At 40.5% G+C, this 406,673-nt stretch overlaps 17 protein-coding genes, 4 long non-coding RNA genes and 6 other non-coding genes across 46 annotated transcripts in view; 20 read left to right on the top strand and 7 right to left on the bottom strand.

Moving 5' to 3' along the window:
- The first annotated feature begins 8,630 nt into the window (after positions 1 to 8,630).
- slc25a25a (solute carrier family 25 member 25a) lies at positions 8,631 to 14,933 on the top strand. Its single transcript, XM_003444458.4, has 10 exons — positions 8,631 to 8,792; positions 10,354 to 10,480; positions 10,622 to 10,709; positions 10,826 to 10,937; positions 12,118 to 12,276; positions 12,883 to 13,035; positions 13,131 to 13,238; positions 13,342 to 13,509; positions 13,611 to 13,761; positions 13,899 to 14,933. The coding sequence occupies exons 1-10, from the start codon at positions 8,631 to 8,633 to the stop codon at positions 14,087 to 14,089; spliced, it is 1,419 nt and encodes a 472-aa protein (XP_003444506.1). The 3' UTR covers positions 14,090 to 14,933.
- Positions 14,934 to 18,141: 3,208 nt separating this feature from the next.
- Positions 18,142 to 25,537, top strand: zdhhc12a (zDHHC palmitoyltransferase 12a). 2 transcript variants are annotated; one of them, XM_005451496.4, is made up of 6 exons: positions 18,142 to 18,481; positions 18,638 to 18,779; positions 19,985 to 20,118; positions 20,649 to 20,738; positions 22,493 to 22,662; positions 24,465 to 25,537. In XM_005451496.4, exons 2-6 carry the CDS (start codon positions 18,683 to 18,685, stop codon positions 24,778 to 24,780), a joined length of 807 nt encoding a protein of 268 aa, XP_005451553.1. In that variant the 5' UTR covers positions 18,142 to 18,481; positions 18,638 to 18,682; the 3' UTR covers positions 24,781 to 25,537. The 2 variants fall into 2 exon arrangements, with proteins under 2 accessions (XP_005451553.1, XP_003444579.1); XM_003444531.5 differs by having other exon boundaries at positions 18,158 to 18,779; positions 22,496 to 22,662.
- A 141-nt stretch (positions 25,538 to 25,678) lies between these two features.
- LOC100694237 (serine/threonine-protein kinase N2) lies at positions 25,679 to 57,550 on the bottom strand. 5 transcript variants are annotated; one of them, XM_013270890.3, is made up of 21 exons: positions 56,765 to 57,550; positions 54,512 to 55,034; positions 54,083 to 54,254; positions 51,172 to 51,323; positions 50,453 to 50,651; positions 48,131 to 48,253; positions 46,624 to 46,730; positions 36,789 to 36,932; positions 35,020 to 35,095; positions 34,738 to 34,930; positions 34,379 to 34,514; positions 34,070 to 34,113; positions 33,873 to 33,930; positions 33,677 to 33,768; positions 33,119 to 33,295; positions 32,947 to 33,009; positions 32,787 to 32,863; positions 32,479 to 32,621; positions 32,222 to 32,329; positions 31,508 to 31,588; positions 25,679 to 30,933 (listed from the first exon to the last, which is right to left on the bottom strand). In XM_013270890.3, the coding sequence occupies exons 3-21, from the start codon at positions 54,246 to 54,248 to the stop codon at positions 30,730 to 30,732; spliced, it is 2,343 nt and encodes a 780-aa protein (XP_013126344.1). In that variant the 5' UTR covers positions 54,249 to 54,254; positions 54,512 to 55,034; positions 56,765 to 57,550; the 3' UTR covers positions 25,679 to 30,729. The 5 variants fall into 5 exon arrangements, with proteins under 5 accessions (XP_013126344.1, XP_005451556.1, XP_005451554.1 ...); XM_005451499.3 differs by having other exon boundaries at positions 54,512 to 55,010; XM_005451497.3 differs by having other exon boundaries at positions 54,512 to 55,010; positions 57,452 to 57,550.
- LOC102076012 (uncharacterized) lies at positions 38,415 to 50,023 on the top strand. 3 transcript variants are annotated; one of them, XR_003213277.1, is made up of 7 exons: positions 38,417 to 39,178; positions 43,920 to 44,777; positions 44,963 to 45,016; positions 45,581 to 45,643; positions 46,256 to 46,300; positions 46,616 to 46,735; positions 49,727 to 50,023. It is a non-coding gene; the product is annotated as an uncharacterized LOC102076012 (long non-coding RNA). The 3 variants fall into 3 exon arrangements; XR_003213278.1 differs by lacking the exon at positions 49,727 to 50,023 and adding an exon at positions 48,552 to 49,078; XR_003213279.1 differs by lacking the exon at positions 45,581 to 45,643 and having other exon boundaries at positions 38,415 to 39,178.
- On the bottom strand, positions 39,311 to 41,013 carry LOC112841863 (uncharacterized). The gene is made up of 2 exons (XR_003213280.1): positions 40,626 to 41,013; positions 39,311 to 40,352 (listed from the first exon to the last, which is right to left on the bottom strand). It is a non-coding gene; the product is annotated as an uncharacterized LOC112841863 (long non-coding RNA).
- A 207-nt stretch (positions 57,551 to 57,757) lies between the features above and the next one.
- Positions 57,758 to 62,463, top strand: seta (SET nuclear proto-oncogene a). Its single transcript, XM_003444457.5, has 8 exons — positions 57,758 to 58,002; positions 59,099 to 59,156; positions 59,913 to 60,055; positions 60,193 to 60,296; positions 60,410 to 60,523; positions 61,036 to 61,206; positions 61,333 to 61,464; positions 61,553 to 62,463. The coding sequence occupies exons 1-8, from the start codon at positions 57,930 to 57,932 to the stop codon at positions 61,574 to 61,576; spliced, it is 819 nt and encodes a 272-aa protein (XP_003444505.1). The 5' UTR covers positions 57,758 to 57,929; the 3' UTR covers positions 61,577 to 62,463.
- Positions 62,464 to 64,539: 2,076 nt separating this feature from the next.
- LOC100693693 (outer dense fiber protein 2) lies at positions 64,540 to 76,952 on the top strand. The gene is made up of 18 exons (XM_013270892.3): positions 64,540 to 64,653; positions 66,008 to 66,124; positions 67,014 to 67,153; positions 68,340 to 68,469; positions 68,580 to 68,711; positions 68,792 to 68,866; positions 68,943 to 69,014; positions 69,106 to 69,222; positions 69,701 to 69,760; positions 70,771 to 70,944; positions 71,488 to 71,597; positions 71,962 to 72,097; positions 72,252 to 72,362; positions 72,518 to 72,781; positions 72,924 to 73,024; positions 73,218 to 73,380; positions 74,600 to 74,725; positions 75,717 to 76,952. Exons 4-18 carry the CDS (start codon positions 68,452 to 68,454, stop codon positions 75,861 to 75,863), a joined length of 1,806 nt encoding a protein of 601 aa, XP_013126346.1. The 5' UTR covers positions 64,540 to 64,653; positions 66,008 to 66,124; positions 67,014 to 67,153; positions 68,340 to 68,451; the 3' UTR covers positions 75,864 to 76,952.
- Positions 76,953 to 77,303: 351 nt separating this feature from the next.
- Positions 77,304 to 87,733, top strand: gle1 (GLE1 RNA export mediator). Of its 2 annotated transcripts, XM_003444456.4 has the most exons (14): positions 77,304 to 77,489; positions 78,767 to 79,003; positions 79,109 to 79,267; positions 79,718 to 79,866; positions 79,973 to 80,033; positions 80,328 to 80,585; positions 80,672 to 80,894; positions 81,082 to 81,194; positions 82,570 to 82,782; positions 82,994 to 83,314; positions 83,665 to 83,769; positions 84,004 to 84,086; positions 84,167 to 84,230; positions 85,912 to 87,733. In XM_003444456.4, the coding sequence occupies exons 1-14, from the start codon at positions 77,391 to 77,393 to the stop codon at positions 85,978 to 85,980; spliced, it is 2,154 nt and encodes a 717-aa protein (XP_003444504.1). In that variant the 5' UTR covers positions 77,304 to 77,390; the 3' UTR covers positions 85,981 to 87,733. The 2 variants fall into 2 exon arrangements, with proteins under 2 accessions (XP_003444504.1, XP_019221142.1); XM_019365597.2 differs by lacking the exons at positions 84,167 to 84,230; positions 85,912 to 87,733 and having other exon boundaries at positions 84,004 to 84,090.
- Positions 87,734 to 89,141: 1,408 nt separating this feature from the next.
- On the bottom strand, positions 89,142 to 95,744 carry ptgesl (prostaglandin E synthase 2-like). 2 transcript variants are annotated; one of them, XM_005451494.4, is made up of 7 exons: positions 95,396 to 95,744; positions 94,140 to 94,328; positions 93,432 to 93,487; positions 92,317 to 92,469; positions 91,781 to 91,981; positions 91,576 to 91,693; positions 89,142 to 90,196 (listed from the first exon to the last, which is right to left on the bottom strand). In XM_005451494.4, exons 1-7 carry the CDS (start codon positions 95,684 to 95,686, stop codon positions 90,050 to 90,052), a joined length of 1,155 nt encoding a protein of 384 aa, XP_005451551.1. In that variant the 5' UTR covers positions 95,687 to 95,744; the 3' UTR covers positions 89,142 to 90,049. The 2 variants fall into 2 exon arrangements, with proteins under 2 accessions (XP_005451551.1, XP_005451550.1); XM_005451493.4 differs by having other exon boundaries at positions 95,387 to 95,739.
- A 1,472-nt stretch (positions 95,745 to 97,216) lies between these two features.
- Positions 97,217 to 157,412, top strand: LOC100693157 (ral guanine nucleotide dissociation stimulator). 6 transcript variants are annotated; one of them, XM_013270900.3, is made up of 18 exons: positions 97,217 to 97,778; positions 140,026 to 140,330; positions 141,565 to 141,639; positions 142,768 to 142,997; positions 143,239 to 143,363; positions 143,497 to 143,712; positions 143,800 to 143,903; positions 143,974 to 144,058; positions 147,054 to 147,131; positions 147,514 to 147,600; positions 147,716 to 147,748; positions 147,852 to 147,973; positions 148,663 to 148,758; positions 148,842 to 149,046; positions 149,946 to 150,020; positions 150,751 to 151,017; positions 152,509 to 152,623; positions 152,960 to 157,412. In XM_013270900.3, the coding sequence occupies exons 1-18, from the start codon at positions 97,758 to 97,760 to the stop codon at positions 153,133 to 153,135; spliced, it is 2,415 nt and encodes an 804-aa protein (XP_013126354.1). In that variant the 5' UTR covers positions 97,217 to 97,757; the 3' UTR covers positions 153,136 to 157,412. The 6 variants fall into 6 exon arrangements, with proteins under 6 accessions (XP_013126354.1, XP_013126353.1, XP_019221309.1 ...); XM_013270899.3 differs by lacking the exon at positions 97,217 to 97,778 and adding an exon at positions 109,584 to 109,810; XM_019365764.2 differs by lacking the exon at positions 97,217 to 97,778 and adding an exon at positions 118,842 to 119,268.
- A 2,277-nt stretch (positions 157,413 to 159,689) lies between these two features.
- On the top strand, positions 159,690 to 168,930 carry smarcb1a (SWI/SNF related BAF chromatin remodeling complex subunit B1a). Its single transcript, XM_003444454.4, has 9 exons — positions 159,690 to 159,845; positions 163,037 to 163,148; positions 163,631 to 163,760; positions 164,535 to 164,672; positions 165,328 to 165,455; positions 165,541 to 165,707; positions 165,791 to 165,981; positions 167,719 to 167,850; positions 168,466 to 168,930. Exons 1-9 carry the CDS (start codon positions 159,762 to 159,764, stop codon positions 168,503 to 168,505), a joined length of 1,122 nt encoding a protein of 373 aa, XP_003444502.1. The 5' UTR covers positions 159,690 to 159,761; the 3' UTR covers positions 168,506 to 168,930.
- Positions 168,931 to 170,411: 1,481 nt separating this feature from the next.
- Positions 170,412 to 177,215, bottom strand: LOC100692885 (derlin-3). 2 transcript variants are annotated; one of them, XM_005451491.3, is made up of 7 exons: positions 177,029 to 177,215; positions 174,840 to 174,902; positions 174,677 to 174,750; positions 174,481 to 174,574; positions 173,093 to 173,288; positions 172,833 to 172,923; positions 170,412 to 171,380 (listed from the first exon to the last, which is right to left on the bottom strand). In XM_005451491.3, the coding sequence occupies exons 1-7, from the start codon at positions 177,152 to 177,154 to the stop codon at positions 171,278 to 171,280; spliced, it is 747 nt and encodes a 248-aa protein (XP_005451548.1). In that variant the 5' UTR covers positions 177,155 to 177,215; the 3' UTR covers positions 170,412 to 171,277. The 2 variants fall into 2 exon arrangements, with proteins under 2 accessions (XP_005451548.1, XP_003444573.2); XM_003444525.4 differs by having other exon boundaries at positions 174,840 to 174,905; positions 177,029 to 177,214.
- A 1,067-nt stretch (positions 177,216 to 178,282) lies between these two features.
- mmp11a (matrix metallopeptidase 11a) lies at positions 178,283 to 215,670 on the bottom strand. 2 transcript variants are annotated; one of them, XR_002064143.2, is made up of 9 exons: positions 215,343 to 215,670; positions 199,446 to 199,666; positions 190,722 to 190,865; positions 187,548 to 187,681; positions 185,562 to 185,854; positions 182,960 to 183,164; positions 181,705 to 181,962; positions 180,898 to 181,103; positions 178,283 to 180,861 (listed from the first exon to the last, which is right to left on the bottom strand). XR_002064143.2 is itself a non-coding variant. In XM_005451490.3 (8 exons), exons 1-8 carry the CDS (start codon positions 215,457 to 215,459, stop codon positions 180,985 to 180,987), a joined length of 1,491 nt encoding a protein of 496 aa, XP_005451547.1. In that variant the 5' UTR covers positions 215,460 to 215,670; the 3' UTR covers positions 178,283 to 180,984. The 2 variants fall into 2 exon arrangements, 1 of the variants encoding a protein (XP_005451547.1); XM_005451490.3 differs by having other exon boundaries at positions 178,283 to 181,103.
- trnac-gca (transfer RNA cysteine (anticodon GCA)) lies at positions 190,177 to 190,248 on the top strand. The gene has a single exon. It is a non-coding gene; the product is annotated as a tRNA-Cys (tRNA).
- trnac-gca (transfer RNA cysteine (anticodon GCA)) lies at positions 196,095 to 196,166 on the top strand. Its single transcript has one exon. It is a non-coding gene; the product is annotated as a tRNA-Cys (tRNA).
- trnac-gca (transfer RNA cysteine (anticodon GCA)) lies at positions 197,063 to 197,134 on the top strand. The gene has a single exon. It is a non-coding gene; the product is annotated as a tRNA-Cys (tRNA).
- trnac-gca (transfer RNA cysteine (anticodon GCA)) lies at positions 198,108 to 198,179 on the top strand. The gene has a single exon. It is a non-coding gene; the product is annotated as a tRNA-Cys (tRNA).
- On the top strand, positions 205,552 to 208,481 carry LOC106098170 (uncharacterized). The gene is made up of 2 exons (XR_001224314.3): positions 205,552 to 206,829; positions 207,169 to 208,481. It is a non-coding gene; the product is annotated as an uncharacterized LOC106098170 (long non-coding RNA).
- Positions 215,671 to 225,292: 9,622 nt separating the features above from the next.
- Positions 225,293 to 225,364, top strand: trnac-gca (transfer RNA cysteine (anticodon GCA)). The gene has a single exon. It is a non-coding gene; the product is annotated as a tRNA-Cys (tRNA).
- A 2,131-nt stretch (positions 225,365 to 227,495) lies between these two features.
- Positions 227,496 to 227,567, top strand: trnac-gca (transfer RNA cysteine (anticodon GCA)). Its single transcript has one exon. It is a non-coding gene; the product is annotated as a tRNA-Cys (tRNA).
- A 5,538-nt stretch (positions 227,568 to 233,105) lies between these two features.
- Positions 233,106 to 240,159, top strand: cfap157 (cilia and flagella associated protein 157). 2 transcript variants are annotated; one of them, XM_019365996.2, is made up of 8 exons: positions 233,106 to 233,478; positions 234,042 to 234,313; positions 235,376 to 235,529; positions 235,612 to 235,858; positions 236,515 to 236,615; positions 237,008 to 237,158; positions 237,922 to 238,027; positions 240,024 to 240,159. In XM_019365996.2, exons 1-7 carry the CDS (start codon positions 233,411 to 233,413, stop codon positions 237,997 to 237,999), a joined length of 1,071 nt encoding a protein of 356 aa, XP_019221541.1. In that variant the 5' UTR covers positions 233,106 to 233,410; the 3' UTR covers positions 238,000 to 238,027; positions 240,024 to 240,159. The 2 variants fall into 2 exon arrangements, with proteins under 2 accessions (XP_019221541.1, XP_005451546.1); XM_005451489.1 differs by lacking the exon at positions 240,024 to 240,159 and adding an exon at positions 238,782 to 238,900.
- LOC100696000 (glutathione S-transferase theta-1) lies at positions 240,068 to 243,022 on the top strand. The gene is made up of 5 exons (XM_013270914.3): positions 240,068 to 240,268; positions 240,803 to 240,890; positions 241,215 to 241,371; positions 241,906 to 242,082; positions 242,774 to 243,022. Exons 1-5 carry the CDS (start codon positions 240,160 to 240,162, stop codon positions 242,972 to 242,974), a joined length of 732 nt encoding a protein of 243 aa, XP_013126368.1. The 5' UTR covers positions 240,068 to 240,159; the 3' UTR covers positions 242,975 to 243,022.
- Positions 243,023 to 245,621: 2,599 nt separating this feature from the next.
- On the top strand, positions 245,622 to 248,861 carry LOC100692070 (glutathione S-transferase theta-1). Its single transcript, XM_003444523.5, has 5 exons — positions 245,622 to 245,779; positions 246,376 to 246,463; positions 246,975 to 247,131; positions 247,956 to 248,132; positions 248,551 to 248,861. The coding sequence occupies exons 1-5, from the start codon at positions 245,671 to 245,673 to the stop codon at positions 248,749 to 248,751; spliced, it is 732 nt and encodes a 243-aa protein (XP_003444571.1). The 5' UTR covers positions 245,622 to 245,670; the 3' UTR covers positions 248,752 to 248,861.
- Positions 248,709 to 251,819, bottom strand: LOC102082588 (uncharacterized). Its single transcript, XR_002064113.2, has 2 exons — positions 251,723 to 251,819; positions 248,709 to 250,228 (listed from the first exon to the last, which is right to left on the bottom strand). It is a non-coding gene; the product is annotated as an uncharacterized LOC102082588 (long non-coding RNA).
- Positions 250,222 to 263,934, top strand: p2rx7 (purinergic receptor P2X, ligand-gated ion channel, 7). 2 transcript variants are annotated; one of them, XM_005451488.4, is made up of 13 exons: positions 250,222 to 250,868; positions 252,650 to 252,797; positions 252,894 to 252,965; positions 253,116 to 253,188; positions 254,211 to 254,307; positions 254,819 to 254,899; positions 255,469 to 255,604; positions 256,137 to 256,273; positions 256,457 to 256,547; positions 258,992 to 259,057; positions 262,007 to 262,111; positions 262,220 to 262,327; positions 263,222 to 263,934. In XM_005451488.4, the coding sequence occupies exons 1-13, from the start codon at positions 250,705 to 250,707 to the stop codon at positions 263,726 to 263,728; spliced, it is 1,785 nt and encodes a 594-aa protein (XP_005451545.1). In that variant the 5' UTR covers positions 250,222 to 250,704; the 3' UTR covers positions 263,729 to 263,934. The 2 variants fall into 2 exon arrangements, with proteins under 2 accessions (XP_005451545.1, XP_003444500.1); XM_003444452.5 differs by lacking the exon at positions 250,222 to 250,868 and adding an exon at positions 251,789 to 252,059.
- A 39,280-nt stretch (positions 263,935 to 303,214) lies between these two features.
- Positions 303,215 to 310,788, top strand: LOC100691800 (probable G-protein coupled receptor 21). Its single transcript, XM_005451487.4, has one exon. The coding sequence runs from the start codon at positions 304,219 to 304,221 to the stop codon at positions 305,287 to 305,289; it is 1,071 nt and encodes a 356-aa protein (XP_005451544.1). The 5' UTR covers positions 303,215 to 304,218; the 3' UTR covers positions 305,290 to 310,788.
- Positions 310,789 to 343,417: 32,629 nt separating this feature from the next.
- LOC100691531 (spermatid perinuclear RNA-binding protein) overlaps positions 343,418 to 406,673 on the bottom strand; it is a 101,839-nt gene continuing 38,583 nt past the window's right edge. The window contains exons 2-18 of one of the 2 annotated variants that reach the window (XM_025896991.1): positions 404,598 to 404,716; positions 391,424 to 391,653; positions 389,915 to 390,080; positions 385,717 to 385,861; positions 377,018 to 377,139; positions 371,928 to 372,023; positions 371,616 to 371,727; positions 367,579 to 367,676; positions 364,770 to 364,863; positions 364,505 to 364,573; positions 357,834 to 358,042; positions 356,496 to 356,645; positions 353,833 to 353,967; positions 352,513 to 352,653; positions 352,074 to 352,197; positions 350,928 to 350,978; positions 343,418 to 344,628 (exon numbers count right to left, since the gene is read on the bottom strand). In XM_025896991.1, coding sequence (XP_025752776.1) covers positions 344,540 to 344,628; positions 350,928 to 350,978; positions 352,074 to 352,197; positions 352,513 to 352,653; positions 353,833 to 353,967; positions 356,496 to 356,645; positions 357,834 to 358,042; positions 364,505 to 364,573; positions 364,770 to 364,863; positions 367,579 to 367,676; positions 371,616 to 371,727; positions 371,928 to 372,023; positions 377,018 to 377,139; positions 385,717 to 385,861; positions 389,915 to 390,080; positions 391,424 to 391,653; positions 404,598 to 404,600 — 2,034 coding nt within the window. In that variant the 5' untranslated portion in view covers positions 404,601 to 404,716 and the 3' untranslated portion in view covers positions 343,418 to 344,539. Of the gene's footprint in view, positions 344,629 to 348,705; positions 350,827 to 350,927; positions 350,979 to 352,073; positions 352,198 to 352,512; positions 352,654 to 353,832; positions 353,968 to 356,495; positions 356,646 to 357,833; positions 358,043 to 364,504; positions 364,574 to 364,769; positions 364,864 to 367,578; positions 367,677 to 371,615; positions 371,728 to 371,927; positions 372,024 to 377,017; positions 377,140 to 385,716; positions 385,862 to 389,914; positions 390,081 to 391,423; positions 391,654 to 404,597; positions 404,717 to 406,673 lie in introns of those variants that run through there. The other variant, XM_005451485.4, reaches the window with a different exon arrangement.

Below are 406,673 nucleotides of genomic sequence, written 5' to 3'. Positions count from 1 at the left end.
TGTGGAAGACTTTTTAAAGGGGAGTCATGGCACTTCCGGTGTTACACTGGTTCATGCTGATGAACTTGCCTGAAGTTTTTGGACCTTCATTCATGCCAGTCATGCTGTAGCGTTCAACGTGAAACAGCGCCACCGTGCGGTACAAATCTACTCAGTGATGCTACCTTCAGGGACTTGGAATCTAAAAACTCAAAAACTTACCAACTTTACGCGGAAGATTTTAATGAATTCAAATTGAATTTGCTAAATATAAGTTGCAATTTTTTTTTCCTTCTGTCTCTTTTTATTATTTATACACCAGTTAGCACCTGTTAATTTTACATGGATTGAAAGTACCTGATAATATTTCCCCAAAACCTCCAAATAGCACACATTAATAAAGAAATATATATATTTAAAAAATAAATAAATTTAAAAAAAGATTTGTGCACCTTAATTTTTTTGATTATTCTCAGTGATTTCAGAACCCTTCGATTTATAAATTCCTTTGGATGGATGGGTTCACAGCACCGCTCGATGAACATCCAGGGATCAAAACTTTTCTTTTTAGAATTACATTAATATTTTGGAAATAAAATTCACGCAGTCGTTCCCTTTTTTCACTTTAGTTTTGCATTTTTCCTTCAGACACTGTGACCAAAAGAAGAAAACTTGATGCCATCATGAATCATTTTTACAACTCACTGATAATTTCTTTTTTTAAATCCGTACTCTCTAAAATCTTTGGGAGGTTTAAATAAAGTTGACCAAGTTTAAATAAAGTTTGCACTAAGGTTTGCTGGTTTGTTGTTTTCGGTTTATTTGAAGATGTGTCATATCAAAGTCAGGACTTACTTGCCTGCTAATGTGTCTGCATGGGCACACTTCAGCCTGCATGCCACGAAGAAACGTGTGCATCTATGAGAAGAGTCAGTAAACAGTCAGCCAGCAGAGGGCAGCACGGATCTGAAAGACATTCAGCCTGTATGTAAAACTTCTCTATTATATCTGTATGTGTGTAGCTGATTTACCACGTGGTAGACTTTAGGGAGCTTATTGAAATATAGTAAAATACCTGGACCTCACAGTAACTGTTTGTCAGCAGTCAAAAATTTACATTTATGTTCCCAAGCAGTAAATGGTTCATGTTATCATGGCTACCTCCAGATTTTAAGATGAAACATGAGGAGACAGTCTTAGAAGATGGTGTCCTGAGGTCAGGCTGGGGTCACACTAACAAACCGTTGGTGTTGTTTGCAGGGTGACAGATACGACGGTGCATTATTGATAAGATAAGATAAGATAAGATAAGATGGCCTTTATTAGTCCCACAGGTGGGAAATTTGTTTTGTTACAGCAAAAGTGCAAAGTTATGTAGCAGAAATTAGAAAACACTGGAATGCAATAAAATAAAATAAAATAAAATAAAATACTATGTACAATAGAATAAAATAGTATAGAATAATATATACAATAGAATAAAATAGAAATACAAATGCTATATACAACTGAGTAGGAAAATACAAAAACACAACTTCGTCAGAAGAAGAATTGCACATATAGCAGTCTTATTGCACATGTGTGGGTTTGTGTGTTTGATCAGCTGCAAAAGTCTTTATTATGGAGTCTGACAGCAGTGGGGAGGAAAGACCTGCGAAATCTCTCCGTCCCACACCGTGGGTGCCGCAGTCTCCCACTGAAGGAGCTGCTCAGTGCCTTCACAGTCTCATGCATGGGGTGGGAGATGGGTTTAAGGTACTAGAGCTGATGTGATTTTAAGTCTTTCCTTGTCCTTTTTGTGTTTTTAATGTCCTGTCACTTCTGAGGTTTTATGTATCAGTAAATAGTAATTTAAAAATCATCTGGTCCTCAGCAAGTATTAAAATTGGATAAATACAACCTCAAATGAACACATGACATATCACACCAGGCCAAAGGCTGAAGCTCTGAAAACCTGTCCATACTGGCTGCTTCAACAGGAATTAAGAGGGTAAATAGAATTGAGGTGCTTATAATCCTCAATCTAAAGCATTTGATTAAATGCTTATCAGGAAGTGTGACCAACTCTATAAAAGCATAACAGGACAGGTTGCAGGTCTGGAGCATTCAGGTGTGTGTTAACTCAATGCTGAGGAGGATGTCCTAGAAAACTCCCTAAAGCCTTCAGCTGATCCAAAATGCTGCAGCAAGAGTACTGAGAGGAACTAGAGAGAGAGCACATCACACCAATAGAGAACTTCGCTGTCAGATTGTGGTTGCTTGGGTTTCTTCCTGTTAAAAGGGAGTTTTTCCTTCCCACTGTCACAAAAGTGCTTGCTCATATGGGATTTTCTCAGTCTTCTCTGTATTATTGCAGCGTCTTTGTTTTTCAATATAAAGTGAACTGAACTGAATTGAATGACATCAGCAGTGATCTGAAAGAAGGGTTTTGAGGCTAAGTTTATCTTTCTACAGTGGAAAACATTTAAGACAGCTGTTAATCTTCCCAGGAGTGGACATCCCAGCAAACTGACCCTGAAGTCAAATTGTGTAATACTCCGAAAATCTGAAAAAAAACCCCATAACATTATATCTCAGACTCTACAGGCCTCACTTAACATGTTAAGTGCTAAGGTTCCTGTCAGTACAGTTAAAGAAAAAAGACTGAAGATGATGGATTTTTTAAAATGTTTTCTAAGGTTTATTTCAAAGGGTTTCCAGGAAAAAGCTGGTAGGATTTGAATAAACTACAAGCCTTTTTTTCAGAACAATGTCCTTTGGAAAGGTAAAAACCAAAGTGAAGATGTGTGGCTATAATCCACAGCATAATGTTTATAAAAAATAAATAAATAAACAGCAAATCAGCACAAACACCTCATACTGACTGTCGGCACAGTGGTGAAGGGCTGATGCTTTGCAGCCACGGGACTTGGGCACCTTACGGTCATTAAGTCGACCATGAACTCCTCTGTATATCGCAGTGTTGCTGAGCCAAATGTGCAGCCATCTGTCTGCTCATGCAACAGGACAATGATCCCAAACACACCAGCACATCTACAACAGAATGACTGAAGTCCAGACCTGACTGAAATTCTATGGCAAGACTTTAGAAGAGTTGAATCAATGCTGAAAAGAAGGGTGGGTCAAAAATCTTCCAAATTGATACATAAAACTGATAATGTATTCAGAAAACAATTACTTCACATTTTTACTATGAACAGTGGTGCTGCAAGCTTTGAATCATGGGGTGTACTTTGTTTTTCACACACTGCTTCTGCATTTTGGCATGAGTCTTGTTAAATATATAATGATGTGGTGCAATATGTTGCGAGGTTTGTTCATCTGAGGTTGAATTTACACAATTTTAAGACCTGCTATGTACCAGATGATTTGTAAAGGACAAGATGTTTCCTCTGTGTTTGAAATGAGGTCGTAAATCTTGTGACTTAATGGGAATGTGAATCGCAGATGATAACGATCAGTAACAATGCAACATAAAAAGCCTTTTCCAAGGAAGGCAACAACAGATTATCATGTTGTCCCACTGTGACGTTTCCCAGTTACTGATGATCAAACGCCCCCTCACCTGTCACCTGTTGCTGTCAGATACAGACTGTTTGTGCAGCCGTGCGGGTTAAAGTGCTCCTGCTGAGTCCTGTTTGTCTTTACCTGCTGCTGTGTGACGCAGGGCATCCAACGACAGCAGCCACATTAACTTGTTTATGCTTCCAGTGAACTTTTACTGACGTGTTCATGAACCTCAGAGTTACATCCGTGCATTAAAGCCTCATATTGTTATTGTTGCTCATACCACCATTGCTGTTGTTACTGCTGTTTATTATTGTTTCATACAGACATAGCCATTATTGTTGATAGCCTCATAGTTACCCTGTGGGGTCTGACAAATAACTTCAACCCTATGGTATCAGAAAATTTGACTTCTGGCTTTCAAAAATTGTTCTTCCAAATCTTGGCAATGACAGGACAATATATATATATATTTAAACATCTGTTGTCCCCAAACATGGAGTTAAGGGTTGCTTCTTCTCATTCATTTTGCAATCAGGACTGTGGGTAATTGTCCCTACAACTTTTCCAGTTAATTTTTAAGCTTTTTTTTTTAACTTATAATTAAGGCTGTAGCCACATGAACAAAATGACTGCCATACAGCATCCTCTGTGTAGAGACATTTGCTTTCATTTTAAAACATATGTATATATGTTGTTGCTTCAACTTAAGTGAATTAAGCCAGATGAGTTTAATATCACATGTCAAAATAAAACTAACTTCTAATTCTAATTAAGTTAAAATTGGTTGATACACTCTCAGTTCAGCAAATTGTATAATGAATAAACTCCTTATATGTCACTAGGAAACTAAGAGTACTTATACACAATGTTTTTCATTGACTTCCTGTGTCCCGTGCAGCACACAGACACTGGTTTTATTAATATTTGATCAAAAACTGAACAAGAACATTGACTAATGGGAATCGTAATACCCTGTTTACACGGTTCACTGCCATACAAAGACTGGAGACCATGTCACACATCCAGAAGAATCAAAGTCTAAACACAGCTAATGTATCAGTGATCACGCCACCATTAAATTAAAGGTTCAAAGTTGAACATTAACAGTCCCACGAGTCTGTACTTTTGCTAGAGCACCATTGGAGTTTTCATGTCCCTGACTCTTGCCCTAAAAAAAAGACGTTGAACTGAAACAATATAATTCAAATAAATATAAACGATCTTTTTGTTGTCTTTATCAATCTGAAACAAGCATGTGGAGGTGCTGGAGCTTAGTGTTGTGTGAAAAGTCAGGAGTGTTCTTAAGCGATGTTGTGATACATGCACTGATACCTTTGGTGTATCACAGATTTAAACCAAAAAAAAGTGGAGAGAAAAAAAGCTTATTTACTTCTCTGCAAAGGTCTTCTGAGGTGGCCTGGACAAAATGTGTGATATCCCTTGGGAGGGAGTATCCCAGGCTTCTCTTATATCACACTGACACAGAGGAGAAAGTAAAGAAATGCCAAGCAGGGTAAAGTTAAAGGCTGCAGGAACATCTCTGGGCAGCTTGACGTTCCTGTGACCACCCGCTGCTAATATTAGATGTATAAGGCTCGTGCAGCTGCAGCCATCCTCTCTGGACGTGGCTGCAAGAGGGAAACTGATCTGGACAGATAGATTAATGGTGGGAACAGAACAGCGGAAAGCTTGAAACACACAAGATGACTGTACAATCAAATGTCAGCTTTGGCTCAAAGGGAAGACCCCAGCTTCAAAAAGCAATAATGAAAATACAAATATGTCCTTCTTACTGTAAATGGATGCATTTTATCTTCATCAGAATTAGAGCATTTAGTTCTGAAACACTTTTCTCAACATAAAAAAGAATAAAAATGGAAGTCCGACATCTTTAATTATATTTTTTTAATTATAAATGTGTATTTTACCTTGTATTTTGTCTGTGTAACTTTTCTTGGTCTTCTTGGTCTTGTCTTTCTCATTTTTTTTGTCCTGTTGTTGCAACACTGAAATTTCATAACCTAAACTGGTTGTGCATAATTGTTTCATTCGTTAATTTGTACGTCATTTTTCTGTGTAAGACAGACTTCTGGCAGAGTAGAAGCAAAGACTCATGGGACTGTTAATGTTTAACGTCTTATCCTTAATTTAGTCATGTTGCGATCAATACAAACTTTGATCTCTGTCTCATAATGTAAATACTGTGTAAGTACTTTAGCCTTCTAAATGAAAATCTAGGCCATTCGTGTCGTGATGTTTTTCTGAATTTAAGATAGAATTCACTGAACTAATGTTGTACAAAATCCTTTTTTTTGTAATTGAAGTTATTATTTGTTTTTAACATTTAACCAAACAAAAACAAAACAAAAACAAAAACAGCAAAAAACAAACAAACAAACAAAAAAGACAGCTTCCAATCCCATGGTTAAGTCACCTTTGCATTTTGGATCTATTTTCAATAGTTACTAACTATAAGTGCACAATAAAGGGACAATAAAATCAAATTCTTAAGTTATTCGGTTATTGAGTCCCTAAACAAACATACAACACAGCAAGCATAACATTTAACAAAAGATAATTGCCCTGCCAAAATAAAATCCTTCAATCTCAAAAACACGCCCCCATGATTTGTCGAAACCCTCCATATCATCATTAATCCTAGCCAAGAATTTTTCATACGACACCATTTTTAGCATATTTTCTTCCCACCTATTATATTCTGGAGGAGATGGTTCCTTCCACACACTGAGAATAATGCGAGCCGCTGCGATCACCCCCACCTTTATAACCACAAAATCATATTTTGAAACCCCAGGTAACACAGACCGATCCCCTAATAAGCACAGTCTTGCTGACAAGGGTATTATCAAACCAACCCGTACAAAATGCTTTTAACTTAAAATTAACCATTGCTTCTTTTCTTTGGTACACTCATTAGGTTAAGAGACTTAACCTCTTTGAGTACTGTGCACATTTAAAGTAAACAACTTTACATAACTTGGCAGTCTTTATATACTCTTTAAAATACACTGTCTCAGATAGGGTTGCTGATTTTTCAGCTATACAGTATCGTAGGAAAAGTCCCAATAATCAGACAGTGTGCTATTAGCAAGCACTTGGTGACAGTGGGAAGGAAGAACTCACACACACACACACACGCACACACACACACACACACACATATAGTGTGGACAAACAAATACAGCTGGCCAAAGACACAAGAAAATACTATGTACACATATTTATAGACACCTATTTGACTGCAGAGTCATTCCAAATCTCAGCCAGAAGAATTATAAGAGAAGGACTTTAGTAAACACTCACGTAGGCAGAGGTCAAACTTAACCCGGCTTAAAATACAGTGGAAAGCTGTCTCCATCAAAACTGAGACCTTTCCACTGCCTGACAGTTTAGACACATGCAGAGGAGTGTGTCAGTGTGTGTGTGTGTGTGTGTGTGTGTGTGTGTGTGTCAGTGTGTGTGTGTGTGTGTGTGTGTGTGTGTGTGTGTGTGTGTGTGTGTGTGTTGAAATTCAGGATCAGCTGACTGCCTCATCCTCAAGGGTTCAGCAGGTCACTCTTGGCTTTACTTCAGCTCCTTTTTTGGCTTTTGGCGCTTGTCCTTGTTGTGATTCATTTTGTCCAGCCTTCATTGGCCAGCAGCTTGTCAGCCTCAGAGGACAAGCTTTAAAAAAAATCTAACCATCCCCCCCAAACCAACCACAAGCCAAACAAAGTGATGCAATACTTTTTGCAGGGAACAAGGGAACATCATCTGGGGGGATAAGTTGCAGACACAGGCGGAGAGATACTCAGACTCTCCAGTAAAGTAAAAGTACCAATAAAATTTAGTCAATATGCAGCAATCTCTAAAAAGCTTTCTACCTTTGTAGTTGCTGAAGATACAGCCAATTTACTTTGTGTTTGGAGTTTAATCCAATCATTTGCAGCCTATAGAAGTCAGGCCTCCTGCAAAGGGTCATAAGATAAGTCTGAGGGATCATTGTTTGTGAAGAAAAGAAGAAAAACAAAGCTGTGGCCTCCTCAGTGGAGCTGTAAACAGGTAATCAGCATCTGTGATAAAGAGCAAAAACAAGTGTTTTGTCCTGTCATGGTTTTTTCATGGGGGCTGGAAACCCCTGACAAACATTTTAACTGAGCTACATAAAGTACCAATGCTAAAAACATAGCTAAAGCTGTAATATATAATCAAAGCAGTACAGTAAAAAAAAGTTTCCCCACTGTTGTAGTGATGTTTATGTATCGTAGCGGAAATACTCAGGTTACACAGTTAATTGACCACGTACACAAGAAATACAACAAATACAATAGAAGAAAATGTGGCAAAAACTACCCTACTGTGCATGAGGTTGAAACAAAATGTTGAATTTGAATACTCTTGACAATACATATCTAATCTATTCAGTGTATAATTAAATGCAATAAATATTCTCCTTAAAATTGTTAAACTACCTACCATGAATTATTCTTTATCATTCATTCTTTATATTTATTTCAAATAATTTTTAAAATATTCTGTACAAATAAAGAGATACTTTTCTTATTATTATCATAATTTAATATTCTATTTGTGGATTTTATGTTGTTATTAACATATTTTAAATCAATAACAGATTTATTTATGTTTTAGCTACTTATTATATTTAATTAAATTCTATTAAGTGGTCATATAATAATTAGTTGCTTCTAATTTTATTTTATTTTATGTCACGTTCAGCGGAGCTCCTTGCACGTAGTCCGTAATGTAAACCCTGTGGCTGCCAGTTTCAAATGAAAGGAAAAACAGGATTGGTTAATATTTCAAATTGCAGACTAAACCTACCACAGGATTGGTCAATTTCCTTCGCGCTCTCGCGCACAAAAAAAAGAAAGGAAAAGGCGGGGCCGAGTCGAGCCCATCAATGGGCGGCCTCAGTTATTCGTCCGTAGTGAAAATGACGTATTGTCCTCGTTGACGAGGGACGGACCAATTACGTAGCTAATCCTGGAAGAGGCGTGGTCTTCTGACATTCTTTAGTAGCCGGCGCTTCCTTACCGGCATTCAGTGTTGTCCCGGACAGGAAGACGCAACGTTGTGATATTTATTTATTTATTGAAGTTTTAATTTATCCGCAGCCAAACATGCTCGGCCTGTGCCTTTACGTCCCCGTGTCTAACTCGGACCCGATTGAAGTGGAATATTTCGAGTCTAACGGACTTCCATCTGAGTTGAAGTCTCTTTTTAACAAGCTCAGTGTGTTCCTGCCATCCCAAGAGTTTTCAGCCTACCAACGATGGCGAAAGGTAGGAAATAAATATCTCAAAGTTAACTAACACAGTCAGAATAACCTAGTTCCTAACATTGATTAGTCTGAGCGCCACAAATCCTTTCACTCCGGCGACCGGAAAGATTAGCGCGCAGTAGTAAAAGCCTTACGACTAGGCCGCAAAAAAGACCGGTTTCGAGAAAATTCACGAGGAGAAGATTCTGGGGATTTTGCTGTGACTTTTACGTAACATCTGAATTTAACCTAAATGGCATTGAAAAGTACTCAATATTTGTTGATTTAAGGACTGTACTGCAAACTTTAAAACTTAACCGAGCCGGTTCGGGCTGAAAAAGACTGCCATTCAGTTTACATTGGGAAAATCCACCCTAAAAAGGAATTCCGGCCATGCACTTACATTGAAAGAGGGCAGCTGGAAGCCGGTATCATTCGCTATATGTAACTGAGAAAAAGTAAATCGTGTGCATAAATACAAAAGTTATTTAATTAGCTGTTCCCGTTTCTAGGTCAGCTACAGCATGCGTTTCTCCCTGATGTCCTTGAGGTCTTTTATTACGTGCGCAATTCTGAAACTGAGGGTTTTTTGTGCAGGCAGATCCCACATAGCTATGATTCATGGTGCATCTGTAATCCTAGGAATGCTGACCCACCACTGACCATTCATGTTTTAATTTCACGAATTCATAACAATGTGATTGTTTTAAATACATCTGTCAACACAAATTAAATTATTGTGAAGAAAAAGTACAGAAACCACTGAAAAAAATTGTCATTATTTCAAGTTTTAAAAGGGGCTCACTGTCTTATCCAGTACATTACATTTGATCTATGGGCCTCTTTGGGGGGTTAAGAGGCTGGGGCTCATTGGGATTTGCTCATAATTGTGTTTTAAACGTTTTGCAGCAGTTTGTCTTTGGCATTTCAAGCAAATGGCCCTTTTAGCTGTGCTTTAAGTCACTCTGATGCACTCCTGCAGGGAGTAGGGTGCAAGCTGCAAATATCTGCAGATAGGGGTATCAGGTTCAGTCATATGCCTACAGGCAGCCTGGGCAGCAGGTCAGGCGGTATCAGTCAATGATAGCAGTATATCCCGGTCTTATTTTAGCCCTGCAGGTTTCAACCTAGACATGGATTAAAGCGGTTGGCTGGGTCAGCCTGCAGTTGAGGGTGAAGATGGACAAGGGTGTTACTACCTAATACCCTAATAGGTCCAGGAGAAATAGACGTCATTCAAGAAAGCCAAGAGGCTTGTGGCCTGGCAAATGGGTCATGATAGGTGCCCTTTGGGGTAATAAAAATCAAGCTGAGGGGACACCTTTAATGCGCCAGTGGGGCTCCGGGGCTGGTTTATGGTCACTTGGCTAATCATTTGGGAGACATCAGTTACAGGGTACATTTCAAACTTGCTGTACTTGTTTCATAAGCTATTGTTAAACTATCAGGGGTGATGACTACTGCATACCATTGCTAAATGTCACCTTCTGCTCTTCCATGAAGCTGACTCACTGGATTGGTATCAGTAAATCATTTCAGATTCTGCCGTCTCGTCTGACTCTGGTTTTATTTCTTCTTCACAGAAAACATTAAAAAGGGAAGAAGAAAACTCGGACGGACAGCTGGACTTTGAGGAGTTTGTTCACTATCTACAAGACTACGAGAAAGACCTGAAGCTTGTGGTGAAGAGTCTCGACAGGAAGAATGCAGGTATATGGCAGGAGTTGGGGTCATGCTTTTTGTTTCACATGAAACTCCTCGAGTGGTTTCGAATTTCACTTTGTGTCATTTCCGCAGCTTTAAGTGTGAAGGACGCATTTTCTCACAGCGTGTCTTTGCTTCCTTTTAAAGGCCGCGTTGACCCTAAAGAGTTCATGCAGTCTCTCCGTGACCTTGGTGTGCATATTTCTCTGCAGCATGCGGAGAAAGTCCTTAAGAGGTAAAAAATATGTATATATGTTTTTTAATCTTTGGGATTTTAAATTTTGATTTTAAATTTTTTTATTTATTTTTTTTAAGCGAACAATGTCTCATCATTTTATATTTATTTTAAAGCATGGATAAGAACGGCATGATAACAATCAGCAGTAAAGACTGGAGCAAGTTTGCCATGGTGGAGAAGACTGAGAACATTCCTGAGATCATCCTTTACTGGAAACACTCCACGGTTAGTACTTCACACTGAAACCAAAAGTTTTGCCCAAAAAAGGGAACAAATCTGCTGCTTTGACCTTCAGAGCCTAAAACTAGAGTAATTAATGTGCCAAAATTCTCTTTATGAAAGAGAAGTAGAAAATTCTGCTCTTGCATAACTTTTCACATGTCCTACTTTTAGCTATTCTTGGTTGATAACTTTTATCATCATATGCGATAACAATAACATAGCAAAGGCAAAAGTTCTTACACCTTCCTGTTGTGTGGGTCTATTGGAGAGCAAATTCCCAGAAAGGCCATGAGCACAAGCCATGCGTCAGCAATTAAGCTCTTAGGCCATGAAAGGAATTTGGCTCTTTCCTGCAGGATTATGTTGGAGGGATTTGTCTCGCTGCTGTTATGTAAAGGAGAGCAGCGGCAGCGGTCAGAGCAGGTGCAGACTGGAGATGTAATATAGCACAGCTCCCGGAGGAGGACATTCTGATCTCAGGGGCTGAACAAGTTATTTTAGAGCTAATGAGACCAGCAGACTCGCCTGGCGGCACAAGCCGGCCTCAAGCTGAGCAGAGATGTAAACTGCTGGATCATTTCAGACTGCAGAAAGTCAGGTCAGATGTCAACCTGCACAGTTACTTCTGTTGTGGATTTAAAATATAAAAGTCCCAGAGAGAGACTAAGAAGGGGAAAAAATGCTTGAGGTTTTTGGTTTTTCTTTTAAAGGGGATGAAGGTACAGGCTTTTAAATGATCCCTGACCTATAACCTCAACATGTCTTCCTTTGAAAACAATCCCTGTGCTCTGACCATTGTTGTGCTGGTGGGGGGATGCTTACACATGTGACCTGCTGTCACACATGAGCTCACCATCATGTGGCCCACATGAGAGAAATGTTCAGATGTTAACACCAAGGATTTTCACCACATGTTGGTTTAAGAATAGAAGCTCTAATGTACAGCTGAGCACAAATGAATGACACAAAATAGGTCCTGTTCCAAAATGTTTAAGAGTGGTCCATGTGAAACTAACCTCCACTCTGTCCTTTGTAATCTCTTCATGGATGTTTCCATAACAAGAAGGGCATAGGGAGTCATTTTTGTTAGTTGCCAAAACAAAATGACTAAAACCTCTACCAGGTTTTTTTTTTTTTTTTTTTTGCTCTCTATATCTGACCATTTCTGTCATCTTCTGATCAGATATTCGATGTTGGAGAGAATCTCATGGTCCCCGATGACTTCACCATTGAGGAGAAGCAGACTGGGATGTGGTGGAGACATCTGGTCGCAGGTGGAGGAGCAGGAGCTGTTTCGAGGACCTGCACTGCCCCCCTGGATCGACTCAAAGTCATGATGCAGGTAAGATGATCGACTTGGACCTCTTAAAACACTTTAAGCAGCTGTTGATCAATGCAGGCACATGATGGGCCTGTGAGGAGGAAGTTGTGGAAATTTCTCAGCTTGTGGGTCTTATGACTAAAGCTGTCAGGCATTTCAAGTGTCCACTGATGCATGAAATAATGTTAAACGTTTCTGAGATTTTAGCTCTGAGTATTTGATGCAATTATGTTTTGAAATTGCTCAAGCGCCCGTTACCTAACGCTCATAAGCAAGTTAACCTTTAACAGTGCGTAACGGCAAGGGGCCAGAGTCCAGGCAATGACCAATGGCGACTCTCAAACAGCTATCACACCCTTGGTTTCATAGTACTCTCTGTCATCCGAGCTCAAAGTGCCCATACTCGAAATATGTGTCATCATCCCCAGGGTGTGCGTCAGGAGACTTTGTCCTATTGATTAGATATTCTACGCTTATTTTCCCAACAGTTATTTAAACAACACTCACCCAGTTGGCTTAGATTTGGTTAAAAACATGATGACCCACATGGCACCATGCCCATGTCATCCCAAAATTAAAGAAGTTTATGTAGAGGTTTAATCAAATACAATATTCTTCCTCCCTCAGGTTTACGGATCCCGAACCAACAACATGTGCATCATGAGCGGACTCATGCAGATGATCAAAGAAGGTGGTACGAGGTCCTTGTGGCGAGGAAATGGTGTGAATATCCTCAAAATTGCCCCCGAGTCGGCCCTCAAGTTCATGGCTTACGAGCAGGTACGATGGGTTTATCAAGGGGCAGGTTTAATGAACGAGGCACAGTGTTCTTGATGTCATTTGCTAATCTGTTCTTTCTCAACTTGCTTCTCCAGATTAAGCGTTTAATCGGCAGTGATAAAGAAGCTCTGAGCATCCTGGAGCGCTTCGTTGCAGGATCTTTGGCAGGAGTGATTGCCCAGAGCACAATCTACCCCATGGAGGTGATTATCTCTTTAATTAGATCTATCCTGTAGCGTTGTGATGCCTCTGTCACGACTGTACAGTCAAACAAAGCTGACTTTATCTCTACTGAATCTGTTCCAGGTGCTTAAAACTCGTCTCGCTCTGAGGAAGACCAGCCAGTATGCTGGCATCACTGACTGCGCCAAGCAGATCTTCAGAAGAGAAGGCCTCGGCGCGTTTTACAAAGGATATGTCCCCAACATGCTGGGCATCGTGCCCTATGCAGGCATTGACCTCGCAGTGTATGAGGTGAGCAGTCACCAGCATACATTGTTCAGAAATCCCCAGAACTCCTTCAAAGTAAAATTCAAACTGAGACTGTAGATTGACCTTTTGTTTTCTCTCCATAGACGCTAAAAAACACCTACCTCCAGCAGTACGGCACCAACAGCACAGACCCCGGTGTGTTCGTCCTGCTGGCCTGCGGCACAGTGTCCAGTACCTGCGGTCAGCTCGCCAGTTACCCCCTGGCTCTGGTCCGAACCCGCATGCAAGCGCAAGGTGAGATCTCAGTACTAAACTGTTAGTCAGCCAGGAGCAGAATGTTTTATACACTTAGTAACTTTAAAAAAAAAAAAAAACGGGATAGAACTGTATTTGAACACAAGTCTAAACTTGTCTATTTTTAACCCTTTCAGCTGCGGTAGATGGCGGCCAACAGCATCAGGTGACCATGTCCGGCCTCTTCAGGCAGATCCTGCAGAACGAGGGACCCACTGGGCTTTACAGAGGCCTGGCCCCCAACTTCCTGAAAGTCATCCCCGCCGTCAGCATCAGCTACGTTGTGTACGAGCACCTGAAGACACAGCTGGGAGTGACCTCAAGATAAGGCTCCCTAGTCCCCCACCCCTCACCCTCCCAAGGCTCATGCTAGGAATCCCCCCGGGGGCTTTCAGGCCCCTCCAGAGGTTCGCAGAGCCATTTCATTCTGTGAATGTCAGTTGATGAAAGACTAGAAAGGACACGGCGAGGTGGAGGTTATGGACTCTGTGAGCTCAGGACGTCGTGACTGCTGCTATTACCTTTAAAGAGAAGCTGAACGGTGACTGTATGAGAAGCAAGGACCAAATATTTTTACTCTTCTCTTGAGTGAATCTTGGTGGATAAAGCATTAAAATGCACAATAGAGTGAAATGATTATGTCCCGGACGGGAAGATTTTTTTGCACACAGTTTTACTTTCTCTCCACCCCTGAATGAATGACTGAGTGACTGACTGACCGGAGTATTTATTACCACCTGTCCTGTATTTATTGTTTTATTTAGAAAGGGAACCGAGGAATAAATCTTGAGCCAAAATGTGCAACTACATAAATCAGCCTTAATGTTGAAAACTACGTGTAGTTGTCTGAAATGGTGAAAATGGGGTTTAGGGAAAAATAACTTTGCTGATGCAATCCGCTTCAGATCGTTGATGTGTTTAGTTGCCCTAATTCTTGTTTAATTGAATGTTATTTAATGTTCACCTCAGGTTAAAGGGCTTTTTTTTTTTTTTTTTCTTTTCTTTTTTTTTTTCTTCATTTTAAAGAAGACCATGTGTATTTTGAAAGTGAAAAGACAGAAGGCATAATGCACTTTAATTAATGCTAGTAAGCCTCTAAATGACGTTGTCAATGCCGGTTTAGTGTTTTAATGGACTATTTTTGATGCAAATAAATGGAAATTATAAATCTGTCTCATTTCTCTCCTTTTTTTGCACTGAAATTCACACACTGAAGCTCAAAAAGGCTGAGAGGTACACTTCAGCTCCAAACGGCAAACTGCTCCGGACTTAGAAGTTTGGTAATCTTACATATTTGTGGTGTTTGGAGGGTTTTCCCAATGCAGATTAAGTGATTGTGCATGTGATGAAAACAGAATTGGAACCTCAGCAGACGGGCTTCACCTATTTTTAAACTGCACATGGCCTGGTGGTGCATCTGTAATATCCAAAAGTCGGTCTTTTTATTGCTCCCAAAACAAGAATTGAGTAATTGCCTGCTTCATAAATGCATACAATGGCTATGATAAGTAGTAACATTTACAGAGTGAAGTAACCCTGAAGTGTCTCCATGGCAGATGTGATGCCTGCATGGCTCCAGACAACTAGTGAAAAAAAATTACCTCCTACCTCCCCCCCCCCCCAAAAAATCACATTTCCTTGAACTCACTGGTCAGTTTTTCTTGGGAAGGTTTGTGAAAGTGTCTGGAATCACAAGCTTTCCTTTCACAAACAGTTCAGTGTATCCTGTGATAAAGTAGGTCATATAGGAAACACTGAAGCTCTTCTTTTTTTTTTTCTTTTTTTTTTCTTTTTTTTTTTAGAGAGAGCGATTTTAACCAGCTCTGGTTGTGGCTCCAGATTCTTCAGTGTCACTTCACACCTGGGAACCTTCCTGGGGGATTTCATGTTATGAGATTATTTCAGAAAGAGTTTTTTTTTTTTTTCTTTTTTTAAAACTTCCTGTTTTGGAGAAGAGCTTTTTAATTCCTTTCTTTTATTCCTTTTATTTTCAAAAGGGCACAGGGAAAAAAAAAGACTCACAGAAACGATAGAACAGATCTTTGTCACTGTTACAAAAACAATGAAACACAGTTTGGTGTCTCTCCATTAGCAGCATTGTAGATTTTTACATTAAAATTCCAAAAAAAGGAACAGGTGCAATGTGATCGGTGGTAATGCACACTGAGTTAGAGGTAGGACTAGAGGCAGGAATGCTGGTTGCTATTACAATATATACAGTTTATAAATAGAGGTAGGAATGTTGGTTGCATTATACTATAATAAATATGGTTTATAAATACAGTGTAAATGTCCATAAATGTTAACAGCACAGTTAACCTTCAATCAGGGTGGAGGTGGGGCATGTTTGACAGCCTGTGAGTAGAAACTTTTATTGAGTCCGTTTGTCTTTGACCTAATCAACCTGTAGCATTTACCAGAGGGAAGTAGGGGGAAAATTGAGTGTCCAGGGTGCGAGGGGTCCTTGATGATGATACTAGCTTTCTGCTGAAGTCTGCCAGTATAAATGTCTCTGCGGGGGGTTAGTGAAGTGCCAATTGCCCACTCTGCTGCCCTCACCGCCCGCTGCAGTTTTCTCTTGTCCTCCACAGTACAGCAGTAGGTCAGAAGGCTCTTGATGGTGGAGCGGTATAAGTTAATTAGCAGACTCTGGGGTAGTTGGCCCTGACACAACTTCCTGAGAAAGCATAATGTAATTGTGTGCAGTGCTGTGCAAAAGTCTTGAGCCACTTCTCATTTCTTTACATTTTAAGTGGTGTGTTTCTGTCCAGTCATGCTTTTACTGCACTGGTAGTGTTTTGGGGATCATTGTCATGGTGAAAATCTGATGCTTTTCCCACCCAGTTTCACATCTCCAACTTCACAGTTTCAAATGAAGCTCAGAACCATGACAGGCTTTAGACACTTACATACTGATTTGGATTCATCGCTTCATAAAACCTGTTCCCAGTGATTTTCAGTCCACTTTTTCTCAGTCTTTCCTCCATGTTTCCCCTCATTAAGAGTGGCTTCTTGACAGCCACCCTTACTTGAGGCTGTTTTGGATGAGGCTTCAGTAAATGGATTAAATGAAGGACCAGATCCTGTGTCAGGTCTGTGCTGGATTGTTTTTAGATATTGTTCATCTGCTGTAGAGATATTTAGGCTGGTCACTTTTTCTTTTTCCTTCATTTGTTGAGTTTCCCCAGTTTTTTAAGGACATGCTGCACACCTTACTGAGAGGTATCAAATTTTGGTGCAAAATCATTATGTCATGTCTGTCACTGTATTAGGTTTGGTATTTTTAATAGAGTCAACTAAAGAAATGGGAACAAATTATGTATTTTTGTGTGAGGCTGCTAGTAACAAAGTGAATAAAGATTCTTTAGTTGTGTGTCATGTGTGGACACAAGACTGATTCAAGTTAGGTGCTTTTCTTGTGGACGAATGATTCATAGGTCAGTATTCATGATTTCCTTGAATATGGTCAGTTACGAGTACTGGACTGTAAATGAGAGAAAAAGCAGGACATTCAAAAAGCTTGGAAAACTATTGGTCAAGGGCACTTGAAAAAATAAAAGAAAGTCTGGCTCCTTGGAAGTAAAACATGAAGAAATGAAAAGACTTTCACACTGAACAGAGTAATACACACACCTGCATGGACACACTCATTTGAATGTTTATACCAGTATTTATGTTATCCGTTAAGTTTTCTGGTCTGTATCAGGTTTTGTCCTGTTCTCTGTCCTATGATATGTTTCAAAAATAAAAAAAAAATAAGAAAGATTGGCACCCTGTGCACACCGTCCCGAACAAAATTAAAAGTCTGTATTTTATTTTCTTATCTTGCATGTGACAAATTATTATTGTTTGTAAACAAAACACTTGGAAGCTGCAAATGTTAAGTTAAAATCTTGAAAAGAGACATTTTGTCATAGTGAATACTTTCAGTTTTGATTACTTAACATAGGACATTTTTCTTTAACCTTGTCGCATTTTTTTGCAACAAGGCAAAAACAATAATTATATTATTATTATTAATATATAAAATTGTTGACTTGATCATTTGTTGTTGCTCTCAGCAGGGTGATTTGTGGCTTACATAACATTTTGGTTATATCTCAGAATGTTTTACAACAACATCTTCAATAAGTGCTGTATAATTTAAATATAATTTAAAAAATAACTAAAACTTATAAAAAATGATGTTGAATTAACCTCCCACTAAGTCCTACTTATTTGTAAGTAAGTGAGTGGCACATTAACACATTAACCCTGTGACAGTAACGCTTCTTGACACTTCCTGTGCAGTTTCCGATAATCAGCTGCTTCCCAGAAGCTTCAGCAGTTTCTAGAAGCTTCTCAGTGGCAGCCAAAGATAAAGGGCAGGTTAAGCTCTCTGCGTTCACATAATTACAGAATTGGATTAGCCATTACCCGCTAAACTACCTGAAACAAATGCTCGTGTCAACCTTTTTCCACACACAAAAAAGATTTTTTTTAAAATGTGACGTCACTGTTTTCTAAATATTTTTATTGATGGAAAAAAACGATTTTTAAACTCGAAATTAATGTTGGGTTTTTTGTTTGTTTGTTTTTTAAAAACCGCTTTTATGTAACATTAGTCGACGTATTTTTACGAAAATCTTCTTTTGCGCATGGTCAGTTCGAACGGTTTGACCTATACAGGCTGCCGTAGGGAAACAAGGAAGTAGACAGAATGAACAACATAAAAACAGAAGTCAGTTGATTTCTTTTTGATTGAATGCGTATTTACGCCTGTAATCGACTCCAGATTATTTTCTACATTCCTACATTTGCTTTGTAGTATATTTCAAAGCTTCTCGGTCTTTATTTAATATAAGTGTGTTTATTTTCGTAATGCTAACCTTCTTAGCTGGCTCGTTAGCGGTGGTGACAGGTGACAGGTGCTGTTACTAATATGGTGCAGAACGTGTTTCGGAGCGGCTTTCTGGTCCGGGTCGCTCACACCCTGCTCACCTGGATCATAACCGTCATTCTGTTCCTGCACAACACTAGTAAGTCACTCAGACTGCGTCCAGCTAGCTGTTAGCCGTTAGCAACAGGATGGAGCTTAATGGTAGTTGGGCTCCAATTATAAGGAGTTTTATTTTACTTGAGTAATTTCGAGTATCTTTATTATTTATTTTACCTACATACCTACATACCTAGTTTTTTACCACCTGACATGTATCTGTCAGTTGCTGTTACAAGTTACTCCACAAATGAGAATGTTTTATTTAAAATGGTAAATGGCCTGTATTTATATAGCGCTTTACTAGTCCCTAAGGACCCCAAAGCGCTTTACATATCCAGTCATCCACCCATTCACACACACATTCACACACTGGAAATGGCAAGCTACATTGTAACCACAGCCACCCTGGGGCGCACTGACAGAGGCGAAAACACAAGAAATGAGTCTAAATAAAAATAGATACATAAACCTCCAATAAATATATATTTTAAAATAACAAAATACACTAGGACAAACATCTTCTGGGCTTAAAACGGTCATATCATAATTAAATATTTTTTAAATTAAATATTTGAATGCAACCCCTTTCCAGACTGAATAATTTGTCATATATATTTAAATAATAAAATTTGAAATAAAAAAAAATCCAACATCTGATGTACAGTGGCCTTAATGTACTCATATGAACCCATATAATAAGATGTTTTTTTTAAAGTTATATAGAAGTAGAGTTAAAATGAAGAAAAAAGTAATTTCCCATTTGTTTTGACAACTTGTGACTTTACAGTCTCAACAAATATGAAGATTTTTTTGTTTGTTTTGTTTTGTTTTGTCCCTTGTACATTTTCAATATCAAGATTAAAATAAAGTTTATTATCCCTGAGGGGTAGTGTGCTTTGTAGTCAGCAGCATAGATAACACATACACCCCGAAACCCCAACAAATCACATTATAGAATTTAAAAAATGAATAGTGGTAGGAACAAGTGAGAATTTAAATCAGTTTGTTCTGCAACAAGTCAAAGAATACCTCCCCTCTGAAGGCAACAGCTGATACTCTGAAAACAGTGGATGTGTGCTATGACCCCAAGTCCTTTCCGCTGTTAGGGTTGGCCTCCCTCTACACAGGAGGGCAAGATTATTTACCTGCCACATTTCTACATATTCTTGGAGAATATCTTACTTTTTGTTAGCTCTTACGTGTGTGTGTGTGTGTGTGTGTGTGTGTGTGTGTGTGTGTGTGTAGGTTTGCGGAGATGTGAGGAGCAGGGAGAGCTGCTGCTGCCGGCTCTCTTCTTCTTGCTGGTCGTTCTGTCAGTGCTGTTGTACTTTGCCGTTTCCCTGATGGACCCCGGCTTTGTGCTGACTGACACTGTCAAGGTGAGTTTAATTAAAAAGACTCAGATTACAAAGTCAAAGTAGATCCTAATTTGAGGGCTGGCTGCGGCTCAGCAGGCAGCTCAGAAGGTTCAATCCCTGGCTGCTCCAGTCTGCATGCCAAAGTACCCTTGGACAAGATACTGAACCCTGAGTTTCTCCTGATGCGTTTATCAGAGTGAGAACATTAGATTGAATGGATGAATGAGACATGTTGTATGAAGCTCTTTGAATGCTCAAATAGAGTCGAAAAGCACTATATATATATATATATATATATAGCAGTCCATTTACCATCGTTAAGGATTAAAACACTTTGTGAAAGGTTGGTTTCATAATGTGTTGTAATAGTGGTGACCACTGACTGCCTCCAGGTTACCTTTCATCAGCTGTGGAGATGTCAGCAGTGCTGTGATGTTTTCTTATCAGCAAATGGACTAAAACCTGGACTAACCTGTGTATAATGCTGAAAGGTCACAGTGTTTCTGTGTGCATGTGAACACTTGTGACTGACGTCTGTTTGTGTTACACAGGGCGCTCAGAGTCCAAATGAAGAAATGGAGGCGATGATCCCTCAGTCATCGACCGCTCGTGTGAGGCGCTGTGGATACTGCCTGCTGCAGGTAACCAACTGCTGCCAGCTGCCAAATTCCAGTGCTCACCAAGTTTGACATGACCGCATTTCCAACTCATCAAATTCTGTGTGTTGAGTTTAAATGGTCTCTTTCTGCATCATGTGTCAGGAGAAGCAGCTGATACTAAAACGGAGCCAAAGACACAAACATCCTCCTCCTGAAAGAAACTTTCAAAATAGTGTGAATTTGAGGCTACATCCACACGTACATAAGGATTTCTTAAAAACTGGAATTTTTCTCTTTTGTTTATAAGACCCCGTCAACAGCAACACTGTTTTGCATCACAAGTCACAAGAAAACCCTCAAAAACAAACCCGACGCCATGAACTGTCAAAAGTGCCACAGCAACAGGTGGTAACATATCTCTAACCATACAGGAATGTTGACCAATCAGAAGCCTAGGTGTATCACTAACAAACAATAAGACAACACACAGTCTAATCTCACAAAAAAGGTGACACTGCAAAACAAAGTCATAATTTTCCCTGAGACAAAAAGCTAATGAAAAGCTCAGTTTTCAGCAGCCTAAAACCACCACTTACATGACCTGTGTGTGTGGACAGGACCTCAGGCTGACTGTTGGTTGGACTGTGTGAAAGTATTTGATGGGACGATGGAAGCTACATGGTAGCTGAGCTTACTGGAAAGCGAAAACGAAATAAAAAGAAGTATCTGTTGGAGTAGAGGCCATTTTCTGTGGCTTTGGCTCTGCTTTTAACACGCCTTTGTGCACCAGAAATTTGCCCAAATATGGTCACTCCTGGCTTCAGATGGTGGCAGCCAAAACACACCGAGGGCTTAAAATGGGAAATCGAAAAGGGTAATGTCACTGCAGCTTTGTCAAGCTTTTATTTGTTGGCACACCTGTTAATCAAAGTGTCCACACCTCTGAGTTTAAGTTATATAAAAACAAAAAAAAAACATTATCTCAAAAGGTTAAAACAGTTTTTTCACCAGGCTGTAAACATGTTCTCCTTTGAAGTTGAGACTTTGTGCCTGCCAGTCAATATTCAGGCCAAGAAGAGCCACAAACTCATCTTTGTCATTGTTTTAAGATTTATGATGACCAGTTGTTTTCTTTGGTTAACAACCAAACTGTGTTTTTTAAATTCACTACAATAAGTCTTTATTTTTCTTCTATAATTAAATAAGCCCTGCAAACTGACTCACAGACACTGTCAGACTTTGCAAAGACTCGGTTGTAGGCCAGCATTAACCAAATTCACCCAGTGCATTGGTTCATTCAAGTATGGAAGCTTGTTTCCACCATGAAAGAGGAAAAAAAGTTTTGCCAGACAAAGCTCAGTCAAAACTTTGAGATAAAACATTTTTTGACTTATGGATGGCAAAAAATGTTTTAGTTTTTTCAGTGGCAGAAAAAATCTGAGTGGGACACCTGCATTCCTGTGTATGTCACCTTTACCTGCATTCTTTTCCTCTGTGTCGATCTCAGCCACGCCCATGTATTTTACCCCTATTCCCTTATCAGGGACTTTTACAGCTCATTAAATGTTTTTACGGCTCTGAGGCGTTGTCTGCGAGTCTGTTTGCACCACTGATTTAATTGCAGAAACAGCTGCAGATTGATTTTCTTTTAATCAACTAATCAGTGCAGCTGTAGAAGGATTTAACTTTCTCTTTTGGTCGAATCACACAAAAGAAACCATCTAAAAAATCTGGAGAACGATCAACTTTTCCCAGTAACAGCACCTTTATTTTATTTTCTCTCTGTGTGTGTCAAGCAGCAGCCAATGAGAGCGAAGCACTGCCACATGTGTAAACGCTGCGTCCATCGCTTCGACCACCACTGCCCGTGGATTGAGAACTGCGTGGGAGAGAGGAACCACCGCTGGTTCATCATCTACCTGCTGGTGCAGCTGCTCACCCTGCTGTGGGGCCTTCACGTCGCTCTGTACGTCTGCTAAATGCCTCCGCCTGTCTCCAGCCTCTAAGATAAATGTCCTTATCTGCTGGGAATATTTATGGCCTCAGTTTGCCTTCCAGCAGTGAGTCAGTGAAAACTTATCTTGTGCTGAGTGTACTCTGCTCTGCCGCTTTATCTTTAGACGGAATTGGGTAACTTATGACTTTTGGAGAACATCACTGAACTGAGTGGTTAAATTGTGTAAGGATGATCTGTGACAGGTTGCTTAAGCACACCTATAAAGTTCAAGTCGTCCTCATTTTAAGTTTCCAGTTAAAGGCACCGCTGTGGAGCAGAGGTTTATGTGCACACACAGAGGCAGAAGTAAGCTCTGTGGTAATTAAACTTCAATGAGTAATAATCAGAGATCATCAACTGAGTAAAATATAAAAGAAAACACTCGGGGTAATGTGTGAAAACTTTTCAGCAATATTTCATGACATTTATTGAAACCAGTGTTGCCCTGGACACAGAAGAATGAAAAAAAACCATGTCAGCTTACACTTTGCAAGCTTCTGAGTACAGGCAGACAAACAGCTGGCAGCGTGGCTGTTAAACAGCCAATTTTATACATCTAAATAAAATCTGAAATGTGCCTTTAGTCAGGAGAATTGGTGACAACAAAAATGATGTAGCATGTTCTGTTTCAGATTTTGTTAATTAATTCATTCTCCAAAATACATAACCGATATTTCGAGTTGCCCTGTGGAAAAATGTAATATTTTAAATGACTCTATCAAAGTAATGTAACCCACTACATCCCGCTTAGTTTTATAGCAGATGTTTAAACACTGAGACATGCATGTATTCCCTCTGGCCTACAGCGATGACTCCATCAACCAAAAAAGAAACCATTAGTGTTTTTGTCCTGTCAGGCAGCAGATAAATCATAGACTGTATACAAGCGCTGGACATGACCACTGTGACATCACCCACGCTGTCATTTTTAAAGAGTCAATGTTTTTTTTTGTTACCACTGTGTTGCTGTTTTTGGTGTGTCGGTCTCTGTGGCAACACTAAAAATTCAAGTTTGTCTAATATAATAATGAGTAAATGGGATTTTTATAAAACTCATCCTTATGGATACTGCAGTTAGTCCAGGTGTGCTGACACAGGCCGCTGTAGCAGCTAGTTCTCCATTGGGCCTCTGAACTGAACAGTTTGAGCGTTTTTATGCTTTTGATGCCTTTTTAGAGCATTTTTAATGGATTTGACTAAAAGTTTGGGCTTCAGTTTTGGTGGTTGCGCTTCTAGTGTTTTGTTATTAACAGATGCATATGTGGCTGTGCTTTGCAACAGTCAAGAAGCGGATAACTTCTTCGACCTTGATTTCAGTTTCAAAATATGGCGTCCAGAAGCAGTGGATGACCTCACTATGGTTGCAGACTATCCATAGAAGGCAAGCAGTTTGTTTAAACTGAAGCAAGCCTCAAGTGGACTTTAGAGGAACTGCAGTTTTTTGCATTTCATCATTGTCTTCTACATTGTTTGTATATAAGATTAAAAAAAGAAGCATGCACTTTATACCTACTAGTCGGTATTCAGGGTGAGGAAAGGCTTTCGATGTTCAGCTGTTTTCTTATCAGCAAATTCTGTTAACGAACTGATGATGATTTTAATTTTGCTAAATTATGTTTAGTTTCCTTATAAACAAAGCTTTTTATGGGACAAACCAGTGAATTAATCAAGCTGAATTAATCCAGATTTGTTTCTTATGATGAACTTCTGTTATAGGCCAAACAGATCTAAGTGGTGATTTATTCCTGTTGTGTGATTTCCTTGTGTTTCAGGTCGGGCATTTCTCCTGCTCTTACGTGGGAGCAGTGGTTCAGGGTGAATGGCTTTCTGCTGGCAGCGCTGTGCATAGTCGGGATTTTCTCCGTGGTTGTGGTGCTGCTGCTAGGCTCCCACTTATACCTGATCTCTATCAATTGCACCACCTGGGAGTTCATGTCCCGCCACAGGATCTCATACCTGAAGACCTGCAAGGACGAGGAGAACCCGTTCGACCGTGGCATCTTCTGCAACCTGTGGGATTTCTTCTGCATCTGCAGGACGGTGATGTGGGAGAAGGTTTACCACAGAAACACGCTGAATCCAGTCTGACCCCACAGAGGCTGGAGTCAACTAATCTCTGACTGGTTTTGTATTTTCACAAAGATGAAGACAGGAGAATGAGAAAGTGTTTTCTTTAATTGTTTTATCCAGGTACAGAAATTAAAAGGAAACTTTTTGGACTGAAACAGCGGACCGTCTCAGGAGGATTGTAATCACTCTGGTGCTCCCATCAGTTTCCTGTTCTTGGCTGGAAACTCTCTGACTTGTTTTCATGTAACAAATTAATCCAAACCTCAGAGGTATCTGTGTAATGTTGCCTTAACACAATCCCTTTACCCGTATTTACAGTTAACATTGAAACACGCGTTCAGTGTTGGTATCTTACCGTGTGATGCGCAACAGCTGACATCACGGGTTTGCGTGTGGGGGTGCGTGTGTGTCACTGGCACATTAAAGGGCTCATTTTTATTCTTGGATTCTAGACTAGCTTTCCATGATTCACAGCTCAAAATAATCCTTGGTATAGCCTCTCAGTTCATTCTCTGTCTGAAACAAGCTGCTTTAGCTCTTCCCTCTTTAAACCAGCTGTCTTCTGTTTGGCTGTTATCTGCAAACAGAAGGTTTGAACACCCAGTGGGCGGGGCTTCTAAGCTAAAAGACCATAGGGTGTGTATAGAAGTTGGATTTAGTTGATGTGATGTGACCACTGGTTTGCAAAGGCTCGTCTTAAACACTTTCCCCCATAAACAGGACATCTGAAAACTTAATTCCTGAACACTTAATGAAGAGTTATTCTTCGTCTATCGTCTTTGCTTGTTGAAACCAGACACCAGTTACAAAGCAAACCACGCTGCATCATCATCATCATATATGAGGGATATACAAACTCTGACATCACATGAATCCAAGAACAGAAGAAAAGCTTGAATCTGAGCATTAAGAGCAGTCTGAAATCTCAGCTTTTGGCTCTCAGTTATATTTGACTCTTCAGTCAGAAAAAGGAAAAGAGGGGAAAAGCAGATCCATGTTTAGTATTTCTGAATGTCAAACTGAGCTTTCTTGCCTTGAAGTTTGGTGGTGTTTAAAATGTCAAACAGTATACAAGTGGCACATAAGTTGTTGTTTTGTTTTGTTTTTTAAAGTTGATCAAAAGAAAAGATAAAAATAAGCACTACATGTGATTGAAACACTCAGGTTTGGTCACTGCTCTCTGTAAAGCAGGGTTGTCAAACATAAGGCCTGGGGGCCAGAATTGGCTCGGCAAAGACTCCAATCTGGTCCATGTGTGAAATTCGTAATGCTGACAGAAGGGAGCGTTTAAAGTTTAAATAAGTTTGACATCCCTGCTGTGAAGGTTTCTGTTGTTAAGTGATGAGAGTGGTGACCCCACATTATTTACACTAACTGCCTTTAAACCTGCTGATGTTTGGTAGCTGCCTGTAAACTGATGTGAGTAAGTTCATTTTTTACCAAGTTCTTACTGTAATGTTCTGTTTGTATTTATTGACAACAAAGAGTACATTAAAACACGGATGATATGCATATCGTTATAGAGTACATCTGTACACACTGACATTCCCTGTCAGGATTCACGTACATACATAGAGTACATAAATACATACAGTACTGACACAGAAGTAACATGTAATATTCAGCAGCATAAACTTAAAGTGCCACAACAGTTAAACCACCTGACTGCCCTGCTATGGTTTCTTAAATTAGCTGACAGCAAGTGCAGCGTTCAGTGTCCTGCTCAGAGGTGGCCTTTAGAGCTGTTAAAGAGCAACATAACACCCTGAATACATCCCTTTATATGATCAAAATGGTGTGTGCCATGGGTAGATAACTGCAAAAGAATATTTGAAAGAGGGAAAGCAGCCCCTCCAGTGCAAAGTTGATGCAGTGATACAGATTTATCTTTATTGTGGACTTTAACTCCAGTTGTGACCTATATGCCAAAGGCTACAACAGGGGCCTGGGTTTGAGTCCACACCCAACCTTTTTCCTTAATGTTATAAATAAATACGCCCTCTTGATTTATTCATTTCCTCTCTTGCTCGCATTTAGGTCCTGACTCAAGCCTTGAACATGACACAAAGCCCCTTCAGTGCGTCATAATAAGTATCTTTGTAATTATCTGGTGTTTTACAATAAAAATGTGATAAAGAAGCTCTGAAGGTTTGAAGTTGTAACTTTGACTTTCCTTATTGAAAAAAAAAAAAACAAATCAGGAGAAAATCCTCTGAAATTCATCATGTTGGTAAACTTCTAATTATGTCAGTGAATTGCTCAAATTAATGGCTTGTATCCAGTTTTGAGAGCTTGCTAGAGTAATCTGCTCCTCACTTCTGAATCTAATTCGACTGGATTTTAGCCTCAGTAACTGTGACTGTGAATTCAAGTCTTTGTAATAGCCTGAAAAGACAGCATTTCAACTTTCACTTTATTGGATGTCAGTCTTTTTAAGCCTGTAACACACTGACCAGATTTAGCCCAGAGAACAATATTCATGGATGTCTCATGCTTAGGCCGTCAATATGTTTCTGAAACCGAATCAATGAGCTGTACAGTAAACATGACTGAATATGAAATGCTGCTGATCGAACGATGGATTTAGTGTTAAGTTACTCTTTAAAGCCCCAGGCCTCATCTGAACCCCAGCTTGTCAACAGCTGCAGGCAAATTCCAGGATTTCTAGGAGCACGTGAACAAAATCAGGGCTTTTTCCTCCTCTTTTTATTTTTTATTGCCTTGATATCAGTAGAGCTCACTGAATATGAGTCACTAAATTCAAAATACAGATACTTTATCACTAGTATGGCTATAATAGGTTATCTATGGCTTCTTTTATACTGCTAGTGATTACAGGATTTTCTAGTGCACGAGTAACCACGGTGCCATGCGCTTCCTACTGCTGTAACAGAGACGAAGGAATGACTTCACACACGTTGGACTGAAATTAACACTTTTTTTTTTAAAGGTTTTGAAACCAGAAGTCAGAGTAGCTTGTTTCATCTGTTTGGTCAAGGCAGTGGGCAAAGCCTGTCACAGTGATGCATAGAGACGGCAGCACATACTGAACCTCTGCAGGAGAAGAAAATAATAAGCAAAGGCCACAAAGCGAGCTCCATCTGTCGCCAGCGCACAGGAGGCTTGAAGAGGCTATAAAGATGACTTTATGCTCCCAGGTTTATCCATGTTATCATCTGAGTGGACATAATCAAACTGAAAGCACATTTATGATAAATATGCATCAGGAAGAACCAGGAGGTAATCCCACCTGACCCCTTCAGAATCAGCTGATTGTTTAATAATGATGTCCACATTTACAGGCCCACTTCAAACTTTATAAGTACTAGAGATATCCATGGGACATTTTCAGAGATGAGAAATTGATGATTTTCCTATATATATATAATCTGGTGTTCCTTTTTACTAATTTTAATAAAGTTTAGATGGGATCTATCTGCTGCTCAAACACATTTTTTAAAACTTTGGTTAATTTTCAGGCTGTCGATTTGATTTGAGTCTTCTTCAGTGTTTTTGTGTAAGTTACTGCAAAGCGCTGCTGTCTTCCTCTTTGTAGCTTTCCTGTGTGATATCATCATGCTTGTGTGATATCATGTCATCATACATGAGACATTTCCTCTTTCATGCATGTGGTAATTGCTTGGCACTGATGCACGATCAAGTGAGAATGAACAGTTGAGGAAGTGTGTGACAGTTATTCACTTCATTCATTTATAAATAAACATGAAGGAACCCAAATTTACAAAAACCACTTAGTGTAAAAGAAAGCTACTTCACAAGGGATCGCCACAGCAGGCAGCTGCACATGCTTAGTTTTATGCACAACCCTCTGACGTACCCACTAAAGGAAAAACCGTGTAGTGTCGCAGAGGAAATAACAACGACATGAGGTGAAGTCGTAATAACAACATGTGAGGGCTTAGTTGATACAAGCCAGGATATTTGTAGTTCAGCATTTCTCTCAACAGTTTAAATGAAAATCTATTATCAGAGTTTAGCTACTGTAAATTCAGAACTATATTTTGAACCTCCTGTTTTTGATTTATTTAAAGGTGATAAAGGTATAGACTCTTCAAGCATCCCGTGTCTGACTCTATCAGATTTGTTTCAACCTTTCACCAGATCTCCAAAATAAACTAACAGGAGGAGGAGGTGTGAGCAGGCTGGCGGTCCGGGCAAACTTTGACTCTCTGCAGAGATTATAAAGGGTCATTATCACTTTGTTTGCTCAGTCAGAAACACAAAAAATGATGCTGCCTGGTTATTTATTTATCTTTGTTGTGCTGTCAGATCAATGACAGCGTGAACAGTCAGCGTTTTTAGCCATGGGATAGGTTTGAACATGATGGAGCTGCGGAAACATTTAGAGTCAGCATCAAGACAGGCTGGGAAACTTTCATTGAGCTGGAATCAAGCAAGATTTATGCTCACACTTTATTTTATGGCACACTAATAAGACGAGAAAATAAATACTCATAATATGAGTATGGACATTGGCAACCATGGACAACCATCCATGAGTTATGACCTGTATCTGATCAGATAATTATATCACATTTACAGACTTCACAACAACATCCAGGCTGGAAGGGATTTGACATCCATCCACCCACCCACCCACCCATCCATCCATCCATCCATCCATCCATCCATCCATCCATCCATCCAGCCAGCCAGCCAGCCAGCCAGCCAGCCAGCAGTCTAAACCTTTTCCTTTAGATCTTCTGGGGGGACACCAAGGCAAGTCCTAAGCCAGCCAAGCGATTTAATCCCTCCAGCCTGTCCTGGGTCTGCTCCAGGGTCTCCTCCTAGTTAGACATTCCTAAAATACCTCAACTAGGATGTGTTGAAGAAGCATCCTGGTCAGATTCCCAAACCACCTCACCTGGCTCCTTTCCATGTGGAGGAGTAATGGCTCTACTCTAAGCTGCTCCTGAATGACTAAACTCCTCACTGTATATCTAAGGCTGAGCCCAGACACCCTTTGAAAGTAGCTCATTTGAGCTGCTTGTATCTGTGATCTCATTCTTTCAGTCACTACACAGAGCTCGTGGCCATAGGTGAGCCGTAGCTCAACCACAACATACCGGTACAGTATCTGCATTGCTGCACACACTCCACTCGTGAATAATTCCCAGACAAACAAAAAAGTCCACTTGGGGCATTTCAACCCGCAAAACTAAGGTCTAATTTTCAGGTCTAGGAGCAAGCTGGAGATCATCACCTGATGAAGCCAGAGGGGCCATATCATGGACTAAAAGCAGAGACATGATCCTGAGACTGATATGCTTACACCCTCCTCCCTTTGTGCATGCCTTAAAATTCAATCCAAAGAAGATTTGAACAGAATGGATGACAAATGGAAGCCTTGGGACTCACAGGGAACGATTTGAACTTACTGCCATCTCGTTAAGTCTCATCAGTCCGGCGTAAAATAAAGTGCAAATCTGTAAAGTGCAGAGTCTCAAAATCGACTGATATCACTGTCTGAGCCTCTGCACTTATTTCTCAAAATATTGAACTATTCGTTTAACCTACTTATTCGTTTTTTTGTAGTTTTTATTTACAATCTCTAAGCTGTCAAAAGGTATCAATCACAGGCCACTGGCAATCACAAGTCTAAAGTCAGGCCTTAAAAAGGGATTGAAATTAAATGGTAAAAGGAATGTAATCCTCACAGCTGTAGTTATAATCTGCAAATGTTTCACTTCTGTACTCTTTAAAGGACTCAAAACTGATCAGTTTTAATGATTGGCTGATTAACCAATCAACTAACACAACAGCAGACCAAAATATAAAAATATAAAAGTCCTGTCATTGTTCTTGCTTTTCATCTAAAAATATATAAATAAAGTAGCTTGCCATAGGAGGGTTGTGGTTATGATAAATGTGGGTTACCTGCCAGTGCGGACACTAACTTGGACATTCTGGTTGTAATTTACCCCTGCGGTCGTGTCAGTTTAATTTTCACCCATGCAAGGCGCAAAAGTCAAAGTCCGCGAACGCTTCCTGCTGCTCGGCGGAGAGGCTGAAGGGCTTGGAGGGAGGCGACAGGGTTGGCTGGAGTCGAGTGAACTCGCTGTCGAAGTTGCTGACATCAGTGGGCTCCTTGATCGACGGCAGGAAGGGCGGCGTTACTTTCTTCGCTAGCAGGGCTTCCCAGTCGATGGTCTGCAAAAGAGCCACAAAGTTTAAAAAAACAAGTTATCCCTGTGAGACTGTGCTACCTCCTCAGTTTCAGGCAGTTTTTTCTAATCCTGGCAGTGTATGATGTCATCGAGAAGATAGTTCAAACTTTGTGTTGTCGAGGGTGAGGCAGTAAGAAAAAAATGCTAAAAACAGCTAAAACAACTACTTTGTGAATGGAGTGTTTGCAACAAGGCCCAGTTTGAGATAAATAAGGATTATTTTGAACTGTGAATCATGCAAAGCTACTGTAGCAGAGTCAGAGAATAAAAACATGGAGCAGAAAACAACAATAATAGGTTAGCTTTAGTACTTTGACTCATCAATCAATAATTTAGGAGACAGAGGTGCTTATAGAGCTTTGATGTGTCTGGACAGGTTAAGTCACTGTCTAATCAGTACTAATCAGTGCTTCATCACTCATCAGGCTGAATCAGGAGTGGTAGACGCTGATTATAACGACTACTCAGCTTGTTTACATGTTGTTTAGATGTTTACATGTCGGAGAGTAGTTCAGTGGAAAGACAGTGAAGACAAACAGTTGATATGGATCCGATACCTCAAAGAATTTCTCTCCTTTGACCTCGTTTGCGTCCCTCTCTCCAGCTCCGAGCCTTTTCAGTGGATTCTTCTTCAGCAGCTGTGAACAAACACACATGTTTTCAGGTTTCAGGTTGAAATACATTACTCGCCGTATTTTATACTCAAATTTAAAACAGTAATTACAGGTTCTAGATTAGGTTCTAAAAAGTGTGTGGTGCATTATGACTTCTACGTTTTCACCAGAATCTTTCTGAAATATTATTCAGAAGTAAATATGAGTTAAGCAAAAAAAGCCAAATTGTACTATCACCTCATTGCAAAAAGGATCTACATAGGAACCTCCTGGATGAAGTGGGTTTCCTCTGTGAACTCTAGCTGCCTTTTATAGTCATAAGAGATGTTTTTTAAGGTTTATGGGTGATTCTAAACATGCTGTAGGTGCCGATGTGATAATGTGTGTTTATTAGCCTAGATGGAAAAATGGCTATAAAAATAGATGCAGGGTTTTTCGTGGCTCATAGCGCCCTATTTGCACAGCTGGTTGGTTGACATTTAGATAAAGCAATGAGTCTGTATTACCTTACAGAAGAGTTATCTCTGTATATTGTACTTAACATTGGCCATTTCATAAATTGCCAAAATGAATCAAAATCCTGCAACAATTTGATGTGTGACTTGAAAAAAATAATCGAGAAATGCAGGACGCAAGAGGTCAAATGAAGGTGAATACCTTCTGGATGATGGAGACAGCATCAGGAGGAATGCAGGTTGGATACTGCACGTCATCATTAACGATGCTGTCAAACACCTCCTCCTCATCTTCACCAGGGAATGGAGACTAGCAGGAGGGCGGAAAGATGCTGAGTTAGGCTTTAACTGGGATGAACTGTGGAACTTTGCATTGATCACTATGACATTAAAAGCTTTCAGCATGGCCAGAAAATCTGAAATAAACAGAGCTGCAAAAGCTGAATATGTCTGAATAACCTCTCCAACAAGCATTTCGTAGATGAGGACGCCCATCCCCCACCAATCCACTGCTCGCGTATAGTTGTCGTCTGTCAGGACTTCAGGAGCAAGAAACTCAGGAGTCCCACAGAAAGTTGAGGTCCGATCGCCGTGTCCCATCCCTGCCGATACATCACACACTTCAGTCCTCTCAGATGGAAGTATCGAGAGTTTAAATTGTAAAACTGATTCTGTTTGGGTAGTAGTATAAAAGGTAAGAAAGTGGCTACTGCTACTTGTGCTGAGCCAGAAATTAGATTACAGACAGGTGTGCTGAATGGATTCACCTTCTTTACAAAGTCCAAAGTCTGTGATTTTCACAAATCCATCTGCATCCATTAACAGGTTGTCCAGCTTCAGATCTCTGTGTAAAACACAGAGTACACAAACTGAAGGGTGCCAAATGTTTTCCTGTAACATGAGATCACTTTGGCACTTATCACCTACCGATAGATGATTTTATTCAGATGCAGAAACTCTAAACCAAGCAGGACACATGCTGAGTAAAACCTGTACATGATAGCAACAACAGATCAGAGATTTTGGATAACAACACCTTAAAAAATACACAGAGGCTTTCTAAATTTGGAAATCTCTCAGGCACTCTTTTTATGCACACCTGGTCTGAGCCTCGGTAAACACATCATTGTGGATGTGGATCATGAGGTCACCACCGGGTAAATACTCCATGACGAAGCAGACATGGTCGCTGGTCTGGAAGCAGCCGTGGAGGTTGACGAGGAACGGGTGCCTGGACGCGTTGATCATCTCAAAGATCCTCTTCTCGCTCATAAGACTGCAGAAAAATACATCACATTAGCTCATGTTACACTCAGCTATTATCCTCATAGCTGCAAAGAGTGAGTTTTTCTTGTCAAGCTCAGTAATAACGTCCATGGCTGCAGTTCCACTAATGACCACTTGAGGCTGGCTCCAAAAGGAAGTCAATTCCCTTAGACTCCGGTGTTTAAATGTCCAAGTTTATAGCATTAAAAAGCATGATTAGAAACTAGATACAAAAACAGTTTGGGCCTTTATTTATAGGCCATAACAGACACTGAGTGAAGGCAAAAACAAACGCATCCCATTAATCTATAATCTGAACTTTCTTATTGATAATCACGTAACGTGCACCTGCATGCAGATTTAAAGCATTCTTGTCTTTCCTTCCACTCACCTGTCCACTTCATCACGAGTAACAATGTCTCTTTTCTTCAAAGCTTTGACGGCGTACAATTTTCCGGTCTTCTTAAACTCTGCCAGCAGGACCTGGAAGACATTCACAGCAAATCTAACCCTGATCAGCTGAGGACAAACAAGAGAAGACGTTTGGCTCAGTCACAGTGTTTCACAGAAAAGCTTCAAACTGTTACCTTCCCAAAGTGTCCTCTGCCAAGAACTGAGATATATTTAAAATCTTCCACCTGCATCCTTTTGGGGAAAAAAGATCAAAAATAGAAAATAAGGATCGTGCTTAATTCCTAATTTTTAGAAGAAGAGTGTGAGTAGAGAGTGAGAGTAGAGTGTGAAGTGTGTGAAGACGTGTATGTGTATGTGTGTGTGTGTGTACTTTAGAGCAGACACAGGCTGATCTTCGCTTTCTTCTATGGAGGACTGCAAATAAAAGTTCAATGACAAATTAGAGCTCAATAAGAACATGTTTAGATCGTCTAAAACCTGCTGTTTAAACCTGTAATATCAGCAGAAAAGTTAATGTTTTTAGCCATTATCACATCACAAAGCTGCCAGTGTGGCTTTAGATCCTTACTCTCAGTGCTTAGAATCTGTTACTGGATACAGTTTCACTCTTCTAAAGCTAATTTGTCTCTTGCTACATATATAAATGTGTAAATTCTGAATGCACTTGCTAATGACTTACCGGTTTTTCTTGCAGTGCGGGCACAGATGATGTTCGGTGCACTGCACTGATGATGCCAGCTGTGTTTTCTTCCTGGTCCAGGATGGTGGGAGAGGGCTGATCCTCAGTGATGCTCAGCCTGATTACTGGAGCTTCGCTGCAGGCCCACAGAGACAAGTGTTGAAAAATGTAGTGAGATAGTAGAGAGTCAAAAAATACTGAGAGAGGGCAGGACCTGGAGTCAAACTACTGACACTATCATTGGAAAAGTTTTATCTCCTCACGGTACTACATATATATAAAAATAAAAAAAATAAAGCTAAAATACACAATAAGAACTATCTATGACAATGTGAGATGAACTTGTGATTAGTTCCTACCTTGGCAGTGAAGTGGTAGTTTGAGGCTCCTTTTCAGTTGCATGGGGCGCGTTGTTGGCCACCAGGTCAGGGGTCGCAGAGAAAGATGAGCTGAATGTGGTGAAGGAGCTGTAGCGAGGGAGGATGCTCATCATCAGATGACCCCAGGTGGCAAAGTTCATGTTCATCTGGGCTGCTCTGAGAAAGTTCTTCCCTGACAAAGAAAACAAATCAAATCATCATTTCACTGCAGAAACACAAATTCAATCTGAATAAATCTGTTTGGGGCTTTTGTGTTTGTACCTCTCTCTTTAGTGAAGATGCACCGCTGACGTCTCAGCTTTGGCTGCCGTTCGAGCACAGTGTCAATAAACCGAAGCTGTAAAATACAGAACAAACAGATTTCTTTTAACTTTTGAGAAATTAATGGCATTTCTATCCAGCTGGGCTGTAAAAGCATGGCTTATATTGCACCTTACTGGCTGTGATAATTGGCACTAGCTGATTAATGTGTGGATTAATTTGAGACAGAAAAAAGGCATAGTGTCACAGTGAAATGCTCAAAGCTGTGAGTGTGGTGCCAAAGCTCACCCAATGTTAGATTTCTGTTCCTCAATAAGATTCTACTTTGTTGAAACAGAACATAATGTGGAGCATCTATAGCAGATGCCTCTTATCTTTAGTATTAGATTTCCTACAACCACACTGAAATCTGTCGACATGCAGCTCTTTATGGGACTCTGAAGTGTGTTGGATTAATGTGAGAATGTTAAAATGAAATAATATTGACTTTAAACAGCTCACTGAACACTTTTAAAGCACGTTTGCATCTGATTTTCCCTCCTCTCAGGGCTGCTGAGGGTTCAGGAACAGGATGACTAACAAAGACTGAGCAGATTAAGTTTGCCACTTACCACTTGAACATCTCAGTGTTGTCCAACTGATGTTGTAAAAAACAAACCTGGACCCATCACTTACCACGAGTTATAGGTCCATCTAAAAACCTCCTTTTATATCCCTTCCAGAATACGAGAAAAGGTTGCTGGGACACAATTAAGCAAAGTTTTGGAGATGCACAGTATCCTTTCAGTCTGGTTTCAGAGAGTTACACTCCACTAAAGAGCTCTCCTTAAAGTCTCCAATGACCTTTTGATGGCTGCAGATAAGACTGACTGTTCCACGTCTTTGCTTTGCTGGACCTCAGCTCAGCCTTTGATACCACTGATCATCAGCTTTTGATCCACAGGTCAAACAGCATGGCAGTGATTTTGGTTTACCTCACTGGTTTACTGATTTTTGGGTTCGGTGGGTGAGTTTTGGTCTGATTTTGCTGCTTTATCATTCAGTTTTCTTGGTTAAGTTCTCTTTTATATTCACAGTATATCCTCATTAGGTCATATTATCAGCAGTTTTAAAATAGTTTCTTATCATTTTTATGCCGAGATCATTTGACTGTACCTCCCTTTGAAACCTCATGAACTGGATATCCAGCTCAATCGACTGTCTTAATGCAATCAGGGTGCAAGACTGGGTGACAAATAATTGCTCCTGAGAACATCAGTGCTCAAGCAGCTAGCGGGGTCCCTGTCATTCACAGTAAACTCTAACATGTGGAACGGTGGGATCATTTTTGATCAGTCCTTGATGTTTGATGCTCACAAAAAGTCTCTGACCCACTCTTGTTTTTTCCATTTAGGAAATATTGCTAAACTTTTGTCTGAAAAAGTGATTTGGAGATGCTTGTTCATGCCTTCATCTTCTCTCACTTGGATTATTGTAATCCACTGTTTTTCCATCTGTTAATTACCTCCAGTCTTTTTGCATTGACTTCCTGTCAGGTTTAGCGTTTAGTTTAAAATCTTAAAATCTCCTGCCTTTCTGGATGTGACCTGTAGGAACTTGGTTTGATGCTGAGGCTAACTTGACATGAATGACTTACCAGGCTTAATGTCGGCATTTCCTACAACCTACAACTTTTTCTGGTGTATATCTAGCCTCTATGCTTATGCGTGTATCTATGTTTTGTTGTTCTTTGCCACTGCACCGTACACAAGGCAGGTGGTTGTATGTACCTTAGTGTAGAGGAGGCCCTGTGGCTCTAAAGTTATCCCCTGGTTGGTGATTGGGTTGTCCATCATCTCCTCCAGTCGCAGGAACTTGACTGCACACATCGCCCTCCGGTCCCGCCAGAAGACACTGACCTCCAGCTCCCGGGACTGCCAGCAGAGCGAGGACCAGCAGAGAAAACACAGACTGAAGGTTTGAGCGGGAAGTGAGCACCACCATGACTGAAATGGTAGTAATAGCATGTTGTGATTCATTTCTGTTGCAACTGAGAATCTTTAGAAGAGGTTCAATCATGTTTGTCATCACTGAGTCATTGTTATGAGGCTGTTTTTTATCAGATTAAAGTAAGCCTGTGAGTATTTGCTGGAGTCTTTAAAGTTTCACTGTGGATCGGTGAGAAGAGTAAAGTTACTTATTATATTTCAGTTTAACTGAGTGTTTCTCATTAATAGAGCCAAAGGTTGTTTGCAGCTGTTAGTGAATAAACTGGTGATGTTTTGCAACTTTTTCAAAACTCAAAATGTCAAACAATATCTTCAGCAAAGTTAATTGTTCTTTGCTAATTTCAGGATGTTTTTGTTTTTCTAACAGTACTGCAATTTGGAAACCAAGTTCTTGAAACAAACAAGCATCTACAGTACCGAGCATGTCGTTAGCTCAGTCTGTGATGAACTAATACCTGCAGGTAGAGGGCGACCCCTGCTGCTTTCAGACTGAACTGCAACAAAAATTTAGTCTATGGCGCAAGAATGTTCACTGAGGGATTAATGGGTAGGAGGGTTCGGCTCATCATGATACACAACAGCACCCACGAGACACTAGAATTTAATGGCTTCCTGCCAGTGAAACATGGAGTAGGGCTCAACAGATGAGGAAAAAACTCCTTTTACTAGTCACTTTACCTTCATGGAAAATGTGGCAAAAACAAGGAAAGATGTGAAGGAGAATTTATGAGATGAATTTAAACAAAGCTTCATAATATAGGACAACAGAACATATCGAACATCTCGAAGATGTCACTTCATTACAAAGGCTGTAATAAAAAAAGAAAGAAAGAAAGAATGAAATAGCTTATAGAGTGAAAAGACGAGCCGATAAGTCAAATTAATTCATTATAACCCTAAAGACTGCAATTATAGCTCTTAATCTTTATTTATATCACGGTTTTTAGACATTAAAAATTTTATCACAGTAAAGTAATGTTCAGAATTTATCTGTGGTTATTACCTGCAGTTGTAGGTTCAGATTATCATGTGAAATGGAAAACACATTAATGATGGCCCAGTGTATCCTCTGCTATAGGAGGTAATAAATGAAGCACTGAAGCACCTTTCCTACGTATTTAAGCAACTACAAGCAGCTTTTATTACGGATGCAAATACGTCAGGGTCTCTTTACTCACTGCCACACACTATCTAACCCACAAAACTGTATTCATCTACAAGATTTTATTACAAGACCTTCATCAATCAGCTACTTTATTTTAAAGGTCATATCTATACATGTGTATATAAATGTAGATTTTACCTGTAATTGTTGCTTTTTTTTGGCAAGGAAGCAGCTTAATCCTATGACTATTAAGCAATTATTGAATAACTATTATATTAGATATCATTTTCATGGTGCTGGATTTGTTGTGATGGGTTTTGGATTTTTATTAATTATTTTCAGACCCCTTTGTTCTCGTTCTTCATGGTTATTTGGTGATATTTTAATCTTTTAAGCTGGGATTCGTTGCTAATATGGTTGAGGCAAAATGAGGCGGTCCCTGAGAGTAATCTCAGAGCAGCACAGAAGTGTAAAGAAGCATCCAAGGGTGGAGTAAAACAATAATTCAATACGGTAACTCGACTCCATCACTGGCTCTGCGTTATTTAAGGCTCCAACCATATCAGATTTTCTCTTTCTTCCTCATGGCAAAAGATTACACTCAAAATAAGAGGATGTGTAGAGCATCTGTATCTGTAACTGCAGAAAAGATGGCACTGACTGAGTTGTCAATGTGTGCTAAGGCTGAAAGTGCACCATCAAAAGCTCACCAGGAATACATCAGTCCCACACTGACATGCAAAACCATCAGCCGACATCTTATAAGCATTCAGATGGTTATGTTTATAGTGAAGCATCCAGCAAAAGTATTGTAAGACTTCATACACGCTCACCGAATTTAAACTACAACAGTGCATAAAAGCTTAATCTATTTGTTTTAACTGGACTTTTTGACTGACCTGCTCTCTGAGATTTATTTTCACCATTTAGCTGCATCAGTTTTTTTTATTCCCCCTCTCTCATTTCCACTTTTCATTTGACCGTCCATTACGCTGGAAGTCGTCTAATGTGCTGTGCAGAGAAGCACTTACCTACTGCAGCCGTGCCGGGTGAAAAACAGAGAGGGGTGGTGTCACGGTTCTGGGTCCGTTGGACCCAGTATTTTGAGTTTATTATGTTTTGGTTTATATTTTGAATGATGGATTACTCTTTGTTTCTCTGGTACTTTGTGTTTCAGTTATCTTGGTGTTTTGGATTGTTTTTCTCATCTCTTGTTGTGATTATGATGATGATTGTTATTAGAGTTTCATGTTTTAGGAATTATGGTTTCATGAATTGTTTGAGTTTTATGTGTTATATTCTGCCTCTCAGTCTGCGTCCTTGTTTAGTGGTTTATGGTTTCCTGTTTTGTTTTGAAGGAGTGTGCCTCATGTTAGTGTGTGCAGCTTTGTTCCCCCTGTCTCGTCAGCCCTGATTTCTCCCAGCTGTGTCTCCCTTCTGTTGTCCATTCCCTGATTACTTCCCTGTGTATATTAGCCCTGTGTTTGCCCCCGCTCAGTGTCGCGTCGTACCATTCAGACTATGCCTGTGTGTTTCTGTGTCAGTGTTTCAGTATTCAGTGTTTCGGTATTCAGTATTTCAGTAATTCAGTACCTTTGCTCAGTTTATGTTTTGTTTTCGTGCCAGCAATAAAGCTGAGGTTTTAAGTTACAATTCCGTGTCAGAGTCCTGCGTTTGGATCCTCCTCTCCGCCTGCCCGCACACAGAGCCCTGACAGAACGACGCGACCAGTATGGATCCAGCGGACTCACATTTTGCCTCCAAGGGAGAGAATCTCGCGCACCTATGGGATTACTGTTGGAGGATAGCCCATGCAGCGAGCCCCGAGAAGAGGCTGTTGGAGGTAGTGTTTTTTGATAATTTTTTGTCGTCCACTGCCTCGACTATCAGTTTTCCGCACATAAATGGACTCAAACACATAATAACAGCTCTAAGAGCGAGGCTAAATTTCGAACTGTTTGGCATGGGCGGCCCAGGGAAAAAGGATTCAGTTGTTCTCCTGGAGGCCCTCGCCACTTGGTGCTCTCACCAACAGCAGCATTTTTTGCCAGGGTTTATCGCCAAATCGTTTGATCCGCCCTTAAAGAAGAAATGCAACCCTCACCATCATCACCCAACCACACTTACATTCTCTCCTGTAGTACGGACTGGTGTAGCTTTCATTTCCACACCTTCAGCTCAGCTAGCTGCTCAGCAGCCACCTGTAGCTCAGTGTCCAGTGTTCCCTGCTCAGCAGCCACCTGTAGCTCAGTGTCCAGTGTTCCCTGCTCAGCAGCCACCATTAGCTCAGTGTCCAGTGTTCCCTGCTCAGCAGCCACCTGTAGCTCAGTGTCCAGTGTTCCCTGCTCAGCAGCCACCTGTAGCTCAGTGTCCAGTGTTCCCTGCTCAGCAGCCACCTGTAGCTCAGTGTCCAGTGTTCCCTGCTCAGCAGCCACCTGTAGCTCAGTGTCCAGTGTTCCCTGCTCAGCAGCCACCTGTAGCTCAGTGTCCAGTGTTCCCTGCTCAGCAGCCACCTGTAGCTCGGTCTCCACCTCCGACACCGTTTTCATCTCAGATTCAGTCACCCGTAGCTCGGTCTCCACCTCCACCACATTCAGCTCCGCCACCCATAGCTCAGTCATTTCCAAAATCAGACTTACTACAAACTCTGTTACAGTCCATAACCCAGTCAGTAGCTCAGTTAGTGGAGGAATCATTAGCTTTGTCAACTGCTCGGTCAGCCACTCATCTACACCCTCAGCCAGGGGTCCCAATTGCCTCTGGCCCTGCATCTGCTCCTGCTGGAGGGCCCGAGGAGCCCGTCCAGCCCCAAGTGTCGTTAGCTGGAGGGCCCGAGGAGCCCGTCCAGCCTCAAGTGTCGTCAGCTGGAGGGCCCGAGGAGCCCGTCCAGCCTCAAGTGTTGTCAGCTGGGGGTTCGGGAGGGCCCGAGGAGCCCGTCCAGCCTCAAGTGTCGTCAGCTGGAGGGCCGGAGTCGCCCGTCCAGCTTCAAGTGTCGTCAGCTGGAGGGCCGGAGTCGCCCGTCCAGCTTCAAGTGTCGTCAGCTGGAGGGCCGGAGTCGCCCGTCCAGCTTCAAGTGTCGTCAGCTGGAGGGCCCGAGTCGCCCGTCCAGCCTCAAGTGTCGTCAGCTGGAGGGCCCGAGGAGCCCGTCCAGCCTCAAGTGTCGTCAGCTGGAGGGCCGGAGTCGCCCGTCCAGCTTCAAGTGTCGTCAGCTGGAGGGCCGGAGTCGCCCGTCCAGCTTCAAGTGTCGTCAGCTGGAGGGCCGGAGTCGCCCGTCCAGCTTCAAGTGTCGTCAGCTGGAGGGCCGGAGTCGCCCGTCCAGCTTCAAGTGTCGTCAGCTGGAGGGCCCGAGTCGCCCGTCCAGCCTTATGTCGCGTCTGCTGGTGGGTCCGAGGAGCCCACCCAGTACCACACCTCTTTAGCTGAGGGTCCTGGAGGACCCAGACAGCACATCCTCCCATCTGCTGGCAGTCCAGGGAGGGCTGTTCAGCCGCCACCCTCATCATCATCATCGCCGCCTGCAGCCGCATCATCATCATCGCCGCCTGCAGCCGCATCATCATCATCGCCGCCTGCAGCCGCATCATCATCATCGCCGCCGCCTGCAGCGTCATCATCATCATCATCGCCGCCGCCTGCAGCGTCATCATCATCATCATCGCCGCCGCCTGCAGCGTCATCATCATCATCATCGCCGCCGCCTGCAGCCGCATCATCATCGCCGCCGCCTGCAGCCGCATCATCATCGCCGCCGCCTGCAGCCGCATCATCATCGCCGCCTGCAGCCGCATCATCATCATCATCGCCGCCTGCAGCCGCATCATCATCATCATCGCCCTCAGGTTCCGCAGCCGTCCCGCTGCCCTCAGGTTCCGCAGCCGTCCCGCTGCCGTCAGGTTCCGCAGCCGTCCCGCTGCCGTCAGGTTCCGCAGCCGTCCCGCTGCCGTCAGGTTCCGCAGCCGTCCCGCTGCCCTCAGGTTCCGCAGCCGTCCCGCTGCCCTCAGGTTCCGCAGCCGTCTCGCTGCCCTCGTCTGGTCCAGCTTCAGCCTCTGCTTCTGCCACGCCCGGCCCGGCCTCTGCTCCGCCTTCGTCCACGCCCGGCCCGGCCTCTGCTCCGCCTTCGTCCACGCCCGGCCCGGCCTCTGCTCCGCCTTCGTCCACGCCCGGCCCGGCCTCTGCTCCGCCTTCGTCCACGCCCGGCCCGGCCTCTGCTCCGCCTTCGTCCACGCCCGGCCCGGCCTCTGCTCCGCCTTCGTCCACGCCCGGCCCGGCCTCTGCTCCGCCTTCGTCCACGCCCGGCCCGGCCTCTGCTCCGCCTTCGTCCACGCCCGGCCCGGCCTCTGCTCCGCCTTCGTCCACGCCCGCCCGGCCTCTGCTCCGCCTCGTCCACGCCCGGCCCGGCCTCTGTGTCTTCGTCCACGCCTGGCCCGGGTTCTGCTCCACCATCGTCTGGCCCTGCGGTTGCCACACCGCCATGGGACCCCGCTCGTCCTGTTCCGCCTCGCCTCTGCCGGCCGCTTTCCAGGCCTCTAAGGTTGCATCATGGCCGTCGAGGACGACCTCCGGACATGGTTCGTCGCCGCCGCTGGCATCGCGGCCGACCTCCGGACCTGCTCAGTGGCCGCCACTACCTTCCAAGTGGTCGGCCTCCTGATTCGTTTCATCGTCGCCGCTGCCGTGTGCACGGTCGGCCTCCAGAACTGTTTGCCCGTCGCCGCCGCTGCCGTGTGCACGGTCGGCCTCCAGAACTGTTTGCCCGTCGCCGCCGCTGCCGTGTGCACGGTCGGCCTCCAGAACTGTTTGCCCGTCGCCGCCGCTGCCGTGTGCACGGTCGGCCTCCAGAACTGTTTGCCCGTCGCCGCCGTTGCTGTGTGCATGGCCGGCCCCTGACCTGTTTTGGCTTCTGTATGGCCGACGTCCGGGTCGACCCCCTGAGCTTCTCATGGACTCTTATTGAGCTCTGGTTTGGTTTCGTTTTTTGATGTGTTTTCTGGTGTTCTTGAACTGTTTTCTTGTGTTGTTTGGACTCTTGTGCTCCTTGTTTTTTGTTTGGTTTCTGTCCCTCCATCCTGGACCCCCTCCGCCCGCCCTGGTTTGGTGCTCTTGTTTCGTTCTGTTCTTTTGTTTGTGGCTGTCGGGAGCCAGCCCTTGGAGGGGGGGTACTGTCACGGTTCTGGGTCCGTTGGACCCAGTATTTTGAGTTTATTATGTTTTGGTTTATATTTTGAATGATGGATTACTCTTTGTTTCTCTGGTACTTTGTGTTTCAGTTATCTTGGTGTTTTGGATTGTTTTTCTCATCTCTTGTTGTGATTATGATGATGATTGTTATTAGAGTTTCATGTTTTAGGAATTATGGTTTCATGAATTGTTTGAGTTTTATGTGTTATATTCTGCCTCTCAGTCTGCGTCCTTGTTTAGTGGTTTATGGTTTCCTGTTTTGTTTTGAAGGAGTGTGCCTCATGTTAGTGTGTGCAGCTTTGTTCCCCCTGTCTCGTCAGCCCTGATTTCTCCCAGCTGTGTCTCCCTTCTGTTGTCCATTCCCTGATTACTTCCCTGTGTATATTAGCCCTGTGTTTGCCCCCGCTCAGTGTCGCGTCGTACCATTCAGACTATGCCTGTGTGTTTCTGTGTCAGTGTTTCAGTATTCAGTGTTTCGGTATTCAGTATTTCAGTAATTCAGTACCTTTGCTCAGTTTATGTTTTGTTTTCGTGCCAGCAATAAAGCTGAGGTTTTAAGTTACAATTCCGTGTCAGAGTCCTGCGTTTGGATCCTCCTCTCCGCCTGCCCGCACACAGAGCCCTGACAGGTGGGCTGGGCGAGGGCACACAGTGTAAGGTGAATCTGATGAGATCCTTCTCGTTCCTGACTTTGTCTATTTTGTCCCAGTTCTTCTGAACTAAACTCAAAATAGTGCAGAAGAGTGCTTCAATTGATTGTGTTCTTTCCAAAGGAACTCGTTAAGACCTTCGGGCTGTGTTTTGGTTTTATGTTGTTTCTCCCAGTTCCTATGTCCCTGAGAGGACTCTCTTCATACTGTCATGGTCCTTGGCTTTGTGCTGTTTTGGGGTTTTGAATTCTTAATTAAGATATTTGGATTTCTGTTTTGGGTTTTATAGACTGGACTTTAGATTTCTGTGTTTGTTGTTTATTATCTTTATTCAGTCTTTGGTTCCAGTGTTATACTTTATGGTTTTCCTGGTAATGACTTTCTGTTTTGTGTGTTTTGGCTCCTCTTTAACTTTCATGTTCTTACAGTGACTTTGGGTATTTCTGGTTTCTTTGGTTTCTGTTATTAGTTTCTTCTTAGTCTTCTTGTTTCCACCCTCTTCTCTTTAGTCCAGCTTTCTTTATCATTGTCCTTCTTTTCCCCCCCGAATTAGCCCATTCATGTTTAGTCTTTCTTTGTTTCAGAAATGGTTGGTTGTTCATTTCCTGTTTTATTTTGATAGTTGTCTGTTGGTCTGATTGTCCTCACCTGTGTCTGATCCTAATCAGCACTCTGTGTATATGCAGTCTTATCTTCCCTCTATTAAGACATCTTTTGATGTGCCTGCCCTATGTTGACCTCTTTGTTTTTTGTGGATTTTGTTCTCATTTGGACTTCATTTCATTGGCCATCAAAGCCTGCTATTTGTTGGGGCTTTCTGACTTCTGCCTCCTACATGTGGGTCCTTATTCCTGCTCATTGCGATACATGTGTGTAGTCTGATTACTCTCTGACCTGCACAGCGCCCTTGTACAGTCTATATGGTTGGGTGCTTGCTATATTGTTCTTGTCAGCACATGAAGTGTTACTACAGCATGTACTAAGCTGCTGATGCTGTTTTTATCTGCATCAATGTCACACAGACAAAGGTCATAACAAGAAGAACAGATTGTAATGGATCTTGTTTCCTTGAACCGGTGAGTGTGCTGCACAGCAACTGAACAGTATTCAAACAGCGCCTCATTTCTGTAATTAGAAACAGGATGATTGGGAGGGAAGTAAATGGGCAGGAAGGCCAGTTTGAACGTGGGCGGTGTGGATTAGAGCGAACATGAAAAATGACTCACAAATGCTGAAAGCTGGCTCGCCGTCGCAGCGGTTTAAATCATGGGGAAAACGAGAGGAAAATATGTGCTACTCTGTTTTTCTGCAGTTTAACTTCCCACTATAACTGATATGATCAAAAAGTTTAGTAAAAGCTGCCAAACATGAGTGTACCCTGACATGATGTTCCAGAAACTCTGAGCTAATTAATGTTGCGACTGGTAGCCCTGAGGTTGTTGGTTGCAGAAAGGCTGATCAGAGTTAGTTCAATCAACTCTGAGTATCGTCACCCTGAGTTAAGGCCATGAGTAATGAAAGAGCCCTCATTAGTGGAGCTCGGATAACTTAATTCACCACGGCAACAAGTATTTAAAGGGTAGGGCCTTTTATTTTTTCAGCGTCATCCAGTAATTATTTACCCAAATTTTCATTAACAGATGAAGCCAAGGGGTGTACTACGAAGTGAGACTGGTGGGTTAGTGAGCAACGTTGAGTTTAAGGTCAGTTTTACAAGGGTGGCCGCGGTAACTTATGCTTCTTTCAGTTTAAAATTGGAAGTGTCTCCTCTTAACTCATTCTTGTATTTACAGCATATTTGAGCGATGATTGATCTCAGAGCGATCACTTTTTGCGGAAGACGAGTCATGTGACACATGAAATGCCCCCTTTTAGCCTGAAGCAGAATCCTGGTTTGACACAGACCGTTCATAACCCATGTTCAACTGGGGTTTTTCGTTTTGTCGAGCCAGCTAATACAAAGAAAGCCTGGTTTTGCAGACTTCTTAATATATACCACTGGAATTTGAGCAGATTTTACATTTCATTTGTAAATCAAATTATTCAACTGTAGCCTGACAGTAAAGACATGTAGATCACACAGATGACATGGTAACTGACTCAGAGTTTACGTTAACAGAAAACCTAGAGTTTCTCTGATCTCAGGATTAATAAACTCTTTTCACTAAACCTGCTTTCTGGATCAAGGCCCAGGTTTCTTACAGTCCTCTGGTGCTTCTTAAACTCCAGTTGCTTTAATTCATGCCAACCTGTTGTTTCAGTTTCCTCGGTTCCAAATTTGATTCTGATTTAATTTTTTTGTTTTAATGGTGCAGGCTTCTTTTAAAACATCCCCACTGCTTTCTCCTCTACAGCTTGAGGTAAATATGTTTCCTTGTGTGACGTGGCAGACTGCAGATGGTGAGAAACATGATTCTGATTCACTAACATGAGCTCTGCGGTCAGAACAAAAATTACTAGTGAACATGTTTCATGAATCTGATGGTAATTTTGAATGTGGATTTTGTGTTTAGTGTATTAACATTTCACTAAATGAGACCATTATGACAAAAGAGATGAGCAACAGTCTGATAAATTGACATAACTTATGCTAGGAAATAAAAACGGACTATTACTGTTTTGTTTTCCAACTCCTCAGTTAACTTGGTTAACTCTAAGTATCTGATGGTCCATAGGGACTCACCCGCTCCAGCTGGATGTAGAACGTCTGGTCCCAGCTCAGTCTGCTGATGGCTGCCCAGCACGTCTGGCCGACCACTCTGCCGTCCAGCCTGAGCACGCCACTGATCTCTGCGGTGAGACAAACGTTTACGTTTTACTGGCTGTGTCCTGAAAAGGCTTGATCTTTACAGCAGTGAAGATTTACATGAATGTTCATTTTTTAAAAATGAAACTTTAACTTTCAATAACTTACTAGTTGCTTATGATTTGTAAATCCAACATAATTCTAATAATTCTGACAACTTTGTCTAACTATTCAGGGGCTTTTATACTGAAAATATGACACTAAATCATCCTGATAAATTTTGTATTACTAACTGAAGTCTTAAATTTTGAAAATCCAACATTCAATGCTGGGAGCTTTCTATAAAAGGTTTTTATTTTCAGAAACTGGGGTTAGTCTGCTGGACCAACCAAAGCAGTAGAATATGGATGAATGAGTAATAAACAATAAATGAATGGGTACGCCTGCACACAACTTTTTCTAGATATTATTTTTGTACCTTTACATTGAAGGTTCAAGGCTGGTTTTAAGAAGGTGCAAGGCATAAAGGTGCTTTGTACCTTAATGAATAAGAAATGCCTGTCAATGGTCCAGGAGCAGTGCCTTAGAGGGTACCTCCCCAGTAATTATCCACCGTACTCTTAATGGTAAAAAAGTACTTTTCTGAGAGTATCATGTGAATCTGACTGGAGCCAGATGGTTCGCCTTCTAAAAGATCAAGCTTATGAAATCATGCTGGTTTATTTATCTTCTATTTTAGGAAAATAACAACTAAATGTCAGGGCATTTAACAAAGGACCTTTCAACATCCTTGACAGAGGATATGATGTAAAGTAATAAGCTCACTTATTGTAATAGATTACCTTTAAAAGCACTCCATACTTCCCAAAAAAGTAGGTTAACCCAATGAGCACAGCACCAAATTTCAGTGTTCGGCTGTGACACTGTGGCACTCTCATACTGATGTAAATGTCTGTTTAAAACAGAGACCAGGAGTCACACTTTTCATGCAGCTAAATGTAATCTCTTGTGAGCTGGAATTAATAAAGCTGTTTAATAATCTTTCTTTTATTGTGCAGAGTATGCTCTAAAGTGTTTGCATTTAATGAACGATCCATTTAGAAAACACTGTAAAAGTGACCAGATTGTCAAACCTTCTGGTTGCAAGAGACAGCCAATCAGAAGAAAGTTGGCTGGTTAGGATGTTGTTTGAGCTTGTTTGAGTCAGAAGATGACCTGAAGTGCTGCACAAAGGCTCAGTGTAAGTTAAATAAAGATTATTTTGAATTGTTATTGATGCAAAGATATTCTAGTAGAGTGCAAAAGCAAAAATGTGGCACTATAAATGAACATATAAAGGTCAATTTAATTATTTCCAAAATTGAAAAAAAAATTCCTTGTTCCAACTAAGATCAAATCACTCGTGTCCAAGGAAACATTTTAAAAATGCAAAATGTCTGCTTACCTGGAGGTCCGTCTGGTTTGTGAGCAGCTGGTGTCTCTGCGGGGTTTGGATGGTCTTCTCGCTCTGAATCTGCCAGAGGTTTCAGTAAATCCTCACATCCAAGAAGCCGGACTTCAAGTTTGCCTAAAGACATTTTTAAAAAACAAAACAAATTTTAAGATTCTAAAAACATCCTGAAATGATCACTAAATGATTATATTCTCACAAAATACTTAATCACTACATTATGTAACAATGCCTCCCCTTCCCAAGTCCTTAGTAATGAATTGCATTTAAGACCAAAATGAATGGAGCCTTTTAAAATAAAACCTTTTCTTTTTTCTGCATGAATAAATCTCTCATGCTTCTAATCAGCGCTGTCTGGAGCTGCTCGCTGAGCATTCACATCCTCATTTTCTCCCTTTCTTTGTACTGCTAACAGCTGTGAAGCACAAAATCACCCCGAGTGAGACCCGATCTGAATGCTCGCCGCATACAGAGCAACTCCAGGATTTGTCTCCTCGTTACATCATCATCATGAGGCTTTTTTTTTTTTTGCCATCTTTTTTTTTTTTTTGCCTTTTTAGCCTCCAGCAGGGAGAGATGGGCTTACAAGTGAACTGTCCAAAACCAGCAGATTACATGTCTGATTATCCACTGCCAGAGGTCAGCGTATGGTTAGCCATGTTCCAACACTGGGCAGGCATGGTGCCGCTAGAAAGAGCTATGTGTTAGAGAGAAAAAAACATAAAGCTTTCTTTGAGATGTAGGTGTTTGAGCAAATTAATGTTAGGAGAGATTTTTAAAGATCAGTAATAATTTCACACAGATTTCCTGGGAATAACTACTTAAAAATAGTGTTAATTAGTACACTTGCAATTAGTTAAATCCAGTTATTTTCCGGTCTTCTGAATGTACTAACACATGAAATGTGTCTATAATTAAACATATGATTCTGTAATAAGTGAATGATTTGTGTTTAAAGAGAGCAGTTCCTTCATGAAATTCACTTTTCTCTGTAAGCTTGTTTGTTAGTTTCTTCCAGAAGCAGGAGGTTATTATGGAAATAAAGAAAATAAAATAAGAAGCTACCCTGAATAATCCCTTAAAACGTGAAAATCAGGTCTGTCTCTTAATCTCCAAATGACTGAGTGGGTTCATTTATGCATGTATTTTGTTTTTAACATTATTTTATTGTCATTTTCCACTTCTGATCAACACATTATGTTTAGTAGTGAACCATGGCCAACAGACTATAATAAAGATTAAAAACAACCTGATTATGATAACTTTGGTAAGAACAGAATGACCAGACTGCACCGAGCTGGTGTGGAGGCAACAGTGACTCGTTACGCTGGTGAGCTAAGCACAGGAAACTGAGGCTACGGTTCACAGAGGCTCACCAAACTTGGACAACATAAGATTGGAACAACGTTTCCTGGTCTGCTGTATGAGTAGATGGTGGGATCAGAATCTGACATAAACAAGAATTGTATTGATGGTTTAGGCTGCTGGTGATGTGATATGTATGATAGTCAATGTTAAAGTTGTCATGGAGAGAGATTTTTTCAGGTATTTAAACCATCATTAATAATGACAGGCTCTTCCTACTTTCAGCTGCTCCTTTTAGGGGTCGCCACAGCAGATCATCTGTCTCCATCTCACTGGCATCCCCAAACCTCTACTTGTCTTCCTTCATTACATCAGGTGCCTGGCAGCTCCATATTCAACATCCTTTGTCCAGTTTATCCTCTGTCCTTCCTCTGCACATTTCCAAACAATCTCAGTCCTGCCTCTAACTTTGTCTCCAAACCGCTCATCCTCAGCAGTCTCTCTGATGTCATTATTTCTAATCCTGTCTATCCTGGTCATTCCCAATAAAAAACCTCGACATCTTCACCTCTGCCACCTCCAGCTCTGCTTTGTGTCTTTTTATCAGTGCCAACATCTCTAAACCATACATCAGAGCAGGTCTCACTACCATCTTATAAACCTTCCCTCTCAGGCTCGCTTCTATCCTGCCACAAATCACACCTGACACTCGTCTTCACTCACTCCACCCTGCCAACACACTGTCCTTCCCCCCTCTCATGCACTGTCCATTTTAGCTTTAGATAATGCAGACAGGGTAATTCATACTTAATGCACTGTGCAACCTTCACTAAAAACTGTGTTATGTATATTCTTACAGATTTTTTGGGTCAAATTATTGAAACATTTGACCCATGACTATAACTATATCTGAGGTATGATCTAGTAAATTAATTTGCACACAAAGCTGTCTCTAAAAGCACACTTTTAAATGTAAGTACTGCTCAGAAAAAGCATAGTTTGTGCTGGTACCGGTTAAGGAGGCAGGTCTGATGGAGAGGACGGATGGCGAGGTAGAAAGGGGACACCCAGTAGTGGGGTTTTGGGTAGAAAGAGGTCCCCCTCCTGCAGGCTGCTGTAGAGGCTCCTGGTTTTTTTCCTTCAGGCATTTCTCCAGGGAAAGCTGCAGAAGACCCAGTTTCTGGGAGGATTCCTGTACCCGGAACTGAGCCTGCAAAGAAGATAAAGACTATATTGTTGTTTGGGCCTTTTAAATATAGGTTGTTTAGTATTTTTGGATATCGTTTGTGCTGCTTTACTTCCAACATAAACATATTTTTCAGACTTTAGATGTTATATATATATATATATATATTTATTTTTTTTTTGCTTTATTTTGTGCTTTTCTTATATTAGCTAATCAGTGAAAGTGACGCTCAGAACACAACTAAACACAAACCAGAGCAAACATGAAAGTCAATATTTAACATTTCCAGCCCCATGTTTTTTCTTACCCTATACTATAATAGTCTTGCATGAATCCCACTTAAAATCATTTTTCTTTATCTGTTACTGGACCTTGGTCCCACCCCTCAGTTCATCCTCCATCTGAAAAAGCTGTTTTAGCTGAATAGTACAGCCAGTCTCCATTTTTTTTTTAAAGAAAATTCTTCTGATTTTTTAGACATGCCTTAAAACAAACTCCTTTCTCCTCTGAAATACTTTAAAATAAATGTGACTGAGAGTCCTACCTCAGCCAGGGCCTTCTGGTCCAACGATGAGATCCCTTCAAGCTCCTTCACCACATCTTTGGCCAGCACCAATGCATCTGACTCCCTCTGCACATAGTGCTGCAACTCTACCAAGCGAGCATCCACGAGACTCGCAGCAGGGGGAGATATCCCTGAGAGGGAAGAGAAAGAGAGAGTCTTGATACCTGCTATCAGTATTTCTAAATAAGAAGTAAACCCTTTTGTCTCAAATGTCACTGAGATAAAAACACTACATTTTCTATGTGTCTGGCATTCAGCTGACCCTTTTTTGAAATGTAGAAAAGCTGTAAAAGGAAGGATTAAAACATCACAGCTAGGGAAGACCCTTCAAATGTTGCTATGTTGATACAAGAAGAAAAACATTGCATACTAAATATATTACCCAGGAGTTAAAGAATCCTGTTTTCTCAAGCTGCTTGTTTTTTTTTTTGGTAAACGTAATTCTTAAAATTAATCAAAGCCAGTGACCGACAAGAGCTGCAGAGTAATTATACTTGTGTTCTATTCAATTGATTTTATTTTGTTTTGAATTTTCATTAGTCTGCTACTAAAAGTAGATGTTTGCAAACTGGATCTGGTGACCCTGAATCATCCATTAGTTATGCTGCTATAGGCTCAGGCAGTTGGAGAACTTCCCATGATGCACTTAGGTAGCATTTATTCTACCGTGCCCATGCATTTACACACCACTACTGCATTAACTCGAGTCTTCTCTCTCCTGTAATTGGTGTTGTGTCCTTGTCTCTCTATGGTCCTCGTTTTTCTCTTCTTTCTTTTGTTTCCCTGCACCCATCCCTACAAGTCTGGTTCTCTTCCTATTAAAATGAGTTCTTTCTTCCCACTGTCACCAAATGCTTGCTGACAGGGATCATCAGATCACTGGGGATCTCTCTCTTTTATTTATATACCCTGCATAGAGGTAAATGCAGTTCAGAGCACTTCACGGATGACTGACCTAATTACTGATAATAAGACATAACAAAATGTAACAAAAATGGGCAAATTAAAACTGAAAAAACAGTGGTTGAAACATCAAAGACATTTTTAAATAATCAAAGTGAATCAATTAAAACTGTAAACAATCAAAAAAAATACAATACTGAACAGAGAGAAGCATTGTGCAATAGAATAAACTGTACAAGACTCAAAAAGTGAAGCTGCCTGCTGTGGCGACACCCTGTGAATAAGGAGTACCTAACTATTAGTAGATTTATGCTGGACGACCAGAGGGGTTGTACTGGTTCATTTGCTGTCACCATGTCTGACATATACACTGGAGTGAGACTAGGACGTGCTTTAAAAAAAGAGTAAAAGGGTATTTTTAATTAATATGGATACATACGGAGGTCTACTTTACAATATAACTTGGTTCGGATGACTGTTGTTGTCACCTGAAACATGAAATATATTTAGGAATATTTTTGAGAATTAAAGGTATCAATAAATTTAACCAAAGCAACATCAATGGAAAGGTTGCTACCGCAACAATAATGGCAATGATGTTGTTATAAGTTATGGTCTCTACTCGACCAAAGGTCATTGAATTATAATTGTCATGGTCTCTGGGTTTGGCCTGTGACTTAGTGACTTTTCTGGCCCCTCTGAGTCTGAGGCAATGGTTTTCAGCCAGAAGGGAGGAGTGCTCACTTTGGGTTGGGAATGAGTTGCTGTCTTAAGTGAAGGAGTAGTTCAAGTATCTTGGGGCTCTTGTCGAGGGAAGGCAGGAATTAGAGGTTGAAAGAGGGATTTGTGCAGCTGCTGTATTGTTTCAGATGCTGTACTGGTCTGCTGTAGGGAATTGAATGTGAAAGCAAAGGTGTCGATCTACATTACTGCCCTCACCCACAAGCTGCTGGCAGTGACCAAAATAATGAGGTCACGGATACAAATGACGAACATGAGCTTTCTACAAAGGGTGTCTGGTGTTTGGTAGGGTCTCAGAGTAGAGCTGCTACTCCTCCACATCAAAAGGAGCTAATGTTTAGGGATACCTCCTGTACGTCTCCTATATGAGGTGTTTTAGGAATATCCAACTGGACTTGATTATGTCTCTTGACTGGCTTAGAAATCCATCAGTCTCCCATCAGAACAGCTGAAGGAGGGAATGGATGGATGGATGGATGGATGGATGGATGGATGGATGGATGGAGAAAACCATTTGCTAGAGTCAGCCTTTGCTTTTACACATTCTGCTGACACTTGGATACAGTGAATGAAACTTCCTGCTGTAGTAAAGAGGACCTTTATTGGCTGTAGATGATAACATTTTAAGAAATCAATGAGAGGAAAAGAAGTCAGATGTCCAAGAAAGGAAATAGGACCTGAGGAGCCATGGTATAGAGTTACTTGTCTCATATTCTGTCAGGCAGGAATCATTTTTTTAAACATTACTTTCAGAGTTTCACAAATGGCACATATCGCCAGTTTAGAATTAAATGTCACACTTACACTCTGTCTCTAATAATCCTGTCAGAGCAGTTTCACTACTGCAATATAGACTCATCATAACTGGCACAGGAGACTGTTGGCAGCAAACGTTAAAGTACTCACATCACAGTATCTCTGGATCAAAAACTCATACTTTTTCACTTACAAGAAAAGCTTTTGAATTGTGATCTGTTGTTGGAAAACCTTAGTCAAACAGATAATCCCCTTTCAAAAAATGGAAGCTCTGGCAAAACCTTCATTAAAGCGCTAAATTTTCAAACCACACATCTGCATGCACTGGAAACTCGGTTGCTCCTTCTGGGTTAACGAGACAAGTTATTTGAAAATCCGACAGAATTGTTGTGACTGGCCACAGGCAATATAATAGATGATTTCACGCCTCTTTCAAGGTAATTTGCACACTTAAATAAAGTAGAAGAACAGAGTATTATAGGGGACTCACTTGTCCCAGCACTCTGACCTCCATGAGTGGAGCTGTTAGGGTTTCCACCACCATCAACACCGCTGCTGCTGCTGCTGCCAGCCTGGGCGACTTTGATAATCTGCAGTCGGATCAGCTCAATCTTAGAGCGGCTATCCTGAAGCATCTGCTGAGCCGTGGACAACATCTGATCCTGGATAACAACATCACATCAAGAGACAACAAGCCTCACTTCATCACAGCCAGGTCAGCTGGGACTGGAGCAGCATGCTGATTAAACACAGACAGTTTAGCGTAACGTGCGGTGGAACGTGAGGAATTCACCAGAGAGGGTTGCACACATAACTCATTTACATATTGGACCAAAACAAGAGTGAAAGTAGACGTGGATTAAGTGAGAATAACCTGCTCAGATCAGATGGAAACACTATGACTTTGCACTTCACTCACCTCGGGGTGATTCTTCGCTCCTTGCTGAATAAGGATTAATCTGTCATCCTCTGTGAAAGTGGCGGGAGGGGACTTCTCAGGTTGCGCCTCTCCACCTTCACTATCCTTGAACCACAACAAGTCCCCTGATGTGATGGTGCGTTCACAGACACACTGACTGCCTGCTTCCTCGGATGCAGCTCCTACATCTTTAGACCTTGATCAAACAGCCTGTCCTCTTGTTTGTTTTCTTCTTTCTTCCTCTACAACATGCCATTTCCACTGCATCCTCATCCTCCAGTCTGTAATCAAATCCACCCCCCCTCCCTCTTTCCCTGTCTCTGTCTCTTTTAGATGGGTTTCTTTCTGCAGAGTTCCTTTCCAGTGCCAGCACTGCTGCTGCTGCTGCTGCTGCTCTGACAGCGCCGATTGCCTGCTCAGGCCTCGGCATTGGCCGTTGCATGACCACATGTTCCTGCTCTGCCACCAACCAAAAGGCAAGCAGAGCTGCTGGTGCTCTCTTTGGGACAAAGCAGAGAAGAGCCTGCGGTGCATATGGGGATATGTTTAACCTACTCTAACAAGAATGAGATGAGAGACTTAAATAACTACACTGATAGCAGGAGGTGGGAAATCAGTTCCTGGATATAATAATGTAGCCTGTCTGGCTGTTTTTTACTGACAGCGTGGATGTTAACAGTCACGCATGACAGCTCTGTGGTTGTGGTCTCCCACTTTACTACCTGTCAAATTGAAAACAATTAATGTAGCTACACAATGACACACTTGAACAGACAATCCATCACACTTGCCCTAATTAGGCTGTTACACATTCACCAGCTTGAAATTGTCTCATTAAAACGGTGACATGCCAAAAAGTGATTTCTAGTATTTAAAAAAAAAAAGATTGTGAGTATTTAAAGTGTTGTAAATGATTTGTTGGCCTATAATCTGTCCAACATATGTCTCATGAATTATATCAAGTCATTCTGAGCCAGAAATGACTATCAAAAGGTAGAAGCTGCAATAGGTTTTTTGGCAAAGTAACTATTTCATATGCCTTATTTATCCAAGTATAAAATGTCAATTACATTAAAAACGTATTTTCCAAAAGAGATCTGTCCAAGAGGGCACCACAAAGTTATAAAATAGGAGTTCTAAAAAGGTATGTAAAGTAGTCAAAAAGGACTGGATTGATTATAATGCAGAACAATAGAAGGTACAATAACTCTGTATTAAATATACTTGCAAAACAGGTAATTTCTTCATTTTATAAGTAAAGCCTTCATAAATCCTGTTGACTACAGTCTATTTAGCAATATCAGTAAAGGTATTAGGCATAAATAACAAACAGAAACATTGGCAATAACTTTCTGGCAGACAGCCACTTTTTGGCATGCATACCAAACATATTTGTAGTCTTAAACCCTGCTTATACAGTGAAGACTACATCAGCTACTCGACAAAACCTTTATTTATATGTAAATCACAAAATTACTTTGGGTATAACTAACAAGAATACAAGAATGAAGTTTCTACTTTCCACTTCCATTCAGATGTAATAAACCTAATTGATGACCACAATAAATTCTTTGGAGGTTTTTGTTCATTTGCGGTGTGATCTGTAGAGGAGATGGCAATAAATGAGCAATTTGGGACCATACACGTGTTGTAATCAGGCTGTTACACATGGTACATTGTTTATCAACTCATTAAACTTGCAAATGGAAACCTTATTTTTTAATAGCTTTGTCTATAGGTAAAGTGAATAACTAAAACAGCTACTGGACATAACCTTACCTAAAGTATCTTCTTTATTCTTATCAAATTAAAAATTTACAAAAAATAGCTCAGAAGAAGAGACGGCGGTAAACCAGCAAATAATAGATGTGGTACACCGCTACCAGCTTTAATGTTTCCTTATTACACAAGCAAATACATTTTAATCATAGCTTTGTTTATAAATGTGGTGGATAATTAAGCACGATACTGGACATAGCCTTAATAAAATATCATCTTTATTCCAAATTAAATTTTAAAAATTTTGCTAATTTTCTAATACTAATTAGCACGGACCAGCTCCTTCCAACACACAGTTAGCTTTATTTTAAGTTTGCTTAACCGTAGCCTGAGTAAATATAACAGATGATTATAGTTAATTTGATGATCAAATATGATATTATTAAGCTATCATTCGTTTTTGTTTTTTACAGTTTTATTTGGATGGGATTCAAAGCGAACAGATGGCAGTAGATCAGTAAATAGGGACCTTACTTAATTAGGCTCTTAGACATCCACTACCTTGATTTTATTTCCCCCCTTGCCAAAACTGCAAATACAAACATATTTTATCATAGCTTCATTTGTAAACACAGTGGGAAACTAATCAAGCTCCTGGGCATAATCTTAACTAAAATATATTCTCTATTCACATCCAAATTTAAAAAAATAAATGGCGACATTCCTAACAGTTAAATAACACAGATGACCAGTAATGGGTTCCTTTTTCCAACTTACAGTTAGCTTTAAGTTAGAAGCTTAGCACTAGCTGAAGTACACATAACAAATGACCGGTTAATTTGATAATCTGAAATTACACACACACACACACACACACACACACACACATATATAAATATATCTATCTATCTATCTATATATATACACACACACACACACACACATATATAATTTTGTCTGGTATTTGAAGCGAACAGATGGCAGTAGATGAGCAAATAGGGACCTAGGGCTTGTAATTAAGCAGTTACACTTCCACTAGCTCGTCTTTTTCCTTACTAAACCAGCAAATACAAATATATTATCATACATTCGTTTACAAACACAGTGGAGAACTAAGCAACCTTCTGGCCATAATCTCAACCAAAATATATTTTGTATTCATAACTAAATAAAACAACTGAGCTGAAGTCAAACCGTTCCTAACAGCTAATTAGCACTGACCACCAGAATGAGGCTCTTCCAACTGACATTCAGCTTTTTTTTTAAGTGCGCAAGTGTGAGTCGGCAGCTTCGGCCTGGCCTGAGTAAAATCTAACATATTACAGCAAGTTAATTTCTTAATCGAATATGACATTAATAAAAGTGATAATTGCAGGTTTTGCTCATTTCTGGTGTTATTTTAAGAGAAGAGACGGCGGTAAACCAGCAAATTGGGGCCAAGTAGTAAGACCTATTTTGAGAGGCGGAGCTGGTCTTCTCCATTCGGCGAGGCGCGTTCGTAATGAAAGGAGCGCGTGAGCGGCGCTTGCTCTGACTTCCTCGCTCATCGGCAGCTACATTGTGTGGAGAGCAGCACGTTGTTGGCTTCTGCACGCTGAACTTTACGCCGAATTAACGTTCTCCTGTTCAAGGAGAAACCGGATTCAAAGCTACCAGATATTCTCTCAGACGTCTGTAAGTTACCCCAGCTTGCGAAAACATGTCGGCCTCGGCGGCAAAAGTGAGTAAAAAGGAGCTGAACTCAAACCATGACGGAGCGGATGAGACCTCCGGTAAGGGGAATGGCGGCCTCCTGTTCACCGCCATTTTCACTTTCTTCTCTTAACATATTTTTGCATTGCCACTTGGTGCATTATTCTTGCTAATTATTTTGTGCACTGCTTTGATTTTTGCATCACGCCACGGGAGCTTCTTCACGGCTGGCCACGGCGGTTGCTGCGTGTATTCGCGCTGCGCTAACGGTGGCTAGCTCCGCAGCTAACATGCCGCTGCTCCTGCCTTCTGTTGTTCAATTCAGACCGGTGCTGAGAGGCCATGTTAGCTCCTTAATTTAGCATCATCAGCGTGGCCAGCGATGTCGAAGGCTCCTAACTGAGTGGCCGTGTGTGATCTTGGAAGAATATTTTTCTGTGTTTGGGAGTAAAATCACTTCACACTATCCGATAAAGGGTTGCAGCTAATTATTTTTTGTTTTAAAAGGGTTAAAGTTGACCGTTTCAATTAGCAGTTAGCCAGCTTGTGTGTTGTTGTTGTAACGTTACCTAATGCTAGCTGACGACGCTGTGTTTTGTTACCGCTAAAGATGCATTTAAATGAACTGGTCACGCAGTCAGGTGAACCGGATAATTATTTTATGTGGACAAAAACACACAGGATTTCCACTGTATGGGGGACGATTTCACAGTAATGGGGGGGTATTCTGGCATCTGTCCCCGGTTTTGGTCCCTCATGTTATCGCGGCTCTCTGTGTGTGTGTGTGCACTCAGATGTCCCACATTTAAACCACGCGGCCTTATAGGTAGCAGCCGGCAGGAAACGGTGAGTGTCTGAGCCGCTAGAGCTGCAGCTATTGGCCGCTTACCTTACCTTAACCTCCGGGGGATTTAATCAGCCATATACCTTTACTTACACTGTACTAACGCAGAATTAAGTTGGGTTTTATTTGTGCTCCGGTGGGTGTTGGTATATTGCATTTTGTGTAAAAAGGATTTTCAGATAATGGCAAACTTAGTTTCTCTGTAAAATTAGTTTGTATGAAGGACTAAAAGCAAAAAATTAAATAAATGAATAATCGAGGTCCTACTTGACTGTTGCTGTGTGTCATTTGCATATAATGTAATCTTTTAACAATTTTTTTGTTTCCCACAGAGAAAGAGCAGCAAGAAGCTATTGAACACATTGATGAAGTTCAAAATGAAATTGACAGGTAATAAAAATTTTAAACTAAACGTTTCCTTACAGTCGTAGATTTTCTGCCTTGTAGAAATCTCGGGGATGTTTGCTACATGTTTTGATGAAAAGAGGAACTATGTCGCTAAATTAACATGCTGCAATCTGGAAACCTGCATAATCACTGAACTGCATTAAGATGCACTTTTATTGGTCCAAAAGATGCAGTTATTATAGTGTTAAGACAGCCAGAATATTAAATATGACATAGTTTAAATAAAGTGGAAGGCTTGAATAAATTGAAATGCAAGGCAGCATTGTTCATTGTGGTGAAAATGATACTAGAGCATAAAGTAAAATATTAATTAAATATGATTAAACATCTAAATATAATTCAGTGAGGAATTTAATAGGCATAAGTCGAAATGTAAATTGGGTTGTTTTGGTGTTGTTTTAAGGCAGAGTTTGGGCTTTATAAAAGTTGCGAATCTGTTAAACTTAGAAGAAAAATGAAACCTTTCTTTTAAATTGAATGGTTTTCCTTCAATTTTAAGTACAACTCGAATCAATGTGAATTGAGCTAAATTGGATGATGTTCCAAAAGGTAAAGTGAAACCATGTGAGACAAACTCTTTGTAAATGATCAATAAATCCAAAATGAAAATAAAGTTTGGGCAAAGCACTGTCCATTGTTGGACATGCATATGTGAATAAATATAGCATTTATCTATGTGTTGACATTACACTTGGTTACCTGGTATGTTCACATTTTAAACTTCTTTTTCTTGTTCAGGTTGAATGAGCAAGCAAGTGAGGAGATCCTCAAAGTAGAACAGAAATACAACAAACTCCGTCAGCCATTCTTTCAAAAGAGGTCAGAACTGATCGCCAAAATCCCCAACTTCTGGGTCACCACATTTGTCAACCATCCACAGGGTAAGCAGATAATCTCAGAAATTTTATTACTCTAATTTGTCTATATTTAAAAAATGGCATCACAGTGCCAAGTGTGAGTGACGTGGACAGTGAATCGAGTTTTAAATCTGTATATCCATATTTTGTTTTTCCTACAGTATCAGCCCTACTGGGGGAGGAAGATGAGGAAGCGCTTCATTACCTGAGCCGAGTGGAGGTGACGGAGTTTGAAGACATCAAGTCAGGCTACAGAATAGATTTTGTAAGTGTTTAATGGTTTGACGTAACGCTGTGGTGACTTTTTTTTTTTTTCCCCTTTATTTGCAAGTTTTCTTACCTGGGTGCGTTTTTAATTTTTCTTTTTCCTTTTTTTAGTATTTCGATGAAAATCCGTACTTCGAAAACAAAGTTCTTTCCAAAGAGTTCCATCTGAATGAGAGCGGAGACCCATCTTCAAAGTCAACAGAAATCAAATGGAAATCAGGAAAGGTATGCACAGCTTTCAGTTTGTCAACCAAAGTAAATGGGTGGATCACCAGTTTGACCTATCATGTTTATCAGTGCCAAATTGGAGCAAGCTCATTGATTAAAGACTCATGATTGACAGTACTCGGGTTTGACATAATGAAGTTAGTTTTTTGTTTTGGATAAGACTTTAAACCTACAACTGGGACCATAGACTCATCAGTGAGTTGTTTACTGAGACCAGAGATAAGACAGAAATGTGATCATTTTCCCACAGATATCTATCTATACAACCAAAAGGAGTTGCCCTCTGCTGGCATTTAGAAGTAATGCAGGTTAAAGACTACTCTATTTTCATCACCCAGAGCTATTAAATCTACAGTTTATAGATTTTATTCAGAATTGTAGTGAGTTTATAACTTTTATATTTCATAGCGTTAGTTTTAAATGTAATGTGCTGATAATGGGTAGTGCTGAGAATTTTTTTTCCTGCAATAGTCACAAACTATTCAGTAACTCCTGATGCCTGTTTTTAGGACCTGACCAAGCGCTCCAGCCAGACACAGAACAAAGCAGGAAGGAAGAGGCAACACGAAGAACCAGAGAGCTTCTTCACTTGGTTCACTGATCATGCCGACGCGGGAGCTGATGAGCTCGGGGAGGTCATCAAGGATGACATCTGGCCAAACCCTCTGCAGTACTACCTGGTATGTTTATGATGTTTGGTCTGTATTACAATGTTCTTCCATGTTCTCACATCTTTCATCAGTCCATGAAATGATAAAAATGTAAGAACCAAAGCAAGAAAATGCTTAAGATTTACTCATCTCTAGGTTCCTGATATGGAGGATGAAGAGGGTGAAGGTGAGGAAGATGAAGAGGATGAGGAGGGTCTGGAGGACATTGATGAGGAAGGAGATGAAGATGGAGAGGAAGATGAAGAGGACGATGGAGAAGATGGAGAGGTAATCTACTAAAAGCTGAGAAAATTGATGTGAGTGGTGCCTACCCTCCCTCTTCACTTGCTAACTGCGTGATGTCTCGCTCTTTCAGGACGACGAGGGAGAAGATGACTAAGAAAACCACCATTTACCAAGACCCTCAACCTTCTATTCCCTGTTCAGTTTTTCCACTCATGTTCGGGAGCAAAGGTTTTATTTTTATTTTTTTTTGTTACTTTTTTTTTTTTTTTTTCTTAAATCATCCGTGTGTGCTTCATTTTCCATTCTGAAGCCTCTTTCACTTGTTGGTGCCATGTTTTGTTATCCCTCGACTCATCTAAGGCGAATGGCACTTTGCCCTGAATTTTGAGTACCATCCCCCTCAAGTCATCTAAAAATGATAATAAAAACGTCTAAAAAATAGAATCAGCACGGCATCCTAAGTAGATTTGAAGACTATTCACACAGAAGTTCTTCTGTTCAAGGTTGTGTGGTAAATTGATTAAAGCCATGGTGTAGTGACCTAGCGCTAGCAGACCTCGCAATATTTTCTTTCCCATTTTTTTAATTTTTTTTTTTTTTTATTATTATTATTATTTTTTCATTTGGGATGTTGAACCCTTAAAACTTATTTTCCCCTACGTGCTTAATGAGTACCAGCTCATTCCTTTGACTTGTAATGTTTAGAGGGAGGGCAGGGTGGGGCAGGAGTATGTTGGATATTGGGGAGAGTGGTTATTTTGACACCATTTCTATGGGACTTTTTTTTTTTCATTGTATTGTTTTACAGATATCCATGAGATTTGAAATGACATTTTTAATAAAGAACAAAATGGAAAAAAAAAAACAAGCTTGTAAATTTTGCCCCCCACTGCTTCATGGGTTTAAAAAATGGACCTGTTATCTCAGAATTTACATTTAATCACCCTTTTCCTTTTTTCGCTTGGGGTGGGGGGGAAGAAATTGTTTTAAATTTGAGGTGTACAACTTGCTTTGTTACAATAATAAAACTTACTGTGTATACATGTGTGGGTGCATTCAAATTTAAGAAAATATAATTCAGGTAGCGGCAAAGGCACCAGGGTTAACTACTTGTAAAGTCTGTCAGCTGGAGAAGGATTTTGGAGTCATAAGCAGGCTTGAAGCAAAGTCCTCTGTTAGTAGGCGATGGGTGATTAAAGCCAAGAAGGTGTGCTCCGATTCCTTGAAATTGGTTTTCGTTATCCTGTCAGGCCAGTCACTTGGCTGGAAGGCCCAACCTAGAGAGAAGTGACAAAAATCAGTTACCTGAAAGCAAGATGTAACTTGTTCAGGTGTTTGAGAGAAGTGGGATACATGTCAGAGCAGGTTAACCAAAAAAAGCCTGAATTCAGATGTACTAAATCCTGACTTAAAAATGAACTATTTTCCAGCTCTGTATTTAATAACTTTAAGTACTTTAGTTTGGATAAAAAACACACTTGAAAGAAATGTGCATGTTCCAGCATTCATTACACACAAATGCAGTCAGCCATACCTTTAAAAAGAAAGGGGTGCTTATTTAAGGAAACCTCTAACCTATATAAATTTTGTTTAAAACAAGCATCTGTATTTAAAAGAAGGCCTGATCAGATATCTCTAAAGTTGTGGCCAGGTAGGGCTCTATATGTGACTGAGTTGCAGTCATCTAAGGGATCAAGTTTTGTATTGTGGCACAGATGGTATAACACAAGGACGCAGGTGCCTTAAACCTGCATTCTTTTCAAAGGCCGCCATGGGGTAAATCTTGTGGCCGCAATGAGACTTCTGGTCCTTTACAAGTCTATGGGAAAACTACCCTCAGCTCTGCCCTTGGAAAACTTTTTTTGGTGCGTTAATGGCACAGTCGCTCATTTTGGGGCATAATAAAACATTTCATAAACGGGTTATTCAAAATGTCAAGAAGATTATCCAGGATACGCAGATAGGAAATAGTTTGGCAGATTGCAAACAACAATTTTTCATCTGTTTAGATAAGGTTTTACTATTAATATACAGTTTAAACATATTGGATTGACTTGTTTATATGACTTTATGTTAGAACTGTAAAGCACAGAAATGTGCAACCAAAATATAAAGACGTAAACCAGAGCTATTATAGTTGTTTATTTCTAATTTATTTTGAGTTTTTATTTTTACTTCAGTTTCTGTGCTGGTTTTCATTATTATTATAACAAAAAGCACTTTTGTCAGCATTGTAATTTTCAGAACATCAAAATCTCAATAAACACATTCACCAAACCTTAATGTATTTGTGTTAAAACATTTTAATATTAAACTAGTAGATTAATGTAAAAACAATATTTAATCTCAGCAAAAACTGCACCAAAGCGTCTTCAGGCGGATTATGATGACAGATTAAAACTATTTTCCCCGGTACATTTTTTTTGAAAGCTAACCAAACTAGTTTTAGTGAAATAAAACTAAACGAAACACTAAAACTAGCTATGAAAGAAGATTTGAGTTAATAAAAATAAAAAAAACAAGACTTTGCTAAATAATGATAATAAGGAGCTAAAAAAATAAATATTGTTTGATAAATACTTATCAAACATAAGTCAATTCAAAGTGTTTTAAAGACATATTGGTTGGTTATAAAAAATAACTAAAACATACGTCTTTCTTTTATGTTTTACATTGAACAAAATTATAAACGTTTTAAACATATTTTAACCAAATGGAAAGTTACCAAAATATTTTTTCGACTTAGGTTCAACGTTTCCGAGAAAGTTTTAGATGTGTGTTAGTTTTATTAACAGGAGATCGACATTTCGATTTAGCTTTCTCACACGAGTTTAGTTAACTGTAATAACCCTGATGTGAAGGTTTACCCACCTAGGTGAGTGTTACACCTGGGACAGGTGGCCACGGTCCAGGAGAACCCCGGGAACCAGGAGAAGCGCTTGTCTGCCGGCCAATGCTGAGTAACGTCGGCTTTTCTGAACGTGATCACCTCAAACCGGTGTCCGTGGGGGTTTTCAAACAGCTGAACGTTAACCCTTCGACCCCGAGCAGCGTGTCGTTGCGGCTGGAGAGCGCCAGCCGGCTAGGCACGGAGCGGATGTCCGTCCCGAGTGCTAACTCGTGTCCGCAAGCCCTGCACAGGATCAGGGTGTCCGTGCTGCTAGCTCCTCGGTCCTGTGCCTCCGCTGCAGCAGCCGCAACACACGCTTCACCGAGCTTGTGGGCACTGGGGTAAAACAGGAGCATAAAGGAAACGTACTGCACCGTTAATTGCCACAGCATGTTTGTTAGCAGCCACGCGCACATGGAAGGCTAACCACAAGCTAAGCTAACTGAAACTCTTAGCAGCTTTGTTTTTAGCCGACACAGCGCATGGAGCGAGAATCAATAACTGGCTGTCAGATATCAGCACAAATGATAAACCATATAAAACTCTGACCACTAAATTTTTGTGTACATTTATTATATCGTTTCGATTGGTGGACTTTGGAGCGGCTAGCTAGTATGAACGTGTTAGCTTAAGATTCGGAAGTGCCACAGAAATAAACAGGAAGTGAATTTATCTCTCGCTCATCTCAGACTTCGAACACTGCGGTGTTATTTAACTGGAAAACGGAAATCTACTTTAGCAGAAAAGCCATCAGTATACATGAACTGAATTTGAAAAGTAAAGCATTACGTTCATTCTTTTTTGTTTGTCTGGTTTTTTTTTTTTTTTTGTTATAACGGTTTTATGCTACGTTCACGTTACATGATTTAAAACGGAATTCCCGAAACCGTCACAACAAAGCTATCTGCTGCAGCTCCATTGTTGCTATAAATATGTAACAACTAATCTGATTTTATAAGGTTTAAGAGATAGATTATTCCTATTCGAATTGAAGTGTGAAACCATTTAAGAAGGGTATAAATTTATTTGGATTTTTTTCCGACACCACGTAAAGGCAGCGTGGACTTCACGATTACTTTTAATGGTTACCACGGACAACGCTTACACAAAACTTTCCTCTCAACCAATCACAAAGCGGAATCTTGCAAACGAGCCAATCATCAGGCCGGTCGTTTGTCAAGCCAAACAACCGTTTGCTCTACAGGGAGAAGCCGAGATTCATCTTGGAAGCAAACTGTGTATCATGATAAAAATCTGCTTTTTAATACTTGTTTTAACGGAACATTAATGAGCCCAAACGGGGTCTATGAGAATGAAAACCCGGGATTCACCTCCGTCGCCGCCACCGGTTCACCTCCACGTACTGGAGACTACACCTATACATGTTCACATGAGGAGGAGTCCCAGCAAAACCCCACAGGTTGCTGCACTTTATAGATTCAGGGGAATACTCCGAAGGGTTCGTAAATCACTTATGTAAGCTGATGTGAGGTGTAGTCACAGATTTAAATATCCACGATCTACAGGGACTGCTGATGTTAATCACATGTCGTATTTCTGCTGCACTGATTTGTTATTTTTCTTCTAGACAGCCCTCACCCCACCTTTTTACAAGCTTTCAAAGAGTTTCCAGAGGAACAGGACGCTAGTTAAGTCTTGAAGCGTTTCACCTGAATCTGTTTACCTTTTCTAAAGAGTCGGGAAAAAGGTGCCCAGGTGAAGGGCGATGGAGGCAGACCAAAGGTCCGGAAGCCGTGGATTCCTCCAGGAAGGCTGTCCTGCAGAAGAGATGTGGACTCCCACAAGTGCCAGGTCTCTTATTACTGTTCATCTCTGTTAAATGTAGTGGGAGCTGTGGAGAGGAAAGATTTTCTGGCAGCAGCTTGTTTTTTTAACAAGACAGATGTACTGAAAGTAGCAAAAAGACTACAACCAGAACCTATACTCTCATTTCAGGGCTGATTTACTAATTAACAAAGGTAACTGATATCCATTACCATGGACCACCCAAACTACCCACGCAAAGAGTATTCACATATCACTTTGAGCTTATATTCCTTATTTTGACATGTTAGATCGATGTTTTTCTGTTATGCTGTCTACCTGCCACTGATGGCACAATACGCACAACATAGGGCCATTTACAAGAAAAAGTAGAATTGAAGTAAAAGAAGTTGAATTTAAGCAAGACATAATAAAAACTTGAGGATCTTAAAAATGAACTCCAGGGCAAGAGAAAAATGTCATAAATATCCACAGACATAGAAAAAATAAAAATAGTGAGCTGAATAAAAGGAGTTGGATACATTTTAACCCACAAACACTTAATTACACGAAGAACGTCTGGCAGATGCCTGCTACATTGGCTAACGTAGCAGGCGTTAAAAGACTTCAACTCCAACAACACCCTGCACATCATAGAGAGCAAGTAGTTCCCCTCCTAAATAATATTTGTATATGACAGACGCGTCTGGTCAACCCATCACCGACTGGGATGTATTAATCATAGAGAGCCTAAGACAGGATCACCTTTTTGGCTTTAATTTGAGGATTAAACATAATTTTATCTTTTCTAAGACACAGTCGAGGATAGTTTGATGAACATGTACCTTGTTTCTTTTGGTAGGTGCAGCTGTTCTCAGTTTATTTCTGTCTTCTTTGAGGCTGATCCCTGAACCGTACTTCTGTTTGTTGTGATCAGACGAGCCGAGTGCGGCATCAGACAGAAAGTGGGATCAGGCATCAGAACGAAGCAGAGGAGCAGGAGGAAGAGCTGGATGCAGTGTCCAAGGACCTCAGCATCCTACTTAGAGAGCAAGAGACCTTTCGCCGTTTGAAGAAGTACGTACAGCTTCAGCAGTCTGACACACAAACATTTGTACTCGTGACCTCATATCCTGAGGACGTTTAACCAAAATGGTTTAGTAGCGTTTGAAGCCGATAAAGAATAAACATCACTTCTTGAGACATTTTGCTTTGTGGTGATGTTTTTAATTCCGGTGGATACTGGCTCTGGCACTGTCTCTGAATCTTCTCAACGGAGCACGAAACAAATGCTGAACGAATTCATGTTATAGCTATGATTAGGCAAAATGAATAATGAAATTAATGATGATGAGTGCCATTTCTGCTATTCCTATAATGTTAAAACTGCAATGGAACAATAAGCAAATAAATCTGATTGTTTTTTAATTTGGTAAATCTGCCAAAAAAGCTTTTTACTACAAAAGTCTTCTACTGTGATCTTTGCTGTTTCAGAAGTTAATGGGTGGCAACAAGTTTTTACACATTTCTTTGTAAAGCAGTAAAAGGAGGAGAACTAACAGTGATAGTGTGCTATTCAAAACAAACAAATAAAAATAACCAAAAGTACCTCCAAACTTGGGAGCTAATGTTCATAGATTAAGGTGTTTTAGTTAGTTAGTTATTTTACCATTTAATGGACTTAACCAGCGGTGTCAAACTCCAGTCCTCGAGGGCCAGCAGTCAAGTTCTATAGAGTCTTGCTAATGACCTACTAATTTTATTCAGGTGTGTTACAGCAGGGACACATGGAAAAGTTTCAGGAGACCGGCCCTTGAGGACTGGAGTTTGACATCTGTGGACTAAATGAACTAAATGCATCTCCAAGTAGCGCCTCTATTGGTAGAAATTAGTATGTCAAACACCTGATAAACTACCAGTGTGCATGGTTGCCAGCACAACACTGAGAAAAGTGGCGTAGCAGAAGGCTGCTCAGCCAGAATCAAGGTCGCCCTGAATAACTGCTGCAGCTTTAAACAGGTGGTGTGATTGATGCAGGTCAACTGGAACGCGGACTGGGTACCAGAGGAATCACACAGTGTTGACAGTCAGGGGAAGAGAAGGAGAACACGTGGATTTAGCACAAGGAAATACAAGTTTCAGCTTTCAGTGAATCCTGCAACGATACTCTAGTAGAGGAAATGAGAATAATAAGGCCAACTTTCACTCCAATATACTTTCTGCTGATGCACACAATGACATTTCAGGTCTGCTTTGTTTACAGGCCAGATTCTCGGGGTCAACACAGAGAGGCAGATGTGCTCCTGAGGGCACTCGTTGAAGCAGAAATTGACGGCGTAGCTGTAGCCAATCAGCTGACAGCTTTGAAGGAAACTATGGACAGCTTTGCCAAGGTAAAACCTGCACTGGAAGATATTTTACTGATAAATCAAGTGGATGAAGAGATGAGGCAGAAGGAATAGATTAGGACATGTTTGGATGCACATGTTTATTTATGTTTTAGGACAAGACGCCATCAAAACTGCACGCAGCTTCTCTGGAACGGCAGCAGAAGTTGTTGTTGGAGAAGATCGAGATGTTTGATAACACAAACCACGGCCTCCGAGAGCTCCTCAGAGAGTGGAGTGAACATGAGGTACAGGAAGAAGACACAAATTTAAGGAGTGGGACTGTCAGCGTGCCATTATTCACTCCTGACTTTTATTGTATCCGCAGCGGGAATCGCTGGTGAGGTCAGAACAGACAGACACCCTGAGAAAGAGACTGGCTGACAGCGAAGCAGAGAACATGGTGAGTGATTATCACCCGCTTATTACCTCATTTTACATCAGAGAAAATTTCTGAGAAGACGTTTCTTCTTTTGCAGCGCCTTCTGGCCAAACTCACCCACAAGGAGAAAGAGGCCTCTAAGCTTGCAGAGCATTTGGACTTTGAAAAGGTTTCCCACAACTAACTGATACCTCTCAGACAGACATGCACTTCCTTAACGATCTCTCCTGCTCATCCTCTGCTTCTCTCTCTCACTGCAGGACAACGTTAAGACGACCGAGGAGCTTTCAAGAATTCTGGAGTCAACTCGCAGCCACCTGGAGTCTCAGCTGAGCCGAGCAGAGGCAGAAAAGACCCGACTTGCCGCTCAGATTCAGGTCTGTTAACACAGAACACAATCATATGCATTAACACACTGGACCAGCAGACATAGACTACAACCAAAGACTTAAAAAACCCTTTTGATATTTCAGGCCACATTTACTAGTCAATGCAATTAATGCAATTGCAAAAAAATGCACAAGTGAAAGTGCAAAGTTTTGCAATTTAACTGCCAAAAATGCCACATGAAGGAGTCTAAAGACATATTTGGTGCAAAACCTGAGGTCTGCCATAGCAAATACTTTTAACACTTTATTTTCACCTACATCTACAATGCCTGAAAACAAGTTACACTGAATGAATACACGAAATATGATAAAATGGATCTTGTAAAGGATAAAAAAGTAAAAGTAAAAACACAACCAGACCATCAGCCACTGTTTGGCTTCCTCCAAACTCTAATTCATTCCACCTGTTTAGCTGTGAACTTCAGTAAACAGGATATATGACTAATCTTAACGCCTGTACCCTCAGGGTGAAGTTACTACATCCAGTGTTTACACTGTTCCAGACATCAACACCAACCCGATGTCGGTAATGACCATTGCAATTCCTGGAGGAATCTGCAGTCTGCTGAAAACAGCACAAAGTAGCAGGTCAAAAAAAGAGAAGACCCAATGAGGGAGCAAGTAATCTACTGAAATAATAATGCAGTGTAGGCACAGGCACAGGTTTCTCCCCAGAAACAGCAGTTAGGATCAGTGAGAGGCAGCTGAAGGAGAATCAGTATGTTCTAATATGAAGGCAAACTCCTCTGGGACTGTGTATGGATAAATGTGAGACATCTCTGGATCAATCTCACAGCTCAGAAAGAGGAGGGCTGATTTATTACAGCTGTATAACCTTGAAATCTGTGAGTAAGACCTAACTTATGTATGTGTAAGAACATGAAGCAATATTTCTTTGACTCTCATGTCTGTTATTGAAGTTATCGTGCCAAGTGTGTGCACTGCTCTTGTATTTCTTTTATGCATGGCATGCGAGGCTGCAGGTATTACATGTTGTACGATTGAGGTATCGTGACACGCTCTGTGAACGTTTGAGTCACACAGATCTGATACAGGAGGGAAACTTGTGAGGCTGCAGTTTTCATTATGGATGATCTCTGCGGAAATGTGACTAAAACCTGGAACAATGAAGCCTCCACCACGCTCATGTTCAGGCTTCATGAGTGTGGTTCAGTAATGGGTTTAGACTGGCCACAAATATACAAGTATTCACACCTTTCAGTTACAAAATAGACACTGAAACTCTTTCTTTAAGCCAAAAGAGGCTTTTTCCCAGGAAAAGTAAGTCTGCACAATGTTTTTGAAGTTTATGGCAGCACTTTAGCTGCTTTGTTTCCCTCGCCCTTGTTCTGAACGTATGTTTTCTTTCATGTCTCTGTTGTAAATCGTCCTTGGAACAGTGCATGTAGAATAAGTAACAACAAGAGTCTTTTGATGTGCACACTTTGCCAGTGAAGCAAATTCAGAATCCTAAACTCACCTTTTAGCATTCATTATTCTTTAAACCAGCTTTCCTGCTTCTCTCTCTCTCTGTAGAGGATGCAGCAGAGCCAGGAGCAGCAGCAGAAGGAGCTCCAGGTGCTTCAGGAGGAGCTGCAAACTCTGAGGGAGCAGAGGGAGGCCGAGGAGAGAAGTCTGGCCCTGCTCACCGAGCAGTCAGAGCAAGCCGAGGAGGCCGCCAGGCGGCTCGAGGACAAACTTCAGGAGAAGGTCAGTATGTGCAGCCCATGTGATTAAACCTGGTTAGTGGTTTCCTAAAGTCACACATTACCTACATTACATCCTGTGAAGAACTAAAAACTATTTTCCAATCCATATTTTTAAAAATCTCTTCACAGTATTCCGTCATTTTCTGGTATTGCGGTAGATGATAGATGGAGAAGGTTGTGGAGAAAACATGTTGGTTCCTTTGTGTGACTGTCACACCTCTGTGTGGTTTCTTCTGCATGCAAATGAGTTTTCTCAGCAGTGTCTTGTCCGATCACGTGGTTTATGCAAATCTGATTCAAAGGAGAGCCGCTTGGCCAAGTGGCAAGTTTCCAGTGAAACACACAAGCAACAGAGGTGAGGACTGCCTGCTGAAGGAGCAGCAGTCTGACTGAGCCTGTAACAGACATACAGGCATACTCTGTTCATTCTCTTTCACCTGTTCACCTTCTTGAAGGTGACTTGTTTATGAGGAGCACTTGAAATAATAAATAAGGTCAAAAAGAAAAGAAGAAAATGTGTGAGTGTTTTTGTTTTTTCTTAAAGGAGTCCCAGCTGGCTCAGGCTCTGTCCACATCCAGTGACTGGTGCCTCCGCCACTCCAAGGAGGCAGCAGCTAAAGGACAGCTAGAACAGGAAATCTCTGCTTTCAAACAGTGAGTGCATTCATGGAAACACTCATTTAGTTCTCCTTGTTTCTGTAAATAAATCGATAAATGTAGCCCAGCATCATCGGACAACATCTGAGTCACCCTGAAAATTAGAAGAAAAAAAAAAAATAGAAACCAAAACCTTCTTTGTATCTGGCGCTTTTTTATTTACTTTTTTTTTTTGGCACTTCTGTATTGGCTCCATTTTTCAGGCCCAGAGGGTGTCACTTGACACGAACTGGTACTGAAACTGAGGCTACTGACACTTTGGAGTTGCAGCATCTGTGTTATGGTCAGAAACTGAAACAATGTTACTTAGAAAATTGTGGTTGTTGAGTAAAGTAACCTTTTATACCTGTCTATGTCACAGTCAGGTGATCGAGCTGCACGCTCAGCTTCAGTCAGCGGAGGAGAAGAGTCGGGCGGAGAGGGAGGAGCTCCGGGATCAGCTGCATCATCTCAGTGCCGAAAACGCCTCCACCAAGCTGGACAATCAAAGTCTCAAGGTATGTTCAGGAGAGTTAGCAGCACGCTTTGAATTTGGTTGATATGAAATAAAAACTGTTAAAGAAAAACCAACATCTAATGTTGTTTCAATCTTCTGTGGTCTAAGGGAAATGTATTTGAGTGTAGTTTATGATAAACATGCATCATATTTAGAGTCAGCTGACGTCTTCTGAGGAGAAACAGCGAGGGCTTCAGTCTGAAGCTCGTCAGCTGAAAGCATCGATCAAGAAGTATGAAAACCTGGTGGAGAAATACAAGAAGAAGGTACAGACACACGCTCACTTTAAATACACATTTAACATGAAAGTCTGCAGGAAAGTCAGATGGTACTTTGATCTTACATGTTATAACTTTTAAAAATGACTTTCAGTCTCTGTGCTGAAATCGAACCCGTGTCGGGGTGATAAACCTCTCTGCAGGTCCAGCAGGCTCGCCTGGAGTCTGAGGAGTACTGCCTGAAGCTGGAGGCGGTGCAGAAGGAGGCGCTGGATGTACAGGTGGTTCTGGAGAGGGAGAAGGAGCAGGTGAGGCGGGAGCTGCTGGGGCGGCTCAGAGAGCTCGAGACTCTACCGGACAGATTGAGGAAGACCGAGCAGCAGCTCCGAGAAGCCCAGCAGGAGGCTGACGCACGTGAGAGGAGGAACATGGAGAATAACTCCGCCCTCTCTGAAGTCAGGCACAAGGTAGAGGTTTCATTCGAACCCAAAAGACCCAGCATACTTACAAATCCGGAAAGATTAATGAGTCTGATGAATATAATCCATGCACAGTGTGTCCAGGAACCCGTCATGGCTGACATGTTCCACTAAATGTTTTCCTTTGCAGGTGGAGCAGCAAGGCACTCAGCTGGAGACGCTTCAGCAGAGGAACCTGCTGCTGCAGGAGGAAAACAACGTCCTGAAGGAGAAAGTGTACAACTTCGAGAGGTAACAGTCACAGAGAAACTGCATTTAATGGACATTATTCTATTCAAGTTTATTTATATACCGCAGAGCCAAATCACAACAACAGGTGCCTCAAGGTGCTTTATATTGTAAAGATCCTACAGTAATACAGAAAAATCAGTATTATATCTGATCTTTTCCAAGCTGTGACACTAGATTTGTGTGTTGGTTGCAGGAGGCTGGAGGGCTTGAAGGCAGAAAACAGAGAGATGTCTCAATCTTTCGCTTCGAAGGAAGCCAGTATCCGCAGCATCCAGCAGCAGCTGGAGGAGAAGAGTCACGAGTGCAGCGTCCTGTCCAGACAACTGCAGCAAACTCTGGACGACGTACAGAAACAGGTACGGACACGTGGAGTCACAGAGGTCTCAGAGTTCTACAAAACATCACGCTCCAGAGGGGTGAATGGGTTAGTGGTCTGCAATGAGCTTAAAGCCAGAAGTGTCAGTATCAACACGGTGGCTCTCCTTCAACTTTTAAACAGCTACCAAGATGCTGCTGAACTGGTTGGTGGTGGGGTTTGGTTCACATCTACCTCACCCAACAAAAATCTTATAACAGAGTAACTGTTAAAGGAAATGCATGTAAGATAAATGATTTGACAAGTAGCATCACCCATTATCCTGGACTTCCCAAACTCTACAGTGTTCAGCAGTGACCTGGCGGATGTTAAGAGATTGCCATGGTTACTGGTGCTGAACACTTAAGCTTTTCTGAAGCAGGTCATGTTTGGAGTTTTGGTTTAAAATCAGCTGGAGGCTCCTCAGTGTCACTAACTCTTTTATTTTGATTTAATAGCTTTTATACCCGTCCCTGGATAGGGAGGGAGGGATGGATGTTTTATGCATGCACACTGTTGATCTGTATCTCACTAACGTCACTGAGTGAAGTCCTGCTGTGCAAACACTGACACACAGCTTGCACGCATTAACTTGGTGATGCAGAAGGTGTTTAAACTGCTGTTAAGTCTGCAATTAAAGATGTAAAAAATTTAGACTACAACTGAGATTAGAAAATCAGTCAGTCGACTTTGTTACTAGATACATTACTTATTGCAGGGAATATAAATCAGTAAATTTAATTTCACATTGATGTGGTCAAAAAATCGAATGATTTCCATCTCTCCTTCATTGGTCTGTGGGTCAGAGTCAGAGCTGAACACAGCAAGCAATCTTTAACTTGAGTGGTAAAACAAATGTATTAACTTATGATTGAGCAAAATTGTCCTCAAGTCAATTAAATCAGACTCTTTTTATATATTTGCTCGATTAATGCTGTTAGTAAGGTGTTAGTGCTGCTAATGTGGGTGAGGCTCAACACTTTGGTTGGTGTTTCTGTTCTGTGTTAAACTGATGATCCAGATTTTACACCTCCTCAATGTGAGCAGTGTCCACGTCCACACTGACTACTGATCATTGAGTTGAACTGGGGTAAAGACTAAAGCTTTGATTTACATGTTTGTACACACTCACTAAAGATAATGTCAAAGAAACTAAATCATCAGTTTTTCCCCGGAGGATTTTGGTGCTCATATGTTTATTTTTCATGTTCGGCCTTCAGGTAGACGATAGCATGCAGAGGGTTTTAGCCAAAGAGAGATCGTCTCAGTCTAAAGCCCTGGACCTTCAGAGCCAGCTGAGCCGAGCCAAAACGGAGCTGAGCCAACTGCAGCGAAACAAGGAGGAAGTAAGTCACCGATGAATACTCTGCACATGCAGGCAGGCTTAGATAAAACCAAGAGGCCAGCACAAACGTATGTCAGGAAAGCTCCTTCTGGCCCATTTGGGTCAGTGACAACAGTTCCACCAACCTTCTACAGCAGTCAGCAGAGGAGGTGTTTGAAACCTGTGGCAAACATGGAAAAAGGTGGAGCAGGAGTCACTTTTCACGTTTCGCTCATTTGCAAATAAAAACATAGTTAGGACCACGTGTTCACATAAAATATTTTAAGATTAAGGCCATCTAGCCTTTCAAAAAAAAGTTTAAAACACAGCAGCTCCTCCGTCACAGCTCACAGAGGAGCTCCAGCCTCGCGCAACAAGTGGCAACATGACGGAGACAGCGAGCTCAGGTGTTGTGAACGTAAATGTGTTTTCAAATTTCCAGCAGCAGCGCTCGTTACTATAATCACTATAAAAACCTTCACAGGTAAAAAGCCAATCAGGGTCCTTCGTTAAACCACCTGTTCAGCAATCATTAACATAAAGACAGTCATCCTTTCAGCTGCTCGCTGTTTCACACAGCAGAGTTTCAGGATGAAGAAAAAGCATGAAGAGAAACTCCCAACTCGGTTTCTCACTCTGGAAATCTGGAAGTCTTTGTAAACTTTGCTGCAGGCTGACAGCAGCTGTCCACTGTCTCTCTCTCTCTCTATTTCTCTTACTCTGGTTCATTGTTAATTATTTACCATCAGCTCCTGACCCATAAATGCTTTGAAGAACTTGCTGTTGCTGTGACATGTGTGTAAATTTGCGCATCACTCCTGTTTTTTTGTCCAAAGACACACAGAGACTCTTATTGCTTTCACTGGTTTTGTCCTTTTTGTAAATCTGGGTAGATTTAAGGCAGCTTTGGTACTGAAACTGAAACATCACATGATAATGATGCTCAAAGTTGTACAGGGGGGAAAAAAGGTGATGTTGTGATGTAGGAGTGTATCCCTGCTTTTGTTTCCCAGATGGAGCGACGCTTCCAGAGCCAGCTGCAGAACATGAAGGAGAGGCTGGAGCAGTCGGACTCGACAAACCGCAGCCTGCAGAACTACGTCCATTTTCTCAAAACCTCCTACGGAAATGTGTTCGGTGACTCTCTGCTTGGAAGCTGACAAGCAAAATTTATCCAGCCTGACCAGCAGTGATCCTCCTGAACTATCATACGGGCCATAAACCGCATTTATTAAAGGTCTGCTTTTGACTTTGTATGAAATTAATAAAATTGAATTTATGGATAAATTCTCAGTTATTAGTTGCCTAAACATTTTATTTATGTATAACTTACCAGTAACTTAGTCAGCAACTGCAGAGCCAAGATAAAAAGCTCCAATAAATGTTTTTATGATTTACAATATTCTTGCTGATTTACAAACATAAAAATGATGTGAGGTATATATTATAGCATTTTGTATTTTACACCAGAGTGTCATTAAAGTCAACGTAAAAAAAGAAAAGGAAAAAAAGACTTGTTTCATTTATGTTAGGAGGTACTTTTGGAACATTCTACCTGCATTGTAAGACTACAATGTAGAGAAATTGGACTACAAAACCAATGTTTTAGTTCACCACAGCATGTTTTTACCCTGTTGTTTTATGTGTGTCAGATAAACGAGAAAAGCCCGTGAAATATATCAATACAAAGACTGGATGTTTAAAAAAGAAGGAACATCCTGATGTTTGATGTTTGGTTCTATATGTTTTTTATTTTTATTTTCAGTTTCCAGTCCTATGATATCGGTGCGTAATTTGCACCCATGGATGGCTCAAACCTTCGAGTCTGTTCTGAAACGCTTACCTCATTCCTCATGCTGTTCAGAGCCAAACCCCACTTTTTTCTACTCCTCAGTACTACTTGGATTTTTATGAAGCAGCAGAAATGAACTCGTTTCTTGGTAGAATGCTGATTAAGTAAACTGGATAGTCGTATAGAAATTGGCCTATAGCGCAATATTACTAGAGAACCCTGCGATTGCACAATACGGTAATTTTTAATGAAACACATCTTATTTTCTTATGTTTTCCTGCTGAGTACTGAGCCAGTAAAACCCCTTTCTTCTTCCTTGTTTAGGATTTCTATGACTGCGAGTCAAACATCACAGTAAACATTAATTCATTATAATCCTACAGGCTCGAATGCAAGAATAGACCTTATCAATCCAAACGGAGTTATACTGAACCTTGAAAATACTTTGATCAGTTAATATAGCTCATAGTCTTGATTTAGAGAGTTTGTATAAATCTATGTTCTTCACGCGAAGCAACTGGAAAAGAAGCAGATTTTCTTACAGCAGTTCAACTGTGAATTATAGGAAGGCGTTTTCTAATTTCCTTTCTTAATAAAGGAAAGTGAACCTCGGGTTACGTCACTCAGGAATCTTTCTAACCAAAACGGACTGTGGGAACCTAATAAAGAAATTATCATAGTTAAATATTAAAATAGTCCATAATAGAGTTATCTCTATCATTTTGTAATGTGTGATTATACAGATGGCAAAGAAATAAATATATAAATGTCCCAGATGGGAACTTAATAAAGTCTGGTGGTTTCTCTTCGGATTGTATTTTATGTAACGCCGTATGTCGGATTCAAACTTGGCTAGCATTACTGCTAATCAGTTGTAGTTTTTTTGTGTTTCGCGATGCCTTCTGAAAGTCTACGATGGGAAACTTTGCAGGCCTTGAAAAATTCACCAAAGGGGAAAATCTCCTTCGACCCGTTCTGGTTGGAAAGGGGAGAGGTGAGTTGCCGCCAGGTAGCTAAAAAAACAACTAGAGCTAGCTAAACGGTAGCTAGTTAAAGTTAGCACGCTACGCTTGTTTAAAATAATCACTACAAGGGTGAGTTTTATTCAAAGTGACAATTTAATCATTTAGATCAGGCAGTAAGACTTCAGCTCAGAGGCTAATCAATAAACAGTGGTTGAAAACAAAAGGTTGAGAGGCATTTACGCAAATAACGTAGTATAGTTACGTACTTTTTATTTTTAATCTTCAGATATCCGTTTATGGATTTTCTTCAAATGACTACTTTTATTACTACTTTTATTTGACAGATAACTAATGTGACTTCCGTTTATAAACTGTGAAGCCTATATATACACCTATATAGGTTTTTATGTACATATATATATATATATATATATATATATATATATATATCTATCTATATCTCGCAAAGACCGCGATTAAAATTGGCTGCAACTCGAGGTGTGGACGTGCACAGCAGAGTTGATCATTGCTATTGAACCCTGCTGCAAACACTAACAGTATAACTGTATTTAATTATTACTTATTGCTAATTTTTCTAACCACTTCATCAGTAGGACTTTCTTTGAAAGGTTTTTATTCTATTATTTTTTAAAAGAGCAAAGTTTATTTTTATTGCGCTTTTCGAATTTGGGAGGCTGAATTCCATTTTAGTTTCCAGATTTTGACACAAGGGCAGTGGACAATAGTCAACTATAATTCCGCTCTTCTTGTTTGCGGTGGTGACATGCAGGCTGTCAGATGAGGTCAGGCAAGAGTCTCTGTACACTGTGAGGTTCACTGATGACATTGTGAGACTGTAGTGAGGAGGGAGTAGGTGGCGGTATAGGGAAAAGGAATGTGTGTGCTTGAGAAGGAGACGGGTGCAACAGTTTGGATGTAAGGAGCAGAGGTAGTGAAGGTAGAGGAGCTTAAACCATCCAAAGAAATGGACAGCACACAAGAAAGGGGAGGCAGGGGGACGAGTGTCAGGGGTGATTTGAGACAGATTTCTGTTGTTGAACTCCATGTTTATAAAAGCAGAGGTATGAACTCACTGATTCCTCATGAAGGTGTTTACATGTGTAAGGCTTTACCTGATGTTTTTACAGACAGGGAAAATCCAGTGTGTTTGATGTGTTTTTGTTTTGATTAAATCATTTCAGGCTTTAAGGAGTCCTACTTTCTGAAAGGATATGGCAACATGAGTGATGCATACAGTTTCTGTGCATAAACCATCTCTAAATGAAGCCCGGTTGTGTTCTTGTAGCCTCTTTTAGCAGGTTGTAAAGACTCCCCAAGCTTGTCCCCAATCGCTGGTGTCATATTGGAGCGTCTCAGCTCAGCGCCCCTGCAGAAGTCATTGTCCTTCCTGGGCTCCAGATCCGGAGACTCCAGCCCTGTTCTCTCAGAAGTCTCCATTTCTTCTTCCGGATCTGTCCCCGATGTCAGCGCCAGGACAGCTGCATTTTCTGCAGCAGCGTCTGTAAAGAATGAGCGAGAACAGGCAAGTCCTTAATGTCTCTTATGTGTCATTTTGTTAAATAGTTTTCCAATTTAACTGAATATCTGACCCTGATGGGTTTTTTTTCCTCATGTTGATGCTCTGTAGACTCTTAGTGATAAGGTGAAGGATGAAAGTCCAGAGGCAGATGTCAGTGGAGTTTCCAGTCCTACGTCATTACCTGCCATTTCCCTCCTGTCTCCCAAAGCAATGGAGATGGCTGGCTGTATCATCAAAGTTCAGGAGGAGCATCGAGAAAAGGCTAAGGTTCAAGATTGAGTGTGTTTTTTATTTTAATTTTTTTTAACTGAGAAACAGGTTAACAGTGATCATGTTTTTTTTTTTTAAATTTAATTTTATTTCCAAACCAAACTTCAAATGTTTTTTGTTGTTGTTGGGTTTTTGTTTTGTTTTTTTAACTCCTCTTATGATTTTTGTCAGTAGCAGCTTGTGTTATTGTATTTGTTTGCTTTCAGCTTTTGTTTTTAGAAACTAACATGTAATCTAAACATTATATGAATATGTTCAGGTTTTCTTGTTAAAGTTTATGGAAAAGCATGTAATGTTAGACACTTACACATTACTGGAAATGGGTCTAAACGTCTTCATACTAACCTCTGTTGGCTTACTGATCAGTTATATATTTTGCATGTTGACCCCTGCGTACTATATACTTGGTAAGGGTCTCACTGGACTGTCTTCTATCTGTCGACTCAGTTGGCCCTCAGGGTGCGGCAGGAGATGCAGGAGAACCAGGTAGTGGCGGTGGCGAGTGCCGAGTCAGAGCAGCTGAAACGCTTTGAGGAGCTCATGGAGCTGAAGCAGAGGCAGGAGTACCAGAGTATGAGGGACATGATGGAAAGAGAGTAAGGGGAATCATGAAGCATTTGAAATGGTTATAATGCTTAAAAATGTCTGAAATTTCACATGTGATTAAACACCTGGTCTGGTTTTCCACTTCCTGTACTGCAGAACAAAGGAGAGCATCGGGCGTCAAGAGAAGTTGAAGGAGGAGCAGCGGCGCAGAATAACGGTAAGTGGAAAGTTCAGGAAACGTGAAGCTTAAACCCATGTTTGTCAAGTTGTTTACGGAAGTCTTTAATTTTGCTTGTTGAACTTGCAAAAATTTTGCATGTTCTGTCTCAAAGTTTGAAACCGATTGTGAGGTGCTGGATGTGCAGAGCTCTGCAGCAGGAGAAGTAGATGCTGTTTATTTTTGGTAGTCTGCTGTAGTAATGATCTCCTGCACATACAGGGGAATTTCTTGGGCTTAGTGGGGTAGAAAAAGTTTTCTCGTTCCTGCTCATGCTTTTTGTTTGTCCGTCAGCTCGTCAACCTACGGCTGAGGGAGGCGGAGCAGCAGCGTCTTCGCGAGGCAGAACTCGAGAGGCAAAGGCAGGCGGAGGGCAGGGAGCGACTGCGTAGCCTCAACAGCATCCAGGAGGAGATCCTGCAGCTCAACCAGCTGCTCGAGCCCTCCACCCAGACCAAGACGGACCTCCCACCAGCCAGCCTCAGCTCCTACAGCACCCGAGGGAACCAGCTGTGCTCCCAGGTGTCGGAGGTGGTGCGAAAGACTGCAGAGGTCGGTTTACATCGAGATTTTTAAGGTTTATGCTCCTCCTAATTTCTGCTTGTACTCATGAAATACGTGTGTTCTGCCTATTTCAGGGCGACTTCCCCAGCTTGGAGGACATGACTGTGGCAGAGCGAGCCCTGCACGAGATGAGAGCGCTTATTCGGCTGATGCAGGAGGAAGCGGCCAAGGTTCGAGAGAAGAAGAAGAAGGAGCAAGAGCAGGAGGAGGAGCGCAGGAAGCAGGCGGAGTTGCTGGCGAAGCAGGAGGGGGAAAAGAAGGCGGCACAGCTGGCCAAAGAGAAGGCACAGAGGAAAGGTGATGAAGGAGAAGGCTTAGCTGCGTCATGCATCTGTACAGCTGGAGGAGTTGTCAGCAGCTTGTGCACAAAACAAAACATCCTGTTTGCATAAAATAATTTGGAGAATAATTATAGACCAAAGTATGGATTTTGACTAATTTATTTAATTTATTTCACCATTTCATACTGAACCTCTTCCTGCAGGGCTGCAGAACAGCGCTGAAGACGTCACGCTGAAGTGGTACAAGGATCTGCAGGAGGTGGCTACTCGGTGCGCTCAGTCCTTCGAACAGCTCAACTCTGCAAAAGATGGACAGGTGGGTTTGTTCACATCCAGATGAAAGACTTTGAGATAACGGAGGAAGGACTGTGACATTCTTAAAGGTTTTAACCTACAAAGGTCCCAACAAAGACCATTCCAGCAATATTTTAATTTAATAGATTAATGGATTCACTACTTAAAGAATTAATCCAATGGTCCAATGAAATGGACTTGGTTGGTGGTTTCTGTGTCTTAACCACAGAATGACTGTTTGTCTGTGCAGGCTTTTACTTTAGGATCTGGACTTTGAACTAGGAATTATTTAAGTGATGACCTTAAAGATCTCAGTCCTGGTTCTTGTATCATTACTGGTGCAAATGAGAAATATGTTTTAACACTGCAGGTCACTAAATTCTCAGGGACATCAAAAGGAAATTTAGTCCTCTTTTAATAACTCGGTGACTGGCCTCTTTCCATCATTCTACAAGCATGTTTCCTTGTTTGATATGAGGTGTTCCCACCTGACCCACTCAGCTGAAACGTATTAAAAACAGCATTTGGTCATTAAAAATCCCCATTTAGCTTTGACACTGAGTGTCTTCTGAGTTATAGGCTCACCAATTACGCAAGGACCAAAACTGCCAAAATGAATACAAAAGATAAAGTAAAAAAAATATACTATTGCAATTAAATTAGTTCACGCAAATATTTGTATAATGAATTCATGAAATTGATTTCTTTCTTTGTTATTTGCCTCCTGTTATGGCTCTCCTTGGACAGGGCACTCTATTGTTCAAAGTCTATACAGCTGTTTGTCCTTGAATAAACAAATAAAATACAATAAATAAAATAAAAATATTTATCAAATAATAAATAAAATAAAAATAAATGAAAGCACAGAGGAAAAATTAAAAGGGAAGGAAAAATAAATAAAATTAATTAATAAATAGCAAAATTTACATGGGAATAAAAAAAAAAAAAAAAAAAAAGATACTAAAACTGAAAAGTAAAAAATAGAACATGTAATAAAATTACTGAAAAAATATCAGTTTTCACATTTCATAAATTGATGCCCTTTTTGTATTGCATTCAGAGGATTTAATAGTATAGCTCTGTAATTTGTAGTTATTTTTTTAATATAAGTTGAGTCATTTTTTTAAATTTTTAAATATCATTATTATTATTATTATTATTATTATTATTATTATTATTATTATTATAATTTTTTTTATTTATTTTTTTGGCCTTCATTTTCGAGCCTTTATAACTTAATTATAGGAGCTGATGGTGTGAAATAATCTCTGTTTGAAAACTTTTACATTTAATTCTTTCATTAAAACATTTATGCAAAAGCCGCTCAGACACAAGCTATGGTCACACGAAACATCTTCACTGTCTGTTTATGACTCGAGTGGTTTAATTTCTCCCAGACAAAGAAACTGAAGCTGGAGCTCCAGAAAGCTGCCACCATCCCTGTCAGTCAGATCGCCAGCAACTCGGGATCGCAGCTCCGAGAAATCTTCGACAAGATCGACAAGCTTCTGTCGGGACGGCCGGTCGTGTCTGGGGGGAAATCGGTGTCCACCTCACAACATCCGCAGGGTCTCGAGTTCGCCAGCTACAAACTGGCTGAGAAGTTTGTGGTGAGTGTGCGCACAAAACGACTGATTCGACACAGAAGTCTGTTTTTTGGTTGTTGTTTTTTTCTGAAGTAATGCTTTGTTAATTTAATATATTTTGTATTTGTGTGTTTGTATAAGCAAGGAGAAGCTGTGATATATATATATTTTTTCCCCCCAATTATTATTGTTATTTTTTTAATATCTTTTATTTATTTATATTTTGGTTGTGTAGAAACAAGGAGAGGAGGAAGTGGCGTCTCACCATGAAGCAGCCTTCCCCATCGCCGTGGTGGCTTCTGGAGTCTGGGAGCTGCACCCTCAGGTGGGAGAGCTCATCCTCGCCCACCTGCACAAGAAATGCCCCTACGCAATCCCTCACTACCCTCCGATGAAGGAGGGCACGCCCGTGGATGAATACCAGAGGATTCTTGGTTACCGTGTAGATGACTCTGGGGTCGAAGGTCAGGACAGTTTCTTGAAGAGGATGTCCGGGATGATTCGCCTCTACGCTGCCATCATCCAGCTGAAGTGGCCCTACAGCTCCAAACAAGGGGTAAAAACTGTCCCACTTCCTGCTTTTTATAATGTCAAACAAGCAAAACTTCAGACCGAGGAGGCGGATATTTCTCCCTGATTCTTATTAGGAAACGAGAAAGACTGAAGACGCAGTTTTAAAAAAAACAAACAAACAAAAACTAACTGGGGCAAGAGAAGATATTGGCTTATTTCTGTGCATCAAGGAGGTTTTCTGGAGAATTGATTGGTCTCAATCATTGGGCGTAACTTACTCTGGAGCATCTTAGTTACCATGGCAATGAATTGTCCAAGGCTAAACCTAAAGTTGCCTATAATGTCTAAAAGTCCCTCACTTTTTCAAAAATGTATTTATTTTTTTTGTTTCAGCCCGTTCCTCATGGTCTGAACCACGGCTGGCGTTGGTTGGCTCAGATGCTCAACATGGAGCCTCTGGCAGACGTCACAGCGACTCTGCTGTTTGACTTTCTAGAGGTGAGTCTGGACACATCCTGCACATTATCAGGTGTGTTTGTTGCTTCAAACAATCAGTGGCTTGCATTACCAGCCCATGAATTTGAGGCAAAGTAGTCAGCTGACATGAACCATGAAAAAGTGTCAGGTGAAATGACCACAGTCCCTGAAACTCTTTAAGCCTAATTCTAAACTTCAGTTTGTTTGTCGCTGAAAGCAGCTGTGGATGTAACGCCTGAGCGTTGTTTCCTTCAGGTTTGTGGGAATGCTCTGATGAACCAGTATCGGAGCCAGTTCTGGAAGCTCATCCTGCTACTGAAAGAGGAATACTTCCCCAGGTAGAAAGCATGTTTTAACAGTAAACATTTTACCTGCAGCAGTCATGTGAGAGGTTTAACCTAGAAGTGTTTCTGTGCAGGATTGAAGCGGTGACCAGCAGTGGACAGATGGGCTCGGTCATCAGACTCAAACAGTTCCTGGAGGTATGTGACACCCCCCCCCCCCCCCCCCCCCCCCCCCCCCCCCGACATGCTGTGAAGTTTGGATGTTAGCTCAGTGCATCCTTAAAACAGACATGTGCAGACTGTAAAAGGAATTTATGAGTACGTGGGCAAATCCCAAGCAGTCTCTGCTCTTCCAAATAAAAAGATTGATAACACTGATGAAAAGTGACTCCTGCTAGTTCTATGGTACCACGATTGCATCTGAGAGGAGGGAAAGTGGACATACTTGACAAAGGAGGTTTAATATGGAGCTGCCAGGCATGAGAATGAGGGGAAGACTACAGCGGCGGTTCATGGGTGTATTGTGACATGCAGAGGGCTGGTGTGACAGCAGGATGGTGGGATACTGTGAGATGAAGGCAGATGATCCGAAAGAAGATGATGAGCAGGTGTCAGTTTGTAGTTATTTAAAGAGAGGGCTTTTCAGTGTACACAAACACGTTCCCGTGCAGTCCTCTGGGAAACGCAACAGGGAAGGGAGCGGCAGGAAAACATGGAAAAGCATCAAATAAACATCCAGCTTGAAAACTACAGACGGTATCTGCAGTGGAGACGACGTTTTTATGGTCTGCTTCACTTCAGCTCTAAATGTTTTTTTGCCGATATTAGATGGTGGAGAGTGAAGGGAAAAAGCTCAGTAAAGTTCCTCGGGTCAGATTCGCACCCTGGCCACTCTGGCATATGGTCGCCTGCTCACCCCGTGAGACCAGTTGTCTCATACTTTAGACACCGCCTCCATCAACAGACGCTCTCTGCAGGTAGACAGGCTGTCCGAGGCTCCCTGCGGTTTTCCAAGGCACTGCCAGCGAGAACCATGCTGAGCCCTTCGGTCATCACAGGTCTGCAGCCGTGAAGCTGCGACTGAGCGAACAAACCACACGATGGTTAGAAATTGCTTCAACAACAGCAGGGCTCATTACTGTAATCTATTAAAAAAAAAAAAGCCAGTAAGAGTTTAATAAGCTGTTTGGTAAATGTGGAAGGGAAGCGTCTGAAACTAAACCTGCAGATTAACGGCTTTAATATCGATCTGCTGTAAACTCAGAGAGAAATATTTCCTTCCCTGATAAAACTCTATAATTCCATGCTTGGTTTTTCTCCTTCTTGCACCTCCTATAATTCAAACTGCTGAATTATTCAGAAATAAAATTAAATAAAGGCCAAAAAGAAGTTGATTTACAATTCAAAGTGCTGCATGGCAAACAGTAAAACTGTTAGGGGGTAAATAATGATTGTAAAACAAAAGTGAACAATTAAAAATGGTGTAATATTTATAGAAACGGGTGTAAAGTAGATCTAGTCTGGATTATGAGGAGTGTTTACAGACTTGTGGCCTAATCTACTTGAGCACTTATAAGTGATGTGTTAGAAAAGGTTTGACTTCAGCTACAAGTCTCATTTTAGAGACTCTGACTTTGAAAACAGACGGAGCAAAAATGGCTCAAAGGTTTGAGAAATTCTGTAATATTTGAACTGAACTGCATGACGCTGAGCTGGATTAAAACTTTGGAATTAAGTTGTTTTCTCACTGAGCTGAGTTTAAACATCAGCTCAACATTTTAAGGGGCTTAGTGATGAGACGCTGTCTGTTATTACACATGGGTGTACCAGTGCAGCATTATACTTTTATTTAAATGATTGTTTTTGTGTTTTATCTCAGACATCGCTGCAGAGACGCCAGATCAGTCCGCCCAGAGGCCAGCTGGGCTCCGGATTCTGGAGGTCTTGACCGATGAGGAGCCGCGCTGGGTGACGACGCCATTGTAGGATTGAATTAGGCAGAAATGGATTGAGAGCATCTGTGAGTGGAAAGGGGGGAAAAAGTTGTCCTGTGGTTTTAGTTTTTATCTAAATGAGCACACTGACGACACACACTGGAAGCCTCACGAGTCCTCTGCGTTTGTGAGGTCACATTTTTGAGGTCACATCTGCTTCTGCTGACCTGAAGCAGATGTGATCCTGGTACTGACTGAGACCTGTGGGGTACTTTTAACCTTAACTTCATTGACTGCTTTTCTGCTGAAATTCTTGAGCTTAAGGTTTTTTTTAAATTCCCAGGTGTGTCGAGTCATTCCTCCTAAAGAGAGACATTTTCACAGCCTTTCACATTAAATTATTTTGCTGATTCAGATAATATTTTAATAGTTTACCTTCTTGTTTTTCTCCTTTTTGTGGCACAAAAACAACAAAATCTCTATTGCAAAAATAACTGACCAGTTTTAAAGTGTTTCAGCTGCACAGACACCGGCGAATGTCGTCTAATTTGTCGATACTTCGGTGCATTTCCACCATTGCTGCTCATGCATCTATCGCCTTACTCACGTATAGTCTGTTTAGGCAGCTGGCAACATTTGGTCATTCAGATCTCTGACATACTGGAACAAAATGTGGTGAGAGCAATTAATAAAAACTGGATTAAAAACTACTGAAATCAAAAAGTGAAACAAAATTATTTGTAGATGAAGTAAAAATCAAATGATTGATGCTTTTAAAGGTTCTTCTTGAAAATCCCTCTGTTTTTTAAAATGCTTTAAAACCTTCCAAAATTGAAGCTATCAGCAGAACTGCTTTGACTTTATCATACTTTATTTTAGAGATGAAGAGAGATCTGCTGAAGTTAAACTCAGGCTGGGCTCTAATTCTGTGCAATATCAATTTTATACCACCAGATGGTGCAGTGAGTAAGTTTAACCTTTATTTAACCAGGTAAAAACACAGCCTGACAAAAGGCAAAGCTTGTAGAGGAAATGATAAAAGAGAAGCAGCACACATCTGTTAACACTTCAGCAACGCTGCTGGTAAAATGCTGCCCCCTGGTGGTGAGGGGTTTAGATTCTGCAGAGGGCAAATTACAAAAATTACCTTTAAAGGCTGATCTATTAACATCTGACCTGAAGAAGCAGATTCAAGTTGATGTCAAAAGATTTTGAGTCGAAGCTCATGTCCACGTAAACACGGTCACCTGAACATCTGCTCAGGCGGGCAGATGTGCCTGCTTTGGTTTCTGAGTGGAGTGAAACATGGGGAAAATGAGGACGTGCAATGACGAATCAGTGACGTTTCCGGTGTCGTCGTTTTGTTTACAGCTCTCAACACTATTAGTTTGATCATCCTGAGGAGAGAGAAGCTGCTTACTCACAACGTTTTAGCAGAGCAGGTAGAAATCGGTTTATTCAGCCTTAATATTTTCTGTTCAAATCAAATTGTGTCAAACAATTTGGACTTTTTATTTATTTCCTCACTGTGTGGAGCAAAAATTCATGGTTTGAAGTGTTGTTTTAAATCATTGTCAATGACAGAAACCAAAGGTTCGATGCAGAAATGATCGCAGACTGTTTTGTAAAGTGAAACTCAAAGTGATTGTTTTCTGAATGTAATGAAGAATAAACAAATGTATGTGTACCAGAATTGGTGCAGTCTACAGGAGTTGTCGAAAATGTGTAAACAAATGAAATAAACTCAATCAACACTTCAGTGGAAAATTTCCCTTTTGGATTTCTTGCTTTTGCTCAAATTTTTTTTTTTTTTTTTTTTTTTTTTTTGCTTTAATCTTCTAAAATGAGATTATTTGGGGCTTGGTTTTGTGTATTTTAAACTGTCTGACATGACATTTTGAGCAAATTTGCAATGTACAGCTGTCAGAAGTTTATATGCACTGATGAATTAATGCAATTTGGGGCTTTTAATGATTTCTTTTCCCGGGGTGGAAGGAATGTGCAGCATACATCTTTCCACACAATATCAAAACTGGAGATGTTATTTTACTATTGATCTCTGAGAGCTCTGTTCTTTTTATCTTAGCTTCCATTTAACTGAACCTCTTCAAACATGGCAGCTGTGTTTCACAGGGTTCCGGTATGTTTACTGCCAAGTTTGAGGTCATTTGGATGAACTGTTCTTATCATATTTTGGCTAAAGGTTGTTCTGTTTGCAGTGTTTTATCTGCAGTGACTGCTCCCTGCCCCACTTTGCATGTGGGGGGCTCGACATGTTTGTCTTCACAAAGATCCAAGACCTGCTGTGATGTGTAGTTTGGAGATGGTGGCACGGCTCTTTTCCACAGTGAAAATCCTGAGATTTTCACTGGGAGTGACCAGGATCAGGAAATAAGTATTTCGGAGGCCGGGCAGTTTGGATGTGTGCAGAGGAACGATGGTAGATATACTGGACAGAGGAAGACACAGCAAGAAACATGTTGAGTCCTTCTAGAGAGATGATTCATAGATTTAGCGAAGGACATGCAGACGGTTGACGTGACAGAAGAGGATGCTAGGATGGGTTGAGATGGAAGCCAATATGGCGAGCCCTAAAGGAACGCCAGAAGACAGAAAGTGAAGGTGCTGACACAGAGGAATAGTTTAAGGTTTAGGGTTTCCAGGAAGGCCTTCATAGGGGGACATAGTCCTAAAAGGAACCTAATTCATTATGCTACAAATAAGGTGTTAATTTGTATTAAAATGTCCTAAAATAATTTTTCTTTAGATTTTAAATGCTTAAAGTAGATAAAGTGAGACTGAAGTGTAATTCAGTAAAAACTGGTATTCAAGCATGTGGCTTAACCCATTAAACCCTAACCTAATTTACCCTTTAAACCAGGGATGGGGAACTCCAGGCCTCAATGGCTGGTGTCCTGCAGGTTTTAGATGCGTCCTTGATCCAACACAGCTGGTTTAAATGGCTAAATTATCTCCTCAACATGTCTTGAAGTTCTCCAGAGGCCTGGTAATGAACTAATCATTTGATTCAGGTGTGTTGACCCAGAGCGAGATCTAAAACCTGCAGGACACCGGCCCTTGTCCTGCGGGTTTTTAGATCAGAAACACACATTGTTATAAAACTGTAACACATTAACTGCACCAACATGTGGTTTAAAAAGAAAAAGAGACAACCTTCATGTTTACCTTTTTTATTTGACCTTTTTTACATCTATGCACACTGAGTCATTTTTATTACAGTTCAGCTGCAGCTGAAATATTGCATATTAAACACATTCGGTGCCAGCTCGATGATTACATTTTTTTTTTACCCAAACAGTCGCAGAACATATCGATTCGTCATGGCTTGACTGACACTGCATCAGAGGAACAATCATCTGAAATAAATACAGAGAACATGAACTGTTTTTCCACACAAAGCTGCAGAGGGTCGAGAGAAACGAGCCTCAGACTCTGCAGTCCTGAGCACAGACGATTTGGATTTCCAAGATTTTCCCATGTGAGATAAGTAAGAGGAAAACTCTAGCACAGAAATAAACAGTGTTTCAAGAAATAATTTATACAAGTAGTTTCCAAATTCCTGTGTTCAAAAGGACAAACCAGCGTAAGGAACAATCATGTCTTCTTTCCTTCAGACACCAGTCTCGACCTGGAAATCAGTTTAATTTTGTGCATAGCCACTGTAGACTGCCTGATGAATGAGAACGGAGAAAACCTAAAGTAATTCAAACATATGTGGATGAAATTAGAAGACTAGCTGCATGTATATCTGCAGATTTCTCCTTTAACCGTACTCTACAGATGTGACTTTTCTGTTCCTTAAAGATTACAAAAAAAGATCAAGTGTTTCAATGATATTGTTGTTGCAGTTTGTCTATTTCACCACTAGAGGCCAGTAAAAATGACAGACCTTTAAGCAAGAGCAGATTTGATCCACAAAAGCAGCTCTGTTAATGATGGAGTTCATTAAAAACCCACTCACAAGAATTAACAGGTTTAGGTACAGGAAGTTGAGTGACCGCTACAACCTGGCGGTGGTCGTCTTCTCGTTTCTGGTCGCTGTACTTCAGGAGCTTTTACTGTTCAGTGTTTATAAGGCTCAGCGTTAAGACCCTCGTGGTTGAGTGTGGCTCTCTCCATGCGTCTGTACCAATATTTCACTTTGGTGTTCGCCATCATGTCATCAAACGCCTGCAGGCCCTCCATCACTCTCAGGACTCCAAACACTGACTGTAAGAGAAGAGCATAGGTGCAAAGCCTGAAGATTAAAAATAACTTCTTTCCTAAAGTTTACTCACTGTTAAAATTGTGGATGCTTGTATGAAACATGTCCAGAGTTTCAAATAATTAAGTAACCCCTGTGAGCCAAAAGCTCAGGGACTGGTCAGACTGGTTGAAACGCTGTATTTCAGGGGGGGTTTTCTGCTCTTGGATCTCTGTGATGTCATAAAGGAGTGGATATAATGCACTGTATACTAAGGATGGACATAGTGAAGCCATTTTGTCGTGTTTTTAAATTGGATGTTAGAATTGTGAGGTGGATCTACATGCTCGTTGGCTAATGGCTGTCAGTCACACAGTAAAGTGTTCTATCCAGTGCTATCTGCCTGGTTTTGTTGCATAAAGTAACTAAAATAAACATACTAAAATTGTGTAATTAAAAATGTAAAATTTTTATTACCTTAGTGTTACTTTTACAGTAACAGTAAACATTATGCTTTAAAATAAGCACAAATACAAAGAGTAACTTTCTTGATGGCACTCACATTGATGTGAACACCAGCAAGAAAATGATCCTTTTGAACTACAGATGTTTAAAGGAAAGCGTACACAGTTTTGTACATGTAGAACAAACTGGGCACCAATGCAGCGCCTCCATCTAGGGGAGTGTAAGCCAGTTATTTTTGGAGCTGTCCTTTACAGATGGTCTGCACACACATCACACACTGTGGCTAACTCTCGCTCCTGGTGGTTAAGACTTAGTTTTAAAGTTATGGTAAGGGTTAACTGAGTGGTCAGAGGCTTGAGAGGGCAATAATGGGATTGAATGTCCTCACAATGTCAATCAAACCAACATGTATCAGCATGTATGTAGGCCCCGCCCCCAACATGCAGTGTGGAGCAGACAGTAGTCACTGCAGGGGAAACGCTGATAACGGAAACCAACTTTTTCCCAAAATAAGATGAGAACAGCTCATCCACACAACATTAAACTTGTCACAGCACTTATTCAACTTGTCAGCATCACACCTGCCGAGTGTAAGTGAGGTGGAGCAAATCAACAGCTGGAGATACACAATGAACAGGCACATGGACAAAATATTATTAATCTAGACCTAAAATTTGTATTTGAGGCCATCAGTGCATGTTTTCTAAAACATCTACAGAACAAGATGAATTTATTCAAGCACCTGCTGACCATTACAACAAAACAGGTTTAAGGTGCTTCAACACTGGCTTCACTTTTCAGACCTGAAAACTACCTCTTTCTATCTCTATCAGTCTGTGGTGAAGCTTTAATCAGGCTAATTTATGTACATTAAATTAGTAACAAGCCTAAGCTGGACCCTGGACCAAGGCTAAGCTGGACCTCTCAAGAGTTTCCTCACCAGGTCTGCCAGGTTGGGCTGATCTCCACCCATGAACTTCCTATTCTTGCCGATAGCTGCCACCCAGTCGTTGACAGCCTTGTAGAGATCCTCCCTGACGTCGTCCTGCAGATTGTGTCTGTTGGGTCAAAGGAGTGAAAATTAATACCTCACGTCCCCAAAAAATTACCAGAAACACGATAGCCTGTTATCTAACACCACATACCGACTTTTCAGCCTTTTGGAGATGACAAACATGGCCGCAGCGCCAACATATTTGGCGAAGAAGCCTTCAAAAGTACCAAACTTGCCCTCGCGTACGATATAGTCGAAGGAGGCCAGGGCCTCGTTGGTGGTTCGGTACACGTTGGGAGATATGAGGTGTACGAGCCAGTCATCAGCCCACTGACGCCACTTCATCTCCTCTCTGAAATCAGAGCAAAAAACATTTACGATCCTCAGAAAAGATGGAGTCACGGTTTGATGCGGACCACATGACTTTAGTTTGCAGAAAACTCCACCACCACCACATTTTCATGCAGATTTAAGATTTTTCCTTCCAACAGATGCTCACCACACAGATCTTCATCAGAACGATGAAAACAGAAATCTCCCATTGCTAAAAGTAGAGGCTTCATATCAGCTGACCAATCACAAGCCTGAGAGCAGTAATGCTCCACAGCCACTGGGTTACACCCACATGCCACCTTTCAAAATAAGAGTCCACTAATAATTGTGTGTGAGAAACAGGGCTTGGCTTACTTCTGCATTTCCTTCTGTGGGTAAACTGCGACAGTCTCGCCCTGGCTCAGCATCAGCCAGTACTTGTTGTTGTACTCGATCACCTCCTTCCCCCTGTCATTCACCGACTTCATCTCTGGGTAGCAGCGAAGGATGTCAGACATGCTCTTCTTCCTGCAAAAAAACCCCAAGGTAAGGATTTTTATTTTTTTTTAAAAGAGGGCATAAATTTAGATATTTTATCTTTAAGAATGGAGTCCAAATAAGATCAGCTCATGCAACTTCTGTGAGAACGACTGTCAATCAACAAAGTGATGCCTCCAACTCAATTATCCAGGTGGATGAGCCCCACTAAGAACTGTTATGAAGAGCGAAACTATCCACTCAATTTTTTGACAGGCCGCAATATATTTCTAGTGTACTGCTTGAACATTTAACACGGGGCATCTACAGTGACGTGCTCACTTTTGGATCCAGCCTCATGTGGCCACAAGAGGAACTGCAGTTCCTCTTGTGGCCACACTGGCTTACTGATGCCATTTCAAGACAAAAACACTGAGCTGGTTATAAATCACATCCAAGTGTATTCCATACCAAAGGAAGTAAGGTTAAACCATTAAATGATGTTTTTACAACTAGTATTAAATAACAGCACACTTGCTGCGGTGGGTCACTTAACCCCCCCCCCCCAGAAATTTTACAAATGTCTTTCTTAAAATATTAACCCAGGCATCCAAACTGTGAGGCTTATTTAAATTTATTACATTGGTATTTCTTTGGAAACCAAAATAAGAAACCCTGCCCTCAGAACACGAGAACAAGGATTTAACCAGTCGAATAACAATCAGCATATTTTCTAAATTCTAATATTTTCTCAGTAAAATATAGAAATAAACTTTAATTTTGTCACATACATCAAGTACAACAGTAACATTATAATAACACTTTTTATTAACAAGATTTTTAAAATTGTTTTTTCTGCATTTCAGGATTAATGCTCTGATCAGGGTGGGAGTTTCACACCTGTGATTTTATAGATTATTTTACACTATCAAATTATTTTTATTTAAAGTGATTAACAGAAAATATAAACAAAATTCCTCATGAAATAACAAGTGAAGGAAGTCACAACTTACTTGTTGACTAAATAGGTCTTGAGCGAGCTGATGATGACAGACGAGTCATTCAGTTGCTGCAGATTTAAAAAAGGAAAGAGTGGGACATGATGGTTTGAAGGGTTTCACAGGAAAAACCGGCACATTTTTCAGGTACTTAATTAGAGACTGGACAAAGTTTTCTTTTTTTTTGTGGACATGCTTTTCTTTATTTTCTGTCATACAAATTCGGAGAATAAGTAACTCCTGTGAGCCAGAAGCTCAGTCCTCAGACTGCTCTTAGTGTTGGGATTTTAAGACAATATCCTTAAAATAATATAAAATATATAAATTGTGGTTAGTGAGCATTATGAAGGCATGCCAGAAATTAAAATCTGTCTGAACTTTTAGGCACAGATGTGAGATTAAAAAAATGATTAGATTAAACTGTCATTCATGCAAAGCTACTCCAAAGCAAATGAAAACACAAAAATGAGCACAAAAGATGTCTGTGAAGGTTCTCAGTCATCCAGGTCATCATGACGATCAGCTCCTTAGACAATCAGAAAAGATGCGCCTGAAACCCAAATCCTCCATGCTGATGGAGGTATAAAGGTGTAATACTCTGTGCAGAGCATTTCCTAATATTTTAGAGCTTTAAGTGACAAAAACATAACAAGTCTTATCTTTGTTCTCTCAACAGTTTTTGCCCCCAATCTCAAAGATTTAAGATGACATCAAATGTCTTACCACCTCCCCATCCACCATCAGGATGGGCACCTTTCTGTAGGTAGACCACTTAATCTCCTTCCTCATCACCGGGTTCACCTCCACGATCTCATACGGCAGCCCGTGGTAGTCCAGAAAGGCTCGCACCTTGCTGCAAAACGGGCAGGTCTTGTACTGGTACAGGGTCAGCTTCAGACCGCCTCCTGGAGCCTGGAAGGAGGCAGCAGAGGAAAGGAGCGCGCTATGAGGCTAAAGTATGTGGACACTTAAGAGCTACCACCCCCAGCTTGGCAAAGGGCTGCTAAAAAGAATGCAAGCTTATTTTTCTGTCCATCTTTCATACTGTCTATGAATCCGAAAGAACTAATACTGCTCCACAACAGGCTAACAGAAGCTGCCCAATCAGAAGAAAGTGGGCTTTTAATAAGGGGTGTGGGGCAGGAGGTGTTTAAAGAGGCAGTACCTGAAAATAGCTACTGAAGGGGAGCATGAGAGACCAGTATGAGATAAGGATTATTATGAACTATGAATTATGCAAAACTAGTGGTGCTTGATAATGAGATAATACTACTTATAAATGCTGAATTAAACCTGCAACACATTGCAGGTGGGTGAATAGAATAGAATGCCTTTATTGTCACTATGCACATGTACAATGAGATACAGAGCATCTCCTACTCAGTGCAGATGTGTGGGAAAAGAAAGGAGGGTGAGGTGCATAATTCTGCAGCACTATATACATATGAACAGTATTCCAAAATATAAAATGTACAGATATAGAAATTGGGGGGGGAAATAAATAAATGACAACAGTCAAACCATGTGCAAGAACACATCAAGGCTTCAAGAGCAAACGTTTGAGAAGCACAGTGACCGCAAAGGTTTATTGCTGATGGCTGTCACAGTTGTGCATGCACAGATAAGGGGGATCCAGGCCCAGAGTTTGGAAACGTTTGCAGACACACAGACAGCAGTGATGCACAGCATTTCCCCAGCCACTAACACACCGTAAAGCAGACCGCCTGTAGTTCATAAAGAGCAGATCCAGTAAAAGTAAAACGTCACAGACAAATCTGTAAACTTAATTCTAAAACTAAACAACAGCGCATTTTGAAAGCTTTTATTGCGTTTCTACTCCAGTAGAAACGCAATAAAAGGTGGTATTCAGAAGAAGTGGCCGGTGTCCGCAGCAGCTGGGCTCTGACAGGTGACCCGGGCTGCACACACCTCAGGCAGGTGAGTTTACTGCAGGCAGGACACCCGCTTACCTCACTGACCTTCCTCTCCTCCTCGGCCAGGTGCTGCTGGACGGACAGCTTCACAGTCTGATATAAACCCAAACCTCCACCCAGCAGGAAGGCGCAGCCCAGCACCCTGCCTCCCCCTTGGCGCACACCGGAGAGCAGTTTGGACCGGAACTCCGCTCCGCCGGTACCGTACGCCCTCCTGGATCCGTGCGCGCCCACATTCCGCAGCAGGTAGGAGAAGGCGCTGGACCGACGGACTGCTGGAGACTCCAGAAAAGACAAGCCGACCTTACCGAGGGTTCTGGCACAGGAGGCTGCCATGTTGGCTTTACATAAAGTCCCAGAATGCACCACGAGGGATAAAGGGTTTCGGCGCCCTGAGCTGAGCCTGTCAGGATGTGTGCCGCCCACAGTGGCGCGCAAAGGCAAAACCTGGGAAAAGGTTCAATAAAAAGGGAACCAAGGGGGTAAAAAGACATCAAATAGATGCAAAACCGCTAAATGATGAACAGAGAAAGGCAAAATCACCACAAAGAGATATAAAATAAATGTAAAGAGACAAAAAACAAACAAACAAGCAAAAATACTTAGAGAGGTCAGGTTGAGATGGTTTGGACATGTGCAGAGGAAAGATGGTAACTGTACTAGATAAATGATGTTGAATGTGGAGCTGTAATACAGGAGAAAAAGAGGAAGACCTCAGAGGAGGTTCATGGGTGTAATGAAGAGCGCATGCAGAAGAAGATGCTGGGAATTGGGATAGGGTGAGATGGAGACAGATGCAGAACCAAGAGATGCAAATATGACATCATCACAGACCTCAGAGGACCACAAAGACCTGCAAATTACAACTACATGGAAAACAACAGGACACGAAATGGCCATAAAGAGATGCTAAAAATAACCAAGTGGAGACTAAAAGTCACTGCAAAGATGGAAACAATAATTACATTGGAAAAGAACATAAAGAACATAAAACAGACACAAATAGATGCAAAATGATCAAAAACTAATACTGAATAACAATAGCAAAGAGATGCGAAAAATCCCCTCAAAAAACAAACATTAAGTGATGGTAAACAAACAGAGACACAAAATAACCACAAAGAAATGCAATATGTCAAACAAAATGGAAGACAACCATAAATAACACACAATGACCAGAAACAGATGTATCAAAGAAATGTTTTTTTTACAAAAGCAGTCTGACTGACATCTGGTTACAATGATGATACGTTTTTTGTCTTTTTTATTTTTTATTCACATTATCCTTATTCATCTTTGTTTTAGTGAGCTAGTCTACATTACTGAATGTTTTTGGTTTTTGTGTGTGTTTTGGCTGCTTTATGACAGGACTTTTCTCAACTTTTGGAATAAATGAAGTATATCTATTTCCAGACCTGTGGAATTATGTGGGATATCACATAAATTAAATTGAACTGAACAGTGAATAATATTGGACTTCTGACGACTTCTCTGCAGTTTTAACACAGACATCCACTGGCCAAGTTTGCCCCTTTAAAGGGCTATTTCCGGCCCTCGTGCCATAGGTTTTACACAGCTTTGTGTTTAGATCGTTGTTGTTAGTTTTGTTTTATTTTAAATAATTGATGAATGTGTTTTAAATGCAAAATATTTACATAATTGAACTGAATTGAATTGCATTGAATTGAATTGAGGTGTGTTCAGGAGCGCCTGTTTTGCCCTGGATGCGTCGGTCTACGTGTGGTGCATTCAAGAGCATCGTTTTTCCGACTTTCTCTGTGATCGCAGCAGCAGCAGCAGAGGAGCGTCCTGTTGCCCTGCTGAAAGCGGAGAATCCCCCTCAGCCAGCAGCGGCAGCAGTACCACCAGCATCATCCATTTACACTGGTCGAGCCACATCGCATCCTTCTCCGCTCGAACTCTCCGCTCCGCTGGGATGCCGTCGTCGAGTAACGGCGGCAGTGATTCGCTCGGGAGCGCCTGCGCTGGAGGACACCGTCCCCGTGCAGTTTTTGGAGCGTGACTGGGATGAAGGCACGAGGAGACAAATAAAAATCTGATCATAGCCGGCTAACGCTAGCACGCTAACGTTAGCTGCCCGTTTTCCCCTCCCTGCTCACTGACCGATGTGTTTTCCTCCATGAATAAACACCCCTTTAATGCCCCCCACCTCCTTTTTTTATTCTTACGAAGACATGCTGGAGTCACCGAGGACATTTATCTCAAGGATAAAACATCGCAGGGGTCTCCTAACCTCCAAAGGGTAACGCCAGTTAGCCATTAGTACCTTTTATTTTTTACATTTTTCTCGCTCGTCCGTGGAGATGCTGGCAGAGGAGGAGTGTGTCTAGCGCTGATCCAGAACTCGCATGGATACTCACTCCATGAAGGTCATGATACTGAGAGAATGATCATGCTGGAAAAACAGGTAAGAAATCAGCACAGAGCCATGAAGTCAGCGGGTTCGTATTTAAATACACACCTGAGCTCATTTGCATATCGTAATTAGGCCTACACGGGGCGCGTGCTGCACCCCTGCCACAGCTGGGATCTGATAGAAGTAACTGCTGTAAAGGTGAATTTATGCAGGTGATCAGCACATTTTTAATGATAATAATCCCCCACTCTCTCTCTTTCTTCCCGGCTTAAAGTCAGCCTCTCTCTGCCACTCTCTCTCCTGCTGCTCTTTAACCCATAGACTGTATATAAAGATGTAAGACATAGCATTTACAATAATTAAATGTGTTTTTAATTTTGGGGGGATTAAACTTACAAGACATTATCAATATTGTGAAGCTAGGGTTCAACGGATTGCGAAATTTTAGGTCAATACAGACATTTTGTAAAATAATTAGGCCAAAATCTGACACCCAAATCATTTATTTATTCATTTGTTTGTTTATTGTTATTAATTCCCTCTTGTGTGACTGGAAAAAATAGAGCTGTACTATATTATTTGTTCGAGTCACCAGTAATTATGGTATGAAAAATTTCCTGGCAAACACCTCACCTACCCAACTGAAATGGAATTTCTTCACAGATATAAAATTTTGTTATTGTTAAATTAGGTCCATGTTAAGTATGTTGAACATGACACTTGGAAAAAATAAATAAATACAAATAGTGTATGTAACGTTGCATTTGCAGGGGGATGATGAACATAATGTAGAAGACAAATCAAAATATAAAAATTTAAAAAAAAAAACCCAGATGTTAATATTTGATATATATGTGCCAAGTTTCGTTCAGATTGGCCCACCTGGTACATACAGACACATATATCACATTATGGTAGGATTAGGGATTCACCAACTGTGGAGTCATAGAGGGATACCAATGTTCTTTGACAGATATCGGGTTCTAATGCCGATATGTTTTTTCAGTCCCTTTTGGTTTTGTTGATTTTCAGGGTTAGCCTTGTTTCAGGGAGGCAAATTAATTATAAACTATTAGGGATGCACCAAATTGTGAAATTCTGGAAGATACCAACAGACAAAAATAATAATCCAAAATATATCTGGTTGTGATGCCAACATTTTTAAATTTTTTTATTTATATTTACATTCACCTCTGTTCTATGGAACAAATTTTAATGATAAAATTTTAGGAAGTCACTGCTTGTTGAACAGGTCAATTCTAATAAATAATTGATAAATATCTGATGTTTTTTCTTTGTTTTCTTGTTTTTTATTCCCTCTCATGTGCCTGGGAGAACAAATAAATCTTCATTATAAAATATTTGGGATGCACTGATTGTGAATTTCTGTGCAGATATTTTATTCAGCTCATGCCGATACCAATGTATTTTTTCTTTCTTTTTCGTGTTATTTATGTTCACTCTTGTTCCAGGTAAACAAACAAGCCCTCGTGCTTAAATGTGACATTTTTGTCCAACACCAACATTTAAAATAACAGTTTGTCAGGTATCCGCTTCTGATGCCGCCATTTTGTCTTTGTTTATATTTACATTAACTTTTGTTACATGGAAAAATAAATTGTTATTGTATAATGTTAAAAGGTATGAATTGAATGAAATCCTGGATGGATAAAGTTGTTATAAAATACCATATAAACCAATATTTTTTTACCACTATGTTTGTTTCCAGTAAAAAAATAAATAAAATAAAATAATAAACAACCAATAAATAAATAAATAACTGTCCTATTTTTAACTGTTTTTCAAACAAACTGACAAATAGATTAATTAAATACTGAAGGTTTAAAGTTGGAAAACTGATAAAAACCGAACATACCTCAGTAAATTCACTTAAAATGTAAGTGAGAAATATGAAATACTAATAAAGACATGTCTATGGTTACATTATTGGCCAAAAATTTCACGGAACAGTTTTTAAGCCTAATAGGCAGATGTTTGTTTGTCTCCTAGGCTTATAAACTGAAGTATGAGTTATTTTTAGGGATTAGTTTCTGCTTGTTGTTGCCTCTTGGTAGTCGCTTCAGGAAATGTCCTTCAACCAATAGAACTCATAACCTTATCTGTCCAAGAACGGAGGACAGGAGGTGGTGTTGACGGGATGTTGGTGGAGTTACTTCCTCTTGTTTGCTTCCATAAACAGAGCGTTAATGATACATCTTACCGTCAGAGATGTGAGGAGGTGTGTCTGATTTTAATTCTTTCAGCCACTCAGTAGGAACGTAATCAGTTTCCTTAAATTGTTCCTGTTGATTAATTTTGTCTTTGGAGTGTTTACTCTCCTGGTGTCTAAAGGCGTGAGCTGGAAAATCTGAATTGTATGCAGGTGTTTGTGTTACTTTTTGAGGACAAGAAATTCTGGTATCAGATCTCCTCCTTTTTCTTTTTAAACCTGCCTGTGTTGCTAGCTGTCTGCTTGGCCTCACCTCCACTAATTTAAGTCACTGAATTAGACCTCTAGATTTGAAGCATCCATCCATCCATTTGGACAATGTTTAATGTATCAGTTGCTGCCTTCCAAATTTAATTTGTTGGTGGCCTAAATGCCAACACTGAGGCTTTAAAATACACATAACCAATAGGTAATGCCACTCATTGGGATTGTAAAAATATTTTATGATTCTAATAATGGTATAATAATAATGGTCAGTCAGTTAAAACCAGTCAGCTCAGAGAGGCCCAGAGTTCGATATAAACTTTGGCCTAAAGTCTAGCTAAAAAGAGTATGTTGGGGAAGTTGATAGGACGCTTGCTGGCCTGTTTGGACTTGTGTCGGTGTTACCATTAATTACAGTTAGAAGCACTGATTTCACAATCCAGGAACCATATTAATTAGTCTCAATGAGCCGTGTCATGTTCATTATCAGGATTAAATATATTTTGCAACTTCCCGCTGATTTAACTAACAGAAAAAGCCTCTCTCTTGGTGGGAGAGGTTGCCGTGATTTGATGCTATCATGGTATTTTCTTGTCTTTTCTATTAAAAATCCCAGCTCATAACTGTAAAACAGGGTTACAGCCTCCCTGTGTTGTTTCTATAATTTTTTCAGTATGCTAGAAATCATCAAGTAAACCCGATGAATCTGTGTCAAAGGTCACTGCTGAGCTTTGTCTGCGAGGCGAGCAGGATGGATGTGAGGCTTCCCACCGCCTCCGTTCAAAGGCTGCGTTTAACCCTCAGCTCACAGTGCCTGGATTTTACTGTAAACACCCTTATTCTTCTTTGTCTCCTCCATGTAAATCCTGCTTCCTGCTGCTGGTGTTATTGATGTTTATCTGCTTTTGAAACATTTATTTGCACTCCCAGTTTTGTTTTTTTTGTACTATTGTAGGAATCGCAGATAAAGCTGTAAGCCTCTCTGTCGCTCCATTTTCTGCACAAACCACTCCGTTCTTGAAGCTTGACTTCACTCCAAGCATATCGGACTTCTTTGTCTGATGGAATGTGACAAGAATCAGACTTTTTTTCTCCAGTTTTTAGTCCTCGGGGTTTTTCTTTTCTTTTCCCCTTTTTTTTCATTTATGTAGAGGAAGGGCCTGTCCTTGAAATCACTTTTCTGAAGAAGCCTTTTTGCACTGATGGGCAAAGTGTATGAATAGTGTTGCAAAGTGCAGGAGCAGTGTAACATTTCCACTCGTTGATGACACTTGTTTTGCTCCACTCTGTTTTTGTTCGGTCAGCAAACAGCCCGAATTTGTGTGTCAGAGCTGCCAACATTTGTCCACGTTTGTGACAGGATTAGATTTGAGTGTGTAGACACTGTAATCATTTGCAGGCGTGTTCATGCTGAGTGAAGGCAAATTTTTCCATCCAGAGACTCTGCAGGCCAGAAACAAGATGATTTCAGGATACAGAACAGGCAGAAGAGTCCGGAAATTTCTTTGTATGCCTGTCTCTGCTCTTAGGAATCATATGTGATAGATAGATTATATTTTTAGTATTTTTTTCCTATCTGTATACAGTAAGAGCCATGAGTTTTTGGGTGGTTACACTTCTATTTTGTAGTTTTTGCTCCCTACACCTCCATGTTGGAATTATAAAGATGTAATGGAAGTGCTGACTTTCAGCTTTAATTCAGGGAGGGTAAAAAGGTATTGCATTAACTTTGCAGGAATTGCAGGCATTTTATACACCACCCCCCATTTTCAGAGGTTCAAAAGTAAGTGGACACCGTTGACTAATGAGCATTACTGTTGTTGCATGACAGCAATGATTAAATGGTGTCTTTTCACTGGAACTCTCAGTATGAGGTCAAAAGAGATGCTGATGAGGGTGAAGCAGGCTATCATTAGGCTGAAAGAAACAAAGTAAACCTAACAGAAAGATTGCAGAAACCGTCCTGCTCATGAAAACCAAAAAGGCCTGAAAAACAGCTGAAGACATTTAAAGTGCATGAGAATTATTACAGAATTATTTCCATGGTTTATCATCCAAGTATCATGTAGGCTGCTTGAACTTATTTTGTCAATTTGGCTTTAGGCTTCATTTTAAAAAGCCTGCTAAAAAAGCCAGTTCCAAAAAACTCTTTGGACAGAAGAAACTAATATGAACTTGGACCAGAATGATGGGAGGAGTAAAGCAGGGAGAAGGAGAGAAACAGCTCATGATATGAAGCATATCACATCATCTGTCAAACTCAGAGGAGGAATTGTTATGGCATGGGCATGTATATGTCAGAGGAACTGGGTCACTGGTGTTTGTTGATCATGTGACTGCCGAAAAAAGTAGCAGGATGAGCTCTGAAGTGTACAAGGCTACACTCTGAGAGAAAAACTCAACTTTCTATTCGTGCACATGGTCACACATACAGTTTACAGTTGGCACGGATCTACTTTAAGTCACAATTATGAGTGAAATCCTCGTTCTGTCCTGGACAACCAGCGTCGCCTTCCTGCTGTGTTTTCCAAAAGACTAAGAACAAACTGGGTATTTCAGTAACCTTAAACTCTTCTTTCAATGTGTAATCAGGCTGCTGACATTAAGAATAAGAATTATTTGTTACTTCAGCCTGATTGCTCCCAAAAAAGGAACTCATAACTGTGATTGGTTGGACTACCATTGCATTCGGTGCTTATCCTTATACTACTTTCTTCTTCTACCCCATCATAATTTGGATGCAGGTATTGTACTTTGCACTCCATGCCACTCTGCAGAAATAAACCTGCCAATATATGATGCTGTTATATTATAGATAAATCTGCACAGCACTATATGAGCAAGTTAAACTGTCTCCAGCAATAGGATTTAAGTTATATACCAAGGAGTGAATGAATTATTATGATCCAATAATATTATGGATATGATTCTACATTATGAGTATGTTTACTTCAAGTATTTTTAGTATATTTTAATGCCAAAATCTTTGCACGATTCCAACTTTTACATAAGTACCTAAATGTTTGTCTCACAACTGTACAAAATATTTTTTTAAACCTTTCATGTATTTCATATGTATCAGAGCACCGGTCTACACATGAGCCTGAAAACCTTCAGTTTATTCTGATCTAATATTCTGCTTTCCTTTTAGCACCTCTCTGTCTTCATCATAGGAAGACATCATTCAAATGACTCATATTTAATGCCTTTTCAAGTATAGTTTGATTTACATAAAGCTCTAAACCATTACCCCCTAAAAAGTTAAATTAACTTTTATAACATTTAGTTAACCAAAGAAATATATTTGATCACAGTTCTACCACGAAGCCAACTCACAACCACCTGTTTCACAAGTCTGAATGTGACAGTTAAGGGGTGGAATGGAACATTTTGTAAAAGCAAATAAATCCTGACATAAAAAAAAAAAGAATTTTAATTTTTGTCCTTGAAGATATGATTACAAGTTCTTTGCAGCCTAAATATGACATTGTCATATTTTCCACTTCCTGACATCCTTTTCTCATTACTGATTGGTTCTTGTGTTTTCTAAGTGAAATCACCTGGCACACATTCTTTTTGCCTTCCATAACTTCCACCCATCCTGTCCATCTGTCCATCAGTCCATTTTCTCACGCTTATCTGCTTATCTATCCAAGCATAGAAGCCCAGATCTCTCCTCTTTCTCTCTCCAGCGTAGCCTTCTCCTCGAGCTTTGCCGGGGAAACACCAAGGCATCCCAAGCCAGCTGAGAGATATAATCTCTCTAGCATGTCCTGGATCTGCCCCGGGCCTCCTCTTGGTAGAACGTGTCCAGAACACTTCACCCAGGATGTCAGATGCCCGAACCACCTTAACTGGCTCCTTTTGATGTGGAGGAGTAGCAGTTCTAGTCTGTACTCCTCTCAAATGACTGAACTCCTCACCCTGTCTCTAAAGGAGAGGCCAGCCACCCTTAGGAGAAAGCTCATATGCTCCGCTTGTATCCTTACTCTCATTCTATTGGTCAGTTCCCAAAGCTCGTGACTGTAGGTGAGGGTAGGTATGTAGATCGCTTTTTTTACATTCAGCTCTGTCTGACAGAGAAAGAGTGAGCGTAAAATAACCTAATCATTAAATTTCCAGTCTTGTTTTTTCTTTGCTCTACAGAGTAAAAAGTCCATGTTTGTCTTTTTCTTTTTTTTCTGAAGCATGTTATGATGGCTATATCCTTTATGTATTCTCATAGCATGAACACATGGCCCAAACCTCCTGATTAACTTAAAACAATGTTTATTTATCCCAGCAGCCAAAATATTGAATATAGCCTAAAACTAAATAGCTTAAATAAACTAGAATAGCTCTATAAAAATAAGTATAGCATGACAGAAAATATATGAAAGGGTTGGATTAAATAAAAAAAATGTAAAAAATGAATGTTTAGTGTGATTAAAATAATCTTAGCCAAACCTTCAGCTATAAAACTGCCTGCACATAAAAGTGAAACTTGTCTTTACAGCTCCATCATTTTGAAATTAGCTTCAAAGACACATGTTTTTCTGTAGTTCTCTTTTCAGTTCTTTGACCTTCTGAAGACTCTGTTTCTTGTCAGCAGCACAATAACCCTAACCCTCTGGATTGTGGATTCAAACATCAAAATGACAAATTTGATGTTTACAAAACAGAAGTGGTCTCATATCAAATAGATACGGGCTGTTTTTATGCTCAGAGAAAATCTAATAAGATTAAAAAAAATATTTATTAATTTGTAGATTATTACCATTAATGTTGTTGAAAGTTGTAAGGAGCATAAAACGATATTTGGATCAGTTTAAAAAGTGTGAAGGACCAGATTTAGCCTGTTGCTTGAAAAGGTCTTAAAGATCTTCTTTATTTAAAGTAGGTAACAGGCCAGTTTTCAATAGATAATTTCTGTTTGTTTCTATTCTTTGCTCAGCAGACTGAGCAAAATACAGAAACATAAAGGTTATATTTTGCTTGTTTACATGTTTATTTTGATCTTTCCTTGAAAGTCTCGTGTTAAGCAGTAAGTCAGGACAAGTACTGCTGTTGTTGTTGTTGTTCTGTAATCTGTAATCATTTGTCTAAAAGCAGCGTTTAGCTGTAATAACAGGTTTACACCCTGTAGTCGTGTGTCTCGGATGAACTGACTTCTCGTGTACCTGCACCGCCCGTCCTGTCTTTGTCCACAGGAAGCCGAGCTGCAGGTTACACTCTGGCTTCCTGTCCTGGCTGTGTATCTATAGACGAAGGAGGAGGAGGAGGGGGGGGTCTATCTTATATAGCCCTATGAAGAGCCAGCTTTGCCTCCCTGTTTCCATGACAACCGCTCTCCTACAGTATTCATCCGTGGGACGGTCTCTGCATCTGAAAGCAGTTCCCAGTGGTGTTTCAGGCCCTCTCGCTCTCTTTTCCTTCAGCTTCTTCGCTACTTCTTTTACTTCTTAATGATTCGTGTATTTAAAAAGCAGCGGCAGTTCCTCATCTTTACTGGCTGCTGTACTTTTAAATCTCCATGTTGAGCATCATTGAATTCAGCACTTTTTAAATCAATTAAAATTTTCTATTCAACTCAATTTTATTTTGTTTATACAGTACCAAATCACAACAGCAGTTGCCTCAAGGTACTTTATACTATAAGGTAGACCCTGCTATAATTCTTCAAGTTCCTCAAGACCAGAGATCTTTATTTCAAGAGTGACCTGTGCACAAAAGATGTGCAATAATATAGAGAGTCAGACAAATAATACAAAGACACATTATACATGTTCACAGTTTTAAATAAGCATGTGTAAGAATAACTGCAGATAGATAAAGCTAAACGTATACTTCAATGAAATAAATCCCCCACAACAAGAAAAGAATCAACTGAAATAAAACCAGTAGACTGTAACAGAAAGAATCAAGTGCTTTTTTCCATATAAACAACACCACCATGAGTATTTTTAACAGTCAACAGTTTCACATTGGTAACTATGAATATAACATACAATATAAACCATAGGCTGGATAATTTTAGCATGCACTCAGTCTTATCAGAGTTTAGAACAAGCTTATTTCTGATTAGAATTTTTCTGAAATCTATCAGATGTGATACATTCAGCAGATGTGGTGAAGTATTCTTTCCGCCTGCACTATACACAGTGCAGTGTAGTTTAGGTAGAGCACCACTTTTCCCTCCTGAGTTGCCTGATGGTTTGCCAGAATCTCTTCGAAGCAGTCTGAAATTCCTTTTCCGTGGCCTGTCCAAAATCATCCCATACCTGAATTTTTGCTTGAGCCACATTCCGCTTGGCCTATCAGGACCTACCGGCTGCCTCCGAAGTCCCACAGGCTAACCAAGCCCGATAGGACTCCTTCTTCCGCCTAATGGTTCCATTCACCTCCGGAGTCAACCGTTCAGTTTGGGCGTTACCACCGTGAAAGGCACCGACCACCTTGCGGCCACAGCTCAGTGCAGCAGCTTCAACAACGGAGGTGCTGAACATGGTTTATTTGGACTCAGTGTCCCTAGTCTCCCTCGGACTGCTGTTAAAGCTCTGCTGAAGGTGGGAGTTGAAGATCTCGGGGATGGGGGCCTCTGCCTGGCGTTCCCAGCGATTACAAAATCGATCAACGACCCGCGGTCTAGGGTTTCCTGGTGCCACGTGCACTTATACACCCCTGCGACCTAGAAGAAACCAAGAATAAGTGTAAGAAAATGGAGGGATGGAAGTTTTGTTGATATGAATAATATGTTATTTTACCTAAATTAAAAAAAACTTTGTGTATAAATGCTAAGAAATGGTTCAGTGTAGGCTCTTGGATATGACTGATAGGCAGCATGATTACATCATAATTTCTGATGTAAATAAGAACCTTCAGGGGCCTAACATGCACCTGTGCGCCAAGTTTGGTTGTTCATCTCCTGATTTCTTTTTCTAAAGTGTAGAAAAAGAGAACTGCCTGTAGCTCGATGGCTGCAGTTTGTAGGTGAATAAAAGTGGACCAGGAGAAGGTCCTTGTGGAACATCTGCAGGAATGGCAGGAGGTGTGAAACCTTTGGAGACTACTGTCTGAGTTGTACCAGAAATATAAGAATAAAACCATTTAATGTACTGTTGATCTAAGCCAGCTGAGCATATCTTTTCTACCAGAATACCATAATCTGCCGAATCACATGATAGGTTTACAAAAAATGCATGACAAAAAATGAAAGACTTTCAGAAACAAAACATGTCTTCACAACTCTAAGCCTGTTTTTTCAGGTCAAAGCAGACTTGCTTCCTTTCTATCAGCATTTCAGCCATTTAGGGTAACAGCCGTGTGACCTACATACAGCGACTTTCACAAGAAGTATTTTGAGTCTTTACAGAAGCACATTAAAGCCTTAAGGTTCAGGCTGCAAACATGACAAAGATATTATATCAGAATGTCAATACGGAGTCCAGCTGGAGGCGAGATGGTTCCCGGTGGGCTCTGAATCAATCCTGCTGCTGTGGGGAAACCTGCACCTACACACGGCATATAAAAACATGAAAGACACTCTGAGAATATGTCCTGAAAAGGTTTGTTTTATCTCAGCCGCTCTGGTCTAGTTTAAACTGAATACCTTACTTTTACTTCTTTTTGTTTATAACCCACAGCTTCAATAACAACCTTGTAATTACCTCATGGATCAATAAACGAGCAGGTAATCGGCCCATGTGTCTCTTCCACTGTCAGGTAGAGCTGATTCACAGACTGTCGTCTGACACCTCCTCGTTTAAAGTGATAATCGGTGACATTTTCATGGTGCTGCTCAGTAATTTAGCTTCAAAGCTTCAACATTTGCTGGTTTAATGAAGCCAGAAGTGAGCATGTTTGGAGAGAGTGGAGAGTTTAATTATCAGCTAATTCTAGCATACTCCATCCATACACTCTACAGGTATAAAAGTAGAATGACGCAAATACCTGCTAATTAGTGCTAAGTAAAAAACTACTCAAAGTCAATTTTTTGGATGGCTTATACCATCCAAGAAAGACATTAAAATGCTCCAAAAGGCACCAACAACACAAATGTAGTTGAGAGGTCAAGTTCAGTGACAATGAGGCCCAGTCAATAGTGTCCATGGCCCTGACTCCAGTACTCCCCTACAGTCATTAGAAAGGGGTAAACTCTGCATAGAGGCCAAAACCAATTTTTTCTACCAGGTAAACATATTTATTTAGATCGTGACATGGGGACAATTTTCTGGAGCCATCCTCATGTTTCCATTTTAAGAACTGCAGTTTATGGGCTTGGAGATTTTGATTAGTTAGTTTTGTTGTCCTTTTATTTGACATCCAGTTTGATAAATTTGTATATTTGACAACAATAATATTTTTTTAAGTACAAAGTGGCCACGCCCTAAAGCATATTCTGCAGTATCATTATCTTTGAGTCTAATAATAATTGTTGCATTCAGTAAGACTAGTGCCAAAGATCATAAACCCATCAGGAAAATGTTTACCAAGGTCATGGAGGAAGAGAACATTTAGGTCACTTTACCATAAATTTCTGAGGTCTTTGTTATACCAGAGGCATCAACTGCATGTTGCAGGTTTGAGGCACACATGCTGTTTTTTAGTTTCAGGTTGTATTTGCAGTAAGTCAAGTTAAATGTGAGTTAATGTAAATTGTGCAGCAATAAAGATAAAATTGCATTGTTGAAAATATCTGCAAAAGTCACAATGCTGCCCACGTGCAGTGAAGGAGCACAGCAAAGAGACCATCAAACATATCATTTAACACTAAAATCCAACCAAAAAAAAAAAAAAAATGAGAGAAAGGACTTCCTGTTAAAAAGATCTTCAGACTTTTAGACTCCCATCAAACCCATAAAAGAAAAATAAGTTTTAGAATGAGGGCTGGTAACTCAGCAGAATGCGTGCCTTCACATTTACCAGCGACATTAATGAGAAGAGAGTCTGATTCATACATCAGCCTCTGAAGCAGTCACCCTGCTTCATCTTTAATGGGCTCACACAGACCGTCTGGCACTACAGGAGCAAAACAGAGCTGGTCCTTCTCTCCTGATTAAATCGCTGCAGCATAATGAAGCAGAAGCGAGTCAGACGGCAACTCGGAGGACCCTCTGTGTACTTGCTGCATTTTATTTCATTTGGCGAGGTTTTATTTTTTCCAGGCAGACGTGTGCTGTGGTTCGGTGGCGAGTCTGAGCACCTCCGTCTGAATGTGAAAGCACTGCGGTCGTGGCAAAACAGCTGAGTGGTGTTGGGCAATACCCCCAGAGGACGAAAAGACGAGAGAGCAGCTGCTGACAGTTAGACGCTCCTTGGTGAGGAGGAGAAGGAGGGGAAGAAAGGCGAGAAGAGGAAGAGGAAGGGGAGTGGAGGGTTGTTGGTGTTTGGGAAAAGGAGGTGGGGGGGGTTTCTCTGAAGTGGATTTCTTTGCAGTCCTCTGTGATAGGACTGCGAAGCGAGCAGCCAGACTGGGGAGCTCCTCCTTTTTCATTTTTTCTTCTGGTTTTATTTGTGTTTTTGTTGTGGTTGCGTGCAGTCGAGCGTTGGCTGCACGGTGCGTTCAGGGCACAGCATGGAAGCCAAATCCCTGTTCAGCCTGCACAGAGCGCTCGCTCAGCCTGTCAAGATGTGCATGTTCGATTTCCCCGTCACCATCCTGGATGACCTGGTGAGCTCTGATACCACGCCAGGCTGGCTGGGTGTGCGTGTGTGTGGATGCAGCATGTGTGTGTGGAGAGGAACATAAGTGCATTCATACATACTGTATATGTATGTAGTTAAATTTTAATTGCTTGAGTGCGTGTGTGTGTGTGTGTTCCTGTGTACTAATTGCATATTTGATACTGTAGCATATATTTGTGCATGCTTACTGTAAAAAGAAGACTAAATGTGTATTTTAATGCAGTATTAACATCTTTAGATTATTTTAAAATGGACACAGGGAAAGTCATGTTGTGTTTCTTAAGCTGTATACATCCATTAATTTGTTTACTTGTAAGGCTGTAAATGATTACAGTATTGAGCGTGTGTGGTTTACAAGTGAAGCTCTAAGTGGAACGATAAAACCCATCATTCTCTGCTTTTACTTATTTTCTTTTTCTGGCCAGAGAAGTTAATTGTGTTGCTCTTTTATGTCTTGGTTGTTTTGTTTAACTCTTTGGAGCAGTTACAGCCACTTAGAGCTTTTGGACAAGTCTTGTGACTTATAAGGAGTCAAATTGAGAACATTTTTGCTGCCATTATTGGGTTAATGTCTTTGGAGTGACTTTTTTGGTTCTGTTTGTTGGGACAGGTTATTTTTATTCCAGCAAAGCTGCTGGTCTGTCTCAGTTATGCAGGAGGTCCGGTTTAGCATTAATGAGAAGGGGCAGTACCTTCCTGGTTATAATATATCAACACAACTAGTGTTGTGTGAAGAGGAATATCTTAAGCCAAAAATGAATTGTGCCTAAATATAACTGAAACGTTTCTAGTGGCTAAACCGAGAGTGAAAGGGACGGTAAAAAGCAATTAAAAATGAAACAAATTAGCAAGTGGGCAAAGAGAACAAACAAAGTGTTACCTAACTGGAATATATATAAACCCTGGGGTTTGTCTGCATCCCTTTACTAAAGGTTCTGTCAAAATGTGCTGAGCCCAGGTTTGCAGGTTGCATATGTTCACCTGTTGACCTGCATGTTTCTGTTACCTTTTCACCTGATCTGTCAGTTTGCCTTCAGGCTTTGCTTCTGGCTGTATTTCTGAAACTGTCACAGCCTGAAACCATGGTTTCTTCACATGAATTATACCTCTGTTTGCATGGGGACGGATGCTTTTTGTGTTTGTTACTGCCAAGTTCTTTGTTGCAGAGCTGTGACATAGCATTGTCACTTGGAAGATTCTTGGCATGTAATGTGTGTGTGTGTGTGTCTGTGTGTGTGTGTCGGGCTGCTGCTGCTGATATAAAACTCTGCACACCCAGGAAACCATCTCCCTGCAGATAAAGGTGTGCCCCTTGAAATTCTGACATGTTTGGTCGTGTCTGTAATAGTCCCATGGTGAATGTAGTGAATGTGTTGCTCTTAATAAAATGTGCGACTGAAAGAAGCTCATGATTAAAATGGTTTACAGGGAGTTCTTTTTAGTTACAGGTACACTGGTATGAGGGTCGTAGGAGCTTTATCTTCAACAGAAGGGTGGATTTTTTTAAGTAATACGTTTTAATAGTGTGATTTTTTTTTCAGTATTAAATCGTTAATTATTCTGTTCTTGGGTCTTCACCAGCAGTTTAGTCTTTGGCACCTATTTAAATGATAGATTCTTGGCTAAAATGAAGCTGCAGTTTTAGACATGCAGGTATGGATGTAATATGACAAATGTGGAAACAATGTGAGCTGGCAGCCCAAGCAAAAACTATTCCAGACAGCCATTTTTCACAGTTTGAGCTAAGCCACACCAGCTTTATCAGTGTTTTTGTGCCACAACATCAAGCTATCCTCCAGCGTATTACAAGCCCAGTGGCCCTTTAAACTTTAAACATGTCGTTGTCCCAATACGAAGCCAATGCACCAAAGAACCAAAGAAATCGTTTACCCCATTTATCCAACAACTGTGGGATTAACTAGAAGACCAATCATAGGCCAGAAATTTTCACCTCATTATCAGTGCTGAATCTCACTAATAGATGTGTGTTTTAATATCACTGCAGACGGGTTAAAATCTTCCTGGACAACATCTTAAAAAATTGGGAGACATCAAGAATTAATGTATCAGGGGTGTCCACTTAGTTTTGACCGCAAGTTATCCAGTCTTTCTGTGTTGTTTGGAGGTTTCAAGTGTAAACTGAATGAAGTTAGTTGTGATGGTGCGTTCGTGTGCAGGTAGGTTGGCTGCACAAACTGTCCTCCTGTGGCTTTGTTTGGCAGTCTGCTCCACCTGTGAAATACTGAACATGTTTGAACTAAACTGCAAAGTGTCATTGTTTCCAGTCTGTGATTGGAAACGACAACCTGAACAGTTTTCAAGGTTAATCAAGGACAGTTTTTCTTTCGTAATGTTGTTGTGGGAAATCTGCTCTAACAAAAATATTTAATTAGATGTGATCCTCTGCTGTGCTGTCAGTGTGAGAGGTGGATATGTACTGTCAGCTGATCGTCTCTCTCTAAATCTCACTTAGTGTCTCAGCTGTATCACCGGATTGTGTTTCATGTGGCCCGAATTCTTCTCTGGGGTCAAACAAAGTCACTTGCGCTCCCTGCTGTTAGGCTTTTGGTGTAGTTACGGCTGGATGTGGCTGAAAAAAGTGGAGACTTGCAGTTATAAAGAGCACTCTTTTTTTTATTAAAAAAATGGAGAATTTGCTCTGGTCTTTTGTCAAGTCTGAGAAAGAAAACACTAATGAAATCACTTTGTGTTTTCAGGGTTAGCCATGGAGACTAGAAATTTATAACAAACATGTTACGATGACTTTAACAAAATGGTTTTAGGGGCTAAGAAAGTCACACCCAATGCACCAGCACACACATGTAATGGTATGCTAAATTAAATAAGGCTCTGCATGCCCATACTGGCGTTTTGACTCATTAGACCTCAGGTGAAGGTTGTCTGGAGCTCTAGTTGTGTTTCCATCCACCTCTACTAAAAAGTGATGTGTGTGATAAAACACTGTGTATTCCAAGCAACAATGCTTGTGGAGATCCCACTGGACCTGACACTGCTCTCAGATGACTGTAAGTAGTTGTGGTAGACTTGTAATAGACTTTCTTTACCTACTCAAATTAGTACTGGGCCTTTTCTTGTTTATTTTTTGAAGGGTTCAACAGAGTTTATTTGAAATTGCTGATTTAAGGCTCTGTACACCTACACTGATGTTTTCACTGACTAGATCGCTGCTCGCGTTAAGGATGGGCAACTCTTTACTACTGTATCATTCAGCTGTACTGAAAAACTGTTTAGGTAGTATTAATAAAAGCCAAAAATGTCATGTATAATACAGGTGAGGGTTTCAAACAAAACATTATTCAGTATTAACTGTGAGCTACTCTGTATTAACAGAAGTACTAGGCCAAATACAAGTTACACCTTTGGATTGAAACCCATGCCATGAAGCTCCTGGTGCACAGTTTTTGTGCTGCTGTTAATGCCAGAGAGGACTTTCATGCACTAAACACCTGAGCAGTCAGTGATCCTGCACCGTAACTTTTTAAGATTAAGTTTTAGCTCAATTATTTTGTCTATGTGGTGTTTTTGGCTGCTCTAATGTCAGTGCTGTTTTTGTAACTGTACCTTAAAGGCATTAAATTGGTGCAGTGTTGTTGTTAAGACTGTTAGATAACCCATGATATTGATGGTCAAAGTTCAAAATTGATTTGTTTGAGGCTTTTACCAGAGCTGCTTTTTTCAACCTACAATATGAAGAGGATATCTGTTGTATTTAAGACATTTCGAGGGCTCAAAAATACTGGAAACTATAAGGCAACTAAGAGTTTTGACCCATTAATAGATGGATCTAAAGGGGCTGCTACTTTGTGTGGTTGCCATTTTGCATTGGATTGGGATTCCACATATATCCCCAAACAAACAAAACAGCTGATTCTGAGGAGATTAGGTGGGAACTTCTCAGATTTGGTTAATTTTAATGGAATAACTGTGTTGTACTAGCCTTGCTAGCTCTACCAGGCAGGTTTCAGAGCTGTTTGGTGGCTGTAGTGTGTACCGTTCACAGAACGCCTCCAGACTTGTGTAACATTTAATATGATCACTCCATGAAACCATGCTTTATTGGCCTGTTCGCTGGTAGTGTTATTCTTAATAAAATGTCTATTGCAGTATTTGAAAATCACAACCACCTCTTGTGTTCCCTAGTGTTTCTTCTAGAAAGACAATAGCTTTCTCTATTTGTGGGGCGTTGCTGTCTTTATTCTAACCTAACCCCCAGAATGCAAAGCTGTTCACAGAATGTAGCAGTATTTTATGGGCAAACAGCAAATATTGAATGCAGAATGCATTATTCTCCTGTTTTAATGGGAAACAATGTGTTACTGTCAGACTGTCTTAGAGCGGTTTGATGCAGTTTATTTCCATATTTTCTGTTTTAGCTAAAGACTGTAAACTTTGACAGACTGTGATCAGCTGTTCCTGCGAATCACATTTGTTTTCTGGAGCAGGTTAGAAAACAAGGATGTGCAGCACACTGATGAGTTGCTTACAGCCAGTGATCAGGAAGAAAAAGTTTAACAGTCAGATGTTGTCGGTTGTCAGACTGTCAGTCGACTCTGAAGGAAGCATCTGCAGACATGTTGATAATGTTCACTAAGCAAGGCTGAGGCTCTGAGCCATATTTCAATTTAGAATCAACATTTAGACAGTTTTCAGCGGTTAATGAGTACGACGAGTGCAGCGTTTTGTTGTTGGACAACAGTATCCAGACTTTCTTTCGCAGGCAGTCAGTGTACTATTAGTCCTTTGCTCTCAGCTCCCACTGCAACCATGAAGCCGTCAGAAATGATCATCCATTTCTGATGTGGTTCGTTAAACAGGAAGTCCTGAGGGGCACGCGCAGGCAGGCATGGGTCCAAAAAGAGAAAGAAGAAGAAGAAGAAGCAAAAACAAGGCGACTTGGCCAGACAGAAGGCTGGAAATCTACATCTCAGATAGCACGATTGACAATTTGGCAAGGAACTCAAGTGTGGGTATGCTTGCTGAAGGACCCGAAGAGGAAATTGGAAGCAGGTGTGCAGGTGGATGTGGAGGTGGAGGTGATATGGAAAGGCAGGAGTACACCCGAGACATTTGGACTGAAATAAAGTGGCACAGCAGAGCAGGAGTTTCTTTGCTTTGCTTTTCCATCTGTTGCTGTGGTTTCTTTCAAGTGGAAGATGGTTTATACCCTGGACTCATTAAAGAGCAGAACACCACGGAAAATAACATTCCGGTTTCCAGGCAAAACCCAGAATAAAATGTCGATGGTTGTGTTGCAATGTGCAAGTTTTGACAAGAAGGACAAATGTTTGATATTTAAAAGAGGGTTGAGTTTTCCTTTGTCTGCTATCTTGATATTCTGGAGCTAACCCCTCCAGCCTCCAGCTGTAGACCTTTTTGGCTTTTTAAAAGTGGAAAATTCTCACTTTGCGCATGAAATGGACACAAATCAGTACAGACTTAGCTCCAGACTTAGAGGCACTTAAACTATGTAAATGTGTAGCGGCTTACATGTTTGCCTAACAGTTTGATCCCAGGAGGTGACACACATCCCTTTGGGGTTGCAGTAGGAAGGGCATCAGGTGTAAAAACTCTACACTCTGTGATGGTCCCTTGTGAATACAAGAGCAGCCAAAAGGATCTTAAAGTCTTGTAAATGTATGTCAACTGACAAGAAGTGCACTCAGGAAAAAAAACAGCAGTCCTAGGGGAGGTTAATGTTGACAAGGTGAATCTTCAGGATCCTCATACGGGCAACGCTGATGTTAGTTTAGCTGCTGTATTTGTAAAGTATTGAGGTGACATTGGACGAGAGAAAAGACCTACGATGATAAAGATGGACAGAGCAGAGAATACAGCCATGCTGTAGTTGGAGAAGAACAATGGGTGACTGTATAAGACATGTAATTAAGCTCATAAGTAGCACCCTCTTCAGACTGGTACCCTCTCCCCCCTGGTAAAAAGCATTATCGCGCAATTTCCCTAAATTTGGGGAAATTAATGTCAGGTCCTGTGTAATATTTGTCATTCAGTTGCATTAAAAATGATATAAAACTCACCAGCATCACAGAAAGATTTGAAAGGTCCAGTTCATCGACTTAATTAGCAGAACTGAGACCTAGAAAGCCGTGATTGAATGCAGCTACCTGTCTCTGCACACTTTTCAGTCGAAGCTTTAGCCAAATCCAGATGGGTGAGTTATAACCAAATCATCACTGGCTGTCATGATGGCTGAACATAGCTTTAGGGACCACAACAGGATTGTGTACTGTGGTGTGAATATGGTTATTGCTGCTGCAAAGTTGGACTTGGACATGGGAGTTGAATCACCTTTCAAGCCTGCTTCTAGTGGATACTAGAGGATCTCCCTTGAGGTTTCCACTCGATCACAGGAGTGTGATCCTAAATCTGTGTTTGAATGGGTGAATAATGCTTGTAGTATAGAGCACTTCTATAATAGAACAGCACTATAAGAGCCATTTACCATCTGATTTGGTTGTCATCGTGGAGAAGTTGTTACAAGGTCACTTTGTGCAGTTTGGACAGTTGGCCGGACAGTTTCATTCAAACTGCTTGACTTGAACTTTGTATACCACTGCAACTTTGTGTGGTTGCCAAATTTGTTTGATATTGTGACGGCTCTCAGAAAGACCAGAAAAAGACGCAGCCTTTAATTTGTGCAGGTTAAAGCGTTGAAAAACATCTTGCACTGACAGAAATGTGTCACATCAAAAGAAAAACTAAAACAACAAACATGGCATTAAAGTGAAGGGAGTCGAATTTAAAGATGACACTCGGTTTGATGATCAGTCATCTAAAAAAAAAAAAAAAAAAAAGCAGAATAATTTTTCTGACAATACAATTTCCTAAACAAACAGAGGCTGGTTTATTTTATTCTCAGCCTGTGCGACGGTTGTCAGGATGCCTCAGAGCAGAGCTGCCATCCCCGGGTAGCTGCAGTTGGCATGAGAAAGCATTTTTAAATGCCAGGAGCTTGGAGGAGCACCTGAATGGCTCGACTGGCTGAAATAATAGCAGGGGATAAATCTAAAGGCTGTTAGAGGCAGCTCAATCTGGCAAGCTCTCAGAAGCTTCTTCTTGTATGTGTCTGTTACTGGGAAACTCTGCTGTGTTTGTTTGTTTTTTTTATTCGTGCTGCAGTAAAAAGAGAAGAGGCTCCGGAAGGAGAAACAAAACCTATTATTGAATTATTGAAAAATTAGGTCTAATTAATTTGTGATTTTTAAGTTTTTCTTTTCTGTTTTGAACTACAAGATTAGATATGCCAAAACCGGGAAATTACTTCTGTTGCTCAAGCAGTTAAACAAGCTTTCATCATCCGTACAGAGAACACACTGTTTATGTTTGTTTAATCAGCCATGCGGCGAATGTGCTCTGTAGTTCTTGCAACCAGCTCTGTGCACTTTGACAGTTCCAAGTCCATGAAAACTGTGTGACTACGATCCCATAAAACCCTGTAATGCTGCACTGTAAGATGTCTCTACCGGTTAGTCATAAAAAATGCGTAGAATAAAGAGCACATATCCAGGCAGGGTTTCATTCAAAAACAATATGCGTTGCCAAAAAATGTATTTTGTGTGCACAGGACACACAATATAAAATAATCAGCCAACAAAATAATAAATAATCTGCTGTTACAGTTACTAGTTTATCTGTTCTTGTTTGTTAATGGATCATTAAATCAGCTCCAGAGACATTCTTTAACAAATTATTGTTTATTTCATAAGGAAAAATCTCATCTTCTCTTTAATTAGTGCCATAAGTTAAATGCATTTTTTTTACTTTAAAAATATTCAGTTTCAGAGAGCAGGTTCACACTGAGCACACGTGACAGGCGTGAAAGAGTCTGGAGCCGCTCTGGTGAATGGTATCAGAGATCAGGGTACCAGAAGCAAAGCTGCCAGTTGTGGTGTTGTCTGCCGAATGCCGATCAAGCTTCGTGGGGCTGGGCTACGAGCACAGGTCCTGCTAAAGGAGCCCGGGACCCCGTGTTCCCCTTCATGGAGTCTGATTCTGACATTTTGGTCAGAAACATGAACCAGCGAGCCTGTCCAGCTCTCCTTACATCTGCTCATATATCTGCTCATATCAATGTGCCATCTTGAAGTAGTAACCTGTGCAACCTGAATTATCTGCAGGTACTATCGCATGATAACTGCAGTGATAAGAACATTTAGATGAAAAACAGTCAGGAGGGATAAGGAGAGGAATGGGCTGTAGCCACCAGCTGCTAAAACATTCCCTTTGTGGGGTTTGTCATGTTGTTGCCTGTCCAGTGGACCTGTTGTCACGACCATCTGCACTGAAGCAGCTGAAATGGGCTCACAGTGGGTTCCGCTTACTAACTGGAGAGATTGATAGCACTGAAGTTTAACTTTGTTTTTTACTCTAATGACTGACTGTTCCCTTCACTTATTGACCAGTAAATGCTTGTCTCCCATTTATTAATTTATTGTTTGTTATCTTGATTTAACCAGGAAGTCCCATTAAGGTCAAATCTGTTTTACTAGAGAGACACAGGCAAGGTAGTCCAAGAAATCGGACTTTTTTATTTATTCCCTGAGTTCTTGTGCTTTATTTGGACTTTTGTTTCTTTACTTTTTGGACTCGCCTCTGAGAAAAAAAAATGTGCAGGCCTTCTATATTTTTTTGCAGCATTAAATATGTGTATCTGCAAACTGAGTCAAACAACACTAATTTAAAAAAAACACCTCTTCCTCTGGATCAAGGTGATGACAACCGCAAAGTGCCCTGAGGTGTCAGAGGAACAGGTTCAGTAAGTTGTTTTCAGTTAGAGGTGTTTGAATTTCTTAAGACGGTTCCTGTAAGTCTGTTTTTATTCGTCCCTACAGGTTGCCTAACGCTCACATAGCTTCAGATGACGTTGTTAAACAGGTAAACTACCTGGAGATAATTCCCTCCTTCAGTGAAGCAGGAAATTCCTTTGAATTTTATTGCGTCATGTTGAGGTTTCATTTTCTCTTGAGAGCGGTAACAACAGGACATTTGAGCGCTGTAGCCTCACGGTGTTGTTGTTGTGGAGGTGGAGGTCATTACCAAGCGGTTTCTCTCCACCTTTGACATACACGGACAGATGTGCACCTCTTCTGGAAAGCCTTTTCCTTTTTTCCCGGCATAGGTTAATTTTTTTCTAGTGTTGTTCCTCGTGTTGTTGACACAGCTGTTAAAGTAAACATGCATGAGCTGAGCGTTGGCGGTTGGGGTTCGGCCAATCTGTGAAGAGGGGAGTGGGAGCCCTGGAGTCGCCTTCACTGAGGTTCTGCTCCTCCAGGATCCTCATGTTTTTTTGGACTGGTTCTCAGCAAAGCCGTGATGTGGTGCTGGAGCCGGTGGATCTGTGGACTGCTGGCCGGGACCTGGGATGGCGAGGATTATTACAGGACAGTCGGAGGAAAAGAAAGACAGGTTGGAGCTCTTAATGTTTACCTCTTAAGTGTAAAGAGGCTGAGTTTGTAGTTCGGTGTTGGGCTTGAACTGAAGGACTGGCCACATTTAGAGTTTGGCTCCTTGCAGGTAAAATAATGCCACCCTCTAACAGTGAAGGAAGTTGTAGTGAAGCGGAAGACACGTTTAGACGGATACTGGTTTATAGTTCCAAGGAAAGCACTGGAATTTTTTTTTTTTCAAAATAAGTCCCAGGATAAATTAAACTCTGGTTGAATGCTCCCCAGTTTAGCCCCCCAGTGTAAATAGCACTGACTCAGCTTTAGTTACCAGTGTTTATTTTACTGTTTAACCTTTGCTACAGTTTGCCGTTGATGCTAATGCAGCTTAATACCACAAGTTGTTTTGAACACCCTTTTTATATTAGTGATGCATTATGAGTGATAGTCATATTTATGAGTCATAAACCTGAATTAATGATCTGTGCCAATGATCTGGGTGTGCTCTCTACATTTTTTTTTAAAACTCTGTTGGTGAATGTAAAAAACAAGCAGGATTGCTATCTGCTCACTTGGAAGTAGAGAGTAAAAAAACAGCTGAACAGTGAGCTGTTCAGCTGTTTAAACTATGCAAATAATTCAGTAGAAACTTTAGTTGTTTTGAAGTGATACATGTGACACATCACATTGGCACTCTTGACATTCTTCTGATTAACAGATATGACCTGGAGTGGAAAGATTCAAAAGATTTTAAAGTGTGAAAGCTTTGTGTTTGTTTGTTTTGCTTTTTAGCTGTCAAATGCTCTTTCCATTTTTACTAATTTTCTATCTGTAATTCTGCTCTTCTTTAAATTAAGTTTTGGTGGTTTCCCAAGTGTGGGCTGCACCCCTCTGTGATGCTGTTGTTAAAGGGACCTGTTATGGTTCTTTATAGCTCCATATTTTTGTTCTCTCACCTTTCCACGTGAGCTTTGCATGATTGGCAGTTTAAAATAATCCCTGTTTATCTTATACCCGGCCTTTGTGCAGGCAATCTTCTGTCTCTTTTAAGGTCCCTGTCTTCTGATTGGCTGCCCCTCGTGACAAGAGGGATGGGTGGGTGGGGCTTCTGTGCCTGGGATAACCATATTAGGGGAAATTTGACTCTTAGTGACATCACACAGAGTGAAGAGTAGAAAAAACTGTGTGAAACAGAGCGTTTAGGCTTCAAGCTTTGGACTCACAGGGATTACTAGCACACTGACCAAGATTAATATCAACACGTTTAAGCCTGTCAATGATTTTAGGACTTCCTTAAAATATGGTCCAAATGTCTTAAAGATGTGGTACAGATACGCGTCCTGCATGTTTAAAATGAAATGTGTCCAACAGCCACATAGCGAATATTGCTGTAACAGCGAGAGCGCTCAGGTCGGCTCTTGAGTTAATCTGACTTCACAGCACGACATGTCTGCACCAAGAACCAATCGCTCCATGTGAAATGAAAGAATAAATGCCTCGCTTTCTATAATCTGCTCCCATTAGCTGTCATTACAGTGTGCTGGCTTCACAGCGACATGAAGCAGCACAGACGCCTGACCTCAGCTGTCTGCTCTGCTTAGAAGCTGTCAACCTCAGACGACAGGATGTACAGGAAGCCAGACCTTTTCTCTGTATGACTCACACTCACTCAGGCCTTCAGATTACAGAAATAAGAAAAGATTTTACAGGTTTAATTGTTATTTATAATAGAAGGCAGCTCACAGGTGCGATTAAACTGTGCCAAGATTGGTTGAATGTGTTCTTTAGGCTTCTGTCTGTCCTCAGCTCTGGTTCTTTTATCTGAGGTAGAATGAAAACCTGTGCTCTGTGCAGTTCTGCAGACCATAAATCATCAGCTGTGAACGCCTGGTCACTGAAGTTGAGTTATACAGATTTAGTTGATTTTATTAGGAGAAGGGTTTTGAACGTGAATCTTTATTTTTTCTTGTATTAATCCGTTTATCGTGATTTATGGGCTTGTTATTTTCCTCTTGTTACATAACTCGATATCCAGTCTATGTCTGGCTCTCCCTTTGGCTTTTATTTGTTTCAGGTTTATTGTTTGTGAAGCACTGGAGGAAACATTGAGCGCCTGGCAGCAACCCAGGATAACCACCCAGCTTTAATGCCTTGCTAAATGGCCTCCTGACAGGAGGAATAAAGAACTTTCTGCACTGCTCAGTGTCAGCAGGACTAAAATAAGCCGCTGATGTCACTGCCCTAATTTTAATTTTACCCTCGTCGTGATGGGAATCTTTCTTTGGTTAGTGACGTTTGGATCTGCCCTCCTCACATACTTTTGTGAAACTTCTTCTGTAGGTCGGGGGGTGCAGCCTCTCAGTAAAAGCACGAGTGTTTCTGTGTGAGAAAATAAGAACGTAATGCAGGCTGTTAGCGTCACCGTCCTCGGGGAGCCGTAAAACATCAGCCAGGCCCGCAGCAGCAGCAGCAGCAGCAGCACAACAACATCCTCTGGTGTTGATTTCCAGCAGATGGAAAAAGAGCTTTAGTTAAATCGCAGCAGACTCAGAGTTGGCCGGCCCTCCAGGCTCTGTCAGATTTCTGGGATTCAGCCCATGTGGGTTATTTTGTAGGGCAGATATTAGTACCAGTGCTTGTTATTCTGTGACTTTCAGTCTTTCTGCTGCTCTGTTCTCTGTGCAGATGAAACGGCGAATAGTCACGTCTTGCTCGACATGGGTTACGCTATCTTTCAAACCGATCTACCATCTGGGTCAGGCTTTGTGTTACAACAGACTTTAGGATGTTTTTCTGGCCGTTTTTGCAGTATAGTTTTTGCTGCTCTGTTGTATCTTAATTGCCCCTTGGGGATAAATAAAGTCTCTCTGATTCTGCTTCTGATTAATGATTATAAATAAAGCCTCATGTTTCTGTTGCAGCCTGGTAGAAAAGCACTGGACAGGCCACTGAGGGACTGGGAATAAATTGGCACTAAAAATCTTTAAAAGAATATGGAAAGCGTGGAAATTTAAACATTTAAATAACTGGAAATTTCTATCTTTTTTTAGACAAAAACTTTAATAAAAAGCTTTCAAATAAACATCCTGCAAATTTGTGATAAGAGAAACAGCAACAGCCACATTTGATCATACGGCTGCACGATCAGATGCAGCATTCAGAGCTTTTTATGAGGTCACAGAGCCAATTTGAAAATATGCACTTTAAAAATGGACTCATATGGTTTGATTATTGATTATTATTTGTAATCAAGGATACTTGTAAGTGATTTGTCCAATTAAAAAGGAATGAAGTCCATCCATGCATCCTCTTTCTTCCACTTATTTGAGTCGCAGGTGGCTGGAGCTTATCCCGTAGGGAGAGAGGCAGGATATATCCTGGACAGGCCGCCAGTCTGTCGAAGGACTAACACACGGAAACACACAGCTATTTAGAGTCACAAGTAATCATAACCGCAATGCATGTCTTTGGACTGTGAGGGGAAGCAGAGTACCCAGAGAGAAAACCTGCAGAACTCCACACAGAAATCCCCCAGCTGTCCCGAGGATTCAAACCCAGGACTTTCATGCTGTGAGGGGACAAAGTTAACCACTCTTTTGCCCAAGAGGTACAAGAAATGAAGTGAAATGAAACCAAAACCTTTCTTCAAACACTTAAAACATGTTATATCAGGAAACCTGCTTTTACAGGACCTGGCTCATTGGTGTGGTGACAATAATTGAAATTTGTCTGGAAATATCTCCTTTCCCACTTTTAATCACTGGACTGTAATCTTCCACAGTGAACCATGGCTGTCTTGATTTATTGGAAACTTAAATCTGTGTAAACTTTTAGAAACCCGTGTTGCTCCCTCACTCGTCTTCTTCACGTCGGGCAGCTGCAGATTTCTGAGTTATGAAGCGCAGCCGCTTGGTGAGGAAAGGTCGGACGTGCTTGTGGTTGCATTCAGCCTCAGCTGGTGCGGCAGATGTTTTCCTTAAATTTTCTAAAACGTTTTGACACCTGTCAGTGCCTTGGCGTGGAAAAGCAGTGGGTTGTTTCTAAAAAAATCCAAAAAGAAAAACATGTGAATGAAAATCAAGGTTTAATAATGTAACAGTTAGGTAATGGTTTTGTTCTGCTGTTTAAAGCAGGCTGTGGTGAATTTAAGATTTGTTCTGTGTGATTGGAGACGTTTGTTCCTGACATTGACCAGTAGGGGGCAGCGTTAGACGTTAAGTCTTCAGGTTCTTTCTCTGAAGTCTTACCCTAAAATTCCCCCAAGATGCGTTTGTTGAACCACAACACAAATAAATTCAGTTTACTAACAGGGACTTCCTGATGGTGCTTTCAGGTGCTTTCTGACTGTTAAAGTCAGGTTGTTTGTTTTTATGGTGTGCAGCAGTGCTTTGAAAAGGTGTGTGCAGGATAAGGTTATATAACATTGAGATCTTTGTGTTCAGGTGGTTTCAGTGAGGATTTGTTTCATTTGCTCCTAATTGTTTGCAGCTGAAAAGTTTGGTCAGCGAGCTATTTCGATATTAATCTGTAATTTAGCTCATTTATTTTGGAAAAATTATTCAAGCTTTTCATCTGAGGACCTGCTGATTTTCCCTGTTGTATTTTCTAAGTATAGTAAGATCAGACAGGATGTGTTTATTCTAAAAGTTGGCAAAGAGTTACAGCAGCTTATGACAAAACAGCTTAAACAGACTAGAAAAAGAACAGCGACAAAGCTAAATAGATCAATAGGGTAAAAATTACAAAAATGAAAAAATCTAATAAGTAAAATTTAAAAAGCTCAATAAGTGAAGATCTAAATAAAAAAATAATATAATATACTTCTTGTGTAAAGTAAAAGCGCAATACATTTGATTAATCAAAATAAAACGGAATAAAAATGTTAAACACTAAAATGTAAGTTGAAAAATTTAGATTTTAGACACACAAAATTAGACTTTTTCCCATTTAAATACATATTTATTTGTCATCTTCCCACAAATATGTTTAAAACTCAAACCATTAACCTAAAAAGACAAAAAAACAAAACAAAAACCTAAACAATTATAATTAAATGATCTCTTGAAAGAGCTATAATCTCAGTAAAACTGCTGAAGTGTGACTTAGACTTTTATAACGAGTTATCATACTCACAGGTAATTTGTTTTTTTATATTAATGCATAATCAATCTTTGGAAAACTAAGGGAAAAGTACAAAGTTGCCCTTTTGAAAGGTGTTAGAGCAGCACTGTACTGTTTTAAACTGTACGCCACCTTTAAGCTGTGCTTTAGTGTAACAGTGGAGGAGAAGGTGGGGGAAGCTTCGTGTTGTTTGCTGAGCTGCTCTGGGCTCACGGTAAAAGTGTAACTCCAGCAGACTTCACTGTTTTCTTTTCCCACACAGTCCTCCTGCCACAGTGAAGGCACAAACAGCGCCGTCATTTCCCAGACACATGAGTAAGAGCGGGGGAGTAAGTGCTGCCTTCAGGGACGTCTCGCAGACTCCCGTTTCATACATAACAACTTTATAGTGTGCTTGTGTCGCCCCAGGTTACTTTAGTTACCTAAATTTAGGTGTGATAAAATAAAATGTGGGAAACTTGAAATTAAAGTTAAAAGCAAATATAAACTTCTGTAATTAAATAAAATTATTTTGTGACCTTAGAAAATTAATCACTATAAAATTAAAATGCAGATTAAATAACATTACTTCTGGTCTGTTAATTTGAGTGATGAGGCTTTGGGGAATGTGCTTATTGAGATAATAGGCTGTCTGCATGTCTGTGAGTCCACTGCCGTCACAAACTGTGTTTCTGTTGTAATACTCATTTTAATTTTGTCCCTGATAGAGAACCTCCAGATGATAATATTTAAAAAACAAAGAAACAAAAAAAAACAAACCCAAATCTAAAACTAGGGCTGAAACTAAAAAATATTAAAGTAGAACAAAATATTTTCCAACAATGAAAAAATTAACTGAAATGAGCAAACTCACTCTGTAAACTAACTGGAGAAGAGAAAAATGAAAACTATTATAATTGGACTAAAAAATATAACAACAACAACCGTAGAGTGTTTTTTGTTTTTGTTTTGTTTTAGCACAAAGTAAAAGTCTGATATGGTGACGACCGTAGTTATAAACATTAAAGTATCGTTAATAGCATTTCATTACATCTGTGTAAATGAAAAATAAGTAAATGAAAGAAGTAGTTTGTTCCTTTTCCATGAAGAGTACGTGTTAGATGTTTAACAGCAATTTTGCAAAGTTGTATTCACGTTAATGTAATTAAAGTTATAACTTTTTAAAAATGTGTATAATTTGTGGGATTAAATACAAGACAAAACATAATTTTCGCTAAAGCCATCCTGTGCGTTTGGTTTATCCGACAGCCCTGAAGGCGCCGATAGCTGGGGGCGGGGTTTAGAAAAGCCCCGGTGTGAGTCAGAGCCGTGATAAACTGTACTGAGAGAGGCGATGATCACACAGAAGCGTTAACCTCAGGCGGTAGCGGCAGTGTGTGTCTGTGGGAGCCCTAAAAAAACATTAGAAATGTCAGCGCGGGGGTGTGACTGAACTCTGCGGGCATCCATGGTCTATTTCCCGGGGATGCAAGCCGAGGCGCGTAGCGTCAAGCCGGGCCAGCTGCTCGAGATGTTTGACTCTTCGTGGAGGGTGCGGAACATTTGGGACGGCGTGAGGCTAGAGGTGGTTGAAGACCGCAGCCCGGTGGTCCTGCACAGCTTCACCCACCTGGACCCTGACCTGCCGCTGGTGGAGGTGAGGAGGATGGGGAGGAGGAGGAGGGTGAGGAGGCAAGGAGAGGTCCGTTAGCTGATGCGGTTTGTTGTGTTGTCATGGAGGAGGGTGGATCCAAAGAGGTTTTCAGGCTTCGGTTGCGATTCTGCAGGAATAACACAACACTTGTCCTCTTAAAGAAACATTTTCTTACCGTTAAAACAGAGATTTATGATGTTTCTGCTTTATATCCTCGTATTTCAAAGCTTTATCTACTTTTATGCCCATAAAACATGTTTAAATTTGCGTTAATTAAGCTTACATTCAACATGGTGAGTCACCCAGGTGATGCAATGTGCCATAAACGCTCTAATCCTGTGTTTTTAAGCCTTGTAAACGGATTATCAGTATAAAGCTGCTGATTGGCTGCATCTTACAGTGTTAATACAGTCTCATAACAAACATAACAATACAGGGAAATCTAATATGATGCTGCGGTGCTGCTTGGCACTAGAGTACAGTTACAGGATGACTTGCTTTTTCATGTTGTTATTGAACCTTTCAGCCCTGTGGTTATCACGCCTCCCTCCTTCTGATTCTCTTTGATACTGAAACCCTCCTGTGCAGGTGTTGTTGAGTCAAACCTCACCAAATGCCATGAAATATCTGCACGTTTGATACTGAGAGTGGTCGTTTGTCATTTTGCAGAACGATGCTTTCTGCATCGGTCGCTTGTACTTCTAGGGGTTTTTCCACATGTGCGGGCATACATTGAATCAATCGTGTTATTTACAGTTTCACTAGTTGTTACAGGATGTAGTGGCCTGTTACTGCAGCAACATGATTCATTGATTGGTCAACAAAGTCACCTAACAAAGGAGCGAAGTTAAGATTTTGTTTTTGGTTCTGATCTAATTCATCAGACAAATGTAAACCCATTCAGTTAGTTGTATCATTTTTAGGAAGCTCCGCTGCAGTTCTAAATGTGGCCATGATTACTGTAATTACAGATTAATCTGTAGATCATTACCCCAGCTGTTTGAGTCATTGTTTCGTTGTTAGAATAGTTGTCATGATAAAGATTACACATGGCTTCTTTTGTCCAATCAGCAATCTGAAACAGAAATACTTTAGTGTAATTTCATAGAAAGCCGAAGAAACAAGCGGGTTTTCAGATATAGAAGCTGCAGCCAGCGAATCAGATGCTTTTACATGTTCAGGTCACGATCAAAGTGAATCTAAAAGTAAAAGCACACACGCAGCAGAATGACTTCAGTGTGTATTACATCAAAAACACCCTCCGAGGGAACCGTGAGCCTCTGAGTTCTGGGTTGGGCCTCCGTGGATCGGTCCAGGTTTAATTGAGTGGATGCTTGATTAAATTGGGGTGTAGTTGGTGACGTCATTGTCTGCATTCACTTATTATTTGTGCTCTGATATGTCTGCATCACTGGAGCCGTTAAATCTTGAGCAGCTGTTATTTTTACTGAAATGAAAACAAGAAAAACTGCATATTTCTGCCATTAAAAGATGACAGCATCTCACATTATTAATCATTTACTAATTTGTATTTCGTGTTTTCACTACATATTACTAACAAACAGACCTGTAACAGCTGCTGAAGTGTTTGTGTTGTGTGTACTGTATTTATATTTCTAGGAGGGCTAAAGAGCAGATTTAACACAGTAACGTGAACCCTCTGTTGTCTAAGTCAGCATAGGCGATAAAAACCAACCCTTCACTACCCTGGCCCTAGTTTTTAGAGGTTGGGTTGATCACTGTCTTAGACCTCAGATGGACAATCAAGAATTAGACTCTTGTTTGTGTTCCTATAGAGTTGAATTGTGATGCTAGTAGAGCTCAGATCATAGCCTGTACATGAAAGATGGACATAGCCACTAGTTGGCACTAAAAATGTTAGTTGATTGAACAAATTATTTTTATTTCATTGAAGTACAACAGCAGTTGCCTGCTGGTTCAACAATGTTAGGATGCCACTGGCTGGTGCCCCTGTAACTTCAGTCTCTGTCACGTTGCATGAGCCAGCGCGGTTCAGCAGGACTTCTGCACGGAGCTGTGTGTGACCACATTCAGTTTTTTGTTAATGAGGTTTTAAAGCCTCAGAGTGAACTTTTTCGCTGTCACCATCTTGTTGGTTTGAGATGAGATGGAACAAACTAATGAGATTGAGATATATTGTGCTTTATGGTTTTTGAGTCTGTGTGGCAGTTTAAGTTATAAAATGTATTTTAAAAGACGTAAAACTAACGATTGATACCACAAACTCATCAGGAAAGCGTTTGCTAGGGTCATAGATCAAGTGAGCAGCAGGGGTCTTTATTCATAAAGAATCTGACTAGTCAGTGCAACTAGAAAAGTCTCCCCCTGCTGGGCATTAGAGAGAATGCAGGTTAAATGCTTCACTCTTCAAACACAGGGAGAGTTATCTTATTCTTTAGTAAACTAAACCGGAACATGTTAACATGTTTGACTTTAGAAGACTGAACACACTACAAACCCAATTGCGTGAAAGTTTCAATGCTGTGTAAAATGTTATATTTATGATATGTTTTCTGTGTTCTGTTGTGAATTAAATAGAGGTTTATGGGTATGCAAATATTTTCTTTGCTCTGCAAATTTAGAGCAGTTAATAACAGGAAATCGTCCCTGCAGTATATGAAGATCACGTGTGTTTTGCTTCTCTATCACTACACTGTTTTCATATCTCTAACTCTCATGTTCCCCCCGCCTAGCTGTCCTCTTTAAACCCAGGCTCATAGATATGGTTTCATTGCTAACTATAAAAATTGCCTTTGTTCTGGATTAAATAAACGTTTTCCAGCCTTGTGCTCCATACATCTCGAACATTCGATCACATAAGGTTGAGAGGATGAGTAATCATATTTATTGGTCTTAAACGGAGCCAAGGATTGTATGGCAACGTCACCATGGAGACCATGTATTCCAGTCTGTGTACCTGGATTACATGTTCTCTTCTTTTTACTTTCCGGTGTCTCTTCGGTCAGACTGGACTGGTATCAGAGGTTCATTATTAAACCCCCCCCATTTGGCTCAGTGTGCCCCTGCTGGTCTCCCATCCCCTACTAACCTGTTCTGCTTCGTCCCTTTGCTCTAATCTAATCCTCTGCTCTAACACAATTACCTAATCCCCCTCCTGCAGAGGCTGAGGGGTTTCCTCCACAATCGCTGCCTTTATTCCCCTCCTGCTGCACAAGCCGTGAATGTTATTTGATGCTGAGGTTGTGTTGCAGCATGACGGGGTCACTGGGGCTGGTGTGGTGCTGCCGGCGGTCAGATTGAGCTATTTGTTGATCCCTCTGGCTCCATGTAACCAGCAACATCAGCCTCAATGCACTGTATCGTATAGCTGAGAGGATCGAGTGGCTTTGAAATGGAGGTGTGCCGCGAGATGAAGTTACTGCAGTGTGAGGCTAATAACAAAATGATGCTGTGCTGTGTCACGACTGGATGATTGTTTAGGGCGATTAATGGGCATTTTGGTTCTTTGTAAAATCGGTTTTGTTATAATAAAGGCATAAAAATGATGCATGCCTGCTTAAAATTGAGGTTGAAGCTGATGTGCTTGACCAAGTTACATTTATCGACCTACTTCTACAACATTTTGTATCTTTCTGCAGGAACTGACCCACTGATGTGGCAAGGTTGATGGAATTGCTTTTTTTCTACCCTATAATAAAACAGTTGCACTCATGCAGAGTTTTTTTTTCCTGGCTCAAAATGGGCCTCTGAGGGGTGACTGTGCATACAACCACAACTTGTCCACGTGTAGCTGAAGAGGATAGTCTTTGTTAACCTCAGTTAGCAGAGGGTTTCTCGTTATTTTTTGCCATTTGATTGGTACAAATGTATTGCATTAAGAGTTAAGCGGTCTCTCTGTGTAACAGTGTGGACCTTGGCTGTTTGTGCATCGTGCTTTGTTTCTTCTTTTTCTTTACCAGCTTTGTTTGACTTTATGTAACCGTGTTTTTGCTTCTTTTTTTCAACCCTGTATAATCTAATTTTCACAGGAGCCAAGAAGCCCCCTTGGCCACAGATGCAATAAGCCAAACAGTATACAACAGTGCATTCAAGCTAAAAATAGTCATAATTACCAACGATGCAGTCCGTTAGCAAAGCAGCAGGATCAGTGGGCGAACCTTTCATAAAACTCTGCTGAACAAAGACTGCTGCTTATCGAGCCCGTCTCAAGAGAAACAGTGAGCACTTCAAACTGTCAGCTCATTCAATTACAAATCAGTTTGCAGAGAACATCAGAGAACCAGCGAAGCAACTCCCAGAGCAATTGGTTCAAGGGACTCTGTTCACCTTTGTGCTTACAGGATCTGATTCGGTTTAGGAAGGAAGTAAGTGCAGGGACTTTTTCATAGATCATTCCCCTTAGTGTTTAGTGAATGTTCTCCATGTTATTGCAGCACCAGCTATCAGCATATTTAAAAAAAATCAATGTAAACATCAGCTATTAACCAAAAATATCCCCTAACTTTAGAACAAAGCAGGGAAATTGGAATTCCAAACTTAATTAAGTGAGTATTCAAAGGAAGAAAAACAATGCAATTTACCTTGGACAGCGTTCAGCACGATGCTGTCATTGTTTCCCTACAGGGGCAACAGAAAATATGTTTTATTTTTACTTAAAAAGGCTGCTGCTGCTGACATGTGGTGCAGTAAACAGAACAACACAGAACTGAACCGATGTGTCGATCGGACTGATATTCAATCAAATATCAGATCAGTCAATCCCTAATAGACACACACCTCCAGTCGTCCATCTTGTTGTGTTTGTAGTTGTTGCTATGCCAGCCGCACCGTAACCGTGTGAATGCAAACAGAAAGAAAGGCCTTGACAGTGAGAGTAGCGCCTCAGTGGGCAGCTACCCTCGGGGAGTACTTAGGAGTCTTTAGTTTTAGAAGCGCAGAGTGACGGCGAACTGAGAGACTCTGAGCTGCTGAAACATTTTCCATGAACTTCGTTCTTTCTGTCATCATCTGATTGTCCTCGGAGCTAACAGTGACTCAGCCTTGCTTGTGAGCAGATGTATGTTATGATACTGCAGCACCAGTTAGCCCCACATGGAATAAATGATCTCAAACACAATCAGATCCAAATAAACCAAAAACTGGACAGTGCACAATGCTGGATTACGGTTTCCTCTGTGCATGTCTCATTGTGTAATTATATCCACATGACCCGGATTTACAGTGAAGAAAAAGTGACTTCAGTCAGCTTTCTCTGGCCTGAGTCACGGGGATGCCATTTATGATATGCTCTTATTTAAGATAAACCCCGACAGCCGGAAGTTTGGTTAAGTGTCGCGGTGAGAAACAGGAGCCGGACCGTCCGACTCGGCACAGAGGAGCTTTTGTTTCTGGGGTTCATTTTGAAGAGAGAAAGTCAAGGGCTGGATCTCAGCAGCAGACAGAAACTGGAATGTGAAGGCCAGACGCCTGGAAAAATACTCAATTCTCCAACTTTGCTCAAATTGCCTGATTCTGCACTTGCTGTCTGTCTGCTGCAGCATGTTTATCTAAACCTGAAGAAAAACTTTGACATCAATATAATCTTTACAGAAACAATTTTGCGTTGCTTTATTTTGGTAGGCGTTAGAGGACATCACCATTTCTTGAGAGGGAAAAATGAGCCAGCTGACTGGTGTCCCTCTGTAGGCTTTAAAACTTGTGAGTTCAAGTTTGGATTTAGGTGAAGTTTTTTTTAAGACAAAGCAGATACAACCCTGTTGCGTTTAAAGCAGCTATTTTGTTTTACTGAGTGAGTTACAAAGTGGGTCAGAGCAGGAGAGAAGGTTCTGGAGGGATTTGATTTAATTCGGCGGGATTAACTGGGAGCAGAGGGGGAGGATGGAGGTCTTTAATGCGCTGTGCATGGACACAGCTGAGAGGTTTTGCTTGTAAGAAGTAACGTTTAAACCTCCTGCGGGACAAAATGATCAAAGTACTCGTTATCACTTGAGAATTAATTGGGATTTCTGTCACACTGTTTTTGTAGCCTAACATGTTTCTGTCGGATCGCTGCTGGTATTAGTTACCTGACCGTATCTCTTTTATGAGGATGTGAAGAGCCACAGAGGATGGTTTTTCTTCTTCTTCTCTTCCACAGGTTTCAGCTGTGCTGAAAGATTATCATTAGAAAAAAAAGTGACTGAGATAGCAACAGTTAAGTGATACTGAGGAAAACCTCCAGCATAAGCTAGTGAGCAGACCTTGAGTCAATGCTATTTGCATCAGCAGGGAACTTCACGATACAGACTTGAAGTCTGGGAATGCAAAATTACTGAAATCTTTTGTTATATCCTTCAAAATATATTTTAGATTTTAGCGCAGATGTCCTCTGACTCCCAGAGTGTAAAGCAAGAAATCCTAACTGCAGGATGTCTTAAAAAATAAAACTTTGCTTGTTCTGGAGCCTTCCCATGTATCAGACAGTCCTCATCAGCAGAACGAGCTTGCTCAATGGAAATGTCAGCGTTTAAACTTTCCACGACACCAAACGTCTGCATAGATATGTGCAAAAGCTCCAGAGTCAACAGCAGAGTGGACTTTGAGTTGGGCTTGTCTGACTCAGGGTGACATAAACGACTGAATCCAAGTCGTGTTGATATTTGAGAAGTTTTACAGTCAAATTTAATTAGCATTTAATTTGCATCAATGATGATTTATGGATATGAAAATCAGCTCTGTTTGAACATGATCAGCATAAGAGGTTCATTTTCCCAATTAAACTGTGAGTGTGATTGATAATGGCATAGCTAAAATGACCAAGCCAGTTTGGCTTGATTAATACCTTTCTCTCTCACCGTTTGAGGCAACACATGAGGAGAAATGTCCTAAGCCGAGGGTTAAATCAAGGTCTTATTTTAGTTTTTATAGAAAAAAATTAAATTTGAGTGAAATTAGTAGAAAGTATAATTCAAAAAAACATGAAAGAAAATAAACTCCATCCTCCATCGTTTGGTGATCCACAGTCACTGCTGTCACTTTGAATCTTCTTTGACACTGTAAACAAGCCAACTTAATAAAAAAAATCTGATTACAGGAAATGTAGATTGAGGTCATCTCCTAAATCTAATCAGAAGTTCTGTGACCCACGGCTGGTCTGTCAAATTAATTTCTCAGCAAAATCTGTTCATGTCCAAAGTCAGCTTTTGAATGGCAGAAGCACAGAGACAAAAATAGACCGTTTGTGTTGTTGTTAGTTTGGAAAAGAAATGATGGAGAAACTGCTGGAATAAAGTTAATTTGGAAGTAAGTGGGCGTGTCTTTATGTATTTTTGTTTTATGGATAAGAAGAAATTTTGTTTTATGATTTTAGCTCCTTTTTGGTTCACTAATACTGGGGGCGATCGTGGCTCAAGAGTTGGCAGTTCGTCTTGTAATCGGAAGGTTGCCGGTTCGAGCCCCGGCTCGGACAGTCTTGGTCGTTGTGTCCTTGGGCAAGACACTTCACCCGTTGCCTACTGGTGGTGGTCAGAGGGCCCGGTGGCGCCAGTGTCCGGGAGCCTCGCCTCTGTCAGTGCGCCCCAGGGTGGCTGTGGCTACAATGTAGCTGCCATCACCACTGTGTGAATGAGTGGATGACTGAACGTGTAAAGCGCTATACAAATACAGGCCATTTACCATTTAATACTTGTGACTTAAATGTAAATTATTTAAATAGTTATCGGGGGATATATCCCAGTGTCTTTGGCCATCTCCTTTTCTCTCTGCTGCCAACAGCTGAAAGTTATTTGAACATCTACCCTGCTGCACTGGATGGGAACTAAAGTCTTTGGTCGCCTCATGACTTTGCCAGCATCTGGTTACATTTATTGTCTTATCCAAGAAAGTATCTGCATATCTACCTGCTGTAGTGTTCAGGGTGCTTGATTAAAACTAAAACATCAGCTCTTGGACAAATTACTTTAAAGAGAAGTTGGAAATTATATTGTATGTTTGCATTTGCGTCCCGACACTTTAGCTGTTCAGAAGCATCAGTGGAAGATGAGTAATGACTTTGGCGCATAAACCAGCCTTCTGCTCGCAGAGACCCCCTCAGTGCCTCAGTGTTTACCAGCTAAAGAGTTCGGCTACACCCTCCTCCCCTCTTCTGTGTCTTACCCCGCTTCCAAATGATCTCACCGCCTTTCAGCATTCATTGTTAGCGAGGGGAAGTCACCGGCTTGTGCCGTGGAGTTGAAATGGACGCGTGCTATTGTTGCCTTTGTTCAGCTGTTGATTGTTTTTGGGGGAGGGGGCAGGCTTTCTCTTGAGAGTTTCTCTTGATCTGCATTTAGACTTTGCCTCATAGGGGATTTCTAATGGTCACTTTCGAAGCAGGTGTGTTTGCTGTTGATGAGCCTTGTAGCTTCACTCCTCCGAACACACACGCTCTTTGGCCTTGGGGGGATTTGGCGCAGCCTCAAGGTTTACTTCAGCCCTTATGTTTATTTTAGCCTGTTCCTGTGCCAGTTAGCTGTGTTTATAAAGCCTATACACTATCAGATAGAAAGAAGGAGGTTTGTTATTTGAGATAAACTTTTTTCTTTTTTTAAATTTTGGGATGTGATTGTCTTTTCGAACTAATGAAGAGGTCAGCCAGCTGTTGTGAAGAGGCTGGGAGTTGATGCTGATGCTCTCGACTCTAATAACTTTAAATTTCAATAGAGAATCGTTCCTGTTTACGTCTGCTTGGGTCATTAGAAGTGTGGCCATTGTTTTTGGTAGTGCTAAGAGCTTTGTTAACAAAGGTTATGTTTATGATCAGGAGACTTGTAAGAACTTGTTGGGAAGCAGGAAAATTCTGGTCCAAAGCTTGTTACCTCATGGTATGCCTTTCTCATTTAACATGTTATGGTTGTTTTATAAACTAATTAGCATTAGGGATGTTTGCTATGAAATTAGACGAGTTGAGGAGTCTAAAAACACAGAATCTCTTTAGAAAATGTTTAATACTGAGCACACTTGAAATCCACAGAGTTAATTAGACAAATAAATATTTCTTGTATATTTTCAGAGCTATATGAAACCTTTAATTGAATCGTGTTTTAAATGTTGCTGAAATGTTTGGGCTATGTTTAATGTTGAAAACATACACAGTGTGAGATTAGCAAAGATAGCAGCTTTTAAATGTCTGAGTATTTATGCACATCCCTGATTAACATGAACACACACAGCTGAGTGCATACATTTGTGTGTGTGTTTTACCTTATTAAATCATGAAAGACTACACGATCCTCCATGATCAGTCATACTTACCTACCTGCCATGGCAGGTGCAGGAAGGAGCTAGCCACCTCGTCCTGCTGAAGATAAAATTTAGCACCAATTGTCGCCTCCTTGTTTTTCCTTCACCCTTTGATAGATGACTGTGCATGTAAGCATATGTGGGCCACATGTAGTTAGGGCAGTGCAAGAGTCTGTGCTGCCTTTTTAATAGAAAATACATGAACTTTCCTGAATTTACTGTGTAATGAATAAAAACGTTTTGGATTTGGTTTACTTTTTTAAAGTTAAAATCCTAGTGATTTTCCTTTTTGGATGGAGTCATGCAGGAGTAACCCTTAAAGACACTCAAGCTGTTTGTGCCTAAGCCTGATGCAGTCAGAAGCTCGGTCTATACAGATTAAATAAAGTTTTTCTAGAAGAAAATCTTGAAACTCTGCAGCCTTCTTGGTAATAGCCGTGAGAGAGCTTGGGTCATCTTGTCAGTGGTAATAAGTTTATAATCTAAGTTTATGTTTTGGATCAGGGTAGAAGATAACCTCAAAATCTGTCATGGAAACAAAAACAAACACCAGAGTTTTTTGGAAGCAGGAAAACGGGGACTCAAAATGGTTGAAAACATCCATCACGAATGCTGGTTTGACCTCCTTATTTAAAAGTACAAGTTTAAAAACTACCCAGCAACTAAAAACTGTTAAGTCTTTGACCAAAGTGCCTCCTTGTGTATTCTTGGCCAGCAGGAATCCTTAAAAACGACACTTAGCAGCTGGACAAGCCTCTTTTGTTTCAGCCCTCTGTAAATCTACTAGGATTTTGCTTTGGTACATTAGAGTGGTAAGATTACCATTTAATGTGAGGGCTGAGCCGACTCCTGTACTGGAACACCGGGCAACAGTCAGGCCAAAGAAAGCCAAGAAAAAAAATCACTGTGTTTAATATAAACCAGTTTGTTTGAGCATTAAAACAACTCTAAAACAAGGATTATTTGGCTTAATTTTCCTTTTCCTTCTTTCTGGAAACTTATCCTCCCTGCTTCGTGACTCGGTCCTGACACTTTTACTCGCCTCACATTCCTCCAGCCCACATATGCATTCATGGTCATTCACAGCCAGGATGGTGTAGGTGAATGTAGAGTGTGGAGGAGGCCGTTTCTAGATGCCAGACATTTCCTGTGGACCCTTCTGTAGTTTTTTCATTTATATCACCATCAGTGTAACCGATTCAGAGCACTGTTTAAAGAATGTTATTCAGCTCAGATGCTCCAGATTATATTTACAATTATATCAGTTCTTTCTTAAAATGATAGCAGCATCATCACTGTCTGTTACTTGTAGACAGCCACTTCACTTTGATTTTGAATTTTCTTGTAAAATAAAGGGGGGCCTAGCAAAAAAAGTTTGGGAACCACTGGGTTAGTGTATGTTCATGCTTTGGAAAAGGTGATTGAGAGCTTACATTTTAAACTTTTAACTGTATTTTCATAAGTTTTGCAGCTTTTTTACAGAGAGAGAGAAATATATGGTACATTTTCTGTGCATTAACTTGTGATCAAAGTGGGCTAAAGTGGCTTGTTTCAGACAGAGGAAGGTCCAGCATGAGATGATCAAGGATTATTATGAATGTCGACTCAGAGAAATAAGCAGAATAGGTTCTGTGTAAACTATAAAATCCACATGCCATATTAAAAAGTATCAAGTTATTTCCCAGAATTTACTATGCCTGAACGTCTTGACACATCAGGATAAAAGACATAATTTGTATAATTCACTTTGAACATCTTGTAGTTTTCAGTGGAAACACTAAGAGACTAAATTTGCATCGTTATCTTCAGGAGAGCTGCCGGTAAATTAAAAATAACAAAAAAACCCTTCCTCCGCTTTAATGACTGTGACGCAGTTTGTTTAGTTTTGTTTTTAACCACAGTGGGTAAATTGGATTCTATAAATAAAAGTAATCAGTGCTTCTGTTTCAGTGTGATTTCTATAATTAACATCTAACTGTGACCCTGCTTTGTCTGGCGTGTCATTAATTGTTTATAGCGGGGATTTTAAAACGTGGTGTGGTGTTGATTTTATTGATGAAACACTGAGTCAGGCTGAAGGCATGCGAGGAAAAGATAAATGTAAGTGAAGCGAAAGGGCTGCTTCTGGATTTATAAGGTTTTATGAGAAACCCCCCACTGAATGTCTTATCAGTCCTTTTGTTAATCAGCTGTTACATCAGTAAATTATGATGATTAAGTCAAACTGCAACTAAAACTGATTTAAAAGAAACTTTTTTCTCATTTATTCACAAGGAGAGTGATCGAGCCCAAATGTTCAAACTGTAAAACTGTTTTCAGTTTAAGAGGAAAACGGAAAACACTGTCACCTGCTTCTTGGCTCTCCTGTAATGGTCAGTAGGAAAACACTCCAGTTTTCAGCCTGAAGACTAAATCTCTTATGGCAAAAACAGAGTCACCTCTAGATTTAAAGCTTGATTTTAAAACATACTAAGCTCCGAGATGGTTCACAAGGTGCTCAACATATCAGTTGTGCAGCTTGGAGCCAGACCCAGACGAGCTGGAAAAGAGATCAGTAAAATCTCAAAATCAACTTTATAAACGTGCAAGGAGACCATAACTTTTCAATACCACTGACCAGAATCACTGAGAGATGAGCATTTCTGTCCGTTTTCACTGGAGAAACCGTCAAATGAACTTTAAGATTTCATTTTCACCGACATTTTGAGGCTAGATTCAGCTTCTAGTCATGTTGAAATAGACGGTCGGGTTTCAGACTCGGTAGTTTCCTCTGTTGAAGCCATTTCGAGATGGCATTGAACTCCCCTTTTTAGAGCATCAGTCTCTCACTTATTTTTCTACTAGCACAGACTGTTTGGTTTGCATGGCAACACTTACGGGAACATGAATAGGAGCATTATTCTGGGAATCGATTCGCCTGATAGAGTGAGGAGCTGCCCTTGAGCGCTGCATTTTTCGGGCCGGAGGTGATAGCAGCGTGGCCTCTGCGGTTTGGCTGATAAGAGCCGCTCCTGCTGTCGAGCCTCTCAGCTGCAGCTGTGCCTCGGCCATTATATCCAGCAGGATTTACAGCAGTCCAGGGGTTTGTCTCCTGTCATTATCTGTCACATACACCCTCCCTCAGCTGTCAGGGTCTCTTCAGGGTTACTGAAGGTCACCTTCTGTGTACAGGACTCTTGTTTATTGGGCAGAGGTTAGATATCCCAGTTAGAGCCAGTTTGATTTGAGTCTTTTTCCTGTGTTTATGAAAATGTTGTTGGTTATCAAGTGTGTGAAATGGCATCGCCTTCTGTCCGTAATCTGTTCGTTAGTAGGCTGGTTCTGAGACATAACACTAAATGATCGGGCTGCAGCTCGCGGTTATGCTCATTATTTTTTGGCCATTAACTGTTACAGATTCACTCCAAGTAAAATAGTGAAAAATATCCCAGTTTCTCCCAATTTAGTCCTTGCGTTATTACTCAGAGAATGTTAGCTGTTTGTTGACATTTAATTACAGCTCCAAACCGTGCTGAGCGTCTCTCAGCCCAGAGCTGATGTTGGAAATGGACTTGAATGACTAATTCTCTGAGGATCCACGATAAGTGGCCGTGACAGATGACTGTGGCACTGCATGTCATTCCTCCATAGTGGTTCACACTGCCATAGCTCTTCCTGTTAGGTTTTAATATGTTCATCTTTCTTGGCTCTCAAACAGCTAATGTTTATTTTACAGTGGTGTTTCCCCACCCGCAGACAGTCCAGGTATATTTGGTTGTTCAATTTAGCATTTTAGAAAAATTATCCAACCGTGATCAGGTTTCTAGAAAACTAGAAAAAAGTGCTTCTTGCTCTTATTTTGAAACTGAACTCATCTAATTCTGTTCTCATCTTTATTGCTTGGGAGCTGATCTTTGCTTACATGTTTAAGTCACCAAAGGTCCATTTACGTCCATTAAATTCAAGAGGCAGACATCCTTATTGCTGATATCTCTAAAACTGGGCAAGCTAGATGGGGAAACAGCGCTGCAGGCCAGCTGAGAACTATCCCAGTGCATGTTACATTGTAGGCAGCTAAACTAGAGTTTGGTGTTTTCAAGGAAATTAGTGTTAAAGATCTAATTTTACTCAAAAGCCGTCAGAAGTTACTTATTATGCTTATTTTTAAAGGGTGTCGTAACACTTTTGTTTCTGTTGTGTAACCGCGAGCGGTGCTGATGAGGCATCAGGTGAAGTGGAATTCGAATCGTTACTTTGTGACGATCCCCGTCAGCATCACAGTTCATGGTTTGTTTCATCTTCGTTTTTCATGTTGAGGAGAAAACAACAGCAAACTGCCGTGGGTGGTGACCTGCAGTGGCCCACAGAGCCCTCATTCAGGCAACAAGCAGCTTGTGTTAATTCCCCGTTTGGGTAAATGCAGGCTGCAGCCTGTATTGTCGACCCAGTTATCCAGCAAGCTCTGTTTGGTAACAAGCTATTGTTTGTTTGTGCACGCACATGATTCACGAAGTATGACTCACAGAGAGGGACCGACCAGAAAGGAGAGGGCCAGGTCACACAGATGGTCATAATTAAAGGGTTTAGTCCCAGAATTAGATGCCGGACATTTTTAACTCCACGTTCTGCACGGTAAAGATGGCCGCTCTTCTCAGCCTTCAGCTCCCTCTAATCTGGTCCCTTAAACACTTATTTGAAGCGCTTGTTCCAGCATGAAGAAACCGCCGTGAATCCTGGGACAAAATTTCACCCAACCAAAGTCGACAGTTGGAGTAAAATGTTTTGTTTTCCTTGTCTGCCTCTCAGAGCTCGACGCAGGAGATCGGCGAGGAGGCCGAGGAGGACGCCATCTTCACCATCACGCTGAGGAAGGTGCAGCTTCACCAGTCGGCCAGCAAGGGGCAGCGATGGCTGGGCGTGGACACGGACTCCGCCCTGAGCCTCTACGAAACCTGCAAGGTGCGGACCATCAAGGCCGGCACTCTGGAGAGGCTGGTGGAGTACATGGTGTCGGCGTTCAAGGGCAAAGACTCCACCTACGTCACCATCTTCCTCTGTACCTACCGATCCTTCGCCACCACCAAGCAGGTGCTCGATCTCCTGCTCAACAGGTACGGTGACACCAGACCACACACCAGGTGGAAAACCAGATTTGTATTTTTTCAAGACTTTTCTGATTTAAATTCTTAATCAGAAATGAAGATGAATACATTGAGGTAGAAGTTGTGTTTAAGTACAAATTTTAGACACTTTACTTGAATATTTTTGTTTTGTAACACATAATCATTCTCAGATCCATTATTATAAAACAAACAGAGAAAAAATTCAGTATATCAGAAGATTAAAATAGCAAATTTACTAAGAAATAAATTCTCCAAATTACAAGAAACAAGGGAGTATTTCTTAAGATTATAAAGGACCAAAAGCACCAAAATGATCACACTGTAAATGAACCCCATCGTGCCCACACACTGTATACAGAGGACTGATGTAACATTAATTAACAGACTTATACATTGCTAGAGTTTCTCTCACAAAAGCTGAACCTGGTACCCAGAGTGATATCACGGTTAATTCAGTTGTTCAATGCAAAATTATCCAAAAGGCACCAGCAGCTCACACCGTTGAAAATTTCGGTTAAGCGAGTCGAATTAACAGAGATAAGGCCTGGAACAACTGCCTACGCCTGGACACCTGTCAATCAAAAGGACCACACCCCTGAAAAGCCAATAAAAAAGAAATATCCACCCAGCAGTTGTGATGGAGCGATAAACCACACATACACAGCAGATTTGTAGTAAATGTGCTGTAAAGTTGTATTTTTTAAACGGGCATCGTGCACTTAGTGGATGGACCCTGCGCAGTGGTCAGAGGTCTACAACTACAACTAGTTTTACTACTCCTGTACTTTTGCTACAATTGTTTTACTGCAAAGCAAAATGTAGTAACAAATAAATATGATACAATAATAAAACAGCAATAAAAAATAAAAAGATGCTGGTGACAGTAAGGCTCAATGAGTTGAGCAGTATCAGTATGTGACCCACATGCCAAAGGCTACTGCAGAGGTGTGGGTTCAAGTTTGCCTCAGGACATTTTCTGTGTTTCATGTTTCTGTCCAGAATAATTTTAAATATTGCTCAGTATTACAAAATACTGTTACTGATGCCCCTGTGCTTTTAAAATGTTTAGCTCATTAGGGACAACAACAAAAGAGAGAGTGAGCCATCAGACCTTGACATGAAAACTGAACTCAGACTGAAGCTTCTTTCTTTTTTGGTTGTTTTGTTCATTAGTTTGGTTCATAAAATGAAACTGTGGTGTTTTTTTTCTTTCTCTTTTTAGGTATGCCAAGCTCCAAAATGTGCCTGCAGCCACAGCACACAGAGCCTCCCAGGACGACCGCACAGAGCTGAGAAAGTAAGCGTGCTGCGACCTTCAGTGTCGAGCTTCCAACATTAATCACAGAGTACATTCACAGCACCGAGCCTCAGCCCCCCCTCCTCCCCGGCTTAAAGCGATCCTTTTCTTCCCCGTGGCTGGATACCTGTCAGACTGAGGGGCTGTTTGGGTTCAGGCAGCCCTAAAAATGTGATAAATCACAGAAAAATAAACAGGACTTATTCATTTTCTTATTCTCTTGTAAAAGAGCTTTAGCTAAATCCTTAAAGTCAAGCCACTGTTTTCCGAGAAATGCTCCCATTGACTTCAGGTAGCTGTTGTTTTAAACTTCACGAGACCAGATGGAGTCATTTATATTCACATTTCTGTGTTGTGACATTTTTAATCATTATTTTTTTTTGCTATTAAGTTGTCTTCTTCTCCAACTTTTCATAAAATATTTTAATTATTAAATATCTATGGGAACATTGTGCAGTTATAATGTTTTTCTAAATAAATGAGATATCTTCAGGTACTCAAATCCCCGTATTGGGAACATGATTTCATGAGTAAAAACCACCTCCTCCATCTTGTAGCCATGTAGTCACCCTGAATGCATTTTATGATGATGCATTATGCATTATTTGCGTCATCCTTATATCCTGAATGAAGGCTGTATTACTCAAAGATGCCTGGAGGTCCCATTGTTTCAAATCTAAGCCAAAATAAAGCTGTATTAAACTAAGTGGAGGGTCATTCATGTTAATGACATCGAGCTTTAGGCAGTAGAGGCTCTTTTAGGATTTCAGGATGGCTCATTAATTCAGAAAAACAGGGCTTTTTTTTACTCTTGTGTAACAGAAACCATATTTGTTTAGATTTAGTTTGAATCAGAAGAATGGAAATAACAAAGGATGGAAAAACAGCCTGACCGTGAGAGTCACCAGTTCAGCTAAACACTAACATACTGTAGTGGATAATTCACTCAAGCGTACCTTAAAATTGAAAATGTGAGAATGTCTTTCTATAAATTTTGTAGTTTTAGTTTTTTCCCTTCAATATTGTTGCTTTGTGGGCTTCCTAAGGAGGCCACTTCAGAGCCAAGTTGATTATCAGCCTCAGATAAGTGAGGTTCTTTTCTTATATTTTATTTCCTGTGTGTTTCAGCACTGTTTCGTCCATCCTGGGCGCGTGGCTGGACCAGTACTCTGAGGACTTCTGGAGCCCTCCAAACTACGAGTGTCTGCATCAGCTCCTCGCTTACCTTCACCTCCACTTCCCCGGCTCGGACCTGGAGCGCCGTGCCCGCAACCTGCTGGCCCACTTCCACCGAAGACAGCAGTGTGAGCCTGATCCTGATGGTATGAAGGCAGGACAAGAGAGGGACACCAGAGCAGGCAGGGACTCCTTTAACATACCAGAATGGTGGTCCCACAGTAAAAAACTAAAGTGTTAGAATAAACCAGTTGAAGGCTGTGCACATTTCAGGTGGCTCTAGATTTTCAGTTCAAACGCTGAGATATTTGTTGCTGTAAAGAACAAAGAAAGTGTTGGCTCAGAAAAAGTGCAGGAGCTGCGTTAAGGTTTAGCTCTGGTGGAGTCAGCTGTGTGAAAAATATATTTTTTTAATCTCTTTAGGGGAACACATCGGCTGCCCTTTTGCTACGCAGGAAGAGAGCGGCTTTGAGGATGAGCTTCCTGCTTTCAGTTTCCTGTCGTTTGACCCCATCATGGTGGCAGAGCAGTTCACGCTCATGGACGCGGTGAGAATCCTTCCTGTCCCTTTCAGCACAGTTACCTGGTGGTGTTGATTCTTAAGATCATATCTGCACCTTCTCTCTTTAAATTAGAAATAAGTATTGATTTTAACTCCCCTCTTTCTCTCTGTCCATTCAGGATCTGTTCAAGAAGGTGGTTCCCTACCACTGCCTGGGGGGGATTTGGTCTCAGCGGGATAAGAAAGGTAAGGAGCACCTGGCTCCCACCATCAGAGCCACCGTGGCCCAATTCAACTCTGTCACCAACTGTGTCATCACCACCTGCCTGAGCAACCCGGCACTGAAGCCCAACCAGAGAGCCCGTCTGCTGGAGAGGTGGATAGAAGTTGCCCGGGTGAGACTTCTGGTCTGCTGAGCTCATGTGCACTTGGGACTGACGGCCGTTTTGGTTTGTTTCTGACTGAACGATTGCTGTTTTCAGGAGTGTCGAATACTAAAGAACTTCTCCTCGTTGCGAGCCATCCTCTCCGCCCTGCAGTGCAACGCAATCCACCGCCTAAAGAGGACCTGGGAGGAAGTGTCACGGTAGGTTTGGTGCCCGCCTGCAGGCTCTGCAGAGTGATTGTTGTGCGCTGACCTCTTTGTCCGCCTACAGGGAAAGTTTCCGAACCTTCCGCGAGCTGTCCGAGATCTTCTCTGACGACAACAATTACTCCCTGAGCCGAGAGCTGCTGGTGAAGGTGAGTCACAGCAACAGATGTAAACATAAAAATGAGGCGGTGCACAGTGAAAACCGAGGAGGTGTGTTTTTGCTGAAACCATCTTCGCAATAATACGCAGACAAATCAGTTTATGAGTTACATAACAGTAACTCGTGGCAGCTGAGCAGGCGGCAGGAGGATGCACGGCTAGGTGACCCTTTACCGTCAGTATCCTTCCTCACAACAGCTGCAGCCAAGCTTCCTGCAGATCAGAGCACCTTGTTCTGTTACTTTTGGACAACAGGATCCATATACGATGTCCAGGGCGGGCTCTGTGCAGCTGACAGGTTGCTGTCATCATTAGTGCGATATAGTGGGTTTAATGCAGAGACGCGTTGACACCTTCAGGGTGTTTTGCAGTTCGTATTGACGCATTCAGTGGAAGGTCAGCAGGAGCTGATTCATTAATTCAAGATATTTGAGTGAGCAGGAAATGACAGATCAACATGCTGCACATGCTGCACATGCTGCTGCTCTCTCACAAATTCAAACACAGATTCTACTAATTTTCCACTGCTCGTCTTTACTCTTGGACTCTACTACAGAAGCTTTGCATGATTCACAGGTCAAAATAATGATTATTTTTCTTGCACTGGGGCTTTGCGTTCATCCTCTGTAACAAGCCGTTTTAATTCCTCCACCTTTACACCAACTCGCTTCTGAGTGGCTGCTGCTTGTAAACAGAAGGTCTGAAGAGCAGTAGGGATGTTTGACCTTTATCACGCAAGAAACTTAGACTGAAACAGGATTTAGTTGTGCTTATCCTGCAGCGCTGTCCTTATAATCAACATGTTTTTAAGCTGTCGCATTCTGACATTTGCACGCTCATAAAGACCACAATTTGAGACCATAATTTTTGTAAATTATTGCAGAACTCATGCCTAATGCACGATATTGAGACTTACTGGATTGAAAAACAACCATGTAGCGTGCAGGACAGTCGGTGTATGTGGGTGTTCGTGGTGATGAGGAATATGGTGTGATTTATTTATTTATATTTCAATAGGCGTTGATGAAAATAGATCTCTAAGGCACAGGGAGATATAAAAATATACCAGTCTCAACACATTCACTGATGTTTTGGTGGATTTTGATGACATTGGTAATACAGTGTTCTTATAATTGAACAAACTAGGTCCTCTTGACCCTTGTGTAAGGTGATCTTTCTTAGCGGTCAGTCTGCTGTGCTTAGTCAGAGTAAAGGTAGAGAGTGAATTATCACCTATTTTTAACCTGAGAAGTTTTCTGATGTAATGCTAAGTTAGTTAACACCCGCGGCGTCCTCTGAGGGAATCCCTGCTGACGTCACAGGGAGGAACCCTTTGGCAGGTGTAGATAACGGCTCCAATATGTGAAAGCAGACCTCAGGGCGTCGCCTCTGTCTATCTGCTCGGGCCAGGCCGCGTTGACTCGACTCGGTTGGCTCGAGTTGCACGAAGCTCCAGAGGCCTCCGGGCATTACATCACTCTGAGGAATGCGCAAGGAACGCCAAGGAGGTGGATTTCCTCCCAGTTTTTACTTTGAGGTTGTGCAGATGTTTTATTTTTTACTCCAGATCAAGTTTTAAAGATCTAATCTGCTGTAACACATAAACGAAGTATATGAAGTTTAAAAAAGCTTTTGGAGAAAAACATCCTTGAAGGGAGGTTCCTGGTTAAAAATCGCCCAGCCTGCCCGTCTCTGACCTCCAGGCCAGCTGGATGCATTAGACATGCTTTAAATCACCAAACGGCACATGTGTTTTCTGTGAACCATAACGTCATCATATTTTGAGCCAATGAAAACAGTTGTGTGACACATTCTGTGGTTAGATTAGATTTGAGCACAAAATGTCATGTTGGAAAGCCAAAGACAAAAATGTCTAAAACTATATTAGCTGTATATAAACTACAGGTGTCTGCAGTCATATAAAGATCATTATATGTTCTGCTACAGCTTCATGCCATAGTATGTGTATATTAACATTTTATCATGAATGTTACTTGATATTTTTGAAGAAGAGATGAAGAAATTAATCAGTCAGAGGTATTTAATTACACAGTCATCAACAGGAAAATCCTTCATTTTCCCTTCGCAGATTTAAAAACACCCAGAAGGACGACAGGCTGTGTGAATTATGTGGATTAGAAGAAGTTGGGAATGAAATACACTTTTTTTTATAGCATCCTTATTATGATGAGTGAAGAGTATGTACATTTATTGAGAAAAATCCAGAAATGTTTGAGTGCTACTGACAGGAATGAAATAGTTGTTGTGTTTCTAAAGCTTGGAAAATGTGTCAGGTTGGATTATGAGTTGAGTTAGCGTGTAAGTTGTGCGTCATTTCTCATTCCCCGGATTGCACGTCCTCGACTCCTCTCCCTGGTCTCAGTTCCTCCCACGAGAGTTACGAGCAGAGGAGGCGAAGACGAGACACGAGGAAGAAGGAGTCGAGGCGGAACAAGACGTCCTCGTTTCAGAGCCTCATTTTAAAGCGATGTCAGTGAAATACCACATTTGAAACACCTGCATCTTAAATGTTATAGCCCGACTACAGCTTTGTTCAAAGTTGGCTAACAGTATATTTTAGAAAAGACCAAAACTGAGCACTGAGTACTGAGGGAGTGCATTTTGATCTGGGTCAGTCAGAATGATTATTTTTCTTTCAGTTTATATATGTTTTATTGTTTAGTATGTTATCTGTCAATTCGTGGTTTTGGGAAACGCACAACAAAAATTAATCAAACTATATTACAGGAGAAATCTGTGTATTCAGAAGTTGTTTAAAGGAACACAACACGAGATAAACTATGTCTGATGTTGAATTTTGTCACGCAGAGATGTTTGTTGTGGGGATGTGACTTTTTTTTTCTACTTAAGTGAGTCAGGAAAACTCACTTATTGCGCCTTAGTGGATGTTGGTTGGGTATTTTTAGTGTTTGGCCTGTTTTAGCATCCAGAAACACTTACCATGTGTTGGTTTTTTTTCTGCAGGAGGGCACCTCCAAGTTTGCAACTTTAGAAATCAACCCTAAACGCGCTCAGAGGAGACACCAGCAGCAGAGAGACCTGGTGAGACCACATGCTATCTGCTTGATGCTTTTCCACCAAAGCACTGCTTCAGGCGCTGAACAGCCTCCATTTTTTTTTCTAATGCTAATAGACCCATCTGCAGCAACCAGTACTCCATATCAAATCCCCTTCAAATTCACTTAAGGAGTACAATCACATTTTGAATGGGGGATTGCCAGCTGCTCTTCAAATTCAGCTTTCTGGAAGTTTTCTTACAAATTTCAACAAGCAGTGATTAGCTTAAACTTCTGCAGCAGTTTGCAGGGCTACTTACTGATGAAAATCAAATTTTTCCTGCAGCGCTGGTTTAAATAACTCTGTTCTAGAGAAATGGTCACTTGCACTCTACCTGCATGTTCATCTCCACTTATTCCGTAAACAGGGAGTGATGCAGGGGACGATCCCTTACCTGGGGACTTTCTTGACGGACCTGGTGATGATGGACACTGCCATGAAGGATTACACTGAGGTCAGACGTCTGATGGAAGTCGTTACCGTGATGATTTTTGGATTTTAAACCCTCTTCCTGGGTTCGTATTTTTTATTTTCTATCACTGCTAATAATTTCTTTTCTTCTTTTTCAGGGTGGTCTGATTAACTTCGAGAAGAGAAGAAAGGTGAATTATTTATTTTTGTCTGTTTGAAATCATCATCAAAAATAATCTGCCAGTCCGAATCCCAAAATCAAACCCTTTTTTCGGCTCTGCCCTCTTGTTTTAGGAGTTTGAGGTGATCGCTCAGATCAAACTGCTCCAGCTGGCCTCCAACAACTACAATTTCACTCAGGACAGCCACTTCAGGGAGTGGTTCGCCGGCGTGGACAAATACAGCGAGGCAGAGAGGTCAGTCATTATGCTTCTCCCTCTGTCTCTGACCCCTGAGGAAAGCAGGAAATCTGCCTGTTGTTTTGATGGTGGTTGGATATCTGCAGTCATCCTTTAATTCTGACAGTGAAAAGGGGAATTTAACAAAACTTGGTGCTGTGCTTTAAAAAAAACTATATATATATATAAACCCTCAAGTTTTGGCAGGAACACATGAAATATTCACGTTCTGAGATTTTTAGGAGTTTATGAAATGATTCACAGCACTGGCTGCCAGCATGAAGCGTGGGTTATTCAGTTGTCCTTATTCAGTTTTGCCGTCAGGATTAAAATATCTGTGCGTTTTGATGAAAATGGTGAGGAGAAAATATCATTTTCAATAATATTAAAAGGTTTTCTTCAAAAAAATAATGCTGATGCTGGTGGTCAGAGGAGGCGGTGAGGGGTTTGAAATAATACAAAACCATTAAAAATGACAGAATTATTCATGGAAGTATTCTATGATTGCAGTAGTGGTGAAATCCACCAAATTGACAAATCTGCAGCTGAGGTGGAATGACCCATTCTTACTAACTTTAGCTCAGATTTTCTGAGTGTTATCAGTGCTAACAGTGTTGTCCTATCTCATCCTTCAGTTTATGTTGTCTTTACCATCTTTGAATTCACATTTTCTCTCTTGCCGTTCTGACTCCCTCCTGTTCCCGCAGCTACAATCTCTCCTGTGAGATCGAGCCTCTGTCAGAGTCGGCGAGCAACACGCTCCGAGGCAAGAAGAACGGAGGAATCATGAAGCGCTGGAGCGAGTAAGTCGCAGCGTTAATACCATTGTTTAAACTTGACCACCAGCCTTATTTTCGTAACCCTCCTGTTACGGTGTCATCTGCAGCCGACAGTTGACGGAGGCCGGTTGCAGCAGCGCCGCAGGCTCTCACTCCAAGTCCTTCGACCACTCGCACTACAGGCCGTACCAAGGAGGAGGGGGGGACAGTGGCGACGCGCTCAGCGTCACCTCTGTCAGCTCGAGCGGATCAGACCTGGAGGATGTGAACGCCAGCTTCCTGTCAGACTCACCGGAGGGACACGAGAGAAAGGTAGAAAAAGCTACACATAGTATTTTCTGCCACATTGTAAAACACGTGACAGCCACTTTTAAGCAGCTGTTTGTGAGGAGGGAAAAAAACAACAGTGGTTCTGCTGGGAATGTTTCCTCATGTTTGAAGTCTTTACTTTGAGGATAAAACTTGAAAGAAGGACTCAAATGGAGGACATGAAGCAGGCTGAATAAAAAAGGCGAGCCTTTATTGGACAATGTTCACTGCTACAAACTACAAGAAAAGTTCAGCGGGGAAAACAAAACCGAAATTCAAAACAGGGCAGAAGGAGCGTCAGATAATGAAGGGCAAACACACACAAAACAAAAGGAAATAAAGACAAGGAAACACTTTAGACAATGGAAAAATGTAAACACAAGAAAGAATATCAGTAAAATCAAAAAAGAGACCAAAACACACGGAAACTGAACAGAAAACCAGGCCTGGGTGGGACCTGTAGTCATTTGTACTGAAATCATGTGACATTGTGAATACATCAAGGTTTAACCTTCAAAATCAAGACAATATGAACTCTAGGAACGCTCGGTTTGACTTCACTGCTGAATTTCTACAAACATGAGTAAGAGTAGCCCACGCTGCCCTCTGGTGATCACTCACAGTTACAACAAATAGACGTGAGTTCCACAGGACTCTGTGTTATACTTAGAAAACCTCCCAGCGCACAGCCACACTGGGAACTTAAGTCCTTAAGTCACAGGGATTACTCACAGAGCACATTTGTTCCCACCTAAAGTTCAGTTTATTTGAGCATGATCTCAGGATCTGTGTCCTGTGTGGAGAAAAATCATGGCTGTCAACGTCTCCTACCCAATCGTGTCAGAGTGGTCTGAGGCCGTGCGATGACTGGTTCTGTTTTGTTTTTCTTTGTCCTCCTCCAGACGTCGACTCCTTCGGTGAAACTAACTGTCTCAGCACTGGGGAGAGAAGCTCCAGCTGCAGATACAACCTCAACGGTAACGGCTGCTATGTTTTTCTGTTCATTTCACACTGAAAACCTGAAATGGCTTGGATGACTGTCTGCAAACCACCATTTGGACTTTGGTTGAGAGGGTGGGGTGCTCGATTTAGAAAGCTGCAAACCTGCTCAGTAATAATTGTCCAGTAATAATTACCTTTGTGATTCCCCTTATTATTAAGAAGGAAATTAGCTACAGATACCAGAATTGCTTACTGTAGCTGTAAACATGTTCATGTAAAGTTGGAAACTTTAACATGAAGCGTTGATGGGGATTGACTCGCTTTTGGAGCCTCAAGTGGTCATCAGAGGAACTGCATGAGTTTTTTATTTCTTAGAATAGAATAGAATAGAATAGAATAGAATAGAATAATCCTTTAATTGCCCCACAAGGGGAAATTTGGTTGTAACAGCAGCCAGAAAGACACATATACAAACAAACAGTACACAGGACACAGGACAGAAACATACACAATTTTTCTTACATATTTACATTAAGGACAATGGTTACTATAAACAGAGTACTGTACAGTTATTAAATTAAATATAAATAACTACAGATAAGAGGCAAACCAGGTTGTAGTGCGAATCGGTTGATTAACTTATTGCAGTTACAGCGCAGATGTAAACATCTGTGATTGTTGGGAGCAGTTCTGATTGTACATTCTTCAGTATTGGCTTCATTTTTCAACCTCTCCCTCTAACCTCTCCCTCCGATGACCTTTCAGTTCTGGGAATGTACGTCTCTGTCGTCTCTGGACACGTCCGGGATGGGCTCCAGCTCTGGTTCAGCCTCCGGCTCCAGCAGCGCCTCCTCCTCCTCCGTCTCCTCCTCCACCCCGCTGTCGGCCTCACGCTCACACAAACGCTCGGTGTCGGCGGTGTCGAACTACTCGACTCTGTCGCTGCCGTTGTACAACCAGCAGGTGGACGACTGCTGCATCATCAGGGTCAGCCTGGACGTGGAGAACGGGAACATGTATAAGAGCATCCTGGTGAGGGCAGAAAAACAGCTTTCAGGCTTTTTAAGAGGCAGTGAAGTCAGAGTTTTCTCTGTGTGTAAAGTGTTGGTTAATAGTAGAGATGGACCGATCTGATATTACGTATCGGTATCGGTCCGATACTGACCTAAATTACTGGATCGAATATCGGCGAGAAATAAAAAATGTAATCCGATCCATTAAATATCAAAAAAGCACCTCACAAAACTTGCGACATGGCGTAACTCGGCTCATAACCGTAGCACGTCGGAGCAGTATGCTCACGTGATAGAGCGCCTGTGTGTATTTGTAGCCTCGCTAGCAATCAGGTGTTCATCTCCGAGGAAGTTATCCCAGAGAGAAGTAAAGCAAGTGTGTAAGTTCATCTCTGAATGTTTGTAAAGCATTCCCACGTTAAGCTTAACAACCGATATATGGAGCGACTGCCTCTCTCTCCCTCTCCTGCTGCTACTTCAATCATGAAACTGATTAATGATCAGCTGATCGGCTTTTCTGTCGCGAGTCCGTCTCTCTTCTTTGTTTTTGGCCCACTTTGCACCAGAAAGAGGAAACCAGCAGCTGAACAACAGCAGCACGTTTAAGCTTGATAAGCTGTTGTTAGAATTTATTTAATATTACTTTCTACACCAGGATCCTTTTCTACGTAGCTGACGGCTGGTAACTGTGCAGGGGCGGATCTAGCAAAGTTTAGCCAGGGGGGCCGATAGGGCATGAACAGGGAAAAGGGGGCACAAAGACATACTTTTCTTTCTTATTCTCATTTAAAATGTCTAGCTTTTAATAAATAATTATCTGAATCTTACACCCAAAGTTTTAATCTGATGTAAAATGTATAGAAGTCCATTACTGTATATAGTAACTGTTAAGTCTAATATACCCTAGTAAGCTATAGTACTTTTTCCTTTGGGAAGGTACCATCTGTGCACTCTGCAATTCTGTTGAAGAAAGATGTTGAATCTATTTAAGTATTCTTGAAAAATAATTTATTTCTGTGCATTTTTTTTCACACTGCATCAAATTAAAGTTGATTACGTCGATTAAGCATCATGAGGTGGAGGGTGGGGGGTGGTTCCCTAATTTTTTTGCTGGGAGTTTGCAACCCTATTAGTTAGGTTGCTTAATATTTCTGCTAAGTACTCTTTAAAATACCAGAATAGGGAGGATGGAGCAGGTTTAAGTTTATTAGATTGATCAGTGTTGCTGAACTATGAAATATTTTGGGCGCAGTGTATTTTTTACATACAGGTATAACAGAATAGCTTTAGTGTTATTGTTTATTTAAACTTGAGTATGAACTTATACAAAAAGCAGCAAGATATTAAAAAACAGTTTTATTGATTAAAAAACACACTATATTGGATTCATATCGGTATCGGCAGATATCCAAATTTATGATATCGGTATCGGACACAAAAAAGTGGTATCGTGCCATCTCTAGTTAATATTTAGGAACAGATGTGTGTTGATGTTCTGTCTGCGATTCAGGTGACGAGTCAGGACAAGACTCCGGCAGTGATCAGGAAGGCCATGATCAAACACAACCTGGAGCGAGAGAAGACCGAGGACTACGAACTCATGCAGAAAATCTCTGAGGACAAAGGTGATCATTTCTTTGTTTCATGTATTTATTATTGGTATTTAACAGTGAATTTAATATTACGGTGCTTTTATGATACAAGTTCCTTATGCACAGTGAAAACTTCCATAAAAATATGAGAGAGTAATTAATATTATACATATAACTGTATGTGTTTTGTCTTAATTGTTGTTAATTTAAAATGAATTTAATGGCCGATGTGTTGACTTGCATATATTTACAGTTTCTCATGTGGTGAAGGATAAAGAATTGATTTTCTTTCATGTCCCCTGAGAATAACACCGCTTAAACTCGTTAATCACCACGTGTTGCCTCTCTCTTTCTGACCTCGTCCTGCAGAGCTCCGGATCCCGGACAACGCCAACGTCTTCTACGCCATGAACTCCACTGCCAACTATGACTTTGTGCTGAAAAAGCGCGGCTTGGCACGGCCCGTGCGGGCCAAGAACGTGGCCAGTTCGACGCTGCCTCGCATGAAACAGAAGGGACTGAAAATCGCCAAAGGGATTTTCTGAGGAGACTTCCTATCTCCTCCTCCTCCTCCTCCACTCACCCTCTTCCTCCTCCTCGATCACCTTCTCTGGCCTCCACTCGTCAGCTTCTGCTCAGGTGCTTGAGTTTTTGTTCAGACAAAAACTGGACATGCAAGAGGAGGAACGACCAAGCGCACCTTCCTGAGGACTAACGGGAAGCAGAGGAGCACCTTAACACTTAACTGTCGCGTCGTCGGGACCCTGAGAGGACGTTAAAAGGCTGAAGGACACGTTTGTGGGGGGAACAAACGAGGCGTGTTGGCTGCTTCAGCCGGCTCATGGAAAAGCATCGGATCTCCCGGTCCTTTTACGTTTCGTTTACAGCTGTTTACATCTTAACATCAGTTGGTCAGATGAGTCGTTTCTGCACCTTCGACAAAAACACTCTTTTCTGTTTTTTTAAACCATGTGGCAGCGCCTCATCCCTGTGTGATCACTCTGCGGTCTTCATGCTCGCACCCTCCTGCGTGGAGCGAACACTAACGGACAGAAAGGTGTCTGAATGTGATTCTACTTTTTCAGGGAGCTTTTGTTTCGAGCGCACCGCCACCACCGCTTTCGCCCCGGTGGTCCCTGATGTCGACAGTGCCTGCAGGACTGCAGCACTTGAAGGTTTCGCTGTCCGCCGCCTCAGCATTTTAACACCAGCGACGCTGACGTGGGCGTGGAGCGATCTGGACTCTTTAAACTCCTGAACGCTGCCATGTTACACATACACAAAAATAAAAGGTCCCGTGGCCTGAAACAGAGACGTGGTGTCAAAACCAGTGGGCACAGCCATGAATCACATGCCACTGTTTTCTTTTTTTTTATTATCATCATTATTATTATTATTATTGTTGTTAATTAATGAATCGTAACCACTACATGGAGAAGGATGCAGCAGAGTGGGACAGAAACATGAGCTGAGAACAAGACACACAAAAACTGAGTGTATATATCGATTAACACCATCTGTGCAGTATATTCTTTTCAAACGGACCACGAGATTTTGTTAACAGACTCAACGCTTTGTTCTTTTCTCTTTGTACATTTGTTTGCATCTCTCTCTTTGATATGGTGCTGCTACTTATCTTTCTGAAGACGTCATAATGAGCTGCACCTCACGTTTTTGTTTTTTTCTCTTCCTCCTGACCGCCAGCCGCCATGTAGGAACACAGAAACGTCTGAGGCTTGGCCAACATGGCGGCTTGGCTTTCATATCCATCAGTTTCCAAATGTGCCATGACGGGCCAGGTGAGCGCTGCATCTTTGGTTTTTACGTGTCTGTGATGGCAGCAGAGTCTTTCCTCTCTGGGCTCTAACTAACAGTTCATGTGGGGAAAAAGTAGATTTGGATGATTTTTAGGTTCTCTGTTCCTGTTAGCGTACAGAAGAGCTCCTGAAAGTTTCGTGCGTAGGCGCCCAGGCGAAGGACAGTGACGCTGCCAGACTGAACACGGGGGAACAAACTCTTCTCTTTACGCTCTCTGTTTCTTTAGAGGTAAAAATCCAACCTTAAACACACTCAGCGCTGTTTTTTTAACAAGCAGTTTTTGGTGACTTGCTTCAGATATTTGTGGTTGGTATTTCCTTCATTTCTGCAGGTGCTAAATGACAAAACTAATGTGGCTTAACACAGAACATTTGCCAGATCTAATAAAAAGCGGTGCAGAGGTGCTAAACATAAACTGTATACTAAAGATGGACATACCCACTGTAACGTGCCATCAGTAGCAGGGGGTGAATCAGCTGAGCAACTAAGAGACACCCTCATAGGCTAGGGAATGACAACCACTTCTAATGGGGACCATGGTTTCCAAAGACTTACACAATATTGTATTCACTAATACTTGAATCTAACAATTGAGACCATAAACTTAAGAGGAAACTGTTTCCTGATGTCATAGATCATGTGAGTAGTGTGGTCATTTTCTGTAATAGAAGTCTATTTGCAGCTGCAGGTGTCGCCCCCTGCTGGCCATTAGATACATTGAAGGCTTAAAGGACCTCGAAGGACACCAAAGTATGTCTGTCTTCTTTCACACTAGTGAAAAGAAAACATCAAAATCTGTTGCAAAGCATTCTGGGAAGTGGAGGAAATGGGAAATTTAAAAAAAAAAGATAAGTCACCAGAAACACACTAAAATCTGAGGTTGGACTTTTTCCTGATGTGTTATTCATACCACCACAACAACAAAACATCTGGCCTGTGCTGCGACCATGTTTTGCCTTTTTTGTTGTTTTTGTTTGTTTTTTCATCTGCATGAAGGTCACGTACAAACGATCAAATGAATGAAACGCCCATTTAAAAAAAAGAAAAAAGAGAGAGTGATAGCAATATGGTGACGATCAGCTGGAGGCACGGCGTCCGGCTGTCGTGGGTGTTGTTTGTTACCGCTGTGGCGTGAAATCCTTCGCTGTTGAACACTGTGACCTTCGACCCTTTCACTCTGCCCTCTCTGCCTGTTGATCGGCGCGTCCTGTCGAGCACTGTGAACCCAAATGTCTCATTCCCTTCTAATGATGTCGTAGTGAACATCCGCCCTTTGCTCATTGCTCAGGCGAGCAGCAAAGGCGGCAGGCTTGACCCTACATGTGCCAAAAAACAAAAAAAACATGTAAAGACAGAAAGGTTGAACAAACGGGTCCTCTGCCTTTTCACAGTTTGTTTGTTTACTGTTGTTTTCTAGAAGAAAAAAAGGGGAGAACACTATGGAAAAAATAAATGTGTGGACCCATTTCCCTGTGGAGACTGTTGTCCGAGAAACTTGAAGCAGACGTGTTTGTCAGGCGCTGACGTAAAAACTGCACTTTCATGAAAATGTTTTTCATGTTTTAAAATCTTTGTTTGGCATATCTGAATCTTTTATTCCAACCAAACATCACGGGCTGGATTACATGACGTGTCACACCAGACTTTGAGATCGTTCTAGTAATGAAAACGGCTACAAAACTGGCATTTCTATACGAGTGAAATTTGGTCAGCCTCAAGTGGCCAATAAAGGAACTGCAGTTTTGCCACTTTTGGAATAAGTTTAACTTTTTCTTTCATCTAAGCAGTTTGTAACTTGCAGAGGACCCGCTAACACTTTATTAGTGAGTTGACCTGACCTCAAGTTTGAAGTCTTACCCTCTTTAGCCTCAACTTTCTAGAGGAAAATAGTACTCACAGCTTCTTCTAAAACCAAAACTAGCAACATATATTTGAATATTCCACTTGTAGACTGCGTCTGATGGCATTTTCATGTGTTACATGGCCTCAACACAGCATAGTCACAGCAGCATCTGTTCTTTTTTACCTCATGCTGTTGGGATTTCTATCCATTCTCTTCCGGTTATCTATCAGGGTCTCTGGAGCCTATCGCAGCTAACATAGAGGGGGAGGCGGGGTACACCCTGGACAGGTCGCCAGTTTGTCGGCTAACAGATAGATAGTCATTGACGCTCACAGTCGCACCTACAGCCAATTTAGAGACACCAATTAACTGAACATGCAAACAGTGGGAGGAAGCCAGAGTACCCGTAGAGAGGCCACGGAGACACAGGGTCTGGCCGGTCAGTGGATTCGAACCCAGGACCTTGTTGCTGTGAGGCAATGGTGCTAACCAACATCTTGTTGTGACATCATCCAAGCCAATCAGTGCAGCGTCCAGCCTTTTACCTTCCTCTTTACACAACAGGACCTTGAAAATTTCACGCTATCTCTGTGAAAAATAGTTTTATTGTCTCCTACATGTCACTAATTGATTACATAAATATAAATAAGAGAACAAATCTGACAAAAAAAGTCATTTTTATAAACAACAACGCTGTGTTATACCCACTAGTTGTCTTACTGTCAACATCTTTCACTGAAAAGATCAAAACATCCAAGCGTTAGTCTGCTTCTCAACCATTTCCCCCTTACTTCACATAAATCCACATTTGGCTGACAGTAAACAAAACAGAACATCCCCAGCCTTAGAGTTTCACTTTTCCAAACGTGACCTGAATGCAGCATCAGTTCCTTCTTTGTATTGTTTGGTTGGAACAAAAACTTTCACACTTTGAGTCCTGTTTTTTCTGGATGTTTGGAGTAATCGGAAAGCAGGTTTTCTGCAGCAGCTCCATCTCTTTGTGTAAGCGCGCAGACCTTTGGGACAAACTTCCTGACCCTGCGAGCGTTTCTGTGCTGGTGAGGTTGACGTGATGGACCAGTCTGTGTGTCGTCGTAGCCCGTGCTGACAGTGACATACCTTTTTGTGATTTGACCTGATTCTGTGCGAGTTTGAACAAAATAAAAGAAAAAAGGCTGCGTTTACAAGGAGAAAAAATACACCACACCAGCTGGTTTCCAGTTTGTTGTGTGTGTGTATGTGTGTGTGTCTATTTTTATTTTTTTATTTTGTTCCCTGAACTGTGCTCGGGTGCCATTTCCCATTTTAACAAAAAGATTTCAGAACTTTTTCTAACCGCTTCTTTGTTTTACTTTCCCCAAGAACACGAAACCTGTGTAGAAAACAGAAACTGTCCTTGATTGTCTTTGTTTATTTATTAATTTGTATATAAAGATTTTGTTTTGCATTGTACATTCTCTCCTTTCTTGGTTATAGATTAATATATTCATGTATATATGAATAAACATTAAGTTTATAAAAGTAAAAGGACTTTCTGTTTCTCTTTTGTGCTTATTTTAAGGAGAACTTCTATAAGTAAACAAGGAATTACAATAGTCTAAGCGGGATGAAACAAATGCATGAATAATCATTTCCAATTCGGAACGTGACACAATGGGACTCAGCTTAGCGATATTTCTTAAATGGTAAAAACAAGAGCGAACCAAAGATTTAATTTGTGTGTCCAGTGTCAGAGCTGGATCAAATGTAACACCAAGGTTCCTAATGGATGATTTAATATAAGAAGCAAGAGGGCCTAGATTTTTAACCACGAGGGGAGCAAATTTCTCAGGAGCAAAGACAATGACTTCCGTTTTATCAGTATTTAGTTGAAGGTAATTACCAGCCAGCCATATGTCTGTGAAGGTTCTCAGTCATCCAGGTCATCGTAGTCAAAGGAGTTTGCAAAGAAAAGCGTCTGGACTTCTTTAAGTTGCTTGAAGACGTTTCACCTCTCATCCGAGAAGCTTCTTCAGTTCTAAGGTCAAATGGCCGAGAGTCCCAGATTTAAACCCAGTGGGAGTATCCCCCCAAGGAGGGACAAAGGACCCCCTGGTGATCCTCTAATCACATGAGCCAAGGTGTGAAAGCGGGTGTGGGACCTAATCAGCCAGGGTTTCGGGTGAGCTCATTGTGAAACCTGGCACCACCTTGTCATGTGAATTCCTGAGGTCAGATGGCCCAGGATGTGAGTGGGCGTTAAGGCGTCTGGGGAGGGAACTCAAAACTGGATTATAGATGGCAGACAGTTGGTGTTGTAAACCACCGCCTCTGTTCAAAGATGGTCGCTCACAGTGGACATAGATGGCCTCTTTCACTCCTCTTCCAAACCATCTGTCCTCTCTGTCCAAAATGTGAACACTGGCATCCTCGAAAGAGTGACCTTTATCCTTAAGATGCAGATGGACTGCTGAGTCTTGTCCTGTGGAGGTGGCTCTTCTATGTTGTGCCATGCGCTTGTGAAGTGGCTGTTTGGTCTCGCCAATGTAGAGGTCTGGGCATTCCTCGGTGCACTGAACAGCATACACCACGTTGTTAAGTCTGTGTTTTGGAGTTTTGTCTTTCAGGTGAACCAGTTTGTGTCTGAGTGTGTTGCTGGGTCTGAAGTATACTTCAGAGATGAGCAAGAGGATGATCTCATTGAAGTGACCAGCTTCAACAACTCAGGTAAAGACACTGGTGAAAATCTTTCAAATATGACAGGCTTAAGTAAAATCGGAACAGGCAAATGGTACATGGAGGGAGAGATGTTGCTCCTTACATTGCTAACCTTTTCAACAAAGAAGGAAAGAAAATTTTCACAGTCTTCATTCGAAGAAATAGGGACAGCAGCAGAAGCCGGAGCAACAAATGTTGTCCATTTGCTGCTGTGCAAATCTGCTGTGTGCAGCTGCTGTGCAGAGATGGCATTTCATACAGAGGAGTTAATGGTTGACTCAAAGGCTGTAAGGGGCCCAGGGCCTGTGGCAGCAAAACTAGCCTAAATCATCAGCCCTCCACCACCATGCTGACAGCTAGTATGAGGTGTTTGTGTCTTCTTTGGCATTGTGTTGAGACCATTGACTGTAGAAAACAATGGTTGAAACACACCTGAGTGCTTTCTACATGTGTCACCTCAAACTGGAAATCACGGACCGATGTCATAAAGTTGTTTAGCACACTCTAAAATGCTAAACATGTGCTCCTGTGTAAGATATGATTAGTAGCATGTAAAATCATATTTAGGGTCTTCTTTTGTATTGCAGCATTTTCATAGCATTTCAATGGAGTATTATTTCATTTATTTTTGTTTTTTTGGGGGGGGGGGGTGATTTGCGATGCGGTGACACCCAAATTGTTTAGGTGTCAACTGGTTCACTAAACATAAAAAATTTCACGCTCGACGCGTATGTTCTACGTCATCTAACTGGGACAGAACGAGCTCGTCGTCGCGTGCGCCTGCGCAGTGGCACAGAGCTTTGTTATTTCAGTATGGCGCTGAGCAAAACGTTTGGACAAAAACCGGTAAAATTTCAGCTCGAGGAGGATGGAGACTATTACATGATCGGATCGGAGGTTAGTATTTAACGTGTTCGAGAGTCTGTTGTTGTAAATATTTACGTGTTTGAACGGATAATGCCTCGTTTAATCTGGTGACTAATCAGTTAGCTTAGCCTAGCATAGTTTAGCTAACGACGCCAGTAGCGCTGAAGCTCATTCATTGATTTCAGATCTGTTGCTAAATAATTTGGAACCTTACCACCGGGGAAGAAAGTCCACCGTTGTTCTGGTGCTTCAGATTGACATTTAACTTGAAAACCTGCACCCGGATGTTTGCTCGGTTTCTGCTCCTGAACTGCTAGTAATTAGCCGGGTAGTTAGCGGTGTTTAATATAACAAAAGACATAATTTTACTCGATTTGTATCGTTTCTGAGCCTGTAATTCAAAATGGTTTATCACCTGGCACTTCAGTGTTCTTACCGGTTTGTTGGTCTGTTCGGAGTTACGTAGCTTAAATGAACGTCGCACCGTTGTAAAATTGTAAGGCTCATTGGGCTTTTACTAGAAACATCTTCATGAACAGTTAAAAGTTTATTTTGGAAGCTTAGGATTCTTCTGCATTCATGAAACAAGCAGCACTTCACTGGCTTTTAAAAACACGTTTTTATAACATGCACATTGTGGGTTGATCCCTAAAAACCTCAATATAACTTTTTAATATTACCTTGACGTGAATTCTCGTTAGAGCTAACCAAAAATTTGTCATAAACAGGGCAAAAAGTGAGCTGCACACAGATAATATACTCTTATTCTAAATGTCAGGTGTTGTTGATTAGAAAAGAGCTGCCACACGGACAGGTGTGTGTGTGTGTGTGTGTGTGTGTGTGTGTGCGCGCGTGTGTGCATTTAGCATTTAAAAACAACACATAATCTATTTTTTGACCAAAGAATTAAATATTTGGCGCTTAACTGACACTTGATTTGGTGCCGCCGTTATTCAAATTTAGTAAACATCAGTCCGATGTGTGGCTTTGAGACAATTTGGGTTTGTTCTTTGATACTTTACGGCAGCAATTATTTGATTTTTCAGGTATAGACACCTTTAAGCCTTAAGTAACATGTTATCTCAACATCATTTGAAGGTGCACTACAAAATGAGATTTGATTAGTGCTGTCTGTTCGGCTTCAAGCCGGATTATTTAGCATCAGGAAGTGATGCTTTTCTTTTTACCTGGCTAGATCACCATGGTAACTTAACACTGAACACACAACCTGCTCCAATGCTTACTGATGCGCCTCATTCACCAGTAACATGTATATATAAATGTTCTTGCTTTCTGTACAGAATGAGTTTATGAAACCTGCACGGCAATATTTAAAGGGGTAGAATCTACACTAAGCACATCCTTTGATTATTGTGCTTTTGAGTAATGTTTTTCAAGGTTTCCCATATGTCTTTGCTGGTCTGGTTTTTGTAATAAGAAATATCTTATTAAACAAAAGAGAGAAATAAGACAAGTCAAATAAGACAGTCAATCATAGTCCTGATTGAATTTAATATTTAAATATTTAGGGATCATGACAGTTTGTTGACTAAAGTGACAGAATGGTATCGTCATTTCATTTAATGATTGCATTTCACAGTTAGAATCAGAGAGACTTTATTAATCCCAGAGGGAAATTGAGTTGTCATAGCAGCATACATACAACAGCCTTAACGCAATTTATAATAAACGAAGTGTAGAAATGGAGATATTAATAGATAAATATAGAGATGTCGGTATAATAATGTAGGTAATATAAACATAATAAAAATATACATATAATTATAAAAGGCCATAAATGTGTGTGCAAATATATGTCATGGTGTACAAAATTAACAAAGTGCCATGAGGTGTGTTTAATCCTGTTCTGCATGTGTGGATCTGACACAAGTGGATGAATTAGTCTAATAGCAGCAGAAAGGAATGACCTCGTGTAACGTTCCCTCAGACAGCGAGGTTGAAGGAATCTGTTGCTGAAATATTTGTGTTTATCAAACCAATACTGTCTCTGTTATGTCTCAAAAGGTTGATTCTGTTCATCTGTACGTAGTGTTTTCAGTTGGAGAAACGTTTGGTCACTCATCCAATTGACTTCTTCAGTCTCAGCTGACTGCAGGTTGCCCCAACCTTATAAACAGTACATTTGCACAATAACTGAAACCAGCCCACTCAATGAACAATGGGCTGTGAAGTGAGTGACGAAACATTTCTCCCACTGAAAACGCTACATCCAGATGAACGGAATCAACCTTTTGGTATCTACTTACCTGGATGATTGAGCATGCATCAAGACAGTCTCTGTTATCTGTTCCTCTGTTAGCCATTAACCAACATATTATCGGTTAATTTAACAATGGGTTTTAACCTCCTAGGATCTGGCGTCCACATATGTGGACATCACATTTTGGGTTGTCTAGACTAAAATACCAAGTTTTGCTCTACAAGGGCCTGATATCCACTTACGAGGACGTTAGACTGCCACTGTTCTATCGAAATTTAAAGTGAATGTCGTCATATGTTGATCCCTTTTTGCTCAGAAACAAAAATCAGGTACAAAAAAAATAAAAAAATCACGTAATTCTTTGTTTTTACATTCATCAGGTCCCAATCAGCCCAAATAGCAAAGAGAAATTAAAAATGCATGCAATGAAAGAGTTCGGATCTTAGGAGGTTAAATAATTTTTATTGCAAAAAGTGTTTTAGTTGTCAATATCTTATTTTGTATCACCATCTTGCTGCCTTCTTGTGTTTTACACCTTCTTTTAGGTTCACACAGAAATGAGCAAATTCCTGTTTATAAACAACAACAACAAAAAAAAAGATCTGTAGAAGTAGGGAACATGCCATTACAAATCTCAATAACATATATATACACCAGTATTATGCAGATTGAGAGCATGATTATTTCTACCTGTGGTTTCTGGTTGGAGAATAAATCGACACAGTCCATTTCCTGCTGCTATATTTACTTTTGCACTCTTCAGCAATAATGAGGCCTGAATCTCTTTTGGTTTGGCTTTACTCTGGCATATGAACAACCTGAAGACACCTATATGGAATATATTCCCCACAAAAAGTATAAAATATACAAAATACACTCTACATTTAAAAAAAAAAAAAAAAAAACCCGTTTTTTTTAATAGTAAGAAATTACCTACATGTGAGAACTTGTCATTGAGATTCTCTTCTTGATCTCCTTGTCCGTGTCTTTGTTTGTCCAGGTGGGAAACTACCTCCGCATGTTTAGAGGCTCCTTGTATAAAAGGTACCCGTCATTATGGAGAAAACTGGCGTCGGTAGAAGAACGAAAGAAAATCGTGGAGTCATCACACGGTCAGTAGAGAACAGCTCTGTTTCCTCTGAGGGTCTTTCCAGAATTGTACAGAAATTGCTTGCAGTCCAGCAGGGGGCACTGAAGAGGTAGAACACAAAGAGTCGGAGTCAACAAAGCTAAACTTCTGCTTACATTTTATTTTATTCTCACAGCACTCATGTGTCTAAACTGAAATAAAGTGACACTTATGTCATTGAATTTTTCTTGCATTGAAGGTGATTTTGCCCACAAAAGGATTTATGACAGGACCAGTAACCTTGATGGTGACAGTTTTCCAACAATAACTCATTTAAATGTCAGATGTGTTCATGTTCATCTGTTTGTTTTTGCAGAATTACAGATTTTATTCTTTTTTTATTTACAGATGTGGTGAAGGTTACATAATCTGACGCTTCGTTTTATTTGTTCCACTCAATCTCACCTTCAGTCCATTGGCTGCTGCTTCTTTGCTGATTTGAACGACCTCTTTCTTCTCATTCAGATCATGGCTACACTCAGCTGGCCACCAGCGTGACCCTGCTGAAGGCTTCTGAGGTCGAGGAGATCCTTGAAGGAAATGACGAAAAGTACAAAGCGGTTTCTATCAGCACTGAGCCCCCCGCCTACCTCAGGTACCCCCATTACTTATAAAATTTACAAAACAGGACAACATCCCCAAAATGTGTGTCATTATAATTTTAATGATTTATTTGTTAGAGATAAGAGATCTGTTTTCAGTCATGTAGATAATAACACAAAAATATAGATTATATTTTGGGTGAATCGTGTGGACATAAATACATAAATGTGTAAATAGCACCTTAATATTTATTAAGGAAACAACAAACAACTGCATTAAAAGAGGAGAGGAGAGAGGTCCAGTTCATAGACTACAGTTACCAGAGATGAAACCTTACAAACAGGAGGAGAAAGTATCCGGAGAGACCAAGAACACTGGCTGTAAACATGCTAGCTTATTCTTTTAACATAATAATCCTTTGACTGACTCACTTTTGAAGCTATCCTAAAGTGGCTGTCAGAGTTGGTGCTGGCACTTTTGTCATATTAGCTTCATTTTTTTCACCACTGGTTTTTGCTGCATTTTTATAAAGACGTGCTGCACCAGGTATGCTGATCCACTTCTGAAGCTGTGCTCTTACAGAGTTTCTTACACCCTCCTCCTGCCTCAACCCTGCAGATAAGAAAATGTAGTCAACAAGGAGCTAGAGCTGTCATTTGTTTTGTCTGCTAAAAGGCCTCAAGGACAGTCGAGTCCTAAAGCTCCATTTAGGCTAACCCTTTCCAGGCCTCCCGGATAGGAGTCAATTCCAGAGAGTCCATTAAATACATAACATTGCTCTTTATTTACTTTAGATCCTAATCTCTCTGTGTTTGTCTCCCACCAGGGAACAGAAGGCAAAGAGGAACAGTCAGTGGGTTCCCACGCTGCCCAACAGTTCCCATCATCTGGACGCCGTGCCCTGCTCGACCACCATCAACCGCAGCCGACTGGGCCGGGACAAGAAGAGGACCTTCCCCCTGTGGTGAGCATTGAGCTGCTGGAGAGACTGAAGAGCATTTAGCAGTGCAGTGCACGAAAGTCAACACACATTTTCTCCAATAGAAGATGCTATACTGTAGGGTCTCTGGCTAAAGTTTCTACGTTTTAATAATAATAATGGGCTTCCTTCTTAATATCTTTGATTGTATCTGTCAAATACAGGTCATCTAAAAAGGAACATAAATAAACATAAATAATTGTGAGACAGATTAAAACTGATTTTAAATAATATATTCCCAATAATGTGAAAACATGCATTTCTTTTTATTTTTGGTACATCGACTTGTGCCGATTGATGAAAAGAGCAACACACCTTCTCTTTTAGCAAGGATAAAGAAGGGTGATTTTTCTGTTTAAAGTTTTGTTATATTTAATGAAAAAGTTTTCTTATTTTAATGTCTGTTATTTATGAATAATTTCTAATAATATTGAATTTGCATCTTCAGTGCTAGATGTTGTTGCACACAGAAGCCGATCTAACGAACTAAATTTTAGAGCAAAGACTAACTTACAGATAAAAGTTTCATGTTTAAAAATAAAATACATTCTATCATTTATATCTTTCAGACCATCCGGATATTTAACTGTTGATTTTTTTTTGTTATAATTTCTTATTTCTTGTGGTTGTTCTTTCCCAGCTTTGATGACCACGATCCAGCAGTGATCCATGAAAATGCCACTCAGTCTGAGGTCCTCGTTCCGATCCGCCTGGACATGGAGATTGAAGGGCAGAAGCTCAGGGATGCTTTCACCTGGAATATGAACGGTAACGTCACCACATCCTCTCAGCTTGGAAATTTAGTAAGTCAGCACGAGACTATAAACTTGTTCTCCTTTCCTGGAATTTACAGAGAAGCTCATTTCACCCGAGATGTTCGCTGAGATCCTGTGTGACGACTTGGACCTCAACCCGCTGGCCTTCGTCCCCGCCATCGCCTCCGCCATCCGACAGCAGATCGAGTCTTATCCGACAGACAGCCTCCTGGAGGACCAGACGGACCAGAGGGTGATCATCAAGGTGATGCTCACTCCACGTAAACTGACATGTTCATACCTGTAGCACAGAAAAGTTTACCCAGTCTTCTTCTCCCCTTGTTCCAGCTTAACATCCACGTTGGGAACATCTCTCTGGTCGACCAGTTTGAGTGGGACATGTCTGAGAGGGAGAACTCTCCAGAGAAGTTTGCCCTGAAGCTTTGCTCTGAGCTCGGCCTCGGCGGGGAGTTTGTCACCACCATCGCCTACAGCATCCGCGGTCAGCTGAGCTGGCACCAGAGGACGTACGCCTTCAGGTACGGGATCACAGAGACAGTCTAAGCAAGGCGAGAAAGCAACAGAAGATTTGTTGGAGAAATAATCAATCCACATTAATCAATCAATCCACACTAATACCAAAACTATCTAAAAGTTTGATAAAATGCTTTTAATCTGCTGAACATTATGGATCCGTGAGCTGATCATGTGAGGTGTTTCATTACAGAGCTTTCATTGAAAACTAAATGTTCTAAACTCCAATTCACCCAACTTGGATTTAAAGATGATTTCAATCCACTTTAGGAGATAAGGATATGCCTTTCTTTACTTATGAATTACTTACAGCACCCCGAGGTATGTATAAGTATCCCCTGTAAGACTTCAGACTGATCAAAACTCTGTTTCATGGCTTTTTATTTTACTCTTGACTCTGTATGATGTCAGTACCAGATAAACAAGGGGGTATTTTAAAATGTGACTCATGCAAAGCTGCTGTAGTTAAGTCAAAGAATAAAAATATAGAGGTGGAAATGTGCAGAATGGGTCTCCTTTAAAAAAAGAAAACAAAAAAGAAAACGCAATATAAGGCTTAAAAGACTATAGTGTGCTGATAAAACGGGACCTTTCCTTAAAAATGTAATTGGTATGTAATTTAATACAATTTATGGAAACACAATAACATGCTGGTATATTGTGTTACAGGCTGTAGTGTCATTTTATGACCTCTTGACAGTTAAATTTCCTTAAATCCAGAGGAGCAGTGAACAAAATTCCCCAAACACTGACACGTGAAATTGAGGACTTCTTTGATAATGTGGTATCCAGGCTACCTGCAGCTCGTGGCCAAAATGTATGTGTACCCTTTCAACAGTGTTATTTCATGCAGTTGAATGCTAGGAAACCCTGCACAGCAACGATGTGCACTTACTGGATGAGTTTAGGCGAATTCATGACTTATCATTTTTACAAGTATTACATTTATTTTCTGATATTTGAAAGTCTTCAGTTAAACTCTGAACTTGCAGAAACCCTGAGCAGCAGATAGTGTTGAAATTTTTGGGTGTGTGTTTGCTGTTGGTGCTGTAGCTATCTGGCTGCGACCTTTGACCGGACAGGAGTGGAAGGGTTTTGAATTCGGGTGTCTTTGGGTGGGTGCGTTTCCTCTGCCCTCGGCTGAAATGTCGCCGCCTGTCTGCTGCCGTCAGACGAGAAGTGATGAAATGTTTGAAACCCAGACGGCAGCGCTGATCTCTGTCACAGCTGGACTTCAGCTGTGGAAGAACTACTTTAGGACCGTTTGTTTTGCTGCTTCTTTCATGGCAACAAAGAGTGATTGATGAAGTGTTTTCACTGCAAACAGTGCAAAGAAAAGTCACACTGAACAGAGTTCAGCATCAGGGAGTGTGGTAACGAGCTGCTTCTGCCAGCGTTTGCTCACAACGGCGGTCAACAGCTACAAAAACATGAGTTCAGGCCGTTTCTGTGCCTCAGCTTCTCACGCTTGTTTCTACATCAGTTTTTGACTTCTTGTGATGTTTTTAAAATATCTGCAAAGTCAGGAATGTTATTTGTTTCATGATCAAAAACATGACAAACATCGTAGTTGCAGAAAACTGTATTTAGTTGGTGTAACGGAGACTGTGTCCGGTACTCGTCTTTGAACCTCATGACTGGAAAACATTTAAACTCAATGACCTCACCGACTGAGCTGCAGCAGGAAGCGGTCGTTGTAGTAAAGGAAACTGAATTAAAGTCTGTTGGTTTTTCTTTTGCAGTGAAAACCCGCTGCCCACAGTGGAGATAGCAATCAGAAACACAGGTGATGCTGACCAGTGGTGCCCCCTGCTGGAGACGCTGACAGACGCAGAGATGGAGAAGAAGATCAGAGATCAGGACAGAAACACAAGGTGGGTGCCGCCTGTTATTTTAAATCAGTATTGGATTAGCTGGAGAGAGGAAAAAAAAAAAAAGGAGTCGGCTGATAAACTGAATCAAAGAAACTCCAGGACATGGATGAATGATCCAACCTCATCAAGTGAAAACGAGACATCACTACATCCGATAGTTACAGATAGATGCATCAGATAACGCTGGCCAGCATCAACCTGAACAAACGCACCTCAGGGATCGATTAAACCAAGACACCAAATGATCCAGAGAGGAATCAGAAGTCCTGATGTTGAGTTTAGTTTTTCCATTAAAACTTAGCAAAGGTTAAATGCTAGTATTTATTTATTTATTTTTTACATTTTAACTTTGAAATGTTAAGAATATCTTGCAGTCGTTTACAGTCCCAGCTTTTAATGATGGTTTCTTACATGAATACAAGGTCGATTTAGCCCTCAACTTGATCTCTGAGTGACTTGCTTGAAAAACTTTTCACCGATGGTTGAATTTCAGCCAAATTATTCTAAATGTGAATATTTTATTTCTCTGTTTTGAGGAGAGAAAAAAAAGTGTGGATTAAACAAAAACCCTTTTTGGATGCCTCCACTGATGCTCTGTTCTTCTTTGCTCCACAGGCGAATGAGGCGACTCGCGAACACGGCTCCTGCGTGGTAAACAAAGCAGCACTGGTGCCCCCTACTGGAACGGCGCTCATACCATTGCGGTATGACATCATCTCGGTTGGCAACATCGGCCATGAAGAAGCTCCTCCGTCACAGGATGGAGGGTTTTCCTGCTCTGCCTGGACCTCCGTCAGCTGTTCCCCATGTTGTTGTTACTTTTTATGATTAATATTGATATTCTGTTCAGTTTGGACCCTGGTAGGAAATTCGCCTCCTTTGTGTTTCCCTTTTGACACTCAGCGTGGAGAAGCTGCTCTCTCACTTTGACCACTGACTGTCTTTACCTGACCACAGAGGGAGGAAAACATACACCCCCCACCAGTCTCAGATAATATATTATGTTGTGTTTGCTGTCTTTTTTTGTACATTTTAATAATTCTTAAAAAATAGTAATAAAAAAAGACAAAAAACAATAAAGCACTTGGTATTCTGTTTAGTTTAACAGTGAGTTTGCTGCTGTTATTGCTATTAAATCAAGTTATTGTGTTGTTATTCTGTAGGTTTATATAGCTGAAATTTCCCAGGCTTCAGCTTTAATTGAGTCTCCTTAAAAAGATGGAACAAGTGATCATTTAAAGGATCATTACAGCTTGTTAAAAGCCAACATGCTTCTCCTTTATGTCTTTATTGTGGCTCTGTGGGTCCTGCATGCTCTCTGTTGGAGAGTTTCAGAGGTAAAAGGAGCCAAATGGTGCCAGTCTCCTCTCCAAAAAGAATTCCTAAAAAATTCCCTATCAATCAGTTCAAATTAATTGTAGCTTAAATGTTTTCCAGTCATGATTTTTAAGGCCTCTACTGGAAGCCTACTAGATGATCGTGGGCTTGTCCAGCCAGGACGGCTGCATAGCATAGAAGATTATGTAACACTTATTTTTTTTTTCCAAGTTTCTATCCATAATCCCATTCAAAAAAATAAAATTCAATTCAAAAATCTAATTTGGAGATTAAGGAATTATTCCCCAAATGTCTTTTCTTGTGGAAAGCTTCTTTAAAAAAAGCTACTGTAAACACAAAATTCAAACCAAAAAACAGTCTGACCCCAGTTCTGACTTGATACTTACGAGCAGCACTGTTGCACAAGATGATGAAGTGCTTGTTTTGTTGTCGGGGTCCCACTGAGGCTTGTTGCTGTGTTGTTGTGCTAAGCAGTTTCCATTTTGTTCCCAGTGTTTGAGCCACAAAGGCGGTGGGTGAAAGTGCAGCGTGTGCAGGCGGCTTTCAGGCCGTCGGCAGTTCAGTGAGGCAGCAGCAGAAAAGCAGGGAGCAGAGTTACGGGTCAGTGCTGCTCCTTTCACTTCGTCCTCACCTGAGATTATACATCTGCTTAATAAAAGGGAAGCAGGAGGTGAAAAATTAAGATGTTTCACAGTTCAAATTACAGATTTACCAGGGGCCAGAACCAGCCTGCTCAAGGGTCTAACTCAGGGGTGTCAAACATAAAGCCCGGGGAACAGAATCGACTCGTCAAAGACGCCAATCTGGCCCACCGAGCGGCTTTGGAAAATGTGAAAGAACGCATAGATTTTGAACTTCTGGCTTTATTTAAAGTTTTACAGCTTTTCCTTGTATGGATTTGTTTTATCTGGTCTTAAAATGGAATGCGGCTATATGTGGCCTAAATGAGTGTGACACCCCTGATCTAGATCGTTTTAATTTTTGTTTAGCTCAAAAGATTTAACAATTCTCGACCATCCATTTTCTCCTCCTAGAAATCAGTTCAGGTGATGTTTAGAACATTAAACTTCCATGTAGGCACCAATGCAAGTTTTGTTTTGAAGCCTTTTGTCAATAAAGACTGGACATCAGTAAGAGATGTTGTCATTAAACAAGTTTGCTGAGTACGCTGGACTCAAAATCAGCTTTCCCAACTATAAGAAGAATAAAACCAAGATCAGAAATTCACTGAATTGGTATTTATTAGTAAAATAACAAAAACAAACTTTAAAAAGAATTATTGGCATTCTCCTAATTTATTTGCAGTAGTGTAACTGAATTTTTACTGCTTTTTTTTTTTTGTGTAATTGGTTCCATGTGTTTGTCTGTTAGCAGTCTCGTGTTCATCATATAGATACCAATAACGACGTGAGCTGAAGAAACCATATTGATTAATATATCATATGAAAGGGCACAGAGAGAGCTGTGCTACACACTTATTTTTTCAATATGACGCTTACAACGTCACAATGATGCTACAACAGCCTCATGCCATCATACTGTAAAAAAAAAACAGGCTGACATGAGTATGTTGGAATAAAAACTTCATGAAACAATGTTTCAGTATATCCCTCGCCCTTCGGGGGGAGTTGCGCTCTGGGTGCTCTTGTTTTATATTTGTGCTCACTTCTCCTTTTCCTGCATCATGTGTGGAGCAGACAGACAGCTGAGGTGAAATATTAACTGATGACAACGCGTTATGTTCCCATCAGTGTAAGAAAAATTTCCAAACAGTTGTGGCATTACTGTTGACCTTATTACAGCGTCCCTCTGACTGAGCTCGTCATCCGCATCATCTCACTCAACCAGTTTGCTGTGAAGTATAAAACCTGCACTTATACAGAGTGAAGCTGTTGGCGTAGCAAACTGTGGAGCCTCTGTCCATCCATAATTAAAAATTTTCAGCTTGTTCTTCCATTTCTGGTCCTTTTTTCTTGATAAGGCAAATGAAAGCTCTGTGGTTACAATATGCTGAACAAAGCTAAATATTCAGTCTATACAGCTTTACAGTCCCGTGGCAGTGTCTGACTTCTCACAGCTCTCTGGGCTCTCAGTTGTGTTGCTCCCCATTTGGCTGCAGGTCTCCATCCTGCTGCTGCTCCTCCAGGAGGGGACGGTAGTCTGGGTCCTCTGGCCGGTCAAACATGGCTCGTCTGTTAGGAGAGAACAAAACGACGCTTGTGTTAATTTTCACCTCATACCGTACCGTGCAAAACTCTTGAGTCACCTCACATTTCTTCATATTTGGATTCCAATGAGACAGACTTTCTTCTATTTTTTAAAGTGCTGTTGTTTAGTCCTTGTACCTGACCACCATTTTTTAAGGTTTCTCTTTGGTTTGCCAAGTCACTTAACAATGACCTGCTGAATTGTTCAAGCATAAAAAACTTAAGGCATGAACCATTGTTGTGTGTACATATAACCGACAACTTAAAAAAACCCAATTGTAAATGTTATCTTTAGGCATTTTGTTACTAGCAGCCGGTTACAAAAACACGTCATTTGTTCACATCTCTTTGACTGAAAATGCTGCAGTTTGGGAGGCATAAAACAGAGTTCACTAACAAGATGACTCCCAAAGAGCTATTAGCTGAAAACACATCTCAGCATGTTGTGCAGTGTGTCCATAAAAAAAATAAATCTGAGGACATTGTACAAGTGGAGGACAAAAGAAGAAGTGGATGAACAGTACCTAAAGTAATATATTTAAGGAATTGGAAAAAATACAGCAAAGACCTAAGACGGGATCTGAGAGATCTGATCCTTCAGTTGATCATTTTCTGTTCACTGAAGCCTCATCGGAAATGGTCTCAGTGGAAGAAGCAATTCTTAAGAATGGGAAACAGGGAGGAAAGTCAAAGATATGCCAAACTACACAAGAACTGCACTCTGTGTGTGTGTGTCTACATCCATCTGTAAAACATGGTGGAGGCTCTGTCAGGGTTTGGGCTGCATTTCAGCCAGTGGTGTTGGGAATTTTGTCAATAGTTCTGGAATCATGAATTCAGAAGTACTGTAGGATGTTGATCCGCCATGCAATACCATCTGGAAATGCATGTAATTGGCGGCAACCTAATTTTTTAGGATGGCAATGAACCCCAAAACACTGCCAGTGCAGTATAAGCATCCCTGGACAGAAAGAAAACACATAATGGAGCACTGTCAGTCATGGTTTGGCCTCCTGAGAACCCGAACCTCAACACTGAAGCAGTGTGGGATCATTTTGACAGAGAACACAACAGAAGGAAGAGATTTGGATGTCCTTCAACAACTATTCCTGAGGACTACTGAGAGAAATTAAAAGAGAGCTGCCCCACAGAGTTCAGACTGTCGTAGAATAAAGGTGGTCATTCCAAATACTGCCTTTCAAGCTTGTTATAATTGTACAAACACTGTTGGCTTATGTACTGTATTTCCATGTATGTTTGCACGTTTCAATAAATTGCTGCACCAATTTCCCATTTTCCTAGCAAAATATAAAAGGTATATAGGTGGTATAACCAGTATTGAGACTGAGTTTTCAGACTGTGTGCCTCTGTTGGTCATCTCTCTAAGAAAACAGTTTCCACATGTTGGACTTCAGCTGAATAAACACTGGTTCTTACAGAAGTTCTGGAGTCATCAGCAGCTTCCTTCCTCCCGGCTGGTTTGGAAACACATCTTCAAGGAAATAGTACATGTGACCGACACTGATACCTGAGGAGAGAATAAAGTCAGAAACCCTAATTTCAAATAAACTATTGGACTGAATAAGGGGAAGAAGGAAGTTAGTCGGTTGTATAATTGGATGAGTCAGCTGGTCTTTTGCCAACCATTAATGTTAACTGGTGTTAAATGAATGAACAGGATTCGAGTTGACTCATACCAAGCAGGTCGACCACGATGGAGTTCCCGAGCAGCAATGAAAATCCCATGAGCACCCAGGGAAGAAACGGGGCCTGAAAGTTCAGGAGGCCGAAGAAGTTCATACGTATGAGCGGATGTCTTCTACTCCACACATACACCAGCATGATGATAAAGGCCTGACCCAGGAAGAAGATGTTGGCGAACAGACCGAACAGCTGCGGGACTTCAGGTTAAATAAAAACATTCACCTATTCATCAAGAGTCAAAGTTTAAGAGACCTTTTTCAAAGAACAGATTAACCTGAACTGTTGGAGCTTTAGTTTAAGAGTGAAAGCTATTTATTTGAAGAAACAGGGTTCTATACATCTATTAGTCAGACAGCATATTTCTGCCTTCAGAAATCTAAAATAAAAACCCTGATGTGTAAAGAACTGGAATATAACCCCACAGTAGCTGATTAAACTATAACAAAAAGAAGAAACAAGTTTTTCCATTTCATCTCTGCAGGTAGAGACAATGTTATTGTTTAAGATAAGATAAGATAAGATAAGATAACCTTTATTAGTCCCACACGTGGGAAATTTGTTATATATATATATATATATATATATATATTTGTTAATGAATGCTAAACCCTTCACAATAAAAGCCAAACTATGCCATTCCTGTCATTCCAGCCAACCATGTTACATGTTTAGAGCAGAATTAATCCTGCAGTTCAAACTCCCCATGAAACGCAGCATGACTGCATAAACCTGCACAATAACTGTTTAACAACCACCCAGAGACACGTCTGTGGTAAACCAACTCACAACAGTATCATTAACCTGGAATCTGAGCAAACTGCTGTGCATCATCAAAAAGAGGTGCACTCTATGTACAGCGGCTGACTTTACACGCTTGGAGCCTGCATACGTCTGCAGAAGTCTCTGATGGACATTTTTTTTCCAAGTAGTCCTCCCATTAAAAATGCATTTTTGTAAGCTGTACTTTAAAGATATGTGAAGATTTCTGATCAAAGTGGAAAGAAGTCTTAAATTATCTGTGGAAAATCTGGGAGCAGGATTTCACAACTAGTTTGGATGCCACGCAATCCAGGCAAATTACACAAGTCGACATACACTGGGACGTTCAGTGATAGAGAAGAGAGCTTGTGTTCAGCACTTTTGACTTTTTAAAATTAAAAATGCTTCCATGTGGGCTATTCCGTTAAAGATCACTGTGAGCATCATTCATAGCATTATCATGGTTTTAATCCTCTGGTTTTGACCAGGAACCTAAAAAGCACTTTTTAAAGTCAAAGGATCTGGGGCACTAATTATTCCAGATTTTCTTTATCTTATACCAAGCCATAGCTGTGGTTGTTTACCCATCACTCATTCTTCGCCTAAACATGTTAAAGGATACAGTGATCACGATCCCTCCAAACAGGAACATGAAAACAAAGTCCGCTGTCCTGCCCCGAAAACAGCCTTCCTCCAGCATCCGACAGTATCGATAGCTTACTTTCAGTTAAGGGCTCAGCTCTGCTGCAGATTTCACCCTAATGTGAGCTTCAATTTGGTAAACTTTCATATTTTTTCAGTGTTTGGCAAAAAGATACAGAAAGATGATGTTGAACACGAAACTAAATCCAAGAGAGCCGAAGAACAGGAAGCTGGTTATCAGGCGCCATATCTGAGAAAGACAGGGAAGAGGAGTGTAAAAGTGACGATATACCACAGAATCAGACTCAAAGTTTCAGTTACATAGTTGGTAAATGGTACCTGGTATCTCCTGATGATGAGCTCTGGGTTAAAGTAGAGCTGAAATGGGCTGATGAACTCAAGCTGCTAAAAAGTAAAATACAGCCTAAGATTAATTAATTCTGGGTAGCTTGTATGATATTTCGCTATAACTAACTGGAAGTTCACTTAAAAAGTCCTTGTTGTCGTTACCCTCTGCAGAATTGAAATAAAACCTTCACCACCACCAGGGGGCAGCATTTTACCACCAGGTGTGTTGAAATGTTTTTAGATCTTTGCTGCTCTTCTTTTATCTTTTGATAATTGTTCTATACCTGGATAAATAAAAGTTATAGTGACTCGTGGCATCACCTTGTGGTACAAACTGGTATAACACAATTATACCGAGACAGTATAGCATATTATACACAGCTACATTTCTCTTCAGCAGTTCACCTTCAACAGTCTTCTTCTGTCTTCGTCTTTCAGCTGCTCCCTTTAGGGGTCGTCCCAACGAATCATCTTCTTTCATCCTATCCTATCCGTAGCATCTGCTTCTGTCACGCTTACCCTCACGTCCCACTTCACGAAACCCATGGATCACTCATTACTGTAGTGCTCCTGTTTTCCTGGCAGCTCCATCTTCTCTGATTATATCCACTCTCCCTGCTCTGCACATGTCCAGCTTTGCCACCTGTCTTTTTCGTTCAAATCAGGCCTCACTGTCATCCTGTAAACCTTCCCTTTCACTCTTGCTGCTATCCTTCTTTCACAAATCACCCCTCACACTTGTTTCCACCCACTCCACCCTGTCTCCACTCTCTTCTTCACCTCTTTTGTGCACCATCCGTTGACCCCAGGTATTTAAACTCATCTACCTTCACTACCTCTACTCCTTGCAGCTTCACTGTTACACCCGTCTTCCTCTCATTCACACACATGTATTCTGTCTTGCTTCTGGTGACCTATGCTGCTGACCTCTCACTAAAGATCACAATGTCATCTGCAAACTTCACAGTTCTCACGGAGACTCCTGCCTGACCTCACCTGTCAGCCTGTCCATCAACGATGCAAAGAAGAAGGAGTTCAGAGCCGATCTCTAATGCCATCCCACTCCCACTTTGAACCCACCTGTCACTTCTACCCTCACATGCTTCTCAGTCACTCCTGACGTCCTCATGCAGTACCACAGGTCCTCTTTTGGCACCCTATCATACGCTTTGTCTAGATGCAAAAACTTACAATGAAGCTTCTACTGACCTTTTCAATACTGCTCCATAAAACACTCTCGAAGCAAACATGACATCTGTAATGTTCTTTCTCAGCCTGAAGCCAGACTACTACTCACTGATTGTCACCGCTCTCCTTGCCTAGCTTCTCTCTCCTTCCCATATCTTCATGGTGTGGCTCATCAGCTTTATCCCTCATAGACTACAGCTCTGCATATCACCCTTGTTCTTGAAAATCAGAAACAGTAAACTTCTACATTTCTGGTCAAAAAGTCCACTTCCTTCTCCCCTAGACACCCTCTCTTTACCTGCACAGGTATGTCATCTGGACCAAATATTTTTCCACTCTTCATAGGTACCTTCACTTCCTCATTACTAATCCTCTACCTATTTCATTCATCAGCTCCCCAGAGTACCAGCTCCATCTTCTCAGCACACTCCTTTCTCCACTCACATCCTAACCTGCTGCACATCCTTTCCAGCTCGATCTCTCTGCCTGGCCAATCAGTACAAGTCCTTCTCTCCTTCCTTAGTGTCCAGTGTCACACACACCTCACTGTAAGCCTTTTCCACCTCTCTCCTTGCTGTACACCTAGCCTCTCAGTACTCTTTCTCTGCCTTTCCTTTGAATACTTTCCTCGTTCCACCATTTTTACTGCTTTCATTGTGAAATTATTTACCAAATTCAGCGGTAACCATCAACTGATACTACAGTTACTTTCTATTACACGTGACTTGCTTTCACTTCATATCATATTAAATAACAAAGTACTTCAGATATAACCATGATCTCACTGATCTCACTGACACTTTCTACATGAGGAGGCTACAACTACATTCAACACTTGTATGCTAAAAGGTGCCTAACAATCACAGTTAAAATGTTGTAAGAGTCAAAGAATAACAACAGGCAACATCTCTGATTTAAACAGTTTGAGGACAAAACAGGTTTCCCCTCTGATCGGCAGATTGTAGGTTAGGGTTGAAGCATTTGTTTCTTACCACAGCAGCAGTGGTGAGGACACAGGCGGTCGTGTACGCTCGGGTCACCACAGGGATCTGAAAATACTCCTGAGTGAAGCTGTGAGCCATCCCTGCTGCTGCTGCTCCTGCCTCACTGTCAGCCATGATTTACTCCCTGAGTGAACAGCACAGGCCACGCCCCCTCCCACCACCTGACAATGGCATCCGCTCATCAATTAACACCATCCACCCCACCAACACAGCAAAGCGTTAGCACGTCTTCGCTTTGAAGACCAAAAATGCATTTTAAAATTTTTAACACAATTGCTTTGAGTGATTGATTTTATTAAGAAACTATCTTCAATATTTATTTATTTTTTAGTTAAAGTTTATGTTAACAGCTATACAAATTCCCGTACTGTAATATTAACAAGAGAATAATGTGGGACTGTTATCTAAACTGAAAGTGTGACTGGTAGTTTTCTTTATAATGACACGAATATCTCTCTAAAGATTTCAAAAAAACATATTTTCCAGTTTTACAATTAAAAGACTAAAGTTAAAAAGTTTAAACGGGTCTGTAATATTATAATAAAATTCAGTAATATTTCTGTTTTTATCTACAGTATATTTTAATACTGTAGATAAAAACTTTTTATTTATTTTTATTCTTAAGCCATTCATGACAGATCTGTCTGACAATCTTAAATAAGTGTTACATAATCCATAACTGTACCTGGAAATGTCGACAAATTCTGGACATTTTTTCAGCAGCTCTGGTCTTTAACTTTAAATAACTCTATATAAAAGCATACGTGACCATCAGGGAAAGCTCAGGTGAATAATTTAATGGCATTCTGTGTTGTGCAACAAACTCGCACTGTACACTGAGAATGAAGTGACAATAAAAAAGGTCTGCAATCCACATCATGCTTTATTCCTGGCAAACAGACAGGTATTAGAGTTTGGCTTTCCCCACCCTGCCAGCATAATTTCTAATGTTTGTTGTACTTTTCCAGATGGAGTTTCACTGGAGTGATGTAAGATCCCTGACTTGTAGAGAAGGCCCATTAGCTCACTGCTTCAAACAAACTCCTGCAATATTATTTAAAATCCTTGCGAGGAGTTTTTAAGGCTTGCGTAAACACAAAATGTCAGGCTGAGTTACGGGTTAACCTTTGCAATCAAAACTGTAATTACTTTTACAGAAATATATCTTACAGAATGCGATAGTATGTGAATTTCTGTTTTAAAGTGTCTGCATCAGTTTCTGATTTTGAATCTCTCCAGAGCCAGACTGATAAAAAGGTTATGAATTTATTTCAGTAACTTAGAAAAAACAGGAAACAATACGCAGGTCATACAGTTCAATGAACAGGGTAAAGGCTACAAAAGATTAAAAACAATATTAAAGACATGTATATACAGGAACATTTTCCTAAGCTGTTTGTGTATAAATATGTTTGAAAGCAGAGTTCACGGGTTGCAGAAATGATTCAAACAACAATGAGAGCTGTTAAAACTCGTCAGTGTCCTGCACTGAGCCTTCAAGCGCTGCATCGGGGACGCAGCAGAGCGGTCGTCAGAGGAAGTGATGGCGCAATGGTTCTCAACCTGGGGGGCGCTGACCTACAGAGGAGTCACAACCAGAGTTTTTCATGTCCTTGAATTACTTTTACTTTCCGGCAGTGATGGAAAGTATTTTCTTTACAGTTTTATGTTAAATATTTAAAATTTTGACTTCGAGTTGATCCTTGAACACTTTTGCATATTTATTATTTCAGATTGCACCAATATAGTATTTGAACTCTGGTACAGATGAAACCAAATTTAACTTTCTTATTGCTGCAACAACATTTTCAGCTCAAATTTAGTTTTAAAGTCAATTTTTTTTAAAAAATGTTTTATTACCAGGTTGATCTCCACAGCAGCTGCTATCCCCAAACCTCTTACTAATGAAACAGAAAAGAGCACCATGTTACAGATGGTGACGCAATGACTTCAAAGATGGCACAAAGAGTGACCATAGTCTCTGAGGTGGTTGACAGTGTTGCACTCTAGATGGCGCCCTGCAGCTTTTCCTGCAACAGGTGGCTGCACGCTGAGCAAGTGAGAGCTTCACACCATCGTGGTAGAAGAGTGACATCAAAACATGATGTGCAGCAATGGCATTCGCTTTTCTTCTGCCTTTTTTTAAGACCTTGCACTGTATAATCTAAATATTTACTAATGCCAGGAAGAAAAGTATCTGAAACCTCTTGTCCAAATATAAAAAGTAAAGGCAAAACCTCCTCGTCTCAAACAGCAGTGGAGCGGACACTGATGAAACGTTGCTGGTGTTACGTGTTCTGACCCAGAGGAGGAGCTGGGTTTCTTATATTTATTCAGTGACTCACACCTGAGTTAGCTTAAGACCTCTGAGCAAACTTTAAGGAAGAACATACATGTTATTTACGGCCACTGTCTGAAAGTGACCAACCAAAACTAACTGTCACATCATGGCTACCTTTGGTTGTGGCTAGCTTCACCTCTAGCAAGGCTGACATGAAAAAAGCTGTAGGAGGTGCATCGGTATGTGGTTTCAATCTGTCAAAGTAAGCAAACTGAGTGGTTACAGTGTTACTTTTTGATTCTTCATTCTTTGGCTTGTTTCATTCATTTTTCTGTATCTAATTTTATCTAAATTTTCTGTGGGTGTATGGAAAAGAATTTAAATAGGAGCTTGAAACATTACAAACTTAGACTGCTATAATCTTGGAAGTTTCTGGTTTTCGTATGGATAAAAAGTTTAAATTAGATAAAGTGCAAAGGAAACGTGGCATAAATCGTCATGACTCACGTGTCTGAAAACATGAGCTCTGAAAAGAACAACTGAATAATGCATGAATAAAATATTATGGTAATGCTATCTGCACTATATTTTTGGTATCTAACAGCAATGAATGTTTGGCACAGATGTTCTTTGGTTCTGGTTTGGGCCAGCAGTGATGGTGAATCTGGCCAGATGTGGCCCAAACCAAATCTGTGTCCTATCTGAGACACATCTGGCCCACACTGCATTTGCCATAACTGCCAAATGTCTCTCACATCTGGGTGTGTTTTGATCATAGGCTGTATATAAGAGATGCACATAAAGCTAGATCAAATACAATTTTAACCTAATGAGTTTATGGCCTCATTCGCCAAATTAAAGCCATACAGAATACAACATGGGGTATAAATTACACTTTTCCCTGCAGTCATAAAGGACGATAAATGTTCACGCTTGTGAGATTGTGTAACATTGCGTTCTTTTGAGAAATGCTCAGCTCGAGGCTTCACAATGGGACTAACCTGTGGGCTGTCCATCTTTTTATACATTTGGTGGTTTTGAATTATGGTTAATGGGAGTCAGGTTGGCAGGAAAATCAACTACATGTGCAATCATGTCTGTAAAAAAGGGAAGCATAGCTGAAATTGTTGCTCGCTGACATTCCTGCTGAGTGGCTCCTGGGTTACATCGTTCAAACAAAACTCTGACTGCCACCTACAGCAGCTCATGTACAAAGTTTGATGTCGCTCTTCAGACCCTCATAGGGTTAGCAGAAGTCCATCCATGATGAAAACACAGACTACGGGTACTAAGTAGGACAGTCTGCGGACCAAAATCTCACTTTTCGGCTCAGAGAAAGGAGGTGAGAAGTGTGCAGTTCACAGCACACATCGTTAGACAAGGGCCCAGAACTCAGCCTTACTGTGACAAAAATGTGCAAAATAAATATGAGTATAGCTGCACAGGAGGTGCCAAGTCTGAGGGAATACAACTTGGTTTTCCTGAGAAGAAGGTGTACTTGATCTGTGTATCAATAAATGAAAGATAAACAGATTCAAAGGAGACGCTTTCATCTCCTTTGAATCTTTCTCCAAAGATAAAAATGTCTTTGCTCCAAAAAAACCAAACAGACAAAAAAGAGACTCCTCTCCATTGCAAAAAAAAAAGATCCTCAGGTTCAGAATCACACGTTTCTGCAGCCGAAGAAATCCACGCCGACGTAGCGAGGGTAGCCCTCCAAAGAGTTCATGTTAACAGGGTCAAATTTCCAGTACTGCCGTCCTTGGATGAAGTGAGCGTAGCCTGAAACACAGAGAGCACGAACAAAACATTTTTTTATCAGCACCGCTGCGAATGTGCCCGCGTTGGCCCAACAGCTGTTCGCTCTTGGCCAGATGTCAGATAAGCAAGTGAAAACCTGAAGCAGCAGAACAAGGAAAACAAGCAGCGTGCAGAGCAAAACATCCACAGCAACACATGCAGCAGCGCTTTAATGATAACTGGGTCATTCATAAATGACATGTTGAAGATAAAATGATCCTTGTTGTGTGCGTGTACAGTCACACTTACAGCCTCTCTCACTCTCTCCATGCACTTGTGTTTTTAGTTTGATTTGCTTGAAATCAAAAGGAATCATTTTAAACTGATGGCGCTCGTGAAACATGAAACCTCACTGCGGCGTGATTCCGAATCAGATTATCTTAATGCTGAAAATCATTGTTTTTGGCAAAGCTGACAAGCTGTTTAAACCACTGCTGGGTTATTTTTAAAACTTGCTAAACTTGTCAAGTATTTTAAACTATTTATTATCATATTTATAGCATGGTAATGTTCCTGGGTCTCAATTCAACAACCACATGTAGCGCTCCAAATGTTATTTTATTTCAGAGACACGCGCACGTACCGTAGATGTCTTGGAAAGCGGCGTCCACGACGTTGGGGATACCGATCCAGTCCTGCATGTTGCGCGGGGCAGACTCGACTCGGTTGTCCTGGGGGCTGAACCTCCAGTAGTTGCCTGACTTGAAGAAGTAGGTGTTGTAGTTGGGGTCCTGGCCCCAGCGCAGTGCTGCCTGGATCCCAGACTCGTACAGGCCCAAATTCCTGATGGACTCCGGCCCCCTGATCCGCCTCTCAGCATCAAACACCCAGTAGTTTGCACCTGCACAGACAGTGGGCTCCAATTAATACGTGTCATTCAAATTACTGTAAGTGATATTGATAATGGAATTACTAAATTCTTATAAATTGTCATCTGTCTAAGAATGGAGTCTTAGAAAAATGCTCCACTGTTTCAAAGTACAATCCATACCTGTCTTAAATATCATTTTGTTTTACAGTTCTTGAGTTATATTGTGGTTTTAAGCTGCAGAAGCTTACAGATGACCTCTTTTACTACCAAACAGACGTGAGACGTAATCTCTCTCTAACTGAATCATGGTGGATAAATTGAGGTGCTAATGTTTTCCACTCCAACCAGGATTACATTCTTCTATCTACTTTTTAAATTATTTAGTATTTCTATATAATAAGATGACTTGTAATTAATGTATGTTTGTTAACGTGAATTCTGTACAAATGCTGAGCTAACCGTAGCTGGAATGAAGCTGAAATGTGTCAAGTTGACTAAGATGCTTCGCCATCTTGTGGTCCAGTGTGGTATTACATGAGAGTACTGCCTGGCCTTATTTCAACTTCATTTGATATTTCTTAAACGCATCTTGAACATGACTTCAGACCTGTTGTTTCTTCCATTGATAGGTTAAGTTAACTTTAGTAGGCATTAAATGTTTTTAAAAAAAGGATGTCAGCAGACTTTTTGACTGGCCCGTCCATAAAGCAGACGCTGATCAAGCAGCTGACGTTTGTCAAGATAAAAGCAACAGTTATTTTATTTAGCTATACGTATAATTACTTCACTTAAAAACAGCTTTTACAGTGTTTCTGGGAGTCTATGGTGGTTTGCAGCGTGTGCGTACACTTGACTGCAGCAACATCGCAGACCCATGTTAATTAACATTTTTACATCTATTTAAACAGGCCCATACATGGGTAGAATGCTTTACTTCTGTGTTTCTGTACAATTATCGTTCCCCTGAACTGCGCTTACATAAAACCATAAACCACTTAACGGCAGCTCAAATGTCTTTACTGCTCACCTTGAAAGAACCAAATATTCCCTGACTTGTCTTCAAAGGCGGCGTCGATGTTGTTGGGAATCCCCCTCCAGTGACGGGACGCCAGCGCCGGGTAACCGCTTTCCAGATGCCCGTCCCTGATCCTCCAAACGTAGCCCGACTTAAAGAAGAACAGCTCCCCTCGGATCATAGATACGGCATCAAAGTTTGTCCTGCAGGCATCGGGCTGGAAAAAAGACAGATCGAATGATCATTTCTACGTGCAATCATCTGCTTAAATGTAACGTTTCCAATAAGTGAGATTTATGCTGCACATAATGAAGTGTTAAGGAGCCGTTTTATTGTCTGAAAAGACGCCAGAATACTGTAAGTAAAGTGGGCCTTTGTGCTTCGTAAGGCTGAAGACTACTTTTATTCCCACAAACGATCACAGGGAATTTCAGGGATTTTCAGTATAAGTGAAAATCCTCTCAGTTACAAATTTTACACAAAGACGTGACGTGAAGAGGAAACAATTCCCGGTCTTCGCCTGAGAGAAACTCTCACGAGACTAAAAGATTACTTTTGTGTTTGACCCCCATTTATCATGTATGGTTGATGAAAGAAAACACTCATGTCTAATGTGGTATCGTTTCAAAGACATGCACTGTCAGACTGGCATGCAGCCTTGAAATATATTTTGCAACATAAGCGTCTCCTGACCGCACAAATCGATGCCATTCACAGGATGAGGCTTGTTGAAAAATCCCATAAAACTCAACCGAGCTCCATTGTTTTCCCAAAACAAGCCATATGTCCCATTAAAAACACACATGTAGGTTATCCGCTGGAACTCCCTAATGCAGACTGAGCCCCTAAATATACAGTATGTCTAAAAATAAAAAAGCACAACAATGTGATTGGTTAGTGGTTGATTAGGTGGTCGTGGAACAACAGTAATTATACTGTTGTTGGAACAATACCAACACAAAGAAATCAGATATGCTCTTTAAATAGTCAAGAGGTGCCACTGTGTATATACCCCAAATAATTCATTGGTTGATACACTGAATATTTTGTCCATATAGCGATAATTTATCAGACTTCTACAGCTTAGCAAGCTAATACATTTTATTAAGAAGCTAATTAATCAGTGGCAGCATGTAAAAGTTTTAACAAAGCATTCATGAACGTAAGTCTCAGTTATACACTGTCATGATGTCATGATCGTTTGCTGTTTTGTTTTGTTGTTTGGCAGCTTTCCATCCTTTGTAACTTGATTAGACTCACCTGTGTTCTATTAGTCACTTTCTACTTTATTTTGAAATCTCTATTTGTCTTAAACTATACCTTTGTTCTTCTTGGGCCACACCTGTGTTCAATTACCCAATCGCCCTCCTCAGTATATGAACCTATGTTTACCTTCCAACTGGCCAAATCATTTCATCGTCTTTGCGGTGCTGCTTGCGTCTTTTTGTTCATTCTTCCTTGCATTCATAGTCGTTTTCTTGTGTGTGACCTCTGGATTGTTTCATGCTTTTTGCCTGTAGCTCATTAGCGCTTGCCATGCTGTCAGATTCTACTGGAAACACTGACTCTGAGTTTTAAAACAAGAAAAAACACCTTTGACTTTGGTGAAGAGGTGAAGACTGAGAATAAGACAGTTGACTGAAGCTCCACAACCTGTGTTTAACAGTAAAACTGTGACTCTGTGTCAAAGCTCACCTGGCCCAGTTGGGTCCTGACCGGGCATCCCTCAGTGTAATGAATAATTCAATATGACTCAATTCATTCGTTTTATCCATATAGCACCAAATTACAACAGCAGTCACCTCACGGCGCTTTAAAGTCTAAAGTAAAGTGTTCCTGACACAGAGAAGGCTAAACTCCCTTTAATCACCAATCAGTAACTGATTGATAATTATTGTGCCACATGCATAAATGTGCGTGACTCTCTCACTTTTGGATACATACGCTATGAAAGTGCATGCATTTAATAAACAGTCGGAAACAACACGTCAGCTCCAGTTTAAGTCTTATCAAAGCAGGATCAGCTGTGTTTACTGAGGAATCTGATTAATAAGCTCTTGCAGTCAGATTGTCAGACATGTAAACCTTGTTTTTTTTGCTTTCTCCTATGTTTAAGCTCCGGAAATTCCTTTTTAAGGCCAATCCTTATAAGGTGTAAGATTTGTTTGGGCGGTGTGAGAATGAATGCAAAAGTGTGTTTCATAAACCAGAAACGTGACTATCAGCAACCCTGATTATCTTGAAAACAATAATATGTTTAGGCTAACATGATCCTGTTTAGGTAAACTTTAACTTGTTTAGGCTAACGTTGTCCTGTTTAGAAAAACCATTATCTTGTTATAGCTCTTGTTTTGGAAACTATTCAACTGTTTATTAAATTGAATGACAACTAATTTGAGTTGTACAGCAGAAATATAATAGAGTCAAAATATAGTATATTCAGATATAATATATGCAAATAATGAAATCCTAACAAAAGCTGTATCCTCTGGGTACCACGAATGCCTGCATAAAGCTTCAGGGTAAAGGTTTACTTCACACCCAGTTAGCGAACCTCTCGTGTAGATTTAGGTGATTTTCATGATTCTGTGATTGTTGCATCAGTTTCACTTACTCCAGTAGGGAAGATCTCGTTGCTCTCAGTAGTAGTAGTGGTGGTGGTGCTGGTGGTGGTTGTAGTGGTAGTTGTGGTAGTGGTTGTGGTGGCGGTTGTGGTTTGGGGTTCGGGGGCTTGAACTATCCGAGATCCGTACAGGTGTTGGATGCCCCACTTGTCATCATTGCTTATTCTGGGTGGAAAGTCGGCGAAGAAGTAGTGTGGGGACATGATGGCTCCCTTCGTACGGGTGTGCTGCAGGCCCAGGACGTGCCCAAACTCATGGGCGGCAACCTGGAGAAGGTCCATGCCTGCAGGGTGGAAGGATGGAGGGGCACACCTGGTTCAAACAAAGTCTGAAGATAGTTTTGTTTGTTTTGACCTGCTTGCATGGTGGGGATTTTGCTACCTAAGCCCATCCAGTGCCAACGCTCCTGAACGAGTCATAAAAAGTACCTCTCCCTACTGACTCATATCTACTCTCAGCCACACATTTCACCGACACACAGACGTTATCAGTGCTGCAGCAGTGCGCGGTAATAAGGAATTCGATTTGAATCTGGAGTTTCTGCACGGAGTGTGCATTTGCTCCCAGTGCACGAGTTTCTTTCAGGTACTCTCTGGACGATTCAGCGACATACTTCTTACTGGCAATATTAAATTAGCTGCAAAGTGTGACAAAAGCACTCTATGAATGTATAGCTTCAAGAAAACATGATTGAAAAAGTGACGTTGTCTCCCCAGGCAAAGCTGGTCACAACAAAAACAGCACTAACACTAGACGCACAGATGTTATTGATGATGTTTCCAGTGCAAACACATTTAAGTATTTATAAATACTGCCTCATTAGTGGTACAGTAAACTTATTTTCTGGCCTGTCACAAACATTGCGTTTAAGAAACTGACAGCAACATGGACTATTTTTTGTGAGTTTCTTACTTTTCTCATATAAAAGTATGCCTTGCTTTGTTTTGGTCTTAGCAATAAAACTATGATCTAAAAAACTGCAGTACAAAAGTTTAGATATACGTCAGTTCAGTCCATACATTAAAGTACTGTACCTGACAACTTACATGGAAGCTGCTGGCAACTAATTTATAATTTGATTAAACAAGAGAAAAAAAATGTCTGTTAGTCTGAAAGTCATCCATCCATCCATCCTCAGCTGCTTATCTTATCTTAGTGTCACAGGGAACTTCCCTCCCCTGGGCATGTCATCCAGCTCTTCTGAAAGGAGGCTACAAGCTACCTCATGCAGCACGTAGCAGATGCCCTCATTTGCTCATTTCTGCTGCTATTTGCAAACTCATTCCCTCTGTCACAACCCAAAGTGAGGCCAGAAACTTAAATCAACCATAAAGTTACAATTCTACTTTCATGTTCATCTGTCTTTACCGTTAGACCATCTATATCATTGTAAATGTTGCACAACCCTCTCCATCAGTCTCTTGCACTCTTTCTTGCCCTCTCGGGACACTTCTTCCAACTTGTTCTCTAGCCAGAGTACATACACCATCCTTTTCAGACTGAGAACCATGGCTTCACACTTTACCAAATTCTCAATCAAGGTTCTTCACACCTGACTTCAAGCTGCCCAACAGAACCACATCATCTGCATAAAATAAAGACAAAATCCTCTAACCTGACACCCTCTGTCGCTTTGCTGTGCCCAATAATTCTGTCAGTAAAAATTATGAACTAAATCATCGGTATGAATTATTGCTAGCAATGAAAACCAAGCTCCTGTTACGGTATACAGGGATCAAACACCCATAACAATAGGCTGGATATTCCTGAGAGCCACAGGTGAATGCCTTCTGCAATTCCACAAAACATGGCAGGATATTTACTGAAACAAAAGTTCTGCTGGAAAACAAGTGACAGTGACAGCGGCAGACAATGGAGATATTCAGACAGTAATTACAGCTCTTGTAATTCTATTCATTTCACAGTTTTTATGCACAGCTTCCAGCAATAAAAAATAAACTCAGCCATCCACTCACCCATGTGGTTTCCGAGTGTCCATGACTCATCAGCGTCAAAGTGAATTTCACCTTGTCGGTGTGTTTTGGGGAAGAAAGCGTGAGCAAGAATGCCACCCCGGCCATCGAAGGGAAGGTTGTCTCCATGCCATAACCTGCAGGTTTTTATAAAACAAACACTCTGATGAGCAATAAAGGCACTGAGGGAGGATTTAACAGCAGAAACCTTTTAACAGCTTTACAGACAAAAGATTCTAAACATTCATCTGTCAGCTTCAGCTTTAAGGGAGGATTCAACACTAGCAGAAAGAATAAGCACTTTTAGAAGAGTTAACAATGTACTGCTCGTCTCTTCTTTTGCTTGTTGTCCCTCAGTGTTGTGTGTTCCCCTGCTCCTAGTTCCCTGTAGTTCCCTATATCCTTTAATGTGTGCATTCTAGTGGTGCAATGGATCACTGTTAATCCGTGATCTGAACCGATCCCACTCCACGGTTCGGCACGCACGTGATCCGAAGATTTGAAAAAGAAAATAAAAGTGTGTGTATGGTGCACATGGTCAGTCTGTCAAGCGATAGTTATGGCCAGCGCTAGCGGTCCAAGTGGAGGAGCAGAGGAGTTCGCGGCATTTAAGCAGCCCTTTGCTGCCCAATCCGACCGGGCTAAAACTATTGAGGTGTTTATGGCTGCAGACATGAGGCCATATTCTGTCGTGCAAAACAAGGGGGTTAAACTATGATGCACGTGCTTGAGCCACGCTATGACATCCCGTTGTGTGTCCACTTCGGTGACAAGATCGTCTCAAGCATGTATGAGCAGGACAAGTCTAAAGTTATGCCTGAACTATCCCAGGCATCTTCTGTTGCTCTAACTACAGATGGGTGGACCTCCAGGGCAACAAAAAGCTACGTGACCGTGACAGATACAAAGCCCTGTACTGCACCTTAATTTGTTTTTATATAATTGCGTGGAATGAGTCTTGAGTTGAATGTTTTTTAATGGGCAAAAAATACTTAAATAAATAAGTGAGTTAAATTTTTCTTGTCATCAGCCGTGATCCGTTGCACCACTAGTGCATTCCCTGGTTTGTGGTTAACTTTAGGATTACCTTTTGAACGTTCTTATTTTGCAATAAATGTTACAGGTATCTCCGCTTTCATGGAGGAGATAACGTTCTCAGATTCTTTGACTTTTCTCGAAGCCTCTTCACCCTTTCTCTCCTTTTGTTTTTGTATTAAAGCGTCAGAAGAAGCCACAAATCAGGGGAGAATCGCAGCTGTATTGCTTCTATTTGAGTTGCCCAATTAATACCTTTGGATAGACTTTGTGCTTAGTCTAAACCAAGTAGCAAATTCAGCAGCAGCTCTAACAGCCACTTGAGGCTGTCTACAGCAGTTAGACAATCTCCATAAACTTCCATTTTAAAATGCCCAAATCAATACCACGAATAAACATGTTTGTAGAATGACACAGCAATGATTATGGCCTCTATGGACTGTAACTGTATATAGAAGTAAATCTTTTTTCAAACTCATCCATTTGGATACCTGTAAGACTTTAGGGTTGTGTGGTGGAGCTGGAGCCTATCCCAGCAGCCACAGGATGAGAGTGATGCAATCCCACGCATCATAAAAAAATTTCTATCCATGATAGAGCCGGTATCTGTGTGGCACGAGGGATCACTAAATGGTTTGCTGATGATGAACATTTGAGGAAAATGAACCATATGTTTTGGTCTTTGTAGTCATAAATGAACAACAATGGGACGTTTTGGATTAATGTGTGACCTCACTCTCCATCACTATTAACGCAAGAAAAAATGAGGGAAGAAAGTTAATCAACCCTCCCGAAGTGCTCATAGACCTGAATTATTGAGCACCTGGTGGCCTTAAAGGTTTCTGGGGCATTTAATGCTGGTTTTTCCTTTAACTTATCGTTCATCTGTAGTTGGTTCTATAAGAATAGATAAAAGCAATTCAAAACCAAAAACACAACCTGATTCAAAAGAGGAAAAACATAAAAATCGCTCCACTGATAAACAATCAAAGCTTCACAAAAGAATTTACGTAATTCCAATGATGACACAGATCCCCCACAAAAGTCCAGTTTTTTATCTCTGGTATAATCTGCTTGTCTTTTCTTGCTCTGTAATCTCGTGTTTTCATCTTTGTGACTCTGGAAATCCCTCTGTAGCAAAGATCTTTGTCTCGAGTTCAAAATGATCTATGCTGGATCTAACTCACAACTACAACTACAATTCTAAAAATGTAAATGTAATCTCATTTTATTCACAATAGAACACGGAAAATGTTTAAACTGAGACAACATTATCTTATTTTGATTTGATGGCACCAACGTGTCTCAAAAAGTTGGGACGGCGGCAATAAAAGGTGGGAAAAGTAAGTGGTAAAGCAAAAAAATGGAGGAACAGTTTACAACTAATTAGGTTAAGTGGCAACATTATCGGTCAATATTAGGTATTTACCGATAATGTTGAGAAATTGTTTTCATTCATCAACCAATAAATAAAAGCACAAGAACTTAATTCATGAAATAAACTTCTTGTATTGATGTGAACTAGTGAGAACATAAAGCCAGTAGTAGAGTGTTTACTGCAACTACAAAGCAATGGTTTTATCATAGCCCGAGTGTGGGGGGTATAGCTCAGTGGAAGAGCATTTGACTGCAGATCAAGAGGTCTCCGGTTCAAATCCGGGTGCCCCCTGACTTTAAAGCTAACACACGAGCGGTTACCTTGGGTGCTGTTCCTGCACAACGGTTAGTTGGGTCTTTTTGCATTTTGCGGTAGCAAGGAAACAAACACAGACTCTTCTTTACCAAATTACACATTTTCAGTTCCTCTGCATCTCTTTTTTTGCTTTACTCCCTCCCACCAGAGATGCAAGTGGAGGAGGTAAGAAAAAGACACAAGGAGAGAGGAATCAAGGCAACAGATAATAAAGAAAAGGAGACAATGTGCCCTTTGAGTGCCACTTTAAAGTAATGTCTATTAACCATGATTTGTTGCATAACCGCATCATAAACTGTATTATTCTAGCCCAAATTCAGCTGTGTTTCTCCGGTGTAACGATGCTCACGTTTTATATTTTGGGGTACTTAAATATAATTCACAACATGGTGTAATGTGACATTTGCTCCTGTTTCTTTTTAATATTTTTTTTCAGCACTTCTTCCCACCTTCTGAAGTCGATGCGAATGTCAGCATGTCCATTACGGACCTCGGTAAAGGTGAGCGGAGTGACGTCACTCCAGATCTTCGCTGCATCCCGAAAGACACCTCGAACTCTTTCCTCTCCAAGCTGCCAAGGAAATCCATCAATCCTGCAGGAAATGAACAGAGGTGTTAAACACACACATACGCACACACATGTGCACACACACACGCACACACAGGATGTACAGTAGCAAAGTGAGACCACCAGCCTTGCATCCCCCTTTTAATCAGATATCTTCAGTTGTCTCTTTAGCGGGGAGGTGTGCTTCTACCCTCAGGCTTGCTAACAAAACACTGCGGTAAAATCTCCTCCCTTTCCTTTTAGATAAAACCATCCAGTGTGATAACCCACAAAATAAAAATTAACCAAAAATCCCCAAAACATCACGCTTTACCAACAAGACTGAAACGCTTCATAAATCAAATGGACCAACACTTGCTTTGCATCAAATCTCAATGTTGCTTCTGCGTTAAATGAGATTACTGTGACATATAATGGAAATGCAGAGCTGTCTGGGGTCGGTATGAAGCAACAGCCTCTGGCAAGTAAAGCTTTGGATGTCTTCTGAATACAGCAACATTTCCAACTACACCGACCAGAAAAACTGCAGCTACACACAGCAACTACTGACGCAAAACCGCCTACTGAAACTAAAGCAACTGCAGCAATTAAACCAACTAGCAAACTACAGAAATGTCTGCCCATCACCTACCCACTGCGACTACAGCAACTATACACAGTAATTACTCTGACTAACCCAATCACTGAAACTTTCTTTCGGATGCTTCCTTATATCCTGAGAGGTCACTATAGCAATGTTTGTCCTGGCACAGATTTTACACCGGATGCTCCTCCTGATGCAACCCTCCCAATTATCCATGCTTGGGACCGGCCCTGGGAGCACACTGAGTACCCCATGAGGCTGGCGCTGTGTCTCCTCCCAGGGAGGAGCCAGGAAGCATTAATGTGTAAGGCAAATGTGCTAACCACTGCACCACTGCAACTACAGTAATTAAACCAACTAGTAAACTACCAGGAAACACTTGCCACTAAACTGCCCATTGCAGCTACAGTAATATCTGCACCTAAATACAACAACGTCATCACCTTCAACTAAATGCAGGAATCCTACAGCTAAACAGCAACATCTGCAACTAAGATACCTACTGCAACTACTGCAAGATGCACAAAATGGTAAATGGCCTGTATTTATATAGCGCTTTTTTATGGTCCCTAAGGACCCCAAAGCGCTTCATTCACACACACCGGTAATGGTAAGCTACATTGTAGCCACAGCCACCCTGGGGCACACTGACAGAGGCGAGGCTGCCGGACACTGGCGCCACCGGGCCCTCTGACCACCACCAGTAGGCAACGGGTGAAGTGTCTTGCCCAAGGACACAACGACCGAGACTGTCCGAGCCGGGGCTCGAACCGGCAACCTTCTGATTACAAGGCGAACTCCCAACTCTTGAGCCACAATCGCCCATCAACTATATATGGCAAAAGCAACAGGTAAAGCAACCACTGCAAACACCGAAACATCTGCAAACACACTTTAACATCTGCAGCTAAAGTACCCACTGGACTACAGCAACATCTGCAAAGAGGCATAACTGCTGAAAATAGCAGCAAACTGGCCCGACTGTCCAATCATCCCAGAATCCGCCATGCAGCGCTAACAGAGAGGATAAAAAAAGTTAAGGCAACTCATTAGCCAGTGCAGAAGTGTTAAATACCTAAATTTGGTTGTTGGCATGGATGTAAAAAGGAAAAAAAAAATACTCTTGCCTCTCTTAACTGAAAGTACTCTAAAAGAAGACACAAATGTCTGTCCATGCGTTGCTACACTTTGTACAGTGCTAAGTGGGGAACTTTAAAAGAATTATGATCAAGACTTACATGAGGTTCTCAATTACATGAGTAAAGAGAATTTTTTCAGAACTCTGTGAGTACACAGAGAAGATTGCTCAGAGCTGTCAGGACGTGCTCAGCTTGTATGTAGTGTTCCTGGCTATATAGCTTTTTTTGGCACAGTGGTACCAGACCGCGCAACCTGACTGTTCCAAATGAATAGCTTCACTGTAAAGAGTCCTCTCAAGCCACAAACTATGGTTTTAAACTTCCTGTTGTGTAAAGACATCAAAATCTAAAATGTTCATTAATGTGACATATGAGTGAAATAATTTTGGTTGAAATCAGGCTAACTCTCTTCCATTGTTTAAGCTAAGCTCTCTTCTTCCACTTCTCTTGTCTACGGTGTGCCACAAGGTTCTGGTTTGGGGCCTTTCTTGTTTCTGTTGTTTCCACTCCCTCTTTAGTACATTTCAAGCACTTTTATTTCCTATCAGTGCTATGCAGATGATGCTGAATCTATTAAAAGTTGGATGGCAGATAGTTTTATCCAACTTAATGATGGGGAACTCTAGGCCTCCTAACCACATTTGAAAAATCTTATATCAGCAACCTTGGTGTAACTTTTGACTCAGCCTTCCTTTTGGATGCTCACATTAAGTCTCTGGCTCACTCTTGCTTTTATCACATGAGAAATATTGCCAAGCTGAATTCCACTGTGTCACAATCTGAATTGGAGATTGTTATTCATGCCTTTATTTCATCACGTCTGGGTTTTTGTAATTCATTGTTCACGTGTCTTAACAAAACCTGCCGCTGCGAGACTTCTGGATAAAGTAAGCTTCCCATTGCCTTTAGAGTCCACTTTAAGATTTTGACTTTTAAAGCTCTGCATGGCCAAGCGCCAGTGTGGATCAGAGGAAATTTTTCATCCATACGTCCCCAGCAAGTCCCTAAGGTCATGTGATCAGGGCCTGCTGGATGTGCAGCACAAAAGACTGAGAGGTAAAGCAGAGAGAGCTTTTACAACAGACCTCTCTCGCTCTGAGCATGACATCTGTGGACTTGTTTTTGGGTAACTTTTTCTTACCCAATGATTACAAAACTACAGTTGCTGTTAATTGTTGTAAAACTACAGCAACTAATACTGAAGCTACAGCAATATTACATTTAAACAACAAAAAATTAAACTAACCAGTAAAATTCGAGCGACTGTGAAATATGGCAACGACAGCAGCTAAACCAAATGCTGCAACCACAGGAACGCCTTCAACTGAACACAGCAATGGCTGCAACTAAAACCAGCATCATCTATAACTAAAGAAGGTAACCTCTGTAAATAAACCTACCACTGCAAAGGCAGCATCATCTGCAACTAAACCAACCAGAAATGACATTAACAACTAAACAAGCAAATGAAACTACACTGACATCTGCAACTAAATGAACAACAGCAACTACTGAAATTCCAGGAACTAAAAAAAAGCAACATCTGAAACTAACCATTGCAGCCATCTGTGCCAAGCTAATCAAAGCAACTACAGCAACTTAAAACTGAACACATTAACTGCTGACAAAGCCCATCACTAAGAATTTAGTGCATTGCTTCAAGGAACTAATCAAGAAGAAGTGCCGTCTGTACACGGTACGTTTCCATAATTTACAGTGGTCGTTATCAGCTCCTGTTCTTTCGGGGTTTTATGGAAAATATGGTGTTAATTTGGAGACACAAGCAGTAAAAACACCAGACATTCATCCCAATAACTGTCTTTTTTAGTTTGCCCTCCAAACAGCATAAAAAAAAGTTAACTTAAACCTCGATGTGTAGGAAAAGAAATGCCCACAGAGCATTTACTGAAAAATGAAAAGTGTCTGATTCTGAATTTAGAGTGTAGTTTTACAAATACAAGTGTACAGGTATTGTTTTTGTTAAGAGACACCTACCTGTATAGCTCAAATATTATATACATTAAAAATATATATAAATAAATCTAAATACGACCTGGGTACTTACTAAATAATAAATTATTCCCTTTAAACCATATATTTAAGTCTTTTAGAGGACTTTAAAAGAAGCAGGTGAAACTATCACAGTTCAAGCTCTCAGATTTGGTGGAGAGCAGTGCAAAAAGAGAGAGAACTTTAGACTGGGTTGATCTGTTTCCAAATGAATGGTGTTGCTCTGTAACAGCTGGATAAATAGCTGTTTAATACCATAAACTGTATAAACATGGATGTAGCTTCTGGATTAAAAGCCAAAGATATACCTGAAGTGACTTAAACCAGCATTCTTCCTAAAGGGGCAACTTCTTGTTTCCTTAGAAGTCCTGAAGTGAAGCAGTGACCACAGGAAACACTTTCCCTGTGGTTTTTATGATGTTTTTCTGTCTCCTTTAATGTCAAAAAGCAGCAGGGTTTGGTTTACTGTATGACTGACGAGTCATTACTCCATGTGTGTGCAGTGTTTGTCACTGCAGACCAGTTTAAGCAAACATTTTACAACTTATTTTGCTTCCTTGCAGTAGACAAAATGTTTTTAACATAAGAAAGTTAAAGAATGAAGTCTAACATATATAAAAAAGCACACTCGTGGAATCTATCTCCCTTAATTCAGCCCTGCTATCCTTTAACCTTTTGCAGCCACCTGAGACCTCCTTTTCAGTTTATCTAAAAACCATTCAAGCGGTTACAACAACAGCGCTCTCAGCTGAGCCAGCTTGACTTCGGTGTCATGCCAGAGCTTGCCTCACAAGCTCAAAACGCTGGCTGGTTCTGAATAAAAAATAAACACAGGGCCTCATTAGCATGGCTCCACTCTCATATCAGACTCATTTACAACGGCTGGGGAGGAACGAGGGCCTTATTATGGTCATAACAGAGAGAGTTTGACGTAGTTGGGTGTTGCCTTGATCCTGGTAAACCACATCACTCCGTCAGGTGTCACCATGAGCTCTACACTGGTCCTATGAAGCAGAATCTAATTAGATTGTGGCCAGTGCTGCTATTAAAATCACCCTACCTCCCCCCTTTTGCTTTCTCTCTGCCTGTCTTCGTATAGTGTTAGGTTAAAGAATGAGTACATTGAAAGGGACACCGGGTGAGCCAGACAGAGAGGCAGCAGCCAGCAGACGACCGCCAGACGCTCGATGGTGCCATGGCTTTAGATTAAAGAAAAGCAGCACCCCTTTTTCTGAAGGTCAAGTTGACGACTGAAAGTGCTCTGTAGGTCCTGTAATCGTTGATTATTTTCCTTAAGTCCTTAATCCAGTCTGTCTCAAGAGCAGGAACAAGATGTGAACACAGAGTAATGTTCACATGTTGAATGTGTGTATTTTCACTCTCTTTTAGCTCTGCTGTTACTCTCTGCCAACGCTTAGATGACAAATTAAAGGAAAACAATCAAGACCACAGTCAAAATGCTGTACTGTACGCAGTGTCCATCTTTTATGTACAGTCTATGACAGGAAGCAAATTAAGACATGGGGGTATAGCTCAGGGGTAGAGCATTTGACTGCAGATCATGAGGTCTCTGGTTCAAATCCGGATGCCCCCTCTTTAAATAAGAACTGTATTTTATTTATTTATTTGCTTAAGTTGAAAACAAAATTTCTAAGGTGGACCACTCGGCAGTTTTGCCCAATATGGCCATATTGTGTGGTGCGAATTGAGCATAACCTTTTGTTGGTAGGGGTCAGCCAATCAGAAGAAAGTTCCCTCAAAGGAGAAGCCTAAGATAATGTCACAGACAGTGGATAAAACGAGGGCCGGCACTAAGTATAAGATATATGAGGATTATTTTACTTTTGTAAATTCCTATTTAAATGCTACCTGACTGAAAAACCAATGGATAATGGTAGCCATGCCCTAAACCAGGAGTGGGGAACTCCAGGCCTCGAGGGCCGGTGTCCTGCAGGTTTTAGATGTGTCCTTGATCCAACACAGCTGATTTAAATGGTCAAACGACCTCCTCAACATGTCCTGAAGTTTTCCAGAGGTCTGGTAATGAACTAATCATTTGATTCAGGTGTGTTGACCCAGGGTGAGATCTAAAACCTGCAGGACACCGGCCCTTGGGGCCTGGAGTTCCCAACCCCTCCCCTAAACCATACGCTTGTGCCTTTTTGTGTGTGTGTGTGTGTGGTTTTTTTTAACTTCATCTGGGAGATACTCATACTCAACTCCTCGTCTCCCAGTGGAGATGGGAACAAGGAAGAGACATGAGGAAGTGAGTCAACACACATTTAAGTAGATGAGACATGACTTTAAAGTGATGTCCATTAATTAACTTAAAGTGATGTCACTTGATACAAAAACTAGGTTCATTTTCTCAAAAACCTCTATACAACTGGTCATTGCAAAGGATGCAGCTTTAAGGCATGTCAACATCACCGTCACTTTTCAAGAGTGGAACCTATGTCCATGGTTTGCATACAGCCAATAACAGGAAGTGGGGGTATAGCTCAGTGGTAGAGCATTTGACTGCAGATCAAGAGGTCTCTGGTTCAAATCCGGATGCCCCCTCTTTAAAAAAGGACGTTGTATTTGGCAGTTCTGGCCATATTGGGTGGTGCAAATTGGGCATAACCTTTTGTTAGGTAGGGGTCAGCTAATCAGAACAAAGTTCCCTTAAAGGAGAAGCCTAAGATAATGTTGCAGACAGTGAATAAAATGAGGGCCTGCAAGTAACTTTAGTAAATTCCTATTTAAATGCTACCTATCTGACTGAAAAACCAATGCATAATGGTTGATTGAAAGGTCGCCATGCCCTAAACCATACGCTTGTGCTCTTTTGTGTATTTCTTTTAAACATTAACTGGGACTATAATGTGGATAAAATCAGAAGTAAGACTTCTAAATGAACTGAATGCAGTGACTGAACCCATAAACTCATCAGAAAAGTGTTTGAGGCCATAAAAAGTAAGAAATAGAGCAGCCAGAGCTGCTGCCCCCTGCAGGCCTTTAAAAGAAAGCAAGTTTAAGTCATTTCTACACTGTCTTCACTTTTCAGACAGTGCGTTTATCTCAGCGATAGAGAACCTGTATGGGGCTTTCATGTATTTATGTTCTAACAGAATTCAGTTTTAGATGTGGCAGAGATGATTTGATGATTGGTGGAATGAACGTGCAGCTGACAAATCTGCAGAACATACAGGATATATCCTGTTAGCATTAACTGGAATCTCATTGTCTCCCATTATCATTTCCCAAATTGCACATACTCAACTCCTCGTCTCCCAGTGGAGATGGGAACAAGGAAGAGACATGAGGAAGTGAGTCAACACACATTTAAGTAGATGAGACATGACTTTAAAGTGATGTCCATTAAATAACTTAAAGTGATATCACTTGATATGAGAACTAGGTTCATTTTCTCAAAAACCTCTATACAACTGGTCATTACAAAAAATGCAGCTTTAAGGCATGTCCACATCACCTTCACTTTTCAAGATTGGAACCTATGTCCATGTTCTGCATACAGTCAATAACAGAAAGTGGGGGTATAGCTCAGCGGTAGAGCATTTGACTGCAGATCAAGAGGTCTCCGGTTCAAGTCCGGATGCCCCCTGTTTCCCAATTTACATGGGAGTTGATGATGAATTCCTGGTATCTTGTTTGCATGTAAGTAGTCCTTTGTTCACAAGAGCAAACAAATACTGAGAGTCAGCAGGTGCGCTCTTCAGTGCTAAAATGAAAAGTAGGCTAATTGACAGGAATCTATATAGCTAGTTAGGTATTTCTGTAAAACACAGACATGCAGTACTGCCAGATGTTTGGTTGTAAGAGGGAGGAGTACGTTTCATTTGAATGATGCTGTTTTTGAATGCTTTGCAACAAAAAAGTTGGGGTCCTGAGGTGCACAGATGTTTTTAAAAGATGAGCTAAAGGTACACAAGACATGAAGTGTGCTTATAAAATACTGTATAAGGGTATAATGACACACAGTACTGCACCGGTAGAGACTTAAACCTAAAAACAGGTTAATGTGTCATCACTTAACAAGCGGATGGAGGGAAACGTCACAAGCATTTCTTAGTGATCACGTTTATCCTGTGATGAAGTATTTTTATGCTGATGAGAGTGGCCATATCCATACAGTCATAGTTTTCTACTCCTTCACCACCTGAATGAATATCTTTTGGAAGAATGATGTTTAACAGATTTGGGGGTTGGGAAGCGCACCTATAACCAGAAGGTCGCCGGTTCGATCCCCGGCCTTTCTGTCCTGGTCGTTGTTGTCCTTGGGCAAGACACTTTACCCTACCGCCTACTGGTGTTGGCCAGAGGGGCCGATGGCGCGATATGGCAGCTTCGCCTCTGTCAGTCTGCCCCAGGGCACCTGTGGCTACAACCGTAGCTTGCCTCCACCAGTGTATGAATGTGAGCGTGAATGAACAATGGCATTGTAAAGCGCTTTGCGTGCCTTGAAAAGCGCTATATAAATCCAATCCATTATTATTAAAAATCCTTTACTTCCTCAGTCTCTATATTTGGCTCATTGTTCCTAAATACTCCACCATATTCACCATCTAATCTCTAACTGTGTCCATCTGCTGTTCGGTTTTGAGAAAACAGTTTTTGTTCTCGTCTGAAAACAGCCACCTGCTGAAGCTGAAAAACAACTGTATGTGCGTGCACCAAACGGCAACACTGCAGGACGCTTTTTCAGCTGCACATTTCAGATGACTCCTGCGGCTTACATCAGCACGGAGTTCTCTCGGGACTGTAGAAGTTCATGCTTTATTATTGTAGGCTTTATTTAGCTTTATTTATAATCAAACACACATGCAGCAGAGCATATAGTTACAACACAGCTAAGGGCCCCAGTGTGTACCTATAGGTGAGGTCCGTCTTGTCCCAGCGTTGTCCATACAGGGTGTAGCGTCTCTGGCGGTATCGCCCCCGGTGCCGCCACTCCTCCTTGGTGGGGTAGTCTGGTACGCCGCAGCGGGGATGGTTCAATGTGCTGTTTGTCAACGAGTGCTCCTCTTTAACCAGTTCCTGAGCGTGAGGTGCTTTTCCTCTCTTCTTCAGCTCCTGAAATTTTTCAGAGACCTGAAACAACAACGTGGCTTATTTAGACAGCGTCATGCTTTCATAGGCAGGGACAACTTGGCATGTCTGTACGTGACCTCGTGGGTCAGTACTTACCATTTATGTGCACTTTACTGTAAGCAGGATTGGATCAGATTACTTAGAACATGTCACTGAATACAAATTACATGGCAGCTTTTTGTAATTAGTAACTTAATCCACTGAACTAAAAAGAATCTGACACAATTACTTACCTAATCTGATTACATAGGCCTCACAGCTATATAGAGTTTGCATGAGCCTCAGTTTGGCAATTATTTAGAATCGATGCATTAATAAGAGGCACAATTATACAAATGACAATATTTGATTATTCCCAAACCACTCTTTCATATTACTAAAGAAAGAATTATTGGATGTTTGTTTAGTATGTGCTGCTCGATAACAGAAGACTGACTGCCCAGAAACACCAGAAACTTCCTCCAGATGTTATCAAAGACATAAAAAGAAAAAAATTCTTGGCAATGTAAATATAATGTCATTGCACTTTTAAAAATGGTGCGGTTGTAATAAACTTCAATTCAGTTTCACGACAAAAGCAGCCACAGGGCAGGTTCCACTTTAATGTAAAGGCCAGTGTGGAAGTGAAAAAAATCTGCTTTGTTTTAACAGGAAGAGACCTTCAGCCGAACGAGGTTCAGTGAGGGCAACATTTCTATGGCCTCACTGAGATGACGGCAGCAGGAGGCTCAGGGCTCGCAAAATTTCAAAATCCCTGGTAGCCCTTCGGGCAGGGACTCTTCAGTTTTTGGTAGCCCAAAATAAATTTAAGTAGCCCGAATAAAAAAGAGAGCAATTTTTTGATTGATGTTTTGTTTCCTTTACAATATTATACATTAAAGTATAATATTGTAACGGAAACAAAACATTTATCAAAAAATTGTTGAAACACAAATTACAACATTGTATAAAAATTACAGTCATCAACTCAAATACTTGGTTCTAATTGAACAGAAATTTCTATGAACTTGTAAGAACTGTGTAGAACATGAATCAGTCTGTGTCAGAGCCTGAATTTGAAATTTCCACTGAAGTCACGGGTAAGAGGTAAGTGGAACCAAGATCGAGGCCATTTGCTTTTTGAAGTTTGCAAAGACTGCTAAATCTTGCCAATGGTAGTTCACTCTGTGCAACATAGTACGCTGTTCTAAACAGATTTTTCAGGTTTATTTTTGGTATGTTCTTTGCAATTGGTGTTTGTTCTGGGAAAGATATTGCAGACTGAGCAATAATGCATTTCTTGCATTTCTCATGGGTTCTAATGGGGGTCTTTCTTAAAATTACTGGTCCCAGTAACAAAGGCGCTTGTCGACTCAGAAATCGAGGGAAAACCAACAACACACCCGGCAGAACATTATGTTATTTACAGGGGTGCACATAAGTGGTCCGCAGGTGCGCATTCGCTGTCAAAATAAAAGACGCGCACCAGATAAGAAGTTGCAACTCGTGTTTACGTACATATAAAAGGCACTGTTTTTGTCCGCTAGAGTGGGATTTTCACGGCATATTCTGCACCACATCTCTGTGCGTTCATCACTTGTTTGAAGCCAGCTCACCTCCTGCAACCACTTTTCCGAGAATACGCGCTTCTTTTGCGGTTCGGACTCCTTCTGATATTTCTTTGGAGGTGGAGGAACACAAAAGTAATTGCTTAAAGGAGTTTGCTTCTTCGACATCTTTAAGAGTTCTAAACAAATGTCTGTCCTCCTCCAGAAAATCTTATGTACGCAAACGCGCGTTGCAACTTCTTATCTGGTGCGTGTCTTTTATTTTGACAGCGAATCCGCACCTGCGGACCACTTATGTGCACCCCTGGTTATTTAGCTTGTCATATTCCAGCCACAGAAATTCTTTTGTCCATGAAACCATAAAGCTGCACTTTCTTTTTGCCTTATAGTCTGATTTGTCATAACTTTTCCGTTTTATGGTAGGCTTTTCTTTGGCTGTCACTTCTTCACCCTGACCTGTCTTATTTGGCTCAGCAGAACTAAAATATATATCCTGCTGCTTTTACGCACGCACTCACATAACGGTCAGCGATTCTCTGCGCAATCAACCTCTCACATGTTTAAGCTTGCTGTGGGAGATTTCACTTGTCACGTTTGAATAGTAAGCTAATGAGTGATAAGACGATGTCAGAGGAATTGGTGCGCAATTAATCGTCACTCACCAATCAGTACTGCCGCTCTCTATACACAGTTCGCGCGATCGCAAAGTGAAAGCAAAAAACAAGCGCAAATTCAAACGCGATTTCAATATGTCACATATTGACAGTGGCTCACAGATGCCAATGACATAATTACTCAGCTACATTTCCGAAAGAATGCAAAAGCACTGACATATATTTTTCCTTCCTATGATAGCCCGACGGGCAGGGCTGAGATAGATTTTGGTAGCCCGACTGGATTTTGCGAGCCCTGAGGCTAGTTGTTAAGATGGTGGCTTTCTGATGACCCACTAGATAAGCCCGTATTTTTACAATTGCTGATTAGCAGCTGTTTGTGAGATTAGTGAAGCCAGATATGATGTCATGGTGTTAGATGGAAATGCAGAAACATGACAGCGTAGATTAAGTGTGCTGTAGCTATGTGGTTGTCCCACACTGTGCTGCCCATGCTTGAACCAATCATTTTAGCACGTGAAAGAACTGGTGACTTTTCAAACCTGACTCTTTAATCAGTGGAAAACCTACTTTACCTCCTGACCCACAGCTGCCCCCCTTTCAGGTTTCCATTTGTACTCAGTATTTAGTCAAAGAAGTATTTGCAAATCCCATTTGCACAGTCCTCAAGTGCATGCAGGCAAACTCTCCCTGTGGAGAGCAACAGAGGCATGTGCTGAAATGCAATCTCGAAACCAGCTTTTTAGCTCTGCACATATAGTCTTAAATTAAACACTGATGGACACACAGAAGAGGAAGTGTTGCTTTATTCCAATTTCTACCGCCTTTATCGGAAGCCTTAAATTTTTTTGTAATTGCCTCTGCAGGCTATCACTAACGTTTCAGTCTGAATGACGTAAATTTTGAGGGTGAATGCTTGGCTCTGCACACACAGTTGTTGCTATAATTTGTGCATCTTATCAGTTGTGAAGTTGCTACAAAATCACCAAAAGTTGTTATGATTCATGGTGCAGAGAATGTGAATGTCTGAGACAAACTGAGTGGTAATCCATCTATAAATTGTTGGGATATTTGACTTGGGACATAAAGTTAAAAAGAACAAAGAAGAAAAGAAGAAACAAGACAAAGAAAATAAGTAACAAGAAGGGAGAGAAGCAAAAACAAACTGCAGAAAGCCCTGAGGCAGAGGTCAATGTTCTCTGGATTTGAATCATCATCATTTTGAACCCCGAGGTTAATGACAGCATAACCTCATAATCAGGTCACTGAGTCATGTATTTTTCCTCGTTTTAAGAGCCAGTTGGTCCCAGAATGTCCCATTATCATTAATACCGCCCTACCCCCTGCTAGATCAAGAGGAAATGCCTCTGCTTATTTCCACAGAAGCAAATTACAGAGCGGATCCATCCCATCTGCACCTCCTCATCTCACTCTGTCCTCAGCCTAAAGCAAAACTGCATCTGCAGCTCTGCAGTTGCAGGGAACTGTTGGGTGTACTCATCCTATCACAAAATGATGTGCATTTCCTTTTCCGGTGCCACTCAGAAAAACCTGTGGGAAAAGACACTATCGATATACATACAGATGAAACAAATTACCTCCACCATCAGTGCCCGTGAATCTTCCCACAGGCCATTGCAGCTCCGTCATTTGCGGATATTGTCTTTTTATGAAATAATGAAACATGCATGGATGGATGCATCTTCCCTAGTTCTCCTTGGCATTTAGGAATTAGCGTTTGGTTATCAGTTTGCATGCTTGTGGGATGTTTCAAGATCAGACTTTTGCTGCACAAATAATATAAAAGTTGGGAGGTCTGTAGGTTTTTAAGACTCATTGTTAGTTTAAAAACAGTTTAAAAATATGTGTTACGTTTGTTGGTGCTCAGATTAAACATGGACCAAATTTAAAATGATAAGGTGAATTTAACACAAGACTCAGCCCTAAATCTTCAGCTTCATGCAGTTTTTTCTACTCTTTGATCTGAATTATGTCACAGGAAGGGGATATTGCTAATATAGTCATCTCTGCCACAATGGCTCCACCTACCTGCTGTTTATTAAACTTTATGCTTATGAAGGGCAGCCAATCAGAAGACCCAGAACCTGCGGCAGGTGGAGACCAGGCTCAAGTGTTGCTATGCTAAGCTCACTGAGTCTGCAAAAGAGAACAAGAGCCAAACTGCAGTTAAAGCAGTGGAGTTTGAATCTGTCTTCAGGAAGAGAAACTCAATGAAGAGACAGCAATCTGTGTGATGCTAGCCGTACTCCTGTCTCAGAAACTGGAACCGCATGCTTTGCTCTTTGACTCACTGCACTTGGTTGCACATCTTCACTCTTAACCTGCTGTTTGGACCTTGGTTTTTTGCTCTGCTCTGGTTCCTTTGCGGTCTTTCCAGCTTTGCTGTTTTAATTCTTCTTCTCATTGGTGTCCTTCTGAGGGTTTCTGGTTCCTGCCTCCTCTAATGCTGATTGTCCTCTTTCACGGCCATGAGAATGTGCAACCCAGTAGAGCACTGCACTGAGGTAACCTTGACCTCAAACACAGATAGACTTCAGCTGGGTGTGTTGGTGGTTACTGTCACCATACATGGCTGTGTTTTTTGGGCATTTGTGGCTTAAAGGAAGGGTGAGAGGAGCTAACAAACGCCATTTTGAGCTGAACTGAGGGGTGAACCAAGATAAATATAATAATAATACATGTGCTGACAATTGGGCCATGTTCACTAATATGACAATAAACCATTTTATATGACAAAAAAGACAGAAAGGAAAAGCATAAAAAAATTCTATTTAAGAGTTTTCACCACTGACAGAGGAAATAAATCAAACATGAAGCATTAAACCTGCTTAAATTAAATGCTTCATTATGACAGAGGATTTTGCAGCTATAGCCACAGAAAGAAGACGCTAATTATTTAAATTTAAGATGCAGAATAATGAAAGAAAGCTATCCAGCAAGCGGGTTCTGCAAAACTTTATGTCACCTGTTTGCAAAATTAAAAGGCCAATATGTACTTTGATGTTACAGAGGTTTTGCAGTGCTGACAGAAAGCCAGGTCTAACCTTTACTATATCAAAAGCCCAACATGAATTCCCATTAAAGCCACACAACCTGTAAAAGTAAAATAATTAAACGAAGAATGCTTATCTGAGTAAGGTCACAGTGGTGCATGTGCTGTACTTAAATGAGCCTGACTCGCTCTGCTCTGCAGGACTCTACTGTGTCGCTGTTAGGTAGGTTATGGGGAACAAAACCCAGCAGGATTTGTGGAATGTGCTCCAGACTGCAGAAACGCAGTGACTGATGGATCTGGATTGCAGAACAAACACTACGCATACACAGCCCTCCACCTCCTGCGTTTCACTTTGTTTAAAGGAGAATTCAGCTGCTTGTTTTGTTGCAGAAAGCATTTATTCATGTTCGGGGGAATGTTTCTGTTCATGTCCTGCAGCTTTTCTTTAAATGGCTTGTTAGTGTTGTTACGATTGAACAAAAAGGCCTTTTAAACAGAGTCTTCACCCCCCATGAGATTTCGAAGGCAGCCTTGGAAAGCGTACACCTTGTTCGGCTTCTTTCTGCTCTTCCTTGAGCACCAGTCTGAGCGAGCTTTCTGTCTCTGTGCTATTATCTGCCTTCCTGCAGTTCATACTGACAACAAAAACTTCAGATAAACAACAAAACCCTTATCACGATATGATGTGTTCTGAAACTTATCTATCTAATGGCTGCTGATCTTAAACTGGAGGAAAACATTACAAGCACAGAACATATCTTACTTGGCAAAGCCAGTGAGTTCATGTTCATTTAGTTCAATTACAGATTATGCAAAATGTATCACATATTTTTTTTTTTATCATGGCTTTGAGGTTTTCTTTTCATTTTTTTGGTCATTCTGTTGCACTTTTGATGTTTCACTTCCTCTCTGCCAGTTCGCTCAAGCAGAAACAGTAAAACAGTACAGCTAGTAAGTGCCAAAAAGTGCAGTTCCTCCAACGGCCACTTGAGGCTGGCTCCACAAGTGAGTCAGTCACCACAGACTCTCATGTTAAAATGTCCAACTTTGCAGAAGAAACAAATATGTTTGGAGCCCGGTATAAAAAAAGGTTTTTGCTGTCATGTACAGTTCCCTTCGCCTTATTAACTGTATGGATGTTTTTGTTGTAATAACTCATCCATTTGGAGACTGGTGAGGCTTAAAGTTAGCGCCGTGGCTGCTTTAACTGACACACATCCTAACACAAAGGACTGCAGCTGCTATCTGTCTGTTAGGCCTCACCTCAGTAAATTGGAGTCACTGAGCTTGACCTCTTGCTCGTGTTTGTGTTCCTGAGATTGTTTATCTGTGCAACTGAGAATTACAAGTACAATGCAGCAACACAGACAGATAAAAACACATTTTGTGCGACCTTTCATCATCATGAAAGAGGTCATGGCCTGTTCTAACCTTTAGGCAGCACCGGGGCAATGCCTTCTGTGCAAACTATCCCCAAGGCTAAATTAAAAAAAACCCAAAAACCTTAAAGGTATTTTGTGATATAAGTTACAATCTTTGCCTGGTTGTTTCTCCACCCCTGGTCGTTATCATCTCAGGTGTTTGAACATAATAACGATAGCTGTTTTGCTGACAAGGACAGCACGAAGCCTCTGTGGTTTGTGTTGATGACGGGGATTTGAACTGTGAATCACCTGGACACCAGCCAACCCTGGGCTCTAAACGAGACAGTTTAGACTGAAGCTGCCCCCCCACCTGATCCCAATCACATCAGTGCTGAGGTGAGCAAGTGTCGGCTTTCAGGGTCGTAAAACTATACCTTGCGCTGGGTACATGGGGTTGGGGTTTGGGGGGGGCGCTGCTTGGTCATTTCAAAGAAATCTCGTTAAAGACTAAGCCTCCCCAGCTGTGTGTCAAATGGATTGTTTGACCCACGTGACCCCGCAGTCATAAATGTGTCTGATTCCTAACAGGTTCACTGACGTTCAAGGTTAAACCCAAGCACAGGTATTATCTTCACCTAAATGTGTTTTGGTTTCAAGCTTCGTTTACTGAGCTTTAACTTTAACTTGCTTGTTTTTCTGCAAGTTTAAGTTTGTACTCAAGATAATATCTTAGCTGATGTTGTTGATGAAATGCAGTGAAACAGAGTCTGATGTATTATTTTTCCCAGTTAGAAAACAAGCTGATGGATTTTTAATCTTCAGCAGATAAAAAGTTAATTTCAGACTCCGAGTGCAGCTCCAAACAGCATATATTTAACCTAAAAGAAGAATCTTTGGAAAACAATGAGTTTTTTGGGGGGATATTTTAGGATAAACGTGTTCTGTCTTACCAACATTTTAGGTTGAGCCCAGTTATATGAAAGACCGCTTTGTTTGATGCCACCTCCACAACTTTGCTGATGAGACTTCGGTGTTGCAGGTGTGCACACACAGACAATGGAAATCCTGTCAGGAGAGTGTGTGATGATGTTTGAGAAAGAAATGAAAAACTACCTTCAGGACAATTAATCTGTCACTTTCTGCTGAGAATGCAAGTTAGCGATGAGACACGAAATCTCCAAAAAGCCCGAAGGCCTAGAAGATGCTCTCTCACGCTGACAGCATGTGGAGGGGGTGTGCGATGGTGGCGGCGAAGGGGGTCATCCGTTACATGCACGGACACATCTAGGTTCTGGTTACAGTGTTGACAAGACCTGCAAGAAGCAGTGCGGGAGATGTGCGAGTGGTATTTAGAGAGCACAGAGAGACAAGTCTGTGCACGGTGTGTCTGAAGAGCGTCTCCAGTCTGACAACAAATCCACCGCAACCCCTGATGTGACAGAGAACCTCCAGGGAGATGGTTTCCACTCGTTTGAAGAAGAAAAACACTTTCATCCACAGCACATCTTCACACGAGCAGAGATGTCCTTCGGTTAATACGTTACAGACATGTGGGAGAGTTGTTAGTGAAAGCACATGCAAGTACTTCTGGAGTAGTTATTCCAAGTTCATATTTTTAAATGAAGAAAGAAATGATCAGAGGAATGTACCTGTGATGACTTTAGTTTACATGTTTATACTTCAGCTTTTTTTGAATGTTTAATGACTGGTTTAACTTTAAACTTTAAAGCTGGGTTTCTGCTGGGCCACTGACAGCCCTTAGTGTCCTTTTGATAGACACAGAGCATAGACACAGATCGAAGGAGAGTTTCTATCATAAATGTTTTCATAGATTCAGCTAAAGAAATGGGGGGAAATGTGTTTTTGTGACAGGTTACAAAGTGCTTAAAGATACTATTTGAAATTATTACTTTGCTCAGTTGTCTGTTATTGGGAGACACAACATTATTTCATCCCTTAAATTAGGTGTCTTTTTATGCTTCAATGATTTATAGTCAGAGTTTAAAAATGAAAAGACAGCCAGTCTCCTTGGAAGCAAAATATAAAGAAATAAGGTGGCTCAAGATTTACTGGATATATTTGCCAGATTTGTTAACTGTAGTTTTATGATAGACATTGTTTTTATTAAAAAATGCATCTGGGGGAGATTCTCCTGAAAAAGTCACATTTTTATAGACTCTTTGCTTCAGTACAGCAGAGTGAATTACGTCCACACAACATGTGTTTTGAATAAGGACCGTAGGAAATCTATAACTGCAGCTTAAGTATAAAGGAAATTGGCTACATAAAAAAAGGAAATTATAAAATTTGATATGAAAACATCTTCTTGAAACTCAGAGAGTAGCACAGACTGGTGAAAAGGAAAAGGACCGTCTGAAGTGAAAAAAAAAAGTTTCAAAGAGGCGACAGGTGATGCTGCCAGTGCTTCAAACAATGGTCTTTTTTATGACAGAAAAACAAGAAGTATAAAGACTTTTTCATCAACATGATATCTGAGTATCCAAAAGAAACAGTCTAAACCTAATCCGGATGACAGGAAGTAAGTCATAAGTGAGTGTTTACTTGAGGAGACAGATAAGGATTCAATTTGAAGGGTGTGCTCTTACTGAAACAACGGGGAAAAGGATTGCTTACAGTAGGAGAACATTTATTGTACTAGATGGGGGGTGGGGGTGGGGATGGTGGGAGTATAACAATTTTTCATCAAGAAATACTTTGTTATCTTCCTTCTTACTTCGCTAATCCAACTTATCTTCTGATAATCAGAAACACCCGGCAGTTGAAGGTGATACAAACCATCTGGGCATCTGCTTGAATCTCTTATCTTTCCTGTCAAGAAAGAAAAAAAACACTTCCTCATGACCTCAGACTCGCAAATCTCCTGTTCGCCTGGCCGCAGGATGATTTCACTGCTGATTGTGATTATTAATTAGAGAAAAACCCCAGGAGAGCCAGCTACCAGGAAAATCAGGCTGCCCTGGCTTTTCTTTAAGGTTACTGTGGTGGGATTTTAGAGAAAAGTAAACGACACAAGTAAGACGTGTCAGCTCAGAGTTAAAGTGAGGACATCAGGTACAAGGCTTCAACATCTGGACTAGTTTTAACAGGATTTCTTTCCAGAGAAGGGAAAAATCCTGCAGCAAGGCACCAAACTTCCTGTTTAAAGGGGGTTCTTCTGCCCCGCTGTTGCCAAGTGCATGCACACTGGTTGTCGCTGATCTTGCTCTGATACTGTGTTTCTAACTTTTGTTGTGTAAATAAATTTTAACTGAGCATTGCTGTAAGCTACAGAAACACCTCATACATACGTCAAAGAAGGGTCAAACACAACATGTGTGCAGTCTAATTGAACTTAAACGATAACATTAAAGAGTCCTGGATGTCCAATAAGCGGTGGCCTTTTCAGTAGCTATGCTGTTCTACCTTTTCCTTACCTGTTTCTGAGCTGCTGTGGGTTAAAAATCTGAAAAATCTTTGTTATGCTTTTCAGCCTTCAATCTTCTCCTCCTCCTCTCTAGCTACATGCTACTACTACTGCTGTGCAAGCTTCTATAATTTTGCTCATAGACAGTAGAAATGACGCACGTAGCCTACGACCTGAAAAGTGAAGCCAATATGGAAGGGCATCAAAACTGCAGTCTTTTTACCTGCCAGCGGGGGGCATCACCTCTGGTGGAGACAATGACTCCTGCTCATGTGATCCATGAGCTCTGTAAACTCTTTCCTGATGACTGTCATCATTTTTTTGCCGTTTCACCAATCACAAATTATTAGCCAATGACCATGTGCAGTGCCCTGTTTCTCACCCCTCGCTTATCACATCTGGTTTCAAAACACCAAGATGGCGACAGCAAAAATGCTGCGCTCAAGGCTTCACAATTACAGAACTTCACCACCGACTGAGTAACATCAGTCTACATCAGTCATGACTACTTGGTGTACGGTTCTAACTGAACGAACATCTGGCACCAGAAGATGTTTAACTCTTGAGGAGGACGTGTGCGCTGTGTCTACCAGATGTAGAATAATCCTTTAATTGTCCCACAAGGGGAAATTTGTGATTGATTGGTCACGTTCCTACCACAGATTAATCAGGCTAAAGTTTTATTGGGGACTGGACCACCAGGACTGAAAACACAAGTGTAAATGCACGTTTAGTCATAATTTTGGTTTGGAGTGTTTTGACTTCACTCTGAAAATACAAAATTGTTCAACAGATTCGGTTTTACAGTAATGCAGTTTTAGCTTTAGCATCAACCTGAAACGCTGCACGCCAATACAAACAAATGGGTGACATCACTATATACAGTTGCTATATATACTTTTATATGTAGCCTATGTACTCATAACCTTTTTGGGTGCATAAGCAGCGCTGCTCGAACAGCGAAAATTGAGTTTTCAGTTGTTCTTTATATAGTTTAAGACAACAAAACAACAGGTGAGACCTGCTCCTACGAAACACCCGAGACAGAAATCCATAAATCCATCTTAGAATCTTAAAGACTTTATTATGAATAGTTTATAAGTGAGAACCAACAGATTTTTCCCACATTACAATATTATTGCAACGCTTCCCTCTCTGTTCCATATTTTTGCGATTTTTAATATTTTCTCACATGCTGAGTGCATTATGGTGAATTACTGTTTAGTCACATTTTTTCAACTGCAAATTATGTCCTCAAAGTAAAACTTTGTCTTTATCTGTTTTATCTAATAAGATGAAGTTATCTGACTTCAGTTATTTTTTTTTCACTAACACCTAAAGACTAAAGATGGAGTCTGTCTGATATCAGTCTGTGATTACAGTGGAGGAAATTATTTTTTGATGCCTTGCTGAATTTGTAGGTTTCCTCACTTAGAAACAAATAAATAATCTCTAATTTCATTTAGTTCTAGTTTATTTTGAACCAAGACAGACAAAATATCAACCAAAAATCCATAAATAACACATTATATAAAGTTCTGAACTGATTTGGGTGTCATTTTGTGACATACGTATTTGATGTCCTACAATTCAGCCGGAACTCCGACTCCCAGAATTCTTTGTTGGAGGTTTTTCCTTTGAGCCGATTTAATGCAGATTTGCTAACATTAACTCATAAATGTGATGAATGAAACGAGCCCTCTTATTCATAGTAATCCCAGAATATTTTAATAAATAATGATAATTGGTGTTCCTGTATCGCCACTCAAAATATCACGATGCCATTGCTATATCAATTTTTCCCCCCAACCCTTTCCATAAAATGTTTACCTCGAGGCACACTGGTTAGGTTACATCCTCGATGTCATCCAGTTTTCTTGCATCTACACTTGCATCTAACCAGAAACTGCTGCAGGTGGGGAACTGGGTCACGTGCCGCTATGACGAGCTCACCAAGGCTGCAAAGTGAAACTACCTCCTGCAGCAACAATCCAAATGGAGTCTGACCTTGCGTGTGTACACCTACTGCCCCACCACAGACACAAATACAGTGTAATTCTCTGGGAGACATTGCATTCAGTCAGTAGAGTAACCTGAACTGCAAATACAAAGGTCTGATACCCCCACCTCCTCTCACCTTGTCAGTAAAGGTCAGAATGAGGCTCCTCCTCTTAAATAACAAAAGCTGCATTAAGGAGGGGTGCATGTACTTTTTAAGTGTATCCCCCTCCTGTGGTGTCTCATTCACCAATTTCAGCCCGCTGCAGTTGTGACCCAGATCTGCTTGATGGGAACCTAGGCTGGCTCTGATGTCACCATTGCTCTCACGGTTCCCCGGCCAATCCCTTTGCTTGAATGGCATCAACGTGATGGAAAAAAACAGACCGGGAAAACCAAGGGGCACTCCGGTTTTACTGACAAAAGCGAAATGCAAACAGTTAGCTCTTATGGCCCCCTTACCCCAGAGAAAACAGGCGCTATGTATCCCACTGCCCTGAATGCCACAGACACACGGGCCTGCCCGGGCTTGTGTGATCGCTCACTCCGTTGTCAAAGAACAGAGAAATAAACTGACAACACTGCAGATTACACTTTCCCATGAAATGACCAGGAGTCTAAAAGCATTTTCGTCACAGGTGCAACATAGTTCTGACAATGTGTTGCTAGTATGGCAATATTTTTTCCCACCATCACAATGAGTCATAACAACACTGCAGTGATCTGATGTCTGATTACTTTAAATTAAAAAAGAGGAAAGAATTGAGTTAAAATGTGTGACAAAGCACAAAAAAAAAAAAAAGAAAAAATGAAAAGAAATTCTGACCTGCAAGACTTCTTTATAGGATGTTTTCACCTCAACGCTGAATCATCTCGTCTTATAATTTGACACGGCATTGAGGGTCAAACAAGCTACACAAAGCCCCACATCTGTGATAGTCACAGAAGCATCTAGAGAAGTACTTCATAGTAAAACATGTTCATTTTCAACTTTGTGCTATCAAACAAACCATAGAGTGCTTTGAAGAATCAGAATCCATAATGGAAAAAAATACATTCCTTTATAGCACTGACTGATTAGGAATGGGGCTTGGATAACAAGTTAGCAGTAACATGCAGTCAGTAACAAAGATATGCATAACCCAGACCCCAACACACAGCTGTAATCAGGCCCTGCTGAACCGTCCTCTTTACATCATCCCAAATGTCTCCTGTAATAAAGTGGGAGAAAAGTGTGGCCAAAGTACTTGCCTCTTCCAATGAAAGGAAGTTACCATAAAGAAGAGCAGATATCAGATCATGGACACCAGCTCTCCTGTCTCAGACAATACTGCTGCACTGCTTAAATGAAATATCTTGTTTACTATTAAGAAAAAAGAAATACTGAGAATCTTCTATTATTGTAAGCAGATTCATGTTATCTTAGTTTTTCACTTGAATTCTTGATTTTTAGTGCACCCTAAACAGGCATTACAAAGTTACTGCTTGCTTTAACTTAAAATATTGAATATTGAAAATGCTTAAAGATTATATGACTGTTTAGACTAGTTTCCAGTTGTTCAGCAATGAAGGTATTCCAGTTGTACTCTACTCAGAAGTGGACCCTACTATTTACTTGCTGTTAGTATTTACAACAGCTGAAAAAGGAAAATTTTATGTAAAAAAAGAGCCGGGAGAAACACCATTCAAACATATAATGAGCTGATGTTGCATAGTTTGTCCACCAGAGGGCACTCTGCAACTTTCCTGTGTTTGGACTGACACAAACACATTAACCAGTTGCCCTGAGCCGAGTCAGGCAGAGTGTTAATGGGTAATCTTGTTGTAAAAATGAAACAGATTATTTTTAAGATGTATTGTCATATAATTTAATTTATTTAATTCTTAAATAACTACACATAACAGATATGAGTGAAATCTGTTTATGTTGTGCGTGCCTCAAAAATATCACTTCTTGGTAATAAATAAAAGGCCCTCATTCCAGGATAAATATTAGGGAGAGGACGTGCTGCCAGTGTAGTTATCAAGAGCTCAGTCGGAGTTACAGGCAATTAGAAACCAATGACAACATATTTATAAATGCTGTATTCCAACCATACCAGTAGATCATGCCAGGGCAGCAGTCACTGGCACGAGTCCTGAAGACTCCTCCAACAAAGTCTATGAACCTGCTACCAAACTAGCTTGCTGTTATGGTAGACTAGTCCTGGCATGTTCTCACCTGATCAAGGACCTGGTGTGAGCCTGGATTAAGACCTTTACAGGAATAGCTTTCCCTGCGCTGCTTTGGAGATCATCGTTGATTTCCCAGCTGACAGATACACTTGCCTTAAAGTATTCTTATTTCTCTGGAAATCTCTTGTCAGAAAATCTTTAAATCTTGTGCTGTGCAACATTTCTCCAAATTGCACTGTGTGTAAAAAATAATGCACATTATTCACTCTACACATCAGTATCTGAAAATAGGTTAAAACAAATTCTTGTTAACTTGTAATCAGAAGAATGTAATCATTATTCCGAGTAAGGATTACATTCTTCTCTGTAACTGCATATGCGAGCTGCCAGATTGTTTTGATAAAATGCTTTTTTGCTGTATACCTGTAAACAGGACATTCCTTAGAACAAGCATCCATGTTAAACAGGCCTTCACTGAGTAAATAACAGTTAAATAATCTAGAAAGGAGTCACGTGATGCAGGAGGAGCTGTGTAAGCAAAAACATGGATTAAAGGAGTAGTAAACATAGCTGAATCTTAAATTACAATGCTAGAATAAATAGTTACATTAAACAAGACTGCAGCATGTGGTCAAGTCCCCCATAATGGCAAGAGACCAAACAACTGCTAAATTAGAAAAGCCACCACAGCACATGACAATGACAGAAAGACGCCATCATGCCGGGGCCATATGGAGGACCCCTCACTTTTATGGTGTTGTTGACAAAATGCCTTTAAGAGCTGTTATTACAGCTTCCTGCCCTGCAGACAGACTGCAGGAACCCTGCAACCTTTATTTTCTCTCTCCCTCCTCCCAAACCATCAGATCCTCATTACATCCGAGTCAAAACCAAAACACTCTGCTGTCACCCTGCGTGCATGCAATGCAGAAGACGTCAGGTTTGGCTGCAGTCACGCTCGTGGATGCTGTTGCTGAGCAGACAAAAAGTAAACAGTGATGATAGTAATTTCTTCAAAGTAAGAGCAGCTCTCGGGCTAATTACAGTGACAGGTCAACTGCTATGCGCCCCTAAAATAGCCATTTTCTTAATTACAACACAAGGGTCATTGGTCGTGATGATTGAAAGCCACGCGCGTGCACGTGCGAGCACTTTTGCAGCTGGAGAAACACGTAAGAAAACCTGGAAGTAATTTCAAGTCAAGCCGTTTTTATGCAACAATTAAGAGCGTGTTTATTCTGGAGCAAACTCTAAAGTCTGCACGGTAAAGCGGGCTATCGTGCACGACTGTGTGCACATGTGTCCGTGTGTGTTTTAAGGGGTGGTGGGGCCGATTGTAGCAGCAGAAAGAATGAAGAAAGCAAACACTGCACAGTCCTTCAAAATGAAAAGCAATAAGTCATGTTTGACTCGTGCAACAGTGTCAGAGCTGAACCACCGCGACTCATTCAAAGTTTACAAACTTCTGCAAAAGCACGGATGCTTCGACTCGGCGACAAGTTACAAAAATGGGGAAAAACAGGCGTGCTCCAACTCACCGGTGCCTCTTTGTACCTGCTGGACCCCCGCGCTGGAAGACAAAGCATGACCTGTAAGTACTGCAGCGCAAAAACACAGCAGCACACGACCAGAGAAGTCCGCATCATTGCAGCCATCGGAGCAGTGGTGGTGGTGGTGCACAGGAGAGCTGGTTTTTGGCGCAGCTGATTGCGGAGTGCAGAGCCCGGAGTCACACCGCTGGAGGATCTGGGGCAACTTATATAGACAGATTTCTTTGTTCTCAGTTTTTTTCTCCAGATAGACTTTCTTTTTTTCTTCTTCTTTTTTCTACAGCCCCGGGCTGATAATACCACCCGCTACCATGTGACTCGTAACCCTTTCACTGCCACGTCTGTCAACGCAAAACAGATGATGTTGATGGCTTTGGGATTTTCACCCAACGGTTATTTTTTATTTTTTTATTTTTTATTTTTATTTCAGAGACAAGATTAAGTTTAACCCAGGATTAAGTTTAGGGTAGGGAAAGTGCATTAACAATAAACTCAAACACATGCACAGCGGAACTATTCAGTACTTTTAGAAAAAATGTAATACGATTATTCTGAAAACAAGATGAAGAGTGAGTGGGAGAATTTTTTTTTTAAAACTTTCTTTCCATGATCACGCTGGTAGTATGTAATCGCCTCTGTCTGTCTGTCTGTTTGTTTGTTCGCAGTTAACAGTTTTCAAGATATCATTTTTAAATTCTGTGTGATGGTAGAAACCAAAAACAGCCAGAGCTGATTTATTCTTGTTAAAATATGTTCAAGGTCAAAGATCTAAAGCAAATGTGAAAATCAAAAATCCCACTTTTTAAACATTATCTTCAAACTTCACAACAATATACTATTGAGTCATATACCATATGAAAGGGCACGGAGAGAGCTGTACAGCACACTTTTTATTTTAAAAAAAAGACCTACAAGATCACACTGGCGCCATACAGTTTAGCAAATTCACACAATGCATGAATATCTTCAAATCTCATTTTTGTTACAGCTCATAGAAGCCAAAGTTTTCAGCCAATTTGGCTCCGAACATATGTGCAAAGATAATAAAATAAAGCATTTCAATATGTAATTCTTCAGTGTCATAGGTCAAAGGTCAGAGTCAGGTGAATTAGGAAAAAGCTTTAGTTTCCATTGTATGATGCCCAAAATGTAAAGCAATAGATTATGTTGATGTCATTGGGCGACATCAGCATGTTCTTTGTTTGAGATCTGTAGAACATTGATTTTTCAACACAACAATGTATGAATTCACAATAACACACAAAGATTAATACACTACTAGATTTCCATAGTACCAGTGCTGATATCAGCATTAACAATCTATAAAAACTGCTGATGTCATCACATTGTAATAAAAAAAAGCTGACATCAGCATGTTGTAATAAGAATATCATAAAACATCAGAGTTTTAGGATTACGCTCGGCCTTCAGGTGGAATGTTATGGTATCACATCCAAAGCAGGTGTGATTTACGCTTTTTGTGTTGCCTGACACCAAACCCCCTTTTCTTGGTAACATTTTGGGTGATTGGGCCAGCACATTACTGATTTAGGTTAGGGTAAGCAGTCTAAGGAGCTTGGAAAGAAAAGCGTCTGGACTTCTTTAAGTTGCTTGAAGACGTTTCACCTCTCATCCGAGAAGCTTCTTCAGTTCTAAGGGTCAGGGTCTAAGACAGACGCAACAACATTGTCATCCCTTATGTAGCCGGTGTATCAGAGAAATTCAGGAGAGTTTTCTCCAAGCACGACATCCCAGTGCATTTCAGACCCAGCAACACACTCAGACAAAAACTGGTTCACCCGAAAGACAAAACTCCTAAACACAAACTTAACAACGTGGTGTATGCTGTACAGTGTAGCGAGGATTTGCCCAGACCTCTACATTGGAGAGACCAAACAGCCACTTCACAAGCGCATGGCACAACATAGAAGAGCCACCTCCACAGGACAAGACTCAGCAGTCCATCTGCATCTTAAGGACAAAGGTCACTCTTTCAAGGATGCCAATGTTCACATTTTGGACCGAGAAGACAGATGGTTTGAAAGAGGAGTAAAAGAAGCCATTTATGTCCACTGTGAGTGACCATCTTTGAACAGAGGCAGTGGTTTACGACACCAACTGTCTGCCATCTATATTCCAGTTTTGAGATTCCTTCCCAGACGCCTTAACACTCACTCACACCCTGGGCCATCTGACCTCAGGAAATCACATGATAGGGTTGGACCAGGTTTCACAATGAGCTCACCCGAAACCCTGGCTGATTGTGACCCACACCCGCTTTCACACCTTGGCTCATGTGATTAGGTAGAGGATCATCAGGGGGTCCTTTTGTCCCTCTTGGGGGGAAACTCCCACTGGGTTTAAATCTGGGACTCTCCACCATTTGACCCTTAGAACTGAAGAAGCTTCTGAGATGAGAGGTGAAACGTCTTCAAGCAACTTAAAGAAGTCCAGACGCTTTTCTTTCCAAGCTCCTTAGACTACGATGACCTGGATGACTGAGAACCTTCACAGGCGGTTAGGGTAAGCACTTATACAATGACATAATTCTGAGTGCATCATTAGGAAATAAGACTCTGAGTTCATTTCTAATAAGTGTTATTACTAAAGATTTAAAACCTGTAAATCAGGGTGTCCTTACTTTCACAAAATTCCCTTATCGTTGGAAGTGGCTGCAGTGGAACTGCTGCTAATCTCACCTCTGTTAGGACTGTCATGTCATGGAAACTTTATTACTACATTAGCTACAAACACCTGGGAAGGGGGTCCAGCCAGAACTCTAGAAGCTTCAGGTGGGTTTAGTGGGTCACTGCTGAGGACTGGACCTCAAAGTTTGTAACATTTTACTAAACAAATGAAAACTTTGTGTCTGTACATGGTTTTTAATACTCTATTAAAGCGTAACATGTCTAAAAGTACACTTGTAAGTGATAACACTGGACCTATATGACCTTTACAGATGAGCGATGTACCCCAAGGAAGAGAGGTTATCCAGAGATTCCACTGGATTCAGTGTAGAGTCTGTAAACATATATAACTGAGCAATTGTAAATGTAATAAAGCTTAAAGTTGTGTATGGATAAGGACAGGCCTCCTTTGATTGACTAGTGTGCCAAAAGGTATAACTGATAGATGTCTGCTTTTACACACCTCTGATTATTTGAATTACTGAGCTGGTCTTCTGTCCACTGTTTCAAGGTTGTGAACACTGCTGCAGTCTATCCTGGCTGCCCTGGGGCAAGAGGCGGGTCACCTGTCTGTCACAGCACTAACTCAGAGAGAAAGACAACCATTCCCACCTATGACCAGCTACGAATGGCCAATTAACCTAACATCCATGTAGTTGGACTGTGGGCGGGTGAACACAGGGAGAAGGTACAAACCCAACCTCTAGACTGCCACATTGCCCCTTTTGGAGCATTTTAATGCAATTTTGTGACAACTAATATGAAATAATGATGTGTTTATTGTAATAACAGCCCTGTTTTTTTTTGTGTGTGTGTGTGTGTAATTGAAAAACTTAATAGCCAAATTAATATCATATAGGCAGGTCAAAAAACACCAAAAGTTATTCTAGTCATCAATTTCATTTACTGCAAACTTTATTCCAAAACAGTTTCGTTTCATAAATGCAAACTAATTAAATTCATGTGTGCGTCACTTTAATGTAGCTGCCAGTAAAGCTCTAGCTAACCATTTACATAAAAAGCGTGCTTGCTTGTGGTTTTCTCTCCTTGTGGTGTCATAGTTGACCCATCATTAATACATCGTTCATTACTACATTGCTGCATTAAATATAATATTGATTCATAATCCTATTAAATGCATTAATAGAATTTTGTTTGAGTAATCTGAATTTGTAAAGTAATTAGTAACTGAAGTTACAGTGACCCCTGTCTAGCGCAGCCCTGTGACAGCTGGGATAGGCTCCAGCCCCCCTGCAGCCATGAATTGGATAAGCTGTGAATGGATGGATGGAAATGGAATACAAGTATTTTAGTTGCACAATTTAGCTTGTACTTGTTGTACTTTGTTATTTTCCAGTACTGCTTAACTCTTCTCTTATCTAAATTTTAGAAAACAAACAAAAAGTTTGCCCAATAGAGTTTGATGAAAGGACACGAAGTATGATAATATTTGATCTCTTAGGGAGGAGTATGAGTGAGGAGAAGTTTTTATAGCAATTCAAGGAGTGTGTGTGTGTGTGTGTGTGTGTGTGTGTGTGTGTGTGTGTGTGTGTGTTGACACAAGAATAAAACTTAAAAATACTTGGAATATCCATCAGTCTATTTTTATCAGTTGCAGCGCCGTCCCTTCGTGACGAAAACCTCTTTGTGAGTCGGTGTGAGAACACTTCTGTAATTATAACCACTAATAGCGGCAAAGAATTTAGCAGCGCCTTTCTTTTCTAATGACTGTCAGGTTTCTGAAGGCTATTTGAACGTGTAAAAGGGTTTCAATAAAATCTGATTGGCTGACAGGGAACTGCAAGCCCTGCACCACATCAGGCCTGTTATCTGCAAGTGTAATGACAGAGAAAAAAGGAAAGTCTCTGTAAGAAAGTAACACTACTAATTTCTGGACAGGAGACTGTAATTAATGTTACTGCATGCAGATGAATTACGTACACAGGCTGATTTAAAGCTTGCACTGGGCTGATGAGAGTATATACAGAGAGAACCACAGCACGACACTGTTGTTTTTGTCCACTGTAACAAATTAAACTGTAACCGACTAAAATTATAAACATTTATTATGATTAAAAACAAACATTTGCAATTTCAAATCCTATAATAAATAACACCGAAGTCTTGCAATGAAAGAAACTTTATTCTTTTGAGCATCACAAACTTTCAGGGGACACCCAAAAGTCCAGTTATTTTACAAAATAAATTTGTATTTTACACACTCTGTGCAGTCCGGCGATACACACTGTGAATCCCAGGAGTTTGTACAACCAAGATCACCAGTAATAACTTGAAGTAAATATTTTCTGTATGACTTTATCGTTCTCTCACATCACTGAGGAGGAATTTTGGCCCACTATTCTTTGCTGCTTCAGTTCATTGAAGTTTGCACACATTCATTTATTCACAGCTCTCTTAAGGTCCTGCCAAAACCTTAATTGTGCCTTTGCAACATCTTCTTATTATTAGCAAATTTACAACATTCTGTTGTAGATTTGCTGCTGTGCTTGGGATCATTGCTCTGTTGCATTACCCAGTTTTAGCCAGACTTTAACTGTCGGACAGCCTCACATTTGACTCCGTTCTGGAGCCAAAGTATCTCATCTGGATACTTTGGTATCCAGACGAGATTAGACTCAGTGACTGCAAGCTGTCAGATCCTCACCCCTCCACTACAGCTTGACAGTTGGTATGAGGTGTTTGTGCTTATATGCTGTGTTTGGTCTTCCCTAAACACAGCGTATAAGTACTGTAAATTATGTGCAAATGTAATTGGGCCACAGTGTGCAGTGCTTTTGGTCCAGATGAACAGAATCAACCTTTTAGGATTTACTTACCTGGATGATTGAGCGTGCATCAAGATGTTTATTTAGATGCAATTTTGCAAACCTAAGGTGCGCGGCCGTGGTCTGTTTAGTGAGAAGAGCCTTTCTTCTAACAACTCTTCCAAACAATTCAGTCTTTTTCTTTTTGCACTATCACAAAGTTTAATATTTAACATGCAAACTGAGGCCTGTAGAGTCTGAGATGTAGCTGTTGGGTTTTCTGCAGTTTCTCTGAGTGCGGTTGGATCTTGGGGTGAATTTGCTGGAATGTCCACTTCTGGGAAGATTGTGGTGCTGTTGTAACATAGACTGGAAAGCTTCAGACAATCAAAAACTGCCAAAATGTTTACTTTTTAGAGGTAGTCAAACTTCAATCAGTCAGGTGTATTTGATTAGCTGGAAATGGCTGATACTGTCCTTGCGTTTTCGTAGGAATGCTTTCCTGTGAAAATTTCATTCTTCACATGACTGTAAATACCAGCAAGGCATAAAATGCTGCAAATATTTTTGACTCTTAGACTTTGTAGTAAATAATATAACCACCAGCCTGTCACATGTGCCTGCAAAATGCTTTTCAAAATGACTAAAAACTTGGGGGCAAACATTAAACTGAATAGAAATTATGAAATGCTGTGTTACAACATGAATTTCAAGGGTACAAATTTGCTTAGAGTGAGATGAACCAGCCTAGGACTCTTTTCTCCCCACAACCATTTATTTAGAAAAAGTGCTTACCCTGCAAACCGGAGCTCAACTTTTGCTAATACAGTCACATGTTTTTACTCACTGGCACTTCATCAGCATGTGATATAAAGCCATGGTCGGAGATAACAAGCTTTTGACTTGGAACTGATAAAATCTGTGGTGCCAAGAAATGCTTTGACAGGCAAAAATTGAAAAATATGTTATCTATTAAGTTCTGCCATCCACAGAAAGATAAAAATGGAAAAGGAAAAGAAAGATGGTAATTAAATTTAGGGTTAAGTGACTAGAATTATGTATGGTTTCCCAGATATAAGCAGTGGATCAGCTTTCCTACTGACTCATTTGAGCCCAGTCGCCCCTAAACAGGATTACATGAAGCAAACAGCAGAGATGGAGTAAGGTTAAAGAAGCCATCATTTCTGCAAGGAGAAGAGGATAAGATCTGGACAACTTAAAGCTCCTGTTGTGCTTTTAATATAAAGAACAACTTCACTTCTTGACCGAAGCATTTCAGCCACAATGGAGAAAAATGGCTGTTTTTACAGTTCGGTGTCGCTGATGCTTTAACTTATTCCATTTTTAAAAGTTTGCCAGTTTACTTGGACTTCAAAAGCTGCATATTTGTCTCCATCTATTACGACAGAACTAAACCAATGAGATAATTTTTGCCTCAGGCAGGCATCCGAGAGTTTGTAGCTCAACCTCAGATCTACTGCGTTTTGATCACGCTCCATATATTTTTACTGTTTGAAAGAAGAGTGTTCTTGATCTCCAGCAGGTCTGTTATTTCATTCTCGCCGTACTTTCCACAAATGTGTTATTGTCTAAAGTTAGTGCATACTTAAAACAGTTCTGGTAACTGTACATAAACCTGTGCTGAGCTAGCCAGTGTCACTGTGTGAATTATATGAATGAGCACTTCCCCACAGATGGTCCCAATACATTTTGCTCCTCTGTGTTTTATTTTTCTTTTTTACAAGTGGTGGCACCGCTCCAACACATGACAGCAGCTCTCAATTAAAAAAGAATTACGCCTCAAAATTAGGATCCAAGTCACTGCCAAATCCAATAAATATGAACAGGAATCTGCCAGAGTGACACTGGTCAAAGGAAACAATGGAAACTTGGCGTTTCATTTAAAATGCTGATTAAGGTGCTGCAGAATGCTGATGCATGTAATTAGAAACACAGCCACCGGTAAAGGTTTAAATGCCAACATCCGGGGCTAAATGTTAACACAGGCTGCTTTAAGGTAGTTTTTCTAGTGGCTGCAGATGTGAGCCATGTGAGATGGATTCTGTTGTACTTGGATGGCATTACTGGTTAGTTCACTGTGTTACAAACAGATAAGGATAAACAGAAGATCCGTCTTGATGAATTTGATAGTTGTCAAACTTTTTGAAAGAATCAGCAGATATATTTCAGTACACACCAGTGTGTGCAGAAAAGCTTTTGTCCTCTTGCATCTTATCTTTACTCTCTTTTTATTGTTTTCTTGAAATCCAGAAAACCGTCTTCCTGGCTCTGATCAGAACCTTCTCAAGTGGGTCAACTCTGAAATGTTTGGTTCCTAAGCGTCTCATTTCCTTGCTTAACACTGCTGTCTGAAAAAATGTTTTCCCTTTTAATGATAGGTCATTGGCCATCAGTGGTTCTATTGATGCATCTGTCTATCCATCCATTCATCCATTCATTTATCCGGGTCTAAGTCATGGGAGCAACAATCTAAGAAAAAAGATGCCCAGACCTCTCGTGAGTGGACATGCCTGAAACGCCTTGAACCATCCCAGTCAGAGGACTCACAGTTCTATCTGACAGAAGGTTTCTAAGGATTATTGCAGGGAAATTAATTCAAAGTAGTGACACATAAAAATCATTTGTAATTTCGTCTGCACTGTGACAGAATCCAGTGATGGGTTTCACGAGTCACCAAACCAGAGTCATCCTCAGATTTAGTTTTACATTTATACTTTTAATCAGTTTTTACTTCTATTCGTCTTTTTTAACTGATGTTTTCAGTTCATTTTATTTTCAGATCCCAGAGTGAGTCGACTTGTTCCAGTTCTAGTTTAAAAAGGTTTTGCTATCATTGTGCTTTTTGTATTTTCTCCTCTAAAACAGGGATAATTTAATACGTTTTAAGTGTGAGTAACACAGTGGACGTAATTTGTGAGGCAGTTAGGACAGAGATATGTAGGCATCACAACACACCCAACCCACCAGTGTCTAGAAATTAAACACAAACCAAGACATTTTTTGTAAAGTTTGAATTTATTTTGATCAATGTACAGTATATAAGCTTATTTTTTAAAGCAACAGTAATCTGCTAAATTCAGTAAAGATCTACTTTACCAGTTAACGTCCACATTATGAACCTGTGGTTAAGTCAACCTACTTATTTCTCATTCAGCATTTTAGGTTAAACACGTCACAACCACATTCATGCTTTTAAATATTTAACACACGTAACAATCATCACAGCCCGACAGCTGCACGTTGGTTCCGGGCTTATGTCCAATCCTTATTTATGCCAACTCTTTGTAAAGGTGAAGTCAAGCCCAGGATGTTTTCAGATGAAAAGATTTTAGTGGTTCCCATCTGGTCCTGACCCAGCAGCTGGTGCCTTTTGAATGGAGGCTTCAATCTGTTTATTATCACACACACTGATTATGCTGATGGAGCTCCGTGTTTTTCCTTTTGGTAAAAATGCAAAAACCATAAAAAATAGACACACAAACAAAAGTGTGCAGCGTGACATGCCAGTGAGATAATGCTGAGCTGTTGTTTGCATGTGTGCGATGGTTGTTGTTCCCTTATCACATCTGCCTGAATACAAATACAGATTTGAAGGGTTTTTGTATGTTACAGCATAAAAAGACCCAGCAGCCAGTTTGTCACTGCCCCTCTAAAGCGTAACAGTGACAATCTCTGGGTGTTTTTCTTGATCTTAGGGTGTCTTTCTTGGCTTACTGGAGTGTTTACTGGTTACTGGCAGGAAAGCTCAGCCTCCACTGCAGAATAAAAAGAGGATAAGGATACTGTTTTTCCCGGCAGCTATCAGTAGCTTTCCTCGGGTAAATGGAGTGGGGGATGGTAGATTACCTGGACTAACTATGAACTGTACTTGGCAAAAGAAAGAGCCCCATTGTCAGTGAAGGCAGAGGCGGATAGTGATAGAAACCAAAAATAAACACACACAGTAGATAAAAAAGTATTAAAAAAGTTCTGAAAAGTGGATCTGTGGAAGTACAGTCTCAGTTTCAGGTCTTACTAAATATCGCATGGTGATCATTTTGTAAATTATAATCCCATTAGATTCAAAATGTATGATAAACCTTCAAAAAACAGGTGAACTAGGGTACGTATTAGGGCAAATCTACGTTTTGATTGAGAAGTTGCTTGTAAGTTTCTCACTGGGATTTGTTGGGTCAGCCTATAAGTTAAACTGAAATGTTCATAAACCAGTGGGTGATGTGACGGGCACTAGGTCTAACTTTTCATGCAGTTTTTGTACAGGTGGATTCTGGGAACGAGGGGTATAGCTGCAGCTTAACAGGTCTCTGATTCAAATCCAGATGCTAATTCAACTGTAACTGTGATGGGATGTGTTGCGAGGGCTGTTGATGCACACTTCCATCGAGCTGAGTGATTACCTTTACCCTTCTGTTAATAAATTGCTAGCCTGATGCAAAATTTCTCACTGACGCTGCATTTGTCTCATGGGGGTATAGCTCAGTGGTAGAGCATTTGACTGCAGATCAAGAGGTCTCTGGTTCAAATCCGGATGCCCCCTGGGTGCTTTGCTGTTGCAAGCATGAGATGTTTTGTCAGTGCTCATGAAACACTCACCCTGGAACAGGTTATGTTAGTGTAGGACAGAGAGAGCAAAGTGGCATTACAGTTCAGTTAAAAGAAAAATAAATTATGCCTTATAATTTTTTAATTTAAAAACTGAGCTGACGGAGGGGAGAGGAAGAAATTGCATCATGACACCTTGAAGCAGCAGTGCGTAGGTTTTAGTGGCAGCTAGTGGAGAAGTTACAGATTGCATCCACATGGCAACCACGAGGCTGATAAATAAAGTTGGTGTGGAACCAGCAAAGAATTGCAGTTTTTCTAATCTGCACCTGAGAGTGTCGCCAAAAGCAAGCCCCCCGTGTTGAAATCTCCAACCTTTCAGTAGAAATAAGCATGGCACAAAAAGATTGGCTTTCATTGGTTTATGGCCATTTCCTCCTTCACAGCGACTGCAGAGAAGGGTGAATCTATTTCATCCAAAAGGCTCAAATTTAGGAGCATGGCCACTGTTTGACAGGAGGTCATATAATCTCTGTTAATTATCTTCTGAGTATTTTGACCTGCTGTGACGTTTGTTTTCTTCGGAGTGAGATTCTAGTATTAATGTCACATACATGCAGGCAGTAGGATGCCACTCATTTTTCAAAACCAATGGGTGACATCAGGGTGAATGTGTCCATATGTGACAGCAGCCAGGACTGAGAAGCAAGCTTGTGTCTCCTCTCTGAAGCTCACAAACGACTGACAAAAATCAAAGCTTCATCATCACTGATCTGTGACTGCACTCAGACTAGTTCTTTGCAACAGCTAATTTAAAATAGCATAGAGCAGCGAGTCGCATTATACAAGCAGGCGATGTTTGTGAAATGATTCCGGGCTTTGCTTTGTCTTGACTTGACAGTCCTTAAACCCCAAACTTGGAAACGCGCTGATAAGAACCTTTTGAACTTGGGTAACTGTGTGTGTGTTCCTGCATGCCACATTAGACTCAGTGAGTTGAGAAAACTCTTCCTGTTGGTTTCAGGTGATTGAAGGGAAGCAGGGTGTGACATTATGCACCAGTGCTGTTTCCTTCATGGCTACTGAAAGTTTGATCTTACATTTTGGAAACTATTTCCTGTATTTTAGGTAAATTAAGCGCAGCACACGAAGTACCCTGAAGGTGTAAAATGAGCTGTGATGCCTGCAGCTATGCAAATGTCACAGATAGCAAGACATGAAGGAACATTTCAGCTGTGTGATAACTCAAACAGGCTCCAAAAGGATCCTTTAAAGATTGATCGTATTCTGTTTTTCTTATCGTCTCTGTATCCCGAACCAACAGTGCGTCTATTCATACTGAGGTTGTGAGCTTTATTTTATCCAGACTTTATCTCACGTCATTCAAACACATGGCGTCTCCCTCGAACTTTAAATAGTGTTTTAGCCACTCGAACACCTTGTAGATCAGACAAAACAACACCAAAGGCGAAACGTTTCAAGATGCTGCGCTCAGCACAAGAAGGTAACCAAACTTCAATCTTTTAATTAAACACTTTTGCACGTTTAACAATGTTCTATAAATATGTCCCACAAAGTGACTTCTTTTAGTGTCATGTCTTCAAACACATATTTATGGGAAAGTCCCCTCATTTTGCTTTACTTTTTATATAATTCAAGCAATCTTTTGTTTTCATTACAGTTTATTGGACCTAATGTTGTCTTACTGTTCCATGTTTTTATTTTGTAGCTTCTGTGAAGCATTTCATGATGTGGATTTACAAAAGTACAATATAAATAGAATCATCTGGTGCTAGGAGGGTGTGCCTTAGTAAGTACACCTTCCTAGTACCTGGTTGGACCCCCTTTTGCTGTCAGTGCTGCCTTTATTCTTTGTGGCACAGAGAGAACAAGGTGCTGGAAACATTCTTTGACGATATCTGCAGAGTGTGGGAGGTCTCTGGTTCCGCTGGTCAAGAATTAAATACAGAAACGTGACAAGTTAAAGGAAAAACGTGGCTAGAGTCAGACGATCCGCTGTGCTGTGTTTGGGTATTTTGGTCTTGTGGAATTGGGTCTACTTGTCAGTTTAATTGAAAAGTTCATAAACCAGTGGGTGGTGTTATGCAAGTGAAATCACTGAATGTGGGGGTGTAGCTCAGTGGTAGAGCATTTGACTGCAGCTCAAGGGGTCTCCGGTTCAAATCCGGATGCCCCCCTGCTATTTTCACTGCTACTAATATACAGAGGTGGGAAGAGTAGCCAAAAATTGTACTCAAGTGATAGTAGCACTACCTTAACGTAGTTTTACTCAAGTAAAAAGTAGCCATCCAAGAAATTACTCAAGTAATAGTGAAAAAGGCTACTTGAGTACTGAGTAACTGATCATATCATCTGATTTAATGTTTAAAAATGAGATAATCAGACAGACAAAAAATATGAAGTGTAATACTGAAAAGCAAAATAAAAATACTACATATAAATAAGATGATTACAAAATAATAAATCTCAGCAGAGGAAACACTTTTCCAAATCATTATGAAACTAATATTTAGAGAAGGTAATATAAATATATGTTAGAATAGGGTAAAGTACTTCCAGTGACAATACATGGTCCTACTCCAAATGGCACAACAGGCTCAGCAGATAGAAAAACATTAAAACACTGTAGGTCTGTGTCTGTGTCTCATGCATTTATGGTTAAAACATGTTTATTATTCATTCAATGAAGTTACTCACACTGAATAGAGTAGCAAGAATTTTGTCTCAAGTAAGAGTAGCGAGACTTCATAAAATTATTACTTGAGTAAAAGTAAAAAGTACAGTGTAGTAAAACTACTCCTAAAAGTCATTTTTCCTCAAAAAGTTACTCAAGTAAATGTAACTGAGTAAATGTAAAATGTAAATAGTTACTACCCACCTCTGCTAATATACCATCAGCACTGCTGCCGTATCACGCATGCTTCCGTCAAGATGCAGTGAATGAGCACCTTTAGCCTTCTGATAATAGAGTCAAATTCTATCATTCAGGATGACAGAGCCCACATCCGTGTAGGGTCTTGATTTTCAAACATATTCTATGCCCCAGAGAAGAAAGACCACACAGAGATACTGTAAGACAATGACTGTATGATGAGATAGTTGAGATTGAATCTGGATACCACTGTGTTCAAAACGCAATGTTTGGTAAATTATGGTACGCTTTAGGGCAGACCTAAATTGTGATTGAGAAGTTGCTGATAAGCTTACAGTGGTGCTCAGTGGGTCTGCTTGTCAGGTAAATTGAGATATTCACAAACCAGCAGGTGACATAATGGGCACAGTCTGTCTCTTATACAGTGTTTTGTTTTCAAAGTGACTTGAAGGAGAGAGGGGGTATAGCTCAGTGGGAGAGATTTGACTTCAGATCAAGAGATTGCTGGGTTAAATCCAGATTCCCCTCCTGCTAGTTTCCCTGCTGCTCACATGGGTATCGGCACATCCCTTTTCTTAAACACAGGCATGCTGTGGGGGACCGTCCCAGCTGACACAGGATGAGAAGCTGCAAACACTCTTTAGCTCAACAGTCGCACCTCTGGAACAGACAAAAGACCTCCTTTGTGCATTATGCCCAACATCCACCTATCTCTCTATCTGTTCTGTCTCCATCTGTCTCTCTGATGGAGACATTTAATGAAAATGCTTAACAAAAACCTACAAGCAAAGTGATCCCTTGTCTTGGTTCTCATTAGAAGTCGATGAATAAGGGTTATTTTAAATTGTGAATCGTGCAAAACTGCTTGAATCCAACATGCTGGTGCTGGAGTCTACAAGGTCCCTCCTAACGAACTTCATTAAAACATTTCATGGCTGTTTGGTGCTCCAGGGTGGTTTGGTAGTTAGATAAATTGTTGGGTCACAGCTTTAGCTCATGTGTCCATCAACTTCCACATGCTCTCGAGCTGAACACTGAGGTATTATTCATGACCGCGGAGTATAAATCCTGGTCATGGACAGAAAAGTCGCCTCTCTTTTACAGCAACATGCGCCTGTAAAGCTCTGACATGTGATATATGAGGTAGAGCAGCAGCATCTAACCTCATACTGGCTTTAGATTTATATCTATCTGCTGACCTGCTTAGAAAGGTCTTCTCAGATCAACTCTTCCACATTGGAGGCATACTCTACCCGTCATTCTTGATGAAGTCAAATCATCTGCTTCCTGTCGCTATGACGCTTCCTGTTAAAAGTCCCTGAACAAAGTTTAGCCGCTGCCTGAGAAATCCATCTTTCATGTGGCTGGTTATAGGTCCGTGTCAGCCGCACTTCTCAAAACAAAGAGCACATGTGTCCATTTAATGCAAACCAGACCGTGGACTGACTGGGCGGAGAGCTATGAAAAATTGCTCTGAAGGGGGCTAGAGAGGACGTGGTGGGGGTTATTAGTGGGTTCGAAGGCATTAAGCCTCGTTCCCTCATTTTGGCGTGACCCCAGCCGACCCGTGGCAGCCCTCGCCACAACAAAAGGGCCAAAGAGGTGAAAGCAGAAAGGAAGGAGATCAAACCGGGGAGAGTAAAATGTTCTGCTGCTGCTAATCTTTGATTTCCATTTAAGGATGTTTGGTTTCAGCATCCTTTGCAGTCAAATAATGGGTTTTCCCATTTTAAGTTTACATCAGCAAATGTCAGTTTCCTGTAATTTCTGGGATGAAAAAGAAGTTTGAGCTTGTGGGTGTTCAAGACCTTTGATTGCTAGGATGATTGAAATCTGCAGTGGATCTAAGCAAGGTCACACAGTTGAATTAAATCTTACTTCCCTTTGGAAGTGGCATTATAGTGGCTCTTTCGGTAAAAGTACTAATGGTGACTCAACTGGTTTTGACTACAACTTTTCTACTCTGCTGCAACACTTTATACAAATTTTTCCTCAACTCAACTATTCACACAAGCACTTTTTTGTACACCTAAGACGCGTCAGGAGCAACTTGGGGTTCGGTGTCTTGCCTGAGGATACGTTGGCATGCGGAGTGGAGCAGCCAGGGATTGCACCACCAACCCTCCAAGTAATGGATGCCCTCCTCTACTTCCTCATCTTGAGCAGATTTAGCTTCCAGTGAAGCATATACATAACAACAATAAAACTAACTTTTTCGCATCATACACTTCTCTATTTTTATTTATTTATTTATTACTTCTTTGACTTATTTGTGAAAATATGTTTAATTGTTCGGTGATGTGTGCTTTTTATTTTTCAGATTTGTTATTTTCAGGAACAGACTGTGTTTGTTTTAAAAATAAAACACGTTTCACAACAGAAGTGATGCTTTTCAGTTGGACACTTCAAAGAAGGCCTTTTGTAGACGGCTCAGTTTATCAGCCGCTTCTTTCTTTCTTTCTTTCTTTCTTTCTTTCGCTGAAGTTTGGAACTTGTAACCAATGTTACAATGAACGTTAACAAACATTCAGCTTTAGGTGTTTTTTAAAAATGATAATTCCCCTCCAATTATCAAAATGCACACAGGAAGGTCGCTGGTTGTAACTCTTAAAACCTGGTGAGTTTTAGAGTAAAACAAATGAATAAAGTGAAAAGTTGTTGTTTTTTACACATATGTGTTGATTCTTAAAATTTTAAGCTTTTTCCCACTTGGCGGTTTGTTTTCTGAGGACGTGAAAGAATTTAAGTCAAGTATTGGAGAGATGGAATTTTATACTCTTTATTCTATTATCTACACTTTGCTGGCTTATTTGTACAAAACAAAACAAAACAGAAAGATAACAGGTTGAAACACAGGAGCAGAACTGCATATTACAGAAAGAGGTGGTGGTAAAGCCAAAAAGCCCAGGAGGGAAATAACTAAGACAGCAATAAATTTAGACTTAATTTAAACATGGATTTCTTCCTTATAACACTTCCTTGTAGACCTGTCTGAGCACCATGCCTCCTTCAAGCTCTCCAGCTATTATTTCATATACGTACTATATAAGCTGATGTGCAGTTTATGTGAAAAGCTTCAGTAAAGACTTCATCATGACTTCCGCAGCTTCTCTTAACTGCCATTTCTCAGGGATGTTTCAGAGAGTTGAAATAGCAAGCTGGAAGTAATTTAATATCTTTTTATGGTGTTTGCCTCTTTTAGAAACATCAGTAAACTTTATTTTCAGACCCCAGGGTTGTTGTTGGGTACCATCAGTGTTTGAAGAGACAAAAAACTAATCATCTGGAATGTCATCAGCTGATAATGATCCATGAAAGTCCTAGTGAGGCAATTAAAGCCTGAAACGTTAACAAAGGATTCCCGGTTCCAGTAATAGTGCACTAACGTTTAAAGAAAGGCTCATTTTGTTTTGTAACTCAGTCATCAAACTATTTCCTAACTATGTCCAAATATTTGCTTCCAGCTTAACATACACACAAACATGATGTGAACACAAAGGGGAATAACGAGGATCCCAGCGTCTCTGCTGACCTCTGTTGGTGGTGACTTGGAAATGCAACCTACTGGAAAATATCTCTTAAAATACCCACTTAAATCTCCCTTTGTGAGACAGTCACACAAATTCTCTTCAGTCTTTCCTACAAAATGTTACTGGATGAGTGATTAATCACAACCAATCTAATAAACTGAGTTATATAGTTAAGTCTATAATTTGTTGGATAAATACACAATTGTGTAGTTTTGCCACTGTACACGCCCGCAGTCAGACTTTGGAGTAACTGATCAGGAACTGGACTCATTTTATACACAGAGCCACAGTTTCAGATGCTCAAAACTAATTGGACAACCAATCAACAGGCAGTTTCAGGTGAGGCCTCTTTCTTCATTTCACACAAATCAAGTAAACATGGTGTTTAAGCTTGATTCAAAGTGCTGAGTTTAGAGTTTATAGCTTTTCTCCATGATTTTAAATATGAGGATCAAAGAGAGACAAAAAAACAACATCTGCTGCTGAGGAGGTCGGCATGTCATCATCTTGAGTTCACAACAAGGTGCAAACCACTGATTAAGTCCAAGAACAGGAAGGACAGGTAAGATAAGACAGAGATTAGTCAGCACATTGCATTTTCCAATTATGGGACAGACCTTGACAATAAATCAAACAATTACTGATGTTCAAGTCAATCTGACATACTGTCTGACCATATATGTGTGTTTTATTCTTCATATCTGCAATTTGATGTGCAAATGTAGTCATTACCAGAGTCTAACTACTATTATATCATCCACACAGCAATATCTGGGTTTTATTCTTCTATTTTGAGTTGGCTGTGATCCATCCAGACTAGGAATGGGAAACCTTTAATTTCAGTGTGCTATGTGACATGGTGTATTCAAAAACAATCAGCAATGGAGAGGAAAGGAACAAAAACAGGATGAAAAAACAAAAGAAGACACGTGAACTCAAATCCATCCAAATATGAAAGGAATAAACTAAAGAAAAAGTCAGTCACTATGTATTGTATGTATAATCAACTAATGATGATCACAATGTGGATTTGTATTCCTTTTTAAATATTACAGTATGGAAAAGAAATTTATATAACATAGAAAAAAGTTAATTTATAATAAGTATAAAATAAAACAGACATTTTAAAATACATTTTTCTTATTTAAGAAATATGAAAATCTTACATATATTTCCATATAAATTTTAAACTAGAAATAATAAAAGGCTAAAACCTCAAAATAGCGAATATAAATAAATAAACGCAACAACATAACATTGAGGTTAGTTTGTGAAAACTGATCTAACAAACGGTCCCTGAAAGCATCACTCTATTATAACGACCTATTCCTTTTCTTCTTCGGTTTTTTTTTTTTTGAAAAACACCATAAACTGGAATGAAGATATGCACAAAGAAGAAAATGGCACTGATATAATAGATAATATCGATTTAATAATATTTAACGTTTAATTATAACGAGTAAGGTTTGACCTGAGAACTTCCGGAGCGGTCAGTTCCTTAGTAACAAGGACAGTAGCCTAACGGTTTGTCTGCAGTTATGTTTTTCTGCTTAAACTAGTTAAATAACTAATAAAACCGGAAAATACGCAGGAGAAAAAAGCAAGCACGGCAGATAAAATGGCTTCCGATAAAGAAATGGTCTTATATTTGAAACAAATTCGATATCTAGAGGAGCAGCTGGACAGGTAAGTCTATTTCTCTTTAACTTTTATCGAAATAAATCCGTAAGAGTTCATTTATACAGTGAAATATGAGTGTAATTGTATCTTTCTTTCCCACTTTTAACATATTAATGTTAATCTTATCAAAAACAATTTGAGCTTTCCCCTTCAGTGTTGTCTGCTTGGCAATGCCAACATGTTAAGTGTATGAATAAATATTTCATGAGAAAACCTTTGAGTTCAATGAAAATATTTGGCTCTTTATTCGAACCTAAATCTCGAAATTTAGATTATTGGGAAGCAAATAGTGTAGTATGCAAATAAAATTTAGAGCATACTATATTTACGTTAAATATAACAGAGAATTAATTTAAAGTGCAGTAGCAGGCAATAGTCTTGAGGCACCCCCCATTTCTTTAAGTGTTGCCTCCAAGCAGCCAGTTCTCCTTGTAAATGTTTTAAAGCGGCCTTGAGCAACAATTAAGTGAACAAGTTAATGCAATGATGCACACTGTGTGTATAACAAAAATCAAACTAGATTCTTGAATCTAATCCCCGAGCCTGCCGTGTCCATCTTCAACCTGCAGCTGTCGGCCTAAACAAGAGCAGATGGAGAAAGAATACCAGGAGCTCGCCTCTGAATTCGCCGTGCTGCAGGAGGACTCAAAAATCCAGACTGGTCACCTGAAACGTGTGCTGACTGCAAAAGAAAAGAGGGTGACTGAGTTGTTGAAACAGCAGAAGAATGAGCATCAGGAAGCCGAACGCTACAGAGACAACCTGATGCTGCAGCACAGCAAGGAGATGCAGGAGATGCAGGAGCGGATTGAAAAGCTTAAGTCAGAGAACAAGATAGAGGGTGAGAACATTTTGACCACAGCACCAATAGGAAAAAAACAAATTATTAATAAGACCAAAAATATTCTTTGATATTCTTACAAATTAATTCTTCAGTACCTGAAAACAGGACAGGAAGCACATCAGCCAGAGCACTTCCTGGGTTTACACTGTTGTTGTTTGAGGAGCTCTTTGAAAGGGGAAAGATATCCATGTACACTCATCAGCCACTTTATTAGGTACACTCTTCTAGCTTCAGTCACTTGCATGGTGGTGACTATGCGAGCACATAAATGGGGAACAAAGGTGATTTAAATGACTTTGAATGTGGCATGGTTGTTGGTGCCAGATGATCAGGTCCCGATATTTCAGAAACCGCTGATGTCCTGGGATTTTCCCACACGGCTAATACTAGGGTTTACGGAGAATGGGCTAAAAAAGAGAAAATATCCAGTGAAATCTCTGGGAGAAAATACCATGTTGAGCTGATAATAAGGCAAAAGTAACTCAAATAACTACTCAGCAGAACTGAGGTATGCAGAGGAGCATCTCTGAATGCACAGAGATCTGATGACAGCAGATGAGCTACAGTTGAATCCATGCCATGAAGAATTAAGGCATCGCTTAAGGTATGAGGAGTTCAAACCGAGTACTAGCAAGGTGTAACTAATGAAATGGCTGGTGTGTGTATGTACAAACGTTGGATACCTATAGATGCAATAACTTAGTAAAGGGCTGTTTACAGTGTGATGTCAAATAGAGAAATTTAAAATAAAAATAAAATGTAAGAAGCAGAGAGGACAGTGTGGTCACAGTCCCCACTGTCTTCTGATGTGGAACAGGTGGTGCTTATACACTGTTTCAAACACCTTCGAGTGGAGCATCAGCTCTTCTCTATCTCAGGGAGACATATTTTGTTACTTCATTAAATCCCAAACCATAGAAATGACTAAAACTAACACCATTGTTTAACAATGAGCCATGGGCTTAGTTTCAGAATCAACTTTTTAGATTTCCTTACCTGCATTACCGAGCATGCATCAATAATCTCTTTGCTACCTGTACACTCCTCTCCTCCCCTCAGCGGAAAAGTTGGAGCAGCAGAAGAAGGACCTGATTTCAGTGAAGTGGCGTCTGTCTGCCATGGAGTCTCTGTGGAAGCAGCTGGAAAAACAGAAGCAAGAGCATGAAATTGCCACCGAAACAGTGAAGGTGGCAGCGCAGATGGAGATGGACAGGTGAAGTCCGGTGAGGGTCTTACTGTTTCTTCACAACAAGCAATAAATATTCATCCATCAATCTCTCTCATCCACTCACCAGGAAAGTTGAGAGACTGCAGAGCATCGTGGAGCCTACTGTAAAGCTGAAGACTAAAGAAATACTTACGAAAAACAGGGCTGAGCACGAGGAGCGGCTGGAGCAGCTCCACTTTTTCAAGAGTGAGCTGGTGCCCCTGCAGGAGGACGTAGACGCCATGCAAGCCAGACAGAGGGATCTTTGTTCTGAACAAGATGATCTGGAGAAAGATTTCATTAAGATTATTCAGCAGAAATCCATCCTCAAGAAGGTGAGAGAACATCTGTTAATGACAGTTATGTCACCTCACTGAGACTCTGGATGTTTCTTATTAAAGTGCCCTCCAAGTTTTCTCAGAAAGTCGGTGCTGCGGAGAGCTCACGGCAGCTTCTTAGAACCGGCTTGAGACTGAAAGTTTATACAAGTCTACTCAATTTCAGTTTTTAAAAAAAAAGACAGTCAACTGATGAGAGTGATTTTAAGTAGGACTGAAAAAACAAACTTATACCTATCATTCAAAGTCGCTGCTTCCCAAGAAGTTAGCAGTATTTTTGAGATTTTTGAGAATTTGCAGTATTTTTTATTACATTTTTTTCTCTACATCAAATAAGAAATGAACAGCGCATGTCTTCCATTTCCTGTGAGGACCAAGCACTGGTCTCAATGTTTTGCACTTACACATATACTTAAAGATAGCTGTCATAGTGTCAAAGGTCAAACCCAAGAAGAAGATGGAAAATTGATGTTTTATCTCATAGGATGTATGAAATCATTATGTTTGCAGCTTCTGCAATGGAACCCCTGAAATATATAAGCTCCCAGCATTGAGCTTGATATTGTTTATGACTAAGAAATAAAAGTATCTTTAAATATCATTAATTAAAGCACAATAATCACTAAAATCATTCACTGTCTTCTATTTTTCAGAACGTAGATGAGCTAACTGAGCAGTGCCAGCAGTTGACAACAGAGCTGAAGGACTGTACATTGGCTAAGCTGCGCACACTGGCTAAAATCAAGGCTCTCGGGTAGAAGACAAATCTCTTTTTAAATGTCCACAGAACAGGATCAGACACATATTTATTTTAGTATGACAGACGTACTTTAAAAGTAAAGTTTCAGGCTATTAAACACATTTTCAGCTCATCTGGCTGAAGGACTAATGATTTTATGCCAGGGTGAAAGGCATCCATCATCCGTCTACAGTTTAGAGAAAGTTTGATGCTTAAACACAGCATCACCGAATGGGTCTTCACTTAAATTGTGTTCAAGGTCTCATTTGTCAGTTTATTGGCAGTAACCTGTAAATTGTGCTACGTACGTATATACACATGTAGACTTTGACCAGAGATCATCTGATCTCTTGTCACAGATTTAAACTGAGCTACGCTCTAACCGAGTGTTTAACCGTTGTTTTCAGCCAGACTCTGTCGTTAGTGCACGAGGAGTGTCGTCAAAAGTCAGCCAGGGTAACTTCACTCTCAGACCAGATCCAGAACGTGAGGTGCAAGAATTTGAAGCTGGAGGGTGTCAAGCAGGAAGCAGCCATCATTCTCGGACACATCCTGTCGGTAAAACACAGTCAGGGTATCAGTGCCGCTGTTTTAGTGCCCCTGGAAAACTCTGGATATGTGTGGCAGCTGCAGGGCAGGAAAATATTGGTTACTGTCCACTAGAGCTGCGTTTATTGAAGAGAAGGCAAAGATCCCATTTATATTCCTAACACACGCATCCAGTGGTGCAAGAGTTATAGACAAAGTAAAGATTTATATTCAGAACTTAACTTTCAGAACTTATAATGTTTTCTTTATTTTCAGAGTATTTGATTGTAAATTAAAGACAAATGTCACAAGACAACAAATGATGGTTTATTTAAAAACATCAGAATTTGCAGCGTTTCTTTTGAAAGGTGGGAGAATGTCATGTTTACAGGTAAGTTTACATCAAGTTGTCTTTTTGCCTCCCAGAGGAGAAAAGTATTTGGGATCAAACAGAAAAATATCAAACATTATCTTAAAAGCACACAAGACATGGATAGACTTTAGTAAGAGCTGAAATACAGCAGTAAAAATGGAGTAAAACCTACAGTTACAGGAAAAAATGAATTATATTTATAAGCTCATGCTTACTAACTTGTACCTGCACCTCCTTCCACATTAAGTGCATTAGCATATCGACTACTGGGAAGGATCAACTATAATCTGTTAGATTCTTACAAATGTCTCGGGTAGTCGTTTTAAGAATATTTAATATTCAACTAGATCAGATATCTGAGTAACACTTTGAGATGTCTCTCGGTCATTATCAAAGCTTTGCATTTTCTGTCATCTGCAGGATGCAGAGAAGTTGTCTGAGAATCAGTGGAAGGTGCAGAGGCTGCTGGAGATCCTGGAGAGCACCGCTGTGCTCTGAAGATGACCTCTGGCCTCATGCCAGTCAGGTACTGGAACCGCTCTTCACTGGATTGTGTGTCAAACTCTCATGACTTGTGAAAACAACAGTGCGGACTCTGCTGGGAGCTGATCTCTTGTTTTCATTGAAGCTGTTTCCTCTCAGCAGCTCAGTGAGCTGGATCAGAGCCCTGCGAGGCCCGAGTCCTAACAGAGCCAGAACGGCTGTTAACACGTCTCATCAAAGTAGCTGAACAACAATGCATTCCTCACTAAATGAGGCTTCAAGTTTAACACACAGTAGAGTAAGTCAGTGTCCTGGGCCTCAAACGTTCTGCGCTTTCTGCATGAATGCCAGATATTTAGAAAAGTAGTTCAGCACCTAAATTATTTTCTTTTAAATAAGAATAGAAAGTAAAGGAAGAAGAACAAAAGGATGGGGCTATTTTAGGGGTTTATCTCAGAAGTGAATCTGCAGATGTTAAAAGACGACTGCAGACAAACCAAAGACCACTGAGTGGTAATATTACTTTGATGAATGTGGAAATAAGCAACTGTTTGCTAACAAATTCCTCCTTTCAGTTTTATAACATGATAATTCTTAATGTGTCCTTCCTAGTGTGAGCTGCAGATATTTTGCATTTTTCTTTTATTATTTGACAAATAGTGAAACTGTGTTTTAGTCTTTGTAGACATAAGGTGTTAACTTTCAGCAAAGAATCTTAAGGTGGTAAATGTAGCATTCCTAATGTTGTCCTGCTTATGTGTGATCTGTGCTGCGTATAAATTCTGTTTCTCCCTCAGGAATCAGACACAGGAGCTTCCATCTCTGCAGAAAGCAGAACAAATCGTGTCAACAGTGAGAAAGAAAAAGTGGTTATGAGTCCATCACCTGTGTGAAAATAAACATCTCTTTAAGGGTGCTCTGGTACTATTGCAAATAATCACCGTCGTTTTGCTACAGAACATTTACACTTACAGAAAGTTACGCGGGCAGAGTGATGGCGTGGTGGTTAGCACTGTTGCCTCACAGCAGAAAGGTCCTGAGTTTGACCCACAGTTTGGCTGGAAACTTTATGTGTTAAGGTTTGCATGTTCTCCTTGTGTTTGTAGGTTCTCTCCAGGTACTCTGGTTTCCTCCTACAGTCCAAAGACATGCAGTTAGTAGGGTTAAGTTGCTTGGTGATTCTAAATTGTCCTCTAGTTTCAGTCCCCACATGAATCCGATAAGGCAGGGGTCCGTGAGGGCCGGTGTCCCTGCAGGTTTTAGATCTCACCCTGGGTCAGCACACCTGAATCACATGATTAGTTCATTACCAGGCCTCTGGAGAACTTCAAGACATGTTGAGAAGGTTATTTATCCATTTAAATCAGCTGTGATGGATCAAGGACACATCTAAAACCTGCAGGGACACCGGCCCTCGTGGACTGGGATTGGGGACCCCTGTGATAAGGGAAAGAGGGTGGATGGATGTTCTTTTGAGTGCCCAACCATGAGTTGTTTTTTAGAGAGAAGAAAATTCCCATGTTGTCCTGTCCTGGGACTCCTCCATGCAAAACGGCTTATAGATGCGTGACAACTGTGGGCTTATTAAGGCTGCTTAAACAGCATGACATCTCCCAGTGGTTATGTAGAAACCGTTAGCTGATGTGGCTAGCTTTGAGATCAGCTGATCTACCAGGAATGCTGCTGAGCTTTACTTTGCAACCTTCTTGAGCCAAACATTGTATCATAAATCATATTTAGCTTAATCAGTGGAGTTAAAAGTTGTACACCGCATAGGTGATTTGTTCCAGCAGTTTATTTCAGTGAGTGGTTGCACAGAAAAGTGTTAAATCCAAATCTTCTAGCTTGAAGTTGTGTCAGGAACATCAGTTGTAGGAACAAACGGCTGGTATTATTATATAGTTGCTGCCCTGAAAATGTGCATCTGATTGCAAGCAGCAGTAGGTAAAAGTGATAATCTCAGCATTTTTAAAAAATGGTGGCAAAGCTAAGGGCAAAGCTCAGCTAACTCTGTCGCAATGACCTTCTGCTTTGAATAGCCGGCACCACTTAAAAGTCAGTGAGGTGTAGTGGGAGGAGAGGTGGAGTTCTGGACAGACAGGCCGGGTAGAAGAGGAGTGAGAAAACAGAGGAAGGTCGGTGTAGACGAAACCTCTGCAGCCTTCACTCTCCGACATGATGGAGCTCTATCTCGACCTGATCTCGCCACCCTGCCGCGCCGTCTTCCTGTTTGCCAAAGCGCTCGGGATTCCCTTTGAGTTCAAGTATGTCGACCTGATTGCAGGTAATCTCACAGCAGCTCACTTTCTGCAAGTGAAATGGTGATTATTGTTTATAGTTTGGAAATTAACAGAATGCTACTAACCAGCTTTACACAGCTGAGGGATCAGCAGGCTTTGAACTTGTAAGTTTGCAGCTCTGCAACTCTACACAAAGACTCTTCAAGAGTTCGGGGGACTAGAATGTCCTGCATGCTTTTTAATTTGTACTGTAACCATTAACAATAACAAAAAATGCTCCTTTGGGCTGCTTTTCTTTTTCACATTTCACCCAGAAAGCTAGAGTTACATTAACTCTTGATGCACAACTTTTCCTTTCCTGACTGTGTAAAATGGAGACGTGCTGGGGAAAGAAAATTAAGAAAACTGTTTCAAAGCAGATACAAAGAAGAAAAAGGGGGATTATGAGTCATTAAAACCACTGGAATTGAGACCAGTTTGACATTTTTGTCTTTATTATTTCTGCATTCTCCACATGATGGAAACATGCCAACACAAACAACTTAAGCACGTCTGTGAATTTCACATGTTTGTGTCAGGGCAGCAGTACAGCAGTGAGTTTGGGGAACTCAACATCGTGGCGAAGATTCCTGTCATGAAGGATGGAGGCTTCACCCTGTCAGAGAGGTACAGCAGGGCGTCGAGTTTCAGCTTAGCTTTGTTTCAAATAGTTTGATTATTTTTCAAGCTGTTGCCTGAAGCTGCTGTGGGAGTCTGGTCGGTTCATTTGTTCACAGTAAGTTACTAATGATGATGATCTAATGGTTTAATGCTGCTCTTAGTACTATTAACACTTAATAGTGCTATTATCAGAAAAACAATAATGGATGATTCTGCACTTAATTGAACAAAATGACCATCCAGGCAGTCTGCGCTTCAGTTTTAGCAGAGTTTCTGTCACATTTCCTGTCGTTAAAACATCATTAGTTTCTGTTCTGTCTTGTCTTGCAGTACTGCAATCCTGAAGTACCTTGTGCAGAAATACTCAGGGTCAGTGGGAGATCACTGGTTTCCTGCCGGCCTGCAGCAGCGAGCTCGTGCCAATGAATACTTGTCCTGGCAGCACGCGAACCTCAGAGGTCACTGTCAAAAGGTCTTCCTGCTCAGGGTTCGTGTCCCAGTTCGACCAAGTGCTGTGTCCTCACATGACACATTTCATCAGCTCATTTGCTCGATTAGTTCTTATCTGTAGCTGATTTTATAAGGTATATAATACTTAATATCCTTCTTCTCCTACTATTAATGTTGCTACAGTCATGTTAGCAGCTCTGTGAAGCTCTCCTTAAGCCCAACTGAGGTTACAATAGAATAGAATAGAATAAAATAGAATAGAATAACCATTTATTATCATTGTAAATGTAAAATGTAAAATTGTGTGTGCTCCACACCAGCTGTGCCGAAATAAAATATAAATAATAGGCAGCAGAATAAAATACAAAATATATACAAAAACAATAGAAAGGTACACATTAGAGAACAAGTTGCAAAGATAACATACACATATAATTCCTTACCATGTTCGTGTTTTATGTTGTGATATTTTGACCATGCTAAGAAATGCCCACTCGTCTTCCAGCCACTATAAGCTGCCACGCGGGATCAATACTGCTGCTTACTGATCTTTGTGTGTCTGTTTGAGTAGACTCTGTTTCCGGTCATCATGGGTTTTGAAGTCCTGGAGGAGACGATGGATGCTGCTCTTGAAAATATGAAGCAGTCGCTCAACCTGTTGGAGGAGAAATTCCTCCAGAACAAACGGTTCATCCTCGGGGACAAAATCTCTGTGGCAGATGTGGTGGCTGTGGTGGAGATCATGCAGGTACCACAGCTTCTGTCACTATTTCTATTTGTGTTTCTTGATTAAGTTATATTCTTGGATTTGTTGTTTTTCATGGTTTGGATTCTCACTATTGTGTTCTGCTTATGTTATTTATAATTCCTGGTCTTTAGGTTTCTGTCTCTGTGTCTGTCTCGTGTTTCCTGTTTTACTTTGACAGTCTCGCGTCCTTTGTTAACGTTTTCAGTTTTGCTTCCTCCCCGTCTCGTTATGTTTGATTACTCCCAGCTGTGTCTCTTTCCCTCATTACTCCCTTGTGTATTTAAGCCCCATGTTTTCCTTTGCCTGTTGTTGCGTTGTTCCATGTCCTGTAGGTGTCTCAGTTTTTCTTGTTTCTGTCATTCTTTTGCCTAGTGTTTAGTTCTTAGTTTCCATGTTCAGGGTTTTGGTTTGTTTTTTGTATGTTTATTTTGTGGAGGATTTTTCCAGCAAATGAAGCTGCTGCTCTAAGTTTACGTTCCATGGGTCCTGCATGCCACACAGCCACACATGACACCTTATTTCTCCCACATTTTCAGCCCAAGATGACAGAGTCATTTTTGTTGATGGCCACATGCTCAAAAGCTATATTTTAGGATCTAAATTATGTATATAGGAACAAAAAGGTTTGAATTTTTGAACAAGAATAGATCCCACATACTAATAACTGCCTTTCTCAATGTGTGTTTTACAGCCTCTTGGAACTGGTGTAGATGGGTTCGAAGGCCGTCCTAAGCTGGTCGCTTGGAGAGGGCGAGTGAAGGAGGAGCTCGGTGAAGAGCTGTTTGACGACGCTCACAAAGCGCTCATGCAGTTGAGCGGCTTGCCAGAGAAGCTGAAGAGCAGCAGAGAGTTTGAGAAGGTCAAACTGAGATTTCAGAGGTTCTTCAACTGAGGAGGTTTATGTGTACAAACAGACACAATAAATCTTGATTTGACTGCATGTTGTGTTCCATCTTAAGGTTTACTGCTGTATTTCTTTCATACATGAAGAAAACACGGGGAGGATTCTCTGTTTTGATGGATGAAATGGGTGAAAAACTGTGTATAACAAAGCCAGTGCTTAACACATTGTAGAGGGAAAAGAAAACAAACCTGTATGTAGCAGTACAGCACACTTTCTCTGAAAATGACAGCACCATCAAGCAATGAAAGTTCATAACTTAATTAATCATTTACTGTAAATTTGACCATCTGTAGTGATTTCTTAAGATAAATCTGTTAGCTCATTGAAGTCAGAGCTAAAAATGTTGTTTTCTGCAACTTTCAGGTGATTTTTTAACTTGTATTAATCATTAACACAAAAAATTGATATTCTGTGTGTGTGTGTGTGTGTGTGTGTGTGTGTGTGTGTGTGTGTGTGTGTGTGTGTGTGTGTGTGTGTTTAACCTCCCAAGACCCGAACTCTTTCATGGCATGCATTTTTAATTTCTCTTTGCTATTTGGGCTGATTGGGACCTGATTAATGTAAAAACAAATAATTATCTTTTTACCTGATGTAGTCTCTGAGAAGAGTATATCAGGCCCTTGTAGAGCAAAATTTAGTATTGTGGTCTTTTATTTTTTTAAACTTAGACAAAACAGACTACTGCCCACTGCATTTAGTTGATCCTTTCACTCTTTTACATTTTGGGTGATTTCGTACTACTATGAGTGGATATGTGGTCTCACTTTGCAACTATTCTCCTGCTCAGGACGATTATAATACTCAAAGGCATGTCTACGTCTGTGATGTAGACATATACAGTCACAAGGGTAAATAGATCCACGTACATACTAAAGAGCTGGTATTTGTTTAAAAGAGTGTTGAAACCCAAACACTAATATTATATTCTGAGTTATATTTCAGCTTTGAGCATATATGTGTTTCATTGTTTACTGGGAGAAGACCAAAATGTAACAATCAAATTCTTGGTTGTTTTGCAGTGAGGACGACGTTTCAGTTTGCCAGTAGTTTTAACTCATTTATCCAGTGATCTAATTTGAATCGCTTATTACCAAAGCTGAGCAAACACTGCCATCTAGAGCACATGATTAAAAACAAACAAACCAAACAAAGAAAAAATAACAAAGAAGGCCTCAAAAAGATGTGCAAAAGTCTCCGATCATTTTAATATTGCATTTTAAACACTTAACATGTTTAACTTTAGCAAAATTAAAGCTCCTTAAGGGGAGAAAAAAGAAGCAATGATAGAAACCACCAGTTTCCACAGACAGCAGAGGAATTTATCATTACTGTGTTGCACTTTTAGCCTCGGCCAGTCAGTCGTACAGCTCTGCAGCTCTGTGCTAATTTCAAGGTTGGTTCAGTTCATCTGTGAAAGGACTCAAAAAGGTCTGAAAGGTTTAAGTGAATGCTAGTCTCCTGCAGGCAAGTTTCTGTGTGGTGTCTGATAGAAACAACAAGCCCCACAAGGTAAGTTAGATGAAGGTGTCTACACAGTGCGCAATTTCAGCAGTCTTACTGGTCTTTAAAGATGAAGGAGCCTTAGATCCAGTGTAGCAGGTCAGCGGTTTTTTATAACTTAATCAATCAGAAAACAATTAGCATTTTAGTGCAGTTTTATCCTCGTTCATCAGACTGTAATCAGCTGGCCTATACTGCTGCGGCTCTGAGGTTTGCAACCCTTTATGGATTTAAACAGCTGTTTGAAGTGAGTATAAAATTAGTAAAAAATTTACAGTGTCCATGAACACCACAGTCTGCTCTGCACCAATCATTCAGTTTGTTTTCAGACATCTGCAGATATGGAACAACCATTTAACTTCAAGAACTCATTAAATACACATTAAGCCTTTAAAGTTCTGCAGTTCCATGTTGTGCATCCAACACAACAACTGTTTTTCTGTGTTGTGAATAATTTATTTTGGCTTCTGCACGTATTACCCATTGTTTCTTTCGATGCAGGCCTGCTCTGCTGATGCAGCTGAGAACTTTGCTGTCGTGTCAAAAACAAAATCCAAATCCCTGCTTTCAGCTGCATCTGATAAGATGTAGGTGAGAGCTCTATGACTTACAGTCAGTATTTGCACAGTTATGCAATGTTGTAAGTTTTGATGCAAAATGATTTAAATGAAAATGTAATTACAAACTTTGAGGATTAATTCAGAGATTTAAAAAGTATTGAATTAACAATCTAGGATTTAGTCATTTTATGCATAGGTAGAATAACTTCTTTTTAAATGTGAACGTTGTTTTAAACATGCTGCATTCTTCCCTCTGTTAGGCTTTTACTGGCGCCACCTTCAGGTGCCGCTTGTTTGTGAGTCTCTCTGCCTTCAGTTTTGTCTTTAGTAACTGAAAAGCATCCTCTCTTAGGCTGAGATCAGTGGACTAAACCAGGCACTAATTCAGCTAAGAGACCCATAAAGTAGATGAAAAAGTGACTAGAGTTCATGAAATGTTTGGTTAAGTTGAGACCAAAGCTCAGATTGCTCAACCATTGCTTACTTTGAACAATCACTATCACTTAAACGTTAGTAGGTCATGTAGCAAGTAGAGGCGGAGTTCTAGTCAGATAGACTATATCAGGCCAGGCAGGAGAGTAGCCACAACACAGAGGGAAGCATCTGCAGCCGTCACACTCCGACATGATGGAGCTCTATCTTGATTTGGTGTCCCCACCTTGCCGCTCTGTCTTTCTGTTTGCCAGAGCACTCAGGATTCCCTTTGAGTTCAAGGTTGTCGACCTTGCAGCAGGTAATCTTGCATGGGACAGAGATGAGAGTGTTTATTTGACTCCTGCATGCTTTTGTGAGTGAGTTTCAGCTCACATTCTAAAATAGTAGCATTTGTATATTTTGGAAATAAATATAGAGCTAAATGATCTGTAGAGTTTGAACTTATCATAGAAGTCTGCATGACTGCGTTCATAGCAATTTATTCTGTTTGTCTTTGAATAAGTTGGACCGGAAAACGATTTCGCAAGAGTTCAGAGGAGATGAATGCCCCGGGGCTTTTAACTTGTACTGTAATTGCTAACATTCACAAAATCTCCCTCTGGGCTATCATTTTACACTTTTCACATTTCACCCAGAAAGAGTTTTGTTAACTCTGAGATACCCGACTTTTTAAGACAGGGAAGTTTTTCAAGCAAGTAAAACGAGGAGAGAAAAAACCCCAAGACAAAGCAACAAAGAAACATTGCAATGTTTTCTGCTACCAGACAGTTTAGTCTGTTTGATCTCTTTTCCCCCACATTCTGAAACAATTTATGGAAACAATGAAACCATTTATTTTGTGCAATCTAGACCTGTTTTTTAATGTGTTTGCATGGGTTCATGTGTTTGTCTCAGGGCAGCAGTACAGCAAGGAGTTTGGGGACATCAGCATTGTGAGGAAGGTTCCTGTCATGAAGGATGGAAGCTTCATTCTGACTGAGAGGTACAGCAGGGGTCTGAGTTTTGGTCTGGCTTTTTTACACATTATTTCAATGATATAATTATATACATAATTTAATTGAATTACTTTACTTGTCTCTTGTATCTCTGACATACTTTACTTAGATCTTGCAGCATAGCTAATATCACATTTTCCACATTTGTGCCTTTTGGACCATTGTGCATGCAGTTCTGTGGCACGTTAAACAGCTTCCTGTGCATTTACTGTAATTGTACTAACAGTACATCTAAGAAGTCTATGCCTCAGTGTTGCTCAGTGAGTTTTGAGTATTTCACTTGTTTGATACTTGGCAGTAATTGGCAGATATTTGTGAGAGTAATCTAAATATGGTCATTTACAGCTCAAAAAACAGGATTGTGACATCCTAAATGCTAAAACTGAACCTACAAAACAGAGTTTCTCAAGCTAAATGATAATTAAGAATCATTAAATCCAGCACTTTAGTAAGTAGGGCTTAAAACATCATTTGTGTTTGTTCTCTCTTGTGTTGCAGTACTGCAATCTTGGAGTACCTTGTGCAGAAATACTCAGGGTCAGTGGCAGATCACTGGTTTCCTGCTGATCTGCAGCAGCGAGCACGTGTGAATGAATACTTGTCCTGGCAGCACATGAACCTCAGAGCTCACTGTTCAAAGGTCTTCCTGCTCAGGGTTCGTGTCCCAGTTCAATCAATTGTTGCATCCTCACCTGACCTTTTTCAACACACACATTTCATCAGCCTTGTTTGTTTGATTAGTTCCTTTTGTAGATATGATTTCATAAGTTATGTAATGCATAAATCCTGGTCCTCCTACTATGAATGTGGGAACAGTCATGCAAGCAGCTCTGTGAGGTTCTTATTATGCCCAGCTGTACGTTTTGGTCCCCACTGACACGTCTGTTTTGGACGTTTCAGTGGACCAGTTTCACTTTGGATTTGGACTTTTGCACACATTTAGAGTTGATTCTTCTTTGAGAGCAAGGCGCAATGTGGCACAAAGTCAGCAGCTCTGCATGAAGTTTAAATGACACAGGGTGGCTGATGTGAAAACTGGCACTTCTAAAAAACACAGAATAAGCACCATTAGTACAATGTTTTGTTTGTAATATTTACAGTAATACTTTACGGTAAACGGTGTGCCAGGATACTGAGATACTTCACAGGATCACCTGCTGGTGCCACAAAAGGAAAATTCAAAAGGTGTATCCTTTGCGTGCTATGAATGTCCATCCAGTAAATGTTGAGGTTATGATCACCTGGCAGTCAGACACTAACAATTAAAGATTTTAAGCATAACGATATCCAAAAGAACATTTGGAAATCTAGGCATGTTCCACACGGAAAACATTTAAAAGAGTCAACTAAGAAAAACAGAAACAAAACTAAAAAGAAAAGTTTGAAGCTCTCTCTTTGGATCAGTAATAACTATTTCTCTTAGGCTCTTGACTGCATTGCCGGTGCCAACAGTTAATCTCTGTGTGTCCGTGTAAACAGGCTCTGTATCAGATTGTCATGGACTCTGAAATCCCAAAGGAGACGATGGACTTTGCTGTTGAGAATGTGAAGCAGTCGCTCAACCTGCTGGAGGAGAAATTCCTCCAGGGTAAACCGTTCATCCTCGGGGACAAAATCTCCGTGGCTGACGTGGTGGCCGTAGTGGAGATCATGCAGGTACTAATATTTCTATCACTACTGCTGCTTCTGTTGCAGGATTTCTACTTTGCCTATCGTAACTAATTTTAAAACTAAAATTATAAGTAAATACTGCGTGTACATTAAAACTCCCACAGCATGTGAGCTTTAAATCTCTTCTCCAAGAGTCTTGTCACATTTAAGCCAATTGAAATCATTCATGTGTACAGGTTTTAGTCTTTAGTCTTTAGTTTAGTCATATACATGGTACAAGCATGTAGCTGGCAGACAGTCATAACTGCAGGATAGTCCACCAGGTGAATTGTCTGAATGAAAATGATATGCTCTGATTGTTCTAACTATTTTGTCTTCTGAGTTTTTATGGTTTGATTCGTTAAATTCTAACAATTGTCAGCTGATTTCCACAAATATAACTGCACTACTGTCTGTTTTGCAGCCTTTTGGAACTGGTTTTGATGGGTTTGAAGGTCGCCCGAAGCTGATCGCCTGGAGGGACAGAGTGAAGAAAGAGCTCGGTGAGAAGTTATTCGAAGAAGCTCACGAGGCGCTCATGAAGTCCAGCAGCATGCCACAGAAGCTGAAGAACAGCGGCAATTTTGCCCAGCTTAAACCTATACTGCAGAAGCTTTTCCGCTGAGGAGGTTTCTGTACGCAAACCGACAAAATCAAACTTTACTGGTCAGACCGTTCAGTCCAGTTTGTTTTTATTGGCATGTTTTCATACTTAAAGAAATCCTGAACATTTAACCATCTGCACTTTGTACAAAGAAATACAAATAAATTTACATCTGATTAAAACTAAGTTGTCAGCCAGTCACAAAATTTCTGGAAACCACTTCTTATGTAAGAGCAGATTTAGACATTTTTCCATTTAGACAAATGTAATGGGTGAAATACTTTGACTAACAAAGCCCGTGGCTATCACAAATTCAAGATAAGGTCACAAGGAGGCTATCCGCCCTACAAAACATTTTAAAACCTGATCTTCAGCTTTTCCCCACAGATCTGCAATACTGACAGACACCATCCTCCAGCAGTGAATATCTGAAATCAAACATTTGTAGTGAGTTTTTAGGAAAACTGATGCTCATTATAGTGTCATTATCACTTTTTTTTAACATACGGTTAAAAAAATGCTTCACAATTTAGATAAATTCTACGCAGTAATGAGAATATCCCAAACTAAATACAGTCACACGAGCTTAGGTTCTTGCATATGTTTGTACACCACGCACGTGCATTTACAAACAAGATGAATGACTAAGAAAAAGCCAAATTATAAAAATTTCTCGACAAACTCAAACGTTGCCCCTGGACCATAAATAAGAGTCCCTATAGCATGATTGGAGAGGGTGACTGCTGAGTCTCCCTCTCCGTTCATGCACTGAGGGTCTTGATGGAACTCTGTTTGGGACGTCTGAAGCAAAGACGTTAGATCTCATTTTAAAAGGATGAAAAAATATTGTGAAATGTAGATTCTAAAAAAATCTCAAATTGAGGGAAAACAGGATTTGAGTTGTAATTGTGATATGAGAAGAGCAACAGGTTTTTTTTTTCTTTTTTTGGAAAATTAGATGTAAGGACTTTGGGCAAAATGGACAAAAAAATGAATTATTGAATCCTGCAGTGAGGGCATGCTATGGCTCTGTGATACTTTTAATAGCACTAAGAGAAGAGATGTCAGGATTGGAGCTCTTTGTGTTTCCTCTTCTCTGTATGATTACAAAAGTGCTGCCTTCAGGCTCGCTGTAACCCGCACTGTGTGATGGGCTTGCACAGGGCTGGGGACACGTAGGGTAGAGCTCAGACGTAGAGCATTTGACTGCATATCAAGAGGTTTTTGGTTCAATTCTGGATGCCACCTTGATCTTATTTATGCTAAAGGCACATTTAATAAATATGTTACTGGCTCTATAGTTCCTGCTTTAAACTACTGCATGGAAAGGAAAAGGTCTGAGGTTTAATGCAGTGATTATGTAGAAACCCTGACCTGAATGAAATGTTCTCACTGACATTCCAGCTCTGCACACATGACTGTTTCATTGTTTCCTCATGGGAGAGTCTGTCCCATCACAACAATCCATTTGTCCTGCTGGGGACAAGAAGCTCTTTATCTGGAAGATAAGCAAACACGGAACAACTAAATTCTTCATTTTGTTGCTGTTTAGTTTTCTCTCTTTGCTGAATGGAAAGAAGTTTCAGTTTGGTATTTTTTAATTTAATAATTAATTTTTTTTTTTTTTTTTAATAAGTCTGCACGGAGACAGAGAGAGGTAATCCTTCCACAGTCATCTGATCAGTCCCCTAAACTCATTCGAGACAACACTGCCATCTAGAGTACAGGAAGGCGTTTATTTAAAAGAAGAAAATAAAGATTCAGAAAGTCTTGCTACCTTTATTTTTCGTGTTTGTGTTTAACATTGAACATAAGAGCTTCACACTCTTCTTCTTTATTCTTCGTCCTCTCAAAAATCATTTTGAGGTCTTCACCTGGAGCTTTTCTGACAGTCCTAAAGTAGTTTTTCCCGATGCCCTCCGCATCCTGCACCTCCTTTCATGATTTTGAACTATGAGTTCACAGAACAATTGAATGAGTCTTGTGCTAAATGTATTTTCCTCTACAACAAGACAAACACAGTGTCAGCAGTGGCACAGCATTTCCTCTCCTCTGGCTCTGCGCACAGAGGCAGGTGGACAAACGCGAAGACGCCAGAAGGAAAAAGGAGATTTTTTTCTTCTTCTTCTAAAAATCAAGTAAGTTTGTTTACACGAGAGACGAGAAACACACGCACACACACAAAAGACCTGGATGTCACTGTCTTAAATTTTGTGTTTTGAAATCATATGCTACTAAAAATTTGACCGTATATTTTCCAAAACTGTTGATAAATGTTCAACAACATGAGCTGCGCGCTAATCCACAGGGTGTAGCAGCAATTCACAACTGCAGTGGAAAAACGGACATGAAAAAGCTAAAATACTTTAAACATTTGAATGATTTTTTATTCTTGTGTCACTTTTCATTTTCCATATTTTAAAAACATCCTGTATATGTCCTGTATGCTGTTTCCAGATGTTGAAAACGGCTCAGACTCAAACATCTGTGCACATTGATCTGTAAGCTGCTCGGTGACGGTTGTGAGTTAATAAGTACTTTGCAGTCTTAAGGATAAATGATAAATTCTAACCTCCACACACTCTAGCTTACTATTATTTGATTAAATCAGCGTTTCGGTCCAACCGACCTTTATCACGTACAAAACAAAAACAGCAGTCTCAGTAAAATTAATCAAAAATAAATAAACAAAAAGCATAAATATGTATGAACATGCAAAACGTTTAGAGAATAAACACATCTGAGCTGATAAATTCGCGCTAAAAAGAGTCAAAAGCAGCCTGATATCAGACTTAATGACCCCCTCATTACAGGAAACATTTCAACCAAACATCACAAATAAAATCAGCAGAACAAATTAAACAAATTATCTAAGAGGGGAATGAGACTGGGAACCGTAGGAAGTTTTTCCCAGTAAATGAAATTAAAGGCTATCATTAATATTGAAACACTAAATAACTTCAGTGAAAAATAATTCGGATGTCTAGGTTACCTTTTACATTTGTTAGACATACAAATCCTGATAACACGAGATGCGCTGCAGTTTAATTCCCTCCGTGAGAGCGCATGGTGCATCTGCAGAAGTGTGGCCATGTGACCATCCACACAGGAAGAGGAGTCGAGAAATGAGTCAGAGATTCCTCCTCCGCACAGAAATCAGACAAAAAGTCCTAAAAATCCAGCCCGGAGCGCCTTTCCATCATCACCATGCCGTGCTGCAGGCTGCGCGCTCTGTGTCAGTATGAAACCAACAAGCTGGTCCGGATCCAGAGCGTCCGGCTCGGCTCACTCAAGTGGAGTCTGAACGGAGCCATTCTGCTCTTCATCTGGTGAGTGGATGTGAAATATCTGAGCCCACGCACGCACAGTGCGGCTCAGCTGGCACTTCTCACTTCTGCACTTTCACAAGTCCCGTTAAAGCTCAAAGCGTCTGCAGGGAGAAACGGACACGAACTATCGTTGAATATCTGACTGAGTCTGAACTCCAGTTTGAGTGTGAGATCCTTAAATTGCTCTTCAATTTGTGGAGGAACAAATATTTCATATCCAGCAAGTTTTTAACTCATTTTGGTTGATTTCCATTTGGAAAAGGAGCATTTTTGTTGCTTCCCACCAAACATCCTAGTAGCATTAATGACAAAAACCAAGAGAGACAGCTGCAGAAAAACATGACTTTTCTGTTATTAGACAAGAAGATATCAAAATGGTCTTTGATTAATCACCATAAAAGCTAATTGCAGCTTTTTTTGTGCCTAAAACTGGTTAAGCTACAAAAAGCTGACCTTCAGTGTCCGGTAAATATCTACAACTTGAACGTTTTCCTTCAGTTTTGAGTCTTTATCCTCTAAACCAGATAATGTGACTCATAATCCCCAAGTTCCAATTTTTTAAAAAGTTCTATTTATTTCCTATCTTGCAGTATCATGATGTTATGGAACAGGAAGTACCAGGAGTTTGACCTGGTGGTCAGCTCGGTTACCACAAAGGTAAAGGGTGTGGCTCAGGCGCCCCTGCTCGGGGTCGGGAACGTGGTCTGGGATGAGGTGGACTACAGCGGGCCTTGGAAGGTGGGAGCTTGATCCTCTGGGTGCTGAGCTGTGAAGGTTTTTTTTAGTTGTTAAAAATGAAAATTCCTTTATTTATTTATTTTAAAATCTTTGTAGGGGAAGAACACCTTCTTTGTGGTGACCAACGTCATTGTGACAAAGAATCAGAAGCAGGGGAAATGTGCGCAGGTGCTTTTTCATCGTTACCATTTTATATTTTTTTATCATGTTCATCTTGTTTTAATGAATTCAAATATTGTATTGCTAACAAAGACCACAGTAAATAGAAGATGTCGTTAATAAGATGAACTCTAATTTTCTGCACTGTCTATTTCTCAGGTTCCTCTCAAAGGCAGATTCTGTCGCACTGATAAGGAGTGTGAGAAAGGAGCCTGGGACCAGCAGAAACATGGTACAGTGACTTCTTTCAATAGACCTTGTTTCATGTCCAGGGCTAAAAATTGAGCCAACAAACTGCAGATTTTTTAACTGCTAGAAGGGCAGCAAACAGTAAGAAGGGGTCCAGTTCACCAGGGCTTAAACATGTTTGTTTCTACTTTGAAATTGGGCATTTTAACATGAGAGTCTATGGAGATTTACTCACTTTTGGAGTCAGCCTCCACCCGTGATTAAGGAACTGCAGTTTTTGATCCAACTTTAGTTTTTAATTAGTTTTTAATTAGAAATTCAGTAGCAATAAATAAGCTTGAAGCTAAGAATATTTTATGTTTTTATTTTATGTATCTTTAAGTATTAAAAGATAAACTGACACTTTGTTGGTGTCCGTTTATCCCGCTTTTGTCAGTTTAAATAGATTTTCTATAAAGATTAGAAATGTAAAAATAAAGAAACGTCTGTATTTTCTCTTAAAGTTGGGTTCAGAAGCACTTTTTTCACATTTTTTAACTTCAAGTGGTTCATACACAACAAGTAGAGCAGCTAAACCATTTTACTGAAGCTGTGAGACAGTCAAGAGTAACAAGACATAAAAACACAGCGTTAAAAATATTGTGTTTCATTTTATACTGACCACTCAAAGTGCTTTAGACTACAAAGCACCTTTAACCATGAGTTTATATTATATAATGGTTACTTCCCACATTCTGACTCACATCCATGGCCAATTTACAATCACCGGTTAATCTAACATGCATATCTTCGTGTGGGAGGAAGCTGGAGTACCTGGGAGAAACCCACACAGGCCCAATGTAAAGGGAGAACTCCACACAGAAAGGCCCCACTGTGACGTGACTCTGCTAACCACTGGATCCCTGTGCTGTTCCCAAAATGAGAGTGGCGTCCTGTGTCTACAGAAACCAGAGGAATTAATAATTGCTGGTTTGCAGCTCAGATGGTTGTAGTTCTGTGCTGCTCTGAGTCTGCTGCAGGAATCAAACATCCTGTAGGGTTTATACGACTGCTTCCCTTTTACAGGGATTCAAACGGGATCGTGTGTGAAGTTTGATTTATTGAAGAAAACCTGTGAAGTTTCTGCGTGGTGTCCGATCGAAACCAGAACGACCCCTCCAAGGTAAGAGAAACGAATTTGTCTACACAATGTGACATTTCAGAAGTGTTTGAAGGTTCACTGACAGCCACATCATGTGAGCTCGATCTAAAAAACATGGGTACAACATCTGTGCAATGGTTAAACCTACTCAATCAGGAGCAAGAGGCACAGCTGTTATTCTTCCATGATTTGTTCCCTTCTTTCCACGCCCTCTTTGGCTCTGTTATGATAACAGCTGGAAGATACATCATACAAGTAGTCCTCTGCAAAAGGTTGGACTGTAAAGCAGGAGGAAAACATACTCATACACACCATCACACCCCCTCCAATAAGTAGAAACCGAATTTAAACCACCACACAAGCTTCGAATACTAGAGTCATACATTTACCACTCATATAAATATTAACATCTATGGGTTATACAGAGCAAGAAGCATTTTGAGAAGCTGACAGGACTTCCCAGCAGTTTTTAATTGGTCTAGTTTGCTGTCAAAAGTGTTTTGGCTAATAATCATCGCTTCCTGTGACGCAGACCTGCTCTGCTGGCAGCAGCTGAGAACTTCACCGTCCTCATCAAAAACAACATCCGATTCCCAGCTTTCAACTACATCAGGTGAGACTGCTCTGTGCCTGCGGATACAGCAGATTCAGTTTCTCCCCTGCAGCTGCTTCAGTTAAGAAATGCAGAGATTTTGTATTTTTTCAATGAGTTTGTTTTTCTTTCAGGGTTTTTTTTCTTTTTTTTTTTGCATCAGCAGTTTTGGAGTTTTTAATTCTTGGAACTTGATCATTGTGACAGTTTCTTTTTAATGCTAATGAGTTGGTTTTTTTTTTTACAGTTCATCTTGCAGATCTTTATCTTCAATGAAAACAGTGATGTTATATCACTTCAGTTGGATCACAGTTGTTTCATTTCAGGTTTATTGTGCTGTTGTGCAGGAGCAAAACTGTTCAGCAGTCCATGTATCTGCAAATCTGTTTGCACAAATGCATCCAGAAACCCTTATGCTGCTGTGTTACCCTTGCTTCTTGTTGCTGGGTTGTTGTAACTGCACATTGTGTTTAATGATGCTAATATTTTGCATTTGGCATAGAAAAACATTCAGAAAGACCCTCTTCATTACCAGGGAACTGAAACGTCAGATTTTTTACAGAAATATTGAAGTCTGCTTTCTTTTATAGAAGGAACATCCTCCCGGAGATGAACGACGCCTACCTGAGGAACTGCCACCGAGGAAACGACTCCTTGTGCCCCATCTTCAGACTGGGAGACATCGTCCGAGAGGCCGGGGAAAAGTTCTCTGAGATGGCAGTAGAGGTGAGTTAATGTGTTCATGAGTCTCTCAGGTGAAAGCAGAATTCATCCCCAAGTGGTTTGGTACTACAATATTTCTCCACCCTGAGATTTTAACTTTAAAGTCAGTAAAATGACCATCAACACCCTTATATGGCTTCCTCTTTGTGAGCCATTTCTGTCCTCAAATAGAAATGAAAAACCGTTGACGGGCCAAAAAAAAAAAAAAAAAAAAGGAAGCGTTGCCACAACAAACTGTGTGTGGACATAAAAACGGAGAAATAGTGTAATTTTGTTTTATGTTTATGTTCTGTTTTCAGGGTGCACTTTGGTTTAATTGCTGCTATTGTCCTGCTTTTTTTTCTTTCACAGACATAAGTAGAAATACTCTTATTTGAAAGTTTGAAGTTTAATATGTTGGGAAAAATAAACCTTATTACAGAAGCACAGTAAACAATAAAAACTCTAAATTCTGACACATGAACTGATGTAAAAAATCAGTTCTGGGTTTTCCTTAGTAAATGTTGAGCTTTTGTAGTCCCGCTTGTGACCACAGGGAGGCGTCATCGGCATCCTGATCAAATGGGACTGCAACCTCGACCGGCTCATGCAGCGCTGCCTCCCCAGATACTCTTTCAAGCGACTAGATGAAAAAGAGAGCAACAAGACGCTCTATCCGGGCCTCAACTTCAGGTGAGCGCGGGTCAAAGGTCACCTCCATTGTGCTCTGTGTGCAGTGGACAGTCAAGAGTCACCAAAGGAACAATGAAAACGATGAAAGCTATACACAAGCGGTGACAAACCTTCTCTTGCTGTCATATTTAAGTCAGCCCTTCAGTGTTGTTGTATCTGTCACATCCCATGTTTTTTAACCAGGTTTGCAAAGTACAACACTGTGAATGGAGTGGAGGAGCGAACACTCTACAAAGCATTTGGGATCAGATTTGATGTCATGGTATTCGGACAGGTGAGGTTTTTATTTCTTCATTGTTTCCTCCCTCTGTTAGAGGGTTAAAGTAACGCTGACTGCTAATGCAGAACAATGAATTCATCAAAGAGTAAGACTGGTGTTCATTAGAAAATCACAGTAATGATTCACAGTACTACTGTGGCCCAGAGGAGTAAAAAAAAAACAATACAAAACTGAAAATTTCTCTTTTGTTGTCATGTTTTCAGAATAGTTTAATTATTTTTTTTCGCCCCTTGAGATGATGTGTTTTGCACATCGTGACCTTTCTTTGTTTTAGGAGAAATCAATCTGCTCCTGCTGCTGTTGTTTTTTTTTTGTTTTTTTTTACTGCATATTAGCATGACTCACATTAAATGAGCAAGAAATCATAAAAAAGCCCAAAACCATGATATCGATCATGGTAATGTCGAAGAACTTCAGATTACAAATCATATTAGAACAAAACACTCACAGTATTCACCTAAAATACTACTACCTGACACCTACAGCCAATTTAGCACCACCAGTTAATCGAGCATGCATGCCTGTGGACTGTGGGAGGAAACCCACGCAGGCACAGGGAGAACATGCAAACTGTACACACCTCCACACAGAAAGGCCCAAGTCAACCAGGATATTTGAACCAGCAACCTGCTTCCTGCGAGGCAGCAGTTTTAACCACTGCACTGCTATAGTCCTCGCATACTGTAGCCACACTGGCACGCTAATTTGGGAAATGTTTGCTTTAGATCAGCTGATGGGTTCCCAGGGTGAAAAATGTGAGTTTATGATATTTTTTGCAGTGGCCCTGAAAGTCCAAACGGACTGCAACTTAAGAAAACACCAGCAATAAGAAAAACGCTGCAAAAGTACACAAAACACAAACTAGGAAAAAACGAAAACAGAAATGGGAAAAACCACAAGGGAAGTGTTTCTGGGGAGACAATAACCCGACGGACCAGTTGCAGGAACCCAAAACATGGTGGGTGTGTTTTATCATGATTCATATAATACTGATGACGGATTTTTAGGCTAATAGTTAGGCTAACACACTTACCTCTCATCTTTTCTTTCCTCACAAAACCGATCGATCCTCCACTTCTTTTAAGTGTCTCCCAGCGCAATTCTTAGCATATTTTGGTTCCTGCAACTGGTCCGTCGGGTTATTGTCTCCCCAGAAACACTTCCCTTGTGCTTTTGGAAATCTGAATTTCCTATTTCCGTTGTTGTTTTTCCTATTTCCGTTGTGTTTTGTGCTTTTGCAGCGTTTTTCTTATTGCTGGTGTTTTCTTAAGTTGCAGTCCGTTTGGCCTCTCAGGGCCACCGTATATTTTCCTCCTATTTAATAATTTATCAAAAAGCCCTCATTAAGACAAAAGTTCCAGGACTGTGGCTGAAAAGTGAACTTTTCTCAGGAAGGCTCTGAAATGAGTGAAGTGACCCTGAAGTATCTGCAGCCATAAAAAGAGCTGATTGTTGGTCAGTGCTTCCTTTATTACCTCTTTTAGCAATGAATACACTTAGGAGGCGATAACGGCAATGCACAGCATTGAGGTGCTCCTTTAAACAGTCAACATCACTGACAAATGTAAATGTTAATAGTTAATCTTTCTATTTCATACCATTCATTTCTGATATGTTCTGAATTCTGAACTTCACACATCTGTAATAAAACCTGCTTCCTGTCATTTTGTTGCCTTGTGTGAAGAAATTGTAGTCATTTTAGATGTACGTCCAGGAGATCAGATTTCCTGCAAACAATTAGTTCACTGTATAATCTTTTACAGTTGGGTCATTTGACCTTACATATAAAACAATTTTTGGATTCAAAAATCGGTCGCATAAGCCTCCAGTTTTTTAACATGACTTATTCTTTGAAAAACTCTTTCAAACTATTCTCGAAAAACTCATTCATAACCTCTTTTTTTCTCTTTTACTTTCTTTGCCATCCCCTTTTTATGTAATTATGTATTTACTTCTTCCCTACTCCTGTTATGCAACTTTGACTCCATTTAAAACTGCAAATGTCAAGCCAGCTGGAATCTGGATTAAAAAATGCTTAAAATTGAACTGATTGTGTGATGCTGTAGGAAATAATCTAAGTTTAACACTGGAAAATTCAAACTGATGTCGGACAGAGAAGCAAAATGTAATCAGATCAGACAAATCAGATTTATGTGATTGGTAATATTTTTAGATTCGGTATCTGTGAATTTTGGCTTTTATGTTTAGCGGGCTATGTGCATTTTTTTTTTTTTTTTTTTTTTTTTTTTCAGTTGAAAGGGAAAAAGTTTTGTATCTTGTTAGTGAAATGAAATTACTGACAAGTCATACAAGATGTATTTTATCAGTAACTCAATTTGTGCTTGCCTGTTTGCTCTTGGGAATTTCTGACGTCAGTATATCAAAATTTTTGGCGAGAGGAGAATGTAAAGGGGAAAATGTTGTGATTTGTTTTTCAGGCGGGAAAGTTTAGCTTCATTCAACTCATCATCTACATCGGCTCAACGCTGTCCTACTACGCCCTGGTGAGAGACCACACACACAAATGTCCATTCATGCTTTTATCCTCCTTCAGGAGTGAGCACAGTGGGACTCAGTGTTAAAGTCCAGAGTGGGAGTGCAGTGCATCGATAATGTATTCAGCTCCTCTGTAGATGCAGGGGAGCAACCATAAATATCAAAGGAAGCCAATTAATGTCATTAAAAAATCGTGAAGTTATTCATTATTTCATAAAATTTACATGATTCTAATCTTCTGAAATTGTATTAATTACTCACAGTAAAAAATCAAAATAAGTTTCATGTGTAGCAGAGATATATCTATATATATATCTATATATATATATATATATATATATATATATATATATATATTAAAAAAAACACCCAGCACGCTCCTGCGGGCGGTTTATCCTTCAAGCTCGGGTCCTCTACCAGAGGCCTGGGAGCTTGAGGGTCCTGCGCAGTATCTTAGCTGTTCCCAGGACTGCGCTCTTCTGGACAGAGATGTCCGATGTTGTTCCCGGGATCTGCTGGAGCCACTCGCCTAGCTTGGGAGTCACCGCACCTAGTGCTCCGATTACCACGGGGACCACCGTTACCTTCACCCTCCACATCCTCTCGAGCTCTTCTCTGAGCCCTTGGTATTTCTCCAGCTTCTCGTGTTCCTTCTTCCTGATATTGCTATCATTCGGAACCGCTACATCGATCACTACGGCCGTCTTCTCCTGTTTGTCTACCACCACTATGTCCGGTTGGTTAGCCACCACCATTTTGTCTGTCTGTATCTGGAAGTCCCACAGGATCTTAGCTCGGTCATTCTCCACCACCCTTGGGGGCATCTCCCATTTTGACCTCGGGACTTCCAGGTTATACTCGGCACAGATGTTCCTGTACACTATGCCGGCCACTTGGTTATGGCGTTCCATGTATGCCTTGCCTGCTAGCATCTTGCACCCTGCTGTTATGTGCTGGATTGTCTCTGGGGCATCTTTACACAGCCTGCACCTGGGGTCTTGCCTGGTGTGATAGACCCCAGCCTCTATGGATCTTGTACTCAGAGCTTGTTCTTGTGCTGCCATGATTAGTGCCTCTGTGCTGTCTTTCAGTCCAGCTTTGTCCAGCCACTGGTAGGATTTCTGGATATCAGCCACCTCCTCTATCTGCCGGTGGTACATACCGTGCAGGGGCCTGTCCTTCCATGATGGTTCCTCGCCTTCCTCCTCTTTCTTGGGTTTCTGCTGCCTGAGGTATTCACTGAGCACGCTGTCAGTTGGGGCCATCTTCGTGATGTATTCTTGGATGTTCGTTGTCTCATCCTGGACTGTGGTGCTGACACTCACCAGTCCCCGGCCCCCTTCCTTCCGCTTAGCGTACAGCCTCAGGGTGCTGGACTTGGGGTGAAACCCTCCATGCATGGTAAGGAGCTTTCTTGTCTTGATGTCAGTGGCTTCTATCTCCTCCTTTGGCCAGCTTATTACCCCAGCAGGGTACCTGATCACGGGCAGGGCGTAGGTGTTGATGGCCCGGATCTTGTTCTTACCGTTCAGCTGACTCCTCAGGACTTGCCTGACCCTCTGCAGGTACTTGGTGGTTGCAGCTTTCCTAGCGGCCTCTTCATGGTTCCCATTCGCCTGCGGGATCCCCAGGTACTTGTAACTGTCCTCTATGTCTGCAATGTTGCCTTCTGGTAGTTCAATCCCCTCAGTTCTGACTACCTTCCCTCTCTTTGTTACCATCCGACTACACTTCTCCAGTCCGAACGACATTCCAATGTCATTGCTGTATAGCCTGGTAGTGTGTATCGGTGAATCGATGTCTCGTTCACTCTTGGCATACAGCTTGATGTCATCCATGTACAGGAGGTGGCTGACAACCGCTCCGTTCCGTAGTCGGTATCCGTAGCCAGTCTTGTTAATGATCTCACTGAGGGGGTTCAGGCCTATGCAGAACAGCAGTGGGGACAGAGCATCTCCTTGGTAGATCCCGCACTTGATGGTGACTTGTGCTATGGGCTTGGAGTTGGCCTCTAGTGTTGTACGCCACATCCCCATTGAGTTCCTGATGAAGGCTCTTAGGGTCCTGTTGATCTTGTACAATTCTAGGCATTCCAGTATCCAGCTGTGGGGCATTGAGTCATAGGCCTTCTTGTAATCAATCCAGGCAGTGCACAGGTTGGTCAGTCTGGTCTTGCTGTCTCGGCTGACTGTCCTGTCTACCAGTAGCTGGTGTTTTGCGCCTCTGGTATTCTTGCCAATCCCTTTCTGTGCCCCGCTCATGTATTGACCCATGTGCCTGTTCATCTTAGCCGATATGATGCCTGACAGGAGCTTCCATGTAGTACTGAGGCAGGTAATTGGTCGGTAGTTGGATGGGACCGGTCCCTTCTTCGGGTCCTTGGGGATCAGGACCGTCTGACCTTCGGTTAGCCATTCTGGGTGTCTCTCGTTAACTAGCAGCTGGTTCATTTGGTTCATTCATTCATTGGTTCATTCATACATAGATAGATAGATAGATAGATAGATAGATAGATAGATTACTTTTACCTTAATTATAGTTTTTACATGATGTTGTCCTTTGAATGTCATGGTTAACTTATTATTTAATACATTTTTAAGAACTTATTTAAAAACTTTTGAAATTGTCTTTTGACAGTTTTTTGACTAATTTATAACATTTTCAAAAAATTAAAAGCTCACCTTTCAAATATACACAGTAAAAAAAAGAAATTAAGTAATTTTAGTTTTGTTTACATATGGCAAGTGAACCTTTTAATTTGGCAAGAAAGGTTTGGTGATAAATGTGGGTTTTATGTCCCAATTGCAACTTTTTGACTTAATTTTTTTTTTTTTAAAGAACTGGATTGTATTTTGTATATGTCTAATGTAATTTATTGTGTTTAGTGTAAAGTTCACGTTTACTGAAGGAAAGTGTCCCTCATCTCCATTCATGTGAAAGTCTGTCTTTCCGTCCAGACGACCATCCTGATCGACTGGTTGATTGGAACCAGCTGTTACTCTACAGAGGTCGGTCAAAACTACTCTGAAAGGAAAGTGGAATCAATCCAAGATAAAGAGAAGGTGATCAGTGTTTTGATTTGATTTTGTGTTTACTGCAGCTCTGAACCAGTGACAAAAAATTTAATAGATACTTTCATTAATGTTATTTCATGTGACCGTGTGTTGCAGTGCATCCTTTGTGTTTCATACATTGATGAGAACAACCTTCGACTGGTAAAACGCTCACAAAAGAAAAGTTTACAGGTCATCAAACCGATGTCTGTTCAGCCACGTAAGGTAAACCTACAGAGCACAGAGTGCAGAAACCAAAGTGTAAATGAGGAAAATGCACAAAAAAAGATGCTTGATAGTAGCCTGCACATACAACCCCACAGAGAGAAATGGGAGCTGCTAATGGCTAATTCAGCTGCTTTTAAATACACCATGTGAGCAAACCCAGATTATAAATGGCAGCGAGATGAGAATAACATCTGTGCTCACCTGTAGCACATAATTCTTCTCTCACAGCAGGTCTTTTCTACTCCCAAAACACAAAGAGGTCGTAATTCATACCCTACCTCTGAAAATTCTATCGTGAATTTAATTATATCTGATAGGCACATTTCTATTATTAGTCAGCAGCAGCTCAACTCTGGTGCAGGTTAAGTGCAGGTGTGCTCATGTGGAGAGGTTTCTAACTATATAGAAGTCATGAGTCTTTTTTTAAAGGTTAGAAAGGTTGATGCCAGTTTGACAAGGCAAAGAAATATTGCCCAATCAGTTTTCTTACTCAGTAATATTGTTGAGATGAACATGACTCTTAAAAATCATTCCAAAACACACACTTTGTTTGATGCAAATATAAGGAAAGTTTTGAGCATCTACATCAAAAAAGAACATCCATCCATCCATCCATCCATCCATCCATCCATCCATCCATCCATCCATCCATCCATCCATCCATCCATCCATCCATCCATCCATCCATCCATCCATCCATCCATCCATCCATCCGCAGAGATACCCTGTCGGTATCGGTTCTTTTTGAGAGACCATAATAAGCACGATTTTAAAAGAAAACAAACCTATGATGACAAAACCTAATTGTGTGTTTGTGTGTGATGTCATGCAACAACATGTTGTTTCTCACTGTAGAGACAGTCTGTTAAAATGATGCTCTCATCTCTGCAGGAGGATCCAGGACACTTGAGAGCCATTCTCTGCCTCCTACAGCCAAGTGATGACACGAATGATGATGTTCAGCCTTCCCTTGACAAGAAAACCAACCCAAATGCCAAACCCAGTCGTCCAGCCTGGTGTATGTGTGACTTCTGCGCTCCTTCCTCCCTCCCGGAGGAGGAGTTGTGCTGCAGACGGACCGAGGGCACCTGCATCACCTCGTCTCCTCTGTTTGGGCAGCTGGTGCTGCGGCGCTCCCTGCTGGAGGCAGTGCTCCTGTACCAGGATCCCCTGTCTCCTTCAGTGAAAAAGCTTCAGACTGCCGCCCTGCGTCACTGTGCCTACAGAGAGTATATCAGCTGGAGGTTTGGGGTCCCACCCAATGACACCCATCCTGCCATCCCTAGCTGCTGCGTGTGGAGAATCAGGAGGGAGTACCCGAGCCCAGATGGACAGTACAGTGGTTTCAGACCTGTAAAGATGACTTCCATGCAAGCCTGCGAAAACGGAGAACTATGAGAGGAGTGTTTTCACTTTACAGAGCAGGGAAGCCCTCACTAACTGACCTACTAACAATGTTCACATGTACCGTCTGCCTTACAAAGCAAAACAAAAATGCAACAACTTTACTCATCTGTGCGGAAAATGAAACTTAATCAGTTTGTCAGCTTGTGTTTGGTGAAGGAAAACTTCACTAAGTCAATAAATTACTGCATTTTCTCAAATCTGTCAAGTCGTTTGGCTGCTTGGCTGCTGTTTTTCTCACATTCACTCTCTTTATGCTGCTTTTTGCCTTTATAGGGCAGGAATAACTCTAATCGGGCTCAGACAAAGGATTTCTCCTGCCAGGAATGTGTTCACATTCATCAAATTATATGGAAAGATGGAGAGTTTTGTTCCAGGACGGGAAAGAAACAGCCCTGAGTAGATTTGACACATTTTTCCTGTCATCTCCTCTAAGGTTCACTAACTGCAGTAAGGTGGGGAGCCTGAGTGTGTATTTTCATTTGTACACAGATGAGACTAAAAACAACAGCTGTTTTTTGGGTTAATGGAAAGTCATCGTGTTATTGGGGTTTATGTTTTTCAGTATTGCCATTTCACTCTGTACTCCTGATTTCCTTCTGCATGTAAAGAAATGGTCTATTAAAACTACTGCACAGAGGGTACATTTTTATATAACTGACCAGTTTAACTTTTATTAAGCTTACAGTTGACGTTATTAATGGAATGGACACTATTACTGACAGGTGCGCCTATACAGGCAGTCTGCTGGGCTTCACTAAGCAAATTCATGTCACAAAAATGGAACACTTGACTATTTTTGTGTTGTTGGTTTTATTGTAAATGGACTGGTTCTTTTGGACTGGACTTTTGTACCCTACTGGAGCATTTAAAGCGCTTTGAACAACATGCCTCATTCACACCCATTCACACAAACATGCTTTTCTACATCTAGGTACTTTCTAGCTAACATTTATACACATTTGTACTCCAGTGGAGCAACCTAGGGTTCAGTATCTTTCCCAAGGATACTTTGGCATGCAGACAGACATTTTTCATTTTCACTGGGTTCTCATTGGCTCTTCTTTGAGAATCACCACCATCTCTAAGCAGCATATCAAAGACATTACATTAACGAACAAACATGAACAAAGAGGCAATTGCAAGCAACGCCATACTAGTCGGGTAGTGATGGAATTGAACTGATTGAATGGGTAATTATTGTGGCTTGTGGTTAACTGTACTAACAGCATGTCTAAGGGGTCTGTGCTCCAGTTTTGGTGACTGAAATTGCTTTTTATTAGTCTTAAACTTGGCATTATTCTGCTATCAAATCTGCTAGTTTCAGGACTTTGGGGACTCCAGCTTTTTCACATCTTCTCCACCCTTTTTTTAAAATGTGTATGTCTCTATGTGTGTTTGTTTTTTTAATACACCATCTTGATAATTTAGTTTTGACAGCAACACATCTTATCCTTATCTATCTAAGGTCAGTGCATGCTGTACACGAGTGTTTACACTCCTGGCACTTCTTCACCAAAGCTGGACTTCCCTTTAAAATGTTAAAATGTAGTCCATTTGGATGCCACTGGTCACTTAAAAGATTAAAAAGCATGGTAGCAGCTATTGAGCCTTCAGGGTGATGTCACAACGCTCACATCCATCTTTAATATACGGTATGACTGTTACAAAGAGATTTTGTACTGCTGCTTTTATGTTGATTAAAATATTTGGCATTTTCTTTTTGATAGTGCAGTCACTTTTGCATGTTATGCTTGCTATGTCCTTCCAAGCCTTCACATTCTTGGGGCCTGTACATAAAGAGTGAATTGTTGTTTTTATGTCGTTTATACTAACAGACTGTGACATATTGAACTTTGAGGTTCAATCTGCTGATTCTTGTCACATCTGAAGGGAGTCAAACTGTCTCTTTCCTGTATTCACGCCTTTAATGAGGTGCTAAGTGAATCAGCTGCTGGCTGTGTATTTGCTGTAAAGTGGTTTTAGTCCTGTCGCCTAATCTCAGCCAACAAATGAGCTTTTTAACTCCCAAACTGTTAAATTTCAGTACCAACACATTAGTTTAGAACCAATCATCTGATTTTAGTTTTTGCTAGAAAAAAGAATGAAGCTATTTCTTTAAACCTTTGCTACTTGTTTTATCTTTGATGGCTATCTTTTCCATCTTCCGTTGTTCAGCCTGTTTATTTGTTTTGAATAGATGATAAATGAGAAGAGCTGTTTGATTAGTGTGAAAACTGTGTTGAAATCACAGTTTCGGAGAATACACACAAGAGTTGGCTTCAAAAAGTTGGAGCAGCTGCTCTGGCTTGGAAAAGAGAAAACGCCTCTAACAGTCCAAAATAAGTACATACATCTTCACGCAAAGATAAGACGCTTCATTTGTCATACAGCGACACGGTTTGGGGGTGATAGCAGAAGAAGGTGGTCATACATCAGCCGTAATCCCGCTTTATGATAAATGACACCCCGTAATTTTACAGAGCCACATCTGAATGTGTTGATAGTGATGCCGTCACTTTAATGTTTATATTATACATTTCAAATAAAACAGAAGATCTCACTGAACTGTTTTTTTTTCATGCATGTTTTTAGTGTATTCTTCTATTTAATTTTCATAGTCAGCCAATTACAAATGGCACAGGCACGGCAACATGAGTTGCTGTATGCAGAATTTCTTTCAGTTCTTTCAGATGCACGGCATATTTAGGTTCTTCACTTAGGTGCTGCCTTTGATAAGCAATGCCTGCAGAACAATGGAAGGAAAGACTGTAAAGTCCTAGAGATGTCACTTATCTCCAGTTCAGGATGTATTAGAAAATCGTGGCACAAAAAGAGACCAATTGTCTTTAGCTCTTTAGTTTCTAGCCTTCTGCTGGAGTCCCCAAATCTGTGGCTCAGAGGAACTCAGTATATGATATGCTACAAAAACTTGCTGCACTTGAAAAAAGTTTTAGGAGGGGAAGTTTATGGAAGAAGAAAAAGAAAGAAACTTGTTTTAAATGGTTTAAACCAACCATAAAATGTGCTGTCTTATACAGGTTTCACCAGGTATGTTAATAAAGCAAACTAATAAAACTGAGTGTAAAAACAGGACTGCAGTCAAAATTGCAAAAAGCAGTGTAAGCAAAAGGCTGCTGGCAATGCAGGAGAAACCCAGCTGCTCTGCCTGCACCTATTTATATGAATACAGGTGAGCCTCCTCAGCCCTGGGACTCCAAGGAGAATGCAATTATGATTTTAGAAACAGAAAAGAACAATTGGAGGGTATATGTTTCTAACATGGACAATTACAGCTGGTATGAACAAATGCTGCCTTGACAGTTTTTTAGAAAGATGCACACCAGCAGAAAAGTGGAAATTTCCAATGCAAACCATTCTCTGGGGCTTGTCCTCTGAAACAAGTTCAACATATCCAGGAAATATGTTCCCTATCTGGCTTCACCTACCCCTAACATCATCAGTCATGATTACTGGTTGCAAGAAGCTGACGATGAATCAACTCTTTGTTTTTTCATTGGCTATGAGCTGACATAGGTGCCCTACTTAAGGACTACATCTCCATGCATCTCATAGAAAAGCTAAATATATCTATATATAAAGTGTATTGGAGGGAACAACTGGAAGGAATAATTTTCCCCCTAAGAATCTAAACCAGCGGTCCCCAGGCCACGGACTGGTACCAGTACATGAGTCGTTGTGAGAGTTGAGGCTCAGGTGTGAAATGTATGGTTTTCAGGGTTTTTATGATAATTTTTTTTATCGTTTTAACCGTTAACTCGGTTTCCCTGGGTCTTTTCCCGTGTGTTATGAATAATTCTTCTTTTTTTTGGGTACCGGTACTGCTTTTATTCTGTTGTATTTATCCGCGACACCTTAAAGGCTGGTGCATGAAAATATTGTCGGACATAAAGTGGTCCGTGGTGCAAAAAGGTTAGGGACCGCTGATCTAAACCAAAGGATTTAGATGGTCTCTTGAAATTAAATCTTCTCTCATTTTCTGTGCATTGACATCAGAGGGATCTTCTAGGAATGACGACACTTGAACCACTTTTATCCAGATAATTTATTGGTCAGTGGGTCGTGGTTTTGCACGTCTCATATCTCTAAGATAACCTGCCTGCTGCTCAGGCTCACTGGCTGTTGTCTCTATAAACATTGTGCCCAGTATGCACACAGTAAAGTCTGAAACAACAACTACATATGAATCCTCCCTGACAAAATGGCCTTATATCACACCCTGAGATGTGCAACAGTGATGGAAAAATCATTGATTATCCAGCTTGTAATCAAGCAGACATTTTTTTTATCCAGAAAATGAGCAGTGAGGGTCCTTGACAGTCTGGCAATAAGTTAAGTTGGTATGTGCTAACATTTGGGATCTCAATGCCACATCTTCATTTCTAATTTCATCAGATTTGTACTAATAGTATTTTTTCTTAACTGCAGTAGCATAAAACACCCAGTCTGACTGCAAGTAGCTCAAAAACTTATGGTAAAAGTTATGAATAGGGTCAGATCTGCAGCTGCTTGTTGGATGATGGCTTTTGTTGAAGCTTTTGATTTTTCCTCCCATATTTTTCACAAAAATCCACTTTAGTTTTAAAATATAGCTCTGCCGTCATCTTTTACACAACCCTAACTTCCTCTGTCCGATCCAGGACAATAATAGCTGGAGTAATATTAGCTGTTTGTACCGCTGCCATTCTTCAGGTGGCTTATTTGACATATACAAGCACTTTCAGTCCTTCACTCTCCAGAGTCTGGCTCTAGACCTTGACCATTGTTTTTATAAATGGCCTATTTGAACTGAATAAGGACTCTTTGTTAAACAGGCCCTGGCCTGAAATAGCCTCCATGACTGGTCTCAGTAGCAGATATCCCTTTTTCCTCCCATTACTCATCCATTGACCCCCTGCTTTTGTTTGCTCTAGCCTCGGGAGGATGCAGGAGCCAAAGGTGGCTAATCTGTTAGCATGTGTCTTTTTAACTTTATTTTGAAACAGGCCATGAGGAATCACTCTTTGGTTTCAAGATAATTAGATTAACCTACATTCTTCCTGAAGGAATATATTTTAAGAATGTGCGTTTTCATTACGTCCACATCAGGCAGTGTGTTTACCGACAGCCTGTAGAGCTAAATATAAATAATTATTTACTGTTTTCTAATTATGCTAATAGTGTTAATATGCAGATTGTGGGTGGATGCATGTGGAGTGTATGTGGGTGGATTTAAGGCCATTTTGGAAGGATTATCTGATTCACAGTGTGGGCAACTGGACGGATGAATGGATGTATTTACAAATGGATGGACGATGGACAAAGCACAGTTAACCATGTAAATGGATGAACATTAAAAGCGTGCATTGTCTCTGCTGGACTGGACACATTTATGGGGGCTTAAAAGACTTCAGATGGACCTATCCTGTTCATTTACAGCTTCTCATTTATATTCTTGGACTCTGCTAGAGTAGCTTTGTATGATTAACTGCATAAACTAATCTTCTTGTTCTTACTGAATCACACCACTTTTAAGCCAGTTTTCTTCTGATTGGCTGTCAGTCACAAAGAGAATGTGCCTGTATTCATGTATCAAACTAAGAGTAAAAAAAAGTACAATTTTCAGTGTGATATTCTCATTATATCGATATTACATGGATGGTATCTGCAGTTCTCTTGTTTGTTGTGCATGCTTGGCTTTCATACAGTTCGTGATGATCAGTCTTTCACTCAAGCATTGCAGAGAATGCTTTCTTTGCAATTGCAATCTAAACCTTCATTTTGTGCAATGATCTTCTATCTCTACTCACAGTAGTTTCTATATATTGAAACTCACTGACTTGTTATAAGGTGGAATTCTTCAGTCAAATGTTACATGTTGGATTATTTTTCTCTATGGAAATTGGAAAGGCTGTATTATCCTTGGAAAAATACAGCAATGATTTCCCATTGCCCTGTGCCATGATTTTCTTTTTAAAGACAGTACCCACATCTGGATGTAGTTAACATTGTGTCCATCGTAGGTTATACTGAGCCCCTGACACAGTCAGTGAGCCATGGCCCCTAAGAGGTCAGGATATAGAGATGATGGACATGAAAATTAAAAACGAACAAACACGTGTTACACTTATGTCAAAACAATAATCTTTATTTGTTGTTTTGATACAAAAACATATATAAAAACATGCATATTAAAAAGCTAGCTCCAGCCTTGCTGTGTGGAGTTTGAATGGATTCCCATGCCTGCCTTGGTTCACCTCAGGTCCTCCAGCTCACAGGAACAGATCTGAGGCAGATTCAAAGCCTGCAGCGCCTCATGACAGCACCCTCAAAAAGGTCTGATGTTGCTTCAGGTTCGGGTCGTTATTGTAAAGCACTAATGCTGCATTTTATGATTCTTCAGTTATTTGTTTGTTTCTGGCTCATCATCCCTTCTGTCTCAGTCTGGCATGTCCTCACAATCCCCTCAGGCTCATATTAAATTAAATTAAACCATTAAATGTAACTCTAATAAAATTAATGGCCAGATAACAAGCTGATTTACTTTCATCAGCAATTTGTCCGCCAATAAAATCACACGTGGTCAGCTATACAGTGCTGGACTCATATTCCAAAATCAACACACATTAAAACCTTAAAGCATTATATCAGTGTCCTATATCAGTTTCCTGGGGAGAAACATTTGTTAAAAATGTTGTTTTTACTCCATTTATTATGAATGTAAAAAAGTAAATTTTGGGTGAAACTGGAGATGCCCCTGTGGAGTTTCTGCAAAAAAACTGTTATGACTCAGTCTAATTTATCAGTACTCTAAAATAACATATATCAGCTGGATTTAATACATTTGAATGAATAACTAGGACATAAAACATGATGATGAACTATAACGTAAAGGTCCAGTAAGTGTGAACTATTGCTGCTTTGTAGCTTTGCTTACTCAGGGATTTAACTGACAGAGAAAAAAAAACCTCAGAGCTTACCTCAGATATAACTCTGGGTTTTTTATGAAGGTGGCCTAATATGATCCTGAGAAGGTTATGGTCGAGATAAGAGATCAAGAGGTGAAAAACCACCACCTGACCAGTCAGTTCTCTGGATAATAGCTCCATCATTCTGGGAAGGTCCTGATTTTGTTCATGGAGTAAGATGGTCTTTAGGTTTTTAGAAACAATAAGAATAAGAAAAACAGATTCTCAGTAGTTATATAACAGCATATTCATAAGAACAAATATGTCTTGTACTTGTTGACTTTATACAAAAAGAAGTCAAAGGTAAATATTTAATGCAACATTTTATTAGTGACCTGTGGGACCCAAATATTAAAATGTAACCTGTGAGAAAATGATTGCATTTAGTCTAAATATCATTTCCTTTTTTCCTCCTGCACTCAAACATCCACATGCTTTTTTTGTACAATGTGATTTTACATTAAAACCTCCTTTTTTAGGTTTGTGTATAAACATTTTATATAAACTATCATTGTATTTTCAGCCTGAGTTAAACAGTCAGTGTTACGTCCCCACATGAAAGCTAGGCGAAGAGGGTGGGGGACAGTAACAGGTGGATCCGGGTGAAATGAAAAGAACGCCAGGCAGATGGTTTTTAACACAAAATAAGTCTTTATTATAATCAATTGACTCAATAATCATTTAAAAGGTACAACAGAAAGAGACAGCACCGCTGCTTTAATTATGACTCAAAACAGGTCAACCCAAAGAGAATGGTGACCACTTCACCAAAGAAAACAACTATAAGGCTTCAACAGAAAAAGACAGCAACGCTGCTATTAGCAAAAACTAGGCAGGCCAAACAAAGTAATGGAGGCTGCCGACACCCAAGCAAAAACACTGCCCAGTTGAGCTACTCACGGTAAGCTACGCACAGTAGGGCTAGTCACACACGCACAGCAGGCCTTTCCCACACCTAGGCTGGAAACACACACTATCCACCACAGAGGAAAATCCACCAGAAGCCTCTCCCACCTCCACACTGCTCTCCTCCATCTTATATCACCTCTCAGGGTAATTGGTGGTAACGAGGGTGTGTCCTAATCGGAGAAGGAAGGGGCGGAGAGAGACAAGGGGAGGGGCAAGAAAGAAGGAGGAGAAGAGGGAGAAGACAACACCACACCCACACACTCCCACAGCCTCACAGGATGTAACAGTCAGCTAAGTGAAGGGCTGAAGGTTGCAGGAAATACTATTCTCCTTCTACTTTCGGTGATATACAAACTACTGCAATGGTGGATGCTCATATGAAACATGCCAAAATGTAAAATAACAAAGTCCGTGTTTGTACAAGTAATCTAATGTAAAAAGCTCTAAACACTCAGAAAATTGGTTTAAAGAAAGAAGAATAGGCTAAAACTAAGTGGACGAATGTTCAGTAGTAGATAAAAAAGGATTACTCTGATCTGTGCATGTAATGTAAAGATACTAGTAGAGTCGGCACCGTAAAAATGTATTTATGCAATTTTAAAATTTCCTTTAATATACGTAGACTTTTAAAATTATGTACGCCTTCATTCTTCAACTAATAACACTTTTCAAAAAATACTACTTTCAAATTGCGACCCATTTTTCCATCTCACCTTTAAAAACACAAAAAGAAACGAACAATTGAAGAAATCATAAAATATTAATCTCGGTTGCGTTGTTTAACTACCCTAGCAGTCAAACGGAAACGATTAGGTGATTAACCAATTTGATAACAATTTGATTTTTTAATGCAAAAAAAGGTTTTCAGATGTACCTTTAGATAAAAGGCTTTTATTTTATTTTTCTACTTCAAGTATTTTTGACTTGTTTCAACTTTTGTGGGAGTATTTCTTGCCAAAGGTTAAAGTTCATATAGGGGGCAGCGTCTATGACGCAGGTGTCACGCGGGATTTTATGAAATATCAGAAAAACACGAAGAGGATTGTTTGCTAACAAGCTAAAGAGGCAACGAAGCTCTTAAATGACCTCACAAAGTGGCTTTTATGTCCGGATTCAAGTCGCAGTATTAAAGGTAAGTTTACCAGAGTTTCATGTCTTTAATTTTTATTATTGCTGTATTGCTGGGCCACAAAATTCTGCTAAATAGACCCTGTCGCCTCTGCGCTGAAGGCTGCCCACCCAATCAGAATTTAGAAAAGGCGCCCATGTTTTTTGTCGTTGTTGTTTTGGGTTATTTTTTTGCCGTCACCATCTTTGTTTATATTCTGAGTGAGAGTGGTAAGTTGTTTCCAAATATTATTGTGTCTTCATTACTATTATTTGACAATCCCTCTCTTTTCTAATTGGCTAATGCTTGTGGGGCAGCGATATAGCCTCAAAATTATGACATGATATTTGAAGAACATTTGTAGTTTTTGTTTAAGCAAACTTGAAGTAAAAGTTTAAAATAACTCATTTACACTTTAGTTTAACAACAGCTAAAGTAGCTAAAGCTTGTAACTCATCAGATGCCTGCGCTATATATCCACACCATAACACTGAGAAATGTTTTAAATCTAGGATATTATAACCTGATGTAACCACATCAGTAATTTCCATGATGACTCATGGCTGTCATACCACTATCACTTCCTTCATAACCAAGTTGTACTTGACACCATGTTCTTGCCTGGAGTGGTGAAACAAGTTTGTTTCCACTTTTAGCAGAAACAGTTTTTAAAAAAAAAGTTTGATGAAGTAGTTCCTTTTCAGATGCTAAATCTGTATCAGAAAAGACACGTGGCTCTGGCTTTCAGACATGCCTGGGTTTGTCTCATGCACGCATTAGGGAATGTAAATTCATGGTGTTTGTATGATGTGAATGAATGTAGATAAACTGTTTACGAGAGGGAAAGTGAGCTTTTAAAAAAAAAAAAAATTCTTTAATTACTCCAAAAAAAGTACCAGCCTTCTCAAACAACAAACCATGACCCCTGAGCTCGAAGCCCCTACTGAGTGAGAAGAAAAGGGTTTTGATTATATTACATACAATCTATTTCTAGTAATACAGAAATTAACTTTGATAAATCAGTGAAAATCATGTGTTCCTGTCTACGTAGACATAAATTAATATTTAACACTTACGGTTGCACTTAGTAACCTTCCTGTTAAACAGGAATATAAGTAGAATACAACCAATTGAGTCGAGTCCCCACGAGTTGTGCTTATTAATAAAGACTCATTCAGGCTATGATTTGTTAGAGAATTCCTTTCAAAATGCTCAAAAAACATAAAAACGCAATCGAAAGGTAAGGCTCAGTGACATTAAACTGAAGTTAGTGAAGGTGAGTCCTAGCATACAGCTAGCAGCTACAGCTGTGTAAGCAGCCATGCCACTAACTTTAAGATGTACCGAAGTTCACATTTCATGTTTGAAGAAAAGCTCACTGTATAGCTGTTATAAAGGAGGAAACTGTCCTGAGAGACCACAGTGGCCATTAGAGGAAGTGCAGTTCTTACTGTAAAAGAAGCAACCTTGACCAAACGAAGATTAATTACAGTAATATAGATTTTTATGTTGTAAGCATTGTTAAATAGCTTCCAGTTTAGTTCAGATCAGCACATCTGGAGTGTGATGGGCGGTGTCGATGCAGGGGTTCTTGAGTTCAGCTGCCAGGACTGTAGAAGTAGGTCAGACCAGAGCGCCTGGGAACCTCTGCTCAAGTATACATTACAAACAAGACCCAGCCCAGGGGGGACCTGTAATCCTTTTAGGCCCCAACTTATCTCCAGGTCTGTTCAGCTTTAGCACACACCTGGTTTTTATTTAACAGAACACTAAATGTGGCACAAGGTACTGTTACATTTGACCTCTGGAGTTAATGAGATATTTCACTCTGGGACCTCAGTCTCTCATCGGTGTGTTTTTTTTTTTTTTTTTTTTTTGTTGTTTTTTTTTTCTCCTAACATCATAGTCACTGACATGAATCCTTCTTTCCGTCATGGCTGTCCTTTTCCATTTCTTTCTCTTGTAGTCCCTGTTCTACAGTCACATGACAGAACATTGATGTTTTCACTTATTCTGGTTTCAAACTGAGTATATTTATGTCCCAGAGCCTGGGTGCACTTATTGATTAGTGTTGTAAAAATGGTAAACTGTTTTAAATATTTGAAACCAGCACACAGGGTTCAATCGGATATTCTGATGCATTGGTGATATGTTCCTTTCTGTCAGCTGCAGTAAAAACAAACATTTGTTACGTTGTTGTGTTTGTGGCAGTGTGTGTTGCCATCTAATCCAACATTTAAATTGGTAAGGACAAGAGTCGAAAATGTCACATTTTCTCAACATGTGATGAAGATGTTATATTTATATCTTCACTTGTTCAGTATTGTTGTTGCTTTTGATTTTGTTTATTAGAAAGACGTATTTTGTAAAGTTTAATGTCCAGGAGTTTTATTTGGCTGAGTTAGAAGCTAACAGTAAGTAAATAGCTATATGACATACCATGTTCTTAATAAATTATTTGAGTCGGACACAAACTAAATACTAGCAATATTTGGAGGGTTAGTGAATAATCTGCAACCTCATTTTCTAGCTACAGAGCTGTAGTCACCCTAATATAAAGGATGACGGTTACATTGCTCCTAATAAAAGGTCATATCCAGGGTCAGTGATTGGCAAACAATAACATATGGCATGAAGAATTCACTGAAACCAAACCAAACCACAGCAAGAAGTTGCTCATTAAATGACCTGTGTTTATATAGCGCTTTACTAGTCCCTAAGGACCCCAAAGCGCTTTACATATCCAGACATCCACCCATTCACACACACATTCACACACTGGTGATGGCAAGCTACATAGTAGCCACAGCCACCCTGGGGAGCACTGAAACCAAAAGACAAAGAAATGCGGCACAATTTAAAAAAACACAACCCCCCCCCCCCCCCAATATGGGTCAATATGTCATCATTTCACAAGTGCATTTCCTTAATTGAAGTCTTAAAAAGGTCTTAAAAAAGCATTGATTTGTGGCTTTTAATAGTGCAGGAACCCGGGCCAATTTTGACAATAACTGTGGCTGCTGAAAGCACAATGCACGAGATGGACGGGTATCCACACTCAAGCATGCAAACACATGGTGTCTTCATGAACACATGGCCACACATGTGCTTCTTGCTAAGAAGAAAGTCTTAAAAACACAGGCCTGGTATACACACTGGTCTCCTCCCCTCACTGCACACTTCAGCTGAAAATCAGTCATGGGGAACAGCAGAGGTGTTTCTGAGCTGTGAAGGAGAAATCAGCCGTGATTGTTTCACAGCGCAGCTTTTGTTCTTAATCACAACCCTGAGATGAATTCAAGAGGTGGTGAATTCAATTAAAACTAAAATTAGTGCTTGTCTGCCAGCTGTGTGTGTACGCGTGTGTTTGGGTGTGTTGAGTGCCATAAATGGAGGTGCTCATTTATCAGCCTTTAACACAGCGCTCTTTCCAGGGAACCATTAGCTGAAACGCCTGTTTGCAAAAGCGTGCTTAGCCCACGGGGAGCTGTCTAATCTGCAGGCCTCCACTTAAACAATGCAATGCAATTATGATTATTAAGTTATTATGTTGGTTCGGTGAGCAGCTGCAGTGGTGGAGAATTTCCAAGTCATGATTAAATTAAGTTAAAGGCATTCAGTGGATGCTTTCATATCAAACAAACCAAACTTGGAAGCATCAGCTCTTTTCTTTGTCCAATTCGTGGAATGTTTTGTCCAAGAATGCTTAGAAAATATTTAGAAATTTGCTTCAGAATATAATTGTCATGTTTATCTCATTAAACACAAGATTTTCAAAAAGGTGTAGAGGGTGGCTTCCACTCTTTTATATTTCTTACTGCTCCATAGGTATAACACACACACGATTGTAATGGCAGATCAACAGAGATACTGGTGTTATTTTAGACGGCTATAATGATGAATAATTAATTTTGGCTGCAGATATTGATTTAATTTTTGTCTTTTTTCATTTGATTTTTGTTGGTATCAGTGAGCAGAAAGTAAAAATACACTCACACACTCCATAATGTGAATCTTCCATTTCACTACATCCCAAAGGTGCTCTGTTCGATATAGATCAGGAGGCCGCGGGAGTACAGTGAACTCATTGTCATGTTCAAGAAGCCAGTTTGAGATGATTTGAGCTTTGTTTATAATGCATTATCATACTGGAAACAGGCATCAAAAGATGGGTAAACTGTGGTCAGGATGGATCCATGCTTTCATGTTGTTCACACCAAATTCTGACAATATCGTCTGAATTTAACAGCAGAGATTAGGACTCATCAGACCAGCCAGCATTTATTTTTCCAGTCTTCTATTGCATTTTCTGTTCTCCGCTCATAGGAGTGGCACCGGGTGTGGTCTTCCGCTGCTGTAGCTCATCTGCTTCAAGGTTTAACGTGAATAGATGCTCTTCTGTATAGCTTGGTTGTACTAAGTGGTTATTTGAGCTTCTGTTTCCATCATATGGGCTTGAAGTGGTCCATTCTCCTCTGATCTCAACATCAACCAGGCATTTTCACTCAGACAACTGCCACTGCATGGATATTTTCTTTTTTTTTTTGACGTTTGTAAACCGTAGAGATGGTAGTGTGAGGAAAATCACAGCAGTTTCTGAAATACGAATCACCTCAATTGGATCCTTTTGACGTGAAGGAGTAGTGGGTCTGGTCTGAGGTCCTGAATGACCAAATTCATGAGCTCCACTCAATGCACTGCTGCTTATGATAATGAGGAGGTGAATGAAGGTGATGAACCCACTCACTTATTTAAACTTTAAAAAATAAAATAAAAATTGTACATTAATTAAAAAGGGGACATGCTCATTCCTGTCTCCATATAATTATCCTTGGACTGGACTGGACTGTATCTTTTCTCATGTTCAAGAAATCAGTTTGAAATGAGCAGCAGAATGAGCCGTCAGAAGATGGGTACTCTCTGGTCATAAAGGTGTGGACATGATCAGTAATATTGCTCCGGCAGGCTTTGGCATTTAACTGATGCTCAGCTGCTACTAAGAGACCTAACGTATGCCAAGATAGAGTATCCATGAAGCCCTCCAAACATTTATGTGAGCTGAAATAAACATCTCAGTTTTAGCGTATAATCAGTTTTGTAGGATTAGTCAAATCTGTTAACAATCAATACAGCATTTATAATTGGAAAAAGTAAGTAAGTTTTTGTATAATGAAGAAGTAGTACAGGTACTTAAAAAGATGCTCTGGTAAAATTTCAAGGTCAATGTCAATTGTATTTCTATGGTACATTTAAAAGCAAGTTGACCACAGTGCTTCGCAAGTTAGTTAATAAACAAGTGGAAACGGTATAAAAATAAATACAAAAGAATAAGACATGAGGTGAAGCAAATACATTATATTTAATATAAACAACAAAAAAAATGATGGTACTCAAACTGAACTCGGATTAAAAGCCAACATAACAAAGTGAGCTTTATGATGGGATTTGAAAGACTGTATAGACTCTGAAGTACGAATATCAGGTGGCAAGTTTTTCCAGCGTCACCATGGAATTTGCTTTAAAGTAGAGCTGGGCGATATAAGATTTTTTCATATCACGATATGTTTTTTTCATTTCAGGCGATAATGATATATATCACGATATAAGCCAAATAACTATATTTGTAAGATTTAAATGTGCCGTTGCTCACAAGTAAAATGTGAAATAATCAGCTTGTTTTAATTAAAATATTTATTTCCCATAATAAGTTCAACAGGGCAGATGTACTTAAGGAACATGAGACTTCAGTTTCAGATAAATAAAGGCAAATATTGCAAACTACACAAAAGGCAGCCGCTAAAGCGTTTAAGTTTCAAAACAGAAAAAACAAAACAGACCACTAAATTGTCAATTCCACTTAGAAAGAAAATATTAATTCTAAAAATAAATCTTAGGTCGTTTTACAGAAGAACAGACAAAATTGACTAACTTTTGTCAATATCAAATAAACTGAGAACTAAAAGGAAATTCTCAATCTCTCCTTGTTGTATAGCTTAGCTTTTCAAACAGTTTTAACAGTGACTTTAGTCTGACAAAAGCCAAATGACGAATTAGCGCTTTCAGTCAGAGATTGAGCATGCACCGCTTTATTGTATTTCCAGACTTGCTTTCGGCACAATTTACAGTGCGCGCTACTCTGTTTTTTGTCAGACTTGAAATAGCCGAAATACCTTCACACTACGGAACTTCTGTGGCCCTTCCGTTCGACAAGCTCTCCGGCATTGGAACTATCATCTGTTTTTTCTTTGGTAACCTTCGCTCACGCTCTCGGTTGATTTTTCTCTAGTCGGCAAACTCATTTCCTTCATTACCTGGGCTGCACGGCTGCAAAAACAAATACACATGTGCGCCTTGGCACTTGTGCTGTACGCAACAAGTCACGTGACGTGACGCTGCGGCTGTGATTGGTTCGGCTCTGCGCTACTTAATTTGGATTGGCTGTTCTTTTTTTTTTTTTTAAGAGGACAAGAGAGATGAGGCCTATCGCAATAGTTTAATTTTTCTATCGAGAAAAAGTTATTTCGCAATACATATCGTTATCGTTCTATCGCCCAGCTCTAGTTATTACTATTTCACGGATTGTATTTTACCCACGATGCATTTTGACAAGTAAGAAAATGAAAAGGTAAATCAGGTTCAGGTATATACAAAGAAAGTCACACTGCCACTGCTCTGAAGACTTGCATCTGTTGCCCTAACCCCCAACCAGTCTTGACAGATTTCCTGGTTCTAGCAGAGGTTGCAGCAGTTGGGTGGGATTTAATAAACTTTTGGGGCAGTATGTGGGGTTCCGATCACGATATTTAGCAGTGTGTAGTGTCTGCGTGGCGCTCAGCGGTGATGCGGGGTTGTCCGACACTGACTCCGAGTGGGAGGAGACTCACTAGGGCCTTACGAGAAGGCCCTGCCGGTTCCGATGATTTGCCCCACAGAAGATTTTCCACTGGGACAGTCTCGGGATGACACCCTACGCTCAGCCTTTGACAAAGTGATAGAAATTGATGATCACTTCCTTCCTACCCGCGCTTTGTGCTATGGAATGATACTAACAGAAAAAAATACAGTTAACACTGACTTAATAAAAAAGTATTATATTTTATCTCAGATTTGATCATCAGTACACACACACTGTGTTTATCCCTTTAACTTTTTTTTGGTTAATCAGCTGATATAATAAGAAAGTTAAATATACAATAATAAATATTATTTTCGTTATGCTGACTTTTTACAGTCAGTTACAATAACTCGTTTCCATACTGCTGGGCGGGTGCTATGATATTATTGATGTTGAACTTGTTTTATCTTATTTATAAGGTTAGTTATTAGAGTTTCCAACCGTCCCGTAAAAAACGGAATCGTCTCGTATTCAGAGAAAATATTGCGCGTTTCGTATTGAGGTGAAAAGGAACACAGTTTGTCCCGCATTTCAGCTACAATGAAAAAGACACAAAGCTGGAGTTATTCTGTGTCTTTGCTGCACAGCTGCCTCTTCTCCTCTCATTATTATGAGAGGTTGCCATGTTAGAAAAAATATTTTGCCCTGCCATGCTGTTTATTGATGTGGCAAATGAATGGTTTATGAAAATATATCTAAATCTGTCATCAGTAATCAGTAATGATCATGTCTCACCTCTAGTCTTCTCTGTCTTAATCTCAGGTTTTCACCATGTGCTGTAGATAGTTCAGGAGATTAACTCGACCAAGCAGTCTACTTTTGGGTACTGTTTAGAATACCAGAATAGGGAGGATGGTGTAGGTTTAAGTTTATTAGACTGATACATATATACCAACAAGACAGTGTACATCACTGTGACAACAGCGTTTGTTTTCATTCAAAGGATTTATGGTTTTTCCTATAATACCTGGTGGGCCGGTCTCTAGTCAAAATGCCCGGGCCGATTTTTTTGTCCCAGTCCAGCCCTGGTGCGCGCTACTCTGTTTTTTGTCAGACTTGAAATAGCCGAAATACCTTCACACTACGGAACTTCTGTGGCCCTTCCGTTCGACAAGCTCTCCGGCATTGGAACCATCATCTGTTTTTTCTTCGGTAACCTTCGCTCACGCTCTCGGTTGATTTTTCTCTAGTCGGCAAACTCCTTTCCTTCATTACCCGGGCTGCACGGCTGCAAAAACAAATACACATGTGCGCCTTGGCGCTTGTGCTGTACGTAACAAGTCACGTCACGTGACGCTGCGGCTGTGATTGGTTCGGCTCTGCGCTACTTAATTTGGATTGGCTGTTCTTTTTTTTTTTTTTTAAGAGGACAAGAGAGATGAGGCCTATCGCAATAGTTTAATTTTTCTATCGAGAAAAAGTTATTTCGCAATACATATCGTTATCGTTCTATCGCCCAGCTCTACTTTGAAGTCTCTTTGTGCTGGTTCCCATATTTGCTCTGTCCTTTCTTTATACCTAAATGCTAAGAGAAAGATTATATGTGTGTCCTCATTACGATAGGAATATGTGTTGGTCTGTGAGACTCTAGCCTGTTTATATTATTAAATGGTAATTATGAGACTGTGTGTGTCAGGTCATTTTACGGAGAAATGCTAAAGTTATGTAACGAGTGGTATAACAAATTACTTTCTCCTGGGAGTAATTAGTGCATTTATAGCAAGTTACCTGACATTTAACCGCACAGCATGCAATTAATTTGCTTGATGCCTTAGCGATAGTGGTGGCTCTCAAAGTGAAGCTAATGAGAATCAATAAGAGAATCCATAAGAAATCAAACTGATAAGTGATATCGATAATGAAATCGGAATTGCTAAATTTGCTTCTCATCCCTAGTGTGTTTGTACCTTGTTACTTCCCACTTCTGACTTGAGTCAGCTGCCTTCACAAAGTTCCAAAGCATTTTGTTTTTAATAAAAACCAAACCCTTTATTAATGAAATGAGCAAACCCTTTATTACTACTATATTAAATTAAGGTTTTTTTGTGCAAAGAATACAAAGAAAATTAAACTTATAGAAAACTCTAATAACTCTGTTTAAGACTTAAGGTTTCATTAAGCAGTCACAGTGACTGTTTCTGTCTTCTGGTCCACATCACTCAGGGAGGTTTACATGAACACCGCTGACCTCTGACCTTTATGTGCTGACACCTTTCAGAAAATGTAAACCACTGCCAGGAACATAACAAACCCTGCATGATGTGACTGCACTGCTCAGCAGCTGGTGGGGAGTTCAACACAGTCAGCTTTTGTGACTTCTGTGGCAACGTTTAGTGTCACTATTTTAAAGGATGTTTATGGTCAGAATGTTTTTCCTTTTTAACTACAAACCGTCTGACAAAATCTGGCTTCAGCGCAGCCTTATTTTGTGTTCAGCTGTTTAACCTGGAACTAATTTTAAACAACTATATAAAGTAAATATAAAATGATAGAAAATGTCTGTCTGTCTAGATGAAGAAGATTTCTTGAAGACGAGGAAGGCATCAAAATTTTACCACCATTGCTTAGAGAAATATTAACTGGTCATGAAAATAGTTGGCCAGTTTAGTATCAACCTGATTGCTGATTAAATACTAGGCTTGAAAATCATATATCAAAACTTAAATGCACCCAACACTGGTGAATGATGGATTTTTTTTAAGGTGCAGGAACTATTTAATAGCAGGTCTAGTGTTATTCTTTTTTTATTTTACTCCAACTCCATCATTGCTGTACTGTCTGCTTACCTGTTTTACTTTAGTGTCTTGCTTTTCCCTCATCATTTGTCATGTTTGTCAGCACTTCAGGTCTGTATATTTTACAACTCAAGCAGTTCAAGCAGAGTCTTGTCTTTGGACTGTTACTTCACCGTCATAATGTTGAGGGCCGTGAGGATTCATGTTGCTTTAGCTTTAGCTATTCACTGTGCACTTGTTAGTTTTACATTTTTAGCTTGAGGTCCATATTTGGAAACCTTTAGGTTCACATTTTGAAGCCTGTCTATGTTGCTTTTGAGATTTCCTGAAACTGTAAAGGAAGGGGCAGAGAGAGCAGCCCAAGTAATGTCCAAGTTGGATTTCCCATAGTGAGTATTAAAGATGGATGTGATTGGTTTTGAACATTTGTGTTTTAGCTGCTGCCATGTTGGGAGCCTGATGTGACCATGGGACAGCTCACAGAGTCGCTATGTGCCTGTTTCTAGTACTCAGGTGAATGAGTTAGAAAAAATTCATCCTCTTCAGAGTTGTTATGAAGTTGGAAACTATCCGCAGAGATCAAAATTATTTTTTTTGTAAGGCAGTAATAGGACTGGGTGATATATCGAGTTTTTAAATATATCGATATATTTTTATACGAGATATGAGATGTGACAATATCGTTTATATCGATATAGTCCGTGTTACATTATAATTATACTTGTGGAGCTGCAAGTTTGTCTCTCTTTCGTCCACTTTTGTCTCTACGCTGCGTTACTCTGCCTCGCCTCTCTCCTTCACTGAACACAACTCCCCCATCGCTTCACCTGCAGGCAACGACAAGATGGACACGGCAGCTATCAAAGAGGAGCTGGTCGGTAAAAAGAAAACATTTGAGGATTGCTATTTTAGTGCTGTCAGCGTGACGTTAATGCCATAACTGCATTAACGGGGCAAATCTCCGTTAACGAGTTACCGCGGATCGCCCCGTGCGTGGGGCTGGACGCCGTTAACGCCTTTACGAGCTAACCGGGCTAACGCGTTGACGTCCAGCGTAAAATCCTTTCATTTTCTCAAAAATTGACAGTGTGCCTTATGTATGAATTCTGGTTGTGCTTACTGACCGCAAACCGATTTTACGTGGTACACGGCGCTCAGAAACCTTTCAAAAAGGTACGACTTTGGTAAGCTACGAAGCTGCACTGCTTGATGGATTGCCTCGCAGAGTAATACCTACTCTGCTTCAACGTAATATTACCGTATTGTGTGTGTATAAGGAGCACAATATCGTATATCGCCATTCAGCTAAAGAATATTGAGATATGAATTTTGGGTCATATCGCCCAGTCCTAGGCAGTAACATGATTAATTGTGCTGTAAATTAAGGACTATACCATGGGCGTCTGTGGGAATTAACTCTTTTAAAGACATCCTCAAGTGGACATTAAAGAAGCTGCAGTTATGAACATTATGTGATTGGCCTGAATAACATTTCCATTATGTGTTAATAAGTAATGGTGCAAGAAGTCTGCTGCAGTCAGTTCCCGATTCTTTCTGCGCTCACTGCAGCAGGAACTCCCCACGTCTGCTCTGCAGTCTGGTGAGCTATGCTGATCTGAGCTGACTGCAGCAGTTCTCCATCATGTACAGGATCTGGTTAGAGCGGCCTTCTAACTTGCAGTGAGCAGAACAAGACTCCTATTGAAGGTGGGCCAGCACCTGGACAACACCTGATTCGCTGTGTGTGTCTCTATCTTACTTCCTCTGATGTTTCCAGAAGAGGAAGTGCTTCTACAGGCAAGGCTACTCTGATCAGGAGTGAGGCTTCACTTCAGAAGGACAGAAAGATTTGAAAACCAAGAGGATGTGACGTGTTAGATTTTGTTTTCTCTATTTTTTGATGCTAATAGGCTGCATCCTGCATTTGTGTGTTTCTGTGTGTGTCTGTGTGTCTGTCTGACATCAAGAACACAGAACTGACTGTGCAGACTCGGACTGTAAAAGCTAATTGCCTATGGCACCAGGCAGGCCTTCCACTAATGAACCATGTGCCTGAGGTTAATTCAATTTTAACTGGAGTTCTCGCAGGTCACAATGTTTCTCTGAGGGGGTAAAAAACAGAGAGGGTGGTTTAAAACAGGGGGAAAAAATATCAGCGTGAATTTATGACATCATGAATCATGTATGAGCCCGTTTAATAAAAGTGAGCTTGTTGGCTTGTTAACAGTGCACATTTGACTAATCTGTGATCATTCACACAGCCATCCCTCATGATTTCAGATGAGAACACTTATTTAAAGGACTGTGCCTTTTAAAGAATAAAGAAAAGATTCTTCTACCTGCTGCTGTCAGTCCAAAACTGACTGAAGGTTCAATAAGAACTCGAACGAACAATTCAGCAGTTATTGATGGTTTGTAGTTGTATAGGTGATTTAATCACTTAAGTTAATTAGTCTGTATTATATGATTTATGAAAAAATGACCTTTTGGGATGTTAAATAAAAAGAAGGGTTGGGTGATCATCTCTGTAGTCCCACTGGCCCGTCCTTCTCCTGTAAGTTTGCTAATAACAGATAGATCTCTGCTTAACACGCACTCTGTAAGGTAGCAGATTACTTCCTCTGTTAAGGTCATGCTGATGGACGATAATCTCGGGTCAGAGTAATTATCAGTAGTTTGTCAATGAAGGCGATTTAATGCATTAAATCAAATTATTATTATTAGATTCAGTCCCTCATTGCAACTGTGCAGTTTGTAAAATTATTATGTGTGTCGGATCCATTATCATCTCATAACTCTGTTCTCTGTATGCTCTTGTCTCTGTAAGCCCATACACTTTCCCTTTGCATGGTTTTTGTATATAAATCTCTGCTTGACTGTTATCTGAAGATATGCTGATTACGGTAAAAACAATAGTCACACAACCTTTGGTCTCACAGAGCCCAGTTTTGACCCCAGAGTCTAAACAGAAACAGGAAAAAATGCTTTTAAACATGCGTTTTCTATTTCCTGGTATAATCTGCCGTAGGATCTGAAGCCACCAGAAGTGGTTACTGTGGAGGAGTTTTAGGACATTATAAAGAAATGAGGAAGTGGTCCTCTTTGTCTTTTGGAAATTGCTCTCGTTCTTGATATCTTATTGCATATGATCTGCATATGATCAACCCCCCAAAATATGACTATCCAGGGTTGGGACCAGGAAGCAGAGTTGCAGTCTTACACGCCTCTCTGCAGCTTCTCTCCTCCTGCTACCCCCCCAAAAACCCATCTCCATTGAGACTGTGTCAGCTCCCAAACAGACAAAAAACAAACTAAAAACCAGCAATAAACAACTTAAACATAAAAAATCACAAAGAAAGAACAATACAGTATCCACATCTGAACCAAAGAGTAAAACAGTGAAATGTGGATTATTAAATATTAGGTCTCTCTCCTCCAAGTCTCTGTTAGTACATGACTTAATAATTGATCAACAAATCGATTTACTCTGCCTTACAGAAACCTGGTTGCAGCAGGATGAGTATGTTAGTTTAAATGAATCAACACCCCCGAGTCATTCTAACTACCAGAAATCTCGAAGCACAGGCCGAGGGGGCGGTGTGGCAGCAATTTTTCACACCAGTCTATTAACGAAAGACCAAGACAGACTTTTAATTCATTTGAAAGCCTGATGCTTAGCCTCGTCCACCCCAGCTGTAAAACTCAGAAACCAGTCTTACTTGTTATCATCTATCGTCCACCTGGGCCTTACACAGAGTTTCTCTCTGATTTCTCAGACTTTTTATCTGATTTAGTGCTCAGCTCAGATAAAATAATTATTGTGGGTGATTTTAACATCCATGTAGATGCTAAAAATGACAGCCTCAACATCGCATTTAATCTGTTATTAGACTCAATTGGCTTCTCTCAAAATGTAAAAGAACCCACCCACCACTTTAATCACACTCTAGATCTTGTTTTAACATATGGCATAGAAACTGAACATTTAACAGTGTTTCCTGAAAACCCTCTGCTGTCTGATCATTTCCTGATAACATTTACATTTACAATAATTGATTACACAGCAGTGGAGAGTAGACTTTATCAAAGTAGATGTCTTTCTGAAAGTGCTGTAACTAAGTTTAAGAATATAATCCACCCACTGTTATCTTCAATGCCCTGTACCAACACAGAGCAGAGCAGCTATCTGAACGCTACTCCAACAGAGGTCGATTATCTTGTTAATAATTTTACCTCCTCACTACGTACAACTCTGGATACTGTAGCTCCTGTGAAAACTAAGGCCTCAAATCCGAAGTACCTGACTCCGTGGTATAATTCTCAAACACGTAGCCTAAAGCAGATAACTCGTAAGCTGGAGAGGAAATGGCGTGTCACAAATTTAGAGGATCATCATTTAGCCTGGAGAAATAGTTTGCTGCTTTATAAGAAAGCCCTCCGCAAAGCCAGAACATCTTACTATTCGTCACTGATTGAAGAAAATAAGAACAACCCCAGGTTTCTCTTCAGCACTGTAGCCAGGCTGACAAACAGTCAGAGCTCTACTGAGCCAACAATCCCTTTAACGTTAACTAGTAATGACTTCATGAACTTCTTCACAAATAAAATTTTTATCATTAGAGAAAAAATTACCAATAATCATCCCACAGATGTAATATTATCTACAGCTACTTTTAGTACAATCGATGTTAAGTTAGACTCTTTTTCTCCAATTGATCTTTCTGAGTTAACTTCAATAATTACTTCCTCCAAACCATCAACGTGTCTTTTAGACCCCATTCCTACAAAACTGCTCAAAGAAGTCCTGCCATTAATTAATTCTTCAATCTTAAATATGATCAACCTATCTCTAATAATCGGCTATGTACCACAGGCCTTCAAGCTGGCTGTAGTTAAACCTTTGCTTAAAAAGCATCTCTACACCCAGCTGTCTTAGCTAATTATAGGCCAATCTCCAACCTTCCTTTCATATCAAAAATCCTTGAAAGAGTAGTTGTCAAACAGCTAACAGATCATCTGCAGAGGAATGGCTTATTTGAAGAGTTTCAGTCAGGTTTCAGAGCTCATCACAGCACAGAAACAGCTTTAGTGAAGGTTACAAATGATCTTCTTATGGCCTCTGACAGTGGACTCATCTCTGTGCTTGTCCTGCTAGACCTCAGTGCTGCGTTTGATACTGTTGACCATAATATCCTATTAGAGCGATTAGAACATGCTGTAGGTATTACAGGTACTGCACTGCAGTGGTTTGTATCATATCTATCTAATAGACTCCAATTTGTACATGTAAATGGAGAGTCCTCTTCAGACACTAAGGTCAATTATGGTGTTCCACAGGGTTCAGTGCTAGGACCAATTCTATTTACATTATACATGCTTCCCTTAGGCAGCATCATTAGAAGACATAGCATAAATTTTCACTGCTATGCAGATGACACGCAGCTCTATCTGTCCATGAAGCCAGGTATCACAGACCAATTAGTTAAACTGCAGGAATGTCTTAAAGACATAAAGACCTGGATGGCCGCTAACTTTCTGCTTCTTAATTCAGATAAAACTGAGGTTATTGTACTCGGCCCTGAAAATCTTAGAAATATGGTATCTAAGCAGATTCTTACTCTGGATGGCATTACCTTGGCCTCCAGTAATGCTGTGAGGAACCTTGGAGTCATTTTTGACAGGACATGTCCTTCAATGCACATATTAAACAAATATGTAAGACTGCTTTCTTCCATTTGCGCAACATCAGTAAAATTAGAAATATCCTGTCTCAGAGTGATGCTGAAAAACTAGTTCATGCATTCATTACTTCCAGGCTGGACTACTGTAATTCTTTATTATCAGGATGTCCTAAAAACTCCCTGAAAAGCCTTCAGCTAATCCAAAATGCTGCAGCAAGAGTCCTGACAGGGACTAGAAAGAGAGAGCAGATTTCTCCTGTTTTGGCTTCCCTTCATTGGCTTCCTGTTAAATCCAGAATTGAATTCAAAATCCTGCTCCTCACATACAAGGTCTTAAATAATCAGGCCCCATCTTATCTTAATGACCTTGTAGTACCATATCACCCTATTAGAGCACTTCGCTCTCGCTCTGCAGGCCTACTTGTTGTCCCTAGAGTATTTAAAAGTAGAATGGGAGGCAGAGCCTTCAGTTTTCAGGCCCCTCTTCTGTGGAACCAGCTTCCAGTTTGGATACACCCTGCTTCTCTCAATGACTATCACCCTGTAGCCCTCACCTCAGTAGTGATGAAGTGCTTTGAACGCCTGGTCAGAGACTTCATCATTTCTTCACTACCAGACACACTGGACCCACTACAGTTCGCTTACCGTTCAAATCGTTTCACAGACGATGCCATCTCTCATCTCCTCCACACATCACTCACTCACCTGGACACCAGAAGGGGGAATTATGTTAAAATGCTCTTCATCGACTACAGCTCTGCATTTAACACCATAATTCCCTCCACACTCACCACCAAACTGGAGCACCTGGGACTCAGCTCATCTATGTGTCAGTGGATCTCCAACTTCCTAACTGGCAGACCACAGGCAGTAAGGATGGGCGGACATGTCTCAGCCTCCACCACTCTCAGCACTGGAGCCCCCCAGGGGTGTGTTCTGAGCCCCCTGCTGTACTCTTTGTACACATATGACTGTGTGGCCACTACCAGCTCCACCACCATCATCAAGTTTGCTGACGACACCGTCGTGGTGGGCCTTATCTCTGACAACAACGAGACGGCCTACTTGAAGGAGGTTAGGAATCTGGAGACCTGGTGCCAGAGGAACAACCTCCTTCTAAACGTCAGTAAAACAAAGGAGTTGATAGTGGACTTCAGTACTAAGCAGGAGAGGAACTACCAGACCCCCGTCATCAACGAGTGCCCAGTGGAGAGAGTGGACAGCTTCAAATACCTCGGAGTTCACATCACGCAGGACCTGTCATGGTCCTGTCACATCAACACCGTAGTGAAAAAGGCCCGACAGCGCCTCTACCACCTCAGACGCTTGAGAGACTTCCGACTGCCCTCCAAGGTGCTCAGGAACTTTTACTCGTGCACCATAGAGAGCATCCTGACGGGAAACATCTTAACCTGGTTCGGGAACAGCACCATGCAGGACAGATGAGCTCTACAGAGGGTTGTGCGATCAGCTTAGCGCACCATCCGCTCCGAGCTCCCTGACCTGCACTCAATCTACAGCAGGCGGTGCTGGACCAAGGCCAGGAAGATCGTGAAGGACCTCAGCCATCCCAACAATGGACTGTTCTCTCTGTTGAGGTCAGGAAAGCGATTCCGCTCCCTGAAGACCAACACAGAGAGACTGAGGAGGAGCTTCTTCCCGCAGGCGATACGGTCTCTCAATCACACCACCACATAGAACAGACCCACACATATGGTTCTTACACACACACTGGACAGTCTGGACTTTGTTTACACTTAATCACTTTAAGCATATTTGCACTGCACAAGACACCTACAATGTGGTTTGCACAACACTGGACATTATATTTCTTCATTTCCATTTAAATACTTGTAAAATGCTGCTGTTATTGTATATATATTCATATTTCTTCATACATTCTTATATGTTTCTATACTGTGTATTGTGTATTTTGCTGTACAGTTATCTTATTTTAAACTTTAATTCATATATATTTTATCTTATTCTTTCCCAGTTAAATTTACCCTTCATTCTAATTTGTGTTGTACAGTTATTTTATTTTCAACAAATTCATATATATATTTTATTTTATTCCTTCCTAGTTAAATTTACCCCTTTTAATTTTCATATTTATTTCCTATCTTACTCATAGCCTTTTCTTTTTTTTTCCTTAGGTCACGAGCAGTTGTGTAAGCATTTCACTGCATATCGTACTGTGTATGACTGTGTATGTGACAAATAAAATTTGAATTTGAATTGAATTTGAATTTGAATTTGATTCAGGAGACAGACACTATCTCTACTTTTAAGATTAGGCTTCAAACTTTCCTTTTTGCTAAAGCATATAGTTAGGGCTGGGCCAGGTGACCCTGAATCCTCCCTTAGTTATGCTGCAATAGACGTAGGCTGCCGGGGATTCCCATGATGCATTGAGTTTTTCCTTTCCAGTCACCGACCTCTCTGCATCGAATCATATCTGTTATTAATCTCTGTCTCTCTTCCACAGCATGTCTTTCATCCTGTTTTCCTTCTTTCACCCCAACCGGTCGCAGCAGATGGCCGCCCCTCCCTGAGCCTGGTTCTGCCAGAGGTTTCTTCCTGTTAAAAGGGAGTTTTTCCTTCCCACTGTCGCCAAAGTGCTTGCTCATAGGGGGTCATATGATTGTTGGGTTTTTCTCTGTATTTATTATTGTGCGATCTACTGTACAATATAAAGCGCCTTGAGCGACTTTTGTTGTGATTTGGCGCTATATAAATAAAATTGAATTGAATTGAATTGATATGATCTGGATGTTGTGTTCACTCTGTGCCATGTGTGGGGTTTTTTTTTTTTTTTTTTTTTGTTGTTGTTGTTGTTTTTAAATTTATGTTTATATTTGTTACAGTCTCTGCTGCCCTTCTGGTCAAATTAACCTTGAAAAATGGATTTTTAATCCCAATGAGACTGGATAAAGGATTGGACTAGAGAAAATAGGACTGTGTTTATATCTGTGTCTTTGATTTTTAAGTTCAAGCTTGATGTAACTGTAACTGTGTTCTGGTGAGATGCTTGTTTTTCTTCTATCCCCAACTGTTTTGGTTACTTGTCTTGTCACTAGTTATATTTATTGATAATTCAGGTCCTCGAACGTAATCTACTATATACTACTTTGTGTATTTGCTTCGGTTTCACACATTACCAAGTCTGTGGATACCACAATAAAGTACTTTGGTAAATGGATTTCTTATATAGAACTCAAGGCACTTTATACAACATGCCACATTCACCCTATTCACACTTTGTATTTATGTGCTTTCTAACTAACATTCACACTCCGATGGATGCATCAGAGGGCAACTTAGGGTTAGTATTTTGCCCAAAGATATTTAGCATGGAGACATCGAATCACCAACCTTCCGATCAGCAAATGACCTGCTCTAATTGGCTACAGCCATCCCACTTTGATTGATTCTCAGTCAATGTCAATCTGTGAACTTTTTAAGATGACGCTACACTTGAACTTTTGGTAAAACTGGCTCATAAGATGAATATTGTCAGAGTAGAAAAGTGCTATAGAAGTAACAGTCTGTTTACCATTTACTAAATTGAGGTCTTTGAAGTTGATGGAGAGAAATGCAATCGATTCCAGACAATGCTCCAGATTCCTCAAGGATATTGTGAAAAACAAAGGTTTGTTCATCGTATCCTTTGCATCATCTGAACCCTTCCTGTTAGAGTCCAATGCTGACTCTGGTCAGCTAATGTGGATGGAGAGGTCTAGGATGCCCTTCTTTGGTAGTTTTAATAACATGCCTTTTATGATTTTTACAGTTATCTAAAACTAAACTGAACGTAAGTGTGATGAAACACTTTGGTTAGCTGAAATAAAAATAAACTAGAATGCTGGGGAAAAAAGTACTAGACACAATATTGTGTATTAATAACATTCAATTTAAAAACAGTACTGCAGATGTCTTTAGTTTCAGTCTTTGGTCAGTTTGGTCAAAGGCTGCTGAGGCTTTGGTGTTTGTTTACTTCAGGATGAATACATGACCGAGAAATCAACTGGGTTTACACAGCATTGTTTTTGTTGTGAACCTCTAAAATCTGCCCCTGACAAGCAGGCTTCATATTATAATAACTGAAAAAAGCTAAGGTAAACTAATAAAAGCTAAACTAAAATGAATCATACATCAATACCCTGCTGTCTTAGTTAATTATAGGTCAATCTTCAACCCTTCTTTCCTCTCAAGAATTCTTGAAAGAGTAATTGTCAAACAGCTAACAGATCATTTGCAGAGGATGGCTTTTTTGAAGAGTTTCTGTCAGGATTCAGAGCTCATCACTGCACAGAAACAACTTTAGTGAAGGTTACAAATGATCTTATGGCCTCTGACAGTGGACTCATCTGTGTGCTTATCCTACTTGACCTCAGAGCAGTTGCCTCAGTGCGTTGACCATAATATTCTATTAAATCGATTAGAGCATGCTGTAGGTATTACAGGTACTGCGCTGCAGTTTGTATCATCGTATCTATTTAATAGACTCCAATTTGTTCAATTAAATGGAGAGTCCTCTTCACACATGAAGGTTCATTATGGAGTTCCACAGGGTTCAGTGCTAGAACCAATTCTATTTACATTATACATGCTTCACTTAGCCAGTTTCATCAGAAGACAGCATACATTTTCACTGCTATGCTGATGACACCCAACTTTATCTATCCATGAAGCCAGGTAACACACACCAATTAGTTAAACTGCAGGAATGTCTTAGAGACATAAAGACCTGGATGACCTAATTTTCGGCTTCTAAATTAAGATAAAGCTGAGTTTATTGTACTTGGCCCTAAAATTTGTTGAAATATGGTATCTCCAGATAATTACTCTGGATGTCATGACCTTGGCCTCCAATAAGACAGTGAGGAATCTTGTAATTAGTTTTGACCAGTAGATCTCCTTCAGTGTACATATTAAACAAATATGTAAGACTGCTGTCTTCTATTTGCACAACATCTCTAAAATTAGAAATATCGTGTCTCAGAGTGATGCTGAAAAACTAGTTCATGCATTTATTACTTTTATGCTGGACTACTGTAATTCATTATTATCGTGATATCCTAAAAACTCCCTGAAAAGCCTTCAGCTGATCCAAAATGCTGCAGCAAGAGTCCAGACAGGGACTAGAAAGAGAGAGCAGATTTCACCTGTTTTGGCTTCCCTTCATTGGCTTCCTGTTAAATCCAGAATTGAATTCAAAATCCTGCTCCTCACATACAAGGTCTTAAATAATCAGGCCCCATCTTATCTTTATGATCTTATAGTACCATATCACCCTAATAGAGCGCTTGGCTATCGGATTGCGGGCTTACTTGTGGTTCCTAGAGGATTTAAAAGTAGAATGGGAGGCAGAGCCTTCAGTTTTCAGGCCCCTCTTCTATGGTGCAATGCTTTCTGTCGCTGCTGACCAGGTGCAGCACTGGTCACCAAACATGGCGCACAATGGAACCAGCTTTCAGTTGGGATTTGGGAGACACACTTTTTACTACTTTTATCTCTAGTTTTTCTGTCCCACTGTCACCAAAGTGCTTGCTCATAGGGGTCATATGATTGCTGGCGTTTTCTCTGTATGTAATATTACAGGGTCTACATTACAATGTAAAGCGCCTTGAGGCGACTGTAGTTGTGATTTCAGTCAAGTTTATTTTGGTGCTGTTTAAATAAAATTGAGTTGAATTGAAAATTGAATTAATACATCTTGGGAGTTCATGGAAACAAAACTAAATTGAAAATAAAATATACAAAAACAGTGTGTAACAAATTTGTCCTAAAACTGTCTTAAAACCAAAAAACCCAAACAAATATTTTAGAATTCTGTCAACATCTTTGCTCGAAACTTTGAGTATATTTTTATTTATTAGGCCAATAATAAGCTAAAGTCATGTTTTTACACTCAATTTTGAGCCAGCACACTCGACCTCTCTAGGAAGTCATAAATTTAATTTCAACCACTAAAACAAATTTTTGTTTAGTAATGCCAGCAAATGGCTGTAATTTGGGATCTTAATTGAAAAACAGTAATGTGCTTTACTTTTTCATCCTGCTTTTTTGTAAGATATTAAATTTAAAAATTACTGGATAGTAGGAGTAATTGTATTTTAGCATTAAAAACATACATACATTAACCATTATAGAAACATAAGAAATTCTTTTGGTAATTACCAAAACTGTTAATTTAGGGTAGCTTGACACCCTATATTGGGTGGTGTCCTTTTTGGTGGGGAATTTGTTAAGCACTGTAAATAAAAACTGATTAGAAACTAGAAAAAACATAAATATGCACCAGTCTTCACAGATGTTTTTCTTTCTGTATTGAACAGGCCTGTCAGTACAGTTGCTGTGTCCGTGGATGCTTCTCTGCATTTATCAAACAGAGTCTGGTGCCTTATCTTTCTGCAGACTTTTGATGGCATTACTCATCTTCTGTTGTTGGATTTATCCTTTGTGCGTTGTCATATCCTGGGGCTGGAGATAAATCTTTTTATATTGGCAGTGGGCCAATATATTGGCAGTGGTGGTATTATTCGATAGTCACAATATCAGCTTTGACCTTGTTTTAAAACAACCCAGCAGTGTGACGGTAAACATCACTCCTGGGTAACCCCCTGCAGCGCTGACCTTTTAGTCTGCGCTTGAGCTGTAACAGAGGCAGGAAAATTAGGTCACCTTTGTACATTACCTCTCATCCACCCTTGTTTAACAGCTCCTTACAACCTTTTTTTAAGCTGATGAAGGGAAGGCATACACTGCTTATTATGTTTAATCTCCTCAGTGTATATACAGTGGCTTGCAAAAGTATTCGGCCCCCTTGAACTTTTCCACATTTCGTCACATTACAGCCACAAACATGAATCAGTTTTATTGGAATTCCACATGAAAGACCAATTCAAAGTGATGTACACGTGAGAAGTGGAACGAAAATCATACATGATTCCAAACATTTTTTACAAATAAATAACTGAAAAGTGGGGTGTGCGTAATTATTCAGCCCCCCTTGGTCTGAGTGCAGTCAGTTGCCCATAGACATTGCCTGATGAGTGCTAATGACTAAATAGAGTGCACCTGTGTGTAATCTAATGTCAGTACAAATACAGCTGCTCTGTGACGGCCTCAGAGGTTGTCTAAGAGAATATTGGGAGCAACAACACCATGAAGTCCAAAGAACACACCAGACAGTTCAGGGATAAAGTTATTGAGAAATTTAAAGCAGGCTTAGACTACAAAAAGATTTCCCAAGCCTTGAACATCCCACAGAGCACTGTTCAAGCGATCATTCAGAAATGGAAGGAGTATGGCACAACTGTAAACCTACCAAGACAAGGCCGTCCACCTAAACTCACAGGCCGAACAAGGCTGATCAGAAATGCAGCCAAGAGGCCCATGGTGACTCTGGATGAGCTCCAGAGATCTACAGCTCAGGTGGGGGAATCTGTCCATAGGACAACTATTAGTCGTGCACTGCACAAAGTTGGCCTTTATGGAAGAGTGGCAAGAAGAAAGCCATTGTTAACAGAAAACCATAAGAAGTCCCGTTTGCAGTTTGCCACAAGCCATGTGGGGGACACAGCAAACATGTGGAAGAAGGTGCTCTGGTCAGATGAGACCAAAATGCAAAACGCTATGTGTGGCGGAAAACTAACACTGCACATCACTCTGAACACACCATCCCCACTGTCAAATATGGTGGTGGCAGCATCATGCTCTGGGGGTGCTTCTCTTCAGCAGGGACAGGGAAGCTGGTCAGAGTTGATGGGAAGATGGATGGAGCCAAATACAGGGCAATCTTGGAAGAAAACCTCTTGGAGTCTGCAAAAGACTTGAGACTGGGGCGGAGGTTCACCTTCCAGCAGGACAACGACCCTAAACATAAAGCCAGGGCAACAATGGAATGGTTTAAAACAAAACATATCCATGTGTTAGAATGGCCCAGTCAAAGTCCAGATCTAAATCCAATCGAGAATCTGTGGCAAGATCTGAAAACTGCTGTTCACAAACGCTGTCCATCTAATCTGACTGAGCTGGAGCTGTTTTGCAAAGAAGAATGGGCAAGAATTTCAGTCTGTAGATGTGCAAAGCTGGTAGAGACATACCCTAAAAGACTGGCAGCTGTAATTGCAGCAAAAGGTGGTTCTACAAAGTTTTGACTCAGGGGGCTGAATAATTACGCACCCCCCACTTTGCAGTTATTTATTTGTAAAAAATGTTTGGAATCATGTATGATTTTCGTTCCACTTCTCACGTGTACACCACTTTGTATTGGTCTTTCACCTGGAATTCCAATAAAATTGATTCATGTTTGTGGCTGTAATGTGACAAAATGTGGAAAAGTTCAAGGGGGCCGAATACTTTTGCAAGCCACTGTACTTCCTTCTTGGCAGACACTGACCATAAGGAACATTTATTTTGGCAGAATGTTTTGGTTAACCATTGTCTTCCGTTGCTCCCTCTGATTGGTGAAGGTAGAACTGAAAGATAGAAAGACTCCAGTGTTTTAATATTTTTAAGTTAACCTTGTTGCAGCTAATTGTCTAATTTGAGAGGAAACATGTACAGAGACAGAAAGGCACAGTAAGCAACAAGTGCAAAGTTGCAGTCATGTGATATGTCCTTAATAATTCGGACAGTTATTGCCCTCAACCCAGGAGACTTCTTTGAAATCTGGCCCATGTGGCCTATGTGATAACTTGGGACTCATTGGCTTCTTTGTTAGAGATTCTGGAAAATTGTGCAAGCCTTTTACAACTTTCCAGATAATCACAGTTTTTACATGAATCATTTCAAGTCAGTTATTTCAGTATAATCACAGAAACAAACCAAATGGGAGCAAATTATTGCTAAGTGTATCTAAATCTGGGTCAGCTTGTTTGTTGACCTAATTGCTGTGCATATTCATCAGTCCACAGTCTGGGTATGTGCTGACTTTCACTGTGGTTAGGCTGTTTTCTAATGATACTCAAGAAGGCCAGTGCAGAGGGCTGAAGGCATGTTTGCAGTTCAAAGTGTCACAGACATGTGGCAAAAGACTATTCTTCTTTTCAATTCCCAAATGATTTATTATACAGAATAACGAGGTCCTATCATACTAATGTTTTTATTCTTGGAGTCTGCTAGAGTACCAATGCATGATTCACAGCTGAAAATTATTATAATTTTATTATTATTTATCTTTTACTCAGTTCACCCTCTGTCTGAAACAAGATGTTTTAGTTTCCTAACATCTCATTTAAAGCAACTGTCTTCTGATTGGCTGCCCTTCGTAATCAGACATAGGTGGGTGGGGCTTCTGAGCTTTAAATGTCCACATTATGGTTGTCCCATTTGTATGACACAAACTTGTCACAAACTGAGTGTTTAGACAAGTCTAAGTCTGAGCTTTTGGCTAAGAAAGTTTACTTGTGCATACACTCACATCATTATTGGCCGTGTTTATATGAGCATCCAGCATTGCAACAGTAAATGATGCCTGTTGTATAATAAATTAATTTTTTTTAAAAACTACTCAGCAAAAGATAAAGGTTATTTGAATTATCAGTTACCTAAATACATAATATAAATGTAACTTTGTTATAAAACTGTTTTCCCCACGTAAACATTATACCTACTGGACATTTTGTTAGGTACCCTTTGCTTGTACCTAATAGCAGTTCTTAATGGTGAAGATTCAACAAGCTGCTGGAAACATTTCTCAGAGATTTTGCTCCATACTGACCTTATAGAATAACACAGTTTCTTAGCTGCACATCTATGATGTGAATTTTGCTTTCACGCTGTTCACACAAATTTCTGACCCTACCATCCAGATGCTGCCACAGAAATTGAGGCTCATCAGACCAAGAAATGTTTTGACAATCTTTGGGTGTCCAGTTTTGATGAGCATGTGTGGCTTGTTGGCTCAATTTCCTGCTCTTAGCTGACAGAAATGACATCCTGTGTGGTCTTCTGCTGCTGTAGCCTGTCTACTTCAAGGTTCAATGTCGTGCATTCAGAGATGCTCATCTGCTTACCTTGGTTATAACAAGAATTACTCCTGCCTTGCTCTCAGCACACCTACTCTCTGGATGTAATACTTCACTACATCCATGAACCTCCAGTGCCATATTCCTCTTTTCCTCCTGGCTGGCAGCGCCATAGTCAACATCCTTTGCCCAATATATCCGCTTCTGCACATGTCCAAAACATCCCAGCCTTGCACTCTAATTTTGTCTTCAAACCGCTAAACCTGAGCTGTCCCATGATTTACTGATTTCTAATCTTGCACATCCTGCTCACTTCCAGTGAAAATCTTCAACTCTGCCACTTCCTGTGTATTTTTCAGTGCCATCGTCTCCAAACCATCATAGCAGGTCTCATCAGTCTTGTAAACATTATGTAATATTACTGTTAATTGTTGAACTCCAATCCCTAATTCTTTCTTCTCTTGTTTATGCCAAGTGAGTAACTTGGATGCTATTTCGGATCACATTATTCTCTCATATATCATAAATACAATCAAAGTCTGTGCTGTTATGCAAGAAGTCCAGTTTGTTTCCCCTCTGTATTGGTTGGGTAACCTAACAAAGAAGTGTAGTGTGTGCTCTCCAACTATGAATCATGTTCATTTACCACTGTAGTTTTTAAAGTCTTTGACGGTGCTGTCCAACAGCAACTTTGCATTCATAATTAAAGAAAAATGTGCTTTTCCCTCAACAGGAGCTCTTTTAGCTCTTCCTGTGCCGACACTCTGACCCTCTGGTGTTCAAATTGGCCTCCAGCAGGCTCAGGATCACAAGCTCTTTTTTTCCAAACAGTCAGTCACAAGGTGGCTTTCGCCCGTCGGCCTGCCTGTTGTTTACTGCTGTTGTGTTGACTTGGTAACGCCAACGAGGCGCTGATGTCTGTGTTCACATTGATGTTTTACAACAACTTTACAACTGAGATAATGCGGGTGCTTATTCAGACACCTCGACATTCAGCTTCACAAGTCTGGCAGATGTGGCACCTCTGACCCTTGACCTGGAAATGAAAGCAAAAATAGACACTAACATGGTGGCTAGCGCTTACCATATGGTACCAGGAAAACAAACAGTGTCTGAATGATGTCTCTCTTCCCCACCATTAGGCTGGAAGGAGCCGACATTCTTGCGGTGACCCCTCCAGTTCTTCCTGCACCAAATATCACAAGAGATGCTTTGGTTTGATGTGGTGAATCAGCAGACTGCACCGTTTGGTAATGACGCATATAGGACATGGGCTTCTTATTTTATGGCAGCCTAAAAACAACTGAGCAAGTGTTGGTGTGACAGTTACAAGCAGCAAGAAGAATCTTAAAAAAGTGGAAAAGATTTTGTGGGTAAAACTTTTCAAATATGCAGAGTAGTTACATTGTGTCCACAATTTTATTTACGTGTTTGTGAGCAACAAAGAACCAGTTAGTTTCCAGTTAGAACTGCTTGTCCTAATTTGGGACTTTCACACTCTTGTTTGTGTGTGTTGTCATACAACTGCACTTGACTGCATATAAAGATGAGTGAAACCACTGTTGTTGCGATCTGCTCCGTAGTTCGATTGTCCTATCTTCCCACCTGGTTGCCAGGCGAGGGCAGCCTAGGAGTTTAGTGTGAAACCATTAGGATTGGACTTTCCAGACTCCATAATGCACAGTGTGTGGCTCAAACAGTAAAACCTCAGCAGTGCCCAGGTGAGAATGAAACAGTCATTTCCAGGATGAAGACACATCTATGTCTCATTAACAGAAACAACTTTAGGAAAGAAAAAGTTACAGATGAGATGAACAAGTGTCTTTCCAAATGTGCACCTATATTCTTCTCTAATTATATTCTTCTCTAATGTCAGGTGTGGTATTTGGTCTCCAAAAATGATTATAACCCCACCCCTCACCATCACCACCCCCAAGTATAGTAGCATGGTGAATTTTGGTCCTGACAAAGATTTGTAAACAAGTAAAGACACGTGCAAACACACGTCTAGTTTGCTATCCTCGTGGGGGCGTGCCATTGACATAATGCTTTCCCTAGCCGCTTACCCTAACCCTAAACATCAAAAATGAATGCCTATCCCTTACCCTAAACCTAACCATAACCAAATTGTAAGCTGGACATTAAAACCACATTTTAAGTGTGAAAAATGCCTTCAACCTCGTGGAGACCTGGATTTTGGTCCCCACGAGGCCTGTTGGTCCCCACCAGTATAGTACATTTCAGATTTTGGTCCCCACCAAGATAGTAAGAAACGCGCGCACACACACACACACACACACACACACACACACACACACACACACACACACTCTTCTGCGTTGCAAATGTTGCTTATATGTGAACTCTAAGAGTAATGATAATTTAATGCATCAAAGGAGAAATTTGTTAAAAACATACAGGCACAACTTCAGTAGTCGTCACAAAAGGCTGCCAAACGATTAATTCAGATTATATTACATACATACTGGCTGTTTTTAACTTTGTGGGTTAACTAGTTGATTAGTTTGTTTTTTGAATGCTTAAGCAGATAGTAGAGCTGCGCTAGAATATTTGGATATTGTTTCACTTGTCTTCGTATTCTCTTTCGGTGCTTTATACCATATACAGTAAGTTTGTGTTCTTGATATTCCGCTCACACAGCAGACATCATCAGAGTAAGTTCACTTAAATTTTGCCAAATTAGTAATTTTATAGGACTTTTTTTTTTAATACCTTTTGATTAAATATGAACAATAATTTAAATGTAAAGATGTTTATGACCAAAATGAATTCTGATTTAGAGCTGGATTCAGATTTTCTGAATTGTCATTTCTGTGGTTTGGTCCCAAAAAATAAAAAATCAGGTCTTTTGTGCTTCATCTCTTTCCATGCCGGTCTTTATTCCTTTCTCTTGCATCCCTATTTTTCCTTTCATCTTTTCCTGTGTTTGTTCTACATTTAGCATGATCTGTAGAAATTTTAATCATCCATTAGAAACTGTGTCGTGTGTTGTGTACACACATTTATGCTTGCAGTGTCTCTGAGCACATATGTAGTTCATATGTGATCGGTGTAGCTGCTGGGGACAGTGTGGAGTGCATGTGGTTGGGTCTCAGTATAGAGGGGAACCTGCTTGATGTTTATTGGGTAGCAGATGTGGAAGGGGGAGGAGCTTCCTGTTAGGAGCAAAATGGAGGTCCATGAAAATGAAGCTTACAGAGACCTACAGGGGGTTAGAGCAATACTGAAAGGGACTCAAAGGAGGAAAGAGAGCGGAGAAGATGATTAGAGAAAATGGAGACTGTAATGAATAATTTATGCTTCAAAATTGAATATTTTAGCTGAAAATGCTTAAGTATGTGATGTAATGCTGCTCAAAATTCACAGTTTGATGTAACCTCCTTTTTGGGGGTGCATTTTGGTAAATCAGTGGAAACAGAATACAAAAAAACTTCACATTTTTATCAATTAGTTAATGTCACTGCATTTATCTACATTAATAAATTAAATCTGTGCATTTAATTTTCTTTAAATGTTTCTACACGTGTCAGAAATGTAAATAATTAGACTGCAGGCGTTTTAACAGGATGTGATCGTCAGGTTTGTTTTTTTTCTGGGAGCCGCTGAATGGAAAAGTAATTTGTGTTACTGTGACATTTACTGTTTTTTTCCCCCCTTATTGTTCAGTTCAGTATTATTTGTGTAGCACCAGTTAACAACAAAAGGTCTCATACATAAATAATAATATGAAGAATTGTGAATTTATCTCCGGGGTCATTTCATTTTGATAAAGGGACTGAAGAAGTTACCAAGGAAAAATTTGATGCATTTATTTATTTTCTTGTATTGGCTTGTTGCCCACCAAACCAGTGTTCATCAGTCACTGGCCACTTCATTAGGTACAAATATTTAATCAGCCAGTCACATGGGAGCAACCAGATAACCAGATGCATTTAGTAATGTAGACATGGTTAAGACTGTTAAAGTTCAAACTGAATGGGAATGCCTTGTTGATACCAGAGGACAGACTGCTTCAAGATGATAGGAGGGCAATACTCAAATATCTATTCAATTCACCAAGGTATGCAGAAGAGCGTTTTGCATGACATGCCAAGCCTTAAAGCAACCACAGAAAGACCCCATAGGGTGCATTTCCTGTCGAATAATAACAGGATATTGAGGCTACAATTCACACGAGTTCACCAAAATTGGACAATAGAATAGAAGAATTTCAATATATGTCACAAAGATTTAAAACAGTTCTTACAGCAATAGGAGGGTCCAACCCAGTACTAGCCAGGTGCGATTAATGAAGTGGTCAGTGAGTGTATATTGTAATATTAATTGTTTAAACGGTGGAGCAGTGAGTACCTTGACTTATTCGGCAGTACCAGTGTTAAAATGATGAGCTTTAGTGTCTGTAGCAAAAACTTGGACTGCATAACAAAGATGGATGTTATCCAGTTGCTGTGTGTGGAGTTATTATTTTAAATGTTGGCAGCTTCACCTGCTGCTAAGATGCTTTTTATTTATAAAGCAAAAACCTTTGTGTGGTCTTTACTGAAAGCCTTAATATGTGCCTATTACTTCCTTCAATAAAATTAAAAAGAAGCAACACCACAAGCCAAACTCTTTGTAGAAGCAGGTCACCACTTGGCAGGCATCTTATGACGGGTTTTCTTCACTTAATTTGGAGGTTATTTAAAAACTTCAAATTAAGAGCAAAATAAGCTTTTAACAAACCCGTTACCCTCTGGAAGTTAATCGTCCGTTTCCCGTTACTGTGTTTTCTCTTATGACATGTCTACCACAAACACTGTTAAAACATCTCCCTCGGTGACTCACATTAGCGCATGTGAAGTCTATCAAGCAGCCATGCAATCAAAGTCTCACACTCTTAATTTCAAGCATCAACAAAATCCAATAGATGCCTTACAAAACAAATGATCCTCACACCGATGTAATTTGCACCAGGCCATAATCATGATTTCTGCTTAAAATTTGTGAGTTTCTTATGGATTTTAGATGTTTTATTATATATATAATAAATTTCAGTTGCTCTGAAGCTTATTTAAAAGTTTCCTTCTCAGTTCTGTAATTGTGGTACAGTAAGAGTGGGGACACTGGGAGGCAGAAAGAAGTAAAAAATTAACATGGACGGAGGAGGAGGAGGGGAAGCGAAGTGTGTGTGTGAGAGAGAGCGAGAGAGTGAAATGAGGGGAAAGGGAAGGAAAGTGTGTGTGTGTGTTAGAGCGAGAGAGAGAGCGAGTGAGTGAGTGAAGGGGGAGGAGAGGAAAGCAGCAGTGGCAGCGCTGCATCATCACTGTATCGCCACTACAGCAGAAAGGAGAAGCAGTTCACCGTCTACCTCCTTCATCTCTCTCTCTCTGTCTCTCACACTCATGACTACACATCTCTCCATCTTCACACACACTGGAAGTCGACCAGCCGCCACTGAGCCTGACAAGAAGAGCTCCCAGTGACATTATCCATCACCTTTGGATGTTTGCCCTGCCTGCCTCCAGGATTCCAGGACACTGTCTGCTTGTGAAAATCTGTCTTTTAATGACCCGCGGATGAGGCTTCTACCCTCAGATGTGCCGTTTGATTGGACCGCCTTGACTTTCTTTGCTGAGGAAGCATTCAGTGCCGGCACACAGGAGCTGCTGGGAATTTTGGGATTGTTTTCCTCTCCCCGTTTTTACCCTTTTACCGGCATTAGAAGAGTACCAGTGGATGGCTCTTTTTATTTATTTTTTTAATCTTTTAATTGTTTGGTTCCTGCCTGCTGGAGAACAGTGCTTACCTCGGGATTTGTAGTCAAGGGAGGGGGGTATGATAAACAGCTGTGAGGGGGAGGACGGGTTGCACTGCACCACTAGACGGGCATCTCTTGTCCTACATTGGGGAATTTTTTTTCTGCCTCTCGAGGTTGCACACATGCACATATTTCACCCCCAGCAGCAGCAGCAGCAGCAGCAGCAGTGGCCGGCTGCGTTTTGCATGCACCGATGGATTACTGCTACTTTAAGGACAGGCTCGCTGCCCGCTGAGGGAGAAAAGATGCTGATATAGAAGAACAGGGGCATGCTTTGTTTTTGGAGCTGCAACTTCAGGGTTAAAAAAAATAAAGAGACTTGGATGACAGGATGATGGCTGCGTTGAGCTGAAACCGCCCCCTTCTCCTCCCTCCCTGTTCTCCAGTCCAAACATGAACTCTTCCTCTGATGCGAACCAAAGCGGCTCTCCCTCGTTCTGCCTGCTGGGCTCCATGGGTTACTCCCACAGCATGGATACCTGCGTGCTGGAGGTGGTTGTCATCCTCTTCCTCACTGTGCTCATCATCGCCGGCAACCTGGTGGTGATCTTTGTCTTTCATTGTGCCCCGCTGCTGCACCACCACACCACCAGCCACTTTATCCAAACCATGGCGTACGCTGATCTGCTGGTGGGCGTCAGCTGCCTCGTGCCCTCGATGTCCCTCCTCCACTACCTTCGAGGCCTGAATGAGGAGCTCACCTGCAAGGGATTCGGCTACATGGTTTCTGTGTTGAAGAGTGTTTCCATGGCCTCGCTAGCTTGCATCAGCGTGGACCGCTACATCGCCATCACCCGACCGCTGTCGTACACCACGCTGGTGACCCCATGCCGCCTGAGGGTGTGCATCGTGCTCATTTGGGTTTACTCTGCTTTGATTTTCCTGCCGTCGTTTTTCCGCTGGGGGAAACCAGGTTATCATGGGGACATATTTAAGTGGTGTGCACTCTCTTGGAAAACCAACCCGGCATTTAGCACCTTCATCGTGGCGCTGCTCTACGCACCAGCTGCACTTACTGTCTGCTTCACCTATGGGAGTATATTCCGGATCTGCCGGCAGCATACGAGGGAGATCTCCCAACGCCAAGCCCGCTTCAGCCCACAGACCGAGGGTGATAAAGGCGAGCGGGGAGAGCGTTGCGAGGGCTGCCCGGACAAACGCTATGCCATGGTGCTCTTCCGCATCACCAGTGTCTTCTATGTGCTGTGGATGCCGTACATCCTCTACTTTCTCCTAGAGAGCGCCGGCCTATATCACCACGAGGTGGCGTCCTTCCTCACAACATGGCTGGCAATCAGCAACAGCTTCTGTAACTGTCTCATCTATAGCCTCTCCAACAGCGTCTTCCGTAAAGGTCTTGGCCGCCTCTTTAGCCCACTGTTTCCTTCCTGCCTTGGCTGCACGGAGGCCAAAAAGGCTCCAGCCCCCGTCAGCCTGCGACCAGATCCCCGATGCCAAGTGTGAGCTCTGATGAGCTTTGACTCGGATGGATTCGCTCCGGTCGCTTTGGAGGCATCGGCCCCCCTGTGTGTGCTTTGCTCTCTACTGCGTAGCATGACACAGGTCTTTTTGGTCCTGCGGTGAGCACAGGGAGGCGCTTGTGCAGAAGCTTTCTGGCCGTTTTAAGAGGATGATTTTTGTGGAAAAAGGAGGCCGCGTCATTCCTGCTGGGACTTTCTTAAATTCTCTCTGTGTGATGCTGCTCTTTCATGGCTGCAGGCTGATGACACGGAGAAAATAAGTTTGATACTGATGAAGAAAGTTCAGAGGATTTGATAAACATGCCTCACTGCACTGATTTAATGACTCCCAAATGCAAAAAAGTATAGCACAGTGTGAGCTGGGCTGCCCAATCCAGTGAGATGCAAAAAATAATTTATTAATCTTTTCAAGCCTGACTGTAAATCTGTAAATTGTCTTGGTTCTTTCAGGGTGGAAGTATGTGTTGCAAAAAATGTTAAAACACTTGAAGCAGACTTCTGATCTGTTTCCTTTGGGGAACTCCAGATGCCAACGAGTGTAGGAAAAATCATTCACCTTAAAATCGTCACATCATCGGCTCGTGTGTGGGTTCAAAATGCACAACAGATGGACTTATTTCCCAGAGATTAAGAAGATTTAGGAGCTTGTGTGTGTTTTATCAAGAGGATTTTTCTCTCGGGTGTTAGTAAGAAGCTCAAAATCTGAAAAAGCATCAGATTTCACATGAAAAAGTTGATTTAGGAATTAGCTTTACTTTTTAAACATGGCCTGGAAAGTTTTTCTGCCAGCAGACAAGAATCCTTGTTAAAGAAACAATAGATGATATGATTTATTCTTGTTTCATCCTCAGGTTTATCAGCGCTTCTTTTTTTTAAGCCTCTGTGCTGTCTGCCTTTGATCTCAGCTGACAGAGTGCAGGACTTTTAAATCACAAGGCACATTGTAAGGTAATCAGCTCATGACTTGTAGTGCAGTCGGTGTCGATAATGAATCCGCTGTCTGTCAGGATCCTAACATCTGGTTTCAGCTAACTTTATTGCTCGTGTTTCTGCCCTGTTCCAGCAAGAGGGATATCACCCAGCTTTACGAGCCCGACCTCGCAGTGTCAGGGGTCAAAGCCTGTTTCTGAGAGCCAATGAGTGTGTTTCTATTTTTTCTGTTTTTTGTTCTTTGGTTTCATGTAAATACACTTAGAGTATCAATATTTAAACAATGGCTAACTTCGGGGGTTTTATTGATTTATTGTAGACCTGCGGGATACCAGATGATCTTGTGGATCAGTAGAAGCTTTTTAAGATTATTTATTTGCCACAGTTAAGAGGTCTGACATGCTGCACCTCCGGATTGGAGCCACTTTTTAAAAATAATTCAGTGTTGAGTAGAAGGAAAAGCATTTCTTTGTATGCTGCGTTTAAAAACTCGCAGGACTTGTTTTTAAAGTCACAATGAAATTTCTGAAAGCATCTTGACAATTTGACTTTATTGTAGTTGGAAAAAGAAGAGGGAATGGGATAGGTTTAATAATGATAGGAAGGTGCCGGTAATTTACCCACTTACCACGTGTTTGCTATTTGCCAGTGACCATTAAACAACAGAAGTAGAAGGAAAAAACTGACTATTAGATACCAGCCTGATAAAAGTTGGGTGTCACAGTGACTTGCACAAGTAGGATGGATATGCAAAGTGGAAGGTGACTGCAGTCTTCAAAAAATTCTAAAGAATAAACAAAAACTCATCGATGGTCTTGATGAACATTTGCACAGAATTGTGGGAAACTGTACCTTTACTTGTCAGTCATTTCAGAGCAGGTGAGTGGGTGGGTGATCTTTGGAGAATAGCTGAATGTGGAAGTGTTGCTGTAAAGTCATTGTGCTTCATATGCCACCCCTAGATGGCAAAAAACAAACAAAAAAACATTACAAGTATTTCGTGCATAAGAGTATTAGGCCAGAAGCCACACACGTTTACTTACTGTCTTTCTGGGATTTAGCTGGTTTGTTCTCAAAGGTAAAATTAAACTTTTTCAAGTTTTTTATCGTATGCATTTAAAAGAAATGTATGTTTTCATGAAAATTGCTTGCAAAACTGAATGAAAATCCAAACTGCACTGGCTGTACTCGGTTATAGTTCGTAGTGTTTTTTTTAAATTAATTTATTGGCTCATTTAGAAGAGCTGACATTAATAAACAGAGCTTTAAATGAGCCAAAATGAGGCTGTGCCATGTACTGCATTCTTTGTGAATGAGAAACTACACGAGCGTTCAAACAAGCTAGCCACCGTTTGTATTAGCAAGTGCTTTTACTGTGTTTATTTAAATAGTGTCCGGTGCCGTTAGTAACCTCAGATGCTGAACGAAACAGGCCTTTTATTTAAAGCAGGCACAATGAGAGGCAAGCTTTTATTTCTCTTTTTCTCTAGAATACGTGGCGGTTTTCAGGTAACAACTGTTTCAGCTGAAACACAACGTTGCCTTAAGCTAATAGGAAGTAATAACTCTCTTATTGGGCAGAAGTGTGAAATCATATTGAGCTTTTCCTCTTTTTATAACGTACACATTTGTGTAAATGTGAATGGTTGTCAAACCAGGTATCCACCCCACCAACAGTATATGAACCAAAATCTCTATAAACAAACCTCTAATATAATGGAGAATAAATCCTAACATACATATAACACCTGGAGATACTTTAATTTGAAATAGTTACAAAAAAGTCTGTCCATTTCTTAACAAGCCTTTTATTTTGAAATTTTAATTTATAAGTTATAATCGAGCAGTAAGCCTACAAAGCTAAGACATGAAGTCACATTCCTGTTAATGGCTCACTGTAAATATAAAACAGTAACGAGAATAACACCATCGACAGAATGCAAAATGGTTTCCTGGACACAGGGAATCGGACCACAAATAGAAGCTAAAGCATTTGAAAGCTTCTGAAAGATTCTTGTCATGAACATCAACAGCTGTCAGATAGAAACTGTGCACATGCAGAGAAACGAAATCAAAATAGCAGCAAAAACAGGAAACGTAAAAGTAGCTTTCAAGGTAAAGGGAGAAATGATGATGCTGAATTGGAAAACTGAGATACTGGAATGATCCAAGCTGCTAATGCTAATATTTGCCAGTTGCTAATTTTGAAATATGGTGGCAAAAAAGGTTGTTAAACGTGGCTCCGGGCATGAAATTTCGCTTGATCCACTTCCGGAGATGCTACATAAATGCGCTCCACCTCTGTGCACCGAGGAGCAAGGAGTTTATTTCTCACTTTCAGCTCAAAGACAAAGACCTTACTAACTAGAGCACACTGAGTCACGATTACCAATGTTCACATAAAGCAATGGATTATTTAGCCGGTTGTAATTACTTACTGGTCACAGGTGGTTGTCTCAATTCCTTTTTTAAAACTTTAGGACTGTTGTCATGTGTAATCAAAGATAACAGTAGGCCTAATAAGATGCTTGCTTGACAGTAGCTTTATATTAAAGGTTGCATCTCTTGTCTGTTAAAAACCTCAGCCAGCTCCCAGTAATAATACAGTTGCTGCATATGCATGCAATTGCTTGGTGACCAGTTTTCCTAAGTGCTTCTGGCCGGACTCTCCCAGCCTCCATAGAGTGAGGTGCAGGGAGCAGTCTGACACAGAGAGGCACGTCTGTGGCAAGTTTAAAATCACTAGTTAACATATAAAGCACACCTTTGGACTGTGAGAGAGCATGCAGACTACACAGGTAGGCCTCTAGCTGACCAGGAAATTTGAACCCAGAACTGCCAGTAAGATAATACTACAGCGCCTCAATTTCAGAATCAATCTGCAAACTTTAATAACTTTATGATCTTACAAATTCTGATTAGAATTGGGTCCTATAATGTTAATTTGTACAGCTGCTTGATTCCTAAGCTGTGTATGCAGAGTTGGTGCCTTTAAGAACATTTGTAATGGAATAATCTGACAAATGATATAGTTTGCAGACTGTCCAAGAAGTTTGTGCTTCAGTTTTGGTGAGATTCTAGCATTTTATTTGTCTGTTAATTAACACTAATTAGCAGGTGTCTGTGTTTACCGCTCTACCCTGACTCCCAAATAGAATCACTCCAGGCTCAAGAGTTAAAGCCTTAACATGCAGACTCAAAAAAACTGAGTCACTATGGTTTTGTCCATTGTATATTTATAGTCTAATCTTCAGTTTGCCTGCTGTCTTTGAGTAAATGTGCTGTGTGTAATTGGCAAATGACATTTTTCTGAAGAAACATGCTCATAATAATACTTTAGTTCACATATACTCTGAGTATACATGCAGTTTTATTGTCTTTGATCTTTTAATCCACATATTAAAATGTAATATTTAGATATTATGTTATTCTTATCATTGGTTTAAATTCTACAGAAAACAAAAATGCAGATTTTGGGTTAATGTCAGTGATTTGGAGGTTAAAAAGAAACACTGAGGGCAACATATGTAATGGCTTCTGTGCTGCTTTGAATGTCTTAAATAATATTATGTCCATAAACATTTGGTCGTTTTACTGTTAATTATGTTCTCACAGTGTGCATGGAAATAAATGTGAACTGTAAAAGCTTTCAACGAGAGAAACGTGACACTGTTAAAATCATTATCATTACTACTCTTATTATTTCATTGTGACTTTAACCAGTGTTTAGTTTTCCCAATAGAAACACAAACATGCCTTTTCACCACGGGGGCTGAGGTGCCAGAGTTCAGATCGATGTCAGGGTTCAGGGTTCAGCTGCAGGACTTTCTGGAGACTTCCCTGAATATGTTCTGTTCAGATTTTTTAGCACATTTTTCTGTGTCGTGCTATTTCGTGGCGTTCTGTCTACAGAATCTGCTTTGAAATGTAAAATGTTGACATGTTGGACCCTCCGGTTTGTTTATTGCAGAGGATGCTTCATCATCAGACTTTACCTGCATGATTCTGGTTCAGTCTGGATCAGTGCGTCTGTCTCATGATGCTACTGAGAGAAATTTACTGACTGTGCTCCTTGTCTTCTAAATACTGTTGCATAACACAGATGGCTCACTCTGTTTTTTGATGATGGCAACGAGTTCAGGAAACAGGAATGACCTATTCCTTAAACTGCTGTCAGGAAAACATCAGATTCATCTGCCAAAAGTGACATTTTTGTCATTAGAAGTCGTACGATTACGTTGACGAGTTCCATGTGCAAAACCCGGATATGTTAATTAACATGCAGATCGTTTGAAGTCCTGATATTTTCCTTGACAGCCTCGCAGTGCTGCTCATCTGTGGGAGTGGGTGTGATGCAGCTTCCAGCTTCCCCTCGAACCACAACAAATCAATAGTGGTAGCAGAAAAAAATCTGAATGAAGGGCTTTTAATGTTGTTACTCTGGTTGAACTGTTTGCTTCTCAGCTTGTGACCCGAACTTTGAAGAACCTGCTGAACATTGTTGTAAATAGAGGTGTAATTGTCTGATTATTAAAAAGAGATGTTCTGTTTATGTGGTTTGGGGTTGATTTGATATGCAAAATCCTTTAAATGATCCATCAAACTGTTTATTGTAGTAATGTTGGGAAAACTAAGCCAGCTGAGGTTAGTTATTAGTTCCTTAACAACTGTGAACGAAGCATTGGAGTGCAACTTGCTAGTTTATTCAAGGTTTTCATGTTTGGGTTGAACTCCCTGCCACGATCCACAAGTCCACTAGACTGTATCTTCAGCACAAATGATTCTGTCTATATATAGCATATGTACTGCATATTATGACATTCTTTGAATTCCACATAATTTATTACTAGTGCAGTAGGAAAGCCTTTACTGGATGCAACATGCTGCAATTTTATGGTTTTACAACAGAATTGATATAAACAGTAAGTAATTCAAATTCAGGTGTGAAACAGCACGCTGCACAGCGAGCCATCTATCTTCTCACCGGATGGCTTTGCAAAGTTTGAAAACTGCACAGAAATGACCAGTAATTTGCTTTTTCGAAATAAAATGCACTGCCATTATATAAATAAATAATAAATAAGCAAATTTTTAGTTTACTTTTTATTCTACATGCGGAGGTTTTGGACCTTTTTTAAAGAGCTACTTGAACTCGCACTTTCCATATAAACAACAGACTGAAGAAATGTGGAAAAGCTGCACTTATTAACCTGTCTTGAGAATAATATTTGCTTTATATTAAAAGTTGTAGCTCTTGTCTGTTTAAAAAGAAATAATCTCTGGTGCTTGTGCTCTGCCAACTTCCAATAATAATACAATTGCTGCTTGTGACACACACTTAATACTTGTCTCCCAAACTGATAACTTCGAAATCTCAGACCATCTAATCATTAGTTTTCTTAACTGCTTCTGGCTGGAATCTCTCCCAGCTCCCAGAATGAGGTGCACGGAGCAGTCCATCACACAACTAACACGGAGAGGCTCATAAAAAGCAGACTTTTGGACTGTGGGGGAGCATGCAAACTACATACATATATGCTATGTTTGGTATACATCTTTTTTTTCCTTGCTAAAATAATAAGTTAGTATCATAGATTGATAATGTTAGTAAAGCAGAAAGCTACTCGTAGTCAGCCAGCTATGACTTTCAGTTCAGTTCAATTCAGTTCTATTTTATTTATATAGCACCAAATCATAACAACAGTCGCCTCAAGGTTCTTTATATTATAAACTAAAGACTCTACAGCAATACAAAGAAAACAGAGAACACCCCAACAATCATATGACCCCCTATGAGCAAGCACTTTGGCGACAGTGGGAAGGAAAAACCCCCTTTTAACAGGAAGAAACCTCCAGCAGAACCAGGCTCAGGGAGGGGCGGAGCCATCTGCTGCGACCGGTTAGGAAGGAAAACAGGACAAAGACATGCTGTGGAAGAGAGACAGAGATTAATAATAATTCAATTCAATTCAATTCAATTTTATTTATATAGCGCCAAATCACAACAAAAGTCGCCTCAAGGCGATAATAAAATAATAAAATGTAGAGAGGTGTATAAACACATAGTGAGTGAAACAGAAACACTCAGCAGCCAAGAAGTATTGCAGCATAACCAAGTCAGCATTAAGGGGTCGTCTGATTCAGCCCTAACTATATGTTTTATCAAAATGAAAAGTTTTAATTCTAATCTTAAAAGTAGAGATTGTGACTCTCTCCCGAATCCAAACTGGGAGCTGATTCCACAGAAGAGGGAAGTTGAAGGCTCTGCCTCCCATTCTACTTTTAAATACTCCAGGAAGTAAGCCTGCAGTGTGAGAGCAAAGTGCTTTCAGCACTTATATAACGCTTATAGAAAAGTGCTATATAAGAACCAGTCCGTTTGCTGTGTTATGCAAATTTGATAATGATTACTTTATTAGCCAAGATTATAAAGTAATTTAAGCCCCTTTCCATTCACAGGAGGTTGGAGGAGTGAGACCTCAGTGAGTCAGACCCTGGTGCAGTTTTGCAACAAATTTCACCTAACGACCTCCAGTAACCTCCACTCGCAAACAGTCAGGGAATACACATTTTCCCCTAGCAACTGCAGATTGCCAGGGCGTAGCTGACCAGTCTCTAGGCCTGTGTGACTGGGGCCCTAGCTGACCTTATCCACTTAAGACAGTAGTTTACTGTTTAGCATGCAATTCTTCTGTGTCAGTGGCCGTGATTGTTTTAAAGAAAAAAAAAAAGATGGATGACTTCGCGCCAGTTCCTCCCACTGTACAAAAATGAAAATTATGGAAACTGCCACGTTGCATTTTTGGAGCCAGAGTCTGCTCAGTAGTTATTTGGGGTGGATCGGTGGTGATTTTTCGCTGGATCAGATTCCTGCACACACACCTGCTCAGTGTGACCATGAACACGCCCCAAGCAACCCAGCTATATTTAAGAAGCCACACATGTGTACTTCACTTATAGTCATGATGTTTCAAGAGTTACTGTTTAGTTTTTTTGTTTTTCTTCACAAGCACAAACATAATCAGTGATTTCTTACTGTGTGACTGCACATTTTGGTTACTGAGTCAACCCAGATATGATGAATGTAGTTCCCCCACATGCTGAGCTTCCCCCGACTCCGTCTACAGTTTGTTTCTCAGAGGAGAGTCATGCTTTATTTGGCTCACGTCACTGTTCTTCTTCTGTGCCAAGCTAATCGGCTCACTGTGCTCACATGATGGGACTGTTTGTGTTTGCGATTGATTAGGCTCACAAAAAAGATATTGATAGGAGGAGAGTACTGTCAACATCTTATACAATGTGGGATTGTTTAAGTGACATTTTTGGTTTGTGCGATCTGTTTACTTCAGTACAAATACATGGACGTTTTAGTACAGAAGTTGGATTATGATGATAAAAACAAAGCACAGAGAACATTTGTGATTATGTAAATTGATTTTGATCAATAAGAAACATTACAAATGACCAGAAAAGGACTGAACCATATCAAGGCTTTCAAAAACAGTCTCCCTGATTATATCACATATTTTTTGTTTTATGTCCAAACTTTTTGAAAGTTGCCAATATCAATATATACCCTCTTTGTGTTGTGAAATTAGATGAGTGAGTGGTGGAGCCAATTGAGAAAATGAGGATACCATAGTCACGATTTTTCAGTTACATTGTAGCATCACCTTAAATCATGCCTCTGTTTAGCATCTCCTTTAGTCTTAACGGGACCATGATTAACAAAATGAACACTATGTTGTTTTAAAGAAGGTGTTAAACCAGTGAATGAACCTGTAGCCCCATCAGGAAAGTGTTTGCCAAGATCAAAAATCAAGTAGGGTTGTTCTCCCATAAACTACACAGTCTGACGTGGGAGTTCTTCACGCTCGATTTCATGCTTAAACTCAGAGTTGCTTAAACAGTGTTGCTCCACGATTTTTCTACATTTCGCAGTAATTTCCAAAAGCTTCCATCAAAGTGCTGATTTGAGGTCTTTGTGTTTACCTCTTATTACACTCCTCAGCCAACAATAAAAAAAACAAAAAACAAAAGTCACAAGTCAGAATCTGTTGGACCATATTTGGATGCATTTGCCATGGCATCATTTTGATAAGCTTATACAGTATCGAAGTATTGATTTTTGCCAAAATACTTATTTTGTTTTGCTAAGATCTTGAATGGACGATGGAGATTCAGCCCAGTACATAAAGTCTTCTTGAGCGGGTCTCAAAGATTCTCAGTGGGGTTAAGATCTGGACTCTGTGGGGATGAATCCATGTCTAAAAAGATCTCTCATGCTCTTTGAGTCACTCTTTCACAGTCTGAGCCTGATGAATCGGGCATCCATGCAGCATCAGGAAAGAAATAAATCCACTGATAGAAAACCGCCCTGGTCATTCAGTATATTCATGTAGTTGGGGAACCTCATTTTTTGGGCACATGCTGATCCTAAACCCGACCGCGCGACGCAGCTGCAGATCATAACCCTGCTGCCGCAGGCACGATAGGTGCGTCACTTCATCTACATCACTTATTTCTGAGTATGTGACTGTATTTCTGAATGCGCTCCTAAAACCTAACGGAGGCTAGCCCCCCCTTTTCACGTAGAGTATTTTTGGGTGGCATGCTTGGCTCCCACGAAGCCTCTGCTCTCACAGCTTTGATCCCCTAATTCAAAAACATGTTATGTCAGGGCTTGTTTTTCTTTTCGTGTGGGAAAACCGTGATGTTGTCAGACTCAAACGGCGGTCAAGAGTTACAAAGAGCCACGATCCCCAGGAGGAAATGCCTTTTCGCAGAGACCAGCAGTGCCAAATTTGGACCAGGACTGGGAGCAGAAGGAGAGGTGAGGGAGGGAGTTTTAAGGTTAGATGTGCATAAGCTTTTTTATGTATTTGGTTTGGAAACGTCCATCCTGGGTCTCTTCCACCCACACTCTATTTAGAACTGGCACCATAATGAAGGTCTAATTGTAGCGTTTTACAGTCTGGGCAGTGGATATTTGGACTGTGACAAAATTTTATAACTTTGCCTGTATAATAAATTTATTTAATTTAAAAATATGGTCATGATACAAGAATTGTGGCAATGCAAATGACATTGCATGGTTGCCATGACTTCTTCAGTAGTTTCCCCTTGTCCTGGGTTAAATGTGTACAGCTGAACTCCAGGGTTTTATTAGCGCCTGACTGCTCTTAAGGAACTAATCCCATACTAAGAGCAGAGCTGAACTAGGGATGCCATTCCACTTTCTCTTAATACCAGACGCTGGCTACAGTTGAGCCAGCTTTGATTGAATAGGAATGAATTGACTTAAACTGCTAAAATTATTCTCTACACCTGTGCATACACAAAGAACCGCACATATTTGTGGTGACAAATGCAGTTAGTTTTTCTCGCATGACGATTGGTCGGTTAAAGATTTGCAGCATTGACTCCTTTCTTGGCGCCCGTTAAAAATGACAAAACGACATAAAAAGCGTTGTTAAACCACAACAGAAAGCAGCTGGCTGTGGTGGTGCAAGGTGGCTGCTTCTAGAAATTCTTCTGCTTGCTTCAGGCCTAAAATCAAAATGTCAGATGCTGTAAAACGACAGATGGTGCCGTGATGTCCCTAACACTAAAACAAAGATGTTTTACAACAGTTTATATAATGAAAAAAAAAAAAAACTCCTATAACTCCTGTACAGATGTTCTCCCAGTGTCTTCGTGGGTTCTGTGCAGGTACTCACAGGGGAGAAAATGGATGAATAGATGGATGCTGAAAAACTTCCAGGAGAAAAATATTTACCTTATTTGTTTTGATAATAGAAACATTGTTATAGTATTTTGCAAAATGTTCTGCAACCTCTGAGTTCATGTTCTGGTAAGCATGATCTTCTCAGAGGTCACCTGGGCTCTCCAGAGCAGAAGGAGGACTACCTGCTGGAGTCCAACAGGGTAGAGTCAGAGTCTGTCCAATCGTGGGATGCGAGACTGTCTGGAGAGGAGGATGAAGGACATCTATGACAACCATAAAAGAAGGCAATGAATGAAAATGAAAAATTGTCCTCACAAATAATTAATCAAGTATGTCTCAAAATAAATAAACAATATTTTTTTTATTAAAAATGTGGATCTAGCAGCAAACAAGCAGAGCAGATATCACATAGCTTTGGCTGTGAACACGGAGGTCATTTGCTTGTGAGGGGTGGCCAATCAGAAGAGTGTAGGCTTAAAGGGAGGAGAATGTAGTAAAAAATGAGTACTCTAAAGTATGTGCTGAGCTTCTGCACCAAGGCACAGTGTAACATATGGATGAATTTGCTGTGAATCATTCAAATCTACTGTAGTAGAGTCAAAAACTGAAATTATGGCTGGAAATCATCATTAGAAGTACCCATGAAAGAAGTGTGTCAAAAACGCAAACAAGAACTACTTTTTGCAGTGTGGTCTTATAAGTGGCTGCAGTGTTTGAATGTGTGTGCGCTGTAGCTAAGCATGTGTGGGAACCATAGCGATAAGAAGTTGGTGGGCCTATCTACAATCAGAGTGAAAACAGCCCGTTCATGCTGGCGGTTATTCTTAGAACCCAGGAAAAGAGCCTGGAGTCACGAGGACTCACCTGACTGCTATCACACACATTCAAATTAAAGGAAAACCTAAACATCCGACCCTTGCAGGGAGGGAATTCGCTTTTCTGCTGGCTTGGTTTGGGTCCATTTTCCTCTTGTCACGAAGAGTCAAAGCAGGGCAATGCACAGTTTAGAAATCATGGAAGTGGACTGCTGAAATGGGCATTTCGAGCAAAAATGTTATTTGACATCCATCGTTAACTACTCAACTACAACATCAATAGGAAAGAGAAGAAACGGCTAAATATACACTTTTCATAAGCTCCTTTCTATGATGACAGTGCCTCATCCATAGGGATTGAAGATGTTCTAGTACAAGGAGGTGGCCCAGTGCAGTGCTACATCAACTTTAATTTGTCTCTTACATACAGCTACACACTGTATATCTATGTACCATAGACAGATGTATGTATAAACAGACAGGAACAAACCACAGACATAGAGACTACAGCTGTATAAACAGTTCTGAAAGGCAGAAATAATGAGTTGAGATTAAGTTTAGTAGACCAGCCAAATACAGTTTTTCAGGGTAAAGTGACTCTCCGCCCCAAAGTCTATCACTTAAGCAGGAAGCACACTGATCCCCTGCAGACTTCCAGTCCTATAGAAGTTTGTGGGAAAACGGCCCTCAGAGTTGAACTCTGCAGACACTTTCCTGAGTTTACGTGCTCAGTCACTTATTTCACATCGGACTGAATAAAAGAGTCCATTTTGTAAAGTTTGGTCACTCTGAGTTTCAGAAAAGAGGATGCTCAGTGGTTAGAAGCTGCGATTGACAGCTCGGATCCATCTCTGGCTTTTCTCAAGGTGGGTACGTCCATCTTTTACACTATCTGTGGAAAGTTTTCACAGTTCATCTGTGAACCAGTAAAAATTCGACTAAAGCAAAGTGAAAGAAAAAAAGGGTAAAAGGCAGAAAATCATATTGATCAGTTCCCAGCAAGTCTGAGGCCAAGAGTGTATCTGTGTGAGTATTAATGTTAAGAGGTAATAATAAACTGACAGAAACAATGCAGAACAGAAGTTGGGTACGATCATATGCAGAACAACCTCACTGTATTTTATTTAACTATAATTTTCCCAAATACAATAATGATAAGCAGCTAACTTATGAAGTCCCCCTTGTTACTGTTTTTTTTTCAGCGGCTGTTAAATTCAGTTTAATCCATTTATAGGGTGGCATCAGTTTTTGGGATCATAAGATGGCAGCACGTTTCTTGGGAGACTCGTGTGTTTTGGAAACGAGACAAAATTAAACCAGGAGATTAAAATGTGGTGTAAAAATGCTGCGTAGTCCAACATGAAGTGGGACACCTGTTTACACGGATCTTAATTTGATTTATGGATGTTCAGGACCTACATTAAATTAGTTATTTTTTATTATTATTATTATTACAGCACAGTGTTCTCTGGCCTTGATAATCAGCAGTGTTTACTCTTGTTATCTGGGTCTCACACACATACACGGACACACACACACACAGACAGATTACATCATGCTGCTGTTAATGAATTCTATTACTGTCTGCCACAGAAAACAAGAGAGAAAAAGGTGTGTGGGGAAACAAGTTTATGTATGTGCTTGTAGTTTTTCTTCTGAGCCCTGAAGGTGAGGTCAGTTTTCTAATCCTCACTTAAAAGTTTTATCAGTGTTCAGACTCTTAAACTTCAAAATAAAGGTTAGACACTTCAAAAAAGAAGTAAGCATAGATTTCTGTAGCAGTAACTAATGCAAAGAGGCTCAGCTAATTGTTGTTTGTAAGTTGTAGGAAAGAAGAAAAATGTCTTTGGAAATGATTTGTGCGTAGATCTAAACAAACGAGATCACTTTATTTCAGATTGCGGGACTTTAAGTTTCCTTGTCCAGATTAAATATTTACAGACTTGACATTTTTAAAAGAGTGCAGTCTGAACTCTGCAACACCATGAGGCCAGCTTCTCACACAGAAAGCTGAAATTCCCCAGTTTCCCTCCCGCTTCATTATCCATACTTCCTGTCATTCTTCAGCTCTCTCGCTTACATGGGCTGTCTTTGTTCTCACTGGTCAAGCACACTTTTAACCTGACTTTTTCATTCAAGTAAGATGACTAGCACTTCCATAAAATGGAGTATTGCGTTTGCATTTCTAAGTGCAAGGAGAAATGTGACTGAACTACTCGGTTTACTTAAAGGAGCTCTGCATAATCTCAGAAAATCATTGTTTCTAATGGAAGTCAGGGCTGTGGAGTGAACTGCAGTCAGGATTCTGTTGCTTGCACTTACACGCAACTCACACTTTCATTGGCCAGAACAGTGATGAGGCATGCGCAGATGTGCATGTATGTTGCACTATTGAATGTACCTCTTTTCCACTAGCATCGACTCGACTCAGTATTAGTTGTTTTCCATCACCGCCTCAATGTGGGCTTGGGTTGCTAAGTCATGTAGATTGTGTATTTGCTGCCCAGTCTATGACTTTTGTCAGACTTTGGGTAAAATGTGATTATGTGTAACTATTTCACTCACTGATGAGTGTCAAAATTTTGCAGGGTTGATTCTTGTGAAGGAGTCGGTCTCATGACTCATCCATGGACGTCACTCCCAGGCTAATCAGTGGCATGCAGTCTGCTGACATCACATTCGAGTAGATGCTAGCTGAAAAGAGGTCAGCAACTGAGAGGCCAGCATGCATGTTGGGTAACTCTCTCTTGCTTTGCATCCTGGAACAACGCTCACCAAATTAACTCACTCAGGGCTAATCAGGGGAGCCAGATTCACTTCTCCATCCCTGCAAAACCGAAGGATGCTTCAAAGAATCAGCTCATAATAAAGAAACTACGCACATCTTCTTCTAGACAGAAAAGGTACACAAGTGTTTGTAGAACACATCGCATCACATTGTGGTGGTTGAAGGAGTCTGCTGCTGCTCGCTTGATAAAATGGTGGATGCCATAAAGTGTCTCATACTACAGTTGAACTACAACCCGTGTCCATGTCCCTACAGTCAAAAATGGGACAAATGCGTTTACATTTTTGGGCTACAAAAATGTAAACGCATTCATTCATGTGCGGCTACCTCTGCCCCATGAAACCAGAACTTCAGAGAGTAGTTTTAGGAATTCTTTGCGTATGTTTGAAGTACGTCTGTTGGTTTAATTATATGATATAAAAATTGATTTATTTAACAACTAATGAAGAAGAAGCAAAGATCAAATGAATAAAACAAAGTGATATTTTAAAGCAGTTTCTCCCTCTCTTTAGCATTTTTTACATACAGTCTTCCCACGAGCAGCAGATGGTTCTGGCTCTTCTTTTTAAATGAGGCGTGTTAACAATTTAAACAAACCATTTTAGGAAAACTAAAGAGTTGAACGTAGAGACATTTAATGTTTGTGTGTCATAAAAATATGCCAAACATCTGCATGTTCTTTGATTTGCACTTTGTATTGACTTTGTTAACCACATCAAAGCATTTCTCCTTGAGCGCTCGCGGTGGCAGCTTTCAAGAGAGAGACAAAGTGTTTCTCCTTCACTTTTCCCTGTCAGCTCTCCAGTCACACGCCTGCTTCTTATCATGCTAATATTACTGGCTTCCCAGGAACAAACAATTATTTCTTGGCTGTGGTTAGATGGCAGTGCATTCTTCATCTTATCTGCTTGTTATGTAAGCCCGAGTTCGTAGAATTTATGAGCTCATGGTGGATTTTTTTAGCAAAAACACGGAATTTACCAAAATACAAACGCAATGTGAAATGTCACATGAGGTCACATTGAAGCAGGTACATGTGCTGTCATTTTTTTTTTTTAACAACACAGTGTCTTTGGTTCTGTATGCATTGAACAAACTGTCAATTAACAAAGACACTCTTGGCTGCTCCCTTATTGACGAAGGAGTTGCCACAGCGAATAAATTCTCATTTGATTTGTCACAGACTCTAATGTCAGCTGCCCTTCCAGATGTAACCCACCCATTTCATTCTGTTAACTGAGTTAGTTTAAGTGCTTTCTGAGGGATATAAAGCTTCAGTCACTGGTTCAAGCTGCAGGGAGAAAGTTCATACTAAAAGATTGCACTTTAAATGGATGCAACATTTTTCATACTTGTTTTTATTACTGATAGATTGTAATGCAGCTTCAACTATGAGACATTGTCCACCTCTCTCAGTGGTCTCTAACAGCCTGTGGACTGAAGGATGTGATGCATGGGGAGCATCCACACAGGAAGTGACTAGCAGTGGTGTAACTATAGAAGAGACCATCCAAAAGTGGTGTTTGCAGCATCTGACCGGTCTAAAAGGGGGGGTTTCATTTAACTTCTTCCACAGAAAATGATCCCTCTGAGTGCCACCACTCTAATCAGAGACACAATCAGATCATGAGAAAATGGTGATCAAAAATCTATAAAGAAGTTAAAAAAATATAACGGCAAAAGGCAAGACTTCTGGAAAAAGGACATGCGATGAATGCTGCAGTGCACAGGGAGTGGTGAAATAAACCTAATTCAAGTTAATTATTTTATCACTGAGTACGCTGATGGTGGTGCTGATGCTTATCTCTAAACTGATGGCTTCACATTAGCTCTGAAGCTTTAAACTGGTACCATTTAAACATTAAAGCTTACTGCATAGAGGAGACGCCAGGTCGGTGACATTACTTTGATTGAACAGATATTCTCTGTGTGTGTGTCTTACCTTCAAGTAGCTGCAACTCCAGCAGTGTAAGAGAGACTTGGAATGAAATACAAAATCTATAAATGTTGTTTTAAGTTTTCAGATTGATACATGCATGCTCTCGTGAGAATGTGTTGGACAGTGGAATCCTGACCAAATGTAATGATGTCCTCCGCCTGTGACGTGGACGATTCAACTGTAAGGTAGTGACTTGAATACATCACAGGGTGCTGCTGTTGAGCTGCATAGACACAGCAGATTTGCGCAATTTTGACTATTTGTCCTCTACAGGACACCGCAGTTCAAGTTTCTTGTTTGCGTGGGCGCCATCTTGGCTCAGTGTTTAGTGTGATTGCTTTGCAAGGGCCGGCAGCAGAGTTGGTTTATGGTTTATGCCCCAGCATCTAAATAAATGCTGCGGTCCGAGCCACAAATTGAACGCCTGTGTCCGACTGGTCTCTCTACTGTACACCCCAATCCAACACAAAATTACACAACGCAGAGTCCGGGGTGTAGGGAGGCCCCTGCACTGGTTGGGTTACACAACCATGAGTAGTAACGCCCCTAAGCAGTATTTAGAAAAACCGGCGGTAATGGTGTATCCACCAGGGGGAGCAGTGTGGAGGCGCGTTCATTCATTTACAGGGTTCATACACACTTGCACTCCGATTGTGTATTTCTGCCAGAAATATGTGGCATTTTGTTCTAAACATTTCGAGTGATTAATAATTTCAGTGAAACGCTGCTGTAGGAGAGAACCACGAAGCTCTGGCATGGTGCTCAAAGCTGCTGGTAATCGTCACCGTCTACAAGGTCCAAATAAATGAACAGTCATAGCGGAAAATATCAAAGCCCTGCCTGCTTACTCAAGTTGTCTGCTGTCTATTTTTAAAATGCAGTACATTGCCCACTGTGAATCACCTGTATTTTTAAACTCTGCACATCTCTGATAAACTGCTGCAGTAATTTTAGGGCCAAGACCAACTTTTACAAACCGGTAAGAGAGCGCTGACTATCATTAGCATCGCAGCGAGTTCCTTTGTCACACATTAGGTAATCGTTGAAACAGCTCTCCAACCTCACAGAAGGCCAGCGACTTCCAAACCCCGGCACAAATATCCTCTCTCATATTATCACTGTGATTTTAACACATGTAAACGGTATTCCAGGAATCACTGACAGAAAGCATTTACAGGACGCTGTTATAAAAACAATCATCTTCTTTGTATTTTCCCGAACTTTATGACAAAGTTCAAATGAGGGATTTTTGTTTTTCTCTTTTTAGTGTTTGTTGTTCAGCTGCGGCGCTTCATTTGTGTTACACTGAAATGATGGTGAAAAAAAAGCCTTCTACAGACAAGCAACCCCCCATCTCTACCTGTCCCTGAAACTTATTCGTTAATAAGATTAATCACAAAATATTTGTCTGATTTTTAGATTTTTGATAGATCAGTTGTCAATCAAGGCAGCTGTCTTTGATTTGCATATCAAAGACAGCTGCCTGAGAGCCGAGGACAGACTAATGCTACGTCTACACTACTCCCAATAAATTTGAAAACGGTGTTTTAACTAAAAACGCTCCACGTCCACACCATCGATTTCAAGTGTTTCCGAACAGTTGTTCATAGACACTGAAACAATCAAAAACGCTGCGTTCCTGTACTGCGTATGCGTGAAACGTAAGACAATTCAACCTGCCTCATTTCTGTCTGCCGTTTATTTACTTTCCGGCTCTTTGAAATGTTGCGGCAAAATGTCGAGGAAAAGCACCGAGTTTTTTAAATGGACTAACAATGAGATGGAGCTGTTGCTGCGAGTAACACAAAAGTACAAAGTTGCAAAAGCGAGTGAAAATCAAAGAATTTGAAGAAAAGCTATCTGGAGCATGTACAGACTGATATTAATCTTTAATAGGGCTGTCAAAATTGAGTGCAAACAAAACAACTGCTGTACAATGCCCTCCGCTATCTTAGTTTAATTGGTCACATGACTGCAACACATGACTAAAATACGTCATTGTTTTCGAAAAGCCTCCGTTTTCGCAGCCCACACTGCGACATTAAACAGCGTTTTCAAATGTATCCACCTTGGAGAGGGTTTTCAAAAAGCTCAGTTTTCTTTGACCGAAAACGCCGTCTCAGTGTGGACGGGAGGCCAAAACGGAGAGAAAAAGATGCGTTTTTAAATGAAAAGATATTAGTGTGGACGTGGCCTAAAGCTTAAAAACCTCATTGCCAAACAAAAACCCAGAGATGATGACAGCTGGGTATGGTCAGAGACCTGCTCTGCGTCACCTGGGGCGAAATATGATGCAGTGATGAGAAGGTAATCTCTTTGTGTTAATGTTTATAAAATATTATTGTTACAATCAGTAAAGCTTTGAAATTTATGTCTTTTTGAGAAGTTAAAAGGGAGGTTTTGATATATATCCACCATATCTGAGTCTTTTGATCACTATGAAGTCTGAGATTTTGCATCAGAGTTGTTACGTGACTATATGCTGATCTCATTATTTGAAACTTTAGCCCCCTAAAGGTCCCCTTTAACCAGAGAGGCTAGCAAAACACTCCTTTTTTAGTCTGTGTTAGGCTACTCTTTAAATAGTGGAATGATCATAAAACTATGCGAACACAAGTGGAGTATAATAAAGTAGCAAAAAATGGAAATAGTTGAATAAAATTCAAGTAGCCTGGGAAAAATGCAAGCCACGCTTCTTTAAACTGCAGCACTTTGGCAAAAACAAAGAGCAGAGCTACATGTGGAAGCCCTGATGAGCCTTTAGTGAGCTGATGGGATATCCCACTGACAAATTAACAACAGCAGCCAAAAATCCAGAGTACACACTCCCTTTAAGGGTTTCTTCACAGATCATAATGAGTCTTTTCATCACTGTTAAACTCACATTCCTCCTGCCAAGCTCGACAAATGAGATTGTTGTGCAGCTTTGGCAGAAACACACCGTGGCTGTCATGTTAACAAAGCTGTTTTCACTTTGAATTGATTTGAATAAATGTTGTAATAACACTCAGCACTGTCCAATTCCACTCAGCGTTGCTCTTTTCTGCGGTGAAATCATATTAACCGCCCTGCTGTTTGTTTTCTTTTTCTGACTCGAGCAGAGAGTTTTACGCGAGGATGTCATCTTACTGAAAGACGTAGCGATGTTTGCTAACAGTCTTTGTGAGCGTATGACCACAGACTGTGTTCGACAGCAGGCATCACTTCCAGTAACACTTCGTTGTTTTACCCGCCTGATATCTGAGAGTCATTAAACTGTCATCTGTTCATCTGCTGCAGCTACAGATTATGTAAAAATAAACTGAAATCCAATGCAGATAGTTTTATTTGATTATTGCATAAAGTGGATTGGGTGATTTGATCCTAACAAACCAAATATGGAGCAAAGAGGATCTTTGTGTGAGACGGTGTGGGACACTTTCTGAGCAGTCGTCACAACCTTTGAATGCTCAGATTAAAAAAAACAAAACATAAATTATTTGGGTAATAGCTCTTGCATCAGTTATATAAAAGACAGATTTTATTTTCCAACTTTTCCAGCTCTCTAAAAAAAGGCCTCATCCTGCAGTGTCAGTGTCCAAATGTTCGTGACTTATAAACACTAGAGAGAAGATGGGACAGAAACTGCCTTTTAATCAGGAAATATTGGTGGCTGATGATTGGACGATTTCTTTCGCCCTTTTTGGGCACCAATTACAGAAGTTGCAAAGGTCCACTGATTATCCAGAGGTTGAGCACACAACAGCCTCAACCTCTGGGTGACCTTTTTTTTTTTTTTTTTTTTTTTTTTAAGCCTGTCCCGTTTGATCTTTAGCCATCAGAATTGTTGTCTGAAGGCCAAAAAAGATGCCTAGCGGATTTACTTTACCAAGTGGATCATCATGGCCTTGCCATATTGGTCCATTTGATTGACCTTTATTATAATTATGTATTTATTTTATTTTATTTTCAGTTGTTACAGACGTGACAGACATGACTGGGGGATAGGACAGGGAGAAAGAAAGAATGAAAGAAAGAGAGGGAGAGAAAGACAAAATAGAGGGGAGAGAGAAAAAAAGAAAAGCAAACAAACAAACAGGCGGTTGCACAGCTCACCTGGTCGGAGGCACCGGTTGGAAATTTGTGGAGGTGTCAGCAGATTTGTGATTTTGGATTCACCAGTTAGTTGCAGTGCTATCATAAACAAATAATTGACAGCCTGACATCATTAAATCTCAAACTGATAGCAGATTGATAACAGACTGATTCCATCTTTATGGCTGTCTTGGTGCACCGGAGCCGGCTCTGTCTGAGCAGCTTACACTTTTTCTTTAAACAAAACTCAGAAAATGTTTGATGATCCAGAACCTGAGTAGTGATCTCAATGCTGAACAAAGACTTGAAATTTTGCATTATTATTATTTTTATTTATTTATTTTACCATAGATCTATTTAACAGGGAATTAAGATTTAGGATTTAAGAGGAGCAGCTTCAGTCTTTCATGTGTGTCTAAACCAATTAATCTGCATTTTAGTGTGTAAACTGGAGGAAAACAGACTTTTATTCTGCTGCTGGTGGAAAATGCAGCACTAATAAGACCTCATGTCTGCTCTGCTGGCCTCTCATTTTTCAGTGGTTACCAGTTAAGAACAAAATTGCCTTTAAGATTCTTTAATTTGCTTTTTAAATTGCATATGTACTGGTATCAGATTATGTTGCTAGACTTTATTTATAAAACTGACCTATTGTCTTTTTTGATCTTGGGTGTGATTTAAGTAGAAAAGATAAGTAGTTATTTATGAAACATTACTCTGACGTTGAAATGATTTTATCTGTCAGCAAAGTGTAGATTTGACGTCAGTTATTTTCCAGCTGGTTTTCCAGTGGGACTGCTTTTCAGGACCATTAAATATATTTAAACATAGCTACTCTGACATCACATATCGGTCCATAAAGTCTCGAAGCGCCTGGTTGAGTGGAGAGGGGTGAACTTGACTGGAAAACTGGACACAATTGGTCCTCTAATGTTAGCTGGTTGCTTCAGGGGCATGTGCTGAGAGCATAAAGGTTTATCAGATAAGCTAGCAATGTTATACAAACCAGTGCTAACATAATTTAAATGTATTTAATGTTTCTTTAACAGAATCAGTCTACAATGGTGCAGCACATTATTTGTTTAACTTTCCAGGAAATCATTCACAAGTAGATACAAGCACTAAAAATAGCCGCACATACTTTTTATGACTCATCATCTGATAAAGGTCAATTGCAGCTATTTGAAAATTCAAGATATCTGCTGACTCTGGAAAGAAAATATCACAAGATAACCACACTTATGCGTCTGTTTTCAAATCCTATATGTTTACAAAGAAGTAGTTTTTAGAAAAGTGGCATTACTTAGAAGTTTCTTTCTAATAATAAGTATCATGTAAAAGATTTACATTTTAAAAACGGTACAAAATGATTATTCTTACGTTTGGTTTCTGCAGAGTAAATAAAGATGGCCTTCTGTTCTTGCTCCCCACCTTTCTGTCCCAAAAGCAACAGCAGTCGCGTTCAATCCATTATTCAGTGAGGTTTCTCTGCGGCATGCAAACAGAGCATCAATAATGGAACCAGCAGCTAATGAGTCACCGAATACTGCAGGAGCATAATCTATGGGCCACTATGGAGGATATGGACCATGTGTGGACAAAAATCAGTCGCACTGTGAGAAGTGTGCAAGGAGCTGAAACTAACAAGGCTCTCTGCTCTGCTCACTGGGAGGACTCCTTTGTAGCTGCACCACACAGGCGATTGGTTTCTGTGGTGTTCAGCTGTACGGGGCCTCTAGAAAGTAATCCTGCTAATCAATCACTAAAATAATGTGACAACACGGCAAATGGATTTTTTCTCTGCATTGAGTTAATGGTCATAACAGCTCTTTGTCATGTGGGTCTGCTGCTCTGTACTGTAAGCAAAAATAAGAAGAAAACAGGCTGGAGTGACTGTTTACACATGTTCAAACAGGGATGCTATTCTGAGGTTCCCAAAACAGATGCCATCCTCGTCCTGTCTGTGAAAATCACAAATGTGATTAGAGACATGATTTTTTTTAAATAAATAAAGATAAACTTAACATAAATAAAATCAAAGAAAGTTAATGTTATAATCCCACACGTGACTGAAACCTAGTGAATGTTGTAGTACATGATGTTTAACTTCTAAAAACCCCCCCAATATGCATTCAGCTGCTCACTATGAAATAATTGTTTTTCCCCTAAATTACACCAATTCATATTAATTATTTAATATTAATTAATATTAAATTAGTTGTGACACAATTGTAAGTAAAGTGGTAGGTATATATTTGCATATAGCTACCACTTAACCAATGGTGCACAAACACCCACTAACAGTGCAACAGGTTAAAAAACATCCCATTACAAACACACAGTGGAGTAAATTCATCCTGCTGTGCTGATCTGTAGTTACTAAAATGGAGCCAACACACCTTCAACTGTAACCATATAAGAGTGAAAATTTCTGTTCCTTCGGGCGGTTACTGGCTTTTCCTGAATGATAGATATTTTTATTCAGTGTATCTGAGATACAGGTTGGTTACAGTGCTGCTGTCTTTAGATGAAATAAAGCAGTTAAAGCTCCTGCACAGTGTTACCGGCTCTGGTTCTGTGGTTTCATTAATATTTCAGGTCCAGGCCTTCCTGCTGCTGCAGAGGAAGTGGAGACATCAGTTCTTGGTCGAATAGTGTGAAATCTATTTTTAAGAATTTCAATTTTGTCTCTTTGCACACAGACTTTAGTTGTGTGATCTTTCCATTGACTGACTGCTTTTTTTTCACTGGAGTGTATGAACATGAACTTTAACCATTTTATTCTGTTTTTACTTGGACAATTTATCAGAATCGGGACAGGTGTTTTTGTGCATTTGTCCATATTCAAACAAAAGCTGTTGGGCATCATGTTAGCCATCTTCAGCAGTATTGGCCTGCCTCCACTGCCCACGTTTGCTGTTGTGTCCTCAGTGAATGAAGCAGAGAAGTGCTGCTGAATTAAAGAACTTTGGCTTGAAAATGAGCCAAAGTCCAAAGAGACAGCAAAAATTGTGCTCCACACAATGCTAATTTGTAGGAATTGTGAGAATACGTTGTTAATTATACATGAGTAATAAATTTCTAAATAAGACACCTGGTTAAGATTCTTGCAGAAATACACTTGGCATCAGTACTGGGACTCACAGTGTTACTGAAATGGTCCCAGCTTTATAGATCTGGGTGCTTTGACAGGGTAGAGTTTCTGACTGTGTATTACCAACCTGGCACTCTTCCTTGTGTGAGTTGGCACATAGACCAGCAAACACCAATTCTACTCTTGCACATGTCCGTTGGACCGTGTTTGGAGTGTAAATCAACAAAAGATTAGATGTAGACGTGTCAGAAAATCAAATCTAAAAGTTCATACATAGATTCTGTTTGTAGCTCAAACAAAGATGCACTGATGAATCAGTTTGGCACATTTAGATCTACAACAGGGATTTCGTCAAACTCATTTGATTCAAAAATGATGTTAAATATCTGGAGTCAGTCGTCTCACGGTTTATGTTTTGATAGGAAAATGTGAGATTACTTTTTTTTTCTTCTCTGGCTGCCTTCACATGAAAGGGGATGTAGATGTGTTTTTCATTCTTCTGCACAACATGGATCAACCCTATGGATAACCCTGTCATAGATGGATATGGGGACAACTGATCAACTGGGATCTGCAAGAGCAGACGAGACCCCAGCTGCAGAACATAAATTGATGATCATGAACGTGAATTCATGATCATCACAAATGCACAGAGTGGGTAAAAAACAATATTTTCTTGAGGTATTTGTTTTTCTGCTCGGTTCGCTTTCAGTGATTCTGTTGGTTTGCACATCAGAGCTCTGAAACTTGATATTCTTCAACACTGAATGTTACTCACTGTGGACAGTGGTCTGACACTTTCCCATAGTCTAAAAGGAGACGTGAAAATCACTTTACTCTGTCGCCAGATCAAAGTGAAACTAACTTTATTTATTCAAACTACCTGTTGTTTGTAACTCCTTCGATGAACAGATGTCATCATACAACAAGTATTGAAGTAAAAACAAACAACAAACTAGCACAATAGTACATCACAATATGACAAACAGTCCAGTTTAGTAACTGGACTGTTTGTCGTATTAGAGCCTTTTTGCCTTATTCTGACAAATAATATACAGACGAGGCGTCAAAGATGTTGCTCTCCACCTCCTCCAGCTTGTCCGGGGGAACACCAAGATGTTCCCAGTCCAGCCCAGAGATATAATCTCTCCAGCGTGTCCTGGGTCTGCCCCAGGGCCTCCTCCCAGTGGCACATGCCCGGAATACCTCACCCAGGAGGCATCCTTATCAGATGCCCAAACCACCTCAACCGGCTCCTTTCGATGCGGAGGAGCAGCGGCTCTACTCTGAGCCCCTCCCGGATGGCCGAACCTCTCACCCTATCTCTAAGGGAGAGGCCAGCCACCCTTCGGAGGAAGCTCATTTCCACCGCTTGTATCTGCTTTCTTGTTCTTTCGGTCACTACCAACAGCTCGTGACCGTAGGGACGTAGATCGACCGGTAAAGTGAGAGCTTCGCTTTTACCCTCAGCGCTCATTTCACCACAACGGACCGATGTCTGGCCCATTGCTATGGGCCATTCGATCCTTATACAACTGTTGCAGGAGCTTGGTTCGCATAGCTGGCAGTATGTCGGACTTGTTCCAGTCGGTGTTGGACTCTGCCAGGGCTGCCCTTTGTCACTGATTCTGTTCATAATTTTTATGGACAGAATTTCTAGCCGAGGCCAAGTGGTGGAAGCTTTTCACTTTGGTGGCCTCAGACTCTCATCTCTGCTTTTCGCGGATGATGTGGTTCTGTTGGCTTCATCGGGTGATGGCCTCCAGCTCGCACTGGAACAGTTCTAAGCTGTGTGTGAAGTGGTGGGAATGAGAATCAGCACCTTCAAATCTGAGGCCATGGTCCTCAGCTGAAAAAGGGTGGAGCAGGGATGAGTTCCTGCACCAAGTGGAGGAATTAAAGTATCTCAGGGTTTGTTCACCCTGAGGGGAGATTGACAGACAGATTGGTGCTGCGGCTGCAGGGATGCAGATGATGTTGGCTAGATTCATTTGAGTAATTATTCAGCTTGCTGATTAAGCTTAGTACTTTACCGTTTCATCCAAATGTGGTCAAGTTTGGCTTCAAAAATCTAACACAGCTTTTTAAGGCGAATTCTTAAGTTGATGATTTAAAATGCACAGAAAATACAGCAGTTATGGTTCTTTGTACACTTTTGTAGATTTTCCTGTAAAATTCATGAATGAATCGCTTTGTTTGTTAAAATAAAATATTATTGAGACATTATTTCACAACACAGACATTTCTACATGGTCCCAAATTTTTCAGCAGTGGTTTACAGGCATAAAAAATCTTCTCTGAGCTTCTTCTTCACTCTCCTTGTTTCGCATGTGTTATCGTTCAGCTGCCTGAGGACGATGGTGGTTACACAGAGGTCAAAATCAATAACAATTCTACACTTAAATGGATGTTTTCTGTTTATTACACACCTCTTTTGTATGCTTCACTGTCTTTTAAGTCTTCTGTGTCTTCACTTCAGACCTGATTTTCTGTAACTTCACAGAATAGAAAAAGTAAATGAGCTGATTTTTTTTTTTTTTTTTTTTTTTCTATGCAACCAGGTTGCATAATTTCAGATCGTCCTCGTGATAAACATGCAGAACCATTTACTGCTGGCGGTTAAAACACAAGGTACCTTTTTGGAGAAGTGCCAGTGTGTTTGGCCGGAGGAGCTCACTGATTCACTGAAGCTGTAACTAAAATAAGCTGAAAACACCCTGTGATAACGGCGTGTATACAGCCGAATCTTTGGCACAGACAATAACATGTTTTGTTCACTTCGTAATTAAACATTCACCGAATTCAAGGAGACAAAGCCGGCAGTGTTTCTGCAGCTGCAGCGCAGCTCAGTCAGACTGCTGGAGGTTTGCTGCCATCTTCTGGTTATTTTTAACACTTTTTCACACTTCTTTATATTCTGCTTCCTTCCCTCTCCACTTCACTCTCACTCACTTCACTTCCTTTGCTGCTTCAGGAGTTATTTCACAAAAACTCAACCAAATCTGAAAAATGCTCCCCCTTAAAATCAGTAGAATTTATTATAGAATAACTTTATTCTGTTTAATGAAGCCATGCACCATGTGATTTATGGGTTTGGTCAAATTTTATGGCTTCATATTTTTCCAACATTTATAACCCCTCATGTCTTCATAAATACAGGAAATATTCCAGATTTTAAGGGCTAAAAAAAACACATTTAGTTTCTGTTAAAAACCAGATCAACTAAATCAGTTTTACTTCCACTCAAAGAATCACAACCTGAAGCTAGAACAAGCATTTTTTCGTTCGCCACCTTTTAGCCTATAACCAGACTATATATAGTCTATATAACTATATATAGTTAGCAAATAGCAGAACAAAACCAGTTTAATGTCTGCTATCGTGAGGAATACAAACAGGCACTGATAGGCTGGATATTGGTTTTATCTGTTTTTATCTGGGAGGGCCTGGATCACAGAGGGTCTCAGGATTGATGCTTTCTGGTTCATTTCCTGTTCAGCTTGTCAGTGTTTCTGTTGGCAAACAGCAGCATCCCTCTTTTAACTGTAGTGCGTGACATCCAGTTGCTGTGACACTTAAGTTCAGTGTTGCAAACTCAGATCATCCATGTGTCTTCATGTGGATTAAGATGGATAGATACCTCACTGATACCACAGCAGAATAATAAAAAGTAAAAATAGTAAAGTCTACAATAAACAAACAACAGCTGCATAATACAAAGATATCTTTGGGAACTTTTACCTGACAGGTGTGTTTACCTGTTACAGAGTGAAGAGTTATTATACAGCTTTATAAAGCAGTGTTTCCCAACCACTGTGCTGCAGCACATAGGTGTGCCGTGAGAAATGATCAGGTGTGCCATAGAAGATTATCTGGTTCCACCTGATTAGTACTCTAAGCAATTGGCGTGAGTAATGGGCACAACAGTTACATTCTCTTCCAGTAGAGGGCAGTACAACTACCTGCTCTAATTAAATGAGTTGCCAACTGCTAGTAAAACAGAAGAAGACCAAGAAGAAGGGGTAGGCAGGAGCCACTATCCTCCTCAGCTATTATCTCCTTTCTGAATTTCTTCTCTTTCCTCCTGTTGACTGTTTTTTTGTTTCTATTGCATTTCTACTGAACTTTTTTCTTTTTTCACCATCTTGACTTTTCTCTGTCGTTCTTGCTGCTTCACAGCTTTAGAAGAAAGAAAAGAAGAAAAAAAAAAACCCTTAGAAAACTCTAAGTCAAATAGACACAAATGGAGAAATACTGACCTCAACCTTCAAAAAGCCTCTCAGGTAAATGTTGTCTGCTCAGTAAGACGACCAGCAGAGGAGGCTGTGGTCTCACAGAAAAACTCGCAGAAGCCTGCACCTTCAAAAATGTGAGAAGATTTTTGAAGCTCTGTGTCTGATTTCATTCTGATCTCATGAAAAAAATCCAAATAAAATATTATTGTATGACTGGAACTTACTTATTTATCTTAGATTAAAAATTAATGTTATCACTTAATTATGGGACAAAAATATTTATTAGTACATTTTGTAATAAATAATCAGGGGTGTTGACAAAGAGACGCTGACTGCTGACAAAGCAAACAACAAAAAACAGCACAAACACACACACACACTCATGGTGGCTGCCTCCATCTTTTATACAGTCTGTGGATAGACCCGTCTCACTGATGCCATTAACCTGGTGCATTTAGCTCTGGTACTAAAGAAGACCTTGAGCGTAATAAACCACACAAAACAGCATTCAGTGATGCAGCGAACTTAAAGACCTGTCTGTGCCTGACAGGGCTCTGAAAACAAGGCAAGATAGATAAGATAACATGTCCAACACTGAGGGACCCTACCATGAAAGATAAACAAGTCAAAATACAGGTGACTCATTTTATTTGAATGGCGTCTCTCCCGGTGGACTTTGCAACACAGTCACTACAAATGTTTTGTTCTAATTTCATGTTGCTTTGATTCTACTTATTATCTTTAGGAATTATCCTGCTATATGGGCTAGTATGCAAGGATACATTGTTACCACTAGTATTCCACAAGCAGCGACCTCTGGTACTTCTGTGTTGGCTGAATGAATGAAGCGAACATGGAAGTACTAAAAACTGCAGTTCTTCTAGTGGCCACTAGAGACTGCCTTTAAAGTGAGTAAGTCCCTATAGAAATTAGAAAATAGATAAAATTCACAACATTATGACAGAAAAAACATTTTTACAGCCTCTATTAATTTTTTTAAAATGAATTCTTTTGTAATTAATTTAATTTTGCAAATTTCATTACGACTTAAAGTTAGGGCTGCAGTCACTGTCATTGACAGGTGTGCCAGCGAGAGTTAGTACAGGTTTGTGTTCTTAAGTAGTTTATTATGTTGAAGTAACAGAGTCACATAGACACAATTTGTATCAATAAACACCTGCAGGGATGGTGTCTGAGATATTTTGTGTGTATTTTTTGTTTTATTGCAGTTAATTCATTCTGTAAACACTTATTGTTTCATTTTAATTTTTTAGTCTAGTTTTTTTTTTTTTGGGGGGGGGGGAGTATAAATTCCAAGAAAATGGATGCATGACTGATGAGTCTGTTATCTAATTAGCAGATACCAGAGTTCTGCATTCACCTGTTCAGCTTGCTAACCAAGCCTGCTAGAGTTAGCTAACACCTTAGCACTTCTTTATCTCATCCAAACACGGTCGCTTATGACTCAAAAAGCCAAGATGGCATGTTAATTATTTTATAATGGAGAATTTAAAATGTAAATCTCATAAACAAGGGATGATGCCACTGTGGCTATATCCACCTTTTATATACAATCTGTGTTACCATCATAATTTGCCTGCTATGATGATGAAACTGGTCTTAAATGCATTTTATTTGGTACTTTGTATAAACACAAAGATGCATACTTATATATATATATATATATATATATATACATATATATATATATATATATATATATATATATATATATATATATATATATGTATATATATGTATATATATATATATATATGTATATATATACATATATATATATACACACATATACATATATATATATATATGTATATGTGTGTGTATATATATATATATATATATATATATATATACATATATACATATATATACATATATACATATATACATATATATATATATATATGTGTATATCAATACATATATATATATATATATGTATATCAATACATATAGATATATATATATATATGAAGCCAGATATTATTTTAACATCATTGATAAAATAATGTACAGTTTCTGTCTACGAAATTATAGTTGAAGTGTGAAAGCTTTAACAACAACAGCAAGAATTTTTCTAGTATTATTAATATTAGAGCAAAATGTTTTACATTGTACTTCATGCTCTGGACTGATGTTTGAAGTGTTTGATTGGTTAAAAACATAAATAAGCAGTATACTTTCTTGCATCGTGGTCCTCAGTGCTCATATAAGATGACAAACTGGCATCAGTGAGGGTGGCATGTGCCCACGTTGCGTAATCCAACACCTTCTGGCTTCTCTCTCAAAGCTAAAAATACCAGCAGGATCTGGATCTCCATCTGATACCATCCTCACCGTCTGCATCTGCATGCTTCCACCTCACACTGAAACCCCCCCCCCCCCCAAAAAACCCCAACAACAACAACAAAAAACACCCATCCCTTACCACTGCTTTAATCTCACGCAGAGGTGTCGTACTGTAGCTCTGATTGCAGGTCAGCTGTAGGGGATCTCAGGGTGGCTGATGTTGAGGCTTTTCTCCGGCTCATGGTGGTTTTAAGAAGCTGCACTCAGACTGCTGGCTGAAAATACTGGATGTAAACAGCACATGTCACACTGTGCCAAAAATCTCACGTTCAGGACTGCATTAGTCTGTGCCATTCTTTAACACTCTATCCTCTGCTGCAAACAACAGAGCCAGATGGTTGTGAAATACTTTAAAAATTGCACGTATATGCCACCATCATTGCACCAAATGCAGACAGTTTTTCCACTTCAAACTGGAGAATCTTCACCTTCCTGTGCACGGACACAAACGGGTACACGGGGAAGAAGCATGAGCTGCAAAAATAGAGGCAATAACGATTTATTGCATCACATCGTAAGTCATTGTGAAGTTATTCGTTTTGGTCTTTATGGCCTCCCTCTGACTTGTATTTTATTTCAATCTTTTTACCAAACAAAGTTTGCCACGAAAACTGATATTATCAACCCTAGTATTTTTTTTTTTTTAACAGATTTTTTTAATAGATGCCAAAATAAAAATAATTGGGAGTATAAAAATCATATTGTAACAGCTCTAATCACAGATGTACGGTAACGGGCTAAGTGTTTTATAGACCATAATACAGAAATTTGGGTAATTTACAAACTGTGTCAGTAGATAGTTTGTCCAACATCCACCAAAAACAGATTTTGATGAATATGGGTTTTTTAATTCTTGTAATTTAGGGCAGATTTAAGGTGTTCAGCTTGGCAAACACTTGACTCAGAGCCATGCAGACTTATGGGCATCGATAAATAAATGCATCAGTACCTTCTTCTGCTTTGTGTGTTTATTTTACGACATTAACAATAAACTAAAGATATTTTCTCTGTTTTTTTTAAATGTGCAAAATATAGTTTCAAGTTTTAGTTTTAAAACCTAGTTTTAGTTTTTTTAGTTAACTTTTATAAGCATACACAGAAAGTTGATGATTTCTCTCTGCATACGTTTGCTGTCTGCGGTGAAATCGCAGTCACAAAGGTCAAGTTTTTTATTTTAATAGTCAAGATTTCTGATTTTCTGGACTTCTGGTTTCAGAAGTGCATACAAGCCAAACCTGAAGAGAAACTCTTGACTGTAAACGCAGCAGCTACAGGACTGGTAACACCTGCACACTTACTCCACTTTAGGTAGATGTTTTCATTCCAGCCTAGATCTTTTTCAGGGGTTTTATCCAATGAAAATCCAGATTGTTGCTGTGACTTTTTTCTTTTTCTTTCCTTCATTATCTTTACAGCCATTTCTTAAACTGAGTTTTTCATCAGTTCAAGCTTTCAGGTAACTTTCCACATGAGCCCCTGATAAAAAACAGAGAAAAGCCTCAGAAGTATTTACAGTTTTTATCAATATGTGTTATGTGACGTGTGCAATTTCACTAAAGCAGAACAAAGTGCTGCCTTAGGGGAAATGAAAGTTTATTTAAAAGAGACATAAACATTTCAGTCATGAATCAGCAGATGAAAACATCAACACTTTGACTTTGATCTGTGATGGTAATAAAACTGAACGTTACCTCGACAGCAATAAGACTGGTTTTAATTCAGTGGAAAATTAAAATGTGTTAAGTCTGTTTTTAGTCTCCTGGCTGTCATGTAGCATCGAGGTGAGATGGAGGAGACATCGGTGGGATACTGGAGACCGAATAAGCATCCTGCAGAGTTGCACTCTTTCTACACATTTCTTCTCATTAAGTGCTGCAGCTTTTTATACAAACAGCTGCTTTAAATGTCTTGTTTTGTGCTGCTATCTGATTCTCTCAGTGTGTAATCAGACATTTCTTTCACTCTTTTTCTTCTCTCAGATGTAATTAGCTCCGCAGCAGCTGAGCGTGACTGGGGGAGCGCTCGCCCTGATGAAAAAGAGGTTAGAAGCAAACAACTGGTACACATTTCTACAACTCCTTTTATCCCTTTTCTTCTATTCATGTTGCACTTTTAATCAATTTCTGTGTTTTGCTTTGGTGTTACAAATCAGAAAAACATTTTTCATTTTGCACATTAAAGACAAGAAAGCCCGTGTTGGGAAGTTAAAGCCGGACGTATTGCAGAGCTGTATGGAAGTTCAAGAATGACAAAAAAGAGGAATTTCAGTTTAGTTTAAGAGCCTGCAGAACTCCACTCTGAGAGAGATTGCAGACACAGGTATTAAGGTGGGTTTGCAGATGTGAACAGGTTAGGGTTGGTATAGAGAATTATGAAATGCTGTACATATGACTGAATACTCTGAGTTTGGACTTGTTCTCAAATGGATTACATAAGTGCCTCAGCTCTTGTTGCTGATTGGATATAACCTGACATTTATGAAGCAGGTGTAAACAGAAACACACTTTGATTAGCAACCCACTCATTTGTATAAACAAGCATAAGTGCATAAAAAAAAGAAATAAAATAAAATAAGAAATGAATGAAAACAAAATGTTTTAAAATAATTTCCAATTAAAAAACAATTTTAAAAATACATTTGAAAACAACAAGCGCCCCCTTTGCTAAACGAAGGAGAAATGTAAAAATAAATAAATAAATAGGTAAAAAAAATAAAATAAAATAAAAAAGTTTGGAAATATCCAGGGAATAATAGAATGTGATCATAATAAAAGAATGAATTACTCCAAAATGTGAAGAAAATATGCATTTGAATGGAAAAATAAACATAATAATAATTTTAAAAAGTGTAAATAAATGTATAAGAAAAGTTAATTAAAAATAATGAAATTATTTGCACAATTAATAGTTTTTGATCGGATTATCAATATAACATGTTAATATATTACATTTTTGTGTTATATTTATATTTGGCACTCTTTTGTCGGGAAACTATATTAATAGCTTATTGATAACCTTCTTGAATATGTGTCTGTGTTTGACTGAGAGCAGCAGATACATTGATAACACTAATAATCAACAGCAAAGAGAAACAGGACAAAAGTTCATAATCTTACATTATTTTGATCGGACAGATCTTCATCTGGTTACTTATCTGGTTGTTTATTGTCAAATTGCAGCTTGGTTACAGTAACCATTACACAATTCAAATTATTATTTTTTTGTTAGCCATAAATAACTATTAATTGAAGATAATTAATTTTAAATATACACTTTATTCATAGTGGTTGTGATAAGGTGTTATTAAAAACATCTCAAGAATAGTAAATACAGATGTTGACATGTAAAATTTACAAACTGTTACCGCTGCTTTATATAGTGTCATGAGATAATGAAGCAATTTTGACCCAGTGGGTAGTGCTGGTCTGTCAGGTTTAAAATTCACTGAATTTAATAAACTTGGTCACATTTTGTGGTTTCATACTTTTGTTGTTAATGAACTTCCATACAGCGACGGGTGGCAGGTTTGTTACCGTTTAACACTCTTAAGTCGTCGTTCATGATGTCGCTGTCATGTCCCAAATAAAGCCAAAAGTAAATCTTCAAAGTTAAAGTTGGACTTTAAAATCAATTCTGAATTAAATTCTAAACTCAAAAATGAAATAAAAAACACATCATTTCAATAATTCTTCCTTTGGATACATAATGCTGATAAATCATCTGCAGAAGAAGGAAAATGTAGTTTTACATTCTACCAGAGACATTCAGCACTTAAACAATCTGGATATTACATTAAACTATTCACAGTGGCATTCAATCTGTCAAAACATTGTTTCATCCCTTCTGCAGTTACACTGTAGAGAATTTCCACATCTCATAATCACATCAAGTTTGCATTCTTGTTTTGTATTTTTATGGTTTGGATGTTCCTGAGTTGAATATTGCTTGAGACAGTTGTGCTTCCAGTCACCAGAAATGTAATATGATCTGCTGCTGCTTCAAGAAATGTTTGATTCTTTTAAATCGAACTGTACTGATGTTGTCACTTACTTTTTTAAAAATGTCTCTCAGTTGTTTTTCCCACCAAATTTGCTAAATTGTCTTGAAGAGTTTTTTTTTTTGCCCCAGAAACTGGTTAATTTAAGCATATTTTAGGTACCTCTTGACTTTAGCTAGCCACTATTCTACTAACATCTGTAGCCCTGTGTGCTTCCATACATCCTGGTATACAGCTAAAACATGTTAATGAAGTGTCTATACGATAATGAGTATTTATAACCTTCAGACGCAGTAGTCTGTATTTGGATCAGATATTGGTCAGATGTGAGGTCATCTGTTAAATTCATTTCGACTCAGAGTCCACTTGCGATCAGCTGTGAGCTGCTACTTCTTGGAAAGCTGATGTGTGTTGTAAGCACGAGTGATAACATTTCATTTACCCTTTTGTCTTTTGTTAGATATTTATTTGTTACATTTTATTTTACTCACATTTCGAGTCAAGCCTGATGATGCCATAGAAATGATTTCCCAGCCCTTGTTTCATTTAAACACTGGTACCAGAGTGGTGCTGCTATTGACAGACACCTGGAGGTGTCATACTGGAAACGTGAACTGGAAAACGTTGGATTGTTGCATCCTTGCTACAATCATGTAGAACTGGAGCAGCTTCAGAGTGCTACTTTGCGCTTGACTGCTGCTCACGTTGGTTTTAATGAGGAGCACGGTGACTCAGTGATTAGCACAGATGCTGCTGGTTTCAAACATGTGTTGGGCCTTTCTGTGCAGTTTGCATGCTTTACTAGATTAATGCTCCCTGTATTGGCTTACGAAACTCACTCTTCACTTCCTGGTTAAATAAAAGTTTAAAAAAAAACTGTAAGTAAGGAACAATGGGACTGTATTTCATCTGTGCTTATCAAAGTAAAGCTAACAACCTACAGCAAATCACTGACATGGATCTATCTTTTTTTTTCTTCTTCTTCTTTTTCATTGGCCACCACGCTAAATAAAAAGTATTTAATGCTCACACTAGCAATGCAGCAAATGTCTGGCACAATTTTGATGGTGATGCCATTGGTAACATGCAAATTTAAATAAATATGTTTTGCCATGCATTTATTTTTGCTGCACCATGAAATGCATAAAATGTATTTAATACCAAATGAGCCAAAAAAGGCAAATTCTGTTTAGTTTTTCTGTAGTATTTACTATAATGCACTGTAAACATACTGTATATATAGATATATATATATCGCTAATATGTATACTGTGATAAAGGCTTTGATCCATAAATATCAGAATATTATAATTATATTAGAATTTTGAATTAGCACTGATAACAAGCTTGTGGACCTTTTCTGTCAGGAAAATCTATAAACGTTTAAAACCAGTGGTTCCCAAAATTTTCACCTAAGACTGAGACGTGTTTAGAGCGTGTTTGGGGTGCAGTGATTTCTTCATTTAGGTTGTTTTTTGTTTGAATTGCAGTTTGGAAGGCAAATATAGGAAAGTTTAAAGCAGTTACTCTCTTTTTAAATACGACTTGAAATGCTTTTATTCACATGGCATGCTCATGTTTTACCTCCAATACTCTAATGCACTTTGGCATACAAACTCCACAAGCAAGCAGGATTTAATGAGGCTTTAATCTGTGCCTCCTCGTCTCCCGTCCTCCTCGCTGTGACCCTGAATTAATCTCAGTACTCCAAGCTGAGGGATGTCTCACTTCCTAAAATGCATCAAGAGGACAGAGGAGAGAGGACAGGCCGAGGCACGGGGAGAAGCTGTGATTGAGGATGCACAGATATGTCATTCGAGATGTTTTTACCTTCACTATAAAAGAAGCATGGCACATAGCTGGACTATGAAGAACATGGAGAGAGGAGAACTCATCTTTTTATTCATATGTTGTGTCAGTTATGTAAGAGGATCAAACATTCAGCCTTTCTGTGTGAGATTTTTGAAAAAAAAGGTATGATATCCTGTCACATTGCATCATATTATGAATTTAATTCACAACATGATGCAATGCCCTAAATATAAAACCTGTCACGAGCACAGCTACATCTGAGGTAATAAATTCGGCAGTAGATGGGCTGTAGTTGTTGTCGTTTCCATTCATCGCCTCCCCCGCTTGAATCGCTGGTGGGAGGGACGTGGGGAGAGGAGTCGATGATGTGCAATCTGGGAAAATTAGAAAGAGGAATGAAACGGTCGCTTTTCTCTAGTCATGTGCGACCAACAGGAATCTTCTAGTAATAGGAATCTCCAAAAAGCACTCACATCTACAGAAAGCCCTCATTTAGGCCGAGGTGTTTGCTGGTCTAATTTATAAATCGAAGCTTGTGTTTGTGTACGTCTTCTTTATTTGTTGCCTCTTTGTATGTAAAGAACGAAGTGGTTCATTCCAAAACCGGAAGAGGTACTATTTTCTGATGAAGGCTTGTTGCCAAAACACAGAGAATTTTCATTGAACATGATCACGCCATGAGAATAACGGGCATCTTTGATGTACTTCAGAACGAGAGTCCCTTGGAGTGTTTTGATTTTTAAGCTGAGACTTTATTTTAACACTGTCAGCGTTAATCTTGTTAAAATGACGTTAACGCCATAACTGTGCTAACGTCTCTGTTAGCGAGTTAGTGTGGATCGCCCCATGCTTGGGGCTGCACGGCGCTAACGTGTTAACGAGCTAACTGCGCTAACAAGTTGACACCGTGCAGCCCCACACATAGTGCGATCCGCATTAACTTGCTAACTGAGATTTGCCGCGTTAATACGGTTATGGCGTTAACGTCATTTTAACGAGATTAACGCTGACAGCACTACTTTATTTCCTTGTGGTTGGATTTGAACGAATGCAGATGGTATGCATATAGATTAGAGATGGCACGATACCACTTTATGTCCGATACCGATATCATAAATTTGGATATCTGCTGATACCGATATGAATCCGATATAGTGTGTTTTTAATCAATAAAACTGTTTTTTTTAATATCTTGCTGCATTTTGTATAAGTTCATACTCATGTTTGAATAAACAACAACACTAAAGCTATTCTGTTATACCTGTATGCAAAAAAAAACAAAACACTGCACCCAAAATATTTCATAGTTCAGCAACACTGATCAATCTAATAAACTTAAACCTGCTCCATCCTCCCTATTCTGGTATTTTAAAGAGTACTTAGCAGAAATATTAAGCAACCTAACTAATAGGGTTGCAAACTGCCAGCAAAAAAAAATAGGGAACCACCCCCCACCCTCCACCTCATGATGCTTAATCGATGTAATCAACTTTAATTTGATGCAGTGTGAAAACAAAATGCACAGAAATAAATTATTTTTCAAGAATAATTAAATAGATTCAACATCTTTCTTCAACAGAATTGCAGACTGCACAGATGGTACTTTCCCAAAGGAAAAAGTACTATAGCTTACTAGGGTATATTAGACTTAACAGTTACTATATACAGTAATGGACTTCTATACATTTTACATCAGATTAAAACTTTGGGTGTAAGATTCAGATAATTATTTATTAAAAGCTAGACATTTTAAATGAGAATAAGAAAGAAAAGTATGTCTTTGTGCCCCCTTTTCCCTGTTCATGCCCTATCGGCCCCCCTGGCTAAACTTTGCTAGATCCGCCCCTGCACAGTTACCAGCCGTCAGCTACGTAGAAAAGGATCCTGGTGTAGAAAGTAATATTAAATAAATTCTAACAACAGCTTATCAAGGTTAAACGTGCTGCTGTTGTTCCGCCGCTGGTTTCCTCTTTCTGGTGCAAAGTGGGCCAAAAACAAAGAAGAGAGACGGTGACAGAAAAGCTGATCAGCTGATCACTGATCAGTTTCACGATTGAAGTAGCAGCAGCAGAGGGAGAGAGAGGCAGTCGCTCCATATATCGGTTGTTAAGCTTAACGTGGGAATGCTTTACAAACACTCAGAGATGAACTTACACACTTGCTTTACTTCTCTCTGGGATAACTTCCTCAGCGATGAAATGCCGGATTGCTAGCGAGGCTACAAATACACACAGCTGCTCTATCACGTGATGCATACTGCTCCGACGTGCTACGGTTATGAGCCGAGTTACGCCATGTCGCAAGTTTTGTGAGGTGCTTTTTTGATATTTAATGGATCGGATTACATTTTTTATTTCTCTCCGATATCCGATCCAGTAATTTACGTCAGTATCGGACCGATACGTAATATCGGATCGGTCCATCTCTAATATAGATAGATGTAGATGGTATACAAAAGGGAGTTCTTCCTTCCCACTGTTTCCAAGTGTTTCTCATAGTCGATCATCTGTTTCTTGCTGTTTTCTCTCTAATATTATACAAAGTATAATATTAAGCCATTGTTGTTGTGAATAGAGACACTATGTGAATTAAATTTAATTCAGTTAAGGATTTAATAATGTTCATTGAGAATAAAAACTTCTTTAAACTGCCTTTTAAAAACTTGCCATGTGACCTCTTATGGGTCCTCATCCCATATATTGGGAACCACTGATTTAACCATACCAGCAGAGATGGAAAACATGAAGACAATCAGATTGGAAAATTACTACTTAATCTACTATATGCAATAATGTTAAATTTGGGATTATATAGAATCAACATAGCAATACAGTGTTATAGACAATTTGTAAAATGTAAGTTTCAATATTTATAGATATCATATCTGAGAGTGCTTTAAATACAAACCTACTTCAGTCACTAGTGTATTTACATTCAGATTATAAATGTTTGTTGGGTTTTACATATTCAAATCTATTAACATGTTTATATATATTTATATATATATTTAAAACACACACATCCATATGTACAGATAGTAAATGTCATATTTACATACAGTAGGTCACACTGTTGTGAATGTGCTGATGGCCTGTTTGAGTTCAGCAGCTGGACTGGAAAAAGCGCTTCGAGTCGAGCTGCTTTGGGACACGCTGAGATTCCCGAAGGCAGCAGGGGTATTGCTTCGTGTTTTATTGACATTTTCTGAGACAGAAAAAAGCGAGTCTCGACCGTGGTCTCCTGTTCACTAAAAACCAGACCTGGACCTGGTGGAGCGTTGCCCGGGGCGTTTCCTTCTCCTATATTGCTTTCAATATTGCTGCTGTTGAAGGAGAAGCCCGGGAGAGCCGTGCCGCTGTAATCCAGGGGCGCTGACAGTGTTTAATAAGGGTGAGGGATTCAACGGGAGGTTGGAGTTTGTTGCTGTGTCTTTCCTCTGTGGACTGGAAGGGTCAGAAAAGATCCTGAGGGCCCAGGTGGATGATTATAGGTGTGGCTATGGTCTGCGGCTGGTAATAGGCACTGTCGATGTACAGGCCGCCTGCAGAGGGGAGACAGGCAGGGTTAACAACAATAGGAAATAATCATTATCAGCTAATGGAAGGCTTTTTAATCTGAGTAGATACACATAAATACACTGAGAATAAGTCCATACTAAAAGCTGCTGTTCTGAAGAGGATCTCAGTCTATATCCAATCTGAAAATTACTGCCATCTTGTGGCCACAGCTGGTTACTGTCTCTGAAAGCTAGCTTGCCTACCAGCCACTGAATCTGTCATGTTCAAGATTCAAGATTCTCTTGTTTTTGCAACCAGAGCAGTCGCCCCCTGCTGGCCATTAAAAACAATACAGGCACTTCCAGGCTGGCTTCATTTTTTAGATGTTGAAGTTACCCCCATGTTTTATAAACATGTGTTACAGTCTGATTCTGCAGATTTGTGTGGAGACACAGGTAGCTGTAGCCTGATGGTCATGAAGAGGGGACCATCAAAACAGGAAGTTTATCCAGCAGTATTTTTAAATTAGAATGTAAGAGGTTGTCTTGGTTGACCAGAGTTTAACGAGTTTCCAAACAGGAAGTCACAAGAGAGACGCTTTCAGCACCGAAAACAGAGGCAGCACAAAATTCGGAAAGGTTGTGTTTTAGTCGACTTTAATTTGTATCACTGATGTGTTAAACAGTCGAACTGCTCATTAACACAGAGGATAAATTGGGGAGCTGCACTGAGGCATAGTATAAGAGAAATGAAGCTTATTTAGACCTGTGAATAATGCAGGGCTTTACTTTATGCTAGTAAAGTCAAAGTATAAATAAAGGTCTTAATATGTTGTAGGTGGGGATAAGTTTTTCTTCCAGATTCAGTGTAAGCAGTGAACCTAACTGCACTTTTCTCTATACTGTAGTTGATCAAGGATACAGGCTTGGAGATCAACTGTATGAGTGAGGAAATGAATGTGAGACAGTTGCTTCAGCCTGAGCAGGTTCACAGCGGAGCCCTCAGGGAGTTTGTTGTAGAAACTTACCCAGAATGTGAGTTCGCCTTCAGGAGCAGAAAACCGAAAGTTTCCTTCATCACAAGTTTATCAAACTAAACTCACTTACTGGAACAAGCCTCAGGGGAGCAGAACTCATCGAGTGCAACAGTTTTGTTTTTTAAATGGTGTTAATGCAGTTCATTAAAACTCCACCTTTAAGATATTTTCTTCTCTCTGTGGTCAGTTTAACAAAACAAAACATCCAGTGATATCAATTTAACCTGTAACGGTGAGCAGAGCAGGACATGGACCCCCTAACATTCAGGGTGCTGCTGTTTTTAGAGGAAGTTTTATTGGCTCTCAGGATTGTTAAAGGCCAGAAGAATTAAGTAGATTCAATGCATGCATGATGGATGCTAGCCCTTTCAACAAGAAGAGAAACCTATTAAAACCTTGTACTTGGTGACGGCGATGTAAAGTCAGGCAGGAAGAGCATTAGAGATTACTGCAGACATGGCTTTACTAGCATGGTTTAGAAATCTAATTTCATTATTTTTAAGGTCTCAACAAAGATGTAAGACCTGTGCACATTAGAGCAGGATAACATGTATTAAAGCTATCGCTATATTAACAGTTAACTAACAACTGTTCTGTATACAGGGAGTGCAGAATTATTAGGCAAATGAGTATTTTGTCCACATCATCCTCTTCATGCATGTTGTCTTACTCCAAGCTGTATAGGCTCGAAAGCCTACTACCAATTAAGCATATTAGGTGATGTGCATCTCTGTAATGAGAAGGGGTGTGGTCTAATGACATCAACACCCTATATCAGGTGTGCATAATTATTAGGCAACTTCCTTTCCTTTGGCAAAATGGGTCAAAAGAAGGACTTGACAGGCTCAGAAAAGTCAAAAATAGTGAGATATCTTGCAGAGGGATGTAGCAGTCTTAAAATTGCAAAGCTTCTGAAGCGTGATCATCGAACAATCAAGCGTTTCATTCAAAATAGTCAACAGGGTGGCAAGAAGCGTGTGGAAAAACCAAGGCGCAAAATAACTGCCCATGAACTGAGAAAAGTCAAGCGTGCAGCTGCCAAGATGCCACTTGCCACCAGTTTGGCCATATTTCAGAGCTGCAACATCACTGGAGTGCCCAAAAGCACAAGGTGTGCAATACTCAGAGACATGGCCAAGGTAAGAAAGGCTGAAAGACGACCACCACTGAACAAGACACACAAGCTGAAACGTCAAGACTGGGCCAAGAAATATCTCAAGACTGATTTTTCTAAGGTTTTATGGACTGATGAAATGAGAGTGAGTCTTGATGGGCCAGATGGATGGGCCCGTGGCTGGATTGGTAAAGGGCAGAGAGCTCCAGTCCCACTCAGACGCCAGCAAGGTGGAGGTGGAGTACTGGTTTGGGCTGGTATCATCAAAGATGAGCTTGTGGGGCTTTTTCGGGTTGAGGATGGAGTCAAGCTCAACTCCCAGTCCTACTGCCAGTTTCTGGAAGACACCTTCTTCAAGCAGTGGTACAGGAAGAAGTCTGCATCCTTCAAGAAAAACATGATTTTCATGCAGGACAATGCTCCATCACACGCGTCCAAGTACTCCACAGCGTGGCTGGCAAGAAAGGGTATAAAAGAAGAAAAACTAATGACATGGCCTCCTTGTTCACCTGATCTGAACCCCATTGAGAACCTGTGGTCCATCATCAAATGTGAGATTTACAAGGAGGGAAAACAGTACACCTCTCTGAACAGTGTCTGGGAGGCTGTGGTTGCTGCTGCACGCAATGTTGATGGTGAACAGATCAAAACACTGACAGAATCCATGGATGGCAGGCTTTTGAGTGTCCTTGCAAAGAAAGGTGGCTATATTGGTCGCTGATTTGTTTTTGTTTTGTTTTTGAATGTCAGAAATGTATATTTGTGAATGTGGAGATGTTATATTGGTTTCACTGGTAAAAATAAATAATTGAAATGGGTATATATTTGTTTTTTGTTAAGTTGCCTAATAATTATGCACAGTAAGTCACCTGCACACACAGATATCCCCCTAAAATAGCTAAAACTAAAAACAAACTAAAAACTACTTCCAAAAACATTCAGCTTTGATATTAATGTGTTTTTTGGGTTCATTGAGAACATGGTTGTTGTTCAATAATAAAATTATTCCTCAAAAATACAACTTGCCTAATAATTCTGCACTCCCTGTATACTGCAAGGACTGAAACCTTCACGCCTCTGACACAAAGCCTTAAATAATGAATTTTAGAAGCTTCAAATGAATAATTATCTTGAAATTCTTTAACAAATTTGTCATTGGCTAATTAATGTCAAAGATAATAAGGCTTCTTCTCTGAAGGCACCGGGTGGACTTTATCTTCAAATTATGAGAAGATTTTGAGTTGATAAATACTGCAGAAAGACAGATTTCATATTTTAAAAAAATCTGTTTGTACATCGAAAAATTCAGAGATTTTATTTTAAAAAGTGTTTGGCCTTGAAAGTTTAAAATGCGATGTTAACAAAAGCCAGAGCTATGAAAATCTGATGTAACAATTATAATAAACTTGAGGTCATGTTTAAGGGTTTCTTAGTGGACACATGGAATAGGTGAGTATGTTTTGCATTTCTGTTACCCAAGTCAGGACAAAGTTTCTTCAGGTTATATTTGCCCGACTGTGGATGTTCAATACATTACAATTATTTCTTACCCACGTTTTGACATATAAGATTCCAGTAGCAGTTGGGGTCGACCCTGCCACTAGTTGCTAGGAACTGGGTGGTTGTTGACTGCCGCTAGGTGAGACTGATCACAAAGACGTTGCTTCAATAAAGACGGGATCTGGTGCAGCGCTGTAAACCTCTCTGTGACCAGTATCACCCACGGACTGTCAGCACCCTCCAGTTCGCCTGTTGGTTGGCGGAGCACACACTTGGTGAACTGTGGTGTCCAGGGGCTTTATAGCAATACCATACATTGGTTAATAGGATGAATATCCATCGGCATGGGAAAAACAAGATGTTTCACATATTTGGCAAGAAAGCCTGTCCTGTAACAGAGTAATTAGTGTGACTAATACAATATACTGACTAGAAATTTCAGCATGCAACAAACTGGGGACCACAAGTTAATCAGTTGTTGACAAAAATATTAATTTATTTAAAAAGAATATTACCTACAAACATAAAACAGCTCTCTGAGAAGAAATGATTTGAACTCAACACAAAATGGCTCATACTCAACAGTAAGTGTAAACTCGGACACTCGATATCCAAACGAAAGGAACATATTTCTCAGTGCAACAGAATATTGTAAACCTGTCTTTTTCTCTCTCTAACAGAAACAAAACAACATTCACACATATGAATGATTGTTAAAGGAATACGTAGCCTTTTGACAAAGAAGCTCTGATCACTTTCACCTCAAGGACATGCTTTAATTTAACAAAGTATGTTTCTAATTATTCATTTCCCTACAACAACTGATTTTTTTTCGCCATCATGGACGCTGAATTATTGTATGTTTAGTATGGTGGTAGTTCTTTTGGTTCTTTACAATCACGGTATAGCTCCATATTGTCGGTATGTAGTAGTTACTTAGATTTGAAAGGTCTTTGGTTCCCTCCAGATTTATTTTTAGTTCTCTAGTTTCCACATTGAATATTTGGTACTCTCTTTTTTTCAAAATATATATAAAAAAATTCAATAAAAGAATCAGCGATTTTAGTTTGCTACTTTGTAGTCACTTTATACCTGGTCTTAATTTAGTTCCCTCGAGTAGTTATGCATTTATTTGTTTTTAAATCTATTAAATCTTTCATTCATATTTCATTCAAATTTACACCAGCTGCTTACTGCAAAATGTGTCCCCAGGACAGTAAATTCAATTTGTTTAGTTTTTAGTTCAAATAGAATATTTTATATTCAATACCACTTTAGGGACCCAGAACAACACCCACTGCGAATTTTCTAAGTTTAAATTGCTCACTTCTGTTTTTCTTCAGTTCAAAACATAGATATGTTAATTAAAGAAAAAAAAACTAAATAAGTAATTCATTCCTTGCTTAGTTTTTGCATAGTACATTTAATAGTTTATTTCTTTACTTCAAATAGAATATGGTAAGCTTTGGGACACTTTAGGGAAATTAAATAAATAAGTTAACTTCAGATGATGTTTTATTGAATTTCTCCATTGTATACTTTGTCATCTGTGTTTCTTTTGTTAAAAGTTAGTTTTAGTGAGACATTTCATCATCCGTGTGTAGTTGTTGCTAATTTAGTTCCCTAAAGACCTGAATTTATGTATTTATTTTTAAGTAAACCTACCTGCTGGTATATTACATTAGTTTTGTAGATACTTAATACTTAGTTAAATCCCTTCTAAACATTTAATGTATTTATTTACATATTTACTGCATCGTATTTTCAGTAGTCTCACTTCAGCTCCTTGTAATCCACATGTCATATTTAACCCTCTGAAGTAGCCATCTTCAGTACATTTTAGATTGAAGGGAACAAAATAAGAGCCTCTAAATATATCAATATCCTGTTAATTTAATCCTACAGAGAATGTTTAGATCATTAAAATAACTTGGGAACACTGTAGGATGATGTATTAGAATCAGTTGCCTTTTTTTCCACTGCATAAACTCTCACTGATAATCATATAGTCGCCCTGTACAGAAATTCCCACAACAGGAGACTCAACTATGGTCATTAATTATTGTTTACTGCGCCTCATAATACTAATGGCATTTAAGTGGATAATATATTTTTGTTTAGTAAGTTTTAAGAAAAACAAACTACACTGTATTATTGGTGTTCCCTGCTGGATTTATTACCCAGCAGGACATGTAGGGCTGTTTAATTTGTCATATTTACCTCACCAGTCTTCCATACACTGCTCATTAAACGCTGAACTTTTGATTGCGTAATGATTTAATGATACAGAGCTTTTTTGTCAAACTCTGTGTTCACATGGAGAGTAATGACATGACTGTGAAACCGTTTTAGCCCAGAGGATGCATGCTGTACAAAAATCCCACTGCCTGATTTGATGCTTAAAGGTTTGTAGACTGCAGGGTTGGGTTTTGTGTCGTGAATACACAGCCAAAGTCAGGATATTCCTTTAACAAGTGACTTCCTGTGAAGTGGGTGAGGGAGAGTCCTAATAGGGGTAGAGGTGGGTGACGGGGTATGCTGTGGGAACTCTGATGACTGGGACAACTACTGAGGGCATTCTGGAGGGAAAACCTGAGGAAGAGTGAAAGAAAGAAAAAGAAACTCAAATGTTGGGATGATGGAACAGATTAAATGGATGGATTAAGGATCAGAAAGCGAAACTGGGAAATTACCGTAAGCAGGGAGGGCGCCTGCAGGGCTGTAACCATAAGGAGGACCAAAACCTGCGGGGGGATAAAATAAATCAAATGTTATCATTAAATAGCACCTATACATACATACCTGTATCACCCACAGCTTTTGTAATCTATTATCATCTCAGCAATAGTTTTCACCTACATCTATGTTGAATCATATTAAAAACTGTTGTGCTTCCAGCCTTTTTTTCCCCTTGTAGATTGTCTGCTCAGCTGCCATTTTATTATGAATCTCGCCAGAAAATTTGTTAATCTGAGCAGCTTTGTACAGCACTGGGGGGCAATTCAATGTTGCACTCAATTAATGTAGCACTATCAATCTGCTACAGCTTTAATTGTGAGGCGCAGATGGAACACGAGTGTGTATTTACCAGTGAGAGAGCATCGAATTATGGCTAAAGTTCCTCTCAAATGGGGAAAAAAATGATCTAATCTACTGTAATTGGTGGACACAAGGGTCATGTCAGTTCATCAAATTAAAAAAAAAAAATCCTACCAGACCATGATGAATTTGCCTGAAGGAAATTTTGGGAAAAACACTTCTTAATAGAAATTATGCAAAATTTTGGGTCCAGACTGTCATTAGTTTTCTCCAATAAATAAATCAGGGTGACGTGTTGTTAAGCAGTTTTAGCAACAATTTTTTGACAGGTCATTTTAAAATTCCATTATCAAGAAAACTACTTGAGACAGGTCGTTCAGATTTATTCTGGGTAAATATTTGATGCTAATCTGGTCCATTCTCTTGGACCTGGATGTTCAAGGAGTTTTGCAGGGGACTGACTTTATTTCCAGATTCTTATACAGAAGGCTAACAGCAACAGGAAGGAAGCAGTTTTGGCTAACAGCAAGAGGAAGCTAATTAAAACACCATGAGGTGACCATTGCTGTGATTTGGTGGTATATAAATGAAATACAATAGAAAAGAATTAACAAGCTATATTAGCCAACTTACACTCTGGTGTAAATCCTGAACACTGAATTAAAGATCATTCAGTATAACGCAGGTTCTTACAGCTTAATAACAGTCAATCAAATGAAGGAGTATTGATTTATTAATGTTCCCCTTGGTATATGTAACGGACATGTTAAACAATGATGTGAGACTGCTGTGTGACTCACCTGGTGGGATGTATCCATGTGCGGGTGGGGTGCTGATGTAGGGAGCTCTGGGGATAACGGGGACCCGTGGAGGTCTGGCAGCGAGGGCTGGGAGGGTGAGGACCGAAGCCACGGGTCGCTTTGGCTGCACAAAAACAGACCACAGTCAGAACAATACATGGTGTTTTCTTTCACTGGGAATTTATCACAATTTTACTCATATCCTGATCTAACTGCTAAAAGGAAAAAGACTGATTTAACTTTAGAACTCTCTGATTTGTCTCATCTGTCAATATCTGGTTTCCAGTGTGGGCAGTTTCCTGTTATATTAACTCTATTTATACCTTTAATTCCCTGTGAAGCGTGGCATTATTCCCAGACATTGACACCAATTCACACACAAACACAATGCAGGACGTTAATTTGAAAGTCATTCTGAGAACCTTAACGTTTTACTCACTGGAGGGTTTGGCCGTTTCTTCTTGTTGGTCGTAGATTTAGAGCCGGAGAACAGGCTGTTCAGAGCGGCGAGCGCAGCGCTGGCTTTGGCTACTTTCTTGTTGGGACCCGTTCCCCGAAAAACCTGCTTGTCTACCTCAACCTGTTATTGCACACAGAGATCAGACCTCATATTAACAGGGTTGCTCCTGCTAAATCCAAGTGCTAAAGACACTTGGATTTGAGTACAAGATCGACTCAACAATAACTCAACAAAACGCTGTTCCCCGATGGTTAGAGAAAAAGTTTATGTTCGAAAGAAAGAAGAAAAACGAAATGCTTGAATTTGAGTGGGGTTACGCTGCCTCGATTCCCATCATGTAAAATTTGAAAACACGTTCTGCACAAACACAACGTGGCTTCAGTACAGCTGCAGTACTTAGATTAAAAATAACTTAAAAATAAAAATAAGACTTTCATTGAATTTGCATTTCTTTGTTTTGTTGCTAGCAAACATACAGTGCAGCAAGCCGTTTATCCAATTTTTAAATTGCAATATTAGAATTTTTTTTTTTTTAAACAGTTAACTCCTGCTTCCTTAAATCCCCTTTTAAAGCATGTTAGCATGATTAAGCCTGATGTCTGTAGACTGTAATACCAGTTAAGGTCCTATTTTTTAAGATAAATGAATTTTCTTAAAATTTAAAAAAACTAATTTACATATTAAATTTACATTTTTCTGTTATATTTACATATAATAGAAACATACAGACTTTCATTATCAATGGTACAATAAATCTAATAAATTATGCCACACTATTATAGATTATGCCAACCAGCTTAATCTATAAAAAGTCCAAAACAACCTTTTCCTGAAGCACCGCTTTGAAAAAGCTCTTCTTTTGTTTTAATAATGACTTAATCAACAAGGGAGAAACTGGAAATTAAAGTATCCGCTATGCGATAAAAGTAATTCAGTCCCACACCTGTCGTTAACACCTTCTCTGGAGCACCTTTGTTTCTTAATAAGACATCTTCATATGCAGCTCTTTTGTTGTTAATGCCAAAGGAAATCATCGCCACGTAAAGAAACACAGAGCTTATTGTATAAAGCACTGCAACAACATATAGCCTTAAAAAGCAAGCAGAAAACAAACTACAGCAGCGATTTTACAGGGACTAAACTAGTTTCATGTTCAGCTGCGTTTGCTGGCATTTGAAGCTGTTTTCATATGTAGGAAGCGCTGAACATAAAACCGATTCTGTTGTTCATCTGCTCCTAATAAGAGAAGACATCTGAGACAGAGCGGAGCAGTGAGTGGAGGTGTGTTTGCTTTCCTACCTCTATGATGAAGCGTTTGTCGTAGCTGCTGCCGCTCTCTGATATCAGCTCGTATTTGAGGCCGCGGCGTTTCTCATTCAGCTCCATCACCGGGTTCTTACCTCCCGCCGTCAGGATCGGTCCAGGAGCTCTAGACTGCAGACGCATGCAGAGAGAGAGAATCAGCTGCAGGCTTTACATCCGGTTTATCCCCTTGAATGTGCTCAAGAGCTCATGTTTCCTCAAAGTAAGACAAGCTGTCTAAGCAGCCCGTTCACATCAGGTATACCTCCTGCATGCTGGAAGAGTGAGAAAGAACAAGCTGCTGATATTCAGTATTTGCTGCACAGCTTACAGATACCAATGCCTATTACAGCTAATTAGAAAATGTAGTCTTTTTGTTTTTCATCTTTTCTTTACTTTACTAAGCTTTCTTTTCTGTTTTCTTTATACAGGGAGATATTTTGCCCTGTCATAATGTATTCTGTTCTACTTAACCTATTTTGTTAAAAGACTCTGTAACAAAATCATTTCCCAACTTTTGAGATAAATAAGATGTTAAAGTATCCAAGGAGCTCAGAAAGGAAAGCGACTGGACTTCTTTAAGTTTCTTGAAGATGTTTCAGTCTCTCAACCAAGAAGTTTCTTCACTTCTCAGAGCAGTTGGTGGAGAGTCCCAAGTACTTAAGCCCTAGTGGGAGTTGTGCTGTGAAAGAGACACTCCAAATGCAACAACGGACGTATGTCCCACAAATAAGTGTCCAGACGTTGTTGGGTTGGTTGGTTGGACAGTTATAAGTGCACAAACTATGTGGTGACAGGCAGGCAAAAACGGTCATAAGCGTTCAACCTGGTCTTAATGAGAGACTATGCAGACCGTGCACACGATATATTTTTTTTTACTATGCAATTTTGATTATTAAAATATGAATTTTTATTGATAATTTATAATAATTATCAGATAATTTATGTGATTGGAAGGTTAAAACAGAGCTTGAAAAAACGTTCTGAGGACACGACTGAAAATGATCTTAAAAAATGATTTTCAAATAATGACTTTGAAACATCTTGATATAACTTGGAGAGCACTTAAAAAAAAGAAAAACTAGTTGAACGTCTGGCTCAATACTTTAAAGAAGAGTTGAAAGACATCTATAGAATAAATCAAAATATCAAGTTGCAACCTAACAGGAAAAAAATGAAGGTCATGCGTCTTCATGGTCTGAAGAAGTAACAACCCAGCAAACCAAAATCAAGTTCTACCAGTCTCAGAAAGAACCTCCACATCTGGTTTGGGATCTATGAGGAAACATTTGTGCAAGAATATTATTTTACTGTATTTAATTTTCTTTTAAATTGTATCTATATTTTTTAATGTTGTTACATTAGACTGTAATGGATGACTGAAGAAATGCTTTACTGGAAATAGTTTTGGTGATTTGCAGTGTAAAATGTCTGAATGGTCAAACTGACTGTAAAGTTTCATCCATTTATTTTACATTTTCAAAACTCAACTTTAGGTTTTTATATTTTAATGAGTGAGAAGGTTTACAATGAAAGCTATCAAAAGAATTAAATTCAATTAACTTTTATTTATATGGCGCCAGACTCCCAGCAGCTGACGGCTGACCTCTGACTGAGAGCAGCAATTTTAAATGGCTGTATCTGTCATTTTAAAAAATGATTGTAAACCTATCGAGATTAATATTTCACACACAACACCTACAAGCAAGGTCGTCTGCCTCTTTATAAAACATGGGCATAACCTTTGTGATGTCACCAAACGTTTTTTCGGTCCCAAGTTGAGCATTTTCGCCATCGTCAGTGGTTTGACGCCGGACGTGACAAGCGAGGGGGCGGCTCTGGCTGTGAAGTCTCACTCTCATTGAGTGTGCAAGTATGTAAACCTATCGCTCGCACGCACGCACACGTAAAAAGGAGACACAATCTCAACAACCAAGGGACAGCAGGGGACAAACGGAGCTACAGATATAACAACAAATAAGAGGTGAGTGGGCTGGAAAGGCCAGAGAGTAAAGTTAGGTTTTAATCCTAGTTACTGATACCTGAATTAACAGGATCTCCTGTGTCATTCAGCCGTTAAGTGTGGCTTTGAAACCAAGACTACTCTCCTTTTTTGTCCCCCTTACTCTCCCCACACTCTGTTGGAGGTCTCTTCCTGTTAAAAGGGAGTTTTTCCTTCCCCCGGTCACCAAGTGTCCCTAATAGGGGATCCTCTACTTTATGATGAAAGCATCTTGAGGTGATTGCTGCTGTGAATTGGTGCCATATGAATAAAACAGAAATGAATTTTAGTGGTGATTGAAAGAGAGGCATTGAGGCATTCGGGAGTGAGTAGAAACATGACGGCCTTTTGGATTTTTAGAAAATTCGTCCTTCACAAAGAAATCAGTCTTCAGGCTCTCAGAGGCAACAGAGTCAGGGAAGGTTACATTTTTGTTAACATAATGACAGGAAAAAAAATAGTAATACATGAAAAGAAAGTTGCACAGAACATGTTTAAATCCAAGGTTTCCAGCCTTTGTAATCAGGACACCGAAAATCTGCAGAAGAATTTTTATTGTGTTGAATCTCTAATGAACCTCATGGATGTGTTGTAATCAGGAAGAACCTTTCACAAAGGCCACAGTCTGTGTGTGTGTGTGTGTGTGTGTGTTCCTCACCTCCTGTGTGTCTGTGGAGGAGGTGATGGAGGTGGAGCTGGAGCTGGTGGACATCCTGTCGTTCTTCCCTTCGCCATCTGACTTCTCGTCGGCGCTCAGCGAGTCCACGTCTCCATCGCTGCCGAGCACGTAGCCCAAAGCCTGCAGCGCCTGAGGACGACAGCAGCGAAAACAAAAACAGCCAGAGGACGTTCATTTAAATTTCATCACTGCACGACTTCCTGCTGCATTCAACTCGACAGTCATCGGATTATAAAAGTAGCGGATAAACTTTTTGTGACGTCCTGACAGCCGCAAATGGGAGATGAGTCACGCTTTCACATCCATCATTTGTCACTGAGCTGTCCTTGAGCAAGGCACTCAAACCCCAGCTGCTGCTGCAGTGAGGCTGCAAAGCGAACAACAAGAACAGAAAGACTGGCTGTGCTGAGAGTGTGAAAGTGCAACTGAATGAATAAATATGTGTGAGAAAGACTAAGTGTGAGCAGTCAAACTTCTAGTTCAATAAAAGATTTGTCACAAAAAGAACATTGTGTGCTCTCGTATCGATTTAGAAGAAAACTTCAGCGGCTGTTTCTTTGTCCGACTTAATGTTCAGCTTTTAAACACCTGAGTACAAAATTATTGACAAACCAAACTAACAGGCAGACACAGGACTGGAAGCTAAAGTGGTGTTGTTAACCCTCTGAACCCCTTTTTACTTGCTTCACTTACAGATGTCATAATTTTAAAAGTAGAGAAAGCAACTTGATACCTGTGCTGATATTAAAGTGGACTTATTCTGCTTTTCCTTTATTTTTTATGTCTTTTGCTTTTAGTGGAGTTTCTGCAACTAATGACAAACTGGATTTCCTTTGTTCTTTTTAGTCTTAGCAGACTAAAACAGTTTTCAGCAGTTTGAAAACTCTTATTTGTCTATTACGATTTGAAATGTGAGCCTAAAATAACTGCAGGACAGTTCAAATCCACTGTGAGTGATGTTTCCCTTTTTGTTTTTTAATCTTTCTGTATCTGCTCCTCTGTGTCTAATTGTTTATGGAGCTAGCGCTGCAGAATCCATCTATGATAACCCAGTTAACCCATATCTAAAGGAGCAGGCTCTAGCCCATCGTGACCCTGAGCAGAATTAAATGGTAGTGATGTTCATCATTTTAGTTTGTCTCAATCTGAAGCTTTCAAACATTAAGCACAAATCATACTCTGGATTTTGAGGTGTTTACATGTCCCAAAGAAGGCGTTTGCTAACCGATGACTATCAGACAACCCATCTAAGGTTCATTAAAATACAACCCCCAGACTTCCATGACTTTCATGCAGCTCTTTGAACTCTGTTGGTACCTTGAGGGCTACTTGGAGCTTGGCGGTTCTCTTGGAGTTCCCCGTGGCCTGGTATGTGGTTCCCTGGATTTCCACAGACATGGTGAAGACTGGAGCGTGCACTGGGCCGGATTGGGACAGCAGGCGGTACTGAAGGCCCGGGTGGATCTGGTTCAGACGCATCAGAGCATTCATGGGATGGTTTGGATCGGTCATCCTCCAGTCCAGCACTTAAACAGGAGAGATGCACGTGTTAGTAATGAAACAGAGAGACCTCATGACTCCACAAGCAGGAAGTGAGAGAAGCCATTTCATTGGCTCAGCTTCTTTCCTGTTAGCAGCTAGCTGATGGGACTGGAATGACACCGTCCGGGTGTTACACCACTGACACTTCAGCCAGCGACACTTCACACCTACACAGTGACGAGAGATGAGCTGCCTCCCCGGAGTCCTGAGCAGTAATATCTCACTGATGAATTGGAAATGAAACCTGACTCCTGGTGACATCCATTACACAACAAGTGCTGAGTGTCGCCAAATAATAAGCATTTTTCCCAGATTTTAGTCCAACTCTGTCAACTGTGCTATGAGGCTACAAAAGATTTGACTTTGTAAACAAATAAGATGTATAAAGGACAGAATTGAAGTCAAATGACATTTGTCAGCTGTCAAACTTTTAATATTAATATAGAAATGGGAACAACATATCACAGTCTGAAATCAAGTTTAACAAGATGCTTAAAAAAAAAAAAAAAAACCTCTTCGGACCCACAGGAAAACTGATCAATTAAACAGGTGCAGGAAACTGTTCAAACAGCCTGCATGGTTTCATAGAGAAGCGATAACAGATGTCACCAAGTGGAAACATCTGGGGCAGAAAAATGAAATCAATTGCCAAAACGTGCAGTTCCTGTAAGGGCCACCTGAGCCTGGCTTCAAAACGGAGTCAATCCCCATAGACTTGCATGTTAAAACGTATAATTTTAAAACAGAGATGAACTTGCGAGTATTAAAACAAACAAACAAACAAACATTTTGGCCTCTGTGGATAGTGTCCACTTTCCTAAAGACTCTATAGAGGGTTAACCTTTTAGAACTCTTCCTTGAGTTATACTGGTAAGGCTTAAAGTTATGGCTGCTCAGACTGACAGATGCAGTTCCTCTAATGGCCACTTGGGGCTCATCACAAAAGCGAGTAAATCCACCTGTTTCGATTTTTAAAAAATTATTCTTGTCATTTGATTCGTAGTTTTACACAAAAACCAAACATGCTTTAGAGCTTCAAGGCTACAGCTGTCACCACCTGTACCATTATTACAGGCATTAAAATCTATCGTAGGGTTAATGGACTGGGCAAAGTTGAAGAGGAAGAGGGCCGGCAGAAACGGTCATGTGTAATTTCAGATTCTTGAGAAACACTACAGAGTTATCGATGATGCCGAGGTGATCATTTATTTGCATATGGCCGCCCACAGATTTCAGCTTTTGTGTAACAGGTGTCACAGCGGGGACACTTGAGGCTTGTAAAGTGTGCAGCCGCCTGGTTCTGCAGCCACTGTGTGTAATTACTGAGAGGTTCTGACAGGCACTTTAGACTAGAGTGCGGTTTCTATGAATATGGATGCAGACGAGGTGTAAGAAAACGAATGTGGAGGTGCTGGTGGACAGGTGCCGGAAGGAAGACAGGGGGAGGTGTTAAAGCACTGTCAGTGTGTGTGTAAAACCAACATGCGCGTGTCTCTCTGTGTGTGTGTGTGTGTGTGTGTGTGTGTGTGTGGTGGGAGGTAGTGAGATAATTGCGTGGCAGCAGCCAGCAGTATTAATCCTCCTCTATCTCTGCCTCCGTCACCTCCTTTGAACTGGAAGCAGATGAGGGTTGCCGGAGACGACGGTCCCAGCGAGGGCCAATTTAATTACTGTGACACTGACAGACACAGACTCTGAGAGCGAGGGGGGAGGAGGAGTTAAGAGGCCGAAGGCTGCAGCCATCAGTGCCAAGACCGTTTAGTTTACGGCTGCAGCTAATTATTATTTTCACTGTCAGCTAATCTGCTGATTTTTTTTTTTATTTTTTTCAAGCAATTATTGGATTAAACTGTCTATAAAATACCAGGAAAAGCAGCCAGAAATCTTTAAATGTCTTGTTTAACGAGCAGCCCATTGGCTAAAAATATCCATTTGAATATCTGTACAAAACAAGTGTCAAACTCATGGCCAAACACAGCCCTCTGCATGCTTTAATCCAGTTTGAACATCCCTTTTTGGTTAACACATTTTGGTCCACCTAAGCTCAGCTGTGGTCTGCACAGGAACACGACGAGTGCTCACAACAAACCAAACAAAGGGATTCAGCTTCCCAGCGCCCGAACTTACAAACACAAACTGGCAAAAGAGAAAAAAGACTGGTTCAGAGGGCAGGCGGTTTAAAGAAAGATGGGAGACGGAGAAGCGAGCGTGAAGGGAGGCCTGCGTTTAAACCACGACACAGGCTCTGTATTCAAACAACAATTCAACTCCACGCACCAGCAGAGATGCGGAGCCACGGAGGAGACGCGAGGCAGAAAGCTGCTGAGCTGAAGAGGCAACTAAAGCAAAACATGTTTTTTCTCAAAGTGAGATTTCTTCACTGCAGAGGGGAGAGCTGAGCGAGAGATTTTCAGGGAAGCTGTAAAGTTTATTTGCAAATTTTTATTTTTATTTGTTACTTGTAGTTAATTTTATGCAACACTAGGCTGTGTGGTAGAAGTACATGATCAAAGATTTTTTTTTTTCTTTTATTGCTGAGACCAGGATATAAAAAACAGAACTAAAGTAGTGCATTAGGAGAGAAACCTATATGATCTGGAAGTGAAAGCTGATGTGATGCACCTGAATACACCGTAGAAGCTAAAATCATTCAGTGTCTGAACACAGGTGATGTGATCTGTGCGTATCAGGTGACCTGTGCACATGGATTTTATGGTCTGAACCAAGAGAAAGTTAAAATCCTTGTAAACATCAGTGGGCAAGTAAAAATTATTATTAAAAAATTGACATAAATCATCAATATTTCATTGTATTTGAGTGAACTAGAGGCAAAATGTCTCATTAGCAGAAAAATCAGTGAAAAGTTGTGTTTTGAGTGAAACTTTGTGTAATATGTCAACAGAGCAGCGCAGCAGGGGGGCACACAACACTGTAAATCATGTCCTGACAGCACCATATGAAGTTATGTCAGCCAAGAAATATGACAAGATGAAGATGCCATACTTAAAAAATTAGCCTGATAAACACACTGTCACAGCATAGACCTCGTCACTAATGAGAAATGTTGATGGTGAAGACGCCGCCTGTGTAAGTGCTGTCCAAACAGCTGCCACAAAACCCTCTGTGAGGAGGGAGCACTCAGAAGGCTAATAAAAATCTGGGTGGTTTGACACTGTTCTGGTGTTCGGGACTGAAATCTGACATTAAGCCACTGTCACACAGACCTCTGTCAACCTGAGCTGATTGATTCCTAAAACTCTCTGAAGCTGAATGTCTTTTAAGCTTCACCAACTTCTCTATCAGCTTTGTGGAAATCTGATAACTTCACACAATTTTCTGCTTCGAGGATACATCTCACCTAAAAGCCACTGCTGCCAGAAGTCTTCCTTAACCCGATTCATGCTGCTGACTGACGCCGCTCTGAGATGCAGTGAAGGAGATGAGCTGGTTCCTGAAATGGATTCCTAATATGATCTCATGAAGATATCGGACGTCGCTGCCTGCTGGGTTTCACACATCCAGACTATAATGTATCACATTCAGCAGGGTCAGGCCATTTTCTCTCCTCTGATACAGAGATTGAAGTGAATGTGCCGTGTTATTCTTTGGCCTGACAGGCCGATTTGATCCCTGTCACAACAAAGCATCCCGGTTTCTGAGAAAAGATCAGCGTTGCTGCTCACTTCTTTCAGCTCCAGTGCTTCACTTTTCCACCTTTTACACAAAGACCTCTTTTACAGACAGCTATAGTGCACACATGTCCAACACACACACACACACACACACACACACACACACACACACACACACACACACACACACACACACACACACACACACACACAGAACCATAAGCCTTGTCTCTCAGTCGTCAGTCAATATCCACTTATCTGCTGTGAAGAGTTTTCTCCAGGGAAGTCAGCCTCTGTGCGACGTGGCAAATTTGACCTGCACAGGATCAATCTTTTGTGCACATTTTTAATATGTCGCAATTTTCCATTAAAGACAAGCCAGAGTTTTAATATCATCATGGTGGAAAGGAATCCAAATAGCGCTTTAAAGGACACAAAATGCAAGAGCCAGTCCCTACAAACAAAGACGTCACATAAGCGCTGTGTCACTAAACGTTGTGTCTTTTGTCATAGACAAATGCAGGGTTGAGTTGCTTTAAAGCACTTCATCAGCACTTTAATTGCCACTCAGATATGCACAAGTGCACATTGCTGGAAAATAACGTTTGTCAATGGGGTAATTTGACTGTTCATCGAGAGCAGGAGAAATTAACCACCGCCTTAATAACTTTTACAGAGCTGGAAAATCCGCTGCCACAGTATTACAGCAAACGCGCTGTTTAAACTAAATCTGAATGAACAAAAATCAGCTTATTATTAAGAGGAATCATTATTAAAAAGATGGGTTTATCTACAAGAACTAAAAAAAAAACTTTCATATTGGTTCATACGTTAACTCATGAATGTTCAGGTGTAATGCAAAAAGTTCCAGGAATGGGCTCATAAAAAGAAAAAGAAAAAATCTGACTTAAATTTGGCAAGTTCCAATGTGGCGGCTTATTTTTAGATCATTCATTTATGCCCTCTTGTACCTCTGTGACGAGTGCTGGATCTCCTCCAGTGGGTCAAAGCAATGATCCTTCAATCAGATTTTCATTTTCTGGAAGTGGACAAAGTCACAGAGAAGCAAAGCTGGCGAGCAGACGCGTGCTGAGTACAAACTCTGCTGGTGTGGCCAAAAAACTCCAGTGTTTTCAAAGCACTTTGTGCTGGCACGAGATTGCACGCTGGCAGGTACTAGTTCAGAGGCACCAGTTCAGAGCATTTCCTCAGAGTTTTCTCCATCAGATGGTACGGGACATTACAGCAAAACTCTGTGCCGACGGTCTCCGAGTGGGAAATGAATTCTTGGTGCAAAGCGAAACAGCAAACAGCTCCTCGCCTGACGAGCTGCCTTTGTTCTTCCGCTGAAGACGCTCGGTTGTATCTGGAGACCCAGCTTTGATGACGCTCTGCATAAAATTTGAGTCAGTTTGAAACAGAGTTGATGTTTGCTCTTTGTGTTAGTTTTGATCACAATGATCTAAAAACGAAATCTTAAAAAACTCCAGAAGATGACCGTGAAGAAAAGAGCTTAAACATTTAGCTGAGGCTTTTTGGTTATATCGCTGTATCCAATTATATGGTCTTAAATAAACGCCGAAGCTGGTCTCGAACTTTCATCTCAGTCAAATTATGATCTTATAATCAAACACAATTTGCAGTTAACTGTTGTGCATTACTATGGAGGGCACTGCATATGGTATCTACAGTTGTATAAATAATTAATATTTGATGAGCCATTTCCAAGAATAATATGAAAGAAAGCAAAGACCAAAAAGCAATAGTTATAAGATGCAATAAAAATAGCATTAGTAAAATATAAAACAATAATAAATTCATAATAAATCTAACCCAGCAATCCTGCTGCTCCAGAAACCAGAGGCATGCTGAACTTTCACATTACACACATACTTTCACTCACATGTACTCACAATACTGTAAGTGTCTGACTGTGGTTTTACTGCAATAATTACACTTATGCATATGTGTTTTTGTCTCTTTTTACCTTCCTTTTAAGCATTTTTCAGATAAATTATGACCTTTAAGAAAGCAGACTATTTTAGCAGCTAAAGCAGGGTCATTTATGTGTTCTGTTCATGTTGTATGATATCTATACAGTCTTCTTTATATTCCTTCTTTGTCTTTTCATAATGATGTAATGAATGAAGTTTTCAGTTTTCTTATAGAGAAAGAAGTTTTAGGATCACAGCTCCAGCTAGATCTTTACACCAAGGGATGTATCGCCTGAAACTGCACCTGCCCCTGAAAAGCTACCAACTGTTCATCCACACAGAGATCAGGATGAGCAATCCTGAAACATGCAAACATCCCTGAAACGATATCCTTCATGCCTCTCTGCATGCACTGAAGGATATCTTGTTTTAAGGCTGCAATGTAGAGTTTTAGATGTGGAAAATACAACAAAAGCCTAATAAAGTTTATAAAAACCCACCACCACACCAATGAACCAATTTGTCTAAACGACTATGGGAAGTAGATTGATGTAGGAAACTTTTTTATGGTTGGAAATATCACGAGCATAGAGAAACATATGGACTGGGTTAATAAATGAGCCCCTTCAGTCACTTTAAAGCTAAATTACAGTACACAACATAAGGTTTTTAATCAATATTCATTATATCAGAGTCTTGCTCGTTTCTCCTGTGTGACTTCGAGCTTCCAGCAATGAACTCTGTTTAATATAAAGCTACAGTCAGCCACGTGTATCAGCCTGAATCTAAGTGTCTGCTGCGCCTCAGAAGTGAGAGGAAGAGGATTTCGATCATCTGAGCAGTGATTCTTCGATACGGGCGAGTTGATGGTCAAAGTCACCTTTCATCCTTTTGATGAAGTCTCTGTCGTCTGACCCGATGTCCTCCCGGAGCCTCTTCTGACAGCCGCCTGCAGAGCGGAAACGAACGAGCACTTAAAACATCACACTGCCCACTCAGACGCACATGCCGTCTAAGCATGCTGTTTTTATTAATGCTGCCAGGACTGTATCTGAACAGAGGGCTCAAAAATGAATTTAAAAAAGGTAAAAACAGGGAAACGAATAAACTTGCAAAACAGAGAGCACAAACAAGTCTGCACGCACCTTCTAACAGCCTCGGTGAGGGCTTGCTGGCGGGCAGAGGATCCATATTCAAGACCTTGTAAAGCTGTCCAAAGGCCAGGAGGCGTAACGCATGCTGAAACACACACAGCAGACAGAATAAGGGCACATCACTGTGGTGGTAAAGCCACAGAAACCCTCCTGCACTCACAGGAGAGCAGGGCCATTTATTCTCAGATCAATGTGCTTTAATTATCGGGGAAACTTGAGCGAGCTGCTCGCCGTTTGTGTAAACCAACTAATTCTGTTGGGAGAAACTTCATGCATTATAGAGACGAGGCACAAACAAAGGAGGAAACGGGAAAAATATATTCCCAGACTTGCACTTCATCAAGAGAGCAAAACAAAGATGAACTTGAGGATGTCTTTATATTTCTCACTGCTGAGCCTACACTTTCCGCCCGGGGGCCAGATTTTGTTTTTTCGTGTGCAGCAGCAGCGGTGGTGGTAGTAGTTGTAGTAGTCTTGGTGTGGGTGTAGATGAGGAAGAGTGTTCCCACGCTCATTAGCTGGCTAATTAAGCTGCCAGTTTGTCAAAGCTTCCGCAGCACTGAGGGGCTGCTTATCTGAGGTCAGAGACCGTGATTCTGTGGACACTCAGCTATTTATAGTGCTGACATGAGCTCAGGGCTCCACCGGCGGAGGCCCAGGACTCGTTTTAAATAACCCTCCATCAATTGGTGTAGCGGGAAGGAGTGTTACATGTCCGATTTACTGGAAAAAATGCTGACTTTCGTACAGTGGGTGGAGGGGGGCATCGAAACACACCCTAGTGGGATGTTTCAAGGTCTCACGAGTTGCATGGCTGAGTCTGACTTTCTCTTTCTTGGCACATGAACTGATTTTTCTCAGTGTCTGTGGCTGGTTTTATAGTTGGAAAGCAGGAAGGGAATTTCTCAGAGGGAAAGATGTAAAGCTAACATCCATAAAGAAGAGTGTCTTAGATGGAAAATGGATCTCTAAATTCAGAACATCTGTGGTTTTGCAGCACTGATTCACCTCCAGGGAGGAACTGAGTTTGGACGTCACTGATCTCTGAAAATACGGAAATATTCCCAACTTAACTTTAATTTTTCTTTTAGTGATTTAGTGTTTAAAAAAAAAACAAAAAAACTGCTTCTCTCATCCGAGACTGGATGAAACTGAAGATTTTCACCAGCACCAGTTAAAACCTGGACAGCTGTGGCCCACAGGTGAGACATCCTTTAATTGAAGCTTTTAAGGTTCATCCCCCAGGAGCAAACAGCATATTATGAATGGGAACTTCTTTACAGCTACGGTCAAAGAGCGAGAGCTAAATGTAATTTGGCTGAGCTAAAGGGGATAAGTGGTAATATAATATTATGGTGGAAGCACAGTTAGGTTCATAAGTTTTTGGGCAATGACACAATTTTTGTAAATTAATGGACCTCACTGTGTATCATTGTGCAAAAGGGGCATAACGGCTCACTAAATCCACAGTTTGTGTCCTCTTTTCCTTTAAATAAGACATTCCGTTCCTTCAGAAGGCTCGACTGAAGGAATATTACACTAGTAGGTGTTCAAATGTAAAATATTTTCTGTTCTTGCAGAATGTTGTAAGCTTCATCATGCCTTCATCTTATTACACATGAGACATTTTGTCATATTTACTGAGTAACCTCAGATCAACTTCAGATAACCGGTTAACAAGAATGTGGTTACTGTGTAGTAGTAACGCCTTTGTCACACAAAGCAAACAGTATTATACAAACACACTGAAACCCACCAGAGGGGAAAAAGGAGAAGTCCTACACTATAGGGCAGATGGCTAAAATACTAAAAAGAGCGGTACCTTTATGTGAATAAAAACAGATATCAGTATGATATCTACTGAGTAATTACTACCATTACTCAACATCCTCTCCTACCGCAGTGATTCCTTCACTGCTATTACTAATTGGTTTCTTTAAACTTGCTCCATCTCAATCCTGGCAGAACTGAGGCGCTGGTGTTCGGCCCCGACAGCTTCTCTGAAAAGGTCAGTCATTACATCGGCCCGCTTGCGAGCAATATCAGATCTTCTGCTAAGACGCCTGGTGTTATTTTTGACCAGCATTTGAACTTTGAATCTCACATCTCAAAGCACCTCCAGTTTCTTTCATCTAAAAAACATCACAAAAATCAAACCTCTACTGTCATCCAGTAATTCTGAACTTTTAGTACACACTTTGGCTGTGGCTGTGCTTTGATGCAATATAAATAAAACAGAACTGAATTAAAAGGTTACCTATGCCTATACCTATACTATATATGCCTATGGTTACCAGAGCCTGAAATGTCCTTTAGCCACGAGCCTTCAACTACAAAGTGATACATAATGAGCAAACCAAAGCCTTAAGATCAATTAAGCTGTGAATTAGTCGATTATTCGCCTCACAGCGCGAAGGCTCAGATCCTCCAGCTGGCTGGCACCTTTCTGTGAGCAGTGTGCATGTTCTTCCTGTACCTGTGTGGGTTTTCTCTGGATACTCCACCTACCCTTCACAGTCCAAAGACGTGTGGTTAGGTTGGCAATTCTAAATTGCCCATAGGTGTGAATATGAGTGTGAATGGTGGTGTATCTGTGTGTTAACCCTGTGACAGACAGCCAACCGGTCCAATGTGTACCCTGCCTCTCACTTACCAGCAGCTGAAATGGATGGGAAAAAATAATGTAAAAAAAGTGACATATATTCTGAATGTTGTGGGTTAAAGAGCTTAGCATGCACACTGCAGGAAGAGGAAACTGTGATGTCATCATAGTAGGCGGATGGGTAACATGTTCACTGACCTGAGCGCTGTGTGTGATGGCGTCAGCCTGCTGGGCGCTGAGGTCAGACAGGACGTCCGTGGGCTCCCTCTCACAGGGGTCATGAACTCCTGGACCCCCTTTGAAGAAAAAAAAAAAGTCAGACATTTTGAACTTTATTTCACTCAACAGGTAAACAGAAATTATTCTCCTGCTGCCTTAATGCTTTTTATGCCTCACGTAAAGCACTCGGTAAGACCTTAGTGCATGAAAGGTGCTTTACAAACAAGCTCACCTTACTTTAATGTGCACAGACTGAATAATAACTCATCGGTGACCGAGTGCATTCATGAAACAAACTGCCCTCAATGCTGAAGGAACTTCAGAGCCAAAATTTAAAAATCCAGTCACATCATCACAAGGACGAACTCGCTCGAGCTGAAGTTTTCCCAGATGAAGCATTCAAACACGGCAGCAAACAGCGGTGGAAAAAATAAACGTGAGAACATATTTCTGTTTGTTGGAGGTAAATAGGAAACATTTCTTCATGTGGACTGCACGAAAATGAAAACAGAGTCTCCGGGGATAAATGTTCCCATGATTCAGGAAAATACTCCATCACCAATTTTAACTGAATGAAATCATGCTGCTATGAACCCGCTGGGACTCTGTGCCCCAGTTTGGAAACCGTGAACGCATCATAGTGCACTCCACAGCCTGCCATGAATCTTAGGACCATATATGTAAAGATATTACATTGCAGAAAAACCACCTATTGAGGTCTTGCAGACACGTCACAGTTTACCACGTGACATTAATTTGTCGGTCATTTTGGACACGTCAAGTGAGTGAAAAACCTGCTAAACATTATGCAGATGAGAAACTATGGCAACCACGAGTAAACAAACAAGTGTTTCTCTCAGAGGAAGTAAAACACTTTCGTGGCAAGCATCTTGCTCGTTATGTGGAGAAATTGGGCAAAGGAGGAGCTGAGGATGGATGTTTATTTACTCCCTCTGAGTGTGTTTACTCATGTTGTGAAGTGCAACCCTGGCCCTCTTCCCAACTTCACGCCTCACGATTTTCATCATTTTGTTATCAACAACCCCTCAAATTATACTGGATGAGATCTGAAGCCCTATAAAAGTTTGGAGGCTTATCAGTGTTTTGTGTCAAGATGAGTAAGAAGCCTCAGTCACGGGACTCTGCCTGGAACTGCAGTCACAGGATCAAGTGGTCACTGCTCAGGTATCCAACTGATGTTTATGAAATTTCTGATATTGACATAGCTCTGCGTATTATCCCCAACATTCTCAACAAGTCAGTGTAGATCACTTGTGATTGATGAGAGTGATACTGAGGTGAACTGCTGAGAATATCCATAATTTTCCATCAGTTAGCTTCTGTTCACTGCTCTTCCCCGCTGTTACTGAACCCGTTTTTGGAATGGATCTGACGTGGGTAGACGTGAACTTAGCATGTGCTGTGAGAATCTAATCAAACTGTTTATCACAGGAAAAGAGTTTTAGGACGTTAGAGTCTAAAATTAGCTTGCATAAACATAGCTTATAATGTGTTGTCTCCTGTCCGGAGACAGGAGGGTCACATCTGCTGACGATGATCAACTTCAGAACCCGACTTCAGTTTAGGACTGAGGCTGGTAGATGGATGGCAAAAACAACTTATAACTGATACTATGACTGATACCGCTGTATCAGAGTTTTTTATCCCCCATATTCTTTTACCCAAATCAGCAGGAAAGCGATAAAAAAAGGTTTTTTTCTTTCTTTTCTTGATGAATGCAACAGTGCAGCAGAATATAGGCCAAAAAATGGCAGCAATAACTTCTATGTAAACAAGGTACGCATTATTGGATATCACTAACAGGTATCACATCCAGTATGGCAAACACCTCTTGAAGTGATGTGCCATGATGTCACATGCAAAACTCAAAGTCCTAAAACCGTCTGAGGAGTTTTGATGCTGTGTTCATTTTTATAGTTTTTTGTCCTTATCCTTTCCTGATGTCTTCTGCTTTTCTTTCTCTATGTCTCTGTTTCCTGTCTTATTTGGCTGTTTTGTGTTGCTGGTTTTCCTGCCCATCCCTGCGGTAGTTGGCCATTGTATCTACCTGTTATGCTTATCCACTTTCAGTGTCCTCTTTGGGTTTCTTCTTGACTTTTTTTGGGACCTTTTACCCAAGTATTGCTTTATTGTATCTTGCTGCTAACCCTTTCCATCACTGGGCCTCACTCACAAACAAATGCACAATGTGAATACAAATCTGTGTCTCTTCAGTTAAACACAGAGAAAACAAAGGCAATTATTTCTGATTTTAGTGGAAAGGAAGACACATTAATGGTGACTGGATTGAGGTTGTAAATGAAAATAAATGCTTGGGGACAGCAATCGATGAAAAACTGTGTCATTCAAACAAGTGTCATTTACAAAGACGCACTGCAGCGATTGTCTTCCATGCGGAAGCTGCGACTCTTAGGAGGCAGCCACGCACACTTGATCTTTTATATTGTTGTTTTGGAGAGAGTATTCAAACTTTCCACTTTATTGCCTCATATCTTTCTTTCCCTGAAGTTAACAAGAACAAATTCAATAAGATTGTAAATATGTCTGGTGAGATTGCAAGTCAACATGTATTATGACACATCTTTTGAGTTGAGTGATGGAAAAAGGGTGAGTGATCCTCAGTGATGTGCCACGCACTCTCGATGAAAACGTGTCTTCTACACCTCACAGTACTGTAAAAATCCAGGGCACAGGAGCGGTTTCACTTGGCCTATATGATGCATTAATTCTTGGTGAACATCAAATGTTACCTGAAATGGCTTCAGCTTAATTGTTCTTCTTTTTTTAATTAAACATCCTCTAATAGGACCTTTTTACTGCTAGGTTTACATAAAAATGGCTCCAGAAATGATCGAAACCATCAGATCAGTTTAATAAAAAAACATTTATGACCTTACTGGATACCACTCTCATGTCTCAGGTAAAATCTTACTTGTGTTTTTTTCTTTTAAATGATTACAGTGAGTTTCTCTTGTTCTTCCTTTGTTTTTGTCCAAAATCGGACATTTTTCTGTTCAGCTGACTTTTTTTTCCTGTCAAAAATGTTCTGTATCCGATTTTTCTCTCGCTGTCTCCTTGAATGCCATTTTTTCAGTTTCTTCAGCTGGAATTTCTCCTGCACTTTTTAAAGAGCCTTCTCTTATTTTTTGCACAGGGCAAAAACATTTTTATGCACTTATTATTAAATTACTCTCCCATCATTTACCTTTTGCCCTCTCTCTCTGCTCCCTCCTCTTTCCTCCCACCATGGGGCACAGCGGGTGACTAATGACTAACCCCTAACCCTGAGCCTGGTTCTGCCGGAGGTTTCTTCCTGTTAAAAGGGAGTTTTTCCTTCCCACTGTCGCCACGTGCTTAGGGCATCATGTCATCATTGGGGTTTCTTTCTAATATTGTAGGGTCTTAGCATTACAATATAAAGTGCATCGAGGGGACAGTTGTTATGAATCGTCGCTATACAAATAAAATCGAATGCAGCAGAATTGTTTGTAAGATTTTATTTTTCTTTCAGCTTTCTTTGGTTTGTTGGTCTTTGCTGTCATGTCCTGCAAGTAGATCCTCATTTTGACCAAATGTAATGTTACTCTGAATGAAAAGCAGTTTCTGTACATGTTGGCTGCTTTACCTTTTTTTTTTTTTTTTTTAAGGCTCCGGACTGATTTCTATTCTGACAGTTTACAGTTTACACCTGTTATCAGGTGTGTAAGCACTGCTGAGTAACAGTGCATGCTCAGGTTTAAATGAATGAACTAAATATAAGCAAAACTGGGATTATATTTTATCCTAAGTCTATATATTACAGATATTTGCCGCAGTTCTTCAACTCATAGTGCATATCTCTCAGTGAATTCTGTATTTGTTGAGCTGCCTCTAAATTTCTCTCAGGTATTCATCAGATTTTATATGACTTCATGAATATTAAGATATTCCTGGATGAGCTGTGGCTTCTGAAGTGCAGCAGAGAGAAAAGAGTGAAAGTGTAAATGATTGCTGACCTGGGAGGAGAATCCCTGAGGCGATGCACTCGATGACGCGGCGCAGGGCTTCACCTGGACCCAGCGGCCGGTTACAGGTGGCTATGGCCTTTTCACAGATCAGCTCCAAAGGCTGCAGAGGACGAACAAACACAAAATACTCAGCGAAGGATGAACTAAATCAGTCACAGTCCTGATTCTGTTACTGGGGCAGTTTATTACACGTCACACATACCAATTACTTTTAAAGGACAAACTTAAAATAAAGCTTGCAGTTTGCATCTTCCATGTATCTACGCCAAACATTATTCTGATTCTGGAGCCGTCACCTACCCAGCCCTTGAGAGGCTGCCACACAGGCAGCCGGTTGCACATGTCTCTGAGGATCCTCAAAACGATGACGCAGGACTTGAGGTCTGTGACTCTGGCCTAGGGAGGGAAAAACGGGCAAAAGTCACCAACAGCACGAGAAGCATTTTAAAGAGGCAAGCGCGTGCAGGCTTAGCAGCGCCTGCTCTAAAAAGTGAAACTTTTAGACTCTGAAAGATGAAAATTGTGCAGCGTTATGAGAGGCATTTTCATGAGTTCTGAAATTTCAATATGCTGCTAATACCTCTCTAAGAGACTGAGTGCGAGATTTAACGTGACAATGTGAAAATATCAGACGTATTACATTCAGGGGAGCTCAGCTGTGGAATAAATACTGCAGCAGCTGCCTCTGTCACAACCTCTAAATTCAGGCTTAGAGTACATCGGCTGAATCTGAATTTTTCTATCCTGTTGCCTCATTCCTGCTGACTTTAAGCTTTAAGTTAACTGTGGTTTATTGTGTTTTTCCTTAATTAATGACTGCAATTTCCCATGCTGACTTTGTCTTGAGGGAGAGTTTGGGTTGAGAGCACAGCTCTTTATGACTCTGCACACTCCCAAAAATCAAACACCTCATCTGATTAAAATTTGGGCAGCTCCCACCTCAAGACTGCATTCCTCTCATGCACTGCTGGACCACTCCCAGCATGGCTGCCATGTTTAGGTTTCTCCCTGGTAGTCCAGTTCTGACTACTTGCACTTGGAACAGAAGCAAGACAAACTTAATCTGGTCACAATAAATTAAATTAAATTTTATTTTGTTTATATAGCACCAAATCACAACAACAGTTGCCTCAAGGCGCTTTAAATAATATAAAAGCTTGTCTTACTGGTGTGACAAATTGTATATATATTATATAAATATGTACTTTTTAAATCTTTTTCCTTAATCGTTCAATTGTATGACAAAAACGGATGCATTAGGTGCTTCTTTAGAGAGCCATATACAACCTACAAGCTCTGCAATCTCTCTATTCTGTCTATTTATGTAACACTGTATGTACCACAGCTAACTGCTGGGCTCTGTGGCACAGACACAAAGGAAAGTGGAACAAGAGAAAAGAGAAAAGGCACAAAAGAAGCAAAAGAAAAATGAACTCTACCAAAATCTTAAAAAAAAAAAAAAAATCCTGACCAGACCAATGAATGAGACATTTCTCCAAAGAAATAAATGAACAGCCAACACTGAGATAACACAAGTGAAACCGAAATGTAGTTTTCAAAATGTGATTAACTAGAATGCCTGCATAAATATTCATATCGAGAATAATTTCATTTTGGTGGATAGCTGGTTTGTTGCAAGTCTGTATGTGGTTCATTTTCCTTATAATCATCATTCTTAGATGATTAAATTGATAAAATTTGAATTACAGGGAAACCAGAGAGATGAAAAAATAAAAAATGGCACATCGATTTCTTTTTACTTTTCCCTCTACTGAGGCAGACATCTCAGCATCGTTTGCCACCCAGAGCTGCTAAATCAGTCTGGATTTAATGAAGTCTGGTAGAGAGGTGGGAATGTGGACAAAGGAAGATGCTGATGTATTATGGAGTGGATGGAACAGTGCATTTAGACCAAAGCGTTGCTCCGGCCTGCTGTTTTTGGACCCCTTAGGAACCCAGAAATTACTCTCCTCCTACACACAGAGTGGAGCAGTCACTAGGGGGAACACCAGTAACGAGAGAAGGACCAAATTGTAGCCAAAGTATGATGAGAACCGCTCCATCGAACGAACTGAAACTTTGTGCTCTGTACATAACGTCTAAACTCAGGACAGATGTTTCACTCAACACCTATACATTTAATAAAATAGCAAACCTGTTGCTAAATCCCTTCAAGTTTAAAAGAAGCCACTTGAAGAATATAAAGAGAAAAGTAACTGTACTACCCAAAGAAGATGGTGGTTGAGGCTATTACATCTAGACTTTAATAGAAAGCAAATTAAGCCGGAGATTACTGACACTTTAATTTGCACAGGATGGCTTTTCATAATAATCAAGACGGTAATTTCATTCAGGTGGGCTCACTGAAACGACGCAGACAGGGCGGATGAGACAGACGTCGCTATTTGTATCTACAGTTATTACAAATCAGTGGAGATCCTCAGGTCATGTCAGCCCTGTCTGAATATGATGAAACAGAATCCGGCTTGTGCTGCTACACCTTCAGGCCACAGTGCAGCCCTTCACTCTGATAGTACTTGGCATTTAGCTCTCCTTCCCCGAGGGGAAACTACTGGCCGGTTCACCTGACCTTGACTCTCATCTCTGCCTCTCAAGTGGAGGAAAAGCTCAGTTCATTCAGGACAGCAGAGCTGAAGCTCAGCTGAAACTTGATTTGCTGAAGAACCTCTTCATGACCCCGTATCTGTCGGAGCTATAGCTCAGGCTCCTCAGCTCCTCACGCTGATAAAAACTTCACTACTTCTACCGTTTCTTCTATTCCCAAGCTGCCTGTTCTTTTTCTAACAAACTCTACAAGCTCATCCTGGAAACATCTATATTCCACTCTGTTACTCCACAGCTGGACTCACTGGTCAGGTTTCTCACAAAAGAAAGTGCAAAGGAATATGCATCGTTATCCAGTGCAGTTTTCTGACATCTGAAGATGAGCGTATTGACTAATCTGCCATTAAATTCGGCAAAGAAGTCAATTCAGCAAACATAAGATTTATTAGTATAATGCACAAAGTGCAAAACTGTGTTGAAGGAACTGTTCTGTAGGTTATCTACTAAAAAATTGCAATAGGTTAATTCAAATAAGGACAAAAGCAATCCAACAAAAATAGAGAAAACTGGAAGGTCAAAAACAAGCAGACCCATTGAGGGAGCAAGAAATCTTAAATATTATATCCATTTCTCTCTAGAATTTTTCAACACCTCGCTCACCTAGCTCCACCTGTGAGCATCAGTTACGTTCAGTGACACCTGAAAGACACATTGTAAGATTCATACATTATTCTAACAGATCTGATTTAATCCGATTAAATGGCAGCTCGTTGGTAGACATACCACTAGCTTTTATAATGGAACCAATACAAGAGAGAAGGAAAACTGTATGAATTGATTTGCAATATTGCAGATCTCAACAGTGCATGCTCTTCTGCTCAAAGTAACTGACTCCACATTGCTCCATTGTGTTGTATTAAAATAACAGTTTTATCAAAGACCAGGAACAACCGAGGCTATGCTCCAAATATTCAGGGTTAAGAGCTAGTGGAAAAAAACCAAAGCCCCCACAGTTTGAAGCAATCCACCCACATCAATTACATGCTCCTTTGGATAACTACCCGGCACACCTCACAGCAACTACTGCAGCTAAATAAAGCGCACAATAACATTTTTTCCAACTTTAAGTAATGGTGCACTTTGGAGTAAACTGACTGCTACAAACATGAGGCATTTAAATACTCTCCTCCCCACATTTTTGCAAATTTTGCATTTAGGCGAATTCAAAAATAACTGCCAATGCTTTCAGTCATTAAATGTTGACGCATGTCTTTAATAGATCAGGAAAGCAGCTTTGGAAAAGGAGTGAAGAACAGAAGACATGATGAATGATGCCTATATCTGCTGTTTAAATGATTAAAAAAGGAGCTTCATTTCAACCTCTCATTAATGTGTTCATTGTGGCTTGATGAGTTTCAAAGAAATCAGATGCACAAGCTTCGCTGAGTCATCCCAGAGCTCACATACTTTACACCCCTCTCCAGGAGCAGGTTCTACAAACTGTTCAACAGTTTCTTCCCACAAGCTGACGGCTCCTGAGCACCCCGCTGCCCCCCAACCACCCATTTAGACCTACTGTGCACATTAGTCCATTTGCACAAGCCCACCACCATACTGTCTTAAAATTGCATTATCACTATGTAAGAGAAATGAAACAAATATACTTTACTGCTGCTGTGAACAATTTACAATTCCCAGCTCATATTCACTCTTCTTCTTATGTCCTTTATACAAGTGCTTGCATTGTGGTCCAGGAGTAAGTAACAAAGTGAATAACTTTTCTGAAAGTGTTATTTTCATGTAAATTACTTCAGGTTTTCAGGACCACATTGAAGACAGTTGAAGAAAAACACAGAGTGTATTTGGTAGCAGTGGCTCCTAAAACAGACATCCATGCCAACACAGGTTCACACGATGAGACGCTCCTGAAATTGGTGTTGGTTATGACATCTGTCCCTTTATACTCAGCGATGATGTGTTTCCTCCTTCCGATATGTTTTTTGTTTGTATTCAAAATAACGCATGTTCATCCCAAAATATCTTATACTGCAGTTTTGTTAGACCACTTGTTTGTCCCACTGCTATATAAAACTTCATGGCAGAAAAATAACAGCTGTGTTTTGGCTGAGTAATAACGTCCACGGCGGGCGGTTGGACGGGTAATTGCAGGTGTATCAGACAGCCTGGTTCTTGTCCCATTTGGTCTGCTGTTTTTCTGCCTTCTGACTTACTACTGGGTCATGGTTAGGAATAGAACACACTTTGGGTTGAAATCTGCCTCCTGCACAGCAGTAACCTTGCTAGTCTACAAATGACTAGTTACCTTGAAGTGCTAGGGCACAGATGTGGGGAAAAAAAAAAAACCTTCAATGAGCCATGCTAGTGGTTTTGAACTGCATAAACGAACAGGACTGTGAACAGACTCCCCCTGAAATTAGCCCTAAAAAGGTCAGGAGAAGTTCCTGTGTTAGGTGGAAAACTGCTTCATCTTATACAAGTTGAGAGAACCAAGAACTCTGAACATAAGGAGCAGGTTGTGGTGTTGTTGCTGCAGCAGTGTTGGTATGAGAGCATCAGTTGAGCAGTAAAAAGCTTCATAATGTCAATGCCGTAACACCTGCGTGCTAATGATAGACTTCATTACTTTGTGTCATTTATTATGGTGATAAAAAGAAAATCTAGGTGCCATTACGTTTCCTTCGAAACCAAGTTGCTGTCACACATTAAAGCCAAGCAAATGTAATTTTAGGCACACGGCTGAATGCTCAGGTTGTCAGAATATAAAGACAGTGTAGAGAAATCTGTCACAGCCCAGCTGTGCTCACCTGGAACCATTTGGCATGTCGGAGTGAAGCCAGTGCCGCCTGGCACTTCTGCCTGACCAGGACGTCCTCCTCTTCCTCCTCCTCCTCCTGTCTCCGTTTGTCAGCGTCCTGCTCGCCCTCCTCTGGAGAGAGGGACAGGATGAGACAGGACAGACTGAGCGTGAGCACGCTGACCTCTCACACTCACACACAGACACACAGGCAGCAGGGTCGGACAGCTAATTATTAGGCAAACCCACTGATCTGACCGAATGAGCTAAGAGGAGGGGAAATTTGAGAAATTGTGTGATTTTTCTGGGAGGGGGAGGATTCTCATGCACAAGGCAGGATCTTTCATGACACTGACAGGAGGAACCGGAGTAGACGTGAGCGCATGCGTCTTGTTGCCCGGCAGAAGTCTCACTCTAGATGCAGATCAGTGGCTGAAGGCGATGGAACACGCCTGATTAGTGTGTTATCAATTACAGCGCAGGACGAAAATGAGAGCATGGCAATGACTCAGGACCAAAAGCCAGATTAGAGATTAAAAATAACACTTTAGAACAAGGACACATTGGATGGATCGAGAAAAACTGGCTCAAGGGGGTCTGAGTTTGGGTGAAAGGCAGGGTTGATGCAAAGAGACATTAGCTATTCCACTTGAAGAGGGGGAAAAAAGTCATCCTGCTCAAAAGGATCTGCAGTTTTCTGGGGCGCCATGCTAGTATTTTCACTCTTGCGGGGTCGGTCAGATGTTTATGTTTGACTGAAACAGTCTCTCCACACCGGGTTCCTGTGGGGAGCACTCCTGCCATGACTGGAGGCCAAGCCATGGGAGAACGACAGCAGAAGAAGAGTGACAGCAGATGACAACATAAACATCTGAGAGTGAGAACGCCACCCTGGAAAGAAAGTGAAGGCTGTTTGTTCTCAGGAGCAGCTAAGGGGTGCCCACTGTGGGACAGTCAAGCAGACGAACAAAAGGGGGAACAGACCGCAGACCACACTGCAGAGCTCGGTGAAGGCCCGCAGCTTATCTCGTATCAAATAAATCTAAGATAATGAGTTACCTGCAAGCTGAGACGTTGCAAATATCAGATATTGATTGACGTACCATCTCACTCGAATCAGTGTCATTATGGTTCAAAGCACTCTTCCAATGAGCAACAGCCAGCAGAGATTAAATTGGGACTAAAGCTGACAGGAGTGCTGACGCAGAGCATTAAAAGGCTCTTGCTCATAGAGAGGAAACAGCAGTGTAGCCTCTAAATCCACAAGTATTCAAATTCCAATTTATCCATGTGGCACCGCAGCAGTAAAGCGAGCCGAGGAGCGATGCACGTGGTCTGGCAGTCTGTTGCTGTAGAGACCGTAGTGAAAGCTGAACAGGATGGAAGAGGTGGAAGACAAACGAAGGAGCTGATGAGAGACGGGGGATTTCTCCCATGTCACTCCTCCTCCAAGACCAAGACTGAGTGAGGACCTTCATGTTCTGCCCCCGGGACTTCTGGCTACTATTTACCACTTTGGCAGCAAGTGTGCAGCTAATGGCGTGATTTGTTTTAATCGTGCATGTGTGGGCGCACTCTTTACGTTTTGCTAGCTTGATGCATCTGGAGACCTCGGAAACAAATGAAAATGTGAAGTGAAGTGAACCCCGACAAAAAGCCATTAAGAGGCTCTTAGTTTGTGGCAATAAACTAAAGACGGAGTACAAAGTAGACAATTGGATACCAGGGTCATGCCAACGATGTTTCATATAGATAAACAGACAACAAAACAGAGCATGATGGGATACAAACACTTTACACAGTACACAACAGTCTGAGTGAAATCTATGGAGTCTCAAGTGTGCCATGCTAATCACAGGTGCTTATTTTTTTCAGTAATTAATTATTTAACTTAATGTAAAATCTTAAAAGTATTACAAACACGTCAGACCTTTACTACATTCCCCTGCTCTTAAATGTGCCAGGCTAATGATCGTTGTTCTTTGTAAGTTGGAATCAATTATTCAGTTTTATGTTAAGTCTAAAACTAAATCATTAGGGACCTACCTAACCTTTACTGCATGACATCTTCTGCACTACTTCACTATACTGAAATCTGTGGAGTCTTTGGAGCCAATTAAATCCTTAGATTTTGAAATACACTTCATTATCATTACTATTCTAATTATTCTGGCAGCAGAGTAGTTCAGTAGTTAGCAATGTGACCTCACAGCAAGCACGTACTGGGCTCAGATCCACTGGCTGGATTTCGCATGTTCTTCGAGTATCAGTGTGGGTTCCTTCGGCTTCTTCTCACAGTCAAAAAGCAGGAATGTTAGGTTAACTGGTGATTCTCAGTTGTTATTAGGAACCCTAATAATAAATACAACCCCCCCCCACCCCTAAAAAACTATAATGACATTTTTCTCAACTCAAGGCTCCATTCAACCATTTTGAGTTTTTACGTTTTGCTGTTTTAAAAGGTGCTTTTAACTTGTTCTGCTTGGTATGACACTGTGAAAAAACAAAAAACAATCAGATTTATTAAGACGGCTTGTTTGTTTTGCTGTTTTGAAGTTATAAATCTCAAAATTCAAAATTGCAGATTGTTTTTTTAAATTTACATTTTCAGAGCCAGAGAAGATTTTTCTTTATATTTTTTGTCTAACAACACAAAACCAAAAACGTTTGGACAACTAGCAATTATCTGATCCGAGAAGCTGAAAAAAGTGAGTGTTTGTATTTTCAAAATCTCTGACTGATATAAAATTGCCAGAGATCAATTTTGTGTTGTTTAATCAACCGAACAGTTCCTTCTTATCTGACACATGTCGCTCTGTCTCTGCTCTTTGCTTTGTCTGTAAGTCAGTTTGACACAAACTGCAGGGATTAAAGCGTCATTCATCATCAACACTGAACTTCTTTTTAACCCTGTGTACTGAATATAAACATAAACCAATGGAAAATGTTGGTAATTAATGTTAAATTTTAAAAATTAAGACCTACAGCTAGAGACATTAGCTTGTCTCATGGTTTGGCATTTGTTTTAAATATTCGGATTAGCTTTCATTTAAAGATGACTGTCTGTAATTGAATTCACAGGCCTGCCGAGCGCCACCTACAAATTAAATTAGATCTAAATGGCAGCAACAACCAGATTTAGATGGACCAGCTGGCCAGTCATTAAAAAGTGAATTATTCTGGCAACAAACTCAAAACTCCACTACAGCAGAGGGCTAAAAACACATGAGGATTTAATCATGAATGAAAAATAAAGAGTATGTGTGTGAAACAGTGAGCGGTGAAAATCGTTTCCCAGAGGCAGGCCACGAAGGAACCATCAGTCAGAGGTCGAAACCACATACAAATAAGGACAACCCCCACTAAATTCTCCCCGACATCATTAGCTTAGGGGAATTTCGATTAGTGACCAGGACATCAGATTAATTCAATTAACACAATTTTTCCAACATGAAATTATGGGATGTCACTCTGAGCCAATAATAACTGATCAACAGACAAAGGTCAGCCCCAGTAATTAAAGCAAAGGGAGCACAGATGTGGATGTGGGCTGCTGGGTAATGTAGTCATTTTGTCCTTTTGGTGTGTGTGCTCTATCAATAGACATGGACCAGAATTTCATGGTGACCCAGTGAGAAGTCCAGTTAACAGAGGAAGGGGTGGGAGAAGAAGGAGGGGGGTAGAGGAGCATGTCTGAGGCAGAGAGTGAGAGTGGGTTGGTTTGATTTGGTTGTTGGGGAAGCCCCTTGTACCCGGGGTTTCCTGCTGTTGGGTGTGGGGGATGCCTCGTCAGCAGCGGGGCCGCAGAGATGTGCCAATCCACGCAGCGAGGCGACCTGCGGAGCTACGGCAACAAAACCAAGAGTCAGTGAGCAGAGGCCAGCTACAGGAGGCACACGATAAAAACCAGGGAACCACTTAGACTGTCAGGGGTCAGTCACCAGAAAAAAGACCCTCAGAAACCCTGTAAGGTAGCACAGATAGGGTTGAGTTTGGCTGGCATTTTATTACTGATAAAAGCCTATTTTAACATGTGTAAAACAAAAAACCCAAGAAACAGCTAAAGTTAGAACTAAACTTGATTTCGATTTGATATCACCTTTACTTGGCAAAGAAAGAAGAAACACCTCATTGGTAACCTCATTATTTAAAAAGAGAGAATGAAATAAACAGTATGTGTCGAACATGTGTCCTGGGGCCATTCTCAGCCTGCCAAAGGGTTCTATTCAACCCACCAGATGGCTTTTTCAAAGCCTGAAAACTGCAGTTAAGTCATTAATTGCTCAGATTTTTCAATAAAATGCACTGGTACACATCAGTGGGAATGTATGGAGTGTTAAAGTAGACAATCTGTTTCAATCAAAGAATTTAAAAACCCTACTGTTTATTAATCAAACCTCTACAAGTGAAGGTTTAGCACGTTTGCACTGCATCTGTTTACATTTTTTAAACAAGTGACGCTTTCAGTGGTTTCACAACCTTCATATCAAATTAATTATTCATTTGTATTATGATCCATGTTCTACTGCTTATCAGGACTTGACTGTGACACTTAATCACAAACCCCGCCTTGGAAAGCGTCACCTCACCTCACCACACACATTCTCAACTTTTCTAGGCAACAACCATGAGAGCTGCATGTACGAATACAAATGCCCAGCACAGCTCATGTTTAACCTGCCTGCCAGCTCTCTATTTTAAAGTCTGTGTAAGTTCAGTTTGTGCTGAATAATGCTGCTAATATTTCAGTGAATTCACAGCTAGAAAGTGGGTGTCATGTCCTGCCAACTGTGTAAACTCTCCAGACCTGATTCTCATGAAACTGTCTGTGTGGAAACAGCCTTAATCAGATGTAATTCCAGGTTTGCAAAGTATTTGGAAACGTTAAACTCTATGGCTGTCCAAAATACCATTTTTATGCGTCGGATCCATCCATCTATTTTAACCATCCATCTATATTTTCTGCCTCTTATTGGCATCCAGATCACAAGCCCAGAGGCTCAGACTTTTCTCTCTCTCTGACTCTCCCTCCACCAGCTCTTCTTGAGGGTGGAGGTTAGCTCTACATGTAGTTAGATATACCCAAACCTCTACTCTGAGCTCTTTGTCCTCTCTCTAAAGCTGAGATTAGACCACCTTCAGCAGCTGGTATTTGTGAACATCATCTTTCAGTAACTAACCAAAGCTTGAGGCCACAGGTGAAGTAAGAACCAATGTTCTAAAATAAATACGGCCAAATTTAAAAGGAATTACACAGTTAGCGAATGTTTATTAACCTGCACAATGTAACGCAATATTTAAATCTCATGTTATATTGCAGACATTTAAACACTTATGCATGCTTTTCTGTCTACAGACAAAACTCAGATCTGGCATGCTTGTCTCAGGACTTCGTGAACTTGTTAAGTCTAAACTGACGCAGGGCTGATGATGCAAGAAGAGTCAAAAATGTGCCTCCACATTACAGTTTCCACTTTCTGAAGCTAAATAAAGTCCAGATAAAATTACATGTCTGCTGGGCACAGATACAAAGCTGCTCAGAGCCAGCTCATCATAAAATTAACTAGTCAATATCTATAGTCTGCACAGTAACATCTGAAACAAATGATGTTAAATGGAGCCATTTGGCCACAATCACCAGACGTACATTTGGAGGGAAAAAAAAGGAGCCAGTGCTTGATGGAAAGAATCAATTGCTGACTTTTTAGCACTGGGGTGGAAATATTCTGCTTTGGGTTTGTGTAACAGCTAGTAGCACAGAAACATTACAATGATGGCAGGAAGGATGGATTGCGCTAAATATCAATTGCATTCAGATGTCCTGCAGTCAGTCAAGAAAATGAAACTGAAAAGATTACTTCAGCAACAGCAGAAGCAGCCAAAGAAGACATCAAACGCCACTTTTAGCTACTATAAGAAACATAAGCTGGAGCGTTCAGAATTTCCCCTCACAGCCATTTGAGCTGAACATCTGCAGTGAGAACTTAAAGTAATCTGGAGAAAGAGGGGTTTAAAGTGAGAACAGAATAAAAAGACTATTACCTGAATATAAAAAGCATTTGCAAACTGCCATAGAGGGACTGCTGAGTACTAACTTAGTAGGATACCCAAATCTTTGCAATTTTCACAATTGCTGTTTATTTTTCTGCAGAGGAAACTTCCTCCTGGGTGGTCCAACTGCATACATGCATCCTCTCTCACATTCAAATAAAATGAGTAATTCTTACTTAAAATATGTAATTTTTCTCACATTTTTTTAAGATCTACTTGTTCCAAATTGTTGTTTGGATCCAAATTTTACTCTGCATGTAGCAAAAACAAATAAAACAAATAATCCTGCTGGTCGCTTAACAATCAACCGCTTCAATCCTCAGATTCATTCAGTAAACTGGCAAAGCACTCTTTGAATGTGTACAGATGCCAGGGAGGAGGTGCAGGAGTCCTCTGTTTTCACTGATGAACTTCCAAGTGAAGGCTGAAACCTTTTCACATCACATGGCATTGTGACATCATTCTTACAGTCTTAGAGGTGGGGCCAAGCTGCAACCTCTGGACCTGTCAAATGAAGCCAACTGTCAAGTCACACAGACTACATTTCCTCTAATGGCCAATTGAAGCTGCCTCCAAAAGTTATCCAAAGACTACCAGTTTAAATGGCCAGCGAAGTCAGAATTCAGTAACCTCTGGTCTTCTAAGGAGCTCAAAAAGAAAGCAACTGGACTTTAAGTTTCATGAAGACATTTCACCTCTCACCCAAGAGCCTCTGTGTGTATAGTTTCCCACTCCATAACAGCTGGTTTTATACCACATCTGTCTGGATTTCATGTCATTCAGCTGTCTATGAAGACATTTTGGAACAACCTGTTTAAGAAGCCTGTGCTTCAGTTGTGGTTACTGGAAGTTACATTATTACATTATTAGCTTGCTATATGACAATAATGTTGTAAAAAGACTGAAATTGTGGTCAAAACACTGACTGTAATAATGCTGATGGAGTAATGTCACTGTTTCTTTTATTTACTGTAGCTTTTATCTGTGGGTGAGAACTGAGCCATCCAGCCTCATATCTACTCACCCTCCCTGATATAAACCTGCTTTTGTGTCCGCACTTTCCACAAACCCACCCATCACTTACAGTAACACACATCCACTGACTACTTGAATTAATGAAACTACTGCCTTGCACACACCATTGTTGTCCTGTGTTGGTTTAAATGCATTTTGTTTCTCTTTTCGGCGAGCCTCTTGCTTGGATTCCTACTTGTCACAGCTCTGAAAAAGTAACTGGGAGACTCCAAACGCTGACTCCGAGATTATGCAATGAGCTGACTGACAGCAGACGGCCCAGTGCACAAAAACATTCAGAGTGATGCATTAGTGCTGCAGAGTGCTGTCTTTTTATGTAACAAACAAGCTTCAGCTGAGTTCCGACACCAGCTCACAGTGTTGCAGGTTACCTTTTTTGGACTTGACGGTTTGGATTTCAGCTGTTTAAACCAACCTTGGGGACAGGCTAAAAGATGTTCTTTATGTATTCAGTAGATTAACAGTGCTATATCTAAATATCCAACTATGTGAAAACATGCTAGGTCAACCAGAGACAACCAGAGACACACCTGCTAAAAAGAATCCTAATATCTCAGGATAATATCTCGTTAAATAGAAATTATTAAACCAAGCATGAAGAAAAGAGGTGTTTAAATGAAGTGTTTCTTCAGGGAGCTACTCTGTGGTTCACCCGAGTCTATTTAGAATATTTCATTTAAATTCTGCTAAAGTGTATGCAAACAGTATATTATGTCAGTGTGTTTCATTCACACTGAAATGAAACAAAAGAAACGCTGTCCTTGTGAGTCCTGACAGGATGCTGAAGCTGAAGGAAAACGGTTTTCCCTTCCTTGTTGCCCTGAGCTCGGCTGTGCTCTGCCTCTCTCCTGTTTGGCACAATCCATTTTTTCTACCTTTTTTGTGAAGGCTCAATCTTTCCCACTGTGAGTGAGAACCACTAAGGGACTCGCGCTTCTGTAATGGCAGCTCTTCAGTCCCAGCTCGCCTATCATTCATTTTTAATTTCCTTCCCATCTGTGGGGCGAGAACAAACAATGAAACCGCTGATGGCAAACGCCGGCGGCTCTTGAGCACGTTTCCCATCAAATTTGGTCACCTGAAATGAGATTTTATTTTATTTTTTTCCACAGCTGGTTGCACGGGATGAAATATCTGTTTGGTGACACATATTGGTTCGCTTGTACAGCCAAAATTGTTTAAAATATATCTATTCTGTTTAAAAGGAGGCTGACTCTTTTCTTATCAGAGTTGCAGGAATGCAGATGATACAAAAGGACACCAAAGACGGAAATCTCTTTTTTCGTCAATCCAAGCCAAACATTCTCAGTGGAAATCATCTCTCCTTGGCTATTTCCCCCACGCTTGACCCAGATCCATATCATCCATTCTCCTTTTTTTCTCCCCGTTTGCCTCTCAGCTTTCAGACCTCTTGCTGTATCATCCTCCACAGTTTTCCCCGGACTGCCTTTTAGTTTAAGCTCAGGTTTACCTTCACATCCCTCCCCTCTTCCTTCCCTTTCAGCCTTCTGTAGTCATAAAAAGGTCAGATAAAAACAGGTGAGGCATCCTGCCGAAACAGGAGGCACAGATGAAGGTGGGTGGAGGGAGGGGGTGGAAAGGGAATGGAGGAGGAGTCAATACCTTCTTCCGTGGCGCTCTGCTCGTCCCTCATGGCTAAAGAGGAGAGGGTGATCTTCAGCGTGAGATGGGGGTCTTTGGTGGTGCAGACCTGGATGGCTGCCTCGGGCACGCACGACCGCACCTCGTATTTGTCGTCGGTCATTGTCTGCAAAGCAGAACTGCACGATTAATTAAAAATCGAATCACAGTTGTAGCACTGACTCCTGCTGTTTGTAAAGAACAAGGCACCACTGCTCTGCTTATTTGGAGACTGTGTTACCACAAGCTCAGGGAACTAATGGTCAGATTGTATTGTTAAATTAAGAAAATAACATGTAAAATATGAACGGACATACTTATTTTTTACAGAGCTATTCATATTTTCTCTTGTTTTATGAGAAGTCTCAGCCATGTGAAGAAACTCAAAGCAGCAGCCACATGCTGGGTTTTAAAAAGCACTGAATTTGATGAAGTTGTTCATACATTTATGTTATTCCTAATCTGCTGAATGCAATAGCTCATTACCATTTTTGGAAAATCTCCAGTTGGGTTGCTGTTTTTTTTCCCCCCAATCCTTCATGTCACACAACTGTCTCAAGATCCCAGAGTTTGTCCTCTCAGGAGCTTTCGGCTTTCTGTTTTTCAGCTTGTAGTCTGAGCTCAATTACTGCTTGAGTAGGCTTTGGTCATGTGTAGGTAAAAAGAATAAGTGGACAGGAAAAGAGGTGATGCTCTAATGCTTTAATTTGATTTTGAAATCATCAGCTTTCTTTTTTCATTGGCTTCCTAAAAGAATCTCCGTCATGTTTTGGGATGTTTTTTTTAAAGTAATTTCCTCTATTATGTTACACTTCCTGGTCTATTTACACTGTCAGTTTGTGATTATCTTCTCCGCCCTTGTTAGTATCAGCTCTGCATAATTTGCCTACCTGTGTTCAATCAGTCACGTCAGTATATATAACTCACGACTTTCACCTTCCACTCGCCAGATGGTCTTGTTTTTTGGCTCAGGCTTTCTAGCTGGTTTCTGTTGTTCCTCTTGTTTTTCATTTTCCCTCGTGAATGACCTTTTGTTCCATTTCATGGAATATTTGTCTTGCTGTTTGCTTTCCTGTGTATGACCACTGTCTCCTTTACATTAAAGATTTAGAGTTTGACTTTTTCCCTACTCCTAGTTGGACGTGACAAGATAGTGGCTGTATTTTTATTCTAATGGAGTCCATCATTTACAAAGTGAGCATCACATTTTATTCAGAAGCAAATGTTTGAGACAGTAAACATTTTGAATAAACAGTCTATTTCCTGGTAGGAATTTGAACATTTACGTGAACTGTTGGGTTTACAGTGACTACAAACAAGAATAATATGTATGAATTATGAGCGAATTAATAAAATTACTGCGTTAAAAAGAGAAACTCAGAACGCCCCATCGGTGGGTGTCACATGACCTCTGTTGTATTGGTGGGATTAGTGTTTTTGTTAAGGCCCCAGGTCACTCCACTCCTCCCTGCTTGTGTAATTTAACTGTTTTTCATTCTGATTAGTCTGTGCAGACCTGTTCATTTTCCATGTCTTCCTCAGCTCCTGGCTCCTCCTGTGTCCCGCCTTCTGCCAGTTTGATTGGTCCAGCGAGCGGTCTGCCCCATTCCTCTTTGTTGTTTGGTGCTTGATTAAAATTACTTGATGCCTGCTATTTTTGTAAAGGAATTAATAGAAAGGTTTGCGTGCTGCAGGTTTTCTCCCAGCGAGGTTTCGGTTTCAGTAAGCTGCTCATGTTTCTCTCTTTTTGAGGCAGAAAGCTCGGTGAGGTACTAACAGTCACTAATTTTTCTACACACCACGCTGTTAAATATCAGTCAGGTCAGTGACCTAAGGATTTAATTTTTTTTCCTTTGGTAGCTTTTACACTTTTATTACAAGTCTCTGTTTCTTTGTGTTGAGTTGCAGCCAATCACATTGCACTCCTGCGTCTTTCCGTTATTGTGTGTGTGTGTGTGTGTGTGTGTGTGTGTGTGTGTGTGTGTGTGTGTGTGTTTGCTTTTATCTGTGGACTGAAACCTGCTCGGACGAGCTCACGAAACCTTCTGCCATCTGGTTAACGAATATTGCTCTCCCTTCACGTAGCAAAGTGGGGTTGTAACAGCTGTGAACATATATATCAGGAATTCACCTGTACTTGAATCATTATATTAAAACTAAATAATCCTGCTGACCTTATTATTGAACAGCCTCTGCTCATTTGCAGCCCTTCCTTCATTTAAATAATGGATTATCTTTTTTATAATTTATGGAAATGCATGTGAAAGATGACCTTTAGGCACTGAAAGAAATAATGGCAAAACACATCTCAACAATGAAACACTAAGCAGGCCCATCAAAGCTGCAAAAGGCACAAACAGTTGTGTTTACATGCAGCTTTTCATCTCGAGTTTACACGCCTGTTATTGCCAGCCGGTTCCCAGCATGCCAGACTATCCTGTTTTTACTTTTATTCCCCCCTTAAGATTGCTGTTACCTTCAGTGGCATGTTTTCAAGTGCTTTCTCTCTATCGCGTCTCTCTGAGAAATGACCCCATCCATCACCCCACTGCCTGTCAATCTCTCCCAGTTTGGCCCAGGAAATGAGAGCTTCAAATGGTTTCCTCCCTTGATGATAAAGCACGCACGGCAGCTTTGGCAGGTAATTAACTGAGATGAGGGGAACAGGAAGAAATTTAGGCTCTGTGGATGACACTGCTGCTTTGTTAGCGACTGCAGTTGCTTGGGGAAACACTGCGTAGGGAGGCGATCTTCTGATGAAATTATTTGTGCGACTCAGGAGTGCAGAGCTCAGAGCTGGGATGCTTAAACTCGCTGAGCTCTCAGAGTGTCGGGATGCATCATATTCAAGTGAAATGAACAAAAGCAGGGAAAGTCCCAGCGGTCAGAGGTGCAGGGGTGAGTTTACACTATAGAGTCTGGGCTTTGGTTGTCTAAAGGAAACCGAATGGCAGACATAAATCAAGTACAATCTCATCAGCAGCAGCAGCCACTTCCTTATATCATATCCACTTCAAATCATCTCCTCTGTACCCTCTCCTCTCCCACGGACTAAAAATAATCCTTTCACCTGATTTAAGAAAAAAGAAACACCGTCACCCAGACAGATGTCTATAAAAGTCTGTGCTCCATTCAGTCTGCAGCTCTCCTCCGTTGGTTTGTGCTTAAATTTATCTTTAGATGTGCTGCTAAAGCTCTGCATGAGTCTTAATTAGAGGTCTAAACAATGCTTACACGTATTTTTTCTTTGGATGGATTGGAATATCAATAACAGAACTCATTTTAAATATTAAAATTAATTAACCTAAGAACATGAAAATGATCTCATAAATTCAGTCTTTTATAAACAAGCCAAAGCAAGTGTGGTACACAACTGTAATCCTTCCTAGAACACAGTTTTGAAAGCCTATCTTTGTTACACATCACAGTAAAGAGAAGGTATTTGGATTCTGGATTGTATGAACTTTGAACTTTTATTTCTGCTTTTCTCCATTTACTGTCCATGGTTCATTAGAGTGCCTGCATCATTTTAAAAATCCAAATTAATATATTTTAAAACATTAAAATTTTTAATCAAGGCCTCAGTCACACCTGCCAAGAGACCAGTCACCACTGCATGTCAACCATTAGTCACTAGTGTACAGTGGAAAAATGTGTATCCCCTAACTGTGTGGCGAGTGGCTGCTGAGTGGTCGTAAAGAAAGTGAGTCACAAAAAACCTCCAGCTATTCCCTGGTTGCTAACATTTTACATGATGGCGGTCGGATAGACCAAAGCGAAAAACAGTGTCCAAGATTTCCAATTAATATGAAGCATTAATTGAAGCACTCACTCGGATGCACACAGATTTTATTTAACTGTCTATTAAGAAGTTGTTGTTTCTTTAATTACTTTGAACCTTTTTTAAGGGAAAGGGTTGATATTCATTGCAACTGATGCATTTTATGCACTATACATTACTGTCCCATTGAGCCACATGAGAGCTCCTCTACTGTTCATATCATCATCATCATCATCATTATGAGCACGTCTGTTCTCCAATGTCACCAAACAACCTCTGCGAGTGTTGTTCCACTGAAGCTTGGATCATAAACACGTTTTAAAGCCTCCCTCAGCTGCGTGGCTCATTTTAAATGCAGAGTGTTGAACACCGCAGTGGTGGAGGTGTGGCTGAGCGTACCTGGATCTGCAGGGGGAGGTTGGCGCTGATGGTGTAGAGCAGCAGTTTGGTGGGTTTCTCTCTGCACATTAGAACCAATTCCAGGTCCATGTCCCCTTTGATGAGCAGCCCTTTGGCTACCAGGCCGACACGCGTCACCCCACACAGCACCGATGTAGCATCCAGCCTGAGGGCAGATGGAAGGCAGCCAGCGTCAGATTATCCCACAGCCATGCAGAGAGTTTAGAGGTGATAACACACACACTGAAGCCAGAGAACGAGCCCTGAGCTGCTCAACAGGGTCTGATATTCCAAATGGATTAGCAACATTGAACAATGCTGAACAAGAATCTAGTGAACGATCTCTGCTGTCTGCAAAGGTAACGATCCTTTTTCTTTTGTTTTTTTTAAACAAATCTGAGCTAAAACAAATATTTCTCATGTATTTTTCCTCACTGGTTAGTTTTTTAGGCCAATAAATATTTAAAAATTGTTTAACTTAAATACAGAAAACATACACAAGAATTTTTGTTAATGGTTCCTTAAATATAAAAATAATAAATAATAGTAGGAAATGATACGTTTGATTAGTTTCAAGGCTAATAAAAATTAATTTAAAAAAATGCTTTATGTGTACTATATGTGGTATAAAGTATGCAATCAGAGTTTTGCACCTCTTTCCATAAAAAAATAAAAATGAAAGCATACCCATACTCAGTTTAAATTTGGCCTATTTTTATATTGTTGGGTGCTTGTTTTTTGTGTTTTTTTTTTTAATATGCAGGTCATTCCCACTTTTACTATATTTTTTTATGCCTGTGAAGCACATGGAAGCCAAACATTCCCATAGACTTCAGTACAACCAGAAGTATTTTTATAACCAGATGAGTCACCCCCTGCTGAACATTAAAGAGAATGCAGGCTTGACGGTGTATTTATATATTCAATCTGTGTATGTGCATGTCACTTGCAGAAGTCCTGCAGATCGTGAATGATATGCTGAGCAAAGGGGCAGGTAGCACGTGTACTTCACAAGGCTCCTTCAGGATCCCCTCCTCCCAAAGGAAAACAGTTCATGTGTGTACTAACGTGTGTCTGTACTGACCTGCACCATCACATGAAAAACAAAAGATTTTCTTTAACCGTCCTGGTTCCCTTTTATTTGTATAAAACCAGCTCTGCACTAAATCTTCATATAGGTGTTTTGCTGATATAGAAGCTCTGTGTGGATGTTTAGGCTACAAGCCAAATGCTGTATATTTATGACCGCTGTGCGTGTTTAATTGCCCAGTCATCACACCTCACTACCCGATGAAGATATACGACACAATTTTATAACGGGAGCGAGCTGTGCACAGGAAACAGCTGAAGGTAAAAACATTCTTTAAAAACTAGAACAAGACATAAATTTATGCCATGTTACGCTCTGAAAACTCGTTCTTATAAAACTGAGCTGAAGTAAAATACTGCACTAACATAAAAGTCATGGTCACGGCACAAACATTAAAGAGCACTCGCCGTGGGACGTACTTTTTCTCAGCAGCATCTTCCTCCACCGTGTCATCCCCAGCCTCGTTATTGGTGGATGTCTTCCCTGAGGATTTGCTGAGGTCATCCATCCAATCAGAGACTTTCTTGAGGGCTCCCTCCACGGTAGACACCAGCGTCTGGACAGCCTCCAGCTCCTCAGGGGCTGGATAGATGCTGGCGTGCTTGGCCATGACGTGGCGGTCATCGTTCGCAAATGATCGAAACGACCTCTGGAGAGAGAGAGAGAGCGAGAGAGAGAGAGAGAGAGAGATCATAATTTTTTACTCACTTTTCTTTCCAGCTGGTGCTTACATCAGGCATGAATCACACAGAGAGAGCAGGTGGAGGGTCATAGTGAGATTCAAAGACATGGAGACAGGAAATATGTTCACTGATGGACTCAAATCCGTGGACTTTACAACTTGTGGCCTTTGAGATGGTCTACTTGCTCTAACGTTATTAATCAGCATAAATATCACACCAGTGAGCACATAATGACCCAACAACTGAAAAGAGGCTGTAATGTTTTCTTTTTTTCAGTAGAAAAACTGTAGAAAATGTTTTAAAATGAAAAACAAGACTTAAAGATACAGTTTAAAATATTCTCAGTTATAAATAACAGCAAGAGTTTCCCATTAAAACAAAACCACAGAGCAGGAAAAAAAAATATTTTCATCACGGATAAAATTAGCCCCTAGCCAACAGAGAGACACCGATTTCCATAGGCAGTGTCGGAGAGTGATGAATTTTATCAAACTGGTCTTGATGTAGCTGAAAGCTACTGAGAGCCAAAACAGTGCACTGGGAAGTGAGCAGGCTAGTTGGGAAACTTAGTCGGTCGTTGTTATCTCACAAGAAAGATGAAACAAAAATTCTAAAAACTGCTACAATAATTTGCAGAATAATATTTGATTGCAATACATATGGCTGTCAGCTGACAGAGTGTGGAGTGCAGATTATGAGTTGTTGCCTCAAGTGCAGGAGTTTGAGTATCACAGCTTCTTCTGGAGGATGAGTACAGAAAGGGAACGACAGACGCATTAACGTGGATGTGAAAAGAGCCAGGCTCAAAGCAAAGCTGTCAATTTACTGGTTGATCTTTGTTCTGACCCTCCTCTATGGTCACAAGCTGTGGTTAGTGACTGAAAGAAGGCTACAATCGACAGAAAAGAGCTTCCTCCGTGGGCTCAGCTTAAGAGATGAGGTGAGAAGTTAATTCATTCAGCAGGGGTTTGAAGTAGAGGCACTACTCCTCCACATAGAAAGAGGCCAGTTGAAGTGGTTAGGGTACCTGCTTAAGCATATGATGCCTCTTGGATTCCTCCTAGATCAGGCATTTCAAGCATGTCCTACTGGGAACTCGTGAACCTGTGCAGGACATGCCGGAGAGATTAAGTCTCTCGTCTGGCGTAGAAACACCTCAGTGTCTTCCTACATATGCTTCACTCCTTAGCACCCTGTGGCAAGCTTGCTTCTGTTCACAATCATTTATTTATTTTGACTAAACTTCAAACAAACTGACTTCATTAAGATGACAACTTTCTTACTTTTGAAAGTTGAGTAAGTCTAATATTTTTAGACTAATCGATTTTAGGTAATTGCGATCGAAACATGATTTTTGCCATAATCAAGTAGCCACGCTGGACGTATACATGTAAAGCTCATGGATGGACAGTGTTGGGTAACATCACACACTTGTTTGTCACAAGTTACACATTACCCTTAACGACTAAACTAGTTGTTATTTACCTATGCAAGCTCTTCAGTTAGCAGGATGGTTAGATAGAAAGAATTATATGTGTGCAACATTCACTCAAACTCAAGTCATTTAGAATAAGAAGAACATGTGCATGAGGGTGGGAAAGCATGTTTATGTCTGTGTGTGCCTGTTTGTCTGTGTCTATATGTCAGGTCGGGTCTTAGACTCCACCTCCCTGGGTACTCCCAGGCCCTCCAAGTGTGGAGGCCTATCTCCCCTCACCACACTCCCTGCTGGTAACTGATGCCCTCAGGGGTTGGTGCATTGGTGGTTCTTGGTGTCCGGGGCTGGGCGCTCAGGTATGCACCAGCTCACTCCCGGTGGCTACTTGGCGGGGCCCGGTGCCTGTCGCTCGGTCAGGCCTCTTCCGGGGCAAAGGGGGCCCTCGGGCCTCCGGCCTCGGGGCCTGCAACTCGGTTCACTCTGGCACAGCTGGCTGCCGGCAGAGCCGGCGGGCACGCCGGTGCAGCCCCCTCTGACTTCTGCTCCGTGGCTACTGGGTGACCCCCTCGTCTGGGGATCTCCTCAGCCCTTCCCAGGAGGGTGGCACGGATGCCCCTCCGGTGGTCCTCCTTGGGCTCTCGCACTCTGGGGCCTCTGGATGTCTGGAGCCTGGATCTCCTCCATGCCTGCTTCATGCCCTGGGGGACGGGGCTATGGGCCTCCACACCCTCTAGCAGACCGTTACATGGGGAAACCTTTTGTATACAAGCGCGTTGATCCACACAGGTGTGCACACGGGTGTTCACTGTTCGTAGACATAAACTACACCTTTCTTAGCTGCTACTTCAAAGCACATTGTGCGCCGTCTGTCCTGCGTGCTGCACAACAACTTTCAATATTTAGTATTTACTGCTGTTCACACTCAGCTAGATTAACGTGATGGTGTTGTGTTTAGTATGTTGCTTTGTTTTTGTTTGGTTTTTTTTGCTTGTCTTCTCTTCTTTTTCTCTCAACAGGTGATCCAGGAGATTTTTTTTTCTTTCTCTTTGTCTTTATAAGTGTCCTTTCTCACTGTCCCTTTTTCCTTCTGTTTTTCTTTTCCTTCCTCTCTTTCTTTCTCCCTTTCCTATCCCCCCGTCATGTCTGTCCCATCTGTAACAACTGAAAATAAAATAAATAATAACAACAAAGTTTGATGAAATGGACCAATACGGCAATGCCATGATGATCCATTTGGCAAAATAAATCCATTTGGTATCCTTGTTGGTCTTCAGACAACAATTCTGACGGCTTAAGAACCAAATGGGACAGACAAAAAAAAAAAAAAAAATAAGAATAAGAAGAACAGTGAGGTGTACAATATTTAAGGACAATTATTGCAACAACAACTTCTTATTGCATGGAGGAAAAAGCAAAATGTGACCGTAAACAAAGGAAAAACAACAAAAACTAAATTAAGGGGGAAAAAGTCACTATTCAGATATTAATTAATACTAAACACTAGTGCTGGGCGATATGGAAAAAATATTTATCACGATATGAATTATTTTATATCACGATAACGATATATATCACGATATACCACCTGACCTGTGGTCATCTGGAAAGTATGCAGTCTTTAAACAGCGAGTGGAGAGGGTGCAGTCTTTGTTTTGAGTTACTGTAAAGCATGTCGCAAATCCGGGTGCATGTAAAGCAGCACCATGTTGCAAAACAACAAGAAAGAGTTTCTTTGTGAAAAATGTCATTTTTTTATACTTTATTTTCTCTTGCATAAAGTTAAGAGTATGTAAAGTGAGAAGACAACATTAATATATTTGCACAGGCTATTTAACCCTTTAAGACCTACCATAGAACCAAGTCCACCAGAGCTTATCTTAAAATTGATTTATTTTGAGTGTCTTCATAGTTTTATTTTTGAGATACACAAATTTTTATATACTACAGGAAAAATGAAAATAAATAAATGCAAATTTGCAAAAACACAGCATGTGCATCAAAATAAACGATTTACAGCAGTGTAATTTGACTTCTAAGCATCCCAGAAACGATACAGAAGAACATAAAGTCAAACATGACTTTTAAAAACACCAACATAGGCTTTGAAGCTTAAAAAACTACATTTTCCGCGAAAATGACATCACTTCCGGTTTCGGACATGTAATGGCGGACATGCGATAGTTCGCGCTGAGTTATATTCCAGCGTAGGAAGTGTTATGAACAGCTGATCGGATCGGCAAAACCTGTTTCTGGAATATTATGTTTTTGTTGCTGCAAGTCTGGAATATTATGTTTTTGTTGCTGGAAGTGCTTTTTATGCAATTTTTGCAAAGCTATGTGTGGAAGGAAACCGTGACCTAGGACAAGCTAATGGAATAAGATGTAAGTACAACTCCTACCGTTTCATATGCAAAAAAAACCATTATTGCGCTACCTTACGTGGTTACAGTTCTACAGGGATTTAAAAATAGTTAGGGAAAACGGAGTTTGCCTGCTCCAACCGGTTTTAAAGGGTTAATGATATATTTTATGTAATAATTTGTAAAATTCGGGTTAGAAACGATAGAAACGATAGAAGACAAATGGCACGATAGAAACTTTTCTATCGTCCACACGATATATATCGTCATATCGCCCAGCACTACTAAACACCTCTCCCGCTAATGCACAACTTCCCCGCAACACCTGCAGACAGGTAAGCACCGTGCCTTTTATGAGAAATTTTGTGAGGTCAGCAAAGCTCCCATTTTAACAGCACTCAGGTACTGAACAATTTTTATAAATGTTAACATGGTCGGTGCACTTTACTGTTAGTAATCACCTGTTTCAGGGGTCACAAGCTACTCCAAGTGCCAGTCCCAAGCTTGGATAAACAGGAAGATTGTGTCAAGAACGGCCATCCAGCATAAAACCTGTGCTAAATCAAAAATGCTATCTGTTAACTTATCATTAAGGTAGCAGCTAGCAGCTATGGCTAATAATAAAATAATATTTATGTGGGAGCTAGGCATCAAACATGATCAGTCCCACCTGTCTGTAACATTAACAGAACAGAATAACACAAATGTTTGTGTCTAGAAACTGTTACACTTCTCTTAAAAGCTCAAACTGAGGCTGTGAAAAGTCAAGCAGCAGCTGGACAAAAACAGTGTAGTCGACCTTAGCAGCTCTGGTCAGCAATGAAAATATGGAGCCAAGTCACCAGAAACACAGCACTGAAGGTGAAAGCTGTTTGACTGACAGCACAGTCAAACAGCCTAAAAATGTTTCCTTTTTTTTTTTCCTTTCTTAACTACCTACGCCTTAAAATTATGTTAATGTCTATATTTCTTTGCAGTACATCAGACAGATTAAAATTAGTGCCATCATTTATGTTAATGCCTCTTTATTTTTGTTTTATAATTTTTGCCCCTGTGATATCAAAAAATGTATCAAGTATTGAATACATTCCTGTGTATCTTCTAGTATTGGGTAATTAGCATCGTGACAACCCCAGTTAACATGTCGAAGCTCTACAAAAGCAACACGTTAACATGGCTCACAGGCTAAAAGCCTGTAGCTGACTGCATGCAGACCCTAACCAAGAAGCCAAAGCTTAATTGACGACAGCAGTGGTGAACCGTCCTGTAGGACTCTACATTTCTACACAACATCTGTTTGGTTACATCTGATTTTTTACTGACTTGGCTGTCAGCTTTTATTTAAACAGGCTACTAAAACCCTCCTTTTACGCTTATGTGGGTAGAGATTTAAACAGATATGTGGAGATATGAAAAGTTTAGTGCTATATATTACTTCAAAAATATAACAAATGACTTTCTTTACAGGGAAAAGTAAGGAGTAATAACCACTGAATAACAGGAATCTTTTACAGGCTTCTACAGGCTCTGTCATGACAGTTGAGTTAGTGGAGCAACAATCTGCTCACCAACAGCAACCCTGGAAATTGAGGTTCTCTTAATTCACTCCTCTACCAGTGATGAGTAAAATTATTCAGTGCTGATGATGTGGATCATCACCAGGCTGTCAGCAGAGTGATGATTCAAACTATGAATGTGTTCTGTGTGTTCATTACTCGTTGTGTTCATTGTCCATTGCTTTTAAAGCCATAAATAGAGCATTTAATGAGCAAACTAACTGTTGATGTGGTTTACAGTAGATAAAATGCAGGACAGGTCCACCCACACAGTTTTATTTACTCATTTACAACCTGCTTCCCAAACAAGTAAAACAAAATGATCAGGACTATATAACACAACATGATGGTCACCGCAGACACAGCAGCCCCAACCATCTGCTGTTCGATCCTTTTGTTTACATGGGGCAGCCAATGAGAGCAATGTTGAGGGGGGCGGGGCTAAAACACAAATTTCTTCCAGACCAAAGGTGAACTGAGGGTAGAAACCAAGTCTGCACCGATTTAGTGCAAATGTGTAACAAAAAAAAAGTGTAAAAAAACCAATGACATTGTGATTTACATTATGTTTCTGTGTATATCAATATTTATCTTACAAACATTACAGACATTGTTACAATGCCACCATTAATATTATATCATGAATAATTGCGTATGTAGGAAGGGTCTCCCCAGAAACCTGGAGGCTTTTAAAGCAGCAGAATATTCTCTCTCTCTCTCTTTTTATGGCAATTTTTTATGGCCATGTCACTAAAGTGCCAAATTTGATCAATGATTATAACAGATTTCACATATGCCGATATTCAGCAGCCAAGTTTTAAAGGTCATCAATGCCAAAATACCAGAAAACTGGTTTAATGGTTGAAATTTGGATCATCATTATCATCATCATCGTTACTCATCAAAGCACTGCCAACTCCTTTTAATTACAGAGAAAGCAGGCTGAAGCTGAAGCCGCTGCTGGAGGAAGCAGACTCGATCCAAAGCCAAATCGATTTCTTTGAACTTGAACACACCGTTTCTACTTCGATTCCCGGTGCTTCTCCTGTTGCTGCTGCAAATGCTTGTTTCTGGTGTCAGAAAGATTCCTCACAGTCAGCATGATGACAGCATTACACCTGAAGCAACCTGCGCTGCTGCCAATCTGTGCGTGGCCTAGATTCAGCTGCTGTTATTTAACATTAACATTTATGGCATGTGCTTAGGGATGGAGCCCATCTCTCTGAGGGGTAGATGAAAAAGGGCTGATGTGCAAAGCGTATCAGCGCTTGCTTTTACAAGCCTGAGTACGCCGGCCGAACATCACGGCAGGCTTTCAGTCCAAGGTCAAACTGCTACCTCTCTCAATCATCCCTTCCTCTTCTACTCCAATCCTCCCCTCTCTCCTCTCCTCCTGTTCTCCCTGCCTGCAGCGTGTAAGCACCCCTCATTACGGTGAGTTATTTATGACGGTGCTTTAATAATTCATGGCCATGAATCTCGAGGGCTTGTGGTGGAGTTGCGGGGGTCATTCATCATGACCTAGCTAATCTCTCGCTGAACTGCCACGGGGCATTCGTGGCTGTGTAGCGGCAAGTGTGGGCAGCGTCGACAACCATAACACACAAACATTAACAAGATCTACATGAAAGATTAAGAGTTTCATGGCATCAGCGCCGATTTGGATCACAGCCTGGCTTCATATCGGGCTGTTTCCTTTTGTTTGTGGCCCACGAGTCAGCTGGGAGTTCAACCTCGCGCTGCAATTAGAAGATAATCAAATCTACTGCTTTTATTAATTGCATTGCAAGGTTTTTCGGAGGATGTCTTGTACTTAAACCTAACACACAAATCAGAAGTAATTCGTTTAACATTTTGTTTTCACTGTGGAATCACTCAGGAGGATGATACCTGACACAAACAGGTTTTCACAGAGTAAAACCAGCCGGGTTTACTGTGAAGCCAGCAGACATATACAGATATGGATCCAGAAGTCTTTCTTCATTGATAAAAAGATGTACATAAACGCTCTCTCAGGACATCTTAGCTGCATGCTTAAACCAAGCGGCAAGCCACTGCAATAGTTCACTTGCGTCTGGCTTCGAAAGTGAGTTAAACCTGAACTTTGTGGCATCACAGTCAGATCCACTCGCTCATCACATCCAGTTTTAAAATGCCAAGGTCAATGGGACTTCTGTACACTTCAGAAACCAATGAATGACTTAACCAGATGTTGAATTTAATAAGAACAGAAATAAAAATTCCTTACATCCAGCCTTTAAGAACTCACTCTATAGCCATGTCAATTATTTAATTTTAGTGGCCAAAGTCAAAGAGCAGTATATTCATTTTTTATTTTTTGAATATAGATTTAGTTTAGTAATTGAATATAGAGGCTCACTTATGGAAAAAAAAGACACATGATGGAAACTTTTAGTGATTCTGCTCAAGTCTACAAATACTTATTTCGGTCCACCCCGCTGGCTCGGGTCTGCAGATATCTCCCCTCTAAGATATGCGAGAAATTCCTACTATGAATCAGACCTCAGGTGTCCGCACTCATTCATGACAGTCTGCAAATGTCCTCTAAATACAGAAAACAAGTAATCAAACCATCAACAATCAAACCTGTCATCCATCTTTGACCATCACATAGGAAAATATACATTTATATTTGTTTTTAAAATCCGTAGGGTAAAGACACTTTTTTAACAGTTAGCATTCATGAAATTTATAGAGAGGAGACAATGTTAATATAGCTTTAGGCATTATTGCAGTTATTCTGTTTTGCTCAGCAGACTGCCTGACATGAGTTCCACTAATTTTAGTCCATTTTAGAGCAGGAAAGGAGGCCAGTGTGTTTTAACATGGCAAAATTAAAAAATAATGAAAAAAACCCCAACAAAACATAAACAAGCTTCCAATCCTTTAGCCCAGCAAGTCCAATGTCTACAATTAATTATATTGTCTGACACATAAACAAGCCACTAACCTGCCAGTACTCTCCAGACTACATTATTTCTGGTGAGTACACAAACAGAAACAAAAATGCAGTAGATAATGTTTTCTGTTTGGTTAAAAACAAAACTTAGGAAGTAAGGTGAGCACAACATGTTACAGGCTGACACATACAGGATGATACTTTCTGCTAATAATAAAAGGTGGGGGTTGTCTGAGGGTAAAGACTGTTTTCACTCCATTCTTAGTGAGTCCTTCAGCACCAAGAATGATTGACTTGCACCATTCAACCATTCAAAACAGTTTTGTTTGGAGCTCAAAAGGACCGAGTGCAAACTGTGACTTTAAGAGAAAGTGATTCAGAGGTTTAAAAGCCTGACAGGTGAGAGTGTAAGACTTGGACTGCATTACCGTGTTTAATGCTTCACTCTTATCAGAAAAATACTTGAAGACTCTACTCCTTGGATTATGTTTACCTCAGAATCTTTACCATCAGGATGAGTGTGAAAACATTACTTAACTAAATGACTGTTATCAGTCGTTATCAGACGCAGGTGGCCTCTTCTGCCTAAAGTGTTGTATACTCTAATGCAAATGTGGATATTTTCTTCTCCTGCTGTTTCTCTAGTCAGAAAGAAAACAACAAAAATCTGCATTTGAAGGCTGGAGGTGTGGCGGTGCCTGGATCCATCATTCGATTGCCATTTAACAACATTTCCTTCACAAATTCTGTTCGGTTCATGGACTAGACTTACCAGCTACCTCATTAGGTGTACTTGATAAACTGTTTGTAAAATATCTAATCAACCCAATCATATGGTGGTAAAAATCAGTGAATTTACCACATAGACATGGTCATGGTCATGTGCTGAATTTCAAAATTAGCGTCAGAATGAGGAAGAAAGGCAGTTTAAGTGTCTTTGAACGTGACGTGTTTGTTAGTGCCAGATGACTGCTTTCAACCAAAGCAAGCAGAAGAGCATCTCTGAAACCACAACATGTAAAACTTTGGAGCAGATGCGGTGCAACAGCAGAAGACCACTCCATGTACCAGGAAACAGACTACAATTGAGACTACTATTGTCCAATTTTGGTGATGAGCTCATCACCACAATAGGACAACAGATCACACAGTCACCAGATCTCAACCCAACAGAGCACCTGTGGGATGTGCTGGAACAGGAGATTCGTATCATGTATGTGCAGCTGAAAAATCTGCAGCAACTGTGTGATGCTGTCATGTCAACATGCACCAAAATTCATGACAAATGCTTCTTGAACCTATGCCATAAAAGTTTAAGGCAATTCTGAAAGTAAAATGAGGTCCAACCTGGTATTAGTCAAGTGTACCCAATATTAGGGCTGCACAATTAATCGTTAGGAAATCGCGATCTCAATTCATACTTATGTGCGATCTCATTTCCAAATGACAACGATTTAAAAAAAAAAAAAAAAAAAAAGATGACGATTGTACCGCATTTTGATCCGGGACATAATCTGCATGAAAACAAGCGCTCACTCTTCCTGCTCAACAAATGACAAGGGCGGAGCCTTATACCATGTAATACCGAAGCCAGCTGGCAGGGAAAAAACAACGGAGAGCACCTGAGAGATGACGAAGCTGTAAAGGCCAAGAAAGTGACAGGAGAAAATCCATCCCGGTCAACCACCCAAACATCAATAACGGGAACCTTATACAGCGTTTCCCCATACCCGTCGAACTCCCGCAGGCACAAAGAAATTACGGAGGCTATCACTTATCACCTGGCAAAAGATATGGCTCCCATCAACACTGTGCAAAACGAGGGATTTAGGAAAATGATCAACACCCTAGACCAGGCATGTCCAAAGTCCGGCCCGCGGGTCCAGTTTTAATTGGCCCGCAAGTAATTTTATAAATTGAATAGAATATGGCCCGCACTCCAACTTTTGCTTGAGTGTATTGCACTTCTTAGTTTTAACACCAGGGGGAGCTGCTGTTGATCAAGGCAGTTGCTCCACCAAAAAGGACAATCACAGAAGAAATTTACTCTCAAGTTACTAAACATGGCAGAACCAAAGAAGCGAAAGATAAAAAGTGAATGCAGAAAATTTCAGACAAGGTGGGAGAGTGAATATTTCTTCAAAGAATTCATGGGGAAGTGTATCTGTTTGATCTGCGCTGAAACTGTGGCAGTTATGAAAGAGTATAATTTACGACGTCATTATGAAACCAAACATCAGGCCTATGCATCCTACACTGGTGCTGAGCAAGAGCAGAAATTAAAGCAAATGCTAGCTCTCCTGCGGGGTCAGCAACAGTATTTTTTTTTCGTGCTCAAATTGTCCAGGAAAGGGCTCCAATAGCAGCTATGAGGTCGCCCAACTCATCGCAAGACACGGCAAGCCTTTTTCAGATGGAGACCTCATAAAACACTGCCTCGTTAAAGTCACCGAAATAATGCGCCCGGAAAAAGTGCAGGACTTCAACAACGTCAGACTCGTCAGCCAACATTAAACTGCAACTGTGTGATAAAGCTGTGCTTTTGATTTTTACTCCATCGCATGTGATGAGAGCACCGATGCCACAGACGCCGCACAGCTGCTAATTTCTTTGCGGGGAGTGGACGAGAGCACGAGCACTTTAGGTGAGTAAAAATATCTTCCACAGTACCCGTGTGTTAATGTGCAGGTACACATGCTTCAAATATCAATAATGCGCATCAATTCTGTCACTACCCTGCTTTTGCGCACCGCTTTCTTATATGCGTTTTTCTTGTTAACACACAGAGTAAACACCGCTGTGCACAGCGCACGCACACGCAAGTCAGCTGATCTCATCTGATGCAGATTTGCTCCTTGGTCAAGTGACATTTGTCCTGATTTTTGCCACGATCAGCACCGCAGCTGGATGGCCCGATTTACATACCCAGCGCAGCTGATACTCACCAGAATAATTGACTAAAATTATATGCACTCCTGTTATTAAGTCCAGTTCAGTCTGTTAATGTTGATAACCGTTTCAAACGAACGTTAATAGGTGTGTTGCTAAGCCTAATAACTTAAATAACAAACTTGAAATGTACCCGTCCCATTTTCCCCTTTATTGTTTTTTCTCTGTGCTGTAAATATTCCCTCTAAGAAGAAATCTGAGGCTGCTGTTCTGAGAATGAGCTACCAAAGCTTTTTCTGAATAAATCAATAAAGATCCATTTATGGAAAACTGTGATGAAGGCAGTTTTGTCTTTAATTATATTCAACAATATAACACATTTGACCACTTTTAAATGATTTTTAATACAGTAAAGTTAAGGTTATATACCTAATTTCTAGTAAGTGGCCCAGCCCCTCCTATATTTTTATGTATGTGGCCCTCAGCGAAAAAAGTTTGGACACCCCTGCCCTAGACAAACGCTACACAGTGCCGTCCCGCAACTATTTTTCAAATGTTGCACTACCTGCTCTATACACGCAGTGTCGAGCAACGGTGGAGACGGAATTACAAGCAGTACAACATTTTGCGGCAACGACAAAATGTGAGACATTTATTGTTTTTAATGTTCATTTATTGTTTTTATGTTCAGTCTCAACTGTTACGAAGTTGATGTGCAGTTAATAAGTGCAATAAATATTTATACTGGAAAAGAAAATCGTGAGAGAATCGTGATCTCAATTCTAAGCAAAAAAATCGTGATTCTCATTTTATGCAAAATCGTGCAGCCCTACCCAATATGCAGTGATGCATATACAAAAGATAAGCAAAGATTATCTTGTTGTCATTTATTAAGTACAAGAGTGCGTTGTGAAAGCCCAGCATTAACGTTTAGATGTTTTGCAAAGTTATCAGCCAAAGCTAGCAATCTTTTCTTTTTAGAAAGTCCCATACTTATACTGCACAGTACAACACACAGACACAGAGGCCTGTGTGCCAATTATTGCCAATTGACAGACTAAATAAACTAAAGTTTATCATTGTAACCTGGGAATCAGTAGGGATTTACTTCCCTTTGAAACCAGCCTCAAGTGGCCACTAGAGGAACTGCAGTTGTTGGCAATTAGCTCTAGGGTGAGGAAATAAAAAATAAATCACAGTCTGGGTTAAAACCCAGCCTGTTACACTTTGTCACAACATTTATCACAGCATTTACCATCAGAGCTTTTACATGCACTTCTTCACACAACCACTAGATGTCTACATAATCTGGTTTTCTCCGCTGGTCAGTGGTTACAATGAATGGTAAGAGTCTATGGAGCCTGCTCAAAGGGAGAGAAGATGCCCGCTGGGGATGTGTATGTGACTGATAACCATTAATAACAGCTATGATTGGGGTGATAAGATCCAGATCACAGGGCATCATCCAATCAGCTTTTTCTCAAAAATAGGACTTGGAAAAGTAGAGTTACTCTTTTTATCAAGTTGTCAAGCTATACTGGAGAATTCTAGCATTTTAATTTTATTTTCAATGTATTTTTCCTCTTCCTGAAAGAGGTACACATGATCAGTCATCGAGCTGACTGATCATGTACCTGATCAGTGTTCACACTACAGGTGAATATGGGTATATAACAGCTGGAAACACACTATTGATAGCTAAACACACACAAAATATGCAAACACCAGACATAATCAGGAGACTCACCATGTCCAGGCTTTTGGAGAGGTCGTGGGAGGGGTTTAGGCGAGGACCAGAGTCCCGTCACTCGGCCTCTTCATGCAGTCGAACACCTCTCGACTGTCGGCTCCTCGGTCAGAGTCTCACTGCGGAGACAAAATATAAAGATTAACTCCCTCCATTAACCTTTGTTACACCCACACACTCAGAGTTTATTCATTTGTTGGATTGCTGGTATTGCTTTAATCTTTGTATTTGTACAGTTTGTTGCTTATAATGTGGGTGATCCAGGATTTAGAGCTTATTCTAAGCTGCTCTGAATAAACATCAGCTACATGCTATAAATGTGAAGCTGCATTATCAAGACTTAAACAATAATCCCAAATGTCACATTTTTGGACATTGTGCTCCATGTTGCACATCTATTAATCACAAATCTTCCATCCTCGTACAACTATAGTGGACTTAAAACAGAAGGTATGAAAACTGAGAAAACTTTCAGAAAAGCATCAGAGTAAAGCAAAGATTGGAGTGGAACCACACTTTCCACAAATCCACCACATCTTTTAGTTTTCATGTGAGGGCGGGATGTAAATCTGACGAGGCCGACATCAATCTGCTGTTAAAACAGACTCCACTCTCCTTGTTTCACAATTTCTAAAAAAAATAAATAAAAAATGGTAATAACACAGGGCATGAACCACCATCTCCTGAGTTAAAGTCCTGTTTACAGTTATGTGTCAGTAATTTTAAACTCCATCTCTCTCGTTTGTGTCTCTTTTGTCCCACCTTCCTCTGCTCTCTTCTCTTGGCAGATGCCTGCCCTTTCCTGAGCCGGGTTTTGTCAGAGGATTTTTTCCGGTTAAAAGGACGTTTTTCCTTCCTACTGTTACCAGGTGCCTACTCACGGGTGGATCGTTCGATTGTTGGAGTTTTCTCTCTAATAATTTAGGGCTTTAACCTTACAAAATAAAGTGCCTTGAGGTGACTGTTTGTGATTTTAAATAAAATGAAACTGAATGAAACTCAATTGAAAGCTAACCATCATTCACCACCTAATTTTTGTAACCTTTCTCACAAACCGGCCCCAGACTGTAAGACTCGGCCCTCATCTCTCCTCCACTCGCACACTGAGCACCGGCTCCCCACAGGGCTGTGTGCTGAGCCCCCTCCTGTATTCTCTCTACACCCACGACTGCAGTCCGACCCACAACAACACTCTCATCATCAAGTTTGCTGATGACACCACAGTAGTCGGACTCATCTCAAAGGGAGACGAGGCAGACTACAGAGAGGAAGTCCTGAAGCTGGCAGCCTGGTGTTCAGAAAACAACCTGGCACTGAACACTAAGAAAACCAAAGAGCTCATTGTTGACTTCAGGAGACACAGCACTGACTTAGCCCCCCTTTACATCAACGGGGAGTGTGTGGAGAGGGTCCACACCTTCCGGTTCCTTGGTGTCCTCATCTCTGCTGACATCTCCTGGACAGACAACATCTCAGCGGTCGTCAAGAAGGCCCAACAGCGGCTGCACTTCCTGAGAGTCCTCAGGAAGTACAAGCTGAACTCCAACCTGCTGCTGACCTTCTACCGCTCGTCCATTGAGAGCCTGCTAACCTACTGCATCACGGTATGGTACGGCAGCTGCACCAAGGCGGTGCAGCTGCCTGATGGACATTTATTCCTCCTGCTGCCTCAGCAGAGCAGCAAACATTATCAAGGACAGCTCCCACCCTGGTTTCAACATGTTCAGCCTGCTTCCCTCAGGGAAGCGCTGCAGGTGCATCAGCACAAAAACCCACAGACTCAAAAACAGTTTCTTCCCCAAAGCCATAACCACCCTGAACTCACACATGCACCGATAACACAGCCCCCCACTTCCCACTTCCTCTATGGACCACCACTGTGCAATACCAATTCTATGTGCAATAACCCAACTGTATATACACAACACTATTTATTACATATTACTTTTTTTTTTTTTAAACCGGCTTGTATATTTGTACATTTTGCCATATATATATGTACATACATATATATATATATATGTACACATATATATATATATATATATGTACACATATATATATATATATATATAT

This window comes from Oreochromis niloticus, linkage group LG12 (genome assembly GCF_001858045.2).
Source record: "Oreochromis niloticus isolate F11D_XX linkage group LG12, O_niloticus_UMD_NMBU, whole genome shotgun sequence".
NCBI classification, from domain to species: Eukaryota; Metazoa; Chordata; class Actinopteri; order Cichliformes; family Cichlidae; genus Oreochromis; species Oreochromis niloticus.
Note: the sequence above shows the minus strand (reverse complement) of the source record. Positions and strands in the feature narration are given on the sequence as shown.

Coding starts and splice junctions, on each gene's coding strand:
- slc25a25a (XM_003444458.4), top strand. CDS start 8,631: ATGCTCGGCCTGTGCCTTTACGTCCCCGTGTCTAACTCGGACCCGATT. Junction 10,710..10,825: donor GCGGAGAAAGTCCTTAAGAG/GTAAAAAATATG, acceptor TTTATTTTAAAG/CATGGATAAGAACGGCATGA. Junction 10,938..12,117: donor TTTACTGGAAACACTCCACG/GTTAGTACTTCA, acceptor TCTTCTGATCAG/ATATTCGATGTTGGAGAGAA.
- zdhhc12a (XM_005451496.4), top strand. CDS start 18,683: ATGGTGCAGAACGTGTTTCGGAGCGGCTTTCTGGTCCGGGTCGCTCAC. Junction 18,780..19,984: donor TCTGTTCCTGCACAACACTA/GTAAGTCACTCA, acceptor GTGTGTGTGTAG/GTTTGCGGAGATGTGAGGAG. Junction 20,119..20,648: donor TGCTGACTGACACTGTCAAG/GTGAGTTTAATT, acceptor TGTGTTACACAG/GGCGCTCAGAGTCCAAATGA.
- LOC100694237 (XM_013270890.3), bottom strand. CDS start 54,248: ATGTTGTCCACGGCTCAGCAGATGCTTCAGGATAGCCGCTCTAAGATT. Junction 36,933..46,623: donor TCTACATCCAGCTGGAGCGG/GTGAGTCCCTAT, acceptor CTCTGCTGGCAG/TCCCGGGAGCTGGAGGTCAG. Junction 33,931..34,069: donor CAGCCTGTGTCTGCTCTAAA/GTACACACACAC, acceptor TTTCCCCAAAAG/GATGCAGGTGGAAGATTTTA.
- seta (XM_003444457.5), top strand. CDS start 57,930: ATGTCGGCCTCGGCGGCAAAAGTGAGTAAAAAGGAGCTGAACTCAAAC. Junction 60,297..60,409: donor CAGGCTACAGAATAGATTTT/GTAAGTGTTTAA, acceptor TCCTTTTTTTAG/TATTTCGATGAAAATCCGTA. Junction 61,207..61,332: donor ACCCTCTGCAGTACTACCTG/GTATGTTTATGA, acceptor ACTCATCTCTAG/GTTCCTGATATGGAGGATGA.
- LOC100693693 (XM_013270892.3), top strand. Junction 68,712..68,791: donor GAGAGTGGAGTGAACATGAG/GTACAGGAAGAA, acceptor TTGTATCCGCAG/CGGGAATCGCTGGTGAGGTC. Junction 74,726..75,716: donor TGCAGCGAAACAAGGAGGAA/GTAAGTCACCGA, acceptor TTTGTTTCCCAG/ATGGAGCGACGCTTCCAGAG.
- gle1 (XM_003444456.4), top strand. CDS start 77,391: ATGCCTTCTGAAAGTCTACGATGGGAAACTTTGCAGGCCTTGAAAAAT. Junction 81,195..82,569: donor ACTCTGCAAAAGATGGACAG/GTGGGTTTGTTC, acceptor AATTTCTCCCAG/ACAAAGAAACTGAAGCTGGA. Junction 84,231..85,911: donor GACTCAAACAGTTCCTGGAG/GTATGTGACACC, acceptor GTTTTATCTCAG/ACATCGCTGCAGAGACGCCA.
- ptgesl (XM_005451493.4), bottom strand. CDS start 95,686: ATGGCAGCCTCCTGTGCCAGAACCCTCGGTAAGGTCGGCTTGTCTTTT. Junction 91,982..92,316: donor CCACAGAAGGAAATGCAGAA/GTAAGCCAAGCC, acceptor CTCTGATTTCAG/AGAGGAGATGAAGTGGCGTC. Junction 90,197..91,575: donor AGCCCAACCTGGCAGACCTG/GTGAGGAAACTC, acceptor CTTCTCTTACAG/TCAGTGTTTGGAGTCCTGAG.
- LOC100693157 (XM_013270896.3), top strand. CDS start 125,815: ATGGTCTATTTCCCGGGGATGCAAGCCGAGGCGCGTAGCGTCAAGCCG. Junction 144,059..147,053: donor GCCGAGAGCTGCTGGTGAAG/GTGAGTCACAGC, acceptor TTTTTTCTGCAG/GAGGGCACCTCCAAGTTTGC. Junction 147,974..148,662: donor AAATACAGCGAGGCAGAGAG/GTCAGTCATTAT, acceptor CTGTTCCCGCAG/CTACAATCTCTCCTGTGAGA.
- smarcb1a (XM_003444454.4), top strand. CDS start 159,762: ATGGCGCTGAGCAAAACGTTTGGACAAAAACCGGTAAAATTTCAGCTC. Junction 163,761..164,534: donor GAGCCCCCCGCCTACCTCAG/GTACCCCCATTA, acceptor GTCTCCCACCAG/GGAACAGAAGGCAAAGAGGA. Junction 164,673..165,327: donor AAGAGGACCTTCCCCCTGTG/GTGAGCATTGAG, acceptor GTTCTTTCCCAG/CTTTGATGACCACGATCCAG.
- LOC100692885 (XM_003444525.4), bottom strand. CDS start 177,154: ATGGCTGACAGTGAGGCAGGAGCAGCAGCAGCAGGGATGGCTCACAGC. Junction 174,751..174,839: donor TCATCATCAGGAGATACCAG/GTACCATTTACC, acceptor TGTCTTTCTCAG/ATATGGCGCCTGATAACCAG. Junction 173,289..174,480: donor TTGGAGGGATCGTGATCACT/GTATCCTTTAAC, acceptor GAAGTCCCGCAG/CTGTTCGGTCTGTTCGCCAA.
- mmp11a (XM_005451490.3), bottom strand. CDS start 215,459: ATGGCTGCAATGATGCGGACTTCTCTGGTCGTGTGCTGCTGTGTTTTT. Junction 183,165..185,561: donor ACGAGATCTTCCCTACTGGA/GTAAGTGAAACT, acceptor TCTTTTTTCCAG/CCCGATGCCTGCAGGACAAA. Junction 181,104..181,704: donor CGCTTTCCAAGACATCTACG/GTACGTGCGCGT, acceptor TCTGTGTTTCAG/GCTACGCTCACTTCATCCAA.
- cfap157 (XM_019365996.2), top strand. CDS start 233,411: ATGGCTTCCGATAAAGAAATGGTCTTATATTTGAAACAAATTCGATAT. Junction 233,479..234,041: donor CTAGAGGAGCAGCTGGACAG/GTAAGTCTATTT, acceptor TTCAACCTGCAG/CTGTCGGCCTAAACAAGAGC. Junction 236,616..237,007: donor GCTAAAATCAAGGCTCTCGG/GTAGAAGACAAA, acceptor CGTTGTTTTCAG/CCAGACTCTGTCGTTAGTGC.
- LOC100696000 (XM_013270914.3), top strand. CDS start 240,160: ATGATGGAGCTCTATCTCGACCTGATCTCGCCACCCTGCCGCGCCGTC. Junction 240,269..240,802: donor GTATGTCGACCTGATTGCAG/GTAATCTCACAG, acceptor TGTTTGTGTCAG/GGCAGCAGTACAGCAGTGAG. Junction 242,083..242,773: donor CTGTGGTGGAGATCATGCAG/GTACCACAGCTT, acceptor TGTGTTTTACAG/CCTCTTGGAACTGGTGTAGA.
- LOC100692070 (XM_003444523.5), top strand. CDS start 245,671: ATGATGGAGCTCTATCTTGATTTGGTGTCCCCACCTTGCCGCTCTGTC. Junction 245,780..246,375: donor GGTTGTCGACCTTGCAGCAG/GTAATCTTGCAT, acceptor TGTTTGTCTCAG/GGCAGCAGTACAGCAAGGAG. Junction 248,133..248,550: donor CCGTAGTGGAGATCATGCAG/GTACTAATATTT, acceptor TCTGTTTTGCAG/CCTTTTGGAACTGGTTTTGA.
- p2rx7 (XM_005451488.4), top strand. CDS start 250,705: ATGAGTCTTGTGCTAAATGTATTTTCCTCTACAACAAGACAAACACAG. Junction 250,869..252,649: donor CTTCTTCTTCTAAAAATCAA/GTAAGTTTGTTT, acceptor CCTATCTTGCAG/TATCATGATGTTATGGAACA. Junction 256,274..256,456: donor TATCCGGGCCTCAACTTCAG/GTGAGCGCGGGT, acceptor TTTTTTAACCAG/GTTTGCAAAGTACAACACTG.
- LOC100691800 (XM_005451487.4), top strand. CDS start 304,219: ATGAACTCTTCCTCTGATGCGAACCAAAGCGGCTCTCCCTCGTTCTGC.